The sequence below is a fragment of the Pan troglodytes genome, chromosome 9 (assembly GCF_028858775.2).
Source record: "Pan troglodytes isolate AG18354 chromosome 9, NHGRI_mPanTro3-v2.0_pri, whole genome shotgun sequence".
NCBI classification, from domain to species: Eukaryota; Metazoa; Chordata; class Mammalia; order Primates; family Hominidae; genus Pan; species Pan troglodytes.
In genome coordinates, this window is record NC_072407.2 from 74,720,526 (window position 1) to 75,297,241 (window position 576,716).

Genomic DNA, 576,716 nt, shown 5'->3' on the forward strand with positions numbered 1-576,716 from the left:
CTTGGATAAGGGGGTCCAACCTGTCCTGGCTGGAGGCAGAAGGGTCAGACATTCGACCTGTGGATCTGGCCAGAGCGACCCACAGGAGGTGGGAGACTCAAGGGGCTTAGCCCCAGCCTGTGAAATAGGTCAGCAGGACTCAGGGAACTGGTTCCAGTCTCCTGCCATATACCTCCCCTTCCTGAGACAGCGAGAGGGAACCTGGAGTCCAGCTCCCCAAGTCTTCCGCTGGACCCCAGGCTCCCCACTGAGCTGGATGCCTGAGTCGGAGGTCACATGGTCCATCCCCACCCACTCTGCCCAGCCCCACTGGCTGAGGCTAAGGATGGAGGTCAGCCTGTCCGCCCACTGAGCCCCCGAAGAGCGGGTGGTAATGAGGCTCTAGGCAGAGGCGGGAATGTGGTGTCTGGCACCTCCCCAGGGAGTCCCAAACCCATCTCTGAGCAGCTCATTATTTCCTCTGCAGGCCAGGGCCTCGTCTTCTTAGTGGAGATGGCCAGGCAGTGCCCAGTGAGGGCAGCCCCCTGGTGCATGGCAGGCCCCACCTCTGGAGGGGTAGGCACTGGGGCCACAGGTGACCCAAAGGTGCTTCTTCTCAATTTCCTCAGGCTCCTGTGGCTCTGACCTTATGTCTCCAGCAGGGGGCTGCTGTAGGGCTGCCAGGCCTGAGTCACTGACACACTACACCCAGGCCCCAGCTGGGACTCAGACTCGGACTGCAGCAGGACAGGGGCTTGTGTCCAGCCAGGGTCAGTGCTGGCTAGGAAAGGACCGGCATTCCCAGCCTGGCTGCAGGATAGTACAATGGGGAAGGCATGGAGTCAAGCCAGGGCTCTGCTTGGGGAAGGGGGTCGTCTGAATAGCTCAGGACCTGGAGAAAGCAAGGCCTAGGTTCTCAGCTTCAGGCACTAGGCACTCACCGCTGGGCTTCCCGACCTCCTGTCCCCTCCTACCCCAGGACGCCCAATCCCCTTAACCAATCACAGGCCTCAGCACCATAGGGTAAAATATACAGATATATTTATATTATCAAAAAGTCCCCAAATTGGGGAAGGGGCATCAGGTAGTCTGGACCCCCCACTCAGCCCAGACTGGAAGGAAGGCTGAAGTCCCCAAAGCGCAGCTCTCAGCCCTGTAGAAGCTCAGCCAAGAGCTCCCTCCCCGTGAGCTGAGTGCTCCTCTACAGCACCCGCTTTCTGCTGTTCTGGAGTTTGTTGGGAGGAGCAGGGGGCTCCCTTCCGGCAGCGCCCCAGGGCCTCACGCCTCTGAAAGGGTGGTGGTCCTCCCAAGTTCCTGACTTATGCCCATCTCTCCAGCCCCACAAGGACAGTGAACCCGGTGGGGTGAGCAGGTTGGGCCAAGAGGTCTGAACACCTGGACAGAGTTGGGAGAGGTTCCTGCCCAGGCTGACCCTGCTGCCTCCCACCCCTGCCGGGGAACCCCATGCTGCAGTCAGGATGGAGGATGTGGGTTGTGGGGTGCAGTTTCCCATGCACCCCCCGCTGGCTCACATCAGGCCTTGGAGCATAAGGGGTGTCTGAACAGAAGGCTTCCAGCGGCGGAATCCTAGAACCAAGGATGGGCTCCTGTGCTCAGACGTTGCGCAGAAGCTGCAGGAAGGCAAGAGACCCACAGGTATTTTGTGAAGGCCCAGAGGGGCTGGCGCCCCGCTGAAGCTGCTGCAGCTGCTGCAGCCACTCTCCACTGCCAGCTGGGGAGAACTCCAATCAGCCAGGCTCCCAGCTCCCAGGGCCAGGCAGAGGGGACTCCCAGCTTCCAGGGCCAGGCAGAAGGGGCTCCTTTGAATGGTGTGAACCAAAGAGGCCTATGAGGGCCCCCACCAAGGCTGGAGGGAGGGGGCCGGAGGGCAATCGGGGAGGACAATCAGGGCAATCATCTACTGTGGAGTAGAAGGCAGGCACCCAGCCAGGCCCCCAGCCCCCTGCCCAAAGGCATGGAGAGCCACTCACAGACAGAGGGTCCGCGGTGAAGGCAGCCACACTCCGGCGCATTTCATTTTCACTACCTCGAAGGGGGATCAGTGACACGCTACCCAGCCGGACCTCAGGCACTGCCCGGGACACGCGTGAGGGCTCTGAGGGCCACACCAGGCCGTCATGCTGGGGAGCAGAGAGGAAGGGGCTGGGCTCAGCTTCAGTTCACCCAGACACTCAGCCTCAGTTCTGCCCACCCTTCCCAGAAATGCCTCCAGCTGTGGTCTGAGATGACACCCTCAGCTTTGATCCCCGCCGATATGAGAAGCAGCTGTGGGGAGAACATGACTGCATCTCTGGCAAAACACGGCCAGTTCTGTTACTCAACAACTCCAATCTCCAGATCCACAAACCCCTCCAAGAACCAAGAAAACATTTCTCTTAGAGGAACACGTCTGCACCCCGTCTTAGGAACCGGGAACTACAGAATCCACCGTTTCCCTTTAGGCTTTGCTTACCAGGAAGCTCAGGGCTAAAAGAACACAGCTCCAAGAAAGAACTCAGCCTAGCACCCTGGTTGTTTTGTCTCCCTTTCCCTAAACACATATGAGCTCTCACTTTAAAAACTCTGTGTCTTAATTCATCTGTTTTAAGTCTAACCCAGCCTCTGGCCCTGCTCTGGCTCAGGAGTCATCCCCACCATGTCCCTGCCTGGGCTACCACAGCCACTGCCTCACTGGCCTGCTCACCTCTGGGTTCTACCCTCGGTCCCACTGCCCGACGCTGCACCCAGAGTGAGCCCTCGAAGACTCAAGCCTGCACCACACTCTGCCTAAATGCCACCCCCACCCCCGCCAATGGTTCCCCACTGACCTCTGTGTCGAGGTCAGTTTCCCTAGCGTGACCTACAAGCCTCTTCTGAGATTCTGCTTCTCACTCCCTTTCCTGTGCTGGCTTCCAGCACTCCTGGCTTCTCCCCTCACATTCCACTGTAACAATCTGTGCTTCTCTTGCATATCTCTGGACCTTTGCCTAAACCGTTCCCTCTGCCTAGAAGCCATCCCCCTCCTCTATGCTTGGTGAATTCTCCCACATTTCCTAAGACTCAGATCCCCTGGGCTCTTCACTGCCACCACAGCACTGATCACACTGGGCTATAACTGGCCACTTCTGAGTCTGTTTTCCTGTCCACATGAGGGGTGCCCCAAGGGCAGGGTCTGTGTCCTGTCTGTCCCTAGCATCCCTGGCTTGGGGCTGGACTAACAGTAGGTGCTAGGAAGGGTTTATTGAATAAACTAGCAAATGAATTAAAAGCAACTCAAAATCTCCTTGAAGCAAGGGGTGGGTTGAATAGCACAGAAACCAATGTCCCCATTCTCCATAATGGAAGCCTCCAGGGACCCACCCCACACCCCACACTCTGCACCTGGTACCTGCACAAACAGGAAGGTAGCGAACCACTCCCGGAGCTCCATCTGTGTGTCACAGCAGAGGTACCTGCAGGGTTGGACGCGGACCCACATGATGCCAAAGGCCTGACTGAGCAGGGAACACCGTGTCTGCCTTCCCAGCCCAGGGTCTGCTAGTGGTCACAGATCTGGGCAGTGATGAGGGACACAATGAAGGGGGACGTGCCACCATCTTTCCTCAGCCTGGGATCTCAGGATGAGGCGCTCACTCACCACTGCTGCTTCTCATGTTTCTCTGTCTCATGCACCACTGTGAAGCCCCAGCTACAGAGGAAGAAGGGAGAGAGTTGGGTGTTTGACAGGCCATAGAGGCTCAACGCCCCAGTTCCCAGGACAGAGCCCAGAAGCCACAGCCAGAGCCAGAGCCAGAGTTCAGAGCCTTCTCACAAGAGTGGCACATCCTGGCCTCTTCCTGTCTCAGCCCCAACCAGCCTCCCAGGCCCTTGACACCCCTAAGCCCCAGCCCTACCCTCAGAATCTGTGATTCAGTAGGAATGGGGTGACACCTGAGAATTTGTGGGGTTTTTTTGTTGTTTTTTTTGTTGTTTTTTTTGAGATAGGGTCTCACTCTGTCGCCCAGGCTGGAATGCAGTGTCGTGACTACGGATCACTGCAGCCCAAACTCCGGGACTCAAGCGATCCTCCCGCCTCAGCCTCCTGAGTAGCGCGCCACCAAACCCAGTTAATTTTTGTATTTTTTTGTAGAGACAGGGTCTCGCCATGTTGCCCAGGCTGGTTTCGAACTCCTGGGCTCAAGCAATCCACCTGACTTGGCTTCCCCAAGTACTGAGATTACAGATATGAGCCACTGCACTTGGCGGAGAATTTGTGTTGAAGGTGTGTCCAGGTGATGCTGCTGGTCTGGGGACCACACCATCAGAGCCCCTGCACCGACCTCTGTCAAATTAAAAACCCCAGCTGTGCCTCCCCCATCAGTTCTGAGCCCCCATAAGCCCCAGTAGCAGGCCTATCTGCCCAGTCCCAGCTTACCAGGTGGGTGGCCTGAGTTTCTTCTTCACTCCCAGGTAGACTTTGAGACTCTTAACAGGCCACTCCTTCTCAGGCCGGTGACTCTGGGGTAGGGCAAGGAGAAGAGGGCACTTTAGTCTGCAGAAAGGGCACTGGGGCCGCTCTCCCGACTGGGCAGCTCCCTCTTCCAACTCCCCAGCCCTCTTTGCATCCCAGCACAGGGCGCCTCCTCCAAGAAGCCTTCCTGATAAAGCCCTCCCTGTTCACAATCTAGCCCAACCAACCTCCCAGCCCTAGGCCCCCAAGGCCTGTCTCCCTGCAGCAGTATCAGACAGTCAACCCTCAGTCTCCGAGGCAGCCATCCCAACTGGGACATCTGTAACAGCGAATCCCAGCACCACCCTGATGCCCTGCAAACTGGAGGACTTGAAGTATCACCCTGAATCAGATTGTATGTGGAGGGAGAACTGTACATCCTCCCCCAGCACCAAACTGGAACGAGCGGGTGTGATCAGAGAGCCTCAGTTGACTGCCTGTGTCTATGTTCATCTCAGATTATTCATTTCTCAGCCCTCTCTGCCCCACGGAGGCTCCAGGGTTGACCGTGTGAACAGAAGGCTTGAGGGACCAGCAGTTACTAGCTCTTTGGTTCCACAAGAAGGCTAATGACTCAAGCTGAAGCAGAACAGCTGTTCAATAGACCACAGGAAGAACTTCCCAATGGTCTAGGTCAGGAAGCGAGAGACCAATGTACTGGGGAGGGACACCAGATTGCCAAAATGTTCACCTCTGGCCCCCGCCTCTGCATATGGGTCTGGGCTTGGAAGGAGCAGGCTGGCTCGGAGGCAGAGGGATGGGGGCAATGACCCCCAAGGAAGAGGCTGGTTGGAGGTCAAGCTAATGAGGCTTCCTCCTGCTCTAGGAGCCACTTGCTTGAAGCCCTACCCCTACCAGGCACCCCTGGAGTCCACAGGGGCACCAGAGTGAATGGCAGGGGAGGGGGATTCACTTACAACCGAAACTGGGGGTCAAAGACTGAGCCAGCTCCCCCCTGTTCCCCACCATTGCTCCCAGCCACCACCAGGCATGGCTCCTCAGCAGGGGCCAGAGAAAGGACGGCCAGGGGAAGGGGAAGTTTTGGGAACTGGTGGACTTCCTGTGATATCACAAAAGGATGGGCTGCTTAGGGACTGGAGAAGACCTCTGTGCTCTCACAGGGGGTGTGGCTTAGGAGGGCCTTAGTAAGGACTTTTCACTCTGCTTTTACCCCGATAACTGCTGATTGGAAAGCCTCATGTCTTCTACAGACAGCACCTAACCTGATTATGGCCATGTGCCCAGGAGGGCCTGGAACCAACTGGGCTGCAGGCATGGAACAATCAGGGCTGCAGACAGGGAGGAAATTAGGCAGGCGGGAGGAAATCAGGCTTCGGACATGGAAGAAACAAGACGTGGGGGAATACAAGGAAGAAACCTGTATGCACACACAGAAGAAGCAAGGCTGGGAGCACTAGAGCAATCGGCCTGCAAACTGGAAGACAGCTGATGGCAGAAATGGAAAGACTGAGACAGAGGCTATAAAAGAGATTCGGCTGCAGGCATGGAAAACACAAGGTTCTGGGCATGAGAGAGGAAGGATGTGGGGGAAACTGGACTCCAGGTACGGGAGGAATCGGCTGAGGGGATGGAAAACAGGCTGTGGGTTTGGAAGAAGTCAGGCTGTGGGTGGGAGGGGAACAGAACTAGAAGCAAGCAGTCAAGTGAGTTGAGGGTGGACGGGACAGGCCCAGTCAGGCGCAGAGGCAACTGCAGGAATCAAGGCATTCAAACCAGGCTGTGGCTCCAAGAATGAAAACACAACCCTCAGGCCTCCGATTCCTTGGGGTCTGATGTGCATGACATGTGTGTGATGTAAGGGTGGCTGAGTCAGAAAGTCTGCAGAAGTGGGTCTTGGGAGGGAAGGATGTCAGTCAATGCAATCTCCTTTTGAGAATGACTCCCCCAAGCTGGAGTGTAGTGGTGCAATCTCAGCTCACTGCAACCCCAACTCATGGGATCAAGCCATCCTCCCACTTCAGCCTCCTGAGTAGCTGGGACTACAGGCATGCACCATCACATCCGGCTAATTTTTATAGAGACAGGGTTTCACCATGTTGCCCAGGTTGGTCTCAAACTCCTGGACTCAAGCAATCCTCCCACCTTGACCTCTCAAAGTGCTGGGATTACAGGCATGAGCCACTGCACCTGGCCCAAGGACATTTCTAATCAGACGGCTCATGTTTCCAGCATCTCCAAGGCATGGGGCCATGGGCAGACAATGACGTTTACTCTTGATGCTTAAGGGTCTCTGCTGGAACTAAGATCTTTCTAGCATGTGCCTTTTCCAGGTGCCTCAGGGTCTTTAACAAGAGGAGACCCCCAGGATAAGGCACAAGTGGACATATAGCCTACTGAATCACCTGAGATTGTCCCAATTTCAAATATTCTGTCCTACTGCCGCATAAACCAACAAATGCCAGAGTTGATAACCCCGTGGTAACCAGCTCACATCTGCTCAGGGCCTCTGCCAGGCCAGAGGTGTTGGCTGTCTCTGGGGTGTGAAGAGCACCACCTACCCTGTGCTGAGCACTCCTCCCTGCTGAGTCCTCAAGTCGGAGACTTCCAGGAATACAAGCTTGCATTTCCACACTAAGAAACCTGGGTGCAAGTCCCAGTCTACACTTATAGATGGCCTTGGGCAAGACACACAAAGCCTGTTTTCTCACCTGGAAGTGGGGACAGCCCTCTTCCTCAGAGAACAGTAGTAAGGATTCCATGTCTCAGTATGTGAAGGGCCAGCACTAAGCCAGGTTCCTTAGGGAACATTAGATCTCATCCCTTTTTCTAGCTCTCCTGCCTCCTTCCTTCCATGCCCAGGGATCCACAGCTCCCTTTCCAGGTACCTCAGCCATCTTCCCTCCCTTCTGCCCACAGCAAGGGTTCTAAACACTCCTAGAGGGAGGGGGCCAGGGAAATAGCATCCCAGAACCAAGGGGGATTGACTGGATGGGCAGATAGGCTCAGAAGTGAGGATGTGATCACAGAAGAGGGCAAAGGAGAGAAGAGACGGTGTTTCCCACAGGGTTAGCAGGAGCCCAGGATGCATTAGAGGAGGCACAAAATGCAAAGAGAAGGAGATGAGGTCCTGCTCTATCTGCTCTGCTCCTGCCATGGCAGCCAAGCCTGTTCAGATGACCTCAGGAAATGCAAGGGGCAGGAAGAGGCTGAAGACACTGGGGATGGGGTGGGCGGTAGCTGTGGGAGCTCAGACTAGACCACCGGGCTTGGAACCATGTCTCTGTTGCCCATCCTGCAGGGCAGCAGTCCCCAGTCTTTTTGGCACCAGGGACCAGTTCTGTGGACAACAATTTTTCCATGGGTGGGGGGATGGTTTCGGGATAAAACTGTAAAACCTCAGATGTTCAGACATTAGATTCTCATAAGAAGCGCACAACCTAGATCCCTCGCTTGCACAGTTCACAGTAGGGTTTGCACTCTTATGAGAATCTAACGCCGCTGCTGACCTAACAGGAGGCAGAGCTCAGGCAGTAATGCTCACTCGCCCGATGTTCACCTCCTGTTGCACGGCCCTGTTCCCAACAGTTGGGGACCCCTGCTGCAGGGCATCTATGCTCTGTAGCCCCCAAGGCATAGCTGGGACCCATGGGGGCATCATGAGATGCAGATTCTCAGCAGAACCTGAGCAAGGACCTTTTCCAGACAGAAGTATCCCCCTAGGAACAGGGCAGCCCCAAGGGCGGAGGGATGAGCTCTCTCTCCTAGGAGTGTGCAGAGTGGAAATAGCCAGCCAGGAAGCCTCAGAGAGACTGCTACCCCAGGTGGGGGTATCCCACAAGCCTCTCTCGTCCCACCCTGGCATGTTAGGATCAGGGCAGTAGCAAGAACATTCTGACAGTCCTGGAACACTGTCCAGGGTTGGAAATAAGGTGGCTCCAGGGATGACAGGAGATGAAGATCAGGGCTCTAATTCAAACCTAGGTGCCATCATTACTGGCTCTTTAACTTCTACACTAAGTCCTTTGGAAAATTCTAGAGCATTGCACTGATAAGGAACCCTATATTGGGGAAAGGACCCTGGGACAGGATTAGGGATAAAGGGGAGGAGCTTAGGCCCCAGGATAGGGGCCAGTGCCAACTGGCAAGGGGGCAGGGACCCATGCCTGGAGATGGCCAGGAGCCCTGGCTGTCTCCCCATGCTCCCACCCAGCTCATTTGGCCCCCAGGTGGTGTAAGGCAGCTGGCAGTCAGCCCACAGCTACTCACGGTCTCAGGGGCCCCGCTCCACGGCCTCTGGCTCTGTTTGATAGAGGATCAGGGTTATGGAAGAAGTCCCAGGTCTAGAGCCAGGACAGCATGTGCAGTGATGTGTGGGGTTGGGGTGTGTGTATGGCATGTATGTGCAGAAGGTGGAGGGTGTCAAATGGAGTCTGGGTTGGGAGAACACCTGCATGTGGACAGAATGAGTGAGGAGGGTGGCCTGGGAGGCATATGACATACGATATGACAAGGCATGCACGCACAACTTGGGGCTGTCATCAAGTAACAGGTTCCTGTGGATGCAGTGATAAGGCACAGGCACAGTGAGACAGAGCATGGGCATGGAGTGGTGTGATGGCATCCGGGTGCCAGGGCTTAGTGGGGCTACAGGGCACACTAGAGTGGCCATCCAGGGCCACAGCAGGAGGGGTCTTGAGAGTCTACAGTTGTCCCCCACTGCTGTGCCATCCTGAGAGCCTGTAACGGGAATATTTCCACTTGCAGACCAAGGGGAATCTCTGAGCACATTCAGGTGTACAGGTGCCCACCCTGGGGCAGAACCCAGCGGGGCCACTTACCCGGACCTCCTTGTAGAGCCGCAAGCAGCTGCTGTTGAGGATGAAGTAGCGATCGTGGAAGCCACCTGAGGGCAGGCCCAGGCCCAGGAGGCTGCGGTCCTCACGGAACTTCATCATGCCATGCTTGGTGTCACCGACACGGCTGGCTGGGGGGTGGGACTGGAGTGGGCACAGGCTGCACCAACCCCTACCCGGGGCTGGGTCCCAGGATGAAGGAAGCTGCCCCATCCTGCCCCAGCCTCTCCATAGAGGCCCACCCACTTGGCGCCCTCTGTCTGAGCTGTTCCTACCTGGCACCACCAGGTCCCACCCTGGCTCTGGAAGAGAGGACCACCCGGAGCCTGGCCACCCTGCAGGCACCACCTACCCAGGTACAGCAGCATGGCCTCCATGGCCTGGTGCTTCTTCACCACCAGGTGGCTGTCCGTGCCCAGCCCGTGCAGGATGGGCAGCACCTTCTCCGCAAAGTGCAGGGGGCGCTCTGGGGAGAGGTCACACCTACCGTCACTGGGACCACATGGCCCGATACCACCAAAGGCTGGCAGATGGGCACCTATCACCTACACATCCCCTGTCCACTCCAACCGTCTGCAAGTGCCACGACACAAAACACCACCATCATGACCACCCTTCCCATGACCAAGCTTCAGGCTTGACACACCTGGCTGTGACCAAAGCTGCTCAAATTCAACATGTGCAAAACCATGCCCATGATCTCCACCCCCTGCCTCCCATCCCACCCTCCCTGTGGCCCCCATCAGGGAAACACCACCACCACCCGCCAGGCTGCTCAACCCAGAAACAAACCCCTCCTCCCTCTCCCAATCCACACGTTGAATCTCTCTGCTCTGTCCATCTCCACTGCTGCCACCCCAGCCCACATTACCGCCTTCTCCTTGGACGAAACCATGGCCTTCAAAGTGTGCTCTAATTTCCCTCTCCCCACCCATCAGCGAGTAGCAATCTTCTTAAACTGCCATTCACTAGCCCTCCGATGGTCTTGCATTGCTGCTAGGCCCTGCATGGCTGCCTCTGCCTCGATCTCCAGCCCCACCCATGTCACCACCCCCTCACTGCCCTCGTCTCCTTGAAAGGGCTGTGCCTCTGCCCACCACAGGGCTTTTGCCTTCTTCACCAAGTAACCCCTACTCTTCCTTCCCATCCTGGCTCAGGGAAGACCTGGCAATGCCAAGGGTCTTTCCTCCACAGCAGTTAACGCATCTGTAGTTGAACATTTATTGGTATGATCATTAGACTAATGCCTCCATCCCACACCAGACTAACCCCCACGAGGATAGGGACTGTGTGTGTGGCTCCCTAGCCCAGTGCCTGGCACTCAACAAATATAGTAAAACAAATGAACAGATACAGCCTCATCCTCCACTGCCATCAAGACCACCTTTACCATAAAATACCTTTCTCACCTCAACCATCACCATTGTCACTGACATCTTCTATCAGCCACATGACAGCCATAACCTCAATCCCTGCCAGCACCCTATCACCACCATCACAGAGATCAGTGTGACAGCAACACGTCATCAAAGCCCTTTTCACCACCCATCCTCATGTGCAGGGTAGGGGAGGACAGACTGGGGCTACAGCTGAGACAAGACAAGCCATACCACACCCTGCACAAGCCCAGCATCACCCACCTGCCTCCTCCCTCTCGTTGACCTCAAAGCAGGTCCAATAGTCCTTCTCCCTGATGCCCACGTTCCGGCGATCCAGGATCTCCAGGGTGAGCTCCTCAGCAGTCATGGATGCTGGGATCTGCAAGGACCAAGGAGGAGATTAGCCTACCTGTGCCTAGCCCCTGCTCTGCCACAACCTTGCTATGTGACTCAGAGCCTGAGCCCATCCTTCTCAGGCCCTTCTGGAGTCCTGGGATAGAGAGGGGTATTTCTGAGTGGTTCTTAGGAGCAGACCCCAGCACCAGCCAGATACAGGTCCCAAACTGGTCCTCTCCTTGGGGTAGAAGCACTGCTCCCCTGGCCATCTGAGCCTGTACCTGGCCCAGCCTGATTCTCTAGCCCCTTGGCTTCTAGGTCCCAGCACCTACCTTGATATGCTGCTCAGTCTCTGCCTTCTTCTCTTCCAGATACACTGTGCAGATGAAGTCACCGGCATGCTGCAGGGAGACAGGGCTCAGCTGGGGGCCTAGGAAATGGGTGCAGGTGGCAGGCCCAAGCCCCCCACCCAGGCTCCAGCCTTCACCTGGGTCCCACTGGCAGTGCCAGCCACGCGCATCTTCACAATGGCAGTGATCTCCTCCCTCTGCTTCCTGAGCTCTTCCTCATCCACCTGGGAAGGGGCGAGAGGCAGGGACAGGTGGTCACCGCCATCTGGAAGGATCACCCCTGCCCTCCACTGCCCACTGGCCAGGGACGCACACTAAACACCACCACATAGTGGTTAATGAGGTCTTCCACCACACGGCCAGCCTTGTAGTCCTGCCCATCTGTCTGGAAGAGCGTGGGCCCAAACACAATTGCCAGGTTGTGCACGTTCATCTGGTTCGTGTCTGAGAAGCACTGAACACTGGAGAGGGGAGGAGGAGGGCTTTGAGTGAGGAGTCAGGCCAGAGCTTCCCATCTCACCCTGTTAATTTCTGACAGGTCCAAGACTGGTCTGGTCAGAGGGGACCACTATTTAACAGGGTAGGAACAGTTTTTCTGGCCATATCTTGGGTCCTGGTAGGAGCAGGACTGGGAAGCTGGGAGATCCAGACAAGGTACCCTGGCCCCAGTTGGAAAAATCCTCTACAACAGTGGTCCCCAACAGTTCTGGCACAAGGGATTGGTTTCATGGAAGACAATTTTTCCAAGGACAGGGTCGGGGGGCAGGGGATGGTTTCAGAGGCATTAGATTCTCATAAGGAGCGCGCCACCTCCCATGCGCGGTTCACAATAGAGTTCCGATCCTTTGAGAATCTAATGCCGCGGCTGATCTGACAGGAGGCAGAGCTCAGGCAGTAATGCTTGTTCACCCACCACTCACCTCCTGCTGTGCAGCCTGGTTCCTAACAGGCCACGAACCTGTACTGGTCTGTGGCCTGGGGATTGGGGACCCCTGCTCTACAAATATCCAATGTTAGGGCAGATCACAGTCAGCACTTGGTGCAAAAGCCCAGCTGGCTCCCAGAGGAGGGTAGTCAGCCAGGGTGGGGGTAGAAGAACCTTCATCCCATCCCCCCAGAATCTCACAATGGTATCGTCCCTCACCAGTACAGGTGGCTGATAAGGGCCTTCACTGTGGCCCGGTTGACAGGGGGCAGCCGCACCAGCAGCTCTCGGTACCTGGAGACCTTCTCCTCCTCGTCCTCAATCTCTGGGTGGGAAAGATAAATCAAGTCAGAAACCCCCTGTAACTATCTTCCCCCCACCCCGCCTGGGCTGCTCTGCCTCTCATGGTGGGTGACAGCAGTCCCTGTGCCCTCCAAGTCAATGCAGGCCAGGCATTCAACCAGGGTAAGGAACTCTCGGTCTTCCAGGGCCCCTGGCTCTGTATGGAGCGGCGATGGGAATGAGAAGCAGAGGCAGGCAACTGGAGCCTGTGGGTTAGGGTAAGCCTAGTGCAAGTGCCACAAGGGAAGGGCGCAAGAGTCCGGAGGGATGGGTGGAGGAGGAGGAGGCTGGGCACGGGCTGCAGGGCCCACCTGAGGCCTCCAGCCAGGTTAGGCGCTGGGCGCGAGTGAAGAGCCCATCAGGCAGGTCGCGCAGGAAGCGCTTGAGCGCCGAGGAAACATCATCCACGTGCTGCTCGCCCTCCTTGAGGTGCACAGAGCGCGCATCCTGCCGCAGGCTCTCCAGCAGCCGCTGTGTCTTCGATGTCTGCCCACACTTGCGGTAGATGCCCTCGGAGGTCAGGCCTAGGGAGGGGCGGGGCCAAGCGTTCGGGGCCTGAGGCATAGAGTCATGGGGCGGGGCCACGCAGCTCTGGGGCGGGAGGCGGCTCTCCGGGAGGGGCGGGGCTGGCACCCTAGGGGCAGGGCTCACCGCACTGCGTGATGTAGTCCACACAGCGGTACACGATCACCGGGATATCCGAGTCCCCAAGCTGCTGCTCCGACAGCGTGTCCCCCATGCTGGCGGCTGCTTTCTGGATGGCCCCCAGCCAACCCATGAAGTCCAGCCGCCGCTCGCCCTGTATGTACAGTGTCCTGGGCCAGGGACAGTCAGTCACTGAGGGGCCTACACCTATCCCACCCTGTCCCCAGGCCCATCAGACTGCTCCAGCCTTCTCAGAGCCCCTCAGGGAGGCCGTGGCTCACCTCCTTCGCTCCACCAGCACCAGCACCTGGTTCTCACTGTCCCCCTGGATGGCTGTGGAGGGGTTAGTCAAGGTGAGGCCCAGGTCTTGCTCCTGATCCCCAACCTGCTCCCTCCCTCTGTGAGCACACACACACCCTTGAGACCCGCCCACCAACGTATGGGGTGGCTGAGATGCACCCCAAGGACATGAGAGGGCAGGATGGCGGCTCTGGCCAGGCCAGGCAGAGTTCAGATTTCCAGGCAAGGGCTGGGGGCCTGGGAGCCCAGGATAGGGTGCCCTGGAGGCTGGGGGCCCAGGTCTGGTCCACGCACAAAGCTCCTGCAGTTTCCGTAGTTGCAGCGGCTCTTCGCAGGGCCCGTCCGGGAAGACAGCACGGAGCTCCGAGCCACTGAGAGAGAACCAGCCCTCCTGGGCCCGCTGTAGGCTCAGGCCAGCTTTGTAGGGTAGGCGTCCGAGCCGCTCAAAATCCCGGGCCAGCAGATCCTCGGCTAGGGGAGGCACGAATGCCTGGCAGAGAGGCGCCGGGGGAGACAGCATCAGCCAACGGCACTGCCTGCCCCAATGCCCCAGCTCCTTGGCTTACAGGCACATGCCCTCTTCCCACCCAGCTGCCTTCTCTTCTCTTCCCCAAGGCAGAACCAAGCCCAGTGATGGAACTTGGGTACCATGCGCCACTTCATACCCACTCAGATGTGCCCGCCTCTGGAAAGCCTTCCCAGACACCTTCTGGAGGGCCCTTCTCTGGGCCCCCACAGCACCAAAGCATTCTTGCCCTCTGTTGTGGCACTGGTTACACTGCTGCTGCCGCCTGAACTACACCCGCAGGGGAGCTGTCTCCCCCACCCACATGGGAGCTACTGAAGAGCTAGGACTAAGCCTGGTTCATCTGGGTCCCCAGGTCTCCGAGGGCTGACTCTCAGGAGGCGCACAAGACAACTGATCAACGGAGAAGTGAATGATAAAAAGTCACAGGCTCTCACAGCACAGGGGACCCCACAGGCACCTGGCTCTAGTCCCCGAGGCAGAGCTCTCCCGGTGGCCTCCCTGCCTCTTCCCTCCAGCCTCTGCTTGCTCGCCTCCAGGAACGAGGAGCACACCCCCTCTGGAGGCCGCACTGTCCATCCTAAGATGGCTCTGACTGTCATTCACTGTTAAACACTTATTGAGCACCTATGGAGTGCAAGGCCCACAGCCCTTCTTCTGCAGAGCTAGGATAGGTCTGACCAACTCCGCAGAGGGCTGCAGATTACAGTAGGCTCTTAGTGGGACAGGCCCGCTCCATGTCTGCTGCCCTGCATCTAGCTTCTGCTCTCTAGACGGGGGAGCTGGGATACATGGGATTGGCCAGGAGGCCCCACCTTCCCCAGTCAGACACCCTTACACCCGCCCTGCTACCCCAGGCTCACCTTAGCAATACACTTGACCCACTCATGAGCCTGCTCCGCGCTCTCCAGCCCAAACAGGTACAGCCGTTCTCCCTCCGTGTACACCTCAAAGGTGTGCTCAAAGCTGCAAATACACAGGCCAGGACTCAGGCCCACCTCATCCAGCACGGGCCCACCCCCAACCCGCACCATCAACCGCCATCCTCTGCCCCCTCCGCACTGCCTTGGCGCTTGTCCTTACTCTGGTCCCCTAAGAGGTGGTGGAAAAGTCTTGGGCTAGGGCCTCAAGAGACCGGAGTCGGCCCTTGTGCAGCCTCCGTTTGCTGTGTGACCCTGCGGAGGTCCTCCCCTTCTCTGGGTCTATTTCCCTGTCTCCCCAGTGGGGGATTGTACCTTATAGCAACCACAGTCTGATTTGCCCAGGAGTACTCACCCGTGGGTGTCAGGAGGGGGCACTGCCAGGCACACAATCTCGCTGGCCCGAATCTCTCCATTGGGGGTCACTGCCCGCTCATTCTCAAAGTAGCTCAGGACCCCGTCACCAAGGACACACCAGCGCCGGCTGAACTCTGGGGAGAATTTGGGCAGGGGAGCCCCCCACCACCTGAAAACCACCTCTGCATCCTCCCGGGGCTCCTGCTCCCATCTGACCCATGAGCTCTTCATTCTCTCAAGTTTTCCCTAAATCCATCCACCTCTCTGCATCCCCACCACGCCAGCCAGCCCACAAGTCATCCACTCCCCCAGGCCTCTGCAGCAGCCCCTTCCAAAATCCCAGAGTGATCTAGCTAAAATCAGACCCCATCCTTCCTCTAACCAAAACCATTCCATGGTCCTCAGGACAGACTCTGTGCCCCTCAGCCTGCCATTCAAGGCCCTGCCAGGTCTACCCCTGCCCGTCTCTCCAGCTGCCTCTGTCACTCCTGGACACACACATCCCTACCCAGCACTCCCAGCTTTTGCAAACCTTGTCCCCTCTACCCACCACCTGAATGTCACAGGAAGCCTTCTATGCCCCAACCTCCTTTTCCAGAAGCATCCATCACTCTGTACTCTGCCTCCTGCTACAATGGCTCTGAAGGACTGGCAAGGTCCCATAAAAGAAACAGAAATGGGAATCTGGACCAGGAAAGGTAATGGAAAGGATAGGCTGTCATGGCCATGCAGGCTTGTACCGTTCACAGCACTGAGCTTTACAGTGGCTCAGAGCTTCCTGGCATCCAGGGCAAAAAGGATGACTCAGGCAGTTGTTACATAAATGACATTGTCAGGCAGAGGGAGGCAGACCTGGGGCAATGAGGTTGTGAACAGCATGGAGTTCCAAAGAAATCTCTTTGGGAGTTGGAGGGCTTTGTCCCCGTAGGAAAGCACGCAGGAGGTGCTGAGGGATGTTGTCAGCAATGACCTCACAAAGTTCCCACAGCAGACTCTGTCTCTCATCCTGTCTGTGAGGGCCTGACATTTGCTCTTTGAGAGCAATGTGTCCTCAGGCCCGTCCCCGCAGATGGGCTCCCTCCAGGAGCACCAGCTCTGCCTGAGTCATCCTTCATTCTGCAGATATTTGCCAAGTGCCCACTGTGTGCTAGCCACTGTTCTAGGATCTGGGGGCTACAGGCAGTGGTGGCCAAAAGGAGTTTATGTCCCAGTGGGGTACAGAGAATCTATAGATAAGTACATTAATGGACAAATGAGTACCAGGTAAGTGGTGTGAAGAAAATGCAGGGTAGCCAGGCGTGGTGACTCACGCCTGTAATCCCAGTACTTTGGGAGGCTAAGGCGGGCAGATCACCTGAGGTCGGGAGTTTGAGACCAACCTGACCAACATGGTGAAACCCCATCTCTACTAACTAAATTAGCCAGGCATGATGGCGCATGCCTGTAATCCCAGCTACTCGGGAGGCTGAGGCAGGAGAATTGCTTGAACCCGGGAGGCAGAGGTTGCGGTGAGCCAAGATCGTGCCATTGCACTCCAGCCTGGGCAACAAGAGCGAAACTCCATCTCCAAAGGGTAAAGGGAGAGATGGGGGGTGCTATTTTGCATAAGGTAGTCAGAGATGACATCTCTGCAGGAGTGATACTGAAACAGAGACCTGACGGAAGTGAGGGACTGGCCATGCAGATACCTGGGGGAATGCATTTCAGGCAGAGGGAACAGCACAGGCAAAGATCCTGGTAGGTGACGACGTGTCTGAGAAACAGTGAGGAGACCGGCAGAGTGATTAGGGGGGTGGTTCAGAGAGGTAATGGGGGTGGTGGCCAACTGTGCGGGCTCTTGTGGATTTTCTTCTGAGTTGGGGAGTGAATCAGAGGGATAGGGCTGAGATCAGAGGGATAGGGCTTTCGTTCAGTCCTCAAACTCCCTACCAGCCACAGGCTCTTACTACCAGATGCTCAGCAGAGCCCATATCCAGTAGGGGCTCAATAAAGGCTCATTTAGTCCAAAGAAACTCTGGCAGTGACCTGCTCTGCAGTGTCATGCACTACCCCCACTCCCACCAGGATCATTTAGGAAGCACCTACTGTGTACCACAGACTATATCCAGGAAGCCCTCCAGGGTGACTCTGCCAGAGTCCACCAGTCTGGCCAGCCCTGGCTTCCCTAGCCCTGCAGCCATGACCAGATGCCATGGGCCAAAGCAGGGTCTGGGGTGGCACCCACCTTCCCGGGCCCGGCGGTCCTGTAGCAGCTTGCCGGCAGAGGCAGTCTTGTAGAGGAAGCCACTGTGGCTCACGGTCGGCAGGACAACTGAGTAGTGCTTTTCCAGGGGCTTCATCGAGTCCAGCCGAGGCACCTCTTTGTAGGCGGGGAAAGGATGGCAGGTCATGCTGGCCACCCAAGAGGGTGTCCCCACCTCACTCCCACCTGGCCTGGGCATTCAGGCTCACTTTCGAATCATCAGCCCCAGCTCCCTAACTGGCAGCCTCAAGCTCCCCCTCCTACCTGCAGGGTCTTGTCCAGGCTGTTTCTCCACCTCTCCCCACTTGTGGAAATTCACTCCACTCCCAAGGCCCAGTTCCAGCACCTCCCCTTCCAGGAAGCCTCCCTGATTCCTGCCCCACCCCACTCTCCAGATTGGAGGCATAGGCCAGGCACACTGGCATGAGGGGGGCATTGGGCAAACTCAATAATAATCCCTGGAAAGAGGATTGTCCCAGACAGCGGGAAGCTCAAGGTGGCAGCCTGACTACAGCCCTGTTCCCCACGGTCAGCACCGTGGGGGGGCGATGATCTGTCCCCAAGCCCAAGCCAGTTGGGTGGTCTCCTGTGTCTCCCTGGACACCTGGGCTCTCTCCAGCCCAGTGTGCCCCGCCCACCCATGGCCCTGAGCCCAGAGCCCCAGCCATTGAGCTCCACCCTCAGTCCTGGGATGTAGCCCCAGAGGCCAGGCCTGGGCCACGAGCTGTGCTGCTCAGCCCACTGACCCCTCCTCACCCACCCCAAGAGGGAGCCAATGGTACCCAAATCAAGTTCAGGATTGAGCTCCACCCAAGCAGGGCAGTAGACAGGGCTGCCTAGGTGGGTGACCCACACATGGAGAAATGTAACTCAGCACCCCTCACGCAGCAACACAGACACACTCTGCACACGCATGTACTCCAAAGCTCTCAACATCCCCAGAAACACAGATCCAGGGGGCTCAGAGGCGCACAAACACCAGCACAGCTGCCAGCCATCCTGAGGGGCCCACACTGCAAGTCAGGGAAGTCATCAACAGTCACAGAGACACAGACACAGAGGAACATGCATACGCAGTACAAATACACACTGACATGCAAACCCAAGCACACCCCAGCTCATACATGATTTATCACAGGCCCTTGAGGAGCTGCGATCACGGCCTGAGAGCAGCAGGTAAATCAAACCCCACCAGGCACTGCACAGCCTGGTGGACCCCCACCCTCTGCCACGCTCACCTGTGGTCCGGTTGTTCCGAAGGAATTCCATCTGCAGCGTCTGCCCCGCCTGCTCTGCAAGAGCCAGGGGCGTGGGGGCCTCAGGGTCCCCCGAGAAGCAGTTGATCCCAGCCCCACAGCCCAGGAGCGCCTGGGTCTCAGCCAGGTCTGTGGTGGTGACTGCAGCACACAGGGCCTAGGAAGAGGCAGGGGAGGGTCAGCCCAAGAAGGAGTAGGGGGCCCACAAGGAAAGGGGCTACAGGGGAGGAGAGGAAAGAAGAGGAAGGAGTCACCCAGGCCTGGAGCAGTCCATCCTCAGACTGAAAGAGAGAATAGGAAGGAAGAAAGAGAGAAGGAGAGGGAAGAGAGAGGCCAAGGGGAGGAGGGGTGAGCAGGGGCTGCCTAGCAGAGGCCAGGGGATCCCAGCTGCCCGGGGCCTCACCCCTGCTGGCCGCCTGGACACAGCTGCCCAGTCAGCCAGAGCCTCCAGAGGATCTCAAGCTCCTTCTGCCTTGTGGAGGAGCCGGGGGTGGGGGGGGGGGTGCTTTGTAGCTAATTCCTCCCACATTTGAATTCCTCACCGCCTGCCCAGCCCTCCCAACCAATGGGAGTTGCCGCCCTCCTGGCTTGCAGGCTAGACTGGGTTGGGCTGGGAGCAGGACGCCTGGGTCCCTGGGAGGTGGAGGCCTGACTCCCACCGGGCTTCTAGCTGGACTGAGTCTGCCTGGGAGGGGCGGTTTGGGGGAGGGGCTGAAGGCCAACCAGAGGTCACAAATGGCATACCCCTGCCTCGGAGCTGGCTGCCTCCCACTCAGGCAGAGCCAGATCAGGGCCTAAGACTTGGCTCCCAGCCTGTCAGGGCCTGGGGCCCATGCGGGGCCTCATCTTGAGTGGGGTGTGGATGGGGGTGGGTCAGAGCAGCCTAGCTGTTTTTCATGAGCCTGACAGGAAATAGCATCCCCATCAAGTTCACTCTTTTTGGCAGGATTCAGAAGCAACAGGACGGGGTGCAGGAGACTGAGGAATTGGGAGAGAGACAGACAGATGCTGGGGATGTGCCCTTGGCCCAAGGGTCAGGCCTGGCTCCTCCCTGCATGGCCAGAACTTTTCACATGGCGTAGGCAGGGCCCTTCTGCCCTCCAAACATCAGTTTCCCCATATGCCAAGGCATCTCCCTGAGCTGGTAGATGAGATGGGTTAAGACAGCATGAGGAACAGGGCAGCAGAAAGACGGGGGTGGTCCCAAGGGGCCCCAGAGCTGCAGTGCCCTGACCTTGTCCAGCTCCTCCTGGTTGCCAAAGAGCGGGTGGTAGCGGCGGTACTTGCCCTCACGGTACTTGGCCTCCAGGTGGCACCGCCGGGTGCTGGGGCTGCTGCTGGGCTGCAGGGCCTCACTGGGGGGCACGTTGGCTGCCCAGAAGCGGTTCCCAGCGCCATTCCCCAGCTGTAAGAAGAGCTGTGGGGGTGTACAGGAGGTCAGACGGGCCAGCTGACAGCCAGGGGCCGTGCCGGGCAGAAACTTGGTTTCTGAGGTTGTTAGGAAAGGGGCTGGGAGAGCCAGGCCATCTGACCACTTTCCCAATGGGGAAGGTGAGGACAGCCTGGCCTGCTGGTGGCTGGGGATGCTCCTGCCACCAGCACTGGGCTCTGAGCCTAGGTCTCAGGCTCAGTGACAGGACAGGGAGTCAGCAGACTGACAGGTGGATGCCTCAGGCCTTGCACCTGGTCCCAGGGGCCTTGCTGCTGCCCCACCCAGTTCCACATCTGGAGCTCTGCATTCCTGAGGCTATGACAGCTGGGGATGGGTGCCTAACCTGTCAGCCAATGGGGTGGGCAGGGATTTTGGAAACCTCTCCTGTCCCTGACATTCCTCTCTGGGCAAGAGGGATCGGGGTGGATTCTGGGTGAGTGCAGGGATCCAGCATTTGGTAATCAGTTCCTTCATTCGGCTCCTCATTCCACAGCCATTTCCTAGGCCCCCCACCTTGCCTCCTTGTCAGGTCCTGTATGGGGTGCTGGAGTCACAGCACAGAACAAAGCAGAACAGTCCTTGCCACTACTGATTCACTCTGTGTCTTCCAGCAAGTTATTTTCTCTCCCTGGGCTTCAAGGCTGTAAACTGGTTATTCTAATCCTAACTCCTGGCTTGTTCTGAAAGTCAGTTAATTAACATATGCAAAGTCCTTAGCACTTATGTGCCAAACACACCGTGGGGAGGTGAGAAACGGATGTGACACTCCAAGTGTCTGGAGTCTGCAGCCTGGGTCTACCCTCCCATTGCAGGTTCTCCCCTATATCTACCACATATGGGTACCTGGGAGTTTCCAGTACAGGGGCATAAATGTACACGTGTGTGCACACACAGCACACATATATATACCCACTGGTACATGTGAGTTCAGATGAAATGGAGGCTGAGGGCGTCTGAGGGGCTGTGCAAGGTAGGGGAGAAGGCCCTGGGTCAGCCAGAAGTGGGATGGAAAGAGGCAGGGATGGTGGTCAATATGCATTTACAGGGTAATCTCAGGCAGATTACAGCCCTGCCCAGGACCTCAGTTTACACATCTATTCAATGGATGACAGTGAAATTAGATCAGAAGTTAGCAAATTCTTTCTCTAAAGGGCGAAATAGTAAATATTTTCGGCTTTACAGAACACATACAGTCTCTGCTGCATTTTCTTCCTTTTTTTTTCTTTTAAAAAAAATAACACTTTAAAACTATAAAAACATTCTTAGTTCACTGGCCAGTTTGCTGACTTTGCCAAAAATTGCTTTTCCGAAATCCCCACCCACTAGATTATCACAAAGGGTCTCTTCCAGCTCCAAGGTGCTGTGGTCACTGAGACAGGGAGGGGGCTGGGAGACCCAGACAGCTGTTGAATGGGGCAGACCCCAAGTATCGGTGGCAAGCAGGGGCATCCCCACCTCGATAAGTGTTTCTGTCCACACCTTCCTGTCCATCTTCAGGCTCCGCACCTTGGAGACGCCAGCGCCCAGGCCACGGTGCTCCCCTGTAGACACAGGGCCAGACCCAGAATCACCTGGGCCCTCCCCTTCACGGGAGCACTTACCCACCCCCAGTGTCTACTGGGACAGGCAGGGATGAAAGGCCACAGGCAGGCCCCAGGGGGTAGGCCTGCTGGCAGCTCTGGAATCCAGCCGTGTACTCTTGCTCCCCACAGGGCAGGACTGAGCCCCGTAATCCTTGCCTGGGCTCCTGCACCAGCCCTCTGCAACTTGCCCCCTGGAACCATGCTTGGCCTCTTGCAGGCCACTCTTAACAAAGCCCTGCCAGAGGTGATCTCTTTAAAATGTAAATCCCTGACTTCTAATCCCTGCTTTCACCCTCCAGTGGCTCCCAGAATTAGATCACAACTCCTTACCTGCTTCCCCTCCATCATCTTTCTACCCAGACTGTCATCACCCATGTCCTCATGGCCACTCCTTCCTGCCATTCAGATCTCAGCTGGCATGTCACCTCCTCAGAGAGGGCCTCCCCAGCACACTTCCCCAGACTTGCTCCTCCACCTGGATCCCCACCTCCAGCAGCCCACAGCCGCCACCTGGGCTACGTCAGCTCCCAAGACGACAGAATCCCCAGCATCTGGCACGCAGTGGCCAGAATGAGTGGCCTCGATTGAGCAGATGAATGAACCTTGGGCTCAACCCTCTCGCATTTCATCTTCCTCATCCAGTCAGTCAGAGAGTTTTCCACCATAGATCCTGAACAGCCCTCAAATGCTCACGGCTTCCCCAGGCCAGGCTTCCTCCTCCTCCCTCTCCTGGATCCTATGGCAGCCTCCTCACTGATCTCCAGTCTTGCCCCTCTAACTCAGCTTCCACCCACCAGCCAGAGTCTGACCCACAAATCTGACCATGTCCCTGCCTCCCATCGCCCTCCAGACAAAAACCAGCTCCTCCCTCTGCATGCAAAGCCCTGCCTGGCCCCTGCCAACTCCTCTTGCCTGGCCTTCCCTATTCTTCTGACATGAGAGGAACACCAGACTCCAACAAGCCTGGGCTCAAATCTGGGCTCACTTACTTGCCAGGTGACCCTGAACAAGCCATTTCCTCTCCCTGTGCCTCCGTGTCCCCACCTGTGATGGGAGAAGTTGAACCCCTGCCTGGCAATGTAAGGACTCAAGGCTAATCACAGGGGAAAGGCCCTGGTGTGCAGGAGAAGCCCCATCAACAGCAGCTCTCTGAGTGCTGTCTCCGCTCCAGGCCCTCCTCCAGATAGGACACCTGCCATCCCAACTGGCCAACCCCGCCATGCCTCTGCCTGGTGCCCCGATCCCCATGCACACACCTGCACAGCGCTTGCAGATGACAACACAGAGGTTGATGGAGGCCCAGTCAGGCTGAGGAGCCCCGCAGTCAGCACAGAACCTGTTGGGGGCTGCAGCCCAGATGCGCTCGGCCACCTCCGAGGTAGACAGGGCCTCGGCGATGGCTCCCTGCATGGCCTCCAGCCACTGCTCCTTCTCTAGCTCTGAGTCAGCAGAGAAGCTGGGGACATAGGGGTGGGGAGATTAGTGGGGATGGACTCAGAGGGATTTGGGGGCAGCATGAGGATGCACAGAATGAAGTGGGGGACAAGGTGTTGGGAGCGCTTAGGCAAAAGAGTGAGGCATCCCACTCTGGTAGGGAAGGTAGGTGTGGACAAAGGCAAGGACACCAGGAACACAAGAGCGTATGGGGGCAGGGGAGCCCAGTGGGGGGCTCTGCCCAGCCCGCAGAATGAAGGCTGCTGGGAAGAAAATGATGCCTGAGCTAAGATTCGACAGATCAGAAGGGCTGAGCCAGGTGAAGAGGTGAAAGGACAGTCTAGACAGAGGGAACAGCATGTGCAAAGGGGCAGGATTGCACAGGGGGCATTCCAGGAGACAGAAGGGCAGACTGGCAGAGAAAAGGGTGGGAGATGGACAGGGACAGGCCTGCATCAGGAAGAGGAAGTCAAAGTGTACCCTGAGGACAATGGAGAACCCACAGAGGGTTTAAGTAGGAAGGAGGGGAGGGTACAGAGATGTCTTTAAAAGACTCCTCCGCCATCCCTATCCTCATTCCTGTCCCAGCCCCAAATGTGACATGCTCCATAACCCCACTCCACAAAGAACTCCATTGGCCCAACATACCGAGACACCTGTGGCCGCTATAGCATGCCCTGCTCTTCAGGGTGGGAGGCCCTGGTTGAACAATAAATGATGACTGTCCCTGAAAAAATTTAGCTTTAAAAAGACCCCTCTGGCTCTTTCCCTGCCACCACCGAGTCACACATGTGACCATGAGTCTACTCCACCCATGACCCATTGCCACAACCAAGGAAGGCATCGCTGCTGGAGGTGTGATGGCCATTAATGCCACTTTATGGAGGTGCTGGAGACCTCCTCCTCCACAACCTAGCACGTGGAATTCGCAAAACTGCCAAAGGTGGAGCCAAGCACCAAGCTCACCTTCCTGTGCTTGCACCCAAATGCAACGAGCCACTCATGCCAGCTGGGGGAGGCCCTTTGTGTAGAACACTAAGTCTACCTCTTTAGGGTTGATGACAACAAGAAACCCAGGAACGGACAGGCCTCTCAGACTGACAATCAGAGAACGCCCGTCAGGCGGGGCTGCAGCTGTGTGGTAGTTAAGGTCTATGGCAAAGAATCTCAGGGCAAGGATGTCATCAAAGAGAACTTCAAATGCAAGAAATGAGCAAATAAAAACTTAGCTCTCAAATATAAGGCCCCCGCAGAAGTCAAAGCAGTTGGAGTAAAGAGGCTGGACAGGCACGGGCGGCCCAAGAGTGAGGAGGCAGGCGCTGGGGCCAAGGGCCCACCAGGCCCGGGCTAGAAGGGTGACAGCAGAGGGATGGGGTCAGATGGGGTAAAAAGGAATGGCACGGGCCAGGTGTGGTGGCTCACCCCTGTAATCCTGGCACTTTGGGAGGCCGAGATGGGTGGATCACCTGAGGTCAGGAGTTTGAGACCAGCCTGACCAACACGGCAAAACCCCGTCTCTACTAAATATACAAAAATTAGCCGGGCGTGGTAGCGTGCACCTGTAATCCCAGCTACTTGGGGAGGCTGAAGCAGGAGAATCACTTGAACCTGGAGGCAGAGGTTGCAGTGAGCCGAGATCGCGCCACTGCACACCAGCCTGGGAGACAGAGCCTAAGACTCTGGCTCAAAAAGCAAAAAAAAAAAAAAAAAAAAAGGAAAGGCACGAGTCCTTCCTTCTTGGTTGGAGAGACAGGCCTCTGGGAAGAACAGGGAGCTGAAAAGGGGAGATGCCCACAGCTGTCAGACATGCAGGCCAGAGCTCAGCAGAAAGATCCCGCTGGAGACAGACACCTGGGCTAAGAGCAGAGAAGTGGAAGGGTTGGGAGTGATGCTAGTGTTTATTGAGCAGTTACTACCCAGTATTACAAACACTTCCCCAGGAAACTGAGGCACACAGAGGCCAAGTGATTTCCCAGGTCACACAGCTAGTCAGTGGTGGACCCAGGATTCGAACCCGGGCATAGTTCAGTACCTCGGAGGTAGCGGCTGAAGGCCTGGGAGTGGGCAAGGCTGCCCAGGGAGAGGGCAGAGGACAGAGAAAGACACCAATGAACAGCTGAGGTCAGAGGAAACCAAGATGGCAGAGGCTTGGTGGCCCAGAGACAAGGACTGAGGAGCAGCCTCATGAGAGACAAGAGCACTCTCCAGGGGTGGCGTAGGCGCAGGGATAGTGGGGCAGGGGCAGTGGGAGCAGGAGGCCAGATGGGCAACCCCTGAGCAGCATGGCGGGCAGGGGAGGACAGCAGTTGCCAAGCAGCACAGGGGAGAGTAAGACCTCTTAGGAGGGAAGGAGATCAGAGAGGGTTAGCAAGTGACCCTCTTGCTGTGGAGGGGCTCCACAGGTGGGGCAGGGCGGGGCAGGGTGAGGGAACCCATCCCATAGGAAGGGGCAGCTCCCCATGTTGTGCAAAAGGAAAACATTAGGAAGGAGTGAGGATGCCGGTGAGCCAAGAAGATGGAGGGTCACCTGAAGATGCGGTAGGGCGTGGTGAGGTCGAAGCTGCGCCGATCCACTTCCTTCACGTTGCCCACGCTCATGTCGATGAAGGTGATGCCAATGCCCAGGTGGTACTCCTGGAGGGCAGATGGGACGGGATGAGGGCAAGGCTTTGGGGGCAGGGCGTGAGGCTTGGGACAGGGAGAGGAAGGGAAGGTGGTGCAACTCAGGGACTGGGGGGGTGCCCAGGAGGGAGACAGCAGGGGACATGGGAGGCTGGGCAGGGTAAGGGGCTGCAGGTTCAGGGCCCACACAGCAATGAGCAGAGGTGCGGGGGAGCAAGGGCCAGGGCAGGGACTGGAGGGCAGTGCTCAGAGCCTGGGGGAAGTGGTCAGAACTTGGGGGAGCGAGGACATATCCAGGCAAAGGGCTGGGCCCAGTGCAGGAAAAGAGGGAACAGAAAAGGCAGGGCTAAGGCCCTAGGTCAGCCTGGGGCAGGGTAGGTGGACATGGGCAGGGGAGAGGTTCCATGACCCCTTAGCACCTCTAGATTCTTGTAGAGCTGCACTTTGTCCCCGACCACGGCCACGTACAGCTTATTCTTGAAGCCACGAAGCTCCAGGCTGCCAGCGCGGTCAGGCTGCTCTGAGCCTGGAACTCCCAGCAGATAAGCGCTAGAGAGCCGGGCCCGGGCACGCTGCTCAGCCATGGCCTGCTGCAGGGCCTGCATCCACTCCTTCCGCTCCACTGCAGGAGAAGGGTAGAGGAGTAAGCCCAAGGTTGCAGGGAGCCCCTCAGGGGTCTCCTGGCCCTAGGCTCCTCAGGCAACACCTCCTCCAGAAAGCCCACTCAGATGCCCCCATCATTTTGCTTGACTTCTCTGACTTGAACGAGCTCAGGCTCCAATCCCAGCTATGCCACTGATGCTGGGCAAGTGACCTCACCCCTCCAAGCCTGCTCCCGCTGATTGTGTGGTTCTGAGGAGTCAGTGACCGTGCCAAGCACAGAGCCGGTCACAGAGGGTGCCCCCTTCCTCTGCCCACCTCACAAAGGCACCATGCCTCCCCGGATGTGATGTGAGAGGGCAGATGCACCATGACTCTCTTCCCCCTCCTCTGCCCAAACTTCCAGTCTTCTCTACCCTCTTCTACACACACACACAACACCCCACACTCCCCACCATCACTCTCTGCCCGGAAGGCAAAGGTTCGGTTGTTTGTGATCACTTCAAACTTCTGGTCCCCGATGGCAGCCACGTGGGAGATGCAGGCCACAGAGATAAAGCGCTTAGAGTAAGCGTCCTGGGGGAGAGACAGGAGCTATATTTTGGGACCCAGCACCTCGCTGACTCCCCCAGCCTCAGCCAAAATGAAGTCTGCAGCCCTGTCTCCTGCAGCTGGTTAGAGACAAGACCCTGTGCTGACCCTGACTGCAGCCCTCAGCAGGCAGAGGGCCAGGAGGACATGGGTTAAGGGGTCAGACTTAGACCTCTGGCGAGTACTCCTCTGGGGAGGGACGCCACCTCGCTCCAGTGTTGGGGCCAGCCTAGGCTGGAGCAGGGGTCGCGTCAGGACTGATGCAGGCCTCACCTTGTTACTGTCAAAGTATCGCAGGTGATCAGTATCCAGTCTCACCCATCGTTTCTGATAGATGTAAGATCTGGAGAGGGAGAGGGACAACAAGCAAATGACCGAGGGTAGGAGGACAGGTTCCAGGACTACCCCAGCCCTCAGAAGCCACATTCAGAGTGAGGATCAGCCAGGTTCTAGGGAGGAAGAATCCCAAATGGCCACTGGCAAGAAGATGGACTTTACAGCAAGAGTGACTGAAGTCAGACTCAAAGTAGCACATCTCTTTTTTTTTTTTTTTTTTTTGAGACAGGGTCTCACACTGCCACACAGGCTGGAAGGCAGTAGTACAGGCCTAGCTCACTACAGCCTCAGATGCCTGGGCTCAAGTGCTTCTCCCACCTCAGTCTCCCAAGTAGCCAGAACTACAGGCATGAGCCACTGCACCTGGCTAGTTTTTAAATTTATTTGTAGAGACGAGGTCTCGCCATGTTGCCCAGAGTGGTCTCAAACTCCTGGCCTCAAGCAAACCTCCCATCTCAGTATCTCAAGTGCAGAGATTACAGGAGTGAGCCACTATGCCCAGCGATCTCCCAATTTTCAGGGCAATAAAACGGGTCTGGAGGGAATCATCAGTGGTCACAGTGTGCCTGGAGGGAGACCTGTGCAAATCATCGCAGGCCCTTCTGGTTTTCAGATCAGTGAGTGATACCAGTGTCCTGGGGTCCTGGACACTGCCCCCCACCCCCCCATGCAGAGCACAGCAGGACCCAAGAGGCCTCACTCACCCCTGCGGTGGGTTCTTGTCCAGCCAGCCAGCCTTGATGACTGGTGTGATGGGGGTGGAGCCCCCAGGCGGCCCGTCCATGGGGTGTGGCGCAGCAATTGTGCTGGGCAAGGACAAGCTCAGGCTGCTGGTGTGCCATCCGCCACTAGCGAGAGATGAGGGGATGGGGGGCCCGGCTGAGGAGGCAAGGAGGGGGCGGGCTGAGGTTGGGCTCAGTGGGAAGGAGGGTGGCCGGACACTCACTTGGGGACGCCCTCATAGGCGTGGTCATCCTCTTCCTCATCCCCTCGGTCGTCCCCAGACAGTTCCTCTCCCTCGCTCAGCAGACTGGCCACGCGCACGGCCCGTGGGACTCGGCTCGGTGGGGGCTCCTCCTGCCCCCGAGACCCACTCAGCGTCATCCTTCCCTTCAAGCCACAGATCACACCCACCCGGGGCTGCCACGCCCCCTCTGTCCACACAGCCCCGACCCACACAGCCCAGCACTTTTAGTTCTGTTTCCTCACACTCCCCTCCCCCTGCCAGCGGAGACCACACAGAGACCCAGATCACAGGGACAGGAGAGCCAGTGGCAGAAACCGACCTAGGACACAGACAAAAACAGAAAGATAAAGGGACAGAGAAAAAGACTGCGGGCTAGGGATGCAAGACAGACAGACACGGGAACACAAGAAGTGAAACAGAGACAGACACTCCGGGACAGGACACGAGTTCCTAACACACAGGGTGGGGGGAGGCCACATGCCCACCCACATACAGCCAGGGCCTGGGGGAGCCACACCAGAGCCCCGACCCCTGGCCCAGAGTGCTGTGGCTACACGTGACTCCTGACCCCCATACGGCAAGAGAGTGAGGTGGGGGAAGGGGAAGCCTCCCGGGAAATGGCTGCCCACTCTCTGTCTGGTGGTCCTCAGGGTCTGACAGGCAGCTGGGCACCCCCACAACACCCTGACAGGCAGACAGTCCCATGCCTGGCCCCACCTTCTTGGTCATCACTCTGGCTGGGGCCCCCGGCCCCTCCTCTGGGACCTCATCGTAGTCAGAGTCATCTGGTGAGAGAGGGGTTGGGGGGCCTCAGGGCAAGGGGCCTGGCCTCCTCTCCTGGGGCACCACACTGGGCTTCACAAAGCCTCCCCCATGCCAAGACTCCCATCCCCACCTCCCCCTGGCTTTCAAAAAAAGGCACAGGGGACAGGAAGTGCGATTTATACCCCCAGGCCTCATAGGACAGTACTAAAGGGTGGCAGAGGAGAAGCTGGGACACCACAGGGAGGTCTGAGCCAGTGGTGAGCTTGGGGGTTGGGGTAAGGACTGTCAAAGGCAACAAGAATCAACAAATGTGGCCAACCCCAGGAAAAGCAAACCACCTCTGGCCAGGTGCGGTGGCTCATGCCTGTAATCCCAGCACTTTGGGAGGCCAAGGTGGGCAGATCACGAACTCAGGAGATCGAGACCATCCTGGCTAACACGGTGAAACCCCGTCTCTACTAAAAATACAAAAAATTAGCCAGGTATGGTGGCGGGCGCCTGTAGTCCCAGCTACTGGGGAGGCTGAGGCAGGAGAAGGGCGTGAACCCAGGAGGCAGAGCTTGCAGTGAGCGGAGATTGCACCACCGCACTCCAGCCTGGGCGACAGAGCGAGACTCCATCTCAAAAAAAAAAAAAAAAAGAAAAGCAAACCACCCAACACCATGGAAAATCAGACCATGGGTAACTGGCAAAGCCGGCCATGGCCCCACACTTAACGGTCAGGAGGCCAGATAGGTGGGTGCTGTCTCCATTGTGAGGATGAAGAGAATAGCGCTCAGGGAGGCTGTGACCTGCCCGGGGCCACACAGTGGGCTGGTGGCAGGCTTGCACAGAAAGGAGTGTGATCCTTGCATACCTTCCAGAGGCCTGATTCCAGGGATCCCAGGCCATCCACCCAGAGCCCCATCTCCTGGCTGCAGCACTCACCGAACTCTGGGAACAGGCGTACCGGCTTTGGAGGTATCTCCGGGGGGCAGGGAGGTGGAGAGGGAGGCTGGGGAGGCCCCTGGGGGAGGGCGGACAGGGGCTCCTCAGACTGTGGCTGGGGAGGGGATGATAATGATGGCAGCAATGACTCCTCCTCCTTAGTGGGCAGGCTGGGAACACAACAAAAGTTGGGCATCACTAAGCAACAGAGACAAGACTGAAACATACTGAGCCCCCAGCTCACCTGAACTGCAGCAAAACTCAGGCACTACACAAACTCACACAGACAGGAGCCCTCCTGCACACAGTCCTCCTCAACTCATCTCCCAGACCAAAACCCCTCCTGGTTCCCCGAAGCCTAAAGGAAGCAGGCACCCTCTTTGGCCTGAATGAGGTGTTCACCTATCCCCAATGCTCTAGCTTTTAGTCACATATATCTACTGGGTCTCCACACTGAAGAAGGGATAAAGACCAGAATGGGGAGTCAGGGAAGGATTCGTGGAGAAGGTGATGCTTGACCTGAGCTTTTAAGGATAAGAAGGCATTGACGGCAAAGAGAAGGGACAGGATTGAAATGAGCTGCAAGGCCCGAGGCACAGACCAGAGCCTCAGAAACCAATTCCTAAGGCCCTGAATTGTGGGTCTCTGTCTCAAGATCACCTTGCTCTTGCCCAGATTTGGATATTCACTACCTCCTGGTGCCCTCAGACTCCTCAAACTCACCTGATCCCACCAGACCCATCTCCCACACCTCTGCTACCTCACCCCACTCACTCACCTCTGCTACCACTCCCCAGGGCACCCTCCCCTGATTCTCCAAGGCCAGGTTCAGGGCCTCCTGGGCTCTCACGGCCCCACAGTGTTCCCATCTGTCTCAGTACAGATCACATTGCTTCTGGCAGGCTGTCTTCTGAAGGGCTGTGGCATCAAGGACATGAATTTGAATCCTGCCTTAGTTTCTTAGTTCTTGTGTGTCCTGGGGTGAGCACCTAGCCCCTCTGAGCCTCAGTTTCCTCTTCTGTGAAATGGGGGCTATATCACTGACCTGGCAGGGTGCTAGAAGGATTAACCAAGACAGGATGTGTCATGTGCCAGTGCACAGGATGCACAGGGACTACAGGCTGGAACAAGGTGCCTGAGCCCTGGAGGCCTGGCCCCACCAGCTGTCTCTGCCAGTGCCCTGCAGGGGCCAAGGAGGAGAATCAGGGTGGATGGGCAATTTCTCCCTGGGTTATTTTTGGCCTTGTCTGTTGCCCTGGTGTTCCTGGCTGATGGTGTGGGGCTACCGTGAAAGCAAGGAAGGGCTGGGAGGCAGTGACAGGGTCTGCCTGGGGTGTGGTCATGATGCCAGGCCTTTCCTCCTGCTGTTGCCTCCGCCAGTAACACCCTTCTCCCTGTTCTCTGCCTGGGAATATCCACTAGTTTTTTAACTTCTTTTTTTTTTTTTTTTTTTTTTTTTAAGAGACTGGGTCTCACTCTGTGGCAGACTGGAGTGCAATGGCACAATCACAGCTCACTGCAGCCTCAAACTCCCGAGTTCAAGTGGTCCTCTGACTTCAGCTTCCCGAGTAGGTGGGTCTCAAGGTGTAGACACTGGGTCTTGTTATGTTGCCCAGGCTGGTTTTGAACTCCTGGCATCAAGCAATCCTCCCACCTCGGCTTCCCAAAGCAATCCTTTAATTCTAAAACCACATTTCCCTTCTCTGAAAGTCTTCCTTGACCCTCCTTTATGCTGCTCTCCATTAAGACCTTCATACAAATGGCTGGGTGCAGTGGTTCACACCTGTAATCCCAGCACTTTGGGAGGCCAAGGCGCGCGGATCACGAGGTCAGGAGATCGAGACCATCCTGGCTAACACAGTGAAACACCATCTCTACTAAAAATACAAAAAAATTAGCCAGACGTGGTGGCAGGCGCCTGTAGTCCCAGCTACTTGGGAGACTGAGGCAGGAGAACAGCATGAACCCGGGAGGTGGAGCTTGCAGTGAGCCGAGATCGCGCCACTGCACTCCAGCCTGGGGGACAGAGCAAGACTCCGTCTCAAAAAAAAAAAAAAAAAAAAGATCTTCATACAAATTATTCTAAATGACATTTTTCAAAGTATCTCCTTTGTGCCAAGATCTGAACCCTGACTCCAAAGTTTATGAGCTTCTTAGGACACTTGGCTACTTCCACATCACCTTCTACTATACTTGTCTCTTCTCCAGGTGTAGATAAAAGTTAACCAAACCCTTTCCTCTTCTGTGTGAAGAGCTGGCCTTCGGCTAGGTTTCCAGCTCTGTTCCCCTAGAAACCTGCAAACGGTGGTGTGTCAGCCCTGTTACCAGGCAACCACTGCCTTTGGCAGCATGGCCTGTGGAGGAACAGCATCTGGACGGAGAGAAACTATAAGCAGATTCTATACCTGGTAGAGAAACCGGAGCTTTGAGCTTCGCTCAGTGTGGTGACTTGCAAACTGGGCACATCGCACACAGTGAGTTGAAGCCACACCTGTGGGGATGTTAGAAAACTACTGGCCCCTTAGGTAAGAGCTTTCAAAGCCAGGCTGGCTCCCTGTGAGTCACTATCCACTGTGAGACCCAGTCCTTCACTCCTGAGCTGTCACTTGGAGGGCCACAGAGAATGGCTCCTGGACAGCTGCATGGGCTGTGGCTCGGATCGCTTCAAAGACCCCATGGCAGACGAAGGCCTGCCACTGCCCTGGCGGCAAGCTGCTCCCTACCCAACGGGCCTCTCTGGGAATCTGGGGCCAAGGGGTGGGCCTGTGGGAGTCTTGAGTCAGAACGTACTCTCACAGCTGGACCTATGAAGACCCCCTGGTGGGCACTGCACCAGGCTGTCTCCCCTACATGACCTGAGTCCCTTTGGGGCAGGGGCAGCATCTGACTTGGTACCCCCGCAGCCCAGTCAGTAGCAATAGCATGTGGACAAGGTGGGTGGACAGGTGGGCAGGTGGAAGGGAAGGCAACAGAAGGGGTGAACGATGACCAAGCGACTGAGGGAGTGCCTGAAGGCCCAAGAGCATGACCTGGGGTGCTGGCCCCAGCTGGTCACCTGCGATTCCCTTAGAGACTTCTTGATGGGCAAATCAATCCATCACTGCTGCCTCCCAGAGCCCAAGAGGAAGGGGCCTTGGAAACCCGGCCTGGGATCAGCAGAGAGCAGAATTCCAAGCTGTCAGGCCAGGGCCAGTCAGACCTCGGTCCAGGGAGGTGGGGACAGGTGCCATCTCTCCAATGCCAAGCAGGATTGAGGGAGCCTGGCTCCCAAAGCTCCCCCAGGTCTGAGGGCCAGAGCTGAGGGGAAGGTGGTAACCATAAATAAAAACTGCCCACCTGCTCGTCCTCATCCCTGGGGTCCGGCAGCATCAGCCCCCCTCCTCTGGCACCACAGTGCATCTCCCATCACTGTCCTGATCAACTGCGACGGGTCTGTGCATCTTGGGCAGCAGGCACGTTCCCTGAAGCAAGCTCCACATCCTCCTTCCTCATTGGGGTAACTCCAGCACTCAGCAGGGACTTACAAACACCTGGATTCATTAATTGTGTGTATGCATGTCTACATGTGTGTGTTCCCAGCCATTTTCTGAGCACTTGACATGGATTCTTCATTCATCTACTCACAGCGCTCTGTAAGGCTTGTCATGATTCCACTTTACAGAGGAGAAAACCGAGGCACAGGGATGCTAGGTTATTTGTTCTTGATGCCACAGCTGGGATGTGAACCCTGGCAGCCCAGTATCACAGCTGAGCAAATGAGGCCATGCCAGGGTCCCAGGGCTCCTCTGAGGCCAGCCTCCTCCCATGGGCAGCCAGGTCTCAGGACCCATCTGAGAGGGAACACATCACTGCCCTGCCCACGGAAAGAAGGGAGAGGGAAACAGATGCAAAGGGCTCCTCTCCCAGCAGAGCTTCCACAGGGAAGGGACCGTGTCTCATGAAGGTGGAACACAGGGGCCTCTCAGAAGCATCTGGGAAATCCTAGCCACCTTCTTCAGGAAGTCTCCTGGCTGCTCCCTGCCTGCCTGCTTACCACAGGGTATCAGGGCACTGCTGAGTCAGGACGGAGCCCAGGAAAGGAGAAGTGCTTTCAGGAAGGCACAACATGTGGGAAAACCCCAGGGAAAAGGCAGTGACCCCCTACCGAGAACAGGGCCCACAGAATGCCCCCGCCATAGCCCAAGTCCCAGCCTCTCACTGCTTGCACCCCTAAGAGTAGGCCCTACGGCCGGGCGCGGTGGCTCACGCCTGTAATCCCAGCACTTTGGGAGGCCGAGGCGGGCGGATCACGAGGTCAGGAGATCGAGACCATCCTGGCTAACACGGTGAAACCCCGTCTCTACTAAAAATACAAAAAATTAGCCGGGCGTGGTAGCGGGCGCCTGTAGTCCCAGCTACTCGGGAGGCTGAGGCAGGAGAATGGCGTGAACCCGGGAGGCGGAGCTTGCAGTGAGCCGAGATCGCGCCACTGCACTCCAGCCTGGGCGACAGAGCGAGACTCCGTCTCAAAAAAAAAAAAAAAAAAAGAGTAGGCCCTGCTCCAATCCCGAGGTCCAGCTGAGGCCCGACTTGGATGTCACCCACTGACTTGTCACCCACTGGACCACGTCCTCAATGGCACCACCTCCAAGCCTTCACACAGTTTCATCCTCCTCTGCCCTCTCCCTCCCGTAGCCCACAGAAGCCCACCTCCACCTCAAAATGCAGCTCAGCCGGCCTCCTCCTCTAGGCAACCTCCAAGATTCTCCCACAGAGCTGCTCCCCACTCACCCCGCACTGCAGCTCCCTGCTCCTTCAACCTTCTCCCCTCTACCCAAGGGGCATGTGAACCCACCTGCTTACCCACTATTCCCGAGAGACTAGGCACCCCGGGCAGCTAAGGGGTTGGTTCACCCCAGCCTGGGCCCTCAGCCTAAATCTATTTTATAGAATCAGAGAAAATACATGCAGCAGACTTCATGCCTGGGGGTTAGGTGACATGGTGGGTAGGCAGAATGCAGAATGGGTAAGAGGAGGGTGCAGCTTGTGCAGAAGTTGAGAGGCAGACCATGGACATCCCATCCTCATTGGGGTATCTCCGGCACTCAGCAGGGACTTACAAACACCTGGATTCATTAACTGTGTGTGTGCGTGTCTACGTGTATGTGTTCCCAGGCATTTTCTGAGCACTTGACATGGATTCTTCATTCATCTACTCACAGTGCTCTGTAAGGTAAGGCTCATGATGATTCCACTTTACAGAGGAGGAAACCGAGGCACAGGGATGTTGGATTATTTGTTCTTGATGCCACAGCTGGTATTTGAACCCTGGCAGCCCAGCACCACAGCCGAGCAAACAAGGCCATGCCAGGGTCCCAGGGCTTCTCTGAGGCCAGCCTCCTCCCATGGGCCACCAGGTCTCAGGACTCATCTGAGAGGGAACACATCACTGCCCTGCCCAAGGTCACCCTCCTCTTACCCATGACCACATAATTCATTGTATAAACCACAAACACTTCTAAGAGTTAAAAGAGGCACTATTAATAACTATGTCAGGGCAGCAGGCATAAACAGGGCCTGTCCCACGTCAAATGAGATGTGTGGTTACTCAATTAACTAGAGACAGGGCTTGGAGCCAGGCAGACCTGGGCTTGAACTCAGCTCAACTCATTGGTTTGGGACCTTGAGCAGGTCCCTTCCTCTCCGAGCCTCAGTTTCCTCGCTAATCTGTCTCCAGGCTTACTGATAATTCAGTAAAGGAGGGCCACTTGCACATGGCATCAACAGAACCTCTTCACCTTGAAGGAGACCCAGGCCCTACAGGCTGAGCCAGGAACCAGCTTCATAGCCTTAGCGGCCTCTAATGCCACCTCCTTCTCCTTCACCCCTACCCGTTCCTATCTTTCTGTCTATACCAATCTCTGGCCAAAAGAACCAGGTGTCACTGTGAGAGAAGGAAGGCCAAAGAGGGGAGCAGTCTGCATATCTCAGGCTGACCCTGGACTCACCCCACTACTCACACTCCAGCCCTCCCTGACTGAGCTGCAGTCTATCAATGCATACTTACAGGCCTTTAATACTCTGTTCCTTCCACCTGGAACACCCCCCCCTGCCTGGCCAACTCCTAGTCCTCCTATAAAAAGCCCAAATCATACATCCATCCTCCCCACTATCGCAGGCCTCCCCTCACATCTCAGGCTGATCTGGGGCCTCCCTGGGGCTCCCCACAATTCTGATCACTCAATATGGTCATATCAATGTGTGCTTCACTGAACTGCCTCAGAGGACTGAGGACCCAGACCTAACCCCATCCTAGAGTCACCACCTCCCAACAAGATGTCACACAGGTCTTGGAGGGACCTGGCCCAATCCCAGCCCCTGGACTCTCACCATCAGGGCTGCTGGCCCAGTGATCTGGGGACATCTGTGTCCCACCCTGATGTCTCCATTCCACAGGGGTAAACTGTCCCAGCTGCCCGCTTCCTCAATCATGCTCTGGACTCTCAGGGGCCCAGGCCTCAGTCCTATGCCTCCTGCTTCCTCTGTGGCTTCTTCCTTCCTCCTCCATCATGAGACCCAAAGGTCATCCCCTCCAGCACTCCCCTGGTTCTGCTCTGTTCACTTCTGCCTAGCCCCCAGCATAGACAGCCCTTCCTAGGGTCTCACTTGCTAGAATGGGATGTCCACGGTCTGCTTCTCTCAACTTCTGCACAAGCCGGGAGCCCTTAGGGCCAGTCCTCTCCATGCCGCCAGCAGTTCCCAGCACAGAAGGGGCTTTAGTAAGTGGGTACTGAATGACCACCACCCTACTCGCATCCTCATCACTGGAGAAGGTCAGCAGCTCCCCAAACTCTCCATACAGCAGCGCCCAGTTAACCTGGAGCCCATCCTCACAACCGCGCCTTCACCCAGCTCTCAGCACTTCTCCCTGGGACAACAGCTACCACTTGCTAAGCACTCACTATGTGCCAAACATTCTGCTAGGGGCTTTTTTTCATATAATGACCTGGGATTATTAACTCCACTGTGCTCAGGGCATGCCTCCTCCTCCAGGAAGTCCATCAAACCGCTCCCTCCCTCCTCTAAGCCCACACAACCTGTTTGACCTTCCACCACCAGACCTACACTCAGCTTTCCCACAGGCCAGCCCTGCTGTCTGGGCAGGAGGTGGCAGAGGCCCCTTTCCCATGGCAGCTCTAAGCGCTTCCCAGGCCTGGCCCTGTGCTGGCTCCTGAGGGCAGCAGCAGGAGGAAGTTCATCCTCAGGGAGCTCACAGAAGTACTGAGCCCTTCCTGGGTCCAGCCCAGGTCTGGCCTGGCAGAAAGAGCAGGTGCAGTTATCCGCTGGGCCCTATGGAAAAGATGAGCCAAGGGCACAGGGCAGGGCTGAAGAGTGCCGGGTGGGTGGACAGGACTTGGTTAGAGGTCTATGTCCCCAATAAGCCAAGCACAGGATTGTTGAATTCATTAGGGATCCACGGTAACTCAGGAAAGGGGAGACCAGCCCCCACACTCCATAAGCACCCACCACAGCACCAGTCCTGGGGAGGAGGGGTAAGCAGCACACCATCTCCCCATCACCCTGGTCTGGGGGTGGGAGGTTCAGAATCACAGCACCCTTGAACTTGACAGTGAAATAAGCCAAACTAAGCCTCCCCAACGAATCCCCAGAGGGGTGTAGGGAGGTGGGAGCAGAGAAGTAAGGTGATCAGCACCAGACCCCCAAGGGGCAAGAACCCCAAAGAGGAGTATTCTGTGGGGCAGAGTCTGAGAAAGGCCCAGAAAACAGGCACCGTGGGCTCCTGGTGGACCCAGCAGAGGCGTATGGGGAGGTGGAGACCTAGAAAGCCCAGGGAAGAGGGAGGGATGAGACAAGGGGAGAAAAGGCAAAGGCAGGGGAAAAAGAGTAGAAGTGGGGAAAGTGAAAGAAGACAAAACTCTAAGAGAAAAAAAGAGAAGGGGGAGGAGAGCAGCACAGAAAACCAGGCCAGAGGTGACAGACAGGGACTTCAGCCCTCCCAGGGCCTCCCTCCTACGTGCCCAACAGCAACAACAGCAACAGCAGCACCTCGCTTACCCTCAGACGCCTGCTGGGTCTTGGGGCTGAGGACTCCCACAGCTCCGGCCAGGCGGGCTGCATATGCCCAAGAATGTCGTGTACCTGCCCGTGCAAGCCTGGGTCCCGCCTGGGCTGGTCTCGCAAACAGCCTGGCCCCTGGCCCCTGGGTGGGTCTGAGGCTGCGTTCTCTTGGAGCTTTTTGAGCCCAGGTATGGCTTTGCACCTGTGATTTATGTCTTTAAGTGTTTGTGAATCACTTCTCTACATGCGTGTGTGTTTGTTTCTGTGTACAACTGTGGATCTGTCCAGGAGGAAAGAGGACAGAGAGAGAGAGAGAGAAAGACAGAGGGAGAGAGAGAGAGAGAATGTGTGTGAGTGTGTGTGACTCTGTGTGTCTGTGTGTATGTGTGTGTGTATGTCTGCACCCAGCTCTGGTCTCCCGGAGGCTTCCTGCTTTGTGTCTCCCCCACCTCCTGCAGCCGTGGCCAACACACACACTTCCTGAAAACACTGAGAAAGCGAAAAGTCACCCAGAATCCCCCGGGGCAGACACTTCCTCCCCGCCCCCAGGCTGCACCCCCACCCAAGCTGGGAAGAGACAACCAACAGTGTCCACTGATCTTGCAGGCCCTCACAGGGTGGATGCCCAGGAAGTCCTGACTGACAAGCCCTGGCGGTGGCCTCTCCACCACTCCACCCGCATAAGGAGACAGAGAGGCTAGGAAAGAGGCTCTCTGAAGGGCTCAAGTTCTGCCCTGGCAACAAGTGATCAGCCTCCAGGAAGACCAGGGATTGGCTGGACTGCAGGGCAGTCAAGGGCACAGGAGGGAAGCCTTGGCAGTGTGGCTCCAGCTGGGCAGCTGCCTTCTGGGCACACACTCCTTCCTGAGGTGCCTCCAGGCATCCAGGTATCAGAGGGGGACACCAAAGGCCAGAGCAAGCTGGGAGGGGATCTGCGGCATGACCCTGGAACCTCACATCAGAAACGACCCCTCTGCCACCCTCAGGGAAGCCAGTTCACAGGGCTCATGTCTGCGGCACTTAGAGCTGAGTAGACCTGACCTGAAGCCAGGAGGCAGGGTCTGGGCACCGGCTTCCCTTCTGCAGGGCTGGGTGACTCTGGGCAAGTTTCTCAGCATCTCTGGGCTCCTCAGCAAGCACCCCACCACGAGTTTAAATTAATGGTAGGGGGCCGAGTGCAGTGGCTCACACCTGTAATCCCAGTGCTTTGGGAGGTCGAGGCAGGAGCATTGCTTGAGCCCAGGAGTTCAAGACCAGCATGGGCAACAAAGGAATACCTCGTCTTTACAAAAGATTTAAAAATTAGCCAGGTGTGGTAGCACACACTTGTAGTCCCAGCTACTTGGGAGGCTGAGGTGGGAGGATTGCTTGAGCCGAGGAGTTAGAGGCTACAGTGAGCTATCATGGCACCACTGCACTCCAGCCTGGGCAACAGAGAGAGACTTAGTCTCTATTAATAATAATGATGACGATAATAATAATAATAGCAGGGGGTGCAGACTCTGGGGGTGATGTAGAGTCCCCCTAGGCCAGGCAGAATCATGAGCCTGGTTCTGAGAGTCCTGGGCCATGCCAAGGCCAGGAGGAGGGAACTCCATCCTTGCTTGTTTTCTGATTTGCCTAAACCTTAGTCTGTGGCCTAGAATCCTATCACAGCCTCGTTCTTCCCACCTGTCTCCTCTGAAGACCTCTGCCTTCCTAAAATATCTGGGATGACGTAGATTGGGTAGTAGGATGGGGGACAGGGAGCTGGGGCGGTGAGCTCAGGGCCCTATGGCCCAGCTGTGCTGAGGGCACTCACTGGGTGCTGAGTCACATGCGTGTTTACCCACATGCACCCCAAGCTCAGCACGTGCCAGTACACAAGCTCACGTTGGCAATCATTTACTCACCCACACGATATACTTCCCAAGGGCCTATTAGGCATCCAGCACTGTTCTAGATGTTGGGGATTCTGCAGCAAACAAAATCGACTAGGATCCTGGCCCCAGTGGAGCTGCCATCCTAATGGGCTCTCCCTCTTGGCAGCACATGTACACACACGTGCACACACTGGCTCAAGCCTGACAGTGCACAAATAACACAAATGCCATGTACTGCTCAAACAGCACGTGCACACTCGCGGATGTACTCATACACTGTTGGGGTCTCCACCACAGCAGTAATTGAGCACAAAGGTCCTGATAAACTCACATACACACCACTCCATGTCACCACTGAAACTGCACAAATCCCTACATGCTTCTACATCTTAGTAGCACACAGTCTCAGAACCTGTCTGAATGTGTAAATGCACAGACATTCTACTACCCTGACAGCTTGTACTACCACCCACACCCATCTGTATGGGTGCACACACAGACTGGCCCAGACATGCCTCACACTGACTCGAGACACTGAGAGTACACACATGCACACGCATCCACCCCCAAGCTCCACTGGGGAGCCTGGAGATGACCGGCCTCAGCCACCACATGACCTTGTGTGAAAGGCCCTAAGGTTGAGAGAGTGAGTTCCCCATCATGAGGGGTTGCAAGCAGGGGTAGGAAGGCCATGTCATGAGACACTGTGATGGGACTCCCACAAGGCGGGGGTGGGTAGGAGCAGTGTTCCTCTCTACATGCCATGGAGCCTGGGGATCACAGGAAGGGACTGAGAGCGGACAAGGTGGCCAGTCAGGGTCCATGTTGGCTCCCACCCTGATCACTACAGCACTCAGTCTTGGCCTGGTATACACACATGAGGCTCCATCTGCTGTGAGTTTTTCCTACCACAGGGCTTTGAAGACCATACACTCTCTGAGTTGAGTGTGTACAAAGCTGAAGACTGCAGATGCCCATGACTCCAACTGCCAAAGACCCCAGGACACAGGAAGCCAGGCTTGGTAGCTTACCCACTACCATACTCTGCCGTAAGGAATAGTCCCAAATTGCAGGAAATACTTTTCTTCCAATTCTCTTAGCACAGAACAGATTTTGGGTACTCGAACTACAAGGGGCTAGACCTTTTCCCGACCATGGCGCCTGGCCTCCTCCTCATGTTGCCTAAATGGCTATGTTCAGACAGGCTCTGAGAGTAGGGGTTGGTACCCTGGGGCCCTGGGGTGTGGACAGGACTTCCTCCTACCCAGCAAGCCTCCTGAACTCAGATGTCAGTGCCAGGAGGGCCCAGAAGTCTATGGAGGACCACAGAGGGCACCTGATGGGGAAACAGGCCCAGAGAAGCAGGTCCTCATCAGAGTCACAAAGCTAGCTGGGCCCGACCCAGGCATCCTGCCTCCCAAGCAGGAACCCAGGCCTCCACTGCCCGTCCGGGAGTCACAGGAAGGGCCTGAGAGGGGACCTGGCCAGGGCCCTGCTTCTTTCCTTTGTTCACCCACTTCCAACCCCAGAGACAGACAGACAGAGTTTCTCTTCTCTATCCTCTTCTCTCTTCTAACCTCTCTCTCTCTCTCTTTTTTTTTCTCTCTCTCTCCCCCACAAGCTGATGGGGTTGAAATAGAAAACGCTCCTGCATGCAGAAGAATGGTCACTAGAGGGCGCAAGGGCACCAGGAAACTTCAATCTGAGCTTCCCTCCAGGTTCCTGGAGAGACCCTATACCTGTTACGAGTTGTGTGAACCCAGGAAGAGCATGTACCCTTTTTGTGCTTCTACCAATCAACCCTCAAAACACCACAGCACTAGCTTGGTCTTCAAGGCCCCCTGACTTAATGCTCCTCCCTGGGTGGAAAGAATCTCCCAGACCCTCCCCACAAGGCCCCCTGAGTATGTCCTTGGCATGGATCCAGCCAGGGCCCCCTCCCTGCTCTCCCTCTGATTTGTTCATGTCCTGCTCGTAAAGCCAGTACACAAATCTCCCAGAAGGTCTGCTGCAGGGATCATGGAGACCATAGAAACACAGAGCCCAGCAGAGTACCCAGCAATAAACAAACAGGGACCAGGAGACCTCTCTCCACACACCCCTTCCTCCTCCAAGAAGCCTTCCAAGATTAGCCTCACTTCGCCCAAGTGCTCCACCAAATCTCCCTCACCCCAAACACATATCTACCCTGTCTGGGGATGCTCCCTGACAGCCGGGCATCCCAGCAGATGGCAGGAAGGGAGGGCGTCTGTGAAGGAGATTAACACGGAATATCCACAGGAGCCAGAGGAAACTCAAGAAAACACAGGGTACCAGAAGCCCCAGAGGGGAAACAGTTCTGAGGAGGGAGGGCATGCCAGATGAGGCCTGAGAAGTGTCCCAGGATTTGCTGACATTTGGCAGTGGGAGAAGGGGACAGGGTGTGAAAGAGCACAGCACCAGGACCTGGGCAGTCCCCTCACCCCCAACCCTACCCCGCAGCTTTCTGTTTCCTACACATGTTGCCTCTTGATGCCGGCATGGACCCCGATACCCTGCAGTATCTCACAGTTGCCAGGTCCCAAGCTGAACTTGACTTCCTCCCAAAGTCACTTCTGTCCTTGGGTCTCTGGATCAGTGATGGCACGACTGTCCACCCAGCCACCCAAGACAGAAACCTGGAGGCCTCACTGGCACACGCCCAGCAGCCCAAGCACTGCGCTGAGTACCTGCACAGCTCTCCCCTCCTCCTGAGTCACCAGACAGCAATCCTGTCCTCCGAGCTTTGCACACGCTGTTCCCCCTGCACTTCCAAAGTTCCTTTCTTACCCCAGCACCAAAGGCCACAAACTCCCCATCTACCCTCTGGGATCCTCTGCCTGTGCGCCTCCCACCCTGGGTGGCATCCACTCACCTCACCAGCAGGCGGGGGGGTCCGGTGCGGGGCGGCACGGGTGGAACGCTCAGCTCTGCCAAATGCCGCTTAGCAGGCAGCGGAGGCAGCACAGGGTCTGGGGCAGCTGTGGATGGGGTGGTGAAGCAGGTGGGCGGAAGGCAGCTCCTCCGGGGCGGGATGGGTGGGGCAGCGGGGAGCCCCTCATCCTCTGTAGTGGTGGGCAGCGGCTCGGGTGGAGTGGCAGGCACAGGTGGTGAGCGGAAGATGTGGCGCTTCATGGGCACAGGCCGTGGGGTGGGGCGGGGTGCAGGGGCCGGTGAGGTATGGGCACGGAGCAGGCCAGCCAGGATGCGGCGGCGGTGACCAGGGAGTAGCATGCCCATGTCCATCAGGCGGGTGTCGCTGAGGCCTTGGCACTCAGTGGCCCACACCAGGCCATGCTGCTCAAAGAGCCCCGTGTACTGCTCCAGGTGCAATGCCCGCAGCCACTCGGCCACCGATAGCGCAGCATCCCCAGCCTCTGCCATGGTTCCTGCCAGTGGAGGCCTGACTGGCAGGGCTTTGTCCAGAGCTAGAATAGACAGACAGGCACAGGTCAGAGGCAGGGCTGCCGAGGATTGGTCCCCTCACCAGCAGCCTGCATGGCTCTCTCAAGCCATAGGTTCAAGTTCTGTCCTGGAGCTTCCTCCCCTGTGCTCCATGTGCTAATAAGCAAGGCCAGGTACTGCCAGGTCTCTGAACACACAGGCTCTTCTCTCCGCCTGAACCCCCTCACCCCTTCCCTTGTGCTATCCCAGCATCCAGCTCATGTTTTCTTCTCTAGGAAACCCTCCATGATCTCTGGGGTTGGTACCACCCCACACCCCAACACACAGCCTTGGCCACTGCCGTGAGAATGGCCAGTGGCATGATTGGTGCTGTGTCTTATACCTCCTCCCCACTGCCCTCTGCAAGACCCATGGCAGGGCTAATTCCCTCTGAGGCACCAGTTCCCAGTGAGGGCCAGGCCAAGGGCTTAGCGAGCATTGAAGGATACCACTGCTGGTCCCTCCTGCAAGCCCAGTCTGGGAGCCGAGACTAGCCTCCCCCTACCTCCATGCCCCTGGAGGAAGTGAAATGCTGTGGGACATGAGTAAACCCAGCATCACATGGCCTCTGGGGGCCTGGCCCTGGAATTGGGTAAACCCTCCCATCACTAAGGCCATTCATCCATTTGTTCTTTCAAAATAGCCTGGCACTAGGCAATGGGGACTCAGGCTCTACCCCTGCACCCTGTAATCAAGAGCTCCTGGCCTGGTGGGAGTCAAGAGGTGATATGAAGAGGTGACCAAAAGAGGTGATTAGCAGATCAAAGGGAAAAGTCATCTGATTATCTCCACAGACACTAAAGAGGCATATGATAAAACCCAATATCCAGCTTACTTACACAAACAAAAATCTTACTAAAACAGAAATAAATTGATACTTTCTTAAATGAGAAAAGAATATCCATTTTACTGTTGTTATTATTATTCCTCACATTGCTCTGAAATCTCTGGACAACAAAAATAAACAAGAGGTCTTAAAATCAGAAAGGAAGAGATAAACTATCCATTTGTTGCCAATAATATGAGTGTTGAGTTCAAAAGCCCAAGAAGGTCAACTGAGAAACTATAACAACCAGTAAAGACTTTAGTAAGACAGTTGGGTTCAAAATTAATATAACAGACTGGCCGGGCACAACTGTAATCCTAGCACTTTGGGAGGCCGAGGCGGGTGGATTGCCTGAGCTCAAGAGTTTCAGACCAGCCTGGGCAATACAGTGAAACCCCATCTTTACTAAAATACAAAAAATTAGCCAGGCATGGTGGCATGCGCCTGTAGTCCCAGCTACTCAGGAGGCTGAGGCAGGAGAATTGCTTGAACCCAGGAGGCAGAGGTTGCCATGAGCCGAGATCATGCCACTGCACCCCAGCCTGGGCAACAGAGTGAGGCTCCGTCTCAAAAAAAAAAACAAAAACAAAAACAAAAGAAACAAACGAAAATTAATATAACAGAAATCAACATTTATAAGCAACAAACAGGTAGAAACCAGGATGAAAGACCCCATTTACAAAAGCATCACAAAATAGAAAACACCAATAAACTTCCTAAGAGATAAACAACAGCGATAGGAAGAAAAATTGGGAGTGTTACTGAGGGACAAAAAGAAGACCTGGACAAATGGCAGAGCACAGTAAGTTCTGGATAGAAGACAACATAAAGAGATTAATGATGTCTAAGTTACTTTATAAATGTACACAATCCAATTAAATATGTACAGAATTTTTTTTGAAGCTGATTTGAAAGTTCATGTGGAAAAATAAGCAGGAAGAGTCAGGAAAATTCTGGAAGCAGGGGTGGAGGGCGGGGAGGGTAAAGAGTAGGAGTCAACCTCACCACATGTTAAAACATATTATAAAGCCACAATGATTAAAACAGTATATGGTAACAGTGCATGAACAGACAGATCAATTAAACAGAACAGAAAGTTCAAAAGTAGACCCAAATACATATACAAATTTAGGATACACTAAAAGTAGCCTCTCAAACTTGTGGGGAAACAAGGGATTCTTAAGTTGTTGGGACAGCTGTGGAGTGCCCTCAAAAAAAACTAATGTGGATCCCTACCTCACACTTTACAACAAGAAAAATTACAGCTGGATCAAAGACTTCAGTATTTTAAAAAACCATGGCTGGGCAAGGTGGCTCACACCTATAATCCCAGCACTTAGGGATGCTGAGGCAGGCAGATCCCCTGAGGTCAGGAGTTTGAGACCAGCTTGGCCAACATGGCAAACCCTTGTCTCTACTAAAAATTCAAAAAATTAGCTGGCCATGGTGGCAAGCACCTGTAATCTCAGCTACTCAGGAGGCTAAGGCAGAATTGCTTGAACCCAGGAGGTGGAGATTACAGTGAGCCGAGATCACTGCACTCCAGCCTGGGCAACAGAGAGAGACTCCACTTCAGAAAAAAAAATAAAAAATAAAAAATGAAAGGATTTACGAAATCATCCTAGGGCTGGGTATGGTGGCTCACACCTGTAATCCCAACACTTTGGGAGGCTAAAGCAAGAGGACTGCTTGAGGCCAGGAGTTTAAGACCAGCCTGGGCAACACAGCAAGACTCTGTCTCTACTAAAAAAAAAACCTAAAAATTAGCCAGCTGCGCACTTGTAGTCTCAGCTACTTGTGAGGATGAGGTGGGAGAATTGCTTGAGCCTAGGAGTTCAAGGCTGCAATGAGCTATGATCACACCACTGCACACCACTGCACTCCACCCTGGGCAACAGAGTGAGACTGTCTCTAAAAAAAAAAAAAAAAAATCATTTCAGAGAGGCAAAAGCCTTCTGGAAATGAAACAAGTCCAGAAGGCACACAGAAATGACTGAAATATTCAACTCTACAAAAATCAAGCACTCTTGCATGGTAAAAAGCACCATAAGCAAAGCCAAGAGCTAAACAACAAACTAGGGGATATCTGCCACTCATATTCCACACAAAGGGCTCATTTTCCTAAAAGTTGAAAAGCATGCAGAAATAAGAAACGGATCAATAATCTAACAGAAAAATGGGCAAAGAGTACGAATGAAAAAATTTACAAAAAGGAAAATATAAATGGCTCTTAAATATCTGAAAAGGAACTTAACCTCCCCCACACTAGGAAATATGAATGTAAAATATTTTGAAATACTGCTTTCTACCTATCAGATTGTCAAAGAGCAATAAAGTTGGAAAATACAGGCATTGGTGATGTGGTAGGGCATCCCCTCCCTGGCTGTGGAATGCCTCTAGGCATGAAAGCCCTAAGAGATGCAGATGTCTGGGCTGGGCGCGGTGGCTCACACCTGTAATCCCAACACTTGAGGTCAGGAATTCGAGACCAGTCTGGTCAACATGGTAAAACCCTGTCTCTACTAAAAATATAAAAAGTTAGCCGGGCATAGTGGCAGACACCTGTAATCCCAGCTACTCAGGAGTCTGAGGTGCAGGAGAATCGCTTGAACCCAGGATGTGGAGGTTGCAGTGAGCCGAGATCACACCATTGCATTCCAGCCTGGGGGACACTTTGTCCTCCCGCCCCACCAAAAACAGAGATGCAGATGGCTGACCCAGCCACCCATAGGCACTTAGCCTGCATTTTTACTGGCACCTGCCAGAATTGACATATATAGAAGGTTACTAGCTGCAGTGCCTGTGTTTAATAGCAAAAGAATGGAAATAACCAAAATGGCCATCAATGGGAGAATAGTTAACTAAATTATGTTGTAGTTGTGCAATAGAATACTGAGCGGCCATAAGAATGAGAAAACTCCTCACATATTGACATGGGATGATCTATAAGATACACTGTTAAAGGAGTAAAGAAAAGTGCAGAACAGTTTGTGTAACATTCTCTCTCTGTGAAAAAAACAAGGGGGAGCATGGAGTAGCGTGCAGCTACTGGTAAATGAACAAAGTATCTCTGAAAAGACACATGAGGGCAAGGTGACAACAGTTATCAGCTTCCTCCTAGGATGAAAACTAAGGCCTGAAGGGACAGGAGGGAACAGTGGAAGATGCAGAGTTCACAGGGCCTGAAGTTCATGGGACCTGAAGCTTACACAATTTAAGTGCCCTCTGATATGGTTTGGATGTTTGTCCCCTCCAAATTTCATGTTGAAATGTGACCCCCAATGTTGGAGGTGGACCTAGTGGGAGGTGTCTGGGGTCACGGGGACAGATCCCTCATGAATAGCTTGGTGCCCTCCCCATGGTAACAAGTGAGTTATCACTCTATTTGTTCATGTAAGAGCTAGCTGGTTAAAAGAGCCCGGCTTCTCTCTTGCTTCCTCCCTCACCATGTGACATGCCTGCTCCCGCTTTGCCTTCTGCCCTGACTAAAAGCTTCCTGAGGCCTCACCAGAAGCTGAGCAGATGCTGGTGCCATGCTTATACAGCCTGCAGAGCCCTGAGCCAAATACACCTCTTTTCTTTATAAATTACTCAGGGTATTCCTTGATTGCAATACAAAACAGACTAACACATTCTCCTTAAGAGTATCTCACTTTTGCAAAATTCACAAAAACACATGACCACATGCACACACGACCACATGCACACACTGTTCAGGACCCTCTTTAGATCCTGGAAGGAGCCCTGCACCTCAAACTCCAGCTTCCCTGGAAATCCACCTCTGAGGAGAGGGAGACTTTTCACTTCAACATATAAAGATGTCAGTTCCTCCAGGGTTAAGCTAAAACTTTAACACCATCCCAACTAAAATTACCAGCTGGAATTTGTTGAGACCAGCAGATTCTAAAGTTCATATAAAATGATATTAGAGATGTGTTAAGTGGAAAAGCAAGATGCAGAACAGTGTTATGTAAACATCTCGGTTAAAGAAAAAGAAAAAATATATATATGTTATATATATATGCAAATATAAACACAGAAAACTGGACGGATATATATAAAACTGAGTTTGGGGAGGGGAATTGACAGCTGGGAAGACAGGAGACACTATACCCTTCTGTATCTTTTAAATTTTGTATCATTTTCCAAAAAGTAAATAAAAATTAAAAGGGAATGTGATAACCATGAATAGAGCCTGAGAATGAGAAAGGGAACAAAACTTGCCAGGCAGGGAGGGGAATCCAGTGAGGAGATACATAAACACAGACCTGCAATTCAGCCTGCTGGCCCCTGCCTTGTCCCTTTGTCTTGTAACCCCACCCTGTTCCAAGGTTCCAAGGCCTGCTGGGAGGCTCGTAGCAAGCTCTCTGGGCCTCACCCTCTGCCTCTCAAGCTCAGTTCTCAAAATGGAAAATGGGCTATCAGGTGTCAGCCTCCATCAAGCCTTCCCCGACCTCAATGTTAAGGCCTAGCGTGCCACAGCCAGCCCTGTTCCCACCGCTCCACCTCCTGACTCACCAGCTGGGCTGCCAAGGACGCCCGGGTCCTCCCAGAGACAGCAGCTATTCTGAAGGGCTCCTCATCTCGGCCTGAGGCGGGAGCTGCAAGGACAGGGATGGAGGAGAAAGCCCGTGAGGCAAGGCCACTATGAGATGCCAGAGAAGGAGAGGGGAAGAGGGAGAGGGACAGGGAAAAGGAAAGAAGAAATGGGGGCCAGGCACAGTAGCTCACGCCTGTAATCCCAGCACTTTGGGAGGCAGGTGGATTCGAGTCCAGGAGTTCAAAACCAGCCTGGGCAACATAAGAAGACCCCATCTGTACAACAAAAATACAAAAATTATCCAGGTGTGGTAGTGTGTGCCTGTAGTCCCAGGAACTCAGGAGGCTGAGGTGGGAGAATCACTTGAGCCCAGGAGGTGGAGGCTGCAGTGAGCTGTGATTGAGCCACTACACTCCAGCCTGGGCAACAGAGCCAGACCCTGTCTCAAAAAAAAGAAAAGAAAAAAGAAGAGATGGGGAAGAGGTGGAAGAAGAGGAAGAGAAGGAAGAGGGAAGAGGAAAGGATTCGGGGAACCTCATGCTCATGGAAGCTGGCAACAGAAGTCAGACCAGAGGAAGGCCTTCCTGGAGGGAGAAGGCAGACAGACAGGCCTGTCCAGATGTGGGGGCCGCACAGGTGGTAAAGAGGAGTCAGGACTTCCCCACTCTCTGGCCCCGCAAGACCAGTGCTGGGATGTGTGTAGGGGCAGACTGTGGAAGGGACAGCCCCAGGAAGGGTGAGGAAGGGACAATGCAGCCCGCGACTAAAGAGGTCTCCCTGACACAGAGCCTGTCAGGAGAGGTGGGGGGCCTTAGAGGACCCAGGGACACAGGACCCTCTCCACTAAGCCTGGGGACCATGAAGTGGCCTGAGGGCACAAGTAGGGTAACTGAGTCAGGGGCATGAGACCCCAGGGCCCTGCCCCTAAATATGTAGGGGAGGTTGAGGAAAACAGACCAAAAGGGGATGCTTCCAGGCAGGAGGAGAAAGAATAGGATACCCCGACAGGCCACCACCCTTGCTATGCAGACGGCCAGAGCTCTGTGGGGCTAGGGACCAGTGGAGTGGCATGGACAGGTCTCCCTCCCCAGGGCCTGGAACAGTCAGGTCTGCCAACACTAGGGTTAACTTCAAAACTGCTGTGCTCTGCATAATGGCTTCAGCAGGTATTCATGAACATTTTACATCTTACAAACACATAAACAGGTATTTATCTTAAGCAAACTCCATGATTATCACTGCCTAGGATAGGGCTAAAACAGGTATACATTTTTTAAATATTTTATTTTAGTTTATTTATTTTGAGACAGAGTCTAACTCTGTTGCCCCAGCTGGAGTGCAGTAGCGCAATCTTGGCTCACTGCAGCCTCCACCTCCCAAGTTCAAGCACGATTCTCTTGTCTCAGCCTCCCGAGTAGCTGGGACTACAGGTGCGTATCACCATGCCCAGCTAATTTTTGTATTTTTAGTAGAGACGTGGTTTTGCCATGTTGGCCAGGCTGGTCTCGAACTCCTGACCTCAAGTGATCCACCCACCTCAGCCCCCCCAGTTGCTAGAATTACAGGTGTGAGCCACCACACCTTGCCTTATTTTATTTTTGAGACAGGGTCTTGCTCTGTTGCCCAGGCTGGAGTGTAGTAGTGCAATCATAGCTTACTGCAACTTCCAACTCCCAGGCTCAAGCAATCTTCCTGCCTCAGCCTCCTGAGTAGCTGGAACTACAAGTGCACGCCACTGTGCCCAGCTAATTTTGTTATTTTTTGTAAAGACGGTCTCGTTATGTTGCCCAGGCTAGTCTCAAACTCTTGGCCTCAAGCAATCCTCCCACTTTGACCTCCCAAAGTGCTTAAGATTATAGGCATAAGCCACTGCACCCAGCCCAAAAGTCAGTACTTAAAAAACAACCTTTAAGTAGCTAGCACTTCAAATGAAAGCATTGGCAAAAATGGCAGTGCTACTCAAACGACAATTTGAAACAAGAAAAAGAGACCACATAAACAGTGCTTACTGCATGCCAGGTATCCAAGTACTTTATATTAACTCATTAAAGCCTCACAGCAGCCCCAGGAGATACATATGATTGCTATCCCTGTTTTAAGGTGAAGAAACTGAGATAAAGGGAGGTTAAACAACTTTCCAAAGCCACACACCTAAGAAGGAGGCAGTATGAATATAGTCTAGCCCTGTGCTGTCCAATAGCAGCCAGCAGTAGCCACACATGGCTGTTGGACATTTGAAATGTGGTCCCTGGAATATGATGTGCTAGATTTTGAACACAGTGGATTTTGAAGACTGAGCACAAAAAAAAAAAAAAAAAAAAAGAATGCAAAATATCTCAATAATTTTCCCTATTGTTTACATGATGAAATATATTATTAACATTAATTTCACTTGGACAGTTTAAATTGCATTGTGGCTTACACTCTATTCATACTGGAGACTGTAGCTCTCAACTTTTTTTTTAGACAGGGTCTCGCTCTGTCACCCAGGCTGGAGTGCAGTGGCACAATCTCTGCTCACCGCAACCTCTGCCTCTTGGGCCCAAGCAATTATCCCACGTCAGCCTCCCAGGTACCTGGGGCTACAGGCTTGCGCCACCACGCCCGGCTAATTTTTCCATTTTTTTGTAGAGATGGGGTTTTGCCATGTTGCCCAGGCTGGTCTTGAGCTCCTGGGCTCAAGTGATCTACCTGCCTCTGCCTCCCAAAGTGCTGGGATTACAGGCGTGAGCCACCAGCCTTTGGCCATCCACTTTTAACCACTCTTCACGGCCTCTCAAAACACAAACTGAGGGCCGGGCGCAGTGGCTCATGACTGTAACCCCAGCACTTTGGGAGGCCAAGGCGGGTGGATCACTTGAGGTCAGGAGTTCGAGACCAGCCTGACTGTCTCTACTAAAAATACAAAAAATTAGCTGGGCATGGTGGTGGGTGCCTGTAATCCCAGCTACTCGGGAGGCTGAGGCAGGAGAATTGCTTGAACCTGAAAGGCAGAGGTTGCAGTGAGCTGAGATCGTGCCATTGCACTCCAGCCTGGGCGACAGAGTGAGACTCCAGCTCAAAAACAAAAGCAAAAACTGAGCACCTGCTATATACAGGCCAGGCACTGTACTAAGCATTTAACACAGATTGACAGATGATGGTCCCAGCCACCCCACTGGAATGACCAGGTCTGGGAAACAGGAAACTACTTATCTCCCTGAGAAAAGCCTGGCTCCCTACTGGGCCTCTCTCAAGTTCCTATTCCTGCACTAAGGGCATCTGGCTAACATCAAAGACATGGTGACTCGGCACTGACACCTCTTTGGAACAGCCCTGTTCAAGGCACTGGAAGCATGAACCAGACCTCAGAATTGGACTGGCCCTCCAGGAACCTCAGGCTGGAAGGGATCAGATACCATCAGCCAGTGAAAACAGCCCAGGGGGCCCTCAACCAGGCTGAGGTAAGGGAAGGCTTCCTGGAGAAAGCAGTAAATTGAAAAAAGAAGTTCAGAGCAGTGCCCTGCTAAGCCACACTGCAGCCTGAGGCAAAGACAGAATCATCAGTACTGTTCCTCTCTTAATTTAAAATGTTAATGTTTTATATTTTGCTCATCATGGATTTTTGGCATTAATTTTTATTTTTTAAATGGCATTAAATATTATATACCTTGAATACTGACCTTTTTAAAATAAATAGTTATTGCTTTTACATTTTAGTTATCTTTTGTTTTTTTTTGAGACAGGGAAGGTCTCGCTTTGTTGCCCAGGCTGGAGTGCAGTGGCATGATCATGGCTCACTGCAGCCTCAACCTCCTGGGCTCAAGTGATCCTCCCACCTCCCCCTCCCTAGTAGCAGGGACCACAGGATCTCATGACCAAACCCAGCTAATTACTGAGCTTTTTGGTACCCCCTCAAATTCTGCAACAGAGGCAAGTGCCTCACTTGCTCTACCCTAATCCAAGCCCTAGTTTGGAGGTTTAAGCCCCTCAGCTGCTATGACACATCACTGAGTCCTCATCCTCAGGAAGGCAGGGACCTGGCAGAAGGGAGTGTCATCCTGTTGCGACAGCACAGCCAAGAGCTGAGGGGTTTCCCTCCTCTCCACCCCAATGGCCCAATCAGGCTTCAGCACCCCCATACCCCCATCCTGCCTCTCCTTCTCTCTCATGTCCCTCCAGCGTCTCTCCACTGTGCCAACTACCGTCCCACCCCCACTCAAAGCCTTTCCACGGTTCCCAGTACCTTCGAGCACTCCTTGGTCTGTCATTCAACTTCATCCAGCTCTGACGTTTACAGACGAAGAAACAAACACCCACAGGGAGGAAGTGACTTGCTCAAGTTGTCAGTGACATACCCCAACCCCCAGCCAGGCTGGGCTGGCCCTGTCCATGACTTCCTCCATGTCACTTCTCACAGTAGGCACTGGCCTGGCAAACAGGGAGCCCCCAAAGTTGTCTGCTGACAATGAGTGAGTAAACCACATCCTCCCATCTTCAGGTGGCTCCAGGCCGGCTCCTCCAAAAAGTCTGCCCTGACTGCCCCCTCAAGCTCCTAGTCCTATGAGGCTGAGCCCCATATCTCGGCACTGCTTCTGCTCTCTCTTTGGTTGCTTGTTTTGTGGGGGTCCACCTCCACCCAATCCCCCATGTATCCTGGAGTATCCTGAGAGTCCATACCCCTTCTTATCTCCTCTGCTGTCCACAGTGGTGCCCAGGACCTGGCTGGGCTCACAGGTGCACTCAGTCCCAGTCCAGAGGTAAGGGTCGCCTGGAATCTCTAATCCTTGTCAGCCAGTCCTTCTTCACATCTGGCTTGAGTCCTTCTTGCTGGAACCAAAACTTTTGCCCTTCTGTCCTCTACCTACCATTTCAACCCCAAGGTCAGAGTTAAAATCTCATCACCCTTTCTCTGTCCCAGCCCAGCAACTCCATGGTAATATCTCTACCCACTACTGACTAGTGACCTGTTTCACCGGCCCAGCAAGAAGATGACCCAGAGCCTTAGCCAAAGACAGGCACCCTCCAGCTTCCTTCTTTCCCTAAATGCACACCATTTGGCAACCATGTGCCCAGCCCCTGCTAGATTTTCTCCTTCATCTCATTTGTTCTTTTTTTTTTTTTTTTTGAAACAGGGTCACTCTGTCACCCAGGCTGGAGTGCAGTGGTGTGATCTCAGCTCACTGCAACCTCAGCCTCCTGGGCTCAAGTGATCCTCCTACCTCAGCCTCGCCAGAGTAGCTGGGACTACAGGGGCATGCACCATGCCTGGCTAATATTTGTACTTTTTGTAGAGATGGGGTTTTGCCACGTTGCCCAGGCTGGTCTCGAACTCCTGAGTTCATGCGAGCTTCCCCTCTTGGCCTCCCAAAGTGCTGGGAGTACAGGCGTGAGCCACCGCACCCAGTCCCTCATTTGTTCTTATAACAACCCTAAGGCCTGTGATTCTTCTCCATGTCAATGTCATGGAAGCTGTGTGAGGTAGAAACTCACCAGGTCACCTGCTGGAGCTCACGGGGCCTTCAGAGGACGTGACTGCTTCTGTCTGGTGAAGTAAGGGAGGCTTCTAGAAGGAACCCCTGACTTGGGCCTTGAAGGATAAGTAGGAGGTGGCCAGGTGGAGGCCATTCCAGGCAAAGGGGACTGGGTGTGCAAAGCCCAGGGACAGAAAAGGACCTGGTGAATTTCGCGACAGGAGATGTCAGTGGGGTGGGAACAGAAGATGTTTAGAGAGAAAGGCTCAATGGCTGGCCCTCCATCACCTGCATAGTCTTCTGACCGTGTGGGTGTGGCCCTCTCTTGAGGCCTCCCTGAGCCTGTTTTGCATTCTGATTTGCATGAGTCAGCCCTGGATCAGGGTAGCCTTAAAGGTCCTAACCCTTTCCACACCCAGCTCTGGAGTCCTCTTGGCCAGGCCGCCTCCCCTGATTGCATCCTCAGCTCCCCTCTGCACAGGCCTCTGCCCTGGGTTCAAGGAAAGACCTAGCCCTATGGGGAGCAAGGAGGGGAGGAAGGCAGGCTAGGGGTCCTAACTGAGGCCTCAGCTTGTCCACCACCACCTCCCTTATACAGCCTCATCCACTACCCTGGGCCCAGCTGTCCCAGCACAGGCAGGCGGGGCAGCGACCCCAGCATCCAGACCTCAGGAAACTCCTCGGAGCTCCCCAACAGGAACCAAGAACATACACAGCCAGCTCTGGCCAGGCCTGGGTCTACAAACCACACCCCACTGGTACCACAAATGCACACCTCACACTACCTCAAGGGCCACACATCTCCCAGGGCCACACACACCTACCACCCCACCCAATGGCCACACCTCAGATCTGCCCTTTCCCACCACACACAGCTCCTACCAGCAATTCAACTGTGTGCAACAACCCCACAGCCCAATACCCCACCCTTGGCCCCCTCCCCGGCCCAGTCACCAGGTGATACCTCTGCATAGGGCCTCTTCGGTCTGCTGCCCTCCTGGGCCTTCTCCAGGCTCCGCTCACTCAGGCAAGAGTGTTAGAGGCACTTCCGTAGATATGAGGAACTAGTGGGGGCTGGGTTCCCAGCCCAGAGGGTGCAGAAGTGGCCCCCACGCCTCTGCAGAAGCCACCTCCCTCCAGCCCTGCCAGGAAAGGCAGCAGGTACAGCCTTCGAGTGGGCAGCTGACCGATCCCTGGGCCAAGCAGCCTATTTTCCATCTCTCGGGGACTGGTGGCCACCACATAACAGTCCCAGGAAGGCACACTGGGGTCTCCTGTCCTACCCCAGGCCGCATCTCTGCCCTATAACTCTCCCTGGCACCAGGAGATTCCTGTCCTGGCCCATGTGTGGTGTGGCCTGTCTTCTGGGGTCTCCGGAGTGCTGGTGGCTGATGGGGAGCAGCCCCTCAGGGCAGTGAGGACTGAGTGGGACCCCAGAGCCTGGGGAATGAAGAGCTGCCTCAGCTAGCTGGTGGGGAGTTGGGGGTCTATCAGCAATGTCCCTCGGCTCCAGGCCTGGGCCCCCTCCCCACCCAGTATGCAAGGCAAGTCTGGTTCCAGTCCTGGCTCCACCATTTCTTGTCTGAAGCCTGGGGCAAGTCACATCACGTTCTGAGCCTCAGTTTCCCCTCCACAAAGTAGAGCTGTCACTCCCTGCCTCCTAGAGCCTGGCACCCAGATGACCATGACACGCCACCGCATGTGTACTGGAGGCCAGTGTGCTCTTCTGCTCACTCCTCTGTCGTCAGGTAGTCACTTCCTGTCCCTAGCCCTAAGGTCTTGGCTAGTCCTGACCCTGGGTGCTAGGCTTGTAGCCAGGCTCTGGGCTAGACTCCCTCCACATCCTGAGGTTCTCGGTTACCCCAGACACCAATGACTACCACAGCCTACCTCCAGCCATGTCCCACTGCAGAGCTCCAGACCAGACCTGACTTCACGGCATTCTGGACCTCCCCTGGAATGCCCTGGCACGGCACACTCCCATCATACAATGAACTCACCAGCTCCCTTTGGGGACTGTGGGGAGCAGGGGGAGAAGAGCTGTCTCCAACCCAGGTGGGGCCTTTAGGCAAATAAGAAAAAGATTCCTCTTCTTCCAGGAGCCCCACACCAAGGGAAGCAGCTGAGCAAGAAGAGGACAGGCTGGGTTTCAGTCCTCCTTCTTCTGGCCCTCACTTCCCTACACCTGCCAGGCACCTTTGAGCAGTGCACAACATGCACACCCACACACAGTGGACCTGGTGGGAGGCAGGACCTTTTAACAACCTTCCTGCAGCAACCCTACCAGCATCACCCTAATAAAATGCTAAACCACAGTTTTATTAATGACTTAGGGACATGAAAGACTAAGGGACAGTAGGCATTGCTGACCCCACTTTCAGGCCTCACGCTAACTCCAACCCCAATCTTGAAAGACTTTCACTTTCTACAACCTTCATGTCTGCACTGTTTCAAGTTTTCACAATTATCACTTTTATAATTAGAAAAAAATGATAAACATGTTTTAAGTCATTACAATTGAGTTTGTTCCAGTTTGCTCCCCAAAACTATCATTATAAAGTAGCTTTATCATTTAAGTATAACATGCATAGATTACTAACAGAACTATTATAAGAGAAACTGCTAATTTCCTAGGCCATCTGGATGGAAAATAAGAGACTGACACCCAAAGCCCCCTCCCTGCCCCCGACTTATCCTCCCAAGGATCTAAGACAAAGCTAATCAAATAAGGTCTCCCTCCCAGGCACTGGTGGCCAGCAGCACAGAGCGCAGCCCTCAGACTTTCACATGGGAAATGGACTGAGGCTCATTAATAAACTCGAGATGCCAGGGTCCCCGAGGTTTGTCCTCAAGACACCATCAGACCCCACCCTGGCCCTGACTCTCACCTACCACACCTTAAGCCTCACCCAGGGGCCCCTCATGTCCAAGCCCCAACCCAAAATAGGGTCAGGTAGGGAAGGAGGTGTGGGATGACTCAGGAATGTCTAACATGCCTCACTTGCAAATAAATGAAGCTGAAAGTTAAATGGTTTGGTTTTAGGCTTTGTCAAAAAGCCTATCACATACTATGCCCCTCTGGCCCCACCACATACCCCCGACCCCTAATGGGTCTGGGGACCACTGCCGCTTCCCCCAACTCCTTCCTGTTTACCATGTTTTGGGCACACCCCTGCCCTGCATCCACACTGCCCCCATTCGACCCAGGCCCCTCAGCTTGCCTGGACTTCTGGGCCCTCACCGCTGCCTCCTGCCTCTGCCCCCTGCAACCAGGACATACTCTAGCCCACCGGGCTCATCTAATACATGGCATAGCTCCTGACCCCAACCCTCCACAGCCTCACCCCAGGACCCTCCCCACTCTCCCAGTCCTCACCCTCGGCCTAGCTCAGGCCCTTCCCACTTAGAAAGGTGACTCAACCAGCCCCACACCTACAGAGACCTGGGGCGCTCCCACCACCAGCAAGACAGGGCTCTGGCCTGGCTCCCTGGCCCTCAGGCACAGACACACTCTACAGAGGCTGGGGACTTCCTGTGGCAACTCCTCCCACAGAGGGCAAGGGGCAGCCTGAGGAGCCACAGGATGACTCCAGGAAGATCCTCCTGTGACCGCTGCCCCCAGCGGGAGCAGGAGGGGGACTCCGAACACCATAAATGAGGCAGAAACAGGAAGAGACAGGGCTGACCGCAGCAGGGTGGGAGTGCACAGGGCTGACCACAGAATCACAGGCAGCAGGAGTGGACAGACCCAGTGACACCAGCACTCAAGATACAGACCCTCACCATGTGCCCTGGGGGCCGAGGGCCAGCACCCACCCTGCCCCAAGAGGGAAGGGGAGGCCGCCAACTGACTCCTCTGTGAGCTCACTGGAAACCTAAAGCTCCTGCCCACCAAGGAGGAGGGACTTGGTGGGCTCCTCTGTACCCCAGAACTAGGGGTGCAGGGGAACAGGGACCCAGACCTGCCTACTCTCTAGATGGCCCCTGGAATGCAGAAGACAGAAGATAAGGGGGTCCCTTACTGCTGGCACGTGAAAGGGGAAGCTGCCTGTATTGGCTGGGGAGGGTGACCACATGGGTGGGGCCGGGACTAGGGTCAGAAGGGAAAGAGGGAGACAGGGGGACCAGCCCCACAGGCTTTGGCCTCCAATTTGATGTGTGACCTCAGTCTCCTGACTATAATCAGACAACAGCTAGGGAAGACTCCCTGACTCAGTCTCCCTCTCGATTCTCCAGCAGGCCCACAGGGAGCCCTGGAACTTGCTCACCTGATCCGGCCACCCCTGCTTGCAGCAACAAAAGGTCGTGTTTATGCAGTGCTTACCGTCTACCCAGCACCACACTAAACATATCACATGGATTGCCTCATAAAATCCTTCCAACAACCTAGCAAGCAGGTGGCTTCAGGCCATGTTACAGATTAGGAAACAGCCTCAGAGAGGTTAAGTAACTGGCTCAGTCACTCAGGAGCCAGAATCTGTATCAAGGGTCCTCTCAAGGGGACAGCGTGAAGACAGGTAAGGCCCAGGGAGGAGAAGGGGAGGTTAAGTGATAGAGGGAGAGGGAGGCTGAGTGCAGACTGAGAAGGGCCTTGAAGGCCATGCTAAGACCCCGGTCCTTACTGTCCAGACAACAGGAAGTCATGGAGGACAGCAGGGTGCTCTGGTGATGGAGCACACTGTGACAGACAGGCAGCAGGCAGGGGGTTCCTCCTGCTGTGGGATTTGGGAATTCAACTAACTTCTCTGAGCCTCAGTTTCCTCATCTGTGTAATGGAATTAGGATAGCTCCACCTTGCAGGCTTGTGAGGGAGGGATGAAGCAGATCTCAAATCTGATCAGTTCTCACTCCCCAGTGACTTGCCACCTCCCTCAGAGTAAAAGCCAAAGCTAGCAGCCGGCCTGCCAGGCCTGTGCAACCTGTCCCTGTGTGCCCCCACTCAACTGCTGGGTCCCGAGCTCCTTCTGGCTGGAATGTTCTTGCCCAGGCATCTCCATGACTCCTCATACCCATTCGGGCACCTCCTCAAATGCAAGGCCTTTCTTCCCTGACCACTCTATCCTAAAAAGCACCCCATTAGCCTCTATCTCCTTACTCTGTTTCCTTTTTCAGCATCCCACTTATCACTACCGGACACTGCCTTATATGGATATTTGTTAAAGTCAGACTCTTTAACTGAGAGGCACAGACTTTGTCTTATTCACAGTTGTATATTCCATGGCTAGGACAACGTCAAGAAAATGCTCAATCGATAATATTTGTGAAATGTATGAATGGAAATCTACAAAGGCCTGGCTTGCAGGCATATTGAGCAGGCACTCAATATGTGGCACCTTCCAGTGTTTTCAGCCTTTGCTGCCCACCCTTCTGAAGTGCCCCCACCCCCAACCCCCACCTCAAATCCCTCCCCAGGGAGCCTCCTGAGCCACAGCGGCTGTGGCTGGACACACACACGGAGGCAAGAAGAGGGTGGCCAGGGGCAGGGTCTGCAGAGGGCTGGACTGGGAGGCCTTCAGTCAGGGCCTGACCCCAGCTCACCCTGCTCAGGAGGCTTGGGACAGGGGCTGCCTGGAGAGATGGGCAGAGCGAGGGAGAGTTGGAGGAGGCAGGTGTCAAGGTTCAGCCTGGAGGTCTAGGAGTTGGAGATTGACTCTGAGGCTCCCCGGCACCCTCCATGGCAAGGCCTGTCCCTTCTTTTGACCTCTGAGGCTGCCCCAGCACTTCCTGCTGGACCGGCCCCATAAACACTGCTGGGGATGCCCTCACCCACACAGGGGAAGTGTGACTCTCAGACCCCCTCAACCATTCCCCAGACCAGGGCAGAACCACCCCAGACTTCTAGGAGTCTCTGAGACCAACCCCCAGCCCTCAGGCAGGGGCTACCTCTCCTGCCTGCCTACCCCTTGCCTGACCCCCCATTACCCAGTGGGGCTCAAGGGGCTTCCACCCACTGGCTCCTGCCACCTGCCCCTCCCCTCTGGTCTCATTTCCTCCACTCTCATGCACCAACACCAGCGCTTCACCACCAAGCCTTTGCTTACCCGGTTCCCTTTGCCTAGAACATCTTTCTCTACCTCACCCTGCAAGCTCAAGTGCCACCTGCTTGAGGAAGCAGTCTCTGACTCCCACAGTCACAGCCCTGATCACACCAGATGTCACCATCTGTGACTGTGTCTGTCACCATCTGTGACTGTGTCTGTCACATACATACTCTCTTACCCCCAACCCTGGCTGGGTGCTTTCCCAGGCAAGACCAGGGATACCTGTGTCCCAAAGGTGGCACACAGTGAATATCTGTTGACTGAATGAACATTTCCCAATTTTACACATGGAGAGCCAGGCAAATGACAACTTGCCACTGCAAATCAGTGGCCAAAGTGTGGCCAGAACCCAGCCTCCAGCCTCCCAGTACGAGGTGCCTCCCATTCCACCCAGTCCCACCCAGTTATAGTTCTACTATAGTTCTACTACCCAGCCCTGCCTTCTCGACCAGTACCACACAACCCAACCACCTGCTCCTTAGGCACTTAGGAACCACCAAATCAACCTTCCACATTTCTAGAAATGAAAGTAAGTCCCAGTCCCAGAAGGGGCAAGAACCTAGCCAGGCCGCACGGGCAAGTCAGGACCATGACTCAGACCTTGGCCCCCGAGCCTGAGCTCAGATATCTCCAGCAGCCTGTTCCTTGGAAGAACTGAGGAGGGGGCCTCAGGCAACATTAGAGATACTGGAGCAACCTCCCTCCCCCGTCCCCCACATACCTCCAAGTGGGCTAAGCCAGTTCTGCACTGAGAAATGTGGGTTTTCAGGCCACAGACAGTAGAGGCAAATGAGTGTCCTGGTTCATGTCCGTGGAACAGAAACTGGAACAGAACCACTAGACACCCCCTGGATCTTCAGACTCCCTGGGCTTAGCATGTCCATCTTTAGAGCCGAGAAAGAGACAGAAGGAAGAGAGCAGCCCCAGGCAGAGCAGGGGAGGGAAGCCTTTAGCCAAGGCTCTGGTGCCCCTTCACCAAGCACGGGAGCCGCTACCCCAGAGCTTTTCTGTTATCATCTGGAAAAGTGTCAGTCTCCAACTCTGCTCCTGGAGTGGAAAGGGGTGGCCCATTCTCCGTACCAGGCACACTGTGGCCACTGGGAACAAACTTGCATTTAAGCTGCAAACCCACACAGCAGCCCAAGTTTCTTTCTTTTTTTTTTTTTTTTTTTTGAGACGGAGTCTCGCTCTGTCGCCCAGGCTGGAGTGCAGTGGCTCAATCTCGGCTTACTGCAAGCTCCGCCTCATGGGTTCACGCCATTCTCCTGCCTCAGCCTCCCGAGTAGCTGGGACTACAGGCGCCCGCCACCACGTCCGGCTAATTTTTTTTTTTTTTTTTTTTTTGTATTTTTAGTAGAGACGGGGTTTCACCGTGTTAGCCAGGATCGTCTTGATCTCCCGACCTTGTGATCCGCCCGCGTCGGCCTCCCAAAGTGCTGGGATTACAGGCATGAGCCACCATGCCTGGCCACCCGAGAGACCAAGTTTCAAGTGGGTGAAAGCCTTGCCCAGCTCACACATCAAGGGGTGCAGAACTGGGCCCCTCCTACCCCAACCCATGAGGAATGCTGACCATACCCGCATGGAGTACCCACTGGAGGGATGTGCTGCAGGCTGGGGCTGGGAAGCACGACCCCACCAGGAGCCTGGCCAGGCAATCTTCCAGGAGACACTCCTGTGTCCCAAAGGGCACCTGTGTCATGTCCCAAAGGTGGAGAGGACCAGGGGCCACACCTGGAATCTTGGCTGTCAGTGCTCTTCTCCTGGACGACTGCCTGGCTGGGCTCCTGGCTGGGTTGTGCTTCTCTGAGGGGCAGAGCTGCTCCTGACCCGCAGCCTCTTGAGTGCAGCTGCTGCGCCCACAGGCCCAGACAGCACGGGAAACAGCTAGGGATGGTAGCTCCTAAGTCCCTCAGTCAAGCCCAGCCTTCTATACCCTAAGGCAGAGCAATACCTCCCCTCAGGCTCTTGATCTCTGTCCACCACCTTCTGCAGAGGCTCCTGAGCCTGGCTCTGACCCTTCAAGGCTTAACCTGGGTCTGCTGAGCCACATCCCGTACTGGCCCTGATGGCCAGCAGTGTGACCCTGACCTTGCTCTTTGAATTAGCCAGCCACCAGCCCTCCCCAAGCCTCTCCACAACCCCGCCCTAGTGTCCACGGGAACAGCCCCACTACAACCCGTGAATGCAGAGGGGGCCTGGCCCATCTCTCCCCACTGCCAAGATAACTGAGTGCCCCTCTGCTACCACCTAGTCTACAGGGTTCCCAGATTTCTTGAAGGGGAGACAGCCGGGTGTGTGCTGGGGGTGGTAGATGCAGGGAGCACCCGGCACCTGGAGACCAGCTGTGCCTCTGACCCACCAGCCAGCACTGAGAAACTCTCCAGGCCTCAGCCGTCTGCACCAACCAGGCTGAAGCACGGCACATGCCTCAGCCTCAACTTGGGGGTGACCCAGCCCAACTCAAGGCTTTTTAGGCTCTCGGAACCTAGAATTTCGGAAATTCAGAAGCTGGGACTCACAGGCACATAAAACCCTAAAATCCTCGAATCTCACCAGCCTAGAATCTCAGACTCAGAATCTTAAAATTCTAGCTGCTCAGTGTGAAGAGAAGGGAGTGGAGAGGAGTGGAACAGCCCCCTCCCCCCAACCCCCTCCCCCTCTCACCTGCCCAATTTGGTTGGTTTCTGTCCTGACCTGTTCACAACTGGGGGCTGGTAAGCCTGGGGGATCCCCAGAGTCGCTCCTTATTGCCCCTCCCTGAAGCTCCAGGGAAGTTGAGTACAGTAAAGATAAATGCCCAGCCAAAGGTCTCTCACTGAGCTAGAGGCCTGAGGCAGACCCTGGGTTCCTGACTCTGCACCTGACTACAGGCAGACCCCTGCCCTATGCATTATGGGTTGGGGAGGAGAGAGGGGGATGCCCAGGGTGGGGCAGTGCTCGCTGGGCCAGTAGGAAAGCTGGCAGGGGAGACCCTGGCACCTGGAAAGCCGAAATGCAGTGGCAGCTCAGCCTTGCTCCTGGTCTTCTGTCCCGGGGGTTAAGCCACCCCAGCACTGGCCTGGCCAGAAGGAGGCAGGGCCAGCCCAAGCTCCCCCAGGGCCACTGACAGCCAAGATTCCAGGTGTGGCCCCTGGTTCTGCCCTGAGAATGGGGATAGAGAAGTGGCCCTCCTGACCTTCTCCCACCCTCTTGCCTTTACCGTTGCCCTCACAACAGTGAGGATAAGGACAGGAGGGAGATTTTAACGCATCCCCTCAGGGAGGACTCTCTGATGCCTTAATCTTCCTCTAGGCCCCTCTGACCCTGAGCCCCACACACTGGACCATAGGTGGTCCCTGTCTCTGGGCTCTAGAACCATGTTTCCAGGGTTGTTCAGTTACTGACACCCTGCTGTAGCAAAGCCCCGGCATCCCAACAGGATCAGGTTCCTGGTTTGGTCAGGGAGAAAAGACTTGGACCTTGTAACAAGGCAGTGTGGGCAGGGTCTGAAGGAAGCTCAACACTTCAGGAAGCCCCAACCAGGCCTCAAGCAGAGAGGTAGAATGCAGGCCTCAGAGCGCCCTGCCGGGGTTCCAGGGCCTGCTCTTGCTTTCCTTGGCTGAGAGACTGCAGGCAAATCACCACCTTCTACTGGCCTTAGTCTCATCAGCAAAATGGGGTCTGGGAGAACCACTGTATGAACAAGAGCCAAGGTGGATAGGACAACAGCAGAAACCAAACCTCCACAAGACGCTTATCCCAGGGCCAGGGCCACGGGGGCTCAGGATTTGACAGCAATTAGTCCAGTCTACAAGCAGGATACCCCTGTACCCTTGAGGGCACCCCAGATCCACAGTTGGTCACCAGCAATGTCACCTGACCAGGTGGCCCTCTAGTCTCTGCCTATCACTGACTAGGCATTCCCAGGGTAGGACTGGGTTTAGATCTCCTCTGTCTGCAATGCCTCCCAGTGCTTGTGGTTTTCACTGTGAAGCAATGGAAATGTAGATTCCCAGCTATTCTATGTAATGGATGATCTTGGACAAATCACTTAACTTCTTGGGAGCTCAGTTTCCTCATGTGGAAAATGGGAATGGTGCCTACCTCAGAAGACTATTTTGAGGATTAAATGAATTCAGTATATAAAGTGCTTAGCACACTGCCTGGCACATAGTCAGCTTCCAAGAAACAATAGCTACTGCTACTATTATTACTACTATTAAATAATGATTTGTTGGCTGGGCCCAGTGGCTCACACCTGTAATCCCACCACTTTGGGAGGCCAAGGCGGGCGGATCACGAGGTCAGGAGTTCAAGACCATCCTGGCCAACATGGTGAAACCTCGTCTCTACTAAAAATACAAAAATTAGCTGGGTATGGTGGCGCGTGCCTGTAATCCCAGCTACTCGGGAGGCTGAGGCAGGAGAATCGCTTGAACCCAGGAGGCGGAGGTTGCAGTGAGCCGAGATCACGCCACCGCACTTGAGCCTGGGCTACAGAGCAAGACTCCATCTCAAAAAAAAAAAAATGATTTGTTATTGAACTGGTCACTTAACTCCACGTCCCCTCCCAGCCACTCTTTGACTGTCCCAGTGGCCTAGGACAGATGACCTAACTATGGGACAGGCTCTTCCCCTCTGTACTACGGCCCAAGGATGAGAAAAAGAGACATTCCACAGGAAGACCCTGTGGAACACAATCCATGCATTGCCCCCCACCATCTTTCACATCTGGGGTCATCTGCCTCCAGGTGGGACTGTCCTCCTCAGATCCCTGGTTGGAATGCATATACAGTCTGGGGGCCTGGCCAGGGGTAGGGGAAGGTGGAAAAAATGTTATCTCTGATCAGAGCTGGGGACACTGGGGTTGATTCAGCGGCAGCCTCTGAGTTTTGTGGGGCATGCACATTGGATGGGGATGTCTCCCCACCCACCAAATCCTCATGCTGTTCAGAACCCTGGAGTGGCCACCCTTAGCACAGAACTCCTTTCTAAAACATAACACCTCTCTGCACAGGGCTGTGGAGGGTGCTGACTCTAACCTGCCCAAGACCAGAGAAAGAAATGAGAAGAGCTGCCCGAGGGACTGGACTCTGCTCCAGAGCAGGGACTGGGTCAGCTTAGCTGGGGTCACACACTGTTCAAGGCTGCCTCGGTCACCACCCGGGGAAAGCACCTCACTCAGCCCTGGGAGGTGCTCAAAGAGTAAGATCAAAGTGAAGTCAGACAAAGGAGGCAATGAACACCTGGGTCCTGACCCTGTCTCTCTACCACCCTCCCAATGTATTCTTACGCAAGTTACTTAGCCTCTCTGTGCCTCAGTTTCCTTATCTGTAGAATGTCACCTAATTTCTTGGGTTATTGGCAGGGTGGAATTGGTTAATATGGATAAAACTGTTTACAACAGTGCTATAGGCATGTTTGCTGACCTCATTCTCACTGATGTTATTACTCAGCTTTCTCTAAGGCTGTTACTTCCACTATGATATTGGAGGGTGATGCTCGTCTTATGCTCTTATGCAATTATGTAAATCATTAGATGACAAATGTGCAGTGTCCAGCACACAGCAGGTACTCAACAAAGAATGTTCCCTCTCCCGGCCGGGAGTGGTGGCTCACGCCTGTAACCCCAGCAGTTTGGGAGGCCGAGGCGGGCAGATCACGAGGTCAGGAGATTGAGACCATCCTGGCTAACAAGGTGAAACCCCGTCTCTACTAAAAATACAAAAATTAGCCAGGTGTGGTGGCGGGTGCCTGTAGTCCCAGCTACTCAGGAGGCTGAGGCAGGAGAATGGCATGAACCCAGAAGGTGGAGCCAAGATTGTGCCACTGCACTCCAGCCTGGGCAACAGAGCAAGACTCCGTCTCAAAAAGAAAAAAAAAAGTTCCCTCTCCCTCTCTCCCCTTTCCCCCAGAGAGGCCAGACTAGGAGACAGAACCTGTCCTGACCCCCACCAGGGGTCTCTGTGTGATCCTACCCTCATCTCTAGCTCTTGGCCTCAGTTTCCCCATCTGTGAAAGAAGCTTTTAGGCCAAATGGTCTCTAAGTGTCCATGGCCATATCTGCTCCAGCCTGTCCCCCACCCTTGTTCCCTCCTTCCTTCCCCATTTCCTACTGCATCCCCTCCTGATGTGACAGAACCCTTGGGAGCCTGAAGCGGGGTAGAGGGGACAGCTGGTGAACAAGAATCACCAGCCCTCAAGGAGCCCAGGGCCCAGTCCAGGCCCCCAAGGGTTAAGACCCAGAGTGAGGGGCGGGGGGCCAGGGTCAGTGCTGGACAGGCGGGCCTGGAGCCCAGGGCCTGCCTCCCCTCCCCCTCCCCTGGGAACAGAGGCCACTTGTTTGGGCAGTGGCGGGTGGCTTTGAGCTCAGCCAAGGGAGAGTTGGGTGGGAAGGAGAGAGGGCTCCGGAAAATGGAAGGGACTCCCCACCTCCAGCCGATGCCCTAGGCCTGGTCCACCACTAGCCCCCGATACTTTCAGACACCCCCCCAACCCCTCTAAACTGACCCCTTCCCCTGGGTTCTCTCTTTCTTTCATTCAAACTCTCAATGCTGGAGACAGGACTTAGCAGATAGGCCTGACTATTGCCCCAGCATCTTAGCAGATAGGCCTGACTATTGCCCCAGCACCGTCTCTCTTTGGGGCATGAGGCCAGGGCTGATCACTCCATCCTGCAGATGGGGAAATGGAGGCTCTGAGGAATTTGGGGACTTGTAGAGTCACATAGTGATTGGTGGCTGCACAAGGACTCGGGGCCCCAGGTCCCAGTGATCCCCATGGCTCTGCAGGCCCCATCCCCACAGAGCTCCAAGGAGACCCTTCCTAAGCTGTGCCATTACACAAGACTGAAGGCTGGGCAGGAAGGAGGGGCAACAGCAGCCCATCTCTGAAACCTGAAGTCCCAAAGGACCTGGGGATTTGAATGGGGAGGAAGCTTCTAGAAGGTTGGGAGGAGGATTAACAATCTGTACAAAAAGCTGAGGCTGGATGTGTGAAGCATGGCTGGAGCCCAGGTCGTGGGGGTATAAAGCTGGGGTTGAGTAGGAGGCTTGAATGCAAAACAAAACCTGGGGGCCATCAGGGCTCTGGTGGCCTCTGCCCCCTCCACCTCATCAGTCACCGGTACTCTGCCTGGGACACCCCCTTCCTAAACTACTCCAATATGCAAGTAGCCAATGGGGAGGCAAGGTCCCCAGGCCCGGTCCTGACAATCCCCAGCCAGGAATGGGACACAGGATGAGTTCTCTCTACACCTCTGCCAGCCACACCCATCTTTCTGCCATTCCTCAGACACACCATCCAAATTCCTGACTTTGCACAAGCTACGCCCCCGCCTTTGGAGGGTCCTTATCCTTGTAAATTGCCACTTAACTGCCAAGCCCATTCCAGTCATCCCCTCCCCTGGGGCCTGCACCTGTCCACACCTGTCTTCAAGGCTCTGCTGGGCTCCTTCTACCCTGTGATGATCTTGCTGGGCGGTCTCTCCCAGCCTGGCCTCTGGGGACTCTCCGCGAACAGGTATCATGAGTGCCTCAGTCTGGGACCCTGGGACCCACCAAAGAGTCAAATCCTTCCGAGTACCCCCAGGTGTCTGGCCCTGAAGCACCCCCCTCCCACCTATCTGGGATCAGGGAAGGCTCCCCAGGACATGGGATGTGGGGGAAGGGACGGTATATAGCAGAAACCACAGCGTGATGGCTTCTGGCCAGATTCCCCCCCTCCCCGCCGGCCCTGCACCAAACACCCATCCCCTGCCCCCAGGCTGCACCCTAAGCCTGCTCTCTCCAGGCCCAACCACCCCACTCCCAGCGTGACCCCATTCCCTGAGCACATACTTTCTTTTACCAGCAACTGGGCCAGGTAGGGGCTCTGGGGAAGCCATGCCCCATTTACTGGTGGGGAATTGAGATGCAGAGACCGGAAGTAGCCTGCCCAAGGTCACTGGAGCCCCAGGCCCAGGGCATAGGGTCGTACAGATCTCCAGAAATGTAAAGGTCTCAGCGGCCAACGAGGTGGGAGCCTTCACTTCACAGATGGGAACCCCAAGGCGCCCGAGGGCGGCTGACTCCAGAGACCCTTCACGCCAAAGGGCTACGGGCTGGAAGCCCCGGGTCCCGCTGGTTCACCCCCCTTCCCTACCGTCTCTGGCCCGCTGGCTTATCCTCAGGAGGCGACCCCCCCACCACGCCCAAAAAGGTAAACAGACAAGATGACCCGGGGAAGCAGAAGCAGCGCGCGGCCTCGGCGTTCCTTTCTGCAGAATGGGGAAACTGCAGGCCAATGTGGCGAGGGGCCTGCAGACGGGGAGGCTCCGGCAGCCGCACTGACCTGTTTTGAGTAAAGACTCCACGCGGGGACCAGGCGTACCGGCGCCGCCACCGACTTACACCGCCACCGCCAAATCGCAGCAAGGGGCCGGGCGCGCCCACCCCCCCGGGCGCTTCCGCCCGCCCCACGTGACTCCCCGGGAGGGGAAGGTGGGGCTGGGGCAGGGCAGGGCAGGGCCCCGCCCCCTCATCGGCCCCGCCCCCCGCCTAGTCACGGTCCTGGAGTTGGTTGGCCTGGCCCGCCCGCCGGACCCGTCGGTCTGTGTCTCTCTCCTGCCCCTCTAGCTGCTTGCGGGTCTTCCGACTGTCTCCTGAGGCTCAGGTCTAACCCCCGCCACCTCGCCCGCTGAGTCCACCTCTCCCTGAGTCTCCCTGCTCTCGCCACCCCTCTTCTGGTGAGTCTGCCCTGACATACACCCCACACACAAGAGGGCCACACCCCCAGGGGGATAGGAGGCAGTTGAAGGCCGTCGGTGGTGCCTGACCACCTCCTCTAGGAAATCCTTCCTCCACCACATTCTTCAAGGGTATCTCACTTCCCTCCCTGGGTGCCCACAGGCAGGGTTGTGGGGAAGCTACCCACCCAGCCACACCTCCCAAGGATCCCTCAGCGGAAGGCTGCAGCCTGAGGTTCCAGCACCCACACCTAGAGAACAGGAGATTCCCACCCATCCTCCCAGCACATACACAGATGAGGGTACCAGGCTTGGCAGACATTTCTGGGTCCTGTGTCCAGAACACCTCCGGGGCCAGCCACGCCAGAGACCTTCTCTGGGCTTCAATTTCTGCATATGCACAAAGGGTATATTTGGAAGAACAGATCTCACATTGCGGGGGATGAGGGTTTACCCCCTGAGAAGAGGAAAGTGTCATTAATTGGAGCACCTACTGCATGCTAGTCCCAGTGCTGGGCAATTTATTCCTTTTATCTCAATCCTTACATTCTGCTTGATGGCAAAAATTATCATCCCAGGTTATGGGTTAGGAAATAAGGCTCCAAGAAGTCTGAGGACTTGCCCAAAGTTACAAAGCCAGTGTTGGGCAAAGCTGGGAAGCAACCCATTTTTATGAGTTCTAGAATCTCCTGCCTGCCCCCCACTGGCCATTCACCCTGTCCCTCGGGGAAAGAGTTGACTGAGTAGACCGTGTCTTCCGGTGGTAGGGCTAAGGCAAAGGAGCTTTCCAGGAGGGGAGAACAGGGCCAGACCTTGGGGAGAACTTCCGGGCCCCAAGTTCATATGGGGTCAAAAACACTGCAGAGGAGCAGAGCATAGGCCCCTCCTCTGGTCCTGGCAGCAGGGGTGTCCCTTGGGCAGCAGAGGGCACCTGGGGGCCACAGATCACAGGGGAGGCCCAGGCGTCCCTCTAGACTTCAGACCAGCGAGGTGCAGCACAGGGTGAGAAGGCTGGAATCTGACCACTGGCAAGGGGATAGGGGGTCTGGGGACCCTACCATTTCTGTTAACACAGTCCTGAGGTCTTCAAAATGACCTAGGGAGGGCGTGAATCACCAAGCCTGGTCCCCACCAACTGCACTGGAATCTGAGGCCCCTCACCTGCACCCTTGACCTCCCTCCAGGGTATGCTGCCCCAGCCTCAGCTCTAAGACCCACAGCCCTGTGGCTTGAGACCCACGGACCCCTCCACCTCCCTTCTGGGATGACAGGAGTGTCAGACCCCAGTCCATAGGTTGGACCCAAAGGGCCTTGGGCCGAAGGACACAGAGTAGAACCTCACCGTCTGACTCCTGACCCAGGGTCTCTGTCAAGGCCTGCTCCTTCCCTTAGAGCAGAGGTCCCCAACCCCTGGGCCAAGACTGGTACTGGTCCTGTCAGGAACCTGTTAGGAACCAGGCTGCACAGCAGGAAGTGAGCAGAGGCTGAGCTAGCATTACCGCCTCCTGTCAGATCTGCAGCAGCATTGGATTCTCATAGGAGGGAGAACCCTATTGTGAACTGCGCATGCGAGGGATCTAGGTTGTGCGCTCCTTATCAAAATCTAATGATAAATGTGATGCACTTGAATCATCCCAAAACCAATCCTTCCCCAATCCTGATCCATGGAAAAGTTGTCTTGCACAAAACCAGTCCCTGGTGCCAAAAAGGTTGGGGACCGCTGCCTTAAAGCAGTGAAAAAGAAAGCAAATAGCCTGGCGTGAATGCCAAAATGACCGCTCAACAAGGACAGCTGGATAGATACGGGCAGAGAATGGAACAGAGTATGGACAGGAGGGGGGCAGTGATAAACCCCGTCTCCTCCCCGCTACACAATGGGAAATGAGGAGATGCTGGAAGGATCAACGGCCGGATGATCAACAACCTTAACAAAATTAAGGGCAGACGCAGGGGACCGCGGCAGCGGCCATGAGGCAGGTGGGAAGCAGGCACAGTGATGAGCCGGCTGAGGCTGTGGGATCGTTTATTGGGGCTCTGTCCAGCCAGGATGCAGCACCCGCCTGGGCCTGGCCCGGTGCCACCAGGTGCCGGGTGGGGGAGGGGAGAAAGCGCAGGAGCGGCCACCGCCCCAGGGCTCGCCCGGTCCTGTCTCCGTCCCTGAAGCGGTGCGGCGCTCAGGTGAGCGAGGTGTCGTCGTCGCTGCCCTCGCCGCCCGCGCCGCCCATCCGCTCCTCTCTGCTCTCGGCCACCGCGCTCTCGTCGATGTTCTCCAGTGAGTCCGCATGCTGCACCGACAGCTCCGACAGCGCCAGGCTCGGCAACGGGCTCTGCTCCGGGTGCAGCCACGGCTTGAAGTGAGGCAGGTGCTTCTGTTTCCACTCGGGGTACTTGAGGCACGCCTTGTACATCTTCTTCATGGCCTGTGGGCCCGCCGCCCCGCCGGGTCAGGGGGTGGCTAGGGGGCAGGTCTTCTCCACACCCCCCTCCAGCGGCTCAGCCCCCAGCATCCTGACTGGCTCCCTTTCAAAACTTCACTCCTCAGCCCTACTTGCCCTCCTTGAGCCCTAGGCTCCATTCTCCATTTTTTTTTTTTTTTTTTTTTTTTTTAGACGGAATCTCACTGCGTGGCCCAGGCTGGAGTGCAGTGGCATGATATCGGCTCACTGCAACCTCTGCCTTCCGGGTTCAAGTGATTCTCCTGCCTTAGCCTCCCGAGTAGCTGGGATTACAGGCACCCACCATCACACTCAGCTAATTTTTGTATTTTTAGTAGAGACAGGGTTTCACCATGTTGGCCAGGCTGGTCTCGAACTCCCAACCTCAGGTAATCCGCCTGCCAAGGCCTCCCAAAGTGCTGGGATTACAGGCATGAGCCACCACGCCTGGCCCTCAGGCTCCATGCTTGACTCCACCCACCTCATTCCATAGTCCTCTTTCCAGTCTTCAACACCCCCCGCAAAATCCCAAGGCCACTCACCTTGGGAGCCAGGAACTGAGAAGATTTATTCACCACCCACTTGGGTAAGGAGCCTGTGAGGGCAGGGAAGGGAGGAAGCAGCCTCAGGGACCCAGCCCCTCCGCCCCTGACAAAAGCCCCACCCTCTGCCCAGAGCTTCCAGGGAGGCCACCGTCTTCCCCATGAGGAGGAGGTGTGTTTGGCAAGTCCTACAAGCCTTTACCCTCACTCCCTTCCACCTCAGACCGAGGTCCTCAGGCTTAGCTCTGTCCCCCACTTTCCCTCTGCCCAGCCTCAAAGATTACGTGGAAGAAAACCACAGAGTCCTAGGTAAGCACAGGCTATACATGGGTGGAAACTCGGACCCACCCTGCTGCACCTGCTGCCTCATTCAATCACACTGACATCCCTTCTCAACCTAACCTCCCTCCTAGGAATGCCCCTGACGCTCAGCCCCTCCCCTGCCTGTCCTTCCAAGTCCTCCCCTGACCACACAGGCCTCTGGCTGAGCACCCCAGCCTGGCCTGACCTGGAATCCACTGCCCAGCTCTCCACCCTATCTCATTCCCAAGTGTCCACTCCACCTCTGACACCCAACACAATGAGGTGCCGGGGGAGTGCTAGGCCTGGACCACTGTGCGCTCTGGGGCTTGGAGCATTTCCAGGCAAGGATGCTCAAGGCTTCCCCATCCTCTAGTCATTCACTCACTCACTCACTCACTCCATGTTCACTGTGACACCCACCCTGGGCCAGCCCTGGGGACCCAGAGAGGAACTCACTGGGGGCCCGACAGGAGCCGACTGTTCTACTAGAGGGGAATGGACTACAGAACAGGGAGCCAGTGACTCCCCTGAGTGTCAGGGATCAGGAGGTGACACCCACAGCACCCCTGGAGGGGCGAGGAGGGGAGGCTTCGGGGAAGGGCTGCCTGGGCACAGAAGTGGGGATGGGTGAGGTGTGAGAGACACCAGGAGACCTGGGACAGGGCTTAGGCTTTTCTTGGAGCGCAATGGAGAGCCACAGAGTAACTTCAAGCAGATGAGAGTCATGAGGAGATAAGTGTTTTAGAGAAATTCCTCTGGCCGCTGTTACACACAGACAAGGTAGTTGGTATGGAGAGAAATGCCAGACTCAGGAACTGCTGAGGAGGCAGAATCAATAAGAATCAGTGACGGGGGCTAGGCGCGGTGGCTCACGCCTGTAATCCCAGCACTTTGGGAGGCCAAGGTGGGTGGATCACAAGGTCAGGAGTTCGAGACCAGGCTGGCCAACATGGTGAAACCCCATCTCTACTAAAAATACAAAAAGTTAGCTGGGGGTGGTGACAGATGCCTGTAATCCCAGTTACTCGGGAGGCTGGGGCAGGAGAATCGTTTGAACCCGGGAGGCAGAGGTTGCAGTGAGCCGAGATTGCACCATTGCACTCCAGCCTGGGAAACAAGAGTGAAACTCTGTCTCAAAAAAAAAAAAAAAAAAAAAAGAATCAATGGCTGGATTTGGCTGAGGAAGAGGGAGTGACCCCAAATGATGGCAGGTTCTGGGCATGGGTGACTGAAAAGTGGAGACTTAGGGCAAGGGGCAAGTTAGGAGGAAAGATGGCGAGTTCCCCACTGGACACAACGAGGCTTAGGTGCCTGGAAGACATCCGAAGGGAGATGTCCAGGTGGCCGATGGCCACAGGAATCTGAATCTCAGCTGAGAGAGACATGGCCACTTGTGACAGAAGCCACAGGGGTGGCTGAGCCATCCCCAGGGAGAGAAGACTAAGGCCTAGAAAACCCAGGCATCCAGGACAGGCAGAGGGAACAGCCAGTGAGCAGGGAACAAGGCAGAGCATGGGGACGGCAGAGCCCAGGAAAAGCGTTCCCAGCTTCATCAGTGGGGCAGTGGCACCTCCCTGGCCCACTCTTTTCAAACCACTGTAAAGTCCCAAGCCTTGGTTCAAGGAAGGCTTTGGATGGAAATGCCCCAAAATGCAAAACAGCTCCTAACAGATGCCCTTCTGGATCCCTAGTAGATCAGGCCCCACCCCTGTGGTATAGGGAAGGATCCCATGATAGGCTGCCAGGGCCAAGCCCTCACCTTTGGGGTCCACCTGGGCCAGGTAGGTGATGACGCAGCTCTTGGGCCCTGTGCTCTGGATGAGGTAGCCCGTCTGGATGGACACAGCTCGGACCAAGTCTTTCCGAGGTGGGTATTTCTGGGGATGGAAGGCACAGGGAGGTGAGACTCGGGGTGGGGGCAAAGAAGATGTTTTTGTGAGTATACACAAACACGCACGCGCACACACACATACAGTTAATTCACATGCCGTGACATCTGTTACAGATCAGGCCTGATTCTGGGTGCAGAGAAAGGGAAGAACCAGAGTAGGTCATCCTAGCCCCTCTTGAAGCTTTTCCTGTTCCCCTCAGAAAAGCCCCCAGTCTGGGGTCAGGGCTCATGAGCACATATGGGCACTCACAGACACACACACTCACCCTTGCCCAGGCCAGCTATACCTGCCTGTCCTTGCCCAGGGAGATCAAGGTGGCTTAGCCTCAGGGAGGACCAGAGGACCCTGCCTCTCACCTCTTGCTCCTCATTTCCCTGTCCCAGAGCCCAACCAATCGAAGTCAGCCCATCCCACCCACTCGCCACAGAGGTGGCCACACTGCCCTCTCCTGATCTGCTCAAGAGACCCAGCAGGGAGAGAGGAGCCATTATCCTCACTGTACAGGAAGGAAACTGAGGGCCAGTGGGCCTATGCCTGCCCGAAGTCATATTGAAGTCACGGTGACAGCCTCAGCCTTGCGCTGCCTGACCTTCTCCCCTGCTCCACCGCAGGGAAGGCAGGTTGACTCACAGGATGTTTGACTGAGTAGTTCATAATGATGTAATCAGCGCCCATGGGGAGCCAGGAGCGGAGGGTGATGACATCACGGTTCTTCAGGGGCTTGGGACACCTCCCTGTGGAGGGCAAGGGACAGTTCAGCCAGACCACTGGTCCACCTGCCTACAAGGGAGGGTGTGGCAGAGGCCAGAGATGCAGGGATGCCTAATTAACTGCCAGCTCTCCAGTGCAAAGATGCACCTCCCTCCCAGACCACAGTCCCACAGCTGGAGCCAGAAAAGAGACAGGGCAAGACCTGTCCCTACTGTCTCCAGCCAGCCCTGCTCCTTACAGCCTCACACAGCCCTTACATTGTTGGCCTGGCTGGTTTGTCTACGTGAACGTGAGTGTACGAGAGAAAAACAGTATGAGTGTGCATGAAAATGTGTGCCTGGGACTATGTGGCATGTGGGTGGGGGCTGTGTACCTGATTGAGTGTATGCCTATGTGTGTATGTATATACGTGAACATGTGAGTGCATATGTATTTGTAAGTGTATGGGTGTGTGCCTAAGGGTCTAGGAGTGGACAGGGAGGGCAGCTCTATCTCTCAGCACTCAAGTCTCCGAGCAGCTTGGTCATGTGAGTAACCACAGGAGGGAGGGGGGAAGAGGAGGCTTGGTGGGAGGCCTGGATGGAGGCCAAGGGGACTGGGATCAGCGTGCTACGCCTGCTCACAGGAGTAATAGCCCACGTCAGCGTTGACTGTCAAGCGGGCGATGTCAAAAGTCTCAATGACGTTGCTGTCCCATTTCTTGCGGTACTCAATGTCGTGTAGGACGTCGTAGAGTGTCTCGGCTGGCACATCACGGCACTCCATCCGGCACTGCAGACAAGATATATGGGTTGTCAGGATCATATGGGGCTCAGAGCCTTGGCCAGGGGACCAGAAGGCAGACAGGCAGAGGGGGAGGAAGAGAAAGAGGACAGCAAAGAACAGGGGCCTCTGAAACCAGCATGGACTTCCTTCTTGCCACAAGCCCTGTCCAGCTCCCCAAAAAGCCACCTGTGCCAGGAGACAGACAGCCTCTGTATCCAGAGACCATCTCCCCCGACTCAGCCCAGTCTCCTCCTCCAGGAAGCCTTCCCAGCCAGACCTTCTGGGCTCCCACACAATGAATCTCTATGTCTGTGCCCTCCCAGACCCCTGTGAGCTCCTCGTGGGCAGAGGCTCATGGTTGCTTCAGCATGGAGCCTGGAATGGCTACATGTTAAATGAAATGAAAGCATAAATGAAAGTCGAATGCCAAAGTGGATGATTTATTTCCTCCCTGGTACTTATCACGCGGCCATACCACCTGTCCTCTTATTTGTGGTTTGTTTGTTTGTTTTTCCTTCAACAAACATCTTTGGATTTTTTTTTTTTCTTTTTTTGAGATGGAGTTTCGCTCTTGTCACCCAGGCTGGAGTGCAGTGGCGCGATCTCGGCTCACTGCAACCTCTGCCTCCCGGGTTCAAGTGATTCTCCTACCTCAGCCTCCAGAATAGCTGGGATTACAGGCATGTGCCCAGCTAATTTTTGTATTTTTAGTAGAGATGGGGTTTCACCATGTTGACCAGAATGGTCTCAATCTCTTGACCTTGTGATCCACCCACCTTGGCCTCCCAAAGTGCTGGGATTACAGGTGTCAGCCACCACACCCGGCCTGGATTTCTTTCTTTTTTTCATTCATTCATTCATTCATTTATTGAGACAGAGTTTTGCTCTTGTTGCCCAGGCTGGAGTACAGTGGCGTGATCTCGGCTCACTGCAAGCTCTGCCTTCCGGTTTCAAAGGATTCTCCTGCCTCAGCCTCCTGAGTAGCTGGGATTACAGGCACCTGCCACCACTCCCGGCTAATTTTTTGTATTTTTAGTAGAGACGGGGTTTCACCATGTTGGCCAGGCTGGTCTCTAACTCCTGACCTTGTGATCCACCTGCCTCTGCCTCCGAAAGTGCTGGGATTACAGGCATAAGCCGCCGCGCCCAGCCTGGATTTCTTACTGTGTATTAGCCTTGCCCTCAAAGAGCTTTCCATCTGGGTAGAAGACGGCCAAGGACACCTTGTTTTATTTAACCCCCTCACCAACAACTCTGTCAGATAAGAAATCCAAGGAGGAACTTGAGGCTCAAAGAGGTTAAGTAACTCGCCCAATGTCACTCAGCTGGTAAGTAGCAGAGCTAGGATTTAACCCAGATCACATGTCTGGAAAGCAAGTAAAATCAGAACGAGGTTTCCCTAGGTTTGCACTCAGTGAGGTGAAACTCAATATCCTTGTTCTGTGATTTTTTTTTTTTTTTTACCCAAGTGCCCTATCCCCAAGATCAAGTTCCTCTCAGCAAATGGACAAGTTTTCTTGTGTAGTTTAAAAAGATCTCCCAGAACTGGCATTTAGACAGTGCCAAGGGAACCCTCACATAATACTTTTCCACTCACAAGAGGAGATAAGCAAACATATGAGGGAGAGGTCACACTGTCTTCCCCCTCATCCCAGAATAGGCCTTGGCCCCACTAATGGTGGTGGGATGCCGCAGGAAGGACACACCGACACCTGCTGGCTATTCTAGGCACCAAGAAACCCATCACGCCTTGGATATAACTTCAGTTTACAGAAAATACAGAGGACAGAGGAATGAGCTAAGTGACACCACATGAGAATGCAACCAGACAGAGCCAGACAGTGAATCATTCCACGGGACTCCTGGCCCAGGCTCTTCTACTGGTCAACGTCAACAAAGGGGCTGGGTGGGACTGACTTGCAGGACATAACAACCACATGTAAAGTGTGTCTCTGCATTGCAAACTGATTTGGACACACCATCTATAAAGGGGATTTTTGGGACAACTGGAGAAAAGTGAACGTGATCAGAGTATCAAGTGCATTGAAAATTTACAGAAACAAAATGGTGGAAACTGCTGCCTAAAAAAAGGTTACAAAATAGGTTGGGCGCAGTGGCTCATACCTGTCATCCCAGCACTTTTGGAGGCTGAGACAGGCAGATCACTTGGGGTCAGGAGTTCGAGACCAGCCTGGCCAACCATCTCTACCAAAAATACAAAAATTATCTGGGCGTAGTGGCACACAACTGTAATCCCAGCTACTCAGGAAGCTGAGGCAGGAGAATCGCCTGAATCTGGGAGGTGGAGGTTTCCGTGAGCCGAGATCATGCTGTGTGCTCCAGCCTGGGTGACAGAGCAAGACTCCATCTTAAAAAACAAACAAACAAAAAGCAGCATAACCTCAATTGGGGGAAAAAAAATATACGCATAGAGGAAGCTCAGGAAGCGCAATTGCTAAGGTGTTAACAGTGGAGAACTCTGAATGATAGATAGGAATGTGATGGTTTCATTTTGCTTGTCTGTATTTTTCTTTTCTTTTCTTTTCTTTTCTTTTTTTTTTTTTTTGAGATGGAGTTTCGCTTTTGTTGCCTAGGCTGGAGTGCAATGACACGATCTTGGCTCACCGCAACCTACGCCTCCCGGGTTCAAGTGATTCTTCTGCCTCAGCCTCCTGAGTAGCTGGGATTATAGGCACCCACCATCATGCCTGGCTAATTTTTGTATTTTTAATAGAGACGGGGTTTCACCATGTTGGCCAGGCTGGTCTCAAACTCCTGACCTCAGGTGATCCTCCCGCCTCGGCCTCCCAAAGTGCTTGGATTACAGGTGTGAGCCACTGCGCCCGGCCACTTGTCTGTATTTCTTATTATCTAACATGTATAGTACTAATTCTGAAATAATGAAAACAATTTGGAAAGGTCCTCCAGCAATACTGACAGGTGCACCCACCATGTGCCAGATATTACACTAAGTGCTTTATACACATTATTTTATTCTTACAGCAGCGCTCTGGGATATTGGCCCCATTATAGGATTAAGAAAAACAAGGTTCAAGGACAGACTCGACACTGCAATATTGTTTGTGTCACCCTAAACAATTCACCCTCCCTTTCTACCCCATTTACCTTTCTGCTCTATAATGGGGCATAACTAGATCCAACCATTTAATCAGCAGCCCCCAGCTCCAGCCCTGTACTGAGCCCAGAAGAGTCAGAGATGAATTCGAGGCCTGTCTTTGAGAGGTCTGCAGTGAAAGGAGGAGCCCACCTTGGAAATGGGGAGGTGTCCTAAAGTGCTCATTGGGGGCATAAGAAGGAAATCAGCTCCATGGGCTGGGTCGGGGGATCAGGCTTCATGGAGAATCTCAGTGCAGGAGGTAGGGGTTTGCCAAGTGCCCCTGGCAGAAAGAACAGCCAGCCAAGGTGCAGAGGCAGGCAAGAGTGTGGCCTGTGGGCAGTGAATGAGTTCCATCTGGCTCAGTCTCCGTGGTGTGGTATAGCCTGCTACTCAAAAGGTCCCTGGTTCTAGGTCTTCTTGGAAAAATGGGTGATTCCAGGGCTGGGTCAGAGAAAGTATAAGATGAGCATGGAACATCTTCTTGTGCCAGGAAGTAAGCAAATACTCAAAGAATGATAGAGATTTTGGACACCGGAACCAGCTTGAAGGGCTCTTCCCCTGGCACAGTGGCCAACTCTTCAAGGTTTACCGAGGACTTCCCCAGTTTTACCACTGCAAGTCTCACATCCTGGGAAATCCCCCAGTCCCAGGCAAGTTAGGACAGTTGATCACTCTACCATGGGCTCAATCTGAGATAAGCTGCATATTAAACTCAATAATGACCATAACTGTAGATATTCCATCGAATAAAATAGGAAACCAAAGTCTATACAGGTATGAATAAACAAGTAAATGGAATGTTTGATGAGGAATGGGGGATTTACATAGTTTTAAAGTAACTTCCCATCAAAATACTTATTAATTACAAAGGGAAAATTAGTCAGTTCATAGTAGAGAAGCCTGGCAAATAGCACCTTAATCAAGTGATCAAAGGGAATCTCATTAATCACAGGACGAGTTGCTGTCAGGTGTTGCCTGGTAGGACACAGTGAGAGGAATACAGGTATCACTTCTGTGCTACCTCTGCCACAGAGACATAACATAAATAGAATCACAAGGGAACCTCAGACAAACCCAGAATGAGGGCTTGTCTCATTTTATAAAATAATTGACCTGTAAGTGTCAGGATCATGACAGTCACAGAGAGAACTACATTAGACTGAGGAGACTAATGAGATGTGAGTGACTGAGTGAATGAATGAAGGAACAAAGTGAAGGGAGGAACGCGATGGTGAGAAAGGGGGTTGAAGAAGACAGAGGCCGGATCTGGCATCATCGTTAGCATCCAAACAGCCTCCTGAGCGGCCACAGGGAGGTCCAGGCACTGCCCCAAACGTTCAACACGCACTCATTCTTCACCCCAAACCTAGCTGGTGGTCGCTGTTATTATTCCTGCACTGAAAAATAGAAAACTGAAGCTTGGGGGATTCAGCAACTTGCCCAGATCATAGAGCCTGAAAGCAGCAGAGCAGGGACTCAAAATCGGATCTCCCTGTGTTCTTAACCATCAAAGAGCACTCAAGCGTGGTTTCTGAGGAAACCAGAATTTCTCTAAATCCAAATTTGGATGCTAGTTGGCTTTGCAAATCTTCAAACATGTTATCCTGGACCATGAGTGTATGGAGGGGCACTGACAACAAAACCCTGCTTCCCAGGTTAGAATCCAACCTGGGACTGCCTCTTCCCCAGCCAGGCTCAGTGCTCCCAGGGCCCAGCTGCAAAGCAGCTGAATGCACACTGGGAAGGGGCCCATGCTGCCCCATCCTCCTTCCAGAGGCTCCCAGAGCAGGGCTGTTGTGGCTCCAGAGGCCAAAGACCCACCTCTGGGACAGAGGACAGTGGCCGGAGCATGCAGAGCCACGAGACAGACCAGTTGCTCAGTGTAAACTCTGAGTAGCACTTTATCTTATAAAGAGAAACTTCAAAGGTTTCCCAGGCTAGTGGCAGACTCTTGTGGAGGAAGGCCCCTGCCCAGAGAGTAAGAACCTTTGCTGTGGCAGCGCAGGTGAAGAAACTGAGGCAGGCCGGGTCGTGGGGGTCAGGTAAGTGTCCACAGGCCTCCCTAGCCTGGTCTGGCTCGTGCCCTTTCCATAGCCCCCAGCAGGCAGCACTGCTGCGCTAAGCAGAAGAAATTACACCCATCTTTGTTCCTGCGGGCGGCGGTGGCCACGCCCCAAAGGTGTAATTCTAAGAGGCTTGGGGAGGGACAGGTGGCGGGGTAGGGCTGAGTCTCTGGAGAGCACCAGGTGGGCGGGCCGGTACCAGGAACCCCCAGCTATTAGGCCCTGGGTGAGTGAGTGTCCACACCAGATGTTGCCGTCAGGTGTTGCCTGGTAGGCCATCTTGGCTGCCCCCGGAGAAACTCCCCCTGGAAACAGGAACCCAAGGGGTGTTGCTCCACCAAGGAGCCATGCTGGGCTTGAGTACGTTTAAAGCCTGGTGACAGCAGGGACCCCGACATGCAGTGGTATTATATTTGAGAAAACAGGCCAGCCAGGTGCGGTGGCTCACTCCTGTAATCCTAGCACTTCGGGAGGCCGAGGCGGGCAGATCACCTGAGGTTGGGAGTTCAAGAACAGCCTGACTAACATGAAGAAACCTCATCTCTACTAAAAATACAAAATTAGCCGGGGTGGTGGCACATGCCTGTAATCCCAGCTACTCAGGAGGCTGAGGCAGGAGAATCGCTTGAACCCGAGAGGCGGAGGTTGCAGTGAACCAAGATTGTGCCATTGCACTCCAGCCCAGGCAACAACAGCAAAACTCTGTCTCAAAAAAAAAAAAAGAAAAGAAAAGAAAAGAAAAAGAAAACTGAGGCCAGGGGGAGCAAGTGACACCAGAGAAACTACAGGCTGTGTCCCAGGCACTCCACTCTCCAAACCCCCTCAAGTTCTCAAGGTGAAAAACCGGGATTCCCGAGAACCCCTGGGACCAGCACTGCACTCCACAGCTCCCCAATTCCCATGAAGCCACGATCAGAAGGGACTGAACAAGCAAGGCGCAGGAAAGACCCACACAGGCTTTGAGGCTGGCAATCCCAGGCTCAATCCCAGCCCTGTCTCCTGGGCACAAGAGTTAATGCTTAGGAGTCTTCATTTCCTCATGTGAAAAATGGAAATAATAATAGCAGCTATCTCATGGGGATGTTGTGATTAAATGAGATAACGCATGTAATATGCCTAGCGCGTAGTAAATACTCAAAAATAGGCCGGGCACAGTGGCTCTCACCTGTAATCCCAGCACTTTGGGAGGCAGAGGCGGGTGGATCATTTGAGGTCAGGAGTTCGAGACCAGCCTGACCAACATGGTGAAAACCTGTCTCTACTAAAAATACAAAAAAAAAAAAAAAATTAGCTGGGTGTCGTGGCGCACACCTGTAATCCCAGCTACTCGGAAGGCTGAGACACAAGAATCACTTAAACCCAGAAGGAGGAGGTTGCAGTGAGCTGAGATCATACCATTGCACTCCAGCCTGGGTGACAGAGTGAGACTATCTCAAAACAGAAAAAAAGAGTAGCTATTGGCTGGTCCAAATGTAGTGAGTGATCTCAATTGATTATTCACAGTAAGTTACAGATCGAACTCCTTGTTCTACTGTTTTCCCCCTTCTCACTACTGCATTTGACTAGTCTTTAAAAAAAAAAATAGTAGCTATTATTACTCCAGTGGGTTTCCGTGAGTAGCCATGCACCCTTCCACGTGGCCAGGACTAGGCTGCATTTGCAGATACTGTGTACCCTGGGTGCCTCCCACATCTCACCCTGCCCTGCCCTTCCATTCATCCTTTCACTATTCTCTGAAGCCTGCTGTGTGCCAGACCTGTGTGCAACTGTGTGGTGGGAGACCGGCGGTGAACCAGACCTGAGCCCTGCCCCAAAGAGGTCCCGCCAAGTAGAGTGGTAAGGGACAGGGACACAAAACCTCAAGATAGCACGAGCAGGGCTAGGAGAGGTGAATGCACATGAACTGCATGGTAGAGTGCACCTGAGCCCAAAAGGATAAGGCCCTGAGCCACTGAGGGGCAGGAAAGGGCATTTCAGCAGGGGGACGAGTGGTGCAAAGGCCTGGAGGCTTAAACAAACAAGTACAGTGCAGGGTCCAGTGCCCAAGCTGTATCTCACTCTACCCCCCACCTCTCTCCCGCCCCCTGACTGTGTTCTCTGGGATGTCTTGCCAGTGCTGAGCATTAGAGAAAGTGGACTCTCCACTCCAGGGAGGGGCAGCAGTCTCTCCCAAGACCCAGGGAGATGGTCGACCTGAGACGGGAAAGGAAGTCAGGTCCCCTCCATGGGGCCATGTCCTGGCCTTGAGAGCCAAAGGCCCAGGCAGTTACAAGCAAACAGACACACAGACAGGTGGACCTAAGGCTAATCCTCCCTCCAAGACCTTACACAGCAGGACGCCAGTATCCTTGCCCATGGGATATGTGGGGCACACAGACTATCCCAAAGTCCTAGGGACCCAGGAAATGATCTCTTCACTCAGAACCCTTCAGGTGACCACTGGGGAAACCTGGCTTCAGTTGGGCTCTGAAATATCCTATAGGCTGTTCTAACTTCTCCATACATTGCATTTCAGCAGATAGTTTTGTGATGGGAGTAACTGTTAAGCAAATCACCCTTTCCCAACAGAACCATATTCAAATGAGAGGAAGAATTCCTGATGGGGTGGGGCACAAAGTATCAAATCAATCACAGCCCTGAACAACAGCCCCAACCTCAATAACCATTACCATTGCTCGAAATCACTGACCATTCAGCACCCCGCAAAGGAGACAGGGGCACCTGGACCATGGACCCCACAGGGGCTGAAATTTAGCTCAAACCACCTCTGCCAGCTGTCAAGGGCACAGAGCTGCATCCTTTGCAGATATTGCCTCTGACCCTTCCAACACCCCAGAAGGAAGCATCACCCCCATTTTACAGATGCTGAAACTGAGGCCCAGGGAGATACAATCCACACAGCTAACAGTAGTGAAGCAGAGAACCAGAGTCCAGGTGTGACTGACCCTACAGTGTCAGGACTTTCTGCTACCTTCACCAAGGGGCAGGACTGGCCCAGCTAAAACAAACACCCTGGCAACTGGAGGCTGCCTTAGTTGATGGTTATAATGCAGCGCTTTGCTGACCAGGGAGGCAGAGCTCACAGATTCCTCCTCCAAACAAATCTCCTGACCCAAGTTCCAGATTTTCCAGAACCCAGTGCTGGGGCTCCAAACCTGAAGCACCTGTCGCCTGCAGGCCCAGAGTTCATACAGCAGTGCTGGTCCATCTGTGTCAGACAGACCTCTGCCCTGCCATGTCCCAGCTGTGTGGCCTTGGCTTGGGCAAAGAACTCTGAGACCCAACATCTCATCTGTCAAGCAGAGATAATCCTCTCCTCAGAGTGGTCCTGTAAGGATTAGATGAGACTGGTCCCTAAAGCCCTTGGCAGTAGCTGCCCCTCCTCCAGCCCCAGGCCCCAGCAACTTTCCCTGATTTCTCAGGCCCTGCTCTGGGGGAACACCTCCCACTAATCCCCAAAGGACAGGACACACAAGGACAACAAGGAACAAAGTTTAAAATAACAAAAATGCCAAGATCCCTCCACAGCGTGAGTGCACAGCGAGGGGGTGGGCAGCTCTCTCACACCCCACACAGATGCCCCCTCTACCCTCACAGCCCACAGCCAGGCCCTGCCCTCACCATGCTGGACCAGGAGAGGAGGCTCAGAGAGATGCAAAGCCTGGCCCACAGTACACAGCAGGTCCGAGCCCCAGCGCCAGTGCCCCTCTGCTCTTTCTGCTCCTGCTTCTCCTCCCATGACCCACACACCAGCTGCTGGCTTCAGGGCCCTCCACTCTGCCCTTCCCTGAGGCCCCCACAAGGCAAGCATCAGGCCAAGCTGATGGAGCACCTGCCTCTTGCCTCTGGGTTTCTGGGGCCCCCAAAATGGAGACCACCAAGACCCTTCACTTTACACTCCCCCCGCCCCCCAAAAAAATCCCAAGAGCTGCTCCAGGGCACAGACCTGAGGGTTCAGGGGAAGAGGGGAAGGAGAGAGGTCTGCTCAGTGCTGTCATGAGGGGTGCTGAGGCACCTCCTCCTCCAGCACTGCCCAGAATGCTTTCCCAGGACTTCCTCTCACTAGCTCCCTTCCTATTATGTCTTCAATATGTCTTCAAACTTCAGACTGGCTGCCCCCTGTCCAGGCAGCCTGCCCTATCCCTAAACTCTCCAGTATGGGCTGGAGGCCACCTTTCCTTGTCTCCTGGACCCCCAGCAGCTCCCCCCTCAGCATGCGTTGTCATGCATTCATTTGCCTGCAATGCTGTGGCCCCTTGCTCATCTTGGCATCCTCCATGCCTTGCAGGGGGCCTGGCCTACAGCAGGCGCTCAATAAGGAGCTGTTCCTGAATGGAGGGATGGGCAGGTAAGCCAACAAAGAGGCTGAGCCTGTGTGGGTTTCTCTGACTTTTAGAATGCTGGAGCCCTGGTCCGTGGCCCTCAGTGCATCTGTATAATTCAGAAGGAGGTGCAGCCGTGAAAATCCCTGAACTCTTGTATATCTCTATAACACGAGGACAACTACTATTACTACTTCCGCCATCATCCTCTTAAAAAGGGGTAAAGGGCTGGGGGGTGGAGGCATGAGGTGTCAGAAATACCAAGAGACAGGTTCAGGGGAGATTCTGGGACTTGCTTTAAGATCTTTAATAGTCCTGACAGTCAAAGAAAAGTAAAGTAAAATTGTACTGAGGTACCGATTTATGCTCAGTAAATTACCAAAAATATATAAAATACTCACTGCTTATGAGGTACTCACTGCTTATGAGGTACTCACTGCTTATGAAGATATGGTAAAACTGTTACACAGTTAGTGGCAGCAAAAATTGGTTCCATTATTCTAGAAAATAATTTGGCAAATACTTTTTAAATCATAAGAATGATTTAAAAAGAAATTTCTCTTTCTTTCTTGGTCCACTGTGGTGATCACAGTTCACTGTCCCAGTAGCTGGGACTACAGGTGTGTGCCACCACGCCTGGCTAATTTTTGTATTTTTTGTAGAGATGGGGTTTTGTCATGTTGCCCAGGCTGGTCTCAAATTCCTGGGCTTAAGCGATCCTCCCACCTCAGCCTCTCAAAGTGCTGGGATTGCAGGTGTGAGCCACTGCACCCCACCAAAAATGTATTTTTCAATTCAGTTCCCAGAATCCCAGGACTACAAATTTGTACTCAGAAAAAAATATAAAATAAGAAAAAAAGTTATGTTACAATATTCATGAGTATATTATTGAATTTGCAATTAGCAAATTATACTGGAGAACCACCTGAACACTACCAGCAGCAGCCCCAGTTCGGGTAAGAGTGACATCACCCTAATGATGACGCACATCACAGAGGGTGGAGGGTTCCCCCGAGCAGGGGTGGCCACTGAGCTAGCTCTGCACCTTCAGAACCCAGACAGGCCTACAGGGAACAGCTGCCAGAAATGTTCCTGCATTAATAATTCTGTAGCAATATGAGAAACTTCTACAGAGCAAGATTAAATAAACAAAACAGGACACAAACTAGTACCCGTGACACGGTTTGAACTATGAACAAACTCTACACCTTTGAATGAGAGCTGGAAGGAACCAAGAAAAAGTTCTACTCAGGGAACTGAGGCTCCGGATGATTTATCTTTATTTTTCTTTTTTGGATTCTCATTACTGGTGCTACAATATCATTTATACAAGAGATAAAAATCACTTTTTTAAAAGAATTATTTTTTTTGAGACAGAGTTTGGCTCTGTCGCCCAGGCTGGAGTGCAGTGGCACTATCTTGGCTCACTGCAACCTCTGCCTCCCAGGCTCAAGGATTCTCGTACCTCAGCCACCTGAGTAGCTGGGATTACAGGTGTGCGCCATCGTGCCCGGCTAATTTTTGTATTTTTAGTAGAGATGGGGTTTCGCCATGTTGGCCAGAATGGTCTCAAACTCCTGGCCTCAAGTGATCCACCCATCTCAGCCTCCCAAAGTGTTAGGATTACAGGCATGAGCCACCACACCCAGCCTTACTTTTTTTCTTCCTAATTAAATGCATTGCGCAGAACCCCAACTCCTTACTCCCTGGACCTGAAAGCTGGGACTCAGCTGAGTTGGGGCCTGAGACTACCCATCTGATGCTGAGTTAACCTGGGAACACTCTGCGTTGTCTGGCAGGGCTTGCAGGCACAGACAATGACAACTCTTTAGGTTCAAGGAAGGTACAAAGGGAAGCCAGAAATGCAGGTAGAGGGAGGGGCATCTAAGCTGGATCCTAAAAGATGACCAGGAGAGGAGACGGCACCCAGATGAAAGGGAGGGGGAAGGGGCTCCCGGCAGAGGTGATGGCCTGAGAACTAGAAACGGCATGGACTGGTTGGGGGAAGGAGAAGGATCAATGCAGTGCCACAAGGTAACCCAGGTGAACAAGCACAAAAGTGGGAAATGGAGCTGTCCTTTAGGGACCTGTTCATTCATTCATCCATTCTCAGCAAATGTGGATGGTGTGTGGCTCTGTGCCAGGCTCTGTGCTAAGAGGTTGGTATAATAAATTCACTGAATTCTATCCTCTCAACTATCTGGGAGGAGGGACAATTACACCCATTGGTAAATGGTGGCTCAGAAAAGTGAAGTGGAGGAATCAGGTTGGAACCCCCAGCGTGATCCAAAGTCCATCCCTGAGACTATTCCCTGAGAACTAGGCTCTGTTCTGTGTAGGACCCAAGGAATCAGGTGGGCCAGCACCTGGCCAGAGGAGGACAATCCCTGACAAGTCCATGCTGGGAGCTAGGGCTTTTGAGGGTGTGTGTGGAGTTCAGGGGATGTTGGGGCTGGCTTGCCTAGAGCTGGCATGGGGGTTGGAAGGACACAGAGCACAGTAGTGTGGGCCCAATGCAGGGTCTCCTTGCCCCATCTTTGGACTCAGTATTCCCACCTGCAAAATGACCAGGCAATCCCTATGGCCCTCTCCTGTGAAGTGAAGGGGATCTGGCAGCAGCTACCTCCAACTCATCTTCTTCCCAAAAGTGGAACCCCTGAGACTGTAGTGGAGAGTAGAGATGTTACCATGTCTCACCCAGACAGAGCTCCCTGAGCAGACTGAGCTAGGCCTTCTCCGCCGCTCTCCATCCAGGGCTGAGTGACTCATCCCTGCTCTGCCTCTTTCCCCCTTCCCTCCCTGGTCCCCAGCAGCCTCCCTGGACCTCCACCCCCACCCCCACCTCCAGGCTCCAGAGTAGCAGGCCCAGCTCTGCAGCAGTGATGAACGTTGCAGAGGCTGGCCTCCTGCCCTGTACCTCTCCACTTCTATCCTGGGGGGGCGAGGGGGAGCCAGACAGAGAAGGGAGAGCTGAGAAAGGGAGGCAGAGAGTGGAGGACCTAGAAGAAAAGGGAAGGGGTAGGGGATGCCAGTGGGACAACACAGAGGCCAGGGCTGACTTCAGACATCAAGACAGGCAAAGACAAAGAGGGAAAAAGCCTCCCAGGGCTTCCAGGATCACCAGTGGACTGACGCCCCCAGAGCTCTCCAGTAAAGTTCCAGGCTTCATCCCCAACAGCCTCCAGAGCACCACACCCTGGGCAGCCCACGGATGTCTCCCGCTCCCCATGCTTAGCGCTGCCATAGCAGTCACGGTTCTCCCTGTGCCTGGCACTGCCATAGTGGACATGGTTCTCCCTGTGCCCGGTGCTGCCATAGGGGGCATGGTTCTCCCTGTGCACAGCACTGCCATAGCCATAGTGGGCATGGCTCTCCCTGTGCCCAGTGCTGCCATAGTGGGCACGGTTCTCCCTGTGCCCGGTGCTGCCATAGTGGGCATGGCTCTCCCTGTGCCCAGTGCTGCCATAGCCACAGTGGGCACGGTTCTCCCTGTGCCTGGCGCTGCCATAGGGGGCATGGTTCTCCCTGTGCCCAGCGCTGTCATAGTGGGCATGGTTCTGGACTTGTCCCTTATGCTCTTACTCTCAACCTCTAGCCAACTCTGCCCATTGGATTCCACTCGGCCACAACCTTCCCAGCAGCCCCTCTTCACTGCCCAGACAGGCCTCACCATCCTTACTTGGACCCCTGTAGCCACATCCTCTTCTCTGTCCTCTGTGGCCAGGGAGCTTTTTAAAACCCAGAGCTGGTAATGGCTCTTCCCAGCCTGAAAGCTTCTGCTGTCTGTCTGTCTGTCTATCTCTCTCTCTCTCTTTCTCTGCCATCAGGATAAAATCTAAACTCCAAAATGTCCTCCCCACCCTGGTTCTGCCTCTTCTTTTCCTCACTGTTATCCCTGAACCCCTGCCACAGGGGAGCCTACCTCCCTGACCAACTCACCAAGACTTTCTCAGCTTGTTGCCTTATCCTACTGGGCCCCTGAGGCCCCATCCAAACACCAGCTCCTGGAGAAGCCCCTGTACCGTCCCCCAACCATGCTGCCAGTCATATACTCACTCAGCCTGAGTATATGTCTCTGTCCCCACACTGCTCACAAAAGGCTGTCACTGTCTCCATGTGTCTCCCCATGAGGCCTTGAGTCTCTTAAGAGCAGGACCCAGGTCTGATATCTCCAGGTGGCTGGCAGGATGGGTGGGAGGCATGAGAAGAGGTTTGTTGAATGAATAAACAACTGGGACAGGAACAACATGACCAGTATAAATATTAAGGACAGAGTAACCTTAAGACACAGGAACAAAGTCACCAGTAGAGACATTAAGGACACTGCCAGTAACCATTAAGGGACAGGCGAACAGAGATGGATAGAAAACACACCCCAAAGGGAAGACCTTGAGACCCAGAGACAGGCTTGAGGTGGCTGCACCCCTCTTGGTACCTCCCTCTATCCCCTCTGGCATGCTTGGACTGGCCTTGATGCCCTGGGGCCCCTGGAGGCAGGACAGGGGGCTTCAGAAGGGGAAACCACAGCACAGTCAGAGCTGAGCCAGGGGCGGGAGCTGCCAGGAGACAGCTGAGGAGACATAATTGGATCACAGACAACTCTGCTTCTGCAGTGAGGGGGTGTGACTCACACACACAGAGTAACGCCAGACACAGAAACACACACAGAGTCTCACTCACAGGCACAGGCGCACATACCTTCAACACAGATTGACTGACCCTGTCAGGCCCCTGTCCCAGGGCTGTCACGTGGGTAGGAAGGGGGAGATGGGAAACCCAGCACCTGCCCCTGAGGAGCTCAGTGTCTGCCAGACTAAGGGCCACATCACACACACAGTCACCCACAATTCAGCTCCACACACGAAGGCCCCAACAGAATCCTCAATCCCTATCACGTTATCTCGTCCTTATGCACAACCATCATCTGGTGTCTTATTTAGTTGTTTGCTTCTATTTTGCTCGTCACCCCTTCAGGATGTAAAACTCATGACAGCAGGGTCTGATCTGTGTGGTTTGCCCCTAAATTCCTAGATATAACACAATCCTTGGAACATAGTATGTCCTCAATAAACATACTGAAGCAATGAATGAATGCATGCATGTATGCAAGTGGAGACACACAAGGGAACTCCATCCTTCTGGCTATCAGGCCTCTACCTCAAGACTCATCACCTCTCTGGCAAAGTACCAGGCCCCAGCCACTCTGGCAGGGTCCAAAGATGGCAGGCAGGGGCAGGAGATGGTGGAGGGGATCTCAGGAAGCCGGGGCAGATGGAGGTGGTAACACAAAACCCAAGGATGAGTAAATGGCTCAGGCACCAAAGGGGAAAGCAGAGGTGGCAGTCACCCCCTACTTCCCATTAGGCAGCAGGAGGCAGTATATATGTGCAGACATTGCTCACTGACCCCAGGACATATGATTCCAGAGAAGCATCAGAGGTGGCAAGTACCTGCCTTCAGGGAGCCCAGGCTGAGGGGCAGGAAGGCAATGGTTATGCTAAAGCCCCAGAGAACAGCTCCAGCTGCCCTGTGCCACCTGCCCCAGGCTCTCTTTAAAGACAGGTGAAAGGAATCTACTGTGATTGGCATGGTACCCTCTGCTGCCCATACTTTTGAGTCTCCAGGGGCCCCAGGGCATCAAGGCCAGTCCAAGCATGCCAGAGGGGATGAAGGGAGGCACCAGGAGGGGTGGGGCTGTCTCAAGCCCAACACGTAGTCTGAGCTGCTTTCCCCAACCTGTTGCCAGAGCACCACCATCTGCCCAGTCAGGGGCAAAGGTGAGGGATCGGGGCTGAAATAAGGTTTCTATCCCCATCTATCCTCAGTGGCAACCAGGCACCCAGGCCAGGTCTCCTGCTCCTCGGGAACAAGCTGGAACAGCCCCGCAGAGGCCCCGGAGCCCCACAGAGCACAGGCCTCTGGGGTCACGGCATCCACAGCCCTGGCTCCAAGTGGCCCAGCCAGGCATGGAGATGCAGGGGAAGAAAGAAAACCCATCTGTCTCCAGGACTCCCTTTCTCTCATCTCCTGAAACTTTAAAGACTCTCGGCTGGAAACTGAGCTGGGGCTCGTTAAAGTTTAAAAGCGGGAGCCTGGGCAGCTGGGTGTGGAGGGCACAGAGCCAGCCTGGGGGCTGAGGGCTTCTCTAGTCCCAGCAGGGACACAGCCTGGAGTCACCCTCCACTCCACTCTGGCTCATAAGGGTTCCTTGGCCTGCTTAGGATGCAGGCCCCATCCATGTACAGGATGGCTGTACATCCATGCCGTCCTGCATCCCAGCCTGCACAACACTTCACAGTGCGCACATCGCAAAGAGTTATGCTATAACCATCATATCCCATCCATGATCACTCCTAAGGCTCTCTGGATTCCATCCCTTGCTCCATTCCCCACAACCTGGCTTTAAGGTGGGCCTTGGCACCTCTGCCCAGACAAATACAGCAGCAGCGCCCTCTTACCAGTCTCCCTGTCTAAAACCTTCCCCTGGCACCCCAGAGCCTCTAAGACTCAAGGCGTGGGGCCTTGGTCTAGCTCTCTAATCACCTCCAGCCCCCTGAGTTCTGAGCCTGCACTGAACCACCTCCCATTCTCCAAATGCACTACCCTGTGATCCACCTCTGGGCCTTTGCACAGCTGCTGCTCTGTATGGAATGCTCCCGACACGATCAAGCTTGTAATCTTCATTCCCCACCCAAAAGGATCACCTGAACATTCCTCCTCCGTGGAGTTCCTTCCCTGACCCCCAAGGCTGATTCAGATGCCCTCTCTGGATTTCCAGAGCTCCTGTGACAAGTGTGTGTCCTCAGCACCCACCTGGAGGCTCCTTGAGGGCAGGGCTTGGATCTGATTGCCCTCTCCATCCCCCACCTCCAGCACAGGGCCAAGCAGAAAGAGGGTAATGATGGATGCTTGCTGAATGTGTGAATGAATGAAGTCTCTGAAGACAGGCAGGGCAGATAAGGAAGCTGAGTCCCAGGCAGAGAACTTGCCCAGGGCCACACAGCCAGGACTCTGGATCCTGGTGTTCTTTCCCCAACATCCTCAACCCAACCCAGGCACCTCCTCCAGGAAGACTTCCCTAACACCTCCAGCCGCCTCTGATCTTTCCCTTGTCTGAGCTCCTCCAACCCAAAGTCTAGACACTGACTACCTGGGGTCATGCTCTCTGGGAGCCTGTTCCCCGAGGACAGCTCTGGAACTACTTCTTCCAGTTCCCCCCATGCCAAGTCAGAGCTGGAACCAGGCAGCTCAGGGCCTAACCCTGGATTCTGGATCCCCTTCTAGGGACCTCTCTGATGGCATAGACTGGCAAGACCTTAGCCACCATCCTCACTCTGTGTCCAGCAGGGCAGCCTCCCCTACGCTGGCCTAAGGTTAGGACAGCCTCTACAGACCACCTGCCCAGCAACTTCCTGTATGGGGAAACTGCGCCCCACAGCAGGCAGAGCCAAGCTAGAGCCTGAACTGACCCAGTCCAAGGCCCTAAAACTAGATGAAGTCGTGCGCCTGCCACCGCCGATAAGAAGACTGACCCAGAAAGGTGAAATGACCCCCAAAGTCACATAGTGAGGACTGGACTCTTGCCCAGCTGGGTCTCCTCTAAGGTGCCCTCCCACAATGACACAGCACAGGGAGACCCACGGGCCCAATCATGTTAATAACCCAGCCCCAGGGAGTGGCGAGATCTCAGCCTTGGCGAGTCAAGGACCTAGGTCCTGATCTAGCTTCAGCCATGTCCGGCTGTTTGGCTGTGCACAAGTGAATTCCTGCTCTGAGCCTCAGTTTCCACATCTGCTTGATGGGATTAAGGAGACCTGTCCCACACGTGGCCCTGACCTTCCCCATGACCCTTTTAAGTCCCAGAGACTGGTAAGAGTGGGAAGGGCCTTGGAGACCCCTGAGCCATCTGGCATTTCATAGGGTGAGAGGGTGAGGTGCTGAGGGGTCATGAGCTGAGCACTGGCTTTGGTGTCTGGAACCCAGGTGGCCTGTGGTGTGGGGTAGGTGGACAGTGAGACAGGGCTGGGAGGTGCCACCTGAGCTTTTCCCAAAGGGGAAGGGGAGGAGCAGCAGGACAGGAAGTCAGAGGAGACAGGTCCCCACTGCCCAGCTTCCTGTGGACAGCAGAGCCTCAGGCTCTCAGCCACACCCCCTCCCACACCTGCTCCAGGGCCAGGTCTCTCCTGTCATGGGCCCAGGCTCTTATCAGGCCTCATTCCTGCCCCCAGGCTGCCTATGCAGTGGGTGGGAGGTCACCTGGAACTGTCTGTCCTCTCTCCACCAGGGTCTGAAGACCTCTGAGGAGATACGCAGGTCTCCCCTGCCTCTCATGCGGCCGGCCTCAGGAGAACAGAGCACGTGAGCATCCAGGCCAGGGCCTCACAGGCCACGTCCTCTGCTGTCTGCCTGCTCCTCATCTCTCCCCAGCCGGGTGCTGAGTTCAGAGGCTCTTGGAGCCAAGAGGGCCCAATGGCACAGATGGGCAAGCAGCCCAGAGAGGGGCAGGAATGTGCCCAACGTCACATGCAACAGCCAGGACTGGACCCCAGCTGGCCCTGGTTGAATGACTGACAGAAGCTCTTGGTCTCCCGTTTCTCACACCAATACAGGTGCCATGAGGAAGCTGACCTGGGCTTTGAGAGACCTGAGTTCAGGCTCCAAGCTGCCCCCTGCCTTGTACCCAGGATCCACATTCAGCATCTGTCCCTGGGACAGGGACTGAACTGTCAGGAGGTAGTGTCTGTCTCTTTTCCAGTATTCAGAGCACAGTGCAGCCCTGGGGCCAGGTCAGGCTGGAGGCCAGGAGGGAGGGAAGGGGTGGAGGTGGCCTCCAACAGCCCCTTTCTCTTTGTCCTGGCTCCAACTACTGGGCCTTGAGCCACAGTGGCTTCCAGGGACCTCTGGACCCAGGTAAGGGGAAGAGAAATGAGGAAGAGGAATTGAATCAGGTAGATAGCTAGGTGGAGTCCCACCCCCACCCTGGGATCAGGAGCACGGGGCATATCCAGGGGTCAGCTGGCTTTCCCAGCTCTGGGGACAGGCCCAGAGCAGGCTGAGGCAGGAGAGGGGAGGGGGAAAGGGGGGCAGAAGCTCAGCAAACACCTGCAGTTGAGTCCCAGCCTCCTGGAGTGACCCAGTCATCCCCAGGGATTCTGGCTCCAGACCTGCTGGGTGACCTTGGCAAGCCACTCCCCTTTGTGGGCCTCGGCTTTCTCATCCATCAAACAAGAATAGGATAATGAGAACACCGCGTCCTCCAGGCCTTCAAAGAGTTATTGATGGGGTTAAAGGCCACAGTGTTGACTAAGATGCGAGCCCATGTGGAGAGGGGCAGGGGCTCTGGAGCCAGGCTGGCATGTGTTCCACTCTTGCCTCAGCTGTGGCATGACCTTAGGCAAATAACATTACCTCACTCAGCCTCAGTTTCTTTGTTTGTAACACGGAGACAAGACTACACTGCCCCAGACTAGCCTCGGGGTAAATTAGATGAGGGGGAGAAATGCTTGGCTCACAGCAGGGCTCTCATTATCAGAAATGAGATTATCTGCATGGAACCTGGGAGTCCTGCAATCTTGGGGATGGGAAGCTCACAGGCCTCTGTCCATCTCTCCCAGAGCTCCAACTAGCTGTGCTGAGAGGATCAGGAGTGGGAGCTGGCACCTTGGGGTGCCCATAACCAGGGTCCCAGCCTCCTTCCTGGGTCTGGGCTCTGCTCACCTCCTCTCCCCACCCTCTCTCCATTGTAGGGAGCAAAGCTGGGGAGGCACCCTGCAGGGAGAAGCAAGGCAGGAGGACTGCCAAGATGCTGTAGATCTGGGTTCCAGACCCAGCTCTGCTGAGACAGCTGTGTGACTCTAGGCAGGTCCCTGCCCCTCTCTGAGCCCCAGTATCCTTGCCTGCATCCCAGTGGCAGGAGGGGTATGACATAGGGATTACCAAGGGCCCTTTGGCACCTCCAACATCTGTTCAGTCTGAAAGAAAAGGAGGGTAGGGTCCTGGCTGCCCAGGGTGTATGCCTGTCCAGAAGCCTACAACACCCCAGTTTTTCCAAGTCTCCGCCACCCACAAGGAAGGCCACCTGACAAGTCTGATCTGGCCACGAGTGGTCTGTTGCAGTCAGCCTGGCCCCCAGACCCACCAATTCCAGGCCTGGGCTGGGTAGGGTTTATTCATTAACCAAGCCAGATGGAGGAGGTAGCTCCGCCCTATTGACACAGAGGGTGGGAGTACTGGCCTCAGTTCAGACCCCTCCTCCTCTGACTTTCTGGAGTGCCAGCTTGGTGGGGAAACTACACTTCTCCCCCAGTGTGCACTGCCCGCCTGAAGCCTTTCCCAGGTCACAGTCAGGCTCTCGTGAATTCCCTTCTCACCTTTCATTCAATTTGTTCCTTGGTTCTTTCCTCCCCCCTCTCTTCCACCAATATCCCTGCTCTAACTGTGTTGGATGCTGGGGACGCAAAGAGGACAGGACCTGAGAGGCTGAAGCGGGTGGATCACTTGAGGTCAGGAGTTCAAGACCAGCCTGGCCAATGTGGTGAAACCCTATCTCTACTACAAATACAAAAATTAGCTGAGTGTGGTGGTGTGCACCAGCAGTCCCAGCTACTGCTGGGAGGCAGGAGAATCACTTGAACCTGGGAGGTGGAGATTGCAGTGAGCTAAGATCTCGCTACTACACTTCAGCCTGAGAAACAGAGTGAGGCTTCTCAAAAAAAAAAAAAAAAAAAAAAAAAAAAAAAAGGATAGGAGACCTGTCCCTGCTGTCAGGGAACAACCAGCTGGGACATGCCAGCTGCCTTCCCCTTCCCTGCTCCTCAGGCTCAGACACAGGTTCTGAGGCCCTGGGCAGCGAATCCCAAAGTGGGAGACACACATGGAAACCCAGAGGGAAAAACAGTCAGATGGCCAAGGTGCAGACAGAGTCAGAGGGGAGAAGGGGAGGCAGAAAGTGAAAAGCAGATAATCGTGTGGGGATGGACAGAACTATATGTAAATGATTAAGACAAAGTGAGGCAGAAGGGCTCAGGGTCAGAGGGGAAAGGTCAGACATCTCAGGTCTTGGTAAGGGGCCAAGATACATGCCTGAACTAAGTCTGAGACTAGGTCCCAGGCAGAAGGGGAGGGTGGACTCCTCCACATTTCCAGGAGGATAGCAGAAGGGAGAAGGCAAGGAAGAGGAAGGCGAAGGGCACAGCCTACTGCCAGAGCCCATTGCAGGGGGACCTACCAGCCCTGGAAATGCAGCACCCACAGCAACATCAGATGTGTTGGGGGCAGCTATTGAGGCCCTTAAACCAGAGTCTTCACCAGCCCCTGCCCCATCTGGTCCCCTGGGGGAGATGCGTTCCCAGGGTCCCAAACCCCAAGCCTGCCCTGCACGGCAAAGAGAGGAGAATTGTGGGGTTGGGAGGAGCAGGGGAGATGGCTGTGAGTGACTGATGTGTCTTCAACTGCTCCCTATGTTGGCTTCCCTTGACCCCAGGCCCCTTCCTTCCCCAGCCCACCTGTAGCCTGGCTCTGTGCAAGGCAGGGGTATTGGAGCCCTGCCTTCAGGATCTGCCAGCCACAATCCTGAGTCCCTGCAGGAGGCTAAGGGAGCAGCCAGGGAGGGAGGGAAGGGAAAGAGCAAGAGCAGGGCATCGGGCAGTAAGGAATAGGGTCCTGGGCACCCCAGGGTGCAGAAAGCGGGGAAGGAGACCCAGCTCAGGCTGAGAACCAGGAATCAGGGAGAGAAGGGCCCAGTCTCCCACCTGGAGTAACTGAAGTCAGGAACCAGGTGCAGGCTTCCCCAGCAGAGGGGTCCCTGAGGGAGACCACTCTCCTAGAAGGGCCTGGCAGCAGCCCAGATCCCTGGAACAGGCAGGGGCATGCAGAAGCCTGGGTTCCAGCTGAGGGAGGCAGGGTGAGTCACTCCTGCTCTCCAGGCCTCGGTTGGCCCATCTGTGTGATGGGGCTTGGCCCAGCAGACTGTGTCTCCTCCCGGTCCCTGGCAGGAGACTCTCTCTGGGCCCAGATATACAGCCAGGTGTCTAGCCCGGAGAGAGGACCAGGAGACTCCGGGAGAGAGGCAGTAAGGGTGCAGTGGAGGCTGCAGGTATAGCGGGCAACCCTACCTTGATCTTGTGCAGCGTCCGATCCATCTCCACAGCCTGCACCCAGACAGACACCCCAGCCCTGCTATAGGTCAGGTTCCAGCCCACCTCAGCCTCACACTCTGACCGGAAGCTGCGAAAGTCTTGGTCATCGGGCACCTGGACACTCTCACGGCCCAGGACCGGCCGAGGCCCTTGGGGCTCTGTAGAGGCCGCCGGCTTCTCCATGGGGAGTGTGGGGAGGCCCAGGGCCCTGGTCCTAGTCCGGCTCTCCTGGGTCCTCCGCGGAGGCTCCGACAACGTCGACGCGGCTGCAGATGCTGACGCCACCTTCCTGGGACCTGCAAGACCGGTTTGGGGACGGGAATCAGTGCGCTGGGGGCGCGGGTGGGGCTGTTCGGGGTCCTGGCGGGTGGGGAGCTGGAGAGAGGTAGGGGCTGGCCCCAGGGAAGGGCGGACGGGCGCTGGACAGCCTCGGGGTCCCCCTCCCGAGGAGCGCCCCAGACCCCCTGGGGCCGGCGTGGGGACTGCGTATGGGACGCGGTGGCCGGCGGGCGCCCGTCGGGACCCAGGGACTGGCCGGGACCCGAGGGGAGGGACGGTGCGGCGGGGCCCGCGGAGCGACCTGCTCAACTAACTCGCAGCGACGCCGGGCGGGCGCGGGGCGGGTGGCGGGGCAGGAGGGGCGCCCTCCAGGCCGGGCTGCTCACCTTTGCCCGCCGCTCCGCCGGGGCCCGCCGGGGCCGGGGTGCCAGCGCCGCCGCCGCAGCTGCCCAGGAGACCCGGGGCCGCGCGGGGGCTCTGGTGGGAGGAGCAGTGGGTCCCGCCGCCCGGCCCCGCCCCGGGACCCAGCCCCGCGCGCCCCTTCCGGCTAGGCTGGGGGCTCGGGGGCTCGGCGGCCGCGGCTCGGGATTTTCCAGGCTGCGGAGGTGAAGCTGACGGATCTCCGAGCCCCGCCCCGCCCCACCCCGCAGGGTCCTAGCGCCCGCCCCCGCCGGCCCTGGGAGGGGACCCTGCGCGCGAGGGGCAAGTCCCCAGCGGGAACAGGGAAAGGGGTGAGGAGATGCCAAGACAGAGTGGGCTCTGCGAGGAAGGGCCACGAGGTGCAAGAAGAGGAATTCTGGAAGTTAACGGTGAACCCCTTCTCTCCACCACCTCCCATACTCACAGGTACACACCTCTGCAACAACCTACAGTATTTACACACAGGCACGCTGTCCCCAGAACAACCCAGAGACGCCCCCATGCAATACCCCAGAGATCCAAAGATGGGCACACACCCCCATGACAATCAAGAGACTAACTCGCAGGGATGACAGCCCCACAGCAGCTCAGAGATGCCCACAGCTTGCATCCCCCACCAAGCTAGAGGCACACCAAGCCTACACACACCCAACCCCATTCCCACTGGGCTGTGCAAACCCAGCAGGAAGCCGATCCAACCCACAAGGCTCAAGGTTCACAAGCTGGCCAGATGTGGGCAAAATCTCCACCCCAGTCTCACTCCTACCTGGGAGCTTGAACCGGGACTCCCTCCAGCCCCACACTCTGGCCCTTGTCCACCAGCACCCCTTCTCAGCATGCACACAACGCGCGTGTACACACACACACACACACATGCACGCACACACGCACACCTGCTATGGACTAGACTAGGCTCTCAAGAGCATCTGGCCCAGGGCTCTGGGCTCTCTTACCTCCCCAGGCAGAGTTGGCCAGAGCTCCATAGCTACCTGCACCAGCGCTCCTGCCATCCCTTCCAGCCAGGGAGGCTCCCCCCTGCCCCCTGGGTCCTAGTGCCAGCTCTTCCTCCATCTGCTCTGTGTGAACTGAGGCCAGTAGCTCAACTTCTCTGAGGCCAGGCCAGGGTGAGTGTGGCAGTCTGTCGCAGTGACTGTGGTGAGCTCCTCTGGATGAGCAACTAACAGGGCCCAACAAGAACCTGCCACGGTCATCCTGACCAGCACGCAGATCTCAGCCTCCTCCCACCTCCGTTCCTGTCTGTGCCCCGCTGCCTCCTCCTCTCTGGTCCTTAGTTTTCCATTTCCAGAAAAGGGAATCAGAATGGATAACCCTAAGGTGCCTCCTAGCCTCACCAGCCTAGAGCTCTAGGATGGAACAGATTTTCTTAAATGTGCTAAGAAAAAAACGAGGAGTCGAGGATTTGTCACGGTGCTTCACAAATAGAGGTGTTTCTTCCTGAAGTGCTTAAAGCACTGAGATGTTTGTAAATTAGGCCACATTTTAAAAATGAGTGGGGGTGAGCGGGGAGCTATGATGGCAAGTGACCCTAAAGGGCATCCTGCAAAGTGAATCCTGGACAATGTGCTGCAGGTCCTCATGAGGCCTGTGTGAATGACCTTAGATCTCCAGGCCTTCCATCTGCAGTGTGGGAGGCACAGTCAGATAATCACCCCATCCCTTCTAAACCACACTCCTGAAAAGTGTCTGGGAATGAGTAGGTGGCAGGGGGCTGGCTCTGGGCTCAGGATGCCCAGGCTCTGATTCTCTGCTATCTACCTCCTCTGCCTCTAACTCTAGGCAGGTCACTGCCCCTCCCCAGGCCTCAGCAGTTTTACTTGATACCCACACTGCCTGGGTGGGACACTCAGGCAGTGTGGGTATCAGATAAAACCCAAAGGGGACCCCATTAGAGCCAAAGCCTGCTTTGCTTTGTGAACTGTATCCTCTTGGATCTGCCACGAGGAAAAGAGGTGGCAGCACTGGCCTGGTGGCTCCTGCCTTTTTAGGGCCCCAATAAAACACACCTCAGCAGATAGCAGGTACCAGGGCAGCAAACCTCTCATACCCACCATCCAGTCCAGGGTAAAAAAGACAAGGCCAGGAGGTAGCAGTGAGGGCAGACTGATAGAAGGACTTCCCCACCCTAGAGAGCTGCCAGAGAGATAAAAACTCAGAGAGGTGCAGATGGCAAGAATGAAACCATCACTCAGATCCAAACACAGAAGAACCAAGAATCTTTTGGATCTTGGGTCAGTAAAGGTGGGCAACCTGGCAGGCAGCCAGGCCCTGGGCTCATCCCCTGGGTCCTAGGTTTAGGCCAGGCTACCTCGCCAGCAGGTGGGTAGAAGGGTATCACCTCATTCTACTCATCATTAATTTGCCCTTGCAAATGCCACCCCTCCCAGGAATTTCAGTATCTCTGGCTCTGGGTCTCATGAAAACCTCTCAAACGTGACAAAGCCCATTCATATCCTTCTCAAAACACCCCTAAGCAGCCGAGAAGGGCCCCATCTGCTCCAGAGCAGAAGAATGAGCCCAGGAGGGCTGGAGGGGCTCTGGGAGAGGAGTCTGGGGAGGACCCACGACCTAGCAGCACAAAGGGCCTGTGGAGCTGGGTTCAAATCCTGGCCCTCTGATTTCCTAGCTGTGTCACCAGAAGCCGGTGACAGGCCTTCTCTGAGCCCCAGTTTCCTCATCTGGAATAATAATACCTATCCTCTGAGAATTGTGGCAGGGAAAAGAGTTGTATATGTGCCAGTTTCACCCCCAGATAAGTAACTAAAAATATAACTGGTGGGGGTGACTGGGGCAGGGAGGAATACACTGTCCAAAAATGCATGGTTCCAACAAAAAGTGTTAAGGTAACATCTTTACATGATGGTTTGGCAAGTTTTGATTCTCACGGATCAAACAATGGAAACAGTTTTGGCAAAGCATGACCCCTGCTCTGCCCACTGCAGTCCCCTGCCCCAGATCTGGTCCCCTCCACAGGAAGTGAATTGAGGTGTCTCTCTGAGCCCCCAGGCCAGAGTCCAGGTCTGGCTGCTCTCTGGGTCCCAGTTCCAGAATGGGGCATCACGGAGCAGGAGCCAGAGTGGGCATAGAAGGTGAGACTGTGTACGAGAAGGCGCTTGACAAACTGAGAAGCGGCGTGGGAATGTGAGGCATCATTACACAGGGCACTGGGCAGGCCTGGATCTCACACGTGCCCCTCACAGACAGAGCAGCTGAGGTTGTGGGGGGCACGGGGCACCCCTGCATCACACAGCAAGTCAGAAGCCCTAAGGGGACTCCAGTAACTCAGGATTGATCTAGACTCCTGCAACCGGGGAAGGGAACACTTGGAAAGAGTCACACCAGACTTTTTGTTCACTACCCCCTGATGGCTGTTGGGGGAGGGGTCAGGGCACCTGCCTGGAGCCAGCCACCCCATGACCTGGTCCCTAACACTCCCCTCAACTCCCCACAGCAGAACTAAAGACCCCTCAGACTAAGGGCATCTGGCCCCACCCCCTCCCTGTACAGATAGAGAAACAAAGATCCTACTAGCAGGGACAAAGCAGAAATAAGAACCTAGGGGCCGGGTGTGGTGGCTCACACCTGTAATCTCAGCACTTTGGGAGGCCGATACGGGTGGATCACCTGAGGTCAGGAGTTCAAGACCAGCCTGGCCAACATGGTGAAACCCCATCTCTACTAAAAATACAACAATTAGCCAGGTGTGGTGGCACGCACCTGGGAGCCTACTCGGGAGGCTGAGGCAGGAAAATCGCTTGAACCTGGGAGGCGGAGGTTGCAGTGAGCAGAGATTGGGCCACTGCACTCCAGCCTGGGTGACAGGGCGAGGCTCTGTCTCAAAAAAAAAAAAAAAAAAGGAATAAGAACCTGGGCCTCTCAGCTCCTAACCTGAGGCTCCTGCTCCTCCTACCCCGTATTACATACCACACCTTCCACTTGCCTGCCGGTGACCTTAACACAGTCACTGCCCTCTCTCAGCCTCAAGAGTCAGCCTCCCTCGGTGGCCCCCAACCTGCCCAGTGTCCTGGACAGTGAGGGGCCTGAAAGTCTAGCCTTGCTCCAGGATGCCCACCCCTACTCACCATCTAGTTCGACAGATGATGGCTGCCTTGATCTCCCCTCTGGGAGATGATAGGGTCCCACCCCTACCCCTTCTCCCCCACCCCCTCCTCAGGGGTAACCCTGCCTGCCAGTTTTGATGGAGCAAATTCACAGGTTGTGCAGGGCAACAAGGCAGTGTCCTGGCACTGTTCTAGAAGATTAGGCAGTGACCTGTGTGATGTCATCAGGAAGCAGTGACATGGAGGAGGAGTTCCAGAGACCCTCAGGGTGCAGCAGGCCGGGCGCAGTGGCTCACACCTGTAATCCCAGCACTTAGAGAAGCCAAAGCAGGCAGACTGCATGAGGCTAAGAGCTCAAGACCTGGCTGGGTAACATGGTGAAACCCCGTCTCTACTAAAAATTTAAAAATTAGCTGGGCATGGTGGTGCACACCTGAGGTCTCAGCTAGTCAGAAGGCTGAGGCAAGAGGATGGCTTGAGCCCGGGGGATCAAGGCTGCAGTGAGCTGAGATGGTGCCACAGCACTCCAGCCTGGGTGACAGAGCAAGACTCTGTCTCCAGTTAAAAAAAAAAAAGGAAAAAAAAGGTTCAGCACCAAGAACTCTGAGGCCCCCAGGGCTGGCTCGGCCTTGAGAGGGATGTGTCCTTCACAGTGGCGATAGGTGTTCCATCCCAGTCCCACCTGGAGCCGGATCTAAGTGTTTGCCCAGGGTGGGTCTCATACCTTGCTGGGCCTCATTGAGCAAACAGCTCACACCTGCCCTTAGGGAGCTGCTGGAGCCTCAGGGAGCCACACTGTAGTGCACAGCCTCAAAGTCAGTGCAGGTCAGGGTCACCCCCACCTGCACTTCTCCTAATGTCCTGTCACAGTCCCACACAGAAACACTCCACCTTGGTATTACACAGGGCCAGACCTACACAGCTACACACACTTGATCATGCCAGGCCACACATGGCGCCAAAGTGGAGTTGCCAGATAAAATACAGGACGACAGCCAGGTGCAGTGGCTCACACCTGTAATCACACCTATAATTCCAGTGCTTTGAGATGCTAAGGTGGGAAGACTGCTTGAGGCCAGGAGTTTGAGAACAGCTTAGGGAACATAGTGAGACGCCATCTCTACAAAAAAATGTAAAACTTAGCTGGGCATGGTGGCACATGCTGGTAGTCCCAGCTACTAAGTAGGAGCCTGAGGTGAGAGGATCACTTGAGCCCAGGAGTTTGAGGCTGCAGTGAGCTATGATCGTACTACTGCACTCTAGCCTGGGTGACAGAGAGAGACCCTGTGTCCAAAAAAAAAAAAAAATAAGGAAATGGAACAGCTGAGACACAGAGAGGCTAAGTAACTTGTTCTAGACCACACACCACTAAGTAAGCAGTTTCAACCCAGATGGCCTGGCCAAGCCATTATACAAGACCACTGAGCAGGGAACTTTGTGGCATCTGTCCTGCTTCCTCTTCCAGCTTTCTCCCCACCCCATCCTCTGATCCCTGCACCTCTGAACCCTGGGAGCTGCCCTCTGGGCCTTGCAGGGGCCGTTGCCTCCCCTAGGCTCAGGGGAGGGAGAAGTCTAGCTGCAATCCCTACCGCCACCACCATACAGGACTTCAGAGTTGACAGAATCCCCAGCAGGTGGGGAGGCCTCTTGACAGGAGAACAGGCCTAGAGAGGGCCAGAGGCTTGTCCCAGGTGGGCAGGGCCTGAAACAGAACCAGGTGGATTCTCCTTCCGGAGGGTTCCCAGGCCCAGATGGCCACACCCCGCTCTGCCTGCTGGGTCCTCCCGCTGTCGATGTCTATTGGACACTGGCGCCTGCCAGGAACTCAGTTCGATTGCGGGGTCGATGCGTCCTTCCAAAAGCCCGGGAGTTTCCTGTCAGAGGCGCCTGATCCATCTGCCTGACCCCAGGCCCTCCCTTCAGCTCTGTGCTCAGGCTGGGTGGGGGTGGGGGCATCGGTGTCTTGTGTCTTCAGGAAGGACAAGGTTGTCTAGGCCTTCCTCCACCAAGGTGGGCAAGAACTCCAGCCCTGGGACCACAGCTTCTTTTCTGGCAACCCACACAACTTCCTTCTTTTGGTTTCTTCTTCTTTTTTATCTCAAAGTTGGGGCCTCAGTGTCCTGACTCAGTACAGTTTCCACCTCCTGGAACTGGTGGGGCCTCTGGGGAGGGCTCAGGGACACCGTTTGGGTGATAGGAGAGGTTGGAGGGGGCAGCCCCAAAACATAGCCTAGACTGTTACTGTTCCTGAGGGAAGGGGCTCCTCTGGGAGGCTTTGTGGCCTGAGTGCTGTGGGCCTGCTTGGGGATCCTGGACCTACCCAGGGAGATAGCATGGCCTCAGGTATAGACCAGCTTCCATACCCAGGGACCATACGCTGGGACGTTTGGGGTAGGGTCTTCTCTCACTGGGCCTTATTTTCCTTATCTGTCCGATGGCGCTAACGGTCCCTGCCTGACCTTCTGCCTGAAGGGGTTACGAAGGTGAGACCAAGTGTGAAAGGCACCTACTGTGCCCAGTGCCCCTCCCTAGAGAGGGTGTGCAGAGCCGTGTGTGAGTGACAACCTACAGACCTCTGTCACCTCGGTGCTGGTGTGCACATTCTCCAGGAGCACGAGTGACTGAGGCCTATGTGGGAGCTGGGGTGTGACTGTGTCGCACTGCAAGGTTTCTCAATGTGGGTGAGGCAGTGCCTTGGGTGTAAGATTACCAGATTTAGCAAATATTTGGGATGTACTTATAGTAAAAATGTATTTGTTGCTTATCTGAAATTCAGCCTTTTTTTTTTTTTTTTTTTAGATGGCGTCTCTGTTGCCCAGGCTGGAGTGCAGTAGCACGATCTCGGCTCACCGCCACCTCCCAGATTCAAGTGATTCTCCTGCCTCAGCCTCCCAAGTAGCTGGGACTACAGGCATGCGCCACCATGCCCAGCTAATTTTTGTATTTTTAGTAGAGATGAGGTTTCACTATGTTGGCCAGGCTGGTCTCAAACTCCTGACCTCGTGATCTGCCTGCCTCAGCCTCCTAAAGTGCTGGGATTACAGGCGTGAGCCCCTGCTCCCAGCCCATTTTTTTTTTAAAGATAGGATCTTGCTCTGTTGCCCAGACTGGAGTACAGTGGTGCAATCATAGCACACTACAGCCTTGAAATCTGGGACTCAAGTGGTCCTCTCTCGTCAGCCTCCTGAGTAGCTGGGACCACAGGTGTGCACTGCCACGCCCAGCTAACTTTTTAATTTTTTGTAGAGATGGGGTCTCCCCAGGCTGGTCTCGAACTTCTGGCCTCAAGCAATCCTCCTGCCTTGGCCTCCCAAAGTGCTGGGATTATAGGTGTGAGCCATTGTGTCTGGCCTCAGTTGTTCCATCTAAGTTGGGTGGACTAATAGAATTTCTGTCATGACAATGAGGATGAAGTGAGTTAATCCCGTGGAGTGCTTAGCACAGTGCCTGGCACACAGTGAGTGCTCAATAACTGCCACAGCTACTATCAGTTCTCAGTTCCTGAGCTTCCTTCCGCCAGGTCTGGCATCTGTCTCCGAGGCCTGGCCTCTGTCCTACATCTTTGTTCCTCAGTCTGGAGGCAATGATTTCTTTCTCCTGAGTGGGGTTAACCTAGAGCCTGGAGGGTTAAGAGGGAAGAGAGGTAGCTGAAATGACATCTTGTCCCCCTCCCTCACCCCCAATCCAAGCAGAGCTGCGAAAGGCCTGGTGTCAATGGCATTTGCTCCTTGCACCCACACAGCCCCTCCTCAATGTCTGACAGCTGCATGCTGGGACAGCAGTGAGGCACAGGGGGTCTGGCCATGTCTAGCCAGAGGGCAGCATGGCACTGAGAGGTCCACATTCCAGGGGCTGGCTCCCAGGACCGCATGAGGACTGGTGTGGGCGGAATTCTCTAGGGGCTCTGTCTGAGAATGGGGCTGAAGGCTCTGCCCTGGGTCAAGGTTCACCCTAGGTTCCAAACCCACACCTGGAACAGGCCTGCAGCAGGCTCAGCTTCCATGGGCACTGCTATCTGGGGACTCCTGCCAACCACTGCTCCCTGCCGTGAGTCCCTGGTGTTCTGGGTCAGCAGGTATCCCCACAGGCTTCCCGGGGGAAGACTGCCTCTTTCAGCACCTTCTAAATTTAGGGCTTGGGCTCTGTGACTCACTCCTCTGAGCCTGCTTTGCTCCCCTCCTCCAGGAATGTGCTCCCACAGGATCTGCATCCTCTGCTGCCTCAGACTGATGAAGGCCCCACAATCCTGCAGCAGCCACACGCACACCAAGGAGAGCTCTCGGCCCCACTCGCCCCAGACCGGCCCTGGGTTTCTCCCGACTGGGCCCTGTACTTTCCTTCCCTTACCTCTCCATCTTCCCAACCCTCCCTGCAAACCACAGCCCACCCAGGTGGCTACATTGGGAGCTGGCTCCAAGCATGACTATGAGGGTAGTGGGGGGAGGAGAGGTGGAATCAAGCCCTGCCCCCTCCCATGTGGCCGTGGGCAGAGCCCTCACCTGAAGTCAGGAGGCTTGAGTTCTGGACCAGACTCACGCTTACCTCGCCGTGGGGCTCTCAGTGAGTTCTTGGCCTCTCTGGGATTCTCTTTCCTCCTCTATAAATAAGGAGTTTGAACCAGACTTCCATTAGGGAAGCCTGAAACAGAGCTGAAGTGAGCACAGGGCCAGGCCTCCAACTACTAACAAGGTGGGCCGGAGGGGTATCTGATGTCAGGCCCTGTCTCCCACCCAGGCGCCCCTCTTCCCCCAGCCCCTGCTCCATGAGGGGAAACGAGGACCAAGAACCTGCTGTTAGCGTTCATGGACTTCTGCCATGCAGGGAGGAAGCTCATGCACAACCCCACACCCTGAAAGGGCCAGAAAGAGCCCAGGATCTTGTTCTGGTCTGACTGTCCAGGGCTGTAATGTGTAGCTTTGAGTAAAAACCATCTTCACTCTTGGCCTCAGGTTGTGGGGAAGAGAATCATGTGCATGTGCAGGTGTAAACACTCGAGACATTTCTCCCCTGCCAGGTTCCCAGAACTGGAGGAGGAGATGGGGACATGGGTCCTCCCTTGACTTTCAGAAATGCAGGCACCCAGGGCAGGGTGTGGAGGTATCTAGAGATGGTCAGACCTGGGGCTGCTGCTTCTCTGCCCCTGCATTGACTTTTGGAGAACCCCATCTGCGGCCTGCCTTGACCTGTGTTCACAAGTAACAACAGTGGCTAACAGTTACTGAATGCTTACCACGGGCCTGGTGCTGGTCTATGCACTTAACAGGTCTTAACTCATTTAATTTATAGGTAAACCTTGATAACAGGTCTTAACTCATTTAATTTATAGGTAAACATTGAGACAGTCCCAAGGCTTAGCATCCCCACTTTACAGACAATTTGAGGCTCAGAGAGGGGCAGGGACTCACCTGGGGTCACAGTCTTAAATCACTGGGAGGGCTGGTTAAAAGCCAGGTCTGAGGGCAATCCTGGCTTCTATTTGCTACCCCAAGGTAGTCCTTCTCGGAGTATACATTAGACACTAAATAAATGTTTGATGAAGATGTTTGACTACTGCCATGTAATGGAAAGATCCCTGTCGTAGTCCAGTTCTACCCCAACTCCTTGTGTGTCCTTAATAGAGTCCTTTTCTGGCCGGGCGTGGTGACTCATGCCCATAATCCCAGCACTTTGGGAGGCCGTGAATGGATCACCTGAGGTCAGGAGTTTGAGACCAGCCTGGCCAACATGGTGAAACCGTGTCTCTACTAAAAATACAAAAAATTAGCCAGGCATGGTAGTGGGCACCTGTAATCCCAGCTACTTGGCAGGCTGAGGCAGGAGAATTGCTTAAACCCAGGAGGCGGAGGTTGCAGTGAGCCAAGATCGCACCCTTGCACTTCAGCCTGGGCAACAAGAGTGAAATTCCGTCTCAAAAAAAAAAAAGAGTCCTTTTCCTTCTTTAGCCTCAGTTTCTCTGGCTGAAAAACAGAAATGATAAGTGAAGGCCCAGATAATTAAATGCTTGGAGGTGAATCCAAGATCCACCTCCAGATAATTCCATTGAATTATCTTGGATACCTTTTTGTTGTTTTGTTTTGTTTTGTTTTGAGACGGAGTTTCGTTCTTGTTGCCCAGGCTGGAGTGCAATGGCACCATCTCGGCCCACGACAACCTCCGCCTCCTGGGTTCAAGCGATTCTTCTGCCTCAGCCTCCCGAGTAGCTGGGACTACCAGCATGCAGCACCACACCTGGCTAATTTTTTTTTTTTTTTTTTTTTTTTTGAGACAGAGTCTTACTCTGTCAGCCAGGCTGGAGTGCAGTGGCGCCATCTCGGCTCACCGCAAGCTCCGCCTCCCGGGTTCACGCCATTCTCCTGCCCCAGCCTCCCGAGTAGCTGGGACTACAGGTGCCCGCCACAACGCCCGGTTAATTTTTTTTTTTTTTTGTATTTTTAGTAGAGATGGAGTTTCTCCACTTTGGTCAGGCTGATCTCAACTCCCAACCTCAGGTGATCCGCTTGCCTCAGCCTCCCAAAGTGCTGAGATTACAGGCGTGAGCCACCGTGCCTGGCCTATCTGGGATATCTTGAAGGATCTTGGATTTCTATTGCTACATATACCTGCCTTTCATGACTTGCTTGGGGAGGCCCAATCTGTAACGAGACCTCAGGGTCTCCCAGCCCTTCCCCCAACCTACCCCCAAAACCTCTAAGAGCACTCTAGAGAGAATCAGCTGCATACAGCCCAGCTCCACTGCTCCAAGGGTCAGAGAAAAGTCCCCTTCCCTGGGGGTAGCTGCATGATCCTGCAGGTGCCATGGTGTGCCTAGGTGCCACCTCGCTTCACCTGGCTGGGGAGTGGCTCCCAGACCTCAGCTCAATGCGCATCACTTCCCCTTCTCATCACCCAGGCCAGCCCAGGTATCACCTCCAGCTCCACTGCCCCCAGATGGAGTCACCTGAGTACCCAATTCCTCCCAAGCTCAGAAACAGTGTCCACTGCCTTCCCACTCCTTTCCATTCAGAGTCTGTCCCCTTAGTGCTGCCCCCTCATCTGTCACACCTGGGTTCTTTCCCTTACTTGGGCCACTGACCTGAGAAGCAGGGTCTGTACAGCTCCAGCAACACTCTCCTCTTCCTCCAGAATTCTCCAGATCCTCCTCAGCTTCTTGGCTCTGGTGCTCATCTCAACACAGCAGGGTCTTCCTCCATCAGGCCAAGGTGGGGGTAGGAGAAGAATTGGGAACAGGGACTCCCCTAGGTTCTCAGGGTACAGTCAGTCAATCTAAGCCTGTATCCAACAAAGACACTGACCCCTGGGGTACAAGGAAGGGCTCCAGGCCCAAAGGCAGGAGGATTAGGCTTTAGCTCTTGCTCACAGCCTGCTGAGACCTGAGGCAAGCCCCTGTCCCTCTTTGGGCCCTCAGGTTTGCAATTTGCAAAATGAGGAAATGGGTTCCTCAATCTACAATCACCTGACTATAATAATATTTTGCCTTTATATACCGCGTGGGTAAATTCCTGAAAGTAAACTAAGCTGTTTTCACCCCTGGATCTCATTTGATCCTCCCAACAGCCTGTTTGCATTTACAAATGAGAAAGCTCAGTTCCCTAAGGGAACAAAATTACCCAAAGTCACACAGCAAGCTGGAAGCAGAGCCTGGGTGCAGTCCTTGAATCCTGATCCTTCCCTGGTCCTTTACTCTCTATGATGCTGGGAATCTGCCTGACTTCCTCTAACCTGTTGTCCCATTTGTAAAAGGACTGTAAAGCTGTCCCATTTGTAAAAGGACTGTTGTGAGGACTGAATTAGGAGAGGCGATGAAGAGGGTCATTCCTTGTGAATCATAAAAGAAAGGACCACAGAACGATGACTGGACCGTTAGGTTACTATTTATTACGGTTATCTTCGCTCAGGCGCCCCCACGTGTCGATCCCGAGACTCTCGGCTTGCGCAGGCGCTCTTTGGTGTTTACAGCGGCCGCGAAGCCCCGCGTTTGCGCGTGCGCTTCCCGCCCGGGACCGCCCAGAGGTCCCGGACTAGGGGCGGACTAGGGGCCGCTCTGCCTCCCGCCCCCTAGTGGTTGTGGCCGCTCTGTCACCACGGCTCCCGGGGCCTCTGTCGGCTCCACTTTGGTTGAGACGTCTCCACAGCCCAACAACGGCGGCGATCTGAGGAGAGGCAGGAGAAAATACGGCGCGCTCGGCATCGTCCTTCTGACCGGGGACTCCAGCATCTCAGTCATCGCGTCACCAAGCCCCAGGTGCAGGTTCTGGCATCCATCACGGCAAACTGGAGACCGCGGTGAATTCCACCGGAATGGCGCGCGCATTGCCACATGGGAACTGTAGTTCTTGGCTAGGACCTTTCTGGGGCTGGGCCGCTGGAAAAACTACATTTCTCAGGAGCTCAAGAGTCAGGCTGACAGAAAGGGGGCCCGCGGCATGTTGGGAGATGGAGTTTGGGGGGTTCGTGCTAGCAGGGAAACAGTGAAGCAATGGAGCCAAGTGTTCTGAGCCTGGGCCTGTGGGTTTGAGTTGGGCAGGAGTTACACAGTAGCTCTTATAAGAGAGGAGTAGCATTGTTGCGGCTTTTAGAAAGAATGCTACTTATTAGTTGTGTGATCTGAGCGATCAAGACAAATGCCCCTTTATCTTTTTTATTTATTTATTTTTTGAGACAGGGTCTCTGTCTGTCAGGCTGGAGTGCAGTGGCCCCAGAACTGCTGGCCTCCCGCCTCACCCTCCCAAAGTGCTGGGATTATAGGCGTGAGCCATGAGGCCTGGCCAGATGCCTTTTTATCAACTACGATGGACCTTGAGGTTAAGGTTAAGGAAACAAACGTTGCCTACCTCAGGGCTCAGCTGTCAGCTGGCATGGCAACTTCTTAAATTTCTACTGCTGCCAGAAAAACCACACTCTTACTAAACCCCTAGCAATAGGAGCTATCAGGCAAATTGTCAGACTCTTCTTTACTGAGATTTACAACTCAGACCACTACAACGCTGATCGACAGAGGACAGGCCTTACAAACATTCTTTCCTGATAAGTAACTGCAGACCTCAGGCCAGTTTCAGCAAGCTCATAGAGACTGCACGCAAACTGTGTTTGTGTCCTATAGTCCACCTTATGATGCAAAGAACCAAATTCCACCTCACTTTAACGCAAAAACCCCATCCCAAAGTGAATATGGAATGTATGTTACAGGTGTTTACCCATTGTGCATGCACTCACGTCCCCTCATAAATATGTATAGCTTTTCCCCAAAACCTGCTGAATATGTATGATTATTGTGAAATACAGACCCTGTGAGTCATAAACCAGCCTAGGCCGGGAGTGGTGGCTCACGCCTGTAATCCCAGCACTTTGGGAGGCCAAGACGGGCGGATCACGAGGTCAGAAGATTGAGACCATCCTGGCTAACATGGTGAAACCCCGTCTCTACTAAAAATATAAAAAAATTAGTTGGGTGTGGTGGCGGGCGCCTGTAGTCCCAGCTACTTGGGAGGCTGAGGCAGGAGAATGGCATGAACCTGGGAGGTGGAGGTTGCAGTGAGCCGAGATCGCACCACTGCATTCCAGCCTGGGCGACTGAGCGAGACTCCGTCTCAAAAAACAAAAACAAAAAACAACCAGCCTGCCTTTTCCCCATACAAAGAGAGAGCACCTTTGGTACCTACAGGAGAGTGTCTCTTTTCAGTTTGCAAACTGATGTCGCTAATGAAACTGCCCTCTACTATTTAGGCATCCTGGCTAGAGGGTAGCAGTCTGCACCTCTCACAGGGCTTCCTCTTCCATCACTCCTCAGAGACTGTATTCACAGGGGTCACCTGTGTGTGAGATGCAGTTTGTCTTTTTTGGGGGGAGGGCAGGGGCTGTTCGTTTGTGGGTTTTTTTTTTTTTTTTTTTGAGACGGAGACTTGCTCTGTCATCTAGGCTGGAGTGCAGTGGCATGATCTGGGCTCACTGCCAGCTCCGCCTCCCGGGTTCATGCCATTCTCCTGCCTCAGCCTCCTGAGTAGCTGGGTCTACAGGCACCCGCCACCACGCCGGGCTAATTTTTTTTTTGTATTTTTTTAGTAGAGATGGGGTTTCACCGTGTTAGCCAGGATGGTCTCGATCTCCTGACCTTGTGATCCGCCCACCTCGGCCTCCCAAAGTGCTGGGATTACAGGTGTGAGCCACTGTGCCCGGCCTTGTTTTTGTTTTTTTGAGACAGGGTCTCATTCTGTCACCCAGGCTGGAGGCAAGACCATTGTTCACTGCAGCCTGGACCTCCTGGGCTCAATCTATTCTCCCACCTCAACCTCCTGAGTAGCTGTGTTTATAGGCACACACCACTACACCTGGCTAATTTTTTTTTAATTCTAACTTTAATTATGTTTTGCCTTTTTTTTTTTTTTTTTTTTTTTTTTAGATGGAGTCTTATTCTGTCACCCTGGCTGGAGTGCAGTGGCTCACTGCAACGATCTTGGCTCACTGCAACCTCCGCCTCCCAGGTTCAAGGGATTCTTCTACTTCAGCCTCCCAAGTAGCTGAGATTACAGGCGCACACCAACACGCCCAGCTAATTTTTTTTTTTTTTTTTTTTGAGAAGGAGTCTTGCTCTGTCGCTCAGGCTGGAGTGCAGTGTCGTGATCTTGGCTCACTGCAACCTCTGCCTCCTGGGTTCAAGAGATTCTCCCGCCTCAGCCTCCTGAGTAGCTGGGATTACAGGTGCTCACCACCATGCCCAGCAATTTTTTTTTGTATTTTTTTAGAGACGAGGTTTCACGCTGTTGGTCAGGCTGGTCACGAACTCCCGATCTCATGATCCACCCACCTCGGCCTCCCAAAGTGCTGGGATTACAGGCGTGAGCCATCATGCCTGGCCTAATTTTTGTATTTTTAGTAGAGACGGGGTTTCACCATGGTGGCCAGGCTGGTCTCAAACTCCTGACCTCAGGTGATCCCCCTGCCTTGGCCTCCCAAAGTGCTGGAATTACAGGTGTGAGCCACCGCGCCCAGCCTAATTTTTTGTGATTTTTGTAGAGACAGGGTTACGCCATGTTGCCCAGGCTGGTCTCAAACTCTTGAGTTCAAGGAATCCTCCTGCCTTGCCTCCCAAAGTGCTGGGATTACAGGCGTGAACCACCCCACCTGGCCTCAAACTCCTCTTTGGAAAAAAAGTATGGGCCACAGATTCTACCGTGGCTGTTGTCTCTTTCCCAGGTTCGTCCTCAACCATGGTAAAATAAATCTCTAAACTGATAGAGACCTGTCTCAGGTACTTTTTGTTTACAAAATTGTATTAATAGGCCGGGTGCAGTGGCTCACGCTTGTAATCCCAACACTTTCAGAGGCCAAGGCATGGGGATCACTCGAGGCCAGGAGTTCGAGACCAGCCTGGCCAACATAGCGAAACCCTGTCTCTACTAAAAATACAAAAATTAGCTGGGCATGGTGACACGTGCCTATAGTCCCAGCTACTCGAGGCTGAGGCAGGAGAACCGCTTGAACCCGGGAGACAGAGGTTGCAGTGAGCTGAGATCATGCCACTGTACTCCAGCCTTGGTGACAGAGTGAAACTCCAGCTCAAAAAAAAAAAAAAAAAAAAAGAAAAAGAAAAAGAAAAACACTTGCCTGGAAGATCTAAGTCACTAAATAGACAGGGTTTATAATGCAGGTACAGAGATCCAGGTAAGGAAGTTTTGAACACAATATTCTACATCTATCTTATTTTTTCCAAAGAAACAGGACTGTAGGTCCTGTGGCAGTCCAGAACTGATGCCAGCCCCTTTATACACAGTTCTGCTTTGCTTTGAGCCTATCAAAATATTGCTTCATTTAAATTTCACCTCATCTCCACCCCCTCCCAAACCCTGTAAAACTATCTTCCTTTGTGCTTAGTGGGACACTCCTTGGTTTCTCCAGTGTGCTGTCTGTCTCATTACAAGGGGACAAGAAACCTGACTTCATCAAACCATGGGTTTGTTCCTTGGTGGTCTTGGCTGATTGGGCTAGGACAGCCTGAAATACTGGTGTCCTCCAGGTCTGCCACAGACCCTCTCTTTACTCTGCACACTTTTTTGGGATGACCTCATTCACTTCCATCCATATGCTTATAGCCCCCAAACCTCCAGCTCAGGCCTTCCTCCTGCCTCTAGGACATCTCCCTCTGGTCGACTCACAAGTTCCTTAAACTAGATGTGTTCAAAACTGACTTTTTTTTTTTTTTCTGACTCTTTGGTTGGAGGGCAGCTACTCCTCACTGGGCCAGGTCCCTCTTTACCCGCTGCCCACAAACTGCGTCACATTGAATCGGCTGTTTTTCACATAGATCAATATCCTAAAACCTTAGAAAGCTGGGAGGATTTCAAGGTGGGGGAAGGTAGAAACTGGGCCCGATTTGCTCCACCCCCTCATCCCTGTGTCTTGACAAGGGGTTGGGCCTCAAGGTGGAGGCTGCAGAGGAGGTCCCACCTTTCTACCCCTTCTCCTGATCTGAGCTCTCATGGTCTCCTACCTTGAAGACTTTCTAGTCAGTTTCCCCACCCCCTCCAGTCTTGATTCCTTCTTGTGTCTTGGGAATTTCACAGCCACCTCTCTTCTCTGATCCTGGTGGCTTTCTCCTGGGGTCAGCTGAGATCTCTGCAGAGGGGCAGCCTGTGGCCTGTCTGCTGCTGGGAGGGGGAGTACTGTGACAGGAAGCTTCCCTGTGGCTGTGCCTGGTTTTCCTTCTAACACTTCTTGAAACCAAACACACTTCCATAGAGGGTCTAACTTCTTTGTGAGGGGGTCCTCTTGCTACTTCATCCCAATCCACCTCTGCCACGTCTCATACCAAACAAATTTGTATTCCTTTTATTCACATGACTTTGACCTGGCTTCTTGTAAAATAATATGGGGTCATCTTCCTCTCTCTTGCCTTTTTTTTTTTTTTTTTCTGAGATGGAGTTTCGCTCTGTCACCCATGCAGAGTGCAGTGGCACAATCTCAGCTCATTGCAACCCCTGCCTCCCAGGTACAAGTGATTCTCCTGCCTCAGCCTCATGAGTAGCTGGGACTACAGGCATGCACACCGCCATGCCTGGCTAATTTTTTGTATTTTTAGTAGAGATGGGGTGTCACCATGTTGGCCCGGCTGGTCTTGAACTCCATACCTCAAATGATCCACCTGCCTTGGCCTCCCAACGTGCTGGGATTACAGGCATGAGCCATTGCGCCTGGCATCTCTTGCCCATTTCAAAGCATTTTCCACATTAGCTAATATTGAATGATGCTTGATTCTTCCCTTGGAGGGAGGAAAGGTATAATTTCAGTTCACTCCATCCCAAACACTGTTTTCCCTTTAAGGTGTCAACCTAAATAACAGAGAGGCTCTTTAAAAGAAAATGACGTTTATTTGGGAATAGAACATCGCAATGGGAATACACATGCTATAGAAACCAGTGTGTATTCAGGGAGGTAAATGAAGACAAATGTTTTCAAAGGGAAAAAATGAGGAGGATTATATAATTGTTTTGAAATAATTATGCTTGGCTACAGAGATCAGGTGACACCAGCCTGGGGTTAGCCAGGCAGTTGCTGGGCAGATTCCCTCACAGAAGTATTTTTATTTTTTTTAATTAATTAATTTTTTCTTTTTTTGTGTGGAAGGTTGCAGGTTGTGGTTTTTATAGTCGTTTGTGATTGTTTTTCTTTTCTTTTTTTTTTTTTTTTTTTTTTTTTTGAGACAGAGTCTGGCTCTGTCGCCCAGGCTGGAGTACAGTGGTGTAATCTCGGCTCACTGCAACCTCCACCTCCTGGGTTCAAGCGATTCTCCTGCATCAGCCTCCCGAGTAGCTGGTATTACAGGCGTGTGCGACCATGCCTGGCTAATTTTTGTATTTTTGGTGGTGACAGGGTTTCGCCATGTTGGCCAGGCTGGTTTCGAACTCCTGACCTCAAGTGATCCTCCTGCCTTGGCCTCCCAAAGTGCTGGGATAACATGTGTGAGCCACTGTGCCCGACCTGTGATTGTTTTTCTTTTTCTCTTTTTTTTTTTGAGATAGAGTTTCACTCTTGTCACCCAGGCTGGAGTGTGATGGCACGATCTTGGCTCACTTGGGTTCAAGTGATTCTCCTGCCTCAGCCTCCCAAGTAGCTGGGACTACAGGTGTGGGGCACTACACCTGGCTAATTTTTTTTTTTTTGTATTTTTAGTAGAGACGGGGTTTCACCATTTTGGCCAGGCTAATCTCGAACTCCTGACCTCAAGTAATCCACCTGCCTCAGACTCCCAAAGTGCTGAAATTACAGGCGTGAGCCACCATGCCTGGCCTGTGATTATTTTTCTTAGGAGGCATATAAGCATAACAATTCTCTCTTCATATCCTTCCCTGACTGTACTGTCAGGGTTTTTTTTTTAAGTTAATTAATTAATTAAGCTGCTAAGTTCTAGGTAATTTGTGTTAAAATAAATTATTAAAATTAACTGATTAATTTTTTTTTTTGGAGATAGGGTCTCACTCTGTCGCCCAGGCTGGAGTGCAGTGGCACGATCTCGGCTCACTGTAACCTCTACTGCCTGGGCTCAAGTGATCCTCCCCCTTAGCCTCCTGAGCAGCTGGGATTACAGGTGTGCGCCACCATGCCTGGGTAATTTTATAATTTTTTGTAGAGACAGGGTCTTGCCATGTTGCCCAGGCTGGTCTTGAACTCCTGGGCTCAAGCAATCCTCCCACCTCAGCCTCCTGAAGTGCTGGGATTGCAAGTATGAGCCACCACACCCAGCCTTGTTTTTTTTTAAATACTAGTGACTCTGTTTTGTTATTGCTGTTTTTTTTTGGGTTTTTTTTTTTTTTTTTTTTTTGAGATGGAGTCTTGCTCTGTCGCCCAGGCTGGAGTGCAGTGGCATGATCTCGGCTCACTGCAAGCTCTGCCTCCTGGGTTCACGCCATTCTCCTGCTTCAGCCTCCCGAGTAGCTGGGACTACAGGCGCCCGCCACCACGCCCGGTGAATTTTCTTTTTGTATTTTTAGTAGAGATGGGGTTTCACCATGTTAGCCAGGATTGTCGAGATCTCCTGACCTCATGATCCGCCTGCCTCAGCCTCCCAAAGTGCTGGGATTACAGATGTGACCCACCGCGCCCGGCGTTTTTTGTTTGAGACAGGGTTTCCCTCCGTTGCCCAGGCTGGAGTACAGTGGTGTGATCAGGGCTTACTGCAGGCTTAGCCTCCTCCTGGGCTCAAGTGATCCGCCCACCTCAACCTCCCAAAGTGCTGGGATTACAGATGTGACCCACCGCGCCCGGCGTTTTTTGTTTTTTTTGAGACAGGGTTTCCCTCTGTTGCCCAGGCTGGAGTGCAGTGGCGTGATCAGGGCTTACTGCAGGCTTAGCCTCCTCCTGGGCTCAAGTGATCCGCCCACCTCAACCTCCCAAAGTGCTGGGATTATAGGTGTGACCCACCGCTCTGGGCCAAGTGACTCCATTTTGATTCTGGCAACTTTCATAAAATAATAGTGAATAGTGAGTGCATGTGGTATGCACACAAGGTCAGGGAGTGCTGAGACCCCATTAGCAACTGCTATGGTCTGAATGTTGGTATCACCCCAAAATCCATACATTGGAACCTGATACCCAATGTATTCAGACGTGGGGCTTTGGGGGAATGATTAAATCATGAGGGCTCCACCCTCATGAATGGAATTGGTGCCCTTATAAAAGAGGCTCAAGAGAGCTTCCCAGGCCTCTTCTACCATGTGGGAATAGAGAGAGAAAGCACTGTCTTTGAAGCAGACAGCAGCCCTCACCAGACACTGAATCTGTTGGTGTCTTGATCTTGGACTTCCCAGCCTCCAGAAATGTGAGCAATAAATTTCTCTTGTTTATAAATGACCCACTCTAGGGTGTTTTATTATAGTAGCCCCAAAAGACTAAGACAGCAGCCGGGCGCGGTGGCTCACACCTGTAATACCAGCACTTTGGGAGGCAGGTGGATCACAAAGTCAGGAGATGGAGACCATCCTGGCTAACACAGTGAAACCCCGTCTCTACTAAAAATACAAAAAATTAGCCGGGTGTGGTGGCGGGCGCCTGTAGTCCCAGCTATTCGGGAGGCTGAGGAAGGAGAATGGCGTGAACCCGGGAGGCGGAGCTTGCAGTGAGCCGAGATCGCGCCACTGCACTCCAGCCTGGGCGACAGAGAGAGACTCCATCTCAAAAAAAAAAAAAAAAAAAAAAAGACTAACACAGCTACAGCTGAACCCACTTTCCCCATACAATGGATGTTTTTAACCATTTCAGACTTTTAAACTGTTTAGTTTATTTTTTACCTTTAGTAGAGATGGGGTTTTGCCATGTTGCCCAGACTTGTCTCGAACTCCTGGGCTCAAGTGATCCTCCTGCCTTGGCCTCCCAAAGTGTTGGGATTACAGGCATAAGCCACCACACCTGACCTGTTTAGTTTTTAATTCTATTAATATATTAGTTTATCATATTTAGTGGGCTATTGGTTATGGATATAAATAATTAAAAAGAAGCATAAAAATAAACCTGCAAATTTGCCTCAAGCTGATTGTTACCAGATTCTTGCATTTATCTGCTCAAAACTCATATCCAGATGTCACTAAGGCTGCAAAACCACGGCTGGAAGGAAAAAAAAGTAGACATGATGATCATATCTCATTCGGTTTTTCATATACTGAGAAGAAAGCCAACCTGCCCCTAAAGGTGTCATTTGTGAAAACTGTTTGCAAACAGCAGTCTGAACGCTTAATCTCATCATTTATAATAGAAACAGAATATGGCTGGTTGAGGTGGTTCATGCTTGCAATCCCAGCGGTTTGAGAGGCCAAGGTGGGCAAATTGCTTGAGTCCAGGAATTTGAGACCAATCTGGACAACATGGCAAAAACCTTTCTCTACAAAACAAACAAACAAACAAAAAACAAAACTTAGCAAGGTGTGGTGGCACATGCTTGTGGTCCTAGCTACACGGGAGGCTGAAATGGGCGGATTGCTTGAGCCTGGGGGTGGAGGTTGCAGTGAGCAGAGATCACGCTACTGCACTCCAGCCTGGGCAACAGCGCAAGGCCCTATCTCTAAATAAATAAATAAATAAATAAATAAATAAATAAAAATCTTGGTGTGATGGCATGCCCCTGCAGGACCAGCCACTTGGGAGATTGAGGCAGGAGGATCACTAGAGTCCGGGAGGTCACGGCTACAGTGAGCTATGACCACACCACTGCACTCAATCCTGGGTGACAGACAGAGACCCTGTCTCAATTAAAAAAGAAAAAGAAGGCCTGGCACGGTGGCTCACGCCTGTAATCCCAGCACTTTGGGAGGCCGAGGCGGCCGGATCACAAGGTCAGGAGATCGAGACCATCCTGGCCAACATGGTGAATCCCCGTCTCTACTAAAAATACAAAAATTAGCTGGGCATGGTGGTGCGCGCCTGTAATCCCAGCTTCTCGGGAGGCTGAGGCAGGAGAATCGCTTGAACCTGGGAGGCAGAGGTTGCAGTGAGCTGAGATCGTGTCACAGCACTCCAGCCAGCCTGGGCAACAGAGCGTGACTCCATCTCAAAAAAAAAAAAAAAAGACAAAGAAACAGAATATAACATTAGAAACAAAAATAAACCTGTCGGGTTTTAAGAAGTATTATGAAGTATTTCAGACATATACTTACAATGTCAGGACACATAGATCCAGCTCCTTCTTTGAATTGCATTGGATTCTGTCTTATGAATGTACCATGATATCTGTAACCATTCATCCTGTTGCACACTGGAGTGCAACTGCTGGGTCCAAGGATGTGCATATATATCAGTGTGTAGATGGCCAAATTGTCCTAAGAGATTAAACCAATTTACACTCCCACCAGCAACGAACAATGGACTCCCTTTTCTCCACGCTCTCACCAACTCTGAATATAGCCATGGATCACTTAACAACCAGGATACGCACTGAGAAATGCATCGTTAGGTGATTTCATCCTTGTGTGAACATCATAGTGTACTTACACAAATGGAGGGTATAGCCCACCACACACACCTTGGCTATATGATATAACCTTTTGCTCCCAGGCTATAAACCTGTACAGCATGTACTACACTGAATACTGTAGGCAACTGTAACACAATGGTTTGTATTTGTGTATCTTAACATAGAAAAGGTATAGTAAAAATACAGTCTTATAATCTTATGGGACTGCTGTCTTATCTGCAGTCTGTTGCATAAAACATCCTTATGTAGTGCATGATTATATCTTGCAATGTCTTAACTTTTGCCAATATGATGAGTAAAAAAATGACCCCTCATTTGTACTTTAACTTACGTTATAATTTTTTGTGGTTAACTTTTATTTTCCTTTCTTTTTTGGGGGGCATGCAAGATCAGTGAGTTTTCTTTCTCTTCTGATGATGAAAGCCATTGCTCATTTTTATATTGTGTTTTCAGTTTGGTTGATTTGTAGAAGTTCTATCTTCTGGATTTTACTACTTTGTTTTTCTGGTTTTTGTTTTTGTTTTTTGAGACAGAGTCTCACTCTTGTCGCCCAGGCTGGAGTGCAGTGGAGCGATCTTGGCTCACTGCAACCTTTGCCTCCTGGATTTAAGCAATTCTCCTGCCTCAGCCTCCCGAGTAGCTGGGATTACAGGAGCGCACCACCACGCCCGGCTAATTTTGTGTTTTTAGTAGGGATGGGGTTTCACCATGTTGGCCAGGTTGGTCTCGAATTCCTGACTTCAGGTGATCCACCCACCTGGACCTCCCAAAGTGCTGGGATTACAGGCATGAGCCACCACGCCCGGCCTACTTTGCTTTTGTTTGTTTGTTTTTTGTTTTTGTTTTGAGATGGAGTCTTCCACTGTTGCCCAGGCCAGAGTGCAGTGGTGCGATCTCGACTCACTGCAACTTCCGCCTCCTGAGTTCAAGTGATTCTTCTGTCTCAGCCTCCCAAGTAGCTGGGACTACAGGCGTGTGCCACCATGCCCAGCTAATTTTTGTATTTTTAGTAGAGACGGGCTTTCACCATGTTGGTCAGGCTGGTCTTGAACTCCTAAACTCAGGCAATCCACCCGCCTTGGCCTCCTAAAGTGCTGGGATTACAGGTGTGAGCCACTGCGCCCGGCCTCCTAAGATGATGTCATTCTTTTTTGAGTGAGGTTTAAAAAAAAAAATTGTGGTAAAACATAAGTAACACAAAAATTGCCTTTTTAACCATACTTTAATTTTTTATTTTTAAGAGACGGAGTCTCACTCTGTCATCCAGGCTAGAGTACAGTAGTATAGCCATGCTCACTGCAGACTCGACCTCCTGGGCTCAAGTGATTCTCCTGCTTCAGCCTCTCAAGTAGCTGGGATGACAGGCGCATGCCACCACGCCCCCACTAATTTTTATATATTTTGTAGATATGGGGTTTTCCTGTGTTGCCCAGGCTGCTCTCAAACTCGTGGGTTCAAGTGATCCACCCACCTCAGCATCCCCAAGTGCTAGGATTATAGGCATGAGCCACTGTGCCTGGCCACTACTATTTCTAAAACTTTTTCATCACCCCAAACAGAAATTCTGTAAACATTAAGCAATATTTCCTCGTTCCTCTTTTCCCCCTAAGCCCTGGTAACCGCTAGTCTACTTTCTGTCTCCATTAGTTTGTCTATTCTATATATTTTATTTTTTTTAATTTTAATTTCTTTTTTTTTTTTGAGATGGAGTCTCGCTCTGTCGCCCAGGCTGGAGTGCAATGGCACCATCTCGGCTCACTGCAACCTCTGCCTCCCAGGGTCAAGCGATTCTCCTGTCTCAGCCTCCTGAGTAGCTGGGATTATAGGCGTGCATCACCATGCCTGGCTAATTTTTGTATTTTTCATAGGGACGGGGTTTCACCATGTTGGCCAGGCTGGTCTCGAACTCCTGACCTCATGATCTGCCCACCTCGGCCTCCCAAAGTGCTGAGATTACAGGCGTCAGCCACTGCGCCCAGCCTTGTTTTATTTTTATTATTACTATTTTTCGGAGAACAAGTATCCCTCCATTGCCCAGGCTGGAGTGTAATGGTGTGATCTTGGTTTAGTGCAACTTCCGCCTCCTGGGTTCAAGCAATTCTCCTGCCTCAGCCTCCCTAGTAGCTGGGGCTACAGGTGCCTACCAACACACCTGGCTAATTTTTGTATTTTAAGTAGAGATGGATTTTCACCATGTTGGCCAGGCTGGTCTTGAACTCCTGACCTCAGGTGATCCACCTGCCTCGGCCTCCCAAAGTGTTGGAATAACAGGCATGAGCCACTGAGCCTGGCTATTCTGTATATTTTATACAAGTGGATTTATAAATCTGTCCTTTTATGTCTAACTTATTTCACTTAGCATGTTTTCAAGTTTCATCCATGTTGTAGTATGTATCAGAATTTCATTCTTTTTTATGGCTGAATAATATTTTGTTCTATGTATACACTCATTTTGCTTATCAATTCATCTGTTGATGGACACTTACATTGTTTCCACCTTTTGGATATTGTGAATAATGCTGCTATGAACATGGGTGTATATCTTACTCTGATTCCTGAGGCTGGGTAATTTATAAAGAAAAGAGGTTTATTTGATTCACAGTTCTGCAGGTTGTACAAGAAGCATGCCACTAGCATCTGCTTCTGGTGAGGCCTCAGGCTGCTTCCACTCACCGTGGAAGGTGAAGGGGGGCCAGGGTGTGCAGAGATCACATGACAAGAGGGGAAGCAAGAGAGAGTGAGATGGGAGGGCCAGGCCCTTTTTTTGTTTTTTTTCTGAGACAGAGTCTCCCTCTGTCACCCAGGCTGGAGTACAGTAGCATGATCTTGGCTCACTGCAACCGCCACCTCCTGGGTTCAAGTGATTCTCATGCCTCAGCCTCCCAAGTAGCTGGGACTACATGCACTTGCCACCACACCTGGCTGATTTTTTTTAAATTTATTTTTTTGTATTTTTAGTAGAGATGGGGTTTTACCATGTTGGCCAGGCTGGTCTCGAACTCCTGACCTCAAGTGATCCACCCGCCTCAGCCTCCCAAAGTGCTGGGATTACAGGAGTGAGCCACTGCTCCAGGCCTCCAGGCCCTTTTTAAACAATCAGTTCTCTGGGAACTGATAAAGTAAGAACTCACCACTCCTGCCCACCAGGGAGGGCATTATGTCTTCATAAGGTTTCTGCCCCCATGACCCAAGCACCTCCCATTAGGCCTCTCTAATACTGGGGATCCAATTTCAACATGAGATTTGCAGGGTACAAACATCCAAACTATAGCAGCATACAAATATCTGTTCAAGTCCCTGCTTTTGATTCTTTTGATCTTGTGGATATGAACCCAGGAATGGAATTGCTGGATCATATGATGGTTGTACGTTTAACCTTTTGAGAAACTTCCAAACTATTTTCCACATCAGCTGCACCACCAGCCATTCCCACCAGCAATGCATGAGGGTTCTATTTTCTCCACTTCCTCCCTGACACTGTTATTTTATTTTAAAAAAAATTACAGCCATCTCAGTAGATATAAAGTGCTAGCTCATTGTGGTTTTTTATTTGCACTTCCCTACTGATGATGTTGAGCAATTTTTCACATGCTTATTGGCCATTTGTATATTTACTTTGAAGAAATGTCTATTTATTTATTTTTGAGACAGTGTCTCAATCCATCGCCCAGGCTGAAGTGCAGTGATGTGATCGCTGCTCACTGCAACCTCTGCCTCCCGGGTTCAAGCGATTCTCCTGCCTCAGCCTCCTAAGTAGCTGGGACTACAGGCAAGTGCCACCACACCCAGCTAATTTTTGTATTTTTAGTAGATATGGTGTTTCACTATGTTGGCCAGGCTGGTCTTCAGCTCCTGACCTCAGGTGATCTGCCCGCCTTGGCCTCCCAGTGTGCTGGGATTACAGGCATGAGCCACCGTGCCTGGCCTGAAGAAATGTCTACTTAAATCCTTTGCTTGGCCAGGTGTGGTGGCTCATATCTTTAGTCTCAGGAGGCTGAGGTGGGAGGATTGTTTGAGCCCAGGAGTTTGAGGTTACAATGAGCTATGATTGTGCCATCGCACTCTAGCCTGGAGAGCAGAGTGAGACTCTGTCCAGAAAAAAAAAAAAAAGAGGAAGAAGCAAAGTGTGGAAGTGTGTAAATGCTACTCTTTTTCTGTGGGTTTTTTTTTGTTTTAGACAAGGTCTCACTCTGTCACCCAGGCTGAGTGCAGTGGCATGGTCACAGCTCAATGCAACCTCTGCCTCCTGAGCTCAAGTGATCCTCCCACCTCAGCCTCTGGAGTAGCTGGGACTACAGGCACGTGCCACCATGCCTGGCTAAATTTTGTATTTTTAGAAGAGACAGGGTTTCGCCATGTTGCCCAGGCTAGTCTCAGACTCCTGGGCTCAAGTGATCTGCTCGCCTCAGCATCCCAAAGTGCGGGGATTACAGGCGTGAGCCACTGTGCCTGTTCCCCTTTGTGTTTTATGTGTCGTATATGCATAAATATTTCTGGAAGTATACACTCTGTAGTGTTAGTGGTGATGCTTTTAGAGGAGGAGACTGGGAAAGTGGTGTGTGTTAGCCACAGTGATGTATCCACACCCATTTCTCTTTTCCAGGGAATATGGAAAGACTACATTTCTCAACCTTCCTAGTAGATGTGATGTCACCAGTCGGAATTGGGCAGAAGAATGTATCACTTCAGTCCAAGGCAATTAAGTGTTAGTGTCAATCTTTTCCCTCTCCCCTACCCCAATCTGAGCAGTTGGAATCAAATAACTGAGATTATGGTGATGTCAGAAGGATTTAAGTCACTGCTGGGGGAGAACAGCACACCATCATTGTCTAATGTGGGATGAGTAAGAAATAAGCCTTTGTTGTGTTAAGCGACTGAGATTTGGAGTTTTATTTAGTATCCACATGTGGTGGATTAAAGATGGCCAGACTTTTTTGACATTCCTTTTTTAATTTTTTTTGAGACAGAGTCTCGTTCTGTCACCCAGGCTGGAATGCAATGGCACAATCTCGGCTCACTGCAAACTCCACCTCCTGGGTTCAAGCGATTCTCCTGCCTCAGCCTCCTGAGTAGCTGGGATTACAGGCGTGCGCCACCACATCCGGCTAATTTTTGTATTTTTAGTAGAGACGGGGTTTCACCACGTTAGTCAGGCTGGTCTCAAACTCCTGACCTCAGATGATCCGCCCGCCTTGACCTCCCAAAGTGCTGGGATTACAGGTGTGAGCCATCGTGCCCGGCTTGACATTCCTTTCATTGAAAGCTGGGGCCTATGTCCCCTCTCCTTCAATCTGGGCTGGTCCGTGACTGCTTTGGTTAATAGAATGCAGACGAAGTGATGTGTTCTAATTTCAGGGTCAAACCGTAAGAGACTGGCAGCTTTCATACTGTTGGATGCATGTTTTGGGATGCCTCCCTCTCGGAATCTAGCCACCATGTTCTGAGAAACCTAAGCCATGTGAAGGGGCCACATGTAGGTGCTTTGGTTTGCAGCTCCGACCCTCTAGCCAATAGATGGCATCTCCTGCCAGCCAAATGAGTGAGCCATCAACAGTAACCCGCCCAGCTGAGTCTTCAGGTAACTCCAGTCCTGGTGTGATCGCAGTCACATAAGCCATTCAAAGTGAGAATCACCAGTTGAGTTCAGCCAACAGTCATGGGCAATATTAGAAATCACTGTACTGCCAGGTGCGGTGGTTCACGCCTGTAATCCTAGCACTTTGGGAGGCTGAGGCGAGCAGATTGCCTGAGCTCAGGAGTTTGAGACCAGCCTGGGCAACGTGGTGAAACCCTGTCTCTACTAAAATACAAAAAATTAGCCAGGTGTGGCAGCGTGTGCCTGTAGTCCCAGCTACTCGGGAGGCTGAGGCAGGAGAATTGCTTGAATCTGGGAGGCGGAGGTTGCAGTGAGCCCAGATTGCCAAGATCATGCCACTGCACTCCAGACTGGGAGACAGAGCGAGACTCCATCTCTAGAAAAAAAAAAAAAAAAAAAGAAATCACTGTAACCACAGACCAGCCTGTCCTATCCTGATCAATATGAAGGTGTGAGGCAAACAGGCTCACTTTTGTACTATTTCAATTCTTTGCTATGTGCATGTGATTGGTTTTCCAATTTAAAAAATAGCTACTTTTTTTTTTTTTTTAAACTGAGTCTTGCTCTTTCGCCCAGGCTGGAGTGCAATGGCACGATCTCAGCTCACTGCCACTTCTGCCTCCCAGGTTCAAGTGATTCTCCCCGCTCAGCCTCCCAAGCAGCTGGGATTATAGGCACCTGCCACCACTCCCGGCTAATTTTTGTATTTTTAGTAGAGACGTGGTTTCACTATGTTGGCCAGGCTGGTCTCGAACTCCTGACTTCAGGTGATCCACCGCCTCGGACTCCCAAAGTGCTGGGATTACAGGCGTGAGCCACTATACCCAGCCAAAAAATAGCTACATTTTTTATTTCAAAACTTCTAAGCACTGGACCATGCAAACTTTGGTTTTTTCTTTTTGATACACAGCAACAGCAATTTATTTATGGATTACCTACTCAGTTGGTGCCAAGCCTGGTTCTAGATGCTGAAGACAGAGCCTAGATCAAGATTGACTTGGTCCTGGCTTTCCTGAAGTTCCCAGCCTGGTAGAAGAGACATAATAAACAACTAGCAAACACAGAAATGTGATTCTTTCTGGGAGTATTAGGTGCTCTGAAAGGAAGAACAAGGGTGATGTGATAGACGCTGATTGGGATGGGAGCTTTTTCAGATTGGATGACAGGAAAGGTCTTCTGAAATCCGCCTGGTATGTAGGAGCTAGCCCCTAAAAGTTGTGGAGGAAGAGCACTAGGAGGGGGGTGCAGCCAGGGCAAAGCCTCCAAGGTGGGGCTAAGCTTGGCAGTGGGATTTCAGTGCAGTGAATAAGGCTAAAGAGTAGGAAGAGGTAAGATCAGTGATGTGGGCAGGGGCCAGATCAAGCAGGGCCTTAAAGGCCATGGTAAAGGGTTTGGTATTTGCTTTGACTATGCTGGAGAGCCTTTCAAGGGTTTTAAGCAAGAGGAACTTGAGATGACTTAAGGTTTTTGTTTTTGTTTTTGAGACAGTCTTGTTCTGTTGCTCAGGCTGGAGTGCAGTGGCGCAATCTTGGCTCACTGAAACCTCTGCTTCCTGGGTTCAAGTGATTCTCCTGCCTCAGCCTCCCAAGTAGCTGGGATTACAGGCGTGCGCCACCATGCCTGGATAATTTTTGTATTTTTAGTAGAGACGGGGTTTCTCCATGTTGGTCAGGCTGGTCTCAAAGTACCGACCTCAGGTGATCTGCCCACCTTGGCCTCCCAAAGTGCTGGGATTACAGGTGTGAGACACCGTGCCTGGCCTGATTTAAGTTTTTGAACAATCACTCTGGCTTCTGGGAGGTGCCTAACCCAGGTGCACTTTTTTTTTTGAGATGGAGTCTCGCTCTGTCACCAGGCTGGAGTGCAGTGGTGCGATCTCAGCTCATTGCAACCTCTGCCTCCCGGATTCAAGCAATTCTCTGCCTTAGCCTCCTGAGTAGTTGGGATTACAGACGCCCACCACCAAGCCTGGCTTTTTTTTGGGTATTTTTAGTAGAGATGGGGTTTCACTATACTGGCCAGGCTGGTCTTGAACTCCTGACCTTGTGATCCACCTGCCTTGGCTTCCCAAAGTGCTGGGATTACAGGTGTGAGCCACCGTGCCTGGCCTCCCAGGTGCAAATTTTAAATTACATTTTAAGTACTTTAGGGCCAGGTGCAGTAGCTCATGCCTGTAATGCTAGCACTTGGGATGCCAAGGCAGGAGGATTGCTTGAGCCCAGGAATTAGAGACCAGCCTGGGCAACATAGTGAGACCTTGTCTTTACAGAAAAATTTAAAATGAGCTGGGCGGCTGGGCACGGTGACTCACGCCTGTAGTCCCAGCACTTTGGGAGGCTTGAGGCGGGTGGATCACTTGAGGTCAGGAGCTGGAGATCAGCCTGGCCAACATGGTGAAACCCTGTCTCTACTAAAAGTACAAAAATTAGCTGGGTGTGGTGACGCATGCCTGTAATCCCACCTATTCGGAAGGCGGATGCATGAGAATCGCTTGAACCCGGGAGGAGGCGGTTGCAATGAACCGAGATTGTGCCACTGCACTCCAGCCTGGGTAACAGAGACTCTGTCTCAAAAAACAAAACAAAACAAAACAACAACAACAACAACAAAACCAGCTATAGTGGCATGTGCCTGTAGTCTCGGCTACTCGGGAGACTGAGGTGGAAGAATCATTTAATCCCAGGAGGATGAGGCTGCAGTGAGCCATGATTGGGCCACTGCACTCCAGCCTGGGCAACAGAGAGAGACCCTGTCTCAAAAACAAAACAGAACAAAAAAAGTGAAGTACATTAGGTCCCCAGATTATGGTATAACTTTTTTTATATTTATTGGTCAAATCATATATCTCTTACATAAATAATTTGAGATACATTAAACAGCAAGTTAAATGTAAAAAGCAGAAATTTGTCTCCATATATTATCTAAAATTTTATTTCAAGTGATCTTTATAATACAATCTTTCATATTCTAAAAATAGAACATGAATATTTTTAGTCAAAATCAATCACTTCGTTATCATATACTACTCAAAAATGACAATTTATTTAACATTTCCTAGGTGTATTTTGCGAGTCAAAAAAGGATTAGGAAACCCTGCCCCAATATGGCTCCTTACCTGAGAGAAACGGCATCTCTGCACCTCACAGCCAGGCCAAGCCCTGTTAATATACTCTCCCATGCACATAGCCAGAGTTCCTTATTTATATAGTGTCTCCAAGCACCCAAGAGTCCGCCAGTTCTAAAGGGAATTCATCACTGTCATCAGCTGGCCCTGGGTCTCCATGGGTACTGTGCCTGTCTCCTGGGCATGGCTTTTGCTGAACGTTACCACCCATCTTCAACACAAATACTCCTTCAAGAGACAGGTCAGGCCTGGGTTGGGGCTAGAGGTACAGAGACATCTGGGACCCAGGTCCTGCCCTAAGGGGCACCGCACAGATTACAGGATGGTGTGATAACTGGTGACGGTTATAACTCGAACTCAGCTGGGGCTGGTGTCTGAGAAGCTTGAACTCAGTGTAGGGGCAGGAAAGTTCTCCTGGAGGAGGTGATGCATGATTAGGAGCCAGGCCCCCTAGAGGCGACGATGTTCCAAACATCAGGCTCGGCCTGTGCAAAGGCCATGGGCGTCTAAGACAATGACATGTGGGGGACTGAGCCCAGCTCACTGGAAGCAGAGCAGGCTACACTGACCTGGGGGCGTCTAGGCCTTCACTGCTTTCTACGTCCTCTGACCCATCCCCATCAGAATCTCAACAGACTCGTCACCTCCAGGGCCTGCACTGCTCTCCCATCGTTGCCCAACTTCTCTCGTTCCCTAGGGATGTTCAAGTCTGCCAACACTCAGAGGGCAGGGCCTGCTGGCATGCCCCAGGGTGAGGCTGTGCCCAGCGAGTCCCTCCTTTCGTGTCTTACAGTAGCCTGAGCCTGCAGAGCTGGCTCTCTAGCATCTAGCTAGAGACGGTTTGACCACAGTTCCCTGCGACCCATGATTCACTTTCGAGGGTACCCACAAGAGATGTGTCTGCTCCTCCAGACGCCGCCCAATGGGGTGAAGCGTCTGGCCCTGAGTCAGGATGCTGGGGGTGCTGGCCGTCTCAGCTACCCACTCCTTTGCAACCCCAGGCAAGCAAGCTCGTTCTCTCCTCCCGGCCAGGGGCTTTCTAGATGAAATCAGCTGCACCCCTTTACTCTCAGGGACCTAAAATTTCGGCGACCATGTGGAGCCGTAAACCCTTCTGCCTCCTGTCCTCCCAACCCCGCACCCACCTGGCGTTTTCGTGTCACGGAACCTCTGCACGTGCTCTTCTCGAGGCCTAGAGTCCCTCTCTCCCTCTGGCCAACTCCTATTTCATCCCTCACAGACCCAACTCGAACGCCATCATCCCCGGAAAGCGGGGATTCCTCCCTTCAGTCTCTGCTTCCTTATCTTGCTGTTCTGCTGCGCCGCGCCCTCAGTGTACGCGCAGAGCCCGGGGCCTCTGGGTCCCTGGCTGGGCGCGCGGCCAGGAGCGCGACGGCCTGGGAAGCATCAGCGGCTCTCGAACTCGGCCCGGGCGCGGCGGGGTTAAGAGACCCGGGCCTTGAGGGCCCCGCCTCCGGAGCGCTCCACCCGCGTGGGGGAAGCCGCCCCGGAGGCTCCGACCTCGCTCCTGCTTATGACCCTCGCAGCCACAGGAGCCCCCACTTAGGTGAACATTTCGGACGGGACCCCGGCGGTTCAGACCCGGAGGCGGCTCCTCCCGGAGGCAGCTCCTCCCGGCGTCGGCCTTCGGTCCTCCCCGCCAAAGCCCTCTTGGGACAAGCCGGGGATTTCCCCGCCGCCGCCCGCCCCCTGGCGTCGCGGAGTCCCCGCGAGGCCCCGCCCCGGCCTGGCGCCGTCCTGGGCGGGAGGAACGCGCCGCTAGGCGGGAGAGCGCGGCCATGGCGGGGCCGGGCGTCCCCGGTGCCCCCGCAGCGCGCTGGAAACGCCACATCGTGCGGCAGCTGCGGCTTCGGGACCGTACGCAAAAGGCGCTTTTCCTGGAGCTGGTGCCGGCCTGTGAGTGCGCCCCGGTGCTGAGAGGATGGCGGCTGAGGGGACGCGGCTACGGGCGCGGGGAGAGGGTTTGGCTGGCTCCTCCGCCTGTGACCCGAGTGCGCTGTGCCTTATGCCTTGAGCCTGTGCGTTACGCCCATCCCGACTGCCAGGACTCCGCCCCTTGCCATCCAGGCTCTGGTTAGAACCTGGACGAGCCCCTCATGGTCCCCCTGCCCTCGTCGCCCCTCAGGACGGGCTCTGCCTCCCACAAGCTGGGCTTCCGAGACGCAAGTGCGTCCTCGGGTGTTGGTTTTGCAGGGTCTCTTTTGCCTCCCTACCCGGGCAGTCCCCGGGGCAGGGGCTTGATCAGTGCACTTAGTCTCGGTAGCGCAGTGAAAGAACGCGGGACTTGTCCAGAGCAGCCACTTATTGGCCCATCCGGAGAGGGGCGACACTCGGAACCTCTAAGGAGGAGGCTGTGCATCTCAGGCTCTGCCGCTGACAGGCGACGCTAGCACAGGCTTATGGAACACCTCCCTGTCAGCCTACCCAGCCTGAGGGGGCATCAGGGGGCCCCGGGCTGCTGGCGGATGCTGGCTGAGCCCAGCGAAGTCGGACTCTCAGAATTGTTTCTGGGCAGCTGGTCAGGATAGGGTGTGGCATTTCAAGAGGGGATGAACAGGTGTGCCTGTGTGTCGCACCTCTGGCCGCCTGCGATTTTATGTCTGTGGTTGGAAGTCTAACCACAATCCCTGCGGCTCTCTCACTGGGGCTAATCTTGGCCAAACCCCCACAATCAAATCTGCTCTTAGCCAGGAAAATTTCTCTGCAAGCTTCCAGGCTGCTGGTCCTCTACCTTCAGGGTTGCGAGGCCAGCCCCCACCTCCAGCAGCCACACTTCTCCACTGCTCAGACAGACAGTGGAACCGTCCAGTTTGAGGGAGGGGGTCACCGCCCCCCCAACCCCTGCCCCCCGCCTCGACCCAGAGAGCTGTGAGTCTGAGGGACTAGAGAGACCTGGAGGGCTGAAATCAGACTGAAGGGCCAGTCTTGAAACCTTGGGCAGATCACATCGCTAAGCCTCAGTCTTCTTACTTGTTAATTGGGTATAGAGACCTTCTTTAGGTTTGCTGGGTGCTGCAGTACCCTGGGGGCTGAGGTGGGGTTTTCATGAGAACTAGGCCAGGCCCAGGGCCTCAGTCAAGGTGACAGGGCACTGAGTGTGGGAAGGAAGTTGATGAGAAGGGAGCTAGGCCCGGACTTACCACCCCACCCTCCCCTGGATCTGGTGAGAAAAGAGGAAGTGACTGTTGATGGGGGAGGGTATTCCAGGGTCAAACCACCAACCTCCAGAATGTCTGCTGGATAATTGCTCAAGGACTTTCTATTCTGGCCTGGGGGTACCTTACACCAGGGCTGGGGAAGTTGGGATTATTTATTTATTTATTTATTTATTTGAGATGGAGTCTTTGCTCTGTTGCCCAGGCTGGAGTGCAGTGGTGTGATCTCCGCTCACTGCAAGCTCTGCCTCCCAAGTTCACACCTGTCTCCCGTCTCAGCCTCCCGAGTAGCTGGGACTACAGGCGCCTGCCACCACGCCTGGCTAATTTTTTGTATTTTTTAGTAGAGATGGGGTTTCACCGTGTTAGCCAGGATGGTCTCGATCTCCTGACCTCGTGATCCGCCCGCCTCAGCCTCCCAGAGCGCTGGGAATTCAGGTGTGAGCCACCGCGCCCGGCCGGGGATTATTTTTAAGTGCAGAAAGCTAGAGCCCTTGGAGGGGAAGTGACTTGCCAAAGGCCATTGACAGGTAGAGCTCGGTTTATTTCATCACTTTCTGGGGCTAAGCCTTGCTCTGAGGCAGGGATGAATCAATCCCAGGCCCCTTCCTTCCCTCAGGACCCTCAGCGGGCAGTACCCCGCAGTGGTCATCCTTCTGTCCCTGGGAGAGCAGGTCCTCTTCCACGTGGGCCTGGGGACCGGTGCTATGAGGACACTGCTAGGGCTGAAGGTCCTGTAGAACTGCACAGATGCCCCTCAGGCACAGGGCGGAGGCCAGCCTGCCAGAAGCTTCCCCATCCCTAGCATCTCTGGGCTCCTGCAGCCCTTTTAGCTGGAGATAAATTGCATGCCAGGGGGCTGCTGGGTATCTGTCTCTGCCCCAGGCTCACTCTCTTGCACTCTCCAGATAACCATCTCTTAGAGAAGGCTGAGCTGCTGGACAAGTTCTCAAAGAAGCTGCAGCCGGAGCCAAACACTGTCACTCCCACCACCCACCAGGGCCCCTGGTGAGTGTATGTGGGTCCGTGGTCACAAAGGGCTGCCTGTGCTGGGGCCCTGCCCCTACTGCCTGTGCTGGGTTCATTCTCTCCCTAGTGCCTCATCAGCCCTTGGCTGCTGCCCAGGGGTGGTGGGGGTGGTGGAGGTGGTGGGGGTGGTGGGGGAGGCAGGCCCTTGGCCTTCCCACAGGCCAGCTGTTTAGAATCTCTTTCCCCTCCACCTTTCTTTGTCCATCTCTCTGCATTTGTCCCATCTCCTTCCCCTCCCACCCCTATACTTATGTCTTTTCCCTTTCTCAGTCTTTTTCCATTTCCCTGTTCCTTGCCTGATGCCTAAAGAAAGGGTCTTGCTACCTGTTGCAAAGAGGGAGTAAAGATGAGAACCAGGAATAGGTTGGGGCTCAGAGTTGGGAGGTGTTTTGCTTTTTTTTTTTTGAGACGGAGTCTGGCTCTGTCACCCAGGCTGGAGTGCAGTGGCGTGATCTCAGCTCACTGCAACCTCCGCCTCCTGGGTTCAAGCAATTCTCCTGCCTCAGCCTCCTGGAGCGTGCACCACCACCCCCGGCTAATATTTGTATTTTTAGTAGAGACGGGGTTTCACCATGTTGGCCAGGATGGTCTCGATCTCTTGATCTTGTGATCCTTCCACCTCAGCCTCCCAAAGTGCTGGGATCACAGGTGTGAGCCACCACGCCTGACTGGGAGGTGCTTCTTGAGAAGGGTCCTTGGCCAAGGCCTAGGGGAATCTTAGAGCAGAGGAGTCATGGACAGCTCATTTCTAGAGACTTGCCTTTTCCTTTACTGGCTTGCTGGCTTCCATCTTCCCAGGACGAAGTTAATGGCTCTTGTTTTAGGCTTTTCATGTAGCATCGCTTGGGTGCCTTTGGGCACTTGGGTGAACCGGGGGACATTGAGCACCACTCTGATTGGTTGGCAGGGAGGAGTCAGAGCTTGACTCAGACCAAGTCCCATCACTGGTCGCACTGAGGGTGAAGTGGCAGGAGGAGGAGGAGGGGCTCCGGCTGGTCTGTGGTGAGGTAAGTTGGGAAGGGGTCTGAAAATGGGGTAGAGAGATGTGGTCCAAGGGAGCCAGCCAGTGAGGGGTACTCCTGTGTTTGCTGAATTCTCCAAGCCCAGAGCTGCAAGCATTGAGTGAGCCCTAGTGTGTGCCAGGCCCTGACCTGAAGCTGAGCAGGGGTCAGAGTGCCCTGGGCAGCCCAGGATGAAGTGGGCTCCAACAGCAGCTGGAGGGAGTTAGGTGTGCAAGGGCCTGGCAGCCCATTTCCCTTCCACATGGTTTAGCCTGCTCTGCTCACTACTCCATGGCTCACCCCTCGCCCAGCCATCCCCAAGGCCTAGCACCAGTTGATGCTCAATATACATTTGCAGACTACAGAAGTTAGGTTCATTTAGCGCATTGGCAGGGTGTGGACGCTCCACCTGACACTACCGCCTTCCCTGCCCCTTTGCAACAGTGTCTCTTGGCTTCTCTTTCACCATGCTCTCCTGGTTTCCTTCTCATTTCTGTGATTGTTGCCTCTGAACTTCCTTCACTGGCTCCTTCCCCTCCTCCCTATTCCCGTCCCTTCAAATGTGGGTGTTCTTGGGGTTCACTGACCCCCATTTTTTCTGTTTGCCAACTCTCAGTTCTGTCTCTAGCCGAGCCTTCTTTCTGAGCTTGACTCTCTTGCTCAGCTGCTTTTTGGAGATCACATCTAAAATCAGGCTCACCATCTCCCCCAGAATTTGGCCCACACCGTTTTGGGAGTTGACTCCTTGCAGGCATTGGGCTAAACATTGTCTCAGTTAATCCTTCACAACTTTATGGTTGTAGAGGAGGAAACTGAGGCTTGGAGAGGTAGAGCCAGGATTTGAGCCCTTCTCACACAAATCAACTTCTGTGCTCTCCATTCATTCTCTCAACATCTATTGACAGTTGCTATATCCAAAGTACGGGGAATGCAACAATAAACAAGACCTGGCCCCATGGGGCTTCCAGTCCTCTGAAAGAGACTGTGATAGCCCAGGAAATACACATCCAGTCACAGAATGGCAAGTCACCTGCCCAACAGAAATGCGGGCATAGGTACGGACTCATTTGAGAACCTTTCCCTAGAGCTGCTGTTGTAGGTCCAATTTAATATTTGTTTGAGAGGTGATTCTCAAACATCTGACCCCCACACCACCCCCAGCCTCTGGGCTGTGAACTCCCCAAGCCCTGGGATGTCTTGGTTTGCCTCCGAGGCAAACCTATATCCTTAGGGCCTGTGTCCACAGTCCATTCCATACTAATGACTATTTGTAGACTAAGCGATGAATGAGGTGGGCTGTCCTTCCTGTCTTCCTGTGACTGCCCCCCAGTCGTTCTCACACATGCTGGAAATGCAGGGGCACCTCTGACTCTTCCCAGCCCTCCATCCTGAGCTGGTCACAAGCTCATGTTGACTCTATCTCCAAATCCATCAATGTTTCTCTGTTTCTTGTACCATATCTGACATGGTACAAGTAACTTTCATCCTGCCCTGGAACACTTCTTTAGCACTCTCTGTCCCTTCTCCATACAGCTTTCAGAGTGACATATTTTAATTAAAAAAAAAAAAGATCTCCATTAAAGACAAGCAATACACAAAACATGCTTGTAAACAAGTCAAGAGAATAGAAGCCATAGAGTAAAAAGTAAAAGCCCGTCTTACTACCTCTGTCCCCATGGTTAGTGTGCTGTAGATCTTCCAAAGCTCCTAGCCTGGCTCCCCCGTCGAGCTCCCCAGGCTCTTGTCGCATTTCCTGCCACGCTCATCTCTGAGCTCCCAGCTCCCTTTGCCTGGGATACTTTCCCTGGCCCCCAGCACTCCTTCCCAGGACACACACCAGCCAGTACCCATTGGATGCGCCAGAGGATGGGGGCAGTGAGGAGGCTTTTTCTTTTCTTTCTTTTTTTTTTTTTGAGACGGAGTCTCGCTCTGTTGCCCAGGCTGGAGTACAGTCGCGTCATCTCGGCTCGCTGCAACCTCCGCCTCCCGGGTTCACGCCATTCTCCTGCCTCAGCCTCCCGAGTAGCTGGGACTACAGGCGCCCGCCACCATGCCCGGCTAATTTTTTGTATTTTTAGTAGAGACGGGGTTTCACCATGTTAGCCAGGATGGTTTTGATCTCCTGACCTCGTGATCCGCCCGCCTTGGCCTCCCAAAGTGCTGGGATTACAGGCGTGAGCCACGGCACCCGGCCTTTTCTTTTCTTTTGTAAAAATTTCTCTAGTAGTTCCACACATCACAAGCATTTATCATTATTATTAACTTTTTATTTTAAAATAATTATAGATTCACAGGAAGTTGGAAGGATAGTCCAGAGTTCCTGCATCCCCTTCCCCCAGCATCTCCTGCTGGCTACATCTTACATAACTATAGTACCCACAACCAGGAAACTGGGATTGGTATGAAGTGTGTATATGTCCTTTGTCATTTTATCACGTGTAGATTTGTGTAACCATCAAGATATGGCACTGTTTCACCACTACAAAGATCTCTTTCTTATTACCCCTTTTTAGTCACATTCACCCCTCTCCCCCCAACCATCCCTAACCCCTGGCAAGTACTAATCTGTTTTCCACCTCTACTACTTGAATTTTGAAAGGCATACAATAAAATATTGAATGGTACAACACAACATAAATGAAAGCAAGTGACAAGTGAGAAAGTGGAGGTGGTGATCAGATTGCTCAGTGGTGAAAAGAATTATGTTATAAATGGGGCCAACTATGAATAAAGGTGCCCCAACCCGCATGTGCAGATTCCTTCTTCGCAGACTCACTCACATAGCGCGTCATGTCAGTGCAGGTGGCAGCGCCAACCGTGCTCCTCAGTCTGTCCTCATCAGGCCCACGTGAGAACACAGGAACAGATTAGCAACAAGAGCCCCCAGCCTTGGCCTGGGCCAGAGGCGCCTCTGGCCCTCATGTTCTCTTGTCACACTGGTGGGAGCTGCCTTGCCTGGGGTCTGTCTCTCCCACCGACCCTGCTTGGCTCTGGGTTGAAGGCAAACGAGTGAGGCGGGAGTGCAGATGAAATGACCCTCACCCACTCTCCTGGGCTGCCAGCACTGTTCCCATATTGAGTCTGGGCCCTGGCTCCCCGAGTCGCCTGATCTTAGCCTTGTGTGCCTCTGCGCAGGGCCTCTCGATGCTGAGACCTGTGCTTGGGCAGGCCTGGGTTGGGTGAGGCCAGGAAGCCAGCAGGGAGGGGTGGGGAACAGAACTCACATTCCCCTGACCAGCCTGGAGGGTGATGCAGTTAGGTAGGTGGCTTGTGCCCAAATCTCTTAGCTACGTGACTTTGGGCAAGACACTTAAACCTCTCTGTCGGTGTCCTTGTCTGTGAAGTGAGAGTGGCAGTACCAGCCTCCCGGTGTGGTGAGGATGGAAGGAGCGTGTAGCCTGCTGGGAACATCATGGCGCCCGAGGGCCGGATGGGCATTTGGCAGCCTCTGCGCGAGGAGTCCTCGCAGTGGTTATGCATGGTGCTGGGAGCGGAGCGCTGGCTTCCCACTCTTCAGGCGAGGCAGTGGAGCGGGTTGCTCTTGCCAGAGAGGTTCCTAGTAGGGTCGCAGAGAAACGAAGCGGCACGGCGAGGATTGGGACCCAGGGCTGACTCCAGAGCCCGAGGGCCTTCCACTGCTCCACAAACAACAGCGCGTCCCTGTGCAAGGTCCCAAACCTGTGTGGGGCTCAGCTTGCTTTTCAGGAAGGGGGCGGGCAGGGGAGCAGCCGACTCCCTTAGCGCCTTCGGCCCCGGAGGGACTGGAGGCCTGGAGGGGCCTCAGCGCCGCCGTGCCCACCTGTCCGCCCCCAGATGGCCTACCAGGTGGTGGAGAAGAGCGCGGCCCTGGGCACGCTGGAGTCGGAGCTGCAGCAGAGGCAAAGCAGGTGAGGCGGGGGCGGGGGCGGGAGGGACCGCGCCCACCTCAGGGAGGCCCGGGGCCAACTATGCGGGAGGCGGGGGGAATGGCGCGGGCCGAGATCTTTCCCTACGTCCCCCCGACCCCATCGGTTGGTGCCAGAGGACCGAACGGCTGGGCTCTGAGGGCGAAGGCTTGGGGGAGACCTGGCTTAGCCACCCGGCTAGCCGCGTTTGGCATGGGCAGGTCTGTCTCTGCTCCGAGGCATATTCCCACTGGGCAGTGACGGGGGAAGCTTGGGACCCACTATCCGCTCTTTCCGTCCTCCAGGCTGGCAGCCCTGGAGGCCCGCGTGGCGCAGCTGCGAGAGGCGCGGGCGCAACAGGCCCAGCAGGTGGAGGAGTGGCGGGCGCAGAATGCGGTCCAGCGGGCAGCCTACGAGGCGCTGCGCGCGCACGTCGGGCTCCGGGAGGCGGCACTGCGCAGGCTCCAGGAAGAGGCGCGCGACCTGCTGGAGAGGCTCGTGCAGCGCAAGGCGCGCGCCGCGGCCGAGCGCAACCTGCGCAACGAGCGCCGGGAGCGGTGAGGGAGCAGGCCCCGCCCCTCCTGAGGAAAGGCCCCGCCCCTGCAGGGAGGAGTCGGGCTTCGCTGGTGTCTGGAAGGGAAGGGGGCAGCAGCCGCCCCCTGGAGGAAGGGACCGGGTCTAGCCCCGCCTGCGTGCGAGGCGCCGCGCCAGGGTCTCAGGATGCTTTTTACCCAACAAGGGCCAAGCAGGCGCGGGTGTCCCAGGAGCTGAAGAAGGCTGCCAAGCGGACCGTGAGCATCAGCGAGTAAGAGTGGGGATGGGCCGGTCCGACCCTTGCGTTCTGCCTCCCGCCCCGCCTGCCTGCGGCGACCCAGGCTGCCGACTGTACTTGTGCATAGCCCCGTCCTGAGGCCCCCAAGTGGTCGGGGCCCACGAGACACCTGCAGAGGACCGTGTGGTCGTAGGAGCCTGCATGCGTGACCGCTGCACGTGTACACCCACACAGAACCCTCATCACTGGGAATTCCTGTCTTCAGCGTATCCTGTGCTGGGGTCGGGAGGGGCTGGCTTGGTCCCTTGGCCTTTCTGAACTTCATTACCTCTCCTAGGGGCCCGGACACCCTAGGCGATGGGATGAGGGAGAGAAGGGAGACTCTGGCTCTGGCCCCTGAGCCAGAGCCCCTGGAGAAGGAAGCTTGTGAGAAGTGGAAGAGGCCATTCAGGTGAGGACCCAGGTGACAGTCTCAGAGCTCTGAGCTGAGCCCCACCCCAGAGGCTGCCAGGGTCTTCCTCTTGGACCTTGGAGTCAGCTCTTGGGTTGGGAGGGGGCTTGAGGAGAGGCCAGAAAGCTCAGATCTCCCAGGGCTAGTCTGACCTCCATTGTCTGGAGCCACTTGGGGTCAGTTCCATCTCACCCCCCCAACCCCTACCCTCCTTCTTGGGATCAGAGCTCTGGGGGTGGGGTGTCAGGCTTCTGAATAGCTGTCACCAGGAAAGAACCTGTGGGCAAAGCCCAGAGCCCAGTCATGGCAGGCATGTGTGCGCAGCCATAGGTGTGCAAGCATGTGCATCCGCAGGGACATGAGGCCACAGGTGTGTACAAGCTTGACTGAGCCCGTCTGTATGTGTGAATATATAAGCATGTGTAGATGTGTGCTCACACTTGTGGGACCTGATTGGGGCTTCAGACCTTGGGTGCCTGTCCGCAGGGTCTCCTCCATCCTTCTTGATTTGCCTGTCATTGAGGCTGCCCCCTCTGGGCCCCATTCCCCAGCCTAACACCTCTTCTCAGTCTTTACTTGCAGGTCCCTGGTGTCCAGGCCTTGGGGCAGTGAAGAAACCGTGGGGAGGGGCATGAGATGCCAGTCCCCAAAGTCCTTGGGAGCCCTTGTGGGCCAAGTCATTGTAGGACACACCCTCTCCTGGGCATTGCTGAGGTCACCCAGTGAGCCTAGGCTCCCCCCTCCTCCCATCCCCAGCCTGGGGGAACCTTCAGCATCTCTCCTCCCTGTAGGCCCCGGCTCAGCTTCCCAGGAACTTTTGTTGGTGGGTACTAGTAGGGTAAGGCAGTTCTTCCCATCATGAGGGAGACCTTGGGAGACTTTCATTACCAAATCCATTGCTGCCCCGACCTTCCTGGGACTGATCTGGGTCACCCTAGTCTCCTGATCTTGGAGAAGTCAAGTTCTTATCCCAGACTTGAGAGGTTACAAGCCTCCAGGTCTCTGGCAAAGTGTGGAGATGATGGACAGCCATTTGTACACACACCAGCCAGTCCCTTAGCATATCTCTCTTGGTTTTGTCTCAGGTCTGCCTCAGCCACCTCCCTGACGCTGTCCCACTGTGTGGATGTGGTGAAGGGGCTTCTGGAGTAAGTGTGTGTGTGCCTGTGTGTGCACCCACGTGTGTGTCGGGCTCCCCAGCCCAGGCTTGGTCTGTGTCTGCGCCTCGACCTGTCCATCCCTGTGATGTGCAGCTGTCTGCCTGTGAGTCTGTTGGACCTTGGAGACAGGAGCCAGGTGAATGGCCTCAGCCCCGGCCCCGGTTCAGCTGTCTTCCAGGTTCTGTCCTCACAAGGGTCTGTCTTTATTCAAGGTCGTCACAGGGGACCAAGAGCTCCAGCCTCAGGCAGGGCAGGAGCTCCTACTCAATTGGGAAAAATGCTCTGAAATGTCAGGGACTCATTCAGAGTCACAGAGCCAAGCAGTGGCAAGACTGGGATTGAAACCCCGGCCCTGAGGTTTCTTTGCACCCACCAACCCTACCCTGCTCCTGTGTCTGCCTCTGTGTGCTCCCCACCCCGTCTCCACACCAACCCCTGGGGTCGAGGCTGGGTTGGGGAATTCTCTCGCTGCTCCTTGGGGCCATGTTCTGCCGCCTGCCATGTCTGCTTCCTATGGTTGATGCCTCAGGGGAGCTGGAGGCTCCCACCTGAGAAGGACTTGCTGAATGCCCTCCTGACCCCAACCCACCTTACCCCAGTTTTAAGAAGAGGAGAGGCCACTCAATTGGGGGAGCCCCTGAGCAGCGATACCAGATCATCCCTGTGTGTGTGGCTGCCCGACTTCCTACCCGGGCTCAGGATGTGCTGGTAAGGGAGGAGCTGAGCCACATGGGTGGGGCAGTGGTGAGAGAGTGCAGGCACAGGGGTGGTCTCGGCACCAGGGGTGGTCCCAAGAGGCCAGGGAAGCAAGGCTGGGCTCCTCAGCAGGAGCAGGAGGCTGCCTCCCACAGCCTGTGGTGGGAGCCACTCAAGCATGTTATGATGTGGGCATGAGCCGGGGAGGGAGAGAGAGGAGCTGGGAGGCCAGGAGGCCAGGCAGGAGAGTAGAGTAGCATAGCACGGAGGCTGCTGCAGGGGTCCAGGCAGAGGTGAGAACACCTGGTGGGGTCGGGTTTGAAACTCAGAGTGTGGACAGAGAAACTGGGGAGGGGGATACCACATCTGCAGCAGGCTGTGTCTGCACAGGCACCGGTAAGAGGGCCCGTGAGCACTCACAGAGACATGCGCGGGGAGGGCCGGGGCACCAACCTCCCCTTTCCCCACAGGATGCCCACCTCTCTGAGGTCAATGCTGTTCGTTTTGGCCCCAACAGCAGCCTCCTGGCCACTGGAGGGGCTGACCGCCTGATCCACCTCTGGAATGTTGTGGGAAGTAAGGAGCCCTCCCCTGCAGGCCAACTTGGTGCTTCTCTCCAGACCCTCTCCTCAGCTCACTCCTTGGTGGGCAGAGGTCTTGGATCTCTTTGTGTTTCTCTATCTGGAATATTCTGTGGGCAGTGACTAGACAATGCCTTGGAAAGAGTGAGACTCTGGGCTCACTGTTCTGAAGAAGGGTGGAGCCTCCTGGCTCCTAGGGTCCAGATTTGCAGGATGGGGAGGGCTGAGTTCAGATGGTCCCTGATGGGGGTTGGTGGGGGTCCCCTATCATGAGGTCCTACAGGGACAGGCCCTTGAAGAGCAGTTCCCTGAGTCTACCAGGTGACCCTCTTCTAGCATCACTTGAGCTCTCAGAACTCAGGTAAGAGACAAGTATGAACTGTTGGCCTTGTCCCAAGCTCTGTGCTCTGGAGAGGGGGTGTCCTGGGGAGTCAGAGCCGGCTCCTGGGGGCTTCCTAGAAAAGGCAAGTTTCTGGCTGGCCTGATCCTGGCTTGCTGCGTGCTCTACATAGTCCCTTCTCCCTGGTCCTCTCTAGCCTGGTCTGTGAAATGACTAGCTGTCCCTGGGACCCAGTGCCAGCAGTTAGGGGAGGTGTAGTCTCCAGCCCAGGCCCGCAGAACAGACCCAACGATTCTGTCTTCTAACCTGGGGATGTGTCGGGGGGTGGGGCGGGAACTGATCTTCCGCTCTCAATCCCAATTCCTCCATTTTGTGAGGTTAAGACCTCATTTCAACTGTCCCTTCCCCTGGTCCTCCCAGGTCGCCTGGAGGCCAACCAGACCCTGGAGGGAGCTGGTGGCAGCATCACCAGTGTGGACTTTGACCCCTCGGTGAGGAACTTTGCCCCAGTGGCATGGGATTGTGCCCTCTCTGATCTCCGCACTGGGCAGGTGGGGGCTGTGGGACCTGAGGGCGCAACATGGATACCCTAGAACCAGGCCCCTGGGCTCTTACACAGATCCTCCTCCTTGGGCCGGAGGCTCCTTTGCCTGCCTTGGTGACCTGGGCCGTGGGAAGCTGTGAGGCAGCCCCTAGCCTCATTCTGTGGCCCGAAAAATGTTGCCTCCGGCTTGGCACCTCTCACTTCCTCTCCCATTTCTCCAGGGCTACCAGGTTTTAGCAGCAACTTACAACCAGGCTGCCCAGCTCTGGAAGGTGGGGGAGGCACAGTCCAAGGTGAGGCCTGACTGGGGAGGCTGCCTGGAGGTCAGAGGTCATACCTCAGGACTAGGGGGCCTGTTATGGGGTCTTGGCCAAACTCTTGATCCGTACCTGGGGCCGGGGTACAGGAGACACTGTCTGGACACAAGGATAAGGTGACAGCTGCCAAATTCAAGCTAACGAGGCACCAGGCAGTGACTGGGAGCCGCGACCGGACAGTGAAGGAGTGGGACCTCGGCCGTGCCTATTGTGAGCCCGAGCCCCAGCCCCACCTCCCCTCCCCACCAGCCAGGAGCCCCAGGCCAGGGCACAAGGGACCTCACCTGCTCTCTGGGAGTGGCTCTGAGATTCATAGGCATTTGGGGGTGAAACCTCTCAAGGCCCTCCAGTTCCCTAATGGTATCCCCCAGTGGTGTTTTCTGTCTGGTTTCTTGGTGACCTCAGGCTGTGGGTAGGAAAAAGACGTGGGTGAGCCCTGTGCTGGGAAGCAGAAGACCTGGGTTCTAGTCTTGGGAGGACACCGGGTTCTGGGCCTCAGCTTCTCCATATGTCCTGTGGGGTGGCTCCCGACAACCCTCCTCTGAGGCCCTGGGGTCTGCTGCTTGGTCCCCAGGCTCCAGGACCATCAATGTCCTTTCCTACTGTAATGACGTGGTGTGTGGGGACCATATCATCATTAGTGGCCACAATGACCAGAAGATCCGGTTCTGGGACAGCAGGTGACAGGCACAGGCTGGGGGAGGACTTGGGGAGGGCTGGGGACAGGGCTCCCAAGTTCTTGTTCCTTTCTCTGGCCATGGCAGGAGGAGTCTTGGTGGCACTTTGGGCAGGCAAGGCTGTGGGGCTGGCACTGCCAGCTAGTGCCTCTTGGCTGGGCTCAGCTCCCGCAGGAAGCTGTGCCACTGTCTTCATGGCTCTTGGTCCAATGCTGGACTCCGCCTGGACCTTGCAACCAAGATGGAGATGTACCTTTTTCCATTTAGTTACCACTTTTATATCAAAAGGAAAAAAATTCTTTTAACTGTTTTTTAAACCAAAGACCCTAACTTTGGGCTTGAATTGTTTATAAAAGCAAAGCTAGAGCCCGGGCGTGGTGGCTCATACCTGTAATCCCAGCTGTTTGTTTGGGAGGCCGAGGCGGGCAGATCACCTGAGGTCAGGAGTTTGAGACCAGCCTAGCCAACATGGCGAAACCCTGTCTCTACTAAAAATATTAGCTGGGTGTGGTGGCAGATGCCTGTAATCGCAGCTACTTGGGAGGCTGAGGCAGGGGAATGGCTTGAACCCGGGAGGCAGAGGTTGCAGTGAGACCAGATTGCGCCACTGCCCTCCAGCCTGGGCGACAGAGCGAGATGTCTCAAACCAAAACCAAAACCAAAACCAAAACCAAAACAAAACAAAAAAACAAAGCTAGAGCCAGTGCTAGGCCTGCCTCAAGCCTTTACTCACTGATCTCCAGCAATTACTGTTTGCAACCCTTCCTTCTCTCTCTCATATTTTTTAAAGACGAGACTTCATTGCTCAGATGATATGGTTCTTATTTAGTGACCCAAAGGTTTCAAAGGCTCCAGCTTTCAAATCAAAGTCTGTCTAAGTTCCTTGATGGAGGCAGCTGGCTGCAGTGGGGAGAAGGGAGATGAGTCACTCACAGCTTTTACCCCAGCGATCCAGGGCCCTGGGGTTCCTCCGGACTTGGTTAGCTAGGAAAGCTGCTGCGCCTGGCCCCTTCCTGTCAGGAGTGGCCTGGCTAGGTTGTTCCTCATCCCTGTCTCTGTCCTTGTTCCTCAGGGGGCCCCACTGCACCCAGGTCATCCCTGTGCAGGGCCGGGTCACCTCCCTGAGCCTCAGCCACGACCAACTGCACCTGCTCAGCTGTTCCCGAGACAACACACTCAAGGTCATCGACCTGCGTGTCAGCAACATCCGCCAGGTGTTCAGGTACCAGCCTCATGCCTGCTGACCCTGTGGCCTTTGCTGGGACAGCTGAGCCTCTCTTCTCCTGTAATAGACCCTCTTGGAGCCCTCCCTGGAGGCCCCTCCAGACCAGGTCCTGCTGAGGTACCAAACCCCTCGACAAAGAGGAAGCTCTGGAAGCTCCCTGCAGAGGGCAGAGACTAGTGATGACCTCTGTTCTGACCCCAGCCATGTCTGTCCTCAGGGCCGATGGCTTCAAGTGTGGTTCTGACTGGACGAAAGCTGTGTTCAGGTATGTCCGTGAGAGCATATGCCTGTGTCCTAGTGTGCCCTGCCGGACCCTGTGTGTGCCCTCCCCTCTGACCCCCTGTTTTCTTGCTCTGCTGTGGCCACTACAGCCCGGACAGAAGCTATGCACTGGCAGGCTCCTGTGATGGGGCCCTTTACATCTGGGATGTGGACACCGGGAAACTGGAGAGCAGACTTCAGGGACCCCATTGGTGAGCATGGCCTCCACCTGGCCACCTGCCTGGCCCCAGTCCTGCCAGGCTGATTCCAGGTTCTGACATACTGGGACCCTGGAGTCCCCAGCCCTTGTCCCTCCACCTTCCACCCGACCAGAGCCCTTTGCAGTTCACAAGGTACTTTCCACACGCACTTGGGTCCATCCTTTCCACAGCCCTGTGAGCTAACTTTACAGATAAGGAAACAGGCTCAAGAGAGGGCCTCAAACTACCCAGGTCCAGCAGTCGGGGCAGAGCCAGGTTGCAGGCGCAGTTCCTGAAGCCCCCCTGAAGCCTGCCCCTCCCTTTCCCCAGCACTGCTGTCAACGCCGTGGCCTGGTGCTACTCCGGGAGCCACATGGTGAGCGTGGACCAGGGCAGGAAGGTTGTGCTCTGGCAGTAGGGCCACGACCTGCCTGCCTGGGCTGGAGCTCTTGCCCGAAGCCTGAAGCTTCCTTCGGCGCCATGCAGGGGTTGGGGTTGGGACTGGAGCTGGCCTTGGGATTTAATGGGGAAGAAGGCCTGGCAGGACCTGGCCTGTTTGTTTAAAAATGAAGTATGGGTTGGGGGATTACGCTAGTTTTTCTTTGTATTTTTATCTCTATCTCCTCACTTTTTCTCCCAAAGTAGAAAAAAATGATATCTGAACTGCGTCTGCCTACCTCTTTGCAGCATTCATGGTACAGAGACCTTTGGGCTAGTGGGCTCTGGAAGATCCAGGCTTGGCCCCCTTCCTCCTTCCATACAGAGCTGAGGCAGCCAGCCGAGTCTCTGCCTGCAGAGACAGGTGCTGCTCAAGTCTAACCATGGAAACAGCAGGAAGAAAGGCCCTGAGGCAGCAAAGAGCCATGGATGTGACTCTTGGTCCACCCTGGTCCTGAGGCCAAAGCAACATGTTGGGCCCACCTGCTTCAGGCACTCAGGGTAGACTGAAGCTGAGGAGGGGCTGGGGGAGCTCTGAGGAGAGGGCAGGGAGGCAGCCCAGAGGGGTCCCGGTGGGAAGATACTAAAAACCCAGGTAGTGATATCAAAGTCCTTGGTCCACAGGGCCTCCCTTAGACTGGGTCCGCGTTCTTCCTCCAGGGGTAGTGCCCAGGGTGGGGCAGAGCAAGGCCTCTGTGTGTCTGTGCCTGGGGGAGGGCAGCTGTGGGCCAGATCTGGGCCTGGGGCTTTGCTTACAAGGCAGAGCCCACAGGGCAGAGTTGGGGCAAACCAACTTCCTTCACCAACCTAGGACTGGGCACAGGCCTGTGGAGACGGTGTTGGTTAAATGGCAACACCTACACTCTGCTGACTCCCAGACCACTCACTACTTTTGGTCTAGCTGCCTCCTGGCCATCATCTCCCCTGCAAGTGACCCGTTCCTCCTGCACCCCATGTCCCTGGGACCTTGTGCTGCTGGTTCTAGTACTCCTCCACCCTCCTGCCACTGTGGGCCACCTTCTAGACCTGCAGTCTCCCCATCCAATCCTTTCCCTTACTATGGCCAGAGTGACTTTTGTTGTTGTTGTTGTTGCTTTTGAGACACACAAAAAACCTTACTGCAGCCTCAAACTCCTGCAGCCTTAAACCCCTGGGTTTAAGCAATCCTCCCACCTGGTCCTCCCGAAGGGCTGGGATTACAGGTGCACAGCACCATGCTCGGCCCAACAGGGTGACTTTCTAGGGTGTTGTGTTCACAAGTCCAATCCTTTGGAGTTCCCCTGCTGCCTTCAGAGACCACCCGCAACCCCAGCATGAAATCTGGAGCCCTTTGGATGTGACCCTGCTAGCCTCTCAGCTTCATCTTCATTTCCTTGCTATTCATTCATTCATTTACTCATTTAGAGATGATGTCTCACTATGTTGCCCAGGCTGGTCTCAAACTCCTGTGCTCAAGTGGTCCTCCTGCCTTAGCCTCCCCAGTAGCTTGGCCTATAGGTGCATGCCACCGTGCCTGGCTATTTCCTTGCTATCATGAGTGCATCTCAGACATGCTTTTCTTTCTTCCCAGAATGTTCTCCTTCCCTCCCAGCCCCCAGTTCAAATTTTTCTTTCAGGATTCCCCTTCCTTCGCCTGCCAGGCTGGGTAGAGGCCTCCTCTGTCCCTGAGCTCCCCTTTTGTATCTGCCTCCTCCATTTTAAGTCAAGGAACTCTTGGAAGAGGCCAGGATGGGAATAGATTATTTCCTGGGATCAGGCCTGGCACAGAGAATGACTCAGGAAATGTTTATTAAGTGGTTAAATTCTCTTATTCAGGCTGGATGCGGTGGCTCACGCCTGTAATCCCAGCACTTTAGGAGGCCAAGGAGGGCAGATCACCTGAGGTTAAGAGTTCAAGACCAACCTGAGCAACACAGTGAAACCTTGTCTCTACTAAAAATACAAAATTAGTTGGGCATGGTGGCACATGCCTGTAATCCCAGCTACTTGGGAGGCTGAGGCAGGAGAATCACGGAACCCAGGAGGAGGAGGTTGCAGTGAGCTGAGAATGCGCCATTGCACTCTAGCCTGGGCAACAAGAGTGAAACTCCATCTCAACAACAACAACAAAATTCTCTTATTCAAGGACTCAGCCAGTCTAACGGTCTAAGAGCCTTGGGCTCCAACATTCTTCGATACTCAGCCTTCTACTCTGCCCCAGCCCTCATGCCCTGGCTCCCAGCAGCCACCAGGGGTCACCAGCTGCCTAGTCTACTGAGGCCATTCCCATTTCCAGGGACACATGGCTGGGGAGACCGACACTCCTGCAGCCACCGTGACTGAGCCCTTAGGAGGTGCCAGGCCCTGCCCTGCACCCTTTCTGCAGCATTATTTGTTCCTCCCAACTACATTGCCATGTAGCTACCATGTTTCCCAGGTGAGAAAACTGAGCTCAGAGAAGCCCTGCAGCTGGACTGTGGCTGCATTACACACACTCTTTTTAAAGCAAGGTGTTCAGACTCGCAGTTAGGCAGGGCTGCGGGGGATGCCCCCTCCCCCAGGGTGTGTGTGCCCCCTGCCTGCTACCACGGGGGTAGAGGTGTGATGCTAGCCTTGTGTCTAACCTGACTCCCTCCCTACATCTTCACCCTTTTCTATTCTGGGTCCTGAGCCTGGACGGTTAGTATCCCTTGAAGTGAGGGACATGCAGGGACACAGGAGTGAGGGAACTTGAATCTTGGGAGGCCAGCTGCGCCATTGCGTTTCTCCCTCATTTCACAGGGTTGTAGTGGAGACTGCTTAGAGAGCCCAGAAGAGGTGCTCAGGAAATGGTCTGACTGATCTCTGGGACAGTGAGCCCTTCTCTCCCCCAAAACCTTCCCTTCTACTTTATGGGCGTCAATCTTACCACACACACTGCTGCCATCGGGTGGAGTTGCCTCTCTCAGGGAGCACATGTTCACCTTAACTTGCTTGGAGGTCCCCCTCCCAGTAGGAGGGGGTGCTTCCTGGAGGAACAAGTCTGTAAGGCCAGAAACAGGCCAAGGAGTTCCCGGGAATGAGGTAGGCAGGAGGAAGAGGAGCTCACAGACTGAGCAGAGGAGTTCAGAGGGGCATGTCAGCGGGAAGGCTGTTCCTCCCTCCAGCCTCTTCAGTCCCGTTCAGCAGAGAGGTGAAAATAGACGTTGACAGCTCCTCCAGGCTCTCAGCAGTCACTGCCCAGGTTTTCAGAACTCTGGTGCTCAGGGGCTGCCTGCCTGAATTCGGGTGCCTAGGTCAAATCTGGAGTGGCCCGCACTCATGGGTATAAAAACTGAGGCCCAGAGATGGGGCAGCTCCTTCGGGTCACAGAGCAGAGCTGGGATAAGAACCCAGACCTCTGATTCCTGCTTTTCTAAAAACTGGATTCAGATTCTGCAAAGGGGCTGGCCAGGGCTTCTGGAGGCCTAGTTCTAGGTTCTCCAGTTCTGTCTTCCTGGGAGATCTTGGGCAGGTCACAGTGACTTCCAGGTGCTCATATCCCCACCTGTGAAACTTCCTGCCCCAAGCCTCCCCAAAAGTGACATGGCTCTTCTGCAGAGCTGTTCTGTAGGCATGAGGACCATGGCCTCTGCCTGCCCTGCCCAATCTCAGGCCTTAGTGAGCCTGAGACCCCAGGGAGGGAGAAATGACAGATGCCCCTATCCTGTGCTCCTACTGCCCCTTGGTCATCTCTCAGTCCCTGGCTTCAGTCTGCTGTTGCGCTGAGTCTCTCCCACCAGATGCAAGCCCCTCAGTGACAAGGCTCCAGAGACCTGAACACTACCTGGGGCAGCACATTTGCTGTATTGAATAGAGGTGGTTTCTGGAGAGATCTGACACCATCAGACGTGGACCCATCTGTGAGATTCAGACATATCCATGCCTGGATACAGGCTCTTCCACTGGAGGCACATTCACTCATCACAAACATTTTCAGCTTATCTGTACATTACCCTATTTCATCCTCCTGGATCTTAGAAGTTGCACTATCTGCTTGTTCCTACTTTACAGATGAGGAAAGCAGGGTCCAGAAGGTGAAGGGATGAGCCTCAAGTCACAGCTAATCTGAGGTGGCCTGGGGACTGGAATACATTTCCTTTGGCTGTGCTCTTTTCTGTTCCTCACAGGAGCAAGTGGTGAAGAGTGAGTTCTATGCGCAGTGTAGAAGGGCTGTGAGTCCTGTCCCTGGGTTCATTTCTGTCAATGTTTCAGCATAAAACATTCTAGGAAAGGCCGGGCAAGGTGGCTCATGCCTGTAATCCCAGCACTTTTGGAGGCTGGGGCAGGTGGATCACCTGAGGTCAGGAGTTTGAGACCAGCCTGGCCAACATGGTGAAACCCCGTTTCTACTAAAAATACAAAAAAATTAGCCGGGTGTGGTGGCACATGCCTGTAATCCCAGCTACTTGAGAGGCTGAGGCAGGAGAATCGCTTGAACCCAGGAGGCAGAGGTTGCAGTGAGCTGACATAGTGCCATCACACTCCAGCCTGGGTGACGAGTGAAACCCCGTCTCAAAAAAAAAAAATTTTTTTTTTTTTCAGGAAAATATTCCCAGACCAGAGCTCTCAGAAACAGACACAGCAAAAGTGTGTTTTTTGGCCTCTGGGACCGAGGGAAAATAGTCTAGGAACAAGATGCTCTTTGGCATTCATTTGGTTCTTGGCAGATCGAGCAGTAACAAGGCAAACACAGGAAGAGTCTAGGAGGAAACTTAAAAGTTGCAGGATTTGGGGATAAATTACAATCCTCCCCCTTCTAACCTAAAATTTCTGTAATTTAGTTATATTTCTGTCATGAAAAACAACTTCACAATGAACAAAATAAATGCGAAGATTCAGAGCAGCTGGATTTCATCCTAAGGCCACTGGGAGAGGGCTGGGCAGTCATTGGCCACAAAACCAAAAGCTGCGGCTGGGTTCTTCAGGCAGTGAGTGGATAGAGCAGCCTGGGATGCAGTTGCAATCTAGAGGATAAAGGTTTGTTTTGTCCCAGGTCCCAGCGGGAGAGTCCAGTGGCTTGTTTTCTTTTCAATTTCTTGCCATCCAAAGAAGTCTGTGTATTAGTAAGTCTGGTTTCAAATATTGTGACCTTTTTTGTGTGATGTTCTCTGTATCTAGAAACAACTCATCCAGGGCATGAGAGTTAGATAAGCTCTTGGAGATAACCTCATTCCATTCCTTTTTTTTTTTTTTTTTGGAGACAGAGTCTTGCTCTGTCACCCAGTCTGGAGTGCAGTGGCATGATCTTGGCTCACCGCAACCTCTGCCTCCTGGGTTCAAGCAATTCTCCTGCCTCAGTCTCCCGAGTAGCTGGGATTACAGGTACCCGCCACCACACCTGGCTAATTTTTGTATTTTTAGTAAGAGACGGGGTTTCATTATGTTGGTCAGGCTGGTCTCAAACTCCTGATCTCAGGTGATCCACCAGCCTTGGCCTCCCAAAGTGCTGGGATTACAGGCGTAAGCCACCGTGCCCAGCCATCATTCCATTCCTTTTACAATTGAGGATGTGGCAGCTAAGAGGGAAAGGTCTTCCATCAAGCAGTGGCAGGGCTAAGGCCAGATGATGCCCTCCCACTGGGTCTCTGGCTTGTGAATGTGGCTGGGGTGGTGGGTCAGAGAGGAAGGGGATCTAGGTGGTGTACTGAGAACCTGTGGCTTGATTGCATCATGCATCAAGTCAGTTCCTGTGATGAAGGAGACCAAAATTTAGCTATGACGCTGGGGTTAGGCAGTTAGCTGAGCTTTGCCCTTGGTCACAGACGGAACCTCCAGTACCGAAAGCAGCTTTCACTGGCAGGGAAGTCAGAAGACGGAAATGACATTTCGTGTCCTGACAGCCCTTCCCACATTTTTGGTAGAGCACTTCACACACATTCTTTCCCTTGGGCCTTATGACAACTCTGTGCGTTACTATGGGCCTGGAAGACTATCAAGGACCCTAGTTCTGGAGGGAAGGACACTGAGAAGAGGCAGGAGAGGTGGTGGTGAGAAAAGGCAGGAGAGGTGGTGGTGAGAAGAGTTCGTGGTGACCAGCCTGTGGCACACTTTATATGGCCTTCCTGGAACCACAGTCTTATTCTCAGGTTCCAGATGAGGACACAGGCTCAGTCCCCATGGCTGTCAAGTGGCAGAGCCAGGATTTAACCCAGACCTCCTGGCTCCTAAGTCCATATGCGGTTGGTGGGAGTGTAAATGGATATAGTCCTTATAGGAAGCCAATTTGGCAAAATCTAACAAAATTAAATACATACCTTTTTGACCCTCAAATTCCACACTTAGGAATCTACCCAACATTTATACTGGAACATATTTTTTTTTTTTTTTTTTGAGACAGAGTTTCACTCTTGTTCCCCAGACTGGAGTGCAATGGCACAATCTCAGCTCACCGCAACCTCTGCCTCGCAGGTTCAAGCGATTCTCCCGCCTCAGCCTCCAGAGTAGCTGGGATTACAGGCATGAGCTACCATGCCCAGCCAATTTTGTATTTTCGGTAGAGACTGGGTTTCTCCATGTTGGTCAGGCTGGTCTCAAACTCCTGACCTCAAGTGATCCGCCTGCCTCGGCCTCCCAAAGTGCTGGGATTACAGGCATGAGCCACTGCGCCCGGCTGAACACATTTTTATGTAAACAAGCAGTGTGTACACTTAAGAGTCTTATGCACAGGATAATGTCTGGAAAAATGCTTACTGCATGTCCCCAGCTCCAGGAAAGAGGAGAGCTTGTGGGGCCCTTCCCCAAACAGGCTGTGTCCTGGTCCTCAGTGTGGCTGGCTGGAAGCCAGGGGGACTCAGCCTTTGACTAAGAATGCTCCATCCACCCCTGGGACCGAGAAAATCTCCTTTCACACAATTCATTACTCCTTAGGGTGGAGGTTTAGGAAAGGGGAGAGGCATCCAGAATGCCCGCTTCCTGGAAGCCAGTGGTCACATCCGGCAAGGGGACTTCAGTGACCTTCCTCTCACCCCTCCAGCAGCAGAATCAGAGCTCCCTCCTCAGCTGCCTCTATGCTATCTGCCCCTCCCTTCTAGCACATGTCCCACAGTACTGTCCTCACGTATTTCTTTTTTTTCCCATGGGAAAAGCAAAGACCGTAACCTATTTACTGCCATCTCTAGTACCCAGGATATTACACCTAGCACATGGGGGCTTCAGGGACTGTCTGTCTCATAGATGGATTAATTTACTTTCTCCTCTCTCTGTCTGTTAGCTGGTTTAAAGGAGGGCCCAGGAATGTTTTTATAAGAAGCATGGGCCTTTTGGAAAGGTCTGTTTACCCAAACCTTTCTATATTAAAACTTAGAAAACATAATTCCATTTTTTTTATTATTCAACATTTTATACATTAATAAATACAAACTTTTTACAGCCACTGTAAAGAAAGCACATCTGCACAGAGGCTCCCTCCGAGCCCTGACCTGTGCACTGTGGTGCTGGATTCCATATCCTGGATGGAGGGGTTATTTTTTAAAAAGGAGGCATGTTTCACAACTTTGTTTTTTAAAATAAAATTAGCAGCTCTTCCAAAAAATATTTTAAAATACAACAAAAGATTTCAAATAACCCTTTGAGGTTGTGGAAAACCCAAATTCAAGGACAATTTGGCTAGCTAAAGACAGAATACAAGACTGGGTGGCAAGAACTGCTCTATTTAATAAGCATTTGAAGATTTTTAATATGTTAGCAAACTTTAAAATCTTAAAAAAACCACCCTTTTAATTTCTTTTTTAAACTTAAGAATAAGTTTGATAAACACAAAAGACCTCAAATAGATCAACAGGTTAAGAAGTGTAAAAAACAACAACGAAAAAAACCCCAAATCATGGAGAAGATTCATCAATGGGTATTGTCACTGAAGTGATCAAAGAACTAAAAATTTCTTCAGTTATCACCTTACTTTTGGTCAAAAATCCCATGGGGACATTTGGCGAGCATTTCAAGTTTTTTAAGATTCTTAGGAGGGATGGAGTTTTCAAAGCATAATACAACTTGTAGATTAAATTCTGCAAATTTGATTTCTTAACCAAGGAAAAAAAAAAAAAACAAACCACAACCGGCGAACATCCCTTAGTCCCTAGGTATTGTGCTCCCTACCTTCTACAGGAGCGGACAGCGGACAGTCAGCACCTGACGTGGGGGCACCTGCTGCTGCAGGCTTGCTGGCCTGCAGAGAAGGCCACTCCTGGCTTTCCCTGTGACACACAGAAGACACTTGTCTTTTCCTGGTCAATCTGTACTTGTGCAGGGTGCGCAATCCTTCAGTCCTTTCTCATAGAAAGCTGGTTTCCTCCACGAGCCACCAGGTTCTTCCTTCCACGGAAATGTCAGGGTAGTGGGACCTGGAAGCTGCATTTTCCACCATAGCAGTTGGTCTGGACCAGCCACAGCCTGGCTGTCTGGGCCGGTCTGCTGGCTTGGGAATAAAATAATGCCGGGGCGTCCCCAGTAGAGAAGCTCAACAATGCAGGTATGTGTCCTCAACTTATCTAGACATTTGGATTCTAAGGATACTGGTAAGAAGAGTATATGCTGTAAAAATTAAGATGAAAAATACCCAAATACAAAAGAACATTATATTGGCTAATTTCAGATCAGGAAGTTCCATTTCTGCTTTAGCCACAGCCTCCTTTCTATTAGTCTATGTGATGAACAAGATGTGGCTACTAGTTCAGCCCCTCCATATTAGCTCTGCTAATTCTAAATGAATGGCACAGATATTAATACGAAGGACACTGTTATTTTAAGTCTGTTAGTTGTGGAAGAGATGTGCGTTAATGCAATTGGTGCTAAATTCAGGGCAGTCCAATTTTTCCCAATAAGGTTTCACTTTCTCAGTCTGGGGACTAACCTTGGGGAGGAGCCAGCCTCTCCTGAAATCCCTCCTTCTGTTTCCTTATGTAGCCAACATGATCTGATTAATTCTCAATCAGATGAGCAAAAGCCACTTGAAGAAAGATGAGAATCTTTGCCACATCCTTGTGGTCACAGTAATATACTGTACGAGTGCACATGATCAGTAATTTAGGGACTGTGCCCTGGAATGAGGCCTGGTCTTGAGTCTCATATAAAAACAGACCACTGTTAGGCATGAGGGCTGCCCCCCTCTTTGCTCCTAGGGTCCGCTAGGATTTGTGCTATGGTAGGAGAAATGACATAGAAAATGACAACAAAAAAAAAAAGGCACGAAATATTCAAAACGTGGGAGGAGTCTACCAGGCCACCCAGTCACACATAATCCTCCTTGTTTTTTGCTCTGTTCAAGAGTCATCATCATGCAAAGGTGCCTAAAAAACAAGACTGGCCAAACTCCAAGCCTGGCCTTGATTGTAGCAGTAATGGATGGGCAAGCCCATCATCACACCAGTGTGATTTCCACATCTTCAATCTTCTCTGCTGGCCTTCGGTGATTCTGTGTAGGTGGAGGGGGAGCTGCCCGGACCTGAGCAGGAAACAATTACGTAGTTTGTCAGTCAGTTCCTGACTCAGTATCTGAAGCATCCCCAAAACCTAATCACTCATCTGTCCAAGGACATGGGCACCCTAGGGGTCTCAGAAATGTTGTGAGCACGTGCTTTCAACCTAATCTTCACTATTTCCTACACTGAGAAGCAGTTGAAGCCCACAAATCAGCTTCTTGCCTAGGCTAAAAACCTCATGGGCACAAGTCCCATGACTAAGATCCTAGCACATCCTCCAAAGCAAAGGTCTGGCTGGAAGCAAGGGAGAGCAATGCTTAGAGAAATGAAACATTTCAGTGTGTCTTGGGAAGAGAGTTACAAAAGAGAAGGCTAGAAAGGTAGGCTAGGGTTAAGTTGTGAAGGGCCTTGTTAAACCATGTTTAAACATCTGCTTTAAGAAGAAAAAAATAAATCTGTGCTTTATTCTGTAGGCAAAAGAGGAATTTTTGGTGGATTTTAAGCAATATCAGATCTGCGAAAAGATGACTCAGGTAACAATTGGAGAAAGGATCATAGGCAAGCAAGAGTCCAAGTAAGAAGGCAACTTAGGAGACTTTTGTAATCCTCTGAATGAGAGTTGACAATAGCCCAAACAAGGGTACTGGCAGTAGGGGAAGTAGAGAAGTGGAAAGATTTGCGAGCTCTCTGCAAGGTATACCTGGCAGGATTTGGGAATGACTGTGGGAGGCAGGGGCAGGAGGTATTAAGAATGATGCCAGAACACCAGTAGGATGGGGGTTCCATTTACCAAGATAGGCAATATGGGAGAAGGAACATGTCTGGAAGGGAACATAACTCATTTTTGCTGAGTTTTGGGGATCTGGGACATATAAACTGAGATATCCACACATCTGAAGCTCAAGAGAAGAGATCGGATTGGCAGTTATAAATCTGAGACTTGCTGGCATATAAATGGTTATCGTAGCTGTGGAAGTAGATGAGGTCATTCGGCAAGAGTGCGTTCAACAACTTCAAGAGAAGCAGCCCAGTGACAGAACCATGAGAATTATCAGCAGAGACAGGTGGCAGCAAGGCTGCAAAGGTCCACAGAAAGGTAGGACCAGAGAGGAAGAAAGCAAACGAGGCAAATGTAGAGAAGCACATCAGCCCACTGCTCTCTCTTCCCACTCTTACCCACCAGTCCATCTTGCCACCACTTCTTTCTTGGATGCTGCTCCAGCCTCCTAATCGCTCCCTATATCCTTTCTGCCACCCTCTATCCATCCGCCTCTTAGCTGCCATAGCGATGCTTTAAAAATGCACCAGCCACAACACTGTCCAGCTTACCACTTTACAATGGCTTCCTGTCTCATTTGGGATAAAGACTCAAGTCCTTAAGAAGGCACTCAATACATATTTGCTGAATGAATGAAGCCAAAGGAAGCCAGTGGTAAAGGAATGGTATCAAAAGCTAATAGAGGTCAAGGAAAATAAAATTGCAAAGTATCCGACTGGATTACCGTGCAAGTTATGACCTTGGAGTACAGTGGTGGGTGGAATGCAGATGGCAGTAGAGTGAAGGGTGAGGAGAGGTAACTTTGCAATAATATATTCACCCGAAGAATAAACGCTCTTTAAGGCCATGAAGTTAGCTTATTATTTCATCTTGGTATTCCTCAAAGAGGCAAATAGAGGCCTGGAAAATTAAATGCTTACTGAAAAAAGTGTTTCACAATTAGCCCGCTTTAATGCTCATAAAGTTTGTTCTAATCTAAATCACTTTCATAGCCATCATCTTGCAATCTCACTGTGGCTCAGTGAAAAAAGTTCCAGTGTAGATTAAATGTCCCGAGATGAGTTGATTTCTATGGCCTTCCTTTTCAATAGCTCTTTTTACCTTCCCAAACCCAGTTCATCCTTGTTTGGCATAGTCAGTAACAACACAGGGGCCACGGGGAAACATTAATTCCTTACTTTCAATTTGGAAGAACTATGCATTCGATAATCCTGCAAGATCAGAGACTTACAGGTCGCAGTTTGCCATATGAGGTCTCAGGAGTATGCCTTGATGCCTGTGAGAATCCTGGTGACTCAGCATGAAGGCTTTTTTCTAAGGGAGAAAACCAAAGAAGCTCATTTTACTTGAGTTGTTGAGCAATAATGCTGATGCAAGGCTGGCATGGTGGCTTGAGCCTGTAATCCCAGCACTTTGGGATACTGAGGCAGGAGGATTACTTGAGGCCAGAAGTTCAAGGCTGCAGTGAGCTATGATCCCACCACTGCACTCCAGCCTGGGTGACAGAATAATACCCTTTGTCCAGAAAAAATACAAAAATTAGCTGTGTGTGGTGGTGCATGCCTGTATTCCTAGCTACTAGGGAGGCTGAGGCAGGAGGATCACTTGAGCCCAGGAGTTGGTTGCTATGAGCCGTGATCATGCCACTGAACTCCAGCCTGGGTGTCCAGCCCAGGTGACAGAGTGAGACTCTGTCTCCAAAAAAAAAAAAAAAAAAAAAAAAAAAGCAAATGCAGTTTTTTTCGCCCTTCAGGCGAATATGCAGGTTTCTGAAGTGAAAATGCATTTAGACCCATGCCCAGGAGAACTCTTACCGTTTGCTGAAGGAGACCGGGGAAAGTACAGGGAGCTCCTCTTATCTGGGCTGGGGTAGGGGCTGCTGGGAGGCTGGTCGTACAACGGCAGTGGAGGCAGGGAGGCGTGTGGCTTAGGGGAAGGAGAGATCTGCAGCAAAGGGAAGCGAGGTTACCCGGTGCTCCCCTCCAGGAAGGAGAGCCTGGCTGCTTCTCTGACTGCTCTGTACTCATCCCTTTTCTCTGAAGCTAAGCTGATTGTTGAAACTTGTCAACCTCATTAGAGGCAACTGAGCATTAAATAACCACCTCAAGCTCCAATTTTGCATTGCACTTCACTTTTTCCTCTTACAGATCTCATCACATTACTGATTTTAGTTTATCTTAAACAGTTATCAAGTGAAGCTACTCTCTAGGGTTCTATTGAAAATGTACCAAATTAGTCAATTCAGTAAACTTAGCAAAGAACAACAACAACAAAAGGAACAAGTTGGATTTTTTGGGGTGAAGATAAAATACTTTGCTGAATTTCTGACTTCCCCAGGTTTTGTGCATGTTAGGCTAAGGGGGTCACAATCACCATGCAAACAAGATCGGCAAACACGTTCCTTCTTCCTCTACCTGTCTGGCCTGCAGTGATAGATCCCTGAGTGGACAAACTAAACTCTGACTGAATTAGAGGTTCCTTTAAAGGCTGTTTCCCTCTGATGAACTAAGTCTAGGGTCACTTGAGTGGGGATTGGGGGCTCTGGCAGGCTCATTAATTCTTTGAAATAGACTGGCAGGACCTGGACTAGGCAAGGAGGCTCTGACAGTGAGGGAGAGAGAGAGCCAGCTAAGAGTTTTACTACGTAAATTAACCACAGAGCAACGCCTTCCCTCTTCGGTTTGTTTCTTTCTCTCCACCAAAACGATCTTTGGTATGTCACATATAATTTGGCATTTTGGTTAACCAATTCAAGGAAGAGAGAGAATGTGGGAAGATGGAGGTGTGGGAGGATGGCCATATTCCACAAGGGACTGACTGACAAGTCTCTGGTTTCCCAAATTGAGTTGTGCAGACACTGGCAACCAAGGACCGGTGAGGGTAAGGCAGAGACTGCAGCCCACTTTTGTGTGGATCCACAGACCCTTTGGGAGCAATTTTCTTTAAACATCTTTTAATTCAACTGTCTCCCCTCTCAGGTACCTGAATCTCTCTCATCCATGGAGTGTCACCATTTTCTGAGGCTGAAAGTTCTTCCACTAGCACCGATGGGAAAACTCCAATACGCCCATTGAATTCCCCTTCCCAGAAGCCATCGTCATCTTGGTTTTCTTTGTTCAAGATACGGATTATTGCTCCCTCAGGAAAAGATAACTCATCATCTGTCTGGCCCTCATAATCATAAAGTGCTTTCACAAAACATACTAGGGAGCAAGAGAAAAACAAATCTGGTAAGATAATTAACAGCCGGTTGCTTTTGCAACCACCCCTATGCTCACATGACAACTAAAAGAGCATCATACAGAATAGGATTAAAGTTGTAATTTTTTTACTCACTGATGAATGATTAACTTTAGGGTTCTACTGTGCAGGACAAACGTGACCATATAAAGAAAAGCATATTATAGGACAGGAGGAAAGTTGTGCTTTTTATCCTACTGAAGGCTTACTCCAGGGCAATACAGTTTAGGTCAAACGTGACCAAATAAAGAGTGCCTTGTTTCAGTCTTTACCACTGGCATCTCCATTGAGGCTGCCTGAAACGAGTTCTGCTTCCGTGGAATTGCTGGACGTGTGTGACCGACTGTCCAAAGCGGCCAGGGACTGCAGCATGCTCAGGAGGCTGTTCGAGGTGGGAAACTGTAGGTACTTTTCTGGCACATAACCCACTTGGCCAACTTTATTTCGAGCCTGGGTAAAAGACATGTGACAAAACAAGTTTACACACACAATTTAGACAGGGCACAACAAAGACCAAAACAAACTCCTAAAAATGTCACAAGAAAGGGCGATATGAGCAAAGGAATATACCTTTACCCAGTCTTCCATATCTCCATCTTCAATCACTTCTAACACCTCATGTTCCTCAATGGTCAACTCATCTGGTTGAGAAGCCTGCAATGTAGGATGGTCATGGACAAAATTAAAAAGGTTAGATAAGGAGCAGATGTGAGCTGATCATGACAAAAACTGGGGATCAAAATATTGAAATGATTTTGAGAAACATGTTGAACATAAAAATTTAAATGCTGTAAAACTTCCATAATGAGGTGAAGTTTTACTTTAAAAAACTAAACAGAATAAAACCATAACAAAAACTCAAGAAACTGAATCCTCAAGAGGCAATGATGTTCAATGAACAGAACATGCAAGCCTGGGCAACATAGCGAGATCCCCATCTCTACCAATAAATAAATAAATAAATAAATAAGTAAATAAATAAATAAAATTAGTCAGGCATGGTGGAACATGCCTGTAGTCCCAACTACTTGGGAGGCTGAGGTGGGAGGATCGCTTGAGCCTGGGAGGTTGAGACTGCAGTGAGCCATGAGTGAGCCACTGCACTCCAGCCTGGGCAACAGAGCGAGACCCTGTCTCTAAAAAAACAAACAAACAAAAAAAGAGAGCACTTCCTGGAAGCAGAGGACCTGGGTTCCAACTCCAGCTTCTGTATCAAGTTATTCAACTTGATGCCTCCATTTCTTTGAAATGACAATCCTGCCATTTTCTGGAGGATGTGAGTCAATGTGGGATGAATAAGCACAGAACTGTGATGATTTGGGAAGCAAAGGCAAAGGAGAAGGCACTGAATTGGAACTGCTACCAGAGGGCTCCCATGGACAAGCATGCAGTGAAAATGCAAAGAACTATGTACGTGAATTTGATGATAGTGGGTGCAGTGCCTAGGATTGATCTGGAATCACTGTAAAGCAGTGGCCAAAAGAAGAAAATTGTAGGAAAGGAAATGATTGAGATCAGTCATGGTTTGGATTTCTTATGCTCCAACTTAACTGTGTGGAGACTGAGCTGATCCATTTGCGTGCTACTGTACAAGCTGCTAACCATAATGGTTTTATCATCCCTGACAGCAGCAGTCCACCAGCAGCAGCCACCCACATGTTGCCCTTGAGACTGCCAAATCTGTAAACGCTCTGAGGCTCCACAGAGGGGCTGGAAAGTCCGTGTGGCTTTGCTTCCTAACAGTCTTGCCTGTCATGTGTAATAGACAGGGGCCTGCTGGCTTCTGGCTCTCTAGAAAACAGTCTTAAAAGCTTTCCCCAAGTCCCAAGATGGGTTAAAACCATCACCTAAAACCATAAAGTTTTTAAAATCTCACAATCTCAAAATGTAAAATTAACTCCAAGTTACACAAACAAAAATAAGGCAAAAAAGGGGTCATTTTCAAGATCAATTTCCCATTTTATGACCATTAAAACATTTCATCAAAATCCAGATTCTGGATGTTGCCATAGCTCCCTGAGACAGAAAAATAATATTGAGGAAAAAACCCCACTCATTTACCCTTGATAGCTTTTCCAATGGAATTCCTTCACTACTCTGAAACCACACTATGCCTTGAATATGCCAGCAAAAGGCATTTTTGTAATAAAAATGTTTTTCATGGCAAGACCTAAAAAGTATCAACACGACCAGACGTTAATGTATGTGACAGCAAACCAGGGAGGTAGTACACTTTTAAATAAACTGCTGCCCTTATAAAAAGCTATGGAGAGGCTGAGTGAGGTGGCTCACGTCTGTAATCCCAGCACTTTGGGAGGCCAAGGTGGGTGGATCACTTGAGGCCAGCAGTTTGAGACCGGCCTGGGCAACATGGCGAAACCCTGTCTCTATGAAAAATACAAAAAATTGGTGGGTGTGGTGGCACGTGCCTGTAATCCCAGCTAGCGCCTGTAATCCCAGCTACTTGGGAGGCTGAGGTGGGAGGATCACTTGAATCAGGGAGGCAGAGGTTGCAGGGAGGCAGAGGTTGCAGTGAGCCGAGATCACACCACTGCACTCCAGCCTGGGTGACAGAGCAAGACCCTGTCTCAAAAAAAAAAAAAAAAAAACAAACAACAAACAAACAAAAACCATGGAGGTCCATGCAAGTTTTTCAACACTGCAGCACTAGTTGTCCAATGTAAGCAGACACTAGCTTGATCATCCCATCCTAAAGCAGTGATGACCAATTCTTCCACCTAACAAGGTCAAGTTCTTTGCATGGCTATCAAGACCCTGCAGAGTTTGGTCCCTGTGGGCCTCTTGACGCTTTGGCCCCTGCACACTATTTCTATTCTCTGAGCATACCATGTTCTTCCTTGCCTCTGTGCTTTTATAGGTATTCTTCTGTCCATCAGGCTCTGTTCCCTCTTTCCTATATGATGAGCAGACTTAGATTACTGTGGGTTTAAGTCCAGCTTCAGTATGTTTTTATGGGCAAGTGACTGTAAGATACCTTTGAACCTCAGTTTTCTTTTTTCCTACTAGAATATAAGCTCAATGAGGGCAAAGATTTTTGTCTGTTTTGATCAATGCTATATCCCAGAGCCTAGAAAAGCCCACAGCACTGATACATGGAAGGTGCTCAAGCACTATTTGTTGAATGAATGGGGTGTTTGATTATCTTCCTCATAGGGTTATTGAAGGGATTACAAATAGATAGATAGATAGATAGATAGATAGATAGATAGATAGATAGTAGTTACAATTACTTTTGACTTGAGACTGAGCGCATATGTTTTCCCAGACTACTCATGATGAGTAGGCTGCTCCTCCTTTTGCTCTTTTTTTTTTTTTTTGAGACGGAGTCTCACAGTGTTGCCCAGGCTGGAGTGCAGTGGTGCCATCTCGGCTCACTGCAACCTCTGCCTCCCAGGTTCAAGCAATTCTCCTGCCTCAGCCTCCCAAGTAGCTGGGATTACAGGTGCACACCACCATGCCTGGCTAATTTTTTGTATTTTTAGTAGAGACGGGGTTTCACCATGTTGGTCAGGCTGGTCTCGAACTCCTGACCTCGCGATTCGCCTGCCTTGGCACCCCAACGTGCTGGGATTACAGGCGTGAGCTACCGTGCCCAGCCCCCCTTTTGTTCTTAAAAGGCTCTCTGAGCGTCCCCATAACACTGACTACCATGATGCTCTAATGAGTTTGTCCTTGTGAGCTTCCTACTAGAAATAATTAGGGACTACATTTCTTCTCACTTACCCCAACTAAAGACAGTGAGCAGTAAATGGTTATTAAATACACACATACTCTCATACTGTCTCCTTAAGTCCTAGTATCCAGTGACAACCAGAGCTCCGTTTCCACCAGTATCTCTCCAAATTTCCTGTATTTCTTTTAAAACAATATGTTTTTCCTGATTATATCATACATGTTCATCGTAGAAAAGCTGGAAAATATGCATAATTGAGCTCTTACGGTACATACAATTTGGTATCCTACCTTTTAATTTAATATTAGGACATAAGGGTTTCTTCTTATATAGAAAAACTCTTGATGAAAATTTCAATAAGTTTCATAATATTATATGTTATGGCTATAGTATATGAATGTCTAGTTTAATTATTCTCATTGAACTGCCAAATTTAAATTTTTTTTAAATTTATTTTTTAGAGGCAGGGTCTCACTCTGTCACTCAGGCTGGAGTGCGGTGGTGTAATCATGGCTCACTGCAGCCTTGATCTCCTGGGCTCCAGTGATCCTCCTGCCTGAGCCTCCTGAATAGCTAGGACGATAGGCATGTGCCACCATGCTCAGCTAATTTTAAAATTTTTCTGTAGAGACCAGGTTTTTCTTTGTTGCCCAGGCTGGTCTCAAACTCCCGGCTTCAAGTGATCTTCTCGCTTTGGCCCCACAAAGTGTTGGGATTACAGGCATGAGCCATTGCATCCAGTCATGAGCTCTATTATCCTCACTGATGTCTCTATCAGAATGAGGGCAAGGGAAGGATTCATTTGTTCATGCCTTCCTTCTATCATTCAGGTATTCATTCCACAATTATTTACTAATGACCTACTACGTGCTGGGCATTGTCCTAGGGGCTGAAGACACACAGACAAGGTAAACATACAGAGACAAAACTTCTCCCTTCATGGACCTTTAGCGGGGAGTCAAAGAAATATGAAAACTAAGATTAAGTTTGGCTGGGCAGAAGTGCCATGCATTATAAAGCAGTACTATATGAAAGGACATTTTTGTGTCCAAAACTTTTCTATATTATGATTTACTTCCTTAGGATGGATGCTAATAGGGTCAAAAGTTATGAACATTCTTAAGGCTTTTGACTCTAACCTTTTTTTTTTTTTTTTTTGAGAGAGAGTCTCGCTCTGTCACCCAGGCTGGAGCGCAATGGTGCGATCTTCACTCACTGCAACCTCCTCCTCCTGAGTTCAAGTGATTCTCCTGCCTCAGCCTCCCTAGTAGCTGAGATTACAGGCGCCCGCCACCACGCCCAGCTAATTTTTGTATTTTTAGTAGAGATGGGGTTTCACCATGTTGGTTGGGCCAGTCTCGAACTCCTAACCTCAGTGATCCACCTGCCTCATTTTCCCAAAATGTTGGGATTACAGGCGTGAGCCACCATTCCCGGCCAACTCTAACCATTAAATATAGCTTTCTTTGTTCTCACCAGATTATTCGAGGCCTCCTTTTTGGTCTGGACTATAAGAATTATGATTAGGCTTAAAGTCAGTCCCTCTGTATCCTAATCTGTCCTCTAGAATATCTATACCATGACCAGGTTAGCTTCTTAAAAGTCCAATCTGATTTCAGGCCATCTAAGGATCTTCCTAGCCAGGATAAAAACCAAACCTCTAAGTCTGGTACCCAAGGCCCTTTACTATCTGACAACAAACACCTTTATGCACAGCCCCTCTGTTCTCCCACTCCTACACCACTGAATTTAACATTTCCTGAACACCCCACACTCTCATCATACTCTGTCTCTATACCTGCTGTTCTCTTTGCTTAGAAGGCTCTTTCCTCTCCCTACCTTCTCATTGCATCTAGAACGGTCTTAAATCATGACCTACTTTAAATGCCACCTCATCTGTAAAATTTCTCCCAATGATCCAGGTAGAATTAGTGGCTCTATCTTTACTATAAATCTTTTCACACTTGTTCTATTTTCCAGTTTAATATTTATCCCTTCATAGATTGTCCATTCCTAGAGGGGAGAGATGTCATATTCATTCTGGCATCCCCCCAGTGTATCACATATTGGGCACTCTATATATGTTTATTCAATGATTAACTGACTAAATAGATGTTCATAGTCTATTTAACGCAGGGATGTGCCTGGGATATGCCAACAGAGGGAATGTTGAATGAATGTGAACTGTTTAAAATCACTCGGACACTTAGGAATCTCTCTATTTAAGGAACTTAAATTTTAGTTCTGGGACATTCAAGTAAATATAATGGGAGGTGGTATCAGGAAACAATTCCAACGCTAGTTTTATAATACCCTGTAATACCTTTCCAAGTATCTGAGAAGATGATTTTAAATTTTCAAAGGATTATCAAAACGATTTACATTGGAAAAAAATGCTAACACTTTCAATGAACAGGAAGTATTATGAATTTAAATATAAAATGAAAGGATGTTAAACTCAAAACAAGTCTGGGAATCACTGATATTGAGGTTACCAAACACTGCCACCTTTTGGCTACACAGGGATGTGGCGGGGGAGTGAATCTGGTGCATGACAGGTGGATTCTCTCTCCAGGACCTTCCCTTCTGATAGCCTTCCGCATTGCCCCTTCTCACACATGCCTCCACCAGAACAGGGGCAAGAGAAGATTCATGTATTCACGCCTCCCTTCCAACATTCATGTAGTCATCCCACAATTATCTACTGATGACCCACTACGGCTGGACATCGTCCTCGGGGCTGAAGACACACAGACAAGGTACACATACACAGACAAAATTTCTGCCTTCATGGACCTTTAGTGGAGCATCAAAGAAATATGAAAATAAATAAGATTAAGTTTGGCTGAGCAGAAGTGCTATATAATAAATAAAAGAGGCAACGGGATAACAAGTAGTGACTGAGGAGTTGGTTATTTATTTAGGGGGTTATGGGTGACCTTAAGAAGGAACTATTTGAGCTGAGCTTCAATGAGGAGCAGGGGACAACTAACTGAGATTTGGGGAAAAAAAGAGTTCTAGGCAGACGGAGTAGCAAGTGAAAGACGTCAAGTCAGAGCCTAAACTCATCACCATTCTGTTATGTTGCCCCAATATTAACCTAATAACAATTTTATGCTAAGTACAGCTTGAGAGACTGGATGGATACAGTCATGTGTATCTTCAGAGTTAATCAGAATTTAATAACATTATGTTGGAGAAATACAAACCTTGTAGGAATAAACAACTTTGCAGGTGAGTGGATAATTTCTTAAGGTGCCAGAAGGGCTGGAACTGCTGTCATCGAAAACATCCATGTTATCTTCAAACTCTTCGCCTTCTTCTCTTTCGGTATCTGCATTAAGCTAAGAAAAATTAGAAACCATTGGCTAGTTTCCTTACTTCAAGAAAATGGTTGAAAGCCAGAAAAACACTTAAAACCTGATTGTTTCAAAATGTTAATTTGCCTTTTAACTCTGCATAGAAATGACTATCTTTCGCACTTATATTTTTCATGTTATGAAAGAATAGAGTTTTTTTTTTTGAGATGGAATTTCGCTCTTGTCACCCCGGCTGGACTGCAATGGCGTGATCTTGGTTCATTGCAACCTCGGCCTCCCAGGTTCAAGAATTCTCGTGCCTCAGTCTCCCGAATAGCTGGGATTACAGGCACCCACCACCACACCTGGCTAATTGTTTTCTATTTTTAGTAGAGATGGGGTTTCACCATGTTGGCCAGGCTGGTCTTGAACTCCTGGCCTCAAGTGATCCACTCACTTCGGCTTCCCAAAGTGCTGGTATTACAGGTGTGAGCCACTGCACCAGGCCTAGGACAGAGATTTTTTTTTATTTTATTTTTGAGACGGAGTCTTGCTCTGTTGCCAGGCTTGAGTGTAGCGGCGTGATCTCGGCTCACTGCAAGCTCTGCCTCCTCAGCCTCCCGAGTAGCTGGGACTATAGGTGCCCACCACCACGCCCGGCTAATTTTTTGTATTTTTAGTAGAGATGGGGTTTCACTGTGTTAGCCACGATGGTCTTGATCTCCTGACCGTGTGATCCACCCACCTCAGCCTCCCAAAGTGCTGGGATTACAGGTGTGAGCCACCACGCCTGGCCAGGACAGAGATTTTTTTTAAATCAAGAAGGAAGTTTCTGTCAAATATGTAAGAAATATTTATCAGTATCCTTTCACTTTTCACTGTTAAGTACTGACTGACAAGGGCCTCTAAATTTTAACTGATCCTGTTAGTGAACATTAAAAAGGTTTCAGGCCAGGTGTGTGGTGGCTCACGCCTGTAATCCAAGCACTTTGGGAGGCCAAGGTAGGTGGATCACTTGGGTCAGGAGTTTGAGACCAGCCTGGCCAACATGGTGAAACCTAACCCCATCTCTATTAAAAATAGAAAAAAAATATAGCCAGGCATGGTGGTGCATGCCTGAAGTCCCAGCTACTGCAAAGGCTGAGGCAAGAGAATTTCTTGAACCCAGGAGGTGGAGACTAAGTGAGCCAAAAAAGACTGCACCACTGCACTACAGCTGGGGCGACACAGCGTGACTCTGTCTCAAAAAAAAAAAAAAAAAAAAGGTTGCTAAGTGCTACCAAGGATGTGGAGAACAGGATTTCATCTATGGCTGGTAGAAATGTGAATTCATACATTCTTTTGAAAAAACAACCTGTCCACTGAAATTAAAAACTAAACATACCATTGATCTAGCAATTCCGCTTTTATGAATACATCATGGGGAAATAAAAGCACCAAGGTGTAAGACTATGTATTTTAAGATGTTTACTGCAACACTGCCTGTAGTGACAAACGCCTGGACACAATCTATATGTCCATCAACAGGGGAATGTTTGAATGCACTCTGATGTATCCATATTATAGATTAATAACACTCATTAAAAATAAAGGTTGCCGGCCGGATGAGGTGGCTCATTCCTGTAATCCCAGCACTTTGGGAGGCCAAGGCGGGCGGATCACAAGGACAGGAGATCGAGATCATCCTGGCTAACACGGTGAAACCCCATCTCTATTAACAAAAAACAAAAAATTAGCCGGGCATGGTGGCATGCGCCTGTAGTCCCAGCTACTTGGGAGGCTGAGGCAGGAGAATTGCTTGAACCTGGGAGGCAGAGGTTGCAGTGAGCCGAGATTGTGCCACTGCACTCCGGCCTGGTGACAGAGCGAGACTCTGTCTCAAAACAAAACAAAAAATAGAAAACAAAACAAGAAAAAAAATAAAGTTCGCGAAGTATGTGAAAAAACACTCAATATCACTAAAGAAATGCAAATCAAAACCACAATGAGATACCATCTCACATCAGTCAGAGTGGCTTTTTTTTTTTTTTGAGATAGGGTCTTGCTCTGTTATCCAGGCTGGAATGCAGTGACACAATCACGGTTCATTGCAGTGTCAACCTCCTGGGCTCAAGCAATCTTCCTGCCTCAGCCTCCCGAATAGATGGGACTATAGGTGTGCACCACCACACCTGGCTAATTTTTGTTTTTGTTTTTGTTTTTTTTGGTAGATAAGGGGTTTCACCACGTTGCTTAGGCTGGTCTTGAACTCCTGGGTTCAAGTGATCCTCCCGCCTTGGCCTCCCAAATTGCTAAGATTATAGGAGTGAGCCATCATGCCTGGCTGAGAATGGCTATTATTTAAAAAGTCAAAAAATAACAGATGCTGGTGACGTTATGGAAAAAAGGGACGCTTATACACTGCTGGTGGGAGTGTAAATTAGTTCAGCCACTGTGGAAAGCAGTGTGGCAATTCCTCAAAGAGCTAAAAACAGAACTACCATTCAACCCAGCAATCCCATTACTGGACATATACCCAAAGGTACATAAATCATTCTACTATAAAGACACATGGGCAGGAGTGGTGGTTCATGCCTGTAATCCCAGCACTTTGGAAGGCTAAAGCGGGTGGTGCCAAAATGGCGAAACCCTGTCTCTACTAAAAATACAAAAATTAGCCAGGCGTGGTGGTGTGTGCCTGTAATCCCAGCTATTCAGGAGGCTGAGGCACGAGAATTGCTTGAACCTGGGAGGTGAAGGTTGCAGTGAGTCAAGATTGTGCCAGTGCATTGCAGCCTGGGCAACAGAGCAAGATTGTCTTAAAAAAAAAAAAAAGACACATGCACACATGCACGTGTATATTCATTGCAGCACTATTTATACTAGCAAAGACATGGAATCAACCTAAATACTAATCAATGACAAGTTGAATAAAGAAAATGTGGTACATATATACCATGAAATACTAGGCAGCCACAAAAAAGAATGATGTCTTCTGTAGGAACATGGATGGAACTGGAGCCCATTATCCTTAACAAACTAATACAGGAAGAGAAAACCAAATACTGCATGTTCTCACTAATAAGTGGGAGCTAAATGATGAGCACTCATGGACACAAAGAGGGGAACAACAGACACTGGGGCCTACTTGAAGGCAGAAGGTGGGAGGAGGGAGAGGATTAGAAAAAATAACTATTGGGTACTAGGCTTAGTACCTGGGTAGTGAAACAATTTGTAAAACAAACCCCCATGACACGAGTTTACCTATATAACAAACCTGCACATGTACTCTTGCACTTAAAAGTTTTTTTAAAAATTGAGTTCGAGACTAGAAAGCCCAGAAATAAACCTTCACATACATGATTAAATGATTTTCAACAAGGATGCCAAGACCACTCAGTGGAGGAAAGGACAGTTTTTCAACAAATGTTGCTGGAAAAATTGGATACCCATATGCAAAAGAATGACGTTGAAATCTCACCTTATACGATACACAGAAAAAATTAAATGGATCAAAGACCTAAGCCTATGAAACTTTAAAAGAAAACACAGGGGAAACACTTTATGACACTGGATTTGGCAATGATTTTTTTGGAGACAGAGTCTCCCTCTGTTGCCCAGGCTGGAGTGTAGTGGCGTGATCTTGACTCACTGCAACCTCCGCCTGCCAGGTTCAAGCAATTCTCCTGCCTCAGCCTCCCAAGTAGCTGGGACTACAGGTGCATGCCACCACACCCGGCTAATCTTTTGTATTTTAGTAGAGATGGGGTTTTACCGTGTTGCCCAGGCTGGTCTCGAACTCCTGAGCTCAGGCAATCCCCCCACCTCAATGAGTTTTTTAAATATGATACCAAGAGCATAGGCAACAAAAGAAAAAAACAGATAAATTGAACTTATCAAAATAAAAAATATGTATGCATCAAAGAACAACAGAGTGAAAAGGCAACCCACAGAATGGGATAAGGTATTTGCAAGTTATGTATCTTAAAAGGGACTAATATCCAGAATATATAAAGAATCCCTAAAACTGACCATCAACAACAAATAATCCAATTAAAAATGGGCAAAAGATTTGAAGAGATATCTTTCCAAATAATTTATGTAAATAGCCAATAACCACATGAAAATATGCTCAACATCACTAAAGATTAGGGAAATGCAAATCAAAACCACAATGAGATACCATTTCACACCCATTAGGATGCTGTTATATATATATTTAAAACCCCAGAAAATAACAAGTGTTGACAAGGATGTGGAAAAATTGGAACTTTTATACACTGCTGGTAGGAATGTAAAATGGTACAGCTGCTATGGAAAAACAGTAACATGTTTCTTCAATAAATTAAACACAGAATTACCACATAATTCAGCAATGCCATTTTGGGTATATACCCAAAAGAACTGAAAGCACAGACTTGAACAGATATTTGTAAACAAATGTTCACAGCCACATTATTCACAAAAGGTAGAAGCAACTCAAATGTCCATTGAGAGATGAATGGATAAGTAAAATGTATGTATATACCACAAACCAAATAAAAATGTGGTATACATACATACAATGGAATATTATTCTCTGTCTGTCTACCTATCTATCTATCTGGTTAGAGACAGGGTCTCGCTCTGCTGCCCAAGCTGGAGTGCAATGGTGCAATCACAGCTCATTGCAGCTTTGAACTCCTGGATGCAAGGGATCCTCCTACTTCAGCCCCCCGAGTAGCTGGGACTACAGGAACATGCCACCATGCCCAGTTTATTCAGTCTTAAAAAGGAGGGAAATTTTGACACATGCTACATACGACATGGGTGATCTTTGAGGCCATTATGCTAAGTGGAATAACCCAGTCACAAAAAGATAAAATACTCTGATTCTACTTATATGAGGTATGCAGAGTAGTCAAATTCATAGAGACAGAAAGCAGAATGGTGATTGTCAGAGGCTGCATGATGGGGAGTTATTGCTTAATGGCCAGAAAGTTTTACTTTTGCTAGATGAAAAGAATCCTAGAAATGGGCCAGGCACGGTGGCTCATGCCTGTAATCCCAGCACTTTGGGAGGCCGAGGCAGGCAGATCACGTAAGGTCAGGAGTTCGAGACCAGCCTGGCCAACATGGTGAAACCCTATCTCTACTAAAAATACAAAAATTAGGCCAGGCGCGGTGGCTCACACCTGTAATCCCTGCACTTTGGGAGGCCGAGGCAGGCAGTTCACCTGAGGTCGGGAGTTCGAGACCAGTCTGACCAACATGGAGAAACCCTGTCTCTACTAAAAATACAAAATTAGCCGGGTGTGGTGGCGCATGCCTATAACCCCAGCTACTCAGGAGGCTGAGTCAGGAGAATCGCTTGAACCTGGGAGGCGGAGGTTGCTGTGAGCTGAGATCGTGCCAGCTTGCCTGTGCAACAAGAGCAAAACTCCGTCTCAAAAACAAACAAACAAACAAACAAAAAAGACCAAAAAGTTGCTGGGTGTGGTGGCAGGTGCCTGTAATCCCAGCTGCTCAGGAGGCTGAGGCAGGAGAATCACTTGAACCCGGGAGGCGGAGGTTGCAGTGAGCCAAGATCATGCCACTGTACTCCAGCCTGGGTGACAGAGTGAGACTCCATCTCAAAAAAAAAAAGAGTTCTGGAGATGGATGGATGGTGGGGATGGTTCCACAATGATGTGAATGTACTTAATGCCACTAAACTTACACTTAAAGTGGTAAATTTGTATATTTTACCATACACACGAACAAACGTGAAAAGCACACTCTCTTCTGAAATGTAACACAAGGAGAATAATTTTTTAACCCAGTTTCAAGGTATATTACCCATCATAGCTAAAAGGCATTTATTAATTGAAATGGCATTGAGTGTAAAAAATGAGTTAGATCCACAGGCACTTACCTAGAGCACTGTCCGTGATATAGTGAATATAAATAATATTTATATGAGCATACGTATCTGACAGGGGAAGGCAGAATGAGAAGAATAAAGACTGGAGAATAGAGGAAATGACTGACTTGCTTTTTATATACATCTATACTCTTTGAACTATTAGAATATGCATGTTTTACTTTTTAAATTAAAAACCTAATAAAGAAGAGACAAACAGCCTCAAATATTTGTTTCTTGCTCGCTACACACAAGCACTTATTTGGCTGCTTTTTCCCATATTCAAACATACAAAAGCACCAATGTTTACACATTTAAGGTTACAAAGAATGGACGGGCAGGATTGGCCTTCATAGGAGAGCCATTACATTAATTAATTAAAGTATCAAATATCTACTGTATGTAGAAAACTATGCTAGCCTCTTTGATGGATAGAAAACGAAGGACACAGTGTCTCCTTCCAGTGGTTCACAATCTAGAGTGAAGGATACTAAAAGGAGAGGCCAAGTGCATGGCCCTGGGAATGCGGAAGAGGCCACTGGAGAGAAGTCAGGATATGATGAGTCCAAAAGTACAGGCTGCCTAGCTGTCAAGTTCTACTTTTTCATGAATTAAATGGCTTTCTCTTGAGTAATTATCACTGAAGTTTTAAAACTGACTCTCCTCTTAACCACTGTTTGCCTAATAAAATTCTATAGCACTGTATACATGTATCAAAATGTCCTTCTGTATCCCATAAATATGTATAAATATTATGTGTCAAATAAAAATAAAAGGGAAAAGATTACACAGAATTGTGGAGAGTTCCAGAATAATAAATTATATATTTTTCCTGACATATTTATTGCCACCATTTCAAAGCTGCTGAAATATTCTCATTGATAACTTTACTGAAAATTCTCCACAGCTGAGTGAGGAAATCCTGTGCTATCTCTTACAAATTTTATCTATCATCAGTCAGTTCGGTGGCAAAACAGTCTCACATCAAACTGAGTCTTTTGCCACTCACTAGTTAGGAGCATAATATTCAGAATCACAGACTTATGATTCTATTGTTTTCCAACAGGGCATTGTGCCACATAAAAGAATCATGCTAGAAATTGCCATAAAATTAACTTGAAACGTATTATATATACTTAGAAGACATTGCCTTCATATTCTAGGAAAGATTACAGGCATTTAAAAAAAACAGTGGGTATTACAAAAATCAAAACAAAACACAACACCCATACATTTATAAAAATGTGGGTAGAACAAGTTTCCAAAAATATACATGTACTGTGCTTTGACACTGGGAATCTATCCAAAACATTTTATCTTGGCAACCTGGTTGATACTAAACATTCCTTTTTTCCTCCTTTATTTGGAGTTGATTTTTGGATTCCCATGGAAGGCAGTAAGAAGGCTGCTGTGCCAGCAATAGGGGTCACTGTCATATGCTTCTGCATTGCTCTAGCTGCTTTCCAAAGCATGTCATCTCAGAATAATTTCTTCCTTTTTCCTCTTCCACTCTCTTAACTGAACTGTTACACTGTTTTCTTGACCCAGCATTTCTAAAATCACATGCTTCCTCTGTCTCTTAAGGACTGCTCTCTCATCCCCTTTTCTTCTTGTCACTTGACAGAACTTCAATCAAAACTATTCTTTCTAGCCATACTAACGTTTATCCTTTCTTAGATGTTGTAAAATGCTTACTCTTTTTTTTTTTTTTTTTTTGAGATGGAGTTTCACTCTTGTCGCCCAGGCTGGAGTGCAATGGTGTGATCTCGGCTCATTGCAACCTCTGCCTCTTGGGTTCAAGCGATTCTCCTGCCTCAGCCTCCAGAGTAGCTGGGACTACAGGTGTGTGCCACCATGCCCAGCTAATTTTTGTATTTTTTTTTTTTTTTTAGTAGAGACGGGGGTTTCACTATGTTGGCCAGGCTGGTCTTGAACTCCTGACCTCAGATGATCCACCTGCCTCGGCCTTCCAAAGTGCTTGGATTACAGGCATGAGCCACCGCGCCCGGCCAAAATGCTTACTCTTATTGCAGAGGCAGGAAAGATGATCTTTTTGAGTTGGTTTTGGGAGCCATCTTCTTGTACTCATTAAAAACACCTCTGAGGGGCTCAGCTTCATGGCACAATCATGAGGTAGAAAGCAGGGTCTTGGGGTCTGGCCAACTTGGGTTTGAATGTTGACTATGTCACTTACTTGTTGTGTGACCTTGGGCAAATTAACTCCTCAATTTCAATGACCTCGTCTCTCTAATGAAGACAGTTACTTCTTCACAGGGTTAGCATAAAGATTAAATGAAGTAAAATATTTAAAACCCCTAACACATGTTTGGTGCATACTTAATAAAGCATTAGCTTTTGTTTTTACGAGGAAGGGAGAATCCAGATAAAGAATCTGGTAATACCTAATACAGAGGAAGACAGCTCCTCAATATTTACTAATAGAACCTCTCAACTCCACTGGACAGAGAAGTAATCACAGTGGACATCACTCCAAATACAACATGAGTAAGTTATCAAAGATGATGTTAACCAAAGGAATATAAATCATTCTATTATAAAGACACATGCACATGCATGTTCATTGCAGCACTATTCACAATAGCAAAGAAATGAAATCAACCTAAATGCCCATCAATGGTAGACTGGATAAAGAAAATGTGGTACATATACACCATGGAATACTATGCAGCCATAAAGAAGAATGAGATCATGTCCTTTGGAGGGACATGGATGGAGCTGGAGGCCATTATCCTTAGCAAACTAACACAGGAACAGAAGACCAAATACCACAAATTCTCATTTGTAAGTGGAAGCTAAATGATTAGAACATGGACACATACAGGGGATCAACAGACACTGGGGCCTTTCGGAGGGTAGAGGGTGGAAGGAGGGAGAGGATCAGGAAAAATAACTAATGGGTATAAGGCTTAACACCTGGGTGATGAAATAATCTGTACAACCCCCCCATGACACAAGTTTACCTATGTAACAAACCTGCAATTATATCCCTGAACTTCAAATAAAAGTTAAGAAAAAGATGATGCTAAAAATATCAGGAAAATGGATTTGTGCTTCCAGGCAAGATGGAGTATCAGGGATCAGATTTAACCTCCTGTCAGAAACAACTGAAAAACTGTTCAAAATATATGAAAGAACAGTTTTCAAGACACTGGGCATCACTCATGAAGGACAGTGATCCCTGGGGGATGGGAAACAAACTCCTACAACATACTGTATGAAGAAAGTTTCTAGGTTATGACATAGGGAGAAGAAACCCAGGCACATGATGGTGACCTCCCTGAACAGAGGAGATGAAACTGGGAATTTAGTAAAGCCAAAGTGGAGAGAGCTCAGGATGCGGAGTATAGCAGTCTCCCCTTATGTGTGGTTTGGCTTTCCATGGTGCCAGTTACCCAGTCAACCATGATCTGAAAATATTAAGTGGAAAGTTCCAGAAATAAACAATTCATAAGTTTTAAACTGTGTGCCATTCTGAGTAGCCTGATGAAATTTTAGTGTTTCAGTCTGTCTCCCCAGATGTGAATCACCCCTTTGTCGAGTATATGCAAGCTATGTAAGCTACTTGTCCATTAGTCACTTAGTGGCCATCTCGGTTATCCCGATTGACTGTCACCATATCACGGTGCTTGTGTTCAAGTAGCCCTTATTTTACTTAATACTGGCCCCAAAGCACTAGAGTAGTGCTGCTGGCCTATTGTTATAGTATTCTATTTTATTACTAGTTAGTGTTGTTAATCTCTTACTGTGCCTCATATATAAATTAGCTTTATGATAGATATGTATGTATAGGGAAAAACACAGTATACATAGGGTTCGGTACTATCTGCGACTTCAGGCATGCACTGGAGGTCTTGAAATATATCCCCCACAGATAAGGGGGGACTGTAATGAAGAAGAGAGAGATGCGCAGAACTTAGGAAATCTGCAGAGGGTCCTCCTCAAGACTTTGGCTGAGTATTGGTCAGTACATATATGTGAAGAAATTACCCAAAGCTAGGGCTAGAAGCACTAAAAAGGATTAGGAAAAATAATCCTCAGAACTCACACAGGTCTGAGAATAACTCCTGCTCCCTCCTAAAAGAGTAAAAACCTCATAAGGCACAGGGCACCCAGTAGAGTATTAACATTAGTAAGGATACAGAACAGCTGTCCCCAATCTTTTAGGCACCAGGAACCAGTTTCATGGAAGACAATTTTTCCATGGACTGGACCCTTGGGGTACCATGAGGGAAGGTTTCAGGATGAAACTGTTCCATCTCAGATCATCAGGTATTAGATTCTCATAAGGAGGGTCCAACCTAGATCCCTTACATGTGAAGTTCACAATAGGGTTTATGCTTCTCTGAGAATCTAATGCTGCCTGCTGGTCTGACAGGACGCAGAGCTCAAGCAGTAATGCTCCCTCTCTGGCCACTCACCTCCTGCTGTGTGGCTCAGTTCCTAACAGGCCATGGACCGGTAAAAGGTTCGTTCCAGTCTAGAAGACTAGAACAATACTATAACCAACCTGACTTAATTGACATTTATAGAACATAACCCCTAACAATAGCAAAATATACATTCTTTTTTTTAAGAACACATGTAACAGTTACCAAGATATACGTTTATACTGGGTTACAAAACAAAGCTCAAAAAGTTTAAAAGGGTTCAAGTATGTTATTTGACTATAATGGAAATAAACTAGAAATAAACAACAAAAAGCTATCTGGAAAAATCTCCAAATATTTGGAAATTCAGTAACACACTTTTAATTACCCATCAGTCAAAAGAAGAAATTAAAACATAAATTAGAGGCCAGGTGCAGTGGCTCACTCCTATAATCCTACCACTTTGGGAGGCTGAGGTGGGTGAATCGCTAGAGCTCAGGAGTTCTAGACCAGTATGGGCAACATAGTGAGACCCCACCTCTACTAAATATACAAAATTTAGCTGGGTGTGGTGGTGCTGGGAGGCTGAGGCATAAGAATCACCTGGGAGGAGGAGGTTGCCATCAGCTGAGATTGCATCACTGCACTCCAGCCTGAGTGACAGAGCAAGACTCTGTTTGAAAAAAAAAAATGTAAATTAGAAAATATTTTGAACTGGATAAAAATGATGACACAACATACCAGAATTTGTGCAATGGACCTAAAGCAATACTTACAGGGAAATGTTTAGCACTTAATGCCAATATTCAAAAAGAAGAAAACTCTCAAATCAATGACCTCAGTTTCTACCTTACAAATTAGAAAGGAGAAAATTAAATCCAAATTGAACAGAAGAAAAGAAATAATAAAATCCTGAGTAGAAATCAAGAAAATAGAAAAGAGAAAAACAAGAGGGAAAAATCAATAAAATCAAAAGCTGATTCTTCATAGAGATCCATATAATTAATAAACCTCTAGCAGAATGATCAGAAGAGAGGAGACATGACCAATATCAGGAATGAGGTGATATCTCTACTAATTTTCCAGATAATCAAAGGATAAAGGAATATTATAAACAACTTTGTGCCAATAAATCTGACAACTTAGATGGAATGGACAAATTCCTTAAAAGAGACAACTTACCAAAGTTCACTCAGAAGAATAACCTTAATAACCCTGTATCTACTAAAGAAATGGAGTCTATTATTTAAAAACTTCCAAAAAAAAAAAAAAACTCCAGGACCAGATAACAGCCCTGGTAAATTCCACTAAACATTTCAGGAAGACGAAATTCCATACAATTCTACACAAGGCTTCCAGAAACTTGAAGAGGAGAGGATACTTTTCAAATCATTTGGAGACAAGCATTATAACAAAACCAGACAAGAATACTACAAGGAAATGAATGGAGATGGAAGCATGCTTATCAGAGTCCTAGCAAACCAGTTCCAATCAATATATAGAAAGGATAGGCCGGGCGCACTGGCTCATGCCTGTAATCCCAGCACTCTGGGAGGCTGAGGCGGGTGGAGCAACTGAGGTCGGGAGTTCAAGACCAACCTGACCGACATAGAGAAACCCTATCTCTACTAAAAAAATATAAAATTAGCCAGGCATGGTGGCATATGCCTATAATCCCAGCTACTTGGGAGGCTGAAGCAGAAGAATCGCTTGAACCTGGGACGTAGAGGTTGCGGTGAGCTGAGATCACGCCATTGCACTCCAGCCTGGGCAACAAAAGCGAAACGCCGTCTCAAAAAAAAAAAAAAAAGATAATATATCATTACCCAAGTGGGGTTTACCAGGAATGTGAAGCTGGTTTAATATCTGAATAATCATCAATGCAATTACACCATATTAGCAGACTAAAAAAGAACCATTTGACAAGATCCAACATCCATTTCTATTAGCAAACAAAATAGAAACAGAAGAAACTTCTTTAACATGATAAAGGGCATCTACAAAAACCCTACTGCTAACTTCATACTTAATGGTGAAAGACTGAATGCATTCTTGCTAAAAGTTCAAGAACAAGGCAAGGATTTCTGTTGACTCTCACCACTTCTATTCAGCAATTTTATAGTAAGAAGGAAAAAGGAATCCAAATAGGAAAGGAATAAGTAAAACTGTCTTTATTTGCAGGTGACATGGTTATATAGAAAATCCTATGGATTTACAAAAAAGCTACTAGAACTAATAAGTGAGTTTAGCAAGATTGCAGGATATAAGATCAATATACAACAATCAACTGTATTTTTATGGATCAGCAATGAACAATTGGAAACTGAAATTTAAAAAATCATTTACAATAGCACCAAAATTATGAAATAGGGGTAAGTCTGACAAAGGATATGCAAGATCTATCTACTGAAAACTACAAAACATTGCTGAGAGAAATTAAAGTCCTAAATAAATGGAGAAGTATATTATGTTCATGGATTGGAAAACTGAATATTTTTAACATGGCAATGTTATCTTCCAGTTGATCTATGCAGTCATCATAATCCTAATAAAAATCCTGATAGGCTTTTTGGGGTAGAAAACCAATTTTAAATTCATATGGACATGCAAAGGACCTAGAATACCCAAAACAACTTTGATAAAGAAGAAAGTTGGAGGACTTACACTACCTGAAGTCATGGCTTATTATAAAATTACAGTAATTAAGTCAGTGCAATACCGGCATCAAGCTGGACAAACAGATCAATAGAACAGAACAAAATGTCAAGAAACAGACCCATACATATATGATTAATTTTTTTTTTTAAAGAGACTTGCTCTGTTTCCCAGGTTGGAGTGCAGTAGCACAATCATAGTTCACTGTAACCTTGAACTTCTGGGTTCAAGATATCTTCTTGCTTTAGCCTCCTGAGTAGCTAGGACCGCAGGAATGTACCACAATGCCTGGCTAGTTGAAATTTTTTTTTTTCTTTTTTTAGAGACAGGGTCTACTATGTTGCTCAGGCTGGTCTCAAACTCCTGGCCAGAAGTGATCCTCCCACTCAGCCCAATGTGTTGGGATTACAGGCATAAGCCACTGTGGCAGGCCTGAATAACTGATTTTTGACAATGATGCAAAGGCAATTCAGTGGCGAAAGGACAGTTAAAAAAAAAGTTCAAAAAAGGGACAAAGAACTCTGACTTATTCTGTTTACCATAATCAAAGATGAGCTCATGCTGAATTACAGATTTAAATGTAAAACCTAAAACTATAAAACTTCCAGAAGAAAACCTAGGAGAAAATCTTTATGACCTTGGTTTTAGGCAAAGATTTCTTAGCTACCACACCAAAAATATGATCCATAAAAGAAAAATTGGTAGGTTGGACTTCATTAAAATTAAAAATTTGTGCTCTTTGAAAGGTATTAAGGAAATAAAAAAATAAGCCACAGACTAGAAGAAAATTGCATAAATCAAATATCTGATAAAGGATTTGTATTCAGAGTATAAACTCTTAAAATGCAATAAAAAGAAAACAAACCCAATAAAAATTAAACAAAGATTTGAACAGACACTTCACCAAAGAAAATATATAGATGCAAATAAACATATGAAAAGATGCTCAACATTATCAGAGAAATGGAAATTAAAATGACAATGATTTACAACATCACACCTATTAGAATGTCTAAAGTTAAAAAGACTGACTATACTAAGTACTGATAAGGTTGTGGAACAACTGAAACACTAGTACCCTGTTGATGTAATTGTAAAATGGTATAACCACTTTGGAAAACAGTTTGTCAGTTTCTTAAAATGTTAAATATATACCTATTATATGACCCAGCCAAAGCATATGATCTTAGCAGTTTTAGAAACTCCTTATCTTACCCTTATCTCCAACATCATTATTAAGCATGGTCTTCACAACGACCAAAGTCAGAATTTATTTATATGCAACTCTGCAGATGTTCATACTCTAAGTGAGGCTGTACAACAGAGTAGACTGGCACTTTGCCCTTGCACATTAGTTGGGGAAAGTGGCTGAAAACAGGGAAGTGATGTTAACATTGTGGGCTATAGTTTGAAAATGTAAGCAATAAAAGAACAGGGTGGGCATAGTGGCTCACAAATAAAAGAGTAGAAAAAATAAAAATATGGACTGGGTGTGGTGGCTCATGCCTGTAATCCCAGCACTTTGGGAGGCCAACGTGGGCGGACTGCTTGATCCTAGGAGTTTGAGACTAGCCTGGGCAACATGGTGAAAAATACAAAAATTAGCTGGGCATGGGGGCATAAGCCTGTAGTCCCAGCTACTCAGGAGGCTGAGGCAGGAGGATCCATTGAGCCCCAAAGGTTGAGACTGCAGTGAGCCATCAACAGCACCACTGCACTCCAGCCTGGGCGATAGAGGGAGACCATCTCCAAACAAACAAAAATACACATTATGTTGTACACCATAAATATATACAATTGTTTGTCAATTAAAAAAAATAAATAAGAGTAAGGAAATACACCAAATTGCTAGCTGTGCTATTATAAGGATGGAGCTATTAATCATTTTCTTCTGTATTGTATTTTCCAATTTTTTGGTAATCTGCTTATATAACTTCTTCTATTGCAGAATTAATATAATATCAAAAGTCAGGTTGTCATCTTGGTATGGCTTTTGAATAAGAGAAGCAGGATGATAAGAGAAGGGAGGCTGAGTGACACAGGCTGATGGGGTTGCTGGCAGCAATCTAACAGGGGAAGCTGCATGCAGGCTCCAGACACCTGCAACTGAGTAACTGTGTCAGTGGACTGTTCTCCTTTAAAAACAATGTTGCTATACTCTGGGATTCCTTTTTTCCAATCTTACATTCTGTACTATAGCATGATACAGAAGGCAGAGTTAATACCCAAGTAAGTATAGTTCCTTCCTTATTCTATAAGGGAGTAGTCTGTGTCTTTTTAAAACATTTATCTTCTACAAGGCACTTTTCAGTTGCACTATTAATGTCTAACAGTAGTATTAATCATGTTTTCCAGATGACGAATGCTTTTGTTGGCAGCTGTAATGGAAGAAATAATTTAGCCTCTAGAATGTGTATTTCTGCTTCATGTTCCTCAGCCAGCTAGCTGTCAGTATGAAGAGATACAACCCCCTCTAAATAATTTCAGTGCTGTTACTTAAAAGCAGATTAAATAAATATAGGTCCTCATTAAGCTATTTTGTGCCTATGTCTCTCCTTTATTTATATTATTAGATCTTCCACAAAATGTAATCTCTCAGTTGAAAGATGCAGGCTCCATAAGAGTGATGAGGGGGAAGAAAAACGTCGGATGGAATTGCAAAATGCTCCCTTCACAGAGGATATGTATGTCTCTAGAGGAGTGATTTCTCTGGACAGGTCTCAAAAATACTCATTTATTCAATGCTTACTACTACTGTACTAGGCACAGCTCCTTCATTCCCTTCCTTCACAACGAGAACAGCCCTTCTTCTTTATCTCCTGTTAAAATTCTTCAAAGACTATCTCAAATGACATATCCTCCATAGGGCACACTTTCTTCCCTATTCTTCTAGCTGATATTGAGCTTTTGTGATAGTATTTCAAAGAATCATGAGATTCTGGAGTTGGTGGGGGTGGGGAGTGGGAATCTCAGAGTCTTTTAATCTTTCTTTCAGAAACCCAAGAGAAGTGACTTTTTCCAAGGTGTGCAGATGAGTTAGAAGTAAGCAATCTCAAGTGTGCTACACAGTAGTCCAGTCATACACTGCCATGTATCATTAAGATCTATGAAGGTCTGTCTGGTCTCCTAGCTTGTAAATTCTATGAGGAGGGAGACCAAGTTTTGTTCATCTTCAGTTTGCCCAGGAAGTAAGTACAAAGTTAGATGGTATGTGCCTGCTCAGTTCAAAGTCAGATGGTATGTGGCCCCTCAATTGATTTGGTTAGAAAAGGTGCTAGCTGAAGGAAAATCATGGGTTTGATTGGTTGGAAACAGTCCTGCTGTAGAAGCCCAAATCAAGTGGGCCTGGAATTTGCTGTCATCAAAAACTCTACAACAATCTGAAGTAGATAAGCATTATGCCTTTTAGAAAGTGCAATAGTAGGAGATATTCCATGAGATGGAGCAACTCTGTTCTGTTTTTTGTTTTGTTTTGTTTTTTTGTTTTTTGAGACGGAGTTTCACTCTTGTCACCCAGGCTGGAGTGCAATGGCATGATTTTGGCTCCCTGCAACCTCTGCCTCCCGGGTTCAAGCGATTCTTCTGTCTCAGTCTCCTGAGTAGCTGGGATTATGGGCGTCTGCCACCATGCCTGGCTAATTTTTGTATTTTCAGTAGAGACAGCGTTTCACCATGTTGGCCAGGCTGGTCTCGAACTCCTGACCTCAGGTGATCCATCTGCCTTGGCCTCCCAAAGTGCTGGGATTACAGGTGTGAATCACCATGCACGGCCAGAGCAACTCTGTTCTAATAACAACTGGGGAAGTGCTTATAACCCCAAAGTCAAGTGGGTGATGTTTCTTTTTCCCTCTAGCTGGATTAACATTAATAGTTAAATGAAAATAAAGCTTCAATAGATTGTTTTTCCTTAAAATGTAGACCCACACACAACCCTTTTTAAATGTGCAAGTGTATTCTCATTAGAAAATTAGAATGCTATGTGAAAAAATTGACAAAATTTCCAAGAATGTTGAAAAATTTTGGTCAGTTTCGCTAGCAAGCCTGCCTGATATCTGAAGAGCACAAGCATTTAAAGAGGCACTATGAAGACAGTGGGAAGTTGGGAGGTTAGAGTTTTAGCTTTTAGTTTGCCACTATTCCAACTAGCCATCACCCATCCAACCATTCACTCCTTCCTTCAAAAATATTTAAGTACCAACTATGTGTCAGGCACTTTGCTGTGCAGAGCAGAGAACCAGGAAGATATGGCAATTACATTCTAGAGAGGAAGACAACAATAAACAAAAGAAAACAAATAAAGAAGGCAAGTTCAAACTGTAATAAATACCATTGAGGAAATAAACAGGATGACAGAGAGTAATGGGTGGGGAGGTGACAGTAGGAATTACATTAGTCTGACTAGCAAGGCATCACATATCCAGCTATGTAATATCAGGCAAATCAACCGAATTTTTCTCGTACTTAGATCTCCAACATGAAAAACTAAGGTTGAACCAGATGACATCAGAGTAGAAAAAGCCCTGGACTTGAAGTAAGGAGACTTAAGCTGTGTCCTGGCCTTGTCTGTAAAACTCACCTACACTCTCTCTATGTGAGGAGAATATGAAAGCTGTCAAGAATTGAAGTCACCTTCAGACTAAGCCCACGTACTAAGAAGAACATTCCTTTCACTTAAGATTTTGTGCAAATCTCTGGATGTTTATTTTCATTTTCACTAAAGAAGACCTCTGAGAACTTCAGAGACACTAGATTGTTTTCTATTCTATTACTTCCAGACACGAAGCATATTTACTCTATGAATGGGATGAGTTTGGTAGATAGGCATCGATAACCCAAATAGTGATAACATATTCTTCATCATACATTAAAAAAAACTCATTTTTTCCTCTCTTTCACTTCCCGCAATAATTTTAAATCAATTAGTGATAAGCTGAAGAATAAAACCTAAATCACTAGCGAACTGTTATCTTTTTAAAAAATTTTGGCTATTATTAAGTTTGACTACAGAGTCAAAGCATGCTTCAGTGAAAATCAACTTGTCATATCCAAGAAAAGAAATCGTACCGAGTGTAAAGTGCCATTACTGGTCACTGCAGGAGGGCGGGCCCATCGCTCATTTTCCAGTTCTTCCATTACTTGGTTCATGGCACTCTTTAGCCATGTGTCCACAGAAACACCGATCTGCTTTAGCAGGTCCAACCGGGCTTCAGCTTTCAATTTAATTATCTAGAGAACCAAGAAAATGGTCGGAAATCAAGGCTTTTATTATTCACAATAGCAAAGATAAGGAATCAACCCAAATGCCCATCAATGATCGACTGGATAAAGAAAATGTGGTACATATACACCATGGAATACTATGCAGCCATAAAAAGGACAGAGATCATATCCCTTGCAGGGACATGAATGCAGCTGCAAGCCATTATCCTCAGCAAACTAAGGCAGGAAGAGAAAACCAAACACTGCATGTTCTCACTTGTAAGTGGGAGCTGAACAATGAGAACATACGGACACATGAGTAGGGGAGAACAACACACACTGGGGCCTGTCAGAGGGTGATGGGTGGGGAAGGAGAGCATTAAAAAGAATAACTAATGGAGCTGGGCTTAATAGCTAGGTGATGGGTTGATCTGTGCAGCAAACCACCATGGCACACATACCAGGATTACTTTTGCACCACCCTAATAACAAACCCGCACATCCTGCACACGTATCCGGGAACTTAAAAGTTGAAAAAAAAATTAGCTAGGCATGGTATCATGGGCCTGTAGTCCCAGCTACTTGGGAGGCTAAGGTGGGAGGATCACTTGAACCCAGGAAGGGGAAGTTGCAGTGAGCGGAGATCGCACCACTACACTCCCGCCTGGGTGACAGAGCAAGACTCTGTTAAAAACAAACAAACAAACAAACAAACCAAGAAACTATATAACCGTCACGAAAGGAAATTACTTAAAAGGAAAAAAAATCATACATGATCCTATCAGTCTTACATGGCAAATATTCTCAAGGCTTTGTCCACATGCAGACATATTTTTGCACAACTGTATTCTTTGTGGCAATGCAGCTTAGCTTTTACTTTTTAAGTTACCTTTTTTTTTTTTTTAATTTTTTATTTTTTTGAGATGGAGTCTCACTCTGTTACCCAGGCTGGAGTGCAGTGGTATGATCTTGGCTCACTGCAACCTTCACCTCCTGGGTTCAAGCAATTCTCCTGTCTCAGCCTCCCAAGTAGCTGGGATTACAGGTGTGTACCACCACACCCGGCTAATTTTTGTATTTTTAGTAGAGGCGGGGTTTTGCCAAGTTGGCCAGGCTGGTGTCGAACTCCTGACCTCAGGTGATCCACCTGCTTCAGCCTCCCAAAGTGCTGGGATTACAGGCGTTAGCCACCTCACCCAGCCAAGTTACCATTTATTATAAACTTCTTGTTTATATCCCTAACAAAAAAAGGAAATCAAGGCTTTTTTCCCTCAAATTAATTAAGTTCTTCCTAATCGATTAATTACAACAATCTTGATATTCACTAGCAATTCTTCCCTGGCACAGATGCTAATTTTTCACTTGAAGCAGGACAAGAGAAGGGGAAAGGGAGGGGAGATAGTGAAGAAGGGAAAGAGAGGGTTGGGGGGAGGGAAGAAGAGAAAGAGAGAGACAGAGGCAGAGAGACAGAGAACATGAACAAAAGAAAGGAATCAGGGTCTCCTAACAATGGAATACTTGCTTTTTTTTTTTAAATTAAAGTATGGAATGCTTCACGAATTTGTGTGTCATCCTTGCATAGGGGCCATGCTAATCTTCTCTGCATCATTTCAATTTTAGTATATGTGATGCTGAAGTGAGCACATACTTGCATTTTGACAAGGGCATGGTATTGATGATAGATCAAATATAACTTGTGAAGAGGAAGAGAGCAAGAGTGATAAAGTCTGTTTCCTTTTCCTGTTCATAAGGCTATGCCTCAGAACACCCTGAAATCCAGCATTTTCAGTAGCCTTCTAACCCATTTCCTGGACTTTTTCTCCTCTGTAATCCATCTTTTACAGTCTGTGAATGACCTCATCATGTTGCTCCCCTGTTTAAAAACTTTCATAACTCCTGACTATCTACTGAGTAAAGAATTAACTAATTCTTAACTAGGAATAAAAAATATCTTTCACAGTTTGGCTGAGTTATTTCCTTCTACTGTTTCTTTCCACACCCCCCTATGCTCCCACCCCACTGTCCCACTTGCTGTTCCTCTGATCCATCATGTGCTTGCGTGCCTGTGTGCATGCCAGTCCCTCTGTAAATGCCTTCTCATTGCTTTTTGATGCCTGGTGAGTGCTTATCTTTTGACAGTCCGTTCAAATATTACCCTTTCCACAAAGATTTTTCTAAGTATTTCTCAACCTTCCTTAGGCAGTTAATAATTCCTTTTTCTCTGCTCCTAAAGCACTCTATATAGATCTAATTACAATGTGATAGGCACGAAATTATACTTAGCTATTTAACTAAGTATGCCTGTTTGATATAATTGGGGGCTCCTTTAAGACTCGAGCATTGACATTCAGCGTTATTCTCCTGTTATGTGTTCAGTAACCTTTTTTGAATAAATATCCTATATAACTGTGCTTCTACTTTTCCAAGAAAAGACTGAACAGGCTCTACCAATTCTTTCAAGATTGGCTCTACCAATCTTGAAAGACTGCCATTCAATGATACTGAGTTATAAACTACTGTGTCTCTTTAATAATAATAATTTTTAATATAAAAGAACTTCTCTCTAACAATTCTAACATTCTTCAGCACAAGCTTAAAGAATTCCCCCTTTGGGCCAGGTGCGGTGGCTCACGCCTGTAATCCCAGCACTTTGGGAAGCCGAGGGGGGCAGATCACGAGGTCAGGAGATCGAGACCATCCTGGTTAACACGGTGAAACCCTGTCTCTACTAAAAATACAAAAAATTAGCTGGGCGTGGTGGTGGGTGCCTGTAGTCCCAGCTACTCGGGAGGCTGAGGCAGGAGAATGGCATGAACCCGGGAGGCGCAGCTTTCAGTGAGCCGAGATCGCGCCACTGCTACAGCCTGGGTGACAGTGCGAGACTCCATCTCAAAAAAAAAAAAAAAAAAAAAAGAACTCCCCCTTTGACTTGGCTGCCTTTATTGACTAACTTGTTTGTTGACTAACAGTAATGTCTTTGCTTTTAAACTACATTTATGATGTGGCTGGCAGAAATAGCAGAGATTGAGAATAAAAAGTTCCTATTCTCCAAATTCAAGAAAGGGAATAACTGCTTATTCTTTAGCCCTTGTTCCATAAACCATAAACAAGTAACCACAGAACTAGTTTTAAACCCCTCCCGATCAGAAAGTAACTGCTGCTTTGCTCCAACAGCCATGCCTCTGAAAGTCAGCTAATCTGTGACAGCTTCTGCTTCTACTAGTCCTCCAAACTCTAAAAACCAAGGCTGAAAGTGAGCCAACCCCTTAAACATTCCTAGTTTTGAAAATCTGCCAATCCCTGACATTCAAGCTTCTCAAAACCCTATATATCAACTCTTGCTTTGTTCAGAGTCAATGTGTTTTGTGTCATTCTCTTTTGCTTAGCAAGTAATACATTCAGCCTCTTTTGCTTAGCAAGTAATGCATTCAGCTTCATTGTTTCACATATGCAAGTGGTGATCTCTTCCTTAACATTTAAGGTTCCACTAAGTTAATTTTGAGGACTCTCACTTGGTGGCTTTCTGTGGGACTCTTGGACAAACAAGTTGGAGCTGGTGCAGTGGCTTGTACCTGGAGTCCAAGCTACTCAGGAGACTGAGGAGGCAGGCTCGCTTGAGTCCAGGAGTTTGAGGCTGCAGTGAGCTATGATCATGCCTGTGAATAGATAGCCATTGCACTCCAGTGACAAATACCTTTGGTACATAATTTTTTTTTTTTTTTTTTAGAGCCAGAGTGGTTGCTCTTTTGCCCAGGCTGCTCTTGAACTCCTGAGCTCAAGCAATCCTCCTATCTTGGCCTGCAAAAGTGTTGGGATTACAGGTGTGAACTGCTGTGCCCAACAGGTACATAATTTTGATTTCCCTCCGAATTCTCTGCTTGGGGAGTTGATATCAAAAACAATTTATGTTCTGACTTGTATCACTGGGCTTTCTTTGCTGAATTAATTTTTTTTATATTAACGTTTTTAAGCAAATAGATTTTTATAAAAATTGAGGTAAAACATTACATAAAATTTACTATCTGCACCATTTTAAAGTATACAATACAATGGTTTGGGGTATCATATACGTCTTTATATAAGACAAATGGAATTTTTGGCTTAGACGCACTCCATTTGGTAAATACTCTTGCAAAAATCTGCTTATTCTTTTCATAATTTCTTTTTTTGGTAAAACTTTATTGACATATAGTTCAGGTGACAAAGACCTTTTGGCACACAACTTTTTTTTTTCTTTTTTTTTAGAACCACACAATTCACTCATTTCAAGTCTGAAATTCAGTGGCTTATAGTATATTCATAGTACATGCAACCATCACCACAGTCAAATTTAGAATATTTTATCACCTCCAAAAGAAACCATGTACCATTTACCTATTGTTCTCCAGCCCCCTATTCCCTGCAGTCTTGACAATCACTATTCTACTTTCTGTCTATAAAGATTTGCCTATTCCAGACATTTAACACATATGAAACAATATAATACATGGTCTTTTATGACTAACTTCTCTCACTTTGCATAATATTTTCAAGATTCATCTATGTTGTAACATGTATCAGTATTTCATTTTTTTAATGGCCAAATAACATTCTATTGTATGGATATACATTAGAATGTTTATCCATTTGTCAGTTGGGAGTCATTTAGGTTGTTTCTATTTCTTGGCTATTATGAATAATATTGCTATAAACATGTGTGTATAAATTTTAGTGTGGACATGTTTTCACTTCTTTTGGGTTTATATGTAGGGCTGGCATTGCTGGATCATGAAGTAATGCTAAGTTTAACCATCTGGGGAAATACTAGACTGTTTTTCAACGGGCTCTATCATTTGATCCCACCAGTAGGGTGATGAGGGTTTCTCCACATCCTGGCAAATGCTTGTTAATGTCTGTCTTTTGACTCTAGCCATGCTAGTGGATATAAAGTGGTATCTTACTGTTGTTTGCATTTTCCTGGATAACTATTAATGTTACAAATCTTAGGCCAGGCACGGTGGCTCATGCCTATAATCCCAGCACTTTGGGAGGCTGAGGCGGGCAGATCACCAGGTCAGGAGTTTGAGACCAGCCTGGCCAACACAGTGAAACCCCATCTCTACTAAAAATACAAAAAATTAGCCGGGCATGGTGGCGGGTGCCTGTAATCCCAGCTACTCAGGAGGCTGAGGCAGGAGAATCGCTTGAACCTGGGAGGTGGAGGCTGCAGTGAACCGAGATCGCGCCACTGCACTCCAGCCCAGGCAACGGTGAGAGACTCTGTTTCAAAAAAAAAAAAAATGAATCTTTTCATGTGCTTATTTATTGGTCATTCATACATCTTCTTTGGAGAAATGTCTATTCAGACCCTTTTCCCATTTTTAAGTTGAGTATTTTTGCCTTTTTATTATTATGAGTTTTAATATATTCTAGAAGTAAGTTTCTATCAGATACATGATTTGCAAATATTTTCCCCCATTCTGTGGGCTGTCTTTCATTTTCTTGATAGTGTCATTTGAAACATGAAAGTTTTAAATTTTGATGATGTCTAATTTATCTAGTTTTTCTTTTGCTGCTTAGGCTTTGGTGTTATATCTAAGAAACTAATCCAAGGCCACAAAGACTTACCCTTGTGGTTTTTTTTGTAAGTTTATTAGCTTTCGCTGTTACATTTAGGTATTCATTTTGAGTTAGTTTGTATATATGATGTAAAGTGGGGTTGTTAAGATAATTAACTGGAAGGTCATTAAACTGAGGCAGCTCCAGCATCCCGGGTTTCTATGTAAGCAAACCAAAACTCAACACAGTATAAATGGTAAAACAAAACTGAAGCTTAACCAATCAAAAACTGCCAACTACCTTCTAACTAGAAACTTTCCACTGGAATGATCCAAAAAAGGCTACTACCGTGCCACTTTAACCAATCAAATATTTGCTTTGTTTTGCTTCTGAGTTCACCCTATAAAAGCATTCCTCTGGTGTTCCATTGGTGGAACCCTGAACTGCATATGATCTGGTGCTGCCCAAGTAATTATCACTATTTTCTCAAATAAAAAAAAATTTAATGTGCCTAAGTTTATCTTTTAACAGGGTCAAACTTCATTCTTTTGCATATGGATATCCACTTGCCCCTAGCACCATTGTAGTATGCTTTTGCTTTTTTAAGAGACAGGGTCTCACTCTTGCCCAAGCTGGAATGTGGTGGTATGACAATAGCTCACTGCAGCCTCGAACTGCTGGGCTCAAGTGATCCTCCTACTGTAGCCTTCCCAGTAGCTAGGACTACAGGTGCATGCCACCATGCCTGGCTAATTTTTTAAAATTTTTTGTAGAGACAGCCGTCTCACTATGTTGCCTAGGCTGGTCTTGAACTTCTGGCCTCAAGTGATCCTCCTGCCTCAGCCTCCCAAAATGCTGGGATTACAGGTGCGAGCCACTGTGCCTGACCTCTAGTATTCATTTTAAAACAATGAAATGTTTTTATTTTTGTTTTTTAAAAGAGTGAACCAACAAGCTCTTTCTTAGAAATTACATATGCAAGTCATTTAATTGCTGAAGCACAAAAGAGAGAAGTATTCAGTACATTCTATTTTCTCAAAGCAGTTATTCAAGTAATCTAGTTTTTATAAGATTTTGTCAGTATTTTACCAAACAACAGATAAACATGGTATTTGCCAACTCAGATTTAGACTGCAGTCCCAGAATTAAACACTGCTATCTTCCCTTTAGGATTTCGGTTGCTTATAAGTTAAAAATTGTCTAAAAGCAGAACTTTCTAGTGTTTTCAAATGAATTTTCATGATTTGCCAACTTATTAAAAATTTTCAGAGTATAGCTCTCTGTAAACTTGATGGCATTCCAGATACTACTTGACCAAATCATTTTTGGAAGCTTTAAAGAGATAGAGCTTTTAAAAATAATATTTTAAAAATCCAGATCTTTTAGGATACATAATCTTGGTTTATAAACACAGTCAATTACCTAGATTTTAACACAACATTTAACATAAGCACATATAAGTGTAAAGCTATAGTTGAATTTCAAGTCTGTAAATCTAATTTGGACTAATTCATTTGCCTTTAACATATCTCTTCTCTAAGGACAAGGACTGTGTGTAATGTATTACTATTTAGGACAGTGGTTTACTTGTAGAATAGAATCAATAATGGTAGATAATAGTATTTGCTATTCCATCTTTGGTACCTTAAAAAAAAGCTCCAAACAGCTTTTATCATAGGTACTAGGAACTATATCATCATATATTTCATTTAATTCACAAAACAATTCTAGGGGTCAATATTATAAACTCTATCTATCTATCTAGCTAGCTATTATTTATTTGACAGAGTCTCGCTCTGCTACCCAGGCTAGAGTGCAGTGGTGCAATAATAGCTCACTGTAACCTTGGATTTCTCCTGAGCAGTTGGGACCAGAAGCATATGCCACCACATCTAATGTTAAAGTTTTTTGTAGAGATGGGGTCTTGCTATGCTGCCCGGTTGGTATCAAACTCCTGGCCTCAAACGATCCTTCCGCCCTCCTGCCCTGGCCTCCCAAAATGCTGGAATTAGAGGTGTCAGCCACCATCCCTAGCCCCAAAACTCCATTTTATAGATGAGAAAAATGATTTAATCAAGGTCACACCAACCGTGGTAAACCATTATATTAAAGGTTCCCAAATAATCATGCTTCCTGGTATCCATGTAGTCCACTCCCACCATGATTCTGGGCTTGTCCATGTGATTTGCTTTGGCTAGTGGGGCATTTGCCAATTTAATGGAAACAGAGGACCCTCAGTAAGTGCTATTTGGATCTGACTTCTCGAAATATGCTGCCACCATGCTGGGGAAGTCCAGTTTAACCTATATGCTGATGAAAGACCACATGGGGAAAAGACCCAGCCATCACAGCTGAGCCCAGCCCTCTGGCCAGTCCTCTAGCTGAAAGTAATTGCTTGAGTAACCTCAGGCAAAACCAGCAAAAGAAATGACTAGTTGGCCTGGCACAGTGGCTGACACCTGTGATCCCCGCATTTTGGGAGGCTGAGGTGGGAGGATTGCTGAGCCCAGGAATTCGAGGTTTGAGGCAGCCTGGGCAAAATAGCGAGACCCTATCTCTATAAAAAATGAAAATAAAATATTAGCTGGGTTTGGTGGTACATGCCTGTAGTCCCAGCTATTCGGGAGGCTGAGGTGGGAGGATTGCTTGAGGCCACGAGGTTGAGGCTGCAGTGAGTTGTGCCACTGCAGTCCAGCCTACGAGACAGAGTGAGATGGTCTCAAAAGAAAATAAAAGAATAAAAGGAAATGCATAGTCAGCACCCAGAATGGCAACAGATAATAAACCACTGTTATTTTTGCCATAAAGTTTGGGGTGGTTTTCAAAGGCAGCAACAGATTACTGTGTTTGAACAACATAATCTCCAATTATTTGGGTATTTTCTAGCCATCTTTCTATTATGGATTTTTAATATAAGCCTAATTAATCAAGAACTTACTATGTATAATATCAATCCTTTTAAACTTATTGAAACAGGTTTATGGTCCAGTGTATGGTCTTGTTGAATGTTCTATGTGTACTTTAAAAGAACATATATTCTACTCATATGCAGTGGAGTGTTCGATGAATGCCAATTAGGTAAAGTTGGTTAATGATGTTGTTCATCTTCTATATCCTTACTGATTTTCTATATTCTTGTTCTATCAATTACTGAAAGAGGGACCCTAAAGACTCCTACTACAATTGTAGATTTGTCTAGTTCTTCTTTCAGTTCTGCCAGTTTTTGCTTTATGTATGTTGTAGCATTATTATTATATATACATCCAGGATTTTAATATATTCATGATGAAATGTCTTTAAAAAATCATTATGCATTATCCTTTTTAATATTCCTTGTCCTAAAATGTATTTTGTCTAACATTAATATGATCACTTCATTTTTTTTTTTTTTTTAGACAGGGTCTGGACTTTGTTGTCTACGCTGCAGTGCAGTGGTACGATCACGGCTCAGTGCAGCCTCAACCTCCAGGCTGCCTCCAGTGCAGCCTCATCCTCCTACCTCACCTCAGCCTCCTGAGTAGCTGGGACTACAGGCGTGCACCACCATGCCCGGCTAATTTTTGTATTTTTTGTAGAGATGGGGTTTTGCCACTTCAGTTTTTTTAATGATTAGTGTTTGTTCTCCTGTGATAAGCAACAGCTAAAATTTCTCCTGGATTTTTTTGCCTTTCAGTTATTGTTTCCTGCCAAGCTCCTTAGAGTCTCTGTTCCAAATGACATCCACCTTCAGGCCAGTAAGATGGAGGTTCTGCTTAAATTCTGGTTGTGCTGCTCCTTACAGATGCAGGGTTATATAATGGAAATATCACTAAGTATAGTCTTGTTCTTTCAAGGAGAAATTCCTCTCCAGGTTTTACATGCTTTGGGTCATTTTCCAGTTCTATTAAATAATTTTTGTTTTAATATTTTTACCCCAGATTAATATTGTCATCTAAAATAGTCTTATATAAGCTAGTAACCTATTACAAGAAGCAGAAAGTCTCTTAGAGATATATTTATTCTACATTCAAAGAGAATTATAAAGAAATCTAAAACTTTCAATAGTTTACTATTAATAGCAATATTTATGTTGTAGTTCTGAAAGTGCTTAATATATACTGCAGTTATTATTCTATAATATACAAAGCAGGCTGGGCATAGTGGCTCATGTCTATAATCTCAACACTTTGGAGGCTGAGGCATGCAGACTGCCTGAGCCCAGGAGCTCAAGACCAGCCTGAGAAACATGGGGAAACCCTGTCTCTACAAAAAATGCAAAAATTAGCTGGGTATGGTGGCACATGTCTGTAGCCCCAGCTATTTGGGAAATGGAGGTGGGAGGATTGCTTAAACCTGGGAGGTGGAGGCTGCAATGAGTGCCACTGCACTCCAGCCTGGGTGACAGAGACACTGTATCAAAAAAAATTTTTTTAAATATATAAAGCAAATAAAATATTAGATAATATGATTAGGAATAAAACTTTTTGGTGTAAGGCAAAAAGAACATAAATAAATGTAAAATCAAAGAAATCAAATAAGTTCAATAAAATCCCTCTGGCTGGGCATAGTGGCATGCAGTTGTAGTCACAACTATTTTGGAGGCTGAGGCAGGAGGATCATTTGAGTCCAGGAGTTCAAGGCTATAGTACACTATGATTGTGCCTGTGAATAGTCACTGCATTCTAGCCTGGGAAATATATTGAGACCCTGTCTCTAAAAATAAGTAAAATCCCTCTAATTGTCCATGTTAATTGGAAATATCAACATGAACTCATGATTTAAAAAAAGTTATCCCTAGCTCTAACAACAAAGAAAAGATAAAAAAGAAAATGACACTTAGAACAATAAGCACCTTCACAGCCCAGGCCTTAGTGTCTAAATACCATTTTCTATTAACAGAATCAGAGCTTCTTGGAGAAACAGCTAATTCTAAGTCTGGGCAGGAAAAATATAAGGTGAACACTGTGATAGCTTGTTGTACTAGGAAGAAAGTATTCAAGGACTAACGGGAGTAATGTCAAAAGTACACAGAAGTCAGTTGAATGGACTCCCAGTTTTAGATAATATGGAACTTAAAATGACAACTGGAATTGATAATATACTAAATAGATAAAAATCTATAATAAGTTGAAATGATGTCAGGTGGAACTCCAGGAGGAGAGGCAAACAATAACTACTAAGAAAAGAATATCTACAGTAGAGCTATGAACTGAAAAATTCCTAGAGCTTGTACAGGGTTGAAAGACATTAAAACTCTGTGGTGGCTCATGCTTGTAATCCCAGCACTTTGGGAGGCCGAGGCGGGCAGATCACTTGAGGTCAGGAGTTCGAGACCAGCCTGGCCAACATGGTGAAACCCCGTCTCTACTAAAAATACAAAAAAAATTAGCTGGTTTTGGTGGCGGGCACCTGTAATCCCAGCTACTTGGGAAGCTGAGGCAGGAGAACTGCTTGAACCCAGGAGGCAGAGGTTGCAGTGAGCAGAGATCATTACCACTGCACTCAAGCCTGTGCGACAGAGTGAGACTTTGTCTCAAAAACAAAACAAAACAAAAAAACAAAAAAAAAGATATTACAACTCTATCCAGCCAGAGTTGAGAGAACTTGGTGTATACCCACGACATTAGTATAGGGCTAATTTCTAATTTATCTCTACATTAACCTAAACAAAGCTTAAAAACAAGCTTCGAAATGATCAAACTGATCTGCAAGTAACTGACCTGGCAGCCAAAACAAAACTCAATAGTCTTTATAAGAAGAAAATAGAATCTAGAAACTTAATAACCAAACAGTCACTATGTCTAGATTCAGTAAAAACTTAGTAGGTATTTGAAAAGCAGAAAAACATGAGCCAAGACAAAAATCAGTCAATAAAAAGAATGAAATGACAGAGATGATGGAATGAGTAGACAAGAACTTTAAAATTGCTGTTATAAATATACTTAGAGGTTTAAAGAAAAACATGAAGATAAATAGGAATGAACTAGAAGATAAAAGAAGAACCACATAGAACTTATAGAGCTAAAAATGTAACATTTGAAATAAAAATTCACAAGATGGCCTTAACAGTAGTTTATACACTATAGAGGAAATATCCATAGGTTTTAATAGACACTAATAATAACTCATCAAACTGAGACTGAGATAAAAAATAAGGCCAGATAAAAATGTGTGGAATGAGCTTTGCATATGACATGTAGGATAATATCAAGTGATTTAATATTCATGTAATTGAAATCATAGAAGAGGACAGAAAACATATATCAAGGCATAATGGGCCAGGCTCAGTGGCTCATGCCTGTAATCCCAGCTACTTGAGAGACTGAGGCAGAACAATCGGTTGAACCCAGGAGGCGGAGCTTGCCGTGAGCCGAGATCGCGCCATCGCATTCCAGCCTAGGCAACAAGAGTGAAATTCTGTCTCAAAAAAAAAAAAAAAAAAAAAAAAAAAAAAGTAATCCTATTTAAAATAGCTACCCAAACCAAACCAAAACAAGACAAAAACAAACAAACAAACAAACAAACAAAAACCACCCAAAAAACAAAAAAACAAAAAACCCCAACCCCAGGAATAAATTTAACCAAGGAAGTGAAAGATCTCTACAAGGAAAACTACAAAACACTGATGAAAGAAATTGACGAGGACACAAACGAATCCATGTGCAATTGCTATCAAAATCCTAAAATTTGTATGGAACCACAAAAGTCCCTGAATAGCCAAAGCAATTCTGAGCAAAAATAATAAAGCTGGAGGTAATACACTACCTGACTTTAGTAACCAAAACAGCATGGTATTGTCACAAATACAGACACACAGACCAATGGAACAGAACAGACATCCCAGAAATAATGTACTTATAGCCAACCAATTTACAAAGGTGCTAAGAATTTACATTGGGGAAAGGACACCCTCTTCAATAAATGCTGCTGGGAAAACTGAATATCCACCTGCCAAAGAATGAAACTAGATCCCTATCTCTCACCATATATAAAAGTCGGCTCAAAATGATTAAAGACTTTAAAAATAAACCCAATATTATGGCTGGGCACAGTGGCTCACACCAGTAATCTTAGCACTTTGGGAGGCTGAGGCAGGTGGATCCCTTGAGCCCAGGAGTTCGAGACCAGTCTGGGCAACATGGCGAAACCCCATCTTACTAAAAATACAAAAACTCAGGTGGGAGGATCACCTGAGCCTGGGGAGGCCAAGGCTGCAGTGAGCTGTGACTGTGCCACTGCACTCCAGCCTGGGTGACAGAGTGATACCCTGTCTCGAAAAAAAAAAAAAGAAAACAACAACAACAACAAACAAACACCCACACTATAGAACTAGTACAAGAAAACATAGGGGAAATGCTTCTGGACGTTGGTCAAGGGAGATTTTTATGGCTGAGACTTTAAGGCCACAGGCAACAAAACAAAAAACAGACAAATAGGACTATATTAAATTAAAAACTCTATGCAGCAAAGGAAACAACAGAGTTAACAGATGACCTACAGAATGGAAGAAAATACTTGCAAATTATTCATGCAACAAGGGACTAATATACAGAATATACACGGAACTCAAACAACTCAATAGCAAAATACCATGTAATCTTATTAAAAATTGGGCAATGGATGTGTAACCACTTTTCTCAAAAGACATAATGGCCAACAGGTATATGAAAAAATACTCAACATCACTTATCATCAGTAAAATGCAAATCAAAACCAGATATCAAAACCAAAATCAGATATCATCTTACCCCAGTTAGAATCACTATTTATCAAAAAGACAAAAAATAACAAGTGCTAGTGAAGATGCAGAAAAAAGGGAACTGTTATACACTGTTGGTGGGAATGTAAATTAGTACAGCTATTATGGAAAACAGCATGGAGGTTTCTCAAAAGACTAAAAATAGAACTACTATATGATCCAGCAATCTCTCTTTTGGATATTTATCCAAAGGAAAGGAAATCAGTGTATCAAAGTCATACCTTCATCCCCTGTTTATTACAGCACTATTCACAGTGGCCAAGATGTGGAATCAACCTAAGTGTCCATCAGTGGATTAAGAAAATGTGATATATACACACAATGGAATACTATTCAGTCATAAAAAAGAATGAAATCCTGTCATTTGCAGCAATATAAATGGAACTGGAGGTCATTATGTTAAGTGAAATAAGCTAGGCACAGAAAGACAAATATCACGTTCTCACTCATGTGTGGGAGCTAAAAAATGTTAATTATAGAAGTAGAGAGTAGAGGCTGGGGCTGGGTGCGGTGGCTCACGCCTGTAATCCCAGCACTTTGGGAGGCCGAGGGGGGCGAATCATGAGGTCAGGAGATTGAGACCATCCTGACTAACACGGTGAAACCCCATCTCTACTAAAAATACAAAAACAAAATTAGCTGGGTGTGGTGGCAGGCGCCTGTAGTCCCGGCTAGTTGGGAGGCTGAGGCGGGAGAATGGCATGAAGCCGGGAGGAGGAGCTTGCAGTGAGCCGAAATCGCGCCACTGCACTCCAGCCTGGGTGACAGCAAGACTCCGTCTCAAAAAAAAAAGAGAGCAGAGGCTGGGCGTGGTGGCTCACGCCTGTAATCCCAGCACTTTGGGAGGCCAAGGCGGGTGGATCATGAGGTCAGGAGTTTGAGACCAGCTTGGCCAACATGGTGAAACCCTGTCTTTTATTACAAGTAAAAAAATTAGCCGGGCGTGGTGGCATGTGCCACTGCACTCCAGCCTGGGTGACAGAGCAAGACTTCGTCTCAAAAAAAAAAAAAGTACAGAGTAGAATGATGGTTATCAGAAGCTGGGAAGGATTATGGGGAAGGAGAAGAAGAGAGATTGGGGAATAGAAAGAAGCAAACAGTTAGATAGATGGGATAAGTTCTGGTGTTTGATAGCTTAGCAGGGTGACTAGTTAATAATTAATTCAAAATAACTAGAAGATTTGAAATGTTCTAAATATAAAGAAATTATAAATGTCTGAGGTGATAGATATATTAATTACTCTAATTTGATCATTATACACTGTATGCATGTATCAAAATATCACATGCATCTCATAAATATGTACAATTATTTTGTATCAATAAAAAATTAAGAAGCCAAAAAAGGAAACAGAGTGCCTAAATAAATAGAGAGACACATCATGTTCGTGAATTAAAGACTCAATATTGTTGAAAAGTCAATTCTCCTCAAATTATTTGTGGATTCAATGCAATCCCAATCAAAATGCCCGCAGTCTTTTTTTGTAGAAGCTGATGGCAATGAGAATAGTCCAAATAATTCTAAAACAAGAATAGTGTTGGAGGAATTATACTATCTGATTTCAAGACTTACAATGTCACTAAGACTGTGATACTGGCATAAGTACAGACATATAGACCAATGGAAATGAATAAAATTGAAAATATTCATACACATATGATTAGTTGTTTTCAATACGGGTGCAAAGGTAATGGGAAAAGCATACTCTTTAAAATATGATGGTGGAACAACTGGCTATCTGTATAGGAAAAAACAAAACAAAACAACAACAAAAAAACCAAACATGACCCTTAACTCATACCAGACCTCAACAATTTAACTAGAAATGTTTAGGACCACAGTCCACAAAGAAAAGCTTGAACTATAACACTTCTAGAAGAAAACATGAGAGGACATATCACAACCTTCATCAGGCAAAAATTTCTTAGAACACAACACTAATCATAAAGGACAAAATTCATAAATTAATCTCATCAAAATTAAAAGTTTCCAATCTAGAAAATGAAAAGGTAAGCCAAAGACTGGAGAAAATATTTGCAGTACATGTACCTAAAAAATGACTAGTATCCAGAAAACATAAATTGTTATAACTCAGTAATAAGACCAATCCAAATTTGGGCAAAAGATATTAACAAATACTTTACTAAGGGGGATATATGAAGGGCTAAAAACTTATAAAAAGATGCTCAGCATAGTTAGTTAATGTCACTAGTCTGTAGCCAAATGCAATTCAAAACCACAGTGAGATACCATTACACACATACTCAAATGGCTAAGTTTAAAAAGACTGACAAGTCGGAGGCAGTGGCTCACGCCTGTAATCCCAGCTCTCTGGGAGGCCAAGGCAGGCAGATTGCTTGACCCACGAGTTTGAGACCAGCCTGGGCAACATGGTGAAACCCCATCTCTACAAAAAAATAGAAAAATTAGCCAGGCATGGTGGAGTGCGCCTGTATTCCCAGCTACTCGGGAGGCTGACATGGGAGAATCGCTTGAGCCCAGGAGGTTCGGGCGGCAGTGAGTTGAGATCGTGCCACTGCACTCCAGCCTGGGTGATGGAGTGAGACCGTGTCTCAAAAAAAAAAAAAAAAAATTTTTTTTTTAAATGAGGTCATAATAATACCCAAGAAAAAAAAATACCCATTCACCACCACTGGAGGTGACTAGCACTTGGTAATTGCAAAGAGGAAAGAATCTTTATCATGGAAAGATCTGGTAGCACACCACCTTATTAAGAGACCACTCTTAGTATCATTAATAGCAGGACAACTTGATATTATGATTCTTTATGTGATGAAAAACATCACATCATCTACGAACTATTTCTGCCTAAAACACTAACCTGCCTCTAATCAGGCCTTAAGACCTAACTTCCATTTTATAGAACACAATTAATGGGTCAATCTAACAAACACATAAAGCCAGTATTGCAAAATATAATAGTTGAATCTAGATGTTAGGAAATACATGTTTATTCTTCATATTTTCTGTATGTTTGAAAATTTTCAGTAAAAAATAAAAGTGATTAGTCAAGAGGTCTGCTAACATAGCATGAATACAGTGAAACCTCACAGTAACAGGCCCAGAGGTAATATAAATTTGGAAATAATGTGATTAGAAATATATATATATGAGAAATATATATATATCTGTGTGTATGTTATATATATGATCATATATATAATCATACAGTTTATATATATAAGATCATATATATAGTTTATATATGATGATATATATAAAAGATCATATATATATATAAAAGATCATATATATACACACACATACATATAGTCTTGCTCTGTTGCCCAAGCTTGAGTACAGTGGTCCAACCATGGCTCACTGCAGACCAACCTTCCAGGATCAAGCCTCTGCCTCCCAAGTAGCTGAGACTACAGGCACATGTTACCATACCCAGCTAATTTCTTTTCATTTGTAACAGAGACGATGTCTCATCTGTTGCCCAGGCTGCTCTCAAACTCCTGAGCTCAAGTGATCTTCCCACCTCAGTCTTCCAAAGTGATAGAATTAGAGGCATGAACCACTGCACCTGGCCTAAAAATTTTGTTTTAATAGCAGGGTCACTCTTGTCATTAACTTTGCAATAATGAGGACTCACATTTTACATAACCGGTGTTCTCTCTTTTGTATAGGTATTTATAATAAATAAAGTATCGATGAAAAAGAAAAACCACTGCAAATGATATACAGGCAGAAGAAAGGAAAAGGGTATGTGCAGAAACCATTATTGTTAATTCCTTTGAAGACTCTCATGGTCTAGTCCATCCAAAAATTTTATTATGATAATCCTGTAAGTACTACCCCAATAAATATGCCCTCATATTTGCTGGCTAATTTTACTTAGGCTATTTTTTGCATCTGTTAAGTGGAAACCAAGTGAGAGATTATTTTATGCTAACAGTAAAATTAATTAAATGCTACAGATATTCAAAACTGAGAAAACGGATCTGCTACAATGGTTTTAGCATACTATATTCAACATTTTTGATAAGAAAACTATTTTTGAGAATGTAGACTTAAATACTTGCATTAGAAGAGGTGAGACATCGTGGTATGAGAATTTCACTTCATATTTTTAGTTTGAAACTAACAAACACAGTCTAGTTTGGCATACTATGGAAATAATAGGTCATCTGGCCTAAATGAAGACTCTGTGTGCCTGATACCTACTACTGCTACTACTGGGGATGGCGGGAGGTTTCGTGGAGTTAGGGTACCAGTCGGTGATACGATGCATGGGGTCTGGAAATGGAAAATACATGAAATACCCCTCAGAAAACCTCTGAGACTTGTCTCAAAATAATTACTCCTGTTCCACCAAGGCTCTGAAAAACTGGCTTCATCTAGAGTGCAGAGAAACAAACAACAGGAATAACTCTTCTACCACAGGCCAGTGTTTCTTAGAGTAGGTGAGGGCTTGCCAACACTACTTGGCCAGCACCCTAAGATAGTGGTTTAGACATGACCCTGAATTCAAAGAGAAAAATGACTATTCATTGTACACCCTGCCCTCCTCACTATGGTGGCTGTCAATTAGACTGTGAACAGGAATGAAGTGGAGGTGGGGTTACTGGGGTTTCTCCAGCCCAGGCAGATGGCAAGCCTGTTCTGATTCAGATCACTTCCATGGGGCTGTACCAAAAACATGCTCATATTCTCTATGCTTGCCTACGCTGCCTCTCCCTTCACCCCACAACCAGTGAAGCACTTCCTCAAAACCTCTGGAGTTCTAAGGGGGTGTTAGAAAACCATTAGTTTAGTTTAAACCTAAACCAGTGCAGGGATTCCTTGTATTGGGTCCCTGAAAGATGCTTGCCCAGAATCTTCTTACACACTTACAGGGCTGCACTATGTCTCAGGAGTGCTTATTCTGTCTTTGGGAAGATCTGACTATTAGAAAGTATTTTCCAATACTAAACTCACATCTCCTTCTTTCCTACCTTCATCTTTTGGTTCAAATTCTACCTCCTGAAGTTGCATGGCGTAAGTCTGTGCTATCCCCTTTTCTCTGACTAATCAAATACTATTCATCTGCCAGCATTCATCTTAAGTCTTCTTCTGTGTTACACCCGCAACAATCCCTCCCAGAGTGATTTCTGTGGCCTCTGGGTTCTTCAACTATACTTAATGCACCACTCCTCAGCAGTTATGCTTTACCATCTTAGTGATTTTTGGCATTCTTTATGCCTTTCTAACAAGAACGTAATCTTTTAATGGCTGGATGGTGTCAGTCTTTTATAAATGTCTACCTCCATACCCCTTCACCACGTTGCTGCTGAGTAGATAAAAGTGTGTGCACAGGTCCTCCATAAACTGGCCCTAACCACAACAAGTTTACTTACTTTCTACCACATTTCCTCACAAAAATCCTCCACTCTAATCATATCCAGCTACCAAATTATACCCTGTGTCTTCCTCCTTTGCTAATACTTTCTTGTTTCCTATCCCAACCTCTCCCTATCCAGAGCAGGGAGTATTAGCCTCAGGCATAAGAACTCTAAACACTACACAAAATGTACATTTTTGTGCGTGGGAGAGAATGTTTCACAGCTTTCATACAACCCTCAAAGGTCCCATGACTCCACAAAAAATTAAAATCCACTATTATAAATTTTTTCCCATCTCTGCTTAACCAAATCTTCCCTATTCTTAAAAGCCCAGCTCATGCCCCTGGATCCAGGGAACCTTCCATATGGGGGAGATTTCCTAAGCTCTGAAAAAAAAAAAAAAAAATATATATATATATATATATATGAATATATGTCTCCATAGATATCAATATATAAGGAGATATATATATCTAAATTGATATATATACATCATTTTTTCTACCATTAATCTCTGTGGTTTATTATGTACCTTGTAGAAATTTTAAAATTAGTATCTTCATTGTGACTTAAATCTTTTGTATTTAATGTTTCATGACTGTAAACTTTACAGCATCTTTTTGTTATATGTACTGCCTTCCACAGAGCAGGTACTCAACAAATACTACTGTGGACACGAATGAAGACGGTGAATCACCTTCATCTCAGTGTGTGTAGAAACTCAGTTTTAAAGATGTATATCACAGCTGTGACAGTGTCATTAGACCTGGGCAAAATGCCACAATTAGCTGCCACCTTACCTCTGCTTTACGAATATTTTCTCTAGCTTCATCTATTTTCTGTTCTAGCTCTGCTCGGCTTTGTTCTGATACAGCAGCTCCATGACACTCCAGATCATTTAGAACCTATTAAAGAAAATGGGACAATAATGATGACTGTTTTTTACTTTTCATCTTCCTTAAGTGATTAAAGTATTTACATAATTCAAAAGGCTTTAGTGACTAGTAGCCATAATTTTTTTTCATTTATTTATTTTTTGAACATTTTGAAATAATTATAGACTTACTAGTAACAAACTTACTACAGACAGTCCCTTCAGTGGGGAAGCCAGGACCAGCCACTATCTGATTGCCGCCACATGAGAGACCCCAAGGGAAACTGCTAAGCTGAGACCATCCAATACTCAGATTAGTGAGAGATAATGTAAAAACCCTCTTGTTCTATGGCATTAAGTTTGAGGTGGTTTGTTAAGCAACATTACATAAGTGGAACATTGAATTTGAGACACCTGTGAGATAGTGAAAAGAAGATGTCAAAACAGGCAAGAGATTATATGGATACACAGTAGTAGCAAGGCCCAATGTTGAAGATATTAATTTATGATTTGGTGGTAAAGTAAAACCATGGAAGTGACTGAGAATGCTTATATGAGGGTAAAGAATAAGAAAACAAGATAGCCAAGTATAGGAATCTGAGAAACTGAATATTTCATTGTGGGATGGAGAAAGAGGAACCTATGAAAAAATCTAGGTATGGCCAGAAAGGCAGAAGGAAAGCCAGGACAATGTTGAATCGTGGATGACTAGAGAAGATAACATTTTAAGACATGGAATTGTTAATTGTGATGAAATTGTTGACAGATTAAGAAAAATGAGAAATCAAAGTGTCCACTTGGAAGCTTGCAACACAGACATCATTGGCGATTTTGGTAAGCTTAGACAGGGGAAGGAAAGGACAGGAAAGCTCAAATGTAATGGGCTAAAAAGTAAGTGGGAGGTGAGATTCTATAGATAATAAGCATAGGCAATTCTTTTAAGAAGCAGGATGTGAAGGCAAAGAATGAGACGGATATAGGTATCAATAAATGAAACAAAAAAAGTACTATACTCCAAATAATTTCTTTGTGCTTAGAGTTTAGTCTTCGAGATATATTTTCTTTCTTTCTTTCTTTCTTTTTTTTTTTTTTGGAGACAGGGTCTTTCTCTGTCACCCAGTCTGGAGTGCAGAGGCATGATCTTACCTGAATGTAACCTCCACCTCCCGGGCTCAAGCAATTCTCCCCAACCTTAGCCTCCCGAATAGGTGGGAAGATAGGTGTGCGCCCCCATGCCCGACTAATTTTTGAATTTTTTGTAGAGACCGGGATTTTTGCCATGTTGCCCAGGCTGGTCTCAAACTCCTGGTTCAAGCAATCCACTTGCCTCAGCCTCCCAAAGTTCTGGGATTACAGGCGTGAGCCACTGCGCCCAGCCAAACATATATTTTCATGAAATCTATAATTGTGTCTTTCTTTTTTCTTTTTATTGAGACAGAGTCTCGTTGTCGCCCAGGCTGGAGTGCAGTGGCGTGATCTCAGCTCACTGCAAGCTCCGCCTCCCAGGTTCATGCCATTCTCCTGCCTCAACCTGCCGAGTAGCTGGGACTACAGGTGCCCGCCACGACACTCGGCTAATTTTTTGTATTTTTAGTAGAGATGGGGTTTCACCATAACACATGTTAGCCAGGATGGTCTCGATCTCCTGACCTCGTGATCCACCCACCTCGGCCTCCCAAAGTGCTGGGATTACAGGCGTGAGCCACCGCGCCCGGCTATAATTATGTCTTTTAAAAAATATGTCTTGAGGGATGAAAACTTATATTAATTCAACATATGTCTCTTCCCCTGCCCATAATACACTATCACAGGTTTTCTTTGGTAATTTTATGGTAAACAGGTAAATTAATGTATTGCTGATGGAGGGCTTAAGGAAATTCCAACATGAGTAGATAGCTGACAGCACACTGCTGAGTGTTGAGAAAGTACAGAAAAAACACATATAATGCTTGAGCAAAGGAGTTTGAGACCAGCCTGGGAAACATGGCAAGACCCTATCTCTACAAAAAATCTAAAAAAATTTAGCCAGGCATAGTGGCATGTGCCTGTGGTCCCAGCTACTTGGGAGGCTGAAGTGGGAGAACTGCTTCAGCCCAGGAGGTTGAAGCTGCAGTAAGCCATGTTCACACCACTGCCCTTCAACCTGGGTGACAGAGCAAGCCTCTTGTCTCAAATAAAACAAAACACATATAGGATATTTTTCACATTAATAAAACTCAGTTCCTTAAACTATTTGACATTTGGCTTAAGGTGAATGTAACTAGGACTTTCTCTTACACTTACCCGTTGTTGGTGAACAATGTTTTTATGCTCACGTGCCACACGTGTGGCCCATTTTCGAGCTTCCTTATTTAGACTGTGCTCCTCTGTGGTCCCAGTTTCTGATTCTAACTGTCGGCTCTACAATACAAGAGAGAACAGAGATAAAAATATTGCTATCCTTATTGCAACCACTACTTCTTTGTAGATGGATCAGAAGGCCTTCACTTAATCAGCACTCAAAACATGAGGCATGCTCCACTACTGCTGGAAGCAATGTCTTAACGTCACAGAAAGTTACCAGAAGAGTAAGATCAGCATAAAACCATTAAAGACCATAAGCTTTTTGTCTTACACTGCTGAACACAAAAGCATCATCTCTAATACTGCAGACTTATCTTTTTGGGTGTGATGGACTTATCTTTCCGAGTGGGAAGGAAGCTAGCTAAGGTAAGCAAAGAAGAAAATGTATTCATGCCAACCTACTATGGTGATAAAATCATTGCATAAATAAAAATGGAAACAACTTAATAGTTTAAATGTGAGTAAAGAATCATTAAAGAGAAGTAAGAACAAAACAATATAATAACAGCAACACAATCTTGCACCCCTCCCCCTGCCCCAAGGCAGACGTAACTCGTTAGAGGTCCACCATCAACTTGCCACCAAACCTCAAAAGCCAGCTTTTGCTCTTTCTCCAGGCTTCATATGAAAGATAAGGGTGCTAGATCAAATGATCACCAAGGGTTTCTTCTAGCTCTAAAATGCTATGATTCTGATTTACAAAGAACAAACCACAAAATCTAAATAAAAATAGTAATAGCTAACTTCTATTGTGCAAGGTACTATGGAAAGTGCTTCATATAACTTTTTTTTTTTTTTAACAACCTGATGATGTGGGTCCCACATCATTTTATAGAAAAGAAAACAGAGGCTCAGAGAGGTTAATTTTTCCTGGATGTCCTAGATGTTAAATGTTACAACCTTAATTGACTGATTCCAGAATCAGAGCTATTAAACACAAAACTATTTTAATTCTCTCTAAATTCTTAAAGACCCAAGAAAAACAAACTTTATTGAGATAATTAGGAATTTTTTAAAAAAATATAAATTACCCAAAGAGGCTTTTAATATAGAAAGCAGCAAAATTGTAGAATGAAAAGAATTTTAGAAATTCTGATCACGGCTCACTGCAGCCTCAACCTCCGGGCTCAAGTGACTCTCCCACTTCAGCCTCCTGAGTAGCTGGAACTACAGGTGTGTGTCACCATACTCAGCTAATTTTTTTTTTTCCTTCTAGAGATAAGGTCTCACTATGTTGCCCAGGCAACATAGGAGTTCAACATCTTGAACTCCTTGGCTCAAGTAATCCTCCCACCCTGGCCTTCCAAAGTGTTCAAATTACAGGGATGAGCCAATACACCTGGCCTAGTAATTCTTTTGCAAGGTCTCATAGCTCAAAATTAATAGAGTAAGTAGAAATTGATAAACTGGATTTTAAAAATTAATATTTTTGTTGGGGGAATTGTGATGAGGCAGGGTTTAAAAATTTTTGTTCTATACAGACATTTCAGCTAGATTATAACAATGACAAATAAATTGAAATAGAGCAAAATAATCAATATTCAAACTTAACCATCTTTACATTCATATTTTACATTCTAATTCATTTTTGGGGTTATCAGAAGTTTGGGAATGAACTTTATTGTTATATTTTGCTTTGCAAATGAATCTGGGCATTCAAACTTACATGTGTTCTCAAAGTCAGGAATATTAAAGTGTTAAACTCTGGACACAGATACAAATGAAATATACAAAAGTCAGAGGAATGTGATCTGTAAAAGTAGAAAGATAAATTCTGAAGAGTCCAAGAATAGGTTTTTGAGTCAGAAAGACTTAGTTTGAATCCATTGTATGACATTTTATGGCACTACTAGCTTTATGATCTTGGGCATGTTAATTATCTGAGTCGTAGCTACATCTGAAAACTAGTGAAAATGTCACCTATCTCCATAGGGTTGGTAGGTTATAATGAGGTCATATTTTAAACATTCTGGTATAGGATCTACATAATATCTTAGGCATCCAGTAATGGTAACTGTTAATGTTAAAGACCCAATTGAAAATTACTTGAAACAAAAATTTTCTTATTACTGTTCATAAGAAAATCCAGATAATTCCTAGGTTCTTAATAGCCTAAACAATGAATCCAAAACGAAGATTGAAGATATATTGAAAGATTAAGGCAGATCTCAAAGAGAATGAATTTGTAGGGAGTAGCTAGATGAGAAAGGAGGCAACTGATAGAGACATTTAATTTTTGTTACTGAGCAGCATTTTAGGAATAGGTAAAGGGGTTTAAATTGTGTGCTGGCTGCAGATGGGCCATAACCCAATTTGCCTTACAGAATTTATACCTTCTTATTGAGTATTCACTGTGCTCAAGATAGAGCTTTTCCCTTATTTTTTATGTGTCTACTAAGACTTGGGAGTCCAATGATCAGGATAGGTAACTAATGCCACTGATTGGAAGATGTGGCTTTGAGATCCTTTGGGTAGGGAATGACACAAAACTAAAACTCAAATTAATTTATCCTTTTCATGAATTCTGAAATCAAGCCATGGAATACATGTGGAAGCTCCTGAGACACAGGTCTTGACAACTGAGAATTTCATACAAGGTGAATACAGCCCAGGCTATTAAACAATACACAGAGAAATGTTCCAATACCACCTTCACTATCAAAGATCAATATAAATCAGGATCTAGTATAGATAATTATGTTTTTGTGTTTTTGTTTGTTTTGTTTTTTGTTTTTTGAGAGAGTCTCACTCTGTTGGCCAGGCTGGAGTGCAGTGGCATGTTCTCAGCTCAGTGCAACCTCCGCCTCCTGGGTTCAAGTGATCCTCCTGCCTCAGCCTCCCAGGTAGCTGGGACTACAGGCATGTGCCACCATGCCCAACTAATTTTTTGTATTTTTAGTAGAGACGGGGTTTCACCATGTTGGCCAGGATGGTCTCGATCTCTTGACCTCGTGATCCACCTGCCTCGGCCTCCCAAAGTGCTTGGATTACAGGTGTGAGCCACCGTGCGTGGCTGGTAATTTTTTTTTTAAGACAGTGATATTAGTAGTGGTCGATTCTAATAAAGAAACCGTAATGACTGCTTCTTTTTAAAATGCTGGCAAATTTATTTTTATTTTTATTTTTAATTTTTTGAGACAGAGTTTCGCTCTGTCACCCAGACTGGAGTGCAGTGGCATGATTTTAGCTCACTGCAACCTCTGCTTCTCGGGTTCAAGAGATTCTCATTCCTCAGCCTCCGGAGTAACTGGGATTACAGGGCATGTACCACCATGCCCAGCTAACTTTTTGTATTTTTAGTAGAGATGGGGGTTTTGCTATGTTGGCCAGGCTGGTCTCGAACTCCTGTCCTCAAGTGATCCACCTGTTCTTGGCCTCCCAAAGTGCTGGGATTACAAGCATGAGCCTCCACGCCTGGCCTAGATCATTCTTTTAACATTTTTCTTTTTGGAAGACACGGTCTCACTCTATTGCCCAGGCTGGAGTGCAGTGGTGCAATCATGGCTCACTGCAGCCTTGACCTCCCAAGCTCAAGCAATCCTCCCACCTCAGCATCCCAAGTAGCTGAGACCACAGCATATGCCATCACACGCAGATAATTTTTTTGATTTTTAGTAGAGATGAGATCTCACTATGTTGCCTAGGCCATCTCAAACTCCTGGCCTCAAATGATCCTCCTGCCTTGACCTCCCAAAGTGCTGGGATTAGAGGCATGAGCCACTATGCCCAGCCCAATATTTTTCCTTTATCTTTTAAAAATGTATTTGATACAAAAATTAGCTAGGCGTGCTGGCGCCGGAGGTTGCAGTGAGCCAAGATCGTGGCACTGCACTCCAGCCTAGGCTACCGAGGGAGACTCTGTCTCCAAAAAAAAAAAAAAGAAAAAAAAATCTCTAGTCCCTTTAGAATAAAATATTACAATAAAGTCTTTTCAACATTCATAAAGTTATTAAATAACTTTGAAGAACTAAATTAAGGAAATCAGCATTCCAATATTCTTGATATATTAGTCTTTAAGTCATCTTAACTATTTTGTCCTTAGATGCTCTCTCAAGATATGATTTTGTTTTATTTTAAGGTTAATACAAAGGCATAGAAGGCTCAGATATCTGAGCAGAGTGAGCAGCGATAGAAAAGCTGACTTCACAGAAGAAAACAATCAGTTTTTTAACTCTGTAACTAAAATATAACCATTTCAAGGAGAGAAAAAGAGATGGTCACGTATGATGAATGAAAATCACTAACAGTAAAATACTAGCATTCCAACCCATTTCAAAAAAAGATAGTGTTGGGGTTGTTAGGCCAATGGCATAACATTCTAGTTAACCCTCATTCAGGGAATTTGTACTACTTACATTTTTCAGTTTACTGAGAGACAAGAAATATATTGGGGCTGGGCACAGTAGCTCACACTTACAATCCCAGTGTTCTGGTAGGCCAAGGCAGAAAAACTGCTTGAGGCCAGGAGTTTGAGACCAGCCTGGGCAACATAGCTAGACCCCAGCTCTTAAAAAAAATTAGCACATACCTGTAGTCCTATCTATGGGAGGCTGAGGCAGGAGGATTGTTTGAGCCCAAGAGATCAAGGCTGCCAGGAGCTATGATTGTGCCCTCCAGCCTGGGTGACAGAGCTTCTCAAAAAATATATATTAATATATTGAATTAAATATTGGATCCATCTTATTCTTTATGAAGTATATTAATATATGGTTAATTATTTCAATAAAGTTATTAATTATTTATCCTCAAAAGGACTTCTTCAAGTAAAAAGCATCTGGATCTCTGTATTCCAACTACACATGTTTGTACAGGTTCACAATCCCACAATTCTGAAATTCAAAATGCTCTGAAAAAGAATAAGTATTTTTTGGTAAGTTTGGAGCCAAAACTCACTTGAGTCAAAATGTGATTTGAACTAATAAGAGGTTATTTATAGTTTTTTCTTTCATACATACATATATGAATGAAAATATTCATATGTTTCACTGCAAAAATACTATGTTTGGTCACAGGTGCTTCCCCATACATTGCTCAGGGTTTTATGCAATGTATGGTATATGGGTCACTTTTCTAAAATCTGGAAAATTCTGAATTTTGACATGTATTTGGCCCAAGGCTTTTGGAAAGAGACTGTAGACTTTTAAGTCACATATTTCAAATATGCCACACACCTTCAAGAGGAGTGGAACAGTGCCTCTTAAGAGACATAATTTAACTTATTCTGACTATGCTAGGATAGCAGAACCTTCACTTGGAAAGAAGTGGGAACTCATCTAGATAATTGCTGAGTGTGCCTGGTCTCTCAGGAGAGCACACTGGAGAAGAACTGGTGTGGACTGAGCCTTGGGACAATTCTGGAAAACTCTGGACACCTGGGGAAAAGGAATATACCCATTAAGGCTGGGGTGAAGAAATGATGAGAACTCTGAAAGGAGCTATTCTTTTGTCTTGGATTAAGAGTACCAAAGGCAAACCTTAGCAAAAAATATGTCCCTGAGTAATGACATGAAAGTAAAACAAAAATGGCATAAAAACCTTGTGTCTAACACTTTTGAGAACATACCTAGAGGCATGGTTAGATGGAACAGCCTTATAAAGAGTATGCCTTTATTTTGGTAGCTCTCACAGAGATTTTGCTTTAAGAGCTATAATCACAAGCTAGATAGGGGAACTTTCAGGCTCCTACTGTCAGCACATAACTAATGCGTCTATGCAAAGATCTAGTTACTCTGGATGGTTAGACAAGGAACCAGATCAGGAGAAAGGTGACTAAACCAGTAGAGGGCCCATCACATAGATAGTGGACTTTTTACAAAAAGCCTTTTGTGAAACGCTGAAGAAATTAGGACAACCATTACGAACACTTAACTGTCAGTATTGCTAATTCTAAAACGCAACACTCATGTCTTTAGTCAAAGCCTCTCATTTTTGGATACTGTGCCAAGCGTGTGTAAGAGGATGGTACCTATTTACTCAACAGGAGGACATCCCACAAATTCTATCACAGCCTTTTTCACATTTATGAGACAACGCTATATGCAATACAAAATTTCTACAAGCAGAAAGAGCCACCCATAACAAAGAGAATTTTCAGGTACATTTCCTGCACAGTATATTAACCCCATGTAGACTTTTATAGACAAGGGAAATTTTTGCCAAATTTTTTTTTAATAGATGCATAAATCACTCCCCTTATGTAAAACTTTAATGTGTAAAAATCCTCAACTACAGCAAGTGGACATTTTACTTACTATAATTGTTAATCTATAGAAGGCAGAATTAAATATCAGAAATAGCATCTAGAATAACAGGGAAAGATCATACATCAGAAATTTAGTGTCAGCTTTTTACTGTCATGATCTGTGAAGATCTTGTTATTTGCTGTTCAAAGAAGGTAAAGGGGAAAGTGTATTCTCATCCCGACTGGGAAACCTGAGGAAGTTTCCATGTTTTTCCTGCCTGTATAGATCATACTTATCTAAGTTCTGTGGACATGCATGTTTCCCATATTATTTCCCATCCCAGCTTCGCTTTGTCCTTTTTCACAGGATGTGAGAAAATGCCCCTAATGGCACTCATCACTAGTTCTGGTAATGAAAGGATAGGTCACTGAGATGTACGTAGGGCAGAGATGTTGAAAAGTACAAGTCATGTACTTAAAATTATTCCAAACAGATTGCCTTTCAGATGTACAAACCGCCAAGAAGGCCGCTGATGAGATCCTCTTTGTGGAATAAGTAGGAGAACAAAAGTCCCAAGGGACTTTTAGTGATCAATCCAATAAGGGAGTTGAGAGCTAGGGATCATGACTGCAAAAGTATTGCAAGTATTTCAAGATTTGTAATGTCTTCTATATTTGATATTTGGTATTTCCTGTAGCAATTAGGGGGGAAATACTAAAAAAAAAAAAAAAAAAAAAAAAAAAAAAAAAAAGAAAGAAATATGCTTGCCTTGCCTTGTGGATTTTTGTTTTGTTTTGTTTTGTTTTGTTTGAGACAGAGTCTCACCCTGCCACCCAGGCTGGAGCGCAGTGGCGCGATCTCGGCTCACTGCAAGCCCCGCCTCCCAGGTTCACGCCATTCTCCTGCCTCAGCCTCCCGAGTAGCTGGGACTACAGGTGCCCGCCACCACGCCCGGCTAATTTTTTGTATTTTTAGTAGAGACAGGGTTTCACCATGTTAGCCAGGATGGTCTCAATCTCCTGACCTCATGATCCGCCCATCTCAGCTCTCAGCCTCCCAAAGTGCTGGGATTACAGGTGTGAGCCACCACGCCCGGCCGTCCTGTGGAAAGATTTTAAGAAGTCAGTTAACATCTATTCTGACTCAATGTGCCAGGCATTGAGTCAAATGCTTAGTATCCTATTTAATTTTCAAACAAATAAGGTATAGTTGTCCTTCCATATCTGTGGGTTCTGTATCTGTGGATTCAACCAACCGTGGATCAAAAATATTTTTTAGAAAGAGTAAAAAAAAAAAAAAAAAAGGATAGTTGTGTCTGTACTGAACATGTACAGACTTTTTTTCCTTGTCTTATTTCCTAAACAATGTAATAGGACCATTATTAGCATAGCATTTACATTGTATTAGGGATTATAATCTAGTGATGATTTACAACATATGAAGGATGTGCACAGGTTATATGCAAATATTACATCATTTTATATAGGGGACTTGAACATCTGTGAATTCTGGTACACAAAGAGGTTCCTAGAATCAATCCCCCATGGAAACCAAGGGACAACTGTTGTCATTTTACACATGAGGAAGCTGAATCACAAAAGTTAAATATATGTAAATAAACTGCTAGTTTAGACACCCAAACCCATGTTTTCTCCATTGTACACCACCTGTATGAATCACTAACCCCAGTGTGATCCATGTGTCAGCTGAATGACTCTAACATTGAGATCCTAATAAATGTGTTTGTCAGTTCTCTCTCACAGAATATTCTTATTATAGACAGGAAGATTTAAAGGCACATTCCATATCCTCCTCAGAAAAATTCTGCATTAAAAAGTCATTTCAGCAAAAAAGATGTATTTTACTTTTTCTAGAAAGAGCTCTGGCTTTCTGGTATCATCTGAGAAATGATAATTGAAGATATAAAGAAAGAACACTTTAGAAATCAGTAACTCTCTTATGGAAATATAGATAAGAAAATCCTTCAGTATTAACCATGAGACAGCTATTAAGTTACTACATAAGAACAAAGCTTGCCATTGGTCACTGTCACTTGTAGTCATCTTTTGGTTAATATTAAAATTCTACCCAAAAAAGCCCTAATTAAATTACTATAATAATACTGTGACTATACATATTCAATTGGGTGTCTTGGACTTTTGTAGGGAAAACAGTGTAGTTTGAAATGGGTTATATTAAAAAGTTAAAAAAAATTTAAGACAGTTTATGAAAATCATCAGAAGAAAAGAGTTACATTTTATCACAGTGGTAACCTTAAAAGTCTTATAACTTTCCTAACTATATCTTACGTAAATTTAGATAAAATATTTGCTGAATTCTCTTGTCTGTAAGGCAAGGGCATATGCAAAGTATATGTAAGTGTCTGCTTAGTAAATGAAAAATAAATTTGTTAAACCCATAAGCAGTTCAAAATTCCTAATTCAAACTATAAAATTCAAAATAAAAGAACAATACTGTCCTGCCCCTGCAATGGATCTCATCCTATTACTATCTTACCTGAGTATATAGTTCTCCATTTACCATCATATATAAAACTCAAAAATAACACCTGGTTGCATCCCACTTTCATCACCAAATCTACTTGCTATTTCAGGTACAGTCATGTACTTTCAAACTTTTCTGGCTCTAATGCTTATTAGCTGAGTGACCTTGAGCAAAGCAAATTGCTTTTCTTTCTACTTTTTTTTTTTTTTTTTTTTTTAAAGGCAGGGTCTTGCTCTGTCACCCAGGATGGAATGCAGTGGCGTGATCACGGCTCATTGCAACCTCCACCTCCCGGGCTCAAGTGATCCTCCCACTTCAGCTTCCTGAGTAGCAGGGACTACAGGTGTGTGCTACCATGCCCAGCTAGTTTTCTGTATTATTATTATTATTATTTTTTTTTTAGAGAAAGGGTTTCGCCGTGTTGCCCAGGCTGGTCTCGAACTCCTGGGCTCAAGCAATGCACCCACCTTGGCCTTCCAAAGTGTTGGGATTACAGGCGTAAGCCTCTGCACCCAGCCAGATTTCTTAACTTTAGTTTCCTCAACTGTAAAAGAAGGATTAAAAATAGCACCTACAATATAGGGTTGTTGTGAAGATAAAATAAATTAATATAGGTAATGCCATTAGAAAAATGTCTAGCATGAAATAAATGTTCAATGAATGTCACCTATTATTTTTATTCTTTTCAATTTTTGTTTTCGCTTCCTGGCATGTTGTTTCTCCCTCTTTGCAGAGTAAACTGCAATTCATCTTCAAGATCTAATTCATAACAAGTAGACACAATCCAATAAAAAAATAGAAACAAGGTTTGAATAGACATTTTACCAAAGAAGATATATGAGTGGCTAATACACTCATGAAGATACTCAACATCATTAGTCATTAGGGAAATGCAAACCAGAACCACGATATACTATTTCACATCCACTAGGATGATTATAATCAGAGCCAGACAATAATAAATGTCTGGCTGAGGCAGGAAGGATCTTTTGAGCCCAGGAGTTCAAGGCCAGCCTAAGCAACATGGTGACATCCCCTCTCTACCAAAAATAAAAATAAAATAAAAAAAAATAAAATAAAAATCAGCTGTAGTCCCAGTTACTCGGGAAGCTGAGGTGGGAGGACTGCTCGAGCCCAGGAGGTTGAGGCTGCAGTGAGCCGTGATTATGCCATTGCACTTCAGTCTGGGTGACAGAGTAAGACCCTATCTTAAAAAAAAAAAAAAAAAAAAAAAAGACTTTTTAAATGATTGAAGGTCTGGAATGATTTTCTAAAATCATAGGCATTTATCTTTTTCCATTATGAAAAAACTAATTGCTTCCCAAGTCCTGAACATTTCTTCTTAGAAGACAGAATAGCACAGCAGAAATAACATTACTATTGCAATCACAACAGTAACATGTCATTAATTTACCGTATGACTCTGGACAAGTCTCCCTTACTAGGCTACAGTTTCCCCTTTAATAAAGACAAGATTCGCTCTAAGGTTCTCTCCAGCACACCTGTTGAAGAAGATTAAGGTGCTTCACACAAGTTGAAAAATGAGTAGCTCAATTTCTTCACTATAAACAGGGAAGGAAATTCTTAATTTATAAGAGAAAACACAGCTGGTGCATCAGGGCCTCTTATACATGTATATACATAACTTTCATCCCAACACCAGGTCCCACCCTTCATTAACATGCAAACCCACACTTCCCATCCCTCCCGCCCTTGACCCACACCCCATATACCTCAGCTATGGTCATTCTCAGAGCACTGACAGGGGAGAGCTCAATATCCACCAGTTGGGCGGCTTTTAAACTCTGCCCAATAAAGATTGCACAAGGACAAAAAACATAGCATAGAGTTAGAAATTTAAGGCAAACAAGGACACAACACCTAAGAACATTTAGCACAGTGTTTAGAAACAAAAGATTTAGGGCTGCAGTTGGGCTGGGAAAAAGTGAGATGAGAGTCACTGTTATTCTGATTTTTTCTGTGGAAAACAGCAATGATAAAATAACATCAAATTAGTCATAATTTTAAGACAAGCTTGACACACTTGTCTATACCCTGTATCTTCTAATGCTCTGCTTCATCCCTCCCAGGCTTCAAAGAAGTCAAATCACAGGAGAATGTGAATAAGTCATTGGCAAAAGCTGATTTGATTAAAAAAAAAAGCACTACTATAAAGGGCAAAGGTTATAATATAGAGGGAAATGCTGATTTCCTACATTTCTTTATATAGCTGCTAACAGAGCTACTTAAAGTATAAGAAAAGTAATGAAGATATCGCTGGCAAATGTGTTTCTATTAAACTGATACCATTAAACTCTGGAACTATATCATAAACTCCCTTGGTTCTGGTTCTAAATTTATCAAAATACTTTATGAATATAATTTGATTTTCCTTTTGGCTTGCCTACATTGACAGAATGTGCTAATAATGCCAATGCGTGCCTTCTCATTTTGCAGAAGTTAAATTTCAATTTTTATGTTACCAAATTAGCATTTTTGTTCTTTTTTAAAAATTTAAATAATGGCAAACATTTCCCATAAACTCAAGGATGATTACTGTATGCTTTTAAACAATTGCCAGTTGGGGCCGGACATCGTGGCTCACGTCCGTAATGCCAGCACTTTGGGAGACTAAAGTGGGCAGGTGGCTTGAACTCAGGAGTTCGAGACCAGCCTGGGCAACATGGTGAGACTCCCCCATCTCTATTGAAAATACAAAGAAAATAGCCAGGCACAGTGGTGCGTGCCTGTGGCCCCAGCTAATCGGGAGGCTGATGTGGGAGGATCACTTGAGCCCAGGAGAGGGGGCTGTAGTGAGCTGAGATCACGCTACTGCCCTCCAGCCCCAGTGACAGAGTGAGACCCTGTCTCAAAAATAAAATAATAATAATAATAAATAAGTAAAAATAAAAACAAAAATTGCCAGTTGGAATCTACAGACAGAAAGCAGATTAATGATGTCAGGGGCTGAGGTGAGGAGTATAGGGAGAGTGACTGCTTAATGGGGTCAGGATTTCTTTTTAAAGTGATGAAATGTTGTGGAACTACCAAGTGATGACAGTGCACAGCACTGGAAATGTAGTAAGTGACAGTGAATCAATCTCACACTTTATGGTTAAAAATGGTAATTTTTGTGTTATGTGTATTCTGCTACCATAAAAAAAATGGCAGAGGGGTAGAGGTATTAAAAAAAATTGCTAATTTGAGGTTTATGTAAGTGCTTTAATATTCTAAGAAATCTGAAAGGAATTATAAAAGGCCTATAATCTTTTATAAGACCAACCAAAATATTTCATACACATGTTCATTATTCCATTTATTAATTCTATTCTGGGTTTTTTTTTTTTTTTTTTTTTTTTGAGACAGAATCTCACTCTGTCACCCAGGCTGAAGTGCAGTGGTGTGATCTCGGCTCACTGTAACCTCTGCCTCCCAGGTTCAAGTGATTCTCCTGCTTTAGCCTCCTGAGTAGCTGGGATTACAGGGGCCCACGACCAAGCCCAGCTAATTTTTGTATTTTTAGTAGAGACAGGGTTTTGTCATGTTGGCCAGGCTGGTCTTGAACTCCTGACCTCAGGTCATCCACCTGCCTCTGCCTCCCAAAGTGCTGAGATTACAAGCGTGAGCCACAGCGCCCGGCCTACTCTGGTTAAAATTTAACCACTGATTTCTGTGGAGGGGTACAACATAAAAAATTTCAGGGAAAATATAATTTACATTTGAGTAAATGTATTGAATATTTTTCTTCTTCCCTCAGTTGTTTTCAGGTTTCAGTAACTTGTCTTATAACTTAACCTCATTTGGTAGAAGGTTGTTAGCATGAAGACACTGAGTTTCTTGGCCACAATTCAGAAAAAAAAAGTCATAATTATTCTGTGTCCTCACAGTTTTGTTATAAAATTGATGAGATATACTCAGCTTTTTCTGTCTGTCTATGCCAAGGGTAACTGTTACTTAAGCACAAACACAACTGAACAACACATGAAATGAAAATCTGTAATTCCCTTACAGTATCACTGTCACAAGGCTGGAACTGGAAGGGCTGGGGTTTGTGAAATACAGCGTTTTCTTGCAAAAACAGCTGAAGATTGTAGTCCCGGACCACCTAAAGAGAAAATAAAATATCTTCAGGTCTTTAATGAGGTTAAAATGTCCAATTACATTATAAAGTTTAAGATTTATTCTGCTATTTTCTATACAAATGAGAAATCATCCAACACTGTGGTAAAAAAGAAATGATGTTACGCATTTTATTTTTCATTTTAGACAATGGTTATTATTTATCTGTCCTATTTTCTCAAAAATAAATTTGGAAAGTGATAGTTCAGAAACTAGATCAGATTTGGGGACTGGACAATATATAATACCTTAAGAAAGCAAGAAGATAGTTTTTACACAAAAAGCTATTCTGTGTAACACAGAATAGTGTGCAGATAAGGAAGCACATTGGTCTTTGCCATCTCTCCCAGCTCTAAAATTGTATGGGCCTCTTAAAGTCTGCTTCATGGCCATTGCCATCCACTAGGAAACTGCCAGATAATCCCATCCACAGCACCAAATAGTGTTTGTAGAGTATTTCTCAGCACCTTCTTGAGGAGGTTACACTCTAATTACCATCTTACAGCATACCAAGAAGACAGGCTAGAAAGGAATTTATTTATTTATTTATTTATTTTTTGAGACTAGTCTCGCTCTGTCGCCTGGGCTGGAGTACAGTGGTGCAAGCTGGGCTCACTGCAAGCTCCGCCTCCCGGGTTCATGCCATTCTCCTGCCTCAGCTTCCCGAGTAGCTGGGACTACAGGCGCCCGCCACTGCGCCCAGCTAATTTTTTTGTATTTTTTTTAGTAAAGATGGGGTTTCACCCTGTTAGCCAGGATGGTCTCGATCTCCTGACCTCGTGATCCACCGGCCTCGGCCTCCTAAAGTGCTGGGATTACAGGCGTGAGCTACCGCGCCCGGCCTGGAATTTCTATAAAAGGAGAATTCTGATAAGGCAGCATAACAAATAGCACAGAAAGGCAGCCATCTGAAAAGAATTCATTGCATTTACATACCTTGGGAAAGAGTGGAAATCGGCATCTGATGGGGCAAAAAACCCCACTTTCTATTTTGCTACCATATCGCTTACCCCTTACTTGTCTTTCATTTACAGTATATTATAGCCCATTAGCACCTCTGCTAGAAGATGGGCAGAAGAAAAAAAAAGTTCAAAGTAACTCTGTACCTCTACTTTAGTAGTCCTGGGAAAAGGGATAATTGAGGAGACGCAAAAAGTAGTAGGTGTATATTGCATTTTGTTTACCAGTGCAATCCCATGTCTCTACTGCTTCCCTCCCCCTCACTCCACCAACCATTTCTTGAGAGAGTTTACCAGGTCCAACATGAAACACAGGGATAAGGGGGATATATAGATGAATAAGACAAACAAACAAGGTTAGTATCTGCAAAGAATTTATAATCTGGAAACTGGGCGAACCAAACAGACTACATAATTAAAATACACCACGGAGTGTGTAAAGGGTACGAGAAGAGAACAAGGTGATATTTAATCCAGGCTGATGATGGGGTGAGATGAGGTGAGGAGTTGTCAGAATATGGTCTGGGAAGGCTGGCTGAATAAACATATTCTCAAAGAGAAATGTACTTTGTTCTCTTCTTGGATTCCAGTTTTAAGCTAGAATAGCTGTGAAAGCTCATTACACAGCCCTCAGAGCCTCTCTAATCACCATGCAGAAAAGCTAAGAGGATCACCTCTCTAGTTGCCAAACTTGTCCTCAAAACTATTAACCTTTTTGTTTTGTTCCTCTTGAGGAGGAGGTTTCAACCTTTTAAAATTTTAAACTCTTTGTTATGGAAAATTTCAAATACATATGTAAAGACAACAATAGAATGTATCCTCATGTCTTCATCACCCAGTTTCCAAAACATCCCCTTATGGCCAATATTCTTTCATCTTTAAGCCCACCTACCTCTTCCACCCCTAATTATATTGAAACAAGTTCCAGACCTATCATTTAGCTTATAAATATTTCAGTATGACATCTAAAAGATAAGGACTCTTTTAAGAAAATATATCCATATTACAATTTACAGTAAGTACTTACAAAGCAACAAGTTCTCAAATTTCCCTGATTGTTTCTTTTTTTTACAAAAAAGTTTTTCAAATCAGGATACAAATACAGCCCCCACAGTGTAACTGCACGATGCTGTTTAGCTTTCTTTTCATATACTAGTTTCTTCATCTATCTCTCCTTTCCTCCCTCTTGCAATTTAATTGTTGAAGAAACTGGGTTTTTGTTCTGTAGAGTTTCCTGCAGTCTGGGAAGAAATGACAAAGATGTGATTTTTATTACATCCTTGTAGTATTCTGTTTCCAGTATTTCCTATACATTGGAATGGGTGTTTTTTGTCTTGTTTATTTATTTATTTTCTTGGGAAGGTAACGTTTACTTCCATCAGGAAGCTTGCTTCTTTTTACGAACAGCTGTAGTGGGCTGAATGGTAGCCTCTCAAAAGATATGTTCATGTCCTAATTCCCAAAACCTGTGAATGTTACTTCATTTGGCAAAAGTGACTTTGTAGAAGTCCAAGATCGAGTGTTGACAGGTTTGATTTCTTCTGACGGTAATTATTGTCGGCTTGTAGTTGGCCACCTTCTTCTGGTATCTTCATGTGATCTTCTCCCTGTGCCTGTCTGTGTCCCGCGCTCTCCTTTTTTTCAAAAAGTTTTAACTTTTAATCTCTGTGGGTATATAGTAGGTATTTATATTTATGGGGTACATAAGATATTTTGATACAGGACTACAATGTGTAATAATCATATCAAGGTAAATGGGGTATCCACCACCTCAAGCATTTATCCTTACTTTGTATTACAAAAAATCCAATTATACTTTTTTATTTTTATTATACTTTCAGTTTTAGGGTACATGGGCACAACATGCAGGTTTGTTACACAGGTATACATGTGCCATGCTGGTTTGCTGCACCCATCAACTCATCATTTACGTTAGGTATTTCTCCCAATGCTATCCTTCCCCTAGCCCCCCACCCCCTGACAGGTCCCAGTGCGCGATGTTCCCTACCCTGTGTCCATGTGTTCTCATTGTTCAACTCCCATCTATGAGTGAGAACATGCAGTGTTTGGTTTTCTGTCCTTGTGATAGTTTGCTTAGAATATTGGTTTCCAGCTTCATCAATGTCCCTGCAAAGGACATGAACTCACCCCTTTTTATGGCTGCATAGTATTCCATGGTGTATATGTGCTATATTTTCTTAATCCAGTCTATCATTGATGGACATTTGGGTTGGCTCCAAGTCTTTGCTATTGTGAATAGTGCCGCAATAAACATATGTGTGCATGTGTCTTTATAGCAGAATGATTTATAATCCTTTGGGTATATACCCAGTAATGGGATTGCTGGGTCAAATGGTATTTCTAGTTCTAGATCCTTGAGGAGTTGCCACACTGCCTTCCACAATGGTTGAACTAATTTACACTCCCACCAACAGTGTAAAAGTGTTCCTATTTCTCCACATCCTCTCCAGCATCTGTTGTTTCCTTTTTAATGATCGCCATTCTGTTGTGACATAGTATCTCATTGTGGTTTTGATTTGCATTTCTCTGATGACCAGTGATGATGAGCATTTTTTCATATGTCTGTTGGCTGCATAAATGTCTTCTTTTGAGAAGTGTCTGTTCATATCCTTTGCCCACTTTTTGATGGCGTTGTTTGTTTTTTTCTTGTAAATTTGTTTAAGTTATTTGTAGATTCTGGATACTAGCCCTTTGTCAGATGGGTAGATTGCAAAGATTTTCTCCCATTCAGTAGGGTGCCTGTTCACTCTGATGACAGTTTCTTTTGCTGTGCAGAAGCTCTTTAGTTTAATTAGATCCTATTTGTCTATTTTGGTTTTTGTTGCCATTGCTTTTGGTGTTTTAGTCATGAAGTCTCTGCCCATGCCTATGTCCTGAATGGTATTGCCTAGGTTTTCTTCTAGGGTTTTTATGGTGTTAGGACTTACATTTAAGTCTTTAATCCATCTTGAGTTAATTTTTGTATAAAGTGTAAGGAAGGGATCCAATTTAAGCTTTCTACATATAGCTAGCCAGTTTTCCCAGCACCATTTATTAAACTGAATCCTTTCCCCATTTCTTGTTTTTGTCAGGTTTATCAAAGATCAGATGGTTGTAGGTGTGTGGTGTTATTTCTGAGGCATTTGTTCTGTTCCACTGGTCTATGTATCTGTTTTGGTACCAGTGCCATGCTGTTTTGGTTACTGTAGCCTTGTAGTATAGTTTGAAGTCAGGTAGCACGATGTCTCCAGCTTTGTTCTTTTTGCTTAGGATTGTCTTCGCTATGCGGGCTCTTTTTCGGTTCCATATGAACTTTAAAGTAGTTTTTTCCAATTCTGTGCAAAATTCAGTGGTAGCTTGATGGGGACAGCATTGAATCCATAAATTACCTTGGGCAGTATGGCCATTTGTTTGCATCCTCTTTTATTTCGTTGAGCCCTTCACATCCCTTGTAAGTTGGATTCCTAGGTATTTTATTCACTTTGTAGTAATTGTGAATGGGAGTTCACTCATGATTTGGCTCTCTATTACTGCTGGAATGCCTGTGATTTTTGCACATTAATTTTGTATCCTGAGACTTTGCTGAAGTTGCTTATCAGCTTAAGGAGATTTTGGGCTGAGACAATGGGGTTTTCTAAATATACAATCATGTCATCTGCAAAAAGACACAATTTGACTTACTCTTTTCCTAATTGAATACCCTTTATTTCTTTCTCTTGCCTGATTGCCTTAGCCAGAACTTCCAATACTATGTTGAATACAAATGGTGAGAGAGAGCATCCTTATCTTGTGCTGGTTTTCAAAGGGAATGCTTCCAGTTTTTGCCCATTCAGTATAATATTGGCTGTGAGTCTGTCATAAATAACTCTTATTATTTTGAGATATGTTCCAACAATGCCTAGTTTATTGAGAGTTTTTAGCATGAAGGGCTGCTGAATTTTGTTGAAGGCCTTTTCTGCATCTATTGAGATAATCATGTGGGGTTTTTTTTTTTTTTTTCTTGAGACGGAGTCTGGCTTTGTCTCCCAGGCACGATCTTGGCTCACTGCAACCTCCGCCTCCCAGGTTCACGCCATACTCCTGCCTCAGCCTCTCGAGTAGCTGGGACTACAGGCACCCGCCACCACGCCTGGCTAATTTTTTGTATTTTTAGTAGAGACAGGGTTTCACCATGTTAGCCAGGATGGTCTCGATCTCCTGACCTCGTCATTTGCCCACCTTGGCCTCCCAAAGTGCTGGGATTACAGGCGTGAGCCACCGTGCCTGGCTGGTTTTGTTATTTTTAAATGTATAATAAACTATTGCTGACGTGGTCACCTTATTGTGTCATTGAATATAGATCTTATTCATTCTATCTAACTATATTTTTTGTACCCATTAGCCATCCTGGCTCCCCCCACATCTGACTACCCTTCCCAGACTCTGGTAAACAACCTTCTACATTTTATCTCCATGAGTTCAATTTGTTTTAATTTTTTAACTCTCACAAATAAGTGAGAACATGTGAAATTTGTCTTTCTGTGCCTAGTTTATTTCACTTAACATAATGACCTCCAGTTTTATCTATGTTGTTGTAAATGACAGGATCTCATTCTTTTTCATGGCTGAATAATACTCCATTGTGTATATATACCACATTTTCTCTATCCGTTCATCTGTTGATGGACACTTAGGTTGCTTCTAAATCTTGGCTATTGTGAATAGTGCTGCAATCAACATGAGAGTGCAGATATCTCTTTGATATATTGATTTCCTTTCTTTTGGGTGTATACCTAGCAGTGAGATTGCTGAATCATAAGGCAGTTCTATTTTTAGTTTGTTGAGGAACTGCCAAACTGTTTTCCATAGTGGTTGTACTAATTTACATTCCCAGCAACAGTATACAAGGGCTCCCTTTTCTCCACATCCTCACCAGCATCTGTGTTACTGCCTATCTTTTGGATAAAAGCCACCTGAACTAGGATGATATAATATCTTACTGTAGTTTTGATTTGCATTTCTCTGATGATTAATGATGTTGAGTACCTTTCCATATGCCTGTCTACCACTTATTTTTATCATTATTTTTTGAGACAGAGTCTCACCCAGGCTAGAGTGCAGTGGCACAATCTCAGCTCACTGCAGCCTCTGCCTCCCTGGCTCAAGAGATCCTCCCATCTCAGCCTCCTACAGACATATGCCACCATGCCCCGCTAGAGTTTTGTACTTTTTGTAGAGATGGGGTTTCACCATGTTGCCCAGGCTGGTCTCTAACTCCTGGGCTCAAGCGATCTGCCCACCTTGGCCTCCTACAGTGCTGGGATTACAGGTGTGAGCCATTGCATGTTGCCCTGTCTGCTATTTATATGTCTTTTTTTGAGAAATGTCTATTCAGATCTTTTCCCCATTTTTAAATCGAATTATTAATTTTTTTCCACCTCTCCCTTCCCCTCCCCCCTCCATCTCTCTGGTCTCCCTCTGTTGCCGATACTGCCGTGATCTCAGCTCGCTGCAACCTCCCTGCCTCGGGCTCCCGTGATTCTCCTGCCTTGGCCTGCCGAGTGCCTGGGATTGCAGGCACACGCCGCCACGCCTGACTGGTTTTTGTATTTTTGGTGGAGACAGGGTTTCGCCCTGTTGACCGGGCTGGTCTCCAGCTCTTGACCTCGAGTGATCTGCCCGCCTCGGCCTCCTGAGGTGCTGGGATTGCAGACGGAGTCTCGCTCACTCAATGCTCAATGTTGCCCAGGCTGGAGTGCAGTGGCGTGATCTCGGCTCGCTACAACCTCCACCTCCCAGCCACCTGCCTTGGCCTCCAAAAGTGCTAAGATTACAGCCTCTGCCCAGCCGCCACCCCGTCTAGGAAGTGAGGAGTGTCTCTGCCTGGCCGCCCATCGTCTGGGATGTGAGGAGCCCCTCTGCCTGGCCGCCCTGTCTGGGAAGTGGGGAGCGCCTCTGCCCGGCCACCCCCTCTGGGATGTGAGGAGTGCCTCTGCCAGGCCGCCACCCCGTCTGGTAGGTGAGGAGTGCCTCTGCCCGGCCGCCCCATCTGGGAACTGAGGAGCACCTCTGCCCGGCCGCCCCGTCTGAGAAGTGAGGAGCACCTCTGTCCGGCAGCCGCCCCATCTGGGAAGTGAGGAGCACCTCTGCCCGGCAGCCGCCCCATCTGGGAAGTGAGGAGCACCTCTGCCCGGCTGCCCATCACCTGAGATGTGAGGAGTACCTCTGCCCGGCCGCCCATTGTCTGGGAGGTGAGGAGCGCCTCTGCCCGGCCGCCCCGTCTAGGAAGTGAGGAGCGCCTCTGCCCGGCCACCCCGTCTGGGAAGTGAGGAGCACCTCTGCCCGGCCGCCCCATCTGGGAGGTGAGGAGCCCCTCTGCCTGGCCGCCCATCGTCTGGGAAGTGAGGAGCACCTCTGCCCGGCTGCCCCATCTGGGAAGTGAGGAGCACCTCTGCCCGGCCGCCCAGTCTGGGAGGTGAGGAGCGCCTCTGCCCGGCCGCCCATCATCTGGGATGTGAGGAGAGCCTCTGCCCGGCCACCCCATCTGGGAAGTGAGGAGCGCCTTTGCCCGGCCGCCCCGTCTGGGAGGTGTACCCAACAGCTCCGAAGAGACAGCGACCATCGAGAACGGGCCATGATGACGATGGTGGTTTTGTCGAAAAGAAAAGGGGGAAATGTGGGGAAAAGAGAGATCAGATTGTTACTGTGTCTGTGTAGAAAGAAGTAGACATAGGAGACTCTATTTTGTTCTGTAATAAGAAAAATTCTTCTGCCTTGGGATGCTGTTAATCTATAACCTTACCCCCAACCCTGTGCTCTTTGAAACATGTGCTCTGTCAACTCAGGGTTAAATGGATTAAGGACGGTGCAAGATGTGCTTTGTTAAACAGATGCCTGAAGGCAGCATGCTCGTTAAGAGTCATCACCACTCCCTAATCTCAAGTACCCAGGGATACAAACACTGTGGAAGGCCGCAGGGACCACTGCCTAGGAAAACCAGAGACCTTTGTTCACGTGTTTATCTGCTGACCTTCTCTCCACTATTATCCTATGACCCTGCCACATCCCCCTCTCCGAGAAAACACCCAAGAATGATCAATAAATACTAAAAAAAAAAAAAAAAAAAAAAAAAAATTTCCTATAGAGTTGTTTGAGCTCCTTATATATTCTCATTATTAATCCTCTGTCAGATGGATATTTTGCAAATATTGTCTCCCATTCTGTGGGTTGTTGCTTCACTTCGTTGATTATTTCCTTTGCTGTGCAGAAACTTTTTAACTTGATGTGATCCCACTTGTCCATTTTTGCTTTGGTTGCCTGTGCTTGCAGGGTATTACTCAATCTTTGCCTAGTCCTATGTCTTAGAGAGTTTCCCAGTGTTTTCTTTTAGTAGTTTCATAGTTTGAGGTCTTAGATTTAAGTCTTTAATCCATTTTGATTTGATTTTTGTATATGGCAAGAGATAGGGGTCTTAATTCTTCTGCATATGAATATATCCAGTTTCTCCAGCACCATTTATTGAAGAGATTGTCCTTTCTCCAATGTATGTTCTTGACAACTTTGTCAAAAATGAGTTCACTGCAGATAGGTAGATTTGATTCTGGGTTCTCTATTCTGTTCCACTGGTATTTGTTTTTATGCCAGTACCATGCTGTTTTGGTTACTATAGCTTTGTAGTATAATTAGAAGTCACACAATATGATTCCTTGAGTTCTTTTTGTTCAGGATAGCTGGATAGCTTTGGTTATTCTGGGTCTTTTGTGGTTCTGTCAAAATTTTAGGATTGCTTTTTCTATCTCTGTGAAGAATGGCACTGGTATTTTGATAGAGACTGCATTGAATCTGTAGACTGCTTTGGGTAGTATTGACATTTCAAGAATATTTATTCTCCCAATCCATCAACATGGAATATCTTTCCATTTGTTTCTGTCCTCTTCAATTCCTTCCTTCCTTCCTTTTTTATTTTATTTTATTATTATTATACTTTAAGTTTTAGGGTACATGTGCACAATGTGCAGGTTAGTTACATATGTTCGCTTTTGTTGCCTAGGCTGGAGTGCAGTGGCACAATCCTGGCTCACTGCAACCTCCATCTCTTGAATTCAAGCGATTCTCCTGTCTCAGCCTCCCAATTTCTTTCATTTTAAGAGATCTTTCACTTCTTTGGTTAATTCCTATGTATTTTAATGTATTTGTAGCTATTGTAAATGACATTACTTTCTTGATTTATTTTTCAGAATGCTTACTGTTCACATATAGAAATGCTACTTATTTTTGTATGTTGATTTTGTATCCTGCAACTTTACTAACGGTGTTTATCAGTTTGAATATTTTGGTGGAGTCTTCAGGTTTTTCAAAATATAAGCCTACATCATCTGCAAAGAAGAATAATTTGACTTCTTCCTTTCCACTTTGGATGCTCTTTCTTTCTTTCATCTGCTGTAGCTAGGACTTCCAGTACTATGTTGAACAACAGTGGTAAAAGTGGGCATCCTTGTCATGTTCCAAATCTTAGAGGAAAGGCATTCAGCTTTTCTCCATTCAGTATGATACTCATTGTGGGTCTGTTATACATGACTTTTATTGTATTGAGATACGTTCCCTCTATACCCAGTTTATTGAGGGGTTTTATCATAAGGGGAGGTTAAATTTTATCAAATGCTTTTTCAGTATCAATTGAAATGATCATATAGTTTTTCCCCTTCACACAGAGTGATTTGTGTATGTTGAACCATCCCTGCATTTCTTGGGATACATTCCACTTGGTCATGATGAATAATCTTTTTAATGCGTTGTTGAATTCAGTTTGCTAGTATTTTGTTGAGGATTTTTGCATTAATGTTCATCGGGGATACTGGCTTGTAGTTTTTATTTTTTGATGTGTCTTTGTCTGATTTTGGTATCAGGGTAATGCTGGCCTTAGAGAATGAGATGGGAAGTATTCCCCCCTCCTCTATTTTTTGGAATTGGTTGAGTAAAATTGGTATTAGTTATTCTTTAAACGTTTGGTAAAAGTCAGCAGCAAAGCCACCCAGTCCCAGGCTTTTCCTTGCTGAGAGACTTTCTATTACAGCTTTGATCTTGTTACTTGTTTTTTCATCTCTTCAGGTTTTGAATTTCTTCATGGCTCAATCTTGGTAGGTGTATTAGTCCATTCTCACATTGCTATAATGAACTACCTGAGACTGGGTAATTTATAAAGAAAAACAGTTTAATTGACCCATGGTTCTGCAGGCTGTACAGGAAGCATGGCTGGGGAGGCTTCCGGACACTTACAATCATGGCAGAAGGCAAAGGGGAAGCAGCTTTGTCTTACGTGGCAGGAGCAGGAGGAAAAGAGAGAAGGGGGAGGTGCTACACACTTTTAAACAACCAGATCTCATGAGGACTCACTCACTACCAAGAGAACAGCAAGGGGGAACTCCACCCCCGTGATTTAATTACCTCCCACCGGCCCCTCCTCCAACATTGGGGATTATTATAATTTGATGAGATTTGGGTGGGGACACAAATCCAAACCATATTGGTAGGTTGCATGCATCTAGGAATTTATCCATTTTTTTTCTTTTTTTGAGACAGAGTCAAAGTCTGTTGCCCAGGATGAAGTGCAGCGGTGCAATCCTGACTCACTGCAAACTCTGCCTCCCAGGTTCAAATGATTTTCACACCTCAGCCTCCCGAGCAGCTGGGATTTCAGGCATGTGCCACCACACTTGGATAATTTTTGTATTTTTAGTAGAGACAGGGTTTCGCCATGTTGGCCAGGCTGATCTCGAACTCCTGGCCTCAAGTGATCCACCCACCTTGGCCTCCCAAAGTGCTGTGATTACATGTGTGAGCCATCACACCCAGCCCTATTTATCCATTTCTTCTGGGTTTTCCAATTTATTGGCATATATTGTTCACAGTAGCCTCTAATGGTCCTTTGAATTTCTGTGGTATTGGTTGTAATGTCTCCTTTTTAACTTCTGATTTTATTTATTTGGCTATTCTCTTTTTTTCCTCACTAGTCTGGCTAAAGGTTTGCTGATTTTCAACAGTCAAGCTGAGAGCCAAATTACTAATGGACTCCCTTTCACAACTGATATACAAAAAAACCAAAAAAAAACCCAAAAAGAAAACAAACAAAAAAAAACCTAGAAATACAGCTAACAAGGGAATTGAAGGACCTCTAAAAGGAGAACTACAAATCACTGCTGCTCAAATAAATTAGAGATGATACAAACAAATGAAAAAACATACTATGCTCATGGACAGGAAAAATCAATATCATAAAAATGGCCATACTGCCTTAAGCTATTTATTTATTTATTTATTTATTTATTTATTTATTTATTTATTTCAGAAGGAGTCTCACTGTCGCCCAGGCTAGAGTGCAGTGGCATAATCTCAGCTCGCTGCAACCTGCGCTTCCTGGGTTCACGTGATTCTCCTGCCTCAGCCTCCCGAGCAGCTGGGACTACAGGCATGTGCCACCATGCCCGGCTAATTTTTGTATTTTTAGTGGAGATGGGGTTTCACCATGTTGGCCAGGCTGATCTTGAACTCCTGACCTAAAGTGATCTGCCCACCGTGGCCTCCCAAAGTGCTGGGATTACAGGTGTGAGTCAGGTGCCCAGCCTGCCCTAAGCAATTTATAGATTCAATGCTATTCCCATTAAACTACCATTGACATTCTTTGCAGAACTAGAAAAAACTATTTTAAAATTCATATGAAACCAAAAGATTCTGAATAGCCAAGGCAATCCTAAGCAAAAAGAACAAAGCTAGAGGCATCACGCTACCCAACTTCAAACTATAACACAGGGCCACAGCAACCAAACAGCATGGTACTAGTACAACAGACACATAGACCAATGAAACAGAATAGAGAACCCAGAAATAAGACCGCACACCTAAAACCACCTGATCTTCAACAAACCTGACAAAAAGCAATGGGGAAAGGATTCCCTATTTAATAAATGATGCTGGGATAACTGGCTAGCCATATGCAGAAAATTGAAACTGGACCCCTTCCTTACACCATATACAAAAGTCAACTCAAGATGGACTAAAGACTTAAATGTAAAACCCGAAACTATAAAAACCCTAGAGGAAAACCTAGGCAATACCATTCAGGACATAGGCATGGGCAAAGATTTCATGATGAAGACGCCAAAAGCAATTGCAACAAAAGCAAAAATTGACAAATGGGATCTAATAAAACTTAAGAGCTTCTGCACAGCAAAATAAACTATCAACAGAGTAAAAAGGCATCCTACAGAATGGGAATTTTTTTTTTTTTTTTTTGCAAACTAAGCATCTGACAAAGGTCTAATACCCAGCATCTATAAGGAACTTAAACAAGTATACAAGAAAGAAACAAACAACTTCATTCAAAAGTGGGCAAACGACATGAACAGACACTTCTGAAAATAAGACATACATGTGGCCAGCAATCATATGAAAAAAACTCAACATCACTGATCATTACAGAAATGCAAATCAAAACCACCATGAGATACCATCTCACACCAATAAGAATGGTTATCAATAAAAAATTAAAAAAACAACGGATGCTGGCAAGGTTGTGGAGAAAAAGGAACACTTTTACACTGTTGGTAGGAGTGTAAATTAGTTCAACCATCGTGGAAGACAGGGTGGCAATTCCTCAAAGACCTAGAGACAGAAAAACCATTTGACCCAGCAATCCCGTTACTGAGTATATCCCCAAAGGAATATACATTGTTCTATTATAAAGACATATGCCTGCTTATGTTCATTGCAGCACCATTCACAATAGCAGAGACATGGAATAAACCTAAATGCCCACCAATGATAGACTGGATATAGAAAATGTGGTACATGGCCGGGCGTGGTGGCTCATGCCTGTAACCCCAGCACTTTGGCCAAGGTGGGTGGATCACCTGAGGTCAGGAGTTCAAAACCAGCCTGGTCAACAAGGCAAAACCCCAGCTCTACAAAAATACAAAAATTAGCCGGGCGCGGTGGTGGGCGCCTATAATCCCAGCTACTCGGGAGGCTGAGGCAGGAGAATCGCTTGAACCTGGGAGGCAGAGGTTGCAGTGAGCCGAGATCACGCCATTGCACTCCAGCCTGGGTGATAGAGCAAGACTCTGCCTCAAAAACAAAAAACAAAAAGAAAAGAAAAGAAAATGTGGTACATATACACCACAGAACACTATGCAGCCATAAAAAAGAATGAGATCGTGTCCTTTGCAGGAACATGAATGGAGCTGGAGGCCACTATCCTTAGCAAACTAATGTAGGAACAGAAAAGCAAATACCACATGTTCTCATTTGTAAGTGGGAGCTAAATTATGAGAACACATGGGAACAACCCACACTAGGGCCTACCAGAGGGTAGAGGGTGGAGGGTGGGAGGAGGGAGAGAATCAGGAAAAATAACTAATGGGTACTAGGCTTAATACGTGGGTGATAAAATAATGTGTACCAAACCCTCCATGACACAAGTTTACCTACATAATCTGCACATCCTGTACATGTACCCCTGAAATTAAAATTAAAGGGAAAAAAAGGTTTATCAATTTTGTTAATCTTTTCAAAAAACTAGCTTTTAATTTCATTGACCTTTTGGTACACAACTTTTTTTTTTTTTTTTTTTAAAGAGACAGGGTCTTGTTCTGTCACCCAGGCTACAGTACAGTAGTAGCATGATCATAGCCTGCTGCAGCTTCCAATTCCTGGGCTCAAGTAATCCTCCCACCTGGGCCTCCCGAGTAGTTGGGACAACAGGTATGCAGCACCATGTCTGGCTAATTTAAACAATTTTTTTGTAGAGATAGGGTCTTGCTATGTTGCCTAGGCTGCTCTTGAACTCCTCAGCTCAAGCAATTCCCCCACCTTGGCCTTCCAAAGTATTGGGATTACAAGCGTGAGCCACTGTGCCCAGCCTCCTTTGTTCACTTTTATATTGGGTTGTCTCTGATGTTGAGTTGTAAGAGTTCTTTGTATATTCTGAATATGAAATTTTTATCAGATATGTGATGTGCAAATATTTTCTCTCATCATTTGGGTTGATTTCACATTCTTAATAATGTCCTTTGATGCACAAAAGCTTTTAATTTGATACAGTCTAATTATCTATGTTTTCTTTCGTTACTTGTGCTTTCAACGTCAAATCTGAGAATGCACTGCCAAATCAAGGTCATAAAGATCTACCTCTGTTTTCTCTTATAAGTTAGGTCATTGATCAATTTTGAGTTAATTTTGTGAGGTAAGGGTTCACAACTTCATTGAACTTCATTCTTTTTTTTTTTTTTTTTGAAGCAGAGTGTTGCTCTGTCGCCCAGGCTGGAGTGCAGTGGTACGATCTCAGCTCACTGCAACCTCCACCTTTCGGGTTCAAGCGATTCTCCTGCCTCAGCCTCCCAAGCAGCTGGGACTACAGGCACCCACCACCACGCCCAGCCAATTTTTGTATTTTTAGTAGAGACGAGGTTTCACCATATTGGCCAGGCTGGTCTCGAACTCCTGATCTCATGATCCACCCATCTCGGCCTCTCAAAGTGTTGGGATTACAGGCGTGAGCCATCACACCTGGCTTGAACTTCATTCTTTTGCATGTGGCTATCCAGCTGTCCCAAAACCTTTTTCTGAAGAGAATATTCTTTCTCTATTGAATAGTCATGGCACCTTTGTTGCAAATCAATTGACCATAGATGTTCAGGTTTATTTCTGAACTCTCAATTCTATTTCATTGGTCTATATGTCTATACTTATGTCCATACCACGCTATCTTTACTACTGTAACTTTATAGTAAGTTATGAAATTGGGAAGTGTGAGTCCTCCTACTTTATTTTTCCTTTTCAATATTGTTTAAACTATTCATGGTCCCTTGTAGTTCCATACTAATTAGAAGACTGGGCCGAGTGCAGTGGCTGACGCCTGTAATCCCAGCACTTTGGGAGGCCAAGGCAGGCGGATCACTTGACGTCAGGAGTTCAAGACCAGCCTGGCTAACATGACGAAACCCCGTCTTGACTAAACATACAAACAAATTAGCCAGGCGTGGTGGCATATGCCTGTAATTCTAGCTACTTGGGATGCTGAGGCAGGAGAATCGCTTGAACCTGGGAGGTGGAGGTTGCAGTGAGCTGAGCTCATGCCATTGCACTCTAGCCTGGGTGACAGAGTGAGACCTTGTCTCAAATTAAAAAAAAAAAAAAATTGAGGACCGGCTTTTCCATTTCCGCAAAAAAGGCCATTGGAATTTTGATAGGGACTACATTGAATCTGTAGATCACTTTGGGGAATATTACAATATTAGCAACATGAAATCTCCCAATCCATGAACATTTATTATATGCATTTATTTATATCTTTTATTTCTTTCAGCAATGTTTTATAGTTTTCAGTGTACAGGCCTTTAACTCCTTTGGTTAAGTTTATTCCTAGATAGTTTATTCTCTGAGTATTATTGTAGTTGGAATTATTTTCTTAACCTTCTTTTTGGATCATTCATTGATGGAATATAGAGATGCAACTGATTTTTGTGTTTTTATCTTATATGTTGCTAAATTTATTAGCTCTATTAGTTTTTTTAATGGGCTCTCTGAGAGTTTACAAATATAATCATGTCATCTGCAAAGAGAGGTAATTTTAATTCTTCTTTTTCAATTTGGCTGCCTTTTATTTCTTTTTCTTACCAAATTGCCCTGTCTAGGACTTCCAGTACAATGGTTAATAGCGGTGGTGAAAATGGGTATCCTTGTTCTGTTCCTGATGTTAGCAGAGGAAGATTTCAGTCTTTCATTATTGAATACGATATTGGTTGTGGGGTTTTCACAAATGCTATCATGTTATGTAAGTTCCCTTCTATTCTAGTTTGCTGAGTGTTTATCACAAAAAAGTACTGAATTTTGTCAAATCTTTTTCTGTGTCTATTGAAATGATCATGAAGTTTTTTCCTTCCTTTTATCTACTTTTTTTGGTTAGACTTCGAGGTATTAAGAACAGTAACACTAGACAATTTAATTTTCAAATAAATGTAGAATAACATTGTTATTTTCTGAATTCTTTTTTTAAATTTATTTTTCTGAATTCTTAAATGAACTTTGTTATTAATTGGAAGGCATTTCCTTATGGAGACAAAAAGCAAGCACACACAAACAAATTATAAAGGCCAGTAGAGCTATCTTTAGAGTTACTATCCTAGAGAAAATACCTATGACAACATCTGCTTCAGTTACATATACAAAGCATTTCATAAAATATTAAGAAGAAAAGCAAGCTTCATAAATAATTAAAGTTTAACAAAAGCTCCTAGGGCCATCTGTTTCCATTTAGGGGACGAATGATATAGGAAGCACTTTAACATTTACAGTATGTTGGATGAATAACCACCAAAATATCTTTGGGGATATGTCACATTTTGAACATGGTAATAATAATATAAAATTAAAAAAATCTAAAAAGTGTCAAACTTCCCTTTAGGTTGCTTTCAGCAGCATAGCAAGAGCAGCATAACAAGCTCTTCATAACAGAAAAACACATGGCATAAAACTTGTAGGCCTCTTCTGGTACTTGGAACAAAAGGGCACTACATTATTCTTATTAAATTTTTATTCCTACCACTTTCAATTTAAATGTAAGAGCATCTCATTTATTCCTCATTTCTGGGGAGTGAGATACTCATATGAGTGAATGCAGAAAATGAAAGCTTATCTCTTTATGTGTCCAAACTAGTTCATAAATTCTTAATTCATTTTCTATTAAAATAATACAAGCTAAAGAGAATATAGTAGAAGATCATGGAAAGCACTATGTGTGAGTGTGTAACCTCAGGTCAAGCCACATAAACTTCTGAGTCCAATTTCCTCCATATAAAATGAACATGGTAATGGCGACCTCATGAGATTCAAGATATATCCCATGCTAAAAGTCTTAAGAAATTGTTAAGTGTGTGTAAAATATTAGCTATCTGTTATGACTATAATGTTTCCTGTTTTATAAACTAAGGGTAGTGTCTCCAGTCCAACTTATTCTTGGAAAAAAACATTTCAAAGAATTTTGATAGAAGATAACCTCTCTGATAAAATTAGAATAAATGTCATTGGATTAAAAATACAATTAATAATAAAATTAGAATAAATGTCATTGGATTAAAAATACAATTTATAATAAAATTAGAAATAAAAATGTCACCCTACCACATATTCCAACTGAATGGAAACTGAAAAACTCATTTCTAAATAATCATGGGTTAATAAGGAGAAAAAAATAGATATAAAAACAAAAGCCCTACATATCACAGAATGCAGTTCAAGCAGAAAGACACTTTTTTAAAAGCTTTAAACAAATTTACTTAAAAACAAGAAAGACTGAAAATATAGGATCTAAATAGAAAAAGAAGCTTGAGAAAGAACAATAACATAAACTGTAAGACAGTAGAAATAATGAATATAAAGGCAAAAATTAAGGAAATAGACACAACACTGAGAAGCAGAATAAAGGTCATTTTATCTGGTTCTTGGCAAAGATTAATAAAATAGACTGGCAAGTCTGGTCAAAATAAGACAGAGGGCACACACAATATTAAAAACAAAAACAGAGACAATTCTAGAAGCAAACAAGTTTATGACATCAAATCTGATAAATGAAATGGACAACTGCCTAGGAAAATTGGACATTTTAATGAAATGGACAATTGTCCAGGAAAATGTAAGTTACCCAAATATACTGAAAAAGAGACAGAAAATCTAAATGGACAAATAAACATAAAAAATTTGATCACGGCTGGGCATGGTGGCTCATGCCTGTAATCCCAGCACTTTGAGAGGCAAGGCGGGTGGACCACTTGAGGCCAGGACTTCAAGACCAGCCTGATCAACATGTTGAAACCTTGTCTCCACTAAAAATAACAACAACAACAACAACAAAATTGTTCACTCAAAAATCAACCACTTCATAGAAGGAACAAAGATAAGATTTTTTCATAGACTTTTCCCCCAACATTCTTTTCTGAAAAATTCAAATATATATACATTAAAATCAAACAAAATTATACAGTAAATACTTATATACATACTACATAGATTCCTCAATTAATGTTTTACTACATTTTCCTTTTCTCTTAGATTTTGGGGGATGACAATATAGGAAAACAGATACATGACAGGACTTCAAAGCACCAGGCTAGTGATTTTTGTATTTCCGTATCAACCTAGCATTTTTAACACTTTTATAAACACAGAATTGAGAGCTCTGGTACAGTGAAAACAAGAATATATATACAAGAGGCATTCAGGATGAAGAGTCTGTGCTTTTCTTTCCTGTCTTTGGACACTGTCATGTGAAAATGGATATCCTGATCCCTCTCCTAAAAGTATTAGCCAGTTCTCACTCTCCCTGACAAAAAAAAAAAAAAAAAAAAAAAAAAAAAATTGAACTGGATCTTTTAAAGTAGCAGTTATGAAATGCGTATTTTTAAAAAATGCATTCCTTTAGTCAGGAAACATTTATTGTGAATTTAATTTATCAGATAAAAAACATTTGCTAACCACAGGAACAATTTATCTTCCAAAGGATAGTTTCACGACTGCAAAACATTTTAATCTATCAAATCTTGAAGAAAAGTCATTGCATTTATTTTCTCTGCATACAATGTGACATGTCAGCAAACCTGATGGATCTCAACACTTTTAAATGAAACGACTGCTGTCAAAGAATGACAGCATATAGATAGTAGGGCTTAATTTGAAAAAAACCCAAGACACTGTTGTTTTTATATCAATTACAAAACGCTCCTTTTCCCTTCGTGCTCTTTTAATACTCTTTGTACTGACACATGACCTGTTGTTTCCCCCATGTGAGCAGAGTGCATTTAAACTCTGAGTAGAATACAAAACTGTTTAAACCCTTCTCAAAGGCAATGCACATGGCAATGGGCCAATGTTCTAAGCTACCTTGTATCAGCACCTCTCTTTTTGCCCTTGGTGCCATCTTCAACTCATCAACAAGGAGAACAGAATCTCCTCCAACTTTGTTAGAAGGAATGCTGTTACCAGGAAATTTGTTCGTTAATGCATTCTTCTAATATCACTAGTACCTTCATTTTCTTTGTATGCAGAAATACTTTAGCTTCTAAGTTGGATAACACTACATGTTGCACTAAAGGTAACTTACCTTGCTGGAGTTTTCTAATAAAAACTGGAATGTGTTCTGCACAGCTTGGCATGTTTCTAGCTCAGTCCGGCTGAAGGCTATTAAATAATCCTTGAGATGATCATACACATTTCCATCAAGAGCCTGTAATAGAGGAGTAAATAAAAGAAAAAAAATTACAGTAAAGCCTTGACATATGATATCTTCTGCCTATGAGAAAAGTAGGTATGTTCAGTTTAAAATTTATTAATAATAATAAATGGACAAAAGATACAGATTGTAAGTAAATATGAACAGTTAACAATCACTTGAGAAAATGTTGAATCTCTCTAATAAACAGGAACTAAAAGAGGTAAGATCCAATATTGGTAAAGCTGTGGGAAAACAGGACACAACTCTAAGTGGGTTCTGATCTTTGCTCATCTGCTTAGGTGTAGGAGTTAAGTGAAATAATAAACGTGAAAGGATGCAGGTGCAGTGCCTGGAAAAGAGTAGACACTCTACAATAATCTCCGTTTTCCCCCAATCCATTATTGGTAGGATTATACATTGGTATATGTATATTTACTAAACAGCAGTGACAGAAAAAACACAATAGAAATATTAAAAAAAGAAAAGTGACTCAGAGATACTGCTTTGGGGAAGAAAACCCAGTGTAATATCTATGAAGGGTTGGAAACATTCTTATTTCCTTAAACATTTTGTAACAGGGATCTTTGAAATAAAAAAAAGGAGAGAAAATCACTGAACATTTGAGGAATGATTAAGCTATGATGTGTACTGTCACCAAAATAAAAACCGTGGAAACTGTATAGATGACAAGTATGTATCAAATAATTTTAGGTTAAAAAAACAGAATATACATATGACATATACACTAGCAATAACTGTGGAAAAATATAATAATAATAATTAATAATAATCAAGGTTCTGAAGTCTTGCCAATCAGTAGAGGTAAAAATTGAGGTAAAATTCACCCAATATAAGTCACCATTTTAATAATTTTAAAGTGTACAACTCAGTGGCTTTTAGTACACTGACAAAGTTGTTTAACAATTTCCATTATCTAATTCCAGAACATTTCCACCACTTCTCCAAAAACACTGTACCTGTTAAGTGGTCATTCTCCATCCCTTCCTTCCCCCAGCCCCTTGGCAACCACTAGTCTGCTTTCTACCTCTATGGATTTGCCTACTCTGGATATTTCATATAAATCAAATCATATAATATATGACTTCTGGTGCCTGGCTTCTGTTGCCCAGCATAATATTTTCAAGGCTCATTGATTTATCAGTACTTCATTCCTTTTTACAGCTTAATAATATTCAGTTGTACCACATTTTGTTTATTAATCAGGTGATATAAATTTGCCTTTTCCCCATTTTTTGACTATTATAAATAATGCTGCAAAGTTAAAAAAATAAATAAATAATGCTGCTATGAACATTTGTGTACAAGGTTTTGTTTGAGCACCTGTTTCCATTTCTCTTGGGAATATACCCAGGAATGGAATTGCTCGGTCATATGATAACTCTATGTTTAATTTTGAGGAACTGTCAAACTGTTTTCCAGTGACTGCAACATTTTACCTTTCTACTAGCAATGTATGAGGGTTCAAATTCTCCACACCCTTGCCAACACTTATTCTTTTGTATTTTGGTTTTTTTTTTAATTATGAAAGCCATATTAGTGATTAGGAACGGTATATCTTTGTAGCTTTGATTTGCATTTCTCTAATGACTAACTATGTTGAGCAACTTTTCATGTGCTTATTGGCCATTTGTATATCTTCTTTGGTGAAAAGCCTACTCAAGTCCTTAACTCATTTTTAAATTAGGTTGTCAGGTTGGGTGTGGTGGGTCACGCCTGTAATCCCAGCACTTTGAGAGGCTGAGGTGGGCGGATCAAGAGATCAGGAGTTCGAGACCAGCCTGGCCAAAATGGTGAAACCCCGTCTCTACTAAAAATACAAAAATTAGCTGATGTAGTGGCGTCTGCCTGTAATCCCAGCTACTTGGGAGGCTGAGGCAGGAGAACTGCTTGTACCCAGGAGGTGGAGGTTGCAGTAAGCCGAGTTTGTGCTATTGAAATACAGCTCTGCGTGACAGAGCAAGACTCAGTCTCAGAAAATAAATAAATAAATAAAGTTGTCTTTTTGTTGTTGGGTTGTAAGAATCCTTTATATATTCTGGATACTAGATTCTTACAACATGTATGATTTGCAAATATTTTCTCCCATTTTGTGGGCTGTCTTTTCACTTTCTTGAAAGTTTCTTTTGTTGTACAAAAGTTTTACTTTTTTAAAAAAAGTGATAAGGTCTTGTCATGTTTCCCAGGCTGGACTCAAACTTCTGGGCTCCAGTAATCTGCCTGTCTCAGCCTCCTAAATAGCTGGGACCACAGGCACTCACCACTGCATCTGGCTTACAAGTTTTAAATTTTGATGCAGTCTAATTTAGCTATTTTTCTTTCTTTCTTTCTTTTTTTTTTTTTTGAGACAGAGTCTTGCTCTATCGCCCAGGCTGGAGTGCAGTGGCACGATCTCGGCTCACTGCAAGCTCTGCCTCCTGGGTTCACGCCATTCTCCTGCCGCAGTCTCCCGAGTAGCTGGGACTACAGGTGCCCGCCACCACACCCGGCTTTTTTTTTTTTTGTATTTTCAGTAGAGACGGGGTTTCACCATGTTAGCCAGGATGGTCTCGATCTCCTGACCTCGTGATCCGCCCACCTTGGCCTCCCAAAGTGCTGGGATTACAGACATGAGCCACCACGCCCCACCCAGCTATTTTTCTTTTGTTGCTTCTGTGTTGGTACTATATCTAAGAATCCTCAATGGAAGTCTTCCATTGTATCTTATGTTTGGCTGTTCCATTAAACTTTTACTATAATTTTTTTTTTTAATACACAAATTCTGTCCCAAAAGCACTGAGTAATAAAGCTGCACCTTCTATAGTGCTTACACCACTAGAGGACACCATTGAGCACTTCAAATTTAGGCACTGCAAATATTATTACTATGATTTCCATGTAATTATGTAACATAACCAGAGACACTGCTGGTGTTAAGTCTGAATAAATTTCCTGTATCAGGACATACTTTTCCTGAACTTGTTTAGAAAAAGAAACATATAACATCTTCTGATGTAAGGTTTCTACCTTAGAAATGGTCTTGGTGGACAATCATAACATGATTACATTTTGGCAGGAAACCATTGGAGTATTTGGAGTTCAGCAAATGGTAATACAGGCATCATGAGCTCAAAAAAAAATAAGGCATGGATTTTAAGGTGAACCAAATACCCACACAGTTTCTATTATCTCAGTACAATATAAACAGTACCCACTGTGCCTAGGCTCTGTGCTAGCTGTATGGGTGCAAGTGAGAGGGAGGAGAAAAGTTGAAGAAAAGAAAATCAAAGTTCTGCTGGTACTTCTGTTTTTGACCTTACCATAATCAGGATCATTTCTGATTACAGATATTTCTTACTAAAGGCAATGTACTTTTAATTTTGATAGAAGTATATTACAAATCAGGAATTATACATTCACTCAGCTTCTTAAATCCTACTTTAAAAATTCTAGCTGGGTACAGTGACTTGTGCCTATGATCTCAGCTACTTGGGAGGCTGAGGCAGGAAGACTGTTTGAGCCCAGGAGTTTGAATCTGCAGTGATCTATGATCGTGCCACTGCACCCCAGCCTGGGCAACAGAGCGAGACCCTATCTTTAAAACAAACAAACAAACAAACAAACAAATTTCTAAACACTTCATAAAGACATTCAAGAAGGAATTTGTTGCCACGGTATATTTCACTTCAGCAATAAAACATATATTATCTCATCATGAGATAATAACTGACGCACGTATCCCAGGGTCCACCAGTAGACACGATTATCGAAATGGCTGCCAAAGCCTTACCAAAGTGATGGCAGTGGCTGCTGCCATCATGCCAGCTAGAGCAGGGAAGCATTGCTGGGGTTGCACACTCCATGGAGCCAGTGGCTACAGAGCCCTGCCCCTTCTGAGTTGGGACGGGAGCTCCCCAGGTACCACTGCAGTCGCTCAAACTGCACCTATAGACCCTGGCCTCCTGGTCTACGGAGCAGGCAGGAGCCCCACCCTCCTGGGACTGGCTACAGCTGACCAACCTGCAGCTGTGGATCCAAGCCTCCCTGTGCTCCTGGGGGAGGGCCGGGAAGGGCCCCCTGCTCCTGTCCCTGCTGGCTTGGGGATATCTGTTCCCGCTGCTTGGCCTCTCTCTTCTCCTGGAGCCCACTCTGATTAGTGGGGTTGGGGCTGAGCCCCAGGGCCCTGAATAGCAATGGGAGGCAGAGTCCTGGGCAGAAGAGGGTGGGTTCCCAGTAAGGCCCCACCTTCAGGCCAGGGAGGGCCTGAAGACTGGGGGCTGGACTGCCAGTCCAGCAGACTAGAGTGGGGACTGGTGGTGCCTCTTCTGGGCCTTCCCATGGCTGCCCATAGACCAATCCACACACACTTCCTCCATTCTGAGGTCCATAAAAGCCGTGGGCTCAGACAGAGCAGAGCAGAGGATAGCCAGAGGAGGAATAGGGTAGAGAGAGGATGGCATGACCAGTTGCAGAGAGGAGTATTCTCTCTGCTAATAGCTGGAGACAATGGGATGGCCAGCTGCAGAGAGGAGTACTCTCTCCATTGAGAGCTGCAGAGACAACTTGCCAGCAGAGAGGGGAGCTTCAGAGACCTGCAGAGACATCCCAATGACTTGCCTGTGGACAAAAGCCACCCTCTCCAGGGCCTCCTCTCTGCTGAGAGCTGAACACTCCAAGGGACGATATGCCTACAGAGAGGAGCTACTCACTCCTCTGAGCTGTTTTAACAGTAAATAAAATTCTTCTTTACCCTTCACTTGTCTGCCTACCGCATACTTCCAGGACACAGGACAAGAACTTGGGCAAAGGCACCATGGCCACAGAGGTTTCTAGCCAGAAAAACTGGCACCCCAGAGATCCCGTAACAAAAGGAGGTTGATTAGAAATACTGAACTTTTGTTGATAGTTTTGAATTTAGATGTAGAAGCATCTTTCTTCACTTAAGTTGGAAGAATGTCAGCCAGAATTATACAGATGTGCATTATTTAACATAAAAGAGTGAAAAAAATGGCGACTTGGTGCACTAGTAGTACCTAACTACTTATATGAAAAGGATTTACTTCCAACAGGGATTTGAACCATTCTTTTTAAAAAGGGAAATCCCTACTTAATAGTAATAAATCCTAGTTTTTACTATCTTAACAATTCACAAGCACAAAACAAATGTATTTCAGTCTTGCCCTCTCTTCTTTTCCGGGTAGGCAAAAAACCCTGTAAGCCTTTAAGGGTAAGGAAGATCCTTCAGATACGAGCTGCCTTCCATTTTCTAAGGTCTAACTAAACTAGATGTTCTCAACTTTAAGCATGCCTGAGAATCACTTCAGAGCTTATAAAAGCACAGATTGTTTCAGGGCAGTGAGGCCATTCTGTATGATACTACAACGGTGGATACATATCATTATACATTTGTCTAAACTGAGAATGTACAATACAAAGAATGAACCCTAATGTAAACTGTGAATTTGGGGTGATAATGATGGTGTCAGTGTAGGTTCATCAATTGCAACAAATGTGCCACTCTGATGGGGGATGTTGATAGTGGGAGGAATTGTATGTAGGGGAAGGGAGTGTAAGGGAAATCTCTGTACCTTCTGTTCAATTTTGCTGTGGAACTACAACTGCTCTAAAGTCTGATTAAAAAAACAGTAACACAAATTGTTGGGCCCCACCGAGTCTCTGATTCAGCAGGCTGAAGATGGGCCCTAAGAGTCTGCATTTTCTAACAACTTGCCACTGGCCTGGGACCATACTTTGAAAACTACTGGACTGCACAGTTACTTTAGCTGACTAGGTTGAGCATTTATGTGGACTTAGATTCTGGTGACCCTCTGGAAGGAGAGTGGCTGCAGGCAGAGAAGCCTACCATCCTGAATAGGGTCAAGAGCACCAATAGGTACTGTTACTGTAGATGGATCAGCAGCTGTTTTCAACGGGGAATCATGCTCTACTTCAGATGCAAGACAGGAACGACCTTGAGCTCTGAAATCAGTTGGATGTGGGTTAGAATCCCAGAGCTTTTACTTACTTTATCATGTTGATGATTTTCTCATTTATAATTAGGGAAAGTGGGAGTACCACATACTCCACAGGACATAGTGAAGATAAAGGATAAAGGTAAAGGATGTGGTATAATGTTAGTCTTTCTTGCCTTGCTTTAAAATCATCAATGCATTGGCCACATATTGATAATGGTTAAAGCTGGATAATGAGTACGTGGGGGTCATTATACTGCCTTTTTTTTTTTTCCTTCAGTGTATGTTGGAAATTTTTCATAAAAAAGCATAAAGAAAACCTGAATAACATATTAGGGAAAAAAAATTCCACAAAATTTTTTTCAATGGCTCCCACTGTATATTTTGCAAAGTAGAAATTCTTTAGCAGGCATTGAAGATTCTTTACAATCTGGTCCCAACATAACTCTCTCTCATTAGCACCATCTCTCATCACTGTTCTCTGCATTATACTCTACTTCCCAACTATACTGAGTCATTTTGGAAAATGACATTCACTTTCATGTTCCCAAATAAGTTATTCTCTTGGCCTAGAATGTCCTTCCCCCCTTCTCTTCCACTTAAATACTTAAATGATAATGATGGTTAACACAGGCAACTGACATTTACTAACGGCTTACTGAGTTCCAAGTGCTTTACAAAACTGACTCAACTAGCTCTTCCTTAGTGTTTTCACAATATTCTTCTAAGTGCTGTACGGGTATTATTGCCAATCATGGATTGAATCTTATTTAAGTAGGTGAGAGGAGGCCCAAGTGATCAGAAGCCACTTTCTTTTTTTTATTTTATTTTATTATGATTATACTTTAAGTTTTAGGGTACATGTGCACAACGTGCAGGTTTGTTACATATGTATACATGTGCCATGTTGATGTGCTGCACCCAGCAACTCGTCATTTAGCATTAGGTGTATCTCCTAATGCTATCCCTCCCCCCGTCCCCCACCCCACAACAGTCCCCGATGTGTGATGTTCCCCTTCCTGTGTCCATGTGTTCTCATTGTTCAATTCCCACCTATGAGTGAGAACATGCGGTGTTTGTTTTTTTGTCCTTGCGATAGTTTGCTGAGAATGGTGGTTTCCAGCTTCATCCATGTCCCTACAAAGGACATGAACTCATCATTTTTTATGGCTGGATAGTATTCCACGGTGTACATGTGCCACATTTTCTTAATCCAGTCTATCATTGTTGGACATTTAGGTCAGTTCCAAGTCTTTGCTATTGTGAATAATGCCGCTATAAACATACGTGTGCGTGTGTCTTTATAGCAGCATGATTTATAATCCTTTGGGTATATACCCAGTAATGGGATGGCTGGGTCAAATGGTATTTCTAGTTCTAGATCCCTGAGGAATAGAAGCCACTTTCAATGGAGATTAATCTTAAAATATCTTTTTCAGCTATCCAACACCCAGAATTCCCTGAATTTTAATTACCACCTCTGCAAGGCTGTGATACTCATTAACCTGCACATGAACTCATTTTCTGGTGGGTAAGATAGCTGGAGGCCTTCTGGCCTGGGTGGATTATTGCTAGTGTGCATAGAGTTAATGCAGGAGATACAAAAATTAAGAAACAGTTGGAATTCAAAGCACGGGAAGTGGATGATAACCCTATGATTTGCTCCAGCCGCCTGCCTTAAATTGCAATTGTCTGAACCAATGATGGCATCTAGAAATGAAGTTCAAAGCAATTCTGGGTAGTACTGTCTCAACATGGTTTGTGATTAGAAGGCAGATTGCATAAATATTTATATGGACTTTGATTAAAAAGCCAACGATCAGAATAAAAATTGTCCCAAAAAATAGAACCAAAGAGCTTGAAAACAATTTTTACAAACTCCCCATCACAGTATTTAAAACACTATATTGAAACCATTTATATACATGTCAGATTTTCCCAAAAGACCCTTAATTCCTTGAGAACAGGCAGCACTTTCTTCCCTTTATCCTACCCTTAGCAGAGGCCTCTAATAAATGATTATTGAAATGAATCAAACTGAGAAGGGTCTGAGCTACAAAAGCAGACTCCAGTTGTGTAAGAGGGAAAGCACCAAAGAAACATTTTGAGAGTGAAGTAGAGAATGAGGCATTTATCTTAATTGGGTCACCTTTATTATGATGAAAAAAATAATATGTTGTGAAAGTTGATTATAAAAATTGGGTCATTCTTGTCATATCCAACTAAATCAATTGAGGGGCCAGGAGGAAAAAGCACTTAGGGCATATAATGTTGCTCCATGAATGTAATTCTCTGCAAGCCCGCTGCTGAAACTGCCTGTGGTAACCTGAAACCAGTATTATCTAATAGCTGCCGAAACAATCTGTTGTGACTCTAAGACTAACTACCCACTGCTGTCACCAATCACAGCTTGCCAGCTCCTCAAAACTTTACTAGTGCCAACCTTCTTTGTTCTTTGTACATACTGAAGATCACCCAATCTGTCCCAAAATGCAATTCTTGTTTTCCAAATAAAACATTTTTAATTTAGAGATTCATCTCTATATTTTCTTTGACTTCAACAATGTAATTGGCTGGGTGCAGTGGCTCACACCTGTAATCCCAGCACTTTGGGATCAGGAGGATCACCTGAGGACAAGAGTTTGTGATCAGCCTCACCAACAAGGTGAAACCCCGTCTCTACCAAAAATACAAAAATTAGCTGGGCGTGGTGGTGCCCATCCGTAGTCCCAATTATTTGGGAGGCTGAGGCATAAGAATTGTTAGAACCTGGGAGGGAGGCTACAGTAAACCAAAATTGTGCCACTGCACTCCAGCCTGGGTGACAGGGCGAGACTCTGTCTCAAAAACCAAACAAAACAAAATGTAATTATTCAGACTGACATGATTTTTTAATTTTTAAAGGGTAGTAGGGGTTGAGGAGGAGGTAGGGATGGCTAATGGGTACAAAAAAATAGAATAAGACCTACTATTTGATAGCACAATAGGGTGACTATAGTCAATAATTGTACATTTTAAAATATCTTAAGAGTGTAATTGGATTGTTTGTAACTCAAATGACAAATGCTTGAGGGGATGGATACCCTACTCCCCATGATGTGCTTATTTCACATTGCATGCCTATATCAAAACATCTCATGTGCCTCACAAATATATATATATATATACCTACTATATACCCACAATAATTAAATTTTTTTTTTTTTAAACGGAGTCGCGCTGTGTCACCTAGGCTGGAGTGTAGTGGTGCGATCAGGCTCACTGCAACCTCTGCCTCCCGGGTTCAAGTGATTCTCCTGGCTCAGCCTCCTGAATAGCTGGGATTACAGGCTTGCACCACCATGCACAACTAATTTTTGTGTGTTTTTTTTTTTTTTTTAGTAGAGATGAGGTTTCACCATGTTGGTCAGGCTGGTCTCAAGCTCCTGACCTCAAGTGATCCATCTGCCTCAGCCTCCTAAAGTGCTGGGACTACAGGTGTGAGCCACCATGCCCAGCCTTAAATTTTTTTTTAAAATAAAATAAAAATTTTAAAAATTTAAAAAATAATTTCTAATTTTTTAAAACTCTTCTGGCCAGGCATGGTGGCTCACGCCTGTAATCCCAGCACTTTGGGAGGCGGAGGCAGGTGGATCACAAGGTCAGGAGTTCAAGACCAGACTGGCCAAGATGGTGAAACCCCATCTCTACTAAAAATACAAAAATTAGCCGGGCGCAGTGGCAGGCATCTGTAATCCCAGCTACTTGGGAGGTTGAGTTAGGAGAATTGCTTGGACCCGGGAGGTGGAGGTTGCAGTGAACAGAGATCGCACCACTGCATTCTAGTCTGGGTGACAGAGCAAGACCCTGTCTCAAAAACACAAAAAACTCTTCTTACATCTTGCATAACAGTATCCGACAAACATCTGTCAAATAGAATTGCACAGACAGACAAGATCAGGGCTATGCGTATATTCTTCACAAGATCTTGCAATAGCATTCTGGGTCAATGCTATTGTTTCATTGTTGTTGTTTTAAATTTTTATCAGACTGACTTATATTTTGACCAGACACTACTTCCCTCCTCTGACTTTCTAACCTGTGCATCAAATTGCCTCTTAGACTGAATCATTCTCTTTTCCATCTGCTTTTCTTTTGAGTTCCTCAGTGTGTGATGCCACTATTCACTTGCCAACCTGTGGCAGAAACCTGGAAGTGAAGATTTACTTTTCCCTCTGCCTTGTCCCCCACATACTGTTAATTATCAAATCTTACTGATTCCACTTCTTAAATATTTACCAAACCCAACCCCTCCTCCTGATCTCCACAGCTACTCCCCTCTGGCCATCCTGTCTCATCCAGATTATTGCAGCAATCTTCTGTTGCCCTGCATCCAACTCTCCCTCTCACCAACTCATTTCCACACTGCAGCTAGGAGGATGTTTCTAAATTGTGTATTTTACTTGACTGCTCTACACTGTTCACTGGCTACTCATCACATTTAGGAAAAGGCTTTTAAAAAAATCATTACAGACCACATTATCTGAACTTGGCATACCTCTTCAGCTTCTTCACTTATTACTCACTCCCCATTCTCCTTCCCTATTACACCTTCTCTACAATGCAGTTTTTGGCTTCTCCAATACTCCTTTTTTGCCTCTGAGCTTTCACACAGGCTTTTCTTCTGCCTTGACTACTCTCTGCTTTCTCTCCCGTGGTTTAGCTCACTCTTATCAGCCTTAGTCTCTTCACTTAATCATCTACTTGGATATCTCTATTGTCTTTTTGCTTCATAACTCCTGATCATAGCATACAACCTCATACTGGTGATATTTGTTTGTATGTCCCTCTTTTTGTTTAAGTTCCATAAAGGGAGGCATCAGGTCTGTCTGTTTACCATTCCATCTTCTGTGTTGAGCATAGGGTTTGGCATACTGGTAGTGCTCAATAAATATCTGTTCAACAAATAATAACACCAATCAGAATTCGCATGATTACAAAAAATGAATAAACCTATACTTGAGCCCCATGACTGAGAAATCTAATGATGTTACATAACATTTATAAAATCGTATACAAGTTAAAGGAGTAATTGATTTCATAAAACTAATTCAGTAATTTTCAAATATTTTCAGTAGTGGCATCTTTTTATGTGGAATTCCAAGACATAAAATATATATAACCTTGCATGCCTTCTTCTTCCTTCTAGCAACAGATCCTGCTGTCCTGATCTCAGGGGTAAACTTGCAGGGTAGGCAGATATGCAAGACAGAACCTCAAACCACTGTCCTCTGCCCCTAATTACTGGGTGGAGGTGGTCCCTTGACTTAAATTAGGTCATCCCTGGGATAGAGGCTGAAAGATTAGACCAAAAATGGCCTATCCTTCCCACCAAAGTTATTCTTCCTACCAAGCAGATAGTGCCTATCTGTAGTAGGAAAGAATTAAACCAACTCACAGAGAAAAGCAGTGATGAGAAATTTGGCAAAGTGAAGATGGGAATGGTGGGCAGAGGACAGGGACAGTGTCCTTCAATTGGGTAGTTCTTGAGCAAGCACCATCTCATCCTTTCTGTGATTTGGTTACCTTAGCCAACAAATTCCTCTGTTTTGCCTAAGCTACTTTGAGTTGGGTCATTGTTATTTGCAATCAAAAGACTTCTTACTAAAGAGTAATAAATGATACCCAACTTATATTAGCCATATCCAAATTGTGTCTTTTGGTTGCATTGTAAGGAAAAAAAGTTGATTCACATGGACAATAAATTGCAAGTAATAATAATTCAATTGCTTTCCTTACTATTCCTGGTTCTCTTCAATTAAACAGATCTCAAAGCTTAAAGCAGACAATTTTTATGTCAAAGCTGAATTGCAAATACAGTCCAAAAGCTGCATATATTTCTTACAAATTTAAAGTAAAGTAAAAACTATTTAGTGCTGGGTACAGTGGCTCATGCCTGCAATTTCAACACTTTTGGAGGCTTAGGCGGGCGTATCACTTGAGCCCAGGAGTTCAAGACTAACTTGGGCAACACAGCAAGACTCCATCTCCACAAAGAATACAAAAATTAGCCAGGTGTGGTGGTATGTGGCTGTAGTCCCAGCTATTCAGGAGGCTGAGGTAGGAGGGCTGCCTGAGCCTGGGAGGTTGAGGCTGCAGTGAGCCATGATCGCGCCACTACACTCCAGCCTGGGCAACAGAGTAAGACACTGTCTCAGAAAAAAAAAAAAAAAAAGAGCTATTTAAAGCTTACAACAAATCATAAAAGTATCATAACAGTTTGAGAAGGGCACGTATGATGAAGATGCATCTGTATCTTGTCTAGCATTTTACATTTAAATGAGCAAAACACAAGAATGTTCTTTATACTTGTTTAAGTGAACAGATATGCACAAACTTCAATTCAAAGAGACCTGTATGAAGAGCCACGCCTTTTTTTTTTTTTTTTTTTGAGACGGAGTCTTACTCTGTTGCCCAGGCTGGTGTGCAGCGGCACTATCTCGGCTCACTGCAACCTCCACCTCCTGGGTTCAAGAGATTCTTCTGGCTCAGCCTCCCGAGTAGCTGGGATTACAGGTGCATACCACCATACCCGGGTAATTTTTGTATTTATTAAAGTAGAGACAAGGTTTCACTATGTTGGCCAGGCTGGTCTCAAACTCCTGACCTCAGGTAATCCACTTGCCTCGGCCTCCCAAAGTGCTGGGATCACAGGCATGAGCTGCTGTGCTTGGCCATAAATTTCTTAATCAATGATAGAATTCACTTATAAATGCTCAGAAATGGCAGGATAAGCATTCTTTCAAGGTTTATATAAATGTGAGTTAATCTGGCAGTATGAACTCCTTGGTGGTCTCCAATATGCAAAAACTTGGTAGGTAATTTATCCAAATATACTTAAAAAAATAGCCAAACTTTTTGACTATTGGACACAAATTTCTAAGGGAATAATTCTGTAGTAATTGAGAAACTGAGAAACCATGGGACCTTTGACCAGCAATGTGTTTTAATGACTCCGCAATATTTTTAAACAATTGAATTTGAATGCCTTTAAGTAGCCACGTTCTTTCCAGGTAGCTATTAGGCCACACACTCCCTTACACATTACCTCTGCCCTCTTTATTCATTTTATCTACTTGATCCTTAAAATCAGTTGAGTTTGGAACCTAAACTCCCAAACTCATAATGTTAAATACTCAAAATAGTGAAGAAAAAAAAAGGAATATTCTAAGGACAAATTCAGAAACTTAGAAGTCTGGAATGCTCCACTGAACATTTATTTTACAGGAAAGTGTAAATGTCCTAGAACTTGTTTGAAGAAGAAGATTATGATGAATTAGGAAGGAAAATGGGTCATTTTCCTAAGCATTTGATGTAATTTCCCCTAAAGTAAGAACTTTAAACAGTCCCCTCCTTATTTAGATCCAGGAGGGGCACAGATTCTTTAGCAATAAAGTTTTGCTGAAATCTCTTGAGTTTCCTTAATGCAGCCTAGAAAAACAAACTCTTCTTTTCTAAGAGCAATGGGCATTTCTAAAATAGACTTTGGTAAAAGTCAAGGATATAAATATCAAGATGATGATAAATGTGAGTTGTCTTAAAATTAAATCATGAAATTCTACAGTCTTTCTTTGCTGATACTGGAAGAAAACAGACTGCCTCCTTGCTTTTGTTTATCTTTTTCAGAAGACCCCAAGCTACACCTAATCAGGTTACAAAGAGAAAGTAGCTTTTTACAAGAAATCAAAACAAGTACTGGGCTGTATTTACATTACTGTAAATATCTTAATATGTAGTTGAATTTATCAGTTGATATAAAGTAAAATCAGAAACATATCTAATTTTTTATGTGGTTGTTTTATTTAAAAGCACTGAGTTACTTCAGGTTACTTCATCTTCTGTGAAAGAGGAAACAAATAAGGAAGTTTATGTCTGTAAATTACAAAACCAGGAAAGGAAAATTTCAATGCTGTTTTTCTATAAAGCTTGTGTTATCCTCCTGCATTACTACTAGCATGCAAGATAAGTCAGATGTCTGAAAAAGGTCTGCTGTACTACTTATGCTCACCCAGTTGTGAGTGTGCTAAAACCACATAATATTTAGGTTGCCATCTCAAAACATCATGGGCAACAGAAAACCTTGAACCATATATACTTTCATTCAAATCCCAGTTCTACCACTTACTAGCAACCATCACTCTGGGAAGACACTGACCGTTCTTGAGCTTTCCATTCCTTATCTGACAGAATCATAAGAGTATGGTATGTGTAAATGGTGGTTATTAAAATAATAGGGCTTAACCATTTCTATGTTCTACCAGAGAATTTCATCTATCTCCCTTGTAAGACTATAGTAAGGAATTTTGGTGACAGACTAGGCTTCTGAGTCTGACTCTATTATTTACTTGAGCAGTAGAACTGCTCTAAGTCTGTTACCTTATCTATAAAATAATTTAAAAATAGTATCTCCTTAAGAGGTCTGTTAAATCAATATTTTCTATGTACCATTTTAATTCCCTTGTTTTTTTTACTATATATTTTGGCATGGTTGCCTGGGAATTATCAGTGTGATTTTATCAAACTCAAGAATCTCGACCAGGTGCCATGGCTCATGCCTGTACTCCCAGCACTTTGGAAGGCCAAGATGGGAGGCTTGCTTGAGGCCAGGAGTTGGAGACCAGCCTGGTCAACATAGCAAGACTCCATCTCTAATTTAGAAAAGAAATAAAAATTTTTAAAAAAGAATCTCAATTGACTGACCTTTAAATTCAGATTCTCCCTTCTGCCAACTTAACTTTGCTGCTGAACACTTATAGTATATCTTTATTTCAGTTATTGTATTTTTAACTCCAGAATTTATATTTGATTCCTTTTTATAATTTGTATCTCTTTGATGATATTCTTTATTTGCTGAGATATCATTCTCATACTTCCCTTCAGTTCTTCAGACATGGTTTCCTTTAGCTCTTTGAAATATATTAAAAATAGGCGATTTAAAATCTTTGTCTAGTAAGTCCAATGTATGGACTTCCTTGGAGACAGTTTCTCTTGCCTCCTTTTATTCCTGTGTATGGGCTATATATTCCTGTTTCTTTATATGCTTCATAATCTTGTTAAAAATTAAACATTTAAATAGCAGATTTCTGCTCATCAACCCTACCATCCAATAGCAAAGAGGAGTTCTTCCTTAGCTGTGGTCCTGATGAGGAACAGAATATGAACACAATTGTATAGCTGGAGGAAGACAGTGCTAGAGGACCAAAGGCTTGATGAAGGAACTCTTAAGGCTTTTGGGGAAACTAAAACAGAAGTTTAGATATTTAGGTATCTAAATCAGAAAAACGTATAGATTAGACAGTAAATAGGACTGCTGCAAACAAAAAAATTCTTGGCATTTCAGTTTAGTCTGAGAATTTTCCTATATTCATCTTTTGGCCATGTTATTTAAATAGTCTCTTTTGTGTGCATTTTTGACATCAAAGTATTGAACTGACAGAAAGCATTTAGCAAGAAATATAAAGTCTTAGTGTTAGTTCAGTAAACAATATCTCTGATGCTGACCAATTTGAGTATTCCTTACATTGACATTTTAGGGAAGAGTTAATAAACATGTCATGGACATATGGGACCATTAATGGAAAGGCAAGGTCTGATCTCTAGATGTTTCCATCTCCTGACCTCATGATCTGCCTGCCTCGGCCTCCCAAAGTGCTGGGAATATAGGCGTGAGCCACCGCGCCTGGCCAAAATATTTTTTTAGAACCTACTCTGTGCCAAGAACTATGCTTAGCATTAACTCTGTGTTTGTATATGTGCTTTTGAATACATAACCATGAGAACCTGGGCAAGCATTGGAAACAAACAAACAGGATAATTTCAATTATACAGGGTGCTAGAAGGAGGCACCTAGACAAACATGAGGTTTAAAAATGATTTTCTATAGGAAATCATGTCTGAGTGCACCCAGTTATTATGCTAGGCACCATGGGAAATACAGAACATAAGATCAAATATGTGAAACAAAGACTGATGTAGCTGTTAATATAATTTAAGATAAGAATAAGTGTTATGTCTGAATGGTAAGGGAAACAACAGAATAATGCTGGCTGGAGTCTCTAAGGAGTATGTCTAAGAAGTATGACATGAATTGAGATAGGAGGAAAGCATTCCAGGTAGGGAAATACATCCCCAGCACCCTCAATGGCAGAATTTAGTTACCTGAGGTAAATAAATGAAGAGTGCTGAAGGTAGGACTGGGGCAGTATTATCCAGATTATGAAGGAGTTTTTTTTTTTTTTTTTTTTTTTTTTTGAGACGGAGTTTTGCTCTTGTTGCCCAGACTGGAGTGCAATGGCACGATCTCAGCTCACTGCAACCTCTGTCTCCTGGGTTCAAGTGATTCTTGAGTTTGAATTCCAAGATTTATACTTGAATTTAATGTCAGCCAGTCGAGACTATTAGACAAGGCTATTAGCAGAAGTTCAAGAAACCTGGCATAGCTGGAAGAACTGATAAAGTTTCAAAGATTGAGACCAGAAGGGTCTAGGATAGTTAAGGGTGTTCAAAGCAGTAGCCGGTTTGGGGAGAATTTGCCTTCTATTCTCTTCCTTGCTGGTGTCTAGGTGTGCCCACAGCCAGCAAAACAAGTCAGGGATTTGCAAGGTGTCCTTTTCCTGACTGAATGAGGGGTGAGCAGATCACAGCATCTCACCAGATGGAGAAGCTTAGGCATCTTCCAGCAGGTAGTGGAAGTCTCTATAGGTTTGTCCAGAGAGGGTCAATTTTCATCATTCTTTTACTCGTATTCTACACAAACAGTAGAGAGGAACCTGTCTTGAAAGTCCTTCAGAATTACATTAGTCACAATTTTCATTAACAGAATAGTTCAGTTCTAAACTATTGAAAAAAATCTTATCAAGCTAACCCAAGACTAATTTATCATTTTGGTTTTTGTTTTCTTAATAATTTAATTCATTAGGTTTTAAAATGGTTTTTGAGTTGCACTCTAAAGCTGATTTAAGATTGTAAATATTTTCTAAAAAAATATAGTAAGGATAGAGTCACAGAAGTTTTGGTCTTTACATTTAATAAAAGTGGCCTCTGAGCTACTAAACATGTAATGCAGGATATTTTCAAATTTTAATACAGTAGCCAAACTGTACTTTTTTGGGGGTATATGGTTATTCAGGATAATAAATCTTTTAAGTACAGAGCCTATGAAAAAAAGAATCTGTTTCCTTATTATAAACACTCACATGTCCATTCTAAAGTCAATTCCAGCAAAAACTTGTGCTGTGCTCGGCAGTATTTGAATCACAGAAATAACATTAGCAGAGGACGTTCAGGAAGGAAGGAAGGTCAAAAAAGACAGGATCCATTTCTCAGCAGCATGACAGTAATTCCCCCCTAAAAATTGTAACTAAGCATTTTTCCCCCAGTCGGTAAGATTGTGGCTGCAACAGATTGGGCCTCAAAAACCTTTCTAAGGAATGGTTTTTAAATTATTAAACAAAAATTAAGTTTCAACTTCCATGTTCCACAGTTTAATGGTATCTACAATTATAACTTAATTTTCTCTAGAGAGTTATAGAGATTTATTCAGATGTTAAAAGCTGCCTGTTTGATGAATACATTTCAGTTTCTCAGTTAGAATTTGATCACTGAGAAAATTCTCTGGCTTATAGGAAATCTATGAAGACGGTTGATGGCTCTTTCTTTTCCTTTTTTTTTTTTTTTTTTTTGAGACAGGGTCTCGCCCTGTCGCCCAGGCTGGAGTGCAGTGGTACAATCTAGGCTCACTGCAACCCCCGCCTCCTGGGTTCAAGTGATTCTTATGCCTCAGCCTCCCGAGCAGCTGGGATTACAGATGCCCACCAAGACACTCGGCTAATTTTTGTATTTTTAGTAGAGATGGGGTTTCACCATGTTTGTCAGGCTGGTCTTGAACTCCTGACCTCAAGTGATCTGCCCACCTTGGCCTCCCAAGTGTTGGGATTACAGGCATAAGCCACCATGCCTGGCCTTGGCGGCTCTTTGTATAACCGAGTAGTAAAGTTCCAGGGAGTTTCTTCGAGAACATCTGTGGACTGCTTGTACAGTCCCCTCTGGCAAGAGCCCCTAGTGTTTTATGCGGCAGTGTTACAGCCTGTATAGAAAATGCAAGCAAATCAAAATTGAAAAGGCATTTGTGACCTACCATAGGTGACTCTCAGGTCTAATTCCATAGAAGCAGGACAAATAAAATTTAGCCCCAAGTTGGAATCAGCTTTGCCATCATCCTTAGCCTTTTAAACTCATCACTACTGAGATTCTAAATACTGAAAGCCTCACAATATCTAAATGGGGCTTTGCGTGTTTATATTATGCTTACCACAATGCACTACACTTTCAATACTGAAGGGCCTTTTACAAAGCATGTTAGTATTTTAGTTGATGTAAACAGGTTTAATTAGAAACATGCTAGTTTCTAAAATGCAGTTACCAAATATTGTTTTAATATTAAAGGAAATAATATATGTAATGAGGTTAGTATAATATGTGGCAATAAATAGTAAATAAGCTATTTTCCTTTCTGTCTGGCAGTAGCCATCAGGTAAGCCAAGATGGGTGCATACCCGCACATCCAGGAGCTATGGAGAAAGAAGCAGTCTCATGTCATGCGCTTTCTTCTGAGAGTCAGCTGCTGGCAGTACTGCCAGCTCTCTGCTCTCCACAGGGCTCCCCGCCCCACGCAGCCTGATAAAGTGCGCCGACCAGGCTGCAAGGCCAAGCAAGGTTACGTTATATGTAGGATTCATGTTCACCGTGGTGGCCGAAAACGCCCAGTTCCTAAGGGTGCAACTAATGGCAAGCCTGTTCTTCATGGTGTTAATCAGCTAAAGTTTGCCTGAAGCCTTCAGTCCGTTGCAGAGGAGTGAGCTGGATGCCACTGTGGGGCTCTTAGAGTCCTGAATTCTTTTTGGGTTGGTGAAGATTACACATACAAATTTTTTGAGGTTATCCTCATTGATCCATTCCATAAAGCTATCAGAAGAAATCCTGACACCCAATGGATCACCAAAGCAGTCTATAAGCACAGGGAGATGCGTGGGCTGACATCTACAGGCCGAAAGAGCCATGGGCTTGGAAAGGACCATATGTTCCACCATGCTATTGGTGGTTCTTGCCGGGCAGCTTAGAGAAGGCGCAAAACTCTCCAGTTCCACTGTTACCACTAATGTAAGTAAAGTTTGTAAAATTCATACCTCATAATTTAGGACAGTCAAAAAAATAAATAAATAAGCTATTTTAATATTTTTATTCTCCTTCAAGGGACCAGAGGCCACATGAGTCTTGTTCACTATGTGTCCCCAGTAAATGACACATAGAATGACAGTAAATATTTGTTAAATTATGAATTAATGAATGGCCTCAAATAAAAACCTTTGCTAAGTCACTGAATCCCACATGTCCAAAATAGTATCTAAGAGGATATAAAAACTATACTTAAATTATAATTTATATAATTTTTATATTTATAAAAATACAAATTATAAATTATGTTGGATGTCAGTTTGCTTAGTATAAAATATAGACTCCCAACTCTATTAATATATTACTTATTATTACTTTATCATTAACTGTTTTGTTCTTTTATTGATCTATTTTTTCTTTTAACTCATCACTGGTCAGAAGAGTTGTTTAAACAACATGAAATAAAAATGTTCAATTTGTTAGTAAGCAAAAAATTAAAACTTAAGATTTCTTTACCTTCATCCAGATTGTTGCTCATATATGTACGTTTGTTTAAATATAAAACACAGTTTTGACAAGGGTGCAAGGATAGGCACTTTCATACACTGCTTTCAGAAGTATATACTGATATAATCTTTTCAGAAGGCAATCAGCTAGCCAAATGAAAAGTATTAACCAATCTTTGTTTTTGACCAGGGAATGTAGCTTCAAAAAAAGATATCTTAAGGAAGTTATCAAAGAGGTGTATTAAGATTGTAAAAAAGAACCTTCACTAAAAAGCATAAAAAAAGGTTTATAAAAGCATAAAAAAGTAATAAAGTTAATGGCATATTAATATGATCAAATACTATGCAGTCATTAAAATCACATTTTCAAGTAACATGTAAAGGCAGTGATACAGTTTGAATGTTTTGTCCCCTCAAAATCTCATGTTGAAATGTGATCTCCAGTGTTGGAGGTGGGCCTAGCAGGGGGTGTCTGTGTCATGGCAGCAGATCCCTCATGAATGGCTTGCTGCTGTCCTCAGAGTAATGAGAGCGTTCTCACTCTATGAGTTCACACTAGAGCTGGCTGTTTAAAAGAGCCTGGCAGCTCCCTCCTCTCTTGCTCCATCTCTCACCATATGACATGCAGGCTTCCACTTTGCCTTCTGCCATGATTGTAAGTTTCCTGAGGCCTCACCAGAAGCAGATGCCAGCAGCATGCTCCCTGTACAGTCTGCAGGACTGTGAGCCAAAATAAACCTCTTTTCTTTATATTACCCAGCCTTGTGTATTTCTTTAAAGCAATGTAAATGGGCTAACACAGGCAGGAATAGCTCAGAATGTATTTTATGTGAAAAAATAAAAGGACTTACGTGTATAACAATTTTGAAACATGTATATGCAATACATGCCTAGGAAAGATTAGAAGGATATGCCAAGATGACAGTAAGAGTGGTTTACTGTTACAATGTGAAGTTATTTTAATTTATCTTTAGGTTTTCTGTACTTTTCAAATTTTCTTCTGGTACTTTGGTAATCAAATGGAAAATACATACTTTATTAAAATTAAAAAGTACTGACAAACATGCTATAGAATGTTATGGTATATGCTATGCTATTCATTTTATTTTATTTTTATTATGGCTCTCCTAGAGGATGTGAAGTCATATCTCACTGTTTTGTTTTTAGACACAGGGTCTCGCTCTATCACCCAGGCTGGAGTGCAGTGGTATGATCATAGTTCGCAGCTTCAAACTCTTGGACTTAAGAATCCTCCCACCTCAGGCTTCCAAGTAGTTAGGACTACAGGTGCATACTTCCCAAAGTGCTGGGATTATAGGTGTGAGCCCCCATGCCTGGCTAAATCACAAATTCATTAATACTGACTTTTTCTTTTGAGACAGAGTTTTGCTCTTGTTGCTCACGCTGGAGTGCAATGGTGCGATCTTGGCTCACTGCAACCTCTGCCTCCCGGGTTCAAGTGATTCTCCTTCCTCGGCCTCCCGAGTAGCTAGGATTACAGGCGCGTGCCACCATGCCCAGCTAATTTTTTGTATTTTTATTAGAAATGGGGTTTCCCCATGTTAGCCAGGCTGGTCTCGAACTCCTGACCTCAGGTGATCTGCCCACCTCTACCTCCCAAAGTTCTGGGATTACAGGCATGAGCTACTTTGCCCAGCCCTGACTTTTATATTTACTATCTACATTTAACACTCACTTCAACTTCAACCTACTTAATTCAACTATAGTTAGGATTAACTGAGGACTACTGAATAGAATTCCAAGATGCCTGATGGAGAGGTTTGAGTAGGAAAGGATTAGTGAGACACTGAACCAGGAAAAAGACAGCACAGGACAGTATGGATTATGGGAAAATAGTAAATGTGAACTTCATATTACCTTGGTTATTTATTAATAGCTTTAATGAAAGGGAAGGAAATTGAAGAGAATGACAGGTGAGACGGAGATGAAGGGCACAGAAATGGAAGTGAGAATTCCCTGGGTCATTCTATTTGACTTTTGAACATATATGTTTCAATGTTTTACATATTTAAAATATAAAATTATATTGGCTGTTTTGTTCACTGAGGCACTCAGAATGATACCTCACACTTAGTATTTATTCAAGAAATACTTGCTGAATAAGATACATAAACATTATATTTTGATATTTTATTAGTTCATTAACTGCAAGAAGTTTCAGTTAGCACATCTATAATTAAATATTTGTTCTAAGGCATGTTCAAATATTGTAAACTACTACACTAAGAACATATGAAGATAAACTGACTATTAAATACTCAGACTTTAATCATTATTCATTGTGATGCTGCCAACTTTAACTTCTATTGCATGACATGGAGTTAAAACAACACAATTACTTCTAAAACTATTCCAATGAATAGAAAAAGAGGGAATCCTCCCTAACTCATTTTATGAGGCCAGCATCATCCTGATACCAAAGCCTGGCAGTGACACAACAAAAAAAGAGAATTTTAAAACAATATCCCTGATGAACATCGATGCAAAAATCCTCAATAAAATACTGGCAAACTGAATCGAGCAGCACATCAAAAAGCTTATCCACCATGATCAAGTGGGCTTCATCCCTGGGATGCAAGGCTGGTTCAACATACGCAAATCAATAAACATAATCCAGCATATTAACAGAACCAACGACAAAAACCATATGATTATCTCAATAGATGCAGAAAAGGCCTTTGACAAAATTCAACAACGCTTCATGCTAAAAACTCTCAATAAATTAGGTATTGATGGGACGTATCTCAAAATAATAAGAACTATCTATGACAAACTCACAGCCAATATCATACTGAATGGGCAAAAACTGGAAGCATTCCCTTTGAAAACTGGCACAAGACAGGGATGCCCTCTCTCACCACTCCTATTCAACATAGTGTTGGAAGTTCTGGCCAGGGCAATCAGGCAGGAGAAGGAAATAAACAGTATTTAATTAGGAAAAGAGGAAGTCAAATTGTCCCTGTTTGTAGATGACATGATTGTATATCTAGAAAACCCCATCGTCTCAGCTCAAAATCTCCTTAAGCTGATAGGCAACTTCAGCAAAGTCTCAGGATACAAAATCGATGTGCAAAAATCACAAGCATTCTTATATACCAATAACAGACAAACAGAGAGCCAAATCATGAGTGAACTCCCATTCACAATTGCCTCAAAGAGAATAAAATACCTAGGAATCCAACTTACAAGGGATGTGAGGGACCTCTTCAAGGAGAACTACAAACCACTGCTCAAGGAAATAAAAGAAGATACAAACAAATGGAAGAACATTCCATGCTCACGGGTAGGAAGAATCAATATTGTGAAAATGGCCATACTGCCCAAGGTAAATTATAGATTCAATGCCATCCTCATCAAGCTACCAATGACTTTCTCACAGAATTGGAAAAAACTACTTTAAAATTCATATGGGACCAAAAAAGAGCCTGCATTGCCAAGTCAATCCTAAGCCAAAAGAACAAAGCTGGAGGCATCACACTACCTGACTTCAAACTATACTACAAGGCTACAGTAACCAAACAGCATGGTACTGGTACCAAAACAGAGATATAGACCAATGGAACAGAACAGAGCCCTCAGAAATAATGCCGCATATCTACAACTACCTGATCTTTGACAAACCTGACAAAAACAAGAAATGGGGAAACAATTCCTTATTTAATAAATGGTGCTGGGAAAACTGGCTAGCCATATGTAGAAAGCTGAGACTGGATCCCTTCCTTACACCTTATACAAAAATTAATTCAAGATGGGTTAAAGACTTAAATGTTAGACCTAAAACCATAAAAACCCTAGAAGAAAACCTAGGCAATACCATTCAGGACACAGGCATGGGCAAGGACTTCATGTCTAAAACACCAAAAGCAATGGCAACAAAAGCCAAAATTGACAAATGGGATCTAATTAAACTAAAGAGCTTCTGCACAGCAAAAGGAACTACCATCAGAGTGAACAGGCAACCTACAGAATGGGAGAACATTTTTGCAATCTACTCATCTGACAAAGGGCTAATATCTAGAATCTACAATGAACTCAAACAAATTTACAAGAAAAAAACAACCCCATCAAAAAGTGGGCAAAGGATATGAACAGACACTTCTCAAAAGAAGACATTTATGCAGCCAAACGATAGATGAAAAAATGCTCATCATCAATGGCCATCAGAGAAATGCAAATCAAAACCACAATGAGATACCATCTCACACCAGTTAGAATGGCGATCATTAGAAAGTCAGGAAACAACTGGTGCTGGAGAGGATGTGGAGAAATAGGAACACTTTTACACTGTTGGTGGGACTGTAAACTAGTTCAACCATTGTGGAAGTCAGTGTGGCGATTCCTCAGGGATCTAGAACTAGAAATACCATTTGACCCAGCCATCCCATTACCGAGTATATACTCAAAGGATTATAAATCATGCTGCTATAAAGACACATGCACACATATGTTTATTGTGGCACTATTCAAAATAGGAAAGACTTGGAACCAACCCAAATGTCCAACAATGATAGACTGGATTAAGAAAATGTGGCACATATACACCATGGAATACTATCCAGCCATAAAAAATGATGAGTTCATGTCCTTTGTAGGGACATGGATGAAGCTGGAAACCATCATTCTCAGCAGACTATCGCAAGGACAAAAAACCAAACACCGCATGTTCTCACTCATAGGTGGGAATTGAACAATGAGAACACATGGACATAGGAAGGGGAACATCACACACCGGGGCCTGTTGTGGGGTGGGGGAGGGGGGAGGGATAGCATTTGGAGATATACCTAATGTTAAATGACAAGTTACTGGGTGCAGCACACCAACATGGCACATGTATACATATGTAACTAACCTGCACGTTGTGCACACGTACCCTAAAACTTAAAGTATAATTTAAAAAAAACTAGACAATTACATGGTCAATAATTACAATGCTCAAAATGTCAATACCTGCCAATATCCTCTAATGCAAGTCTGTAAAATAGGTATTGTGGAAGTATCTAGCATATTTTACCTTTAAAATACGATGGTATAAACAGAGTAATAGCTACCATTTACAGAATATCTATTATATTCTAGGAGCTTTGTGCAGTAACTCTACTTTTTACAACCACCTTTAAGGTAGACAACATTTTCATTTTACAGAGCAGGAAACTGAGTCCCAAGATGTTAAGTATAATGCCTAGGGAAATTTTTCAAGCTTAAGTAAACATTCATATTCACAAGACTACTCAGAAGGATGTAGGACAAAAATGACTGCCTGCCAACAAGGCAGCACCAGGTGCCCCTCTTTGTGGGACTAGTCTTTGCAGCCATCTATGCAATAGCTCACCCAGCTACCCAGGAGCTATTCTCCTTGTGTCCCAGCCTGCTTTCCCAGGCCCCAGGTGAGATTCAGGTCCAAGAAAATGATACTCACATCACTGGGTGTGGGAGTCACTCTGGTTCAACAGCTGCATGCCCCATGGGGCCAACATCTCTTAACAACAATGCTGTAGGTACGAAGCATTTTCCAATATATCTTATTTCTTAGTTAAGGGCTTTAAACCAAGTGGAAGACCTAGGTTTTATGTTCAAATTTATTTAAACTTCCCCTGGGTAAGAAATGCTGTGTGTCACAAGAGAAGTTTGAACTCTTCTTATCCAGACTCACACTCAGGCCCATATCTGGCCAAGAGGAGCAGAACTGAAGAGGTTTTCCCACAACAATGGTTGATCTACAAAAATCCACTTATGCTCTCCCATTTAGTGTCCCCTCTGACTTGTGATACACACTTACAAGTTGTCTGACTAGAACTAAAGCCAAAGTCAGTGTTTACTTGACTCACATAGGAATTGACCACAAGATCTTATTCTAAGCAATGAACTAATCAACCAGAGTCACTGAGTCTAGCAAGAAATGGGTATATTATAATGAAAGATTAATAGCCACACCACTATATTGCTGGTCCTAATGGACGTGTAGGAACTCCCATCCTCCAGCACATTCTGTTGGAACAGCCCTTACTTTAAATTTCCCAAAAGTTAGTTCATAGATTTCTGATTATAAATTACAGTGTGATAAAATCATTAGTTAAAAAAACATATTGAAAACATAATTTTCTGATTATAGAATACATGCTCAATAAAGAAAATTAAATACAGAAAAATCCAAAGAAAACAAAAATCACAGGTAATCTCACATAAATATGGGAACATTAACTTATAAAACAGACTTTAAAAACAAATTCAAGACTATATTTTACATATTATTTATGATTCTCATTTTAATCAGTTAATACAGTGTTAACATTTTTCATGGCACTATAATGGTATAATCTTATACAACATAATTTTTATGACATCGTTTGGGTATCAAACATTTTTTGTTTGTCTGTTTTGTTTTGTTTTTTTGAGACAAAGTCTCACTCTGTCACCCAGGCTGGAGTGCAGTGGTGCGATCTCGGCTCACTGCAACCTCCACCTCTGGGTTTCAAGTAATTCTTCTGTCTCAGCCGCCTGAGTAGCTGGGATTACAGGCATGTGCCACCAGGCCTGGCAAATTTTTGTATTTTCAGTAGAGATGGGGTTTTGCCATGTTGGCCAGGCTGGTCTTGAACTCCTGGACTCAAGCAATCCACCCACCTCAGCCTCCCAAAATGCTGGGATTACAAGCGTGAGCCACTGTGCCCAGCCATTGGATATCATAAATTATTGGCTGCTTATTATGAAACATTTCAATTACTTCAAAATTACTGAATGTTTCATTTTTCAACATTTTAGTTGCTTTCCATTTTTAATCTCATTGTCATCATCAAGCATGTAGATAAATATCATAATAGATATTTATTATATCCTTAGAATAAATTCTTACAACATAATTTCTGAGACAAAGAGTATAGTTTATTTTAAAGCATTTGATACATATTACCAATTAAGTCCTCCAAAACAACTGTATCAATTTACATTATCAATAATAGAATATGAGTGTATTAACAAAATTTTAACTTACCATTTTAATGGATACAATTAAGATTAACATTCATAATTTTCATTTCTTTTTTTTTTTTTGAGAGGCAGTCTCGCTCTGTCGCCCAGGCTGGAGTGCAGTGGCACAATCTCGGCTCACTGCAAGCTCCATCTCCCAGGTTCACAACATTCTCCTGCCTCAGCCTCCCGAGTAGCTGGGACTACAGGTGCCCGCCACTATGCCTGGCAAATTTTTTGTATTTTTAGTAGAGACGGGGTTTCACCACGTTAGCTAGGATGGTCTGGATCTCCTGACCTCGTGATCTGCCCACCTCGGCCTCCCAAAGTGCTGGGATTACAGGCATGAGCCACAGCACCCAGCATAATTTTCATTTCTTTGATTACTGGTGGGATGCTAGATTTTCACAGTCACTAGTCTTATTTTTTATTGAGATATTAGTCACACACCATTAAGTTCATCGTTTTAAAGTATACAATGCAGTGGCTTTTAGTATATTCACAAAGTTGTGCAACCATCACCATTACCTAATTCCAGAACATTTTTATCACCACAAAAAGAAACCTGGCCGGGCGTGGTGGCTCACGCCTGTAATCCCAGCACTTTGGGAGGCCCATGGAGGGCAGATCACCTGAGGTCAGGAATTCAAGGCCAGCCTGACCAACATGGTGAAACCCTGTCTCTACTAAAAACACAAAAATTAGCTGGGCGTGGTGGTGGGTGCCTGTAATCACAGCTACTCAGGAGGCTGAGACAGGAGAATCACTTGAACCCCGGAGGCAGAGGTTACAGTGAGCCAAGATCATGCCACTGCACTCTAGCCTGGGCACCAAAGAGCAAAACTCCATCTCAAAGAAAGAAAGAAAAGAAAAGAAAGGAAAGAAAAAGAAAAGAAAAGAAAAGAAAAGAAAAGAAAACTTTATAGCCATTAAGTAGTCAGTGCCCTCTCCCCCTGTGCCTGGCAACCACTAATCTACTTTCTACATTTCTGGATTTGCCTATTCTGGACAAATGAAATGGAATCATACAATATATACACTTTTGTGTCTGGCTTCTTTCACTTAACACAATGTTTTCAAGGTCTACCCATGTTGTAGCATAAATCATTACTACATTCAATTTTATGGTTGATAATATTCCACTGTATGGGTTTACCACATTTTGTTTATCCATTCACTAGCTGATGGACATTTGGGTTGTTTCCACCTTTGGATTGTTATGAATAATGCTGCTACAAACATTTGTGTACACAACTTTTTGCTTGAACACTTGTTTTCAGTTCTCTTGGGTATAAATCTAAGAGTGGAGTTTTGGGGTCATATGACAATTCTGTTGGATAGTTTCAGAAACCACCAAATGCTAATGTTCACATCACTGTTTTTCCACAATGGCTGTTCCATTTTACATTCTCACCCAATTTCTCCATCTCCTCACCAACACTTGTTATTTTCCGTTTTTAAAAATTTTAGTCATCCTAGCGGATGTGAAGTGGTATTTCACTGTGATTTTGATTTGCATATTCCTAATGAATAAAGGTATTACTCATCTTTGAGAAAAAAGTCTATTAAAATCCTTGCCCTTTTAAAAAAACTGGGTTGTTTTTATTGAATTGTAAAGCTTCTTTATATATTCTAAATATTAAATCCTTTTCAGATATGTAATTTGCAAATATTTTCTCCCATTCTGTGGGTTGTCTTCACTTTCTCCATAGATTCCTTTGATGCACAAAAGTTTTTATTTCTGCAATTTGTCTATTCTTTCTTTGGTTGCTTGTGTTTTTGGTGATATCTGAGAAACTGTTGCCTATTCTAAGTTAACACAGACTTGCGTTTTTTTTTTTTTTTTCCCTCAAAGAGTTTTATATAGTTTTAGCTCTTAAGTCTTTGATTCATTTTGAATTAATTTTTATATATGCTGTGAGGTAGAGGTCCAACTTCATTCTTCTTGCATGTGGATATTCAGTTGTGCCAGTACAATTTGTTGAAAGACTATTCTTTCCTCCACTGAATTGTTTTAGTACCTTTGTTGACAATCAGCTACTGATGTATGATTAGTAGTCTTTTGTATTTCCCTTTTTAAAACTGAATTTGTAGTTTTTCCTTATTTCTTTTAGGATATTTTAATTTTTCATTTATAAGAATACTTAACTCCCACATTATCATTTGGCTTCTCAGATATTTAGAGGCAGCACAGGTAGTAGTTGCGGTGGAAACTATTTGTTGTTGTCCGCCAAATGTTATCCCTTTCTTCCTGGGCACACGCTGTGGGACTACACTTCCTAGCCTCCATACCTGCTGTGAGATTGACCACGTGACTAATTCTCTCTAATTCAGTGTGAACAGAAGTAACATTTGCTCCTTTAAGGACTAGATCTTAAGAGAATAGGTGTGTCTTCTCCATGCTCTCTTTCCCCTATCCACTGGCTAGAACTCAAATAAATCAATGACACAGGTTTAGCCAGGCCATGAGAGAAAGTGATGGACTACCCTGCTATCTGAGTCTCTGAATAACTTCATGAGGCAAATGCTACCTATCTACTCCAAACCATTGCATTAGAAATAATTAACACCTATCTTTTGTGAACCACTGTATTTTGGGTCTTCCTATTCTAATTGTTTAGCCTTTATCCTAATTAATACAGGATTAGTATCTGGTGTAGGATATTGCTGTAACAAAAAAACTAATATAGGTGGCATCTGTTAAGTGGCAGAGTTGTAAGCAGTGATGAAACAGATGCTGCAGATTGGGAAGCTGGTAAACCTTGTTACACTATGACAAAACATCTGGCATATGATAACACAGCAAACGAGAGCGACAGATTACGCAGCTCTAGGGCAGAGTTTCTCAACCTTGGCACTGACTTATATGTAAAGCACTTACTACAAGGCTTGGCATTTAGCTCAATAAATGTTTGCTTTGGTGTTATTATTACACATTTCTGAACTGTGGGATTGTAAAATTTATCACCATTTTCCCATACAGTGCTTGCCTTTGCTAGAATCCTTAAAAATCTCACCCCTACACTAAGATCAGATAAATATTCTCCCATGTTTTTCTCTATTACATTTATCTTTAACAAACCTATAACTTACTTTGGCCTGGTTTGATGGAAGAAACAAAATTTTTCTTCCTAAGAGTCTCAATGTCATGACTTTTATAATCTGTTATTTTCCCATTGATTTGAGGTTTACCCTTTCACAATCTCTTTATAAATTCTTAATATCTAACTGAGATCAATCATGCTTGCTGAGGAAATGAGGCTAGCGTTCAGTATAGCAGAGAAAGTCCTTACTCCCATAAAACTTAGGGAAAATCCTATTTGACAAGAATACTGTAACAGCTATACTCTTTCTTTCACTTACAAGATAACTTTCAGAATCTACATATTGTTGGCATTTTCAACAGGCACACTTCAGGGCATTTTTATTTTTGGCAAGAATCAAAAATTCCCTGAAGCTTCATGGTAGGTCTGCATATGTCTTACCAAATGAAGACAAGATTAGACAGGAAGAGCACCCATGAGTTTAATGCTTGGAAACTCCCTGTGTACTTTAACTTATATTGGTCTTGCTTGGTCACTCAGATGAAGCAACTCTCTCTTCTCTATCTTAATACCAGAAAGATATATATGGCCTATGAAGGAAAACACTAATCTAGTATTAGTCTCTAGTATTTTTAGAGCAAAAACAATTCCATACACTTTTTTGTTTGCTTGTGTTCACCAAGTTTGACTATCTTTTTTTTTTTTGAGACAGGGTCTCACTCTGTGACCTAGTGTGGAGTGCAGTGGCACTATTTCGGCTCACTGCAACTTCTGCCTCCCAGGTTCAAGTGATTCTCCTGCCTCAGCCTCCTGAGTAGCTGGGATTACAGGCATGTGTCACCACGCCCGGCTAATTTTTATATTTTTAGTAGAGACAAGGTTTCACCATGTTGGCTAGGCTGGTCTCAAACTCCTGACCTCAAGTGATCTACCGGCCTCGGCCTCTCAAAGTGCTGGGGTTACAGATATGAGCCACCATGCCTGGCCTATAGTTAATTTTGGTAAGAAAATTTGGTTAAGATACATAAGAGCTTATTGGTAGAGATGAGACATTAAGTTATATGGATTAGTGGAAGATAAGGGAAGGAAGAAAGATAAATGAATACTTACAGAACACCTACTATGTGCCAGGCACTTACACATATTTACAATTCATGAAAAGGATATTGTTCACCTTATTTCCATAGGTGAAGAAACAGGATCTTACAGTTTAAGATATATAATAAAGCAATAAAAGCCTACTCCTGGAGGGAGGCTTTCTTGATAGAATTATCTGCTTTTCCTCAAGGTCAGCAGTTCACCCGCTTTAAAGCCTCAGACAATCCTGAAGCAAACACAACTACTCCTCTATGGTGCTGGCAGACTTTGACTTGAAAAAATTTTGTTACTGAAAGTGCAAAGAATAAGAGATATTTATGAAGTTATTGTGCTCCAATAGAAAATAAAATAAACATAGTATTAGATATTAAGAAAAGTAAAACACACCAGAAAACATGAGACGCCTAACAGTGCTGGATCAGAAAGAAAAGGTATAGTTAGAGAAGAGGAACATTCTTTGAGAAATGGTCTTGAGAAAGCATGACAAGCATTAGAAACTAAGGTAGTGAGGTAAACTCCAGATCTTAGATCTCCAGAAACCTACTGCTGGTGACGAGTATACTTCCCATCAATTCCTTTTTCAAAATTCCTTTTTCACAATTTCTTTTTCAAAAAATCTTTAATCTCTAATTCTGCTTTCTGAAATATCTACATTTGGAAAATAAATTCTCTCTCTTAAGGCCAGTTGAGAGCTTATTTGACACTAGTACTCCTTGTAAAACATCATCTAATTTACAGCTATATAAAAGATACTGCTAATATATCACCTAAATCAATTTCAACCACATGAATTTATTGAACATGAATCCATAAAAAGTCACTCAACAAATATTTATCAAGAGTCTACTATTTGTCAGACATTATTCCAGGTACTGGAGACCCTGCATGGGGAAAAAAAAAAAACACAAAAACTCTTGCTCTTAAATGTTATGGCAGGTTGTAATAAATACAATAAACATAAACAAAGAAAAGAAATAGAGAATGAAGAAAAGATGCCGCCTTATGTTGTGTAGTCAGGGAAGGCCTCACTGTTAGAGTCACATTTGAGCAAAGACTTGAATGGAGTGAGGGAGTATCAAGTTCTGTGGCTCTCTGGCATTAAGAGCTTGCTTGAGGAAACATCACATGTAAAAGTCCAGAGGTGACAATGTGCTTGGTGTGGAACAGTAAAAGGCCAATATGATTAAATTACAGTGAGGGAAGGGATAGTAGATGACCTAGGACTTTGATAAGAATTCTGAATTTTAAATTTAGTGAGAACAGAAGCCACTAGTAGGTTCTGACCAAAGAAATGACATAATCTGACTTAGGTTATAAAAGGATGACTTTGGCTATTACGCAGAGAATAGACATAAAGGTAGGGGTGGGAGTAGAAAGCCAATTAGAAGAATCTTGCTAAAGTACATGCAAAGATAATAATGGTGGCTTAGATTATTAGAATATTAGCAGTAGATGTGGGGAATTTTTTTTTTTTTTTTTTTTTTTTTTTTGAGACAGGGTCTCACTCTGTCACCCAGGCTGGAGTGCAGTGGCACAGCATGGCGGCTCACTGCAAGCCTCAAACACCTGGGCTCATGCAATTCTCTCAACTCAGCCTCCTGAGTAGCTGGGACCACAGGTGCATGCCACCATGCCTGGCTAATTATTTTATTTTTTGTAGAGATGGGGTCTCACATTGCCCAGGATGATCACAAACTCCTGGGCTCAAGCGATCCTTCCCCTTCAGCCTCCCAAAGTGTTGGGATTACAGGTGTGAGCCACTGTGCCCAGCCAAAAAATCATTCTATTTAAAGGAATTATTAATGGGATGAATGAGGGGTTTGGAGTGGGGCAAGAAGGATGACACTAATACTTTTAGCTTGAGTAATTCCAAGAATATAGTTGTCATTACTGAAATTGGGAAGATCAAAAGAGTAGCAAGTTTGGGGGGGAAAAATCAAAGGCTGAGTAGGTAACCAGGCTGGTCAGGAGATGAGTAGTGTACAAAGAGATTAAGAAAATATATTGAGTATGATGAAAGCCAAATTTATCAATGGTAAGGAAGATATTTACATACAAACATAGAAAGTGGGAAGGCTACAAAGAATCTTGAAGTATTGAACCTGCCATCAGACATCTCAATGTGAATTGATATCTATACATATACAAACACACACACAGATATATACAGAAACAGATCTGGCTGTATGTGTATGTAATAAAGATAGGAAAAAACTGAAGTGCTTTTTCTACCCTCACTCACCACTCAGCACAATACTTCTGACTTCAGATGTGTGGGGACTTTCCCACATGCCAAGCAATTCCCTGGCAGATACCAGCTGGACATCCTCCAGTCCAATTCTGACACTCTCTTCCTGGAGAGCGTCAGGTCTCACAGACTGCTAACCCACAAGACTGCTCCCCACTTCAGATGCTAATTGGAAGTCTCAGGTTGTGACCTGTACTTCTGACCAACCAGCTAAAAATTGGCGTTCCTATGACACCTTTCTTAGGGTCGATTAGTTTGCTATAGTGGGTCACAGAACCCAAGGAAACATTTTATTTATACTTACTCATTTATTATAAAACATTATTACAAAGGAACAGATAAACAGCCAGATAGAAGAAATGCATAGGGCAAGGTATGGAAGAAGGCATGTGAGGCTTCCATGCCCTTTCTGGGTGGGCTACCCTCCAGGAGGCTCCCCGAACCCTGTCCTGGGTTTTTCATAGAGGCTTCATTTCATGGGCATAATTGGTTACACCACTGGCTAATGGTGATCAAGTCACCCTTTAAGCTCCTCTCTGAAGTAGGTGGGTGGGGTGGAGCTAAAAGTTCCAACCCTTTAATCATGTTTGGATCCCTTGGCAACCAGCCCCCATCCTGACGCTATTCAGGAGCCCACTAAGAGTTACTTCATTAAAACAAGATTCTCCTATGACCCAGGAACTCCAAGGGATTTAGGAGCTCTGTGTCAGACACTCCTATCATTCAGGAAATTAGAAAGGTCTTAGGAGCCCTGTGACAGGAACTGGGGTCAGAGACCAAATATAGGAACAAAAGATTCTCTTAGTGCCCCTTATCTACAAGGGCTTAGGAGCTCTGTGCCAGGAACTTGGGGGCAGAGACCAAACATGTATTTCAAATTATAATATTACAGTGCATACATACATATATTTCCTAGTTCTGCCCACTACGGACTCGAAGTAATAGCACACAGAAGCAATGAGCACACCAAGTGCTTAGTTTTTAAATATCATCTTCCACTAAAAGGAAACAGGGGTTCTTGGGGAAATAGTTGATTCCAGAATTGGGGCAAAGAAAGTACATGATAAGCCTGGAACATCCTGCACCAGAGAGGAGGTGCTCAGAGAACAATGGGGACATACTCCTATCAGTCAAGTATTGAGCAATTTGAGCGTAAAAATAAATAGTAAGAGTAACAAATTTCAATCCATTGAATAAAATAGAAATCCATGGACATAATGATATAAATAAATAAACAAGCACATAAATGGCAGAGAATAGAAACTTCTTCCTTCCATTAGAATGCCAACTAAGAAAAGTAGAAGAAATGATGAAAATAGAAAACCACCATTTGGCAACCATCATAAAGGTGGTTGATTCAGGAGGGTTTCATCAAAGTATGCTAAGGCTGGTGAGTGGAGGTCTGACAAGGAACAGGATATTGGCAGAGTCTCCCCACAAAATACTATTTGTCTCAATCTGTTGAGGCTGATACAAGAAATACCATAAACTGTGACTTATAATCAACAGGTTATTATAATCAACTTTGACTTATAATCAACAGCATTAATTTCTCTTACTTCTGGAGACTGAGAAGTCCAAGATCAAGGCGCCAGCAGATTTGGTGTCTGGTGAGGGTCCACTTCCTGGATCATGGACAGTGGCTTCTCACGTGGTGGAAAGGGCAAGAGGTCTCTCTGGGACTTCTTTCATAAGGGCACTAATTTTGCCCTCATGACTTAATCAAAGACCCCACCTCCTAATATTATCCTCTTGGGGGTCAGGACCTCAACATATGAATTTTGGGGAAACTTCAGACCATAGCACTATTGCATAGGGGAAAAATGATGATTTCATAGTGGAAAAAAAAACCAACCCTAGAAGACACCAAATTGACTAGGTGACCAATATTAATATCACCAGGGGTGAGACAGTTTGACATCATGCACTTCTTCATATGATACACAGAGAAGACACAGCATCATTTCTGAGGTATTTCTGCCAAGAATGCATGATCTGACAGACATCCAACAGAATCAAAGGACTCTACTCTTTAAAACTGTCAAAGTCATAAAAGGAAAAAAACTGAAGAACTCTTCTAGATTGAAGGATACTAAAGAGACATGGCAACTAGATTTAATAAATGATCCTGGATTGCATCTCAAGTCAGAAATAAAAAAGATATTTTTGGAACATCTCGTAAAAATGTGTATTGGGTCTGTGGTTTGGATGGTAGTATCTGCTGATGTTGATTTCCTGATTTGGATGGCTAGGTAAGGGAGTAATCTTGCATGGCGGATATAAATTCTGGAGTATTGAGAGGTGAGGAGGCATTATGTTCACGATTTGCTCTCAAATGGATCAGAAAAAGAATAATGATAATGGATATAGATATTTATATATACACAAGCACATAAATATATAGTGAGGGAGAGGGAACAAACAGAACAAAGTGTTAACTGAGGCATATAGGAGTTTGTACTTTCTTGCAATTTTTCTACAAGTTTGGAATTATATAAACATAAATTATTTTAAAAAGTTAACATAAAAACCTATTCTTCATTTCTATTGAATGATAAATGTATACAATATCTGAATCTACAGATACATATATGTCTAAACACACGACTCTTACCTCACCATTTAACTACTTTAATGTACTCTGTTGTAATCTTAAAAGATTTTGGCTTCATTTCACATGAAAACCTCAGCAATAAGTGTTCCCACTATTTTACAAAGGGGAAAGATGGCTTGCTTTAAATCAAGTCAGAGGAAAACCTTTGGAGCTAAGGACTAGAGTGCAAAAGTGACAAGTTCTGGCCAGGTGCAGTGGCTCATACCTGTAATCCTAGCACTTTGGAAGGCTGAGGCAGGCGGATCACTTGAGGTCAGGAGTTTGAGACCAGCCTGGCCAATGTGGTGAAACTCTGTCTCTACCAAAAACATAAAAATTAGCTGGGCATGGTGGTGCTGACCTGTAGTACCAGGTATTTGGGAGGCTGAGGCAGGAGAATCACTGGAACCCAGGAGGCGGAGGCTGCAGAGAGCTGAGATCGCACCACTGCACTCCAGTTGGGCAATGGAGCAAGGCTCCATCTCAAAAAAACAAAACAAAACAACAACAAAAAACAGTTGTTGGACTCTATGTAAACACCACGGAACAAAATCTAATAAGTGAGTATTTCAATATTTTCCTATACTGATCCATCAGTTTCGACCTCAAGTTCACCAATTCCACTTTCTCCTTTTATTAAAAATCTACCTTCAGAGAAAGGTCTCTTATCTCCTTCCCAAGTTTTATCTATAGTCACTTAAAAGTAATCAGATTTAAGAAAAAAAATTATCTATTTTAACCAAATCTCCCTAAGAAATAATCTTTTTAAAAGTTGAAAAAAATAAACAGTAACACAAAATTCAGACTCTTGTTTCATAAAAGGACATTCTAGTCTGCCAAAACAACTTACCCATTTCCATCTATGGAAACAGAAGCACTGGAATAGATAAGTCTCTCAATTATTTTCTTGCTTCGGCACTCCTACAGGATATTACATATACTCATCAGTAAGATATGTGTGTGTGTGTGTGTGTGGGTGTATGTGTGTGTGTGTGTGTGTGTACATCCATGCATGCATGGGACACACATCTCCTTACATATCAGAATCTTGGGAGGACAAGAGGAGAGACAAGCCACTTGAGATTCACAGGCTTAGATGGTCTCTATGATTCTGTCAATACTCTTTACCCATTTTAGAAATTTCAATCCTGGTTCCCCTGTTATTCTTTCTTTTCCACTTCATATATCCAGCAGTCTTTTTTTTTTTTTTTTTTTTTTGAGACGGAGTCTCGCTCTGTTGCCCAGGCTGGAGTGCAGTGGCCCGATCTCGGCTCACTGCAAGCTCCACCCCCCAGGTTCACACCATTTTCCTGCCTCAGTCTCCCGAGTAGCTGGGACTACAGGCGCCCGCCACCACGCCCGGCTATTTTTTTTTTTTTTTTGTATTTTTAGTAGAGACAGGGTTTCACCATGTTAGCCAGGATGGTCTTGATCTCCTGACCTCATGATCCGCCCGCCTCGGCCTCCCAAAGTGCTGGGATAACAGGCGTGAGCCACCACGCCTGGCCCCACAGTCTTTTTAGTCAGAAAGGCTCAGTCTACTCTGAGACCGTCAATTTAGGGTTGCTTCTACAGTCAGTCAGGTGCCACATGAAATAAAAAGTCTCCACACAATGCGGGCTTGGTTTCAATAAATTGCTAAGATAGACATTTCAACGCACCTGCTCCCAATAGCTTTCTATGTGTTTACTGAAAGGAGCAATAGAAGTATTTAATATTGTATGTCAGGCACTGGTCCAACTGAGATCAAGACAGATCATGTAAATTATATGCTGATGAGCAGAGGTAGAACTATACTTCAAATTTCCCTGATTTTAAGTTTCTAGGGTGTGTGTGTGTGTGTGTGATATCAATATACCTCAGATATTTCAATGCACTGACCTCAGTCTAACTTTGAGGAAGATAGTTTTAAAAGCACAGATATATAGGAAGAAACCTACACACTTCAAACACATATTAATATAGGGTATTAATCTGTTCTGCACTGCTGTAAAGGAATATGTAAGGCTGGGTAGTCTATAAAGAAAAAAGGTTTGGCTTACAGTTCTGCAGACTGTACAAAAAGCACAGTGCCAGGATCTATTTCTGGTGAGGCTTCTGGAAGCTTACAGTCATAGTGGAAGGCGAAGGCAGAGCAGGCATGTCACAAGGGAGCAAGGTGGGAGGGGAGATGCCATGGCCAGTCTCATGTGAACTCACTCATTACTGTGGGGCGGGCACTAAGCGATTCATGAGGGATCCACCCTCATGACCCAAACACCTCCCATTAGATCTCACCTCCAACTCTGGGGATCACATTTCAACATGCAATTTGGAGGAAACAAATATCCAAACTATATCATATGGAATATATGCTCTAGTCTGCTGCTCCTTTGGATTTAAATGGATTCAAAGGCAGAGATCTGCTAGGTCAGGGGGCTTCAAATGTGGAGTCCATGTGCTGTCATTCAATCTTCTCACACCTATGACAGTGACTAATAATGGATTATGGCACTTGAGCCTAGCAGTTTCATAATACTTCTTGGTCCAGTGTTCCATGCAGCTGCTATTAATTTCTTACAACTGACACATAAACTAAAACCTATTTGCCATTCCCATTCCTTTAAAGTTACAAAGATTTCTAGTAAAATAGTATCCATTCTGTTAGCCACCAGAAAGTTCTCTCTGCTTTGATAATGTTGGGAGTTGATGTGGAGAAAGGGTATGGGGCAAGGGACAGGGCATAATAAAGAACCCCAGGGTGTGAAATATACTCTGATAATAAGAATACAGGTAAAGAAAGGCTTTAATAAAAAGAATTCCCAAGTTGTAGATAAGAAGACTGAGCCAGAAATTTGGGGGTGAAGACAGAGAAAGTAAATTATGCTTAGGGAAAGAGGCACACATACCTCTCACTTACTATGTTTTCCTACTTTTGATCTAAAGCACTTTTTAGTGGTTGCAGAGTAGGGTAAATAGAAAATGGTGACCTAGGAATGGGGAGGTAACACACATGTGAGGCTGCCTTAGCACTGCTCAAACCTAATGCTTTCCATCGCCAACACTGTGACTTTTCACCCTGTTTTTATTCTTTAATATTCAGTTTTAAAATGTGGTATCTGCCCTCCCAATTCTTAGCTGCTCTACAAGTATATCAAATCCAGGTGTTTCTAGGTCATTTTGAATTGTATTTCTCTGTATTTAGTACTTTTTGTTTGTTTTTTGAGACAGAGTCTCACTCTGTTGCCCAGGCTGGAGTGGGATCATAGCTCACTATAGCCTCGAATTCCTGGGCTCAAGCAATCCTCCCACCTCAGACTTCCAAGTAGCTAGGACTACAGATGTGTACCATCATGCCTGGTTTATTTTTAAGAAGTTTTGTTGTTGTTGTTGTTGTTGTTGTTTTTAATAGATGGGGTCTCACTATGTTGCCCAGGCTGATATTGAACTCCTGGCCTCAAGTGATTCTCCCGTCTTGGCCTCCTAAAGTGCTATGATTACAGGCGTGAGCCACCATACCTGGCCTACTATTGTTTTAAATGCGGAAGTATGTGTAGTTCAGAAATGGATACTTTTGAGAAATGAATCTAAAGTGACTCGAAGACAGCAATTCCCTACCCTGTTTGCCCAAATCTTTCAGAGCAAGTTATTAAATATACTAGCCTAAAGCAAAATGCAATGATCTCTAAAGATTGCTGTCATTTTTGTTTATAGTTAATCACATGTCAAGAGAATCATCAATAGTCAAAAATATTTTATAGAATTATGTAACTTAGTTTATAAATTGCAAAGGTGAGTCCAGTGGTATGTAGTTTGTTTACTGTGACAACAAACATGTCACCCCTTTTCACTCTATTTCAACTCGATATGTAAATGCCACATTTCATAACAAGAAAGCTCTTGGAGAAAAGAAGTTGTATTTGTTTCATCTCTGCATCCCTGAAAGTATCTAATACATTTAGATAACCCTTAATAAACATTGTTATTGAAACCTAAGAATTCCATTGAAATATTCAATTCTAGATCTTCAATTTTAGTCTTAGAGTTTCTTCTAACTGAAGACAGTAATAAGTTTATTTAGTATATGGCAGAGGTTCTCAAGGTAAGATCAAGGGACCACTGGGGGGAATCTCTGAGACCCTTTTAAGGGACCTGTGGGGTCAAAGTTATTTTTATAATACTAAGACATTGTCTGCCCTTTTAACTCCCACTCTTTCACAAGTATGTGGTATAGTTTTCTAGAGGCTGAATAACGTGATGATGCAATCGCTCTGACAGCTAATGAAATCTGTACTTGGGCATTCTTGTGTCTCTAAATTTTCTCAGTTTAAATTTCAAATACATTAAATACCAATAAGTATAACCTACATCAACAAAAGCTCTTTGATTCCTCAATAATTTTTAAGAGTGTAAAGAGGTCCTGAGACAAAAACGTTTGAGAACCTCTGGTATAAGCGATTGATATTCACTGTAAAAAGAACAGGAGTTTACAAAATATACTTTATATAAACTAAGTGATTTTTGAGATGTTTTTCTTCAACCATTGTCAACTAAGGATATGAACTAAATTCCCTTTTTTTTTTAAACTAAGAATGTTCTTTATGTAAAACAAATGATAGAGAGGTAAGCTTAATGTGATTTCCTATCAAATTCTGGAAAAGATGGTTAAACAAATAGCTTTGTAATTTAAAAAATACCAATAATCACCAGGAGCCAGCACAGGTTAAAATAAAAAAAAAAAATCACACCAAAATGATATCACAAAGGTCCCTCCTATTTTTTTTAAGCAATTAGAGTTAATAGATTACAGAACTGCCACAAAAGTTAAATATCTTGATTTCAGCAGGCATCAGTGGAAGTGACTCTGGATGAGTGACAGTATTACACAGTGGTTAAGAGAAGGCACACTGGAGCCAGACTGGTTGAGTTCAAACTCCAGTTCTACCACTTAACTGCTTACCTGTGTGAGCTGGCAAGTTACCTCTTTGTGCCTTGGTTACCTCTTTGGTAAAATAGGGATAATAATAGCACCTACTACAGAGAGTTGGTAGGCTAATGAAAGCAAATTATTTAGATCAGTGCCTAGCATATACTCAGTACTTTACGTGTGTTTTTAAAAAAATATTGTCTTTGTTTCACTGATGTATTTCAAATATCCAGAACAGTGTTAGGCCCATAGTAGACCCTCAATAAAAATTTTAAAATTAAATAACATCTTATTAATAGCAATAATGATGATGACTACTTTTCCATTTACTATGTGCTTACTATATACTTGGCAAAGTAGTGAGCATTTACTACGCACTATCTCATTTAGATTTCCTAAAGCAATCTGGGATACTTACTAGCAGCCTCATATTACAGATGAGCTAAGTGAGGCATACAGAAGGGAAATAATTTTCCCAAGGCTGCAAAACTGGTAAGCAGTGAAACCAGGAGTCAAACCAAATTTGCCTTGCTCAAAAAAACTTCTCTTCTTTAGCCATTATGCTGTGTGTGATTATGAACAAGACTGAAAAAAATGTGGATTGGATCAGCAGCCCCCAACCTTTTCGGCACCAGGGACCAGTTTCGTGGAAGATAATTTTTCCACAGATGGGTAGGGTGGGGTGGTTTTGGGATGAAACTGTTCCACCTCAGATGATCAGGCATTAGATTCTCATAGGGAGTGTGCAACTTAGATTCTTCACATGCGCAGTTCACAATAGGGTTCTTACACCTATGATAATCTAATTCTGCTGCCCATCTGACAGGAGGTGGAGCTCAGGCAGTAATGCTCACTGGCCCTCGGCTCACCTCCTGCTGTGCGGCCTGGTTCCTAACAGGCCATGGACCGCTGAGGTCCAAGGCCCTGGGGTTGGGGACCCTGGATTAGATGACAACTCTGTGTCATGAATAGATTTCACAGTTGAATAACAATGGCTAATTAATAGATGGGTAAACTTGGAAGTAGATCTTTACTTACCAAGTAACCACAGGGCTCTATCCATTTCAATGACTTAACTAATCCCTGAAGGAATAAATAGTAGGAAAGCCTATCAAATTTATGGATGATACAAACATGGATAATATAGTTAATATTATGGATGACACAATCAGCATTCAAATATTTCTCTAAAGATTGAAATGATGTAACAGAAATCAAGATAATTACTTTTAAAGAAACAAAAACAAATATATCCTGACTATAAAAAATCAGTGCAATATGTACAGGAAAATGAACAACTGGTTGATGGTTCCAATCTTATGTTCTCATCACATCGAATCATGTACTATTGTCTTTGCACTGGCTCTTCCCTTTGCTTAAGATGTCATTATAACTCTTCTTTGATGTCATTATACCATCTATCTTTTAAGACCCAACACAAATGTAACCACGTCTGAGAAGTCTTCTTTACTCCCTGAGATGGGGTTGGTTATTCCTTCCCCTTTGTGCTCCTATCACACTGTGTACATGCCTCTAACAGTACACATCTGTCTTCTTCATTCCTCAAGGGCAAGGGCTGTGTTTTTGTTGCCTTTTCGTCTGGAGTCTAGCAGAGTTCCTGACATACAGTAAGCACTCTCTTCATGTTAACTTCTATCATCATCATCAGCAGCAGAATCTTCTGCGTTAACTTCTGAATCTACCTCTTTCTCCTTTACAACCCACAGCCCCAGGTCTTTATGGTAATAGCCTTACTGGTATTCTTGCTATTAGTATCTGCCTTTCATATTGCTGCCAGAGTAATCCTTCCAAACATGTAAATTTGATCATTTCACTTTTTTTTTTTTTTTTTTTTTTGAGATGGAGTCTTGCTCTGTTGCCCAGGCTGGAGTGCAGTGGCAGGATCTCGGCTCACTGCAAGTTCTGCCTCCCGGGTTCACGCCATTCTCCTGCCTCAGCCTCCTGAGTAGCTGGGACTACAGGCGCCCGCCACCACACCCGGCTAATTTTTTGTATTTTTAGTAGAGACGGGGTTTCACTGTGTTAGCCAGGATGGTCTCGATTTCCCGACCTCATGATCCGCCCGCCTTGGCCTCCAAAAGTGCTGGGATTACAGGCATGAGCCACCGCGCCTGGCCAATCATTTTACTTCTTAATTCAAAGGTCTTTGATAGATCCCCATTGCCTGTAGAACAATTCTTAACAGTGGATACAACCCCATTCATATAACTTCCTAGAATCCAGCCTCATCTCTTGCTACACTCCAGCTGTACATTATACTGTAGAAATATTGAACTACTTCTATCTGTAGCCCAGAATTATTGTTGCCTCTATACTTGGAAAGTTCTCCATTTGCCTGTCTTCCAGGAAAACTAAATTTGATTCAATTCTATGAATTTTTACTAAGTGCTCTTCTATGCACTAAAACACAGTAGGAAACAATACACAGTTCCTCCTTTCAATGCCTTACATTCTACCAGGTGAGACAAAATAAGTCTTAACTTAAAAGCTACTTCTATAAAGCCTTTTGTGACTTTCCTTCTATTTCCTATGTTCTAATTACATTTGTACATACTGCCATTATAGTATTTTTTTAAAACTCAATATTTTCATGTATTTATTTTTGAAACTTTTTGTTAAAGTATAACATGTAAATGTGACTCTTCATAAGTCTTCAATGTGATTATACTTGGGTAATTACCATCCAGATCAAGATTTAGAGCATTTCCAACACCTCAGAAGGCACTCTTTCCCATTCTATGTACACCCCTCACCCAAGATAACCATTGTTCTGACTTCTATTAGCACAGATTAGTTTTGCATGTTCTTAAGTATATAAATAGAATCACACAGTATGTCATCTCTTGTGATAAGATTCTGTTGCTCTACCTCATGACCAGGATTAATCCATGCTGTGTGTAATACAGTCATAAAACAGAACACAATACTGGAGGGGAAATGAATGAACTACAGTTCTATGTATCAATATAGATACAATCTCAAAAATATAAACATCGGCAGGAAACATGATTCTATTCACATAAAGTAACAATGAGGCAAGAGAAGAAGATAAACAACATTGTTTATGGATAAATTCCTGTGTAATAAAACAATAAAGAAAAGCATGGGAACATTTAATATAACTACCAGCGTGATGGATACATCTACAGGGCAAGAAGGAAGATGTTCACTTTATTATTCTTCTTTGAACTGAGCCTTTTTTTTTTTTTCAGTTGGTCTCACTCTGTCGCCCAGGAAGGAGTGCAGTGGTGCGATGTCGGCTCACTGCAACCTCTGCCTCCCGGGTTCATGCAATTCTCCTGTCTCAGCCTCCTGAGTAGCTGGGATTACAGGTGCCCGCCACCACACTCAGCTAATTTTTGCATTTTTAGTAGAGACAGGGTTTCGTCATGTTGGCCAGGCTGGTCTTGAACTCCTGATCTCAAGTGATCCTCCTGCTTCGGCCTCCCAAAGTGCTGGGATTACAAGTGTGAGCCACCACGCCCGGCCTAAACTGAGCATATTACTTTGTTATATTAATACGGGAATTACAGCATTTATTCTTACAAAATACTTACTTGCCTGCATAGCTTCACTGCAAGCTCCCTGCAAAGAGAGACTGGTTTTTCATCTTTGTGTCCCTAGTACTTAATGATGCAAACAGATTTCCTGCATGAATACATTCAACAGATATATATGTCAGTTACTGTGCTAGATTCCAGGGATACAATTGTGAGCAGAAAACACAATTTTGCTTTCAAGAAGTTTATAGTACACTAAAGGTAGGAGGAAAAGGCAAAGAGACAATACAATCAGGTATATAATTATAAATTACAAGGATTATTTTGAAGGAAAAAAACCTGACGCTAGAAGAAAATATAATAGAGGAATATGATATAGTTTGAGGAAGGATTCCCTAAAGAAGTAGATTTGGACTGGGATGTGAACCCTGATTATGAGTTAAGAAAGTGGCCGGGTGCGGTGGCTCACACCTGTAATCCCAGCACTTTGGGAGGCTGAGGTGGGCGGATCACGAGGTCAGGAGATTGAGACCATCCTGGCTAACACAGTGAAACCCCATCTCTACTAAAAAAATACAAAAAATTAGCCGGGCCTGGTGGCAGGCACCTGTGGTCCCAGCTACTCAGGAGGCTCAGGCAGGAGAATGGCGTGAACCCGGGAGGCAGAGCTTGCAGTGAGCTGAGATCGCGCCACTGCACTCCAGCCTGGGTGACAGAGCAAGACTCCTCTCAAAAAAAAAAAAAAAAAAAAAAGTTAAGAAAGTAAATGAGGATAGTGAAGAGAGGGATTGTTTTAGGCAGTAAGAGCAATATGTAAAAAGACCCTTGTGTAGTGGGGGAAATAGATGAGAATAAAGAGATAGGCTGGTAACAGCCGAAAAGTGGAAACAACCCAAATGCCCATCAACTTTTGAATGGGTAAACAAAATATGGTACATCCATATCAATATGACTATTATTCAGGTACAAAAAAAATAAAGTACTATTACTAATATACGCTACAACATGAAGGAACCTTGAAAACATGCAAAGTGAAACAGTCTAGACACAAATGGGCCACATATTGTATGATTCCATTTATATGAAATGACCATTAAGAGGAAAATTCAGAGACAGAAAGCAGATTAGTGGTTGCCAGGAACTAGGGAGTAGGGAGAACACAAAATGACAGCCAATGGGGTATAGAGCTTTTTGGGGGGATAACAGAAATGTTCTGGAATGAGATAGTGGTGATGGTTGTACAACCTAGTAAATATAATAAAACCACTGAATTTTACATTTTAAAATGGTGAGTTTTATGGTATGTGACTTATATCTAATTTTTTTAAAAAAGAAGTGGGCAGAGAGGCTGGGTGCGGTGGCTCATGCCTGTAATCTCAGCACTTTGGGAGGCCGAGGCGGGCGGATCACGAGGTCAGGAGATTGAGACCATCCTGGCTAACGCGGTGAATCCCCATCTCTACTAACAATACAAAAAATTAGCCGGGCATGGTGGCGGGCACCTGTAGTCCCAGCTACTCAGGAGGCTGAGGCAGGAGAATGGCGTGAACCTGGGTGGTGGAGCTTGCAGTGAGCCGAGATCGCACCACTGCACTCCAGCCTGGGCAACAGAGCAAGACTCTGTCTCCAAAAAAAAAAAAAAAAAAAAAGGAAGTGGGCAGAGAACAGAGCATATAAGGCCTTTGGAATTATCTTGAGGTTTTCCAATTTTATCCTAAGGGCGATAAGAAGCCACTGAAGGTTTTATGTAGGGTACAATGTAGATGCTCCAAAATTACTTTCTGAACAAATGAAAATAATTACAGATAAATAACACTGGTACTCTGTCCTTAAGACTGATAGATCTTTGCCTTTTAATTTGAAACTATAATTTATCATTCTGTTTCCTAGAAAATACCTTCAGGTTGACCTAAGCTTTTGTTCAGAAACGGTTACTCCTCTCCAGAGGCTATTTTTCAGATGTGCTATCTTACCTGTAGTTATGTCTTGATGTCTCATTGAAAGATAATCCATGAGGACTAACCAGGGCTGGGATTCCAATACATAGGATCAGAATAACTGTGGCACATGTATCTTAATGGAGAGCCCTGAAGAGGAACTCTTCTTGCCAAATAATACGTATTTCCAATTATGCTGACAGATGATAAATTACAATATCCATAAATGGGGGGTTATTCTGATTTCCAAAATGATAGTGCTGGTATGGAATTTCAGAAGCCCTGCAAACTTTCTCTGTTCTTGGCAGGGTTAAAGGCTATAAACTATATACCCCATGAGCATAAGGCCTGCTTACAGAAGTCAGGATGCTCTGACCAGTCATCCTCACTCCAGAGACCAGCAGTGCTTCTGTGTACCCAAGGTTCATCCTTTGACCAACACTTCTCCTTGGTGCTTTAATGGTTTTATTATAGTAACGTTAAAAGATATTTCTATAAATTGGTAAACAAAACAAAAATAAAACCCAGTTATCCTTTCCTTCAAAACTGATAGGTAATAATATTAAGGCTTTGTCCAGTGATTCATCTTATATGAAAAACATGGTTTTAATGATATACACACATATATACATATGCTACTACCTTTCATATAGATTTTCTTTGAAATCAATTTAAAATAGTATACCTGGGGTATCACTTAGGTGGCTGGTCTTCTCAGACTCCAGATGTCTCCTCCTCATTGTCAGCACTAAGTTAATACTTGAACTGTCCAGTGTAGCCATGTCAAAATCAGTGTTAACAGTCTACCTACTCCCTTCAAAAACCTTATGAGAGATGGAGCTGCATTCCAATGTTTATTATCTTCACCTACAGACTTTCTCCCTCTTGGATCATGTTAGAATGGTTTCATTTAATTTAACTTGGCTTTGAGTTATTTATATCAGGAATAAAAATCGGATTAGAACTGTGCAGAAAAGCTAGTTGGCATTTAGGTTTTGCCACCTCAGTTAATTTTTTAGAGTATGTGTCTGAGAAAGAAAGAGAAAAACACTGAGAGGGACAGAGACAAAAAGATCAATCTTTGTCTTAATTTTTTGAGGGTAGAGAGTATTTGTCCCATTTCCTTACTTCTTTCTGTGCCTTGTACAAAGTGGAACTTTAGGCAAAATTATCCTCCTTTAAGACACCACAGAATACAAGAAGCATCGAAGATATAAAAAGCATTAAAAGACTAGAAAAAAGCCCAAATGTTAGAATCAATGAAATACGGTATGTTTTGACTAGTTAATTTAATAAGAAAACAAATAAAATGGCTTAACATGCAATTAAGTCAGAAATTATAAAGCCATGTCTGAAAATAGAGTTCAGCAAACTCCACACTATGTTATTTGTGATAAAGAAGCAAAATTCTTAGGCTTAAATGATTTATTGGATGAAGTTTAAACACACACATTGGTTATGCTAGGTACAACACGACCAAATGCACACAAGTGAGACCTGACCCTCATTATTACAGGAATAGGGGACTGGGCTCAGAAAAAGACTTGTCTGTGGCCAGGGACTATTTTAATCTGTGACTAAGCACCTCAGTGATGGAATATCATCTTTATTGTATTTTGTGACATGATTACATCAGCCTGAGAACCACAATCAACAGTCATCAGAATACCAGTAAAATGAACCCAACTTGCTGTTTCAAAATGGTTTGAAAAAGAAAACTAGAGGGAGGTACTTGATAAATGACTGATAAAGCAAGAAAACTCACTAAAGCCACAAATGGCTAAGAATGTTGAACAGATAATACATATACCACTTCCTTTCTTAACCCCAAAATTAATGCTAACAGTGCTCACCACCTCAAGTTTTTAACCAACAATAAATATTACAGAATCTAAGAACACTACCAAAACCTAACAGTCTACAATCCAGTGAGTAAAAATACTTACAATTCTAATGTATGAAAATTGTCTTTTATCTAAAAGCCCTAAAATAAAATGTAATGGAAAAATATCATGTGTTATAGAAAACTGCATTTAAAACTAAGATAACAAATAATCATGTGTTCACATTTTAACCTGGTTGGTTTTAAAAAATCAAAGCTACTTTAGTGGCATTTTAGAATTCTTTCCTCAAGGTCAAATTTTTTTCAACCTCACTTAAAAACTATTGCTAGCACTCTCATGGCTCTCTCCAAGATTAATGGAGCCACTGGTTTCTTCTGTGCATTACTTTCACTCCCCTTTTCATAAAAGTCCATCCCTGTGAAATGCCACTGTCTGCTGCCACAGCCTGCTGACATCCCACTCACATAGAAAGCCTGGTGAGATGCGAATTCTTCTGTGAAGAAAAGACTTCCATGAAGAAAGGCCGCTGAACCTCTCCTTTCTCACTCATTTAACACCAATTTTGGGGCTAGGTATACAAAATGGGACAAAACATACCCCAACCCCCACTGCCCTCATATTTGCCTTTGGAACCCAACCACAACATTGTGAGAAAGGCAATACCAAGAAGCCAAGTGCAGAAGCTCCAGCTGACAGCCTCGGGAAGGTCTGAGTCAATAGGCAGCATCAATGAGAAACGTGAGATAGCAAGCCCTCAGAATTCAACCTTCACATTTGAGTTTCTCTAGCTGATGTGAGTGGTACGGAGATAAGTTATCCCTACTGACCCCCCTGCCCAATGTATAGACTTGAAGGCAAACTAAATGCTGTTGTTTTAAGCCACTGAGCCTTACAGTCACTTGTCATGCAGAGTAACACTATAAGTAACTGGAACAGGTCAAAATATAAAAATCAATCATATGTTTATATATTAATAAAAAGAACTGAAAGGAAAAATTAAAACCTAAACGTTACAGTAACATTGAGAAATATGAAATGCTTAGGAATAAATTTAACAAAATACGTGGAGACTGCTGAAGTAGACAGAACTATAAAATGATCCCAGTGACCCTTGCCCTTGTATAATCCCCTTTCCTTTGAGTGTCAGTAGAACATAATCACTCTTGTGATTATGCTACGTTAAATGACAAAAGGGAGATTATCTGCGATTACCTAATCACATGAATCTTTAAAAGCAGAGTTTTCTCTAGCTAGTAGCAAAAAAGTCAGAAATTCAAAACATGAACAGGACTGGACACACTACTGCTGGCTTGGTAATGGAGAATTATGTACAAAGGACCTGAGAGCACCTCTAGGAGCTGAGAATGACCCCAGCCTACAGCCAGCAAGAAAACAGAGTTAAGTCCTACAACCAGAAGGAACTGGGTTTTGCCAACAACCTGAATGACCCTGGAAGGAGATTCTTCCCCAGAATCTCCAGATAAGAATGCAGCCAAGGTGACATTTGGATTTTGGCCTTGTGAAACCCTAAGCAGAGAACCTGGCTAAGCCTACTTGGACTTCTGACCTACAGAACTGTGAGATAATAAATGGAGGTAGTTTAAAACCTCTAAGTTTGTGGTGATTTGTTACATAGCAACGGAAATCAAATATAACTGCAAAGGAACGAGAGATAAAAGTTTGGGAGGATGGAAATATTCTAGATATTGATTGCAATTATGATAGTGACAATATGGTTATACACATTTGTCAAAACTCAACCAACCCTATTTTAAAATAGAGGCATCTTATTGTATATTAATTGTACCTCAATAAAATTGATTTAAAAAGAGTTAATCTCTTTAAAATTTTCTTCTTATGCCTCTTGTCACCCTATACAATACTCTCGTTAATAGTTTTATGTATTCTCTGCTTCAGTACCCCTCATCTATTGTTGATTCTCCAGCCCAAGACATTAAATTAAACTCTGAAATGAGAATATTCAATTACCTGTTAGACCTGTCCACTGAAGGATGTGAACTGATTACCATGTTTTGATTTATATTTTTATGAGATTACCTCAAAAAACTCTAAAATTAAGATCATCTAGGTAAAGCTTAGACCTCTATAAGAAATTTGGTAGTTGGAAAATCCTGTCTTAGAACATTTCTTTCCAAACTATATTTCAAGGTGCCCTAGTATTCAGCCTGATGCCTTAGGAACCATGGGAAAGTAGAGGATGTCACAGGCAGGTACAGGGAGTGGGGAAAACACACAAAGAGGAAACAGGCTCACAAGCTTTAACCAAATAACTTCCCTTTTATCTGCTTTATATATAAAGATTCCATGTAGGAGTTTGTTTTAAAAAGTTGTTCAACTGCTAAAAATATTTCAAAATAATTACTTTAGAAGTTTGGTAAAGACTTACAAGAAGCATCCTAATTTTATCTTTTTGAGTCACAGGGAACCAATCATAAAATAACCAATGTAGCAGGGAAAGAATCTATTACCCCATATTCCATAAGCCCCTTGTGGGCGGCACCAGAGAATAACCTTGTTTCTGGCTCAATGACAGTATGGATCACATCCAATTCATCTCTGTATCACCAAGTGCCTATCACCTAGTACAAACTCAAATGCTTCCCGAGCTTAAAATGATAGCAAACAATGCTGAAAGGTACAATAAAAGGATTGTAAGCTGGCACTCTTTTGTACAGCTTCTAATGCATACCACTTCTAGGTATATTCCCTTAAGAATCTCTAGCACAAGTGAGCCAGGGAGAATGTACAAGACTGTTGATAACAGCACTGTTTGTAACAGTAAAACAATAAACAACTAAAATTTCCATTAAGAAAATGGGTAAGTTATGGCCGGGCGCGGTGGCTCATGCCTGTAATACCAGCACCTTGGGAGGCCAAGGCAGGCGGATCACCTGAGGTCAGGAGTTCGAGACCAGCCTGACCAACATGGAGAAACCCCGTCTCTACTAAAAATACAAAATTAGCTGGGTGTGGTGGCATGTGCCTGTAATCCCAGCTACTCAGGAGGCTGAGGCAGGAGAATCACTTGAACCCAGGAGGCAGAGGTTGTGGTGAGACAAGATCGTGCCATTGCACTCCAGCCTGGGCAACAAGAGGAAAGCTCCATCTCAAAAAAAAAAAAAAAAAAAAAAAAAAAGAAAAGAAAAGAAAATGGGTAAGTTATTTATGATATATATATATACAATGAAATACTATATAGCAAAGATAACAAAGAAAGTTAAAAATTCATACAAATGAATCTCAACAAATATAATGTTGAGTGAGAAAAATGCAAGTTGCATAATATCACAGGGCATGATACTATCTAAGACAACACTATCTATTGTCAGAGTGGTAGTTACAATCTGTTGAACATAAGGGAGATGTTTTGGGAGGGGTCACCTGGGAGGTTTCCACTGTACTGAGAGTGTTTCATTTTTGAAGCTTGGTGGTTGGGTAAATGGGTACTCATTTTATTATTTTCAGCATATTTATATAGTTAGAACATTCATAACACAGTTTTTAAAGTTCTATACCAAGGGTGGGCAAACTAAGGCCTGTAGGCCAAATCCAGCCCATCATCCAGCTTTGTAAGTAAAGTTTTACTGGAACATAGCCACATTCATGGCTGCACTGCAACAGCTGAACTGAGTAACCACAACACAGAAGCCTATTTATTATCTGTCCCTTTACAGGAAATGTTTGCCAACCTCTGTTCTTTAACAAGATATAAGTAAAGACCTAGAGTGCAAATGAAGGAGCAATTAATTGTGAAATAATCAAATATAACCAAGTGGTTACTGGGAAAAATGACCAGCAGAGTTGATAACAGACAGGTAAGGGCGGGGGGCGGGATGGAAGAAAACAAAGTTTTGGTCCATTTTCTGTTGCTATAACAGAATACCACAAACTGGGTAATTATAAACAACAGACGTTTATTTGGTTCATGGTTCTCAGGACTGGGAAGTCCAGGTGTAGGGGCCTGTATCTGGCAAGGGCCTTCACGCTGTATCATCCCATGGTAGAAAGCAGAAGAGCAACAGAACACAAGAGGGAAAGTGGAAAGGGGCCAAACTTTTCCTTTTATCAGGAACCCACTCCTGTAATAAATAACTCACTCTCACAACAATGGCAATAATCCATTCATAAGGGCTCTGCCCTCATGACCTAATGACCTTTTAAAAGTCCCACTTCTCAGTATTGTTGCATTGGGAATTAGGTTTCCAACACATGAACTTTAGAGGACACATTCAAACCATAACAAGTAAAAACAAAATAAGCTTTAGAGCACTGCTGTTCAATAGAATTTTCTAAGATGGCAAAAATGTTCTATATCTGCACTGTCCAACATGGTAGACACTAGTCACATGTGGCCTTTAAGCATTTGAAATATGGCTACTGGGACTGAGAAACAGAATTTTAAAATGCATTTATTTTTAGTTACTTTCAGTATTCACAAGTACCAGTGGTAAAGGCACAAATATGAATAATTAAAGGGCAGGCTGCAGACAGATTTGAGAATCATATGGTATTTATGGGAACTGAGTCAAATGATTACTCTCTCCAAGAAAGAGGGCATTAAAAAAAAAAGGATATAAAGCAAGAGAAGCAGAGATTTAACAGAATTAAAGCAGAATTAAGCAGAATTTAATAGAATTGAAGACTTCCATGCTAATTTATTAAGTAAACAGACATTAGGTGAATCAGAGGTACAAGAGCTAGAGACGACAGAGAAACCAGAAGAGCCACAACTCAAAATAAAAAAGATGAGTTATATACACCTACATATGAATGAGGAAGATTTTTGGAATTAATGCTTAGCCAGAAAAGCCGAAAAAGAACTTGGCTTTCTGTTCCTGGCTTATTTCACTTAACATAATGTCCTCTAGGGTCATCCATGTTATTGCAAATGACAGGATTTCAATCTTCTTTATGGCTGAATAATATTTCATTGTGTATATATACTACATTTTCTTTATCCATTTATCCACTGACGGACATTTAGGTTGATTCCACATCTTAGCTATTGTGAATAGTGCTATAAGACATCTCTTCAACATACTGATTTCCATTCATTTGGATATATATCCAGCAGTAGAGAGTAGATTGGTGGTTACCAGAGGTTGGGAAGGATAGGAAGGTGGGGCCAATGAGAGGTTGGTTAATGGGTATAAAATTACAGTCAGATAGAAGGAATACATTCTACTGTTTAATAGCACAGCAGGGTGACTATAGTTAACAATAATTTATGGTATATTCTAAAATAGGTAGGAGAGAAGATTTGGAAATGTTCTCAACACTCCATGATATATAATAAATATTTGAGATGATGGATATCTCAATTACCCCCATTTGATCCTTACACATTGTATGCATGCATCAAAATATCACACATACACTATAAATATATAGCTATTATGTATCAATTTTAGAAAGGATTTGTATATTAATGTTTTTCTCTTCATTTGATCAAAAAAAGTCTGCAAAAGATAAGTCAAATTATATTTTCTAGATTTCTGCCATACAGAAAGATGTTTATCTTTTATTACTTCACCAAATTATCAACTAGTCAATTTATGTTTGGCTTCCACTGAAATAATATTTGTCTAGAAATAAATCCTATTAAGAATTACTAAGCTTTTAAAAAATCTTCCATTAAATTGACGTTTGTTCTCTTTTCTACTATGACACACTGTATCTCATTCTTCCTCATCCAAACCACAAAGAAAATATTTCACAAGCTTCTAAAAAATGTTAGTTCATATATTGCACAAGAACATGCTATGAAAAAGGAACATGTGAGGAACAAATTATCTCACCACAAACCAGCTGAGTTGATTTCTGTAGATTTGATGAAATCAGTTATCTGATTTCCAGGGTCTAGCAATAGTTTTTTGTTTGTTTGTTTTAGTTTAGAGTTTAAAGAAATCTGCCTAATAATATACAGACAGAGAAAGATATATTCAGTATCTGCTCTAGTAACTACTGGCATAAGAAATAAATAGTATTTCTTGGGGAATCTGTCCAAATACTTGTATTTAGATATCAACATGAACTTATTCTTTTTATTTCCTTTTTTTAAGAGATGAGGTCTCACTTTGTCACCCAGGCTGGAGTGCTGTGGCAGGATCATAGCTCACTGTAGCCTTCAATTCCTGGGCTCAAGTTATCTTCCCACTTCAGCCTCCTGAGTAGCTGGGACTACAAGCACGTGCTAATTTTTAAATTTTTTTGTGGAGACAAAGTCTCACTATGCTGCCCAGGCTGGTCTCAAACTCTTGGACTCAAGTGATCCTCCCACCCCCGCCTTCCAAAGTGCTGGGATGACAGGTGTAAGCCACTGTGCCAGGCCTGATCTTATTCTTCAGAATAATTAGGCTAGGGGAAAAGAAAACTGGAGGAATCACATTACCTAACTTCAAATTATACTACAGAGCTATAGTAACCAAAACAGTATGGTACTGGCATAAAAATAGACTCACAGACCAATGGAACAGAAGACAGAACCCAGAATCAAATCCACACATCTACAGTGAACTCATTTTCAACAATGGTGCTAAGAACATACACTGGGGGAAAAGTGCTGGGAAAACTGGATATCCATATGCAGAAGAATGAAACTAGACCCCTATCTCTCACTATATACAAAAATCAAATCAGAATGAATTAAAGACTTAAATCTAAGACCTCAAACTATGAAACTTTTTTTTTTTTTTTTTTTGAGACAGAGTCTTGCTCTGTTGCCCAGGCTGGAGTGCAGTGGCATGATCTCGGCACACTGCAACCTCCACTTCCCGGTTCAAGCGATTCTCCTGCCTCAGCCTCCTGAGTAGCTGGGACTACAGGTGCCCACCACCACACCTGGCTAATTTTTGTATTTTTAGTAGAGACAGCATTTCACCATATTGGCCAGGTGGTCTTGAACTCCTGACCTTGTGATCCACCTGCCTTGGCCTCCCAGAGCGCTGGGATTACAGGTGTGAGCCACTACACCCAGCCCAAAACTATTAAAATAAAGCATTGGAGGAAATTCTCTAAGACACTGGACTGGGCAAAGATTTCTTGAGTAATACCCTGTAAGCACAGGCAATCAAAGCAAAAATGGACAAATGGGATCACATCAAGTTAAAAAACTTCTGCACAGCAAAGTAAACAATCAACAAAGTGAAGAGACAGCCCATGGAATTGTAAAAAATATTTGTAAATTATCCAGCTGACAAGGGATTAATAACCAGAATATATAAGGAGCTCAAACAACTCTATAGGAAAAAAAAATCTAATAATCTGATTTTTAAAATGAGCAAAAGCATCATCACTGGCCATCAGAGAAATGCAAATCAAAACTACAATGAGATACCATCTCACACCAGTTAGAATGGCAATCACTAAAAAGTCAGGAAACAACAGGTGCTGGAGAGGATGTGGAGAAATAGGAACACTTTTACACTGTTGGTGGGACTGTAAACTAGTTCAACCATTGGGGAAGACAGTGTGGCGATTCCTCAAGGATCTAGAACTAGAAATACCATTTGACCGAGCAATCCCATTACTGGGTATATACCCAAAGGATTATAAATCATGCTGCTCTGAAGACACATGCACATATATGTTTACTGCAGCACTATTCAAAATAGCAAAGACTTGGAACCAACCCAAATGCCCATCAATGATAGACTGGATTAAGAAAATGTGGCATATACACCATGGAATACTATGCAGTCATAAAAAAGGATGAGTTCATGTCCTTTGTAGGGACATGGATGAAGCTGGAAACCACCATTCTGAGCAAACTATAGCAAGGACAGAAAACCAAACACCGCATGTTCTCACTCATAGGTGGGAATTGAACAATGAGAACACTTGGACACAGGGCGGGGAACATCACACACTGGGGCCTGTCATGGGGTGGGGGGAGCGGGGAGGGATAGCGTTAGGAGATATACCTAATGTAAATGACGAGTTAATGGGTACAGCACACCACATGGCACATGTATACATATGTAACAAACCTGCACATTGTGCACATGTACCCCAGAACTTAAAGTATAATAAAAAAAGAAAAATAAATAAATACATAAAAATAAAAAATAAAAACGAGCAAAAGATCTGAATAGACATTTCTCAAAAAAAGTCATATAAATGGCAAGCAGGCATATAAAAAGGTGCTCAATATCATTGACCATCAGAGAAACATAAATCAAAACTATAATTAGATAGCATGTCATCCCAGGTCAAATGACTTTTATCCAAAAGACAGGTGATATGTTTGGCTCTGTGTCCCCACTCAAATCTCATCATCTCAAATTGTAATCCGCATATATCGGGGGAGGGTCCCGGTGGGAGGTGACTGGATTATAGGAGCGATTTCCCTGATGCTGTTCTCATGATTGTGACTGAGTTCTCACGATATCTGATGGTTTAAAAGTGGCACTTCCCCCTTTGCTTCCTCTCTCCTACCCCCATGTGAAGAAGGTACTTGATTCTCCTTTGCCTTCTACCATGATTGTAAGTTTCCTGAGGCCTCCCCAGCCATGCGGAACTGAGTCAATTAACCCTTTCTTCTTCATAAATTACCCAGTCTCAGGTAGCTCTTTCTTTTTTTTTTTTTTTTTGAGATGAAGTCTCACTCTGTCGCCCAGGCTGGAGTGCAGTGGTGCGATCTCAGCTCACTGCAACCTCCACCTCTCAGGTTCAAGCGATTCTTGTGCCTCAGCCCCCCTGAGTAGCTGGGACTACAAGTGCATGCCTCCACACCCAGCTAATTTTTTGTATTTTTAGTAGAGATGGATTTTCACCATGTTGGCAGGCTGGTCTCAAACTCCTGACCTCAGGTGATCTGCCCACCTCGGCCTCCCAAGGTGCTGGGATTATGGGTGTAAGTCACCATGCCCGGCCACAGGTAGTTCTTTAAAGCAGTGTGAAAACGAACTAATACAACAGGCAATAAAAAATGCTGGTAAGGATGTGGAGAAAACAGAACTCTCATACATTAAAACTACTATGAAAAAATTAAAAGTCCAATAAAAGAAACTGTAAAGTTGAAGAAGTCTCCCAAAAAGTACAACATAATGACAAAGATGGAAAATAAGAAAGAAATGAAATTTAAAGAAGCAAGCTAGGAGATATCATATCTTAATAATGGGAAGTTCCAGAAAGAGAAAACAAAAGGGAAGAATTAATCCAAGAAATCAAAGGGTACACTGAGAATATTCCATAAACTTCTAAAAAAAGAAAAAGCAAACAATTAGATCAGATACAAATAATCAAGAACTAAGATGGCTTTGGATTCTCAATACTTACACAGTAAAGAAGAAAACAATGAGGTATGGACTCCAATGTTTCAATGAAAGAGTTTTCAACCTTTAATTCTATATCCAAGTACAAGCAAAGAATATGCCATTTTCATAAACACAGTATCTCAAAAAACTTACTTCCCATGCCCACTTTCGCAAGAAGGTACTGGAGGATGTGCTCTACCAAAGGACAGTATAAATCAAGAAAAAAATAAGACATATCATAAAGAAAACTGGAGATCTAACACAACAAAGACATATAGGAAGATCTCAGGATAAATACTTGCATCTGACACAGAGGGCAACTAGTCCAGATTAGAAGAATGTAACTCAAAAGACAGTCATAATGAGGGTTGTTATCACCAAGATAACTGCTAATGTAAGAACAGAATGTCCAGGAAATACGAAAAGAACATAAAATAATTGTTTTGTTCCCTAAGAAGGCAGGAGGGGATGAGATATAATCCAAAGCTGAGGTGAAAAGATCACCTTTAGACAGGAACAACTGCTACCAAGACTCTGGAAGAGTCTTCAACACAGATGAAGTGGACAATATTGAAGCTGTCTTCCAACGGTTTCTATCGTCTCTGTAAATTAGGAAGAAAACCCACTTGCTAAGCATAAAAGAGAAGGGGTAAGTTTGGGGTTTGAAGAGGGGAGAAAAGTTGAAATAACTGTTAAAAATAGTAGGAAAAATTAACTAGGGAAAAGACAGTAGGCCATCTAAGCAGTGTTGAAACTGCTGCACTGGTTCCTCTATTAATTTATGATCATGAATCTGCTCCGTCGAAACTTTTCTTCAGCAGTACTTGGCTGCTTAGATACAGATTATCCAGTTACGGGGGCTCATCAGAGTTACAATTCCATTTCATTTGAAGAAGGGCAAAGATAAGAATATAAGTTAGAGTATTATTTAAATAATGAGCTATGAACTTTAACAAGGATAACAAAGAAAATGAGAAAGGATAACATGTATTAAATGGTTAGGATAATGCCAAGGCAATATTAAGCAATAAAAAAGATAGCTATTATTATTACTAACCACAGTCCTCCAGCAGTAAGTGATTTCCATCACTCTAATTTGCAATCATGTATATATGTATGTGTATGTGTGTGTGTATATATATATGTATATATATGTATGTGTATATATATGTATATATGTGTGTGTATATATATGTGTATGTATATATATACATCTCACTCTCTTCTACCATATTGAGCTCTTTGAGGATAAGTAGTATGTCTTACTCATCTGTCTCTTCCCAAAGCCTAACTCAGTAGTTAGCATGCTGTAAGAGGCTCTTAAATGTGTATGATTAAACCAACAAATCAAATACCCTGCTTTTAAGCTACCCATATAGGGCATTATCACCTTAACATTAATTCAGAAAAATAGATATTTCCTTAACATTAATTCAGAAAAACAGATATTTTCAAGAAAGGCATCTAAGGGCCACTGACAATTCAATGGTGGAAATTTACTAAGTAGCTAACAGCATGATTGATAGGAGTTTTCCTGTACTGCAGACTATAGAATTAGCATGAGGAAGAAAATGAGTTAATGTACAGTACATGAAAACTGAAAGTATGTTTTCTCATTTTTAAGGGGCAGGAGGGACCAACCCCTGCCTCTATTTTTAATCAGTTTAGTACCCCACAATGTTTAATTAAATGAATACTCCAAAGCATAACCTACCCAATGCTGATCAAATATATGCATAAAGACTTCAAAGTAAGTTTGAGAACATATATTAATCTGTGAGCTGGCCAGGCCCTTTAACTTCCTCTTTGCTTTAGGCAGAGAGCAGATCCCCCAAATAAGAATGTACCTTCCCTGGTTTATTGAAGGCCATCTTTTTTAGCTGTAGATCCAATAGAAAAAAAATAGGATTTTGTTTTTGCTGTTGCTTAAGTTAATATAATGTTCATTTAAAAATATTCATAGGGAAGAATATACAGCTTTGATATAATAGTAGACATATATAGGATATAGTGAATTACAACCTTAAGTGCAAGCTGTGCTAAAAATCATCTTTAGTAAATGTGTTCTTTGAAACTGTTGGTCCTTGTAAGTCTGAAGCACTATGTAATACCTAATACGATACTAAAACCAGCCAGGCCCAGTAGCTCACCCCTATAATCCCAGCATTTTGGGAGGCTGAGGTGGGAGGATCTCTTAAGCCCAGGAGTTGAAGAATAGCCTGGGCAACAAAGTGAGACCACGCCTCTGCGAAAATAAAAATTAAGAAATTAGCTGGGTATGGTGGCAGGCACCTGTGGTCCTAGCTACATGGGAGGCTGAGGCAAGAGGATCCCTTGAGACCAGGAGGTTCAGGTTGCAATGAGCCATGTTCAAGCCACTGCACTCTAGCCTGTTATGACAGAGCGAGACCCTGTCTCAAAAAATATATATACTAAAACACCTAAACCTCTAGGTCTAATACTTTATGGAAAATATATGCAGAGTTTTCATCTGAGATGACAAAACAGTTCCTTGTCTCTATAGTTTCTAACCTGTATTCTAATAAGCAGAAGTCACAACAGAAGCTAGGAAAAGGGGATTTCAGGCAGTGAACAAAAAGGAAAGAAAAAAACGTTTTGCAATAGGATACTTCTTAGTCCAGTTTGACTCCCTTCAACACTCTTGTTTTTGCCTGAAGGTCCCGAGAACTGTCCCATCTCTACTTTCAAGGAAAGAACTTGCAGTTTCTGGCCAGAGTTGACCTCTTTCCCAGAGCTACTGCAGAAAAAAGAGCACCTGCTCTGGCTGCATCCCCATTCACAATTGCTGATTTGTAAATTAAGCAATTCGACTACAGCAATGTGTGTGTTTGTTAGTCATTAAGAACAATACATTTGAGGGGGATGGGTTGAAAATAAGAAAAAACAAAATGATAAAATGTTTGGGTTTTGGGAAAACAGGAAAGAATGACAGATACAATCCAAAGCAGAGCTTGCCTGTCAGCAACAAGGGAGAAACCTGGCAACAGATTACAAAGGTTTCCTTTTCCTCTACTATCTTCTCTTTACTTCAGTGAAAGTTAAAGACACATCATAGGTGGTATAAACAGGGAAATGCTAGATCAAGTTTGGGTACACAAACTGTAATCTAATCTATCTGCATTTCAGAGTAATACCCAGAGGACAGACATCTTCATATAGCTACTGAACATATTCTTTTGTTTGTCCCGTACGCAGCTCAAAATCATCAAATAGCAATGTGCAATTTTACCTATAAATTCAGGATAAATGTAATGAAATTTTTTAAAAATCTAAGTTTTTTTAGAAATAAAAAATAGCCAAGCACAATGGCTCACACCTGTAATCCCAGCATTTTGGGAAGCTTAAGAGGGAGGATCACTTGAAGGCAGGAGTTTGAGGCCAGCCTGGTCAACATAGCAAGACTCTTGTTTCTAAAAATAAAAGAAAGGTGCCAGGCATGGTAGCATGCACCTGGATCCCAGCTACTCGGGAGGATGAGGCGGGAGGATTGCTTGAGCCTAGGAGTTCAAGGCTGCAGTGAGCCGTGATCATCACTGCACTCTAGCCTGGACAACAGAGCGAGACCTTGTCTCTAAAAAATTAAAATTAAAAAAAGCTTCATAATTATCATTAGACATAGTTGTGGCCAAAATTCTAGTTAATAAAAAATTCAGGCTAAGAGATACACTATAAAAATATATTTTTAATAGAAATATTCTTTTGCATAAAACTTTTCTTATAAAAATTTTTCAAAAAATACAGATACAATCTAACAAAAATTATGCTAAAATGTCTTTCTCCGATGATTCAGAAGATACCTGAAGATTTTGCCTAGCTTCAATAATTTATTGAAACCATGACATGAGTCTCATAAAATAGCTCAGAAGTAGTTTCCCAGTTTGAGTTATTATTTTATTTCTTACATCACTCTTGTATCTTCTACATCAATAACCACTAGATAACAAATGTTTGCCACACCTAGGGAATAATATAATCCTTTACTGTGACTTGTCTGTAAACATTTTCTTAACTAAAAATTAATTCCAAATTATCTGAAACGGATGCTATCCAAACAATAACAAGTATATTCCAATGAGATGCAACATAGCCTGGCTACTCTTTTATAGATTCAATCCCATAAACCCAACACCCAACTTAAGTTGTTTTTGTTTTCAATGAAGTAAAATTACCATAGATATGAAAGCTGTATTACCTTCATAATGTTAACTAAATCTGTTTGATAGTAGCGATCCTGATGTGCATTTGCTGCCGCTAGGGTAAGAAGATAATCATTCCTTGCGTGGGTAGCTTTGGAATTACACTCAGATCGCCGGGCTTTTAACTAAAACATAGCAAAATAAAATAATCAGTGCAAACTGATATTGTACTGCAAAACACATAGGAATCCTACTCTTAGTTTGCAATTAATGGCTCCCCAACAAGAATAAAGGTAACCACGTGAGGAAAACATTTATACGTATATAAAAATTATTCATCACTACTGAGGAATGACAGTGACTAGAACTGTTATACAGGGCAGGAGCATTTTCAAATATTTGCTTAACATACTTCTAAAGCTTTGTAGATAACTTAAAAATATTTTGCCCATTTTATTCAAATGACTAAATAAAGGTTCTGAAATAAGTACCTTATCTTCAAAGGTATGGGTAAAATCTAGTGGAGTTAGAAAACAGTTTTTTAAAAATCAGCACTCCTAATGTGCCAGATGAACTGCATGCTAGTTTGAAGCCTGGCAGCCACAGCCAGGTCTCTAAGCTTACTTAATCAGGCATTCCACAGTGTGAAGTTTCCAAAGGAAAAACTCACTCACATCTGGCCCAGAATATCACTCAGGGGTCTAAATCTAAACGAAATAGATTTTGTAGAGCTTTCCAAAGCCCCCGGATTAAGTCTCTTGGACTAAGAGCTAAAGACAACAGGCTACCTAAGCAGGTAAGGTCCAGAAACTTATCCCTAATGCAGTCTTGAGAAGCAAGTGTGTCCAAGGTGTTGACAGCTGGGTGCAAAACCCCCATGAACTGGGAGGGAAAGTTTCTCCCTGAGTCAGTGACTTTAAAATGCTTCTCTAAGGTAGAAATAATCCACCTCCACCCTCAAAGATCCAATTCTCTGTTTTACAAGCTAAGAGGTTTCTCAGTTGTGAAATACACTTATTGAAAACTTACCTTTACACTTGCCTTCTGTAAACTGATTCTTGATTGAAAAAGACTAAGTTTAGATCTATAATAAAAATAGAAAAGTATGTTTAATAAAATCATCTAATTATATCACAATAAAATTACTAAATATATTATTAAAATTTAAAAATAATCTTTTTTGAAGATACTGCTCTAAAAAAGAATGAAAAAATGGAAAACCAAGAGTAATGATTATTTTCCTTTATTTTACTACAGGAAGAATTTATTATCATGGTAAAACAGGAAATACTGGGATTAATATAAGACAAATATCCAGAATGACCAAAAAAAAAAAAAAAAACTTGACCAAAAAAAAATCAAAATATATTGGTGTCTCCTAATAAACAAGAGCCATCAAACTATAGACTATTCTCAGTACCATACAACTTCATACACTTTAGTTCCTGCAAAGGTTAGAGAGACCCAGGGACAATCAACCTATGGAGGCAAGTGTCAGCAAACTTTCAGGGCTGTGTGTGAAAGACTCTAACAAGACCAGGAATGCAATAATGCAATCAATAGGCTCTATGAAGTCCTTACTTCTATTATTTCCACCATTAAAAGTACTTCTTGTTTGGGTACCTGCCTGTGTGCCTCCTCTGCTCTAAGGGGGTATTCTGAACTTACTGAGAAAGTCCTGGGACTCTCTGCCCTGTATGATGTAATCTTCTCCCACTCTTGGGTTCTTATTTCCCTTGATCCTTTTTCAGTTTGGGAGAGTAACCATAATCTAACAATAGGTAGTACAAACATGTTGATTTTACCCAAACAGCTGCAGATAACCATATGGAGAAAGTCAACAGACAAATGCTAGGGAACAAGCAACACTCCCAGGACCAGTGATTTTTTTTTTAAAGCTGCAATGTTTGTCCTGACTTCAGTGTCAGGGTGATTTCCATGAGAGAATTCAATACATGTGCTGGCAGCTGTGCCTCATGAAGTAAAGTTGCTGGCCAGTTTGGGACTGGATGATGGAGCAGTTAGTCTTTGCAAAGCCAGTGTGAAGAGGATAGGAAAAGCAGCCTCTTATTTTTCTAACAAGAGAAAACATTCAGGGATGAACACATATGCAGCCCAACTACTTCCCCATTGTTAAAAAAATTGGGTTTAAAAGATTCCTGTTATTTTTTACTTTGTCATAGTCATATTTCATAATTATTTTATTTTATTTATTTATTTAGAGACGGAGTCTCGCTCTGTTGCCCAGGTCGGAGTGCAGTGGCGTGATCTCTGCTCACTGCAACCTCCGCCTCCTGGGTTCATGCCATTCTCCTGCCTCAGCCTCCCGAGTAGCTGGGACTACAGGCGCCTGCCACCACGCCCAGCTAATTTTTTGTATTTTTAGTAGAGACGGGGTTTCACCATGTTAGCCAGGATGGTCTCAATCTCCTGACCTTGTAATCCACCCGCCTCGGCCTCCCAAAGTGCCGGGATTACAGGCGTGAGCCACCGTGCCCGGCCCCAATTATTTTACTTTTATTAATCATATTCCTGTTTATTTTATCTAGAAAAGTAAAGGCCACAAACTCAAATCTCTAAGAAAGCCTTTTCAGAATAAGACTGTGTTTGGGGATATTCCCAGTTCTCCTTTTTTTACAGTCATTACCCAAATAGGCTGAGTTGCATGTAGATCTTCCAATATAAGGTTTTAAATTTCTGGCTTCTGCTTTATTTCCTAATCCTAATATACTTCTTGTGTAGTATTAAGGTAGGTATTAGTGATAGATAGAATAAAACAGTACCTGTTCTCAAACATTTCAATCTAGAAAAAATAAGGCAGGATTTTTACACCCAAACACTACACAAATAATGAACTATACCGTGTGCTACTCTTTACCACCTACTCTTCAAAATTAATGTTCCTTGGGGTTCCAAACTCAACTTCTCATCTATTCTATATACTATGTAACTACCATCTGATAGGCAACTGACCCTCAAAGCGAGATCTTGAGGCCCAAATTCTCATTTAAGTGCCAGATATTTGACTACCTTCCAAACATATTCACCCCAGTGTTTCCCAGGCTCTTCAGAATAAACATATCCAAAATCAAATTCATCATCTCCTTCAAATTGTATCCCTCTTCCTTCTATGGTCTCTCCTAATGTGTGCATCTCCACACCATCTATCAAATCATCTATAAAAACTATAGGTAGTACAGTTTAACTTCCCCTTCCTGATCTTCCTCCTTATCTCTACTTAGAAAATTTATACTCATTCCTCAAGATTCTATCCAAACATCACTTCTTCTATAAAGCTTTCGTTTATCATTAGGCAAAATTAACCTCTATATTTTCTAGGCTTTCCTAAAAGTGTTTTCACATTACTACTGCAAGTAAGTTATTAGTTAATATTAAGTGACTTTAGGCACTTAATTTCTTTGAGTTTCTAATTCTAGGCCTTAAATTCCTTGAGGGCACAAAGCTTACCTTACTCATCTCTGTACTCACCATATCCAATATAAAGTATTCAACAAACAGCGAATAAATGAAGATAAAGTGGCATTCCTTACTCTATAGTTGAAAAGTTAATATTAATATGTCTAGCTTGCTGTATCCCCTCTGAATTTGGGTCATGTTAGAAGGCAATTCCTTGTGATCAGCTCTGTGAATCAGACCCTATCAAATCCCCACTTCTCAGAAACGCCCCTCCACTGTGCTCATGTTCATCCTGTGGGCTGTGGCTAAATTAGTTGTTTATACATGCTTTACAAATCTGTCAATTCTCTGTTCTAGGATCTCTGAAAGTTTAAGAAAACAAGTTTCTAAAAATGACTATGACAGTATATTCCCAATGGACATCTAATCTAAAAACTTCAGGTCTTATTGAGAAGATGGGTTCACTGACTCTATAAAAGTACAGGAAATATTTGTATGTTCAAACAATAAAACAATAAATACAATAAAACAAATTAGAGAAATATTAAATGTGTTTTCCTGTAACATCAAGTCCTTCATGAATACTCACTTACCAGCCCTTGATAAACCGCGGAGCCCCTGAATTTTCACAAGTTGCTTATAAGGTTGCTTACATTTCTTGTGAATAAAAACTGTATTAGAAAGATAGCCCCCTCCTTGCTGGTCTGTTTGTACAGGTGTTCAAAGCCTTTCTGATCTTATGATTAGGAGTTCAGACTCCTAGATTTTGCATCAGTCAGCGCACTGACCCTGAGTCTCAGCTCTCCTTCTCACAGATGTCTTCAGAGTCCAGTTATACAACATGCTTTTTCTCATCAACTTTTTATCTTTCCTCAAATTGTCATTGCAAAAATCTCTATTATATTGCTTGCTTTATATCACCTTCTATTACCAGTTGCCAGTTCCTTCTTTTCCTACTTATTCTTAAAAAAAGGTCTTATAATTCACATATATTGAATTCATACAATTGCTAAAGCATACATGAAAAATTATGTATATATACACTAGATTTTTGTGTAAAAGAAAAAAACAGTGCCTGGGGCAGGGTTTCTACATGGAGGTCAGTGCTTTTGTTCACTTGATGTGTTCATGGACCTTCAGTGGCATCCTGAGGATCACAGGAATTTCCAACTACAACTGATTGAGAATCCAGCACGAGAAAAATGAGGCTCTTAAACCCTGATATTCAGACACCATAGCAGTGACTTCAGGCTTTTGATAAGCTTTCAAGTCTGTAAATACAATGTTCATTTACCTTCTTTTTCAAAATTCAATTTAATGTGAAAAACTGACTAATCTAATATTCCCATTTTGCTATATTAATTCAGATAAAAATCAGCCAATTAAAAAAAATGTGACCTAAAGTATATAACACATGTAGGTCAAATGAAACCACCACTACCTGAGAATGGGTCCATGCTCACTAATAGAGAACAAACTATTAGCAACAATAACATTTATTTGCATAATAATTTTCTCAGAAATGTTAAAACACATACTTTGCCTCGATGTCAGCTTTCTCTCGTACTGCATGAGCCATCTGTTCAGTCTCAAAGTATTTCTTTTTGCCTTTAGCTAAATCTTTCACTGTCTCTTGTAATTCAGTTTGGATCTTTGTCAACTGGTCCACACACTGTAAAATACAAAAGTACAATCATTATGATTTTAGTTTTCAGGCTTACAGAAAATGACTTCATCCTAAGGACTATACACTATGCCTTCAGGATGGAAATCCAGGGGAAAAGTCAGTACTTTCAGTGTCCTTCAAATTGCAGATTAAAATCCTGTGAATTAAAATCCTGGTATTTCCATCTCAAGTACTACACATCAAACAGTGTCACAGTTTGCCTAACAACCATACATTGAGAAATAACCCGAGTGCTGCTGATGACTGACATTAAGGTAAGACATGGAAGAGCAACTATGAAAAATGTTCTCACTGTTGGAGATATCATGATAATAAAAGCAAAAGAATAAGGCAATTCTGTATTTCCCCATAATCTTAACAAAGTCTCTCTTTACGTTTGGGTAACCGACAGTGCAAAGGGTACTGAAGAATTCACCCCTTAGACAAGAGGGAGTGAAATCTGAGTAGTCTGACTTGGTAAGTCCAAGGTGAACAAGAGAAGCACGAAACCTGGGTACCACATAACAATTATTACTCAAAACCATCCCCTGCCCAACTCCGTGGATACACATATACATTCGAGGAGAAGGGATGGACATAACAACTAAAACAATGTTTAATCAATTAACTCTTATAACACACCGGGGCCAAAGCAACACTGCCTCAGGACCTTTCTGAGTATCCAAAGGAGATTGACCCCACTTTGAAACAAACCAATTAGAAGTTTCACCAGCCTGAGGCCAGCTTAGAGCAGTTACATCTAAAAACTTCTAAGCCTGAAATAGCACTGGTGGAGACTGGCAAAAGCTCAGCAAAGCAGGAGGAGACACTGGTGAAGGACTACTGTGCAAGGGTGAATAGTGTGGAGGAGGGCAAGGACATCAGAAGAATGAGGATAAAACAAGAATAAACTTAACCATATGACATACAGGCTAGACTTTCCCAGAAGCTGTTAGGTGTTAAGAAAGGACTACAGGGGATGAGACATCTAGAAGATTCTGCATGGACAGATAAAAGCAAAATAACCACTCATATTTATTAAGCACTTAATAAGTGTTAGGCTGTGAAGGAAAAGGTTAAAAAAACACAAAATAAAACAAAACTTTTCCCCTCTGCACGAAACTGGGCCTTTGCTTAACTTTCTAGATCTGTGTTTCAATAGAAACCTGATGAGAAGACACAATGTCAGCTGTGTTATTAGGCAACATTGCTTACAAACCCTGGTAGGCAAACTGCATCAATTTGGGATAAACTAAAAATTAACTATAAATATCTGATAGGAACCCTCCACCCCAAATCAACAGAATATACATTCTTCTCAGCACCACACTGCACTTATTCCAAAACTGACCACATAGTTGGAAGTAAAGCACTCCTCAGCAAATGCAAAAGAACAGAAATTACAACAAAACTGTCTCTCAGACCACAGTGCAATCAAACTAGAACTCAGGATTAAGAAACTCACTCAAAACCACTCAACTACATGCAAACTGAACAACCTGCTCCTGAATGACTACTGGGTACATAATGAAATGAAGGCAGAAATAAAGATGTTTTCTTTGAAACCAATGAGAACAAAGACACAACATACCAGAATCTCTGGGACACATTCAAAGCAGTGTGTACAGGGAAATTTATAGCACTAAATGCCCACAAGAGAAAGCAGGCAAGATCTAAAATTGACAACCTAACATGACAAGGGAAAGAACTAGAGAAGCAAGAGCAAACACATTCAAAAGCTAGCAGAAGGCAAGAAATAACTAAGACCAGAACAGAACTGAAGGAAATAGAGACACAAAAAAACCCTTCAAAAAAAATCAATGAATCCAGGAGCTGGTTTTTTTGAAAAGATCAACAAAATTGATAGACTACTAGCAAGACTAATAAAGAAGAAAAGAGAGAAGAATCAAACAGACGCAATAAAAAATGATAAAGGGGATATCACCACCGATCCCACAGAAATACAAACTACCATCAGAGAATACTATAAACACCTCCACGCAAATAAACTAGAAAATCTAGAAGAAACTGATAAATTCCTCGACACATACACCCTCCCAAGACTAAACCAGGAAGAAGTTGAATCTCTGAATAGACCAATAACAGGCCCTGAAATTGAGGCAACAATTAATAGCTTACCAACCAAAAACAGTCCAGGACCAGATGGATTCACAGCCGAATTCTACCAGGGGTACAAGGAGGAGCTGGTACCATTCCTTCTGAAACTATTCCAATCAATAGAAAAAGAGGGAATCCTCCCTAACTCCTTTCATGAGGCCAGCATCATCCTGATACCAAAGCCTGACACAGACACAACAAAAAAAGAAAATTTAAGGCCAATATCCCTGATGAACATCAATGCGAAAATCCTCAATAAAACACTGGCAAACCAAATCCAGCAGCACACCAAAAGCTTATCCACCATGATCAAGTGGGCTTCATCCCTGGGATGCAAGGCTGGTTCAACATACGCAAATCAATAAACATAATCCAGCATATTAACAGAACCAACGACAAAAACCATATGATTATCTCAATAGATGCAGAAAAGGCCTTTGACAAAATTCAACAATGCTTCATGCTAAAAACTCTCAATAAATTAGGTATTGATGGGACGTATCTCAAAATAATAAGAACTATCTATGACAAACTCACAGCCAATATCATACTGAATGGGCAAAAACTGGAAGCATTCCCTTTGAAAACTGGCACAAGACAGGGATGCCCTCTCTCACCACTCCTATTCAACATAGTGTTGGAAGTTCTGGCCAGGGCAATCAGGCAGGAGAAGGAAATAAAGGGTATTCAATTAGGAAAAGAGGAAGTCAAATTGTCCCTGTTTGTAGATGACACGATTGTTTATTTAGAAAACCCCATCGTCTCAGCCCAAAATCTCCTTAAGCTGATAGGCAACTTCAGCAAAGTCTCAGGATACAAAATCAATGTGCAAAAAATCACAAGCATTCTTATACACCAATAACAGACAAACAGAGAGCCAAATCATGAGTGAACTCCCATTCACAATTGCTTCAAAGAGAATAAAATACCTAGGAATCCAACTTACAAGGGATGTGAAGGACCTCTTCAAGGAGAACTACAAACCACTGCTCAAGGAAATAAAAGAGGATACAAACAAATGGAAGAACATTCCATGCTAATGGGTAGAAAGAATCAATATCGTGAAAATGGCCATACTGCCCAAGGTAATTTATAGATTCAATGCCATCCCCATCAAGCTACCAATGACTTTCTTCACAGAATTGGAAAAGACTAAAGTTCATATGGAACCAAAAAAGAGCCCGCATTGCCAAGTCAATCCTAAGCCAAAAGAACAAAGCTGCAGGTATCACACTACCTGACTTCAAACTATACTACAAGGCTACGGTAACCAAAACAGCATGGTACTGGTACCAAAACAGAGATATAGACCAATGGAACAGAACAGAGCCCTCAGAAATAATGCCACATATCTACAACTATCTGATCTTTGACAAACCTGACAAAAACAAGAAATGGGGAAACAATTCCCTATTTAATAAATGGTGCTGGGAATACTGGCTAGCCATATGTAGAAAGCTGAAATTGGATCCCTTCCTTACACCTTATACAAAAATTAATTCAAGATGGATTAAAGACTTAAATGTTAGACCTAAAACCATAAAAACCCTAGAAGAAAAGCTAGGCAATACCATTCAGGACATAGGCATAGGCAAGGACTTCATGTCTAAAACACCAAAAGCAATGGCAACAAAAGCCAAAATTGACAAATAGGATCTAATTAAACTAAAGAGCTTCTGCACAGCAAAAGAAACTACCATCAGAGTGAACAGGCAACCTACAGAATGGGAGAACATTTTTGCAATCTACTCATCTGACAAAGGGCTAATAACCAGAATCTACAATGAACTCAAACAAATTTACAAGAAAAAAACAAACAACCCCATCAAAAAGTGGGCAAAGGATATGAACAGACACTTCTCAAAAGAAGACATTTATGCAGCCAACAGACACATGAAAAAATGCTCATCATCACTGGCCATCAGAGAAATGCAAATCAAAACCACAATGAGATACCATCTCACACCAGTTAGAATGGTGATCATTAAAAAGTCAGGAAACAACAGGTGCTGGAGAGGATGTGGAGAAATAGGAACACTTTTACACTGTTGGTGGGAATGTAAACTAGTTCAACCATTGTGGAAGTCAGTATGGCGATTCCTCAGGGATCTAGAACTAGAAATACCATTTGACCCAGCAATCCCATTACTGGGTATATACCCAAAGGATTATAAATCATGCTGCTATAGGGACACATGCACACATATGTTTATTGTGGCACTATTCAAAATAGCAAAGACTTGGAACCAACCCAAATGTCCAACAATGATAGACTGGATTAAGAAAATGTGGCACATATACACCATGGAATACTATGCAGCCATAAAAATGATGAGTTCATGTCCTTTGTAGGGACATGGATGAAGCTGGAAACCATCATTCTCAGCAGACTATCGCAAGGACAAAAAACCAAACACCGCATGTTCTCACTCATAGGTGGGAACTGAACTATGAGAACACATGGACACAGGAAGGGGAACATCACACACCGGGGCCTGTTGTGGGGTGAGGGGAGGGGGGAGGGATAGCATTTGGAGATATACCTAATGTTAAATGACGAGTTACTGGGTGCAGCACACCAACATGGCACATGTATACATATGTAACTAACCTGCACATTGTGCACATATACCCTAAAACTTAAAGTATAATAAAAATAAATAAATAAATAAATATCGGATAGAAAATCCAGGCTTTGGGCTTCTGTGAGTACGGTGTATCCGGACATGTCCCTTACAGGGACACTGGAAGCTCTGTCTATAGAGTTGTTGTAAAAAATTTTAGTCTCCTTTAGGGGCTAAAGCTGGCTCTGCAAATGTGTCTCACTCCCTTGTCCTAGACCTGTCACTTGGAGGACCAAACAGAATAACTGGTCAGCTATGTGGACCGAGACATACAATAGTGGGAGAATTATTTCCATTAATGCTAGATGCTTCCCTACTGGCAAATTGTGTTTCCTGTACTCTGTCCTTCTCAGTAAACCTCTTGTCAGGTGTGGCCTATGAGAGCCAAGGGAGTCTGAATGCTTATTACTTCTAAAAAGACCCCTTGTGGGCACTGCACAGGTGCTATGTTTCGCACTTTACAGGTATTATTACATTTAGTCCTTGAAACGACTCTATGAAAAAGGTAGTAGTAGTAGTAGTGGCAGCAGCAGTAGTAGTAGTAGCAGTGATCCCATTAAGATGAGAAAATAGACTCAGATGTTAAATAATTTACTCCGAGTCACACGGCAAGGATGTGATGATACCATTTACTATGGAACCCATTAAAGTGTGTACCCTAGTTCTGTGATGACCATGTTTTAAGATATAGTGTAAACTCACGGTGAAACCCCATCTCTACTAAAAATACAAAAAAATTAGCTGGGTGTGGTGGTGGGCGCCTGTAGTCCCAGCTACTCGGGAGGCTGAGGCAGGAGAATGGCTTGAACCCAGGAGGTAGAGCTTGCAGTGAGCCGAGATCATGCCACTGCACTCCAGCCTGGGCGACAGAGCGAGACTCCATCTCAAAAAACAAAACAAAAAAAAGATATAGTGCAAACTGTATCTTACAGATGTAGTTTATCTTAAAAGCTTTTAAAAAATTGACATATAATTCACATACAACAAAATTCACCTTTTTAAAGTATACAATTCAGTGGTGACAAGGTTGTTCAACCATTACTCTGCTTGAATTCCAAAACATTTTCCTACCCCAAAAAGAAACTCTGTATCCATTAGCTGTCACTCCCCATTTCTCCCCACTTCCAACAACAATTAATCTACTTTTGTCTCTATGGAGTTCCTTTTTGGGATATTTAGTACAAATGGAATCAAATAATATGTGGCCTTATGTTTCTCACTTCTTTCACTTATCAAAACATTTTTAGGGTTCATTCAAGTTGTAGCAGGTGTCAGTACTTCATTCCTTTTTATCGCCGAATAGTATTTTGTTACATATAAACTAAAAGTAAGCTTTTATCTTGCAGAACAAAAAGCTGTTTTCCCCCTAAGTTGTAATAGTACTTATCAAATACAAAGTTTTTGTTTAATAAATGACAAGATGACAACCTGACACTCCCATAAAGAAGTGCTAAACATTCTAATAATGCTGTGTTTGCAGGTGTGAAGAGCTAAAAGCAGGCTCCATGGCTACAATTTTGATATTAAGAACCAAAAACTGGGCCAGGTGCGGTGGCTCACACCTGTAATCTTAGCACTTTGGGAGGCTGAGGCGGCCAGATATCTTGAGCCCTGGAGTTCGAGACCACCCTGGGCAACATGGTGAAACCTCATCTCTAAAAAAAAAGTACAAAAATCAGCCAGGTGTGGTGGCAAGCACCTGTAGTCCCAACTACTTGGGAGGCTGGGGTGGAAGGATCACTTGAGCCCAAGAGGTTGAAGCCACAGTGAGCCGTGTTCATGCCACTGCACTCTAGCAGGGGTGACAGAGCAGAGAAAAATTCTGTCTCAAAAAAAAAAAAAAAAAAAGGAAGAAGTTAAAAGTATAGTCTCTGAGTATGACAGAGACACAATAATAAACTTGCTAATAACTTGAATATAAGAATACAAATAAAAGTAACCTGGGCCAACACATCGAAGTCCTGCAAATGATTAGGTTCTCTAACCCAGTAATAATGCCCTAGAAATTTATCCTAAGAAAAAAATTTAAAAAGTTAATTTTTACTGTAGACTTAAGGGTAATGTCCAAACCCAGTTGTATAATTAAAGAAAGCAGAATGGAAAATTCACAAAATAATAAAAAATAATAAACATAAAGGTTATGTAGAAACATGAACAATTAATTAGGAAATTGGGAGAATGAGGATAAAAGGAGCAAGATAAAAGGAGTAAGAGAATTAAGTAGTCTACTATGGTGAAGGCATTTACATGTATTTTTCTATAAACCTGTTTCAATATTAAGCTTTGTTTTAAAAGCATTGTACAGGATTTGGAATTAGGAAGTAGTAGTATATTCAAGTTCCCACTCTGTTATTTACTACCTAAGTCTCTTTAACATTTTTAGCTTTAGTTTTATCATTTGTAAAATAATAATACTTAAATACTATCAGGGTTGTGTAAAAATCAAATGTGACTATAATGGATATGGCAGCAGTTTGCAAACTCTAAAGTGTTATACAAATGTGAACCACAATATTTCAAGGAAGGTAAGTAAACTCTAGTATAAATAAGAAAGATACGGACAAAAGTATGGTTAAGTAAACATAAGAATGGCAAAAAGCCTTAAGTTACTGTAGCTCTCATTCTAATTTTTAAGCAAATGTCAGCATACAGAAAATAATTTTGAAAAATGTAATAATTCTCATAATCCTCATTATAAACTGGGGCTCTGCATAATTGTAATACAATTGTGTTTATCTTCCAAGCATTATAAAAGAAAATAGTCAAATTAGAGAAAATCTTTAAAAGAACATGAACTTTAAAATGTTGTAGAGGAAAAATTTTAAGTCAGATTGGTTCTGATCATGACAGAACAACTTGGATCAGACTACCTTTCTCTAGACTGGAAAGTGTAAAAGTTGAACAAAATACATTTTTAAAAAACTGCCAGCATTAAAGACCACCACCACACACTGGACTTAAAGGACTAAGACACCCGGGAAAAGAGGAATACACCAAGGTAAGTCTTAAATTCAACTTAATGTTTTTCCTTAGGGCATTTGTTGAATCATGGTATAAAGAAATAGGACAGAAACAGAAAGTGGCATTTTTACGAGACTGGGGAGACAGAGGTTGGAGTTTAGGGATGCCAAAAGAACAGGAACTTGAGAGGTAAGGGTCTAGAAAGAGGGGTACTGCAGAAAAGCAAGTCCAAAAATCTGTATGCAATTTCCCCTTGGGTTAACAGATGACTTCTAAAAAGCAGGTGTTGGGTAAAATGCCAAGAAATCCAGTAGAGAACTATAGCCGAGAGGCCAAAGAGTGAGCAGAGATCAGAGCATCAGAGCAGCTACATGATGTTGAGAAGACAAAGGTTAGAGTTCAAGTCTTGTCAAATTAGAAGGGTCTTGGTAAGCACCCTATATTTTCAGTTAAAACTCTAGGAGTAAGTGAAACAGAATAGCCCTAAAAAGCCTAAAACCAGAGATCCTAACAGAATCAAGGTGATCTAATGGCATTCTATCCACCTGCCAGAAGAAAGCTTAACCCTCTTTGGAAATAACATCTTCCCAGAGCCTCTACAGTTTTTATCCACAATGTCCAATATTGTGAGTCATAATCAAACAGAAGACCCAAATAACCAAAAATCAAGAAAAACCGCAGGCAGTTAAAAGAGACCTACAGTAATTCAGATAGTGAAATTATATAATAGAGATCAGTAGTAACATGTTTAAGAGGATAAAGGAAAAACATGGAGAACTGTACCAGAAATATGGAATGTAGTATTTAAAAGTCAAATAAAAATCCTGGAACTGAAAAGTACATTAAGATTCCAAAATATGAGGTTTTTTTTGTTTTGTTTTTGAGAAAGGGTCCCCCTCTGTCATCCAGGCTGGAGTGCAGTGGCACGATCTCGACTTCCTGCAATCTCTACCTCCTGGGCTCAAGTGATCCTCCTGCCTCAACCTCCCAAGTAGCTGGGACTGCAGGCATGAACCACCACACGTGGCTAATTTTCACATTTTTTGTAGAGACGGGATTTCACCATGTTGGCCAGGCTGATCTTGGACTGAAATGATCTTTCCACCTTGGCCTCCCAAAGTGCTGAAATTATAGGTGTGAACTACCACTCCCATCCCCAAAAGATGAGTTTTTAAAGCAGATTCAAAATAGTAGAACAGTATATTAATAAACTTGTTAAATATTCAGATTGAAGTACACAGAGAAAAAAGGGTGGAAAACAAAATGCTGAAAAAGTAGAAAAGACATGAACAGAGTCAAAAGGTCTAACAGCCAAAAAGTCATAAATGAGAGTTAAATGGAATTATCTTGCTAGAAGATTTTTATATTGTTCATGAGGTAGTAAAATACTAATTCAAGGTAGATTGTAGTAAGTTAATTTGGACCAGGCGAGGTGGCTCATGCCTGTAATCCCCGCACTTTTGGAGGCTGAGGCAGGCAGATCACTTGAGGTCAGGAGTTCAGGACCAGCCTGGCCAACATGGTGAAACCCTGTCTCTACTAAAAATACAATAAAATTAGCCAGGTGTGGTGGCACACGCCTGTAATCCCAGCCACTCAGGAGACTGGGGTGGGAGGATCGCCTGGGCCCAAGAGGCAGAGGTTGCTGTGAGCGAGATCATGCCACTGCACTCCAGCCTGGGTGACAGAGCGAGACTCTGTCTCAAAAAAAAAAGTTAATTTGGAACAAGGATTGGGGAATAGTAAGATTAATGATTCAAGGTAATGTAATAAGTTAGGGAGGCATATTATAATCTCTAAGGTAATTACTAAAAGAATATAGGATTTAAAAAGTAAGAAGCTAATAGTGGAGGAAAAAATTGATAATAAAAAATATTAGATTGCTTAATATCACCAACCATCAGTGAAATACAGATCAAAGTCACAATAAAATATTAATTACCTCACACCTGTTAGGAGGCTATTATTTTTTAAAAGGATAACAGATGTTGGCAAGGCTGTAGAGAAATTGGAGCCCTTGTGCACTGTTGGTGGGAATGCCAAATGATGCAGCTGCTATGCAAAACAACTCTGGTCATTTGGGAAAATGAAAAATCTGGGATTGCTACCTTTAAGATTTATAAATCTGGCACATTGGGGGTCACCATGTGGAGAGAGTTGTGAGTGAAGCCATTCAGAAAAGCAGAGCTAATGGATGGAAAGAAAGTCTGAATTCTAATACCATCATTTGAACCCCTAGATCCACCCATGCTTGAAGTCCTTCAATTTTCAGTTATACAAGCAGATACATTCCCTTCTTGGCTTAAAGCAGTTTGAAGGAGGTTTCTTTCATTTGCTATCTCAGAGTCCTGACAAGTATACCCAATATGTACTGAATATTTGACAATTGCTTAGATGTAACATAGATCATCAGCAATAATATAAAACAAGTTAATTCACAGACATGAGCATTTGTTGAATCTTACCAAAGATTCTTTTTTTTTTTTTTTTTTTTTTTTTTTTTTTGAGATAGAGTCTCACTCTGTCACCCAGGCTGGAGGGCAGTGGCACGATCTCAGCTCACTGCAATCTCCACCTCCCGGGTTCAAGCAATTCTCCTGTCTCAGCCTCCCGAGTAGCTGGAACTACAGGTGCACACCACCACACCTGGCTAATTTTTGTATTTTTAGTAGAGATGGGGTTTCACCATATTGATCAGGCTGGTCTTGAATTCCTGACCTCAGGTGATCCACCCGGCTTGGCCATCCAAAGTGCTGGGATTACAGGCGTGAGCCACCACACCCGGCCTTATCAAACATTCTTTGCCCAGGAATGTCAGTTAAATTCAGGTCTGAGATTACTTCATCAAGGGAAGAGAAAAGCACCAGAGGTAGTTAAACTCTCTAAATATTCTGATATTGAGTAAGGTGGCAGTAATTCAATTAGATCTGATGAATGCACTGGAAATTTGAAATGCAGTATTTCCTCCTGGTTGGGAAGTTATACTAGTATTAATTCTCTGCCCCTACCTTACACCCTCTTTCTGCACAATCAGACACACACACACACACACACACACTTTCTTCCAACTCAAAATCACTGGCAAGTGATCACATAGGTTACTCACTATGTTTGTTTTGAAAGAGATATTTTTTGGCAAAGATAAAACACAGGCATTCTTATACAAATATGTTTAACTGACTAATATTAGGTGAGTGCTCTAAAGAAATTAACATTTTACATAAAGACACATATACATCTAACATATTGATTTCATGCTACTAGAATCATCTTTGGCAAACGGAAAATTGGGGGGTTTTTGGTGGGAAAGGTGTTTGTAAAAATGTTCTGAAAATCCAAATGACAATTAGAATCAAAACACTGGATGGCTTCTAAAATATTATTTCCCGAAATAATTACTTTAATATTTTCTTTATTTTACTTTAATATTTTCTAAAGTATTAATACTTCCACAAGAAAATTTTAATTACTTATTAGGTATAATGATAATCTCAATTTTTGTAACTCTATTTCCAAAAGAACACAATTCAATCACCTATTTTCAACAGCCAACTTTTCTAAAAAGTCACATTAAGCAACGCCATTTTCCTATGAATTTTTTATTTCTGTGTAATAAAATATGTCCATTTGAAAACATTTACTCATGTGTAACCCATATAATTAAAGTTTAGAGTCCATCAGGTTTTTTAAAGTAAGTTTTTTATGTTGAGTCAAAATGTGTCAATTTCCTTAAAATTATTATACAAAATGGGTCAAGTTGAAAGTAAGACAAATTAATGTAAACTTTTTTCAAGAACTAGTGGGATTAATAACCTTGTAACTATTCTAATACACATCAAACTATACCGATATTGTGCAACTAAGTAGATCTATGTACTTGAATTATGCCGAAAAGCGGTATTTCTAAAAAGTATTTACTGAGCTTTTTGAACGTCCATGGATTTGAATTACATTCATTTTTAGCAGTTAATAAAACATAGTACTTAATGAGAACATTTTGAAATCAGAAAATCCTAGTAAAATGTCAACCAGAAACATATGGGACCATATAGTTTTAAATAAAATTTAGCATAATCTTGCAGATTATAAATGTAGCACTGAGATATTAAAATGCATATAAGAACAGAAATAAAAACAATACCCTTTTTAGTTGCTGTTCTTTTAAGCTTCTCACTGTCCTTGCAGGCTCAGAAATGAAGTTTTTATAGTTTTCACATATATTCATCCGAGACTGGGCTACCTGCATTGTTCCCTCGAGAAAAGATTTCCAAACGGGATACATGCTCCTAAATTCAAAGAGGGATAGAAAAGCATTAGGCAGGGAACAGGAAGAAAAAGTTGGCTAACCTTTTGCTCACAGGGCAGCACTGACAGAATAAATGAACGTCTTCTTTAATGTATTTATAATGGCTTATAGGCAATATGTCAGCACACATAACAAGCAATGGCATATACTCTATTCTTCTTATAGCTCAGCAATAGGGAGTTCTGATTCATTAGTTATTCTTAATAATGGAGTAAAGTGCTACAAGAATTACAAAGCTAACACTATAAAAATTAGTGAATATTTCAGACTCTCCAAGTCTTTTGCTGTCACAGGGCCATAATTATGAATATCAAGTTTTATTACTTCATTAAGTTATTTTCCTAATTTTAGTAATAAGGTAACTGAGGCCCAGAGAGATTTTAGAGTATCACTTTAGGTCATATAAGAAGAAGGTGGCACTACTGAGATACAAGACGAAGATTGGGTACCTGTATATATAGTACATTGTCTTTCAACGACATCATTTTACTCTTATATAAACTGACACGGCTGGAAAAATATATCATGAACAACTGTTGATGTGCTTGCAAAGTCTATTTTCTCTGACAAAAGAAATCTATAATAGTGTTGCTCTACATCTGTCTCCCTGTTACAACAATGCTTAGCATCACACTGTGCTTTGGATTCATTCCAAGCAAGTGCCATCACCTTTGCTTGATAAATGTGCTCAGCAATCTCAGTCAAGTCAAAGAATTATTAATCCTTTGCTTTTTCTAGCCAACTTCCTCTTCAACCTTCTTTCCTACTTGCTAAATGCCTTAGTCAATTCTAGCATGCTCCTACACTATTTATAAACACAATCGATAATTTATAACAATGGCAGTGCTTTATTTTTTAAAATGAGTCCTTAAAGTGAAATTCTGATAGATTATAATATTCATCTCCTGAGATTTCCCTTTTGTGGGAAATCCATATCGATTTTCAACCACAGCAACATGTGGGACTAAATGCTATACAGAATGCTCACTGTGGTCAACAGATGACAGTGTAGAAGCAAGAAGAAGAAAAATTGCCTGGGTCCCTATCTTAGTTAGAAGTAAAGGAAAAAACTTGATAAACTATGGTTTTCAACCATGGAGTCTTACAAATTAGTTCATGTAATATACCAGATGAATCAGTTTAGATGGAAATAGTCATTATTTAGGCAGAGGTGTATCACTATTCCTTTGGAAAGATTCAATGTGTTGCACCAGCAAAAACTGTCAGCATAAAAGCACTGATGAAGTTAAGAGCAGCAAAATGAACGCCCTCGATGGCCTCACTGCATGACAACCAATGGAACTTGCAATGTAAACTCACCACAGGTTCTCCCTCCTAAGCAGTCCCAACAATTGATTTTCTTGAAGAATGTACTGAGAGAAAAATTCAGTACTATGATTTGTAACTACTAATTTATACTTAAAATACATTTTAAAATAATAAAAAAATGAAAAAGAACCATTATGAATTGTGATAGGAAGAAAGAGAGGAAGGGAGATACCCTTCATCCATGTTCTTCTCTCAGTGTAACACCCTCTTCTCTTTATCCCTTCTCCTAGTTAATAGCTGTTTGCCCTTCCAGTCTCAGTTTAAATGTAACTTCCTTTGGGAAGTCTTTCACCGTCACCACCAAGCCAACCCCCAAACTCAATCAAGTTATTCTTTGTTAGTTGTTCTTGGTTCCAGCACTTTTCTTTTAATTATAAATATTTTAATGTAATTGTTTATTAACATCTGTCCCTCTCACTATAGTGAAAGCTCCATGAAGGCAGGGGTGTATGTCTTGCTCTTGCAAGGACCTAGCAAATAAAGAATGGTTACAATAATATGTGTTGAAGGAGTAAATAAATGAATGGATGAATGTATTAACTATGAAGACTGTACAATAAAAAGACAAATCCTTTCATTAAAAAGATAGTTTAAAAAGAGACCTTTAGAGTTTAGCAGATTTATAGCAGGGAAACACATCCTGAACACTGATATACCATGAAAAGCACAGAATTCAGTCACCAGTCAGAAGACCTAAGTTCAAGTTCTAGTTTTAACAAAATAATCATAAGTAGCACACTTCACTATACTTTCATTTCCTCAACTGGCAAATGGAGAAATAACAAAAATACCTGCACCACTTACCTCACAGGGCTATTTTAAAAATTAAATGCAAATGATATGAAAATTCATGATACACAGATTCTTTTAAATGAATACGTAGTAACAGCAGCAGAATTGTAACAAATAGAAGCACTTCTTGTTAACATAATAGTGGTACTCCCAATGGTAGTGGTGTTTTTCATTCCAATTAAGGAAAAATAATCATAGGTCATAGAGTGATTTTTAAAAAAATTTTATTTCACCAGGTTTCATATGAAGCAATTGTGAAGGATAAGAAAAGTATCAGCCAGCGTGGTGGCTCAAGCCTGTAATCCCAGCACTCTGGGAGGCCAAGGTGGGCAGACTGCCTGAGGTCAGGAGTTCGTGACCAGCCTGGCCAACACGGTGAAATCCCGTCTCTACTGAAAATACAAAAATTAGCCAGGCGTTGTGGCTGGCACCTGTAACCCCACCAGCTACTCAGGAGACTGAGGAAGGAGACTCGCTTGAACTGGAAGGCGGAGGTTGCAGTGAGCCGAGATAGTGCCACTGCACTCCGGCCTGGGCAACAGAGTAAGACTCCATCTCCAAAAAAAAAAAAAAAAAAAGGTATCAAGCATATACGGTACTTTGCCATTCTACATATCACATGATAAGTACTACGTTATGTATTTTACATTTATCATATCATTTAATCCTCATCGTAATTCTGTAAGATAGGTATTATTCCCATTTTACAGAGGAGAAAATTGAGGCTCAGAAAGGTTGTGAAATTTTTCTAAGGCTACTCACCAGGAAATAGCACCTCCATGGTCATAACCTAGATTCTGCCATTACTAATAACTACTGCTTTGCTCCCATCCCAAGTTCAATCTTCTGATTTCTGACTAACACCTCCTGATTCTACTCAAACCCTTTAGAATTCTGACTCTAACAGTTACTCAATCCTATAAGAACGCACAATCCATTTGGTCCTACCCCCTTTCCATTGTCTCTTGCCCCTCTCATAATCTCCCTTTTCAGTTCATTACCCAGCTTAGGTTTCATGGTCTATCCTTATAATCACTCCCTTATGTATGCCCTTATTACCCTTGCCTCTTTCTCTTTCCACCTTTATAACCTACAAGCTCCTACCTTGGTTAAATCTAAAACTGTTTACATCATATCAAAGTATATGGCAGAATATGGCTGGAGAAAAAGATAATTACGTTGCCTGGTAGCATTTTAAATTGATGTCAAATAAATGCTAGTAACCCCTTAGTGCTACCCAGCAAGGGTACTACATTTCCTTAATCCATTCTTCACCCACCCTTCTACACAATTATTTCCCAACTTCTCTCTTCTCAAACCTCTAATACGACCACACTTTCAGCCAACAGTGGCACTATCAGAAGGCAATGTCCACGTGTTCCCACCACATCTGCCAAACTCCTTGTCTCTGCACCCATACATTATGCCAATCCTCCTATTACTTGCACGAACTACCTGTGCTCTGAAGGCCAACTCCTCACATTTACACTATGTTACACAACCTCTCACTCAAGAATATCAATTCAAAAATCTACAATGTCAGTTTTTCCATCTCTACTGGAGTATTCTTATGAGCAAACATGCTATAATATCTCCATTTGAAAAATCTCCATCAAACCTCCATTTCTCACCAGCTGCCACCCTAATGTCTGCTCTCTTTTATAGAAAAACTCCTTGAAAGAATTGTCTAAAATTACTGTTTCTACTTTCTCTCATCTGGGTCTCTCAATTCTATCCAAATCAGACTTTAGTGTCTACCACTCTTCTGAAATTGCTTGCCAAAGTCATCAAAGATCTTCCTATGGCTAGTCCAAATAGTTCAAGTCTTGATTCTATTACTTGACCTATCAGCAACACTGACCTAGTTTATCCTTCTTGAAATGTTTTCTTCACTTGGCTTCCAGGACATCACTCTCCTTTGGTCTACTCCCACCTCACCAGCCATTCTTTAGTCTCCTTTGCCGGTTCCGCTTCATCTCACTGTCCCATAAATACTGGAGTGCCCTCAAGTCAGACCCCAGGCTTCTTCTCTTCTCTAACTACATTCACTCTGTTGAAAATTGTTTTTAAATTTTTATTTTATTTTTATTATTTCTTTTTTGAGATAAGGTCTTGCTCGGCCACTCAGGTGGTAGTGCAGTGGCACAGTCATAGCTGACTGTAGCCTCAAACGCCTGGGCTCAAGCAATCCTCCTACCTCAGCCTCCAAAGTGCTAGAATTTCAGGTGTGGGCCACTGCACCAGGCCTACATTCACTCTTTAGATGATCTCATTCTACAGATGGTTTTAAAGCCATCCGGTCTCATGGCTTTAAAGAGTATCAATATCCTGACTATTCCTAAACTTTTTTTTTTTTTTTTTTTTAAAGAGGCAGGGTCTTGTTCTGTTGCTCAGGCTGGAGTGCATGGCATGATCACAGCTTACTACAGCCTCGAACCCCTGGACTCAAGTGGTCCTCCCGCCTCAGCCTCCCAAGTAACTGGGCCTACAGGCATGAGCCACTGCATGTGGCTATTTTTTTTTTTTTTAATAAAAATAGTATCTCACTTTGTTGCTTAATCTGCATCTTGAACTCCTGGCTTTGAGCCATCCTCCTGCCTTAGCCTCCTAAAGTTCTGGGATTACATACATGAACCACTACTCTCAGCCCAATTCCTGAATTTTTAATTCCTGCCCAGACACCTTCCCTAAACCCTAACTGCCTGTTCAACATATCCAACTTGGATATTTAGTAGGCACCTTTACGCCTAACATGTACAAAACTAAATTCTTGATTTCCCTAAAATCTGTTCTGGCAATCTATCTATTCCATCTCACTGACAGCAACTCAAACCTTCTAGTAGTTGGCTCAAACCCAAAGCCCTGGAATCATCATCGATTCCTCATTTGTCTATCATATCTGCTCCATCAAGAAATCCTGTTTGCTAGACTTAAAAAATACCATGGAATTTAATTACTGCCAGTCTCCTCCACTGTGACTACCCCGCTTTGAGCCACCCTCACCTTATGCCTAGATTACTGCAACAGTCTCCTACCTGCCCTCTCTGCTTCTGCCTTGTCCCCCCCCAACACCTGTGCTCTGCACATTACAGCAATTGCTGCGCAATCGCTTCTTGGCCCTCTGTATTCTCCCTACTATACTTACTGCTGTTACCGCCAATTGGCATATATGTTTAATTATTCACTTGTTTACTGTTTGTCTTCCCTCATTAGAATGTAGGCTCCATGCAGCAGAAGCTCTGTTTCATTCACTGTTGTATGTTCGGCACAGGGTATGGCATAGCAGGCACTCAATACATATTTACTGGAGGAGGAGAGGAAGGAATGATGGAGCCTAGATTTGAAACCAAATGTGTCTGGCTCCCAAACCTCTGTCTTTTGCTGACACAAGATTGTTCTTAGTCTCAGTAACAATGCTGAACATTAAAAAGGGCCTCTTCATTCTGATATAGTTTATACCAAGACTTATGTATCCTAAGTCCTTTGTACACATCATCTACTATTTTTGTCTCCTATCTTCTGTACCATTATTTACTTATCATTTTTGTTAAAAGGACTAACCTTTTAAACTAAAATATATGTATCTTACGATTTTATATCACTATTCTAACTGAAAAATACTTGCCATAATAATTAGGTTATAACTAGTAAAATACAAAACCATTCATCCATATACCACCTAAGTTCACGCTGTGAACGATTTCTTTTATGAATATCATATAAGATATCTAGGAAAACCTAGAAAACTTTACCAGAAGAAATTTCTCATTAAGAAATAAATCAAGGCTGGGCACAGTGGCTCACGCATGTAATCCCAGCATTTTGGGAGGCTGAGGCAGAAGGATTGCTTGAGGCCAGGAGTTTGAGATCAGCCTGGGCAATATAACAAAACCTCATCTCTACAAAAAAAATTTTAAAATTAGCCAAGCATGGTGGTAGTGGTGGCTATGCAGGAGGTGATGTGGAAGGATCACTTGGATCCAAGAGTTTGAGGCTACAGTGAGCCACTTCACTCCAGCTTGGGTGCAAAAGTGAGACCCTGTTTTGAAAGAAAGGAAAGAAGAAAGAAAAAAGGGGGGAAAAAAGGAAAGGAAAAGAAAAGAAAGAAATCAAGAAATTCTTAACTTAAATTCTTAACAAGATCTTAAGTGTGGAAGAGGTCACACAAAGCTACGAATGTGGTAAAACTGCACAGAACTCAATATGCACACACATACACACAAATGAATGTGTATAAAACTAACGAATTCTGAATTAAGTTGGATGACTGTATCAGTATCAATTTCTTGGTTGTGATATTGTACTACAGTTAAGCAAGATATTACCACTGGGAGAACTGGGTGGGGAATGTAAGAGCACTCTTTGTATTTATTATTTCTGACGACTATGTGTAGCTACAATTATCTCAAAGTAAAAAGTGTTTAAGATATAACAAACAAAACCACAGGTCTTCCCTAGGCTTAGAAATACACCTTTCTACTGGCATCACATCTCAAGACAACTCAGGACAATGTGATTAAGGGCTGGCTGCAGTGCCTCAAGCCTGTAGCACTTTGAGAGGCTGAGGCAGGCAGATCACTTGAGGCCAGGAGTTTGCGACCAGCCTGGCCAACATAGTAAAACCCCATCTCTATTAAAAATACAAAAATTAGCAGGGCATGGTGGTGCACACCTGTAATCCCAGCTACTCAGGAGGCTGAGGCACAAGAATTGCTTGAACCCAGGAGGCAGACGTTGCAGTGGGCCAAGACTGTACCACTGCACTCCAGCCTGGGCGACAGATCGAGACTGTCTCAAAACAAAGAAAAGAAAATGTGATTAAGTTCATAACCTAAGAATAATTTATATAGTAACTAGTAACAAGAAGAATGGTGTTTTAATAAATGTTCATACATGGTTGTTATTGGTAGTAGAAAGGGAGAATATCCTAAGCCTGGGTAACATAAATAAAGACAGGGAAAAAGACTGCTTTCAGTCCAGTGGAGGTGTTGATAAGAACTGAAACACAACTGCAACTGAGGTGCCCAAAGGTTGGAAAACCAAGGATGAAAGCAGAAATGGCCAGAGGTAAGTAGAGAGATAATTTGGTGCCAGGTTTCTTCATGGTTTTGAATATCATGAAAAGAAATTTAAATTTATCCCATCGGCAAGGAAAAACAGTAGAAGATTTTCAAGCAGGGGAGTGACAGTAGGCCTGTTTTACAAAGATATAAAGATATAGTTTGTGTCATTATAGCAGATGGAATTGTGAAAGAAATCACATGCAAACAAGCAGCTACTTAACATTTCAGATATGAAGAGATCTACAAAGAAGGTAAAATTAGAGGCAGCTTTTTGTTTCCCAAGTTGAAAAGTTAATAAAAATATATTATTATTACCAGTTCATAGTCAAGATTTAAAGACAAGAATATAAATAAGCTTACTTAAAAGTCATTAGAGAGCTGAGGGATTTTTGAGACGCATTTACATAGAAAGGAATGAAAACCTGTTCTCAAATTAAAAAAAAAAAAAGGTCCAAGAGAAAGTAGTGTTACAAAAGTCTAATGCAAATTGAGGTTTTAATGACATTAAATGCTGCATGTATCATCAGATAGGCAAACAATTTAAAAGACTGATTACATGCACTGTTGGTAAAAAATAAAAACAAAGGGACAATTTAAAATCATACTACAGGCTGGGTGTGGTGGCTCACGCCTGTAATCCCAGCAGTTTGGGAGGCTGAGGTGGGCTGATCACTTGAGATCAAAGAGTTCCAGACCAGCCTGGCCAACATGGCGAAACTCCATCTCTACTAAAAATACAAAAATTAGCCAGGTGTGGTGGCGTACACCTGTAATCCCAGTTGCTCAGGAGGCTGAGGCATGAGAATCACTTGAACCTGGGAGGTGGAGGTTGCAGTGAGCCAAGATCATGCCACCACACTCCAGCCTGGATGATGGAGTGAAAAGTGTCTCAAAAAACAAAGTCATACTAGAAAAAATTAAATATATTTATACAGTTTATGGGGAACAACTTCCAATATTAATATTTTAGGGCCAGTCTAGTAGTGATGAATTCCCTAACCTTTTGCTTGTCTGGGAAAGAATTTACTTCTCCTTCATTTATGAAGGATAATTTTGCTGAATACAGTATCCTTGGTTGGTAGTTTTTTTTTCTTTCAGTACTTTGAATATATCATACCATTCTCTCTTGGCCTGTAAAGGTTTCTGCTGAGAAATCTGCTATTAGTCTCATAGCAGTTCCTTGACAGGTTACTGCATGCTTTTTTTCTTGCTGTTTTTTGAATTCTCTCTTTGTCTTTGATGTTAGATAGTTTGACTATAATGTACCATGGAGAATGCCTTTTTGCATTTCATCTGCCTGGGGGGTCTCAGAGCCTCCAGTATCTGGATGTCTAAATCTCTTGTTAGACTTGGGAAGTTTTTGTCTATTATTTCATCAAATAGATTTTTCTAACCCTTCCCTTCCCTCTTTGCCATCTGGGAAACCAATAATATGTGTATTTGGTCACTTTATGTTGTCCCATATATCACAAAGGCTTTGTTAATTCTTTCTTATTTTTCTTCTTTTTGACTGCTTGGGTTATTTCATAGGACCTGTCTTCAAGTTTTGAGATCTTCTCTTTTGCTTGATCTAGTCTATTGTTGAAGCTTTCAAATGTATTTTGTATTTCATTCAATGAATTCTTCCATTACAGAATTTCTGTTTGGTTCTTTTTTATATCTCTCTTTGGTAAATTTCTCATTCATATCCTGAATTGTTTTTCTGATTTCTCTGTACTGTTTTTCAGAATTTTCTTGTATCTCATTGAGCTTCTTTAATATCAAAATTTTGAATTCTTTTTCCAGGATTTTGTAAATTTGTTTTTTATTGGGATCTGTTACTAGAGAATTATGTTATTCTTTTGGAGTTAAATTTCCTTGCTTTTTCATGTTTCCTACATTGATAACTGCACATCTGATGTGATAGTCACTTCTTCCAGTTTTTTGAATTTGCTTCTGTAGGGAATGTTTTCCTGAAGATAGATCTATGGTGTTGTTTGGTAGGGCCCTTTGGCCTTGATTCTGGGTGCTTGCAGTGGTACGGTATCTGTACGAATTCTTTGGCTATGAACAGTGTCAGTGGTGTTTGTAATTTATTCAGTGGTTTCAGGTGCAGTTATTAGTGGGGCCTGTGGTAAAGTTTTGCTGAGGATTGGGGCACCAGGTAGGCCAGTCTTTGAGCCCCAGTAGAGGCAGTGGTGAGTTGGCACTAGCAGTCCAGGTGGGCCAATTCTTGGCCTTCAGGTGGCTTACTCAGATGCTGGTAGTGGCAGCAGTGAGCTGGGTGGGTGGGCAGATTCTTGGGCCTCTGGGCAGCTGGCATAAAACAGCAGTGGCAGTGATGGGATAATCTTCTGGGTCTTGAGCTGTGTATGCTGGTGTTGGTGGTGGCTGTGATGGGGTGGGCGGCTCAGTCTCCAAGCCTGCAGGTGCCATGTGCAGGTAGGTTTCAGCTGTGATTGTAGTGGCAGGGGTGGGTAGAACCAACCTCAGGCCCCCTAGAGGAGTATTCAGGTGCCAATGGTGGTAGAATGTGCTGGGCAATCTAGCCTGTGTGCTCTGGCATGGAGTAGGGATATGAAGTCAGGCTGGGGTGGCTTGCCCTCAGGCTCTCAACAATATGTGCAGGTGCCAGCCATGGTAGGCAGGGGCAGGCTGATCCCTAGGCCACTGGCAGAATGCTCAGGTGGGAGGCAGTAGTGGCTGCACTGCTGCCCTGCCACTGGAAAAGGGAGGGCTACCTTCTGAGCTGGAAGCCTAGGCTAGCAGGTGGGGAACATGTGCACCACCTAGGCTAGCAGGTGGGGAATACTTGCCCCAGCACCACTCGCTCCCCAGCAGCACTTACACTGCTAACCTAACAGTGTTAACCCACAGCTTGGCCCCAAGGGCAGCAGCTCACACTTCTCTTGTGGTTTAGCCCTAGTGATGCTGGACCCCAGGACAGTGCACAGTCTGTTGGGGGCAGGGCTCTAAAATAGTGCCTTGCTGCAGTTGCTTAGTTCTCAGAGCGTGTGTGGGACCCAGCATGAGCTCCCTTCTTGGTGTAGTGCCATCACACAATCTCCTGGCAGCTCCCTATCTTAGTTTCAAGGCCCAGGAAGGTTGAAGGGCTCTTCCATGGCCAGCACTACAGAAGTCTACAGTGGGAATGTGGACCAATGGGGGTCTCTCTTGGCTCCTGACTAATCCCACCTGAACAGGCTACCTTGTTTCCCTTTCCTTTTTAACTTTAGGTATTTCCTGTCACTTTTCTGTTGAATTCCAGTGTTCTCTCTTGGATGATCTAGTCAACATGTGATTATTCACTCACTAGTTTGGTTCTTCTTAGTGGAGGAGGTACGAAGTGCCCCTAGTCAGCCACCTTGAAGACCCTCCCTCCAACATCAACATTTTAAATATATAAACCCTTTGATCCAGCATTTCTCCCTCTAAGAATTTACCCTACAGATACACTTTCAGTGTACAAAAATATACTTATGTTCATACAGAACTTATTCACTGCATTATTTGAAATACTAATAAACTAAATAACTACAAATAGGGATGTGGATAACAAAAGTATAGTTCATCAATACTATGGCACTAAAGCAGGCATTAAAAAGAATGAGGGACCAGAACATACTGACATGAAGGGATTTCTAAAATAGACTCCTTAAGTGTGTGTGCGGGGAGCAAGGGTGTTACAGACTGCATGTATATAATAATTGCAGTTCTGTTAGAAACAACAAAACTATGTATGCCCATGTGTGAATCACACAGAAAAAAATGTGAAAGAAAAGACCACACACTTGTAATAGCAATTACCCTAGGGGAGCAGAAATGTGAATGGAAGATGCTTGGGAAATGATATTCTTTATACTCCTGTACTGTTTACCTACTTGATAAAAAACATGTATTACTTGGATAAGAATTTAAAACTACCAATGCAAATATAAATACGAAAAAGTTAAATGGAAAATTTTAAATGACTAAAACTAAAATAAGCTCCAAATAAACAAAAACATTGGCAATTGTTCTCAGCCTCAATCCTGATCTTTCTATTGTCTTTTTCACAATAGCACCACCATCCTCTCAGTTGCCTAAATGAAAACACCTGGGAGTCATTGTATAATTCTTCATCTCTCTCCCCCTGCTTCATTCATTCAGTCAGTAAATATTTATCAAGTGCTTTCAATGTTGCAAGAGCTATTTTAAATATGAAGAAAACTGTTTATATATGTAATTTGTCTCAGAACAAATTTGACAAACACAAAAAACAAAACTCTGCCAAATCATTTGCAAGTCCTCTGGCTTAAGTCTTCTAAATATCTCTGAAATCTTTCCTACAACTTGATTTCTGCTACAATTTCCTTGGTTCAAATATGAGATGATAAGGAATTAAATTCCTGCCATTCTATCCTTTCTGAAGTCTTCCTCACACCCCTCGAATCCACCTTTACACTATCATTAAAGATGATAATGTGATTCCTCTCATGGAAACATTTCAACACCTCCATTACGTTCTGAATAAAAAAGCAAACTCTATACTGTGATATGTAAAGTCCTTTTATGATGCCTACCTATGATGTATCCTTAATCTCCACCACTCCAGTTAACCTCAAACCCACATACTTCACAGCAACCCTACTGAACTGTTACCTAACAGTCACATTTTCTCATGCTCCATGCCTGGAAGGGGTTATTTTCACTTAGAATTTCTTTTACCAAACTGTCTGCCTGGAAAACTCCTGCACATTCTTTAAGACCTGGCTCTACAAGCCCAGGTTTTCTTCTATGGCTCCAGTGCCCCTCTCCTACTACCCAATTCTGCAACTATTTATAGTGGCTATCTCCTGTATGCTTACAAAGGACAGACAACATATCTTCTAGCCTCTCTAATCCTAAGGTCTACTTTAACCGCTGACATATAGTAGGTATTTCATATGTATCCTATGAATAAGAAAGAAAGAATAAATGTGTGTTTAAATAGCTATCTGACCTTGAGTAAGACATATAACCTGAGACCTGGTTTCCTATAGTATAAAATGAGAATTATTATATCTACCTCACAGAGCTGTTCTGATAATCATGGGAAATGAGTTCTTAGCACAGTGTCTGCCACATAGTAAATATTTTGTATATCTTGGCTTGCAATACTTTTTTAAATTAGGGTTTATAAGCTAGCCTAGGAGCACAGCTTTTTAATCCTTATTTCTTTGGTAACCTGAATCCTGAATTTTAAATAAACTTGGAATATAACTCCTGGCCTCAAGCAATCCTCCCATCTTAGCCTCCTAAAGCACTGGGATTGCAGGCATGAGCCACCATGCCCAGCCTAACTATCTATAAGTTGGATCCTTCTTTACTGCAAGCAATCTTCTTCTTAGGCTGATTTCCTCATACCAGCAACACTGAACATCCCATGCTCACTGTCACCTCAAGGTTTTGTTCTACTTGCCTCTCTTGCCTAGAATTTCATCTCTCCTCTCTTCCTCCTTAGCTGAATTTTGCAGATACAGAAAATCCTTAAGAAAATCTGTGTGGTTTCTTTTTTTTTTTTTTTTTTTTTTTTGGAGACAGAGTCTCACTCTGTCACCCAGGCTGGAGGGTAGTGGTGCATTCATAGCTCACTGCAGCCTTGAATTCCTGGGCTCAAGCGATCATCCTGCCTTAGCCTCCTGAGTAGCTGGGACTACATGCACGTACCACCACACCCAGCTAATGTATTTTTTTGTAGAGATGGAGTATCACTATACTGCCCAGTCTAGTCTTGAACTACTTGCCTCAAGTGATCCTTCCACCTCGGCCTCCCAAAGTGCTAGGATTACAGGCATGAAGAAAATCTATTAATATTTTTATTTCCTGTTTTGCTTTAATATGCTCTATTGCAATCATACTGTTCTATTATTTATTGCTCTCAAGACACCTTCCATGATATCAGTAGGCCACTGTGAAGAATTATTAGGGCCTCTTATCATATATCCTTCAGTTTTCTAGCTTCATTGCCACATTCTTAAGAAATCATCTGATGTCAATCATCACTGACAATTCAACAGCTTGATTTCGTATTCAGACTCTAAACCATGTGCTTCAATACTAAGTTCTTAATTACCCTGGATTCTCTGCTATTGTTTGAAGGGTATTTGGTCATAATCCTAACCAGACTGCAAGCTCTGAGGTCACTGACTTCTGGGTCCTTCAACACAAAGGACAACTCCTGAGCGTACAAGATAATAAATACTTCCAAATTGACCTCAAAAAAGAAATCAAATTCTTTTTTTTTTTTTTGAGCTGGAGTCTCACTCTGTCGCCCAGGCTGGAGTGCAGTGACATGATCTCGGCTCAATGCAACCTCTGCCTCCCAGGTTCAAGCAATCCTCCTGCCTCAGCCTCCTAAGTAGCTGGGATTACAGGTGCCCGCCACCACACCTGGCTAATTTTTATATTTTTAGTAGAGACAGGGTTTCACCATGTTGGCCAGGCTGGTCTTGAACTCCTGATCTCAGGTGATCCACCTGCCTTGGCCTCCCAAAGTGCTGGGATTACAGGCGTAAGCCACTGCCCCTGGCCAAAAGAAACCAAATTCTAAACAAACATATACTTTTAAGATATCAGTAGGTCACTGAGGACACAATCTGTATTCCATTCTCATCCACATTCATTACAATTCGTATGTGGGATATTAACTAGCCACGTCTAAATCTTTTGTTTATATTCAAAAATACAAACACATATATTTTTCTAAAATAAGTATTATGCTAAAAAGAAGCTCCTTTCCTTACAATACATTAGAAAGTTTCCCCCCTAGTCTCACAAAAACCCCATCTTTCCATATTTAGAATTTATTTCAAAAGTATCAGTGAAGATGGCAGAACATATACAATCTTGTTTCATCACTGTCACAATAATGTGTTTCATCATAGGTCACTCAGCAATTTGTGTTCCATTGTCACCTGCCTTCTTTAAGTTTCAATTGGGGGTATAATTAATTATATAAAATATAATCTTGGCTTATATAAGACATGAAAATGATCTATTTTATATAGATTACAATCTATTTTAGATTATTTAATGTTATAAAACATTAAAATTTTGATAATTTTGAAATTATATCCGAAAACACAGCAGAGGAAAGAAGTAATTCTTTTAAAAACTAGAGTGTTACATTATCTATATGTAACATAGCTTTAAATCAAACCGTTTCTAAAGAAAACAGGCAAAAACTACTAATTTACCTGTAATCATTCCGATCATCAGCTTTTACTCCAGGCCAATCTCTCTTCAGGTATTGACTAGCCAACTTCTGCATACCCTGTTAAAAAATACATATTTTTTCTAAAATAAATATTATGCCATAAAGGAAGCTCTTCTCCTTAAAATACATGACTTAGAAAATCTCATTTTTCCAAATGTAAATTTAATTCAGAAGTGAAAAAAAACAATGATAGGCTGCACGCGGTGGCTTACACCTATAATACCGGCACTTTGGGAGGCCAAGGTAGACAGATCACTTGAGGTCAGGAGTTTGAGACCAGCTTGGCCAACATGGTGAAAATCTATCTCTACCAAAAATACAAAAATTAGCCGGGTGTGGTAGCATGTGCCTGTAGTCCCAGCTACTTTGGAGGCTGAGGCAGGAGAATCACTTGAATCCAGGAGGCGGAGGCTGCAGTGAGCCGAGACTGGGCCTCAGCACTCCAGCCTGGGTGACAGAGTGAGGCTCTGTCTCAAAAAAAAAAAAAAAAACCCAATTAACCAACCAACCAACCAAACAAACAAACAAAAAACAATGATAAATGGTAGAACACTACAACCTTTTTTCATTATTGTCCAGTCCTCTCTTGTCTCCATTTTTAGGAAAAGGGTGAGTATAAGGATAAGAAAGTTGAAACTTCATTGATATGCCTTTCACTTTTAACTATTTGACTAGCCATAAAAACAAACCACCTCTGGCATGTCACAGGGAACACAGCTGTCCATCTCCATAGAACTCTGATCACACAGCTTTCTAAATCTCGGCAGCCAAACTCTCAAATACCAGGAAAGAGAAAAACAAATTCAATTTGAAGTAGACAGATATATACTGGCATGTAAAATTAATGAACAAATTTTGGTGCTGTTCCATATTATTAATTCTCAAGACAGATTTTAAGGGTCTTTTCTTTTTAAATGATACCGTGACACAAGTCACTTCAAACAACAAAATAAACTGTTTTACAAAGAAATTTGCCCACTTACTATTATCTACACAACACAAATCTGGATAAAACAGAATGTTTATAATAGGTGTCAGGGAGAGGTACAGGGATTTGAATTGAGAAGACCATTTTGTTAAGAATTGATTTTAAACTGCTCATTCCAATTATACAATGTATTATGTTTGGTTTTTTGCTTGTTTGTTTTCGTTTGTTTGTTTGTTTGTTTGAGACAAGGCCTCATTCCAATGCCCAGGCTGGAGTGCAGTGGCGCGATCATGGCTCAATGCAGCCTCAACTTCCTGGGCTCAAACAATCCTCCCAACTCAGCCTCCCAAGTACCTGGGACTACAGGCACGTGCCACTGAGCCCAGCTAACTTTTTGTATTTTTAGTAGACACAGTGTTTCGCCATGTTGCCCATGGCTCAACTCCCGGGCTCAAGCAAGCCACCTCCCTTGTCCTCCCAAAGTTCTGGGATTACAAGTATGAGTCACCAAACCCGGCCAACGTATTACTTTTGGATAGGAATATATGTGGTCCCCTAACACTATAACAGGGCCTAATGTAATGGTTATAGAAATCATTAACATTGAGATACTTATTTCTATACACGTAACTAAAAAGAACACAATGCTGAAATGAAGAACAATCACATCTATTAATCAACTACCTGCTTTAGGCAAAAATTACTCAAGTAAAATCAACACTACACTCTACATGGTACCTTTCTATTAAGGTCTGCTGTCAAATTAGCTTCAATCTCAAGTTCCTCCCGAACTTGGCAACAATTTGGTTTCACTATTTCTAAGTATTGTGTATTCTGAGAACTTGTATAGAACTACATATCCGTAACAGTTCCACTTAACATATCTTGTACTTTGGGAGCTCCAAATATTAAGTCTTCCCTAAATATGTACGGTAGTTTTTCACCTCTGCACCTTGTTCATAATGCTCCCATTGCATGAAAATATCTTCTAACCACTCCTATTCCTACTTGCTAAATTCTCACCCCTCCCTTTTAATCTGATACTTAAATTTCCTAACGTAAACAATCACAAATATATATAGGAAAATGTGAAAAGCGTCATTGCCTAGGTACTTATTTTCATTTCATTAAAGTATAATAGCTATTCTTTCTACATTTATTAGCTATAATTCTATAAAGAATTATCCCTCATGAACTATCTGGTTATACTGAGATACAGTTCTTGGAGGAAAGACAGGATAAATATTTGAATGTCCAATATTTGGGTCCAAAGATGAACAACGAATTTTTAAAGTAACATTATGAACTCATGTATTTTAAATAATAGATGCATTCCAATTAATTAAAGTTGCTTTCTTCTGATGCTCAAATTGTCACATCTGTGGTCTGTCAGCGCCCCTCCAAGTTGGCTCCCATATCATGATCCCAAATAGACTTTGAATGCGTCTTTGTTGTTGTTGTTGCTGTTATTGTTGTTTTACAGTTCCTGGCCCAGACTTGAAATAAGCTAGTTCTCCAAGGAATCCTGATTGTTTTCAGGGAGAAACCAGAGACCACAATCTAGGCAAGTTCTCATTCTTTGGGTCTCACTATTTGTGTCTTTTTCTAAAAGGCCTTTTCTAATCACTGTATGCAAAGTATCTTCGCCTCTGGCCCTCTCACATAACTCTATTTATGCATAATCATCATACACTGTTACTGTCTGGTTTAAATATTTGTCTGTTTACTCTATAAGCTCCATCAGGTACAGATCTTGTCTTTTTTTTTTTTTTTTAAATCATTACATCCCCGGCTATAGCAGATCACCTAGAATTTAGTTGATACCGATAAGATCCACTGATTGCATGGATAAATGCCACCTAGATTACTCTGTTTCTAATGTATAGTGCCCATCTCCATTTATGTTTTTGCCATTCTGTGTTAGAAGTCTTTGAATAAAAACTTCTCTGGTTCCTAATTTTCATGTACTCAAATTTTTTAATAACTGTATCAGATTTCTGAGATTATGACCAGGTGGCTTTAATATAATAAATTCCTTGGTAAAATTACAGTCAAATTTGACCATCTTCACTATTTTAAGAGAAATATGTGTGGGTATTCCAAAGCAGTTTTTAAAAATAATAGAAGTTTATTCCATACCTAGAAAGCACTACACATTAATTTTTATGAGGGTTCAATTAAGTCAAGATCTCAGAATTCAAATAACTCATTATCTGTAGAGAAGAATAACAAGTATACAACATAATATGCCAGGCAACATATGGGTTACTGCCAAACAAGTGGCAAAATGTGATATAAGTACCCAAATGAGGAAAAGATCATCTGGTATTTTCTCAAATCACATCTAAATGACATGATAGTGACTTTTTCAGTTTAATCACTGTTAAAGTGTTTACAGAACACATCACACAGAACATAGAATATGAGATGAGCCTCAGTTCATGAGCAGGATTAAGACAGAAGGCAGAATGACAGCGCTCTAAATTTATGTAGGAACAAATGAACTTAAGCACTTTCACACGTTTATTTCTCTTAACTCTGTTAGGCTTTATCACCACAGAGAAATTGGACATTAAAAGCATAAATACTTTACTTCAAATCATACAGTTCGTAACTAGTTAGGTGTGAGCTAGAATCCAAAGTTACTATGTCTTTGTAAAAGAAATCATTTTAGAGTGGACTTTATCTATTTTTTTAAATTATGAAATTAATTTGTTAACTTTGTGCATTATAAATTACAATAGCAATTTCTAGAGCTCTAAACCACAAAGCTAAACTGTATTAAACTGAATGAGCCCTTCAGAGATGAGATGAGGGATTCATGAAATAGACAAACAATGAGATCTTTAGATGAAAGACTTTATTCAAGTTAGTTCACAGAGGCAGGAATCATGACTTCTGTGTACTCCATGCAGCTGTTCAAGATCTAATCTGCATGGATGCTCAGACATACTCTGGGGCTATTATACTAAAGGTCCTAAATAATATTGCACATTTCTGAAAGCATTCTATGCTTAAATTAACTGGTTTCCTCTATACTTTATATTTAAAGCTACATTTGATGAATAAAAGGTTTACTTACATAGAAAACAAAATCCAGCCTAATTAATTTGCTAAGGAAAATAAACCTATGTCTTGCAATTTTTAAAAGTTTTTAAAAAAATTTTTTTCAAATCATTCTCCAAGCCCACAGCACTACTATCTAAAATTGGTCCACTAAACATAATATTTATTTATATTTACCTAAGCATCACTGATGCATAATGCTGATTTGATTTGCAATTCAGTTCACTTTAGAGCAGTGGCTTCCATAAAGATGTACTATCAATATACTCTTTGAAACATGCAATAACATCCGATTCCAACTTTTAAAAAGCCATCAGTGTCTGATGTTAGGCTTGCTTTGTTTTACCTCTCAATAACACTTGCTGTATTGCTTTAACAAGTGAAGAAACACAAAGAGAGCCACTGTTGAGTAGACACTAGGAAATGGACTGATGGCTTAACCTTTGGCCAATTTATTACAGCAAGCTGAGTAGAAGGGTGCACTATGGCTCTAGCACAGGTAATTCTGTATCCATTTCATCCCTCAGCATACAGAGAAACTAATATTTAAATTTTACTAAGGGTTTGCCATTAGATGGCTCTTTAAAATTTTTGGAAACCATATTCTTTATATACTATACCATTTTGTCATGAAATTCCCGGCATTATGCAAGTGATCTTTTAACAATGAACAAGTTCACTGCATAAGCTGGATATTTCTTAAACTAATGCAAATTACGCAATTATTACCTTTACTATATTCTTAAATCACTTTAAAAGTAATACAGAACTTCACTCCCATCCTAAAGGAAAGTTTTAAAATATTCTTCATTGTTCTGTGTGGTATATGATTATGTAAGATTAAAAAAACAGTATATTATTTTAAATTAAATAATAAATTGTCTTTATTTACTTTTCCATAATTTCATGATGAAATGAAATATTAATCTCATATAATAATATGTTCTATATATTAAACACTAAAGGTATCTTTTAGCCTTTTCCCATTTATAAAAATAAAGATTAATTTTATTTAAATTAAGTATATATAAGAAATAAGATCTATTGACATTTTATTTACATTGAGACAGGGCCTTGCTCTGTCACCCAGGCTGGAAGGCAGTGGCATGATCATAGCTCACTGAAGTCTTGAACTCCTGGGCTCAAGTGATCCTCCTGCCTCTCAGCCTCCAGAGTAGCTGGGACTGCAGGTGCATGCCACTGTGCCCAGCTAAGTTTTAAAATTTTTTGTAGAGATGGGGTCTCGCTATGTTGCCCAGGTTGATCTGAACTCCTGGCCTCAAGTAATGCTCCCACCTCTGCCTCCCAAAGTGCTGGGATTAAAGGGGCAGGCCACTGTGTCTGGCCTATCTACTGACATTATAAATGACCCATCCTATTTGATTTAAAGATCAAACATAGAATAAAAAAAAAAAAACAGGCACACATACATTCACTGCAGCCCCATTAGCAATAGCAAAGACATGGAATCGACCTAAATGGCCATCAATGGTAAAGTGGATAAAGAAAATTTGGTATGTATACACCATGGAATACTATGCAGCCATAAAAAAGAATGAGATCATGTCCTTTGCAGGGGCGTGGATGGCGCTGGAGGCTATTAACCTTAGCAAACTAATGCAGGAACAGAAAACTAAATAATATATGTTCTCACGTATAAATGGGAGCTAAATGATAAGAACACATGAACACATAGAGGAGAACAACAGACACTGGGGCCTTTTGGAGGATGGAAGCTAGAAGGAAGGAGAGGATCAGGAAAAATAATTAATGGGTACTAGGCTTAATACCTGGGTAACGAAATAATCTGTACAACAAACCCCTGTGACATGAGTTTACCTATGTAACAAACCTGTACATGTAACCCAAATTTAAAATAAAACTTAAAAAAAAAGCTCATTCATGACACAATTCTAAAAAAACTAGATGCAGAAGAATACGTCCTTAACCTAATAACGGATATATACAAAAAACTGGCTGGGCGTGGTGGCTCACACCTGTAATTCCAACACTTTGGGAGGTGGAGTCATGAGGATCACTTGAGCCCAGGCAACACAAGGAGACCCCTGTCTCTGTAAATAATAAAAAAAAATTTCCAGGCCTGGTGGTGCACACCTGTGGTCTTAGCTACTTTTGTGTATGGCAGGAGAGGGAGAGGAGAATGAGACGGGAGGATCACTTGAGCCCAGGATGTCAAGGCTGCAGTGAGCCATGACTGCACCACTGCACTCCAGTCTGGGCAACAGAGTGATACTGTGTCTCAACAAAGAAAAAAAGCAAAAAATAAAAACCAAAACTAAACGACACACATAAAACTAAAGTTAACACCATACTTTTAATGGCGAGTGAATGCTTTTCCCTTAAGATAGAGATAAGGCAAAGATTTTCTCTGTTACACTTCTTTTCAACATTGTACTGGAAGCCCTACTTAGTACAATAAGGCAAGAAAAAGAAATAAAGCTATCTTTATTCATAGATGACATGATTGTCTATGTAAGAAACCCTGAAGAATCTACCAAAAAACCTCATGGAACTAATAACTGAGTTTAGCAAAGTTGCACAATACAACGTCAATATTCCAAAGTTAATTGCTCTCCTACATACATGCAATGAACAACTGGAATTTGAAATTTTATTAAATGAAGTACTTAGGTATAAATCCCACAAAATGTTTGCAGGATCTGTATGTGGAAAAGTCCATAATACTAATGAAAGAAAGAAAAGAATAAAAGAATCTAAATGGATGGAGAGACATTCCATGTTAATGACTTGGGACTTCATATTGTTAAGGTCTTATTTGTTCGCAATATGATCTATACATTCAAGGCAATCTCAGTCAATAGTCCAGAAAGATAAAGGTATTAGAATAGCCAAAATTCAGAAAAATAAGAACAAAATCAGAGCACTCTCATTACCTGACTTCAAGGTATACCTTGAAGGCTGCAGGAATCAAGATAGCATAATGTTGGCAAAAGAATGGACAGATAGATCAGTGGAACAAAAGAGAGATCCCAGAAATAGACCCATACAAATATAGTAAACTGATTTTTCACAAAGGGGCAATGACAATTCAATGGAGACAGGATAGTCTCAATCAACAAGTGATGCTAGAACAATTGAATGACCATAAACAACAACAACAACAACAAAAACCCTTGACACATACCTCACGAGTTACACAAAAATTGGCTCAAAATGATTCATACACCTCAATATAAAGCATAAAACTATGAAACATTTAGAAGAACGAGAAGAAAATCTCCTTGACCTTTGGTGAAAAGTTTTAACATATAACACCAGAACCAAGACACATGAAAGAAAAATGATAAATTGGACCTTATCAGAATTAAACTCTTTCTTCTGGAAAAGACACTACAAAGAGAATAAAAAGACAAGCTGCAGATTAGGAAAAAATACTTGCAAATCATGTATCTGATAAAGGAAGTCCAAATATATAAAGAATTCCTAAAATTCAACAGTAAGAAAAAAATCAACACATTTTTAAAATGGGCAAAGGATCTGAAAAGATACTTCATCAAAGAAGATATAAGAATGACAAACAAGCATATGAAAAGAAGTTCAGCATCACTTGTCATTATGGAAATGCAAACTAAAATAATGTGGTACCACTACACATGTATTAGAATGCTAAATACAAAAAATTAACAGCAAGAAATGCTAGTGAGGACGCAGAGTTACAGAGTACTCCTTCAACGGTGGTGGGAATGCAAAATAGTATGGCCACTTTGAAAGACAGTTTTGAAATTTCTTATGAACAGAGACTTCCACAATCATGTTCTAGGTATTTGGCCAACTGATTTGAAAACTTAGATTCACAAAAAAACCTGAGCACAAATGCTTCTGGCAGCTTTATTGATAAACTTGGCAACAAAGATGTCCTTCAGTAGGTGAATGGATAAACAAACTGTGGTACATAATTATAATGGAATAGTATTTAGCAATTAAAAGAAACAAACTATTAATTCACATAACTTGGATGAATCTTAAAATGCATTTTGTTAAGTCAAAGAAGCCAAATTAAAAAGGTTACACACTGTATTATTCCATTCATATGACATTCTGGGAAAGAACAATTGATAGAGAAAACAGATCAGTGATTTTGAGGGGTTTGGGGAGAAGGAAGTGTTTGCTAGGGGAAGAATTTTAAGGGTGGTGAACTAATATACATAGTATTGTAGTAGTGGATCTGCAACACTATACATTTGTCAAAACCCAAAGAACTTTGACAATACCCACAGAACTTTGACAAGAGACAAAGAATGACTCTTAATATACGTAAATTTAAAAAAATCTACCAGTGGTTGGGGGAACCCAAGATAGAATGCAGACTGTGACAAATCCAATTGTATTACAAAATGTGAGACATAACCTCGTAAATGGGTATGGGGAATGAAGGGGCAAATTTTATAATTCTGTAAAATAATGTGTTTATAAATGGATCCAAGAAACTCTGGAAAAAAGCATTTTAGCTAGAAACTGTACGACTAAAGACAAAAAAACTGTATATAAACATTGTACACTAGTTGATAAAGTTGTTTCTCACTAGGCACAGGTAAAAAATTCTGAAAAGTGGTACACATATACTGGGATTAAACAAACATGTAAACAGATGGCAGAGGGTAAAAGCTCAGTGTTGGAGTGGGACTTAGAAATAAGAAGGGGAAATGAGAATGAATTACATGGGGGTAAATTAGAGTCACAGACATCGAGTTCAATATATATTTTGTTGCAATTGCAACAAAATCAAACATTGACAAACGGGATCTAATTAAACTGAAGAGCTTCTGCACATCAAAAGAAACTATCAACAGAGTAAACAGACACCCTACCGAATGGGAGAAAATACTGCAAACTATGCATCCCACAAAGGTCTAATATCCAGCATCTATAAGGAAATTAAACAAGTTTACAGGGAAAAAAACAACAATCCCATTAAGAAATGGGCAAAGGACATGAACAGACGCTTTTCAAAAACAGACATACATGCAGCCAACAATCAAATGAAAAAAAGCTCAATATCACTGATCATTAGAAAAATGCAAATCAAAATCACAATGAGATACTATCTAACACCAGTCCAAATGGCTATTATTAAAAAGTCAAAAAATAACAGAAGTTGGCAAGGTCGTGAAGAAAAAGAACGCTTATACACTGTTTATGCTAGTGTAAATTAGCTCAGGCATTGTGGAAGACTGTCATGATTCCTCAAAGAACTAAAGACAGAAATACCATTCAAGCCATCAATCCCATTACTGGGTACATACCCAAAGGAATATAAATCATTCTATTATAAAGATACATGCACACATATGTTCACTGCAACACTATTCACAGTAGAAAAGACATGGAATCAACCTAAACGCCCATCAGTGATAGACTGGATAAAGAAAATGTGGTGTATATATATACCATGGAGTACTATGCAGCCACAAAGAAAGAATGAGATAATGTCTTCTGCAGGAACATGGATGGCGCTGGAGGCCATTATCCTTTGCAAACGAATGCAGGAAAAGAAAACCAAATACCACATATTCTCACTTATAAGTGGAAGCTAAATGATGAGAACACATGCACACATAGAGGGGAACAACAGGCACTGAGGCCTTTTGGAGGGTGGAGGGTGGGAGGAGGGAGATAATGAGAAAAAAATAACTAATGGGTACTAGGCTTAATACCTGGGTGATGCAATAATCTGTACCACAACCCCCCATGACACAAGTTTAACTATGTAACAAACCTGCACTTGGACCCCTGAACTTAAAATAAAAGTTTAAAAATTAAATAAATAGAATTTAAAATTTTTTTTAAATCTCCTTGGAATTAGTTTGTAGAATTATAATCTGTATACTTGTGACTAAACTATATCTCTAAATTGGTATATCCTTATGACTAAGAATTTTTTTAAAGCTATATAGTATTTCAGTCAAAAACCAAATCTTAATGTGTTATGCTGTATGATGTACCAACTCAGTAACATCCTTCTGGTCTCCCGTAACCATCCACATATACCAGTAGGTATGTGTGGTATATATACCTACTGATATGCTCCACGTTTTGACTAAAAAACACAGATATGCTCCATGTTTTGACTAAAGAATTATAGAGATTCATTTTATGTATGTATGTATGTATGTATGTATGTATGTATCTATGTATGTATTTTGACATAGAGTCTCACTCTGTTCCCAGGCTCAATTGATCCTCCCATCTCAGACTCTAGAGTAGTTGGGACTACAGGTGTGTGCCACTGCACCCAGCTCATTTTTTTATTTTGTTTTTGATACAGATGAGGTTTCACCATGTTGACCAGGATGGTCTCAAATTCCTGGGCTCAAGCAGTCCACCTACCTTGGGCTCCCAAGTGCTAGGGTTACAGGCATAAGCCACCGTACCCAGCCTACACAGATAAATGAAATATTCTGTATGAGGACTATAGTTCATAGTATACTGTATTCAGGATTTTGCTAAATGAATAATTACAGTTGCTCTTGCCACTGGGAGCAAAATGACTGACTGAGACGATGGATGCTAATTTGTTCCACTATAGTGACCATTTTACATCATATCTTATAACATCATATCATATACCTTAAATATATGCAATAAAATTTATTTTAAAATAAAAGAAACCGAGTATAAAAATAATGTAGAATATATAAAACAGATATACAGTGCTCTAAAAAAGTATAAAGATAGGGGGAGGTGGTTTGTATATTCAAATAGACTTAATTGAGAACTACATATGATTAAAGATCAGAAGGACAAATGAGAGTTAACTGTCTAAGGGAAGTGATACGGTTTGGCTCTGTATCCCCACCCAAATCTCATCTTGAATTGTAATCCCCATGTGTCAGAGGAGGGACCTGCTAGGAGGTGATTGGATCACAGGGGCAGATTTCCCCATGCTGTTCTCATGACAGCAAGTGAGTTCTCATGAGATCTAATGGTTTAAAAGTTTGGCACTTCCCCCTTTGCTCGCTCTCTCTCCTGTGACCATGTTAAGACATGCCTTGCTTTCCCTTTGCCTTCTACCATGATTTTAAGTGTCCTGAAGGCTCCCCAACCATGCAGACCTGTGAGTCAATTAAACCTCTTCCTTTATAAATTACCCAGTCTCAGCTAGTTCTTTATAGCAGTGTGGAAATGGAGTAATACAGAAAATTGGTACCGAGAGACATGGCGTATTTCTATAAAAATACCTGAAAATGTGGAAGTGACCTTGGAACTGGGTAGCAGGCAGAGGTTGGAACAGTTTGGAGGGCTCAGAAGAAGACAGGAGGATGTCGGAAAGTTTGGAACTTCCTAGAGACCTGTTGAATGGTTTTGACCAAAACCATTGATCACTGATAGTGATATGGGCAATGAAATCCAGGCTGAGGAGGTCTCAGAGGGAGAAGAGGAACTTATTGAGAACTAGAGCAAAGGTCACTCTTGCTATGCTTTAACAGAGAGACTGGCAGCATTTTGCCCCTGCCCTAGAGATCTCTGGAACTTTGAACTTGAGAGAGATGATTTAGGGTATCTGGCAGAAGAAATTTCTAAGCAGCAAAGCATTCAAAACGTAACCTGGCTTTTTCTGAAAGCATACAGTCATATCCAGTTATAAAGAGATGGTCTAAAATTGGAACTTATGTTTAAAAGGGAAGTAGAGTGTAAAAGTTTGAAAAATTTGCAGCCTGACCATGAGGTAGAAAAGAAAAACCAATTTTCTGAAGAGAAATTCAAGCTGGCTGCAGAAATTTGCATAAGTAAAAAGAAGCCAAATGTTAATAGCCAAAACAATGAAGAAAATGTCTCCAGGGCATTTCAGAGATGTTCACCACACTCCCCACCATCACAGGCCCAGGAGGCCTAGGAAGGAAAAATGGTTTTGTAGCCCAGGACCAGGGCTCTGCTGCTCTGTGCAGCCTTGGGACACGGTGCCCTGCACCCCAGCTGCTCCAGCTCCAGCCATGGCTAAAAGGGGCCAAGGTACAGCTCGAGCTGTTGCTTCAGAGGGTGCAAGCCCCAAACCTTGGTGGCTTCCACATGGTATTGGGCCTGCAGTTGTGCAGAAGATAAGAACTGATGTTTGGAAACCTCTGCCTAGATTTCAGAGAATGTATGGAAACACCTGGATGTCCAGGCAGAAGTCTGCTGCAGGGGCAGAGCCCTCATGGAGAACCTCTTCTAGGGCACTACAGAGGGGAAATGTGGGGTTGGAGCCCCCACACAGAATGCTCACAGGGGCACTGCCTACTGGAGGGGTGAGAAGAGAGCCACCATCCTCCAGATCCCAGAAAACCTCACACCATGTACCTGGAAAAGCCGCAGGCACTCAATGGCAGCCTGTGAAAGTAGCTGCAGGTGCTGTACCCTGCAGAGCCACAAGGACAGAGATGCTTAAGGCCTTGGGAGCCCACATCTTGCAACAGCGTGCCCTGGATGTGAGACATGGAGTCAAAGGAGATTATTTTGGAGCTTTTACTATTTAATAACTGCCCTGTTACGTTTCAGACTTGCATGGGGCCTGTAGCCCCATTGTTTTGGCCAATTTCCCCCATTTTGAATGGCAGCATTTATCAAATGCCTGTACCCCCATTGTATCTTGGAAGTAACTAACTTGCTTTTGATTTTACAGGCTCACAGGCAGAAGGGACTTCCTTGTCTCAGATGAGACTTTGGCCTTGGACTTTTGGGTTAATGTTGGCATGAATTAAGACTTTGGTGGACTGTTGAGACGGCATGATTGTGTTTTGAAATGTGAGAAGGACATGAGATTTGGGTGGGCCAGGGGTGGAATGATATGGTTTGGCTCTGTGTCCCCACCCAATTCTCAACTGGAATTGTAATCCCCATGTGTCAGGGGAAAAACCTGGTGGGAGGAGATTGGATCATGAGGGCAGATTTTCCTCATGCTGGTCTCATGATAGTGAGTTCTCATGAGAGCTGATGGTTTAAAAGTTTAGCACTTCCCTTTTCGTTCTCTCCGTCTCTCCTGCCACCATGTAAGAGATGCCTTGCTTCCCCTTTGCCTTCTGCCATAAGTTTCCTGAAGGCTCCCAAGCCACGTGAAACTGTGAGTCCATGAAACCTCTTTTCTTTATAAATTACCCAGTCTCAGGTAGTTCTTCATAGCAGTGTGAAAACGGACTAACACAGGAAGCATGACATACAGCAACGAAAGTAGAAAGTTAGTCAAGAGACAAACTACGAAGACCAGAAAGGGCACCATAAATATAATGGTGTAGTACACTAAAAACGATAAAATGCCATTGAAAACTTTTAAATAAGGGGATAAAAATCAATTTGCATTTTTAAAAGGTCATTTTCACAGCTATGTAGGAAACAACTTTGGGGGAAAACAAAAGATACGGAAACCACTTACAAGACTATTGTAGGAGCAAATTCTGAGAATAAGGCAGAGCAGAAAGGACCAGGAATCTTGTCTCCCAACCTAGACAACAATCACACTGCGGCAAGATCGGTTTGATGCAATTATTTTAGAATTCTAGAAGCCACTGTGGACTTGCAACTCCCAGAGAAAGATTTGGAGAGTAAATTACAGTTAATTTAGGTCAATTTCAGCTCTTAGCTCAGCTGTGGCTACCCATCTTTATCCCTGGCCCATTGGCAGGCAGCCATGCATATGTTCCTGGAACAACTCCTATGCTCCTTATGGGAGCCAGGATGGGCAAATGGGACCCTATCTTGTGCTACGATCACTGACTGCTGCTTATGATTGTGGAGGTGCAGACACAGAGGTAGGAAGTCATTGCAGCACCCTTTCCCTATTGCTACAAGCCCTTCCCCCTTAGGCTGAAGTGACTTCCGGGGAATTTAAAGGGACAGCGTCCTTTTTCCCTGTCTTCATTTTCCCACCTTTTGAGAACCACACATTGAAAATTAGGACATTGAAGGGCAATTGCATATTTGAGAGAAATTAGTAAGTCACCACAATATACAGAGAAAGGCACAGGCTCAGAAAATTCCTGAGAAGACCTTAAGTTTACATCTCAGGCTGATTCTCAGCATGGAGACTACTTAGGTTAATCAAAAACAAAACAAAAACAAAAACAAAAACAAACTAGCAAAACCTCAGAAAGAGGGAGAATCTGATGTCCAGAGTCACCACCTTATTAGATTCAAATGGCCAGTTTTTAACAACAACAACAACAACAAAAATCACAAAGCATACAAAGAAATAGGTAAGAAATACCCAAGGGAATGCCATTAGTTTGAAAATATTTTTGCCTACAGTTATAAAACTGCTACATGATAGCAGTACCCCCACAACCCCACACAACCCACAACTGATTGCTTAGTTCCTATGTATATGTATGCGTGTGTGGGTAATCACAGTATCTTGTCCAAAAGTCAAGACACTTATCGGAAGATGTGCACTTCTGCTAGGTACTAGCATAGATTCTAGAAGTATGTATAAGAGAAAGTTCCTGTCTTGTTCTTCAAGAGATGATGCAATAGAGAGATTATACTAAATAAAAAAAACAAAAGGAGATATTTTCACAACTGAATATACAAAACTCAATTTACCATACATAAATGTATCCAAGTGAGTATATAGTTTTTACGCCAACCAGGAAAGGCAATAGGGATGGATTGTATATGTCTCCAGAGCCCTAAACACAGAGTAACATTCAAGAATACTGTTACGGCTTCCTGGGCATTGTATAAGGTCTCTTACCTGATGACCTTAACTTTGTAAAGATGGTGGTGGTCAATACTTTAATCTATTTAAAAACCTCATTGGAGCTACAAATCAATCCACAAAACCAACAAAGAAAAATATATTAATAGTACCGACATTTAAAAAATACTGTATATATTTAAGATGTACAACATGAAATTTTGCTATACATATTGATAGTGAAATGGTTACCACAGTCAAGCAAATTTAACATATCCATCATTTCATTGTTATCCCTTTTTGTGTATGTGTGCCTAGAGCACCTAAAGCCTACTCTTTCAGCAAAAAATCCTGAATACAATATTATTAACTATAGTCCTCATGATACACATTATATCTCTGTACTTGCACATCCTGAATTTCTGCTATTTTTTATCCTTTGACCTAAGAAACTGTAGTATACACATACACATACACACACACATTCACGCACACCTCCAGAAATACTATTCAGCCTTAAAAAAAAAGGGAGATCCTGCTATTTGTCACAACATGGATGAATCTGGATGGGTTCATCCAGAATATGTTAAGTGAAATAAGCCAGATAGAAAGAAGACTACTACTATTTGATCTGTTATATATGGAATCTAAAAAAATAAAAAAACTTGAATAAATAGAGAATAAAGGCCGGGCACGGTGGCTCACATCTGTAATTCTAGCACTTTAGGAGGCTGAGGCAGGTGGATTGCTAGAGCCAAGTTTGAGACCAGCCTGGGCAACATGACGAAACCCTGTCTCTATCAAAAATTATAAAAATTAGCCTGGTGTGGTGGTGTGTGCCTGTAGTCCCAGCTACTCGGGAGGCTGAGGTGGGAGGATCACTTGAGGGCGGGAGGTGGAGGCTGCATTGAGCTGTGACTACTGCACTCCAGCCTGGGTGACAGAACAAGACCCTGTCTCCGAAAAAAAAAGAGAGACAGAGAGAGAATAATGCAGTGGTTACCAGGAACGGGGAGGGAGACAGTAATGCCAACATTTGTACTGGGTGTTACACTTACAAAGTATTTGTATATGCATTATGTTGTTCGATCTTCACTTAAACTGAATGTAGTAAGTATCCTATTAGAATCTGACCAACAAAGGACCATATTAACCAACACTGCTTATACCCAGGAATCCAACCCAAGCCTTCTGACTCCAAGGCCAGTCCACACTCCCGTTATTCTATTTCTCACCATTGATATGAACTGATATATTACAGGTAACCAACACAAATCATGTGCACAGCAGCCTTTTCGCCTGGAAAAGGCACATGCATTGCTTAACAAGTTTTATTAAGTGCTTTCTATAGGGAAGGCACTGTATTAGATGCTGGGGGAATAGCAATAAACATTATGGGTATTATCAATGCTCTTCTGGTATGTATATTCTGCCAGGGATTAATTTAAAAAATTAATATCCACCAAGAGGAACTACTAACTAAATTATGGTCATCAATATGCTGCAATGTTACACAATTATTAAAGAGAATGTGCTATATAGTCTCAAATATTTAATAAAAATATATAAGCTGCAGAAAAATGAATAGCACGATCCTATTTTAATTTAAAAAACATGTAAGCATATATACTCTAGAATACATATGAACTTGGAAATGAGGTTCAAAAGTAAGAGCTTTTAGTTTTTATTCTTTATACCACTGGATTGTTCAATGTTTTTTATTTTAAGAGATGGCGTCTCACTCTGTTGCCCGGGCTGGAGTACAACAGCACAATCATAGTTCACTGCAGCCTCAAATACCTAGGCTTAAGCGATCTTCCCATCTCGGCTTCCCAAGAAACTAATATTACAGGTGTGCATTGCCTGGTTAACTTTTTAAATTTTTTTATAGAGACAGGGTCTCACTTCATTGCCAAGGTTGGTCTCAAACTCCTGGCCTTAAGTGATTCTCCCGACTTGGCATCCCAAGGTGCTAGGATTACAGGTGTGAGCCACCATGCTTGGCCTATTTCTATCACTTAATTGCTCAGTATTTTTAAAGCAAATGTTTATTACCTTCCTAACTGAAAAAAAAAAAGCACAACAAAGAGGAAAAACTCAAGAAGTCACCATTTGGTGTAGGTATTACAACAGGAAAGTATATGGGAACATAAAGCAGAGAGATCGAGTCAGGGAAGGCTTCCCAAAGGAAATGAAAATTGACATCTAAAAAAAAAGAGCTTGTAACGAGAGGTGGGGTGCAAGTGGGAACATAGCCCCTTCAAGAAACTTCATACAAGCTGGCATGGAGCTTGTAAAAGGGAGAATGGCTTAAAGGTGAGACTGAATAAGTAAGGGCTATATCACACAAGGATTTATGTTTGGACTACCTTAAGACAACAGGAAATCAAGCTTGCAAGCAGTGCAGTGCCATTATCAGACTAAAATGTGATTTAAAAATCATTGTAGCTGCAGTGTGGGAAACAGGGATTAAGAGTACTTAGATTGGCCGGGCGCGGTGGCTCACACCTGTAATCCCAGCACTTTGGGGGGCTGAGGCGTGCGGATCATGAGGTCAGGAGATCGAGACCATCCTGGCTAACATGGTGAAACCCCGTCTCTACTAAAAATATAAAAAATTAGCTGGGCATGGTGGCGGGCACCTGTAGTTTCAGCTACTCGGGAGGCTGAGGCAGGAGAATGGCATAAACCCGGGAGGCGGAGGTTTCAGTGAGCTGAGATCGCGCCACTGCACTCCAGCCTGGGCGACAGAGCGAGATTCCGACTCAAAAAAAAAAAAGTAGTTAGACTACAGTTAGGGAGACCCATAGGAGGCTACCACTCTAGTCCTGTCCAAAGATGATATGCACAGTATGGAGGCAAAGAGATGTAAATGGGACAAGTTTTAGTGCAAAGAATTTTAGAATTATGAACAGAAGAGACAGAAACAGGTAATCTCTAAGGTCTCCACTTATAAACATACTCTGACCCCTCACATTTTAGATCTACTAGATGTAGCACAGAAATGGAGGAATTACAGGGCGCTACACAAGACATCTTCCACAAGAATATTCCTCTAACATTAAAAGATATGAAGCAACTACAAGCATATCCACACTCCCAAACCAGGATAAAACTATGTTAATTAAATACTCAAACTATGGAATTCTATACAAATTTATATAATTTATGGTTATTGGCAATAGTAAAAAGACCAGGACTTTGAAGTCAACACTTGAGTTTGAGTACTGTACTGCCTTTGCTGTGAATTAGTTATGAGTATTCTTGGATAAGATACCAAGCTAACTAGGTTAGGTAGGTTTTTTCCCACATCCCAGTTAACAACTAGTATACTGTATTTACCTATTTGATGACGTGACTTGAAGTTGAAACATGATGGTGAACAACGCTTATGACACAGAAACATTCAATAATGTTAATTGTTTTAAAGAAATTTTATTTATCATGTTATTACGAATAGAAATCATGAAAATAGACAATTTTAATACCGATAGCAAATATATCATCTTTTTTTAAGAGTTGCTTTTTTTCTTTCTAAAGTTTTTCTTTTTTAAAAAATTATTTTTATTATACTTTAAGTTCTGGGATACATGTGCAGAATGTGGAGGTTTGTTACATATGTATACATGTGCCGTGGTGGTTTGCTGCACCCATCCACCCATCATCTAGGTTTTAAGCCCTACATGCATTAGGTATTTGTCCTAATGCTCTCCCTCCCCTTTAAGGTTTTTCTTTAAATATATTTACAGATACGTTAAAGCGGAATTTTTTAAAAGCCTTTTAAGACCAAGTGCTCACACCTACTTCAAAACATGAAGCTAGAAATTCTCATGTAGCCTGTCTAATTTGACTTTGGTAGCACACAAACATGCAAAAACGTTCCTCTTCCTGAAAGAAGCAATTTCCACCTGTCTAACCTAAAACATAAATGATTACACACCAGAAACTGTTACTAATGTTAAAATTCGGTACCACAGGCTGAGCCTGTATCAAGGAAATAGAGATCAAAGTTTCCACTCTTGTGAAAACATCTCAAGTTAGGAACCACATCAATAAAACACAATACTCAGAACTCAGCAAATTTATACTCATAGTAAAGAAAAAGTCAGTCAAAGTAAGCTTTAACTCTTGATACTACATCGCCTACATTGTTGAAGTTTCCCAATTTTTTTCAACTTCAATAAACTTATTTGCACAAAATGACCTGCAAATTTTAAAGTAAAAGTAAATAGAGCAGTGCAATTTACTTATTAAGGATCAGGTGAATTTTGACCAGAACTTCGAAGCAGCAAAAGAAAATAAATTATAGAAGGACTAAAAGTCAAAAGAACCAAGACTGTCAATCTGTCTGTCAACAACACAACTGAAAATCCTCTGGGTGCAAAGTAGTACCTTTAAAAAGGTCACTCCACAGGCAGCTAAAGTACTATAGGATAAATGTCACCTGCTGAGTCAGACTCTAGAGGTGGGGTTGAGACGCTGATAGTTTAACAAACTTCACAGGTGATTCTGATATGCAGCCACTATTGGGAACAACTAGTATACTGGTTAAGAGCACAGACACACATTCTCGGGTTTAACTCCTGGACCTTGACAAGTTATTTAACTTGTTTTTAGTTTTTATTTTTATGTATGTATGTATGTATGTATGTATGTATGTATGTATGTATGTATGTATGTACTAAGACAAGGTCTCGCTCTGTCACCCAGGTTGGAGCGCAGTGGCGCGATCTTGGCTCACTTGCAACCTCCACACCCACCAGGCTCAAGAGAGTAGCTGGGACTACAGGCACGCACCACTACTCCTGGCTTGTATTTTTTGTAGAGATGGGGGTCTCATCATGTTGCCCGGCTGTTCTCGAACTCCTAAGCTCAAGCAATCCACCCACCTTTGGCCTCCTGAAGTGCTGGGATTACAGGCATGAGCCACTGCGCCTGGCCATTAACTTGTTTTTATCTTGGATGTCCTCATCTCAGAAATAAAGATAGTTATAGTACCTACTTCATTGTTGCTGAGATAAGCAAATGAGTCAGTGTTTATAAAGCACTTGGCCCAATGTATGGCATACATTAAGTGCTTAATACCTTCATCCATTCAATAAGTACTTACTGAGAATTTTCTACAATATGCCAAATGCTATTTTAAGTACTGAACACTACTGAAATGTTCAGTTTTTATTTATTTATTTATTTATTTATTTATTTATTTGAGATGGAGTCTCGCTCTGTCACCAGGCTGGAGTACAGTGGCGCGATCTTGGCTCACTGCAACCTCTGCCTCCCAGATTCAAGCAATTCTCCTGCCTCAGCCTCCCGAGTAGCTGAGACTACAGGCGTGCACCACCACACCCAGCTAATTTTTGTATTTTTAATAGAGACAAGGTTTCACCATGTTGGCCAAGATGGTCTCAATCTCTTGACCTTGTGATCCGCCTACCTCAGCCTCCCAAAGTGCTGGGATTACAAGCGTGAGCCACCACTCCTCGCCCAGTTTTTATTAATGTTGTTAAAACAAGAATGATCAAATATTTAAGCAAACTTCTTACTTTTAGTTGAAAAAACTAAAGGCTAAGAGTAGACTGGCTTGGACAGGGCTCAAAGTGAACCAGTAGTAAAACTGGGATTAGAACATGGGTCATTTGACTTCCAAGCTTCCCAGTGGAGTTGACTTGTGGGCAGGTTTTAAAGGAAGAAAAATATACAACTAGAAACATTAAAGTATTGGAGCCAACATAATAATTTTGAAATGTGTGAAGGGTAAGAAACAACCAAAGAAGTATAGGAAATAAAAGACAAAAAAAAAAAAAAAACAACAACCAAGCTTCATAATCACTATTTTGTACAATATTTCACAACGTTATATCGGTCTTTGGAGTCAAATAAATGTGGGTTCAAATCCAAGCTCTACTATTTATAAATTGACACTGAAAATAATTTCATTAGTCACTTTGAGCTTTAGTTTCCTCAACTGTAAAATGGGCATAATAATGAAACCTAAATTTAATGATGAGTACAATGACTAGCATACTACAAGTCCCTGATAAATTATAATCATGATTACTGTGATTAAAAACTTTCAATGTCATTATTAAATGTAGAATCAAGTCTATAAATTTTAGTTCTACTTTGGGTATCTTACTGAGTCCAATGAGTAATAGGTAATTTTATTTGTGTATTTATTCATCCGTGTAACAAAGCCTAACTTCTACTATATACAAGGTACTAACATTTCAACCCTCAAGAAGTCTTCCTCCACAAATATTGTGTTCACTCATAATTTTTTCCTCAAACTTTTTATTGATAAAATTTTAAAAACTGAGTATAATTTTCTGTAATACACATATTCTGCTTAATTGAAGTTCAAAGTTAGTGTTCCCTACCATCAAAATCCATTACAAACGTTCATCTGTTAACGCGGATCTGTAATTAGATTTTAAATATTTCATCTTTGCAAATGTCTTCACACAGATAGGGACTGCCAAATACTGATATCAATTCAAGAGCATATGACTTTGAGCATATTCATCACCTGGAAGATATTTATAGAATTCTATTATATTCTTCTCTTGATACTCACATTTTTTAAAAATTACAGACTTCATATTTTTTAGAACAGTTTTAGGTTCATGGCAAAATTGAGAGAAAGGTACAGAGAGTTCCCATATATCACTTGCCCCCACACATGCATAGCCTCCCCATTAACAACATCCCCCACCACAGTGGTACATTTACAATGGATGAACCTACACTGACACATAACACAGTCATCTGAAGTCCATGGTTTACACTAGGATTCTTAGTGCTGTACAGTCTACGTGTCTGGACAAACGTATAGTGACATATCCATCATTACAGTATCATAGGGAGTTATTTTCACTGCCCTAAAAATCCCCTGTGCTCTGCTATTTGTCCCTTCCCCTTCATCCTCAACTTCTGGCAACTACTGATCTTTTTACTATCTCATAATTATGCCCAAAATTATTTTTTGCCTCTGAGTTTTTGATAGCAGCCTTTCTCTGGTATAGAATGCATTCTTTCTCCATAGCCACACAATATTCTTGTCGTCTTTAGATATTCTAATCCCACTTACCATGTTTTCCTAAAAACTTAGGGCCCATACTGATTATGTTATGAATGTGGCCATTTAATCAGATAAGTCAGATATAGCCCTATTGATAGTATATATTTGTAACTTTTATGCATACCTATCTTACTTTGTCAAATGGGTTTTACGTTCTGAATATAGGAGTCCTCATTACCTTGTAACCCTCCAAAAGCAATCACACTTGTTATGCATAGAGCAGAACCTCAAACATAGTGGACGACTTTAGGAAAAGAAGAAGGCAGTTCTCTGGGAGATCCAGAGCATAACCTTTTATATCCAATCCCTCACCAATTTCACACTGAAGAGTGGGAAACTTATTTTATTTTTATATGAAATATGTGAAACATAGGGATTACTCTGATGAAAAGATTCACCAAGTCAAGCTTTTTCCACAAACAAGTCTTCTGCTAGATGCTAAAATAGTTTTCCAGCTGAAATATTAAAAACAAAACCATCTATCACTAAAAAATTCTTATGACGAGGTGGGAAGATTGCTTGAGGCCAGGAGTTCAAGCCAAGCCTAGGCAACAAGGAGATCTGTCTCTATTAAAAAATTTAAAAATTAACTGGGCGTGGTAGTGCATGCCTCTAGTCTCAACTACTCAGGAGGCTGAAATGGGAAGATCGCTTGAGCCCAGGAGTTTGAAGCTGCAGTGAGCTATGATTGTGCCACTGCACTCCAGCCTGGGTGACAGAGTAAGACCCTGTCTCTTTAAGAAAAAAAAAAAAAAAGGAAAAGAAATTCTGATGACTGATTCTTAAAGGGACCTTATAATTTATCCAGTTGAATCCTCTCAGATCAAGAAAAATGGGCAGTGACTCAAGATCACTCACCACTGATGGGCACCTGTGGTACATATACAGCGTGAATACTATGCAGCCATGAAAAGAATGAAATCTTGTCCTTTGTAGCAACATGAATGTAGCTGGCAACGATTATCCTAAGCAAACTAACACAGAAACAGAAAACCAAATACCACATGTTCTCATATCTAAGTGGGAGCTAAACATTGAATACAAATGGACATAAACATGGGAATAATAAACACTAGGGAATCCAAGAGCAGGGAGTGAGGCAGGGGCAAGGGTTGAAAAAATAATTAGGCATGCTCACTACCTGGGTGATAGATTCATTCATACTCCAAACCTCGGCATCATGCAATATATTTTTGTAACAAACCTGTACATGTATTCCCCTGATTCTAAAATAAAAGTTGAAAAAAAAGATCTGTCACCAAGTAATAAGGCCAATATCCATATAAATTATGACATGCCTCCCACTTTAGTGTTCTTTTTCCAGTACATTTTTTTGGCTTGACTTCTGTAATGACCCCCAGCCTAGTATTCATAATCTTCTATCAAGTTGTATCAACTTAGTATCTTCCAAGTGTATCTCCTTACTTCTTTCTAATATTACTTAAGTCTCCATAATAATTGCAGAATCACTGTTTATTTTTATCTGCAACCAGTTTCAAACTGGAATATCCGTGTATTCCAAATCCTATCTATTCCTAAGAGTCTAGTTCAAGACTGTCTCACTGGGAGTAAGCAATTCCTTTAGGATTCCTCATAAACCTACCTCCATAACAGAACCTAACTTTCTGCAGGGTGCGGTGGCTCACACCTGTAAGCCCAGCACTTTGGGAAGCAGAGGTGGGCGGATCACTTGAGGTCAGGAGTTGGAGACCAGCCTAGACAAAATGGTGAAATCCCATCTCTACTAAAAATACGAAAATTAGCTGGGCATGGTGGGGCGTGCCTGTAGTCCTAGCTACTCCAGAGGCAGAGGTGAGAGAATCGCTTGAACCTGGGAGATGGAGGTAGCAGTGAGCCAAGACTTGCCAATGCATTCCAGCCTGGGCAACAGAGAGAGACTCCGTCTCCAAAAAAAAAAAAGAAAGAAAGAAAAGAAATATTAATATGTCACATGTAAGTTTGTCACAGGTGAATTTTTAAAATGTGTAAGTATATATTCATTATAGGTTAAATGTAGCTGATTAATAAAATTACTCAACACAGCAATATATGCATTATTAGGACAAAAACTTCCTAAATTCACAGGTGAGTCACTGGATTCATTATCAAGGATAACGAATGATGCAGGACTTGTTCTCACATCAAGATCTTAGATGTGTCTTCTTTTTTGATGACTTTAAGTGTTTAATTATTCCACATAAGTAAAACAGACTGCTAGAAAAAGTTAAGACAACAATTAATTTATAATTTATAGAATAACGAATGCAAATCATTTTGAAGTTTCTTTTTAAATTTTCATATCCCTAATTAATATTCATGAGGATAATATCACAAAAGCAGTTATAAAACTATACCAAAGATGATACGGAAATACATAGTTGTGCCAGTGGAAAAAGAAGAAAATTTTTCTCCCAGCAAAATGGAGGACTTACGTTGAACACAATGTTTCCTAAATAATAGTTTCATATTATTTTAACCAAATTATCCATTACTCAGAAATAACACTGTGGATAACCAGATAATGTTACACAAAGGCTGAGTTCATTTGTTTTGGACAGGTGGCCAGTCTGCAGCTCTGTGTCAGCAGCCCAAACCCGCCCACAATGGCCCCAAAGATGATTATGCAAATGCCAACCAACCCAGCTCTTTTCCCAGGAACAGGAGAAGCCCTCCTACTAGAAGCTGTAATTGTTTCGCAGTCATGTGGAAAAACAAAAAGAGGGGTGTTTTGTTTTTTGTTTTTTGCCAGAGGCAGAGTGTTTTCATTAAGGGCACTATTACAATACATGTGAGATGTATAAACACATACACACAGACACACATTTGTATGTGTCTGGTGTATATTTCTCAAACACCATACAGTTTATTCCATCCTCCTTCCCAAGTCTCCTTGTTGAGCAGATCTACCTCTTATCAATATCAAGTCCATTCTGTTGGTGATACCTTCCCTTGTCAATAAGATATATAAAGAAATGAACAAACTTTCGGTTTTACAATTTTTTATTGTTACATAATAATTGTACACATTTAAGGGGTACACATGATATTTTGATACACATATTCAATATGTAATGATCAAATCAAGGTATTTAGGATATTTATCATCTCAAACATTTAACATTTCTTCATGTTGGAAATATTTCAAATCATGTATTCTAATTATTTTGAAAGACATATGGTTGTTGATTACAGTAATCCGACTGTGCTATAAAATACTAAAACGTATTCCTTCTATTTAACTGTATATTTGTACCCATTAACCAATCTCTTCAACCTTCCCACAAACTGTTCCCCCCCTCTTTGGTAACTATCATTCTACTCTCAATCTCCATGACAGCAACTTTTTTAGCTCCCACATATCAGTGAATGAGAACATGTGATATTTGTCTTTCTGTGCCTGGCTTATTTCGCTTAACATAATGACCTCCAGTTCCATCCATGTTGCTATAAATGACAGAATTTCATTCTTTTTATGGCTAAATAGTATTCCATTGTGTATATAAACCATATTTTCTTTATCCATTCATCTGTTGATGGACACGTAGGTTGATTCCATAACTTGGCTACTATGAATAGTGCTGCAACAAACTTGGGGGTGCAGATATCCCTTCGATACACTGATTTCCTTTCTTTGGATAAATATCCAGTAATGAGATTGCTGGATCATACAGTAGTTCTATTTTTAGTTTTTTGAGAAACTTCCATACTGTTTTCCATAGTAGCTATACTAATTTACATTCCTACCAACAATGTATAAGAGTTACCTTTTATCTGCATCCTTGCCAACAGTTTTTTGTTGTTGTTCTTTTTAATAATCACCATTCTGACTGAGGTAAGATGATATCTCATTGTGGTTTTGATTTTCATTTCCCTGATGATTAGTGATGCTGAGCATTTTTTCATATACCTACTGGCCATGTATATGTCTTTTTTTGAGAAATGTCTATTCAGATCCTTTCCCAACTTGTTAATGGGATAATTTATGGAGTTTTTTTTGTTTGTTTGTTTGCTACTGAGTTGAGTTTCTTATATATTCTGGATATTAGTCCTTTATTAAACGAATACTTGCAAATACCTTCTCCCATTCTACAGGTTGTCTCTTCACTATGTTGACTGTTTCTTTGATGTGCAGAAGCTTTTTAATTTAATACAGTCCCATTTTTCAATTTTGTGTTTTGGTTTGTTCACAGTTTTGTGTTTGGTTTGTGAGGTTTTAGCCATAAAATTTTTGCCTAGGCCAATGTCCTGGAGTGTTTCCTCTATGTTTTATGTCAGTAGTTTTATAGTTTTGGGTCCTAGGTTTAAGTCTAATCCACTTTGAGATTATTATTATTTATTTATGTTTTTGAGACAGAGTCTCACTCGTCACCCAGGTTGGAGTGCAGTGGCGCGATCTCAGCTCACTGCAACCTCTGCTTCCTGGGTTCAAGTGATTCTCCTGCCTTGGCCTCCTAAGTAGCTGGGATTACAGGTGCCCACCATCACACCCGGCTAATTTTTTTATTTTTAGTAGAGACAGGGTTTCACTGTGTTGGCCAGGCTGGTCTTGAACTCCTGACCTCAGGTGATCCACCCACCTCAGCCTCCCAGTGTTGGGACTACAGGCATGCGCCACTGCACCTGGCTGAGATTATTTTTGTTTCTGGTGAAAGACAGGGGTCATTCTTCTGCATATGGATATTCAGCTTTCCCAGTAGCATTTATTAAAGATGGTATCCTTTCCCCAATATAAGTTATTGGCACCTTTGTCAAAAATCAGTTGGCAGTAAATATGTGAGTTTATTTCTAGGTTACTTAATCCATCCCATTGTTCTATGTGTCTGTATTTATATCAATACCATGCTGTTTTGGTTACAATAGCTTTGTAGAATATTTTGAAGTCAGGTACTGTGACGATTCCAGCTTTGTTCCTTTTGCTCAGGATTGCTTTGGCTATTGAGGTCTTCTGCGGTTCCATACAATTTTTAGAATTGTTTTTTCTATTTCTATGAAGAATGTCACTAGTATCTTGATAGAGACTGCATTGAATCTGTTGATTGCTTTGGGTAGAATGGTCATGTTAACAATGTTCATTCTTCCAGTCCATAAGCATGAGATACCTTTCCATTTTGTGTGTTCTCTTTAATTTTTTTCATCAGTGTTTTGCGGTTTTTTGTTGTAGGTCTTTCATCTCCTTGGTTAAATTTATTCCTAGGAATTTTACTTTTTTCTAGCTATTATAAATTTGAGGCTTTCTTGATTTCTTTTTCTGCTAGTTCATTATTGGTATATAGAAATGCTACTGATTTTTGTATGGTGATTTTGTATCCTGCAATTCTACTGAATTCATTTTTCAGTTCAAAGAGTTTTTTGTTGGAATCTTTAGGTTTTTCTATATATGAGGTCATGTCATCTGCAAAGAAGGACAATTTGACTTTCTCTTTTCCTATTTAGATGCCTTGAATTTCTTTCTCTTGCCTGATGCTCTGGCTAGAACTTCTGCCACAACGCTGAATAGGAGTGGTGAAAGTGGGCATCCTTGTCTTACTCCACTTCTTAAAGGAAAGGCTTTCAGCTTTTCCCTATTCAGTATGATGTTAGCTGTGCGTCTGTCATACATAGCCTTTATTTTGCTGAGGTATGTTCTTTCTATGCCCAGTCTGTTGAGAGATTTTATCATGAAGGAATTTTTACTTCTCTTCATCACAGATTAAATCACTAAAAGGCTTGGTCAAGTAGTGAAGATAAATATTATCAGTTTCCATAAGCAAGTATTTATCATCCTATCCACTTTTCTGGGCAACCTGTCAAGTAATGTATAATTTAAATTTTCTATTTGCTTAATTGTTCTTTTCCATTTTGGTAAGCAGATCCACCAACTATTTGTGTAATTAAAGGAATTAATCAGTTAAATTACATACAACTTTTATTGTTGTCTTTAAAAACTGACCCAATGTACACAGTATAGATAAAATATATTCAGATTTAAAAACCCATTTCGGTACTTTTAAATTAAATATATGTCAGAGATAGCTTGCTTTACCAGTATCCCCATTCTCCTCTTTTCCAAGGCATATACATAGAAGAAATTTTCCAGCCTCCTTTAAAATTAGATGTGACTATGTGACTGAGTTTTGGCCAAGGAAATATTAAGAGATATGATATGTGTTACATTCAGTTCTGATCCACCATAACCTCCCACGTACCATCTTTTTTTTTCTTCCTCTCTGCTAGCTAGATGTAGAGGATCCATTGAGGACTTGAGGCCCTAAAGGATCTAGAAATCTCAAGATCAAAGGAGCCTGGACTAAAGGATCTAGGAACCTCAAGATTAAAGGAGCCTGGATCATTGAATCATCATCCCTTGGAAGGCCATTCACCAATTTTGGCAACAAACTATTAGGTGAGTGAGAAATAAATTTCTTTTTATAAGCCTCAGTGATTTGGGAGTTGTTGGTTAAACAATTAGCCTATCCAAATGAACACAGTATATTTACCAGTGAGATCCTATATTTACAACGGATTCCAAATTTGCTACCACTGATACATCCAAGGCCTGCTACTATATGTCACCTTTGTATAAATCAAACAAAGAGACCATTTTAATAGATACATTTCACTCTTAAACTGAACTGTAAAATTCTATGATTATTGCCTCACTTATTAACGCTGAATTCCTCAATTAAAAAAAACTTATGAATATTTCCAAAGTCAGAGGCTGAGTGTGGTGTCTTATATCTGTAATCCCAATGCTTTGGGAAGCCAAGGTAGGAGTATCTCTTGAGCCCAGGAGTTTGAGACCAGCCTGGGCAACACAGTGAGACCCTCTATCTCTACACAAAATTTAAAAATTAGATGGGCATGGTGGCACACACCTATAGTCCTAGCTACTCAGGAGGCTGAAGTGAGATCACTTGTGCCCAGGAGTTTGAGGCTGCAGCGAGCTATGATCATGCCATTGCACTCCAGCCTGGGTGACAGAGTGAGACCCCAGTCCCTTAAAAAAGTCACTAATAAATCTTAATTCTATTAATCTACAATAATAGAATTCAAACTCTGTCCTTAAGAGATTAAGCATACATGTGCTAGATACAACATTAAAATTAGGCAAATGCTGGGTAAATATTATATAGAAAACAGTGCACATAGTACATGCAATAATTTAATATTCTAGCATGTTATATAAAAATCATCTAACACTAAGGATGGGGCTGGGCACAGTGGCTCACGCCTGTAATCCCAGCACTTTGGGAGGCCGAGGCAGGTGGATCACGAGGTCAGGAGATCGAGACCATCCTGACTAACACAGTGAAACCCCATCTCTACTAAAAATACAAAAAATTAGCCGGGTGTGGTGACACGTGCCTGTAATCCTGGTTACTCAGCAGGCTGAGGCAAGAGAATCACTTGAACCTGGGAGGCGGAGGTTGCAGTGAGCCGAGATCGCTCCACTGCACTCCAGCCTGGGCGACAGAGCAAGACTCCATCTCAAAAAAAAAAAAAAAGAATGAGGTAAAAGTGGGCAAAGGACATGAACAGACACTTCTCAAAAGAAGACATTTATGCAGCCAAAAAACACATGAAAAAATGCTCATCATCACTGGCCATCAGAGAAATGCAAATTAAAACCACAATGAGATACCATCTCACACCAGTTAGAATGGCGATCATTAAAAAGTCAGGAAACAACAGGTGCTGGAGAGGATGTGGAGAAATAGGAACACTTTTACACTGTTGGTGGGACTGTAAACTAGTTCAACCATTGTGGAAGTCAGTGTGGCGATTCCTCAGGGATCTAGAACTAGAAATACCATTTGACCCAGCCATCCCATTACTGGGTATATACCCAAAGGACTATAAATCATGCTGCTATAAAGACACATGCACACGTATGTTTATTGTGGCACTATTCACAATAGCAGAGACTTGGAACCAACCCAAATGTCCAACAATGATAGACTAGATTAAGAAAATGTGGCACATATACACCATGGAATACTATGCAGCCATAAAAAATGATGAGTTCATGTCCTTTGTAGGGACATGGATGAAATTGGAAATCATCATTCTCAGTAAACTATTGCAAGAACAAAAAACCAAACACCGCATATTCTCACTCATAGGTGGGAACTGAACAATGAGATCACATGGACACAGGAAGGGGAACATCACACTCTGGGGACTGTTGTGGGGTGGGGGGAGGGGGGAGGGATAGCACTGCGAGATATACCTAATGCTAGATGATGAGTTAGTGGGTGCAGCGCACCAGCATGGCACATGTATACATATGTAACTAACCTGCACAATGTGCACATGTACCCTAAAACTTAAAGTATAATAATAAAAGAAAAAAAAATGGAAGGAAAGCAAAAAAATCTCTTGCTTATATTTCTACAATAATTTCAGTAATTTTTTTTTTTTTTTAGAGACAGGGTCTCATTTTGTCACCTAGGCTGAAGTGCAGTGGCAGGATCATAGCTCACTGCCACTTCAAATTACTGGACTCAAGGGATACTGTGGCCTCAGCCTCTGAAGTAGCTGGGACTAAAGACACACACCATGATGCCATGCTGATTTTTTAATGTTTTGTAAAGACAGGGGTCTTGCCATCTTGCCCAGGCTACAATCGAATTCCTGTGCTCAGGCAATTCTTCCACCTTGGCCTCCCAAAGCACTGGGATTACAGGTGCAAGCCACCATCCCCAGCCTCTGTAAGAATTTTTGAAAAGCCTTATGAACTGATTTTAAAAAGAAAACAATTAATAATAAAAAGATATGAATGGCCAATACAGCAAGAATGCATTGTAAATAGCTACAAACATTGGAATATGTCTGAATACCAATTTTCATAGAAAGGAAACAAAATTAGATATCATTTTTGGCCCAGGATGGCAAAAATTTAATGACTGGCAGCATCCACTCCTGGTAAGATAGGATGCACCACATTACTATAAATTATTGGTAGAAATATAAATTGGTGTAGCATTTTAAATTTTTATTAGTAATCAAGTTTTTAAAAATGTTTTTACCTACTAATATCTATTAAAATTTTAAATATAGATAGACTTCGCTTACAAGGAAGCCATTTTCAGAACTGCTAAAATAAAAGCACAAGTATAACAAGATAAATAAGTACATTTATTGTAGTATGTGTATTTGTTTGTTTATTGATTGATTAAGACAGGGATTTCACCATGTTGCCCAGGCTGGTCTTGAACTCCTGGCCAAAAACAATCCTCCTACCTCTGCCTCCCAAAGTCTTGAGATTACGATCGTAAGGTACCATGCCCAGTCACAGTATTGCTTTAAACAACTTAAATCAATAGGATGTAGATCAAAATATGTGGATGTTAAATAATTTATATCCACAATACGAACTATGATGCTGTCAATAAAATGAGGTCTTTCTGTATTCACTTTGGGAAAATATCAATGATATTTTTATCAATGATAAAAAATACTATTAAATATAAAAGACAAGATGCAGAATAAATGTGAATATAATTCTACTTTTTTATAAAGGAAAAACTACATATTAAATGAGTACACATAAAAGGAAAAGATTTATACCAAACATGACGGTAAATTTGAAAAAAAAAGGCAAATATTTCATGTACCACCCATATTATTTCAATTGTTAAAACTACCATTTTTTTTTAATTAAAGAAAAAGATTCTTATGAAACAGGATGTCAAAATATCTGGTAGAAGCTACATACCTAAATGATAGGGAAGAAAAGTGGTCAGCTTCATTGTTTTTACTGCATCTTATTCAAGGTTATAAGAAAAAAATATGATCCCCTATAATACTCGAAAGCATGATTTGTACTTGGGATTATATTTTGAAAAAATTAACTGAGAGAAAAACAGAGCACAAGCAATTCTATCCTTTGTTTTGGATTCACATCCCCAGATAGAACAAAAAATACTGGTCATTGACAGTACCTAGCCACTGCCAAGGATAATGCAAAAAGAAATCCTGAAATAAAGTATTAACCTATCAAATAACATAAAACACATCTAAAAACTGTTCCATGATTTCTAACGGCAAATATTTATGCTCTTTCTTTCAGAAATGGGATTAGAACCCCCTTCTCTTTTCCTTTCATTTGGCATCAATGTGACCCCAACAAGTACTTTCTAGGTCTAGGACTATCAAAATGCTATAAAATGTATTGACTTTTTTATAATGTGCAAAGCACTGTATCCCTCAGAATTTACTCAGTAAATATTTGCTAATGACTGTATATACAAATGATGGTGAGCTAATGACTTTGTTATCTCATTTAAGCTTAGCAACAACTGTGAGTTATTTATTAATCCCAATATGCAGAGGGGGAAATGGCTTAAGTAATTTATGTAGAGTGATTATGTTAACAAATGGTGGAGCCATAATTAGAACTCTAATGGTCTTATTCTATGTTGTTTCTTTAAGTAGTACATACTGTGAAAACATGAGTTATTTCTAAAAAGGCAGGAAGTTAAAAAAAAATACAGGAGGAACAAGAAAACAGAACAGAAAGTAATAGAAAAACTTGACAATGGTAGCATATCAAACTGCAAAAAGTAAAAATCTGACCCAAAGCATTTGAGGCATAGCTAGAGCAGCAGGATATTTCTGTATATCCTGTTTAGCCAATTGTAGTTCCTTTCTTCAGCGGGATCCCTCAGCTCATGCCATGTACCGACACACATATGGGACCCAAAAGTTACCTCTGATCTCCCTTAAGCCAAGGTTCATGATAGTCTAGTACTGGCTTGTTATTTACAGGTACTAGGCATTTCAGAGATAATTCCTGCAAAACAGAATGGCTTGGTTAGCTGTGTATGGACCAGCTATTGCTGAATCAATACTCTGTAACAACTCAAAAAGTGCAAATGGATTAAAACAATAAATGCTAACTTCTGCTCATGAATCTGCAGGTTGGCTAGAGCATCTCTGCTTCAGGTTGCAGGGTCAAGTTCAGGTATCCTTCACATATCTTTCATTCTGGGACCCTATCTGAAGTAGTTACCTGGGGCAAGTTCTTCTTACAGTAAGTGCCGGAAGTACGAAAAAGCTGGAAATAACTTGCCATGCCTCTTAAAGCCTCATTTTAGAAATGGCTTTACAGTCAATTCCATCTCCATTCTACTAGTCCAAGCAAGCCGTATGACCAAGTCTAAAATCAGTAAGACAGGGATGTATGTATAGTTCACCTCAAGAGAAAGGGTGGGGAATGAATATTTGCTGAGCAATAATTCAATCTACCATAAACTCTAAGAAAAATTCCCAGAACAATTTCACTTGGATTCAATAACGACCACACAAACATAGCAAGATGTTGATTGAGTAACTCATTGCTATCAAATTCTCACACGACAAAGAGCTATGAAGAACAGTAAATATTTAAATAACAGAATCAAGATGCTAAAACTTCTCAACATACTGACACAGTGGAATAAACCTAATACAATAGAATCTCAAAGGAGTAAAAAGTCCTGCCATGGGTTCAGCGTAGGATGGTGAAGATCTGATTTAATAGCAAGATATGTAAAAAGACGTAGTGGTTTTTGAGTTTGAGCTCATTAAGAACCTTTAATGTGATATCACTGTTTAAAAAATAATGCCACTTAGCACATATTTGAAGTAATAATAACACAGTTGAGTGCCCAGTATATATAAGTACACAGTAAAACTTTAAGGAAAAAATTAAAACATGACAGAAACTGTCTCATACCCACAACAATATTAAATTTGGTTCTGATTTCTGTATCAATGGCTTAAGAATAATGACAAGAAACAAGATAGGTAAAACGTTTAAAACAGTTTCATAGGACGTTCAAGTGTGAACTAAATAAACTACAAATTTTTATGACTGGAAAGACTGGGAATGGGATGTAGACTACTAGAAAGAGATAAGAAGTATAAAAATTGTTTTCAAATTCCTAAAAGTCTATCGTGTGTACAAGGAAGGTTTCTTAAAAAAGTTTTGCTCAAGATAAATAGAAACTAACTATAAGCTGAATGCTTTGAGAGAGAGTGAAATACTGTCACTGAATGAATTCAGGTAGAAGTTGCCAGGCCTCTCTATATAAGAAGTCAGTAAACTTTTCTGTAAAAGGCCAGAGAGTAAATATTTTTGGCTCTGCAGGCCATAAGATCTCCAGGGCAACTACCCTAATATACTATTGTAGTGAGAAGGCAGCCATAGACAGTATGTAAACAAATAGGTATGTCCGTGGTCTAACAAAACTTTACTTACAAAAACAGGTGTCAGGCCAGACAGCCCTAGTTTGCCAGCCTCTATATTAAAAAGAGGGCTGGACCATATGACCTTCACACCACTTCTAGCTCCAAGTTTCCATAAAAAGTCATTAAGCAATTCAACAATATGTAGAAATAAGTGAAAAAGACATATTTAGATTGATATAGAGACATATCATATGCAGACATAATATGTACATTTATAAACCATATAGAAAGAATATTACTATAAACATATATGGGACGGGTCACCTTTATCACAATGGATTTGAGCTATAGCTGCTGAATATATAAGGCTCTTAAATAGTTCCTTTCGTGGGACAACATTGGAGTAATCAGAAAATAGACATAGGAACCCAGGCCCCCATAATGGTTTTTCAGTAACAGGTGAACAAATAAGACATAAACTAAGACTGCTGTCCTTAAACAAGCCTTTCCATATCCACATGGGGAGATAATGGGAACATCTGCAAATTGCCTGCTTAAAGTCCCTTTATATTGGTTGAACGTTATGTCTCCATTCACTAACATGAGGAAAAAACCGTCTCACTGAATCTCAAATACAGCAAATGAAAACTATAATTAAGTTTTACCAAAGGCCGAGAATATCTACTCTAAGAAAAATAATATAAGACTCAGAACACCCCTTCTTGCTACAATGGCCTTCTATTAGTCTCTAGATTAGAACAAAGGTCCTCCAACTGTTTGTTACTGATACATAACAGGCAAGTACAGAAATTGAGAGTAAGCATTTAGAAAGTTTTAAGCAATTTGACATCAGTTAGTTTGTTATCTATAATGGAAATATTTTAAAAATCTTGCTGGGCACAGTGGCTCATGCCTGTAATCCCAACATTTTGGGAGGCCAAGGTGGGAGGATCGCTTGAATCCAAGAGTTCAAGACTAGTCTGGGCTAACAAAGTGAGACCCTGTCTCTACCAAACTTTAAAAATTAGCAGGACGTGGTGTCACACATGGTGCTGCCAGTGGTGTTGCATGCTGAGGAGGGAAAATCAGTTGAACCCAGGGGATTGAGGCTACAGTGAGCCAAGATTGCATTATTGCACTTCAGATTGGGTGACAGAGTAAGACTTTAGCTCTAAAAAATAAAAAAATAAAAAATTTAAATCTGAGAAAATGTAAGCATATTTTCATAATCTGTCATTGTGTCATTTAAATTTTAATCAGCCTATAATTTATAATTTAATATTTTTAGCTAAATTAAGGAAGTAAATAGGTATTTTTACACCTAATTTACAAACAGAAAAAGTTTAATGGGCTTTCTTTGGCAAAAAAAGATAAAATGTCTCTGAATGAGGCAGAGGTAGTAAACCAAACAACAATGAAAGTAATTTCAAAGAAATAAAGACCAACAACTTTATACTATTTTACACAAAAGTATGACTGACAGCAAAGTTTAAAACCACTATGGGTTATCTGCAGAGATGTACTGGCTATGCAACAATAAAACCCTCAAAACCTAAGTAGTATTTATGCAAAAACCATATAGACATTCAAAACAAAAAAAAAATTTGAAATAAATAGTAGTGAATTGCAAAGCCAACAGAAGCAAATGTCTGCTATTTCAAATAAGTATTAGTGTTTTCAGGCTTTTTATATAATAGACCTTCAGGATGCTAACACGGTATATAAACACACACACACACACACACACACACACACACACACACACCCCACACACACACACACTGACATCAGGGAAAAATTCCACCAAAGATGTTTGCTTGGAAATATTCAGTGAATCTGCAATAAAGAACCAATTTCCAATGACACCATAGTCTGATGAATTCAGGAACTGGTTAATGACATGGAAGACCAATTCACAGAACAAAGAAATTTAGTGACATGTTTTTAATTGAAACTTAGTAAATGCAAAGATAGTATGGCATTTCCTTTGGTATATATGTGATCTGAACATGATGGTGCTGTGAAGGAAGAATTATTTTTCTGCTTCACTGCCAAACATAACGATTTCTAAACTGTACAAATCTATGAAAAATTATAAGTCAATAAACATGATTTGAGTTTAAATTTTGTGTAACGGTATATTCTGATGGTGCAATTGTAATGACAAGAAAGTATTCTGGAGCAGTTATCCAGATTAAGCCGTTTACTCCAGAGTGTAAATCAATGCATTGCTTCCATCATTGAGAAACTCTTGGTATAATTTTTTTTTTTAAAAAAAGACACCTGTCTAAACAGTACGTTTAGTGACAATTAATAGTGTAATTGTGAATTACTTAAAGGCTAATGCAGTGTATTAGAGAGTACTCTCTTCACTGAGAGAGGATATGAAAACTAATTGTACACTACTGTTACTACATACTGAAGTTCCATGGTTGTCAAGGAGAAACACTGTCGAAAATAAACAATGAAACGAATTCTTAGTGTTTCTGCAAGATAAAAAAGTTTGGTCCTAATGTTTTAAAGGTGTGAATTGGACAATTGGATTTATTCATCTTATATATTCGGTATTTTTAATAATCTTCATACTTGTAAGAAAGGGATACAAGTATTTCTCAATGACCAATAAGATCAAAGGGCAAAAAAAGATGCTAATAGCATGAAAAGATCAGTTTCTACAGATATTTAGGACATATTCCATAATTTTCTCATTTTTCTTTTTGAGATGGAGTCTCGCTCTGTTGCCCAGACTGGAGAGCAGTGGTGTGGTGTCAGCTCACTGCAACCACCGCCTCCTAGATTCAGGTGATTCTCCTGCCTCAGCCTCCCAAGTAGCTGGGATTACAGATGCCCGCCACCACACCTGGCTAATTTTTGTATTTTTAGTAAGATGGGGTTTCACCATGTTGGCCAGACTAGTCTCAAACTCCTGGCCTCAAGTGATCTGCCCACCTCAGCCTCCCAAAGTGCTGGGATTACAGGAGTGAGCCACTGCACCCAGCCTTTTTTTTTTTTTTTGGTCCATAATTTTCAATGAAGTAGGTATAATCAGGTATGGTATATTTGTTGAAAAATTATCACTAACCTTACAAATTTGATAAAAACATTTTCAATTTTTTTCCACCAAAAGAAGATTCATACAAAAGAAATTTGTGGATCTACAACCTATTCATTGAGAGATAATTTAAATTTAACTATAATTCCACAGGATAAATTATTGGAATTGACTACTAATGAAAGATAGAAAATGAATTCTGAAAAAAATCACTTGCTTCACCTTGGAAAAAAGTTAGACATGAATATCCTGAGCTTGCTAAAATTTCTTTTAAATCTAAATGTCTTCAGTTCACAGCAACATATTTTTAAATCTGGTTTCTCTAAACTGAGTGTTGTTAAAACAAAATATAGGAGTAGTATACAAATACGTTATCTCTTGTGAGTAGTACTGTCGTCAATCCAACCTAGATTAGATAAACTAATAGCAAAAAGCAAATCTATGTCATATTAAAATTGTTAAATATCCATATATACAATGTTTGTTTACAGTATGGGCATTTAATAAATGGAGAGCTGCAATTTTGCTTGGCTTTGTGTTTAGTTAGTATTACAGAATGACAAAAAAGTTATGACTATAGCAGCAATTCTCTATATTAATAGAAGATATCTTCAAGTAACAACATTTATGGTTCTTCTAATTGTTTTCTTTTTCCCTATGTATGACCATTTAAATTATAGATTGAAATGTAACTTGTTGTCTGTAATCTAAAAATTTTAACCATGTATGTCTTTTTTACTCATCCAATAATTCACTTTTATTGTATTTTACAAAAATGTCCATCTACAAATTTTAAGGGAAAAGGGGGGAAGAGTCCTCACAACAGATAGAGTGCACAGGTTGGCAAATTCTAGCCTGCTGTCTGTTTCACTAAATAAAGTTTGACTGGAACACAGTCACATCCATTTGTTTGCCAATTGTCTATGGCTGCTTTCACTCTACAACAGCAATGTTGGGAAATTTGACAGAGACCATATGGCCCTCAAAGCATAAAATATTTACTATCTGGTCCTTTGCAGAAAAAAAAAAAAAAGTTTGCCAATCTCTGCTCTGGATGGTTGAACATAACCCACTGGAATTACTTCTCTATTTTCCTTCCCAATCATTCAGTAAGCAAAGACAGGACTGCCCAGACCCTTAAAGCGATTAAACATTCCAACACGCAGACAAGGGACTAGAAAAAAAAAAAGAAATTTAAATACCATTTAGGTATTTCCTGTGATAGGGAACGATGGGCATGTAAACCCTTCAATGTAGTCTCTGTCTCTTGGTATCCTAAAATTCCTGTCTATTTTGGATTTAAAAAGAATCAAAGTATAGTCTGATCCAGATAGGGGAAGAAGCACTAAATCTGGAAGACCCTAAAGAATCCCAGACACATAACAAGTATTCCAACTACAGGAGGGGAGGGAGGGATGGAGGCGGGGGAAACAAACAGAGGGGGTGGAGGAGAGAGAGAAAGGACCTTTTCCTGTTATAATTTTTTTTTTCAGACAGAGTCTTGGCTTTGTCACCCAGGCTGAAGTGCAGTGGCACAATCATGGCTCACTGCAGCCTTGACCTCCTGGTCTTAAGTGATCCCCCCACCTCGGCCTCGGACTACAGACATGTGGGCCTGGTGGCATGTGCCTGTAATCTCAGCTACTGGGGAGGCAGAGGTGGGAGGACTGCTTGAGACCAAGAGGTTGAAGCTCCAGTGGGCTGTTGTATTAGTCCATTCTCACGCTGCTAAATAAAGACATACTTGAGACTGGGTAGTTTATAAAAAGAGGTTTAATGGACTGTGGTTCCACGTGGCTGGGGAGGCCTCAAAATCATGGGGGAAGGCAAAAGGAGGAACAAAGGCTCATCCTACCTGGCGGTAGGCAAGAGAATGAGTGCCAGGAGGGAAAATGCCAGGCACTTATAAAAACCATCAGATCTCGAAAGAACTCACTATCATGAGAACAACAGGGGGAAAACCACCCCCATGATTCAATTACCTCCCACAGGGTGCCTCCTACAACATGTGTGGGGATTATGGGAGCTACAATTCAAGATGAGATTTGTGTGGGGACACAGCCAAACCGTATTAGCCATGATCACCCCACTGGACTCCAGCCTGGGCAACAGAGTGAGACCCTGTCTCGAAAAAAAAAAAAATTCTGATAAAGAAACACTGAAGTAAATACTAATAATTCAAATACAAACAAATGGCAGAGCTGCCACTTTCTACCCATACAGAGCTCTTTATCAGGAGAAGTATACAATGACCATCCAATAAAATCTGATAAGAAATAAGACAAAGTTTTAAACCTTGAGATACAAGCTAATGATAGCAGAAAGTCATCAAAAGATACTGATATTTCAAAATAATATTTATTTCATTAAGATTTTATGCATATTTTATAATGTATACAATATATTAGTACAGAGTACATGTATGTTACAAATAAATATATATATATCACTTAAATTTTTTAATAGATAAAACATACCATCAAAAGATATTTGAAAACCATTATTTAAACAGACAATCTGTAGAGTAGAAAAGCAGAAATATCCTTTAAGAATACTGAAGTCCAAAAGGACAAATATCGTGATTCCATTTATATGAAGTATCTAGACTAGGCAAATTTATAGAAACAGAAAGTAGATTCAGGGGCTGTGGGAGGAGACAAAGGGGAATTACTGCTTAATGATTACAGAATTTCTATTTGGGTTGATGAAAATGTTCTGGAAATAGTGGTGATAGTTGCACAACACTGTGAATGCCAATGAATTTTACCCTTAAAAATAGTTAAAATGATAAATTTTATGTTATGTATATTTTACCACAATAAAAAAAATCTGATCACAAGCCCCACCCCAGAAAAAAAACTAAACTCATTCTCTCAGTTCAAATTAAATGCTTACTATCTTTGACCTACAACCTTGCTTCCCTAAGTGTCTTACTTATCTGGACCAGTAGATGTCCATTATACATTAATAGGTTAAGCGTCTTGTTAGTTTTATCAGGACATGTCTTCTGGGTAAACTGAAATTGAGTTTCTGGGCTTATGAGCCAAGGTAGGGATCCTGTGCAACTGTGCCTAAAGTAAAGAGATGGTCTCCATCTTTAAAATCTCTTTGATGCAAACAAATTGCTAATTGATGTACAGGAGTTATTTTTTACTGCTAGGGAATACCGGTATTAGTAAAGAACACTGCTCATACCCCCAAAATGTAATCTTTTTAAAAATTATTTTTTGTCTCCCTAGATTCTAAAAGTCATACATGTTCACAGTGAAAAAGGACTGTTCAGGTACATTTGTCTCTTCAACTTTGCTAAAATGAATCAATTTAATCTTTCAAATGTGGTAAATTTCACCTAAAGATTTATTATCATTCTCAGAACTTGAAACTATATTTCCTCATTCATTCATTCATTAAATAAACATTCACCATGCATTTAACACATACCAGAGACTATGCAAAATGGGTAGAGAAGAGGGCATAACAGAACAATAAGTCATATGACAGAAGCAAAAGGTACTACAGGAGAGCACATGAGAGCCATCAAATTCAGACTGAGCAGCAACAGATGAGGGAATAAAATCCATAGATTGACAAGGCCGGGCGCGGTGGCTCACGCCTGTAATCCCAGCACTTTGGGAGGCCAAGGTGGGTGGATCACAGGGTCAGGAGATCGAGACCATCCTGGCTAACACAGTGAAACCCCATCTCTACTAAAAATACAAAAAAATTAGCCGGGCATGGTGGCAGGCACCTGTAGTCCCAGCTACTCGGGAAACTGAGGCAGGAGAATGGCGTGAACCCAGGAGGCGGAGCTTGCAGTGAGCCGAGATCACACCACTGCACTCTAGCCTGGGCGACAGAGCAAGACTCCGACTCAAAAACTAAAAAATAAAATAAAATAAAATAAATAAATAAAATCCATAGGTTGACAATTGATTTGCATCGTGAAGTACATAAGGAAACAACCTAGGAAAATGCAGAAGGACCTTTGTAGTAAACAAATGAATACCCCACAATTAAAGATTAAATGAAATCATGTCTTTAAGTGACTGGCATAGTACCTAGGACACAGTATACAGGTTCGAAGCATGGGCACTGAAGCCACTAGGAGAAGCAAAACAGAAGCTAAAGAATCACAAGGAAGAAAAAAAACAGCCAGGTAATCTCCTTCAGAAGAGAAACTTAAAGCATTCCACCAGGATTTCCTTACTGTGGTAATTATGGGGGTTCCCAGCTTACTTGTCTGCTTCCTGCCCTCACAGCCAACAGAGGTAGGCCTTCTCCAGAAAACTATATTAAAAAGGATATAGGTGAATGGAAAGGACAGAAGGGAAGAAGAGAGGAAGGGAGGGAGGGAGGAGAAAACATCTATATAAGGAATATTCTACCTCCTTCTAGGTGGCCATCAGGACTATTCCATTAGGCTCCATTTCCCTTTCAACATCAGTCACCACGAGATATGCCAAGACTCCCAGTTTCTTCATCATCAACAAAACCCTTATTCTCAAAGTGTTCTGTACATCTATTAATCAAGCTCAGTCCCTAACCCTTTAAATCAGAGCTTCCCAAACAATGTATTGCGCCCCACAGCTATACAGGGAATGAGTTCCCCTCAGTTCTTGAGGGATCTAAGAGGAGCCTGGGACACATAAGCCTCCAGGACTGCCAATTCGGTATTCTTTTTTTTTTTTTTTTGAGACAGAGTCTCGCTCTGTAGCCCAGGCTGGAGTGCAGTGGCACGATCTTGGCTCACTGCAAGCTCCGCCTCCCGGGTTCACGCCATCCTCCTGCCTCAGCTTCCCGAGTAGCTGGGACTACAGGCGCCCACGACCACGTCTGGCTAATTTTTTGTATTTTTAGTAGAGACGGGGTTTCACCGTGTTAGCCAGGATGGTCTCGATCTCCTGACCTCGTGATCCGCCTGCCTCGGCCTCCCAAAGTGCTGGGATTACAGGTGTGAGCCACTGTGCCTGGCCAATTCTGTATTCGTTAAAGGTATTGGACCATTATTGTTTTATGTCATAAAATCAGCCAGGCTGATGCCACAGCAACCTGGCATTAACACTTGAGGTTATTACAGCACAGAGAGCTATGAAAATCAGACATTAAATGGTATAGTATATATACCAATATTCTAACAACAAAGGACAACTCCAGTTGTAACATACTCAGTGTGACATGGTATGGCTAGATGTCATCACAATTTGCCCATCAATTATCTAAACAACAAACTGACTAACTTCTTGATTTGAATACTACTAGTATAACACATGATAGAAAGTTAGATACATAGTAAAATTAGGGAAAGGCTTCAAGATCTTTATTTTTAACAAAACTTCTTGGCTATATAATCATTCTCTGATAATGATTACTTGTTTTTTAGGTTTATTTCATTTTCCTTTTTTTTTTTTTTTTAAGACAGAGTCTTGCTCTGTCGCCCAGGCTGGAGTTCAGTGGTGTGATCTCAGCTCACTGCAACCTCTGCCTCCCAGGTTCAAGCAATTCTCCTGCCTCAGCCTCCCGAGTAGCTGGCTAATTTTTGAATTTTTAGTCGAGATGGGGTTTTACCATGTTGGCCAGGCTGGTCTTGAACTTCTGACCTCAGGTGATCCGCCTGCCTCAGCATCCCAAAGTGCTGGGATTACACGTGTGAGCCATCCCACCTAGACTTTCATTTTCTAACAGGATAATCTTTTACATCTTTTTTGGATCACTTACCAACCAGAAATATAATTGCTATGAGTTTCCACAGTCCTTACATTGATAGGCTAGCCTCTATAACATAAGGTGAAATAGACTCAATGAATCATCCCATTTTAGTTTTTAAGCTAAGCTAAGAAATACCATTGTTGAACTGTACTCAATTCAACAAACATGGATATAAATGTAAACAAGAAAATGAGACTACTTTCAGTGAGAATGCACACTATAATTCATAAGGTAAGTCTAGCTCAAATACTGAAAAGTCAACCATTTGGGATGAAAGCAAAATGATTTCAAAATACAGAGTCTATTGACAATGGCTGAAGACTTTACATTACACTGTGTGAACTACGGTTTATTTACCCTCCGTGGGTTTTGTTTTTTAACCCCCATACCAGAAAAGGATTTTTACACTATAAAGTTGTTTCCTTTTTAAAAAAGGAATTTTAAAAATTAATTTCTAGGTTTTCTAGGATTAAGAAGTTGTAGGACGGGCTAAAGAAAACATTGTGTCAGATAAGTGTTAGCCATCAGACTGCACTTCAAAGAGTTCATAAATCATAAACATAAATGTCAGATGTGACTATCCCTAAAAACGAGGAATGCTCCCTACCCTTCACTCTAACTTCTTCTGCCTTGTACTAAGTTTATTTTGCTGAAGGTCAACCAATACTTCTAATCTTCTTTCCATGGTAAGAGGAAAAGCAAAATTAGTCTATGAAAATTCAAGTTTTATGTATCCTGGTACCAAATGAAGTCCTGAGAAACCGGCTAATAATGAATTTTACTAAAAATTTTCTGTGAGGTTTTCTTTCTTTCTTTTTTTTTCTTTTTTTCCCCTAGCTGTGAACACTTCCAGAATTCTGGCAATCTGAAAGCATGGATTCTCATCCCAAGACAATGAAAACCCACGGTTAAGGAACAGACAACAGTTTTAGCATACTCTCAAACAATCCTTGACTAATAGAAGACTTGATAAATTAACCATTTGTTGTACCAAAACTTTGCTTATATCTGCAGAAATCCTACCCTAAACTGTACCTTGTTTACATGGTCATCAGTACATTCTCAGGTATTCCTGTTACAAACAAAGCAAATTATATATTCCTCTACCGTATACCTCCTATCCTTACTAAAATGTTCTTTTTAAAAGCAGGTAGGATACACTGCTATCAGAGATGACTAACACCTCTAGAAGCCTAGCCTTAACCTCTGTGACTCTGTTACTGTATAAGGAGTTAGTCACCCAATAGATTCATTGAATGAATGCAAATGCAGCCACTAATTTAAAGTTAAACCTCAGGAAAGTAACACCCATTCAAGGAAGTTTAAACAAATGTCTAATTGTACCATATTTTGGCATTTAGGAAATTGAAGCATTATTCATATCTTCATTTCTACCTATTTCTTATTATTATCTGTCACCAGCAAATTCAAACATAATTTCCCAAGAACTCATAATTTATCTGAAGACATTTTGTATAATTTCATTTCAAACATTCTAATACCAGGAGCCTGGAAAAATACCAGGATAAAAAAAAAGTTTTATTTGTCTTGTGCTCCTTCTCACAGGCAATGAAGGAACACATTACAGTGAGAAAGTTTTCCAGGGGAAATAATCAATAGTATATCATACAATGTCAGAGCCAGAAGGAGCGATAAAGGCTATCTAAGAAAGACTTTGCATGAAGACCATGTAATTATTTCATGCTTTGATGGATTGTCCACTCATCCCACTGAAAACACTTATGAATGAGAGATTTAAAAAATAAAAAGGAAAAAACTATAAGACAAAAATGGGCATGAAAATAAGATAACTATTTCCCCTGGGCCAGAAAAGCAAAGCTGTGGGCAAGATTGAAGTTAGAAATACACAAAACTCTAGGTTAAGAAGAAGGCAATGGAGAGTTTGGCTCCTGCAAAGTAAAGGAAACTAAAAGGGCTCACAGTGGGACAGGGATCAGGAGCCAGGTTCATAGCTTGAAACCAGGCACTATAGTGAGATTCCCGTGTTCATGAAGGAAGGCTGAAAAAATGCAACCAACAGCTGCCAGGAACAAGAACTTATATAGAACAGTTGATAAATAGAAGCAAAAGAAAACAGGCGAGGATTGCTGGCAAGATGGCCAAATAGGAACAGCTCTGGTCTGCAGCTCCCAGCAAGATCCTCGCAGAAGGCAGGTGATTTCTGCATGTCCAACTGAGGTACCTGGTTCATCTCATTGGGACTGGTTGGACAGTGGGTGCAGCCCATGGAAGGCGAGCCGAAGCAGGGTGGGGGGTCACCTCACCTGGGAAGCACAAAGGGTCAGGGAATGTTTCCCCCTACCCAGGGGAAGCCATGAGGGACTGAGCCTGAAGAACTCTGGAACAGATACTGTGCTTGTCGCATGGTTTTCGCAACCTGCAGACCAGGAGATTCCCTCCAGTGCCTACCCCACCAGAGCCCTGGGTTTCAAGTACAAACCTGGGTGGCCATTTGGGCAAACACCAAACTAGCTGCAGGAATTCTTTTTTTCCATACCCCAGTGGCACCGGGAATACCAGTGAGACAGAACGATTCACTTCCCCTGGAAAGGGGTGCTGAAGCCAGGGAGCCAAGTGGTATGGGTCTGCGGGTCCCACCCCCACGGAGCCCAGCAAACTAAGATCCACTGGCTTGAAATTCTCACTGCCAGCACAGCAGCAGTCTGAGATCGACCTGGGACGCTCGAGCTTGGTGTGGGGAGAGACGTCCGCCATTGCTGAGGCTTGAGTAGGGTGGTTTTATGCTCACAGTATAAACAAAGCCTCTGGGAAGTTCGAACTGGGTGGAGCCCACTGCAGCTCAGCAAGGCTGCTGTGGCCAGACTGCCAGATTTCCCTTCTCTGGACAGGGCATCTCTGAAAAAAAGGCAGCAGCCCCAGTCAGGGGCTTACAGATAAAACCCCCATCTCCCTGGGACAGAGCACCTGGGGAAAGGGGCAGCTGTGGGCACAGCTTCAGCAGACTTAAACATCCCTGCCTGGTGGCTCTGAAGAGAGCAGTGGACCTCCCAGCACTGTGTTCGAGCTCTGTGAAGGGTCAGACTGCCTCCTCAAGTGGGTCCCTGACCCCTGTTCCTCCTGACTGGGAGACACCTCCCAGTAGGGGCCAACAGACACCTCATACAGGAGAGCTCTGACTGGCATCTGGCAGGTGCCTGTCTGGGACGAAGCTTTCAGAGGAAAGATCGGCAGCAATCTTTGATGTTCTGCAGCCTCTGCTGATGATACCCAGGCAAACAGGGTCAGGAGTGGACCTCCAGAAAACTCCAGCAGACCTGCAGCAGAGGGGCCTGTCAGAAGGAAAACTAACAAACAGAAAGGAATAGCATGTGCACTCAAACACACCAATGGAAGGTCACCAACATCAAAGACCAAAGGTACACAAATCCACAAAGATGGGGAGAAAGCAGTGCAAAAAGGCTGAAAATTCCAAAAGCCAAAATGCCTCTTCTCCTCCAAAGGATCACAACTCCTCACCAGCAAGGGAACAAAACTGGATGGAGAACGAGTTTGACAAATTGACAGAAATAGGCTTCAGAAGGTGGGTAATAACCAACACCTCCAAGCTAAAGGAGCATGTTCTAACCCAATGCAAGGAAGCTAAGAACCTTGAAAAAATGTTAGACGAATTGCTAACTAGAATAACCAGTGTAGAGGAGAACATAAATGACCCGATGGAGCTGAAATACACAGCACGAGAACTTCATGAAGCATACACCGTTTCAATAGCCAAATCGATCAAGAGGAAGAAAGGATACCAGTGATTGAAGATAAACTTAATGAAATAAAGAAAGAAGACAAGATTACAGAAAAAAGAATAAAAAGGACGAATAAAGCTTCCAAGAAATATGAGACTATGTGAAAAGACCAAATCTACATCTGATTGGTGTATCTGAAAGGGACAAGGAGAATGGAACCCAGTTGGAAAACACACTTCAGCATATTATCCAGGAGAACTTCCCCAACCTAGCAAGACAGGCCAATATTCAAATTCAGGAAGTACAGAGAACACCACAAAGATACTCCTCAAGAAGAGCAACCCCAAGACACATAATCGTCAGATTCACCAAGGCTGAAATGAAGGAAAAAATGTTAAGGGTAGCCAGAGAGAAAGGTCAGGTTACCCACAAAGGGAGGCCCATCAGACTGACAGCGGATGTCTCGGCAGAAACCCTACAAGCCAGAAGAGAGTGGGGGCCAATAGTCAACATTCTTAAAGAAAAGAATTTTCAACCCAGAATTTCATATCCAGCCTAACTAAGCTTCATAAGCAGAGGAGAAATAAAATCCTTTACAGACAAGCAAATGCTGAGGGATTTTGTCACCACCAGGCCTGCCTCTGAAGGGCTCCTGAAGGAAGCACTAAACATGGAAAGGAACAACCGGTACCAGCCACTGCAAAAACATGCCAAATTGTAAAGAACATCAACACTATGAAGAAACTGCATCAACTAATGGTCAAAACAACCAGCTAGCATCATAATGACAGGATCAAATTCACACATAACATATTAACCTTAAATGTAAATGGGCTAAATGCCCCAATTAAAAGACACAGACTGGCAAATTGGATAAAGAGTCAAGACCCATCAGTGTGCTGTATTCAGGAGACCCATCTCATGTGCAAAGACACACATAGGCTCAAAATAAAGGGATGGAGGAATATTTACCAAGCAAATGGAAAGCAAAAAAAAGCAGGAGTTGCAATCCTAATCTCTGATAAAACAGACTTTAAACCAACAAAGATTGAAAGAGACAAAGAACGGTATTACATATTGGTAAAGTGATCAATGCAGCAAGAAGAGCTAACTATCCTAAATATACATGCACCCAATACAGGAGCATCCAGATTCATAAAGCAAGTTCTTAGAGACTTACAAAGAGACTTAGACTCCCACACAATAATAATGGGAGATTTTAACACCCCACTGTCAATATTACACAGATTAATGAGACAGAAGATTAACAAGGATATTCAGGACCTAAACTCAGCTCTGGGCCAAGCAGACCTAATAGGCACCTACAGAACTCTCCACCCCAAAACAACAGAATATACACTCTTCTTAGCACCACATCACACTTATTCTAAAATTGACCACATAATTGAAAGTAAAACACTCCTCAGCAAATGCAAAAGAATGGAAATCATAACAGTCTCTCAGGCCACAGTGCAATCAAACTAGAACTCAGGATTAAGACACTCACTCAAAACCACACAACTACATGGAAATTGAACAACCTGCTCCTAAATGACTACCGGGTATATAATGAAATGAAGACAGAAATAAAGATGTTCTTTGAAACCAATGAGAACAAAGACACAACGTGCTAGAATCTCTGGGACACATTTAAAGTAGTCTGTAGAGGGAAATTTATAGCACTAAATGCCCACAAAAGAAAGCAGGAAAGATCTAAAATTGATACCCTAACACCAAAATTAAAAGAACTAGAGAAGCAACAGCAAACAAATTCAAAATCTAGCAGAAGACAAGAAATAACTAAGATCAGAGCAGAACTGAAGGAGATAGAAACAAGAAAAACCCTTCAAAAAAAAAAAATCAATGAATCCAGGAGCTGTTTTTTTGAGAAGATCAATAAAATAGACTGCTTGCCAGACTAATAAAGAAGAAAAGAGAGAAGAATCAAACAGACGCAATAAAAAATGATATAAGGGATATCACTGATTCTGTGGGATCAGTGGTGATATCCTTATATCAGTGGTGATATCCTGTGGGATATTCTTATATCACCACTGATCCCATAGAAATACAAACTACCACCAGAGAATACTATAAGCACCTGCATGCAAATAAACTAGAAAATCTAGAAGAAATGGATAAATTCCTCGACACATACACCCTCCCAAGTCTAAACCAGAAAGAAGTCGAATCCTTGAATAAACCAATAACAAGTTCTGAAATTGAGGCAGTAATTAATAGCCTACCAACTAAAAAAAGTCCAGGACCAGACCGATTCACAGCCAAATTCTACCAGAGGTACAAAGAGGAGTTGGTACCATTCCTTCTGAAACTATTCCAAACAACAGAAAAAGAGGGAATCCTCCCTAACTCCTTTCATGAGGCCAGCATCATCCTGATACCAAAGCCTGACAGAGACACAACAAAAAAAGAAAATTTAAGGCCAATATCCCTGATGAACATCAATGCGAAAATCCTCAATAAAACACTGGCAAACCAAATCCAGCAGCACATCAAAAAGCTTATCCACCATGATCAAATCGGCTTCATACCTGGGATGTAAGGCTGGATCAACATATGCAAATCAATAAATGTAATCTATCACGTAAACAGAATCAATCACAAAAAAACACGATTATCTCAATAGATGCAGAAAAGGCCTTTGACAAAATTCAACAGCGCTTCATGCTAAAAACTCTCAATAAACTGGGTATCAATGGAATGTATCTCAAAATAATAAGAGCTATTTATGACAAACCCACAGCCAATAATATCATACTGAATGGGCAAAAACTGGAAACATTCCCTTTGAAAACCGGCACAAGACAAGGATGCCCTCTCTCATCCCTCCTATTCAACATAGTATTGGAAGTTCTGGCCAGAGCAATCAAGAAAGAGAAAGAAATAAAAGGTATTCAAATAGGAAGAGAGGAAGTCAAATTGTCTCTGTTTACAGATGACATGATTGCATATTTAGAAAACCCCATCGTCTCAGTCCAAAATCTCCTTAAGCTGATAAGCAACTTCAGCAAAGTCTCAGGATCCAAAAAATCAATGTGCAAAAATCATAAGCATTCCTATACATCAATAACAGACAGAGAAAAATCATGAGTGAACTCCCATTCACAATCACTACAAAGATAATAAAATACCTAGGAATCCAACTTACAAGGGATGTGAAAGACCTCTTCAAGGAGCACTACAAACCACTGCTCAAGGAAATAGGAGAGGACACAAACAAATGGAAAAATATTCCATGCTTACGGCTAGGAAGAATCAATATCATGAAAATGGCCAAACCACCCAAAGTAATTTATAGATTCAATGCTATCCCCATCAAGCTACCACTGACTTTCTTCACAGAATTGGAAAAAAACTACTTTAAAGTTCATATGGAACCAAAAAAGAGCCTGCATTGCCAAAACAATCCTGGGCAAGAAGAACAAAGCTGGAGGCATCACACTACCTGACTTCAAACTAGGGCTACAGTAACCAAAACAGCATGGTACTGGTACCAAAACAGATATATAGACCAATGGAACAGAACAGAAGCCTCAGAAATAACACCACACACCTACAACCAACTGATCTTTGACAAACCTGACACAAAAAAGCAATGGGGAAAAGATTACCTATTTAATAAATGTTGTTGGGAAAACTGGCCAGCCATATGCAGAAAACTGAAACCGGATCCCTTCCTTACACCTTATACAAAAATCAGCTCGAGATGGATCAAAGACTTAAACATAAGACCTAGGACCATAAAAATCCTAGAAGAAAACCTAGGCAATACCATTCAGGACATAGGCATGGGCAAAGACTTCATGTCTAAAACACCAAAAGCAATGGCAACAAAAGCCAAAACTAATGGGATCTCATTAAACTAAAGAGCTTTTGCACAGCAAAAGAAACTATCATCAGAGTGAACAGGCAACCTACAGAATGGGAGAAAATTTTTGCAATCTATCTGACAAAGGGCTAATATCCAGAATCTACAAAGAACTTAAACAAATTTACAAGAAAAAAAAAACCATCAAAAAGTGGGCAAAGGATATGAACAGACAGTTCTCAAAAGAAGACATTTATGTAGCCAACAGACATGAAAAAATGCTCATCATCATTGGTCATTAAAGAAATGCAAATCAAAACCACAATGAGATATTATCTCACGCCAGTTAGAATGGCGATCATTAAAAAGTCAGGAAACAACAGATGCTGGAGAGGATGTGGAGAAATAGGAACGCTCTTACACTGTTGGTGGGAGTGTAAATTACTTCAACCATTGTGGAAGACAGTGTGGCGATTCCTCAAGGATCCAGAACCAGAAATATCATTTGACCCAGAGATCCCCTTTACCAGGTATATACCCAAAGGATTATAAATCATTCTACTATAAAGACACATGCACACGTATGTTTATTCCGGCACTATTCACAATAGCAAAGACTTGGAACCAACCCAAATGTCTATCAATTATAGACTGGATAAAGAAAATGTGGCACATATACACCATGGAATACCATGCAGCCATAAAAAAGGATGAGTTCATGTCCTTTGCAGGGACATGGATGAAGCTGGAAACCATCATTCTCAGCAAACTATCACAACAGAAAACGAAACACTGCATGTTCTCACTCATAAGTGGGAGTTGAACAATGAGAACTCATGGACATAGGGAGGGGAATATCACACACCAGGGCCTGTTGGGGGTTGGGGGCTAGAGGGCAGACAACATTAGGAGAAATACCTAACATAGGTGACGGGTTGTTGGGTGCAACAAACCACCATGGCACATTACACCTATGTAACAAAACTGCGCGTTCTGCACATGTATCCCAGAACTTCAAGTATAATAAAAAAAAAGAAAGAAAGAAAATAGATATGCTCTTAAATTGAATAAAAAACAATTTGAACTTCCCCTCTGGTTCAGTGGTAGGTCTGCCATATCCCCAATATCATCATGTTCAAGATCCCTGAAGCATTTATAAGACCTGGTTCTACATTAAAGACTTAGGAGTTGAAAAGGGACAAGTGCAAAATCATCAGACAGAGAAGGATAAGCACAGAGAAAATGAGCGGAATGAAAAAAAACAAAAAACCCTACCTCTCATAATGAGGCTTTAAACCAATATTCCAGCAATTGAAATACAAAATCATTTCACATGAAATCATTGAGAACAGTCTTACAAGGACCTTTATGAGGTACCTGCATTAGTCCATTTTCACACTGCTGATAAAGACATACTCAAGACTGGGTAATTTATAAAGAAAAAGAGGTTTAATGGACTGATAGTTCCACGTGGCTTGGGAAGCCTCACAATCATGGCAGAAGGCTAAAGCCATGTCTTACATGGTGACAGACACAAGAGAATAAGAACCAAGTGAAAGGGGTTTCCCCTTATAAAACCATCAGATCTCGTGAGACTTATTCACTACCACGAGAACAGTATGGAAGAAACTGCCCCCATGATTCAGTTAACTCCCACCAGGTCCCTCGCACAACACATGGGAATTATGGGAACTACAATTCAAGATGAGATTTGGGTGGGGGCACAGGCAAACCATATCAGTACCCCAAATAAATGAAGAAATAATTTCTTCTTTAAAAATATGCTATTATGTGCATGTTCTCGCTTGTGAGTGGGAGCTGATCAATGAGAACACATGGTGGGGGAACAACACACACTGAACACCTGTGCGGTGGGTGGTGGAGGGGGAGTGGGGTTGGGGGGCGGAGAGAGAGCATCAGGAAGAATAACTAATGGATGCTGAGCTTAATACCTGGATGATCTGTACAGTAAACCACCATGGCACACAAAATTTACCTATGTAACAAACCTGCACATCTTGCTTGTATACCCCTGAAGTTAAAAAAAAAGTTGAGAAAAAAAAAGTTATTATGAAAACACAAGGTGAACTAAAATTAGATTCCTTTATATATTTTTGGTTTAAAGTTTTATCAGTTTTTATACAGTTAACAAAATTAACAATTGGAACACACATTTGGTACAGATGAAGTTAATTATACATAAAACTCTTTATAGAGACTTCAGGCCAGGTGCACTGGCTCATGTCTGTAATCCCAACACTTTGGGAGGCCGAGGCAAGAGGACTGCTTGAGCCCAGGAGTTCAAAACCAGCCTGGGCAACATAGTGAGACCTCATCTCTACAAAAAGTAAAAAAAAAAAAAAAAGAAAAGAAAAGAAAAAAAAATTAAAAAAACAAAAAGTCAGCCAGGCGTGGTGGCATGTTCCTGTAGTCCCAGCTACTTGGGAGGCTGAGGTAGGAGGATGGCTTAAGTAAAGAAGGTCGAGGCTGCAGTGAGTCATGACTTCGCCACTGCACTCTAGCCTGATGACAGAGCAAAACCATCTCCAAAAAAAAAAAAAAAAAAGGCCAGGAACGGTGGCTCATGCCTGTAATCCCAGAACTTTAGGAAGCCAAGGTGGGCTAATCACCTGAGGTCAGGAGTTTGAGACCAGTCTGGCCAAAATGGTGAAACCCCATCTCTACTAAAAATACAAAAATTAGCCAGGCGTGGTGGCATGCACCTGTAGTCCCAGCCACTCGGGAGGCTGAGGCAGGAAAATCACTTGAACCCTGGAGGCAGAGGTTGCTGTGAGCAGAGATCACACCACTGCACTCCAGCCTGGGTGACAGAGCAAAACTCTGTCTCAAAAAAAAAAAAAAAAAAAAAGACTACAAAATAACTATCCAAAGAGAAATTTAAAAATCATTTCTAATTTTAAAAGAATAAGAAATTACAAAAACACACAGAACTGAAAAAAAACTGGTATAAGAACATATATACATACATACATATATACACACATCCCTAAAAAGAACCAAAAATCCTAGAAAGAATATGATCACTAACAAAGCAATGGATAAGATAAAACCCTCAAATAGACACAGTTAAATAGACAATTGGTGAGTTGGAAGTTCAAACTGGTTAATTCATCCAGAACATAGCACAAAGAGCAAAGAATTAAAAATATGTGAAAAAACCAAGAGACATGGAAAATAGATTAAGAGGATCCAAGATACAACAATTAAAACTTTAAAAAGAGATAGATACAAATAATGTTGAAGAAGCAATATTTGCAGAAATGACTAAATTCTTTCCAGAATTGAAGAAAAGCAAGAGACCCAGATTAACAAATGACAAATGACTCTGGGTACCAGCAAGGTAAATAAAACATCTAGATTCATAAATGATACATTGGTCTCATTCCACAAAGAATCTAAATCACTTATCAGAATATATATAAAACAATAACTAAATATGTAAAAAAACAGAGTCACAGAAAATTACATCAAGTAATAGATCAAGACCAGGTAGAAAGTTAGAATGCACATACATGGGCTTGAATTTTCAACTGAATTTCCAGGTGGCGAAAGTAAAAAGGGAAACTTATCAGTCACAAGAACTTCTGGCAAAAGTAAAAAAGGAAACTTATCAGTAACAAGAATTTCATTGTCCCAAGAAGAAAATATAGGGTAAACAAAGATGTTCCTAGCCTTCATATAATGGTCTATTAATGACATGGAAAGCAATCTCCAGAACAATATCCCTATAAGTGTAGTCTATTTCATAAGGCTATTTCTTACAAGCCTCTTATATGGCATAGGCCCTGTCTGCTCCTCAGCTTCATCTCATACCACTCTGTTTTACTGATAACATTCCAGCACTAAACAGCCTATATATCCCAACCTTCTCTTGACATCCCTAGAACCTAGCATCATGCCAGTCGTAAAGTAGATACTTGATAAATGTCAGGGTTTTTTATTTTTATTTTTATTTTTGAGATAGAGTCTCATTCTGTCGCCCAGGCTGGAGTGCAGTGGCACGACCTTGGCTCACTGCAACCTCCACCTCCCGGGTTCAAGCGATTCTCCTGCCTCAGCCTCCTGAGTAGCTGGTATTACAGGCGCCCGCCACCATGTCTGGCTAATTTTTTTGTATTTTTAGTAGAGATGGGGTTTCACCATGCTGGCCAGGCTGGTCTCGAACTCCTGGCCTCAAGTGATCTGCCCACCTCGGCCTCCCAAAGTGCTGGTATTACAGGCGTGAGCCACCATGCCCGGCCTAAATGTCAAATTAAAAAAAAAAAAAAGAAATTGAACAAGTTATTAAGTGAATGGTGACCTTAGAGCGTCACCATTCACTTAATAACTAACCAACACCTCAGTGGTTAGTTAAGTGAGGTTTAAGCATACCTCAGTAAAAGCAGTCTGCTGGAAGTGAAATAATGTGGTCTGAAAACTAAGAATTTAGTTTGATTCAGAAGTAAAACCTAGAACAATTAAAGCAGAAGTTGCAAACTGGCATCCTTCAGATGGGAAGGGCCTTTACACATGTTTTATTTGTCTTATAACACCACAAGCAATTGGAAACATTAAACAAAAACTTTTAAGGAGAAAAATGTTTTACATAAATGCCTCCTACAATATTACTAAAAGATGGTCTACCAATTATTTTACAAGAACACTTTTGGAAGACACAGTCTCTTCCATTCTGGAGCTGCTCTAACTAGCTAATACCTTCTGTCATCCTGATCTCTCTACTCCCTCTTCCTAGTTTTGCACTTCAGTTACAAAAAACTAGTCAAATTCAGTTCACGTGCATACACATGAAATCTATAATGGAGGCTGTTGAAAATAATGCAGTTTCTTCGAACATTTTCCCAAAAAGCATGATTTCCAACCCCACCACCAACTTTGGTCATCTTTTGGATGCACCTCAGACTGCCAATGTCTCTCTTAAAATGTGTCCAGGACTGGGCGCAGTGGCTCACGCCTGTAATCCCAGCACCTTGAGAGGCCGAGGCGGGCAGATCACGAGGTCAGGAGATTGAGACCATCCTGGCCAACATGGTGAAACCCTGTTTCTACTAAAAATACAAAAAAAAAAAAAATTAGCTGGGCATGGTGGTGTGTACCCATAGTCCCAACTACTCGGGGGGCTGAGGCAGGAGAATCGCTTGAACCTGAGAGGCAGAGGCTGCAGTGAGCCGAGATCACGTCACTGCACTCCAGCCTGGCGACAGAATGAGACTCCATCTCAACAAAAAGACAAAAAAAAGTGTCCAGTAGTAGATTATTTGAAGGGAGGGAAATGGACAGAGTGAAACACAGGTTTCTTGCCTTGGTGTCCACAATTATAAAATGGGAATAACAGTAACTACTGTATCCCTCAAAGGTTATAGGGAAAACATAAATGAGTTAATCTATGTAAAGTGCTTAGAACAGTGCCTGACACATGATCTTAATATATGTTCTTTAACCCAAAATACAGAGAAAGAGTCCACAGCATAAACTGATATAGAGAGGTTAAGACAGCGGTGCCTATAAAAAATCTTATTTTTTGATCAGTGGTCAGGGCAGGGGACTCAAACTCAACCAGTGGGACCAGGTAAACAACAAATGAGTGAAGACATACGCAGACCACTATGTCCTGTATAAAAGGAGCCAAAATAAAAACGGGCATGTTCACACACAAAAGGTTCAAAATCAAAGATCTAGTTTGAATTCTCCCCTCTCTCCACTCTGTTTTATCCTGGCCTAACCACTAAATTAATTAACAGAAACAGAAGGTTTGGGGAGGAAAATAATGGGGATCAGCATCAACAATGATTTCCTCTCAACACCTTTACGAGATGTGCTACCGAATAGCCATGAAAAAGTGAAACTTACTAGCAAATCTATGTCCCCAAGAGTACTAACATTTAATTATAGCCACCATTTCTTTAATGAAGTTTAAAAACTTAATTAAATTTTTAATGAGGTTTTTTAAAACTTCCTTTAATGAAGTTTTTAAAAACTTAAAAATCAAACTGTACCAACTATTTCGAGAGAGGAATCCATCTGCTCTTCCTTCTATATGAATTTCTAAACACTGTTATAAGATAAGGAAAAATGAAATAAAAATAAACAGTAAGATTTTAAAAAGTAATTTACAAAACAGGACACAGAAAATAATACTCAATTTTGCCCTGGTGGACGTCCTATTGTGATAGTTATCCTGTCTCCTTATTTGTTCTATAGGACAAGACTGGCAGAAAGAAAAGCTCCAAATATATTCACCATTAATCTCTAATAGCATTAGACAGAAAAGTAACCACACACCGCTAAATTAAGCTACATTTTTAAGTTTCTATGCAGATGAAATTCACCAAAAAAGAACCCCCACCACATGCACATAACACTAACTTCTTGTATAGTATGCCCAAGTCTTCATAATTTTATTTCTTAAAAGAGTAAAAATAGCAAAAAATTTTAGGTGCAACAGTATAAATACCACAGGGTATTTGCCAACATGTCTGTGTTTACTCTGTGTTTGTCTTTAAGCAAGGAGCCGCCCTTAAAGTCCACAATGTTTTCCTGCTCCTTCTCTCCAGCCACAGTAACCTTCTGTATCCTTCCTTCACTAGCAGCATTCTGCCAAAGACTACAGGAAGTACTTTAATACACAGCACTTGCCTGTAGCAATTTCAGTTTGAGTAATGCAAATGATTTTACCAACACCTCAGTGGTTAGCTAATTGCAGTCAGAAGCTAGACTTGATTGTTCCCTAATATTTAATGTTGCTCAGTTATTCTTACATGACTTCTGTTTTCACAGATACATTTGTCATTTGTAGAAACAGATATGCAATACATCTGTTACTTCTGGAGAATTACAAAGTGAACTTCACAAACCATACTTAAAAATAAAACATTAATACTCTTGTAGGAAACTGAAACTACCAAGCAACTTGAAAAAGTTCACTGCTTGAATTCCTCCAATTATATAAGCAAGGTTTTGCAATATTATTTTCTTTCTTTCTTCTAACATCGCCCTAAAGAGGTAATACAAGTTTACTTTGCATGTGCTTGAGGTAAAATTTTCCAAATTGCTGTCATACGATCAATCCCACTTGAATTAATTTCCTTCACAATATTTTTCTTTTAGGATGGCTCACCTGTATGCTCTGTAAACCTCACAAATGCTCAATGTTTTTAGTCAATCAATCCTTTGCACAGAGGATAACAATATACATTCCTCGTAATAATTCTATAAAATTATTCTTTTTCTATAAAAGTCATTCTTTTCCAGTTGGCCATAATGCCATATAAGTGGCTTTGAAGAGAAAGAAGTTAATATATTTAACTGGAAGACCACATAAAACCAAATAATAAAAACTGTATATGTGCAAGGATTTTTTTTCTTTTTTGAGCATTGCTGTAACCACAGTACCTAGAAGACTTGTTATCAGTTCCCCCTAAATTGACTTAAAGATTCAAACCAAGTCCAATCAAAATATCAGGCAGCATATGGGAGAAATTAACAAACTGATTCTAAAATGTATAAGAAAATATAAAGGGCAATAATAGTATAAGATCTTAAACGAACAGATATCAAGATTTATTGTTATAAAGACAAAGTACTTAAAACAGTGCGATACCGGGAAAAAAAAATTTCAAAGATAGGTCAGTTGACTAGAATAAAAAGTCCAGAAACAGACTTACATACACAGTTAACTAATGTGCCACAAAATATCACTTCAATACAGTGCTGGAGTGCAGTCAGGGGGAATAAACTTTTCAATCCATATAGAAAAATAAACTTTTCTATATGGATTTTCAGTTGAGGGCACAAAATATGCTTGCAAGACTACATAATATCATAGAATAAAACTCTGTATGTGCAAGGACTTATGTGTGCAAGTATAAAATATGTGCAAGCATATGTGCAAGCATAAAATATGCTTCAACTGAATATCCACATAGAAAATGAAATCCTCACCCCAATACAATATCACATACGAAAATTTACTTCAGAAAGACCATAGAACTAAATGTGAAATATTTAACAATAAAAATTCCAGAACACTGCATAACACACCTCAAGGTGGACTTTAGGATAGCAATATACCCTTAAGTAGGACATAAAGAGAGCACTGAATATAAAAGAAAAAAATATATATTTCCTTAAAATTAAAAACTTGTTTTCATCAAAAGAAACCATTAACAGATAAAAAGCTACCAAACAAAACATTTCCACATGAGATTACAGAGATATCTGTAATACATACATCTGACAAAGGAGTCAAATTTGGAACGTATAAAGAGATAGTAAAACTGGCCAGGCACAGTGGCTCATGCCTGCAATCCCAGCACTTTGGGAGGCTGAGGTAGGAGGATCACTTGAGCTCAGGAGTTCGAGGCTGTAGTGAACTAGGATCACGCCACTGCACTCCAGCCTAGGCGACAGAGTGAGACCCTGTCCCAAGGATGGACAGACAGACGGTGGGGAGGGAGTGAGGCAGGGAAAGAAAGACCATAAATCAATAAGAGAAAAGCCAACAAGAGACTTTAACAGGCACTTAATAACACAAAATATTTAGATGCCCAATCAAGATATGAAAAGTTCCATCATCAGGAAAGTGCAAATCAAACCCACAATTCTTTACCATCATATATTCACCAGAAAGGCTAAAATGAAAACCACAGACAAAACCAAGTATAGGTGAGGATTTAAAGCAATAACAACTCTCATTCACTGTTCACAGGATTGTAAATTGCAATAATCACCTGAGAAAACCATTTCATGATATTTCCTAAAGCTGAACAACACATAACCTATGACACAACAATTCCATTCCTTAGGTAAATACCCAATAGAACACATTCATATAGTCACCAAAAGATACATATAAGAATGTTCACAGTGGCACCATTCATAATGATTGATTATAGCCACTACGATTGTTATTATCAGAAACAACAGACAATGACAGGTATTAGCTAGGACATTACTAGAACTAGAACCTTCATGCATTGCAAAACGAGAATGCAAACACAATGCAAAGTAGAAATGCAAAATGATACAGTCAATTTGGAAAACAGTTTGATCATTTGTTAAAAAGTTAAACATGGTGGGAGGCCAAGGAGGACGGATCACTCGAGGTCAGGAGTTCGAGACCAGCCTGACCAACATAGCAAAACCCATCTCTACTAAAAATACAAAAATTAGCTGGGAGTGGTGGTGCGTGCCTGTAATCCCAGCTACTCAGGAGACTGACGCATGAGAATTTCTTGAACCCAGGGGGCAGAGTTTGCAGTGAGCCAAGATCACACCACTGACAAGACTCAAAAGAAAAAAAAAATCAACAAAGAAAAAATCGTTAAACACGGGGGCCAGGCATGGTGGCTCACGCCTGTAATCCCATCACAATGGGAGGCCAACGCAGTCGGATCGCTTGAGTCCAGGAGTTCGAGACCAGCCTGGGCAACATGGCAAAACCTCATCTCTACTAAAAACACAAAAATTAGCCAGGCATGGTGGTGCACACCTGTAGTCCCAGCTACTTGGGAGTCTGACATAGGAGAATCACCTGAGCCCCGGGAGGTCGAGGCTGCAGTGAGCCATGATCATACCACTTTATTCCAGCCTGGGCAACAGAGTGAGAACCCATCTCAAAAACAAACAAAAAAATGTTAAACATAAAATCACCAAATGATGTGAAAATTCTACTCTTAGTACATACCCAAGAAATATGAAAACATGTCTAAATAAAGACTAGAATATGAAATATGAAAACATGTCTAAATAAAGACTAATATGGTTATTAGGCAGCATTATACCTAATAACCAAATTTGAAACATGGGAAAATGGGAAGCAATCTAATGTTCACCAGTTGGTGAATGGATAAACAAAATGTTATATATCTGTGCCAAGAAACACTACTCACCAATAAAAAGGAATAAATTAATGATGCATAGTAAAACATGTAAGAACCTCAAAAATATCTGCTAAGCGAAAGAAGACAGACAAGAAAGGAGACATACCATATGATTACATTTGTATGATATGTCCAGAAGAGGTAATTTTAGAGAGACATAAAGCTGATGGTTACTTTGGGCTCAGGATAAAAGTAGAGACTGACTTCAAACAGCCACAGGAGATGAACTGGAATAATGGCAATGTTCTAAAACTGAATTGTGCTGATTATGGCATAACTTTGTATGTTTGCTAAAAATCATTTAATTATATACTTAAGATTGATGAATCATTAATGGTATGTAAATTAAAAGTATACATAAAAGTATTTTTTAAAGTAACCAGCAAGGGATAGCAGGTGGGAAGCTATAAATGAACAAATTTTGTAATGTATTGATACTAGTAGAAGCTGGGTGATAGCTAATAAGAGTTTGTTATGCTAGGCCCGGCGCAGTGCCTCACGCCTGTAATCCCAACACTTTGGGAGGCCAAGATGGGTGGATCACGAGGTCAGGAGATCGAGACCAACCTGGCTAACATGGTGAAACCCCGTCTCTACTAAAAATACAAAAAATTAGCCAGGCATGGTGGCGGGCACCTGTAGTCCCAGCTACTCAGGAGGCTGAGGCAGGAGAATGGCATGAACCCGGGAGGCGGAGCTTACAGTGAGACAAGATTATGCCATTGCACTCCAGCCTGGGTGACGGAGCGAGACTCTGTCTCAAAAAAAAAAAAAGTTTGTTAAACGCTCATTCGTTCTACTTTCACATATGTTTGAAAACTTTAATAATAATGTTTCTTTAAAAATTAAGAAACCAAACAACCCAATTTAAAAAAAAATCAATAAAATATTTGAACAAACAACTCACCACAGAATATATACAGATGGCAAATAAACACATGAAAATGATGCTTAGCATCATTAGATATTAGGTAAATACAAATTAAAACCACAATAAATACTACTACACATCTATCACAATATCAAAAATTAAGAAGACTATATCTAGTGTTGAGGAAGACGTGTAGCACCTAGAACTCACATACACAGCTGGTGGGAACAAACTCCTTGGAATACAGTTTGGCAGTTATTTAAGAAGTTAAAAATGATTCAGCCATTCCATTCCACTTACCCAAGAGGAATGAAACCACTTATCCATACACAAATGTTTATAGCAACTTTATTTATAATACTCAAAAAACAGAAATAACTCACATGTCCATCAACAGGAAAATGGATAAACTGTGGTATATCCATACAATGGAATACTACACAGCAATAAAAAGAAATGAAATACTGATGCACACAACAACATAAACTACAAAATAGTTAATGCTAAATGAAGAAGCCAGCTGGGAGAGAGGGATTATAAGGATACACAGGAAAACTTTGGGGGCTTACAGATGTGTTCATTATCTTGCTTGTGATGCTAGTTTCACAGGTACATACTCATGCCAAAATTTATCAAATTATAAATTGTGTGGCTTATTGTGTATCAATTACATAACAATAAAGCTATTTTTTTAAGTCAGTATAGTAGATTCCTTGAGTAAGAGTGAGGGCAGTAATGGCAGGGAACAAGAGGAATTTCTGGGATGCTGTTAATGTGTTTCTTTACCTGGGTGCTAGTTATATGGATGTGTTTGCCTTGAAAATTCCTGAAGCTACATAATTATGACTTGTACTCTTCTCTGTATGTATATGTCAATTTTTCTAAAGCTTATTAAAAAGAAAATGAGATACTACTATATACTCACCAAAATGTCAGTCTTTTTAATTTTAGAGAATACTAAACTTTAGCAAAGATATGAAGCACCTGGAACTCTCATACATTGCTGGTGAGAATGTCAACTGGTACAGTCACTTTGGAAAACTGGCTGTATCTACTAAAGTAGAACATACCACATGCCCGATGCCCTAGCAGTTCTACCCCCAGACATATACCAAAGAAAGATATGTTCATATGTCCACTTAAAGACACGTATAAAACCTTTGTTTAGAAGCCCTAGTCAAAAGTCATACAAAACAAGAATAGGAATTTTCTCTATCAGTATAAATTGTGATATATTCATTCAGTGGACACAATAAAGAATGAACTACTACTACATGCAACAACATGCATGAAGCTTAAAAGCTGAATACTGAATGAAAGAAATCAGACACAGAAGGGTACATATTCTATGATGCCATTTAAGTTCAAAAATTAGAAATCCAAAAATAACAACTATTCTGATAAAAAAAAAAAAAGTACTGGTTGCCATTGAAAGGTATGAATATTAACTGCTTCTGGGGCCCTGATAATGTTCTTGGGGGATAGGGGATTGTTCTTTTTTAGAGACAAGGTCTCACTCTGTCACCAAGTCTGAAGCACAGGGGTGCGATCACAGCTCACTGCAGCCTTGAAATCCTGGACTCATGTGATCCTCCTGCTTCAGTCTCCAAGTAGTTAGGACTAGAGGCATGCGTCACCTCGCCTGGCTAATTTTTTATTATTTTTTATAGAGATGGGGCCTCATTATGTTGTCAGGCTGGTCTGAAACTCCTGATCTAAAGTGATCAATATGATCTGGCCTCACCAAGTGTTGGGATTACGGGCGTGCGCTACCGCACCTGGCCTGTTGGTAATGTTCTATACCTTAATCTGGATAATAGTTACATGAGTGTGTTCACAAAAATTTATCAAACAGTGTACTAAGGACTTGTCCATCTTACTATAAATAGGCTATATTTCAACTTTTTAAAATGTATTCCCCAAAATTTCAAGTCTACACTAAGCCAAAAGAGTTAAGAGAAATAATTTTTTTTTTTTTTTTGAGACAGTCTTGCTCTGTTGCCCAGGCTGGAGTATGGTGGCGTGATCTCGGCTCACTGAAACCTCTGCCTTCTGGTTTCAAGTGATTCTCCTGCCTCAGCCTCCTGAGTAGCTGGGATTACAGGTACCCGCCACGACGCCTGGCTAATTTTTTTTGTATTTTTAGTAGAGGCGGGGTTTCACCATGTTGGTCAGGCTGGTCTCGAACTCCTGACGTCGTGATCCGCCTGCTTCAGCCTCCCAAAGTGCTGGGATTACAGGCGTGAGCCACTTTGCCTGGCCTAGAAGTAAATAATTTAAATAATGCAACTGTCCTCTCTGACCACATCCTGTCCCCATACAGGAAATGCAAATAAGCCTGAAATAATCAATGCATACTGGCAAAATCTATAGAAAGAATATGCTAATTATTTCAGAGGTTTCTCTACTATTGACAAGAAGTAAAAACAATGTTTACACAATCAAAAAGAGAGGATAGAAATATCTTTGTCTATATACTCAGAAAATAAGTTGAAAATTAATTGGGAGAACATTAAAGAGTAAGAAGAACTCAGAAGGATCATCTAAAGGGCAAATGTGATAAGTAACAGAAACAGGCAGTAAACTGGCTCTCTATAAATGGGCTCGATTTTCCCAAGCAGAGACACACTGGAGTATTTTAATTTCTGCATATGATTACTTTATAAAAATTTTAAAAATGCATTATTAGATACGTTACATAGTTTACATACATTATTATATAGGATTGTATAAACAAAACTAGTTATAATCTATTTGAGAGACATTTAAAGAAATTTTTCAGCCAGGCGCGGTAGCTCATGCCTCTAATCCCCAGTGCTTTGAGAGGCTGAGACAGGAGAATTACTTGAACCCAGGAGTTCAAGACCAGCCTGGGCAACATAGTAAGACCCTGTCCCTACAAAATAAAAATACTAGATGGGTATGGTGGCATGCACCTGTAGTCCCAGCCACTCAGTAGGCTGAGGCAGAAGGATCACATGATCCCAGGGGTTCAAGATTACACTAAGCTATGATTGTGCCACTGCAATCCAGTCTGGGTGATAGAGCAAGACCCTGTCTCAAAAAAAAAAAAAAAAAAAAAAAAGAAAAGAAATTTTTCAAGGGTAAATTTGACTTTAACTTTGACCACTCTGTAAAATGTAATTCCACTGTACCTGCATACATTCATATTTACACACAGATACATAGCATAAATATCTATGTGCATATATGTATTTAACAAAAATAGACCAAGTTTAAATATATCATTTAGAGTTACAAAAGTAACAAAGGTACTAAAGTAGTGCCACAATTATATTGAAAAGAGTAGGCTGGAGAGGAACGGCTTAGTAAGTTTCTCATTTATTATAGGTAATCAAGTGATAATGTCTAGAATTGACAAAGAGTGAGTTATAAGCATATTATTTAAAGATATAGAGGCTGGGCATGGTGGCTCACACCTGTAATCTCAGCACCTTCGGAGGCTGAGGTGGGCGGATGATCTGAGGTCAGCAGTTCAAAACCAGCCTGGACAACATTGTGAAACCCCATCTCTACTAAAAAGACAAAAATTAGCCGGGTGTGATGGCAGGCACCTGTAATCCCAGCTACTCAGGAGGCTGAGGCAGGAGAATCACTTGAACCCAGGAGGCGGAAGTTGCAGTGAGCCAAGACTGCACTACTGCACTCTAGTTTTTCCTGGGTGACAGAGCAAGACTCTGTCTCAAAAAAACAACAAAAATAAAATAAAATAAAATAAAGAAATAGAAATAATCACCAGGAGAACCAAAGTAGACATCCACTTTTAATCTTTGTGGAAAAAGACTGGGATTGGAGCAGAGGACTCACTTTTCATAAAATTTAATGTACTATTTTACATTTTAAATAATAAACATGTCCTATTTACTTGATTAAAACTTTAAATCGACCAGGCACTGTGGCTCATGCCTGAAATCCCAACACTTTGGGAGGCCGAGGCAGGTGGATCACAAGGTCAAGAGATCGAGATCATCTTGCCCACTATGGTGAAACCCCAACTCTACTAAAAATACAAAAATTAGGAGGGCATGGTGGCACGCACCTGTAGTCCCAGCTATTCGGGAGGATGAGGTAGGAGAATTGCTTGAACTTGGGAGGTGGAGGGTGCAGTGAGCCAAGATGGCGCCACTGGACTCCAGCCTGGGTGACAGAGTGAGACTCCATCTCAATTAAATAAATAAATAAATCTTGTTACAGAAGACTATATCATATAAAAATTTTGATTTTGTATTAAAAATTTTTAAAGCATATCATAGACTTTTTTTCTTTCTATTTTTTTTTTAGACAGGGTTTCACTCCCATCGCCCAGGCTGGAGTCCAATGGCACTATCTGAGCTCACTGCAATCTCCGGCTCCAGGGATCAAGCAACTCTCCTGCCTCAGCCTCCCTACTAGCTGGGATTACAAGCATGTGCCACTGCACTTGGCTAAAATAGCGTATCATAGACTTTCATCTCAATTTTATAAATATATATGTAGTGTACATGTATGAAAGTGTATTTGTAAAGGGCATCATAACTGTTGCTATTTCACAGGTTTGAAAGGACAAACCAGATAACATATATAAAATACTCAGAGCATGGTACAAAGTAAGGATTCAATAAATGTCAGCTATCATTACTAGTATTTATTATACAGGCATAGAAAAAGCATTCAAGATCGGGCGCGGTGACTCACGCCTGTAATCCCAGCACTTTGGGAGGCCGAGGTGGGCGGATTACCTAAGGTCAGGAGTTCGAGACCAGCCTGGCCAACATGGCAAAATCCCGTCTCTACTAAAAATACAAAAATCGGCTGGGCGCGGTGGCTCACGCCTGTAATCCCAGCACTTTGGGAGGCCGAGGTAGGCGGATCACGTGGTCAAGAGATTGAGACCATCCTGGCCAACATGGTGAAACCCAGTCTCTACTACAAATACAAAAAATTAGCTGGGCGTGATGGCGTGTGCCTGTCATCCCAGCTACTCAGGAGGCTGAGGCAGGAGAATCGCTTGAATCTGGGAGGTGGAAGTTGCAGTGAGCCGAGATCGCACCACTGCACTCTAGCCTGGATCACAGAGTGAGACTCGTCCCCAAAAAAAAAAAAAAAAAAAAAGAAAAGAAAAAGCATTCAACAGAAATATTAAAACTGATGCTATTCATTATGTAAAGCACCTGATACACAATAAGCACTCAACAACTACTGATTGAACCAATCAATTAATTAGTTCTGTCTAGCTTTCAAGGAATAGGTGATTTTCTTCTAAGATTATCAAATCAAAAATAAAGGCAAACAGCTACAAAATTAACTATAATGAAATTAGAATTTCATTAAAAAATCTGACAAAGCCTAAAACAGTCATGCCCCAATCTCTCATTATTTATAATGAGAATAACAACAGTAGCAGCAATAGTGGTTACCATGTAGAAAATTTACTGTATGTTAATTTTTCCTTCTAACAATCTCCCATATTTTAAAATTTTTGCTACAAAGACAACTTTTACAATTTGCAGAAGGAAATAACAATTTTAGAATACTCCCCCACATATAAAGTAATTGCTTAAAGGGTCAAAATTTTCAAACTGTATCAAATTATCTTTGTACATGAAAGAATAGTTATTAATTCTTATACAACCATAAAATGATACATCAACATAATTTTTTCTTGTCACATTTTGTAATCTGGACTCCACTAAAGGTCTAAGTAAAATTAAAGAAGGAAATGCTTCAATTTCCCTAGGAAAAGCTCCATGTCATCCACTAAAAGCATTATTACTCTTTATCAACACAGTCATAATGAGAACTAAATGCGTGATGAAAAATTAACCTTTCCTAAACTGCAGAGAATGGGGCATATAAAGAAGAATAAATCAACAAACTTGTAAAAAGTATTATTATTCATACTTGTAAATACTTTACAAATATAGTAAATAATGTCTCCTCCAGGTTTACAACCTTCTTTATAATGATTCAAAGGCAGCAAAGTGGGGGATCAAAATGAGACAGAAGTAACAAGAAAAGGGCTGGGCACAGTGGCTCATGCCTGTAATCCCAACACTTTGGGAGGCCAAGGCGGGCGGATCATGAGGTCAAGAGATCGAGACCATCCCGGCCAACATGGTGAAACCCTGTCTCTACTAAAAATACAAAAATTAGCTGGGTGTGGTGGCACACGCCTGTAGTCCCAGCTACTCAGGAGGCTGACACAGGAGAATCGCTTGAACCTGGGAGGCAGAGGTTGCAGTGAGCCAAGATTGCGCCACTGTACTCCAGCCTTGCAACAAAGCGAGACTCCATCTCAGGAAAAAAAAAACAAGAAAGAAATAACAAGAAAAGGAAGGCATAGGGATACTATGGCTTCTCTCCAAAAACCATCTCTGTCCTTAAGCCACGGAAAAGAAGTATACCTAGAATGGGACCTCCAATTTCAAGCTTACCTGTGCATACTCTCTTTCAATAGCAGCCTTCTTCTGACTGAATGTCCTAAAAATACAAAGAAAAATTAATTACCAGAAGGATAACTTAATAATTTAATGTAAATCTATCAACACACCTTCAAATACTGCCGGGTTAAGATATGTGAGGGAAAGGACAATATTTTATTCATCTTTATGTGCTTAGGAATACTGCTAACAGCATGGTCTCTACAGTCAGAGGATCTACATTCAAACCCCAGCTGTACCACTTACTAGCTGTATGACCTTGGCCAAGTCATTTGACTTCTCTGTTCCTCAGTTTCCTCCTTGCTAAAATGGGGATAATAACAGTACTCACCTCATAGGGATACTATAAAATTTAGTTACTTGAAATACATAAAGCACTCAAAATAGTGCCTATCACACAGTAAAACCTATATAAATGTTGGCTACTGTTATAAGAATAGCTACTATATATTAGGCACTAAAGATGTTTACTGGACTTAACCAATGTAAGAGGGAACTAATGAAAACAATGTGAAAATCAAATTTTGATTGGCTTCTGAATATGAAAAATGCTCAAAATGTTTCCTTCACTCCAGTTTTTTATAAGCATTACAAAACAATGTACAAGGTCACTACAAATTGTGGTATGATGAGAGCACACTTTCCGTACATGTATTATATTTCAAAGATTCTAAGGTATACCCTTTTCTTTTCTTTTTTCTTTTTTTAGAGATAGGGTCTTGTTCTGTTGCCTAGGCTTGAGTGTGGCGGTGAGGTCCTAGCCCACTGCAGCCTTTAATTCCTGGGCTCAAGAGATCTTCCCACCTCAGCCTCCTAAGTAGCTGGGACTACAGGTGCACACCACCACATCTGGTTAATTTTAAAATACTTCTTGTAGAGATGGAGTCTTGATATGTTTCCCAGACTGGTCTCGAACTCCTGGCCTGAAAGCAATCCTCCTGCCTTGGCCTCCCAAAGCACTGGGATTACTGGCATGAGCCAACGTGCTTAGCCAGTACATCCTTTACCTGTATTAACATTTATGATACTGGAATGCATCTTTTAATGATGATTGGCAGTATTTTCCTCCATCTTAATGGTATATAAAATAACAGTGTACCTTACAAACATAGGCATTGTAGAGTCAACAAAATGTGGTACTACTGACAATTTACCTTGAATATCCTGAATTTAAAGACTTTACCGTTATGTGCCAGGAATCGGTGCTCTTAAAATCACTGCACCAGTGCAAAGACATAAGAGTAAGGAGGAGGAAAAAAAAAAAAAAAAGGAAAGCACTGAAATAAAGAAAAAGTCAAGAAACCAAAATTCTCATCTTAAAAATCATTTAAATTCACCAAATGACTTGATTTCTTATATAAAAATATAACTGTTTAAGATCTTACTATATTTGTTTTGAGTAAATAATTTCTTAATTTCAAAATAACAAACGGAAGAAGTTTCACCTTAAACCTAAAGATTCATGCTTATTCAAGAGTGCTTCAAATGGCCAATACAATAAAACGAAGACTGTAAGATTTTTTTAAAATGTTTATTTAAAAAAAGTCTCCAGTGCATTCAAGGTTAAGCAATGAGAGAGGATTCTGGGAGATGGCAGCTTAGTAAACACCAGGAATCTGACTCCCAGGCTAGGTAACAATTGCACTGGCAGAATGAATCATGTAACCATTTTGGAACTAGGAGTCAACTGAAAGAGAGGGGATGACCACTGTTGTTGCATTTCCCTCAACATTGATGCAAGTTCCTCTCCTGACTGAAATGACTTTCGGAGGATTTAAAGAACTGATGCCTGTTCCTTCTCCCTTAATTTTTCTCTTTTTCCCCTTTTGAGAGCCAGATCTTGAAGAGTAAGACATTCTAACGCAACCACATTTAAGGGAGAAATTGAAAAGTCACCACACAAACCCACGGGAAGGTGCAGGTTCACAAAAGACTTCAGAAGACCTGATTTTAACACTTCAGGCACAGCTCAGTACAGACTACCTACAACATTTAAAAACTTTTTAACTATTAAAAAAAAAAAATCCCTGGGCAGGCAGGGGAATCTGATTAGCAGAGTTACCACAAATCTGGTATTCTGGTTCAAGTTGATGTTTAAAAAAAAATGAGAGCAGAGTTACCACATTATTACATTCAAATCTCCAGTTTTCAACAAAAATCACAAGGCAGGCTAAGAAGGAGAGAAGTATGGCCCATTCAAAGGGGAAAACAAGCCAATACAAATTGTCCCTGAAAAAGAATTGATGGCAGATCTACTAAACAAAGATACTAAAACAATGGTTTTAAAGATGTTCAAAGAATTAAAGGGCAAAATGGTAAAACTAAAGAAAACTATGTGCGGGCAAAATGTAAATATGAAAAGAAAGCAGTGCTACGGGGGAAATTTATAGCTTCAAATACTTACATTATTTTACAAGATGAGGCTGGGCTCAGTGGCTCACGCCTGTAATCCCAGCACTTTTGAGAGATAGAGGTAGGTGGATCACTTGAGGCCAGGAGTTTAAGACAGGCCTGGCCAACATGGCAAAACTCCGTCTCTACTAAAAATACAAAAATTAGCTGGGCGTGGTGGTGCGTGCCTGTGGTCCCAGCTACTCGGGAGGCTGAGGCAGGAGAATTGCTTGAACCCGGAGGTGGGGGTAGCAGTGAACCAAGATAGGACCACTGCACTCCAGCCTGGGAAAGAGAGTGAGACTCCATCTCAAAACAAACAAACAAACAAAAAACAAAAGATCAATCTCAAATCAACAGCCTAACTTTACAACTTAAGGAACTAGAAAAAGAACAAATTAAACCCAAAGTTAGCAGAAAGAAGGAAATATTAATAATAAAGATTAGAAAAGAGATAAACAAAGACAGTAGAAAAATAATACAGAAAATCAATGAAACCAAAAGTTGGTTCTTCAGAAAGATCAACAAAATTGACAAACTTTACCTAGGACTTAGGTGGACTTAGGAAAAAAGGGAAAACACTAATTACCAAAATCAGAAATGAAAGTGGTGAACACTACTACTGTTCTATAGAAGTAAAAAGATTGTAAGAGTATTATAAGCAACTGTACACCAGCAAATTAGATAACTTAAATGAAAACAGGAAATTAATCCAAGTGTCCCAGAAATGAATAGATAAATACAATGTGGTATATACAATCAAATATTATTCAGCTTTAAAAAGGAAGACAAATCTGATATATGCTACAATATGGATGAACCTTAAGAATATTATGCAAGGTGAAATAAGTCAATCAAAAACACACAAATATTGTATGATTCCAATTATATGAGGTCCTACAGCTAACTGTAAAACAGCCTCAGGCAGTTCCTTCAGGAGGTATACCAGAAAAAGGCATTGTATCATAGGAGATGACAGCTCCATGCATGTTACTGCCCCTGAAGACCTCCTATGGGACAAGAGGTGAAGGCAGAAGACAATAATACTGATGATTCTGACAGTGTGTAGGCCTAGGTTAATGTATGTGTGTCTTTGTTTTTGACAAAAAAATTTTAAAAGTACAAAAAAATAAAAATTTGTAAAAATAGTCAAAAGCTTATAAAGATATAAAGAAAATATTTTTATACAGTTGTACAATATGTGTTTTAAGCTAAATGCTATTTCAAAAGTCAAAAAAGTTTTTTTTTTAATCTACAAGTTTATAAAGTAAAAAAGTTACAGTGAGCTAAGGTTAATTTATTTATTACTGAAGAAAGAAAAGTTTTTGGGCCAGGTGTGGTGGCTCACCCTGTAATCCCAGCACTTTGGGAGGCCAAGGCAGGTGGATCGCTTGAGGTCAGGAGTTTGAGACCAGTCTGCCAACATGGTGAAACCCCATCTCTACTAAACATACAAAAATTAGCCAGGCATGGTGGCGCGTGCCTGTAGTCCCAGCTACTCGGAAGGCTGAGGCAGGAGAATTGCTTGAACCCGGGAGGCAGAGGTTGCAGTGGGCCGAGATCACACCACTGCACTCCAGCCTGGGCAACAGAGCGAGGCTTTGTCTCAAAAAAAAAAAAAAGTTTTTAAAATAAATTTAGTGCAGCCTAAGTGTATAGTGTAATAAATAAATAGCCTACAGCAGTATACATTAGTTTCCTAGGCCTTTACATTCACATGGCACTCACTGACTCACCCAGAGCAACTTCCAGTCTCCTAAGCTCCATTCATGGCAAGTGCCCTACACAGTAATACCATTTTTCATCTTTTTCCGTCTGTCTCCCAGGCTGGAGTGCAGTGATGCAATCATAGCTTACTCTCAACTTTCAATTCCTGTGCTCAAGTGATCCTCTCACCTCAGCCTCTTAAGTAGCTAGGACTACAGGCACATGCCACCACATGTGGCTAGTTATTGTTGTTGTTCCATTCCTTGCTATGTTCCCTAGGCTGGTCCTGAACTCCTGGCCTCAAGCAATCCTTCTGCCTTGCCCTCCCAAAGTGCTAGGATTACAGACATGAGCCACACTGCCCAGCCCATTTTTTAATCTTTCATACCATATTTTTGTTGTATCTTTCCTATATTTAGATATGTTTTGATATATAAATACCATCATGTTACAACTGCCTACAGTATTCAGTACAGTAACATGTTGTACAGGTTTGTAGCCTAGGAGCAATAGGCTATATCATATAGCTTAGGTGTGTAGTAGGCTATGGTTTGTGTAAGTGTACTCCATGATGTTCACACAATGACGAAATTGCCTAACAATGCACTTCTTAGAATGTATCCCCATCATTAAGCAATGCATGATTGTATACATACGTGTGTGTGTGTGTGTTTGTGTGTGTGTACTAAAATAGTAATGAAAGTTTTCTCTGGGTCATGGTATTATAGGCTTCCTTTACCTTCTTCTTTTGCTTTCCATAATTTCTGGTGTTTTAGTAAACATATAATGTTTGAAAAAAAAGTCCTTTTTAAAAAAAAATGCACATTCATAAACATGTACACACACTTTTTTTACATTCATGTTGTTTTTCTAAAATTGGACTAAGAAATTATTATGACCAGCACTACCAAATGTTATCTCCCTACCCACTACAAATACCCAAGCAAAAGAGTCTAATTAAAATGAACTAGTTCACACTTTCACCATTTAAAAACCTCTAAAAAGCCTATCTATATATTTTGTAGAAGGTTGGATTTTTTTATATTTCACAAAAGATAAAAGGAAATATTTAAATTATGTATTTTTTACCCTTTTAAGTTTATACATAACTCATTTTAAAATAAGGACATTCACGTGAAGTCCACAAGAAAAAGCAATAGCTTTTGTACCCTTGATGTGCATATCAACTAATTTAAATATTCTCAGTGGCATTTTTAGTTGTTAGTAAAAAGTTACTTGTCTACCAACTAATTTCCTGTTTTAAAGCAAAAGACAAATCTGGGATAACAACTACTCAAAATTCACATAATAAATATTTGGAAATCTATTCATTATAATGTATCATATATATATCAAGAGAGCACAGCAGAAGAAACCTGATAATCTCCATGTAAGATGAAAAGGCATTTGCTAAAATTCTGAATCAATGTCTCATAAAACTTTTAAAAGATATTAATGGATACTATAATAAAACAGACAATAACAAGTATTGGTAAGTATGTGAAGAAATCAGAATTCTCATAGCGTTAGTGGAAAAGTAAATGGTGCAGGTTCTGTGGAAAACAATCTGGGAATTCCCAAACTGGTTAAACACATCATTAGCATATGATCCAACAATTCTATTCCTAGGTGTATATCCATGAAAACTTAAAACACATGTCCACACAAAAACTGGTAAATGAATGTTCACAGCAGCATTATTCATAATATCCAAACAGTACAAACAACCCACATGTCCATCAACTGATGAATGTATAAACAAGATGTGGTATATTTATATAATGGAATGTTATTCAGCCATAAGAAAGAATGAAGTACTGATACATGCTACAATATGGATGAACCTCAATAACATTACGCTAAGTGAAAGAAAACGGATGCAAAAGGCCATATATTTTAGAATTTCATTTATACAAAGTGTCTAGAATAAGCAAGTCCAGAGAGACAAAAAGTAAATTAGTGGTTGCCAAGGCCTGGGAGATTGAGAAAAACTTTGCCATTAATCCAAAAGTACAGTATTTTTATTTAACTAGATAAGCATTTTCATACAGAAAAATGAACATGTAAAAATAGCCATAAAAATTCTGAGAAAGAGTAATATTTTTTTTAAAAGCCTACCCTTACCAGATGTTAAAAATTAATTTTAAAGTGACAGTAATTAAAATAGCTTGGTAATGGAACATAAGTAGACAGAGATAATAAAACAAAAGTTAGTAATCAGGAATATACCTAAATATATCTACAAATTTAGTAACTGAAAATTCTCAGGGAAAAAAGATGAATTATCAGTAAATTGTGTTGGGATAACTTGATAGGAAGATCTAATGTTAAGTAAACAAAAAATGTACAGAATAATGTAAACTATCTTTTCATATAAAAATGTTTACACATATATATTTATGGTAATTACAATACTTCTTAATTACAGCATTTCCTCACGTCAAAAACTGTCCTGTGCAAAAATGCCTACTCTGGTTCCCTTAGAAATCACTGTGACAGAACTCTCTAAAATATTACATGAGACTAGCCTAACAAGGGCTCCACATGAAGAAACTGGCAGTATTAGTAGAAGAAAGACCTTTTACTACATTCCTGTTTGTACTATTTGAATGTAAACTATGTGCATATATATAATGCATGTTTTTATTGAGATGAAATTCACATAATATACAATCAACTGTTTTAAAGTAAACAATTCAGTGACATTTAGTGCATTCACAAATGTTGTACAACCACCACCACCTCTCCCTAATTTCAAACTTTGTCATCACCCCAGAACACTCCAGACCCATTAAGTAATCACGCTTCATTCCCCTTTCTTCTCCTCCCCTGTCAACTACTAATCTAAATTTTGTCTCTACAAATTTGCCTATTCTGGATATTTCATATGAAAAAAATTATATGTGACCTTTTGTGTCTGACTTCTTTCACTTAGCATACATTTGTAAGGTTTATCCAAGTTGTAGTATGTATCAATACTTCATTTGTTTTTATGGCTGAATAATGTTCCATTCTATGAGTATACCACAGTTTGTTTATTCATTCATTTATTGATAGACATTTGGGTTTCCACATCCTGAGTATTATGGATAATGCTGCTATCCACATTCATGTATAAATCTGTATGTAAAGACACGTTTTAGACCAGGCATGGTGGCTCACGCCTGTAATCTCAGCACTTTGGGAGGCCAAGGCGGGCAGATCACTTGAGGTCAGGAGTTTGAGACCAGCCTGGCCAACATGGTGAAACCCCATCTCTACTAAAAATACAAACAACAAAAAAAATTAGCCAGGTGTGGTGGTGGGTGCCTGTAATCCCAGCTACATGGGAGGCTGAGGCAGGAGAATCACTTGAACCCGGGAGGCGGAGGTTGCAGTGAGCCGAGATCATGCCACTGCACTCCAGCCTGGGCCACAGAGTGAGACTCCATCTCAAAAAAAAGAAAAAAGAAAAGAAAGCAAATATCACTTCCAGACAGAATTACAGAATGTCAAACCACATTCACATGTTATGCCCCAGCTAAGTTTCTTAAAAGGACCAGTAGGCTCATGCTTTCATGTTCTAGCAAATGTGGTCTTTTCCACTTGGAATTTCCTCCCGTTATTTGGCCTAACTCTTCCTCATTCTTTAAAACCTAGCTGATGCTGGGCGTGGTGGCTCATGCCTGTAATCCCAGTACTTTGGGAGGCCAAGGCAGGTGGATGACTTGAGGTCAGAAGTTCGTGACTAGCCTGGCCAACATGGTGAAACCCCATCTCTACTAAAAATACAAAAAATTAGCTGGTAGCGTGCACCTGTAATCCCAGCTACTCAGGAGGCTGAGGCAGGAGAATTGTTTGTACTGGGGAGACAGAGGTTGCAGTGAGCTGAAATTGTGCCACTGCACTCCAGCCTGGGCGACAGAATGAGACTCACTCTCAAAAAAAAACAAAACCTAGCTGAAAGTATGATCTCATTTGAGAAGCCTTCCTGAATTCCTCTTGTGATTCAGATATACCTCCTCTGAGATCCTCCAGCATCTTCTTTTTTAGAGGTAGGGTCTTGCTCCATCACTAAGGCTGGAGTACATTGGTGCGATCATAGCTCACAGCAGTCTCTAACTCATGAGATGAAGTTATCCTCCCTCCTTAGCCTCCCAAGTAGCTGGGACTATAGGTGTACACCACCACACCCGGCTAATTTTTTAAGTTGTTTTTTTTTTTTTTTTTGTAGAGATGGGGTCTTGCTATGTTGCTGAGGCTGATCTCAAACTCCTGGCTTCCAGTGATTCTTCCACCTCAGCCTCCCAAAGTGCTGGGATTACAGGCACAAGCCACCATACCTGGCCCGGCATCTTCTAACATAGCATCTGCTTTAAGTATTGTGACTGTCTATGAATTGACTATGGAGCTCCTTGAGAGCATTTAAGTATACTCTGTATCTTAGTATTTATATGTTTGGCACAGTGACTGAACATTGTAAAAAGTTCAAAAAATGTTTGCTGAATGAATGACTGAAACAATAGACAAAAACTACATAATCAGTTTTCAGACTCTTCATAAATTTGATTAATAGCTCAGTAGGTTAGCTCCTGAGACACGCAGAACCAAGATCACAATCTACATCCACATGGACCAATCAAGTTTCTTGACTTTGGTCACATTATATCAGTTAAAATAAGCATTTTGTGTATATCAAATCAAGGAGGGCATCAGAGTATACAGTAAAGGATTAACCCTACCCAAAGACAGGTCTTACCTTTGTCTTTGGCTTCTGGGAGGTAATCTCTAAGCCCTTGGAATATCTTGCCTGACACAAGTGTTTTTGTCTACCTGGGGACCTTGTGCCACACCAAATAGTCTATGCTAACAATGTGATTTCATCGGGGGTGGGTGGGATGATGAGCCTTGGGTCACTCAGTATCATCTCAACCTCTGGAGAGGCTGGAGGCTAAGGCCAGCCGCATGAGTAGTAATCATGTCTAAGTGACTGAACCGCAATAAAAACTGCATACCAAGACTCAGGTAGGCTTTCCTAATTGGCAAGACTCTGTGCATACTGTCATACATCATTGCAGAAGAAGTGAACACTGTACAGTTCCACAGAGGACAATGGGAAGCTCTGACTGGAACTCTCTTAGACCCTGCCCTGTACACCTCTTCCCTTGGCTGATTTTAAACTCTACTCTTTTGCTATAATAAATCATAACCTTACTGAGTAAACTTTCAGTGAGCTCTGAGAGTCCTGGCAAATTATTGAATCTAAGGTGGTCTTGGGACCCACAAAATTGCAAGTCGTGTCAGAAGTAAAGGTGGTCTTGGAGACCTCCAACCTTGAAGTTGGTGTCAAAGTGAAGGAGGTATTAGGGATTCTCGACCTTACAGCTGGTGTCAGAATTGAGAGCTGTCTTAGAAGAGCTGTAATGCACCCATTTAAATTCATCACCAAGATAAGCAAAATCCCTAAGAATGTTCAAATTACCAATGGTGGTAGTGAGGATGGGGTATTGATGATTTGTTTTTTTTTTTTTTGAGACCGAGTTTCGCTCTTGTTGCCCAGGCTGGAGTGCAATGACGCGGTCTTGGCTCACCACAACCTCCACCTCCCGGGTTCAAGCGATTCTCCTGCCTCAGCCTCCCAAGTAGCTGGGATTACAGGCATGCACCACCACACCCAGCTAATTTTTTTTGTATTTTTAGTAGAGACAGGGTTCTTCCATGTTGGTCAGGCTGATCTCGAACTCCCGACCTCAGGTGATCTGCCCACCTCGGCCTCCCAAAGTGTTGGGATTACAGGCGTGAGCCACCACATCCAGCTGATGAATGTTAAGAATAAAGATAGGACTGGGTGTGGTGGCTCATGCCTGTAATCCCAACACTTTGGAAGGCCGAGTCAGGCGGACAACTTGAGGTCAGGAGTTCAAGCCCAGCCTGGCCAACATGGCGAAACCCCGTCTCTACTAAAAATACAAAACTTAGCCAGGTGTGGTGGCGCACATCTGTAATCCCAGCTACCCGGGAGGCTGAGGCAAGAGAATCACTTGAACCCAGGAGGCAGAGGTTACAATGAGCCAAGACCACGCCAATGCACTCCAGCCTGGGCTACAGAGCAAGACTCTTGTCTCCCTGCACCAAAAAAAAAGAATAAAGATAAACAAATCTACCAGAATGGTAAAAATTAGACTGAACTATAGCAATGAGGATAAAGGGCAATGGAACTCTAACATGCCATTGGTGGGAATGTAAAATGGTACAACCACTTGGGGAAAAGTCTGGTCTTACATAATTAAACTTAAATTTATTTTGATATAACAATTCCAATACTAGTTATATACCAAGAGAAATGAAAACGTGTCCACAAAAACACTTTTACAAAAATATTTATACCATCTTTAGTCATAAATAGCCAAAAACAGTCCAGTTGTCCATCAATGGGATCATGGATAAACAGTAACATATTTATTCTTAAATGGAGTAAAGCTCAGTAACAAAAACAAATGAACAAGATGACCACTTCATTTTTGCTACGATACTTGACCCCTGTTATTTTATAAATGACACTGCTTAAATATACCTCATATTAGTATATAAAAATATTTATAGCATGGGCAGCAAACTTGTGTAAGGGAACTAGTGCTTTTATTATCAGCAAATTGATAATTGTTTCATAAAGAAATAATTTTGTTCTGGAATACAGTGGCTGTTTGTAAAGGTATTATTACAGTAAATACTGCAATAGCACTAAAATGATGACCTGAGAATACAAACAAAAAAATTTTTTAATGAGGCAAGCGGAACGAACAACTGAAGCTATGTTGTAAGTCTGGCAGAAAGCAAATTATTTGGCTCCTAATAAAAAATATTAATTCTCTAACATCCATTGAATATCTTCTGGATTTCAGGAATTCTACTAAATATGCAATGAGAATATAAAGATGAATGAAACACAGACCCTGCTCTCAAGGGATTCATTTGAATACAGTATAAACAGATGATGCCAAGGCCCACAAATGCTATAGTCATAGAATGAAAATTAGAAGTGTTCTTATTTCTTATTAATTAGGTGACCTTGAGCGAGTTAACTTTCCTGACTGTGCTTCAGTTTCCTATCAATAAAATAAGAATAAAAAGAAAACCTACCTCATAGGTATTATGAGGATTAATTAAGTACATATTTATAAAGGACTTGGGATAAACTTGGCACACAGCGAATGTATTAAAGTATTTGCTAAATAAGTGACAATATCACATTCCACAGCTTATAAATATGAAATCTAATTCAGTTTTAACATTTTCAGTAAATGAATGTGCAAAACACTAACAAAAAATACATCTTAACTACTTCTCATCTTAAATAACAAAGTCAGACTCTCCCCTCTCCTCCAGTCAGAAATCACCCAAAAGAAACAAAGAGAGTAAGAAACATAACTGGAAATATGATCTCCAATAAAACTAGGAAACATATGTATGGACATATAAGGGAATGATATGCCATAAGGAGAGACAACTTGGAATAAGAGGAGAAAGGTAAGGCACAAGGCTCCAAAACTCAAAGCGGGAGTACCTTTGTACAAGCATACTTCCTGAGGTATTAAACTTAAATTCTGCATTTGCAACAACAAAAGCAGGGAACATGGGCTGGCAGAGGAAGCTTTCCTGTTCACAGTTTGAAGAAGTAGAGGAGACAGAACTAAATAAGGAATCACACAAACAAGCCACGCTGGCAGAAACTGAGTTGCTGGTGTGGCAAAAAGATAGTGAGAGAGCCTACACTATGAACAGCCCTGCAGCAGCAATCTTCACTGACTGGCTGAGGATTAAAAAAAAAAAAAATTATGCACAAAACCTGCTCACAAACAAAATTGCTGTAAATTTGAAAGACACAACCCTGAGCTACCAACATCTAATATCCTAAAGTGCTATAGAAAAAAACAAAAAACAAAACAAAACAAAAAAACCTTCTCATTCAAAAATAAACCACCATAAAGGAAGTAGGAACGAGGTATCTAAACAGATGTAAAATTTTTAAGAGAAGAAACAGAACAGGAAAAACATGGTAGCAGCAGGACACCCATGAGCAAAATGCTGTCATGAAAGAGATAATATGTAACCAAATATTTAAAATGAATTTTTAAACTTCTTGTATTTAAAAAAGAAAGCTGGCAGGGAACAGTGGCTCACGTCTGTAATTCCAGCACTTAGAGAGGCCAAGGCAGGTGGATCACTTGAGGTCAGGAGTTCGAGACCAGCCTGGCCAACATGTTGAAACCCTGCATCTACAAAAAAAAAAAAAAAAAAAAAATTAGCCAGATGTGGTGGCGGGCGCCTGTAATTCCAGCTACCAGTAAGGCTGAGGCAGGAGAATCACCTGAACACAGGAGGCAGAGGTTGCAGTGAGCCGAGATTGCGCTGCTGCACTCCAGCCTGGGTGACAGAGCAAAGGAAAGGAAAGGAAAGGAAAGGAAAGGAAAGGAAAGGACAGGACAGGATGAAAGAAAGCAAATACCACTTCCAGATAGAATTATAGAATGTCAAACCACAAGAGAATAGCAATGGTAAAAAGGTGCATCCTTGTGTTCTTCCTAAACTTATAGGGAAAGTGTTCAGTCTTTCACCACTGAGTACGATGTTACTGTGAGCTTGTCATATGTGCCCTTTAACATGTTAAGGACGTTTCCATGTTTCCCCAGCCTAGACCGTGTCACTACACTCTGGCTTGGGGGACAGCATGAGACCTTGTCTCAAAACAAAAAAAAAAAAAAAAAGGAAATTTCCTCCCATTCCTAGTTTTCTGAGTCTTTTTATCATGAAAGAGTGTTAAATTATGTCAAATGCTTTTTCTGCCTCTACTGAGATAATCATGTGGTTCTGTCCTTCCTCTTACTAATGTGATGTATTTCATTGATGGATTTTTTTTGTTTTGTTTTGTTTTTGAGACAGGGTCTCACTCTGGTCATCCAAGCTGGAGTATAGTGGCACAATCTCAGCTCACTGCAGCCTCGACCTCCCAGGCTCAAGCAATCCTCCCACCTCAGCCTCCCAAATAGCTAGAACTACAGGTATGCACCACCAGGCCTGGCTGATTTTTGTATTTTTTCATAGAGATGGGGTTTCACCATGCTGCCCAGGCTGGTCTTAAACTTCTGAGCTCAAGCCATCCACCTGCCTCAACCTCCCAAGTGGCTCCCTGGGATTGCAGGCGTGTAATCCCACTTGGTCGTGGTGGATAATCCTTTTAATGATTTGTTGTTGGATTCAGTTTCCTAGGTTTGTTTGGTTGGTTTATTTTATTTTATTTTATTTTATTTTGCATCTCTCTTCACAAGAAATAGTAGTCTGTAGTTTTCTTCTGGTATCTGTTTGATTTTTGTATAAGGGTAAAGACGGCCTCAGAATATGTTAGAAACATTCCCTTTTCTTCTGTTTTTTTGGAATAGTTTTAGTAGGATTGGTGTTAATTCATCATTAACTATTTGGTAGAATTCACTAGTGGAACCGTCTAGTCCTATTATTTCTTGTGAGGTGTTCTTTTTTTTTTTTTTTCTAATTACTGATTCAATCCCTTCACTTGTTATTGAGAATTTCTATTTTTTTCTGTAATCAGTTTTAGTAATTTGTGTGTTTCTAAGATTTATCTATTTCACCTGAATTATCTAATTTTTGAAGAATTATTATTCATGTTATCATAATCCTTTTAGTTTCTGTAAGGTAGTAGTATCCCCACTGTATTTTCTGTTTGTACATATTTACTCTCTCTATCTGTCTATCTATTTTAGAGACAGAGTCTTGCTATGTTATCCCAGTTGGGCTCAAACTCCTGGGCTCAAGCAATCCTCCTGCCTCGGCCTCCAACTGGCTAGGACTAGACTTGCATAGCCCATGGTGCCCAGCTCTTCTTCTAATCTAAGGTTTGCCAATAAGTTATCTTTTCAAAGTACTAACTTTAGTTTCATTGATTCTCTTCATCATTTTTCTATTCTATATAATTTTTCTCTGATCTAACCTTTATTATTTTTCCTTTTGGGTTTAGCATGCTCTTTTCCTAATTCTTAGGGTATAAAGCTAGGTTGTTAACTTGAAATCTTTCTTCTTTTTTAACACAGGCATTTACAACTGTTAAGTTTTCCCTGAATACTAGTTTCACAGCATAAGTTTTGGTATTGTATATTTTTGTTCTCATTTGTCTCAAAGTATTTTCTAATCTCCCTAGTGACTTCTTTGATCTACTCGTTGTTTAAGAATATGTTTAATTTCTACATATTTGCATATTTTCTGTCCCTTTCTATTAATTGATTTCTAGCTTCATTCCTCTATGGGTAAAGAAAATACTTTATATGATTTTGATCTTTTAAAATTAACTGATAATTGCTTATAATCTAACATATGATCTATCCTGGAAAATGTTTTATGTGTACTTGAGAAAAATATACACTCTACTTCATTGGGTGGAGTGTTCTATATACACCTGTTGGGTCTAGTTTGTTTACAGTATGGTTAGTTGGAATAGAATTGATAGTCCAGAAAAAAAAAACAAACACCTATGATCAGCTGATTTTCAACAAGGGTGCCAAGAGCACTAAATTGAGAAAGAATAGTCTCTTCAACAAATGGTGCCAAGACAAGATTTCTACATACAAAAAATGAAAGTGGATCCCTATCTCATTTCAAATATAAAATTTAAAATGGCTCAAAGACCTAAATGTAACAGCTAAAACTATAAAACTCTTAAAGGAAAACACAGGGGCAATTCTTCATGACCTTGGATTTTGCAATGCATTCCTAGATGGGAAACCAAAAGCACAAACAACGAAGAAAAAACAGGTAAAATGGACTTCATCAAAATTTAAATCCAGGTGCCAGTGGCTCATCCCTATAATCTCAACACTTTGGGAGACTGAAGCAGGAGGATCACCTGAGCTCAGGAGTTCAAAGCCAGCCTGGCCCACATAGTAAGACACCATCTCTACAAAATAAAAAAATTAATTAGCCGGAGGTAGTGGTACATGCCTATTGTCCCAGCTACTCAGGAGGCTGAGGTAGAAGAATCACCGAGCCCAGGCGTTCCAGGTTGCAGTAAGCTATGACTGTGCCACTGCACTCCAGCCTCGGCAATGGAGCAAGACCCTGCTTCCAAAAATAAACACACAATGAGGTACTACTTCCTACCCACTAGGATGGCTGTAAAACAACACAAAACAAAACAAAAACAGAAAATAATAAGCATTGGCCAGGATGTGAAGAAATTAGAACCCTCATGCATTGCTGGTGAGAACATAAAATTATGTACCTGCTACAGAAAACAGCTTGGCAGTTCCTCAAAAAGTTAAACACTGAATTACTACATGACACAATTCCACCCCAAGGTATATACTCGAGAGAAAACAAATGCTAAACAAAAATTTGCACACAAATGTTCATAACAGCATTACTCATAACAGTCAAGAAGTGGGAAAAAAACAAAACCAAATGTCCATCAACTGATGAATGGATAAATAAAATGTGGTATATACATACAACCGAGTATTATCCAGTCACAAATGCAGTAAAACACTGATACCGCCCAGGCACCCCTGAGCAGTCAGGCGTTAGGCTTAGCGGCGCTCACCACCCTGGTTCTTCTGCACCCTCGGTACGGTTGGGGCTGTCAAGTCGGACCAAAAAGGCTGTTTCCCTGTGGTTTCCAGAGAGTGACTGCTCCAGCGGGGCTGTGGCTAGAAAGAGTGCGAAGGGAAGCCGGGAGAGGCGGCACCACCATTTTCTTCCCACCTCACCTTCCTTCACTGGCCTCTCGGTCACTCCGAGGGGACTTTCGGCACTTGCCTCTGCCCGTCCCTATCCCCCACTAATGAGGCCTTTCCCGAGCTCTAAGTTTCCCCAGAAGATGTGCCGTTTGTCATAGAAGCACTCACAGCATTTAAGTGCTAATCTTCAACCGCTGCCTTCCCTGACGCACCCCGGAAGGCGTGTTGTTGGCTTGACACTTCTCAGCCCTTCCGCTTCCTACAGTGGCTGTGACACCCCGCTAATCCTCACTGGAAACATATGCTGCCCCCACCACTCTTCTCACTCCAGCTCTCTTTGTGAACACACCCTCTGTTTCAGAATCCCACCTCCTTGTCACCAAAATGTACCAAGGACCATTCCTCTTCGCGTCCCTTCCTCCCTTCTCAAGAAAACCCTTCTCCTATTAATTACAACAATTAACAGAGTGCCTTAAAAGGAAGGCACTGACCTAAGCGCTTTACATGTTGTTGTTGTTGTTGTTGTTGTTGTTGTTGTTTTGAGATGGAGTTTCACTCTTGTTGCCCAGGCTGGAGTGCAATGGTGCAATCTCGGTTCACCGCAACCTCCACTTCCTGGGTTCAAGCGATTCTCCCGCCTCAGCCTCCCAAGTAGCTGGGATTACAGGCATGCGCCACCACGCCTGGCTAATTTTGTGTTTTTAGTAGAGATGGGGTTTCTCCATGTTGGTCAGGCTGGTCTGGAACTCTCGACCTCAGGTGATCCGCCCACCTTAGCCTCCCAAAGTGGCGGGATTACAGGTGTGAGCCACCGTGATCGGCCTACATACATTTTATTTAATCTTCCTATGACAGTCCTTAGGTAGGCAGAAATGAGAAAACTGAGGCACAGAAACGCAGCTTGGATGTGGTAATGTTGAAATTCGAATCTATTGGGTAGCTGACTCTAAATCTGGTGCTATTATCATTCGTTTCTCTTTCCCAAATACTGGGCATTCCTTTTTTTAGATGCTTCTACGTGGGATTTTTTTTTTTTCCTTAATGCTGTTTAGAGGTCCTTCTTGAGAAATTTGGCTTCTGTCTGACAACCCTTTTCTCAGAGCTCTCCTCACACAGACCCTTGTTTTTTACCAAGTGTCTAAGCTCTGAGCTTAATATTTTGCATGCCCAAAATGTGCTTATGCTTCCTTTAAAAAGTACCTCTAAACCAGTACCCACTAACCAGTCCTCTTCCTCTACCTCAATATGATGCTCATTATCATTATCACTGTTCCCAGCAAACATCTGAGATAATTGGGGTTTCAAAGAACCCTGAGGTTTAGTTCCGACCTGAAGGAGAAACATGACATTTATTCATAAAAAGGCCACATAAAATAGCAGATAAATGCCATCTCAGTTGCACAGAAAATAGATTGCATAAGAGCAACTTTGGGCAAATCAGATAAGTGCTAGATTTGTTTATTCATCTGTAGAATGTTAAGGTTAGGCTACATCACTAAAACATTGTAAATCTAAGTTCAGAGAAAGGAGTGATAACTCTGTACTGAGGTGGGAACTACTGAGGGAGGTAAAGGCTGTACTCTTGTTGTTATTGTTGTTGTTGTTGTTGTTTTAGAGACAGGGTCTCACTCTGTCACCTAGGCTGGAGTGCAGTGGTATGATCATGGCTCACTGCAGTCTCCATCTCCTGGGCTCAAGATCCTCCCACCTCAGCCTCCCGAGTAGCTGGGGCTACAGATGCACATACCATGCCCAGCTAATTTTTGTATTTTTTGTAGAGACAGGATCTTACTATGTTGCCCAGGGTAGTCTGGAACTCCTGACTTCAAACGATCCTCCCACTTTGGCCTCCCAAAGTGCTGGGATTATAGGTGTGAGCCACTGCACTCCCCCCCCCAACAAAAAAACACAACACAACAAAGCAAAACAAAAATAAAAACACTGATACCTATTCCAACATAGATGAACCTCAAAAGCACTATACTAAGTAGAAGAAGCCAGTCACCAAAGGCCAATGTATTAGCAGGGTTCTCCAGAAAAACAGAATATATTGTGTCTATGTATAAAAACAGATTTGCTTTCAAGGAATTGGCTCACACGATTATGAAGGCTAGCAAGTCCAAAACCTGCAGGGTAGGCCAGAAGCTGCAGACCCAGATAAAATCCAATGCTACAATTGAAGTTTGAAGGCCATCAGGCTGAAGACCATATTTTTAAATATGAACAAATGATTTGAATTGGCACTTCATTAAAAACTTATCCAAATAATTGGTAACAATGAAAAGATGCTTAACATCACTACTCATCAGGGAAATGCAAATTAAAATGAGATACCACTGAACACCCACTAGAATGACTAAAGTTAAGAAAATTAACAATTCCAAGTGCTGATAAGGATTTGGTACAACTAAAATGCTCATACACTGTTGGGAGGAATGCTAAATAATATAGATAGACTCTGGGGAAATTTTTGGCAGTTTCTTTTAAATTTAACACACATTTGTCAAAGAACCCTGCAATTACACTCCTAAGTACTTATCCAAGAGAAATAAAAACATATGTCCACAGAAGGACCCATACACAAATGTGTACAAAATGTGTACAGCAGCATTATTTATAATAGCCAAAAACTGAAAGCAATGAAACGAAACATCCATCAACTGATGAATGAATAAACAAATTGCAGTTGTACTCTGCCATGGTTTGAATGTCTCCTCTAAAACTCATGTTGAAGTTTAATTGCCATTATAACAGTATTACAAGCTGAGACTTTTAAGAGATGATTAGGCCATGAGGGCTCTGCCCTCATAGGGGTGAGATTAATGCCATTATAAAAGGGTGAGTTCAGCCCCCTTCTCTCTCTTTTTGCCCTTCTACCTTTCTGCCATGTGATAATGCATCAAGAGCTTCCTCACCAGATGCTGGTGCCTTGATTTTGGACTTCCCAGCCTCCAGAACTATAAGCCAATAAATTTCTGTTCTTTACAAATTATCCAGTCTCAGGTATTCTGTTATAGCAGCACAAAGTGGACTAAGACATACTCTTATTAAGAAAAACTGTTTAGCAATAAAAAAGAAAACTAAATATTAATATACACAACATGGATGAATCTCAAAAACATTACACTAAAAAAGCAAATTACACTATTAAGTAGAAAATGTCAAACATAAGTGTATCTACTGTATGATTCCATTTATATGAAATTCTAGGAAACACAACTATAATCACAAAAAGTAAATCAGCAGTTATTTGAGGCTGAAGCATCAAAGGGCACAAGAAACCTTTTTAGGATGATGGAAATGTTCTATATATTGAGTGTAGTAGTGTTTACTCAACTACATATAATTACTAAAATGTATCAAACTCTGTACACTTAAAGTAGATGGATTTTATTGTATGCAAATTGTCTCAGTAAGATTAAGAAAACATAAAACATAATAAAAGTTGTAAATCCCAAATTACAAGTATTAATATTAACCTTTTAAGTACTACTTCAGAACCCGCAAAACACTGAAATAAAAAAAATTACTTCATTGTTTCTGAAAACTTAACCTGCTTCCATTTTTATAAGATTTAATTAGACTTAGTTTAGGAATCCTCTCTTTCAGAAATCATTACCTGAATCCCTAGGGTGAACCAAATATCTGCCGCCTTCTGTACTCCCAAAGCACATATCTGTCTTATTGCTAACTATATTACATTGAATATATCTACAATTGTGTCTGTCTTTCTCAAACAAGTCTGTAGCCCCAAGCATTAGCTTTATGCCAACACACAGTTCAATTAAACTAAAATGAACCTATGTAAAACCTACACATAAAATACAGATATTATTACTGCCAAGTGAAAAAATACGTACTTTCAAGAAAAAAGAAATGCAGAAAAAGAAAAGAGGATTGTCAATCAGCATTCTTCATGTCATTTTAAATTTATGTAAATTTTTCTAGATATTCATTAAGTCTAATTATAGCAAGCCACATTAACTTGATGTGGTATTCTTCTAAAAGTCCCATGAACCAAGCAAACTCTCCTCCAGAGAAGTTTTGTAACAGCCTTTAAATTTTTTAAAAGCACTCCTGTATCCTTTTCTTTTGCAATGTCTGAAACAAGGTGCCTAACGTCCTAATAAATATGCCTGGTGCAAATACTAATACAAAAATACAAATAAATGTTTTCTGTTATTAAATCCTTTAAACAACTCCCAAGGACCTGAATGTCAGCCTTCCCCATTGTGCACAGAACTCATCTTAAATGCAGGCTATCATATAGTTGCTGGCGGCTAACAGTGTAATTCCAGTCCAGCTCACTTGGCCTGCCACTTGGCATTAGTGAGAAACACTATGTACACTGCAACTGGTACAATTAAATAGCACATATAGTATCATTTACTTTGCTTCTCCTAAACAGAAAAGATGGTACAAACTTTACTTATTTATTTATGGAGACAGAGTCTCACTCTGTCGCCCAGGCTGGAGCGCAGTGGTGCGATCTCAGCTCACTGCAACCTCTGCCTCCCAGGTTCAAGCACTTCTCTTGCCTCAGCCTCCTCCAGAGTAGCTGGGATTACAGACGCACACCACCATGCCTGGCTAATTTTTGGATTTTCAGTAGAGATGGGGTTTCGCCATGTTGGCCAGGGTGGTCTCAAACTCTTGACCTCAAGTGATCCAGCCTCCCAAAGTGTTGGGATTACAGGAGTGAGCCACCACACCTGGCCAAAACTTTACTTACTTATTTATTTTTGAGACAGACTCTCGCTCTGTCACCCAGGCTGGAGTGCAGTACCGCAATCTCGTCTCACTGCAACCTTCACCTCCCGGGTTCAAGCCATTCTCCTGCCTCAGCCTCCCAAGTAGCTGGGACCACAGGCACGTGCCACCGCACCCGGCTAATTTTTGTATTTTTAGTAGAGACGGGGTTTCACCACCAGGCCAGGCTGGTCTCAAACTCCTGACCTCAGTGATCCGGCCTCCCAAAGTGCTGGGATTACAGGCCTGAGTCACCGTGCCTGGCCAACTTTACTAATTGAAAGCAAGAGAGCTATAGTACCAAATGGTGAAAATCTATATTTTACAATATAGTTTTACACGTTTAAATGAATGCATTTATTTCAAAGCAGCCTATCAACAGACCAAGCCACAGAGGCTGTCACGTAAAAACAATAATAATCCCTGCTAGTAAAGTACTTCAAGTTTTTCAAAGTCCTTTCCCATCTTATCCTACCTGACTTCACAATAACTCTATAAGGTAACCAGAATAGGTTATTCCCATTCCATAAATGAGGAAAGTACAAATCAGGGCAATTAAAAGACACACATAAAATTGCTACTAAGTAGCTCTGGTTAGGTGGGGGGAAGACTTAGGAAAAGAAACTAGTATCAATTTCATCTAAGACTCTTTCCACAATAATGTGCTATAAAAGGTGGTGATAAAAATGAAGCCAAAGATAAAGAGAATAAGGACAATGAAACAGGATAATAATCATTTACATTAGCTCCATGCTTTATCACACCTTCCCTTCCACTGTCTACAGTACACCCTCTATATAAGACACCACCATGCCCCAGAATCTACCAGGCTCTTTATTTGGTAACATTACTTTCCTAGGGAAGAACTCCAAAAGAAAGATAACTTGGGAAGTGAAAAGGGAATAGAGAAGAAATCATAAGATCTAAATCTTTCTAATCCTAACATTGGATAAGTATCTTTACCACTCTAAGCCTCAATTTTTACATCTACAAAATATACTTACTAGGCAGTTCTGAAGATTAAGTAAAATAAGTGGATATAAAAGTCCTTTGAAAAACATAAAGAACTCAATAAATATTTATTATTAGGCTACAAATATGTGGTACAAAAACTCACAATAGGTGTCTTACATAATTGTGTTAATAAATTCAAATTATACTAATTATTTTTAAGTTTTACATAATCATACAAAAAATGAGATTTAAAAATATTTGAATAAATGGTCTATGGCAGAATTAACCATAATATTTGAATCTATTAAGTCTGAATGAAGAAAAAGCATTGTATTTCAGGTCTCCAATAAATCTGACAAAGTATCTGGTAAATAAGATACCTATAGAAGATACCTGGCAGAAGCAAGGCCTCTATCTTCACAGGTCTGTATACAAGCTAATATTTGCATCCAAGGATTTCCAGAATTATTCAGAATCATAAAATCAGAGAACTGGGATGAACTTTAGAAATTATGTGGAGAACATCTGTGGTTCACAGAAAAAGTAACTGAGGCCAAAAGTAAATAATTAATTTTACAAAATCTTGAAATTTCCCTTATTGGACCTCGGAGGAGTTGAAGGGAGAAACATAAAAGGAGGACTGCTTTGGCCAAGGAGTTCGAGACCAGCCTGGGCAACATAGTGAGAACCCATCTCTACAAAAAGCACATGAATTAGCTGGACATGGTGACATAAACCTATATCCCCAGCATTCGGGAGGCTAAGGCAGGAGGATTGCTTGAGCCCATGAAGTCAAGGCTGCAGTGAGCTGTGATGGCACCACTACACTCCACCCTGGGTGACAGAATGAGACTCTGTCTCCAAAAAAAGAAAAAGAAAAAAGAAACAAGAATTTCCTCCAGTTAGGCTCTTAAATCAGTATTCTGCTTGTTAAAGAACCCTGAAGTGCAAACTGTTACAGGAAGTGAAAGAATCCCTGCAACAGGTCAGAATACTACAACTTTAAGCAAAACAGTAGATAAGAATTTAACATTGTTGCAGGGTCATGAAACTTACTGATAAATAAATACAGTAACATAACATTTCCATAAAAAATGGACCACATGTACAAGTGGGGTCCCCAAAAATTAGAATACCATATTTATGCTGTGTTTTTTCTACGTTCAGAATCACAAAAACTTACCATTGTATCACAATTGCTTAAAGTATTCAGTACAGTAACATGCTGGACAGGTTTGTAGCCTAGGAACAACAGACCAGAGCCTCCATGTGCAGTAGGCTACGCACTCTAAGTTTGTGTAAGTACATTCTATGATGTTGATACAAGGATCAAATTACCTAATGATGCATTTCTCAGAATATATCCCTGACATTAAGCAACACATACCTGTATTGTGGAAAATTAAAACTCTACCACCAGATATCCTGGACTCGACTTTTTAAAGCCCACTTCACATCTCTATTATTTTTTGTTAGAAAAGCTATATATATATTTTTTTGTTAAATGGAGTCTCACTCTGTCACCAGGCTGCAGTGCAGTGGCGCAATATCGGCTCACTGCAACCTCCGCCTCCTGGGTTTCTTGATTCTCAAGACTCTCCGCAATTCTTGAGCCTCAGCCTTCTGAGTAGCTGGGATTACAGGCATGTGCCACCATACCCAGCTAATTTTTGTATTTTTAGTAGAGACAGGGTTTCACCATGTTGGCCAGGATAGTCGATCTCCTGACCTTGTGATCTGCCCAGCTCGGCCTCCCAAAGTGCTGAGATTACAGGCATGAGCTACCACACCTGGCCATTTTTTTTATTTTTAATTTTTGTAGGTATACAGCAGGTGTATATATAGATGAGGACATGAGATATTTTGATACAGGCATGCAATGCGTAATAATCACATTAGAGTAAATGGGGTATCCATCGCCTCAAGCATTTACGCTTTGTGTTACAAACAATCCAATTGTCACCCTGTTGTGCTATCAAATACTACTTCTTATTCTAATTGTTTATACCCATTAACCATCCTCACTTCCCACAAACACACACCCTCACTACCCTTCCCAGCCTCCAGTAAACTTCCTTCTACTCTCCAGTTCCATGAGTTCAAATGTTTTCATTTTTAGCTCCTACAAATAAATGACAACATGCAAATTTATCTTTTCTGTGTCTGGCTTATTACACTAACATAATGATCTCCAGTTCCATCCATGTTGTTGCAAAGGACAGAATCTCATTCTTTTTTATGGCTGAATAGTACTCCACTGTGTGTATGTACCATGTTTTCTTTATCCATTTATCTGCTGATGGACACTCAGGTTGCTTCCAAATCTTGGCTACTATGAACAGTACTGCAATCGACATGGGTATCTTTTGGATATATACCCAGCACTGTGATTGATGGATTGTATGGCAAGTGTATCTTTAGTTTTCTGAGGGAACTCCAAATTATTCTCCATAGTTGTTGTACTAATTTACATTCCCACCAACACTGTCTGAGGGTCCCCTTTTCTCCACATCCTTGCCGGTGTTTGTTACTGTCTGTCTTTTGGATAAACGCCATTTGAACTGGGGTAATATCTCATTGTAGTTTTGATATGCATTTCTCTGATGATCAATGATGTTGCACCTGTTCAAATGCCTGTTTGTCAATGACTTCTTTTGAAAAATGTCCACTCAGATCTTTTGCCCATTTCTTAATCAGATTATTAGATCTTTTCCTATGAAGTTGTTTAAGCTCATTACATATTCTAGTTATTAATCCCTGGTAAGATAAAGAGTTTGCAAACACTTTCTACCATTCTGTGGGTTATCTCTTCACTTTGTTGATTGTTTCCTTTGCTGTACATAAGCTTTTTCACTTCATGTGATCCTATTTGTTCACTTTTGCTAGGTTGCCTGTGCTTGTGTAGTATTACTCAAGAAATCTTTGCCCAGTCCAATGTCATGGAGAGGTTCCCTAATGTTTTCTTTTAGCAGTTTCATAGATTGAGATTTTAGATTTAAGTTTTTAATACAATTTGATTTGGTTTTTATATATGGCAAGAGACATGGGTCTGGTTTCATTCTTCTGCATGCGGATATTCAGTTTTTCCAGCACCATTTATTGAAGAGACTGTCCTTTCCTCAATGTATGTTCTTTGTACCTTTGTCGAAAATGAGTTCACTGTAGATGTATGGATTTGCTTTTGGGTTCTCTATTCTGTTCCATTGACCTGTGTGTCTGTTTTTATGCCAGTACCACGCTGTTTTGTAGTATAATCTGAAGTCAGGTAATGTGATTCCTCCAATTTTGTTATTTTTGCTCAGGATAGCTTTGGCTAGCTATTCTGGGTCTTTTGTGGTTCCATATATATTTTTGAATTGCTTTTTCTATTTCTGTGAAGAATGTCATTGGTATTTTGATAGGGATCGCATTGAATCTGTAGATTGCTATAGAAACTATGGACATTTTAACAATATTGATTCTCCCAATCCATGAACATGGAATATCTTTCCATTTGTTTGTGTCCTCTTCAATTTCTTTCATCAATGTTTTATAGTTTTCATTGCAGAGATCTTTCACTTCATTAGTTAATTCATAGGCATTTTATTTGTAGCTACTGTAAATGAGATTACTTTCTCAATTTCTTTTTCAGATTGTTCACTGTTGGCATATAGAACTCTTACTGATTTCTGTATGCCAATTTCATATCCTGCAAATTTACTGAATTTAATGGTTTTTTAGTGGGGTCTTTATGTTTCCCCAAATATAAGATCAAATCATCTGCAAACAAGCATAATTTGACTTTTTCCCTTTCCGCTTTGGATGCTCTTTCTTTCTCTTGTCTGACTGCTCTTGCTAGGACTTCCAGTAATACACTGAATAACAGTAGTGACAGTGGGCATCCTTGCCATGTTCCAGATCTTAGAGGAAAGGCTTTCAGTCTTCCCCATTCAGTGTGATACTAGCTGTGGGTCTGTCTTAAATGGCTTTTATTGTGTTGAGGTATGTTCCTTCTATACCCAGTTTATTGAGTTTTTATCATGAAGGAATATTAAATTTTATTAAATGCTTTTTGAGCATCAATTGAAATGATCATATGGTTTTTCATTCTTGATACAATGTATCATACTGACTGATTTGCATATGTTGAACCATCCTTGCATCCCTGGGATATATCTCATTTGATCATGATCAATTTTTCTTTAATGTATTATTGAGTTCAGTTTGCTAGTATTTTGTGGAGGATTTTTGCATCAGTATTAATCAGGAATACTGGTCTGTAGTTTTCTTCTTTTTTTTTTTTTGATGTGTCTTTGGTCTTTGGTATCAGGGTACTGCTGGCCTCACAGAATGAGTTTAGGAATATTCCCTCCTCCTCTATTTTTCAGAATAGTTTGACAGGAGTGGTATCAGTTCTTCTTTAAGTGTTTGGTGGAATTCTGCAGCAAAGCCATTAGGTCTTGGACTTGGCTTTGCTAGGCGATATTTTATTACGGCTTCAATCCTGTTATTTGTTATTGGTCTGTTCAGGTTTTGGATTTCTTCAAGGTTCAATCTTGATAAGTTGTATGTGTCTATGAATTATGCATTCCTTCTAGATTTTTCAATTTATTGGTATATAGTTGTTCATAGTACCCATGAATAATCTTTTTAATTTTTGCAGTATTAGCTGTAATGTCTCCTTTTTCATCTTTGATTTTGAGTCTTTTCTATTTTTTCCTAAGTCTATCTAATGTTTGTTGATTATCTTTTCACAAAACCAACTTTTCATTTTGTTGGTCTTTTGTATTGTTTTCTTCATTTCAATTTATTTCTGCTCTGATCTTTATTATTTCTTTTATTCTACTAATTGTGGGTTTGGTTTGCTCTTGCTTTGTCAGCTGCATAAGGTACATCATTAGGTTATCTAGCTGAAGATTTTTTTTTCTTGTTTGATGTAGGTACTTATAGCTATGAACTTCCCACTTTGTACTGCTGTCGTATCTCATGGGTTGTTGGTATGTCATGTTTCCATTATCATTTGTTTTAATAAATTTTTCAATTTCCTCCTTAATTTCTTCATTAACCCACTAGTCATTGTGGAGCACATTGTTTAATTTCCATGTGGTTATATAGTTTCCAAAATTATTCTTGTTATTGATTTCTAGTTTTATTCCATTGTGATCAGAGAAGATACATGCTATTATTTCAGGTTTTTTTTTTAATGTTTTAAGACTTGCTTTGTCACCTGACATATGGTCTATGCTTGAGAATGATCCATGTGCTGAGGAAAGGAATGTGTATTCTGGAGCCACTGGATGAAATGTTCTGTAACTACCAGGTCCATTCGGTCTATAGTACAGATTAAGAGTGATGTTTCTTCGCTGATTTTCTGTTTGGAAGATCCTATCTCTATTTTTAGCTCTAATATTTGCTTTACATATCTGGGTGCTCCAGTATTGGGTGCATATATATTTACAACTGTTATATCTTCTTGCTAAATTGACCTCTTTATCATTATACAATGACCTTCTTTGTCTCTTCTAAAAGTTTTTGTCTGATATATGCATAGCTACTCCTGTTCTTTTTTGGCTTCCATTAGCATGGAATATCTTTCTCCATCCTTTTTTTTTTTCAGTCTATGTGTGTCTTTATAGGTGAAGTGTGTTTCCTGTAGGCAACAGGTCACTGGATCTTGTTTTTTTCAATCCAGTCAGCCACTCTATGTCTTTTGATTGAAGAGTTTAATCCATTTACATTCAATGTTGTTACTGATAAAGACTTACTCCTGTTATTTTATTTTTGGGTGTGTGGTCATCTCTTCCTTCTTTCCTTCCTTCCTGTCTTCCTTTTAGTGAAGGTGATTTTCTCTGGTGGGGTGTTTTAATTTCTTGCTTTTTATTTTTTGTGTATCTGTTATATGACTTTTCATTTGAGGTTACCACAAGGCTTGCAAATACTACCATAAAACCCAATTATTTTAAACTGATGACAACACTGATTGCATAAACAAATAAGCAAAAAGAAAACTAATAAAAACCTACACTTTTAACTTTGTCCCCCTATTTTTAACTTTTGGTTGTTACTATTTATATCATATTGTACTGGATATGTCTTTAAAAGCTGTTGTAGTTAATATTTTTAATTTGTTCATCTTTTAGTCTTTCTACTTAAGAATAATTTATACATCACAATTACAGTGTTATAAAATTGTTTTTCTGTGTACTTAACTATTACCAGTGAGTTTTGTACCTTTAGATAATTTCTTATTGCCCATTAATGTCCTTTTCTTTCTGATTAAAGAACTCCCTTTAGCATTTCTTGTAGGACAGGTCTGGTGTTGATGAAATTCCCCAGCTTTTGTTTGTCTGGAAAAGCCTTTATTTTTCCTTAATGTTTGAAGGATATTTTCACCAGACATACCACTCTAGGGTAAAAGATTTCCCCTTTGGCACTTTAAACATGTCATGTCACTCTTTCCTGGTCTGTAAGGTTTCCACAGAAAAGTCTGCTGCTGGACATATTGGAGCTCCATTATGTGTTTTTGTTTCTTTTCTCTTGCTGCTTTTAGGATCTGTTCTTTATCCTTGACATTAGGGAGTTTCATTATTAAATGCCTTAAGGTAGTCTTCTTTGGGCTGAATCTGCTTGGTGTTCTATATGCTTCTTATACTTGAATACTGATAGCTTTCCCTAGGTTTGGGAAGTTCTCTGTTGTTATCCCCGTGAATAAACTTTCTACTCTGATCTCTCTCCCTGCCTCCTCTTTAAGGTCAATAACTCTTAGATTTGCCTTTTTGTTGGTGGTGGTGGTGTTGGTGTTGTTGAGACGGTGTCTCGCTCTGTTGCCCAGGCTGGAGTGCAGTGGCATGATCTCAGCTCACTACAACCTCTGCCTCCCAAGTTCAAGCAATTCTCCTGCCTCAGCCTCCTGAGTAGCTGGGGTTACAGGCATACACTATCATGCCTGGCTAATATTTATTTATTTATTTATTTATTTAGTATTTTTAGTAGAGATGGGGTTTCACCATGTTAGCCAAGCTCGTCTTGAACTCCTGACCTCAAATAATCCACCCACCTCGGCCTCCCAAAATGCTGGGATTACAGGCATGAGCCACTGCCCTCGGCCAGATATGCCCTTTTGCAGCTACTTTCTAGATCTGGTAGGCGTGCTTCATTTTTATTCTTTTTTCTTCTGTCTTCTCTGTGCATTTCCAAAGAGTTTATCTTCAAGCTCACTAATTCTTTATTCTGCTTGATAAATTCTGCTGTTAAGAGATTATGATGCATTATTCAACTCCAGAATTTCTGCTTGATTTTTTGTAAGTATTTCAATCTCTTTGCTAAGCTTATCTGATAGAATTCTGAAGTCCTTCTCTGTGTTATCTCGAATTTCTTAGAGTTTCCTCAAAATAGCTATTTCGAATTATCTGTCTGAAAGGTCACATAGCTCTGTTTCTCCAGGACTGGTCCCTGGTACCTTAGTTTGGTTGATCATCATGCTTCCCAAGATGGTCTTTTTTTTTTTTTTTTTTTTTTTTTTTGAGACAAGGTCTCACTCTGTCACCTAGATTGGAGTGCAGTGATGTGATCTTGGCTCACTGCAACCTCTGCGTCCTGGGCTTAAGTGATCCTCCCACCTCAGCCTCCTGAGTAGCTGTGACTACAAGCATATGCCACCACGCCCAGCTAGTTTTTCTATTTTTAGTAGAAACGGGGTTTCGCCATGTTGCCAAGACTTGGCCTTGATGCTTGTGGATATTTGTCGGTGTCCAGGCATTGAAGAGTTTGGTATTTATTGTAGTCGTCATAGTCTGGGCTTGTTTGTACCCGTCCTTCTTGGGAAAGTTTTCCAGGCATTTGAAGAAACACCCATTTGTACCCATCCTTCTTGGGAAAGTTTGTCAGGTATCTGAAGAAACTTGGGTGTTGTAATCTAAGCCACATCTGCATTAGGGGGCACCCCAAGCCCAGTAATGCTATGTTTCTTGAAAACTTGTAGTGGTACTGCCTTAGTGGTCTTGGTTAAGATCCAGAAGAATTCTCTATATTACTAGGCAGAGATTCTTGTTCTCTTTCCTTACTTTCTCACAACACTTGGTCTCTTTGCTCAAGGGCCTAGGGCTCTACAATCAGCAGGTGATAAAGCAAGCTGGGCCTCTGTCCTTCCCTTTAGGGTGGCAATTTCCCCCATACCCCAGGCAGGTCCAGTAGCCAGGTACTGGAGTCAAAAACCTTTGAAATCTACTTGATGCTCTATTCTACTGCAGCTAAGCTGGCACTCAAACTATAAGACAAAGTCCTTCCTATTCTTCCCTTCTCTTTCCACAAGCAGAAGAGCTTCTCCCCAAGGTCATCACCACCACAGAACCACAGAGGGTACTGCAAGGCTACTGCCAATGTTCACTTCAGGCTCAAGTGCTCTTCAGTCATCTTGTGGTGAATTCTTCCAGACCTGGGACTAACCCTTCAGCGCAGTAGGCTCCCATCTGGCCCAGGGCAGGTCCAGAAACGCTGTCCAAGGGCCAAATCCTAGAATCAGGGGCCCCAAGAGCCTGCTTGGTGCTCTACCCAACTGTGGCCAAGCTGATACCTGAGGTGCAAAACTAAATCTCCTTCACTTTTCCCTCCCCTTTTCTCAAGCAGGAGTTTCTCACTGTAGCCACCATAGCTGGAAATATGCTGGGTCTCACCTGAAGCCAGCACATCACAGAAGCTCACCCAAGGCCCACAGCGTACTAACTAGGTATTGCTGCTGGTTCCTCAGGGCCCAAGGGCTCTTTAGTCAGCAGGTAAAGAATGCCACCAGGACTGGATCCTTCTCTTCAAGGCAGGAGTTTCCCTTCTGGCCCAGGGTGTGTCTACATATGTCATCCAGAAGCTAGGGCCTGGACTAAGGGCCTGATGACTCCGCCCAGTGCCCTATCCTCCAGTGGTTGAGCTGGTATCCAAGATGTAAGATAAAAGTCCTCTTTACTCTTATCTCTCCTCTTCTCAAGCGGAAGGAGGGGGTCTTTTTTGAAGCTACAAGCTGTGCGCCCAAAACTGAGGGAGGGGTGGCACAAGTACTCCCTCTGACGCCATGGCTGGTGTCTCACTAGGTCATGTGCCCCCCCATGTTCACTGGCTCTGAGCCCAGCTCAGCACAAAGACTTGCCTAGGAATTGGAGTCCTAGTGTCTTAGACTGCCTTTCAAGTTTATGTAGGGCCTACAGCAATTTAGCCTGCAGTGGCAAGGCATGCTGAAATTCAAGTTCCAACAACTGGGCTGGGAGATTCCCCTCTGACTATGGCTGGCCTAAATGCTCCCTCCATGAGTGGTCATTGGCTAAGTTTAGCCCAGTTTTGCTTTCCCCTTCGACAGAACAGCACTGAGTTCAATGGAGGGTCTCAATCACAGCACTCTCCCTCCCTGACATGCAGAATCTCCACACCATGCAGCCAGTGCCAGGGTATGGAAGAGGGGTGGCGCTGGCAATTCAAGACTCTCTTTCCTACCTTCTTCAGTGCCTCTTTTGTATTTTTAGCAGAGATGGGGTTTCACTGTGTTAGCTAGGATAGTCTCGTTCTCCTGACGTTTGGCCTCCCAAAGTGCTGTGAGCCACTGCACCCGCCCTATCTCACTGTTTTTAAATGAAAACAATCTTATATATCTTTTCCAACTCTATACTTTTGTGTCGTTTTCATGTCTTCTGGCACTGGAGGGTGCATGCATCAAGGTTCTTCAGAGAAACAGAGTGAATAGGGAAGAGAGAAAACACGAGAGAGAAGGCAGATAGCTAGACAGACAGACAGACAGACATAAAGATATTTATTTTAAGAAATTGGTTCATGCAATTGTAGGAGCTGACAAGTCCAAAATCTGTAGGGCAGGCCATCAGGCTGCCAAACTGAGATAGGAGTTGATGCTGCAGTCTTGAGGCAAAATTTCTTCTTCTTCCAGATACCTCAGATTTGTTCCTAAGGCCTTTCAACTAATTGTGAGACATATCCACATTATTGAGGGTAGCCTCCTTTACTTAAAGTCAACTGACTGTAGATGTTACCAACATCCACAAAATGCCTTCATGGCAACATGTAGATTAACATTTGATTAAATAGCTGGGTACTACAGCATAGGCAAGTTGATACATAAAAGTAACCATCACAGGGGCATGACTGTGTTACCCACGAGTTTAATGAGAAGACTCTTAAAACATCACCACTAAATATGATGACTGCAGATTTTTAAATAAATATCCTTCTTTTCAGATTGAAGACTTTCCTTTCTATTTCTAGTTTGCTAATAAGAGTTTTTATTCTGATTGGATACTGAATCTTTACTGAGATGATCTTATGGTTCTACTCCTTCAATCTGTTAATGTTAGATTTTCTAATATTAAATTGTCCTTGAAGTTTTTATAAAAACCCAATTTCATTATTACTTAATTTTCTTATATACCACTAGATTCTATTTAGTAAATTTTTGTTGAGGATATTTTTACTTATGCTCCTAAGGCAGACTGGCGTATAATTTGATTGCTTGTACTGTCCTGTTAGATTGTGGCATCACAGTTATATAAGATTAATAAAATGAGCTGGGTGTTTTTCTCATTCTGTGAAACATTCCATAAAATAAGTATTATCTGACTTGATAAAACTTAATTGCAAAAATGTCTTTTCTGGGCCTAGTGCATTATCAAAAGTCATAATTCCTTCTTTCGTTTTTGTTTTTTTTTCTTTGAGATGGGGTCCCACTACTCTGCCACCCATGCTGGAGTGCAGTTGTGTGGTCATAACTCACTAAAGCCTTTAAATCCTGGGCACAAGCTCCCGCGTCAGCCTCCCAAGTAGCGGGGACTACAGGCATACACCACCATGCCCAGCTAATTGCTTTTTATTTGTATTAGGGACAGGATCTCGCCATGTTGCCCAGGCTAGTCTCGAACTCCTGGCCTCAAGCAATCTCCCAACTTGGCCTCTCAAAGTGCACGGATTACAGGCATGAGCCACAGCGCCTGGCCCATATCTCTTTTTTTAGTTATGAACTCAAATTGTTTCATGGTCAATTCAAGTTCCTCTTTATTCTTCACTAAGAGTAATTATATTTTTTCATGTAAAACCTTTCCATTTTTCCCCAAAAAAATCACTATTGTTATATCTCTGTTTCATTTTTAGCATATTGATTTTTATTACTCCTTTTTCCTGAGTTTTCTGTATCATATTGGTCTTTTCAAAAAACTAGCTGTTGGCCTATTGATTATATGTATTTTTGTTTTCATCTTTCTACTTATCAATAACAGAAGCTGGTATTTATAAGCTGGTACTTATAACAAATACATTCTACATGTACTAACATATTAACTTATTCAATCTTCACAAACCTATGAATTTGATTCTATTATTATCTTCATTTTGTAGATAAGGAAGCTAAGAAGACACAGACGGGTTAAGTAACCAAGTTTGGACAAGCAGGAAGTGGAGAACTAAGAATTCAAAATCAGGCAATCTGGTTCAAGAGTCCACACTCTTAAATACTACATAATAATGCATGATTTATATTTTATTATTTGTCCATCCTATTAGGCTTTTAGGCATATTTTGGGTTTTTTCCTAATTTATTGAGATGAACCCACTACTTTTCAATCTGTCCTATTTTCTAACAAATTCATTAAGAGCTATAAATTTCCTTTTGAATCATATCCTACAAGTTTGTTTATATAGGGCATTCATTTTCATTGTGTGGTATTTAGTAATTCTCATTATAATTTCTACTTTAACTCAGTAGTGGTTTTGTTTGTTTTTAGTTTGCAAGCACAAGTAGGGGAATGGGAAGAAAGCTTCAACAGATTATTGCAAAATTTTTCAATCACATTGTAAAGAATTTTACAGCTAACATCCATATAGCCGCCATTAGATTCTGCCACAAAATTCTATTAGACTTGCTTTATCACATATCTATCCATTTATCCATCTCCCTAGCCATTAATTAATCCACCTTATTTTTGGTGTCTTTAAAGCAAATTGTAGACAATAATACTCTTCCCTCTAAATATTTCAGCATGCTTAGGGTTAACCAGCATCCAATATTTGCTTATCTTTTTATGTAAAACTACTTAAAATCATATGCACACATATTATATATACATTTTCTGAGTTTTGACAAATGTACATACCTATGAAACCCAAATCCCTATCAAGACATAGAATGGGGCCAGGCCCAGTGGCTCACACCTGTAATCCCAGCACTTTGGGAGGCCAAGGTGGGCAGATCACTGGAGGTCACGCATTCCCGAGACCAGCCTGGCCAACATGGTAACACCCCATCTCTACTAAAAATATAAAAATTAGTAGGGTATGGTGGCAGGTGCATATAATCTCAGCAACTTGGGAGGCTGAGGCAGGAAAATTGCTTGGACCCAGCAGGCAGAGATTGCGGTGAGCCGAGACTGTGCCACTGCACTCCAGCCTGGGTGACAGAGCAAGACTCCATCTCAAAAAAAACAAAAACAAAAACAAAGGACACAGAATGGCACTATCATCCCAAAAAGTTTCCTCATGCCCCATCTTAGTCAATTCCTACCCTTAAACACCAGAGGAAACCACTGTACTGACTTCTCCTCCACCACAAATTAGTTCTGCCTGTTTTAGAACTTTTCAGTATATAATTCTGGAGTATAGTATACAGTATATATTCTTGTATCTGAATTCTTTCACTAAGAATGTTTCTGAGATTCACCCACATTGATGTGTGTATCCATAATTCACTCATTTTTATTGAATGGCATATTTGGAGGTTTTTCTTTTTGGTGTAAGGAAGAGGATGTTTATCTCTTCATTACTGATTTCTATTTTCATTGCATGTGATCAGAGAATATGATGATACCATAATGATGATGGCAAACATTAACTGAGCCCTTACCACGTGTAATGCATTGTTCTGAATGCCAGCCCTCACAACTCTGAGAGACCACTATTACCATTTCTGTTTTACAGATGAGAAAATTGAAGCACATAAGTAACTTACCCAAGGTCATACAACTAGGGGAAAACCACATTTGGTTCCTGAGCCCTCTCTTAGACACATACTACACAACATGTATGATATCAATTCCACAGAATTATTTGAGACACTTTTTATGGGCTAATAAATAAATAATTAATTTTTGTTTGAAAAGAATGCATATTCTCTAAAGGCCAGGCACGGTGACTCACATCTGTAATCCTACCACTTTGGGAGGCCAAGGCAGATGGATAGCTTAAGCTCGGGAGTTCGGGGCTATCCTGGGCAACATGATGAGATCCTGTCTCTACATAAAATACAAAAATTAGCCAGGCATAGTGGCACATGCCTGTAGTCCCAGCTACTCGGGAGACTGAAGAGGGAAGATTGCTTTGAGTCTGGGAGGGAGAGGTTGTAGTGAGCCAAGATCATGCCATTGCATTCCAGCCTGGACAACAGAGCGAGACTCTGCCTCAAAAAAAAAAAAAAGAATGCATATTCTCTAATACGGGATATAGAATTCTGTATTATGTAACTAGTGTATTAATCATTAAATTCAAATCTATATACTTTAAAATTTTTATGTGCTTAATATATCCACTTCAGAGAGGTGTGTTAAAATCTCCTACTATGATGACAGATTTGTTTTTTAATACATATGGGGTCTCACTCTGTCACCTAAACTGGAAGGCAGTGGCACAATTATAGCTCACTATAACCTCAACCTCCTGGGTGCAGCCTCCCAAGTAGCTGGGACTACAGGCACATGCCACCATACCTGGCTAATTTGTTTTATTTTTTTGTAGAGATGGGATTTCACTGTGTTGCCCAGGCTGGTCTCACTCCTGGCTTCAAGTGATCCTCCCACCTTGGCCTCCCAAAGTGCTGGGATTACAGGTGTAAACTAGCATACCTGGCCTAGACAGCCATTTAAAGAGTATACAATATTTGACCCATCAATTCTACTTCTAGAAATTTATCCTTATTTATCCTAAAAATTAGTACCATAAATATACAAGGATGTAAATAAGAACACTGTATTAGTCTGCTTTCATGCTGCTGATAAAGACATACCTAAGACTGGGCAATTTACAAAAGAAAGAAGTTTAATTGGACTTACAGTTCCACATGGCTGGGGAAGCCTCACAATCATGGCGAGGAGGAGCAAGTCCCCTCTTATATGGATGGCAGAAGGCAAAGAGGGAATGAGGAAGATGCAAAAGCAGAAACCCCTGATAAAACCATCAGATCTCATGAGACTTATTCACTACCACCAAGAACAGCACGGTGGAAACCACCCCCATGATTCAATTATCTCCCACCGAGCCCCTCCCACAACACGTGGGAATTATGGGAATTCAAGATGAGATTTGGGTGGGGACACAGACCCAGGCCACATCTGACACTTGTTTACATCCTTGTATATTTATTGAACTATGGAAGATTACATATTATAATGTAGCATATGGTCTTTATGTAAACAAAGGAAAATAAAACTTGACTTTTAAGAACAATGTACATTTTAAAAGTCTATTAAGTATTAATTGGCCAACAATGTCTCATTTGGTAGCAAACATTTCTTCAGTAACTGTATACCAGGCTCAGAAACATATGAAGATAGGCCAGGAGCAGTGGCTCACACCCGTAATCCTGGCACTTTGGGAAACCAAGGCAGGTGGATCACCTGAGGTCAGGGGTTCGAGACCAGCCTGACCAACATGGTGAAACCCCGTCTCTACTAAAAATACAAAATTAGCCGGGCGTGGTGGTGCATGCCTATAATCCCAGCTACTCAGGAGGCTGAGGCTGGAGAATCACTTCATCTTGGAAGGCGGAGGCTGCAGTGAGCTGAGATCATGCCACTGCACTCCAGCCTGGGCAACAACAGCAAAATTGCGTCTAAAAAAATAATAATAATAAAACAAAAATTAAAAAAAGAAACATATGAAGATAAAAGACAGTCTTGCTCTGAAAAAGCTCACAGTCTGGAGGTGAAGATATACCAAAAAAAAAAAAAGATGATTAACATATAATGTGATGAATGCTCTAACAGCACTGGATGTTATGGGAACACACAGGCAGAGTCAAAAACATAGGCTCCCCACGAAATCTAATCTGGCACCCCTCAAGTCAATATTTTTGTTATTGTTCAACGTTTGTTTAGACAAGAGGCAGAGAGCTACTAGTTGCAGAGCTTACACCTCGTCTCTTTCTCAGCAATTTAGCTCTGTCTCCAAACTTGCATATCCTATAAAAATGTATTCCTAATTTACTCAACTTCCTTAAAAAGCAATTAAGCATACCCTTTGGGGTCTCACTCTCTCTCTTATACACATACACACACACACACATGCATGCATGCACACACACACCTCCCAAGAAGATTATTTGCTTCTGCTTATTCCTCTCATACTTATCCCAGAAGGAGCTCTGGTAAATGCAATTTTAACCCCATCTCATATTTCAAATACTGTTTTGTTACACTCCAGTAAACCAGACAGTCCATTATTCCCACTCTACACAGATGAAGGACACTTAAAAAGGAAAAAGAGAAGGGAGGATACCAGAAAAGGCCTCATAGATTAAAGCATTATAAATATATAACTTTAAAAGAATAAAAAATTAAAAGTTGTGATCTTAGACAAATTAGTAAATCCTTCTGTGCTTAAGTTCCCTCACCTATACAAATAATAATATCTGCCTCTTGGGTTGCTAAGATTTAAATGAAATAATAGATGTTTAACATTTTATAAACAGAAAAACAACCTGTAAAGCTTAAGACAATAAAGTCTTAACAAAGAATCAGTAATTGTTAAGGGCCAAAAAAAAAAAAAAGTCTACATCCTTAGATATTGTAAGGTAAGGTAAGTAAGCAATAAAAATGCCACTGTAAACAATAGCTATAATTTATAACAGTGGTCCACAAACTTTAATATATATGAGAATCACCTAAAAGTGATTATTAAAACATGGATTGCTGGGCTCCACTCTCAGAGTTCCTGATGCAGGAGGTTAGGGATAAGCCTACAAAACTGCATTTTTAACAAGTTCCAGATGGTGTTGATACCACTGGTCTAGGAAATACACTTGGAAAACCACAGAGTTATAATTATGATAGTACTTAACCTGAAAAGTACTTAGGATATAATGTTTCATTAAAAAATTGAACACAAAATGCTATCTACAATATGACTGCAACTATGTAAAAACACACATAATCAATATAGACAAATATAAAGCAAAACCAAGTAAGAAACAGTTATCTGTTTAGGATAGTGGGGTTTTCTCCTTTAGGTTTTCTTTAATACCAGAGTTTTTTGTTGTTGTTGCTAACTTAAAAGGCAAAAAAAAAAAAAATGTAGCTCAAAGCCAAATCAATAAGAAAGTGATTCAAATTTTATGTTTCCATCAAAGAAAAATAACGACGCTGATAATAACTGACTCCAACCTCTTACAAGTACAAAAACTTCCCCGTATTAGAGACTCAGACTACCAGAAGAAACATCAAGACATAGACTCTGCTGCAGCTGAATGCACCCTGATAGCCCCAGAGAAAACCACCCCACCAGGAAAGCAGGTATATAGGCATCCCCTCAGTGGCAGACTGCACTATCCTGCACAAAGATAACACCACTTAACCATCTTCTTTCTTGATCTGCTCTTCAGAACACAGGAATGGCTACTTGTAAGAAATGGCCTGAAGTAGAGATGCATGGCTAAGGAATAGAGACTTAAATTTCCTTTGTTAAATCAAATAGGCAAAAGTAGAAAACTAGTGTTAATGAGGGAAAAAGAAGGGGATAGTTTATTAAGAGAATTAATACAGTCCAATGAAGGCATGGCAAGATTTAGGATATATATTACTCAGATGCCTTGGAGATGGTACTTATTAGACACTTAGAAAAAAAGTCTCTATTGGACTCTGTGAAATTCATAAAGAATGAATTTGCCATCCCAAAGTGGATTATATTTTTCAAAAGAGCACAAACAATAGCTTTATAGTGTGGCTGTTCTACTACATTTACAAAGAATCTACAAGATATGCAGATTAAGTAAATGTCATTTAGTCTCATTGCTGAATGTTTTCATACTCTACAACGCAGTTACATTTAGAGTACACATAGTTTATCTTAATCATTGAACATTTATAAAACTGTAAGGAACCTCATCCTTCCTTGTCCCATCAAAAAAAACCACAAAATAATTAATTTTAAAAGATACATAGGTGAAGGAAAAATCTGTAATTAATTAACTTGAAGTATATACACATTAAAGAAGGGAGAAAAACACTTTATAAACAAGCCAAACCGCCACTCTCTTTATCTATCATCCATTGGGGTACACAATAAAATAAATTTGTTAAATCACCAATTATTTCACTGACATTTTTGACCTATGACAAATTCAATGTTGACTAGCCAATTGATGATTTTATACATCTTGGAATTCCACCTCTCCTGCAGTATCTCCTAGCCAAGCCAGTATTTCCTGGAATCCCTGACGTCAGGAAAAGTATCTGAAATGCATATCAAACAATGCATATTAAACGGTGGTAACTCCTGGAAAAGTAGTCCTCATCCTTAATTACAAATGAGAATCATATGCTATGGCTTTTTATATATGCCCAGGCCTCTCCCAAAATCTACCAACGCAGAATCTTAGGAATAGGGCCTAGGCATCTGTAATGTAAAGTGCACAGGTGACTCTTGCTTTTATAATGCGTTCTTGGCATCTACATTTGAATAAGCTATGTTTAATTCTGGGAATTCAAAATATTTCAAAGACAATGTCATCACACTATAATGGCAATATTCAGGAATTTGAATAAACTATACGATCTTCTTAATTGCATAACCATCCCCCTCCACCACTTCAAAACATCACAGAGGCTGGAGAGTATATCACCTCTCAGACTGATCAAATGCAGTCTAAACAGAGCTGCCTTTTCTCTAGTTACAGGTGCTGGCCAACTGACTCTTACTTAAAAGGGAATCTTTAAACTTCTTTGCCTTTCAGCCCTTGATCCGCTATAAATCAAAACAAGGTGGTCAAACTGAGTTACCTGAAAAGAGATAATCTTATCATAAAATTAAAGTTTAAATTTGTCATGAACAGGCCTTAATATTGTATAAGGTGTAAGGAAGGGATCCAGTTTCAGCTTTCTGCATATGGCAACCCAAATGTCCATCAATGATAGACTGGATTAAGAAAATGTGGCACATACACACCATGGAATACTATGCAGCCATAAAAAAGGATGCGTTCACGTCCTTTGTAGGGACATGGATGAAGCTGGAAACCATCACTCTGAGCAAACTATTGCAAGGACAGAAAACCAAACACCACATGTTCTCACTCATAGATGGGAATTGAACAATGAGAACACCTGGACACAGGATGGGGAACATCACACACCAGGGCCTATTGTGGGATGGGGGGACGGGGAAGGGATAACATTAGGAGAAATGCCTAATGTAAATGATGAGTTAATGGGTGCAGCACACCAATATGGCACATGTATACATATATAACAAACCTGCACATTGTGCACATGTACCCTAGAACTTAAAGTATAATAATAGTAATTAAAAAAAAAAAAAAGAAGAGAGAGAATGGGGCAGAAAAAAAATATTTGAAGAAATAATGGGCCGGGCGCAGTGGCTCACACCTGTAATCCCAGCACTTTGGGAGGCCAAGGTAGGTGGATCACCAGAGGTCAGGAGTTCGAGACCAGCCTGGCCAACATGGTGAAACCCCGCCTCTACTAAAAATACAAAAATTAGCTGGGCATGATGGCGTGTGCCTCTAATCCCAGCTACTCAGGAGGCTGAGGCAGGAGAATCACTTGAACCAAGGGGGCGGAGGTTGCAGTGAGCTGAGATTACGCCACTGCACTCCAGCCTGGGCAACAGAGTGAGACTCTGTCTCAAAAAAAAAAAAAGGAAACAATGGCCAGAAGTTTCCCAGGTTTCATGAAAAGCATCAACCATTGAATGATGAACCCCAAACAAGATAATTACAGACACTATACTAGTCACATTACACTCAAACTGTAGGAAACCAAAGATAAAGAGAAAAAAGCTATTAGAGCAAGGGAAAGCACATTCCATAGATGTGAACAAGTCTATAAGTAAGAGCTAACTTCTCATCAGAAATAATGAAAGCCAGAAGACACTGGAGTGACCAACCCAGAATTCTATATCCAGCAAAAATATCTTCCTAAAGTGAGGGTGAAATAAAGACATTTTCAGACATATGAAAGCTAAGAGAAGTGTCAAAAGCTGCAGAATTGCACCAGAAATGCTGAAGGAAGTTCCTTAAGCTGAAAGGAAATGATAACAGATGGAAACTCAAACCTGCATGTTGGTTTCAGGAAGGAAAGAAGAGTCAGGATTAGTAAATATAAGACTTTTTTCCTTCTCTTAATCTTTTTAAAAGATACCTGTTTAAAGAAAACTAACATTATATTACGAGGTTTATAAGCAGCACAAAGTCTGGGATGGAATAACTGTAATTAGACCATTGTAAGGTCGTATGTGGAATGGTACAATATTAACTCTAAGTAGACAGTGATAAATTAAGAATGCATGGTGTAGATCGAGTGTGGTGGCTCATGCCTATAATCCCAGCACTTTGGGAGGCCAAAGAAGGGGGACTGCTTGAGCTCCACAGTTCAATGATGCCTGGGAGACATAGTAAGACCCTGTCTCTACTAAGAATTTAAAAAATTAGCCAGGCATAGTGGCACACATCTGTAGTCTGAGCTACTCAGGAGGCTGAGGCAAGAGGACTGTTTGAGCTCAAGGTGTTAAGGCTGCAGTGAGCCATGACCGCACCACTATAACCTAGCCCAGACAACAGAGACCCTGTCTCAAGACAAAAAAAAACACATAATGTCATATCTTAGAATGACCACTTTAAAAACAGAGGAATAGCTAACAAATGCAAAAAGAAAAAGAAAAAAGAAAGAAAGAAAATGGAATACTAACAATTTCAATTGATTCAATGTAACTAAGAAAAACTATTATATAAAACACTTCTTTTAGTAAAACAGAGCAAACCATTCTTCCATGGAGAGAGCTGGCTAATGCAAAACTACATTTCACAACAGAAACAATGCTTTAATTGATGGCTATGATATAAAACCTTTGGATAAAGGCAGCTAAAATGAAATTTGACATTAGGCAAGACTCTATCTAATATGTTTGCTTGTTTCAAGACAAAAGAATTCCACGGCCAGGTGCGGTGGCTCACGCCTGTAATCCCAGCACTTTGGGAGGCCGAGGTGGGCGGATCACAAGGTCAGAAGTTTGAGACCAGGCTGGCCAACATGGTGAAATCCCATCTCTACTAAAAATACAAAAATTAGTATTCTTAACACTTGTACATATTAGAAATAAATTTTAAAGTCTATTAATAACGAAAATAGCTTCACTAAAAACTAATTAAAAGCCAAAAATGGCATTTTAGCATCAACTAATACGAACTTTTATAATATCTGTTAAATATCTGTTATGCTTAACAGACATGCAATAAAATGTTTACCAATATTACTGAATCATTAAATTTTAGTTTTGAGCATAATATTCACATAGTTTAAAATTCAAAATACACAAAAAAGAACATACAATAAAAAGCTTAGACTGGGTGCAGTGGCTCAAGTCAGTAATCCCAGCACTTTGGGAGGCCAAGGCAGGTGGATCACTTGAGGTCAGAAGTCCAAGACCAGCCTGGCCAACATGGCAAAACCCTATCTTTATGAAAAATAAAAAAATTTGCCGAGCATCGTGTTGCACACCTGTAATCCTAGCTACTCAGGAGGCCAAGGCACAAGAATTGCTGGAACACGGGAGGCAGAGGTTGCAGTGAGCCGAGATTGCACCACTGTGCTCCAGCCTGGGATGGAATAAGACTCTGTCTCAAAAGCAAACAACAAGAAGAGTCTCTGTCCCTTGCTCCCATCCTCCAATCACCAGTAAGAGGAAAAACAATTATCACTAAAATACAATCAGGAGACATATATAATATATACTCCAACTTGTTTCTGTGGAACCACAGACATGGTAACACTTTTCGTAACACCAGAAATAACATTTTCTTATTAAATTGGGATTATTTCCAAGCTCACAAAACAGAAAACATCTGGATGACAAAGGATTCCCACATGAATGCCAAAAAGATCAAATGGAATGTTAAAATAAAGCACGATCAAGGAATATTGAAAGGACCCAACAAAATGAAATTAACAAAAATACCAGCTAAGGTTCCATAAATTACTCCCGATCAACACTGACAGAACATCTGCAGCAGTGGGACAAAGGACAGGGTTACAAGTTTCCTTGTAGATCCCAAATTAGTTACTGAAAAGCCAAGAACACGAGCCAGACTTACAAAACTAACCCCTGCTTATGCATCAGATCACCCCTGAAGACTGATACCAACAACATAGAATGGCATCTGTGGGGCTCAAATGAACATCTGGAGAATTTACAAAGAAAACCATCAACTTACAGGCCTCCTCAGATAAACAGCTTCAGACTTGATACTCTCAAGAGTAAATTGCCAATCATCAATTATTAAGGGGCAAATTATTCAGCTAAGGGTGATTAAAACTCTTTATATGGCCTTCCCTCCTTTAAATTTAGGCACTTCACTAATGCCTTCACCTGAGAAGTAAAAAGAAGTTCACAGCTGGGTGCAGTGGCTCAAGCTGTAATCCCAACACTTTGGGTTGGGGGGCGGGGGTGGGAATCACCTGAGGTCAAGGTCAAGAGTTTGAGACCAGCCTGGCCAACATAGTGAAGCACCGTCTCTACTAAAAATACAAAAAATTAGCCAGGCGTTGTGAGATCACACCACTGTACTCCAGCCTGGGCAACAGAACAAGACCATCTCAAAAAAAAAAAAAAAAGGTTCACTGAGAACACAACTGCCTGCGGGCCCTTTGACCACCATTTCTCCAAATTATCAGAAGACTGAAGTGGTAAGATTGGGAGGAGAATCCTAAGAGGCCAAAATACAAAAACCTACTCCTAACCTGACACACTTAATTCAAAAGGAATTGGGAAGAGGGAATACAAATAATTTCTATGGAGTCTCTAATTACCAGTCAGCTTGGGACAACTGGAGTTCCAGTGATAGCCCTCATAATCTAACTCCAATGCATTTTTTAATACTTTTATGGGAACCTCTAGGAGTAAACTGGAAATGGGTCCCTGCAGCAAATCAGGCAAAACAATAATGTGGCAAAAGCTACATTACTGCCACCACTACCTTTTTTGTTTGTTGGCAAGGACCCACCTCCAAGAAGATCACATTTCCAGCCTCCTCTGCAGCTAGGCATGTTCAAGCATATGACGCAAACACAGATAATGAAATATAAGGGAAAGTCTATTGAGTTAATTTCTGGTAAAAATTTCTTCCCTAGTGGAACAAAAGAAAAAAGGAAGGAAACAGAGATGGGGGAAGGAGGGAGAAAGGTAGGAAAAATTTGCATAAGGAGAAATTGTCCTGCTCTCCTCTTCTTCCACCTGAAGTTGTTATATGAAAATATAGTACTTGGAGTTGCAGAAACTATCCAGCAAGCACGAGGAGAATCATTACCAACATACAGAAAGATGGAAGGTACCTAGGACTACTAACCGTGGTGAAAGATTCTGTAGCACCACTGGAGCAGTTTATCTTTGAGATTAATTTCACGTTTCAACCCACAGGTTACTCTTTAAAGAATAAGTCAGGCTATAATTTCTCTTTATTTTTATTTTCTTTTTGAGACAGAGTCTCACTCTGTTGCCCAGGCTGGAGTACAGTGGTGTGATCTCAGCTCACTGCAACCTCCACCTCCCGGGTTCAAGCGATTCTCCTGCCTTAGCCTCCCCAGTAGCTGGGACTACAGGCATGTGCCACCGTGCCTGGCTCATTTTTTGTATTTTTAGTAGAGACGAGATTTCACCATGTTAGCCAGGATGGTCTCGATCTCCTGACTTCTTGATCTGCCCACCTCGGCCTCCCAAAGTGCTGGGATTACAGGCATGAGCCACTGCGCCTGGCCAGAGACTCTGATTTCTAAATTGATGTTCTCAATTACAAAACAAATTACAGCTGGGCGCCATAATTTGTGAACTAGAATTGATACCCAGGTTGCATGTCTCTAAACCAGGGGTCCCCAACCCCCAGGCCACGGACCACTAACGGTCTGTGGCCTGTTAGGAACTGGGACACACAACAGGAGGTGAGTGGCGGGCAAGCAGGCCAAGCTTTGTCCATACTTATAGCCGCCCCCGCATTGCTCACATTGCCACCTGAGCTCCGCCTCCTGTCAGATCAGCAGCAGCATTAGATTCTCATAGCACGAACCCTATTGTGAACTGCACATGCAAGGGATCTAGGTTGCATGCTCCTCATGAGAATCTAATGCCTGATGATCTGTCACTGTCTCCCACCAACCCCAGATGGGACCGTCCAGTTGCAGAAAAACAAGCTCAGCCTCCCACTGATTCTACAGTATATTGGGTTGCATAATTGTTTTCATTATATATTACAATGTAACAATAATAGGAATAAAGTGCACAATAAATGTAATGCACTTGAATCATCCCAAAACCATCCCCCTGACCCCACCCGCAGTCCATGGGAAAACTGTCTTCCAGGAAACTGGTCCCTGGTGCCAAAAAGGGTTGGGGACCACTGCTGTAAACTAGCACTTGTTCCGATATATCACACCTATGCTACCACACAGATTACCTTCATAATCTTTTTTTTTTTTTTTTTTTTTTTTTTTTGAGACGGAGTCTCGCTCTGTCGCCCAGGCTGGAGTGCAGTGGTGTGATCTCGGCTCACTCACTGCAAGCTCTGCCTCCCGGGTTCACGTCATTCTCCTGCCTTAGCCCCCACCGAGTAGCTGGGACTACAGGCACCCGCCACCACGCCCAGCTAATTTTTTTTAGTAGAGACGGGGTTTCACCATGTTAGCCAGGATGGTCTCAATCTCCTGATCTCGTGATCCGCCCGCCTTGGCCTCCCAAAGTGCTGGGATTACAGGTGTGAGCCACCGCGCCTGGCCCATAATCTCTTATATTTATATACCTGGGTGTGGCTAAAAAGACCAGGGGAAGGTAAAGTATACATAAAAATTATTCAATACTTTTTTCTTAGAGATAGGGTCTTGCTAAGTTGCCCAGGCTGGAGTGTAGTGGCTACTCACAAGTACTATCATAGCTCACTGTGGGCTCAAGCAGATCCTCTTGCCTTAGCAAGGACTACAGGCACGTGCTATGGTGCCAGACTAACACTTCTATTCTTAACCCTAGAGATAAGTAACTTTCATTATTAGTCCTTAGTTTAATACCATCAAGTTCAGGAGAGTATCCTCTATTCATGTCTATGAATCATAAACTATCTTCACCTGCCTTAGGCTGCAATGGCTGTCCCATTCAGAAAAGAATCTTTAAATTTTAGGAGCAGGTAAAGATTTCTGAATAATGGCTTAGGAGCTAATAAACCAAGAGTCACCAATAGGAAGAGGTATTACCAAAACCCTAATTCTTTCAATTTCAAGTACACAGTGGTCTGTGACAAAAAAAGTTTAATTAAACAGACCCTCTCAAACTATATTTCCTTCTCTGCCTAGTTAGCATCTCCTTCTTTTTCTCCCCAACATAACTGACCATAATATGGAAGTATATATTTACATTTAAATTTTATTTAGTCATTCGAAGTTGCATGTTACCTTTTATTAATTTTAAAATCAGGTAATCTTTTTTTCCCTCTCTTAAAGAAATGTTATTTAAGTGTAGCCCTAATTGATCTTTTTTCTTGCAGCTCTCAGTTTTTCAAAAATTCTCCCTCTCAAGATTTACAACATTTTAAGTTCTAATTTGAAAGAATACTAATTGAGAAGCAACTATGATTGTTGAATGAATTTTTAAATACCTGAGTCCAGTACCTGATCTGCTACTTCCAGTTTTCATCATATCTAAAACATCACTGAGGGCTGGGCATGGTGGTTCACGCCTGTAATCCCAGCACTTTGGGAGCTTGAGGCAGGCAGATCACTTGAGACCAGGAGTTGGAGACCAGCCCTAACCAAATAACGAAATCCCATCTCTATAAAAACTACAAAAATTAGGCCGGGCGCGGTGGTTCACGCCTGTAATCCCAGCACTTTGGGAGGCCGAGGCAGGTGGATCACAAGGTCAGGAGATCGAGACCATCCTGGCTAACACGGTGAAACCCCCTCTCTACTAAAAGTACAAAAAAAAAAAAAAAAAAATTAGCCGGGCATGGTGGCGGGCACCTGTAGTCCCACCTACTCAGGAGGCTGAGGCAGGAGAATGGCGTGAAACCAGAAGGCGGAGCTTGCAGTGAGCCAAGATAGCGCCACTGCACTCCAGCCTGGGTGACAGAGTGAGACTCTGTCTCAAAAAAAATAAAAATAAAAATTACTACAAAAATTAACTGGGCATGGTGGCATACAGCTGTAATCCCAGCTACTCGGGAGGCTGAGGCACAAGGATCACTTGAGTCTGGAAGGCAGAGGTTGCAGTAAGCCAAGATCGCACCACTGCACTCCGATCTAGGCAACAAACCAAGACTATGTCTCAAAAAAAAAACAAAAATTTTAAAATTTAAAAAATAAGAACACCATTAACTGCAAGACACATTATTTTATATTCTGCTAAGAAAAAATGCTGCCAATTAACACAATACCGTTACTTAGAATTTTCATTTATACTTATTAAAAGAGTTCTTTTAAACTTATTTAGTCAGAGTTTAGCATATGCATAATAAAAAAAGATAAATGAAATAAACTGGTAGATAAATGGGTCACATTCAGAGTCGAACTCTTCTCATTTTTTTGAATCAGTCACTGATATCCATATATTTCCACAAATTACCATCCTCCATGCTATCAAAAGCCCAGGTGATCCAACATTTGTATTCCAACCATTGTCTCTGGGATTTTCTTACAAGCTTGCTGATACCCATCCCGCAAGTTCTATGCATGAAGAGGCAATGACAACTGCATCACAGCCTAAAAGAGCCATAAGATGCATCTTGATTTCAGAAATGTAAGAATGTAAAACAATGTGCTTCTTATAATTCATGAAACACAATAACTTCCTTTTGTACCTTGAATAAGACAACATTCTTCCTGGACTTCAATTTTCCACTAATAACAGTAGCTACCAATGCTAAATACCTACCATTCTTGGCATTTCACCTGTCTCATTTTACTTTCACAGAAAAGCAAAAAGGTCAATATTAATCTTGTTTCACACATACAAAATACTGAAGCTCAGAAAAGCTAAGCCACTTGTCCAAGATTACCCAGCTAATAAGCAGCAGAGCTGGGTTTCAATCTACGGCCTACCTTCAAAGTTCTTGTTTCCATTACCAGTGGTTCTCAAAATTAAGTGCACATAAAAAACTCAGGTGAAGACAGGCACTGTGACTCATGCCTGTAATCCCAGCACTTTGGCAGGCTGAGTCAGGTGGATTGCTTGAGCCCAGGAGTTTGAGACCAGCCTGGACAACATGGCAAAACCCCATCTCTACAAAAAAATACAAAAATTAGCTGGGCATGGTGGTGTGCAACTGTAGTCCTAGCTACTCCGGAGGCTGGGGTGAGAGGATTGCTTGATCCCAGAAGGTGGAGATTGCAGTGAGCCATGATCATGCCCCCTGCACTCCAGTCTGGGTAACAGAATGAAACAGTAACAGAAAGAAAAAAAAAAAAAACCTCAGGTGATTCTTCCATAGAATGGGAAAAAAATACTGCATATATTTGCAAATCATATATGTTATAAAGAACTCTTAAAATTCAATAAAAATGATTTTTTAAATGGGCAAAGTACTTGAATAGACATTTTTTCAGAGAAGATATACAAATGGCCAATAAGCACATGAAAAAATGCTCACCATCATAAGTTGTTAGAAAAATGCACGTCAAAGCCACTTACAATATCACTTCACATCCACTAGAATGCCTATAATCAAAAAGACAGACAATAACATGCACTGGCCATGACATGGAGAAATAGGACCCATCATGTATTATTGCTGGTGGGAATATAAAATGGAGCAGCTATTTTGGAAAACAGTTTGAAAGTTCCTCAAAAAGTTAAACATAGAGTTATCATATGACCCAGACATTCCATTTTTAGGTATATATCCAAAAGAAAAACATATATCCATACAAAAACTTGTACATGAAATGTTCATAGCAGCATTATTAATAATAGTAAAAAGTAGAAACAACCCATATCTCTGTCAACTGATGAAGGGATTAATAAAATGTGGCATATCCATACAATGGGGTATTATTTGGCAATAAAAAGGAATGAAGTAATGATACTACAACCTGATGAATCTTGAAAACATTACACCAGGCTGGGCGCAGTGGCTCATGCCTGTAATCCCAGCACTTTGGCAGGCCAAGGCAGGTGGATCACTTGAGGTCAGGAGATGGCCAAACCCCATCTCTACTAAACATCACTGAGGCTTTGAGATGGCAAAACCCCATCTCTACTAAAAATTGAAAAATTAGCTGGGCACGGTGGCGGGCACCTATAATCCCACCTACTCAGGAGGCTGAGGCAGAATTGCATGAACCCAGGAGGCGGAGGTTACAACGAGCCAGCATCGCGCCACTGCACTCCAGTCTGGGTGACACAGAGAAACTCCGTCTCAAAAAAAAAAGTAACCATTATGCCAAAAGAAACCAGTCGCAAGATTCCATTTCTATAGAGACAGAAAGTAGATAAGTGGTTGCTTAAGGCTGGAGAGGGTTATGGGGAGCAACTGCTAATGGGTACCAAGTTTCTTTTAGGGGGAACTAAAACATTTTAAATTGGTGTGACGATTGTACAATCCTATAAAAAAAAAACGTTGAATGGTACACTTTAAATGGGATACGTAATCATATATGATATACAGTCACATCATGTAACTTACATGATATGTACATTGTATATAAATAAAGCCTTAAAAAAAAAAACTCTAGACCAGATTAGATTACCTCTAAGATCTCTTTCTAGATACAACAGTCTCTGAGACACTGAAAAAAAGTCTCAGCACCATGCACAGTGGCTCATGCCTGTAACCCCAACACTTTGGGAGGTCAAGGTGGGAGGATCACTTGAGCCCAGGAGTTCGAGACCAGCTGGGGCAACATAGTGAAACCCTGTCTCTACAAAAAATACAAAATTAGCCAGGCATGGTGGTGCATGCCTGTGGTCCCAGCTACTCAGGAGGCTGAGGTAGAAGGATCACTTAAGTCTGAGAGGTTGAGGCTGCAGTGAGCCATGATCACACCACTGTGCTCCAGCTTGGGTGACAGGGCGAGACCCTGTCTCAAAAAAAAAAGTCTCAGAACATCCATAAACAGACCTCGGAATCCAATCTCCCATGACTCCTGGGAATCTACAGTTCAGAAAAAGTAACATACAGTACAGTAATTCCTCACTTGAGGTCTCTAGACCACCAGGTGTCTGCAAAGGCAGGACAGGTGCTTCTTGAGCCAGTTTCAATTCTTCAGAACATCTATAAGAAATCACATATTCAGCCTTCTCTGGGATAAAGTTTTTTAAATGTCTTTGACTTTGGTGAAACTCACGTTAACGGTTTGAAAATAGTGATTTGGAGCTGATTGACAGCTCAATGTATCAAAAAATAAGAAAACAAATTATTCCCCGATAATATACTGTTTTCTGGGGGGGTTTTGTTTTTTGGTTTTTGGTTTTTTTTGAGACAGAGTCTAGCTCTGTCACTCAGGCTGGAGTGCTGTGGCACTATCTCAGCTCACTGCAACCTCCACCTCCCAGGTTCAAGTGATTCTCCTGCCTCAGCCTCCCAAGTAGCTAGAGTAGCTAGGATTATAGGTGTGCGCCACCATGCACACCTAATTTTTGTATTTTTAGTAGAGACAGGGTTTCACCATGTTGGCCAGGCTGGTCTCGAACTCCTGACCTCAAGTGATCCACCCGCCTTGGCCTCCCAAAGTGCTGGGATCACAGGCATAAGCCACTGCACCCAGCCTCCTGATAATATATTATACTTTTTGATAGGCAAAATATTTTTTACAACTGGACTCATGATGAGTTCCTTGGTTAAAAGCTTGGGAAACACAGATACAGGGGAGAGTACAGTAGTATGGAAATCAGGACAAATAGCTTAGAGTCTTCACCAATATAATTCACTTCATTTCACTGTGCCTCAGTTTCCACTTTCATCTATAAAATGAACAAACATGATAATATCCACCTGACTAAAATTCAATAATTTTTCCACATTATAGACCTCCTTAAACTGTCCTCTAAGAAGGTAGTTCTTTATATTCTGGGTCACTGCAAAAAATTTTTCTTAACTAACTCTACTCAACATAGCACAGGATAAACAATCCTAAGAAGAAAAGTACACAGACTCTAGCATGTAGAAACTTATTGTAAGTGGTCTTAAAAAGCAAAGAGAAAAAAATATAATAATAAACTAAAAAGAAAGTAGACTCTACTTGTCTACTGCTGATAGCAAAAGTCAACAGGAAACACATCAGTATAAAACCTCCACAAAGCATGGAATGTCCCTGATTAACAACAAATTAGTTGTCTTTTCATCTCAAACTTCACTCCCAAATACTAGCTTCCAAATGCCATTCGCAGAACAAATGAACTGAAAAAGGGGAGGAGAACAAAGAAGAAAAACTGTATCATAATTGGTCTCCTCTCCTCGAAATTCCAAAAGATAAGAACTGGGGATTAAGGGGTGCGTTGCAGCAGTAGTGGCTCATTTCTGTAATCCCAGCACTTTGGGAGGCTGAGTGGGAGAATCACTTGAGCCCAGGAGTTCAAGACGAGCCTGGGCAACAAACAAACCCTGTCTCTACAAAATCTTTAAAATAAACCAGGCATGGTGGCACGTGCCTATAGTCCTAGGTACTTGGGAGGCTGAGGCAGAAGGATCACCTGAACCCAGGAGGACAAGGACACAGTGAGCTAAGATCACACCACTGCATTCCAGCCTGGGCAACAGAGCAAGACTCGTCTCTTAAGAAAAAAAAAAAAGAAAGAAAGAAAAAAGAAGGGACGTAATGGGGAAGAACTAGACAAAATTTAGCATAAAATTCTATTTACAGTCTAATGTGTTGTAGATTTTTTTTAACTTTTTTCAATGTTATAAAAACTTTTGACATTTTCTCAAGCTGGGCACAGTGGCCTGACGGTAGGATTGCTTGAACCCAAAGTTCAAGACCAGCCTGAGTAACATGGTAAGACCCCATGTCTACAAAAAACACAAAAATTAGCCGCGCACCTGGAGTCTCAGCTACCCTGGAGGATGAGATGGGAGGATCGCTTGAGCCCGAGAGGAGAGGTTGCAGTAAGCAGAGATGACACCACTGCATTCCAGCCTGGGCAACAGAGTGAGACTGCCTCAAATTTAATAATAATAAAAAAAATTATCTACTACTAATTTCTTTAAGAATAAAAAGCTATTTGTACTTTTCTAAGTGAATTGATACTAACTTAAATTGAGCATAAAGTTGGCAGGGGGCACTGGTGAGAAGGAGCACTAGTCTCAAAAGAGGAAAAGCAAGTAAGATCCTTTACAACTTAATTCATATAAAAACCCAAGTTCGGGCCAGGCGCAGTGGCTCACGCCTGTAATCCTAGCACTTTGGGAGGCCGAGGCGGGTGGATCACTTGAGGTCAGGAGTTCAAAAGCAGCCTGGCCAACATGGTGAAACCCAGTCTCTACTAACAATACAAAAAAATTAGCCGGGCGTGGTGGCAGGTGTGGTGGCAGCTACTAGGGAGGCTGAGGCAGGTGAACTGCTTGTACCCAGGAGGCGGAGGTTGCAGTAAGCTGAGATTGCACCACTGCACTCCAGCCTAGCCAACAGAGCGAGACTTTGTCTCAAAAACAAACAAAAAAACATCCAAGTTCAGAGATTTCCAGTGAATTTTTAAAAAATCATTCCACTTACTAGGGCAGACAAGAGAAGCCAGATCACCTCCTTCCTCAGGCAACTGAAGTTATCATGAATACCAAGAGGAGGCAAGTTTCAACTTTTTCAATATTGTCTTTGAAAAAAAAAAGCAAATCAGAAACCTAAACTCTTGTTTTAGTAGGTAATACGGTATCCTATTTATAACTCTATGGGAATGAAAGGATTCATTCCATTAAGTTAATATAGATAGAAGAACACACTAACTCCTTTAAAAAAAACCTGTTAATCCTTGGAGCACCAACAATCTCTGTCTTTACATATTATATACTCTACAACAAACAAGATAGTGTAATTAAAGTGATCATGTGAACCAAAGTATATAACACAAGCTCAACAGAGGCCCCTATAGCTGCCCTACAGAGTGTATACAGTATCTCACCCAAGAAAAAATAAGATACATTTAAATATAGCCAGTTACATTCGACAACAAGGGTATAAAGATACAAAAATGAATAATAGCCCATAACTTCAAAGACTTCATCTGAGGGAGGATGCCAGAACCATGTGCAAAATCAAAATCCTTTGAGATCACAGAGAACAAAGAACTTGCAGTTATTGGTAATCAAGAATTTGTCAGGTGAAAAAGTGGGAGGAAGGGTACCAACAGGCAAAGACAACAGCATACACAGGGGCATGAATGTAGAGTGCACAGTTAGACAACCTGACGTCCCGAGTGACCAGAGCAGGGGGAAGAAAGAGGAAGGATGCATGGGCATGAAATGGTAGTAACTAAGCCAGGAAAGGAAGCTTGCAGCTGGGTTGCAGAGAACCATATATACTATGACAAAGTGTTTGGCCTTTATCCAGAAGGCCACAGAGGAGTGATCTATAATAATGTTTTTAGAAAGCTAACTGGTGGTAATGTGGAAGACATATTTAAAAGAAGAGATGGGAGATGGAAGATATAAGGACACTACCGCAATAATTAGGATACTAGTATATTGCAAGCAAAATGTGATGGATCAGCAATAATACAAACTAAGCAACAGCAACAGGAGCAACAGACTATATCAACTTAGCTTAGACGTGTGCCACATCTCACATGTATTGTCATTTGATCAATACAACCTTGGGCAACAGAGGCCATTATTGCCCCATTTTACAAATAAGAAAAATTAAGTTTATAAAGATTAATTCATTTTCCACAAGTCAGCACAGATATCAGGACACAAACTCAGGACTGTCTGACTGCAGTGCCCATATTCTTGACCATAAGCTCCTGCACCAAGCTACAGACAACAGGGGAAAAATGGAGACAAAACGCAATCAAGAAGTCTTTAGAAGACACAACCAACAGAAATTATTACAACTACTGACCACCCATACCCCACACGGGATCTTCACTTACACACTAATTCTGCCTTCCTGAACTGCTTCTGAAAATGTATTACTTTCTTCATCTAGATATTTCTTAGTTTGCTTAATAAGTTAAAAAACCTTACATTTTTAACCATGTCAAGAGTTTCAGATATCTTGCACAGGAATTTTTTTTTTTTTTTTTGAGACAGGGTCTCACTCTGTTGCCCAGGCTGGAGAGCAGTGGTGCCATCTTGGCTCACTGCAACCTCCGCCTACTAGGTTCAAGCAATTCTCTGCCTCAGCCTCCTGAGTAGCTAGGACTACAGGCGCACGCCACCATGCCTGGTTAATTTTTGTATTTTTAGTAGAGACAGGGTTTCATCATGTTGGCCAGGCTGGTCTCGAACTCCTGACCTCAGGTGATCTGCCTGCCTCAGCCTGCCAAAGTGCTGGGATTACAGGTGTCAGTGACCGCGCACGGCCTCGCATAGGAATTTTTAAGTCTAAATATTTTCTTATGGTTATGATAAGGGAAGGAAGACAAATACAGAATTAAAATTGTAATTTTCAGTCAGAAAACAACAATCTTGATATATCCAGGTTGGATGAGAATAGATTTATATGCCTTAGTCAGAAATCCTGAAAACAGGTATACAGCAGAAATGCTTATAGTGCCTAAATATAGGAGAGGAAAAAAGGAAATTCTTGAAACTAAAATCTTTGGGCTATAAACTGCAATCCAAACACATAATTTTATCATTAACACCAGAGTTAATATTTTTCACGAAACCAACACGAAGTTAGTGTACCACCAGAAAACTAGGTAACTGATGAGGCTTACAGACCCAATTCCAATTTGATAAATGTATTATAAAAGGGAAATAAGAATTGCAGCCACTCTTGCTTCACCATGCAAATCATCTTCCATTCTTGACGAAAATCTTTGTTGAACTGTCAGTCTGTATTACAAGATTGTTAAATAAGTGGTATTTCTTTCATTAAAATAAGTCATCCATCCCTCTAGTAAGAAAGATACTGATTTTCACAATTATTAGCAAGATGTCTTAGCTATTCAAAGTTAACTTGATTATGAATATGAGTAACCTCAATAATAAAATAAAATATGATAAACACACTTCTCACTAAATTTGGCACTCAAAGACAAAGTTGTATTTGTCATGTTCTAACCCAGTGAGAGCATATAACCACCTGGGGTTGACTGGCTCACCCCCAGATATTAACCATTAACCACAAGTGTTGGTTTAAAAATCTAACTGTGTAAAACTGTTAAGGTCAATAAAATGATTGTTACAATTCCGTGGAAAGATTATTTAAACAAGAATCTTTAATTATTATAATTTGACTAGTAAGACTTTTAAGGTCCTTGTTTTTTCTGAATACTATGTGTGCATTATAGGTCCCCCACTGAAGGAAAAAGTTTGTATTGTGTTAGTTCCAGTTCTAATTTCCAGCTGAGTCAAAGTTCTAACAGCCTTAAAGCAGGAAATCCAAAAGGAAATTCCATCATCAGTTCCTGGGGCTTGGTAACTCAAAGGTTCTTTGAAACAGACAAACAGAAGTCCTTGAACTATTTACTATAGCCTTACCTCATATCTTCAAGCAAATCACATTCTGCTTGATGTTTGGCTTGAAGTTTTGTCATCTGCTCAACTTGAATGTTTTTCAGTTCTTGTGTAACTTTCACCTAAAATATACCATATATTTATGAAGGTCTTTTTACAAATTTAACCCAAAAAAATTGCTTAAGGAAAATACATCTGTCAGAATATGTCTCTTGCTCGCCTCTCCCCTGAAGGCCATAAATCCAATATTCGCCATCTAGTTTTATTTATTGAAGATACTTATTTAATGAAAAATTAAAGCCAAATAGCCTGAACAGAGGTTGAATGAAAATACACGACTATAAATATTACAAACTAAAGACGTGCAAAATAAACTGCCAGTCATTCCATTTCATGCACAAGCTCAATCCATGTCTAGGTCTTCCTACAGTTTTAAAAGAGCCTGTCTTCTATTTCTAAAAAAGATTCAAAGACATTAACCACCAGGAGAGGTGAGCAGAGTGTGGATGGGGGCTGGGAGCCTAAGAGTGCCTGATACCCAATGACCAATATTTACACAATCATGATAATATGCCTGAATCGACTACATAAATTACTCCATAATGGCTGCGAAAAAGCACGCTGTCTCAGAATGATGCCCTCGACTTGCTGACAGCGCATCAAATCACAATCTCTTTCTCACAAAGGAGAAAGCAAAAGTGACCTTCCAGCATATGCAGTGCTTTTAAACTACCCCGGGAAGCCGATCCCCGTGGAGGCTCCACTTCAAACAGCGAGAACAGCAAATGCCTGCTGGCCAGAGAGCCTCGCCCGCCAGGCCGGGGCCCCAGGGTTCGAAGTTACGGTCAGTCTGGAATCTCGGCCTCAGCAGTGGGACCACCCGGAGGGGTGGGGGTACATGTTCGAAAGAAAAGGACTCACTTAAATGGAGAAACCCGGATTAGGAAAGAGAGAAAGCAGCGGCAGCAGACACGGGTGAGTTAGGCGTTAGGCAAATGTTTGCCCACGAGGGGAGGACAGAACGGCCTCATCCACCCAGTGCCCAGAGTAGACATTCAGTATCCATCTGTAGGATTAAAAAGACAAGGACACAGCCTCGGCCCCTGGGAAAGCTGGGGAAGGGCGCAGCGGGGAGGCTGATGACAAGCCGGGTGCATCCGTCACTCCCACCCTGGTCATCCAACCCCGGATCGCAGTGCACACCCCACGCACCTCCCGGGCCCGGTCCTCGCTTTTCTGAAGACAGCACGACAGCCTCCTCGCCCCTCAGCCGGGGACGAGGCAGGACCCGTCAATCCTTAATTTGTTTTCCCTTGGGGTGGGGAGGCGGTGACTATTCCAACTTCTTTTCGGCCGCCCCGTGGGAAAAGCAGGCCAAACCCTAAGGCTAGGCTAGAAACAAATCCCCCGCAAATTTGCAAACGGGCGGGGCTGGCGACAAGCGGCTGGAGGGCTCAAAGCTGGTGCAGACTAAACAATCACACACGCACAAGGCTCTGCAAAGCTGCAGGGGCGTCCCCGCCTCCCCCTCGGTGCAGCCCCGAGAATGCACTTTGCAGCGGGCAGCATTGCCATGCGCGCGCACACAAATGCACACCCGAAACTCTTGTGAAATGTCTGGGGGTCTCCTGCGTAGAGGACGGACGAGCCCCGGCGGCCCCTCTGTCGGAAAGGCAACTCACACGCGCGCCCCCCACCTGGAGCCGGCGGCAAGTCGGTGACAAGCCCAAGACGAGGGCAGTCACGGCCCCTTGCGGGAGGGGGAGGGGGCGCAGCGGTCGCCCCAGCCGCGTTCCCCGTACGCATCTCTCCGAACCCCAAAGCCCCCCAGCTGCGCCCTTACCTTCCTCGGCGGCGGCTGCATGATGCTGAAGGGACATCAATCCTCCCCGACGGCAGCGTTAGCAAGGACCAGGAGGAGGAGGAGGGCCGGAGAGGAGGGGACGGCCCAGCGAGCGCGCGCGTGTGTGAAAGGAGCGCTTAAGAAGCAGGACTTGCCCCGGAGGGAGCAGGCCAGCGGGCGGCAGGCGGACCCCAGCCAGAGAGCGAGTGTGAGGAGAAGAGGGAGGAGCACCGGGAAGGCTTGGGGCCCGGGCGGCCCGGGCGGCCTGGGGGTGTGTGAGGAAGGAGGCGGAGACGGCGAGGGGGCGGGGGCCCCAGGAGCAGGGGCGCGAGGGTCTCAGCCGGCCGGGCGGCGGGTTAGCCGCAGCCGCGTTGTCCGCGCTCCCGGTCGGCCGCCTGCGCCGCCGCTCCCGGCGGACGCAGCGGCCCCCACCCCACCCACTCAGGCGGCCCGGCCCTCGCTGGGCCTAACGCCCCCGCCCGCCCGGGAGGAGGAAGGTGGCGCCGCTCTCCCCGCTAGGGCTCCACCACTCAGGCCGCGGGAATTTCCGGCCTCGCCGCGCGGCGCAGCGCCCCGCTCCGGATGCTGAGGGAACCGCTCTGTCCAGAGCGGCGTTCGAGGGGCCGGTCCGGGCTGCCAGGAGGGAGCGAGGCCACGGCACGGGGCTTCGTACCGCGGCAGGGGAAGGGGGAAGCTAACGGATTGGTCGGTGGGTGGGAGGTGTAGAAACGCCAGCGCCACGCGAAAATCCCCCCTTTCTCTCCGAGAGTGGCACGTTCCAGACGCCTCCTGCCCTCCCTCCCCCATGCTGGGAGCCAGCCGGGGGCTTCCCGCGCGCTTTCCCGCCAGCTCGCCCCGGCGCGCGCGTCTCCGCTCGGGGGCGCGCACGTGGGCGGGAGAGGGCTCCGCGCCGACGCACGCGCACAGGGCGCCCCCGCCTCCTGCCTGCCTTTGCGTGTGTGTGTGTGTGTGTGTGTGTGTGTGTGTGTGTGTGTGTGTGTGTGTGTGTGTGTGTGTGTGTGTGTGTGTGTGTGTGTCGGGGGCGCGGGGGACGACGCTCGCAGGGAAACGTTTGCAGTGGGGAGGGGGGCGCAGCATGCCTGTGGGATACGAGAATTCCGGCGTTTTCTTCCTCTCAGTCCCTCAACACCCTACTCTCCCTACCAGCTAGATGTGCGCGAGAGAGGCGAGCAAGGACAAGTCGCTTTGCGGCTGGCCGCAGGTGCCAGGCCATTGCGATTGTAGGGCGGAAAGGCAGTTGCTCTGCAAAGGAAACGGCGGCACTCTACTGCAGGGCATTCAAGTCAAACATCACTGACTCTGCTGAGAGGGAGCCAAGAGAACGTTAAGGCCGAGGCCCCCGTTTCACAGACGGGGAGGCAAGTGCCCATAGAGGGAAGCCTTTCTAAAGGTTACACAGCAGGACTAGAATCTGCGTCAGGAAGTGTTCTATGGGTTATTTTAAAAAAGAAACAGGTGCAGGATAATAAGCACGAGGAAAAGTAGAAGAGGCAGGAGAGGCCATAGAGGAAGCCCTTGTCTGAGAGTCAGGATCTCTGGGTGCCAGTCCACTTTGCCTGCTCCTTAACAGGCTAGGTGAGCTCGGCTTCCTTATCTGCCAGTGAGGGTGCTTATCTAAGCAGTGCACCCCACCACCACACATGAACCTTCCTGCTCTGTTCAGACCATCTACGGGGGGGGTTATCGGCCTCCCTTGGGGTCCTCAGAAGAGGAATACCTCTTCCCCATGCCCAGGGAGGTTTTTTTTTTTTTTTTGAGTCACGGGGCTGTGTGGAGGCTGAGCAGGATTACTCCACCGTTTTTTCAGAAGTTGAGATCCCAGACAGCTGTTCTCAGAAGTGCAGTCAGGCCTAAGAGGAAGGTGCATGAGGCCTGGATAGACGAGTAACTTCCCAGATGACCACATGGCCAGAAATTGAAAAGGTGGAACTTCAACCCAGGTTGTTTACATTGAGTTAGACTAGATTCTTGTACAGAAAAGTGACAGAGCTGTGTTTTGAATAAGATTAATCTAGAGCTGTGTATGAACTAGGAGACTAGTCTTGCTATTTCTGGCTTCAAAAGTTAGCCCTTCACCAGAATCCTTAATCAAATCAGGGAAGGCCTGGGGCAAGGGGACAGGTGGATGGAGGCCCAGGGCCCTGACAGCTGCGGGGTGGCAGCTAGAGCCCAGGCCATAGGTAGCGTAGGCTGGGCTCCAGTCTCAGCTCCACCACCAATTTATTGTGAAGCGTTGAGCTAGTCAATTCACTTATTTCAGCCTTGTTTCCTCACTTGTAAAATGGAGGTATAATGCTAGCCTCATAGGCTTGCTGTATTAAATAGAATTTCTCCTACCACAGGGCCTGGCATGTAGTGCTTAATAAGTGCTTATTGAGGCCGGGCGCGGTGGCTCACGCCTGTAATCCCAGCAATTTGGGAGGCCGAGGTGGCCAGATCACAAGGTCAAGAGATCGAGGCCATCCTGGCTAACACGGTGAAACCCCGTCTCTACTAAAAATACAAAAAATTAGCCAGACGTGATGGCGGGTGCCTGTAGTCCCAGCTACTCAGGAGGCTGAGGCAGGAGAATAGCGTGAACCCGGGAGGTGGAGCTTGCAGTGAGCGGAGATGGCACCACTGCACTCCAGCCTGGGGGACAGAGCGAGACTCCGTCTCAAAAAAAAATAAAAAATAAAATAAGTACTTATTGATTCATCATTCATTCAAAAAATACTTGCTAAAGTCCTGCTTTGTTCCAAGCCTGTGCCAGGCACTGGGGTTCTAGAGATGAGCAAGATAGAATCAGCCTTCGCCAAGACTGAGTTCCAGACCAACCATTCCTTGAACGACACTGGGCTAGTGGAAGAGGAGTAACACAGTACTTGGCCCGGATGCAGTGTCATGCACATAACAAGTGCTTAACAAAGATTTGCTGAATCCTAGTCTTGGGTGCAACTGGTCTGGCCCAGAGATTATCCTCCCTTCACCTCTCTTCTTAGGAAGTGAGCACTGGGGTATAATGGTGCTGGATGTTGGGAGACATGGGATCCAGCCTCTACCATGGATCTAGTGGGTCTTCTCTGGGCCTTGGTGCTGGCCTGCAGTAAGATAAGTGAGTGAGCCTAGAACTTAGGAGGCTCTTCACAGAAGAAGTCAGACCCTGGGGATTTCGTTTATGCATATAGGAGGGCATCCTCTACCTGATTTGCCACCATTCTGAAGCCAGGAGTGGCACTGACTTTCTGGAATGATTTCCTTTGGAAGTGTTATAAAGAGCTAAGGGCAATACCAGATGGGCTTACCTACTAACTCCTATTTCAAAACTGTGATTTAAAAAAATTGTTTTAATACTTACCAAGTGTCTCTTCCAAACCCTAAACTTTCATATTACTTTTCCAAGCTAATCTTTACCCATGAGATAGTATTAGTTTCTTCATTTTTACTGATGGAGAACTGGAGGCTCAGTGGGGATAAGTGACTTGCCCTGACATGATAGACTTCAGACCATAACCCAGTTGTCCGATGAGGAATGTTCCTGTATGAAGAATGTTCAAAGAGGAATTGGGAGAGTTCCTAACGCAGGAAAATAAGCAGACCCAGGAGGATACAATCCATTATGTTCCAGACTCTAGGGGACCAGGGAAGGGATTTCTGTGACTTATGTAAGCCTGACTTGAAATGTACCATTTTGAACAGGGTTGGGGACTTCCAGAGCCTTGCTCCTGCAATACAGGCAAGCGCTGTGTTGCCAGTAGCATTGCTTGAGATTCTTTGGGGAAATGGTGCAGAGCAGCAGGAACTATGGCCCCAGAGACAAAACTGGGACAGGTCTTAGCTGCATCTCAGGAAGGAACTTTTCCAGGCAGAGCTACCCCTGGAAGGAGTGAGCTCCCTGTCCCTGGGGCTGTGCAAACAGGTTCTGACTCCCTTCCATCAAGGAGACCACAGATGGGATCTCACTCTGAAAAGAAATTAATAACAGCTGCCATTTATTTTGCCTCTTCCATGTTCCAGACATTAAAATAGGCGTGTTATTTACATTGTTTCCAACATTCACAACAACTCCTCATAATACATATAACCCCATTGCACAGGCTGCAGCTCAGAAGTGAAATGACCTACCCAAGGTCACACAGCTAGTGAAGGAAAGGGAGGGCTGGCCCCTGGCTCTGAAGCTGTGCTCTCCCTCCAGCATGCTGCAGTGCAGTCTCCCATTTCATTAGGAATATGATTCTAAGGTTAAGTCAGAGCTAGGATCAAAAACTGGCCTGGAGCAGGTATATGAATGGGTATCAGAAGATCAGCTGTTCTGATATTCCAGGGCTCCTGGGAAAACTGGCAGGGAGACAAAGTATACAGCGGCCCTTTAGCATGGCCAGAACATGAGTAGCACACTACTCCCCGTCCAGAGCACGCACCTAGGACAGTTTGACTCCGTCAAAGGCTCTCTTCAGAGAAAGTAGCTGCCAGTCCCCCTGCCCGCACTGCACCAAAGCATCCCTGACCGTTCCTGCAGTTGGGGTCCATCAGCTCTCTCTACTCTGTCTTCCTCTGTGTCATTATCCCCCACCTGCATTGACACAGACTGCTCAGGAATACTTGTTAGCATGTCTGGATGCCAGCTATTCCCTGCCTGGGCCCCACCAAGTCCAGCTGGGGATGCTGCGGCAGACAGTGTGGTCTATGGACCCCATCCCCATTCATCTCCTTCCTACCCCTAGTCACCTTTCCCTACCCATGCCTTTGCTCCCTGAGCTAATTCCCTCAACACCAGCCTCCTGCCAGCCTGATGTGAGAGTGTGCCAGTCTCTTCCACTATCAGCTCTCAGGACAGAATCCCAGCACAGGTAAATGAGACTTCAAGATTGGTGGCCACCAGAAGAGAGCAGGGGCTCTCCTTAAGAGACATAGTGAGTTTGTTCAAGGCACTAGGCCTTGAATTCCATAGTATCACTCAACAAGCCCTTATCCTGGGCTTAGTCATAAGCAGGTCTCTGAGGTGAGGAGCTGCCCACCAGGAGCTCCCAATCTCAATACAGAGACCAAGGTCACAGCAGTGAAACATGCAGGGCCAGGAGGGTCATAGGGACCCAGATCCTACCAGGTGGTAGCAGAGATCTAAGGCCAGAGGCAAGTCCCTAAGAAGCAGGCACTGGGACCAGGAATTATCTTGTCAAGTGTTGCCCCTACCAGGGAATATTACAACTTTGGGTGGCGGGGGTGGGGGTGTACGGTAAATGAGCAGTCAGTCCCAGGGCTATGGTAGGAGCTGATAGGCACATGGTTTTAACATTACAAGGCAGGAAACCACGGTGCTATTTCTATCTCTGCCAGGTACTCACTGAGTGTGACCTCTAGCGCATCACTGTCCTCTCAACCTTGGTTTCTACATCTATAAAATAGGAATAATAAATTCCATCCTGTCTTCCTTTTGGAGGGCTGTGCAGGTTAAATGAAATAACAGGTAAATGGTCTGCAAGGGCTGAGGAGCCACATAAACAAGTAACTGCTGATCCTGGGACACATCAGGGAAGGTTGAGTGACCATCTGTATTGAACGCTGATCAGCACCTTCTGCCATGAGCTGCACTGTGATTAGGCACCAATGAGTAAAATACTTTTGGTGGAGGGATGAGGTTACAGGGGTCTGAGGTCAAGCAAACCTGGGTTAGATGTCTATTTCTCCTCTGCCAAGCTTAGAGTTTTTGATCAAGTCTTGAAACCTCTTTTCAGCCAGGTTTCCTTGTCTATAAAGGAGAGATAATGGCTCTTTGCAGGGTTGCAGTGGGAATCAAATGGGAATGTTTATGTAAAGTGCCTGCAACTGTGCTGGCCCACAAGTGTGTTTCCTTTGTTGAGTTTTCCTTCAGTTTCCCGTCATTTTGTTATGGCTTTATTTGTAAGTTAAAAAATAAACCACAAAAAGAGGAATTTCCATGGGGGAGATTGAGCCCCACTAGAATCTTAGTTCTGCTCCTTACTCATTGTGAGGACCTGGAAAGTCCCTGCCTCTCCCTTAGCCCGGGTTTTCTCATCTGTAACACCAGGGGTTCCACCAGGGAGTTTCTCCAGAGCCTAGCCTGGGAGGTATGGGATGCTACCAAGTCTGTGAGCCCCTTTCAGGGAAAGGACCCTTCAGGCTGAGCTGGGTAAGGAGGGCCAGGCAGGGATCAGGGGAGAGAGAGGAGAGTTGTGGGAGAGGGACAGCAGGATGCAGAGGTGGCAGTTCTGTCACCACCATGGGCTGGCCTGTGAAGGGAGCAGGCCCTGTTCAGGATGCCTGCCTGCCTGTTTTCCCACAGCCTGCTGAGTTAATGCCAAAACAAAATACACTTGCTTGCTCCCTGCCCGAGGGCAGCAGGTCAAAATAAGTGTCCTGGAGGGCTGGCAGACACCCTGGCATCCTGCCTGTCCTCCGTGGGCATCCGCCCTTCCTCTGTCTGCGGCACCACCCTCAGCCAAAGCTGGCCTAGGGTGTGGAGAGGAGCCTCCCCAGGGTCTGCACTCCTCCTCCCATTTGCAGCCTTCGTAAGTGGACACTTCCAACCCCTACACCTGCCTGTCCTCCCAGTCCAGCCTTGGCCCGAGATGTGATCTAATTCTCACTATGCTGCTGTGGGCAGAGCACATGGCATCAGAATGCTAGGAGCTGCTGTCGGGCACCATGGGAGGGAATTCCCCAACTCAGGAAAGCTCTTCCAGCGGAAAGGAGCAGGTGGCGAGCCTCCCTGAAGAGACAGATACTGCCAACGCTACAGGCAGAGCCAATCGTGGGGTAAGAAGCGTCAAATCTACCACCCCCGGCCTTCTGTCTGATGCTTGTCTACACTGTGTACATTAATAATAATAGCTCATGCTTTATAATAGTTACTATGTGGCAGACAGCCTTCCAAGCACTTCGCATAAAAAACTAATGTAATTCTCACAACTCTGAGGTAGGTACTATTACTAGCCTCATTTTACAGATGAGGCATTCACAGGTTAGGTATGCCTATGGTCATGCAGCCAGTGGCAAACTGAGATGTATACCCAATTAACCAGGCTACAGGGTCTGTGCTGTTAACTGCTAAACTAATCTGCCACCAAAAAATGATATCCCCCTAAAACCCAGGTCCAAACTTGGAACATGACAAGATGCTTGCCTTAGTACCTTACAATCCAATCATCTTTCCAACTTGCCTAAGCTGAGAATCATCAGGGGGTGCTTGTTTAAAATACATAGTCCTCTGTCCCTAGCCTCCAGCCCCACTCTGAGGATTCACTGAATTTGAAGTGGGAGGAGAGGCAGTGCCTGACATGTGGAAATCGCACCATAAATGCCTGTTAAATGAATGAATGCTTCTGACTTCTCTGAGCCTCTGCTCATCTCTAAAATAGAGTTACAGCTCCCTACCCTCCCCCATTTCCAAGTGTGGCTGTGGGTTAAGCCAGTGTATGTGTCTGCTCCAGCTTTGCTGGGTGTGGGAAATTGTTTATAAGCATACCCGGCTGGCTCCTAATAATAGCTGTAATAATAATAGCTGACATTTCTTGAATGCTTAGGGGGTACCAGGCACAGCTCTGAGGGCTTTGACTGTGTTAACCCATTAATTCTCACAACACTCAATGATCTTGATTGCAGGAATGGAGCTAAGTCACTTGCCTGAGATCACACAATTAGTAAGAGGTAGGCTATTTGAACACAGATGGTCCTGCCCCAGTGTCTAGAGGTTAACCACTCCATCACAATTACCAGAGTCACCCAGACCTTCCTCATGGGAACTGGGCTGCCACCATTTAATTGAGCAAATGATTTCTGTACCTGTAGTACTCTAGGAGGGGAGAATGAAAAGTTGAATTAACAGGTACCCTCAATCTAGACGGAGAGGCAAGATATAGAATTCCCTAATGATTGTTTGAGTCTGAGTAATTCCAAAGCACAAAATCAAAGTGCTGTGGTTGTTCTAAGTGGGGGAAGACTGCCTCTGTCTAAAGGAGGGGCCCACGAGGGCTGCATTGGAAGTAGGCCTTGATGCATGGGAGGCAGGCACTCCCTGCGGAGGGACAGAGAGAGCGAAAACCACAAGCTGAATGGGCCTGAGCCACGTTTGGAAACATGGCTCTATCCATATCTCTCTTGGATAGAGAATCCTGTGAAATGAGGTAGATGGTGTAGCCTTGGGTGGCCCTCTTGAATGTCTGCTCACAATTTCCTCCTTCCTTCCTTCCTTCCTTCCCTCCCTCCCTCCCTTCCTTCCTTCCTTCCTTCTGTCTTACTTTCCTGTTTGTTTGATTGAGATGGGGTCTTGCTCTCTCACCCAGGCTGGAGTGCAGTGGTGCAATCACAGTTTGCTTGCAGCCTTGACCCCCTGGGCTCAATCAGTCCTCCCACCTCAGCCTGCTGAGTAACTGGGACTTCAGGTATATGCCACCATGCCTAGCTAATTTTGTTGTTGTTGTTTTTTGTAGAGACAAGGTTTTGCCACATTGCCCAGGCTGGTCTCGAACGCCTGGGCTCAAGCAATTCGCCCAGCTTGACCTCCCAAAGTGCTGGGATTACGGGTGTGAGCCACCACACCTGGCTCTGCTCCCAATTTTAAAAAGCAGTAGTCCTTTATGGTTTTATCACACTCCACAAATATTGGCTATCTCACTCATCCTATCAATGTCCCCATCCCCGTAGACTTCTGGGTGGAGATCTTGTTTATGGCACCCAACAGGCACACTGGATGGATGGATTTCAAGGTCTGTAGACCCAGAGGTTTAACAGTAGTGGAACATTAAGGGTGGGCAGCCAGGTCATGGAATACAAGGCCCAGTCAGCAACCTAAGGGAGGATGTGCCCAAGGGCCTGCACAGGCCTGTCCTTTGCTCATATTCAGCCTATAACCTCACCTGCTGTGCTGAGCCTGTGACCGGGGGAGGCTTGTGAGTGAGTGGTCCATAAGGAGAAGATGGGATGTATCTGAAAGACAAGATGCCCTGGGCTTGGTCACACTAACTCCAGTACATTTCCTGTCTGCACACTGGGCATTCAGCTTCCAAGTAGATGTGCACTTAGAAGCTGCACATCTCAAACAAACAAACAGGCACATCAGCTTCCAAGCAAGCCTGCTAATAGGCTATTTTGACCATGCACCCACTGCTCAAGACCCTTTTATGGCTGCCCACTGCCCTCCAAATTTAGCCCAAGCTTTTTAACCTGACATTCAAGGCCCTTCACTGTGTGACTCCAGCCAGCCTATATAACCTCATCTCTCAGTCCTACCATTTTAGGTACCCTTTGTTCCAAAGACACAGCATATATGTACACACACACAAACACACACACAACTTTTCCAGCAACTCATCAGGCTCTTTAGCAACTTCATGCATCTGAACATGCTATTCCCTCTGCTTTTAACACCCTTCTCTCTTTTCTCTACAGGGTCAGCTTAGGGTCTTGGTTAAGAGTTTGAGTCAAGTTCCAATTCAGACTGACCAGTTGGACCTTTGGCCCTGCTGCTCTCTAGCTGTGTGGCCTTAACTCCATAATCTGGATGCTGTGTACCTCTCCAACATCAGCTCACAGCATCTCCCCTCCACCGTGTTCTACTATGTTCTGCCCTGGGCCTGTTTACCCTTGGCACAGCTCTGACTCTCTCTGGGCCTGTGTCACTATATATGTTGGGATAATTCGGTACCCTTGAGGCCCACGTGCCTCTGTCACTCTGTATATTGGGATAATTCGGTACCCTTGAGGCCCACATGCCTCTGTCACTCTCTAGTCTGTCACTATCAAGACCAGAACATGCTTTCTAGATGTTACCGGAATTACTCTGAAAGTAAAGCTTCACCTGTTCTCTCTGGGACAGCTGGAAAAACCTCCAAACCAGCACCGATCACAGAGAAGTGACTGCATCAAGGCCAGAGGCATCTTCCAGATATTCCATCTGGGTGAGAATCTTTCAGCCATATCTGGAGACCGTTAGTCTCCATTTGCACCCACACCCACACCCTGCACTGTGCCCTGGGAGGCAGACCTCTGCGGGCTCCCTCATGAGGCCTTCTTGCCAACTGGCTTCCACTTGGGTCTGGACATGATTCCTGACCCCTTTGAGTGCTGGGCCGTAAGACTTTTCCACTGTTGCCAGCCTCTGGGTGGGTGCCTCAGCGTCCTTTTTTTTTGTTCTCTTACCCTGCCAACACCTCAGTACAGTAGTCCCCTCATTAAAGTCTCTTCATCTGAACCATTAGGGGTGAATTGCTTCCTGCTGGTCCCCAAATACCTGACCCTGCACCTGGAGATGATTGATCTGAATGGGCAGATCCAGGTGGAGGGTCAGGTATTTGGGGACCAGCAGGAAGGAATTCACCCCTCGTGGTTCATAACCCCTACAAAAAATAAAAAATTAGCCAAGCGTGGCAGCACATGCCTGTGGCCCCAGCTACTCACAAGGCTAAGGTGAGAGGATCATTTTAGCCCAGGAGCTCCAGGCTGCAGTGAGCTGTGATGGTGCCCCTGCACTCCAGCTTGGGCAATGAGGCAAGACTCTGTCTCAAAAAAACAAACAAACGAACAAATGAAAAAAACAGACACAATCATGTCAAGATTTGCCCCAGAACAAAGAACTCATCAGCGCAGCCCATGAACAGCCCCTCCCCATGTTCATGCTTTGGGCCAGGCATACTCAATGCTAGCTTCTCTGGGCACATGAGGGTCTGATTCTGACTTATCAAGAGCTCTTGTGGGCAGAGCCCAATGAGACAGGGGCACCTGCAGCTGCAGTGAGGTGACAGTGAAGTAACAGTGACTAGTTAGGTGAACCAACACTACAGAATAAAACAGGCCTCAAGGCAAAACATGGTCAGACCACTGCTCAGGCAGCATGAGCAGTGCAGGTTGGTGTAGGAGAAGCCAAGGAACTTGAGCTGCTCGGGGCAGCCTCGCTGGAGGGCCTACAGGACCTGGATAGGAACCATGGGATGCTAGAAAGGGTGGGATGGAACACTGGGAGGGGTGGGGAGTAGGGAAGGAATATCTCAGGAGAAAGAGTTAAGGCCTAGCAGAAGGAAGTGGGATCTCTGAGGGCAGGAGCAAGAGGCAGGGGCTTGGTCTGGCATAGCCCCTTACCCTGCCACGTCCTGGAACCGGTCTCCAGCCTGAGGACAGGCCCCTAGCATCCCCCACAAGCCATCCCCCTCCTTCAACTGGAAGTCACCCCAACCCTTTCACTTCCCTTGCTTACGGCACCTGCCCAGACCACAGCCACAGCTGGGCTCAGGTTTCAATTCTTGTTTCCTGCACACCTATGTAGTCTCTTGAAAAGTTTCTTTTTCTTGACAGGGGCTAGGCCTGACACCTGACACCCTCAATCCTCTGCCACTGCCTCTTTACAGTTGTTTCTGCCTGGCCCCAGCCCTGTACTTTGGTCCTCTGCCCTCCTAGCAGCCCGAGCAAGCCTGCTAATAGGCTATTTTGACCATGCATCCGTGGCTTAAGACCCTTTTATGGCTGCCCACTGCCCTCCAAACACATTCAAGGCCCTTCACTGTGTGATTCCAGCCAGACTATGAAACCTCATCTCTCAGTCCTCTCATTTTAGGTACTCTTTGTTCCTAACATACCGCACATACATACACACGCACAAACACACACAGACAACTTTTCCAGCAACTCATCAGGCTCTTTTTAGCAACATCACACATCTGAATATGCTGTTCCCTCAGCTTTTAACACCCTTCTCCCTTTCTGTACTTGATAAACTCATATTTGCCCTTTAAACCCCAGCTCAAAACCTCTGCTTCTGTGAAGTCTTCCTCCTTCTCCTAAGTCAGAATTAATCTCCCCTCCTCTGGGTCTCCATAACTTTGTTCAGATCTTGATGACAGCAGCAAGCACAAGCAGACTGGTCTTCCAGACTTCTATTTAGCCATGTCCTCTTCTGAATTCCCCTTCCTTTCAAGACTCTGGCCCCAGGTGGACCACTTAATATCTATATGACCTTGGGCAAGTTGCTTAACCTTCCCTGGATCTCTGGATGAATGCTGAATTAATGCTCTATGTCCACAGCTTTTCGGCACCTATACATGCATTGATAATCACAATTAACCAATGATTCTGTAACTATGTCCTACCAGGCTGTGAGTCCCTTGCCAGCAGGGTAACAATCCAGGTTCCTTGTAACCAAATTGTCTCTGTATCCCCAGTGCCCACCATTCCAGAAACCCTTATTGCACAGGCAAATTTAGCCCAAACTCCATTTTTGCAAATGGAGAAACTGGACCCAAAGAGGCACAGAGATTTGCCTAAGGTCATGAACCAGCTTCAGAGTATTCTCCTTTGCCCTCCCTCCAAATCTTTGGGCCAGCATCTCTCCAAAGACTGTCCCTGGCCTAAGCTAGGGCTCTGGACCAGAGAACAGGCCTGCACCAGGCCCCACTTGTCACTGTCCTGTGGACTCTCAGGGTAGAAACTACCAGATGCCCAGACAGTTTTACTTCCCTCGTGGCTGCAGAGACCATGCTGAGAGCAACTGTCAGACCTCAGACACTTCCGTTTCACCCAGAGCCAGGCTTCCTTTTCATATCTTCCTTAGGCAGCAAGCAGACCTTGGGCCACAGCCTCTGCACCAGACCCTGGAGAGTTTTGTTTCTTCCTGGGGGCTCGGCCCAGACAGCCGCAGTAGTGAACTCCCCCTAAGGAGCCTAGCAGGAGGTTTGTGTTAGGAAAGTTTGTGGCAGGAAAGCCTGATAACCCACAAACCCTAGAAATTGGAGTCTTGACTTTGATGACACCTCATCTGATCTGTATGGTTGGGGACAGAAAGGCCTCACATAAGGAAACTCCTGGAGAATCATAAGCCCTCAGAGCCCTTGGTAAAACCTGTTCATTTTACAAATGGGGAGACTGAGGCCCAGAAAGGGATTTGCCCAGAGCAGATATGCAATGATGTACCCAATGCTGAACTTAAAGGTTTTGATCTGTGGTACCTTTAGTTGCTTTTGCCCATTTTCTTTCTTCTCTTTTCTCTTCTATTTTCTTTTCTTTTCTTTGACGGAGTCTTGCTCTGTCACCCAGCCTGGAGTGTAGGGGTGTGACCTCAGCTTACTGCAACTTCCACCTGCTAGGTTCAAGCAATTCCCCTGCCTCAGCGCCCCGAGTAGCTGGGACGACAGCATGCACAACCACACCTGGATAATTTTTGTATTTTTATTTTATTTATTATGATTTTTTAAGATGGAGTCTCACCCTGTCACCCAGGCTGGAGTGTAGTGCACGATCTTGGCTCACAGCAACCAAGCAATCCGCCCGCCTTGGCCTCCCATAGTGCTGGGATTACAGGCCTGAGCCTCCGCTCTCGGCCTGTTTTCTTTTTCTATTTCCTTTCTACCAGCCTGGCAGATGCCTCCTCTCTCTGCTGCCTTGGTGAATACCTGCCTGCCTGCAGCAGCAACTTCTCACCCCCAACATTGGCTGCCAATTAACCTTTAAGCCTTTTACAACCAGATCACCATGGGCTTCATGCTCAAAGTGTAAAGTGAGAATGTAAAGTATGAGTAAATGGATTCACATCAAGGTTCTGGGGATCATCTTAGATATCTAAAGGCCTTTTATACTTAGAATATGGTTTCTGCAGCAATTCTTCAACAGAGAGAAAAATCCAGACATAAAAATGGGGTTCAGGCCAGGCACAGTGGCTCATGCCTGTAATCCCAGCACTTTGGGAGGCCGAGGCAGGTGGATCACCTGAGGTCAGGAGTTCGAGACCAGCCTGGCCAACATGGTGAAACCCCATCTCTACTAAAAATACAAAAATTAGCTGGGCGTGGTGGTGTGTGTCTGTAATCCCAGATACTCGGGAGGCTGAGGCAGGAGAATCGCTTGAACCTGGGAGGTGGAGGTTGCAGTGAGCCGAGATTGCGCTATTGCACTTCAGCCTGGATGACAAGAGGGAAATTCCATCTCAAAAAAAAAAAAAAAAAAAAAAGAATGGGGTCCAGGAATATGTTTTCACTGCTCTTTGTCAGTCCTCTCTCCAGCTCACATTTCACCCACACACACTTGGAGGGTGCCTCTGGAAGGATGACAACAGCTTGTGCCTCCATTTTTCTCACTTTGGTAATTCATTATCATCCCTAAGGCTGGAAAGGGCATTAAAGTTCAGGCAGTTCAATTCCAAGTTTGATTCAGAAATTATTTCCTCCATCCATTCTTCTGCTCCAAAACCTTGACTAACTCATGCCAGATCCAGTGCTTGGTGCTGTGAGATCCAACAGGGTCTTGCCTTCAGGGAATTCACATCTGAGAAGGGAGACAGGTGTGTAAAGAACACCTACAGTGGAGTGTGTAATGTGGTAGAGGGGAGAGTGATCAGGTTTCTCAGGGAAGGAGATGCTCTCCTGGGATCTTGAAGGATGAATTTACCAAGCAGGGAAATGGGGGAAAAGCTCCAAGCAGCTGTCAATATTCATACCACCAGAACTTGCCCTGTCAGTCAGGCCACTTCTTACTCAGACTCCCAGACTTCTGCACAACCCCTTCCTTTCTCTCAGGCTTTACTCACCCACTGTGTCTGTCAAAAAACGTTCCCAGGCACTTCATCTGTAAAGGTCCTGTACTGGGTCCTGGAGACTCCTGGCCTTGAGGAGCCCACAGCTTGGTGGGGGATGGATGCATAGAGAGCCAATGACCACATAGTGTGAACATGGGAAGGTCAGAACTGAAGAGCCAGCAACAAATGCTATCTGAGCCATCCTTGGGAGGACAGGGGAGACTTTCTGCAGGAGGTGATATATAACCTGACATCTGAGCTATGGAATCTCCTACATCCTCATAGCACTCCTTTAAGGTAGGCCTTATTATTCCCTTTTAGATATGATAAAACTGAAGCCCAGAAAAGGGCAATGCCTTACCCAAGGTCACATGATTAGTGAGCGAGGTAGGTATGCATTCACCCCTGGGTACCCAGCAGCAGAGGTGGAAGTGGCACTATTGGAAGAGCTGGGCCTCAGGGGCTAGGACCAGAGGTGGAATGTTCCGAAGCACGGAGGGAGGAGCAGAAGCTGAGAACCTGGAGCTGATGGAACCTACAGGTTGTGCCATCTCTCCCAGACATACAGTGGAGCAGAGAAGGGACAGGAATATCCAGCAGGGCATCAGCTTGCAGCTTCATATCAGCAGAGCTGGCTCAGTCCTTAGACACCATCCTATCCAGCCCAGGGGAAACAGGTTTGTCCAGGGCAATTGATGAGGATGCATAGTATCACAGTGGCTGACCCTGGGCTAGATAGAATTCAGAGGCTTTGTCCTCCAGCCCAGTGCTCCACCCATTGCCCCAGCTGCCACTACATTGTTCAATCCAATCTACGTTTACTGATGGTGTGCTCTGGATTGGACACTCTTCCAGGCACCATGGAGACCACAGGGATCCTCCCCTTCACTGCTGTCAGGAGCTTTCAGCTGCGTGGAAGAAGTCAGGTTGGGCTCCAAGACCTAGACTCCAAGTAGCATGTGGGAAGTGAGACAGCAGCAGGCATGAACACAGTGCTGGGGAGTGGGGTGAGGAGGACCTTAATGGCACAAGTGCCACGAGCAATCCTTAGACTTCAGATCTCCCATCTGTCCCAAGAAGAGACTGGAGTCAACAATCTCTGAGGTCTGCTAGTTCAGACGGTCAAGCCTCTACCCTCCTTTGCCTTGCAAGGACTGGGAGGCAGGGCTGGGTCCAGCTTCTGGTAGGCTAGGGGATGGGAGGCAGAGGAAGTGGCTTGAGCTGCTTGAGCCACCCCCGCCTGCCCACCCCGGGGCTGTCCCATTACCGGCAGGGAAATCACAGACTCAGCGCTCAGACATCTGGGAGGTGCTGGGTGGCCTGGGTATTTTTAGAAGGCCAGAGGCAAACATGCCTGGAATCCTGGGTGTTGCTAAGCCAAAGAAGCTGGGAGGCCAGCAGAGGGTGAACCCGAAGAGGTGGCCTCGGCCCGGGTCCTAACTTCACCAAGGTCAGATGGACTTGCCTTTCCCCAGAGGCTAGTGTTCAGGCCTATGGTGTGCAAGCTCTGGTTCCCCCAACTTGTCACTCACTTCTGCTTCCTTCTGGGCAGTCAGATGCAGAGCTGTTACAGGGCCTCAGGGAGAGCACTTGATCTCTTGATTCATTCAGCCAGTTCTTTCTGTGCTTTCCGTGGTCCAGGTGAGCTGCTGGGCCCTAAGGATACAGAATAGAAAGGAGGCAACCCTGGAGGGGCTCAGATCTGTTGGGTTGGGGGGGAGGTGGGAAGATGGGAACACAGACAGTGATAACACCTTGAGATCACTTTGGAAGAAGAAGAAGTATGGGCCTGAGGGAGCTCAGAGGGTCCCCATCTCCCAGGATTGCCACAAGGACCAGCTGATTATCTATGAACAAAAATGTAAGCTGCCCAGCTAGGGGACCAGCTCTGGGTATAACTAAGTTGTGATTATCAGTCCTTTCTAGAGCCATGCCTTTTCCTTTAGCGTGATTTCTGAAAGATAACATCTCAGAAGTGGAATACAAGGTAAGATTATCTTTTCAGCTGCTGACTTATCAACTACCAGAAAAAAATGCCCAGTTTGCACTGACAGCTCTGTTCCTGTCTCCTTCTCCCCATCCTATCCCTTCCAATCCCTCCAGGCAAATCCACACTATCATATTACAGATAAAGACTCAAGGTCCAGAGGGGCAGGTCCAGCTCAGGTCGGCTCTGAGCTATCCGCGACCTGCAGATTCCCAGATGGTTGAAACCACAGGAAGGACGCTCCCAGGCCTGCCTATCAGAGGAAGAGGGCTAGGGCATGGAGTGGGCAGAGGGCAGGAGTCCAGCCCCACACTGGGCCCCATCACAATTGACACTGAAGCTTAAACCCGATCTGTCCCACTCACTCCCCAGGATTGACTGGCCTTTCAGCCCAGGATTTCTCAAACTGGGCTCTTCAGTTTCATGAGTTTCCAGCCTTATTCATGGATGTCTGCAGATATGCTACCTGAATTTTTTAAGTTTTGTACGTTCACTTTAATGATAATCTAAACACATTCATATGAAAATATTCTGGCTCGACTGGAATGCACAGCATCTTATGAAAGAGGCTGCTCTAAGCGTCAGTGTCCATATCCGGATTTATCAGCAGACTAGTTCCAAAGAATCTAAGGGAACCACATTTAACATCAATGCAGTGTCTCGAGCTGACTTAATCAAGTTTGAGACTCATTGCTCTAGCTAAAATGCTTATTTCCTTCCTGTAAGATCCTGGGTAGAGAAAGAAGGATCTCAGTTGGGATCAGAGGCCTGGGTTCTAATTTTGTCTCTGCTTCTAACTCACTGAATAGCCACAGACAATTCCCTATCTGTGTCTTGTTCTAGATCTCAGCGTATTCATTTGTAAAATGGGAAGTTTGAGTTAGACTATCCCTATGGTCCCTTTGGGCTCTCACATGCCAGGATTCCAAATTGTGATTGAGCTGCCCTCTCACAGCCACCCCTGGCCACCCCACACCCCCACACCATCCCCACTGAGGCCCAGTGCTGCCGGGGGCTCCTGGGTTGAAAAGTAGAGCCTCCAGGAGGGCGGGTGTCAGGCAGATGTAAAGGGGGTGGCCTGAGTGGGATTGAAGGTCATCAGGAAGAAAGCCACCAGGCCAAAGAGAGTACTTACACCCAGCCAGGCTGTCAGCTGAGACCTACCTCCCCAGGCCAGGAGGGCTCCTCCCAGGATAGTGGGGGATCAGGGAACCCACCCCTCACCTGTGTGGGATTCTCCTCTAAGATTCACTGTCAGCCATCCACCCTCCTACCCCATAGCGCTGCCAGGAACCTAGAGCAACCTTCTCCTATAACCCCCTCCCCCATTCCAGCTCACACTGGGGTCTCAGGGAACAGGGCCCCCAGTCAATGCCAGAACAACCCCACTGACTAGACCTTCCTCAGCTCCCATCCTTTGGGCCTGCCTAACTCCTATAGATTACCTAGAATTCAGATTAGGAGTTCCCTCTGTCAGGAAGCTCTCCCAGATCCCCCATCCCAGGCAGGCTCAGGACCTTTATCCAACCTGCCATCTGTACTATCCTCTGTCCCTGCACTGATCCATCTTAACTGTTTTCTGTTGATCTCTCCCTCCTGGCTCCCAGCTGCCTTTGTTAATTCAGACATTGTGGACATGACATCTTTCTCGCTTTGCTGGGAAACAATTTGAAGCTCTGTCCCTTGGCCAAGAAATTCTAGACCTGGAAAAGCACCTGGAGTAGTAGGAAGTTTTCTCCTGACCTCAGGGCTCAGACATGCCTGCCCTCCAAGTCAATGCTCAGCAGCACCGGGGGCAGGCTTTTCCTGCAAAGGACAGTTTGCTGAACAGATAAACTAATCTGGGCACCCTACATCCAGGCCTATCAGTTTGTCCTATCTTGTCGTTCTCTACCCTACGGAGTCTTGTGGGGACACAGGCCAGAGGAGTGATGTCACATGGGAGGACAGGGCAGGATGGGAGGGAGGAATGGGACTAAGGAAATGCTTGGGGAGTAGGTGGGGTGTCCCCATCACATCTAGGTGGAGGTGGCTATGTCTTCATCTGGGTGTGAGACCATCCTAGCTCTCAGTATCCTGGTCCCCACCCTAGCCCAGTTGAGGAGCCTTCAGAGGCCAGAGGTCATATGTCATCACCTCCCAGAGAAACCCTGCCTAGCCCCAAAGTTGTCTGTTCCCAGCATACCAGCCCAGGAGAGAGAGAGCATGGGGCAGTGAGTCACCAAAGTATATGACTTTGGGCAGATCACACTCCCGTCTGTACAATGAAGAGGTGGACTCTGTAAACACTAAGGGCTCGTCTGGTCAGGACAGTCTGTAGGCAGATGAAGTGGAAGAGACGGCTCCTGTGTGCAGGTGCTGGCTGGATGCTCCCGTGTCTCTCATCCCATCTAACTGCTCGGCCAAGGAGGGAGAAAGCTCCATGGAAAGCTTTCCCTCTGCTTGAGGCAGAGAAAGGTGGCATGGGCATTGTGTGTATGTGATAAAAATATACGCAGAATATAAAAATTACAATTTTAACTATTTTAGATGTACAATGATGTACAATGCAGTGTCATTAAGTACATGCACAATGTTGTGCTCCACTATCCATTTCCAAAGCTTTTTTTTTTTTTTTTGAGACGGAGTCTTGCTCAGTTGCACAGGCTGGAGTGCAATGGCATGATGGCTCACTGCAACCTCCGCCTCCCAGGTTCAAGCAATTCTTCTGCCTCAGCCTCCTGACTAGCTGGAATTACAGGCACCCGCCATCATGCCCCTCTAATTTTTTTGTATTTTTGTAGAGATGGGTTTCACCATGTTGGTCAAGCTGGTCTTGAACTCCTGACTTCAGGTGATCTGCCCTCCTCAGCCTCCCAAAGTGGTGGGATTACAGGTGTAAGCCACTGCGCCCAGCCCATTTCCAAAGCTTTTCATCATCCCAAACAGAAACTCTGTAATTATTAAACATTAACTCCCCATTCCCCTTCCTCCTACCCCTGATAATCCTCTTATTCTGCTTTCTGTCTATGAATTTGCCTTTTCTAGGTACCTCATATAAGTGGGATCATACAATACTTGTTTTTTGTGTGTATCTGGCTTCTTTCATAATGTTTTCAGGATTCATCCTGTTGTACATGTGTCAGTACTGCATTCCTTTTTAAAAGTTGAATAATATTTCACCTTATGGGTATGCATTTTGTTTAGCCATTCATCTGTTGATGGACAATTGGGTTATTTCCACTTTTTGGCTATTGAGAATAATCCTGCTGTGAACGTTGGTATATAAGTATCTGCTTAAGTCTCTGCTTTCCATTTTGGGGGATATAGACCTAGAAGGGAAATTGCTGGATCAACTTGGTAGCTCAATGTTTCACTTCTTAAGGAACCAACAAACTGTTTTCCACAGTGGTTACACCATTTTACATTTCTATGAGCAGTGCACTAGGGTTCCAATTTTCCTACATCCTTGCAAACACTTGTAATTTTCCTTTTAACAAAAAGTTATATCCATCATAATGGGTGTGAAGTGGTATCTCATTGTGGTTGGCCTGGAGATTTTTTTTCAAAAAACATATTTGACCAGGTGCAGTGGTTCGTGCCTGTAATCCCAACGCTTTGGGAGTCCAAGGCAGAGGATTGCTTTAGCTCAGGAGTTCGAGACCAGCCTAAGCAGACTCCTGTCTATACAACAACAACAACAAAATAATTTAAGAAAAAATTAGCCAGGCACAGTGGTGCACATTTGTAGTTCCAGCTTCTTGGGAGGCTGAGGATCACTTGAGCCCAGAAGTTCAAAGCTGTAGTAAGCTATGATTACACCACTACACTCCAGCCTGGATGACAGAGCAAGACCCTGTCTCTAAATAAAAAACAAAGCAAAACAAAACAAAAACCGTATTTTAGCTGCAGGGTTCTTTAATCAGAGGAAAAGTTACCCAAAGACTGCATGAAGCCTTTGGTGAGGAGTTGATAGTGGTTAACTGGAGGCAAGAAGGGCAGGTAAGGTCACATGGGGCTGATAACTATGCACGTGCGTGTGCGTGCATGCGTGTATGTGTATTGAGGGGGTGCTTGTGTGTAGAGGGCACTTTCTCTTGGTCTCCCTCTCCCTGACTTGCCCCACACAGAGGTCCTTTCTGAGGAACCCAGTGGCATAGTATAAAAGTCCCTGACTAATGGTCACTGAAGTCACTTCCTTTCTGGGATACTTACCGGGAGGAGGCCATGTGTAACAGGGGCAGGAAGCTTCTCTGTTTCGTCGTTAGGGGAGGACTTAGCAAGTCACCTTGGAGAAGGCCCTCTCTGTTCTGTCCACCACTTGAGTTTATCAGATGTAAGTAGCGCCTGGGAGAACAAAACAAGACCTTTTGTGGCCCAACAAAGGCTGCCTCTCCTAACATCAAATGGGATGCAGAGCTGAAGAAAAAGGCAACATATTTGGGAGGAGTGAGACGTTGACAAAGGAGCCCCAGGGCACAAATGGAAGAAGGCCCAGTCACTTTCCTTGTGAGGTTCAAAGTTATCTGGCTGCTAAGATGACCATCCCCAGTGAGCCCCACTTGTTGGAAGGAAAGAACCCCTGAGCCCCCAGTGGTGTAGGAAGGAGCCTTGGACTGGTGGCCAGGCTTAACTCTGGGGCTGAGGACCTAGAAGCCCCTCTGGACCTTCCTCCTGGTGAAACTTGCTGGAGCTCAGGAGTGTGAATGAAAGCTTGGATTTGGGGGTCATGTGTTCACAGCTGCTGGGACTCTGAACAGTAAGATGGAGCAAGACTGGGACTCAAGAATGCCTTTGTTGGAAAGGAGCTAGTGTAGTCCCTGTGGGTTTTGAGCACTCCTGTGACATGGGGGAAGGCCTCCAGAGGGCCAGATTGAACTTCCTGCTGATAAAATCTTGTGGAGCTCAAGCAATTAATGGGGAAAAAATTGGGCCATAGTTTTTACCTTAAGCTGGTGGAGGGACCACACAAGTTACATGCAGTTCTCAAGTTATTTGGTTCTCTAGTTCCAGAGGTGGGGCAGGATGAGGGGGACCAGGAAAGTATATTATTCCTTTTTGCACCCAAGCCAGCTCAAGACAACCCTGGGGAATGGGAGGGAAAGTCTCTGGGCCTCTTTCCTTACTTAGGTTTCCTTCGTGGGTCCCCTTCAAGAGCCGCTCCTCATCTTCAGGATTCCACCATGGCCCCTTGCCTATGTCTACAGCCCATGATAGTACTCAAGTACTCAGGCTATTTCCTGTTCACTGTCTCTACAAAGCTTATCCAGCCTGGGTCCAGGTTCCTCTGTTCCCCATTAGGAGCACTGAGCTCAGCTAATAGACCAAATTGACCGAAGGAGCTGGTGACAACAGTTGGTTAATCCAGCCACTAAGGGCTTCACATGCATCCCTTCCCTGACTCCATTCACATTTCACCAAGGATCACAGTTACTCCAAAGGCACAATAATCTGAGCAAAAGGTTGCTGGAATGTACTGCTTCAACAGCCTTTCAGCTCTGTTGTGCAAAGAAGGTGTAATTCTACTGGTGGAATTTTAGGCACTTTGAAAGAATGTTTGCGATATAGTTTCTTGCAAATAGGCAACCTTTGCTCACCCACAGAGAAGACAGCATTTTCTGCCTACACATGAGGGAGCCTACGTGAGGCCCAGCTCCAGCTGTGACCTTCAGTTCCACTCCCTAGGCCAAGATGCTAAATTCAGATCACCCATTAGTTCAGAAGCAGGTTAGACCAGTCACCATAAGCATGTGCCTGGGCAACCAATCTTGTTTATGCAAAAGGAGTCTTTAGTCTGCAATGTTTTGCACACCTAGCACACAAATGAAAACAGTTCTTCTTGACTACACTTGGAAGGAAAAGAAAGAAAAGCAGGATAAAGGGCAAGATAAGAGAAGATAGCAAGTGCCAAGGAACTGAATCCTATCAGCCACCAAACCTTCATTTAAGCAGCCTGCTCATCTATGACCTACATTTATGAATTCTTTCTTGCAACCAACCAATCAACCTTCATTCAACTAATCAATGAATGAACCAGTCTTCATTCAGTCAAGCATTCTGTATTTATTAGAACTACTAATTTCATTCATTCATTCACTTTCTCTAACAAATCAACCTTCATTCAACCAGCAAAAGAATAAGTAGCTATTCACTCTTCATTTATTCAACTAAGTATTCCAAATAGCAAAGCTCAGGGCTGCAAGAGACCTCAAAGACCTCAAAGTTCAACCCACTGCAACCTTATAGGAATTCTGTCCATTACAACCTTGCCAAAATACACAGCTCATTACCTTCAAAGGTTGCCTGGTCTGTTATGGAGCAGCTCTGACTGTGAGAAAAATATTTTAAAAGCTGAAATGGAGTCTGCCCTCCTTGTAACATCCATACCTGGTTCTGATACTTCCTTCCAGGCCACCCAGAATAGCTCAGCTTCTGTGCTTGGAGACCTTGTCTGCAGGCAAAGGTGGAGATTATGTCCTCTGTGGCCCCTTCTCTCCCTCCCCTGTCCCTGTGGGTGATGTTCCCTTGTTGTTCCAGTCTCTCTTCTCTGGTCAGGAAGGTACCACTCAATCCAGGGCTTTCTCCTGGTTTGGGATTTTGAATGGGAGCCCACATTCTAAGTGTAATGTGGCAAGGGGACAGTCACCCCCAGTTCTGAATGGACTAAGCTCCAGAGTGTTTGTCATGACAGCCATTTTGCTCAAGGGCTCTCCCCTCACCCTGTTCCACAAGCCTCCACCTCCCTTATCTACAGCTGAATGCCTCAGGGCAGCGAAGCTATGGACTTGCTGGAGATTTCAGAGCTGGTTCAACCCAAAAAGCTTGGGGCCCAAACTGGAAGACAGGGATTAAGTTGGGCCAGCCATTCATTCCTCTGAGGAATTTGAACCTGAGATCTGAGGAGGAAGCTAAGCTGTTGGAAACAGGAGATGAGGCAGGAAGACTCAGAAAAGAGGGAGTGGGTAGGTGCCTGAGTCAGTGCAGGCTATGAGAAAGCAGAAGCTGAGCTAGGGCAAGGGACAGGAGGGATCCACTGCATCTGTAGGTTTGTGGGAGCAAGTGACAGCAAAAAATGACCAATTTAAGCAGAAAAATAATGTGTTAAAAGGACTCTGGGTAATTTGCATAAACTGATCGCCAGTTAAGGGGTGATTTAGCAGTGTGGTATATATTTGGTTCTGAAGAATTATAACACACGACAGGAAAAAAATATGTTTCAGAAAATGTAGGTAATTCTGTAAAGTGATGAATATGTTAATTAGCTTGATTGTGGTAAGCATTTCACAATGTATACCTATGTAAAAATATCACATTGTACACCTTGATTATATATACATTTTATTTCTCAATTATACCTCAGTAAAGCTGGAAAAAAAATGACTTCAAATTAATATTTTTCCTTCTGGGTACGTAATTTTAAAAATTATTTGATATTATAATTATAAATACATACAATATACAAAATTTTACAATATAAAATTATATATTTTATATTGTATATTTATAATTTTTATGTTGTATATTTTATAATTTTTACAATATAAAAATCATTTTATATTGTAATTTGACATCTATGTAATGTACAATGATTTAAAAATCAAGTCATTTTTCTCATATATAACAAAAATTCAGATCTGAAATTATATAATGATATTACCATAATCACAAGAAAATTTACAACTTCCTCCATGCCTTCTAAGGAAAATATACCTAGGTAGGTTGCAGGTTTTTGGTTTGCTGAGAACGAAGTCTTGTTCAGGGTCAGGGTGATGGCCTTTCCTATGCTAGATCACAGCCTTATATATCACGGGTAAGGAAGAGAACCCCAGAGCTAATTGTGCTATAAAAAAAAGTGTGGGGAGAGGGCAGGAAAGGTGGAGGTGGGGTTCACTGGTGAGGAGAGGAGCCTGGGGTTGCTTGAGAGGAGAGAGAGTTGCTGTGGACTGTTTGATGTAAAACACTACTCCATCTCTAGACAGGAATCTACAATACAATAACCATTCCTCACTAAGGCCTTGAGGTAAAGATTTACTTTGGGGCAATTCTAAGAGAAATGTTGAGTCTTGCTCTTTGGCGAGGGGTATAAATGGAGGCACACACCTAGGCTGCATTTTAGGATCCTGCCCAAGGGTGTTTTTTTTTTTTTTTTTTTTTTTGAGACAGAGTCTCACTCTGTCACCCAGGCTGGAGTGCAATGGTGCAATCTTGGCTCACTGCAACCTCTGCCTCTGGGGTTCAAGCCATCCTGGTGCTTCAGCCTCCCAAGTATCTGGGATTACAGGCGGTGCCACCATGCCCAGCTATTTTTTGTATTTTTAGTAGAGACGGGGTTTCACCATGTTGGCCAGGCTGGTCTTGAACTCCTGACCTCAAATGATCCACCTGCCTCAGTCTCCCAAAGTGCTGGGATTATGGGATTATAGGTATGACCCACCGTGCCCAGCTCCTGCCCAGGTTTTTTGATGGGCCATTCAATTCTCAGCTGAAACTGGGTATTAATCATTACCCTATGTAAAGAACCAAAGGTGAGCCTCCCTCTCCATCACTGCCAAATTACCAGGGCAGGCGATCCAGCTGAAACAGAGATGGTGTTGGAATGTTTCCCCAAAGCCAGGGGGAAGTTATATCTTTGAGGTCAGCATTCTGACCTAAGAATGAATTTTTCAGAAGGTATATTAATCAGGATTCTTTGGGCTGCAAATCATGGAAATTCATCTCTAGTGTGTTAAGGAAATAAAATAAAGCCCAAACATAAAAGGGGAGTTTGGAATTATTGGCTCACATAAATATGAAAACCAGGAGTATGGCTAGCTTCAGGAATGGCTAGATCCAGGCACACAAGTCAAGTCACCAGGAATCTATCTCCATCTCACCACTCTTTCTTCCTCTGTGTTGGCTTCCCTCTCAAGTTACTCTCCCCATGTAGTAGAAAAGTGACTTCCAAGAGTTGCATCTTGACATCATCAGCCCTGCTAGAAAATGTTGACCTTCCCAGTAGTTCTGGGGAAAGTACCAGTCTCATGTAGCTAACTGGATTATTTCCCCAACTCTGGAGTTGGGAATGTGGGGTCTGCCACATAGGAATTCCTTGAACTGAGAGTAGAGATGGGAAAGTCTCTCAAAGGAAATCAAGGTGCTGATAGCAGAAATGAGAGTGGCAAGACAGCAGTCAGTGAAAAATGAGGCCATGTACCCTGTGCAGTGAGCTCAGGGACTGATGTCAAAAAACCCCCAAACTTCCTTATGTGACCCAGGCTGGAAACTGATATTTAATCCAGCCTTGAAGGACACGTGATTTATTAAGAAACCAGTGTCTCCAGGAAGGGGTGAGGTGGACTGAGGCAGATACCCTGGGCTGATTTGGGTCCCCACTCCCTCTCCTTTTGGCCTTAGCTATGGAGACAGGATTTCCTGGAGCTGGACCTGCTGCTGCAGGGCTGGCTACCAGACAAGCACTGAAACCCTAGGTCAAGGCCACATGCTACCAAAACAGAGAGATGTTTGCAGGAATGCAGCCACAGGGATAAAAAGAGGATGCTGAATTGTGATTAAAGCTTCCTGCTGTAATATTACAGGATGGTGGTAGGAGAGAGGGAGAGAAGTGGGAAAAATTAAGAGATTTTAGGTTCTGACAGCAAGAATCAAACACGGATTCAGAGCCGCAAATCAATCCCTCAATTCCTGCACAAGAATGACCCGTGCCACTTAAGGAATATGCAGTGAGAAGGGGAGGCCAAGATTCACAGGACGACAGGAAGGAGAAAAGCGCGCCCAATATGCACTAAGATTGAAGAGATGTGTGCTATGAGCCATAAGATGTCCTTGACCACAGCATGGAGAATCTGGTCCTGCTAGAAGAGATATCCGTGGATGTAATTTATAGGGAAACCTCACTGAAAAAAAGCAGAATTCCCTGGAAACTGGATTTCCTATGCTGGATATCTTCCATTCCCTACCCTTTCCCACCCTGCTCTTTACAGGAAGATAACCACTACAGCCTTAATTAACAACAATCTGTGCTTCTGGCTTCAGGTTGGGTTTGGCCAATGGAGAGGCCCAGCTGGAGATGAGAGGAAGGGAGGAGAGGGAGGTCAGGGTATTTATTCCTGCTATTTTTTTTTTGAAATGGAGTTTTGCTCTTGTTGCCTAGGCTGGAGTGCAATGACATGGTCTTGGCTCACTGTGACCTCTGCCTCCTGGGTTCAAGTGATTCTCCTGCCTCAACCTCCCAAGTAGCTGGGATTACAGGTGCCTGCCACTACAACCAGCTAATTTTGTATTTTTAGTACAGACAGGGTTTCATCATGTTGGCCAGGCTGGTCTCGAACTCCTGACCTCAGGTGATCTGCCCGCCTTGGCCTCTCACTTACTACTGCTTTTTTTCTTGTGACACTCCCTTGGGCTGGCCCTGTCCCTCAACTAGACTCAACTGCCCCTCTCAAAGTGGCAGACTCTCTGTGACTCTTTCTCATTCCAGATTCCAGTAACTGCTCTGTCTTCTTGGCCATTCAGGCCTAAAGGTGATGACAGCTCTGCTGTTCCCCTACACTTAGTAAATTGTCCCTTCATAAATAAAACCACCTTCCATTTTCATCTGTTTTCGTCGGAATCCTGAATGATATTACCCCTGACATTCTCCCCATTAGGTAAGGTGATTTGAAAGGAGGAAGGTGGGGCTGAGCTGGGCAGTCCTCAGAGAATATGAGCGAACCACGGAGTTATGGCTGGAGGAGCCAGTGCTGACTGGGGAGTTGGAGGGAATGCAGACACACCGCTCAGCCTCCTGAATCTGAGACCCTGCAGGACGGGGGTGGGGCAGGCAGGAGGTCAGCACTCACAGAAGGTTCTCGGAGCAAGCCTGAAGCCAGGGGCTAAAGCCCTGGGGATACTCCCTTCCACAGGGAAAGTCTGGTCACCAAGAGGATTGGCACCTGCTGGCACCTCACAGGACCCTGAACATGTGGTCAGATTGAAGGACAAACTAAGGGACGCCAAGGACTCAGGAGTTTGAAACTTTCTGGCACGCATTTTCATCGTGACCAGGAAGGCCACCTTGTGGCAGATGCCCTCTGAAGAAGCTCAGTAAATGCATCATTGTTTTCCCTTTACAGGAGATGGGGATCTCAGAGCTGAGGCAGGCAGGGGCCAACCTACTGCTGGGAGGATCAAAGATATGGGGACGGGACTTGTCTCTGAAGGCAGGGGAAGTGAGAGAGGGGTCCAGATGGAAAATTCCACCAGCCCCACTAGCCCCTTTGGATGCTGATGCTTCTACATTTCAACCAGCAGTGGTTCCAAATCTCCATGTTTGTCTTCCCTGTCAAAGCTAAATGTGGGGGTGAGGAAGCAACCAAGAGGATGCTTGAAGAGACTGCGGGGTGCCTGCAAGAAGGGGAGGAGCTTCTCCTGGCACACTCACTGAGCTCGAACCCTGCAGGCTCATCCTGTGCTGCTGTGGAAATAAAGTGTGGTGAGGAAGCAGGGCTGTGGGCAGGGAGGACCTGGCCTGTGTTCCTGTGAGGCTGGGGTCATTTGTGAATATAGATAATGGACCAGAGAGTTCCGAAGGTAGCAGGCCCATGGAGGCACCTGGGTCAGCAGAGCTTGTCAGGACCAGGGTATGGTGGGTTTGGGAGGAAAATAGAGGCACCCCTCTCAGTTCTTCATACTTCCCATGGCTCCATGGGAAAGAGCATGGGGGTTAGAGGAGGGGCAGGAACCAGAGAGCCAGCCGGCAGCCACTGGGCCAAGCAGTGGGCCCCTGGACCTGAAGGAGGGGCTAGGGGACAGACAGATGGCAGGGTAAAAGAAGGCCAGGCTGCCCGTATCTGTGGGAGTCCTGGGCAATGAGGGGGCCAAGGTAGGATTGAATCCCCCAGGAACCATACATATCACCTCTGTGGAGCCCACCACATCACAGACGCTGCTAAGGGCAGACAGAACCAGAGTAAGGCCAAGAAGCCCTTTCCCCTGCAGAGTGGAGTCAGGCCAGCAGGAGATCTCACCAGACTGCTTCTCCACCCCCAGGTGCTAGTGGCCAGAAAAGAGAGCAGAGTGTGTAACTGGCATGCCATTCCCCATTCCACAGCAAGCCCTTCAAGCACAATTCTAGCCTGGCTGGTGTAGGAGGATTGCCATTAATTGGATAGGAGATTGAAGTTTTAAACTAGACTGATCTGAGTTGTAATAATTGAACTAGACCAATAATTGAACTTCAATTAAATAATTGAAGTTATTTAAAAGAAAAACCTCTATCTATGACGTTTTTAAAAAAGAGGAAAGTGTCAAGAAAAAATAAAAGCAAAAAAGCAGGCAGGCATGGTGGCTCACACCTGTAATCCCAACACTTTGGGAGGCCGAGGTGGGAGGATTGCTTGAGCCCAGAAGTTTGAGACCAGCCTCAGCAACATAGTGAGGCCCCCATCTCTACAAAAATAAAAAATAAAAAATTAGCCAGGTGTAGTGGCATGCACCTGTAGTCCCAGCTACTTGGAAGGCGGAAGTGGGAGGATCACTTGAGCCCAGGAGGTTGAGGCTGCAGTGAGCTATGATAGTGCCACTGTACTGCAGTCTGGGCAACAGAGCAAGACCCTGTCAAAAAAAAAAAAAAAAAAAAGGCAGAATTGTGCCATGTGTCTGCCTCAAGTAAAAATTCCTCAATAACCACTTGCAGTAACACAATGGCCACTGCCCTCCCATCTCTACTGGAGTGACTCCAGGAAGCTGAGAAAAGAGCATCTGAACCAGAGTGCCTGCGAAAGTCCTGAGACTTACTCTGATCGGATCATCTTGGGTCACAAGGCCATGCCTGACCCAATCACTGTGGCTGAAGGATGGATGCACGGATTGTTCAAGCCTAGGTCATGTTTTCCCCGCTGGAGTTGGCTTCCCTGGAACTGGAGTGATCCCAAAAGAAATGTGAGAACTGCAGGGAAGACAGAAGGAGGATGAATGTGGGGAAATACTGAATTGAGGATTTACCCCATTCTCTCACATGAGAGCATAAAGTTTCTGCCTCAGGAAGAGAGTGGGACTAAAACTAAAATTTCAGGTGTTCTATAATTCTTAGAATAATAGCCACTGATATACTTAAAGACTGTGTTAAATAAATGGTTCATACAGAGTACCAGGGCAGAATTAAAATCCTCCAGTAAGAAAAGGGAGCGAGGGAGAGAGAGGAGATAGCAGAGAGTCCCTAAAGGGTGTCCAGGGCCTGAGGACTGGGTGGGGCATCAAGATGGAAGGAGAACAGGGCTGAGCTGCTTCCGGAGAAAGCACATGTCTGATGGGAATTTTGTGAGGTGAAATTGTGAAAGTGAAAGTGAAGGAAGCCACAAAAAAAAGCCTTCTCTTCTATTTCCCATAGGAAGCCATCAGTTAAAAAGTCAGTCTCTTCTGTCACAGACCACAGTGAGGAGACATGATGACTAAATGCAATGTGGTACCCTGAATTGGATCTTGGAACAGAAAGAGGACAAAATGGGTGAAATCCAATTAAAGTGTGGAGTTTAGTTAATACTAATGTACTACTGTTTCTTAGTTGTAACAAACGTAGCATAGTAATTTAAGAGGTTAACTGGGTGAGGGGTATAATCGTATAAGATGACTCAGTCCCCTTTCCCTGGGAGCACTCGGGCTGGGGAGTATGCTGACTGCCATGCACAATGTGGCCATCTAGTCTATGAGAAACAGGGCCCAAGACTGAAGGTCTCCAGAGAAGGCCCCTAGCCTTTGCAACTTTTCTAATCTAAAATTATTTCAGGCCGGGTGTGGTGGCCCACGCCTGTAATCCCAGCACTTTGGGTGGCTGAGACGGGTGGATCACTTGAGGTCAGGAGTTCAAGACCAGCCTGGCCAACATGGTGAAACCCCGTTTCTATGAAAAATACAAAAATTAGCCGGGCATGGTGGCAGGCACCTGTAATCCTAGCTACTCCGGAGGCTGAGGCAAGAGAATCACGTGAACCTGGGAGGTGGAAGTTACAGTGAGCTGAGATCATGCCACTGCACTCCATCCTGGGCGATAGAGCAAGACTCCATCTCAAATAAATAAATAAATAAATAAATACATACATACATACATACATAAAAATAAATAAATTCAAAATAAAGTCTCTTTTTAAAGTCACTTTCTCCCTATCACTTTACAGTGTAGATTCACTTTTACTGCATGAAAGAGCACCACACCTGGGATGTTATATCTATAAATGAACACTCATCTGCCTCTAGGTACCCTGGCATCACTGCTATAGTACAGGGGCAGTGGAAAGAGCCAGTCTCGACTGTAACTTCTCTAGGATCCTGAGAACTGGGGGTGAGTGCCTGTGATAGCCTGTGATGCACTTAGCAGGTGGTGCAGCACATAACAGATCCCCAGTGGAGGTCAGTGGTCTTCAATCCGCCCCTATCTGGACACCTTATAATGTGCCTGCCTCCTGCTCTGGGTCTCCCACATTCCCAGGCTACTCTTCCCTGTGCCTGGGTGGTGAGGTGAGTTGCTCAGCTGCTTAAGGGAGCTTTTCTACAGGGCTGAGAACCCCGGCTCTGAGGCTCCTGCATCTTGGTGCAGGTTGGCTGTGCCTTACTACCTGCCATCTGTGTGGACAACTGAGATGACTTGGTGCTGGGTTCTGAGCTGACTCATTTTATTTAATCCTTACATCCATCTGGAAGGGTAGGAATCACTATCTCCATTTTACAGGTGGAGAAACTGAGGCTGCCAAGGCTGGTATTTGCTTTCTGTCAGAGCAACCTCCTGAGACAGATAAGATGAACAGCACCAATAACTCTGGGGCTAGGTGGGCTGATAAGTAGAAAAAACTGGGATTATTGGAGAACTTGGAGAGGAAAGGTCACTTTTGTGTCCCACAGTCAGTGGACTTTGGAGTCAGGAGGGTTTCCAGGGAGAAGGGGATGAAGAAAGCACCCCCAGCAGTAGGAAATAGTGAGAGGCCTCGCACTGAAATGGAACACCTAGAAACCCAGCCGTTCACAGGAAGCCTGTCTAGGTGGCCTGGGGCCCAGGATCCATGCAGAGAGTGGGATGGGACCATAAAACAAGCAAAAGAATCAGGGATTGTTGGGATGCCATGGGCTATTTCCATCCCACTCCATAGGCCCTACTCCCCCTCAGGAGCTGCCCCTAGGCTAATATTAGCATTCCATCCTTCAGAACTAAGGTCTACCCACTCTAAGGCCTCTTTGTTTCTGTTGGAAAGAGGTCCCTTGCTAGGGCCTTTATGGGTCCGTGCTGGGAAGACTCAAAACAGGGCATAGATGGGAGTAGCTTTTATGCATCTATTTTGTGCCAAGCCCTAAATGGGCCCTGGGGCTCAGGATGACCCAGTCCCTTTCCCTAAGTGCATTCAAGCTGGGGAGTATGCTGACCACCATGCACGATGTGGTGACCTAGTCCATTATAAACAGGGTCCAAACTAGTGGTGCCCAGAGGAGACCCCTATCCTCTTGGGATACTCCTTGGCAAGACCTCCCTAGCCTCCTCCCACTGCTTCCTGGTGGGCAGGGCAGCCAACAGCAGTCCCAGTGGGGAGGAGAACTCTGAGTTCCACCCCTGGCTGCCTCTCTAGGAGAATCAGATCCAGGATGGGGCGGGCCCCTGCCAGGTCTGGCAGGGTGAACTGGGCCTTTCCACCCTGGAAGCCCTCTTCCGGATAGAGGGCAGTATCTGGGCACAGCCCCACAGTGACGCTGCTCACAGGCCTCACTGCCAGTGGGTATGATGCCATGCACCACCCTAGGTGAACTTTGCAGCCCACGTAATGGGTGTGATGCTGTGAACCTGCCATCTGCCAGCTGTCCAGGAGCAGACCAACCCAGGAGGGCCTTATCTCCTGGGCTCGAGCTCAGGACGCCCAAGCGCAGGACTATCTTAATCTTAAGTGCCCTGGAGACCTCTCCATGTATGTGCACTGCACGGAAGTCCTCTGGCCCTCCAGCTCAACCTGCTCCATGCATTTCCACAGAACTTCAAGGAAAGGGAAGCCTCTGTGGTGGTGGGAAGGCAGGCGGTGCACGTTTAGATGTGGGCCATTATGTGGGGACCTTGCTTCAGGCAAGCACTCTTTCTGTTCTTGTGAAATGAGTCAGAAGGGGTCAAGGTGATTCCCTGTCAGAGGAAACCCCACGATTTCAGGAAAGAAAGGCTTAGAGACACTCAGAGGCTGAGTGGGGAATGGAATCAGGGTCTCGGATAAGATGTGGAAGGAAAGACCATGAGGTTGGAGACAGAGCGGATTCCGCCCTGGAGAATGTAGAACATGTGATTGTGCTGTAGGTGCATGGATGGATGGGAGTCCAGAAACAGGGGCCTGACTAGGCCTACCTGACCCCATGAGAAGCACTGGATTCTGGATAATCAGAACCAAAGGGGCTACAGAGCCCACAGCATCCAATCCAGTACACTGATGGGAAAACCAAGGTCTAGAGGAGAAGGGGATATGTTTTAGGTCACCCAGTGTGTCAGGGGTAGGGGTCCTGCCTTCCAGGCCAGATCATTTACCAACCATGTTCAGGTAAGTAAAACCCAGCCAGACAGTACCCTATGCAGGGCTTGTGAAAGGGAAGGGCACCTAGAGAGACTATCTGGTACCCCTGCCTTATTTCTCAGCTAATGAAACAAGCATCAGAGAGGGGCAGGGACTTGCCTTAGGTCACAAAGCCAGGGAGCAAAATCTTCCCAGCAGCCCCAGGTGTCCTGACCCCCACCCAGTCCAGGACTTCTCACTGCATCACTGTCTCCCGAAAAGAGGAAAGAGAAGGTTGGGCATGGTGGCTCACACCTGTAATCCCAGCACTTTGGGAGGCTGAGGCGGGCAGATCACCTGAGGTCAGGAGTTCAAGACCAGCCTGGCCAACATGGTGAAAAACCGTCTTTACAAAAATAGAAAAATTAGCCAGGCATGATGGCAGGCGCCTGCAGTCCTAGCTACTCAGGAGACTAAGGAGGGAGAATTGCTTGAACCCGGGAGGCGGAGGTTGCAGTGAGCCGAGATCGAGCCACTACACTCCAGCCTGGGTGACAGAGCGAGGCTCTGTCTCAAAAAAAAAAAAAAAGAAAGGAAGAAAAGAAAGAGCAAGGAGCAAGGAGAAAGGAGCTCACATTTACTGAGTGCCTGTTATGCACCAGGGCCCTGATGTGACACATCTTCCTTCTAATCCCCACAGCAGCCTTGGAGGCAGATGTTTTTGCTCATGTTTAACAAATCAGAGAAAAAGGTTCAGAAGTGCGAAGCAGTTTGCCGAAGGCCGCACAGATGGTAGATGGCAATGCAGGAACTTTGGCCCAGGTCTGCCCACTTCTACAGCCTGCACTCTTGTTCTTACCCAGGCTGGGTTGGGTTTAGGACCCAGGGCTGACAATGCAAGGACATGGTAGGGAGGAGGAAACCAGGAGTAAATTCCAGGCACTGCCCGGGCTCCCAATCTCCCAGTTGTCCCAGTGACAAAAATAAACAGAAGTGACCTTGGACAGCGGAGCCCTGCCTCCCACTGAAAGTTTCTTTTTCTCTCTTTCTTTCTTTCTTTTTTTCTCTCTCTCTTTCTTCCTTTTTTAAGTCTATTGATCCACACTCAGCAATAAAGCCACACAAAATAAACAGCTGATGGACAAAAAGCATGGCTCCTGGCTTGCTGAGTTTCTCACCTCCAAGTGGTTTCAGGCCTCAGAACCTCAGATTCTCAGATCAATTTAGAAATTTATAGACTCTCACAGCCCTAACATGAGGGGCCTCCCAGGCTGCTGGTCAGCCCCACCAGTGGAGGAATCCACAACTTCCCAACTGGCTCTTCTGTGGACCTTTGTTCCCCTTTCTTAGGCATGGCTTCAGAGCTGTAGGCCCTGCCCAGGTGGTGTCAGACCCAGAGCAGAGAAGAAGCAGAGCCACTCTCCTCTCAGTTTAATAGGGCAATCTCAAGGCCATGGGGCAGCTCCCTTTGTGCCTCAAGGGAGACTATGGGGATGTCACGAGAGGCTGGTCTTAGCTCAGTGTGCAAAAGGCAGTCTCAGAGCTGAAGGGGCTGCTTCTGGAGACAGGCATGAGGGTGTGAGAGCAGGCTTGGATGAGTCCAGAGGCTTTCTGCCTCTGCTAATGCAGCCAGACATCAAATCTACCTTTGTGCTGGCCACGTCCCACTGCATTCCTTTCATCTAAGACCTCAACCTTTTTTTTTTTGTTCCATCCAAGTACAAAGTCTTGCATTTCTCTTTTAAATTCCATCTTGTAAATATTAGCTCTTCATCCTAGTACAGTGGCTTTACATGGTGCGGTAGAGTTTATGTGCAGACCCTTCATGTGCATCATCTCCTTCCATGCTTAGGACAGTTTGCTGGACCTCACAGAGGTGACTGATGCAGCATCCCCCCGGGAGCCGGGTGAAATCACAGACTCCAGCAGCAGCTTCTGAGATGACTGTGAGCATTAGGCCAGCAGGACCCCATTCCCTGAGGAGCGATGAATACAAGCCCATGGAGCCAGAGAAGGGGAAACTGGTGCAGCCCACATGGTGTCTGGAAGGGCTTCCCAAGGGCTGCTTCAGAGGCAGCACAGAGCCTCAGGCAGGACTACAGGAGGAGCAGGAAGAGGGGAGGATGAGTCAAGTCTACCTGGATTGGTTTGGGTGGAGTCCTTCCTGAGGCAGGGTGGTGTGGGGGATGGTTGTGTAGATGTTTTTGAAGCCCCCCCGCCCCAGTGTCTGTGTCCCCTTAAACAAGTATTACAATCTTCCTTCCCTCCCATGAGCAGAAGAGGAAACTAAGGCTCTGCCAGGACTAGAGCCCAGGTGTCCCAGATGGATCACCTAGCCAGGGATCTTCAGCAAACCAGGCTGGTCCAACTGTCTGTCCCGAGCTCCCTGAGTTGGCTTGAGGAGAAGACTTGCTCCCTGCCCTCTTGGAACTCCTTTCTGGTTGGAGAGCTGGGTGTTGAGTTTTGTGTAAGGTTATTTAGGCAACAGTATTCCAGAAAGGCTGATGCTGGAGATTCAGACACTGGCACCAAGCCTGTGAGCATCACTCTGGAGCTGGACCATGAGCCCATCCTATGCTCCTGCCTCTAGACCTAGGTTGGGTTGTTCAGGAGCTGGGTCTGGAAACAGATCAGAAAGCAGGGTCCACCCCAGCCCAGAGGCTGGGCCCGTGGGTGTGTCCAAGCTAAACCTCTACACAAGGATCCATTGTGGTTGCTCAGCCTGGCCCTGGGCTCTGCCAGCCCTTCCGGCTCCCGGAAAATGTTTCCCGTCTGGCAGCTCCCAGAGCAGCCTGTCCTTGGCCAAGATGCTGACTGGCCCCACACACAGGCCTCTCCTACCCAGTGAGGATCCTGGAGTCCTGGCAGCTCAGAGCTCTTGGGTCCAGCCCCCATTTAACAGTCAGGATCCCTTAGGCTCAGGGAAGTAGGCACAGGCCACAGCAGCACACGAGAACCAGAATCAGGACCAGAACCCGGCACTCTGGCCATTTTCTCAGCTCTCGCTACCAACATGAGGCAGAAGGATGCAGACTCGGAGAAGGGAAGGGGCTGTCCCATTACACAGTCCTTTGTGGCAGAGTCTGGAGGAAATGACTGGTGCTTAGCTGGCCGCTTGCCCACCTGGACCCCTCTCATCTGGGTTCTCTAGGTTCAGCTGTGTGGCCTCGTGAAGGTTGCTATTCCTGTCTGCATTTGGGGACTGAAGGCTCCCCACTCTCAATCCATCCCTGACATCCTAAGCTTTAAAATCAGGCATAAGCGCACTGGATGGGGTGAGGAGAAGCAGCTCTGGAATTTGGGGCTTTGACAACTCCGCCCCATCTGTGTGTGCCAAGCTGTACCAGAGCCAGAGGCTTAGGGCCTGGGGCTCCCCAACCCTTACTTGGGCTGACAGTGCCACCTGGTGCCCAGTCGGTGTGACATGAGTCCCGCTAGAGATGCAACCACAAACCTTCGCTCTCTGTGGGACCTCTGAGCCACCCCATGCTAGGCGCTGGGGACATAGAAGAAATTGTGACCCCAGATGTGAGGGGAGAAGACCCACAAAGAGTGACCACTCAGGATGTGGAGGCTGTGACAGCAGAAAGACCGGGGCCGAGGAGGGTCCCTGAGTACCACAGGGTCAAGAAAAAGAGGCATTGCCATCAATGTAACTCTCACTGTCTTCTAGGCCAGGTCCTATGCAGGCCTGGGGACCCTCAAAGAATCAATTGTAATCTAATAGAAAAAAGTAGGGTGGGGAAGGGAGCTCAGAGCCAGGGGCTTGGAACTGGGTCTTGAAGAATGATAGTAATTCATCTTGTGAGCTGTGGGCATTCCAGGCTCAGGGAACAGCCTATGCGAAGGCATGGAAGAGTGAGCTTGTGTGTATAAGCTTGAGGGTGACAGTTGTGGAGAGGAGGGGGACAGCAGAAGAAGTGCCAGAATACGAGGTCTGAAAAGTCACAACCCTGGGTACCTGTGGCCGACACAGCTTGTCTGAATTTCCTTGCCCCATACCTACCTCCTCTCTTGACCTTCAATGTCTGGGCAGGTACAGAGCCCCTGCCTCAAACTCCAACCCCATTCCCTCTGGGTCTGGTTACCTAGAGGAGGTCCTGATTCCTGAAAGCCTCCCCTCTTCCCCCAGGGCAGGAGCTAGGTCAGGCTGCCCACAGGCTGATCTGAGGGGACACAAACCTATGACTTCCCTGGCCTCCAAGAAGCCCAGGCCCAGCCCTTAGATTGGAGAAGGATCTTTAAGCAGTTATTTAACTCTAGACTCAGGTTCCTCAACTGATGGGGACAATAATGGTACCTGACTCATGGGATGTGGTGAGGATTAAATGAGAAAATGCATAGAAAGCCACTTATTTGCACCTTGCTGGCATGGGTTGATGCCAGGTAAAGGGGCTCCTCCCCATTGCCAATCCCCCTGGCATATTTCCTTCTAGGGGGAAGCTTGAGGGCTCCAGATTTTGGCCCCACCTGGGCTGCCTACCCCCCAACTTCAGGCTTCTTTCTACATTTCCTGAACCCAGAGAAGCTCTGTTGTATACCCAGCAGGTGATTGCTTTTTCATGTTTCCCTCTGATTGTTTTTTTTTGAGACAGGGCCTCACCCAGTCACCCAGACTGAAGTGCAGTGGCATGATCTCGGCTCACCGCAATCTCCACCTCCCGGGCTCAAGCAATTCTCCTTCCTCAGCCTCCCAGATAGCTGGGATTACAGGCACACGCCACCATGCCCAGCTAGTTTTTGTATTTTTGGTAGAGACAGTGTTTCACCATGTTGGCCAGGCTGGTCTCAAACTCCTGACCTCAAATGATCCACCTGCCTCAGCCTCTCAAATGCTGGGATTACAGGCGTGAGCCACTGTGCCCAGCCTCCCTCCGATTTTTTAAAAAATAAAATGTTCAAATACAAAGGAAAAATGTATACAATAAGCAAATGAGCACCCATACGTTCTTCTAGACTCAACGATTAATGTTTTGCCTTATTTCATTCATTGCTTTGTCATTTTTTAAAATTTGAACTAGGGCCAGGTGCGGTGGTGGCTCATCCCTGTAATCCCAGCACTTTGGGAGGCTGAGACAGGCAGATTGCTTGAGCCCAGGTGTTCAAGACCAGCCTGGGCAACGTGGCAAATCTCTGTCTCTACTAAAAATACAAAAATTAGCTGCGCATGATGGTCCCAGCTACGCAGGAGGCTGAGGCAGGAGGATCACCTGAGCCTGGGAGGTCAAGGCTGCAGTGAACTGAGATCACGCCACTGCACTACAGCCAGAGTGACAGAGTGAGACACTGTCTCAAAAAAAAAAAAAAAATTGAACCCATTTGAAAGCAGTCACAGGTACCATGACACTGAATGACCCCCAACACCTGGGTGTGCAGCTCCAAAGATTTTTCATACATAACCACAATCATAATAGTAAGAAAAGCAATAATTCCATACTATCATCTAATATCCAGCCCATATTCCTATTTCTCCCAACTTTCCCAAAATGGATTTTACAGCTATTTTGGGGAGTTTTGGGGAGTATGGAGGAGGAATTCAAGATCCAGTTAATGTTATTTCATTGCATTTGGTTCTTGGTATCTTTGTTCTTTTTATTCTATTTATTTATTTATTTATTTTGAGACAGGGTTCTGCTCTGTCAGGCTGGAGTGCAGTGGCATGGTCACCACTCACTGCAGCCTTGACCTCCTGGGCTCAAGTGATCCATCTGCCTCGACCTTCCTAAGTGCTGGGATTACAGGTGTGAGCCACAGCCCCCAGCCTATAACCATGCTTTATATATTTTAGATACAAATTCCTTATCCAATACGTAATTTGCAAATATTTTCCCCCATTCTTGTTGTTGATTATGCTTTTGGTGTTCTAAGAATACATTGCCAGGCCAGGTGTGGTAGCTCATGCCTATAATCCCAGCAATTTGGGAGGCCAAGGCGGGTGGATAACTTGAGATCAGGAGTTCGAGACCAGCCTGGCCAAAATGGTGAAACCCTGTCTCTGCTAAAAATACAAAAATTAGCTGGGTGTGGTGGTTCATGCCTGTAGTCCCAGCTACTTGGGAGGCTGAGACATGAGAATTGCTTGAACCTGTGAGGCGGAGGTTGCAGTGAACCGAGATTGCACCACTGCACTCCAGCCTGGGCAACAGAGCAAGACTCTGTCTCAAAGAAAAAATAATAATAATACATTGCCAAATCCAAGGTCATGAAGACTTATCCCTATGTTTTCTCCTAAGAGTTTTATAGTTTTGGCTTTTACATTTAGGTCTTTGATCCATTTTGAGTTAATTTTTGCATGTGGAATAAAGTAACATTCCAACTTTGTTCTTTTGCAGGTGGCTAACAAATTTTTCCAGCAACACAGAGCTGAGAGGATTGGGATCTCAGAGAATAAGGAGCCCTGCATTCTTGGCTTCATCTGCCTGGAGTGGAGTTTCCATCATGCTGAGCTGGAGGTGCACGGGGCCAGGGAAGGAGCAAGTCGTAGCTCAAATGTCCCAGACTCTTACTATTCTTATTAAAATTTAGTAGGTTTTCTTGAATAAATGTTTCTTCATCTGCTGTATGCCCTTAGGACAATTCCCAGGAACATACATCTATATTGATATCAATATAAATATAAATAGATAATTATGTATGTATAACTTTAGCAGTTTTACTTGTTCTGCTGGAAAGAAGGTCTGGAAGGTTTGCAGAGCTGCTCATGCCACCATTCCAGAAGTTATCCACCAGTTCATTGCTTTTTGCTCAGTAGTATTCCATTGCATGTCTATGCCACAATTTGTTTATCCATTCACCTGTTGATGGACATTTGAGCTGTTTCCTGTTTGAGGCTATTACAAATAAAGCTGCTTTACAAATAAAGCTGCTTTGAACATTTGTGTATAAGTCTTTGGACATACGCTTTGATTTATCTTGAGTAAATATCTAGAAGTGGAGTGGCTGGGTTATATGGTAGGTTTGTGTTTTAATTTTTAAGAAGCTGCTAAGATGTCTTCCAAAGTGATTCCCCCGTTATGCACTCCTGCCAGCAGTGTGTGAGAGTTCCAGTTGCTCCAGATTCTCACCAACACCTGGTATCGTCAGTCTTTTTAATGTTAGCCATTCTAATAGATGTGTAGTGGTATCTTATTGTGGTTTTAATTTTCATTTTCCTAATAGGTAATGATGTGTTTGAGCATTTTTTCATGTGCCTATTTACTATCCATACACCTTCTTGGTGAAATATCTGTTCAAATCTTTTGCCTCCTTTCTTTTTTCATAATTGGGTGGTTTGTTTTCTTATTATTGAGTTTTGAGAGTTCTTTCTATATTGCAGATACAAATTCTTCTTGGATATATGTACTGCAATAGTTTCTCCCAGTTAGTAGCATGTCTTTTCATTCTCCTAACGGTTTCTTTCAAAAGGCAAATGTTCTTAATTTTGATGAAGTCCAATTTACAAATATTTTTCCTCTATAGATCATGTTTCTGGTATTATATTTATAAAATCTTTGCCTAACTCGAGGTCATGAAGATTTTGTTTTATTGTTTAGTGTTCTCTCCTTCCAATTTTTGGTTCCCATTGTGTGTATGGTTTTATATCTTGCTTTTTTTCCCAAAAAAACTTTAAAAAATTTAAATCCATGGAAAAATCGAAAGATTAGTATCATGAACAATGGCATACTTTTTGCCTACAAGCATCAATTGTTAATAACTTGCTACATTTGCTATATCTCCCTGGATACCTTTTTCCAGGAACGTTTGACAATAAGTTGCAGGATTTTGTAACACTGACTTTTTGCAAGGTCTAGGAAACCCATCCTGAAAATGTTCTTTAAAAAACATCAACAGCAGCCTGTGCCATTTTCTGCGATAACAAAGGTCGTACTTGCCCAGTGTAGAGGACTGGGAAAAAACAGAGCAGCAAAAGAAGAAAATAAAACTGTTCCCTCCCCCTATTCCAACCCCATGATACCAGGAAAGCCACTTACCTGAGAGGTGGGTAGGAAGGACACACAGAGCTCAGATACCACCTGAAATTTGGGGTGCAAATCCCTGACTCCCATGGCAGCCCCCTATCCTGGGATCACTTTCTGCAGAAGAGCCCTCTGCTGGGAAGCTGAGGCCAGGATCTCCGCAGCCGACCTTGAGCCTGCTCCACCCTCTCTGGGCTTAGCTGGTAAAGTAGATAACAAGGTGGCTTGGCTTCTGTCCCAGGACACTATTTGTATCTTTACCGTGGTTACTTCTTATTGTGAACAGGCTGGGCACCCCTGTCTCCAGCACCCCACCTCCAAGCAGGCCTATCCCAGCTGCTTTTGCCTGGAATAGCTCCTCCTTTACCAGCCTCCATCCTTCAAAGCCCAGCTCAGGGTTGCTCCCCACCAAACCTCCCTTGACATCACCCCACCATTAGAGTTAGCTTGTCTCTCCCTGTATCCTTGCAGCAAATCACTCATCTGTTGTGGGAGAGGCCTGTGCTGGAACTGCTGTACACTCCTATCTCACTCAAGCCTCACGACAACCCTCAAGAGAGGTTATCAGGGCCATTTTGAAGGTAAGGAGACTCATCCTCAATGCATAGGGCTAGGTCAGTCACCTCAAGTTAGGGCAGAGCTAGGTTCACTCAGACCCCTGTCTCTGCCTTTAGAGACGTTGATGCCCTTCTTGCAACCCCAGTGGCTTGTGTGCACAGAGATCAGGGCTGCGTCTGATGTATCTGGGCCCTGGATGCCCCCGTCTCCTACCCATCTCTCCTCTTGTTTCAGATGCAGCCAGCTGTAGAGTTGCCTTTTCCAATGCAGCCTTCCCTCACTCCCACTGAGAGTAACTGCTCCTTTTCTGCACACCCTCATGCCCCAGAATCAATGGCCTGACTCTTCTGCTTCTCCAACCATACTCAGACATCCTCCTCCAAGTGCCCAGGCCGTGGTCCTGCACATGGATCCTTAATCAGCTTTGTTCAATGTATTTTAATATTTATTTTAATTTGCTTGCATTATCTTTCTTTCTATTAATATTCATTATTTTTCTTTACCTTCTTTTATAATGTTGGTTTTTTATCCCATTGATACATGTCCAAATTGTAAAAAATTTAGGAAAGAATAAAAATCACCCCAAATTGTTATAGATAATCATATTAACATTTTGGTAGATTATTATTTTTTGAGTCTGGTTTCTGTAGATGTATGCATTTTACAGAGTTGAGATTACATTGTATGAATAGTTCTAAAGACTGCTTTTAAAAATCTAACATTATACCATGGATATTTTCCCCATGTCATTAAAAAGTACATGTGGCACACCCACTGGGAAGGCTCTGATAAAGAAGACAGATAATAACAAAATGTGGTGAATCGGAACCTTCATACAATGCTGGTGGGAATGTAACATGGTACAGCCCCTTTGGAAAACAGTTTGGAGGTCCCTCAAATAGGTAAGCATAGGGTTACCATAAGACCCAGAAATTTCACTGCTAGGTATATATTCAAGAGAAATAAAAACATGTGTCCACACACAAAACTTGTACAGAATGTTCATAGCAGCATTATTTATAATAGCTTAAAAAATTGAAACAACATAAATGTCCACCAATGAATGAATGGATCAATGAAATGTGATATATCCACACAATGGAATATGATTCAGTCACAAAAAGAAGGAAGTACTGATACATACTACAACATAGATGGACCTTAAAAACATTATGCTAAATCAAAGAAGCCAGACGCAGAAGATCACATATTGTATGACTCCACTCATACAAAATATCTAGAATAGACAAATCTATAGAGACAGAAAGTAAATGTATAGGCTGGGGGGTGGGGAGGTCTGGGGAGAAATGAAGAGTGTCAGCTAATGGGCATGGAGTTTTGTTAGGGGGAGATGAAAATGTTATAAAATTGACTGTGCTGGTTCAAAACTTTGTGTATATACTGAAAGCCATTGAATTGTATACTTTAAATGGGTGAATTGTATGATATATAAATTACATATCAATAAAGCTGTCATAAATAATTAAAAACAAAAGACAGTAGCATTTTTAATGTCTGTAGACATTATTCCTTTGCACAGCTGCATCATAATTTATTTAGATTTATATTGCTAGACCTTTATGTTTTCTATTAATTCTTTCATTTCAAAATATTTCAAACACACACGAAAATGAATCGAACGGTGTAATGAACCCCTGTGCCCATGACCCACTTTGACAATTACCAACACAGTTTCTGCTTTTACACACATTGATTCGATGAACATTTTGTTTGTCTTTGTCCACATTCCACACTGTTTCCTTTCATTTATGCTGAATTCAATTCCACTCAAACCACTTCCTCAAACCCTCACAATGCCCTCCCAGCATGCCAAGTGATATGATGGATCCGACCTTGCCCTACCCGGTCTGGTGGGGGCTACCGGTCTGGTGGGGGAGGTGGATACTGGATTGGAGTGATCGGTAGGGATGGAGGGTGTGTAAGTGGAGAGAGCCCTCACCCTATTACCCAGGAAGGGCACTTCACACTGGAGTCACCCCACCCAGAGATGCCCATCCACCTCTGCCCAGCCCTGCCTTTCTCCCCTGCTGCCACACGAAGGCGACAGAGCAACCCTTCCACAGCTGCCTCTGGACGTTCTCCCATCAGCAATGTGGATGGGTGGCTGAGGTGGGATCTGTGCCTTCTGCAGATGATCCCGGCCTGGTGATGGCCCTCTTTTGGGCTGAGACTCCTCACGCGGAAGATGATGGAGGTGGATGTTGTGAGTCCTCTGGTCCTCCAGCACTTCAATCCAGCCTCCCACGGCAAGCCAGTTCTCGGCAACTGTGTGCCTGGGGTTCCACTCCCAGCACCTGCTTCTGGATGGCCTGGGGGATCCACCTGGGTGCCCCTCCACTCCAGGTCCCAGGGGAGACTGACACCCACCCAGGCAACCACCTGCTTGCCACAGAGCCCTGCAGGAGGCAGCTCACCACCCACGAGGAGGGACTTAGGCAGCGGACTTGCTGAGGGGTAAGGGTCTGCCCCATGATGCCTCACAGCTCCACCTTCTGGGAGCCACCCACGTGTGGGCAGCCTCAGGGGACTCCAGCTCCAGGAGCAAGATCGGGTTGTGGATGGAGGAAGGGTAAGTGAGTCACTGGGCACTTCCGAAGGCCCAGCCTAAACGATGTCCGGCCCGGCCCAGAGGAGATCTGGTCTCCAGTGGGCATGGCCTGCAGGACCGTGAGGGCTGATGTGTCTGGCATAGCTGAAGGCTGAGTCAAGGGACAGGGTGTTTGCTTTCCTGAGAGGGCTTCTCCGGAGTTGGGGTATCTCCAGCCTTGCAGCTTCTCCTGTCTCTGCCAAGGGAAAGGTGGTGGGCCAGTCTCTGAGCTCTGTTCAAATGTCCGTCCCTCCCTGGGTGCTCCCTCAGCTGCAACCCACTCCACGCTCCATGCCTTTTCACCACTTGTCCCCAGCCCTCCCCAGGATGCCTCCTTTAATCCAGTGAGCTGGCTGCTACCAGTCAGGGCACAAGTCACTCCCAAGCAGTTCAGTCCCTAGGGGAAGGAAGGGCCAGCTCACACATCTTGAGTGCCTGCTGTGTGCCAGGCAGGCCCGCGTGGCACACTTTGTGTTATTATTGCGTTTCTTTCTCACAGCAGAGCCTCGTGAGGCAAATATTATCACACTAATTTCACAAAGGAGGAAGTCAAAGCTGGCCCCGCAGTATGAAGACTCAAGCCCAGACTTGCTGGCTCCTGCCTGCATCTCCCTCCACCTGGGTCTCCTGTCTCCCTACCTGCGGAAAGCTCACACTCTGAATCATTGTGCATGGCTCTTACCCCGCCCACCCCATCCTTGCGGCTGCTCACCTCCTGCATCACCTGTGCCCACTCAACAGCACACATGCCCACAAGCTCACGTGCACCAAGATGGGCGCACTGGGTGCACGGGTGCACATGCATATTCCAGTCCTTACTGCTGCTTATCAGCTGTGTGACCTTGAGCAAGTCACTTAACCTCTCTGAGCCTCGGTTTTCTCATCTCACAGGGGTTGTTATGAGAATTAAATAAAATACTGAGTGTAACATTTCTAGTACCTTCCCTGGGCATAGTGCTCAATAAAGATTATCTACTTTTTAAACTTTAGCTATTTTTATTTCATCATTATTGTATACGTGCATCTTTGTACACTTTTTACACATGTAACAAGAGACATGCAGTAGACACAGAGGCCCGGGGATTACCACACACACCTACTGCCCATGCAGGAACCCACAGTAAACCAGCCAGCCACCTAGTATACTGGGTGCCCATATGCTCATGCCAGGCTCTACTGCAGATGGGAGTTGGGGTTACCTGTGGTAGGGATACCTGTGTATAGGAGAAGACGGGGCCCTGGCCTTGGGGTCCACCCAAGCTGCCCAGGAAATGAGTTTTGTGCTCAAAGTGTGATCTGCAGGCCAATCTGGGACCTTGTTAGAATCTTGAAGAATCTCATACCTGACCCCAGATCTTCTTCTGAATCATGATCTGTTTTGGTTTGTTTGTTTGTTTGTTTGTTTTTTTTTTTGAAACAGAGTCTTGCTCTGTCGCCCAGGCTGGAGTGCAGTGGCGCAATCTCAGCTCACTGCAAGTTCCGCCTCCCAGGTTCATGCCATTCTCCTGTCTCCTAGGACAATAGGCACCCACCACCATGCCTGGCTATTTTTTTTTTTTTAGTAGAGATGGGGTTTCACCGTGTTAGCCAGGATGGTCTTGATCTCCTGACCTCGTGATCCACCCACCTCGGCCTCCCAAAGTGCTGGGATTACAGGTATGAGCCACTGCGCCCGGCCCCGATTTTGTTTTGTTTTGTTTTTAGAGATGGAGTCTCGCTCTGTCAGCGACAGGCTCCAGTGCAGTAGTACAATCATACTCAATAGCGCACTGCAGCCTCGAACTCCCAGGATCAAGCAATGCTTCTGCCTCAGCCTCCCAAGTAGCTGGGACTATAGGCACATGACACCACATCCAGCTAATTTTTTAAAAAGTTTTTTGTAGAGATGGGGTGGGGTCTTGTTATGTTACCAGGACTGATCTCAAAGTCCTGGCCTCAAGTGATTCTCCCTCCTTGGCATCCCAAAGTGCTCGGATTATAGGCATGAGGTACCACACTCAGCCAGGATCTGCATTTTAAATAAGATTCTCAGAGCACTAAGGCAGAGCAGAGGAAAGTGGGTGGAGCTGCATGCCTGGGCAGGATGAGGCTGACTTTGGGCCTGTCCCAGGTGTCTCCAATCCACACCTCTATCAATCAGGCTAACACACCTCCTGGCTCCTCCTCTGCTCTTGGGAGCCAATGCTAAGGTGTGAGGTTATCCAGTTCAGCCTTGGAAGGATAGGCTGGCCCCCTCAATCCTGTTCTAGGAGAACAAAAATAGTGAAGTCTCTCCTTGGTTCCTCTCAGGGCTCTGAAGGGCTTGGGGCTGGGAGCCACATAGGATCCAAGAAACTAGCAGGGGGTGCCTCCTGCCCATTGATCCCCCTTCTGAACCATGTTCATCCTAGCTTGTGAATCTCCCCTCCCAGCCTCCGGGTAGGTCACTGCCAAAACTCTGGCTGACCTCTTCCATCTTGAGTGGGGTGTGGGCTCAGTCCCTTGGGGCCATGGGAGCCTGAAGCCTGGGCCAGATCCCCCCTCCCTATCCCTGTTGGGGCTAATTTTAGGGCTGCTTTGACAGCTGCCTCAGCTCAGCCTGGGTCAGTTCCCAGCCACTCACTGTTGGGGTCAGTTAGGGTCACCTAGGAGTGGGCCAGGCCAGCCCCACCTTTGGCTGCAAAAGATGAAACTAGAATCTTTGTCCCCTGTCCGCCCTCCCCACTGCCTGGAGAGTCCCACTGAGCTGACCTCCACGTCCCATGCCCAGTATGTGAAACCGCAGAGGAGCCCAGGATTTAGAACAGCCCATGGAGATCAAGACTGAGTATTGGTGCCTCCATGCCTGGAGGATGCAGACAGGTGAGGCCCCTTCTCAGCGGCCCTCTCTGATGCCAACCCAACACATATTTCTGAACTCAGTTACTGTGCCAGGCTGTCAGAGATTAGGAGCAGATGGCACCTGGGATACTTTCTGTTTTTTGAGATGAGTCTCGCTTTGTCACCGAGGCTGGAGTGCAATGGCGCAATTTCGGTTCACTGCAATCTCCGCCTTCCAGGTTCAAGCAATTCTCCCTGCCTCAGCCTCCCAAGTAGCTGGGATTACAGGCACCCACCATCACAACTGGCTAATTTTGTATTTTTATTAATTTTGTAATTTTGTATTTTTGGTAGAGATGGGTTTTCGCCATGTTGGCCAGGCTGGTCTGACCTCAGGTGATCTGCCCACCTCAGCCTCCCAAAGTGCTGGGATTACAGGTGTGAGCCACCGTACCCAGCCACACCTGGGATACTTTCTAGAGGGAGGATTTTAGCTTCTGAGAACAAAGGGATGGAGTCCTTCCTCTGTCACCAACGCTTTGGTCCTTGGTTTCCTCCCCTCGGAAAGGGTGTGGTGATACCTGCTCACAGACTAGCTGGGGGTACAGAGGAGGAGAAAAGGGCCGGAAAGCATGCTGGGAACTCTGGAGTCTGCAGTGCCCACAGGGCCGCCACTCGGCTGGGGCCTAGGTTCTCTCCCATGAGAACCTAGAGGTTCAGCAGCTACCACAGTCTTCACCCCAGCCTGCCCCCAGCCAGTAATGTTGCAGAAGAAAAGAGGAACAGATCTTGAAGCTGACGTGGGCAAAAGGGAAGGGAAATGCAAGCAGGGGCCACGGAGGGAAGCTATGGGTCTCCTTCCCCCACCTGCAGCCTTTGCTGCCTCTGTTACTACCTTCTGTCTTTCCAAATCCTCCCCTCATCTCCAGCTCCTGCTTCCTCCCTGACCCTAGGGGGCTAAATAAGATGGGACACTGAGCACCCTGTGGGGAGGTGAGCTGTCTGGTGGGCTTTGTTTAATTTTCCAGAGCCCCCTCTCTACATATAACCAAGGAACTTTCTAAAGACAGGGCTGGGCTTCAGTCCTCCAGGGGCAGCCCTGTGAACTGGGCTCAGAAAACCTCAGATTTGAACCCTCAACCCCATATCTGTCTGTGTTACCCTGAGCCAGGTGGGCCTCCCTCTGAATCCAGGTGCCTCATCCTCACACTGGCCCCATGAGGCCTTGGCAAGCTTCTGCCTGGTTCCTGGTTCTCATGGTGCCCTGGCCTTGTGTGTGAATGAGTGTGTGTGTGCACACTGGACTTTGCTGCACATGGTAGTCCACAATCAATATTGAATAGCCCACCTCAAATCCTTTTTGAAAGGCTGAGTACCTGAATAAATAGATAAATGTTGACTGAGTCTAAAAACACACATGCAGCCTGAGAAAAGCCTTGTTTATCCAGCCTCCCTAAATAAGGAGTCAATTCCCAGAGCGGACTCTCCAGATGATTCAGGATGGAGGAACCTAAAGATGTGGAAGAATAGAGGCCTCCTAGGTGGAGGGAACATCGTGAGCCACAGCTGAGAGCTGGAGGATGCTTGGCCGCAAGTCGAACAGCCACATGAGATGAGCTGATAAGGCTGGCAGGGTCCAGAGCCTGGAGGGCCTCGAATGCCAGGCCAAGGAGCCAGACCTTATCCAGAGGGCAGTGGGAACCATGGAAGGGTTTTGAGCAGGGGAGTGACAAGGCTGGGTGTGTGGCCAGCAGAGTCCCTCTCTGGTTGCTGCATGAAGCATGGACTGAAGGCAGACAGCAGTGTCAAAGGGCCCTCTGCTTTTGAGGTTCAGGAGGAAAAGATGAAGGATGAAGTTGGGCAGTTCTGCGGAAGGTGAGAGGTGGACAGTCCCCAGGATAGCACAGAGGGGTGGCCAGGATTTAGTTAAGGATGGGAGGAGGGCAGGCAGAAAGTGAGAGGAGGCTTGGTGGCTTCTGGGTTCCTGGCCCAGGTGACCGGCTGGTTGGTGATGCTCTTGCTGAGGTTGTGACAGGAAGAGCAGGTCTGGGGAAAGATAAAGAGTTCATCAGCTTTGGACATGTCAGGGGAGCAGGCGTCCCAAAGGAGGATTGATTAGAGGGCTGGAGCCAGGTAAATGTGGACAGATTTTCCCTGAATGACATTTTACTGGATGACTTTAAAGTATCCCAAGTATCCTGGGGACAGTCTTTGGCACCAACTGCCTATGGTCCCCAAGACAGATAGGACCAGGACTTGGGTCCCAGAGAAGGGTCAGCAAAGGGTCTGACTAGGGTGAAGGGGAGGGTCCAAGATCCTTGGCTCAGGAGTACCCCCAGGGTAATGCAGGAGTGGCTGGCACAGAGGTTTAGAGGTAGATAAGGGGTAGGAAAAAGCCATGGGTGGGCTGAGCTGGCAAGCCTCAGAGACCAGTCAGCCCAGAGCCATCACTGTACAAACAGACAGAGCCAGGCCCGGCAAGGCCTAGGGATCTGGCAGGTCACAAGCCAAGGCAGACAGGTCATCAGCTTCTGGCTCAGTGCTGTACCCTCAGCCCGACTGGCTGGGAGGGGTCAGCTCCGTGTGGGCCTGGGATTGAGCTCCTGGGCCACGCCTAGGTGCTGTGGGCTTGTGTGATTCAGGTGGAAGCACTGGGGCAGGCAGGTGAGAGCCCCACCCTGAGCAGCACCCTAAACCCACTGTCTGTCTGTCTGCCCCAACCCTGTGCTTTTACTTTCTCAGTCCCAGGACCCAGGCTGGGCTGTAATCAGAGGAGGGAACTGGAACCTGGACCGGGGGAACACAAAGCTCTGCACACAGCCAGTCTCCTGGCAGATGCTGAGATGCTCATGGGAGGGTGGGGGACTGTGGCATCAGGGGCCATGTTCCACACAAGGTGAAATGCAGTAAAGGCAATTTCCACAAAGCTTGTTGAGCCAGGTACTGTTTTATGATCTTGAAACAGTGAACAGGATTTATGTTCTAACTAGACATTGACAATAAGCAAACTAATACATAACATAACAATGGAAAGATGAGAGGAAGAAACAGAGCCCAGAGGGATGGGCACCTTCAGTGGGGAGCGGGGAATGGCCACTTGACAGAATGGCCCTGCAGGCCTGATGGGCTGAGTGATTTTAATCAAATCTATGTCCCTACCCCCGACCCATGTACCCCCACCCCGCCTGCCACCAGGCACTCCACCTTCTCCTCAGCTCTAGCTGCACCACTGGGAGTTTCTTTTTTTTTTTTTTGAGACAGAGTCTCACTCTGTCACCCAGGCTGAAGTGCAGTGGTGCGATCTTGGCTCACTGCAACCTCCACCTCCCGAGTTCAAGCAATTCTCCTGCCTCAGCCTCCCAAGTAGCTGGGATTACAGGCTCCCGTCACCACACCCAGATAACTTTTGTATTTTTAGTAGAGACGGGGTTTCACCATGTTGGCCAGGCTCGTCTTGAACTCCTGACCCCAAGTGATCTGCCCGCTTCTGCCTCCCAAGGTGCTGGGATTACAGGTGTGAGCCACTGCGCCCAGCCGCACCATTGGGAGTTTCTGAGGGCTGCCCTTGACTGGACCATTACCAGGGCCTGAGGAGGACTGTGGGGAAATGAGCCTCTCACGAGGTCTAGTCCCTCCCACAAAGTCCTGCCCAAGAGCCACCCCAACCTGCCCACTTGGCTCCTCCAAGCTGGGAGCCAGGTAAGAGCTGAGGAGCCCCAGGGCCTTGGCACTGAGTCAGATGTAGCCTGGGAGGTGGAGGTGACTCACTTGGGGGTGTCAAGATCCAGGAAACCACAGCCCAGGGTCAGGGCAGAAACCTGGAGACTCCCTGCCTTGCCTTGCCCCAGAATGATAAACAGGAGGGCCCTGGCCTTTCCTAAGAAGCCCCCAGCCAAGGGTCCTCCTGCTGTCATGAAGGCCCAAGTTCCAGTCAAGTTGTTGAGAGGTGCCCAAGGACCTGCCAGTGCCTGCTCCCTCTGGGCCTCGGCCTCCTAGTCCACTTATAGGGGGAGCAATGGGGCTAGATAAGCTTCAGTGTTCCTAGCAGCTCTGAATTTCTGTTTCGTTGAGTATGTTGCAGGAGGCCCACAACCTCTGTTGGTTCCTGGGGGCTCAGGGCAGGGGTGAATGACAGATGCTGAAAAGCGGAGGTCAAGGGAGGGTTTGCAAGGTTTAGCAAATGTCAATACAGGATATGTTGTTAAATTTGAATTTCAGATTAGCAATGAATAACTTTTTAGTATAAGCACATGTCCCAAATATCCGTTATGTTAAAGAATTATTCACTGTTTATCAGAAGTTCAAATTTGACTGGGCGTCTTGTACTTTCTCCGGCCATGCTAGGTGGGAAAGGTAATTGGAGCTGGGACTTCATCAGAGGAAGGTCTTAGACTCAGACAACTGGAGCTCTCACTACCTCCCTTGCTGCCCTCAGGGTCCCTTATCCATGAACTTCTTGATTTGTTGGAAGGTAGGGGGATGAGGGACTGAGAACCCTGGGGTTAGGGGAAACTAAGAGCTATGTAGAGAGGCAGAGAGACCCCAAGACCCCAAGAGGCAGCACCTGAACTCTCCCTGGCCTGCACTCAGCTAACCTCGCCACCTCTCTTCCCCAGAACTCCTGCAAAGCTCAACCTCATTCCTACTGCCACGCCCTTGCTTGTTCCAGCCCTGCCTCTTTCCATCCTATACAAACTCTACCCACCACCTCTGCCAGGAGCCCTTTCTTGGCTATCCCTTAGCGTTGTGACTTCCTCCTCTGGGTTCCCAGAGTGCTGTCAGTCACCCTCCTCCTCATGGAGCTGTTCAATCAATGGAGCACCGTCTCTGGAGGAGGCTTTGGAGCAGACTCTGGGCAGTGATTAGGACAGTGGAGCCGACAGTGATCAGGACAGGCACAGCCCCTGCTCCATGGAGCACACGGTCTGGTGGGGAGGCAGACACACAATCACAAAACAGGAGAGAATGAATCGCCCTTTCACTGGGACCAACTGGTCCATGTCACGGAGGCTTTATGCAGGCAGAGGACATGTTCTGTTGTATTCGGGCCCTACCACAGAGCAGGCTTCAGTGAATATTAGTGGCATAAGTGAGAGTGCAATGATGCAACTAAAGCTGGGGATGGTGGGGACGCTGACTAAGTCTGAGAGGTCACCATGCAAACAGCCTGAACTCGGCAGCTCCGGCCGTGGCCTGGACCTGGTGAGGCTTGGCATCATGGCATGCCACTGCTCACGAGAATCTGGCCCTGCAAGAGTCTGCATTTCCAGGGGTCAGGGACTGGATCTTCCTCTCCTCTCATTCCCTCTTGCCCTGGCCAATAACCTGACACAGGAGATGAATTGATAGGGAGCTGATAGACGGGAAATACTGTGTGGCTGTTCCACTGAGGCTGGAAGGACTAGTCACACCACATTGTTCTTTCTCCTCTGCATAGAATGTTGCTTGGGGCAATTTTAGTAGGTAGTCACAATCTCTTTCCAGTATTAGAAGAGATGAGTGACTTTCTCCCTGTATGCAGGTCCCAGTGGCATTTAGCATCTGCTTGTCCAGACCCCTTCACAGCTGTGGTCGGGGACCCTGCAATGACTGTGACAGGGCCATGCCTACCTACCCTTCACTGAGCCCTGGCTAAATGAGCCAGGCCCCCCTACAGACACCATCTCCAGTGCCCAGATTAAAGAAGAAACTGAGGCTTGGGAAGTGTAGGTGCTACAGTGGCTAAGCCAGGATTTTAACTCAGATTTGTCTAATGCTGAGGCTCAAGCTCCTTCTGTTGCACTGAGCTGCCTCTATTTTTTAAAGTAATCTCTGAGATGTTACTTATTTTGGAACTCAGAAACTCACTCCAGCTTTATCCCACTTTGATCTTTATGACTTAGGTTGCAGATGCCATCAAAGCTGTTGCTTCTCTGTGAACTGCAGCAGACTTTGCCCGGAGCAGTAAACTGTGGACGGAGGAAGGGAAGCAGGAAGGCAGGTTTGAGACTGGTTCCCCATGGGTTCACTGGCACTATCCTGGGTCGCCCCACCCTTCCTTCAGCCTGCCGCCCTGTCCTGAGTCATGCAGTTCCCTAGCACTCCTGGGACAGCTGAGCCCTGTGCATGCATGCACGCAGCATTCCCCTGCAGCCTGCCCTCACACCACCCACCACGCACCACCCTCCACCTGGTCCTGGACATACTTCGCTACCTCAAGGTATCCAATGGCCAAAATCCAAGGCTACCACTGGGGAAGATTCTTCACGGGTTTGCAGTGTGCCATGCCTCCCCTGCTAGACTGTGAATGCCTATAGGGCAGGGACCTTTCACCCTCTCATTTGTGTGCTCAATAAGCACCTACTATGTGCCAGGCACAGTGCTGGATGCCAGGGTATAATTGGAGCTGATGTGCAGTCAGTACACAATGGCACAGCTGTAGCAGCCCTGAGACCTCCAAGTACACCCTGGCTGCCCCTTGGTGTACTGCCTGGGCCTCCTCACAGTCCTTCAATGAAAGGGCTAATGTTTGGCACACTGGAGGGCTCCAGGAGCTCATGTCACATTGGCTCATGTCTTAGACCTCCTGGACCTCCCTGGCCTCTGTAGGTATGTGCCTGATTCCGGGCAGGTTTGCACTGGGATAGACATGGGGCGGTTTCAGTGATGAGTCACCTGATGACAGCCCTGTAAAATATAAAGGAGTGCTGGGTACAGGCATGCACAAGACCTTGAGTGCTCCTCTGTGACAGTCTCCTCACCAGTAACTGTCTGAGTCAAGTCTGGCCATAGGCAAATCCCTTGTCATCCTTTCCTCTCCCCCTACTGGCTTCAAGATCCAGCCAGTTCTCTCTTTCTTTGCTGGCTTCTGTATCACTAATGGACTTGTGGCTTTGGGAGCAGGTGCCATTTCCCTGCAGGCTGTGGACTTCTCATCAGCTCCATCCAAGAGTTTTGACAGGAGCCTGAAGCCCTGTTTAAAGTCCCTGTCTTCTAGTGGAGTTTCACTGATTTTCTGGTTATGCCAGCTTCTGGTTCCAAGGTCATTGCCAGCCCTTAGTTCATGGGCAGAGCTGAGACCTTTGGCATGCTTGGTGCCCAGCTCAGTTTCCCAGGTCTGTCCCCCTACCCCAGGGGCTCCCACACACCCTGGGATGGTCTTCTAGGGCCTGTCCATGTGCAGTGTTCACAGTGGCAAAAACACAGCAACAACAGCACATGCAAACGCTCCCAGCAAAAGGAAGGAGGGTTTTACACTCCTGGACCAGGGCTGGAACAGCGTTGTTTATTAAGAACACGGACTTTAGATAATTCTATTGAGATTATACATGGAAAGCCCTTGTTTCAGTATCTGACACATACTAGGTGTTCAATAAATTACAACTATCATTAAAGGCACTTTGAGGAGAGCAGAATTTGCTATGATGGTTGATGGTGTGGTAAAGGTAGTGATTCTTGATAGTGATTATGGAGTCTCACCACTGACAATGGCAACGATAGTTTTCCTTACCCAGGGAATGATATATCTCTCTGGGGATATTTACAGTAGGTTTGTAGGTCAACATTTGATAAAGAGAGTCAAGAAGAGAAGGAAATATGTCCTATGGGTAATTTCTAGTTTGATTATGGAGACAAGATTCAGAGACACAAAAGAATTAGAAGAGTTCTCCCACTTGACCTGGGAGCCAAGGGCTTGGGAAAGGAAGGCTCAAGGTTCCTAGCACAAGGTAATCATTCAAATATGATTCCCCAAAATGGCATTGACAGCCTTTGTCCTCTTTCCACTGTGGGTCACTGTTAGAACAGAAGGGAGGCTGGTGAGCCAGTGAACCCTTGCTGCTTTCTCTTGCTTACTTTCTCCCCGCAACTTGCCAGAGGTTCACAAACCTTCAGGTAAATGACATGACAGGGAATGTCACTGACAGAGGATTAGGGGTGAAAATGTCAGGATGGGCAAGTATCAGACCCTCCTGGACTTCCCCCAGCTGCTCCAGAGGAGTTTTGAGCTGAATTGCACTCCTAGCCACAGCGGAGCCCACTACTGTGCTCACAGAACCACTGTCGGAGAGCTTCGAGGACTCAGAGAGAACACAAACATCAGGAGACTGGAAATTCAACTTCCTTTTTTTTTTTTTTTTGAGGCAGAGTCTCACTCTGTTGCCCAGGCTGCAGTACAGTGGCACAATCTCGGCTCACTGCAACCTCCACCTCCCGGGTTCAAGCAATTCTCCTGCCTCAGCCTCCCAAGTAGCTAGGATTACAGGTGTGCACCACCACGCCCTGCTAATTTTTGTATTTTTAGTAGAGACAGGGTTTCACGATGTTGGCCAGGCTGGTCTCAAACTCCTGACCTCAAGTGATCTGCCTACCTCGGCCTCCCAAAGTGTTGGGATTGCAGGCGTGAGCCACTGCACTGGCCTGGAGATTCAACTTTCAAAAGGTAAACGATGGAAACCACAGAGGAGAGACTTTTAGACCCTCTGCCAGTGACATTCCGGATTACCAATACCTTCAATAGTCCAGACCCTTATTACCTGTATTTTACAGTTGTGGAAACTGAGGGTCATAGGGTTTAAATAAACGAATAAGTGATAGAATCAGGATTTGAATGTAGGGTTGTCTATTCCAAATCATTCCTCTTAACCACTGGCATCACCATGCCAGTCGAAGGCATGGTGATGCCCTTCTGAGCAAATTGATGGTGTCTGTGATACCCTTATGTACCAACCTTCTCTACTCAGCAGAGGAGGAAATGGCCCTTGGCTAGTGGGCGGGAGCATCAGTGGATATTATGCTGGATTAAGATGTCATTCTACTGTTGACTTAGAACATAACCATGGGGCCATGAGGCCGCACCCCTGTGGGAAGGCAGTGAAATGGCTCATCTAAAGTTCTTCCTGGTGTAAGTGCCCTGGGGAAGATGTGTGATCCAGGGCCTGGGAAGCAGAACTGCTGTAGGATCTTATGGCTACAGAAGAGAGACCCGGACTCTTTTTTTTTTTTGAGACAGAGTCTCACTCTGTCACCCAGGCTGGAGTGCAGTGGCAATCTTGGCTCAATGCAACCTCTGCCTCCCAGGTTCCAGTGATTCTCCTGCCTCAGCCTCCTGGGTAGCTGGGATTATAGGCACACACCACTAGATGTGGCTAATTTTTGTATTTTTAGTAGAGATGCGGTTTCATCATGTTGGCCAGGCTGGTGTCGAACTCCTGAATTCAGGTGATCCACCATCTCGGCCTCCCAAAGTGCTGGGATTACAGGCACGAGCCACCTTGCCTGGCCAGACCCTGACTCTCTTAGTCTGGACTTTTGAAGATATTGAAGATATTGGTGTCTATAAGGATGTACCCAAGTCAGGGGCCTATCAAAAAGAGGCAGGTCAGGAACTAGAAGGGGAGGGTGGAGATCAGGCAAGGCCCTATGTTTCACCCTGGAGTCAGTTAGCACCTGGAGAACAAATGATACCTTACACAACAAACTGTTTAGTAGGTCACACTCCACCCCATTCATGTCCCCATTGTCACCTCTATCTGAACAGCCTGTTACAGCCATTTTAAGGAAGCAATTTTTAAGGATAATAATTTAAAATAAAATTTTAGAACAAGTAGACAAACTTCTTAAAAGAATAGTTTTTGATGCACAGAAAAGTTGCAAAGATGGTACAGAGGGTTCTCGTATATCCTCACCCACTTTCCTCTACTGCTAACGTCTTATATTGGCCACGGCAAATGAACCAGTATTAGTAAATTATTATTAACTAAAATCCATACTTTATTTACATTTCCTTCATTTTTACCTAATGTCCTTTTTCTGTCCCAGGATTCCATCCAAGGTGCCACGTTACACTTAAACATCATGCCTCCATCCTTTCTTCCTGGTCTGAGAGAGTTGCTCAGACTCTCCTGGCTTTTGATGATCTTGACAGTTTTGAGTATTCATCATCAGGTATTGTGCAGACTGTTAATTTGGGCTTTGCTGTTGGTTTTCTCATGATTAGACTTGGTTGAGTTCTTGCGAGGAAGGTCACAGAGGTGAAGTGCCACTCTCATTGCATTATATCAAGGGAACATTCCGTCAGCATGACTCATCACCATTGATAACAGGCTTGATCACACGACAGAGGGAGTGATTGTCAGACTTCTCCATGGCGAAGTTACTCAAAGGATGCATTCCAATCACTGAGATGGAAGGGGCAGTACCCCCTGGCAGTCTGTATGGTGGGAACCCATGAGAGAACCCAGCCGATAGGTAAATTTCAGAGGGCAATGTTCAAGTTCTGGGTTCAACTGCCGCATCTCAGCATCTAAGGCTATGGGCTCTACCAGCACTGGCAGGAACCAGGTCTGATTCATTTCCATGTTCTCAATACCCAGCACAAGGTTGTCGGTTGAATGTATAACTGAATTTATTTTCTTTTGCAAATCATTTTTTATTGAGGTGAAATTCACATAATATACAATTAACCATTTTAAAGTGTAAGTCTCAGTGGCATTTAGTACATTCACAGTGTTGTGCAACCACCACCTCTATCTAGTTCATATATATATATATATATATTTTTTTTTTTTTTTTTTTTTCTGAGACAGGGTCTGTCTCTGTTACCCAAGCTGGAGTGCAGTGGTGTGGTCTCAGCTCACTGCAACCTCCACCTCCCAGGTTCAGGTGATCCTCCCACCTCAGCCTCCTGACTAGCTGGGACTACAGGCATGTGCCACCATGCCCAGCTAGTTTTTGTATTTTTTTGTATTATTTTTCACCATGTTGCCCAGGCTGGTCTTGAACTCCTGGGCTCAAGCAATCTACCAGCCTCAGCCTCACAAAGTGCTGGGATTACAGCTGTGAGCCACTATGCCCATCTAAAACATTTTCATCACCCCAAAAGAAAACCTGCTTAAGCAGTCACTCTGTTTCCCCTACCCCTCAGCCCCTGGCGACCGCCAATCTGCTTTTTGCCTCTGTGGATTTATTTATTCTGAATATTTCACATAGATGGAATCATATAATATGTGACTTTTGTATCTGGCTTCTTTCACTTAGCACAATATTTTTTTGAGGTTTGTCCATTTTGTAGCAGTATCAGAACTTTACTGCTCTTACGGTTGAGTAATATTTCATTGTATGAATGCCACATTCTGTTTATCCATTTATCTGTTGATGGACATTTAGGTTATTTCTACCTTTTGGCTATTGTGAATAGTGCTACTATGAACAATTCATGTATAGGTATCTGATTTCAATTATTTTGGGTGAATATTAATGCATGATTTGATTTTTAAAGAAGGTGGTATTTCCTCACAGGCTTTTAGGAAGCTGATCAAACTTATGGCTCTGGTTATGGGCCAGGGCCTGTGAGAAGGGAGTTTCTGTCTTGGGCCAGGTTGAGGTAATTATTTCATCAACAGGTTGGATAAAGACATGGCGCACATGTATCAGGTTCACCCATGACAAAAAGTCAGGAAGGGTGCTAAAAATCAACGCAAATATTTAAAATGGGAAATATATCAAGGCTTGCGTGTGATTTCTTCAAAAGATTGCCCAAACACAGGCTATGGGAGAACTGGTTTACCAACAATGATACAAAAAGGAGCTCAGAGTTTGAGCTGACCACAAGCCCTACACGAGCTAAGGCAGAGGCTGCCAAACAAACAAATGCAAATGCAGGCTGCATTAACAGAGGCATAGCATCCAGAACAGAGAAGGGACTGCCCTACCCTGCTCCACACTCAGCCAGGCCCAGCTGGAGCTCTAGGACCTTTCTGACACTTTGGGGTATGTGCTGAGTCAAGAGAGGGTGACCAGGCTATAGAGGCCTGAAAACCAGGCCATGTGACAAGTAGGCAGAGGACTGAGTGGGAGCAGGGTGGCTGGAGCAGAATCTTTGCTGCCTAGGGTCTGCAGGGCTATCCCCCACAGAGGAAGGCATTTTTCCTAGCAGGGAGTGAGATCTCTTCACTTTAGGGTTGGGTGTGCAAAGCGAGCAGGGGAAAGATTCAGAACCTCAGGTGAGTCCAGGTGATCCTGGGAGTCAGGTGGCTGCCCTGGCATTCCCATACTGAGAAACATATTTAGCATGAGGGGAAGAAAGGGGCAGAAAGCATGAATCTCCTTGGTGTTGGTTTTATCTCCTCTTTTCTCCTCCCTCCTCCTTTTCCTCCAGGCTGGCACCCAGCACTGTGCTATCCTAGGAAGAAACAGCTAAATCCCAATGAAAATTAAGGATTTTTGTCAGAAAGATTAGCTTAAATCAACAGGGTATAATTTAACTGGCTGGCTTGTAAAAACCCAGGAAAAGGTTTTGTGCCTTTATGGTGAATGAAAAAAAGGCAGGATACACAATTGTATTATACATTATGACCAGGTTAAAATGCCTAGAAAACCTTAGTATCAAACACAACAAAATCTTAATGTCAGTTACCTGTGTGAATCAGGACTGTCAGGATTTTTTATTTTCTGTTTTATATTTTTCTGTATTTTTCAAATACTCTGCAATGAAGAGGTGTTACTTCTAGCGTCAGAAAAAACAAAATCCTTTGTTTAGTACTTGAGAACTAATTGAACTGTGTGCCCCACCCCCTTCCCTACTCTGTGTTTCTTCTGGGCCCCTGGATCTCCCTGCCAGGGCCTTGTTCCCAGGAGGTGGTTGAGAAATTTCGGTAAACGCATGACGTCTTGCTTGAAGAGTCAGACAAATAAGTGATTCTAGGGCAGGAAGGAGAGCCCTAGCCCACTCTCAGGTGGAAAAGACCTGAAGGGTGGGGAGCCCACAAGATGGGCACAGCCAATGTGATCGGGCAATCCCCAGGGTGGAGTGGGCCTCTCCCCTCCTGGCGGAGGCTGCATTTGGCCATCAGCCTGGATGAACCCAGCCCGGGCAGGGAACATGGGCTGCCTAGAAGGGGACCTGGGGAGCCCATGTGGTGTGTGTGGCTGTGTGGCAACAGCCTCCGACACTGCCATGGGAAAGCATGGATTCCCTGAACACCTCCCTAGTATGCATTGGGCTGACCCTTTCTTTACACACAGTCATTTAATCCACACACTAACCTACCAGGCAGGCGTCTTTATCCCATTTTACCAGCAAGAAAATCCACTTCAGAAGGATTAAGGGTCACGCAGCTAGTATCTAGCAGAGGCGCTCTTAACCACCATGGCATACTGCCTTGAAACAGTCTTCAGCTTCCCGCTTGGCAGAATGGCCTGTCTCTTGCCTTTCAGTGTCTCTTGCCTTTCAGTGGCCCCACTGATGGTTTAGTGATTGCATGTGATGACACTTTAACTGTGGCCATGGAGAAAGGAGCTACTGCTCACTTGTTCATCTCTCAGGGATGGCAGAGGCCTCATCCCCACCCCTTCCCCTGGCTCTCCTGGACTGTTCTGGGCTGTGGGGGGAAGATAAGGCTCTGTGGCCTTGGAGATAGGGAGGAGACCCTTGGGGAAGTGACTGGTCTCAGGTCTCAGGTCTCGGGAAGAAGGCTGGTCTCAGGTCCCAGGTTAAGGTGAGTTCCCATTGCTGAGGGCATTATAATCAGGGCCTGAACAGGTCAGTTTGGATTCTTCAGAAGGGAGGAGCAAAGTGATTTTTTGAGCCAGCCTTTAGATCACAGCCTAGGCTGACAAGTGTATGGCTGCACAAGCCAAGAAGAGCCCCTTCTCTTCTTAGAAGCTCAGAGAAGTTGCAATCAGATAGGACTTGAATGTGAGACCGCCTGAGACTACCAGGTCCATCTGGGTTTTGCTGCCCCCATTCGCCCCGAAACAGCTGTTTTCTCCTAGAGTGGGGGCTCAACCTCATGGAGACACCATGGGAACAAATGGCTCTGACATCTAGAGTCCAATGTACAACTGTGTCCTCACACGAGACCAGAGGAACAAGGGTCAGTGGAGACTCAGGGTTTCAGAACCTGCTCTCAAGAAACGGTGTGGCGCTGCCTGTCCCTTGAGTGTTTTATGGGTACAGACACAAGGAAAGGCAAAACTAGAAATATATATACACTCACAAATAAAAGATTTCTATTTTTAAGTATATAAGAAATATGTTATATATATAATTATATGCATCAATAGATAAGTAAATAAAAATTAAAATCTAGATATTTATACATATAAATTTGTAGCACCGTCTGCCAATCTGGTGGCATTTCCCCATATATGTGAGAAGAAAAAGAAATGTACATATGTGACTAGGCGCAGTGACTCACGCCTGTAATCCCAGCACTTTGGGAGGCCAAGGAGGGCGAATCATGAGGTCAGGAGTTCGAGACCAGCCTGACCAACATGGTGAAACCCGTCTCTACTAAAAATACAAAAATTAGCCAGGCGTGGTGGTGCGTGCCTATAATCCCAGCTACTCAGGAGGCTGAGGCAGGAAAATCACTTGAACCTGGGAGGTGGAGGTTGCAGTGAGCTGAGATCGTGCCACTGCACTCCAGTCTGGGTGACAGAGCAAGACTCCCATCTCAAGAAAAATAATAATAAAACATAAATAAAGAAATGTATATATGTATACACACACACACACACACACACAAAATATCCATTTATGTATACTTATACATTTTGCTATTATATATGTATATATATAACTATATAGCGTAATATATACTAATATAAACATCTATGGATAAAATAAACACAAGTTAAACATACACACACACACACACACACACACACAAATGCACCTGCATTTATACCAGAGGCCATTAGGCCCTTTTGCAACCTACTAGCAGCGACAGGAGCCAAAGAAGCCACAGAAGTCTTTCCCTGCCAGTTCCATGTAATCCCATGCTGATGGCAAACACCTGGCCAGAGACTTTAGAGGCCAAGGGAAAACTTCCCCTTTGCCCTCTAAATATTTGCTGAAACATCAACTGACCAAAGGCAGATGAATAGGAGAAAAGGCAGACACATTCATTAATGTGCATGAGGGAGAACTATCGAGTGGCGATTCCAAGCCCCAGATGGGGTACAGAAGCTCATATGTCCTTTTTCATAGGGGAGGGAGAAGATAGGAATGCAGACAATTTTTCGAGGGATGGTAAATGATTATTAAGGAGAATGGATGGGCCAGAAAGACAAAAAAAAAGGGCAGGTGGACAACAAGACCACAGAGGGCCTTTCTATCCTTTAGATTCAAAGATTCTCCCATTTCAGGACACTCAGATATGGACAGCGGACAGGGGTAGAGGTGGGGCAGTGGGTTGGTGCCTTCCCCACCCTGGGTCAGAGGCTGTCAGAGCCTAGGCCCACCCACTCATGGTGTAACCATGGGTATCCTGGCCACATGCCAACAACATGGTGTTTATGTGGCTCCCGATGAACCTTCCTTCTCCTGAGGGTGGGGGAGCCTGGCCCCTGGGCTTAGGGTACACCTCTCTCTGAACTAAAGAAACATTTCCTGGCAGGGCACAGAGGCTCATGCCTGTAATTTCAGCACTTAGGGATGCTGAGGGGGGGCAGATTGCTTGAACCCAGGAATCTGAGACTAGCCTGGCAAGATGGCAAAAACCCATCTCTACAAAAAAATAAATAGAAAAATTAGCTGGGCATGGTGGGGCACACCTGTAGTCCCAGCTACATGGGAGGCTGGGGTGGGAGGATCACTTGAGGCCAGGAGGTTGAGGCTTCAGTGAGGCATTATCACACCACTGTACTCCAGCTTGGATGACAGAGAGAGATCCTGTCTCAAAACAAACAAACAAAAAAAGTAAAATGAGAAAGAAGAGAAATTTTATATCATGTGCTGGGGGGAAGGGGTTGTCCAAGCTGGGCACTGGGCACACAGAAGATAATTATCAATTTCTGCTTTTGGATAGAGGCAAACAGACCCAGGCCCAGCCCAGGAGGCTTGGTGCTGAGGCAGGGGGACACTTCAAGAATGCAGGAGCCAGAGGAAGGGTCCCAACTCTAGGAACACATGCCCAGGGAATTTGGAGGTCTAATTCTTCCTTCCCTGCCAGTTCCAGGAAGGTCTCCAATAGCCTTTGGGGCCCACACTGGTGGCCTCAGAACAGCCAGGGGTATGCTGAGTCTGTCTGCTATCCAGGCCCCAGATACAGAGTCATGGGCAGCCCGGCTCGTCCTGCTGGACATCAGGAGCGTCACGGCTGCCTCATATGGCCCGTTGGGTAACTGGGAAGAGGCTGACGGTTTGTGGGTGTTGAGTAACCACTGGGCTTCCTGAAACTTCTAGTTTCTTTCAGGACCACTCCCCATCTTCCTCTTTCAGGGCCGGGCTGAGGGCTGGGGAGTATTCACATGCCCACATTCATTTATTCATTCATTCAACAGTCTCTGCTCACCACCTCCCCTGCTCCTGCCCTGGCCTGGGCTTGGGGGGACCCAGAGAGACGTCCATAGGGTTCTGCCCTCCTGGATTCTCTGGCTCAGACGATGGCCCCATCATATACTCCTGCAGCCAAGGCAGAAATCCAGGCATCAGCCCGGACTCTTCCCTCACGCCCCCTCGTGTGCCCCCTTCTGTTTTCCTGCAGTGCCCTGATGTCCTCTGTTGCATCGTTTATCATCTTTTATTCTAAAGGCTCCAATTGTCCATTTCCCCATCTAGATGCAATGAAGGCAGAGGCTGTGTCTATCTTGTTCCCTGCTGTATTCTGGGCACCTGGCACAGTGCCTGGCACTTAACAGGTGCTAATTAAACACTGTTGATTGAATTACTTAGTCCCTTTGATTCCATTTGCTTGATATTCATTGAATCCATACCCTCCTGTCTCCCCCAGCCGCAGTCTTTGCTCAGATAATTCCACCTGGGTACTGGAGCGGTTTTCAGACTGGGCTGCTTATCTTACCTCCACCATTCAGTCTATTTTCCACATTACGGCTGGAGTGGTCATTCTAAAGTGCCCATCTATCCTACTCTGAATCCTTCCCTGGCTTCCCATTACTTACAGGAACAAGGCCACTTTCCTGGGATGATAAAAAAAGGACAGCAGATATGACTGATGAGACTAATCTCCATACCCTGTGAAAATGCTCAAGAAGATATGCAGAAATCCAAAAGCTTGCAGTGATGCTTTAGAAACTAAAGATAAGAGAAGATCACAGGGTAAAGTGCAAGGGAGAAATTGCGCTAACCAGATGGTAGATGGGGCCAGATTGAGAAACACATTCTTAGACAACACACCACCTGCTACTCCCTTTGGAACAGAACAGCATGTGTCATCTGTGCCGTTAACTGACCATGTCTTATCCCCCACCCTTCAAGGCCTTTAAGGACAAAGGCCATATCTAATTTATCTTGGTATCTCTGGCACCCAGCACAGGACTTGACACATAGTAGGCACTCAATACATATTTATTGAATGAATCAGAGGATTAAATGAATTAATGAATGAAGAACCGAAGGTTCCAAAGTAGATAAGAGAGACTAATCCCCACTGCCTACACCAGTCCCAGAGACTCAGGGGCAGCAGTGACCAGATGGATGTTTGGTCATAGCTTAACAACACAGGAATTATCTTCCAAGCCGGTCAGAATGATTGAGGGAATGGATTCTGGGATCAGATCATGTAGGTAGTTATGGTTCCACCAGATTTTAGCTGTGTGAGCTTGGACAAGTTATATAACCTCTCTGTGCCTCACCTTGGTCATCTGTAAAATGGAAACAGTAAAAGTACTATTTACAGGAATATTGTACTGTTTACAGTACTGTTTACAGAAATGTTGTGAGAACTAAATTAATGTGTGTGCATAAATTTAGCACATATGCATTTAGTGTATATATATACACAAATGCACACACATAATAAATGAATTTACATACACAGAGTGCTGTTCAAGTGCCATGATATGATGATGAAAATTCCCCTAATCGACCCCGGTCAGCTTCGTTTTCTGTGTCTACACTGGCTGTCCAATGGTGGAAATGAGACTTCCACAATTATTAAGCTTTACTGCATAAGGTTGAAACGATCAGGGGGCAGTCCTTAGCCTGGCTTTATTTCCACCTGATCAAGAGAGAGTGAACAAAAACAATCAATATGGAATCTGTGAGAAGATCTCACAGCACCGGCAGGAAGAAAATTGTCCTGAAGGTTCAGATGAAGAGTTTATTATCTCAGAAATGATTTTCTGTAAGAAAGAATAAAACTCTAAAAGTCATCTGTTTGGTATTCTCAAAACAAACAAACAATCCAGGAAGCTTTGATTTAGTGGTTATTTGCTGAGTACCTCCCAAGTGGGCAAAAGATATGAATAGGCAGTTCATCTAAATGAAGATGCAAATGGCTTCCAAATATATGAAAAGATGGTTGGTCTCACTCATAAGAGAAATGCAAACCACAACTACAGTGAGCTATGATTTCTCACCTATCAGACTGGCAAAAATCCAAGAGTTCCAAATGAAAGGTTATGAGGCCATAGGGATTTTACTTTGAGGAATTCGCCCCTCCTTCATTTTCAGCCCTGTTGTTTAGCCGAGATTTCCTCCACTCCAGCTCTGGGGTTGCCCTGCCTGGCTTAAGCTTGCTAATTTCTCATCATCCAGAGATCATTAAAAATTATTAGGCTGGGCACGGTGGCTCATGCCTGTAATCCCAGCACTTTGGGAAGCTGAGGTGGACAGATCACCTGAGGTCAGAAGTTCGAGACTAGCCTGGCCAATATGGAGAAACGCCGTCTCTACTAAAAATACAAAAACTAGCCGGGCGTGGTGGTGTGTGCCTGTAATCCCAGCTGCTCGGTGGGCTGAGGCAGGACAATCACTTGAACCCAGGAGGTGGAGGTTGCAGTGACCCGAGATTGCGCCACTGCACTCCAGCCTGGGCAACAGAGCAAGACTCCGCCTCAAAAAAAAAAATTATTGGGCGACCTTGGGCAAACTACTTAAACATACTGAGCTTTAGTTTCCTCATCTGTACAATGCAGACAAAAGTAGAGATCCATTAAACACAGCCAGTACAGTGTAAAAAACAGCACCTTCTACTGACTTTGGTAATTTGATAAATATACATTTAAGTATATGTGGTTGACTAATCTAAAGATTTAAAAAGGCCAGGTGCAGTGGCTCACGCCTGTAGTCCCAGGACCTTGGGAGGCTGAGGCAGGTGGATAAGTTGAGGCCAGGAGTTCGAGACCAGCCTGGCTAACATGGTGAAATCCCATCTCTACTAAAAATACAAAAATCAGCTGTGTGTGGCAGCGTGTGCCGGTAATCCCAGCTACTCGGGTGGCTGAGGCATGAGAATTACTTGAACCTGGGAGGTGGAGGCTGTAGTGAGCTGAGATCCCACCATTGCACTCCAGCCTGGGTGACAGAACGAGATCCTGTCTCAAAAGAAAAAAAGGTTTAAAGAATTACAAACTTGATCTTCACCTTCAAAATCATTATAGAAGCTAAAAGCAAGAAAAACCTAAAAAGTATAGCAAAGAACAAAAAGTAAAGCAATAAGGAAGCACAAAAATGAAGTAAAATGAGGCCACATTATTATGAAATATATATAAACAAATTAAGCTAAGTTGTTGAAGGCAAATAGTTTTATATTCTCATGTTTAAAAACAAAATTCAACTACATAATATGCTGCTTACAAGAAATACTTAAAATAATACAGAATATCCAAATACATGTATTAAAGATAAACATGTGAAAAAAGAGAAAAACAAGTATTAAAAGAATATATGGGGAAGAAATGTTGGAGTAGAAAAACCTTTCTAATTATGACTCAAACTCCAGAAGCCATAAAAGAAGAGATTGGCCAGGTGCCATGGCTCACATCTGTAATCCCAGCACTTTGGGAGGCTGAGGTAGGAGGATCACGTGAGTACAGGAGTTTGAGACCAGCTTGGGCAACATAGTGAGACCTTGTCTCTACAAAAAACAAAACAAAATTAGCTAGGTGTGGTGGTGCACGCCTGTAGTCCCAGGTACTTATGAGGCTGAGGAGAGAGGATTGCTTGAGCCTGGGAGGTCAAGGTTGCAGTGAGCTGAGAAAATGCCACTGCACTCCAGCCTGGGGGACAAAATGAGACCCTGAATAAAAAAAAATAAAAATAAAAGATTGATAAATTAAATCACAGAAAAATTAAAACTTCTATGTTAAAAAAAAGTTACAAACCTAAGTGCTATGATTTGAACATGTCCTCCAAATTTCATGTGTTAGTGACTTAATCCCTAAATTCATTGTTGATTGGAAGTGGGGCCTTCAGGAGGTAATTAGGATTAGATAAAGTCATCAAGGTGGGGCCCACATGATGGGACTGGTAGCTTTATAAGGAGAGGAAGAGAAACCTAAGCTAGCATGCTTGCTCCATATTGCCATGCGATACCTCTCACCATGTCATGCTACAGCAGGAAGGCCTTCACTAGATGCCTGAACCATGCTCTTGAACTTCCCAGCCTCCAGAATCATGAGCTAAATAAATCTCTATTCTTTATTAATTACCCTGTCTATGGTATTCAGTCATAGCAACAGAAAATGGACTAAGACACTAAGTAAAACCTAAAGACAAATGACAAACTAGGAAAAAATATTTTCAATTCAGGTCACAGACAGAGGGATGAATAATCTTCCTAAAATACAACAAGCTAATGCAAATCAGTAAGACCAACAACTTAATAGAAAAATGGCTAAAGGATATACAGTCATGCACCGCATAGTGATGTTTTGATCAATGATGAACTGCATATACAACAGTGGTCCCATAGGATTATAATACTGTGTTTTTACTGTACCTTTTCTATGTGTAGATATGTCTAGATATACGAATACTTACCATTGTATTACAATTGCCTCTAGTATTCAGTACAGGTACAAGTTTGTGGCCTAGGAGCAATAGGCTATACCATATAGCCTAGGTGTGTAGTAGGCTATACCATCTGGGTTTGTGTTCACGTTCACACAATGATGAAATAGCAAAATGACACGTTTCTTAGAAAGCATCCCAGTCTTTAAGCAACTCATGACTGTAATGGAAAAGGAAATGGAAATGGATCATAAATTACACTTTTGTTATGAAGATATGCACTCAAAACAAAAAAAAAACCTGACAAATTAAAACTACACTGAGACATGACTTTTCACCTATCAGACTGGCAAAAATCCAAAAGTTTGATATCACAGTGTTGGTGAGGCTATGGAGATACAGGCACTCCCATACACTGCTGGTGGAAGGGTAAATGAATACAATCTCAGTGGCTGACAATTTGACAACAGTTATCAAATCTTCAAATGCACAATCCTTTTGATCGAGTAATAAGTTTCTGTGAAATTTTCCTCCATATATTTACACCCAAGCAAAAAAATATGTACAAGGCTATTCATTGCAGCATTGTTTGTACTAGCAAAAAATTGGCAACAACCCAAATGTCCACCAACAGAGGACTGGTTAAATACATTATGGTATGACTATACAATGGGATACTATGCGGCCCTTAAAAAGAATGAAGAAGCTTCCAATGTACTGACTTGGAAAGATCTCCAAGATACACTGTTAAGTGATAACATGCAAGGGTCAGTGTGTATCTTTATGATACTCTTTTGTGTTTTTTCAAAAAGGAAAATGAGGGAAGCTGAGGCAGATGGATCACTTGAGGTCAGGAGTTTGAAACCAGCCTGGCCAACATGGTGAAACCCTGTCTCTACTGAAAAAAATATATACAAAAAATTAGCCAGGCATGGTGGTGCAAGCCTGTAGTCCCAGCTACTTGGGAGGCTGAGGCACAAGAATCGCTTGAACCTGGAGGGTGGAGGCTGCAGGGAGCCAAGATCACGCCACTGCACTCCAGCCTGGGTGAGAGAGCGAGACTCCATGTTAAAAAAAATTAAAAATAAATAAAAATTAAAAAGGAAAATAAGTGGAAATGTTTGTATTCACACAAAGGAACTCAAGGATACACAATAAACTAACAAAAACACTTTCCAGGTTAAGAGTGAAGGGAGCAGTGGAAATCAGGCAACTGAATGATGGGAGATGGAGGGAGACATTTCTCTGAATATCTTTTTTTCCTATACTATAACATTTTTGAACCATATATTACTCATTCCAAATTTTAAATAGAAAAGTTAAATGACACAACAAGTTTACATTTGGAAGCACAGACAAAGCTATGTTGGCTAAATGCAAATGAAATAAAGCAGGGGATGGTAGTAGTGATGTAAGAAATATTTTTAAATATGGCTAAAAGCATTAGATGGGACAAAAAGGGGACACTTTTATCTATAAAAATATGTAAGCCATAGTGAGGATGTACTTTTATATATTGAATAACAGAGGATCAAAATAGATGAAATAGCAATAGAAGGAGAGGTTGATATAAACAAAAAAGTAGTGGGAGACACATCATTTTCAGCCTGCTGGGTTATATAAGGGAAAAAGAAATACTGAGGCTGGACGCAGTGACTCATGCCTATAATCCCAGCACTTTAGGAGGCTGAGGCAAGCAGATTGCTTAAGCCTAGGAGTTCAAGACCAGCCTGGGCAATATGGTGAAACCCCATCTCTACTAAAAATATAAAAAATTAGCTGAGTGTGGTGGCACCGGCCTGTAGTCCCAGCTGGGAGGCTGAGCTGGGAGGATCACCTGAGCCTGGGAAGCCGAGGTTGCAATGAGCTGGGCTGGGCAACAGAGCAAGACCCTGTCTCAAAAAAGAGGAGAGAAAGAAAGAAAAAGAAAGAAAGAAAGAAAGAAAGAAAGAAAGAAAGAAAGAAAGAAAGAAAGGAAGGAAGGAAGGAAGGAAGGAAGGAAGGAAGGAAGGGAAAGGAAGGAAGGAAGAAAAGAAAGAAGGAAGGAAGGCAGGCAGGCAGAAAGAAAGAAAGAGAGAAGAAAACAAAAGAAAAGAAAAAAAGGAAGGAAGGAAACGAAAGAATGAAAGAAAGGAAGGAAGGAAGGAAGAAGAAATAAAGAGAAAATTATTTTTCAATATTATATATGTGTGTTACTTACGTATATAGTACAACTAGGCAAATAAAATATCAAGAGGTGAATCTATAAAAAGAAAACACACATCTCCCTTAAAAATATCCATGGAATGCATAAAAAGTAAATTATAAAAAATAAAATATTCACCAACTACAGACTTTACCCTTTCTTTACAGACTTTAATTTAACCTTTCTTCCTCCACATACCTGCAACCAAACTAGAAACTCATAACATGTTTAAGCAATAAAAAGAACTCCAAAACCTAAATATTCCCCTAAAAAGACTTTTGGTTGTGTCAAAGAGTAATTACAAATTCAATTACTACTATATTATAGTATTATAATATATAATATTTTATATATATTATATATATTATTGTTATAATAATTTATAACAATTATAACTATTGTTATAAAACAATGATAAAGAAAGCTTTACATATCAAAATGTATGTAACATAGACCAAGCTGAATTCAGAGGGAAATGATAGCCTTAAAAATGCTTACATTATTGAAAAAGAATGACAACAAAATAGGTATTCACATTTATTTATTTATTTATTTATTTATTTATTTATTTAGAGACAGAGTCTTGCTCTGTCACTCAGGCTGGAGTACAGCGGCATGATCTTGGCTCACTGCAACCTCCAACTCCTGGGTTCAAGTGATTTTCACGCCTCAGCCTCCCGAGTAGCTGGAATTACAAGCGTGTGCCACCATGACTGGCTAATTTTTGTATTTTTAGTAGGGACGGGGTTTCATCATGTTGGCCAGGCCAGTCAAACTCCTGGCCTCAAGTGATCCACCCACCTCGGCCTCCCAAAGTGCTAGGATTACAGGCATGAGCCACCGCACCCAGCCTAAGTATTCACTTTAATAAGCTTGTAGAAAAAGAACAGAAAAGCTACCCAAGGTAATTAAGAGGGAGAAAATAGTAAAGATAAAAGCCAGAACTTAATTACTTAGTAAACTATAGAGCTGAGAAATAAATTCAAATGTGTTTTAAACAAGCAAGCAAAAAAATTCTTTAGTATGGCATTATAAAACCCTTCGTGGCTTGGCCCTGGTGAACCTCTTAACTTTATCCCTTGACAGTGTCCCTGCACGCTCAACTCCTGCCATTCTGAACTATAGACTCCTTGCTATTTGAACTCAGCAACCTGGCTGATGCAGATAAAATTTTGGAGATAGGGCTGATATCCCTGATTCTTTGAGCTCCTGTCACTTCTTACCACTGACATTCACTAGTGAAGTCCACCTGCCCTGTAAGGCCCAGCTCAAAGGCCCCCTCTTCCAGGTAGGCTTTGTGGATTCGAACAACTACAACACAAGCCAGCGTGGGAGGAGCACCGCTAGAGTGGGTGAACCCAACATGTGTAGATTAACAGGTTAATGAGCGAAGCTAAACCCAACTGTGGGCATGGAGGAAAGCTGGCTACTGGAGGTGGCATTTGAGCTGGTTCATGGAGGAGAAATGGGATTTCAGTCTACTGGAGCAGGGGAAACAGCCCCCCAGGAAGAAGGAAAAGCATGAGCCAACATGGGGGCGTGTGTATGAAAGGACAGAGTGTTTGGAGAATGGTGGGACGTTCCATGTGACTGCAACATAGAAGGCTGAGGAGGAGTGGGGACAGGTGAGTGAAGAAAGGTCAGCAGGGCAGGTCACACAGGGCCCTGAAGGACACTGCGCCGAGGGCATATGCTTCATCCTGCCACTGGTGATGGGGAAGGGTCAGAAGTATTGTGAGGCTGGGACTGCCAGACAGTGAGTTGCCTGAGCCTCACCCTGAGATGGAGGAATGTGGGGCGGTGGATGGTTTGTGGGAGATTCCATAAGCTGGCAGGCTGCCCAGGAGGAGCTAGGGGGAGATGGGGTCAGAGGCCTGGGGAGTGGGGAAGGGGCCCATCTCTGAGTTTGTTTCTCCTCCCTGACCCATTTCCTGGTTCCTGCACGCCAACACCCTCCCCAACCCTCATCACAACCAGGTAGGGTCTAGGAGGCAGCTCCTGGCAGCCACCCCAGTCACCACAGATAGAGTCACACGGCTCCATCCATTTGTCTGTCCCAGCCCCCAGAGGGGCCTCTGTGGTCAGGTCTTTGTGTCTGCACAGTGGCCCTCTTTGTCCTGAGCAGCCTGTCCCCATCCCACCTCCCTCCTGCCCTTCTCTCTCTCCTGCCTGGGTCACAAAAAGCACCAGCTTCGAAGAGAGCCAGGCCAGAACTCTGATCTTGGCTTCCCCCACTGAGTCTCTGTGTGACCCTGAGCAAGTTACTTTGCTTCATGGATTTTTAGTTTTTTGGTTCTGTGAAAAAGAGCTGTTGTAAGCAATCAAACTCCTGGCAAGGAGTTTGGCCTGCCACCCGGTGCTGAGACCCAGATAACAAATCATGAACTCGGAGACTCTTACCTCATCCTCATGCTGTTCACTGGACCTCTTACCACCAGCTCCCACCTCATTCTCACCCTCACCCTTTTGGCCAGTGGCTACCATTCTCCCACTTGACAGACAAGGAAACCAAGGCCTGACGACAGGGCTGACTTTGTGGGCATGTGACCTGGACAGTAAGGGTCATGATTTGAAGTGTTAAACACTCTGCCATCACCATCTTGAAATTCTTAATTTTTTCTTATTTTTTCATTCTTTTGTTGGAAATTTTTAATTTTTGAATGAGGGGCCCACATTTTCATTCTGCTCTGGGTCCCGCAGATTAAGTAGCTGGTCCTGCTTGAGGGGAGATGGAACAGAGGCATGCCCAGGCCTGGACTAAGCTTCCTGCATCCCAGGCGGCCTCACTTGGGTGCCCGCATCCTGGCATGCTGAGAGCCAGAGTTTCCAGGCTGCGTTTGGCATAAGAGCCCTGGACCCTGCCCAGGAAACCTGAGGAGCACAGTTCTCGGCTGGCAAGGGAAGGGAGGATGGTGCAGGTCAATGCAGCAGTTCAGGGAGCAAGTAAGACAAGGCTGCTAGAGCCGGCCCAGCCCTGTGTAACTGGAGCTGCCAGTGTGGGTCCCAATGCCATGACCTAGCCATAACTCTGGGAACTCAGCAGGGCCTTCCTTCCCATCAGGCTGCAATTCTGGGGCCAGGAGACCCACCGCAGATTCACTGCTTTGGACATTCGCTTCCCCTTTCTGAACCTGTTTCTCTACATGTCACATGAGAATAAAATAATGCCTATCTCACAGGGTTCTGGAGAATATTAAGCGAGATACCTTAAACTTAATGACTAGCACAAAGAAGGTGACCACTAAAATAGAGTTCTTACTCATTCACTCATTATATGCTGTGACAAATGTTCAGGGACAGGGGTCAGGTACGGTGGCTCACGCCTGTAATCCCAGCACTTTGGGAGGCTGAGGCGGGTGGATCGCTTTAGGCCAGGAGTTCAAGAACAGCCTGGCCAACATGGTGAAACCCTGTCTCTACTAAAAATACAAAAATTAGCAGGGTGTGATGGTGCACACTTGTAATCCCAGCTACTTGGGAGGCTGAGGCAGGAGAATCGCTTGAACCCAGGAGGCGGAGGTTGCAGTGAGCTGAGATCACGCCACTGCACTCCAGCATGGGTGACAGAGCAGGACTCCATCTCAAAAAAAAAAAAAAAAAAAGAAAAATTATTCAGGGACAGTGCTAGGTGTTGGCCATTTAATTGTGAACAGAATGGACCCTGGCTCTGCTCTCAGAGAGATCCCTGTTAGAGGGGGAGACAGGCAGTGATAGCAATAACAGCATGGTAAGTGGTGGGGCACCTGGCCTGGGTCTTCGAGGACCCACGGTGGGGAGCCAGAAGCAGGGGGCACTGTGGGCAGAGGGAGCAGCAAGCGGCAACAGGAGGCTGGTCAGAGGTGAGAGGTGAGGCAGAGAGGCAGGGAGGCTGGAGTGGCAGGCTAGAGAGCTAGGCTTTATCCAGAGGATGGTGGAGCCACCAGAGAGTGTAAGGCAGGGTATGGCATCAAGGGGCAACAGAGACACCACTGTAGCCTGGGAAGGGGGGATTGGAGCCTGGGCCAGGGCAGAGGCTTCATCCCCAGCATGCATTTTCAGAGCAAGTTTTCCCAGGGGCAATGAGAGAAGTTGAGAGAAGGAGGATGAAAAGGCCTGAATGAGCCAAATACCTCCTCAGGGCTGGAGAGACAGGAAGCCTCCTAATACATGGGAGAAGCTGAGGCTGGAACTTTGCCCTTCCCCTCCTGACCTGCTACTGCTAATGGAACCCTCCTCCCGCCCCTATGGTTCCATTACCTACCTCCAGGGGACCATTACTGTGCCTGGGCCTTCACCATTAGCCTGCCTTGGCTGCTTGGTTCCAGGGAGACTCCCTCGATGCTATTCCAGCCTTTCAGATGGCCTGTTGTGTGACGCTGGCTGTGTCTCAATTTCCGGTTTGATCAATGGTTTTACATTACTTCAGCCACAAAATCTTTCATGTACTTGCAACAAATTCTTACCAGGAAATGTAAATAAACAAAAATACAAAAGCAAAGGTGCTCAAGTTGAAGTGGGATGGGAGTTCCCCAGGCAGCCCCAGGTAAGGGGGACTCTGTTGGGGGATTTGAAGCCTGCTGGGCTTGATGACCTCTGAAACCCAGCGATGGGACTGCCTGGGGAGGATGTCAGGAGACGAAACTTCTAGGCCCTCATTACATGGGATACTAACGCCTTGAGCCCAGACAGCTTGGGATGATGAATAAAACCATGAAAAAAGAATTTAAGGATAGGGTGCAGGGGCTCATGCCTGGAATCCCAGCACTTTGGGAGGCCGAGGCAGGAGGACTGCTTGGACTCAGCAGTTTGAGACCAGCCTGGTCAACACAGGGAGACCCCATCTCTACAAAAAATTTACAAATTAGCCCGGCATGGTGGCATGTGCCTGTATTCCCAGCTACTTGGGAGGCTGAGATGGGAGGATCCCTTGGCCCTGGGACGTAGAGACTGTAGTGTGCTGTGATCATGCCACTGCACTACGGCCTGGGTGACAGAGTGAGGCCGTTTCTCAAAAAATTTAAGACAGGCCAGCAAGTGAGAGATTAGTATTACTCCCTTTTGCAAAAGAGGAAACTCAAGCTCAGAGAGGAGTCATAGGACAGGTGAGGCAAGACTGGAATCTAAACCCAAGGCTATGGGGTTCAAGGACTAGGCCCCTTCCTCTGCTCCTCAAGCCTCACTAAGTCACCTGTGTGGTAGCTGAAACGCTGTATGTCTCAGGAATGCAGTTTCCTCAGCTGTAAAGTAAGGGAATTGGGCCAGAGCAGGGGCAGAGCCCTGGGCAGGCCACCAACCAGATTTGCCCGCTGAAGGCTAAGGTCGAGCCTGGGTCCTCAACTTGGCGTCAAAGAAACTTGTTTCTCCTGGGCTAAATGGCAGTGACAGTATAAGGTTTGAAGTTTTGGAAGAGGGGAGAGAAAGAGAGGGTTGGCTGGAGTTCCAGTGCCCAAAGGGTCTTCCCCACACTGGAACCTGAAGGCCTAGGCCCTATAACTCGGGCTATGAGGATACTTAGGTCCCTGGAAGGTGCGTGGCCCAGCTTAGACAACAGGCGCAGGAGGCTAGACAAGGGGCCTTTGTGTCTCCCAAGCAAAGGCCCCAGCAGGACTGCAGAGGCGGCTCAGCCACTGTGGGCTGTGTGTCCACTCTGCTACTGCTCCTGGTGGGGCTGCAGCCAGCACCCTTCCTGGCAGCCAGGCCCAGTCAGCTGATATGGAGCCCAAGAGGGCCCAAGGCCCCGAAGGCCCTGGGCAAGTTCCTTGGCTACAGGAAGAGGCCTCCTCTGCACTTGTCCAGCCAGCCGAGCGATTGGCTCCATTTCACAGGAAAGAAGACCCTGCCAGGGAATGGAACTGGGTCAAGGTCTCCCAGAGTCAGTGCTGAAGCCAGACAGGAACCTACACTCCTGATTCCTAGACCAGAAATGAGAGAGAGGCGGGGTGCTCATTCATTCATCCATTCACACCTTCAAGGATTGAGCACCTCCCAGGACCTCTAGGACAGCAGCAGGAAGAAGGCAGACCTGGTTCCTGCCCTCGGGAGCTCACAGTCTCCGAACGGGTCAGACATGCAGCCAGTAGCCCGACCAGGGAAGGCCGTTAGAGTGGGGTTGACGACAGAGAAGAGAGGTAAAGCAGCTCAAGATAAGGGGCCAGAGAGAGTGGGGAGTTCAGGGAGCTGCTGATAAGATTAAGGCAGGGAAAGTGGGGAGCACGGGAGAGGCGGGATCCTGAGTACCCTGCTTTCCTAACCACGGTAATGGAGAGAGGCACCCCCTTCCCCCACTTTCAAGCAAGGGAGGTGCGTCCTTAGCCTGGGGTTCCGAGCAGGTATCTCCCAGTAGCTCCCTTCCTGGCCAGCCGGGCTGGGGCAGGGGCGGGACAGGGGTAGGGTGGCGCGGTGGCTGGGCGCAAAGGTCCCGCAGTGGGCCACGCAGGCACCGGGCTAACCTGGCAAAACTTTGGCGTCTCTGAAAACCTCTGGTAACCAGCTCCCTTCTAGCGTGAGGGAGCCGGGCGGCCTCCTTCTGGCCCGGCAGTGAGAGCGTCGCCGCCCGACCCTCCCGTTGCAGCACCGGTACAGACACGCTGACCCCGCGGCCGTGTCGCTGGGCGGCGTCCCGGAGCGGGTGGCGAGGTGTCTACCCGGGCGGGTTGAGGGCGGTGCCAGGGTCAGTCAAAAGTCCGCCCCGCCCCCTGCCTGGCCCGGCTTCGGGGTTGGGGAACAGCGCAGGGAGGTGGGTAGCCGGGCTCCCAGGCACGTGGGTCTCTGCGGCGGCGGCGGGACCCGGGCACTGGCACCCGGGAGCGGCGGCGACGGCACCCCGAGAGGAGAAGCACAGCGCAGTGGCGAGAGGTGGGGCGCCTGGAGGGAACAAGGCGCTGGGAGAGGCCCGGGGAAGCGGCGGGCCAGACTGGCGCAGGTGCGGACTGGGCGCGGGGCAGGGGAGGGCGCTGTGGAGCGGCTGTAGCCCCGGGGCACAGTTGCGAGCCGGCGTGTAGCGCATAACTGGACGGCTTGAACGCGCCTGTGGGTCCGTGGTTGAACTTTGTCTCCACGGGAGCGTCGGTCTCGGTGAGTGTGGACGGGCGCCCCAGTAGTGAGGCTGTGCGCGTCAGCGTATTGGGGAAGTCTGCGTGTTAGCGGGTGAGTGTGTGCGCCCCTCGGGGCGACTGGCCAAGCCTGCGGAACTTGTCTGTGTGTGCTCGGATGTGAGCGTCCCCGTGGCGTGAGGCGATGGGCGGTACCCAAAGACGCGAATCCCTGGAGACCCCCTACCACTGTCCTAACCCCAGGGTCACTCTGGGTGGCCAACTACCATTGGTAAGGTTGAGGGGGCAGTTGCAGGGAGTGGGCGGGGGAGGAGGGAGTGGCGAGGAAGGACAGTTAAGCCTCTGTCCCCGGACTTTTAATCTGGCAAATGGTGCAGTAGAAAGGGTCAGTCAGGAGAAAGGCGATACCCCACCCCCCAACCCGAAGGCTGCCAGTGGCCCTCTTGGGGTCCTCCAGGAGCGCAGCCCAAGGGTTGGGGACTGCTGGAGACCAGAATTGCCAGCTCGGGATTTGTGGGGTCCATGGCTGCTGTTCCTCTCAGCATGGCATCCCCAGCTTCCCAGGACCACAGCCTGATCTGCCTGGTTTGTTTTGGATCTAAGCTGAAATAATTATGAGTTTTGAGGATCTGGGTGGAGACCCAGGCAAGTTTATTACCTGTGGGTGGAAGTGGAAGGAAGAAGATTCTCTGAGCAGACAGGTCCACAAGAGAGCTCTGGAGACTCAGAGATCTATGTTCCAATCCTGTCTTGGCCACTGGGTGGCCTGGGCAAGCCGTCCTTTCTCTGAGCCTCAGTGGCCTCGTCTGTAAGAAGGGACTAATGATACGGAATTTGAGGGCTGTTGAGGAGCTGATGAGTGTGTCATGTTCAGCACCAGTGTCCCCCCATGGGCAGGCTCACAGCTTGGGGATGGGAAGTCAGTCCCTGGAAGGAGCCTCCCAGAACCAGAATCCCAACTGTGCCCCTCCCTAGGGCACAAGCCTTCCACAGGACCAAGCCTGAACCCTGTAGCCTGGGACTTCAGGTATTTGATAACTGGGGCCTGCCAGCCTTTCCAGCCACCTCTCCCGCCTGACTCTTTACCTTGCAGCAGCTGCCTGGAGTCTCTCATTTCTTGCCCCTGGCCTGTTGCATATTCTACACTCCCTCTCTGATAAGCCCTCCTACTCTCACCTTCCTCAACTGGAGAACTACCCAGACTTGGGACCCAGCTCAGATGTTCTCTCCTCTGGAAAGCCTTCCTTGATCCCTACAGCTGGGTTGGAGCCTCTTCTAGGCCCCTACAGGCCTGGGGCTGACAGCCCTGGTCCCACCTGAACCGTCATGATCTATGTCTGTCTCCTCCTTTCCTCTTCCCAGGTCTAGGGGCTCCTGGAGGGCAGAAACTGGGTCTTATTATTTCTGTGTTGCCAGCACCCTGCACAGGGCTGAGCTGAACTGAGAGAGCAGCAGTGGCCCCCATCCCCTGTCTCTGGCACCAGCTTCTCCAGTAAAGGCCCAGCTGCAGGGGAGCTCCATGTCACTACAAAGAAGGGCAAACCAGAATCTGGTTATCAAAGTGGGTGGCACAGTTTGCCAGAACAGTGTGATCTGGGACACTGTAGGACCTTGAGTGCCCAGGCTAAAGACCTAGATTTTATCCTGAAGGCAATAGGGAGCCATGGAAATTTATGAGCAGAGGAGTTTCATGGTCAGAGCGGCATTTCAGAAAGCGCTCTCTGGCTGCAGGATGGAGAATGGATCAAGTACTGCCAAGTACAGGGAGGTCAGGGCATTTGTGATGTCAACACTAGAACTGTCCCAGGAGTTGTTTGAACCCTAATTGAGCCCTTGCCCCTTGGCCAAACACTTTTCCCTGAGCCTTCAGATGCTCCTGCTGAGGAATTTGGGGACCCGCAATTGATCTCATCCCAGCTCTGTTCCCAGCTGGTTGAATGACCAGTTCCTGCCCTGCCAGGCTCTAAAAGGAGGCCAGAACAAGTAAGATCCTGCATGGGAGAGTATGTGTGTGGGGAGGCTCTGGCACAAAAGGCTTGTCACTCTTTCTCCTCTTCTCCCTGCCTTGGGCTGTCTTGGAGTCTGGTCAGAGGGGTTGGGGATCCCAGTGGGCAACCCTCAGAAATGACTACCAAGCTTGGGCTGTGGAGTGAGGCTGTGACTCCTCTGTTTCTGTCACCCTCCTGCCCTGGATGCGTGGGGCTCTAAGGCTGTGGATCCCCCAAGGACCAGCTAAGAAGGTGTGAGGGTATCACCAGGGCCTCATGAGTGACCCCATGAGAGCTTTGACTTAATGGCTATAGTCTTTAGAGAGGCCATTGTCCCTCTCTAGGTGTCAGTTCTGCCATTTGTAAATTGAGAATGGTGATCCTTGCTTCTTTGAGAGCAGAGTTGCTACAAGGATTAAGATAGTGACCAGGGAAGAGCTTTATAAGCCTTAAACTGCAGTGCTCGGAGGAGGAATGTGACACTTACAGACTTAAATCCATTTTGAAGACTATAAGAGAACATGGGTGCAATAGCAAGGGATTGTGCTTGTTATTGAAATTTGATTACTGAATGCCTTCCTCCCCCACCCCCTCTGCAGAGATGGCTTCACTAGTAACGATTTACAACAATCCATTTTGTCTTCCTATAGCCCTGTTAGGGAGGAATTGTATCTCCATTTTGCAGATCAGGAAATAGAGGCATGGATTGTATCCTGCCCAGGGTCACCAAGCTGAGGTGAAACCTGGGGCTCCAGTCCACCTGCCAGCTTAGCCCTCCCCATCTGAGACAGAGCCCTGTTAGGGTTAGGCCTGGTCCTCTGGCTTCCAGGCTGAGGGGAGTTTGAATTCTGCCCTGGGAACCTGTGTTTGGGGCTTTCTTGTGGCCAGATTACCCAACTGCTGATAAGATAACGCCTGCCCAGACCTGCCCACGGGACCAGAGATGCCTTGTTGATCTGGTGAGGGGAGTGGGGGTTGCCCCTCATGCCTTCCACCCAAACTGCCTCTCCCCAAACTGCTTTCTGTAGGCCTGCTTGTTATACCCTCTGGGCCACACCTTCCTCTTGGTTGCCCTTGGGTCCTGAGGCCTGGCCTTCCCTTATTACTGGGCCCTGATAGGAGGAGGCTGGCTGTGTGGGCCACTCTGACCTCTGTACTCATCCAGCGGCCAGTTGCAGGACTAGGCTAGGCCATCCCTGCTTTCTCTCTCTGTCCCCATCAGCCACCACAGGTTGGGCTCAGAGCAGGTGCCAGTGGGTCTTTGGGAAATGAGTGGCCAGGCGGGAGTAGGCATGGAGTAGAAGGGGAGGCTTTGCTCCATGGAGTGCCATAGTTGGTTCTGGAGCAGAGGAGTTCCTCCACCCCATCACCCCATCTCCTAGGCCTGAGTCTTTCCTGGTCCAAGATGAGTAGCAGGAGTTTCTGGTAGGAGGGTGAGCAGCCTGGGCCCCACGGAACAACTCCTTGACCCTCTGCCCTGGTACCTTGTCACTGTCATTGTAGCTCCTGAATGAGAGGCCTGGGTGCTGGAGCGAGGGAAAGGGACCTCCCTCAGACTTCTGGGGCTTTATGTGGCCTCTCCCTCCCCAGGTCTGAGGAGAGCCTCTGGGTGTCGACCTGGCTTCCTGGTGAGTGCCCAGCCACCCAGCCCTGGCTTGTAGGAGGGGGACTCTTGCCATGGCTGGGCTGTTGCAGGAAATCCAGGGCCAAGGGACCTGCTCCTCTCATGGCACCACCGTATGTGTCGTCTCCTCCTTGGTCTCCCTCCCTCCAGACTCCCTGTCCCATCTACCTTCCATGTGGCACCATCTTTGTAAAGGTTGACTCTGACCATGTCCTTCCCCTCTTAAGCCTTCCATGGCTCCTCAGTGTCCTTAGAATAGAGGCCAAGCTTTTCAGCCTGGCATTTGAGCCTTTTCAAGTGAATTCCTCAGGCTCCCACACATTCCATGCCACCTCACCCTCCACAGTAGCCATGTAAGACCTCCCAGCCTTTTTCCAGCAGGTCACACTTTCATCCACCAAGTCTTTGCTCATGCCTCTCCTGCCTTCAGAGCCCTCCTCCCTCTTTGCCCACCTGACAAACTCCTAATCATCTACCAGTTTCCAGCTCAGATGACCCCTCTTCTGCAGAAGCACTCCCTGACCACCTCCCCCAGGCCAGGTAGGAGTTGCTGTGTGCTCCATAACCCCTGGGCTTGCCTTGGTTATGGTTTATTCACCCAAGTGGATTTGGTCCATGTCTGTGTCTTTTTCCTCAGCCTGACTGGGTACTCCTCAAGGGCCCAGCAGAGTGCAATCTGAGTCTGAGTTCACAAGGTCCCTCTGAGGCCAGGTGCACCAGAGCATAGGCAAGTGTTTGCTGGGACTTTGTGGTTCCTGGGAATGTGATTTAAGATTTCATTACTGTGAATCCAGACCCCTGTGGCTCTGAGAATCTCAAAACCAAAGGCTATCAGGAGCAATGAGTAATAGAATTGAAGAAACACAGCCTTCACACCCGGAACCAGAGCCTCTTGGAATTAGACTGCGAGAACCAGGGAACTCAGAATCCTGGAGGTACCTGGAGGGGGCCATCTCAGAATCAGAGGCTCATGTGGTTCCTGGTTGATGCTTTCATCCCCCTTTCCACCTTGGATTCTCCATCCACCTTCTTTCCTCCCAAGCGGGACCCTTCCTGCTCCTCCTCAAATCTTATCACAGTTCCCCTTCCAGGGACCTTCCTGACTGCTCTGACCATGACCTCTGTCCCTCTGCTGGGGACACCTGGGAGGGCCTCCCTACCAAGCAGTGTCATGGGCTCCTGAATTTCAGTGTCTCCCTGTTGTGACAGGCAGACACAGCCTCCACATTAGGACAGTTCATGATTTGCTAGCGCCATGGTGCACCCACCTGCCCCCTTGTCTTATTCCTCATGAGCTGTCCCATGCAGCAGTGATTCTCCCCATCTGACCACTGAAGAACCCGAGGCTCTGAGAAGGGGGGCTGACTTCACCAAGACTGCACAGCACAGGTGGCTCCAAGTTAGAGCCTGAACTCAGGGTTCTTGCCTCTTGAATCTGGAGGCATTTGGCTGTGATAGGTTGGGGTGGTGTCCAGGATGTTGTGGTTCTGAGCCTGTTTAATTTAGTAGCATGTCTCTGTAGCCCTGTTCTGGGCTGTGCTGGGTTCCAGGTGAGATGGGTGGCTTGGGGTCCTGCTCTATGTTGGGGGTGAGGTGGTCAAACCCACACTGACAATAGTTAGAACACTAGACCTTGAGTAAGCCCCTTCCTCTTTAGAGGTCTTGGCTTTCTGATCTGTAAGCCTGGTTGATCTAAGACTTACCCACTCTGATGCTGCTCTGAGCTCAGCCTTGGTGAGTGGCCTCCACAGCCAGGATCCTAGGGGGGTTCCAAAGAGGGAGAGAGCATCTGGGAGGGGGTAGAGAGCCCAAGGGCCTCCTGAAGGGGAGACCTAACACCACAACAGCACCGGCTGATAGCATCTGAGGTTACCCCTTAGCCATTTCCTCAGACCAGCCCTGGTGCTCCCGGTGCAGAAGCATGTCAGGCAAGGCAGGGGACCTGCTGGCCTTCAGCCCCTTGAAGGACATTGGGGAGGAGCCAGCGTGACTTCTAAGCTCCTCAGCCTGTGCACTCTAGCCTTGCCCTCTCCACTCCCCTCAAGCCACCAGGATGATGAGCAGTTCCTCAAACGTGTCATGTCATCTCTTGTTCATCCTCACTCTGCTCCTCTTCTCTCTCCAACCACCTGACTCCTCGTCTTCCAAAATGCAGGTCAGGCGCTCTCTCCTCCAGGAAGCCTTCCCTCATCACCCCTCCAATCCTGTTAGGGGCCTCCTTGGCTTCCTCCAGGCCTGATCACCCTGTGTTATCATCGCCTGTTTCTGAGTGTGCCTCCCCTGACCTTGACAGTGAATTCCTTGAGATCTGACCTACCTCAGAGTCCACAGGTGCCCTGCCCAGCAGTGGGCATAGATGTGGCAACCTTTGTGAAGGGTGAGCGAGTGAAAGAGTATGGTGGCTATCTGGCTTCTGCTGGGGAATCCCTGGACTGCCTTCCCCCTGAGGATGGCCTTCAGTGTGGGAGACCTGATCTGTGGTTATTCTGGTTGTGACCTTCCTGTATCCCCTTCCCATAATTCCTGCGAAGCTTCCTGCCCTTCTTGTCTTCCTGAGATACCCCCACCCTCCATGCCTTCTTTACCTGCTGAAATATTCTCTCTTACTATTTCATAAAATAAGCCTAAATCATCTAACTAGCTCAACAACCTTCTGAGGCAGGTACTGTTCTGATATTGAGAGGAAATTGAGATCTGGGTTTTGGAGTTAAGAGACTTGTCTTACCACTGGAAAGAGGAGAACTCGGATTTCCCACCTGCCTAGTGCCTCTCTTGCCCCCTCAATGAGGTTCTGGCACTAGGTCCTCTGTTTTCCCTCATAGCACCCCACTCCTGGCAGAGACAGGCAGCAGGGGTCTCCACAGTGGTGACAGCACATTCTCCCCTACCAGGCTAGACAGGGTCTGCCACCAGCCAGGGAGGCACATTCGAGAGCCACTCTAGTGGAGGGGCTGGAATGTCATCCAACCACCCTGGAAATTCTGCAGTGGCCTGGGAGCTGCCCAGCTCCTCCTCCTGACTTTGGCCTCACTAGCCTAGAACCACAAAGAGAAAGACCCAGACTGGGGTAGGGGCAGAGCCAGGTCAGGGGGTTACAGGTCTGCATGCTAGGCTTGGCTCTGCCCTTGGCTCACTGGTGACCTTGGGTGAGACCTTGAGCTACCCCTTTCTGGCCTTAGTTTTTCTACCTGTGAGATGGGTACAATAACCACCCATCTGAAAAGAGTAAATCCTGAGCCCTGCCAATTGGCATTCCTCTGGCAGAGAACTGAGCAGACAGGCAGAGAGCTGTGGGGCCAAAAAGGGATGGTCAGGCAGCTTCCTGGGAGAGGGCCTGGGCCTTGCAGGGCAGGAGGTAGTGGTCAGGGGCACAGCCTCTGAAGTCAGACAGCCCAGAGTGGCTATGCCGTTTGCTAGCTTTGTGAGCTATGAGGTTATTTAGCCTCTCTGAGTCTCAGGATTCAACGAGAGGAGGTATATGAAGCCACCTAACACAGAACTTGGCACAGGGACAGCACTAAACTCTTGTTGTGATATAGGTGTTAGATGATAAGGGAGGCCGTCTCTGAGCAATGATATGACCATGGGACTGCTTTTGTTGTGCCTGAGACAGGAAGATGAGGGCAGGGACAGAGAGGATGGGTTTTCTGGAGGGATGGCGGGGACCAGATCAGCCAGGGTCTGAGTGCCAGGCTGAGGAGCTGGGACAGTTGCCTGAGGGGACTAGGGAGCCACAAACATGGCTCAACAATATATGGTTGGATTTGTGTTTTAGGAAACTACATGACTGCAGTGTGAAAGGTGGACAGACGGGGCAGGGGTGGAGGCACGGAGGCCAGTGAGGAGGCTGGTGCTGTGGACTGTGGAAGCACAGGCCTCTGGCTGCAGTGTGGGGACCGCGTAGTGCATGTCCGAGGAATTTCACTGGTTGAACTAACAGGACTTGGTGAGTGGTGGGCTTCCAGCAGGGTGGGGAAGAGGGAGGTTGTCCAGGCTGTATCAGAGGTTTGAAACCTGGAAGGATGGTGGGGACCCTTCTCAGAAATGAGAACCACTTGTGGAAAGTGATATTCTCCATTTTAGCCTGTTGAGTCAAGGCATTTTCTAAGGAGGAGGAGACAGGGTGTGCACCTGGGTGCAGCAGGGTGAAAAGGCTGACGATCCCTCACCTCGTCATAGTCTCTAGAGTAGATCAGTGGGGAGCTACCAGCCCACCGGCCTTGTCAATCTGAGACCACCAGGCAAGGTGCACTCAGTAAGCAGTGGCCCAGAGGCATTTCCCATGTGCACCCCCGCCCCTGTACCCAAGCTATTCCTGCAGTGCCCCCATCTCCTCTCCCACATCCCCCCACCCTTGTACTGCACTTCCAGCTTGGGAACCTGGGCTCAGCTGTCGCAGGCCCACTCCTCCATCCTAGGCAAATGAAGATGGAAAAAGAAAAACTCAGGAGGTGCATGTTCTATTTCTCCTGTGAGGTACCTGAGGTGCTGGTGAAGGGTGGGACCTGCCCACACAGAAGGTCCCCTCCACCAGGCAACTGTCCCCTCCCTGAAACCCTGTGCTTAGTGTGCACAAGGGGCTCCAAGGTGAGACAAAAACCATGGCCAGAATTCGGGAGGGCTGGGCTCTAGTCTTGGCTCTGTCCCTGACTTACTGTGAGGCTTGGGCCTCAGTTTCCTCCTCTGTGAAACAGGGTTTGACACAGGAGATTTCTTTTTTTTTCTATATATATATACTTTAAGTTCTGGGTTACATGTTCAGAACGTACAGTTTTGTTACACAGGTATACACATGCCCTGGTGGTTTGCTGCACCCATCAACCCATCACCTACATTAGGTATTTCTCCTAATGTTATCCCTCCCCTAGCCCCACAACCCCAACAGGCCCTGGTGTATGATGTTCCCCTCCCTGTGTCCATGTGTTCTCATTGTTCAACTCCCACTTATAAGTGAGAACATGCGGTGTTTAGTTTTCTTATCTTGTGATAGTTTGCTGAGAATGATGGTTTCCAGCTTCATCCATGTCCCTGCAAAGGGCAGGAACTCATCCTTTTTTACGACTGCAAGTATTCCACGTTGTATATGTGGCACAGGAGATTTCTAAATGCCATTTTAGGCCCTGATGGTCTAGACTGTGTGTGTGTGTGTGTGTGCATCCGTTTGCGTCCACTGCATGTACACCTTAGTGTGACTCTGCATGCCTCTGTGTATCCGTGTGTCTTGGTGTGTCTGTGCCAGTGTATGTTCAGGTGTGGCATATGTGTGTTTATAACACCTAACGAGGAATGCTTAGAGGTAGGAGTGGGGAGGAGGGGGTCTCTAGATAGAAACCTAGCTTGGGCAAAATTGTATTGGCAGAAGGGCAAAAGTGTGTTGGCAGAAGGACAATAGAATGCACACTGGGCAAAGAGGGTATTGACTTTTCCTGCTATGGGGCCAAAGCACAGAACCAGGACCGAGGGAAGGGACACTGGAGGCTTGGAGGCTTGGCTCAGCTGTACAGGACATGGGGGAGACCTTCCTCCAGGCAGGGCCACCCCTCTGTGAAAGGCGGCCTGGGGAAGGGGGTTGTGGATAACCCATTCCTGGAACACATGAGCTGGCGTTTGGGTGTACAGAAGGCACTCAGACCAGGACAAACACCAGGCCACCTCTCTGCCTCCTTCTGGTTAAGGTTACCACAAAGGAGGTGGCCCTGGGGGGGATTGACCTGGGTGGGTTTCCATGACCCTGAGACCGCACTTTCTCTACCTCCCTCTGTCTGCAGGAGCCCCTTGTGGCAGCAGCACTGCCTGCCCAGAAAAATGCTGGAGGCTGGGGGTGGCCCCAGGCCTGGGGACCTGTTTTTCCTGTTTCCCACAGAGTTCCCTGCAGCCCGGTCCAGGCGTGTGCATTCATGAGTGAGGAACCCGAGCAGGCGCTGAGCATCCTGACCTGGAGAGCAGAGGCTGGTCAGGTACGTGTGTCGGGGGGGGCGGGTGCGCTGGCCGGGAGGTGAGGGCGGGTGTGCTGTCTTGCCTGTGTCTGCCCTGAACTGGCTTAGATCAAGCGGATCCGAAGGCAGGTGCCCTGCCCTGCTCCCCCATCCCAGGCTGTGATGAATTCAGGCTTTGAAGCCAGATAGCTCTGGGTGTCAAGCCTAATTTTTCCAATGCCCGGCAGTGTGACCTTGTACAAATAGCTTAACCTCTATGGCAATATCTACCAAGGGATGGGGGTGGGGGATGAAGATGCTGTGTGAAAGCTGCTCAGCCCAGGTCTGGCCCTTACAAAGCAGGGTGGGTGGAGAATCCTGATCAGACCTACTGAGGTCCTGAGCCAGGCCTCAGACAGCCAACCCATCTCCAGAGCGCCCATGTCCAATCCGCTCCTGCTGGCACTTCCCTGACCTGTCCAGAGAAAGGCAGAGTCTCCTGGGTTCCTGTGGCAGTTGAAGGAGAGACAGTCTAGGGACATAAGCAGGTTCCAGGTGGACCAGAACCCCTAGAGGGGCTGGGTTGTCCCCTGGTTACTTAGGGTCAGCAGCTAAGAAACCTTTAAGCATTTTTGTCCTTGAGAGGCCCTCAGAGGAGCAAGTAATTTGTAAGTAACTTGATCAAGGTTACACCACGGGGGATGGGCTGCAATTCCTATTCAGGTCCATCCCACAGTGGAAGTGGCTGCAGGAGGGAGGTAGTGAACTCCCTGTTTATGGGAGTGTGCAGAGGCTGCAGAGGGCTTGTGCCTGTGTGTGCCTCCTCTGGGCCCCCATAGCCTCTTGTGCTTGCTTCATTCATTCATTCATTCATTCATTCTCTCATTCCTATAATACCTCCTGTGGTCAGGCCTCCTGCTGGATGATAGGGACAGAGAAAAGCATCAGATGGACCCAGCCCTCAAGGAGCACCTGAAATGTGTTGGGGTAGAGGATGGAAGGACAAATTACCAACTGGCTGAGAAACGTCCTGAGGGGTGATGGAAGGGAGAACTTCAGAGATTAGAAGATTCTTTGGGACCTACAACGGGGTGCAGTGTGGGTGGGTTCGGGGAAGGCTTTCCAGTGAGAAAGAACAGCATGAACACAGGCAGGGGAGCCTGGAAGGGTCTTACAAGGCTCACATCTCCCCTCCAGACTGGGAGCTCCTTGGGGCAGGGCCAGCCAGACCAGGGCGCAGCAGGGCTGGTGAGCGTTGGATAGTCAGGTGGAGCCGTCTCTAGTCCCAGGGGCATCAGGGTCAGGAGAGGCAGAAGGGAGACTTAAGGGAGGGGGCTGGGGACTTGGCTGTCCCTCTAAGGCAGGGGCTGTCCCTCTAAGGCAGGACTAGGAAAGATATACTCACAGGTTGGTGAGCCAGCCTGTAGAATGAGAGGGCGGGAGGGGTGAGTCTGGCCCAGGGCCATGGTGATGGAGTCCCCAGCTGGCCTGGGAGGGTGGGGGCCAGGGTGTCTTAAAACAGGTGGAAGGGGCAGCTCTCTTAATTCAAGGGAGACAGGGAAGTCTCCACCCCTCATCTCAGTGTCAGAGATTCCACTGTTAGGGATTAGCAGGAAACTCTTCATGCAGGGTGATGAGATGTTTATGTTGACTGTGAAGGGAAGTCAGGCCTCGGCACGGGGGCAGAAGCAGAGCAGTGGCGTGAAGAGGAGACTGGGTGTGTGTGTCTGCATCATGGAGGAAGCCCCCTCCCTGTCCAAGTGGGGCAGAGGACCTCCTGGGGATATTTTGGGGCTGCAGTTCTCAAGGCTGTGGGATTTGACTAGTGTCTGAGACTTGGGAGGGAAGGAAATGCTTGATGTCACCTGGTGTTTTGTGGCAGAGCTAGACTCGAACCTCGGCTTACTGATACCCAGGGGAGGCTCTGTCCTGGGAAGGAATGTGGCCTCTCCATAGCTCCTTAGTCTCGCAAGGGAGCCTCTCCTTGCTCCTCCTGCAGCTTCTGTGAGCCAGTGACTCTCAGCTGGCCTTCCAAAGCTCCAGACCTGATGGACCCAGCCTGTGCCCATCCCCATACTTGCCATGGCTGACACTGCATTCCTCCTCCCCACCGTTCCTCTATCAAGGAACAGTCTCCAGAGCCTCCCTCCCAAACATCTCTCCCCTCACAGGGCCCAAGGCCTTCCCCTGCTTGGCTCTCAGTGTCACTCCCCTGGCTCACCACAATCACCTCCACAGCCTCCAGTCAGGACCTCCAGTCCCACCTCCACTGTGGCCAAAGGTTTCTGGAAAAGGCCACCGCTAGCTGAACCTTGGCACTCATAACACCACCGTGGGCCTACTGTGTGCCAGGCTCTACTCCAGACATTTTACACAAATGACTCGACCCTCACAGCAGTCCCATGGTGGAGATTCTAGTAATTGTCCCATTTTACAGCTGAGGAAACAGAAGCAGTCTGGCTCCAGCGCCCAGGTTCTTAATCACTGGGTTCTCTGCACTGAGGGATAAAGAGCCGTGAGTTCAACAGGTGGAGATGAGGGCTACGAATGAACTCCAGGTAGAAGAAGCAGCAGCAACTAAGGCTGGGAGGGGAGAGTCTTGGGCACATTCAAGAAACTGCAGGTCACAGGGGTTGGGGCGGGTGAGGTTGGCAGAGGCTCAGTTATGAAAACCTCAGGCACCAGACTTGAGGGCTGGGCTTTCTCCTGAAACAGGGTAGGAGCGGCAGGAGGATTTCAAGTAGGGGGATGCTTTCTTTGAGAAAGGCCACTCTGGATTTTGGTGGGTGGGTGGGTGGGGGTGGCGCTGGAGGAGGGAGGCCAGTGCAGTGGTTCCAGCAACAAGAGGTAGAGCCTGGAACGAAGTTGGCAGCAGGAACTGTCCTGACCTTGGGTAAGACGGGTCTCAGCCACTTGACCTGCCAGAGCCCCAGCATCTACCTGTCTCTTCTTAACTTGGCACCACATAAGCGTCTCCCGGCCTCCTCGCCCTGGTTTTGCCCTGGCTCCTGGGGAGCCATCTGTGTCCATGGCAGGGGGAACAAGGGTGCAGGCCCCCTTCCTTCTGAGTGCAGATTTGCTGACAATAGGAGAAAGAGAAGATCTGGGAGTCTTGGTGAAAGAAGGGAAACTGGCCAGGCGCCATGGCCCACACCTGTAATCCCAGCACTTTAGGAGGCCGAGGTGGGTGGATCGCTTGAGGTCAGGAATTCGAGACCAATGTAGGCGACATGGCAAAACCCCATCTCTACTAAAAAATAAAAAAAAAAAAAAAAAAAAAGCTAGGTGAGGTGGCACACACCCGTAATCCCAGCTACTTGGGAGGCTGAGACACGAGAATTGCTTGAACCCAGGAGACAGAGGTTGCAGGAAGCTGAGATCACGCCACTGCATTCCAGTCTGGGTGATGGAGTGAGAATCTGTCTCAAAAAGAAAAAAAAAAAAGAAAGAAAAAAGAAGGGAAATTGAAAGATCTCTACACCCCCCAGCACCCCTAATCTCAACCTCTTGGGCCTTGAACTGCCTCTGGGAAGCCAGGGCTGGAAAAGCAGCTCAGGGTCTATGGGAGTAGATGTTGCAGGCCCTGCAGAGTCCCCCAGTCCCTTAGAACTCCAGGATCTAAAATGAAGGGAATTATTCCAGGCACGATGGCTCACACCTGTAGTCCCAGCACTTTGAGAGACTAAGGCGGGCAGATCACTTGAGGTCAGGAGTTCGAGACCAGCCTGGCCAACATGGTGAAACCCCATCTCTACTAAAAATATAAAAATTAGCCAGGTGTGGTAGCATGTGCCTGTAATCCCAACTACTCAGGAGGCTGAGACAGGAGAATCGCTTGAACCTGGGAGGCAGAGGTTGCAGTGAGCCGAGATCAGGCCATTGCACTCCAGCCTTGGCAACAGAGGTGGACTCCGTCTAAAAATTAAAAATTAAAAATAAATAAAATAAAATAAAGGGAATTATATGGCCCCAGATTCTCAGGATGAGGAGGACTCACTCTTCATCTGCCCTTTCCACCCTCCCAGACACACCCCCACACAGGCACAAGCCCTTCTGCAGCCTCTGCTAGAGAGCCACTTGCATACTCCCATAAACAGGGAGTTCACTACCACCCTCCTACAGCCACTTCCAGGGGCTGGACCTGGACAGGAATTGCAGCCCATCCCCAGTGGCATGACCTTGACCAAATAACTTACATGATCTGTATCTTAGCCTCTTGATTGGAGAACTGGGGATGATGACTTGGCCCCCAGAACACATCATACGGATAAAGTGTAGTAACTTTTTTTTTTCTGAGACAGAGTCTTGCTGTGTCACCCAGGCTGGAGTACAGTGGCGCGATTTTAGCTCACTGCAACCTCCACCTCCTGGGCCCAGGTGATCCTCCCACCTCAGACTTCCGAGTAGCTGGGACTACCACTACACCAGGCTAATTTTGTGTGTGTGTATTTTTAGTAGAGGCAGGGTTTCTCCATGTTGGCCAGGTTGGTCTTGAACTCCTGGCCTCAAGTAATCCACCCGCCTCGGCCTCCCAAAGTGCTGGGATTACAGGTGTGAGCCACCGCGCCCGGCCTAAGTGAATAACTTTTAGAAAGCATGCTTAGTAGTAGGGTTTGAAAAATGTTAGCTCCTCCTGCCCCTTCACACTGCTAGAAAGTGCTTTTTTGTGTTTTTCTCAAACTTGCCCACCCGGGACTCCTGCTATGATTTCCAACCTGCCTCCTGGGACGTTAGGCACGTCTTTGTCTTCCAGGCCGGGATGTCTGTCCCCTGCCTCCCAGCTGCGAGAGAGCTCTTAATTGGTCATCTGGGTAGGGGTAAGGAGGAGAGGGAGGGGACAAGCTGCTCCCTGGGCACTCACTGTCTGTTGGATGGTCAGTCCCCATGGGTGCGTTATATGCTCAGTGGGGACAAGGTTGGGGGGGACACCACGATACTGATGATATGCAGAGAGAAACTGGATAGGCATGGAAGAAGCTGCATTTACCACACAAAAGAAGATCCCTTGGCCCCCCTATCCCCATCTCCAACCCAGATTTCCCTGGACTCTTCATGGGGGTTACTTCAGGGGGATTCCCTGGTAGCCTCACAGGCTCAGGGGCAGGACTGCTGTTGATAGATATAGAAAGTGCCAGAATAGAGGAAGATGTAAAAAGTGAAGGAATAACTGAAGAAGGAGACCCTTGGAAATACTTCCTCAAATACAAGAACACTAGGCACGGGCCCAGAGCCTCCCAGAGAGTGGGAAAATGAGCTGGAGAGAACTCTGTAATGCCTGCAGGGGGCTGTTGGATGCCCACTGGCCAGAAATGCCTCTGCAGGCAGTAGGCATTGGGTGTGAAGCAGGGCCAGCCAGCCTCAAAGGCCCCTTCCCATGAACTCAAAATTACCTGCTCTGGCACCCCCAGATCCTCAGATTCTAGAGCTCAGAATCCTAGATCTAAAACTCTGATCCTGAGGTTCTAGAGAGGGGTAAGAAAACTTCAAGCAGCTGGGACTACGGGTGTGTGCCAGCATGCCTGGCTAATTTTTAAAAGAATTTTGTAAAGATGGGGTCTCACTTTGTTGCCTAGGCTGGGCTTAAACACCTGGTTTCTGCCTTGGCCTCCTGAGTGGCTAGGATTATAGGCATGAGCCACCGTAGCCAGCTTGAGCTAACTTTTTTTAAAGGTCAGATAGTGAATATTTTAGACTTCACAGGCCATATGGTCTTTATCACAACTACTCAACTCTTTGTAAACAGATGGGTACCGTTGTGTTCCAACAAAACTGAATTTACAAAAGCAGACTGGATCTGGCCTTTGGACTATAGTTTGTCTACCCCTGTTCTCAAGTTTGACAATTGTGTGATCCTGATATTTATTCATGGATCTCATGCATTCTCAAGGTTCCAGAGCTTGGAGGTTCCAGGTCCAGATCCAAGTCAGATGGCAATGAAAGCCCTGGTCAGGTGGCTGTGTCAGGTCCCCTAGGGGCGCTCCGGCCACAACCCTGATGGCCCCACCCCTCCCTTTCCTGCAGGGCGATGGCAGCAGACCTGGGCCCCTGGAATGACACCATCAATGGCACCTGGGATGGGGATGAGCTGGGCTACAGGTGCCGCTTCAACGAGGACTTCAAGTACGTGCTGCTGCCTGTGTCCTACGGCGTGGTGTGTGTGCTTGGGCTGTGTCTGAACGCCGTGGCGCTCTACATCTTCTTGTGCCGCCTCAAGACCTGGAATGCGTCCACCACATATATGTTCCACCTGGCTGTGTCTGATGCACTGTATGCGGCCTCCCTGCCGCTGCTGGTCTATTACTACGCCCGCGGCGACCACTGGCCCTTCAGCACGGTGCTCTGCAAGCTGGTGCGCTTCCTCTTCTACACCAACCTTTACTGCAGCATCCTCTTCCTCACCTGCATCAGCGTGCACCGGTGTCTGGGCGTCTTACGACCTCTGCGCTCCCTGCGCTGGGGCCGGGCCCGCTACGCTCGCCGGGTGGCCGGGGCCGTGTGGGTGTTGGTGCTGGCCTGCCAGGCCCCCGTGCTCTACTTTGTCACCACCAGCGCGCGCGGGGGCCGCGTAACCTGCCACGACACCTCGGCACCCGAGCTCTTCAGCCGCTTCGTGGCCTACAGCTCAGTCATGCTGGGCCTGCTCTTCGCGGTGCCCTTTGCTGTCATCCTTGTCTGTTACGTGCTCATGGCTCGGCGACTGCTAAAGCCAGCCTACGGGACCTCGGGCGGCCTGCCTAGGGCCAAGCGCAAGTCCGTGCGCACCATCGCCGTGGTGCTGGCTGTCTTCGCCCTCTGCTTCCTGCCGTTCCACGTCACCCGCACCCTCTACTACTCCTTCCGCTCGCTGGACCTCAGCTGCCACACCCTCAACGCCATCAACATGGCCTACAAGGTTACCCGGCCGCTGGCCAGTGCTAACAGTTGCCTTGACCCCGTGCTCTACTTCCTGGCTGGGCAGAGGCTCGTACGCTTTGCCCGAGATGCCAAGCCACCCACTGGCCCCAGCCCTGCCACCCCGGCTCGCCGCAGGCTGGGCCTGCGCAGATCCGACAGAACTGACATGCAGAGGATAGAAGATGTGTTGGGCAGCAGTGAGGACTCCAGGCGGACAGAGTCCACGCCGGCTGGTAGTGAGAACACTAAGGACATTCGGCTGTAGGAGCAGAACACTTCAGCCTGTGCAGGTTTATATTGGGAAGCTGTAGAGGACCAGGACTTGTGCAGACGCCACGGTCTCCCCAGATATGGACCATCAGTGACTCATGCTGGATGACCCCATGCTCCGTCATTTGACCGGGGCTCAGGATATTCGCTGTGTGGTCCAGAGTCAACTGTTCCCATAACCCCTAGTCATCGTTTGTGTGTATGAGTTGGGGGAATTAAGTTTCAAGAAAGGCAAGAGCTCAAGGTCAATGACACCCCTGGCCTGACTCCCATGCAAGTAGCTGGCTGTACTGCCGAGGTACCTAGGTTGGAGTCCAGCCTAATCAAGTCAAATGGAGAAACAGGCCCAGAGAGGAAGGTGGCTTACCAAGGTCACATACCAGTCTGGAGCTGAGCTACCTGGGGTGGGGGCCAAGTCACAGGTTGGCCAGAAAACCCTGGTAAGTAATGAGGGCTGAGTTTGCACAGTGGTCTGGAATGGACTGGGTGCCACGGTGGACTTAGCTCTGAGGAGTACCCCCAGCCCAAGAGATGAACATCTGGGGACTAATATCATAGACCCATCTGGAGGCTCCCATGGGCTAGGAGCCAGTGTGAGGCTGTAACTTATACTAAAGGTTGTGTTGCCTGCTGAGCTGTGCCCTATTGTGTGGTCGGGGGATGAGGATATGGCAGGGAAGCTTTCACCAGCCACACAAGGGTCCTTTCTCCAACCCGTTCCCTTCTGCCACCTGCCTTCTCACTAGCTGTCTCAGGAGTAGTCTCCTATCAGGGATCCTCTCTCCAGGCCCCAGGTCATCCCCCACTGTAAAGCCAGTTGGCTTCTGTGCCTGACTCTGCTGAGCACAGAGAAAAGTCAGGTGCAGTCCCAGTCCTTGAGATTTCCCAGTTTAGGTGATGGCCAGTCATGTGCTGGTAAATGTTAAGCCATTTAACTGGAGCTCCGATTTAACTGGGAACCCCTTCTTTGTAGAACTGCCCATTTCCATGGTGCAAAAACTCTTATGGCCAAATTCAAACTATAAACATGATGTCAACTTCCTTGTAAAATTCCTGAAAATTTAACAATTGGTTCTTGCAAGCAGGTACAAGTCACTCTAGCACACCACTGGATAATGCCGAGTGGCTGGGGCTGTGAGCCAGGGGGTCAGGGAAGGGTTCCTGGAGTGGGAGACTCCTGAGCTGTAGCTTCTGAGAAAAGCAGCTCACTGGAAGAACATCCACACACAGGATGCATCCCAGGCAAAGACATGGGGCAAGAGGGCAGGGTGTGCATGAGCCATAAGCAGGCTGGACAGCTGACTCCAGGCTCAAGGCAGGGTTGGGGCTGGGTCACAAGGAGGCCAAGTTAGGGCTCCCTCCTTGCCCTGACCCTGAGGCTTCCTTTGCACTGGGGGTAAATATGAAAGAGATTCACTCCTCCTCCTGTCCATCCTCTGCCTTCTGGGAAAATCCCAGAATGGCAGGGTGGTGCTCAGGCTGGGTCAGGACTTAGTATGGGGGAGATGGGTCTCACCTATGATAGGTTCTGGGTCTAGCCAGGACCACTCTGGGCTGACGTGTGGCGCTCAGCTGGACGGGGCCCCGCCCTAGCCTTTGGAAAGGGACAGGGCAAAGCTGACAGGCCTCACTCTTGATCTCAAGGACAGGGACTCACTCCTCTCCCTCTGGGAGAGCCCTCGCCCTGTGGCCCACTCTGCCTGCCCCCTCTGACCTCTCCACCCTTCCCACTCTGCCTTGTGAAAGGCAGGGCATCCCCAAAGCTTGCTGTATGTGGAGCCTGACTCCACAGCGCCCTCATGTGACAGAGACCCATCACAGACCATGACCCAAATGATTACTCTGTACTGTGCCAGGTGGGTGACCTGCCCAGAATAGTGTGAGCTATTCACCTCTCACCTTCTAGGTTCTATACTTCTGTTAATGTAGCCGATGTCCTTCTGAGTTTTTTTTTTCTTTTTGAGACGAAGTCTTGTTCTGTCACCCAGGCTGGAAGTGCAGTGCTGTGGTCTTGGCTCACTGCAGCTCTCTGCCTCCCGGGTTCAAGCAATTCTCCTGCCTCAGTTTCCCAAGTAGCTGGGATTACAGGTATGCACCACCACACCTGGCTAATTTTTGTATTTTTAATAGAGACAGGGTTTCGCCATGTTGACCAGGCTGGTCTCAAACTCCTGACCTCAAGTGATCCACCTGCCTCAGCCTCCCAAAGTGCTGGGATTACAGGTATGAGCCACCGCGCCCGGCCCCTCTTGAGCTTTCTTAGTGATTGCCTGTTACAAACCACCCTTGAGCCTTTCCCACAGGCCCGAGCCACTCCATAAGGACACAGGAGGGGCTCGTTCACCATCTAATCCTGTGGCAGGCACAGGTGAAGGTGTATACTGGAGACCCTGGGTGAACCAGGGACACCTCTGGAACCCAGTTGGACTGCCTGGCCCCCTGGTATGCATGTCCCACCTTGCTGCTCAGTGCCCAGGCCACTTGCCTTGTGGGTGAAGTTCCTGCCCTGATGCCTCATGCTATTTTCAGCCCAAGTAAGACCATAATTTTCCACTCCTGGCCCCAGACCATCGTCCAGCAGTGACGTGAGGGGATCTGCCTGCCCTCAAAATATCTCCTATTACCCTCCAGTATTCCCTGCCCCCTTCACACCTCCCTAACCTGACATCACTTCCTGGGCTGTTGACTCATGAAGGCCACTGTGAAAGGGCACGTGAGTTGCCCATCCACTGAGCAGACCCCAGGGATTATCCAGCCCAGCTGCAGACTCAAGGCCAGAGATGGGCAGGGCTGAGCCCAAGGTCATTCAGCATGTCAGCGTGGTGCCTGGATGTAAGCAAGTGCCTTGGTGACGATCCTGCTGTCACTCACACTGCCCAGCTCTTCCTGCCCAGGGTGACTGGGATGGAGCCATAGACCTGAGGCCAGGGACAGGGCAGGGATGGGAGGAAAGGGAGGGTAGAGAGGTGAGTGTCAGGGAGTAAATGTCTGCTGATGCGCCTGCAGCAGCTGTTCTCAATGAACTGCATGACATCAGGGCAGGGTCCCTGGCACACAGGGGTCTCTGCCCTGGGTGGCAGGTGTCCCAGGGCCCAGGAGGGATGGGGGAACCCCAGGGTACATTCCCACTTTCACCCCCTGAGGTAAGAAGAGGCCCTAAGCAACATGTTATCCACACATGGTTGCTCCAGGTCAGGCCACCAAAGCTACCTCTCTGCCACCCTTGTCATGGCAGATTTGGGCTGCTCTGTTTAGAATCAGGCACATGAGGGAGGGAAGTCGTGTATTGACCCATGTCCCACGCACCCTGCGGGATCCTCTCATCTATGTTATATGGTGGATGCTTCACAGAAGCCCTGGGAAGTAGATGCTATGATCCTATTTAGCAGATGAGGAAACAGGAGAAGGGCGTGAGAAGTGAGGACTTGTTCCAGGTTATCCAGGCTGTCAGGGTGAGTCAGAGTGAGTCCAGGTTCACCTGATGGCCAGAATCATGCCCTTTATAGTGCCCCACGACACTCACAGCCCTGCAGGGCAGAAGGGTCTATAAGTGGCCCCTCGCATGATTCAAGATGACAGAGGCAGTGTACCAAGGATGTGAGAACACAGATGCTCCACCCAGACCACCTCAGTGTCAATATTGTCCCCACTTTCCTGGTTGGGGTCTCTTGGGCAAGTTACCTAATCTTGCAGCACCTCAGCTTTCCCATTTCTAAAGTGCGCTGCTACCTTCCATGCCGGGCATTGAGGGGCTTTCCTACATTATTACGCACAAAGTCCTCCTCACAGTGCCTGGTGTGTGGTCAGCATTTATATGCCTGGCACCAGGCCGGGGGCTCTGGAGGCAAATCAGCTGGGCCCTGCCCTCACAGAGTTGACATCACTTAGTACGTAACCACATTGGGATACATGTTTTGAAGGAGAGGACAGTGTGTCTGGCCAGTGAGCAACAGTGGGCCATACGTCTCCAGGGAACCCCCGTGGGGTGTGGGAGGAGGGAAGCAGGTCTGTCCTGGGGGAATGTGTGGGATCACCTCTGCCCTGCTTGGCAGTAGGTGGATTTCAGGACCATGGGCCTGTGCTGTTTACAGAACCTTGTCCAGGTGCCCAGCTGTGGGAGGGCAGCATGGAGAGGAGGAAGAGGGGCCCCCTAGTAGCAAGCTTCAGAAACTTGCCACTTCGGGCTAGAGAGCTCGCACCCTCCCACGGCAGCAGGGTAGCCATTTCTCCCTGACTGGGGTGTCCACCATGGTGCTCTGCAGCCACCTCTCACTTCATTAAGAGTCCACAGATCTAGGAGCAGAGGACTGGTCTGGAGCTGGGCAAGGGCAGGCAGCAAATGGGGAGTTTTTGCTGTGTGACCTGAGGTCACTTGCCTGCCTTCTCTGGACTGCACTGTAGGGCCTGGAGACCTGTTCCCCTGTTCCAATTTCCCCACCTCAGTGAAGGCACAACCAACAGCTGCTCCCCGGGCATTTCCAAGACCCTCCAGGCCCCCAGTTCTGAGGACTAGGGTGGAGGCAGTGTTTCTCCCCAGCATCAAGTGACCAGAGAAGTGAAGTGACCCCACTGCCGCCACACGGAGCCACACAGTGCAATGTCTGGAGCTCCTGCCTCCTGCAAGGTGGAGGGTGGGGCTTGGCCAGGAGTGACCAGACTACAGAGTGAGGGGTGTGCTTGTGGGGGTGAAGGGTTGGGGTGAGAACTGAGCCCGAGTCAAACTCATCCTCCTCTGCCCTGATGCACTGTGCAACTTGGGGGAGTCACTGTCCCTCTCTGGGCCTCGCTTTCCCCATCTTCGATAGGACTTGGCTCTGCCTGGCCACTCCTCCTCCAATGGGGGAATTCCTGGGCTTGCCTCTGTCTTGGCTCCAGCTCAGGTGTCAGTCTCAGCCCTGTCCCAGCCAGGAACAATGGGCCAGGCAGGGCTAGTCACCCCCTGTCCCTGGGGGCTCCACCCATGGCCCTGGACTATTTTCAGCCCTTGCAGATGGAGTCAGAAGAGGATTTTCCACTCCCAGTACAATGACTGTCCTGGACCATTGTCCAGCAGTGACGTGGGGGACCTGCCTGCCCCAAAATATCTCCTGCCCCTAGTTTCCAAGCCTCTCTGCCCTGCTCCTCACCTCCCGGCCCTGCTCCTTACCTCCCCACCCTGATATCATTTCCTGGGGCTGTTAACTCCTGAAGACCATTGTGAAACATCACGTGAGACTCCTGGGAGACACAACCAGTTGGAATGAGTTTTCCCTCCTGGCAGGGACCCCAGGTATTGTTTGGCTGCTTAGTGGGACTGGTGGCCCAGAGAGGGCTGTGTCTTACCCAGTCACACAGCAGTCAGTGTGAAGCTTGGATGTAAGCCCAGGGCTCTTTGGCTGCTCCCACTGCCTCAGTCAACTTCATTAGCTCCAGTCTGTGGCTCCTGGAACTGAGAGCTCACCACTGAGCTTCCCGGGATGGGCACCTGGGATAGCAGCCCAAGTGGTGTGGGTGGAGAGGTGCAGCTCATGCTCTGACCTTGGAGTGAGCCCAGTGCAGGGGCCTGACCTTAAACCCTTTCTCCCCACTGAGTCCCATTTTTACCAAATGTGGCTGTTAGGAACTGAATGTTTGTGTCCCCCACCCCACAAATCCATATGTCAAAATCCCAACTGCCAAGGTGATGGTATTAGAAGGTGGGGCCTTTGGGAGGTAACCAGGTCCTAAGGGTGCAGCCCTCATGAATGGGTTTAGTGCCCTTACAGAATGGACCCCAGAGAGCTCCTCACCCTCTTTCCACCATGTGAGGATATAATGAGAAGTTGGCAGTCTGCAACCTGGAAGAGGTCCCTCACCAGATCCCAACCATGCTGGCACCCCGATCTTAGACTTCCCGTCTTCAGAATGGTGAGAAATAAATGTCTCTTGTTTCTAATCCACCCAGTCGGTGGCATTTTGTTATAGCAGCCCACGCTGACTGTGACTGAACTCAGGGTGACAGAGCAGCAGCTCTGGGGCAAAGGGGAGGGTGGGGGCCACAGGGCAGCTGATGCAGGAGCAGGGCTCTGGCCCAGTTCAGCCATCACCAATTCTGGGACTGCAAATTCAGTTTCTTCATCTGGAAAATTGAACTGGTAATACCAATACCTCTTTTCCCGGTTTACTAGACAGCGACAATGCAGTGAGGCACAAACATGCAACTGTTTGATTTTCCTCCCACCCATGCTCCCTGCTCAGTGACGTGTGATTTTCCTTTCCCATCCATAAACTGTGCATTTGGCAAACTCCAAACTTTTGAGTCACTTTTGGGTAACAAAGTCAGGTTTAAGATTTCCATCGCCTACTTAATTGAACACTCACCTGTCCTCTTCCCCCGTGCTGTGAGGACCTTCATCACTCCTCTTCTGGGTCCCTCTCTCCTCTAGGTGTTGGGGCAGGGTGGGGAGGAAAGGGACCAATGTGTCTTTCCTGGTGATGCTACAGCCCTCTCTTGCTGACCTTGCTTCCTGGGCCATCAGTGCCCCCTGCACAGAACTCTCCAAACATCAGTCCACACCTTTGTAAAAACAGTCTCTCCGCTAAGCTATCCCAAAATGACCTGATTAGAGTGTGCAACGTCTTTCCTGCTGGGACTCTGACTGATACCCTGGTCTCCCTGAGTGATTTTCCTGCACACCCTGCTGGGGGTGTGGAAGCCTGTCCCCCTCCCACCCCACACCCCACACTTGGCTGAGATCTCACAGTGGCAAAGATGTCTTTGAATCCATGGTGCCCAGGGTTCAGCGTGTAGAGTGAGGTGGGGTGTGTAGAGAGCTGGGGCAAGGAACCCTGAGAAGGTGTCTTACCCCAGTTGTTTCCAGGTTTCTTTAGAAAGCGGGCTATTTTACCCCATGTGTCCTCAGATTTATGTCCTGGAACCAAATTCCAAATCAGCAGCCACATGAAAAGTCCCCTCCTCTCTGGCGTGGAATTAAACTGTTAGACCTGCCTTTGTGACCAAAGCAATTATAAAATGTGGGGGAGGAAATTAAAAGCCTGCCACCTTAGTCCACACAGTGTGTGCTGTCTCTGTGTGTGTGCACGTGTGTTTATGTGTGTGTTGAATGATCACATGTTCGAGGGAGGATGGTGAGGGGCGAGGGGCAGTCCTGGCGGGTACCAAGTGGACACTCAGAGACAGAAGGGCTGCAGGTGGGCAGCCAGGCCAGAGGGGGGCAACAAGGGGCTGCCAGGAGTCAGACTAAACCCCGGAAGTGGAAGTGGAATGGCAGGAAGAGATGGGAATGGAGGGTCCAGCTGCCAGCTCTGTGGCACCCCCTCTCCTTCCCTCCCTCCCACTCTAACTCCCTTTCCCTCCCCACTCCCCATCACCCTCCCCTTTTGCTCCCTGTCCCCAGAATCCTTGGGAGCAAAGGGAGGCGGACAGGGACAGTCCACTCTGTGCTCTGCCCTGGCTGTTTAGTCTACGAAGGGCCCCAGGTTGGTTGGTGCTGCTCTGCTTCCCCCTGGTGGCCAAAGCTGGCAGCAGTGGCAGGAAACAGGCTGGGATCCAGACCTTCGCCTATGGGGTGATAAGAAAATGATCCGGCTGCAGCCAGGCTGTTGAGTGTGAGGGTCCGGGGGGAGAGCTGACAATTGAAACAGAGAACACAATTTGCATACAGTGACTTGCCAACATGCCCTGACTTGCCAACAAGGTGACGGTGCCTGGCCCAAACCGTGATGTCCGTCTCCTGCACCCCAGCCAGGGGTAGAGATCATTCCCTGCCGAGCAATCCCTTTTCCTGTGGAAGACCACTCTTCACAGGGTCCTGGGCCTCCCCAGCTCAGCCTCAGGGACACAGCACATCTGCCTAGGGCAGCCATGGAAGGACATGGAAGGGTGTAACCATGCCCTTTCCAAAGAATGGGCACCCCTAACTCCCTCTTCTACCCCACTCCGGTAACCCCATCCTCACCAGAGACCCGTGCCCTCCGCACGCCCCTAGAAGTCCTTGTCTTCTCACAGGACAGCCTCCAAAACTGCACTCCATGCCCCGGAGAAGTGTGACTAGCACAGCCGGTTCTCCCAGGAACTCCATCTGGGAAGAAGCTGGGGTTCATCCACCACACCCGAGATGCCTGTAATTTGGATCCCACCAGCATGTCCGTAGGTAAGATGTGTCTGACTCCTGTGGAAGTCATGTGGAAAGGGAGGCCTGAGTTCGGGGTCCTTGGGTGGATCCAGAAGCAGAGGTAAGATGGGAAGCCTCAGCCAGCCTCCTAAGCCGTCCTCTCAGATCTCTGCACACCTCTCACCCACAAGCTTTTACTCCACATAAACCCAGATGCCCTCATTCACAGCACAGAAAGCACACAAATCCTGGAGTCAGAGGGACTTGCGTTTGAATCCCAGCTCTGCCACTCATCAATCAGGCGACCTTGGGTAACTGTTTTCTCATCGTAAACAAAGGGGGTAACCGGCCGGGCATGGCAGCTCACACCTGTAATCCCAGCACTTTGGGAGATCGAGGCGGGTGGATCACTTGAGCTCAGGAGTTTGAGACCAGCCTGGCCAACATGGTGAAACCCCATCTCTACTAAAATACAAAAATTAGCTGGGAATGGTGGCACGTGCCTGTAATCCCAGCTACCTGGGAGGCTGAGGCAGGAGAATTCCTTGAACCCGGGAGGCAGGAGGCGGAGGTTGCAGTGAGCCGAGATTGCGCCACTGCACTGCAGCCTGGGCAACAGAGCGAGACTCCATCTCAAATTAAAAAAAAAAAAGTTGGGGGGGATGGTAACCATACTCACATCATAGTTTATTTATGCTGTTTCTCCTTGCTAGAATGAAAGTTCCCAAAAGGCAGGGATCTCTGTTTTGGTCACTGCTTTATCCTCCGTGCCCATCAGTGCCCGGCACATTCCTTTCCTTTGCAAAGGAAATAAATTAATTATTTTACAAGTTTCACAGTGGCCCTTTGAGGCAGGAACCTTATTATCACCCACTCATTCATTCATTTATTCAACAAATATTTAGTAAGTACCTACTATGTGCCAGGTACTGCTCTGTGTAATGCCCGTAAATCATCAGTGAATAAAAAAACAAAGACAGCCAGGTGTGGTGGCTCACGCCTGTAATTCTAGCACTTTGGGAGGCTGAGGCAGGCAGATTGCCTGAGCTCAGGAGTTTGAGACCAGCCTGGGCAACACGGTGAAACCTCGTCTATACTAAAATACAAAAGAAATTAGCTGGGTGTGGTGGCAGGCGCCTGTAGTCCCAGCCACTCGGGAGGCTAAGGCAGAAGAATTGCTCAAACTCAGGAGGCAGAGGTTGCACTGAGCCGAGATCATGCCACTGCACTCCAGCCTGGGAGACACAGCGAGACTCTGTCTCTTTAAAAAAAAAAAAAAAAAGACAAAGACAATGCCCTTGAGCTTACATTCTAGTAGGGGGAGAGAGATAATAAGCAGTGAACATAATAGAATGTAAATTATATGGTGTGTTAAAAGGTGACAAGCTCTGTAGGAGGCAAAAAACAACAGGGAGAGGGATTGTGAGGACATGAAGGTTGCAATTTTAAATAGGGTGGTTGGGTGAAAAGGAGGCATTTGGGCAAATACTTGAAAGAGGTGTGGGAGTTAGCCAAATGGAAAAGAGCTCCCAGAAAGAGGGACCAGTAAGTGCAAAGCCCTAGGGCCTGCAGCTGGGGTGGAGTGGGCCTGGAGGGGAGGAGGGGAGGCCAGAGGTCGGGGGAGATCTGGTAGGACATTGAATGAGAAGGGAAGCCATGCAACGTCTGAGGAGGAGATAGAATCTGACTTACATTTTAGAAGGATTGGTCTGTCTGCTGTGCTGAGAACAGACCACAGTGGGGCAAGGTCAGAAGTAATGACTACAGGGAGGAGCTGTTGCAGAAATCCAGGTGAGAGCTCAGGCTGAGGACTGGGACCAGGTGGTAGCCATGGAGGTGGGGAGAAGTGGACCAATGCCAGATGTATTCTGAAGGAAGAGTGAATGGGATTCTTTATGGATTGGATGGAAGGAGGTGATAAAAGAAGAGGGGGTGCAGAGGATGCCTACAATGTTTTGTAGACAGTGACCCTGAGATCTAGAGAAGATGTAGTGTGAGGCCACACAGCTAGTCAGTGGGTGGGGGTGGAGGAGAGGAGGATGGGACCGGGGTGGCGGGAAGGTCCTCAGGTCTAGGACAGCATCTGGGAGAGGATAGGGGGAAGGACTCTGGCATAGCTGGTCACAAACCAGCCCCAGGGCAACTGAGCATTGATTTGATCAATGGCTTTTTCCTCTTCCCTTGAATTCCCCTATGATGGCCTTTTAATTGGGTCCATTTGTTCCAAGGCCGTGGGCTGAGCTGAGCAGACGCCAGATGATATGCCTATTATTAAATAGATTAGGAAATGGCCCTACATCTTGGGCTGCCAGAAAAACCAGAATGACTGAACAGTGTACCTGAGGAGTAACACGTGTATTGTGGAATACTGGATGTATTGCAGAATCCCTTCCAGACACCTTGCCTTTCCTATGCTGTCCCTGCGTCTACAGAATCCTTCTGACTTCCTTGCTCACCTGAAATGTGTCTCCTCCTCCAAGATTCACTTCAAATCCCCTCCTCGGTGAAGGAGCTGAAGGAGCGCGCTAATCACCACCCCTCCCCTCAGCCTGCCTGAGCTACTGCCACAGAGAACTCACACATCTGCCTGGCAAGAGATCCAACCTGAATTGGAGGGTCTGCCCTAGGGGACACTGTCCAAGTCAGGGTTGTCCAGGGAACAGGATTACCCAAAGAACATTTAAATAACAATCCCACTTCAGTAAAAAAAAAAAAAAAAAAAAAAGATGTCTCCATTTCCTGAGCTAGAGTCAAAAAGGGTGGCTGGGAGGCAGCAGAGAAGAGGAGTGAGTGTAAATTCCATGTGATGGAAATGAGTGGCAATTTAAATTCAACTGCAGAAAAAGAAAACTTTCATGTCAGTATCAAACTTAGACCATTTTTAAAAATCGGTTTCTTCCATTTTAGACATTATATACTGGTTTCCTTTTGTGAAATGAGGCTTTAAGTTCTCTTCCTTCTCTCATTCTCCCATTGCAATTTTTGATTAAATATTCAGTGCTTCTATTTTTATGATGTCAAAAGTATTGCTCACAGTACATCTTAGGGCATTCTATGTTTATATTTTCTTTCTTGCATAACTTTTTGTTTTTCCTGGAATTAATAACTGCCTCACTGTACATTCCTAAGAAGGACATATTCTAAGGACAAAGAGAACTAACTCTAAAGAAATCTGAAGCAGTCTTTGTAATCATATTACAAGTACGGTTACCCCTGAACATCATGGGCTTGAACTGCATGGGTCCACATATATGCAGATTTTCTTCTGCCTCTGCCACTCCAGAGATAGCAAGACCAATCCCCACCTTCCACCTTTTCCTCAGCCTACTCAATGTGAAGATGAGAGGGATGAAGAACTTTATGATGATCCACCTCCACTTAATGAGCAGTAAATATATTTTCTCTTCCTTATGTTTTCTTAATAACATTTTCTTTTCTCTAGCTTAATTTATTATAAGAATACAGTATATGATATACGCAACATACAAAATATGTGTTAATCAACTATTTATATTTTCGGTAAGGCTTTGGTCAACAGTAGAATATTGGTAGTTAAGTTTTGGGGGAGTCAAAAGTTATATGTGGATTTTCAACTGCGTGAGGGGTTGACATCCCTAACCCCTGCATTGTTCAAGGGTCAACTTTAATACTATTGATGGTGTTAGTTTGAAACTATTACATGTAGTAGGATATAATGAAAATTTAATTATGTTAATGTCACTGGAAACCAACATTTTCAACATAAGAGAAAAGAGATACGAATATAAAATCAAAGAAGAAAAAACTACTATCAGTATAGTCTTGGATTTGGAAACATCTGTATAAACTCATGATGCTTTTTTCTCTTTAAAAAGTATTTTCTATTTCTAACTTCTAAAAAGGCCTGGGAACAATAACTAGCCCTGTGATGCTGAGCACCTCTAGTACCCGCTTCAAAGGTTCTAAATGTATTTCCTATTAAAAGGAACAAGGGCTTCTTGGAGAAATGGCTGATTCTGGGTTTGTGGCAGGAAATGCATAAGATGGGTTCAGAATATTTTGCCATACAAAAAGCAAGTTGTCAGCACTACTAACGTTGTGTTTAAAGGACATAAAAACCAACTTGAGGACTGTGCTGCACAAAGATGGGATATTTTAAGTATCAAAAATAATAATGCCTACGATGGATTGAAACATACAAATCTGAAACTCGTGTTTCAATCTATGAGTTTATAATGACACTAAGAGCAAACAAACAAGCAAACGTGTAGGTCTGTTCTGTAGGTTGGTAGCTTATCAATGTATTATTCTGAAAGGCAGGTTAAAAGGAAAAGAATCTGTCTTTCCTATAGAAACTGTATTTCAGAGTAACCAAATAGACACCGAGGAAAATTCTTCTTTACTGAACTCCAGCCAATAAATGTAGAAGGTATCACAGAATTAAATATCATCATTTTGCATGCCCTAATCAATTAATGCCTGTAGGCCTGGGGTGTCCAATGTGGCAGCCACTACCCACAAGTGCCTACTGAACATTTGAAATGTGGCTTATCGGAATTGATATGTGGTATAAGTGTAAAATACACACTAGATTTTTGAAGACTTAATACAGAAAAGAAAGATTGTAAAATATCTTGGTTTTTATATAATATTTTTGATGTAACAGATTAAATAAAATATATTATTTAAATTAATCTCAGTATTTCTGATTACTTTTTTAATGTGCTTACTTTAACATTAAAAAATATACCTATATGCTTTGCTTTCTATTTCTACAGGCAAGTCTGAGCAGTAATCATCCCAATGGTTGCTAGTCTGATAACACCAGAACCCACTGGCCAATATTAACATCACAAAAAAGAGAGAGAACTGGACGTTATGTCCTGCTTTATGGGGTACAAAGAAGTACACACCACCTCCTATGAAGAATTCGTAGGTGAACCTGAATTTGATCAAACCTCTAGATCTAACTACCAGTTTTCAGAAAATACAGGTGACTGAGGAAGTTGAGATAGCAATAGGTGATGAAATTAACCAAATCCAGAATTTGAGAACCTTTATAGGATACATGACTCAGTTTCTTTAATAAGTGGCAAATTAAAAAAAAAAAAAGAAGTGTGGAGGAGGAGTAGACATCAGAATGGAGGTCAAAGCCAAGGTTCCATCTCTTCTCCCTGCTACAGAGATATGAGGCCCCAACTCCCTAAATACTCAGAAGCCACCTCAGAGGAAACAGGGAGAAAATCTGAAACAGAAGAGAGACTGGACAACATTTTTCTCCAGCCCTCTGTGGGGCAGGCACACATGAGAATCAGCAGATCTGTTACAGGCAACAGAGGAGCTGTGTTTTCTTGGGGTATATATTCCCAAAGGCGATGCCTGCTGGAAATGACTCCTCTGGGCCTGCATTTACTCTTGCTAGGTTGACAAGTTGTCTCCATGGTGGGGAACCTGGCCTTGATTGCTCTAATTGGCTGAAGTTCCATACCTTCCCACCCCCAAGCTCTGTTTTCTTTCACCCAGTCCTTCCCTGATCTCTATTGTCCTGTTTGCACCCCCAGAATGCTCATGACTTTTGTATCAAAGAAAAACATCTTCTATGTCAGGTGCATGACTCAGCTGTTTTTCTTTTTATTTTAAACACTTTCTTTAAAGACAGGGTCTTGTTCTGTCACCCAGGCTGGAGTGCAGTGACACAATCATAGCTCACTGCAACCTTGAACTCCTGGCTTAAGTGATCCTCCCACCTCAGCCTCCCAGGTAAGTACGACGATAGGATACCACGTGAAACCACACCTGGCTAATTTTTTAAATTTTTGTAGACATGAGGTCTTGCTATGTTGCCCAGGCAGTCTTGATCTTCTGGACTCAAGTGATCCTCCCACCTCAGTCTCCCAAAGTGCTGGGATTACAGGCGTGAGCCATTGCTCCCGGCCTCGCAGCTTTTCTTTCTCTTTATTGTCCTCCTATAAATACCACGTGTTGATGTTCATAGCCTGTGGTTGCTTTGTGGCCATCTACAATCCATCATTGTATGAGGTCACCATGTCTCCTCAGGTGAGAGAGAGAGAGAGAGACTGGATTTGCTGGAACCACTCCCACACAGGGCACATACTTAAGCCGACCTTTTGTGGTATTGATGTCATCAACCATCATCTTATGATAGCCTCTTGGTCCTCTAAGTTTCTTGTACCAGCAGCTGTGCCAATGAAGTAGTGGTTTTCACTGTGGTGGGTATTAATAGTACAGTATCCAGTCTTTGCTTCTCTTACTTTCATTTAACTTGCTCAAGGCAAACTAAAACCTTTCAGCACCTGCAGCTTTCAAGTCAATGCCATTTCTGTTTTCTTTGAGTCAGTGGCATTCATGTATCTCAAATATTTTTCTCCAGGGTCTATGAACCAGGAGATGTTGCTTTCTGTTTTCTGTTACAATTTGAGGTCTGTGCTGAACTCCCTGTTTAAAGCCTGAGGAACAAGAAGAATGCTGGTTAAAAATCCAGGAAAGTGGTGATAATGTAGGGAGATCTGTGATGGTTAATTTTATGTGTCAACCTGACCGGGCTAACGAATGCCCAGATGGCTGGTAAAACATTGTCTGTGAGAATGCTTCTCAAAGAAATTAGCATGTGAGTAGGCGAACTGAGTAAATCAAATGGCCCTCCCCAAGGTGGGTAGTCATCATCCAACCCATTGAGGATGTGAATTAAACAAAAAGTGGAGAAAGGACAAATTCACTCTCTCTTTCTCACTCTTTTTTTTTTTTTTTGAGACAGAACCTTGCTCTGTTGCTCAGGCTGAAGTGCAGTGGCGCAATCTTGGCTCATTGCTGCAACCTCTGCCTCCTGGGCACAAATAATTCTCCCACTTCAGCCTCCTAAGTAGTTAGGACTACAGGCGTGGACCACCACCCCTGGCTAATTTTTGTATTTTTTTGTAGAGACAGGGTCTCGCCACATTGCCCAGGCTGGTCTTGAACTCCTGGGTTCTTGAACTCCTGGGTTCCAGCAATCTGCCTGCCTTGGCCTCCCAAAGTGTTGGAATTATAGGTGTGAGCCACTGCACCCCGCTTTTTTTTATTTTAGAAACAGATGCTCTGTTGCCCAGAGCGATCATAGCTCACTGCATAGCTCACTGCGCCTCGAACTCCTGGGTTCAAGCAATCCTTCCACCCCAGCCCTTGAGTAGCTAGGACTACAGGTGTGCACCACCACACTTGGCTAATTTAAAAACTTTTTTTTATAGAAACAAGGTATCGCTTTGTTGCCCAGGCTGGTCTCGAACTCCTTGACTGCAGTGATCCTCCCGCCTAGGTCTCCCAAAATGTTGGGATTATAGGCATGACCCACCGCACTCAGCATGCTCTCTTTTTGAGAGGGAACATCCACCTTCTCCTGCCCTTGGAAATTGGTGTTCTGGTCCTTGGGCCTTCAGACGGCCTAAATGACACCAACAGCTTTCCTGGTTTTCCAATTTACAGACAGACAGTAGATCATGAGACTTCTCAGATTCCATAATCCTGTGAGCCAGTTCCTAAAGTAAATAAATAAATAAATATGTAATTATTTCCTATACTTCCTTCAAATATAAATATATAATATATATTTTATATTTATATATTTATAAATATAAATATAAATTATAATATAAATATAAATATAAATTATAATATAAAATATAAATATAAATATATGTATTATGTATAATATAATATATATATTTTATATATAATATATTGCATATAATATTGTATTATATATATTATATATAATATATTATATATAATATTGTATTATATATATTATATATATATAATATATATAAAATATATATTAAAAATAATTAGGCCGGGCACGGTGGCTCACGCCTGTAATCCCAGCACTTTGGGAGGCCGAGGCAGGGCGGATCACGAGGTCAGGAGATCGAGACCATCTTGGCTAACACGGTGAAACCCCGTCTCTACTAAAAATACAAAAAATTAGCCGGGCGCGGTGGCAGGCGCCTGTAATCCTAGCTACTCAGGAGGCTGAGGCCGGAGAATGGCGTGAACCCGGAAGGCGGAGCTTGCAGTGAGCCGAGATAGCGCCACTGCAGTCCGGCCTGGGCAAAAGAGCAAGACTCCGTCCAAAAAAAAAAAAAAAATTAAATATTTTGTATTTAAATATTTAAAATATTGAAATATATATTTAAAATAATTAAATATTAAAATAAATATTATATATACTATATATTTTATATATAATATATACTATATATTTTATATATAATATATACTATATATTTTATATATAATATATACTATATATTTTATATATAATATATACTATATATTTTATATATAATATATACTATATATTTTATATATAATATATACTATATATTTTATATATAATATATACTATATATTTTATATATAATATATACTATATATTATATATAATATATACTATATATTATATATAATATATACTATATATTATATATAATATATACTATATATTATATATAATATATACTATATATTTTATATATAAGATATATTATATATTTTATATATAAGATATATTATATATTTTATATATAAGATATAGTATATATTTTATATATAAGATATAGTATATATTTTATATATAAGATATAGTATATATTTTATATATAAGATATAGTATATATTTTATATATAAGATATAGTATATATTTTATATATTATATATTATATATTTTACACATAATCTATATTATATATTTTATACATTATATATTATATATTTTATATATTATATATTTTATATATAATATATATTATATATTTTATATATTATATATATTATATATTTTATATATTATATATTTTATATATAATATATATTATATATTTTATATATTACATATTATATATTTTATATATAATATATATTATATATTTTATATATAATATATATTATATATTTTATATATTATATATTATATATTTTATATATAATTATATATATTATATATTTAATATATAATATATATAATATATTTTATATATAATATATATTATATATTTTACATATAATTATATTATATATTTTACATATAATTATATTATATATTTTATATATAATTATATATATTATATATTTTATATATAATATATATATTATATATTTTATATATAATATATGTTATATATTTTATATATAATATATATTATATATTTTATATTTTATATATAATATATATTATATATTTTATATTTTATATATAATTATATATTATATATTTTATATATAATATATATTATATATTTTATATTTTATATATAATTATATATTATATATTTATATATAATTTATATATTATATATTTTATATATATTATATATTTTATATATAATTATATATATATATAATTGTTTCTGTTTCTCTGGAGAGCCCTAATACAAGATCCCCATTTTTTTTTTTTTTTTGGTGTTTTTTCATTGCAAGATTTTGTTTCTAACTATATTTATTCTTTAGATGGAAGAATGTTCAGTCTCTCTTCAAATAGGGTCTTTTTATCACTTCCCTAATAGGTAATCCTGGTTCATTCCTTGCTTTCTCACCTCCTGAACATCTTGCAGACAGCTTTTACTGTGTTGTTGTTCATACAAGGGACCTAGACACTTTTCATTATAGTTTGGGACCCCTCCGTCTCCTGCTCTTTTCCAAACCCTAGGCATATACCACAAGTCCATAAGTTGCCTGGAGAAAAGCTGGGCGCCAAAGTCTGCTTACCTAAACCCAGAAGTGCCAAGTCCTTTGGAAGGGGTCTCTTTCTTTTCAGTTTTGTTTCTGCAAGAGGCAGCAGGATTTCGATGAAGTGTCTCCCTTCCAGCCTGTGACAGCTCCAGGTGGACCTAAACCACCTCAATCTCGTCCTTTTGTATTATTAACCTTACTGCCTTTGCTTTTGTTCTTCTGGCCTCTCTTGTCCCCTTCTGAGAGTGACAAAACCTAAGAGCATCTGCCTGCCACATCCTCAAGTGGTGACAGGTGGAAGTGTTTCCAACCAAACCAAGCTCCCTGGTGAGGAAGCACATTTGTGGCCCTTTCCATAAGACAGAAAGAAGTCAGGGCTTTTCCCTTTGAGATAAGTGTTACATTCCCTTATTCTAAAACATTGGGAAAAATAATAATAATGAACTGCAATGAACAATTCTGCTGTTTCTTTTTTAATTTAAATTTTTATTTTTAATTGGCAAATAATAATTGTATATACTTATGGGGCACAATGTGATATATTTTTTACGTTGGTTTTTGTTTGTTTGAAACAGGGTCTCACTCTCCCACCCAGGCTGGAGTGCAGTGGCGTGAAGGCTCACTGCAGCCTTGACTTCCTGGGCTCAAGTTATGCTCCTGGCTCAGCCTCCCAAGTAGCTGGGACCACAGGTGCGTGCCATCATGCCTGGATACATATATATATATATACACACACACACACACACATATATATACATATTATATATATATATATTTTTTTTTGTAGGGATGGGGCCTTGCTATGTTGCCCAGGCAGGTCTTGAACCCCTGGGCTCAAGTGATACTCCCACCTTACCCTCACCACAAGATGCTGGGATTTCAGGCTTGAACCACCATGTCTGGCTCAGTGTGGTGTTTTAATATATGTGTACACTGTGGAATGTCTGCTGTTCCTTACATGATAATTTTTAATGAAGTTCATCACTAATCTGTTAGTATTTTTCCAGTCTGCGAATTGCCAGAAGCCCAGTCTGCAAATTGCCAGAAGCCCAAAGTGAGTATCATGTATGTCAGTACAATTAATCATTAGATAATGAAGAGAACACATGGCAGTGCCACCATTTTGGCACCATTAATGCCAAAAGCAGCATGGATGCGGGATGATTGGAGGAGAACTGGATATGTGCCTCTGTTAGGGTGGAGCACAGTTGGTGATACAAGTTATGCACAACGTCATTTAAAATGGCTTCAAATATTCTGAAAAAAACAACATTTAGTTCTTACTGTGAATTTTGTCACTTATTGAAAACCACTGCACATAAAATTGGATGAACAATCCATCTGCATTTTAATTTTACAATGAGGTTAGCATAGAAAAATAAACTGAATATTGACAGTAATAAACTGTATTCCTAGAAAGGCTGTGTGGGCCTACTTAAAGGTTGTCTCACCAATAAAACCATAAGCATCTTTTAGGGCAAAGGTGGTTTCCTATACTTCCTTCAATTCTCCAATGCTTCTCCTCTTCTTAATTTATGAGGCAGGCATATAGGGAATTCAAGAACTATAGGGAGTTCAGTTGAATTAAAATATCTGGTTCTGCCAGGAGATGGAGGTTGCAGTGAGCCGAGATTGTACCACTGCACTCCATCCTGGGTGACAGAGTGAGACTCCATCTCAACAACAACAACAACAACAACAATCTCGTTCTGTTATTTAAAGAAAACACTTCAACAGTTAGAAATGTTGATTGTTTGTGGCAGGCACTGTACTGAGAGTTTTACATACACTATTCCAGTTAAAACTCAAACCACTTGGGAGGACAGAATTACTATCCCCGTTGTACAGGTGACCAGAGCTCTGAGAGGGAAAGGAACTTGGCTTGGCCACACAGCTATCAGTGGAAGAGCCAGAATTCAACCCAGGCCTGTCCCTGCCCAGGGTGTGCTTGAACCCCTGCATTAGCCCAGGGATCTTCCTGGGTGAACTCTGTTCCGCGCTCTCCTTTGTTGCTGTGGTCGGGCTCCCAGATTCCATCCAGGACCAGCTCCTTTACTTACAGATGGGGGGAGCCTTGGGCAAGACCACTGACCTCTCTGAGCCTCAGTTACCCCCTCTGAAAAATTGAAATAATCAACTGTCCCTAATAAGGCTTAAGCAGGTTAATATCTTTTTTTTTTTTTTTTTTTTTTTTTTTTTTGAGGCAGGTTCTCTGTCACCCAGGCTGGATTGTATTGGCACAATCTCGGCTCACTGCAGCCTTAATCTCCCAGGCTCAAGTGATCCTCCCACCTCAGCTTCCTGAGTAGCTGGGACTACAGGCATGTGCCACCATGCCCAGCTAATTTTTGTATTTTTTTTTTTTTGTAGAGATGGGTTTTTGCCATGTTGCCCAGGCTGAAGAAAGTTAATGTCTAAATTTATGCACAACTACTTAGAAAACAGTAAATCCCTATATTAATCTTTGTTGATAAAAACATTCCATTTTTCTCATCATTGGAACCGTGTCACGCCTCAACATTTGGGGCACCTTTACTAAATGTGACATCTTGATTTTTAAAAGTGATCTGTTTCTTTTTAATTTTCAACTAAATAATGTATTCACTTGGTTCAAACAAACAAACAAAAAAAGGTAAACAGTGAAGGATCTCCCTGTTATTGGCCCTAATAAGTAACCCAGTCAGTGGTTGCTTCTTTATGTTTCCAGATAACTATATGCATATACAAATCCTAAAAGTAGTGTTTTTCTTCCTTCATACACAAAAGTTTGCATACTACATACATATTTCTACACCTAGCTTTCTTCTGAAAATTCCTTTTTAAATTTATTTTTATTTTATTCTTTTTTTTTTTTTTTTTTTTGGGATGGAGTCTCCCTCTGTCCCCCAGTCCGGAGTGCAGTGGCACGATCTCTCTCAGGTTCAAGCAATTTTTCTGCCTCAGCCTCCCGTGTAGCTGGGACTACAGGTGTGTGCCACCACACCCAGCTAATTTTTGTTTGTTTGTTTTTTGGTGTTTTTTGGTGTTGTTGTTGTTTTGATTCAGAGTCTCGCTCTTGTCGCCCAGGCTGGAGTGCGGTGGTGCAATCTAGGCTCACCACAACCTCCACTTTCCGAGTTCAAGTGATTCTCCTGCCTCAGCCTCCTGAGTAGCTGAGACTACAGGCGTGTGTCACCATGCCCAGCTAATTTTTGTATAATTTTTAGTGGAGACAAGGTTTCACCATGTTGGCCAGGCTGGTCTTGAACTCCTGACCTTGTGATCCCCCTGCCTTGGCCTCCAAAGTGCTGGGATTACAGGTGTGAGCCATCGCGCCTGGCTATTTTATTCTATTTTGTTAGAGACAGGGTCTCACTATGTTGCCCAGGCTGCTCTTGAACTCCCAGGCTCAAGCGATCCTCCTGCCTTGGCCTCTAAGTGCTGGAATTACAGGCATGAGCCACCATGCCTGGCCGTGAAGTTTTCTTAAAGGTCTTTCTACATAAAAACTCCCCTGTTCTGTTTTAACAACCATGATTTATTTAACCAGTTCCCTATGAATAGACAGGTCATTTCCAATATTTCAGTTTTGATTTGTTGATTTCTTAAAGAGCTGAAATAAATGAAAACACCAACTTTTTCTTCATTATGAACATAGTTTAAACTATTTACTAGACAATAATGTCTGCTTGAATCTCAGATTCAGTAAATCTGTTTTAAAATGGACAGGGATCTCTTGGTACCAAGTGAAAGAATTGCCCCACTCCCAAGGGTTGACTCACATTAACTTGGCTTATTTTATTTTATTTTATTTTATTTTATTTTATTTTATTTTGAAATGGAGTTTTGCTCTTGTTGCCCAGGCTAGAGTGCAATGGTGCAGTCTCAGCTCACTGCAGCCTCCACCTTCTGGTTTCAAGCGATTCTCCAGCCTCAGCCTCCCCAGTAGCTGGGATTACAGGCACCAGTCACCACGCCTGGCTAATTTTTTGTGTGTGTTTTCAGTAGAGACGGGGTTTCGCCATGTTGGCCAAGCTGTTCTTGAACTCCTGGCCTCAGGTGATCCGCCTGCCTCGGCCTCCCAAAGTGCTGGGATTACAGGCGTGAGCCACCGCGCCCGGCCTAACTTGGCTTTTTGTTCCATGTGTTGGTTTCATTACCCTCTCAGTGTCCCTTCAGTCCCAAGGGCAGCAGGCAGTGTCGCAGAGGTCACAGGGCTCCACAGGTAGTGTGAGCAGCAGATTTCTGTGGACTATCACCTCCTCTGACATAGGCACTATGCTCCTTTTAATACCGCCAGAAAGTATGTAAACATTTATAGCCAGGCATGGTGGCTCATGCCTGTAATCCCAGCACCTTGGGAAGCCGAAGCAGGCGGATCACAAGGTCAGGTGTTCAAGACCAGCCTGGCCAACATGGTGAAACCCCGTCTCTACTAAAAATACAAAAAATTAGCCAGGTGTGGTGGAACACTCCTGTAATCCCAGCTACTCAGGAGGCTGAGGCAGGAGAATTGCTTGAATCCAGGAGGCGGAGGTTGCAGTGAGCCAAGATCATGCCATTGCACTCCAGCCTGGGCAACAGAGAAAGACTCCGTTTTGAAAATAAATAAATAAGTAAACAAACAAACATTTGTACCAGGAGCAGCTCTGGTGGGCATGGGTCTGGTAGGAGGGAGCTAAATGGAGTGTCCCATCAGTGTGCTTAGAGGCAAGAGAGGAATCCAGAGCCCTGAGTAAGAGCTGCCAGGGCAGGATTCCTGGCTCATGAATTTGTGAATCAACACTTGGTTGGGCAGCTGGAATGCGGTGGGAATGAGAAAGAGGCAAGTTCCGGGAAGAGGTTCTCCTGTTCAGAACAAGGGCTAGCTGTGGCTGGTGGACTGACAGGGCAAAGGGGAGCCATGTGGGGGCTCCTGGACCTCAGGAAGGAGGCTGGGGTCTTAGGACTATGGCTGGGGCTAAAAGAGCAGCCCCGGCCCTGAGAGGAGGCCACAGGGACACCAAGGCCAGGGGCTGACAGGGGGAGGGGGATATCTCAAAAGTTGCTGGAAATGCCAGATATGGCTCATCCAGTGCCGGATCTTGCTGGGCACCTGCCAGCTGCTAAGGCTTGTGAGGCCATGGCTGAAGCTGGGAGGGAGCGGAACAGGAGGAAGCAAATTAGCTGCCGGACACAGTTTAACCAAGGGCTCCTTAACCTCTCCTGGGGCCAGTGGGGGTGGGGCCTGGCTCCCAGGCCCAGCTCTGAGCCTGTGGCCTCCCTCCTTCTTCCAGGCCCATCTTCCCTTGGCCTGAGTGACACGGCACTGACCTGCTCCTTCTCTTACTGCTCTGGCTGCCCCCTACAGTTCCACTCCTGGGCATCTCTTCCCTCCTTTAACTGATGGCTCCATCTTAAAGAGAGTAGAAGTGACTTCACCCACCCTATGGCCTAGAGGCCCAAACATGAAGCTCCTGGGCAACAGGATTTGGTTTTATTAAAGAGCTGCCAAGTTCCTTTGCCTTGATGTGAGTATGGGGATCAGGCGGCCTGGCTAAGCTGGTCACAGGGAGCATTTCCAGAGGTCAGAGCACAGTCTCCATGGAAACCAGCGCTCTGCATACCCAGGAGGACCCAGGGACAGCGGGAGGACCAGTGAGAAAGGTGGAGTGCTGAGGAGAGGATACTGGGGTGCAGGCAGGGCCATCAGGTTGAAACCCACCCCCACTTCCCCAACTCCTACACAGAGTCCCTCCTCCACCCAGCTGGGAGAACCAGAGCTCAGCCTACAGGGAACAGACAGGGCTCCTTTCATCCTGCAGCAGATGCTGTGCCTCCTACGCCCCTCCTGGGCCTCAGGAAGGGGGCTGGGGGTTCTAGGGCTATGGCTGGGGCTGAAAGAGCAGCCCCGGCCCTGAGAGGACCCACAGGGACACCAAGGCTGGGGGCTGCCTGTGCCACTTAGCACTCTCATCCCCACACCTCTGCAGCTTCTCACTGTGGGACCCTGGGTTTCTGCCCTGGGGTTTCTCTGGCCTTTGGAGCACACTTGGCCAGAAGTGCCAGAAAGTTTGAGGATCAGCCTTTAACCGATGACAGCTGGAGTTGGTGACCAACTGCTCCAGTTTCCTTGCCTTTTGGGTGGGACCTCCCTGTGGCAGGTTCTGCGCAGTCTCCCACGGGTTCCCCACAGGACTGACCCACAGTGATGACCTGCTCGGCAGCCACCATGGCTTTCTTCTTTTCCCTGGATCACCTCTGAAATAAATGATTTGTACTTAAATGTTTGCCTCAGGATCAGCTTCTGGAGGAACCCAAACTGAGAATCCCTTCTGTCTCCCTCACATTCGCATCCAATCTGCCTGATTCTGCTGATTCTACCTCCTTAAAAAGCCCTCAAGGCCAGGTGTGGTGGCTCATGCCTGTAATGCTACCACTCTGGGAAGCCGAGGTGGGAGGATCACTTGAGCCCAGGAGTTCAAGACCAGCCTGGGCAACACGGCAAAAGCCTATCTCTACCAAAAAAATAAAAATAAATAAATAAATAAAAATTAGCCAGGCATGGTGGCATGCATCTGTAGTCCCAGCTACTTCTCGGGAGGCTGAGGTGTGAGGATCACCAGAGCCCGGGAGGCAGAGGTTGCAGTGAGCAGAGATTGTGACACTGCACTCCAGCCTGGGCAACAGAACCAGACCCCCATCTCAAAAGAAAAGTTCTCAAATCCACCTTCTAATCATCTCCCATATATCACCCCTCCTCCATCCCCACTGCCCTGGCCACCTGCCTGGACTACTGGCCCAGCCTCCTCACCAACCCACTGCCTCTGCACATCAGCCAGCATAAGTCAGCTTTCTAAAACACAACTCTGGGCCTCTCCCCAGGTCCCACCCTGCTTAAATCCTACCATGGTTCCCATTGCCCTCAGGATAAACCAAGCTTCCCAGCCTCGCATCGAGACCCTGAAAGGACTGGTCCCTGCCCTCTCTACAGCTCTCTTATGCCACTCCCCTCTTCCACTGGACTGTCCAGTAGGACTGAACTTCTTGAGGTTCTCAGAGTTGGCCATGATCAACCCCACCTCCTGGTTTTCACAAGCTGTCCCCTCTTGTAAACAGGAACATCTTCCTCCTACTTTACCCAAACAATTCTAGTTGTTCTTGAACACAGCCTAAGGCACAACTTGTGCCTTAACCACCCCTGTTCTCCCTGCTCTAGGGCTGGGTGGGCTGGGTGTCCCTCAGAGCTCCTATGTATCTTCATGTCTCTCTGGCCCAATGCCCACCAGGTTCTGGTCTGTTCTCCTCCACACTGGGCATTTCTGAAGGACACTAGCCATGAACAACTCATCTTTTTTCTTCCCCGGGCCTAGGCACATAGCAGGTGTCAGAGAATAAATGAGTGATGATGATGACTTTAAATCTCCAAAGAATTATGCCCTGGAAAAACTCCTTGGCTGGTGGAGGAGAAGTGTGAAGAAAAACAACACCAGGCCAGAGTGATCAGGGTGTTACAAAGGCCAACACTTGGACTTGGGAGCCCAGAGGAGGCCTCAGCCCTGACTGGCAGAGAGGGAGCCAGAGAAGGCTTTGGAGGGGAGGTGGCTCCTCTGTGTGCTGGCCCTGCCCATCCTCTTTGTCTTTGCAGAGTGTGCTAGGGAGCTGGCGAGTCAGGAGGGAAATAGAAAGTAGCATAGATCCCACACAGTCTCACCCCTTCCTTTTCCTCAAAGGTGACCTCTACCCTGGTGGTCATTCTTACACATGCCTTTGTATGATTTCTACATTATTGTATAGAAATATACAATAATTAAAACTTTATGTGCATAGTCTCATACTGTGTGTATCCTATATATTTCTTTTTTGGTCACATTATGCTTGTGTGATTTTAGCCTTCTTGATGTGTGTTGCTCAAGTTTATTTTTTGTCTGCTATATAGTATTCCATTTAAGAACATACAGCCACTTTTACTGTTAGAATATAATTCATTCCTATAATCCCAGCACTTTGGGAGGCCAAGGCAGGTGGATCACGAGGTCAAGAGATCAAGACCATCCTGGCCAACATGGTGAAACCCCATCTCTACTAAAAATACAAAAATTAGCTGGGCACGGTGGCGCGTGCCTGTAGTTCCAGCTACTTGGGAGGCTGAGGCAGGAGAATCGCTTGAATCCAGGAGGCAGAGGTTGCAGTGAGCCGAGATTGTGCCACTGCACTCCAGCCTGGTGACAGAGCGAGACTTTGACAAAAAAAAAAAAAAGAATATAATTTATTTCTGATAACAAATTTGTGAATAGTGAAAGCTTATATTCCCAGAAATTTAAAAAGGGAAAAATGTGTCACCAGCTCATCCTAAGACCCTAATTTTCCCCAAACGCCGTTAGAATTTTTAAAACTATTAACACTCAGCAATGATTTCTGCACAGTATAAAACTACACTATCAAATATGATATCTGTTAGTCACATAAGGCTATTTACATTTAAACGTAAATTAATTTGGAGTTAAAAATTCCATTCCTCCGTTGCCCTAGACACATTTCTACATGTGGCCAGAGGCTACCCTACTGGACAGCAGATATAGGATATTTCCATCATCACCAAAAGTTCTAAAGCATTTAAAATACTGACTACTTCATTATCTAATAATGAATGTGCTGCATTTTCTCACTCACAGAAGCGCTCCCACATATGGTGGGTGAGGATGAGTCTCACATCTCCTACATAAGCCAAGCTTACATCTTTCACTGTCCAGCCCTCCCAATGAGCTTTGTTACATCCACATTTTCTTCTAATAATAAATAGGCTTTTCTAGGTCTTTCAGGCTCAACTACTTTCTTCTCAGGCCTTTCCACTTTCTTAGAAGACAACTATACTTAATAATGAAGGGAAGAGGCTGGCATGGTGGCTAACGCCTGTAATCTCAGCACTTTAGGAGGCTGAAGCGGGTGGATCGCCTGAGGTCAGGAGTTTGAGACTAGCCTGGCCAACATGGTGAAACCCCGTCTCTACTAAAAATACAAAAATTAGCCGACGTGGTGGTGGGCACCTGTAATCCCAGCTACTTGGGAGGCTGAGGCAGGAGAACCACTTCAACCCAGGAGGTGGAGGTTGCAGTGAGCCGAGATCATGCCACTGCACTCCAGCCTGGGCAACAGAGACAGACTCCATCTCAAAAAATAAATAAATAAAAATAAAAAGATACAGTGCTGTGATGTACATCTTTATACATGTGCAGGGGTTTTTCCTGATTATATGCCTTGAAGTGGAATGGTTCAGTTTTAAGCTATGCATTTTCACTTTTCCTAGATATTGACAGATTGTTCTTCAACTTGGTTGTGTTCCCAGCAGTATGTAAAAATTCCTGTCAATTCAAACAAAGTGTGTTTGGTTTCAACCAAATACTTGGTTTCAACGTTTGCTGAATAACCAATTATTGGTTGAAACAAAGCCAATTTTGTTTTAATTGAGCAGAATCAGCAGAATCAGGAGCACTTCTGTATGTGAGAAAACGCAGCACATTCAGTGTTAGATAATGAAGTAGTCAGTGTTTTAAATGCTTTAGAACTTCCTGTGATGACGGAAATATCCTATATCTGCTGTCTAGTAGGGTACCCTCTGGCCACATGTAGAAATGTGTCTAGGGCAATGGAGGAATGGAATTGGTTTCAACCAAACCAATTATCAAACTTTAAAAAGTTTGATAATCAGGTATGCACGAAATGGTATCATTTCATTTGGTTTTAATTTAGATTTCCCCGGTTGATAGTCAGGTTGAACATATTTTCTTATGTGTATTGGCCATAGTTGCTTTCTTTTCTGTGAAATGCCTGTTCATGTCTTTCAATCATTTTTCTGTTAGGTTGTTTAGCTTTTTCCTATTGACGTATAGGAGTTATTTTTATATACTGGATAATAATCCTTTGTTACATGCATTGCAATAATCTCCAGTCTGTAGTCTGTCTTCTTGCTTTTTTCCTTTTTTAGTGTTTTTGTACAAATATAACTTTTTTATTACTCTGAGCTTATTAATATTTTCCTTTACAATTTTCTTTGTTTTTGCTGTTGTTGTTTAAAAAATTGTTCCTTAATCCTGGCAGATAGTGGAAATCCAACATTTGCTGAATAAAAGGAGAATAAGGAGAATGAGTGCCTTCCCCAGGGAGAACGTGCAGAGTGAGCAAGAAAAGGG

At 44.9% G+C, this 576,716-nt stretch overlaps 6 protein-coding genes, 3 long non-coding RNA genes and 1 other non-coding gene across 89 annotated transcripts; 5 read left to right on the forward strand and 5 right to left on the reverse strand.

Annotated features, from left to right (window-relative positions):
- Positions 1-1,003: 1,003 nt before the first annotated feature.
- On the reverse strand, positions 1,004-68,810 carry ARAP1 (ArfGAP with RhoGAP domain, ankyrin repeat and PH domain 1). 23 transcript variants are annotated; one of them, XM_024347330.3, is made up of 35 exons: positions 68,673-68,810; positions 48,844-48,926; positions 42,931-43,483; positions 30,118-30,287; positions 29,143-29,210; positions 28,405-28,535; positions 28,163-28,306; positions 27,396-27,465; positions 26,987-27,107; positions 26,351-26,553; positions 25,837-25,943; positions 23,132-23,331; positions 21,748-21,833; positions 20,095-20,277; positions 18,843-19,017; positions 17,587-17,721; positions 15,361-15,496; positions 14,949-15,051; positions 13,854-14,049; positions 13,541-13,592; positions 13,266-13,429; positions 12,926-13,138; positions 12,492-12,597; positions 11,661-11,808; positions 11,485-11,571; positions 11,330-11,398; positions 10,923-11,040; positions 9,635-9,748; positions 9,268-9,413; positions 8,696-8,728; positions 4,394-4,476; positions 3,617-3,667; positions 3,368-3,431; positions 1,971-2,120; positions 1,004-1,610 (listed from the first exon to the last, which is right to left on the reverse strand). In XM_024347330.3, exons 3-35 carry the CDS (start codon positions 43,437-43,439, stop codon positions 1,593-1,595), a joined length of 4,353 nt encoding a protein of 1,450 aa, XP_024203098.2. In that variant the 5' UTR covers positions 43,440-43,483; positions 48,844-48,926; positions 68,673-68,810; the 3' UTR covers positions 1,004-1,592. The 23 variants fall into 23 exon arrangements, with proteins under 23 accessions (XP_024203098.2, XP_024203099.2, XP_024203104.2 ...); XM_024347331.3 differs by lacking the exon at positions 68,673-68,810 and adding an exon at positions 55,283-55,460; XM_024347336.3 differs by lacking the exon at positions 20,095-20,277.
- Positions 68,811-71,072: 2,262 nt separating this feature from the next.
- STARD10 (StAR related lipid transfer domain containing 10) lies at positions 71,073-110,057 on the reverse strand. 13 transcript variants are annotated; one of them, XM_063783185.1, is made up of 9 exons: positions 109,740-110,025; positions 109,205-109,312; positions 106,675-106,729; positions 97,331-97,650; positions 75,573-75,720; positions 74,869-74,972; positions 74,106-74,223; positions 72,044-72,096; positions 71,073-71,486 (listed from the first exon to the last, which is right to left on the reverse strand). In XM_063783185.1, exons 4-9 carry the CDS (start codon positions 97,535-97,537, stop codon positions 71,241-71,243), a joined length of 876 nt encoding a protein of 291 aa, XP_063639255.1. In that variant the 5' UTR covers positions 97,538-97,650; positions 106,675-106,729; positions 109,205-109,312; positions 109,740-110,025; the 3' UTR covers positions 71,073-71,240. The 13 variants fall into 13 exon arrangements, with proteins under 13 accessions (XP_063639255.1, XP_063639261.1, XP_063639258.1 ...); XM_063783191.1 differs by having other exon boundaries at positions 97,469-97,650; positions 109,740-109,991; XM_063783188.1 differs by having other exon boundaries at positions 97,418-97,650; positions 109,740-109,959.
- Positions 110,058-110,062: 5 nt separating this feature from the next.
- Positions 110,063-126,745, forward strand: LOC104001251 (uncharacterized). Its single transcript, XR_672967.5, has 4 exons — positions 110,063-110,374; positions 124,689-124,790; positions 125,441-125,663; positions 126,592-126,745. It is a non-coding gene; the product is annotated as an uncharacterized LOC104001251 (long non-coding RNA).
- Positions 126,746-130,525: 3,780 nt separating this feature from the next.
- On the forward strand, positions 130,526-159,262 carry ATG16L2 (autophagy related 16 like 2). 8 transcript variants are annotated; one of them, XM_063783184.1, is made up of 19 exons: positions 130,526-130,722; positions 132,326-132,419; positions 132,890-132,989; positions 133,918-134,017; positions 137,825-137,898; positions 138,201-138,452; positions 138,635-138,700; positions 139,005-139,118; positions 140,204-140,266; positions 140,878-140,986; positions 141,445-141,550; positions 142,316-142,386; positions 142,661-142,732; positions 142,846-142,966; positions 143,331-143,436; positions 144,506-144,655; positions 144,876-144,923; positions 145,030-145,131; positions 145,450-145,782. In XM_063783184.1, exons 5-19 carry the CDS (start codon positions 137,825-137,827, stop codon positions 145,535-145,537), a joined length of 1,542 nt encoding a protein of 513 aa, XP_063639254.1. In that variant the 5' UTR covers positions 130,526-130,722; positions 132,326-132,419; positions 132,890-132,989; positions 133,918-134,017; the 3' UTR covers positions 145,538-145,782. The 8 variants fall into 8 exon arrangements, 7 of the variants coding, with proteins under 7 accessions (XP_063639254.1, XP_016777047.1, XP_016777046.1 ...); XM_063783183.1 differs by having other exon boundaries at positions 130,545-130,722; positions 132,329-132,419; XR_010147276.1 differs by lacking the exon at positions 132,326-132,419 and having other exon boundaries at positions 130,529-130,722; positions 144,506-144,775.
- Positions 152,867-455,800, reverse strand: FCHSD2 (FCH and double SH3 domains 2). 29 transcript variants are annotated; one of them, XM_063783163.1, is made up of 22 exons: positions 455,304-455,738; positions 453,485-453,582; positions 400,518-400,789; positions 398,108-398,153; positions 330,702-330,778; positions 316,157-316,301; positions 304,185-304,318; positions 300,259-300,313; positions 299,286-299,414; positions 237,821-237,943; positions 218,625-218,720; positions 216,349-216,420; positions 205,869-205,985; positions 203,512-203,616; positions 183,952-184,113; positions 165,895-166,029; positions 159,562-159,645; positions 159,264-159,441; positions 158,734-158,954; positions 157,566-157,695; positions 156,983-157,065; positions 152,867-154,996 (listed from the first exon to the last, which is right to left on the reverse strand). In XM_063783163.1, coding segments are annotated over exons 3-22 (2,178 nt in total). In that variant the 5' UTR covers positions 400,520-400,789; positions 453,485-453,582; positions 455,304-455,738; the 3' UTR covers positions 152,867-154,912. The 29 variants fall into 29 exon arrangements, with proteins under 29 accessions (XP_063639233.1, XP_016777034.1, XP_063639236.1 ...); XM_016921545.3 differs by lacking the exon at positions 400,518-400,789 and having other exon boundaries at positions 455,304-455,750; XM_063783166.1 differs by lacking the exon at positions 216,349-216,420 and having other exon boundaries at positions 455,304-455,746.
- Positions 185,624-185,730, reverse strand: LOC112204824 (U6 spliceosomal RNA). Its single transcript, XR_002938582.1, has one exon. It is a non-coding gene; the product is annotated as a U6 spliceosomal RNA (small nuclear RNA).
- On the forward strand, positions 256,482-257,057 carry LOC129136316 (large ribosomal subunit protein eL15-like). The gene is given in 1 exon segment (XM_054661504.2): positions 256,482-257,057. A coding segment is annotated over 1 exon segment (576 nt).
- A 15,311-nt stretch (positions 455,801-471,111) lies between the features above and the next one.
- LOC129136318 (uncharacterized) lies at positions 471,112-498,276 on the forward strand. 2 transcript variants are annotated; one of them, XR_010147277.1, is made up of 4 exons: positions 471,112-471,268; positions 494,601-494,720; positions 496,695-496,804; positions 497,016-498,276. It is a non-coding gene; the product is annotated as an uncharacterized LOC129136318 (long non-coding RNA). The 2 variants fall into 2 exon arrangements; XR_008537866.2 differs by having other exon boundaries at positions 471,118-471,268; positions 494,601-496,426.
- A 14,453-nt stretch (positions 498,277-512,729) lies between these two features.
- LOC104001252 (uncharacterized) lies at positions 512,730-531,667 on the reverse strand. 2 transcript variants are annotated; one of them, XR_001707418.3, is made up of 5 exons: positions 531,479-531,667; positions 529,291-529,487; positions 527,451-527,598; positions 522,896-523,085; positions 512,730-522,152 (listed from the first exon to the last, which is right to left on the reverse strand). It is a non-coding gene; the product is annotated as an uncharacterized LOC104001252 (long non-coding RNA). The 2 variants fall into 2 exon arrangements; XR_672968.5 differs by lacking the exon at positions 527,451-527,598.
- On the forward strand, positions 530,832-557,336 carry P2RY2 (purinergic receptor P2Y2). Of its 9 annotated transcripts, XM_063784307.1 has the most exons (5): positions 532,458-534,064; positions 535,573-535,697; positions 539,469-539,639; positions 541,462-541,650; positions 547,630-557,336. In XM_063784307.1, exon 5 carries the CDS (start codon positions 547,634-547,636, stop codon positions 548,765-548,767), a length of 1,134 nt encoding a protein of 377 aa, XP_063640377.1. In that variant the 5' UTR covers positions 532,458-534,064; positions 535,573-535,697; positions 539,469-539,639; positions 541,462-541,650; positions 547,630-547,633; the 3' UTR covers positions 548,768-557,336. The 9 variants fall into 9 exon arrangements, with proteins under 9 accessions (XP_016777057.1, XP_016777054.1, XP_016777053.1 ...); XM_016921568.4 differs by lacking the exons at positions 532,458-534,064; positions 535,573-535,697 and adding an exon at positions 530,832-531,157; XM_016921565.3 differs by lacking the exons at positions 532,458-534,064; positions 535,573-535,697 and adding an exon at positions 531,751-531,884.
- The last annotated feature ends 19,380 nt before the right edge of the window (positions 557,337-576,716 follow it).

Bases quoted from the DNA above. Each gene is read 5' to 3' on its own strand.
- ARAP1 (XM_024347330.3), bottom strand. From the start codon at position 43,439: ATGGCAGAGGCTGGGGATGCTGCGCTATCGGTGGCCGAGTGGCTGCGG. The intron at 17,722-18,842 runs GTGAGCGTGGCA...CCGCCTACAAAG, and splicing joins TCGGAACAACCGGACCACAG to AGGTGCCTCGGCTGGACTCG. The intron at 12,598-12,925 runs GTGGGCCCTGCA...TTTCCCACCCAG, and splicing joins AACCTGGCTGGAGGCCTCAG to AGATTGAGGACGAGGAGGAG.
- STARD10 (XM_054661499.2), bottom strand. From the start codon at position 99,124: ATGGAGGAAGAGCTGGCACTAGGACCCAGGGGGCAGGGGGGAGCCTCC. The intron at 75,721-97,330 runs GTAGGGTTGCCC...TCTTGTCTGCAG, and splicing joins GGACGCTGCACAAGATCAAG to TGCCGGATGGAGTGCCGTGA. The intron at 74,224-74,868 runs GTGAGTCAACCT...TTCCATCCCCAG, and splicing joins ACTACTCAGTCAAACATCCT to AAATACCCACCTCGGAAAGA.
- FCHSD2 (XM_016921545.3), bottom strand. From the start codon at position 455,324: ATGCAGCCGCCGCCGAGGAAG. The intron at 205,986-216,348 runs GTATATGGGGTG...CTTGTATTGTAG, and splicing joins TGAGAATGACCATAGCTGAG to AGCCGACAGTTAGAATCAGA. The intron at 203,617-205,868 runs GTAAGTGTAAGA...TTTCTTTAATAG, and splicing joins ACATTGTTCACCAACAACGG to GTTCTAAATGATCTGGAGTG.
- ATG16L2 (XM_016921557.3), top strand. From the start codon at position 130,605: ATGGCGGGGCCGGGCGTCCCCGGTGCCCCCGCAGCGCGCTGGAAACGC. The intron at 130,723-132,889 runs GTGAGTGCGCCC...TGCACTCTCCAG, and splicing joins CCTGGAGCTGGTGCCGGCCT to ATAACCATCTCTTAGAGAAG. The intron at 144,656-144,875 runs GTACCAGCCTCA...GTCTGTCCTCAG, and splicing joins AACATCCGCCAGGTGTTCAG to GGCCGATGGCTTCAAGTGTG.
- P2RY2 (XM_016921568.4), top strand. From the start codon at position 547,634: ATGGCAGCAGACCTGGGCCCCTGGAATGACACCATCAATGGCACCTGG.